At 40.8% G+C, this 576,716-nt stretch overlaps 3 protein-coding genes and 1 non-coding gene across 5 annotated transcripts; 1 reads left to right on the top strand and 3 right to left on the bottom strand.

The window, feature by feature from the left end:
* Nucleotides 1-52,914: 52,914 nt before the first annotated feature.
* Gpd1l (glycerol-3-phosphate dehydrogenase 1 like) lies at nucleotides 52,915-107,097 on the bottom strand. Its single transcript, XM_027932435.3, has 8 exons — nucleotides 106,878-107,097; nucleotides 87,981-88,158; nucleotides 76,995-77,135; nucleotides 75,259-75,397; nucleotides 68,355-68,467; nucleotides 58,395-58,628; nucleotides 58,040-58,146; nucleotides 52,915-56,043 (listed from the first exon to the last, which is right to left on the bottom strand). The coding sequence occupies exons 1-8, from the start codon at nucleotides 106,922-106,924 to the stop codon at nucleotides 55,947-55,949; spliced, it is 1,056 nt and encodes a 351-aa protein (XP_027788236.1). The 5' UTR covers nucleotides 106,925-107,097; the 3' UTR covers nucleotides 52,915-55,946.
* A 54,577-nt stretch (nucleotides 107,098-161,674) lies between these two features.
* On the bottom strand, nucleotides 161,675-161,750 carry Trnaa-agc (transfer RNA alanine (anticodon AGC)). The gene has a single exon. It is a non-coding gene; the product is annotated as a tRNA-Ala (tRNA).
* A 33,917-nt stretch (nucleotides 161,751-195,667) lies between these two features.
* On the top strand, nucleotides 195,668-462,485 carry Osbpl10 (oxysterol binding protein like 10). Of its 2 annotated transcripts, XM_027932422.3 has the most exons (12): nucleotides 195,668-195,967; nucleotides 287,849-288,024; nucleotides 290,870-290,949; nucleotides 328,301-328,492; nucleotides 387,906-388,116; nucleotides 398,658-398,812; nucleotides 426,841-426,990; nucleotides 439,030-439,510; nucleotides 451,263-451,449; nucleotides 453,312-453,494; nucleotides 459,285-459,438; nucleotides 461,267-462,485. In XM_027932422.3, exons 1-12 carry the CDS (start codon nucleotides 195,687-195,689, stop codon nucleotides 461,309-461,311), a joined length of 2,295 nt encoding a protein of 764 aa, XP_027788223.1. In that variant the 5' UTR covers nucleotides 195,668-195,686; the 3' UTR covers nucleotides 461,312-462,485. The 2 variants fall into 2 exon arrangements, with proteins under 2 accessions (XP_027788223.1, XP_027788224.1); XM_027932423.3 differs by lacking the exon at nucleotides 328,301-328,492.
* A 5,821-nt stretch (nucleotides 462,486-468,306) lies between these two features.
* On the bottom strand, nucleotides 468,307-565,959 carry Stt3b (STT3 oligosaccharyltransferase complex catalytic subunit B). Its single transcript, XM_027932179.3, has 16 exons — nucleotides 565,228-565,959; nucleotides 529,346-529,454; nucleotides 525,906-526,193; nucleotides 503,798-503,863; nucleotides 501,682-501,781; nucleotides 490,016-490,114; nucleotides 487,141-487,287; nucleotides 485,789-485,837; nucleotides 484,164-484,318; nucleotides 481,526-481,737; nucleotides 480,028-480,215; nucleotides 479,018-479,189; nucleotides 477,858-478,031; nucleotides 475,767-475,880; nucleotides 472,849-473,061; nucleotides 468,307-469,919 (listed from the first exon to the last, which is right to left on the bottom strand). The coding sequence occupies exons 1-16, from the start codon at nucleotides 565,539-565,541 to the stop codon at nucleotides 469,839-469,841; spliced, it is 2,481 nt and encodes an 826-aa protein (XP_027787980.1). The 5' UTR covers nucleotides 565,542-565,959; the 3' UTR covers nucleotides 468,307-469,838.
* Nucleotides 565,960-576,716: the final 10,757 nt, after the last annotated feature.

The following is a 576,716-nucleotide window of genomic DNA, read 5'->3' as shown; positions in this document are numbered from 1 at the left end:
ACAGCTGCTTACCTCATAGTGGCTGGGAAGCAAAGAGAGAAAGAGATTGGTATCCCACAATCCTCTTTGGCTTCAAACCTTCTACTAGACCCCACCTCCTAAATGTTTCCACCACTTTCCAATAAGTCCTAAGCCAACGACCAAGACTTTAATACATGGGCCTCTGGGGGACAGTTAATATCCAAATGATGGCAGAGGCCATGTGTAGACACTTTGATAGACTTTGCTAGCCAAGCCCAGTGATCACAAGAGCAAGATTTCTTTTGCTTTGTTTTGTTTTTGGTGGTGGTTGTGCTAATGGGGTCTGACCAAAATCTATTTGAATTTCCTTTAAATTATGTTTATGTTAAGCAGCTTCACTGGGAGAAATCTTCTGTCACTAGGCTGGACTTTGAATAGGCTCATTAGGGGTGAGGGGACAGTGAGGAGAGATAGCCATGAGGATAATTCCCTTCACACCCTGAAATCCACCATCTTCTAAATGGAAAAACACCTGACTCCCCCGCCCCCACACACACACACTTTTTCTAAGAGGTTTTTGGAGTAATTCAACTCAGTTCTTCCTTTTTCTGATGTTTCAACTGTATCTGGGTTCTCAAAAGAGTGGGCTGAGAAGTATTTGTCCCTCCTGCTGGCTAAGCGGTCAGTATTTGGGGTACTCAAGAACTATATACCATAAGCTCATGCCAGAGAAGTTTGGGCTGACTTCAGGCATGAACAAAAGTTGACCTCTTCTAAATCCCGCTCGCCACTGGATCTCTCTGAGACTTCTCGGGGAGGCAACAGTATGACCAGAGCATAGGTTTTAAAGCCAGCCTGCCTGCCTGGCTTTGAATCCGAGCTATGTGACCATCAGCAACTGACACTTAACTTCTCTGTGCCCTGACTTCCTCACTTGGAAACCAAGGACTTTAATAAGTACACCTGCCTGCTTGTGCTATTGTCAGAATTATATTAAGCCCTACCAGAAAGCTTTGTAAACAGACACCAGTTGTCACCAACTTGTTAGCACTTTTGATTTCACAGTGTCCTTGGGAGCACCAAGTGAGTTTATACCTGTAAAGTACTCAGCATGGTTCCTGGGACCTAGGAATGCTGGACTTTGTTTTCACTCTGCATTCATCTGTGAAGCAAGTATTTATTAAATGTGTGGTCAGAGGGGAACTCACTATGAAGCCATGTGCTGAAGCCAGAAGCTCCTCAATTAAAAGGCCCTTCCAAAGGCCTCATCAGGGACCTTTTCTATGTCCTCACTTTTCTTTTCTTTAAACCTATTTATAATCATGAATTCTCTTTCTTTTTTTTAATATTTTTTTTTAGCTGTAGATGGACACAATACCTTTATTTTACTTATTTATATGTGGTACTGAGGATCGAACCCAGTGCCTCACACATACTAGGCAAGTGCTCAACCACTGAGCTACAACCCCAGCCCGTGAATTCTCTTTCTTAAAGAGGGCCCTCAAAACTGCAAAAGTGCCTAACCTCACAAAACCTGGGTTGACTTTCTTAAATTAGTTAGTTGCCATTATAATTATTATTTGGGTGTACTAATCATTATTTGTTGGGAAGTGATGTTGTAGGTAACCTCTGAGGTCTTCTTACCTTGAGTCTTTATACTTTAAAGTGTCCCAGAGAAGACCAACCCTGAGGACTCACAGTCCAGGGCAAAGCCCTGTGTGTCCACATAGGGATTATAGCATTTCCTCTTTTGTCACCTCCCTCTGTACCCTTTGTCATGTGATGTCCTTGTGCTATCTCGTTAAGCCTGGAATCTCCTTTGAAAATTGCTTGTATCAGCTGATCTCAATGACGCATTATCTTGAGGTCATATATGACGCATTATCTTGAGGTCATACAGTGGGACAGGATTCTTAGAGACCATGGAATGAAAATCTTCAATTCACAGGGACAGGAATGACTGGGATGGGTGGGTATTCAAAGTTAGAACCTGAACCCAACAGTTCTTTCTGGCATTCTGGATCCTGCACCCAGACTGATGCCAGCTCATATTTGTCAAAATATCACATATTGTGTGGTCTTTGTGTTTTTTCACAATGCACCTACTGTTTGGGAATTTGCTACACATTGTCATTTCTAACCTGCCCCGATAGAGTAGCCTGTTTGGATAGCAAACAAGACTTTGCTCCCTCTGAATGACTCTGTACACAGAACGTGTGTGCCCACCTGATCCTGAGCAGCTGACTTGGGAAAACAAATTTGTTGACGGGCACAGCCATTAAAGATGCATGTGGAAAATTTAAGTTTATAGGCTTCTAAGTAAGCGCCTCCAGAAAAACTCTGGCTTTTTGTACTGGAAATATCTAAGCAAGTAAGTTTAAAGTCGTTTGACATTTAAACCACAGCAAGGCATGGTTTCATATATATCTTGTGCTATTTATTGCTATTATGGGGAAAAAATGTAGAATAGAATTGCTTGTCATATAGATCTTTGGGGAGAATTACATGCAAAATTAATTTACTCCTTAAGCCAGACAAGCATATATAATTATCTTCTGTGGCTAAGATTAAAGTATTTAGCAGTCCTGGGAATAGCAATGGGTAAAAAAAAAAAAAAAAGAGCTTTGGATGGGAGCCTTCAAATAAGTACTCCATTAGAACTGACTTATTAACTTTTGATATTAAATGAATATATCTGTGACATACTTGTTCCAGGAACAAAATTATCTTTAACCTTCTCCGTGTACCTAAGCACCCATGTGACTTTCAAAAAGTACAATGGACAACCATACTTTAAAAAGTGCCTTTTATACAAGGGTCACTTGAATAAAGGTTCTTTGCAAGTAAAATAACTTAATTGCACATGATTTTTTGGGGCTGGGTGGCCAGAGATTGAACTCATGAGCACTTGATCACTGAGACCCATCCCCAGCCCTATTTTGTATTCTATATAGAGACAGGGTCTCTCTGAGTTGTTTAGCACCTCACTTTTGCTGAGGTTGGCTTTGAATTTCCAATCCTCCTGCCTCAGCCTCCTGAGCCACTGGTTACCACCACACCCGGCTTGCACATAATTTTTTTTTAAAGTACAGGGATCTGAAATGATTGCTAATTTTCCTTTTAGTTGTTTTACTTTTCCCAGACAGCTTCTTCTTTTTTTGTTCCCATAGCACATCATCTAAACTTTCATTAGAGCCAGGCAATCTGAGTTGACATGTCTGGTTTAGGTATCATATTAATAATGTCCATTCTGACTCTCAAGACTCTTCTACCTTGGGAATAAATTACCTGTTGCCCTTATTATAGTGCAGGTGCTAGGTGTCTCCCTATGGGGATTATGGCTTCCTTGAGAGGTGGAGCCCTGGTAATTTTTTTTCTTTTTATCTTATCTTTCTATCTTTTTTCTTTTTGTCTTTTTCTTTTTATCTCAATGCTTAGACCAAAATATGAAACATAGTAGACACTCAGGAAAAGTTTCCTAAAGGATTACCAGCCAGGGGCTGGGGATGTGACTCAAGCGGTAGCACGCTTGCCTGGCATGCGTGCGGCCCGGGTTTGATCCTCAGTACCACATACAAACAAAGATGTTGTGTCCGCCGAAAACTAAAAATAAATAAATAAATATTTAAAAATTCTCTCTCTCTCTTAAAAAAAAAAAGGATTACCAGCCAGTCACAAGAGGACTGATATTTCCCATTGAGATATATTGATTAAGCCCTATCTTAATGATCTCATTCTAGTTACTGAATTGTTCTTCAGCCTATTAGCTCATCAGTAATTGACCACTATTAGTATGGGGAATAAGGAGTGCCTTAACTTGAAACCCTTCTTGCTGACACTCAACTCTGGTTGAGTGATGTATCTGGTTGAGTGATTTAGTTATAAGAAGATTCCAAGCAGAGAAAAATGGAGAAGGAGATGATTATGACCCAACATCAGAAATGATGCCAGAATCTTTTTACTGAATGGGATTCGCTACTGCATAACCAAAGTTTGGAAAATGCAATCTCTCTCAAAATGAAAAAACGTATTAAAATCTTTCAATATTTATAGTACTTTCATGTGCTAGTAAGATAAAATGATTTATAGTGTGTGACTTGCCTGTGGCTGTAGAATGATGTATTTGATCTTGGAAATGTAAAAGTGATTCTTCATGGAATTATAATCACTATCTAATCTTGTATGGAAAAAGTCTAGCACCCTTGGGGAAATGCGTGGTAAGACTCAGTGTCAATACCATGCAGTTCACTTATATTTAGCAGAGAAGTAGAAATAATAATTTTGATTTATGAATTTTCCCAAGCTAAAATGATTCCCAAAATATAAATCTTGAACCCACTGAAAATGGAATAAGATTTCCCTCTGATAACAACTGACATTCAGGAACATTTCACTAGGTAATATGAGTCTGTAACTTTTTAAGGAAATGTTACTGTGAAAATTTAAAATTTTTTACTCTCAAAATTTAACATTCTATCAAAAAAATTTTTTTTAAATGTAAGTGTTGGGAGCTGGGGTTGTGGCTCAGCAGTAGAGCACTCGCCTAGCACGTACGAGGCCCTGGGTTTGATCCTTAGCACCACATAAAAATCAGTAAATAAAATAAAGGTATTGTGTCCAAAAAAAAAAACAACAAAGTGTTGGGTGTGGGGTTGCACGCCTGTTATCCCAGAGACTTGGGAGGCTGAGACAGGAAGATCTCAACTTTGAGGCCAGCCTTAGCAATTTAGTAAGGCCCTAAGACACTTAACAAAACCCTGTCACCAAATAAACAATAAAAAGGGCTGGGAATGTGGCTCAGTAGTTAAGCAATCCTGGGTTCAATCCCCAGCACCCACTCCCCAAAAAGTAAGTAAAAATTTTTTCCCCTATTCTACTTTCTAGAAGTTACTATCATTTTCTTTTTATATTTAAGAGGATTTTAAAAAAGAAATCTGTAAACTTTTAAATCAATGCGTTTTGTGCACACTCATACATGCTCTCACAACACAAGGCAAGGTATTTTTTCCCCACAGGTCTACTTCCCCTTTGCTCATCCATGGTATATAAATCACTTTCTAGTCATAATCCTAAAATCCAATGATTCAAAAGATCATTTAAAAAAATTTATTGTTGGGTGTGATGGCACATGCATATAATCCCAGTAGCTCGGGAGGCTGAGGCAGGAGGATTGCTAGTTCAAAGCCAGCTTCAGCAATTTAGCAAGGACCTAAGCAACTCAGTAAGACCCTGTCTCTAAATAAAATGTATTTTTTTAAACGGCTACAGATGTGCTTCAGTGGTTAAGAGCCCGTGGGTTTAATCCCAAGTACCAAAAAAGAAAAAAATTGAAACGATTATAGTCCTCAAAGGAATTATCAAAATAGTACAGAAGGACCCCAGAGACCCCAAACCCAGCTTCCCCCAGTAGTTACATCTGACATAACTGCAGTAAACTGTCCAAACACTGATGAAATTGTTTCTTTTTGAAAGACCATGTCATTTGGTGAAAATCCTGCTGTGAATATGACCAGAATATGAATTCTTTTATATCCAAATAAAATTATCCTACAAACTATCTAAAAAGACCTAAGAACGGCTTTTATTGTTGTAAGTAACCTGACATCCAGTCACAGGCCTGAATAGATGTCAATGCATAACATTTAATATGCTTTTTATTTTAAGGGCTTGAGGCTGAGAGTTCAAAGTAGCAAGTCAAAAAATCTTTAAATTTTTTTAATATTTATTTTTTAGTTATAGGTGAACACAGTGTCTTTGTTTTACTTTATGTGGTGCTGAGGATCTAACCCAGTGCCTCATGCATGCCAGGCGAGCCTCCACCTCTGAGCTACAACCCCAGCCCCGGCATTTAATATGCTTTGAGGAACTACATGTCAGTTTACATTCTGTGTCATCTCAGTGTAAATATGCTGAATTTAGCAAATTGCATTGGTAGACAAAACGTGTTTATATTTAGTGGAAATGAGATTGAAAATAAACTTTTCTTTAAAGTACTATTTAAAAACTTCCAACAGCAATCAGCAGCATCTATAACAATCATAAAAACTTACGTTGCCAATATTTTAACTGTAACATATAAGCCTGCCTTTGAGGCCATATTTAACATGAGTTCCTCAAAAGCTCTGTGTTTTATTTAGTTTATGTAGGAAATGCCTTCATTTGGCACATCATTCTCTTCCCTCTTGAGGTTGAATTTAGCAAAACCAAGAAAATGAATAATATGGTAATGTAGGTTTTACCACAATGCAGTTTTATAATAATTAAGCATGTGGTTCAGGGACTGCAAACATACAATAGTATTTTTATAAGCCAGAATTACCAGGGGAAAGTAGCAAGTCAAAAAATCTTTAAGATACAAAATCATTTTATTTATTTAAGAAATATTTACTGAAGACCACCTGGTAGTATGGATTGTCGTGGGCGCTGGGTATACAATACAGGATTCTTTTCCCCTCACGTTTTGACATCAAGAAATAAAGAGATAGCTAATGGTGTCTCAAAACCACTATTGTCTAGATCACAGTTATTACCCTGTACACATTAGTGAATTTAATTATAATTCCTGTTGTAAAACTGGTTAACTGCTATCACTTAATGTTTGGGTCAATGACTTAGTCTACTTTGTGCTGCTATAACAGAGTATCTCAGACTGGGTCATTTATAATGAATAAAAATATATTGGCTGACAGTCTGGAGACTGGGAAGTCTAAGATTGAAGGGCTCACATCTGGTAAGGGCCTTCTGACTCCATCACCCCATCAAAGAAGGGCAAAGGGGGAGCATGCATGAGCAAGTGAGTACAGCAGATAGAACTCTCAGCCTCAAGCCTTTTTATAATTAGCATTAATCCTTCCTTGAGGGTTCAGTTCTCATAACCTAAATACCTCGAATTAGGCCCCACCTCCCATCCCTGGTACATTGGGGATTATGTTTCTAGTATATGCTTTTGGAAAGACATATTCAAACCATAGCTATCCACAGATCATTTAAGAAGCATTTGGAGAAGGAAGGTGAGTTTTTTGTTATTGTCTGAAAACCTTCCATTGACCATTATGGTCAGATCTAGAAATCACCAATGTTAAAATTCACAAAATGAATTTCAAAACATTAGAAAAAAATCTTGAGACAATAATGGAGCACTCTCTTTTGAGATCCTGAACATGAGATACCCTTGAGGTATTAGAGAACAATATGATATGTATAAAATATATACATTACATATGTATTAACCAATATATTTTATTTTGTATGCAAGAGGAATATATGATAAAGTACATCTAAATAAGTTTACAAAATAAGCCAAAGTGATTAAATATGTAAATGAAAACCTTTCAACAAATGGAACTAGAACAATAGGTACCCTTAAGGAAAAAAATAAATCTTCTGCCTTACCTCTCACCATATACAAAAATACTTTGAAAACAAGGTTGTGAATATGTGGGTGTAAAATTATTTCCTTTTGGGCTGGGGATGTGGCTCAAGTGGTAGCGCGCTCGCCTGGCATGCGTGCGGCCCGGGTTCGATCCTCAGCACCACATACAAACAAAGATGTTGTGTCTGCCGAAAACTAAATAAAATAAATATCAAAATTCTCTCTCTCAAAAAAAAAATTCTCTCTCCCTCTCTCTCTCTCTAAAAAAAAATTATTTCCTTTTGTGTGTGTGTGTGTGTGTGTGTGTGAAAACTTTCAAAATAAAATGGGAAAAAAATGAGTCTAAAAGAGCCTTTTCGATTAGAATAAAATAAAATTTCCAAGTGGTAAGGAATCATTGTCTCAGTTTAGTTGACAGGATATTTTTTCTTCTTAATTCTACACCAAATAATAATGTATGTTAAGGTCGATGAGATTTTAGATTTGGAGAAATACAATTGTTCCTATGGTGGAAGAATGAACAGTCCTTTTCTCACCTCCAGGAGCTACAGTGGAAGAGAAAAGAGCATGAACCTCGGAGTTGTGGCATCGGGTGCCACCATGGGGACGTGGGAGTGTGACTTTAAACTATCCGTTACATTCTAGAGCCCCTCAGTCTGCACTGGGCTTCCATGTTTGAATTCAGTGCATCTTCTTAACCATCCTGTAGGTAGGTCCCGTGAAGAGCTCGATATACATGGGTTGAACCAATGGATAAACCCATAAAGAAAATGGGCCAAGACGGGGGCAGCTGGGCTTGTGGCTCTGTGGTAGAGCCCTTGCCTAGCATGCTTGAGGCACTGGGTTCAATCCCCAGCACCACATTAAAAATAAAATAAAATAAATGTACCACTTCCTTGCATCTACAACTAAAAAAATATTGAAAAAGAAAGAAACTGGGTCTCAAACAGGTTAGGTATCTGCTTTCAGGTCATCCAGCCCCTGAGGGCTCAGTCTGAGACCTGGTTCTTCCAAACAACTCCTCATCCTAGACATCTTGTCTCAGTTGTGTTCCCCAAAAGCAGGGTCTGAGATGGGGATGACTGTGCAAAGCGATTTGTTGAGCAAGTGACTTGTTTCCTGAGTGCTGTGATCTCAGGGAACACCTGTTAGGGGGCTAAAGGACAGAGGTTAGGACCAGGGACTGAAGCTAGATGAAGATGGAAGTTCTGCCTAAATCCAGCCTCAGTCTGGTCTCCAGGAGGAGGGGGCACCCTGGAGAGGGACTTTCCCCCCTGGAGGTGAGGGGCTGGGCTGGTATACTCCTCTATCATTTAATTCGGCTCACACAGCCCAAAGGTATCTGTGCACAAAGTGGCTCAGGGGCAGTTCTCTGGAGCAGGTAGGAAGCTGTGACTTTTTAAATCAAGTCAACAGCAGCTAAGGAAGGGCCAGCTCTCTAAGTGACCTGGGAGGAGTAGAAACAGCACCTACTACCCCACTGCTGTTCATAGTGAGAACATTATCAGGGAGACAGGGCCTCACATTCATAAGGGGAGGGTCACTGTCCCTGGCTAATGGCTTCACTGTGACAGATTGTGTAATGCTATTTAGCCATTAGTCCTGTTCCAGAAGTTAGACGATGTTTACTGCAAAACAGAGCAAAAGTCAAACTCCATGTATTACTTGATCTCAGTTTACTGTCATGGTCATAAATTCACAGTCAACAGGCAGGATTTGGTTCACAGATGTGCTTCATTTTGTTGCGACAGTGTTTGAATGCTTTTTAAAAATGGATTGCTGGGCTGGAGTTACGCTCAGTGGTAGAGCGCTTGCCTATAATGCGAGAGGCACTGTGTTCAATTCCAAGCACCACAAAAATAAACAAAGTAAAGGTATTGTGTGCTTCTACAACTAAAAAATATATATTTTTAAAAAAATGGATTGCTCATATTTAACAATTTGGAGATTCCATATAAAGGTGTGGAGCTCTTCTTCCAAAGATTCACTTGAAAGGGCTGGCCAAGTGTGCCCGTGTTCCAACAGGTCGACAGTTTGAATCTCCATGTAGAGTCAGCTGACTTGAGGCCACCCCAGACAGGTGTTTGCCCACCTTGCTGGTTCTACCCCTCCCTTGCCTTCTGTCTGCCACTCAGCCCTGAGAGCATTTAAGCTGATAACTCCAGGTACCACTTCCTTGCAACACTTAGCAGTATTTTTTAGAAAATTGTACGAAAAGAACACATATACTGATCCTCCATCCATATCTTGTATAATTAACTTAAAAATAGAAGTACAATGTACGTACAGAAATGTGCACAATTCACAGTCTACACTGCGAAGAATGGTCACATCTGTGTGGCAGCACCCAAGTCAGGAACTAAAACTTTTTCACCTCCTGGAAGCACCTTCATGTCCCTTCTAGTCACCCCTGCCCCGGGTCATCACTATCACAATCTTGATCTACATAAGTTAGTTTTAACCGTTTTTGTAGTTTATAAAAATGGAATTGCCAACGTAGTATAATTTAAGAAGTATTTTCTCTCTTTCTTTTCTTTTCCTTTTTGGTACTGGGGATTGAACTCAGGGGCACTTGACCATTGAGCCACATCCCCAGCCCTATTTTGTATGTTATTTAGAGACAGGGTTTCACTGAGTTACTTAGCGCCTTGCTGTTGCTGAGGCTGGCTTTGAACTCATGATCCTCCTACCTCAGTCTCCCCAACCACTGGGATTACAGGTGTGCGCCACCACACCTGGCCAAGAAGTATTTTCAATAGCAAATGTTTGACCCTAGATTGTAATGCAATTATAAACTGTACTGTCTTACCAGAGCATTGTGACCCAATTGTAAAATAATTGAATTTTCAGGTGACCAGGGCACCTGAGTTTTTCAGAAAAGAACTTGGACAAACAGACATTGTGCATGAGAAGGAGCATCATGGTTCATGCAGACAGCCTTCATCCTAATAGTCTCCCCCTTCGTGATGGTACCTCAGGAGCACAGCTGCTCTCTACCTAGGAAGATTGCAAGGTTGACCTAGAACAATAGCCTTTGCTTTTAGTTGACAAAGAGTTAACAACCCCCAAGCAATACAGAGCCCTGGGAACCTAGGAAGGGATGTGAATTTTCCCCTCAAGATCCCATAGTCTGGCCAGGATAGAAACAAGTGACCACTGTTCTCAGTGCAAGGCGATAAGTGAGTCCATGACTCTGGCTTTGGACTGCCTGGGTTTAGAATCATGTAACCATTCATGAGCTGTGTGACCTTGACTCAGCTCCTCAATCTCTCTGTGCCTCAATCTCCCCACCAGAAATTGGATTATTAGTAGCACCCAAGTCATGGGGTTGTTGGCAGGGTTCAATGAAATCATCTAAATACACCATTTAGCACAGTGTCCAGGTCACAATGGCAGTTCTGTAACTGTTCCCATTGTTAAGGCAAAGGAACACAGAGGCATGTGAGGTGCAGAGGGAGAGGCTCCAACCCCAACCAGATGGGAGTCAGGGATCAGGTGGAGGGAGTAGGATAATCAGATTAGGTGAAGTCTCAGATCAGGTGATCATTGGGCTGAGTCTGACTCCCTTTAGGAATCAAGCAAATATTAATGAAGTTAAGTGAGGGGAGAAGGGGCTGGAATGGGGCAGAGAGAGGAGGGTGCTCAGGAAGAAGGAGCACAGCAGGAAGAGGTCCTGATGAGAGCCTCATGTACTAGATATGGCCCACCCATTTGTTTTCCTAGAGTCCGAGTGTCAGGAAATGAGCCTGCAAAGTATGTGAGAGTCAGATGATGCAGAAAGTTTTGGGGGGGGGATCATAGAGAAATTAGAAATTGGATCACCAAGAGGATGGCTTCATAGGCTACCCAAATCACAATGAAGCATCAGGTAACAGGCACAGCCAGGTTGATTCTCTAGGTGGCTGTGCCAATGTGAGAGTCCACTATTTCCTGTGAAGGACCCAGACTTCTTGAAATTCCATGTAAATTAGTAGACTCGTATCTAGCAACGGTGAAGATAATTTCTGCCTGGTGGAAAAGATAATTCCGAAGGCTACAGTTTCATTGCCAGGTAACCAGCTTTGTATCCCATTTGATAAACTTAATTTTGTTTCTCAAAAAAGTCCCATAGAAAGAAAGTAGAATGAATTGGAGATTACTTTCCTATATTCCTGTGTGAATACATGACCAGAGTAGCTCCACATCATGTTCACCACAAAAATGGGAGGTTATACTCTGTGTATGCATAATATGTCAAAATACACTCTACTGTCATGTGTAACTAAAAAGAACAAATAAAAAAAATTTTTTAAAGTACCATAGAAAGCCAGGTGCAGTGGTAGACATCTGCAAGCCCTCTGGATACTGAGGCTGGAGGATCACTTGAGCCCAACAATTCAAGACCAGCCTGGGCAACACAGTAAGAACCCATCTCAAAAAAGAAAAAAAAAAAAAAAAAAAGTACTATAGAAACCTCAGACCTCCGTTTCTAAAGCATTCCTTGAATCAGCTTTACTTTCTTATTGATTCCCTCACTAATTAATGAATTCAATAAGTTTTAACATTTTATTCTCTACTTCTATGAAAGTCTTATTTTTAGATTTTGAAAATCATACTTTGATGAGGACACTTACATACTATGCGAAGTATGGATTTTATCCTTAAAAGGGTAGGAAAATTTTGAAGCACATTTTGCATGAGAAAGACATGGTTACATTGGCTCTTTAGAAAGCTGATTGTTTAACAGTGCAGAAAGGAGCGAGATTGGCGCTCATGTGAAATTTAAGCCTGGAGACCAGCAGCCCTGTGGTGGTCAAAGTAGTCATAAGAATGTCTGAATATTCTAAGGGCAGGTGATAATTTCTGCATGGAAATGTGCAGAACCAAGGAGGATGGTGTTCACACTGCAGTCTGGAAAGATGTCCCGCTCATTAGTATGTATTAACAATCACATAATTATAAGTTTTTTAAGTAGACAAAAGAAATTGGGCCCAAGAGTTACTGTCAGAAGCATATTATCAGTGTGCCCTCCAATATGCAGTTAAAAAAATGAGTTGTGGCTTGCCCCCAGCTAGAAAGAAAGTTTCTCTGGGGCCAGGCGCAGTGGTGCACACCTGTAATCCTAGGGGCTTAGAAGCTGAGGCAGGAGGATTGGGAGTTCAAAGCCAGCCTCAGCAACTTAGCAAGGCCCTAAGCAACTCAGCAAGACCCTGTCTCTAAATAAAATATAAAAAGAGTTGGGGATGTGGCTCAGTAGATAAACGCCCCTGAGTTCAATCCCGGGTACAAAAAAAAAAAAAGTTTATCTAATGTGAAACTTTCTCTAAATCCCTTTCCTTCTCCCTATATTCTCCAAACTCAAAAGGTAAAACTGAACAAGAAAACATCTTAGGAGGCTCAAATTCCCTGTGTACACTGCCTCTGCTCAGGGCAACCAGGGACAGGAAGAAGAGATACTATTCATACTCCTTTGCATTTTGAACCCATTTGAAAGCACTGGTATTTTATATGCTGTGATACCAGTTGTGCACTGCACAAAGGAGTTACCATCAACCTCTTTTTAATGATATTGTTAGCATTTCAGATCTAGATAAATATAATCATTTGTTGGCAGTAAAGTGACTTGGATCAAGATTGCCTTTTTTTACACAAAGACATCAAACAGGGTAGGGGTGGCCTTATGAATAATTTAGGTTTTCAAATGCATTTATTTTTTGCAGTGCTAGAAATTGAACCCAGGACTTCATGCATGCTAGGCAAGCATTCTACCACTGAGCTACATCCCAGCCCTCAAAAATATTTAAGAATGCTAATATGTTGGATTCCTGGGATTGTCAGAACTGGCATTCTGAAATCTTTTCCCCACATTTCATATTACTGTACCAGTTTTTTTCTTCCTTAAGGTGGAATTAAACTGCTAGAAAGTTAAGTTGAAACCAGAAATTCTTCAAATTATTAGAAATTAAGCTGAAACCAGAAATTCTTCCTTTTAATGGGCATGATCCTTCTGTTTTGTGTTCTTCTCACACTTTTTTATTTTATTTTATTTTTCATACTGGGGATTAAATCCAGGGGTGCTTAACCACTGAGCCACATCCCTAGTCCTTTATTGTTTTTTTTTTTTTTTTTCAATTTGAGACAAGGTCTCGCTAAGTTGCTGAGGCTGGTTTTGAACTTGTAATCCTCCTGCCTCAGCCTCCTGTGTGCCACTGTGCCAGGCTTTTTTTTTTTTTTTTTTAGATGACACTTGCCATGAAGAAGAAGGAGGAGGAGGAGGAGGAGGAGGAGGAGGAGGAGGAGGAGGAGGAGGAGGAGAAGCTGCTCAGCATCTCTTCCCTCTTCAAAGCATTGCTGTGAATTTTCTTTGGGAAACCATCCATCATTCTCAGCTGTGGTTTAGATGGAACTGATCCCACATCCAGTTTCAGGGATGGACCCTGATGGGCTTCAGTTACCAGCTGGGCCACCTGATTGGTTCAGCAAAATGAACTTAACCCAATCAGAACTAGTAGGACAGGAAGCATATTTTACTGCCATACATGGAGAGAGCCTGCTGCTGCTGGTTGAAGGATAACTGGTGCAGTTGAGAATGTCTCAGCATAGAAAGAAAGTCTTCCATGGCGACATCATCTGGGCCCTGATATACACTCTCCCAAGGCCAGTGGTTTCCTTGCTATTTTAGTGATCTAATTCACTCATTTATTTATTTTTCACACATAGAAAGTTTAATAAAAATACACAGATCCTTAACTTAGGGTGGGGAGGTTACTGGGGATTGAACCCAGGGCTTTGTGCATGGTAAGCACATGCTTTACCACTGAACCACATTCCAGTGCTGATACATTCTGTTTCTAATGAGATCTGATTCAACCATTTTCAGACCCATGAATTAAAGTATGAACCAGGTTACAACAGATTGCTTGAAAAATAAAAATTTGCTATTAAACACTCTTAACACAAATTGCTGGCAGGAGAGCCTCATATTATTTAAAACTTATTACTGTTTATTATTATTAATTATTATTATTATTATTAATCAGAACTGAACACCCTAACTATTCTTTCTTGATCTTTCCATTTTTGTACCAGTGAACTGCAATATCAAGTTGCAGTTTAGGTCCAACTAGGAGAAAGAATCACCCGATAGGTTAAAAGAAGTATGAACCATGATACAAAAGTAACAGAAAGAAATAAGGAAACTCAATATGGTATCTGTTGTGTTTTTTTTTAATATTTATTTTTTAGTTGTATTTGGACACAATACCTTTATTTTTATTTATTTTTATGTGGTGCCGAGGATCGAACCCAGGGCCTTGCACATGCTAGGCGAGCACTCTCCGTTGAGCCACAACCCCATCCCCCTGTTGTGGTTTAGATGTGAAGTGTTCCCCAAAAGCTCACAGGTGAGACAATGCAAGAAGGTGCAGAAATGATTATGAGAATGATTTCGAGAGCCTTAACCCAGGCAGTGAATTAATCACCTGATAGGATTGTGTGGTAACTGAAGGCAGGTGGGGTGTGGCTGGAGAAGGTGGGGCATTGGGGGCATGGCTTTGGGGTATATACTTGTATTTGGCAATGGAATCAGTCTCTCTCTCTCTCTCTCTCTCTCTCTCTCTCTCTCTCTCTCTCTCTCTCTCTCTCTCCTTTCTGATCATCATGTGAGCTGCTTTTCTCTGCCAAACTCTTCCACCATGATATTCTGCCTCACCTGGAGCTCTGAGGAACAGAGCTGGCCTTTTATAGACTAAGACCTCTGAAACTTCTGCCCTCAAATAAACCTTTCTTCCTCTGCGATTGTGCCGGTCAGGTCTTTTAGTCACAGGGGTGAAATAACTGACTAATACTGTACCCTAGGGCTGAGGGAGAATACCCAAGGGGGGTCACACTTGGAAGTGCTTCCAATCTTGGGCTTGGTGTAGTTCAGCCCTCTAAGTAGCAGAGAAGTTGCGGGTCCTGCCAGACCAAAGCCTGCTGTCCTGCAGCTGTAGGAAAGTGTAATCTACCCTTGGAGCGCAGCCTGGGATCCGGCAAGTGGGATGCCGCAGGCTTTGGTTTCTGTGCTGTGAGGGCAAGGAAAGGTTAGTGCCAGTCTCAGCTGCAGTGTTGCAGAGGGCCTGTGCTCTGGGCCCGTGGCTGGGGTAGGCCCTGATGGAGGCCCTGAGTCCCAGGGAATTGACCCCCAGTTCACTCTGGAAACGACAGTCTCTTCTTTATGCAGTGTCTGTCCCTCCAGTGTCCTCTATAGGGAAAGCTTAACTAACATCATGCTCAACTTCAAAGAGAGGTGCTTTAAAGAAGCAATAAATTGATCATCAGTACAGTGTGTTTTTCAAAGAACACATCTCTTTCCAGTTCATTAGGTATTATTGGGGTCAGAAGGAGAAGGACAGAATTTGGTCTCTCTCTTGCCCAAACTCAGGTCAAGGGCTTCATGAAAGGGCTGACTTGGTCCAGGCAGATCTCTGCTAGTGAGTTCTGCATACTCGTGTGAAGCAGAAAAGAAACTGGGAATGTGCTAAGCATATGATTTATTTGCTATTGGATCCTGAAAAGCCTTTAACATGCTGATGTATGGTGAATTCCCCCCAAATTATTTGAACTTGAGACACTATTCCTGTAGAGTCTGGTTAGCTACAGGACACCTATAGCATATCTTTTTTTCTTTTTTTTTTTCCTCAAAATGCCCAAAATATCCCCCACATTATCCTCTTACAATGCGATTTTAAAACTCCTCCCATTGAGAGTTTGAATCCATTTTCCCTCCTCTTGAATTTAGGTGAACTTGTCTCCGTATGGAAACGACACTGCAAGACTTCCAAGGTCAGCTTACAAAAGACAATGTAATAAATGCTGGTGAGGATGGGGGGAGAAAGGAGCACTAAGACGATGTTGCAAATTGGTTCAACCATGCAGGAAAGCAATATGGAGACTTCTCAAAAGATTAGGAATGGAACCACCATATGACCCAGCTATCCTACCCCTTGGTATCTATCCAAAAGATCTAAATTCCTCATAATGTAGTGAACAGGAACATCATTGTTTGTAGAAGCACAATTCACAATAGCCAGGTTATGGAATCAGCCTAGGTGTCTGTCAACAGACAAATGGATAAAAATGTGGTTTATATACCACATAGAGAAGAATGCAATATGTCATTTGTTGGTAAATGGATGGAACTGAAGAACATCATACTATGTGAAATAAGTCACACTCAGAAAGTCAAGGGCTGGATGTTTTCTCTCATATGCAGAAACTAGGGGGAAATAGAGGAATTAAAGAAAGGAGTTTTATGAAAATAGAAGGGAGAACTACAGAGTAGAGGTAAAGGATTAAAGGGAGGGAGCAGGGGAAGAAACAGGAAGGTACACTGGGGAATGAAATTGACCAAACTGTGCTATGTGAGTGTCTGAATATATCACAATGAATTCCATTTTTATGTGTAGTTATATTGCACCAATTTAAAAATAAATAAATAGAAGAGAGACCAAGAGAGTAGAGGAAGGAGACAAGGGGGAGGGAAGAGGAGAAGAAAAGGGAAAATTATGTTATGTGAATGTATGAACAGTCACAGTGGATCCCACTGTGATGTACCATTATAATGTATGAATACAAATATTATAATAAAAGACAATACATTTCTGCCCGGGTCTCTTGGGACTCTCGTTCTTGGAACTTAGCCATCATGTTGTCAGGAGGCCCAAGTAGTCACATACAGGGAGGGTTTCTGGTCAAAAGCCCAGCTGTAGAGCCAGAATCAATTGCCAGAATCAATCACCATCCATGTGAGTAGGAGAGTTTTCAGTTGATTCCAGGTCCCAGCCATCAAGTTGAATTCCCTCACATTGTGGAGCAGAGGCGAACCATCCACATTATGTCCTTTCCAAATTCCAGATGCTACAATCCAAGAGCATAATAAAATTGTGGTCTGAAGTGACAAAGTTTGGCAGGGTTTGTTCTGTTAACAGTCCTGGTAAAACACCCCATGGGAAACCCCTCCTTGTGACTCCCAGCTGTTTCAAGGTCTCCTCCTATACTTCTTTTCACAAATATCAGATTGTCCACTGGCCTGGCTGTGGGAAACAGTGCTGTGGATTGAGGTGTCTGATAGCCTCATAGTTGTGGTACGCTTGTGCTGGGATTCCCCTGTGCAAAAAAAAAAGCACAGGGTTAACATTTCCCAGTTGCTATGGCGATTTGGGCAGCTTGGTTGCTCAGGGCAAACGCTCAGAGTTATCAGTTCTGACCTTGAAACGCAGACACTGACTCCTAGGGATAGAGGATTCTGAGCATAGCAAGATGACCATAGTGTCCTGTCAGCGCTGTGACCTTCAAGTCTGCCTGCTTTGCAGAAACTTTCTCACCAACAACCTTTTGATGATAAAATCTATATAATAAACACATGGAACCAGCTCTGGGTCACTGTTCTCAGAGTTCAGTTTCTCAACTGATTCTGCCTTTCTCTCTAAATGTTTGTGTTTTTCTTAAATCACCATCACCCCTCAGTGGGTTCTGAATTAACAGCCGTGGTACCTGGCCAGGCACGCGTGGCTCTGCTCAATTGATGCCAGTGTCCTGGGTCTCTGTATGACTTTCTTTCTGTGACACTTTCTTCTCTGTGTGATGCAGACCCACCAAAAGAAGTCAAGAGATGGGCATATTTGGAATCCTTTTTCCAGAGTGCAAGGAGGAAGTATTCTGTTCGACCCTGGAGAGAATGTTTGACTCAGCCCGGGTTGCTTACCCTCAGATTTATGTTTTGGTCACAAACTGTACAGAAGTAAGTCTGACGACTGGGGTTGTGGCTCAGTGGTGGAGCGCTTGCCTAACATGCATGAGGCACTGGGTTCGATCCCCAGCACCACATAAAAATAAATAAATAAAATAAAAGTAAAGTGTCCATCTACAACTAAAAATATTTATTTAAAAAGAAAAGAGGGCTGGGGATGTGGCTCAAGTGGTAGCGCGCTTGCCTGGCATGCATGCGGCCCGGGTTCGATCCTCAGCACCATATACAAAGAAAGATGTTGTGTCCGCCAAAAACTGAAAAATAAATATTAAAAATTCTCTCTCTCTCTTAAAAAAAATAAAAAGAAAAAGGAAAAGAAAAGAAGCGAAGTTTTCTTCCCTTTCAGAGTGACTGCCTACTGGAACATTAGCCCTCCATAGGAGGTCTCCTTCTTCCTACTCTCCTCCTTGATTTCTTGCCCTGCCTTCCCTTTAAATTACCCAGAGCCAGGCACAACATGAGCAGTGGTACTGTCATGGGCCCCCAGTTGGTGCTGTAGAATTCTATAGCCCCACGGGTTCCTTGATCTCTTCCCTGCACAGGCTCCCTAGCCAGCCTGCGTCACTTTGGTTTCTTTGTCCTTAGAATGGCTCTTGAGCTGCCAGGAGCCTAGTTGTAAACACCTGGCAGTGTCCATACCACCCTCCCCCAGTAGTCCTTAGTCAGCTCCCCTCCTGCCCCCACAGCTGCCCATGGAACAGAGTCGAAATGACCCTCTGTGAGGTGTGTTTGATTTGTACTTTAGCTTGGCCTTTTCCCTCTTCTTTGTCCCCTATCTAGTGCCCACTCCCCCACGACTTTCTCCTGTGAATATTTCCTGATGGGTCACTTTCACGTGAATCCCAGTCTCAGGGTCTGCCTCTGGGAAATTCAACTGAAGGTATTTCTAATAGTCCAAGAAACTGACAAGTAAATGGCACAAGCTCAGTAAAGAATGTGATGGACACGGAGTTTTAAACCCGGGTCCCTTCTGCTCTCTAGTCCCCAGAGCTCCCGTTATTTAATACTGCTTCCTGAGATGAGGCCCTCAATGAACATCGAGGTGTCTCCGTAGGAGGACAGTTCTGGGCTACTGGGAAGGGCCAGCCAGGCCAAGCCAACCTCCTCTGTATCCACTGTCCCAGGAGTCTTTAAACAATTCTTTGAGGGTAGACTGTGCTGTTTTCAACTTTGCACCCCTACTTCGTCTCTTAAAAAACTTCTCGATATCAAGGTATCAGGGGCCAACGCTCATCCATGATAAAGTTTTCACTATACCATAGTGAAAAGAGGAAAAGTCAATGACAAATTATGTATGACACAAAATCTACTCTTTTTTTTTTTGTGACACTGGGGATTGAACCTAGGGGTGCTCTACCACTGAGCCACATCCATCCCCAGCCCTTTTTATTTTTTCATTTTGAAACAGAGACTCACTAAGTTGCCAAGGTTGGCCTCAAACTTGGACTTGAGGTCCTCCTGTCTCAACCTCCCAAGTTGCTAGGATTATAGGCCTGCACCACTGCATCAGGAAAATGTATTCAGTTCAAAGTATTCTCTTTCACTTTGTTTCTTTCCTATATTTTGAATGTTTAAAAATTTTGTGTGTACGTGTACGTGGTGGGGGCCGGGTGGGGGGCACCCTTGGTGCTGGGGATGGGACCCAGGGCCTCATGCATGCTAGGCAAGTGCTCTACGGCTGAGCTACAGCCCCAGCCTCAAATATCATTTTTAAAAAATATGAGATGATAATAAAATTAGATGATAGCTGAATTTTTAGAATGACATTATATGACAAAATTAACACTGGTACTCTTATTACAGATTTTTTAAAAATATTTTTTTTTAGTTGTTGATGGACCTTTATTTTATTCATTTATTTACAATGGGGTGCTGAGAATTGAACCCAGAGCCTGTGAGGCAAAGGCTCTACTACTGAGACACAACCCCAACCCTTATTACAGATTTTTATGAAGGTGAGACCAGAGCAATTTTATTCATCTGGAAATTCAGTAGCTCTTAAGTTAGCATCCCAGGTACTGTACCAGGACCTGAAAGTGTCAAGCAACCTTGTTATCTTCCTTAATCAGGACCACCAGTGTTAACTGATGACAAGTGACACAGTCCCACTGGTATGAGGCCAAAGGGAATTTTCCAAGACTCTCATTATTGCAAGAAAGTGCTCCTGAACCTCAGTGACAAGGCAGCTTGGATTGGAAAGTCGTCAGGACTCTGCATCTTCCCAAGTGTACAGCTATATATTGCTGCATGATGAACACCCCAGAATGAAGTGGCTTAAATCACAACAGTCTCTGTGCTCTGCAACTTGGGGAGGGTTTGGCAGGGAAGGGAAGGCTCATCTCTGCTCCATGTAGTATTGAGTCTCAAGTTAGGGGTGGAGATCTGCTTCTAAGATGGTTCAATCAGGTTGGCAAACAGGTGCTGTCAACTAGAAGATCCCCTGGACGGTGAGCTGGAGGTGTCTGTATGGGTCTCTCCCTATAGTCACTAATAGCGTGAGAGGGGGACTCCAAGGACAAGCATCCTAGGGAGCCAGAAGGAAACCAACTGCCTCTTATGGGCGGTCATCAGAAGCCAGATAGTATCCCTTCCGCCCTTCCTGTTGGTGGAGACAGCTACAAAGGCTCACAGTTTCCAGTGGTGGGGACCGTCTTAAGACTCCACCTCTTCATGGGAAGTGGCTCAGTTCTAGAAAAGCATAGAGATGATGAAAAATATTTCTGTGGCCATTTTCTGGAAACACAATCTTCCCTATCGTGTACTGTCTTCATTTCCTTCCGGTGGGTTTCTGCCAGGCAGGTCAGACATGGCCATCAACAATCCCAGCCTCCCCTCTCAGCTCCATCATCCAACAGGGATGGCCTTTTTGCCATTGGCCCAATTTGGGTTGGATCTTGTTCATTTTGGGTCAGGGGCCTACCGTCACTAATGGCTGTGGCCGAGGGGGTGAGATCTGAAAGAAGGCAGCGCTGCACAGAAATGGGAGGCAGGATGGGAGCCAGAGGTACAGCCAGAAGGAGGCTGTCCCGAACTGACAGACCAAGAGCTGTCCACCACAGGCAAGAAGCCCTGACCTTGAGGCCTGCTGTCCTGGAGGAATCACGCCTAGCAACGGTGCTTCCCCTCCTCCGTGGGATGACAAGGAACATGCCCAGGGCCCTGATAAATTGAGCTCCCCGCTGCCATCCCAAGGGAGAACTTGTATTACTTTACAGACCCAATTCTGGCAATAGAGCTAGAGGTTTAGGTGGAAGTGGTGGAGATTTATGTTGCAAGAAGCAAAGCCAGCCGCTTTAACAATAAATGGGATCCATTTCTCTTTGGAGTTACTGCTGTGGGAAGGTGCGAAGTTGCAAGCTTTATGGTTGCTGATGGCAGTAAGCAACTCACTTGTGTTTCTCAGAACAACTCTTTGGTTGAACGCATCCCATTTTGAATGCCAGCCTTGGCTCGAAAAAGTAAGAAGCCACTTGAGACCACCTGAATAAAATCTAGCTAGGGGGTAGGGAGGGCAGATATTCAAGCCCTTCCATGAACTGAATCCAGCTGAAAATCACAGCCTTCAATTTCCCAATTCCAGCTTCAACAAAGCAGAATTTAAAATAAGTTTTCAGAACTGTTAACGCTTTTACATTTTTAATCTTGGGTGTTTTCCTAGGTGATGGATGGTGGACCATTTTTGTTTTGTTTTCTTCTTAATGTTTTCCTGTATTTAAGGAAACCCAAGACACACAATTTTAGGGAACATAAAATTCTTCACTAAGTAGAATTAGTGACCCATCAAGTGCTGCTGGAACCCTTCAGTGAAAGAGAATATACGGTTGTGCAAGACTGTTCATCTTGTTGGCTGGACAGATATCCCTGTGAGAAGGGGATTACATTAGACCTGAACCTGCCTGTCTCTCACTCATGAGTGCATTTCTGGGCTCCAGACCAAGATCTACAATTCTACTCCTTTGCCCCTACGGCCCTCTGGATATTTTAAGATTACTATCAAGTCCATCCCACCCATTCAGCCCAGGCTCCCTGTTGCATCTCCAAACTCAGATCCCATACCATGCTGAGGGTCCTCCTCAAGATGGATTTGCATTTTAAGTAGAGAGTGGAATGGTAGTTTCCCGAGTGGGAAGGGGCTGGAAAGTTTGGTCCATAGGTATAGCTAGGGTTCCCTGGAAGACATAATGTCTGGTGTTCTGGCTCACAGTAGGGTGTCTATAAAAAACAATAATGTCGGGCTGGGGTTCTAGCTCAGTGGTAGAGAGCTTGCCTAGCACATGGGAGGCCCTGGGTTCAATCCTCAGCATCACATAAAACTGAAATAAAGATATTATGTCCATTTACAACTAAAAAATAAATATTAAAAAAAATAATGTATGTACTTTTGTATAACTCTGAGGGTCTCCTTCCATTTCCATGCAATTTCCCTTCTCTCTCCCTTTCCCTCCCACCTCTCATCCCTGTTTAATGTTAATCTTCTTCTCATGCTCTTCGACCCTACTCTGTTCTTAGTTACTCTCCTTATATCAAAGAAGACATTTGGCATTTGTTTTTTAGGGATTGGCTAGCTTCACTTAGCATAATCTGCTCTAATGCCATCCATTTCCCTGTAAATTCTATGATTTTGTCATTTTTTAATGCAGAGTAATACTCCATTGTGTATAAATGCCACATTTTTTTTATCCATTCATCTATTGAAGGGCATCTAGGTTGGTTCCACAGTCTTGCTATTGTGAATTGTGCTGCTATGAACATCGATGTAGCAGTGTCCCTGTAGCATGCTCTTTTTAGGTCTTTAGGGAATAGACCGAGAAGGGGAATAGCTGGGTCAAATGGTGGCTCCATTCCGAGCTTTCCAAGAAATCTCCATACTGCTTTCCAAATTGGCTGCACCAATTTGCAGTCCCACCAGCAATGTACAAGTGTACCCTTTTCCCCACATCCTCGCCAGCACTTGTTGTTGTTTGACTTCATAATGGCTGCCAATCTAACTGGAGAGAGATGGTATCTTAGGGTGGTTTTGATTTGCATTTCTCTGACTGCTAGAGATGGTGAGCATTTTTTCATGTTTTGATTGATTGTATGTCCTCCTCTGAGAAGTGTCTGTTCAGGTCCTTGGCCCATTTGTTGATTGGGTTGTTTGTTCTCTTATTGTCTAATTTTTTGAGTTCTTTGTATACTCTGGATATTAGGGCTCTATCTGAAGTGTGAAGAGTAAAGATTTGTTCCCAGGATGTAGGCTCTCTATTTACCTCTCTTATTGTTTCTTTTGCTGAGAAAAAACTTTTTAGTTTGAGTAAGTCCCATTTGTTGATTCTAGTTATATGTAAATCAATGGATGTGTAACTGATGTGATTCTGCAATCTGTATATGGGGTAAAAATGGGAGCTCATAACCCACTTGAATCAAAGTGTGAAATATGATATATCAAGAACTATGTAATGTTTTGAACAGCCAACAATAAAAAATTTAAAAAAAAAGAAATAAAATTCAGAAAGGAATTCAAATAAAAAAAAAAAGAATTCATTCTATTGAATCGTATTTATATAATAAAGATCCAACTTCTGTGATCAAAAAAAAATGTACTGTATATTTCCAAAAAGCTGGGCTGGGGACATAGCTCAGTTGGTAGAGTGCTTGCCTCATAGGTACAAGGTCCTAGGTTCAATCCCCAGAACCACACACACACTGGAATAGCTGGGTATGGTGCTACATACCTGTAATTCCAGCGGCTCAGGAGACTGAGGCAGGAGGATCACATATTCAAGGCGAACCTCAGCTGGCCTTGAATGAGTGAGGCCCTAAGCAACTTAACAAAACCCTGTCACCAAAAAATAAAAATAAAAAAAAAAAGCTGGAAGTAAGGATTTTGAATATTTCACAAAAAAAGATAAATGTATGTTTGAAGAGATAAATATGATTAACATGATTTGAACATCATACAATGTATATATGTGTATAAAAACATTATGGGGGGCGGGCCGGGGTCACAGCACAGTGGTAGAGTGCTTGCCTAGCATGTGTGAGGCACTGGGTTCGATTCTCAGCACTGTATATAAATAAATAAAGGTCCATTGACAACTAAAACAATATTAAAAAATAAACAAAAACATTATGGGGTACCCCATAAACATGAATAATTTTTATGTATCAATATTTTAAAAAGATGGATCTTCATTTTCAATGTTCCCTCTGAAAGTGGAGTGCCTGTGTTGAATGTTGTATTTCTTCATCCCTTTAACAACTATGCACTGAGCACCTGCCTTGGACCAGGCACTCATCCAGAACTTAGGAGAGGGCGAGCTGGCCCCATTCCTGCTCACTGAACTTACAGTACCCAAAATGAGCTACACACGTGCAGAGTGGCAGGGTGGGGGTGGGGGTTGTTTTATTTCTCATGACCTGCACTCTCTTATCCCACTTGTGTAGCCTAAAGCTGTTATCTTCTTTGGTTTCCACAATAAGCCATCTTTCACACAAACTGGGACAAGGCCAGGCACCTGTCATTCTGTACCCATGCAGGTTTATTTATTTTGTACTCAAAAGCAGTGGTCATTTCCTTTTATTCTGTTGGTTACATCTTGACATTCTAATCTGTTGAAATCATTTAATATTGATTATAATTGAAGGCTGTGATTATAACAATTTTTTCTTAAATTTGTCATTTCTCCTACTTTAGGGTCATTGGGTACCCAGCTAATCCTTGCTTCACCCCTTTAGAAAGGGAAATTTGGCCATCTGAATGCAATGTCCAATTTACCTTCAGTTATGTCAAAAAGATGACCTTGAAAAAATTTTCCAAGGTCCACAAAGACAGCTGCTAAATACTTTGTTGGTAATTTTACAGCCTGGGCTAGTGGAGAATATTCTATTTTTATGTTCATTGTTGAGAGAATCAGGTAACAACAGGAAAGCAAATCCTAGTGAGTGAGATCAGATAATCGCAGACAATGGGCCACAGGCACAAAGCTTCTGGTTGAGCCTGAAGGGAGTTGGGAGTATCCTCCCAACAGTGGAGCTTCCGGTTCCAGGTAGTTCACAGAGCAGAACTCCCAGCCAGAACAAAGGGGCCTCTGATTTATGAGTGGGGGTAGCATTCCATGAAGTAAGACAGGGAAATAAAATGGTTCCTGCTTATGCTGATCCAGGCTGTGCCCTGGGGCTATGGTGTGTGCACCTCTGTGAGTGTGTGTGTGTGTGTGTGTGTGTGTGGCATGAGTGTGTATACTCCTCACGGTCCCACTGCCCGGTATTTTTGCAGTATTGGTCAGGTAAAATTCTTAAACCAAATATTGCTTGTCATCTTGTTTACAGGGTCTGACAGATTTATTTATTTTATTGTCTGATTTTAAAGCCCTTATGTCTCCTAACAAGTTAATGGACCCCTTTTCAACTTGGAAAGAAAATAGTCTGGAAATACTTTTAAAAAATTAGATGTCCAAGTATGTTCTTGATAGCTCAGCATTTACTACTCCTGGGTATGGACCCCAAGAATACGGAGAAGAACGTTCATTGCAGCATCCTGTGATAGAGGGCTTGGAAGCAACCTAGGTGTCCATCCCTCAGAGAGTAGAAAGCAAACTGTTAAAGAGAAGCAAACCATGGAATTCTTGGGCCTGCCAAAAGCAATGAACTGAGGGCACACATAACATATGGACAGATCTTGAAAACGTGATGTCAAAAGATGAAACTTTAAAAATAGAGGGAGGGGCTGGGGCTGCAGCTCAGTGAGAGCGCTTGCCCCGCACGTGTGAGGCACTGGGTTCAATCCTCAGCACCACAGAAAAATAAATAAATAAAGACATTGTTTAAAAAAAAAGATTTTTTAAAAAATGGAGGGAGATCTAAAATAGTGCTACTCAGTATGCTTCAGTGACCAGCAGCTTCCTCCAGTCCCCAGCATCCTAGGGGACCTGCTACAAATGTAGGAGCTCAGGCCCCATAAAGACTTGTTGGATCTCTCCCTTCCGGTGGGCTCCAGGAATCTGTTTTCTCCAGGTAACTCTGATGGAGCTAAATTGAATTACCATTTATATGCTGTGTGTGTGTGTGTGTGTGTGTGTGTGTGTGTGTGTTGCCAGGGATTGAACTCAGGGATTAAAACATGTTAGGTAAGCATTCTACCACGGTGCTACATCTCTAGCCTTTTTAATTTTTTTTTTTTTAATTTTGAATGGGGTTTGACTAAGTAGCTCAAGCTGGCTTCAAATCTGATCCTCCAGCCTCAGCCTCCTGAGTGGACATGTGCTGCCATGCTGGACCCCATTTATATGCATTTTAAATGTATCCATACATTGAACAAGTCTCCACAGTTTTCAAAGATAGGTTCATAGTGGAACCCAAAGCTCCGTCCCTGTCCCCAATGCCAATCGATGCCAATTTAATAACAAAGACAGGGTTTTAAGAAAAAGTAAAAAGGTTTATTGTTGTGCTAGCAAAGGAGAAACACAGGGGACTCCTGTCCCAAAGGCTTTGACTCTCCCAATCAGGAGGAACAGGTGCGGGTTAAAGGAATTTTTCAAGGGTTACATTCCAGAAAGGGGTTCCAGGGCAGCCAGATGGCTGTCAGGATTCACTTGTTAATTTGGGAGACATTCGCTTCCCAGATCCTTAGCAGACATCTCCTTCCTACAGTGGGTGTGTTCAAGGGCAGTTAACTAGGGGGAGAAAAGATAACACTGACTCCCTAATCTTGTTAGGGAAGGAAAAGGGAAGAAGAGAGAAAAAAACATTTAAAAAATGAAGAAATAAATGTTATGGTGCATGCCTGTAATCCCAGGGTACCAGGAGGCTGAGGCAAGAGGATTGCGAGTTCAAAGCCAGCCTCAGCAACAGCCAGGAGCTAAGCAACTCAGTGAAACCCTGTCTCTAAATAAAATAAAAAATAGGGCTGGGGATGTGGCTCAGTGGTCAAGTGCCCATGAGTTCAACCCCCGGTACCAAAATAAATAAATATTGGGTTCCGAAAAATCTCAGAAGAAAACTGAAGAGAGAATGAGGAATTTTAAGTCCACCCACTCTGAAATCGCCGGCAGAGTACATTTGGTGAGGCAAATTCTGCTCGTTTATGAGAAGAAAATCATTTCCTTCTGCTCCCTAAGCAAATATTTAAAGAATATCATTTTGAGAGAATACCAAATTATTTGCCTGCCAGAGATGTCCGCATACCTTGCTCTGGCCCTAGAGGATTAACTTATTTTTAGAGAGCCACAATGCAGGTGAGAAGCTGCAGGTAACGACAAATATAGGACATGGCCAGAGAATTGGCTCTGAGGAGGCCTCGGCCCCCACAACAGGGGAACTGAAATGACCACAAGAAGGACTGACCTCTTTCCTGTTTGGTTTTGTCTTCTGTTAGAGAATCTTGCTTCGGACTGTTGGGAAAAGCTGAGCCTCTCAAGCTTAAGGTAATGAAGGTGCCAAGAGAACAGAGGCAGCTCCTAGGTGTCACGGCAGACGGGGTGGCACTGTGCCCAAGAAGGCCTGTGCGTCCCAAGGCAAGCAGCCCCTCGTTTATCTGAACACTCTCTCCGTGGTGGAGTCACTGAGTGGCTGCCTGGGCTAGTTGATGGTGAAAGTCCACAGGCTGGGAGTGGAGAGAGCCGGGTTCTCTCTGGGTTCTAGAACAGGAGACCACATCATTATCATTCAGACTGTGGCACTTTTTATTTATTTTTTGGTCCTGGGGATTGAACCCAGGGGGACTTAACCACTGAGCCACATCCAGCCCTGTTTTTGTTTTATTTGGAGGCAGGGTCTTGCTAAGCTGCTTAAGGGCCTCACTAAATTCTGAGGCTGGCTTTGAATTCATGGTCTTCCCGCCTCAGCCTCCCGAGTTGCTGGGATTACAGGTGTGCGCCACCGTGCCTGGCTGTGGCATCTTTTAAAACCTCCAAATACTTCTTCAGAGAAATGCAAATCAAAACCACCCTAAGATACCATCTCACTCCAGTAAGATTGGCAGCCATTATGAAGTCAAACAACAACAAGGGCTGGAGAGGATGTGGGGAAAAGGGTACACTTGTACATTGCTGGTGGGACTGCAAACTGGTGCGGCCAATCTGGAAAGCAGTATGGAGATTCCTGGGAAAGCTGGGAATGGAACCACCATTTGACCCAGCTATTGCCCTTCTTGGACTATTCCCTGAAGTCCTTAAAAGAGCGTACTACAGGGATACTGCTACATTGATGTTCATAGCAGCACAATTCACAATTGCTAGACTGTGGAACCAACCCAGATGCCCTTCAATAGATGAATGGATAAAAAAAAAAAATGTGGCATTTATACACCATGGAGTATTACGCAGCACTAAAAAATGACAAAATCATAGAATTTGCAGGGAAATGGATGGCACTAGAGCAGATTATGCTTAGTGAAGGTAGCCAATCCCTAAAAAACAAATACCAAATGTCTTCTTTGATATAATGAGAGCAACTAAGAACAGAGCAGGGAGGAAGAGCAGGAAGAAAAGATTAACATTAAACAGATACATGAGGTGGGATGGAAAGGGAGAGAAAAGGGAAATTGCATGGTAATGGAGGGAGACCCTCATTGTTATACAAAATTACATATAAGAGGTTGTGAGGGGAATGGGAAAATAAACAAGGAGAGAAATGAATTACAGTGGATGGGGTAGAGAGAGAAGATGGGAGGGGAGGGAGGGGGTATAGTAGAGGATAGGAAAGGTAGCAGAATACAACAGTTACTAATAGGGCATTATGTAAAAATGTGGATGTGTAACCGATGTGATTCTGCAATCTGTATTTGGGGTAAAATTGGGAGTTCATAACCAACTTGAATCTAATGTATGAAATATGATATGTCAATAGCTTTATAATGTTTTGAACAACCAATAAAAAAAATTAAAAAAAAAGAAACAAATACTTCTTTATGTATTTCCTAAACCCCCAAACATTCCACATTGATAACCGTATAGTTTCTAAGCCAAAGACTTCATTCAGAGTTTACCACATGACCAGTTAATGTACTTTCTTTTCCATCCAAGATCAAATCCCTTACCATTCTGCGATGGTTTGAATGTGTCCCCCCAAATTCCTGTATTGGAAACTTTATCCCCAATTCATATGTAGATGGTATTTGGAAGTGGGGGTCTTTGGGAGGTAATGGGGGGGGGCACATAGTTCCTGATGGCTTTATAAGAAGAGGAAGAGAGATCCAAGCTGGCACACTTACTCTGTCTTGCTGTGTGATGTCCTTCACCCTGTTATAATGCATCAGGAAGGACCTCACCGGAAGCAAGAAACTTGGTGTGGGACTTCCCAGCCTCCAGAACTGTAAGACATAGTCTCTGCTCTTTATGTGGTCTGTAGTGTTATGTTATAGCAGCAGAAAACAAACTATGCACCTGTAGCATTTAATTGTTGTTTTTCTTTAATCTAGAATAGTTCCTTGGTCTTTTTGATCAGCTTCAGTTTATGTATTTTTTCACAAAAAAAGTGCTGCTCGGTACAATGTTGTCCATTTGTGTATTATTACTGATAATCCTAACCTTGGTCACTGGGTTTAAGAGTCTGTCCGATTCCTCCTCTATAACATGACTTTGTAATTATAACATTCTTCGGGGGAAATACTTTGAAACTATGCACATACCAAGCAGGTGTTTTGAGAGTAAAACAGGGTACCACTGACACTTAAGTAAACTTGGATCATTCTGGAAAACTAGGATATGGCCACCCTAATTCTAAAGGAACTTTGGGACTTCCTGGGCTAATGGCCAGGTTGCTCCCAGCTATAGGTTATTATGGATCAAGTCTACGGTGAGGCCTTTTCTGAGCTTCCTTCACCTCTGCCTCATTCCAATGAATGTGCACTATACACAATAATACCTCTCTGGCTTCCTGTCTCTTTCTGTCTCAAACTTAAAGCTCCTTGACAGCAAGAACATTGCCCTTCCTTCTTCCTTTCTTTGTTCCTTAAAAAAAACAAAACAACAACAACAACAAAAAACTGTGTTACTGCATATTGAACCCAGGGTCTTATGTATGCTAGGCAAGTGTTTTACCACTGAGCCATGACCCCACCCATTTTTATTACATTTTGAGATAGGGTCTGGCTAAGTTGCCAAGGCTGGCCTGAAACTTGTGATCCTCCTGCCTCAGCCTGTCTAGGAGCTGGGATTACAGGAATGCACCACTATGCCTGATGAACCTTGCCATTTCTGTATCTCCTAGTGCCTTGAGTAGAGAGGTATAGGAGAGGCCCTTCATACTGACCCTTTCTGACCTTGGGATAATGAACTTTGTTGATTTTAAAGATCAACCAGAATGAGATTTTATAAACGAAAGAATTTTGTAACCTGCCAAGTGCAAGAGAACTCCAAGGCATTGTTCTCTGGAACTAAGAAAGACCCAGACACTGGTGAGGGCTGCTGGATCGCCTCTTACATCTGAAAGCACTTGATCTACTCCTTGGTCCTCAGGGTAGTTCCTGTGGCCAGCTGGTTTGACTCAATGGCCTTGGGCCTATCTTAGAGCACAACCAGAGGTGCTCAATAGTTATGAGAGAATACTTCCATGAGTGAGGGAATCTAGCCTTTCTCCTTAGCTTCCTGTCTAATCCTCCCAAAAGAAATTGAGGAACTAGAACTCTACCTGATACAGTATTATGAAACCATGCAAAACAGATGCCATGAAGAGAAATGAAGAGACTGAATTAGGAGCCAAATAACTAGCCACAAAATCCCAGATCCAGATGGTTTTATTAGTAAATTCGACCAAACATTTGAAAAAGAATGAAGACCAATTCTCACAAACTTCCAAAAACTAGAAGAGGGAACATTTCTCTGCTCATTGTATGACAGCAGTATTACTTTTGGTAGATACCAAAGCCACAGAGATATCTCAAGAAAAACCTACAAATCAATTTCTTTCTTGAATATAGAGTCAAAACCCTTCAACCAAATACTAGTAAACATAATCCAACAACATATAAGAAGACCAAAGAGGATTTATCCCACAAATGCAAGGCTGGTGACACATGAAAATCAATCAATATAATACACCCCATGAGGGCTGGGGATGTGGCTCAAGCGGTAGCGAGCTCGCCTGGCATGCGCGGGGTGCTGGGTTCGATCCTCAGCACCACATAAAAATAAAATAAAGATGTTGTGTCCACCGAAAACTAAGAAGTAAATATTTAAAAAAAAATACACCCCATGAATAGAATAAAGGGGGAAAAGCCACAAGTCATCTCAATAGACAAAAAGGAAGAATTTCACAAAATCCAACACCCTTTCATGATTAAAATCAAAACCAAGGGGCTGGGTTGGGACTCAGTGGTAGAGTGCTTGCCTAGCATGTGTGAGGCACTGGGTTCGATTCTCAGCACCACATAAAAATAAATAAATAAAAATAAAGGCTCATCCCACTATATATATATATATATATATATATATATATATATATATATATACAAAAAAAAAAAACACTTAATTAATTAACACTAGAAGGGAACCTCCTAAACCTGATAAAGAGCATCTACAAAAATATCCCATGACTAGCATCGTATTTTACCATGAAAGACAGAATGTGTTTCCTAAACCAGAAGCAATGATAAGAATGTCAGCTCTCACTATTTCTATTCAATGTTTAACTAGCTGACAAGCTAATGAGGCAAGAAAACGAAAGAAAAGACATTCAAATTGGAACAAAAGAAGTACATTATGTGTCATCTATTTGCAGGTAATGTGAGTTTGTATGTAAAATCATAAAGTATCCACTAAACATTATTAAAACAATAAACAAGTTCAGCGAAGTTTCAGGATATAAAATCAATATACAAAAAATCAATTGTATTTTTACAGATTTGCAATGAAAAATCTGAAAATGAAATCAATTTTTAAAATTCCATTTATACAAGTATCAAAAAGAATAAAATAATAAGAAATACCTTTAATAAGTATAAGAATGGTATACTCAAATTATAAAACACGATTAAAAAATTGATGATGATCTAAGAAAATGGAAAGACATCCCATGTTCATGAATTGGAAGACTTAATGTTGTTAAGATGGAAATATTTCCCAAATTGGTCTACAGATTCAATGACGTCCTTATAAAAATCCTAGTATTATGTATTTGAAAAAGAATGAATACCAATTCTTCACAAACTTCAAAAAAATAGAAGAAGGAACATTTTTTTTTTTTTCATAGAAATGCATGAGCTGATCTTAAAAATCAAATGGACAGCCAGGCGTGGTGGCACACACCTGTAATCCCATCGGCTTGGGAGGCTGAAGCAGGAGGATAGAAAGTTCAAAGCCAGTCTCAGCGAAAGCAAGGCACTAAGCAACTTAGTGAGACCCTGTCTCTAAATAAAATACACAAATAGGGCTGGGGATGGGGCTCAGTGGTTGAGTGCCCCTGAGTTCAATCCCCAGTACCCCTCCCCCAAAATCAAATGGATAGGTTAATTAGCCTTATTCATTCCATATTTTGATTATAAATATATATTATTTAATTGGTCAATTAAAATTCATAATTATTAATATGTTAATTTTTAAAATTTAATTTAAGGAGCTGGGGTTGTGGCTCAGTGGTGGAGTGCTTGTCTAGCATAAGTAAGTCACTGGATTCGATCCTCAGCACCACATAAAAATAAATGAATAGAATAAAGGTATTGTGTTCATCTACAACTAAAAAATATATATTTAAAAAGATTAATTTAAAAATGTAAAATAAAGCCAACAGTAATAAGAAATAATAAAAGAAAGTCATATGAAAATCCAGGAGACCCAGAATAACCACACAATCTTGAAAAGGAAGAGCTAAGTTGGAGGACTTCCTTTTTTTTCAAAAATTATTATAAAGCTATAGTATTGAAAATACTATGGTAGCCAGGCATTACACATCTGTAATCCCAGCAGCTCAGGAGGCTGAGGCAGGAGGATCACAAGTTCAAAGCCAGCCTCAGCAATTTATCAAGGCCCTAGACAATTTAGGGAGACTCTATCTCAAAATGGAAAATAAAAAGGGTTAGGGATGTGGCTCAGTGGTTAAGCACCCCTGGGTTCAATCCCTGGTACGACAAAAAAAATAAAACAAAAAAACAAACAAAAACTCAGGGTAAAAAGATGGCTCAATTAAAAAAAAAAGAGCAAAGTAACCGAATATACAATTCCTCAAAAAATATTCAAAAGGCCAATAAGCACATGAAAAAATGCTCAATATAATCAGTCATCAGGGAAAATGAAAACTGAAACCACAAGGAGGTACTACCTCACACCCACCAGGATGGCTCAAAGAAGAAAGATGGATGGTTTGGGCAAGGATGTGGAGAATGGGAACCTTCACTGATACTGGCAGAAATGTAAAATGATGTGGCCGCTTTGGAAAAGCCTGGCTGTCCCTCAAATGTTAAACATAGAATCACCACAGGACCCGGCAATTCCTTATTCCTTATTGCCAAGAGAATTGAAAACACATGTTCACACAAAACCTACACAGATGTTCCTAGCAGCATTTTGCATAATTGCCAAAAAATGGAAACAACCCAAACGTCCATCCACTGATGAAATATGGGATAGCCAGACAATGAAATACCATTCAGGAAATAAAAGGAAATAAAGGACTTATACATGCTAGGACATGAAGAACCTTAAAACAGGATGCTAGAAAAAAAATTAAAAATAAAAGCCAAACAAACAAACAACAACAAAAAACAACATGATTCTATCTGAAATAAGCCAGATACAAAGGGACACATATTGCAGGATTCCATTTATATGTCCAGAATATGCAAATTCACAGAGACAGGAAGTAGATGAATACTGCCGGCAGATGGGGGCAGGAAGAATGGGGAATAAGTGTGGATGGGTATGGAGTTTCCAAACCTTCTGGGTTTACCTGGGACTGGGGGACGTCCCTGGGAAGCAGTTGGGTGGAGGGACATTCAACGTAATAGTTGGGACAGTTCCAGGCAAACCAAAACAAATTGGTCACCCTAGTCTACATCTATCAGTGAATAAGGTAAGTTCGATTGTCTTGGAGGACTCTTCTCGCTTACACATTCTTTGAGATTTGTGGAAAAGACAACCACAGTCACACACAAGCTCCAAAACAAGAAAAGCCTGTTTTTCTCTCCCTGTCTGGTGACTGATATTCCCTTGGCAAGCTTGCTGTCCATACCTTCTGGCCACTTCCAGGGCCTCATAGCGACAGCAAAGGACCCTGAACATGGGAGAAATATGGACACCACTCATCTAAAGCTACCCCCCTGCTCTGTCTCAAACCTCGAACCAAAGAGTCCAGGAGGTGGACCCAGGCCTTGAATACTTTCTAGAAAGCTGCCCAGGGGATCCAATTGTGTAGCCAGGTGTGAGAACCAGGCTACTCCTTCCGCTGATTGGACCAAAGGTTGCTGAGAAATCTGAGCTGAGCCAGTCAGTCTCAGGAGTTTGAACTCACACACTCTGGGGAAAGTTGCAGACAGGCGGGAGAGGCCCTAGTAGTCCAGGTGGTGGGAAGGAATGGAGGACAGGGGAAAGCTAGGAAGACCCAGGGAAACTGAGCCTGCAGGAAGGCGGACGTATGGGGAGGTCAGAGGCAGAGTCCCTGGTCCCACCCTGCTTCCCTTCCAGGGCTTTCCTAATTCTAGACTTTTGCTTTTTTTTTTTTTTTTTTGTCTTTTTGGATATCAGGGATTGAACTCAGGGGCACTGGACGACTGAGCCACATCCCCAGCCCTGTTTTGTATTTTACTTAGAGACAGGGTCTCACTGAGTTGCTTAGCGCCTTGCTTTTGCTGAGGCTGTCTATGAACTCACGACCCTCCTGCCTCAGCCTCTTGAGCCACTGGGATTACAGATATGGGCCATCCTGCCAGGCTAGTCTTTTGCACTTGAATAATAAATCCTCTCTTTCTCTCTCTGTCCCTCCCTCTTCGCAACGGTAGAATAGAAAGTGTTTTCCAAAGATGGCTACAGCAATATCCTATCCCACATACTCTCCACAATGAGACTTGAGGTGGCATACAATATTCCTCTCCTCTCCCATTGAATCTCAGCTGAACCGATGTTGTCGTCAACAACAGGCAGAGGAGGCAACACAATGTGACTTCCAAGCCTAGGTCAGAAAAGCCAGGTAGCTTCTATGTGGTACCCTTGGGATGCTCACTACCATGAAGGAAATCTGACCACCCAAGACCACTCTCCGACTAGGTCACGTGAGATTCTCCAGTCAACGGGTCCAGCCAAGTCCAACCATCCAAACATGTCAGCAGAGGTGAGTAAAAACATCTTGGACGTCCAGACTAGCCACACTCCACTGAGCCACCCAGGTCAACGTCACAAGAGACTGAGGAGCTGCCCAACCGGAGCCTATGAATTCCCAGCCCACAGAATCTGCCAGATGCAGTAAAATGGCTATTAGTGAAGTGACTAAGTTTTAGGGCAATTTGTTCCACAACTGTAAAAACCAGGACAGGTAGCCTAAGGCAACCTGTCCCCATTTCTAACTCACCCTTGGTTTGGTTGTCACCAGGCCCCCAACCACCAAACCTCCCGCCAAAAGTGAGTCAACTTCGATGTGACTAGAAATGGATGATGATGTTCAGTCTCTATAGTTCTGAAAGTCACATATTACAATTATAAAGTATTAGAAAATACAAGCGATATTTTTTTTAATGTGGGAAGATAAACATGATGTAAAGTTTACCATCTTAACCCACTTTGAGACGCACAGCTCAGTGGCATTGAGGTTCATTCACATAGTCATGCAAACAGCACCACCAACCACCTCCAGAGCTTTTCATCTTGCAAACCTGAAACTTCCCATTCTTCCCCTTCCTCTCAGCCTTGGCAGCCACCCTCCAGCTTTCTGTCTCAATGAATTTGGCTACTCTAGGTACCTTATTATAAGCTGAATCATACAGCATTTGTCCTTTTTCAGTCTGGCTCATTTTATTTAACATAATGTCTTTGAGTTTTATGTCTCTTCAAGTTTAATGTCTTCAAAGATTTCCTTCCTTTTGAAGGTTAAATAATATTCCATTGTCTGTACATACCACATTTTGTTTATTCATCTCTTGGTAAACCCTGGGGCTGCTTCTGTCTTTGGATATTATAAATAATGCCCAATGAATATAGATGTACAAATATCTGTTCAAGAGCTTGCTTTTTATTCCTTTGTGTATATGCCTAGAAGTGGAATTATTAGATCATATGGTAATTCCATTTTTAATTTTTTTAGGAACGTGGTACTGTGTTCTACAGGGGCTGCACCTTGCACATTCTCACCAGCAATGTCCAATAGTTCTAATTTCTTCCTATCCTCACCAACACTTGTTGTTATATGGGTTTTGAGAGAGAAAAAGGGAGAGAAACTTTTTACTCTATGGGTGTGATGTGGGATCTCATAGTAGATTTGATTTGCATTATTAATGGTTAGTAATATTAATTAAGCATATTCTCTTGTGTGTTAGCCCTTTGTATATCTTTGGAGAAATATCTATTCAAATCCACTGCCCATTTTAAAAATCAAGTTGTTTGGGGGTTGCTGCCACGGAGTTGTAGAGAGCGATCATCTAAGAATCAATGATCATATATTCCAGGTATTAATCCTTTATCAGTTATATGATTTGCAAATATTTTCTCCCATTCTGTGAGCTGCCTATAAAAAAACATTAAAAGGACTTCTAAGCATGATACTGAATCAGAAATCATGGGTAGAATATTCAGTAGATTTGACTATATAAAAGTAAAAGAGGTAGCTGTGATAAGAATACCATAAACCAAATCAAAAGGCAAAGGAGCCAGTCTAGGTGGTGCATGCCTGTAATCCCAGCTGCTCGGGAGGCTGAGTCAGGAGGATCGAGAGTTCAAAGGCAGCCTCAGCAAAAGCAAGGTGCTAAGCAACTCAGTGAGAGCCCATCTCTAAATAAAATACAAAATAGGGCTGGGGATACGGCTCAATGGTCTAGTGCCCCTGAGTTCAATCACCAGCCCCCCTCCAAAAAATAGGCAAATGAAACAGATGAAACAAGGAAATATTTTTTTGCAAAATAATTTTAACATAACAGGTAAAAATCCAATAAGCAAAAGATAAACCCCAATAAAATCAATCAGGTCTTATATGACATAGAGTCATATAAGAAGAAATATACCATTCTTTCTACTCATGGAATGTCATGTGCAAGCAAAACTGAGTCTTGCCTCCTTTAAGTCCTAGGGGTAGAGGAAAGCAGATGCTTTGAACGCAAATTCTACCCCTAAATTGATGAACTTCTGAGCATTTCCTGTAAGTTTCTGAGTGCTGAATGCTAGCAACTTTATCCCTGACTTTTGCAATGCTGCTCTCTGAAGACGAGCCACGACCTTTGTAGAAATGATAACCCTGTAAGAAAATTAATGGTTTTCTGTCATGAACACATCAACTTTAAATTCAGTACCTCAGTAATTTTGCGATATTTGACTTTAATGACCTGTTGTGTTATTTTCACGGTACTGGGAATAGAACTCACTCATGCTCTGCCATTGAGCTAGACCCTCAGGTTCTTTTTCAAATTTCATTTTGAGACAGGGTCTCACTAAATTGCCCAGGTAACCTTGAACTTGTGATCCTCCTTCATCAGCTTTCTGAGTAGCTGGGATTCCAGGTGTGCCCTATTGTGTTTTTTATTGGGTGAGCAATTCCTTCTGAGAGCCTCTTATGTCTTGCAAGTAAACATCTTCCTTTTCTAAACCCTCTTATCTCTGAACCCTCTATTAACTGATAATTAAACACAAATTAAAATACCAAGATAGCATTTTCACCTATTAAATGGGCAAAGTCTTATTTTTCCAAGACACTGTTAAGTGTCAGATAGATGAGCAGTAAACTGGGTGCTTTTATATGACTCATAGACAATTTTCTCATATTTGTTGAGAGCTTTTTAAATATGCCCTTTAGCCAGGCATGGCGGTACTCACCTGTGCACACCTGCTAGATGGTATACACCTAGTTACTCAGGAGACTGAGGTAGGAGGATACAAGTTCAAGGCCAGCCTTAGCAACTTAGGGAGTCCTTGCCTCAAAATTACACTCTTACACTCTCTCTCTCTCTCTCTCACACACACACACACACACACACACACACACACACACACGCCTGCTGTTGGAGAAGCTCTCTGAACCGACAAGAACACGCACTCTTCTGCAGATACATGTACTTAAGTTGAAAGAAACGCTGTTCACATCAAATCCCTGTCGACGGAGCATCTGCGGGAACACGGGGGCTGCCGTTTGCAGGGGACATCAGAGACTTCTTAGAAGTTGGGATCGGTTATTCTAGAGATTTGCAACACAAATCTTGTTGCAAACAGCCCAAAAGCCTTGGGTGGAGATCGCCAATCAACACCATCAGAGCGCTCCCTCCTGCAGGAGGGAGCGGCATCACCCAGGTCACTGAATTATTTATTGGAGTTCTAATTTAAAAGAAGGGAACCAGTTTAAAAAAAAAATTAAAAGGCAGGGTAAGGAAGCTGAAAGAACAGGCTGTTATTTACAAAGGACACCCAGACTGCACAGGTGCAGATCTGTAATGTGATCAGAGAGGCAGCCGACCAGCCAATTAAACCAAGGGCTTCAGCAAAGATCAAAAACAAAAGAAATTGCCTATGGCAGGCCCAAGATACGACATTGAGCAAGCCCTGCTGGCTTCTGTTGGTCCCAGACCTGCCACCCTAGAAATAGCTTTGAACTGCTGGGTCAAAGGAGGTCTCAACTCTCCCAACCTGAGTCTCCTATCTTGAATTTTCCAGGCTTGAGAACTCTATGGGGTTAAAACCCTCCAAGGAATCTGCTTTAAGTGAGAAGGAAATGTCCCAGATTTGGAATCAGGCAAGTGCTGCAAACATGGGAGAACTAGCAGGGTTCCCTGGCCCAGTCTGATAGAAATAGATCCATTCAGCAGTTCAGTAATTCAGCTGCACCTGGAGAGAACCCAAGAGGCTATTTGACACCTGTAAGCGCCCTGCCTGGTGTGGATTTCAGGAACCTGGGGGGCCTTTGATTCTTACGTGGCCACTCTCTTCCACAAGTCAGGGCGACATAAGCTCTGAGGTGGCTGAAAACGTGGGAGTCAGAAAATGCAGAAGGTCTCGCACCTTCTGGTGTCTGAGTCAGATAACACAGGACACGTGGAACACGCACGTCCTCTTTGCCTGTTTCCTTGAACTCCAAAAAGAGGCCTCAACCATGATGGTAGGGCATTGCCACTATGCCATCTAGGTTAGATGTAGGGCAGGACTATAAATGACAAGGGGACACAGACCCTCCTCGCACCCCCCCCCACACACACACACATGGGAAAATGGCAGAACCTCTTTTGGATATGAGAAGCAGATGTCAATCTCTCAGTCCCTTCCATGAGATGGTCTTGCAGTTATCACCATGATAACCTGACAGGGGACAGGATCATGCATTAGGAAGCCGATACAGGGAAGGAAATCCTGAGAGATGAGAACGGAGCAGAAATAGACTTGCTTGTTGCAGCCACAGCTTCCTTAGCAAAGATAAGATCAGGATTGGGTTTATTTAAAAAGAGACAGACGCTGGTGTCCACCCAAGATGTTTGTTCTTATTGTATTTAATCGGCTGTCGGGAGCAAGGAAGAAATTGTTTGGGTAAACACTGCTGAAGGTAGTAGCCATTCCTTGTAGAGCAAATTTGTAAACAGGAAACTAAAAATGAACCCCAAAAACAAAACCCTGGCACATCCGAGGCAAGCCACCCTTCACAGGGTTTCAGCTGTGTTTCCTTGGAACCACAGGATCTTTGACAACAGAGCTCTGAGCACCCACTCCGAGGGAGGTCAGGGAAAGAAGGTGAAACTGGCCACTGTCATACCCCAATTCCTAAGAAAAGGGACCTTTCCTAGAATGTCATTAAGTCAGTTTAGATAAACACATTGCAAATCTGGTAGCTCAACACATGTAGACTAAATGTTCCTAAAACTGGTTTACAAAAAAAAGTTGAGATGGGTCCAAAAAGATGTTTGCATTTGGGGTTCTCAGGTCTGGTTGTTCAATGGCGTTACCTGGGAGCCCCAAAAACACATTGGGCCCGAGAGCTGTTCCTATAGACCAGGGAAACCAGAATCTCTACAAACAGATCATTGGCATTGTTTACAAAGACTTCCAGGCCACCTCAATATGGGTGGGTCAGAGTGAGAAATGGCGGGACAGAGCAGGGCCTTCCAAACTGGAATGAGCACAAGAGTCATCTGTTCTCCTGGAAGGCCTGATCCAGACCAGTCTGGGCAGAGACTGCAGAACGTCTAACCACTTGCTGGTGATACTGATGCTCTTGTCTCATGGGCTCCATCAAGTATTGAGGGTCTCTGTCTCTTGAATTATGGGGACTAGAATGGAGAAGCCTCACCAGCAGCCTACAGTTCAAAGCCTTTCTTTCATATTTGGGTAGAAAAACTTTTCCTGATGATGTGTGGGAGAAGGACAGTCAGACAGATGAGCAGACATTAGATGCTATTAAAAACAATTTCCTTCCTCAGAAAACTTGAAGTGGAACCACATTTGACCCTGCCTTCCCACTTCTCAGTTTGTACCCAAAAGACTTAAATCAGCAGATTACAGTGACACAGCCACATCAATGTTTATAGCAGCTCAATCCACAATGGCTAAACTATGGAACCAACCTAAGTGCCCTTCAACAGATGAATGGATAAAGAAAATGTGAAATACATATAATGGAACATTACTCAGCTTTAAAGAAGAATGAAATCATGGCATTTTCTGGTAAATGAATGGAGCTGGAGAATATCATGCTAAATGAAATAAGCCAATCCCCCAAAACTAAAAGCCAAATGTTTTCTCTGATATGTGGATGCTAATTCACAATGGGGGTGTGGCTAGGGAAGAACAAAGTTACTTTAGATTAGGTAGAGGGGAGTGAAGGGAAGGGATGGGGTATGGAGGTAGGGAGGATAGGAGAATGAGTCAGAATCAGACATTATTACCCTGTGTGCATATATAACTAAACAGGGTGTAATTCTACACCATGTACAGCCAGAAGAATGAGAAGTTATACTCCATTATATATGATGTATCAAAGTGCATCTACTGTCATGTATAACTAATTAAAACAAATTTTAAAACATCCTAAATAAATAAACAAATATAACAATTTCCACTGGGTGCCATGGCATAGGCTGTAATCCCCACAGCTCAGGAAGCTGAGGTAGAAGGATTGTAAGTTTGATGCCAGCCTCAACAATTTAGGGAGGCCCTGAGCAACTTAGTGAGACTTTGTCTCAAAAAAAAAAAAGAAGAAGGGGGTGCTGGGGATGTGGCTCAGTGGTTAAGCGCCCCTGGGTTCAATCCCTAGTACCAAAAAATAATTCCAATTTCAATTACATTTTTCTTTGAACACTACTTTAGCTGATGAATGAGTAAGAAAAATGGAGTGTAGTGGAATATTATTCAGTCATAAAAGAATGAAGTCCTGATATGTACCAGAACATGATTTATAAACCTTGAAAATATGCTAAATGAAAGATACCAGTCACAAAAGACCAGATATTTTATAATTTCATTCATATGAAGTGTCAACAATAGGCCCATTTGCAGAGCAGAAGGTGAATCAGTGGCTGGCTGCTTAGGGCTAGGGGATAGGGAAGAAGAGTGATAGAGAGCTTGGGGATTCTTTATGAGGTTGTGAAAATGTTCCAAAATTGTATTTAAAAAAAAAAATCACTGAATTATATGATATGTGAACAATATCTTCATAAATCAGTTTAAATAATTACTGGAAGATCCTATATGCAAGCAAATATATAAAAATGCATAATATTTTCATGTATTATATATGTTATATTATATTTCCATATATGTATGTAATATATAATATAAAGATGATATGAAACCTTTTAGGAGCAAACTGACAAAAAAAATTAGTCAAACAATCCAGCAGAAAAATAGCAGATATGCACAGTTGATTCCCAAGAGGTGACCAAAAGAGCCCATAAAAAGGAGAGAGGCTGAGACTCCTTGGCAGTCAGGGAAATAAACATTGAAGTATCAACAAACATCGTTTCTAAACCACCAGATTGGCAAAAGGTTGCAAAAAAATGAGTATGCCAAAGCTAGGTGATGCCCAACGTGGAGAAATGAGAATGCTCATAGGCTTCTGGTGGAGAGCAGGTTGGTCCAATATCTTTGGAAAGCAGTTGAGCAGTATTTTCGTAAATTTGAAGATGTGTGCTTGCTCCCCAGGCTTGGCTATTACAGACCTTTGAGATAGTCTCACTCGTGCACAAGATTATTATTTTAGTCAGTCAAGATTATCTTTTAGTCACTGCTGTGACTAAAAGATCTGACCAGAACAATTTTAGGGGAGTAAAAGTTTATTTGGGGGCTCATGGTTTCACAGGTCTCAATCCATGGACAGCTGGCTCTATTTCTCAGGCCTCAAGTTGAGGCTGAATATCATGGAGGAATGTGTGGCAGAGGGAAGCAGCTCACATGGTGATCAGAAAGCACAGAGGGAGTCCGACTCCACTCGCAGGGTACAAATGTATACCCCATAGCCACGCCCCCAATGAGCCACTTCCTCCAGCCACACCCCACCTGCTTGAGTCACCACTCAGTTAATCCCATCAGGGATCAATTCGCTGGTTATGTTAAGGCTATACCCCAATCATTCTCCTCCAAACCTTCTTGCATTGTCTCATATGTGAGCTTTTGGGGGACACCACATCTAAACTGTAACAATTATTTTTCCTTTCCCCCCAGTATTAGTAAAGTCCTTAAGTCCCATCAACATGGATATGGATAACTGTGTTGGGATATGTTCATATAATGGAAAGTTAGGCTGCAGATCAAAATAAATGAATTTGAGCTATATGCAATTAACTTTTTTAAATGATTCATGCTTTGTTTTCTAGAATTGAGACTAAAGAGAGTAAGAGAACAGGAAGGAGTCCAGTTGGTAAATACACGGTTTGTATCGCTTGGACCTGGCATACCATCATGTCTGGCTGCATCCCACTCAGCTACAATATCAGAGCAAGGAGCAGGACCAGTCTAGTTTGTGGGGCTGGAAATACTCTGTAAAGTTGAATGGCCAAAGGCCTGGATTTAAAGAGAGGGGGAAAAACTTGGAGGTATGACCCAAATCTGCCACATCACCATGTCCCTGTGCCTCTTTCCAGTCAGTAACCAACTGGAATGGAGCACCCCTAGTTGTCATCTCTGGACTGGATCCTGGGGACACAATGAGGCATCAACAGGACTCTTGGCTCCTGGAGATCCATCCAGTCCAGTTGGAAGGTCAGGACAGTTGCAATTAAGATTAATAAGATTTGCAACTTGGGGGAATTGACCCCTATGCTGGAGGAGAGGTAGGACACAGCGGCCAGTGGAGAAAAGGACATTCTGGGAAGCAGAGGTGGCTTGAAGAAAGACTGGTGGTGGTCATGCCTCTCTGCCTTTATAAAATGGGACAACTGCCACCTGCCTTGGAGTAACATAAGATATGGGGGAAATGCCTGGCACAGAGGAACCTCTCCAGGAAAGTTAATAAATCTAGAAATCCAGCTCTAACCCTCACCTCTTTCCACCTCCCCCTCACTGACCAGAGGTAAATGCTCAAGTATTCACTTAGCATGTAATATCCGCTCCGTGAGCTCTGTTGAACCAATGGTGTTGACTGAATAAGCCTTGCACAGTGCTTCCCTCAAGAGGTCACTCTGGGTATTGCAACAACTAATAGACTCCCAGTGGCTTTCACATTTGTGGTGATGGGGTCAAATAAAAGCAGGACTCTCAATGAATAAAACCTGGGGAATGGGGTGCAAGATTTATAAATTCTCCCAAAGAAATGAACTCTGAATGTCTGAGTGGGCCTCACCTGGACACTTCATCCTGTATATCTGTCTCTGGGCCTGGACACCCACTTTCTCCCTGGGCTTTTTTCGATAGAGTCTTGCTATATTGCCCAGGCTGGCCTCCAACTTCTGGGCTTAAGGCCTGTCCTGCCTCAGCCTCCTGAGTAGCTGAGATTACAGCTGTGAGCTACTGAGATTGCCTCCCCTTTTGATCTATAGTCCAGAATGTTCCCTGGCTTCCTGGACATCTCCCTACAGAAGGCCCCAGGCCATTCAAACCAAATAAAGACTTGTCCTTTTTTTCCTCCAGTCCTTTTGAAGCCAGAATTAGACAGGCAGTCAGTATAGACAGGTAAATCGAGTCAGGTCAGTCGAGTCAGGCCAATTTTGAGTAAATTCCTGGAAAGAGGAGACTGTTCCTTGAGGGATTGAAATGTTAATTCCTTCAGAGCCCTTCCTCCACCCTTTTCAAGAATCTGTCCCTGCTCCAAACTGTTGCAAAGGTAACCTGTCCCAGGAATTGCCCCTCCTTACAGGGATCTATAAAGTTGTTAATTAAGGTGTCCTGGGCTACACCATCTTGCCCTTCCTCCTTCAGCCCACTGGTTTCCCACCTTTGGGCCATCCCACCCAGTGTTCCTGGGCCTAGTCCTGGTATGCAGGAAGGAGAAAGATAAGGGGGGAAAGGCAGGAGAACAAAAGAAGCCTAAGACATATAAAAAGGGCAGAACACCTGGCTTCTTGGAATACTAGGATACCAACTATGCCCCCCTTCTCCCTCCCAGGAGAAGTCTGTTACCCTTTTAAATAAACCCTGCTTTATATGCTTGTCTCAGCATGCTTCTCCAATGTTCAAACTTCAACATGTGAGGGGGCAGAACCCGTCGGTATCACTTTCCATCACGAAATTAGGGAATTGTGAAAAAAACCAAATTACATATTTTCTGACTTCTCAAGAAACCTGATGAGGTCAATGATACTATTTATAGAGAAGAAAACTGGGGCCTAGAGAGATTAAGTCACTTGCCCAAGGTCATGCAGGTCCAGAATTTGAATCTCCCACCTGATTCCAAAGTCCTGAAACTAGGGATGGCACTGGGGATTGAACCCAGGGGCACTTTACCACGGAGTTACATCCCCAGCCCTGTTTATTCTTTATTTTGAAACAGGGTCTCCCTAAATTGTTGAGGTTGGTCTTGAACTTGTGATCTTCCTGCCTCAGCTTCCTGAGCTGCTGGGATTACAGATGTAATCTTCGAGGTGCTTTCTCTCCATGCCTATCACTCTTCTTTCTGAAACTTCTTTAAAGCACGGAAGCTCTACCATCCTTTAGAAATATTTCCCCAAGAGCCAAAAGCAGGAAGCTTGTGTTTGGGCTTTCTTCAGAATATCAGCATCAGAATGACAGAAATGCAAAGATAAATTGAACAAACATGTTCATAAGTGGGTCTCCAACATTAAAGGAAAGAAAAGAGATCCAGAAATCACAAAGTTCAGCCTAACGTCTCAGAGGATTGAGGCCAGAAATGGAAGGAACACTGCTGAATATCGAAATCTTTGAATTAAAATGTCAAAGTGGAGGGCTGGGGTTGTGGTTCAGTGGTAGCGTGCTTACCTGGCATGTCTGAGACTTTGAGTTCGATCGTCAGAATGGCATATAAACAAACAAACAAATAAATAAAAGATCCATTGACAACTAAAATATATTTAAAAAAAAAAAAAAAAGTCAAAGTGGCCGGGCACAGTGGCACATGCCTGTAATTCTAGCAGCTTGGGAGGCTGAGGCAGGAGCATCACCGGTTCAAAGCCAGTCTCAGCAACAGTGAGTCACCAAGCACCTCAGTGAGACCCTGTCTCTAAATAAAATACAAAATAGTGCTGGGGATGTGGCTCAGTGTTCGAGTGCTCCTGAGTTCAATCCCTAGTGCCCCCCTCCCCCAAAAACAGGTCAAAATGAAGCCCTGACACTGGTTGACTTCCCAGCACAAACTCAGCTTTGGAAATGTGTGACCCTAAAAACTTGACCAAGAAACAAAGTTCTAAAAAATTTTTGCAGGAATAATGATTCTATTTTTTCACAAGCAGCCAAGCTATCAAGGGAAATGTCATTCACGGAGAGTGCCCTCTAGTGGGCATGAGGGTCATAGTTCATTGGAACATAGAACACCCCTGGAAAAGCATCTTACTCCAGTTAGTTGGTTTTCACAGGGGTCTCCTGGGGTTTTGCTGAAACACTGAATTTGTGGGTTCTTAAAAAAAATCTTCCTTGTTTCAACATTCTTTGCAAATATCTCCCTTATGCAATCCATTCCATGACTACACAAACTTTCTGCACTACCAACTATTAGGAAAAAAAAAACTGTTTTAACAAAATCTAGTTTTGTATAACAAAATTTTATTCTTTTACAATGATATTGGCAGTGTAGACTTATAATTCTTGATAAATACAAAATTGCACATCTCTGTATTGGTTCAATTTAGGTCTCTGATTATTATTAACAAGGAATCCTTAATAAGGTTGTAGAGGTAACTCAAAACAATGAGGTCAGAAGCATAAATTACAGCCAAATTTTTGAAGAGAAATTTGGGAAAGCCTAATAAAATATAAACCATACATACCTGTGAGCCAGCAATTTCACTTCTAGGATCTTATACTGTATGTTTACTCATGTAAGTGAGCAGAGATATGTGTGCAAAAATGTTTGCTGCAGCAATTCTTATAAGGAAACACCTAAATATCTGCAATAAATTAAGGAAAAGTCATAAAATGTGCATATACTTAAAATGTGAGAGATCCATAAATGTTGCTTAGAAAGTTCTTTAATATTAATGCGATGAAATAAAAAGTTTTAGAACAGTAGTGTCTTAATGTATGCATGAACTTTCATGAACATTCATGAAAATTTGCTAAAAGAATTGTTAAGAGTAACTGTATCTCCCACCCTTCCAATAGTAACCACCCACTATTCAAAAGGAGTCAATGTCACTTCAGAATTAAGACTATAGACTCGTTTTTTTTTGGGGGGGGCGGGTACCAGGAATTGAATTCAGGGGCACTCGACCACTAAGCCATATCCCTAGCCCTATTTTGTATTTTATTAAGAGACAGGGTCTCACAGAGTTGTTTAGCACCTCACTATTGCTGAAGCTGGCTTTGAACTCAAGATCCTCCTGCCTCAGCCTCCCATGCCGCTGGGATTACAGGCGTGCGCCACCGCACTTGGCAAGACTATAGACTTTTAAGCCAAACTGCCTGGGTTCAAATCCTGGCTTTATCAGTTACTATCTATCTCTGTCATTTGAACAAGTTATTTAACAACTTTGTGCCTTAGTTTCCCTATCTGCATATAGATGTTATATTTTAAGGATCAATAAGTTCACATATGCAAAGTATTTAGAATTGTGTGAAAAGTTTTTTGCCACTGTTATTTTGAATGTACACTTAAAAAAACCAGATGTTGATGTTTTAGGGAAAACCAGGTGAAGGGTACAGGGGACCTCTCTGTACTGCCTTTGAAACTATGAATTCAGAAATATTTCAAAATAAAAAGCTAAAATAAATACACAGTTGTTAAAAACAAGCAATTAATATGAAAGATTGTCAAGTGAGAAAAAGCAAGATGTGGAATAAGGCATGTGATAATCTCTATTTTGTATCAAGAAATGGGGAGGGGATAAAAAGTGGATTTGCTTGTATCTGTAAAACAGAATTCTAGAAGAGCAAGTTAGAAACGAATAATGGCTATTTGGAAAAGGGTCTTTATTTTTTAATTAAGTGACTGTTTCCTATTCAAAAGTTATTTAAAAATAAATATGCACAGTAACAGAAAAGAACTGCAAATAACATTCCTATCATAGCATAAAAGCATTTCCATTTGCAACAAGTCAAATAACACCAATTTGACAAATTATAGGGTACATTAAGTTCAATGACAAAGTACTTTTTCCAGTGCCTGTTTCACTCACAATGTGTAAAATTCAGAGAAGTTAAATTCCTTAATTTTTGAGGGCGAGCTGAAGAGCCACTCCTTTTTTATTCTTAGCCAGTCGTGATTTTCCGATATGGCAGCCAGTGGGTGATCTTATCTAAGATCTAGTGATGTTTCTAAGCATCATCATGTGTGGCAGGGCGGGTGGGGGTGCTTCTCTAGTGTTAAGTAAGCAAGTCTCATAAATCCTGGACCTGTGTACATGACAGAGGAAGGATACAACCACACAAAGTCTGGATTTAGCCAGTTGGATTTAGCTGGTCCTAGAGAGGAGAGACACACCCACAGGCTCACTCATTTTCCGACACAGTCCCATGTCCAAACAAGGGTTACAAAGCAGACACATTATGGTAACCAAGGGATAAAATTCTCCCAAATCTCTTGCTGTTTCTGCAAAGTCCATTTCTTTTCTTGATTCTTTAAACATCTTTTTTAGCAATACATTAGGGTAAGTTATATTAGCTGCTATAACAAACAACCCCTAAGTCTCAGCGATATAATAGAACGATTCCTTTTTTGTATCTATCACGGTCCATTGTGGACCAAAAATGAGGGGTTTTTCTCTACACTACCTTCTAGAAAACTTGGCTGAAAGAGATTATAGCATTTTCAACATATGGCTTCTAGATCATCCTGGAAGTTGATATCCATCCAACAAGTATCCAGGAAAAGAGAACATAAGGAATGAAGCAGAACATCACATCTGGAAGTGGGAGTTTTTTCCTTCCTATGCCTGTGGCTAGAACTCAATCACATGGTGCTACCATGGTATCACTGAGTGCTGCTGGGGAAGCTGGGAAATGCAGTTTAGTATGTCACTACAAGATGTAAAATAATTTAGTGAACACACCACCTTGCTCCTGCCACATGCTGCCATTACTTTGATGATGATTTTTCTCCTTAGATATTTTAAGATCTCCTGCTCTTCACCGACCTTCACAGTGATGCCACCAGCCAGAGTGCACAGAGACTCCCACTTAAAAGCAAAGTGAGCTCCAAAGAAGAGTTAGCTAACTAGGTTTAATAGCATGGGTATTGAAGGTTAACCAAGAGCTTGAGCACCGCACCTGCTGCCCTCTAACCCCACCACAGGTAACACATTCACCTCTGACTCTGTTCCATCATGGTCCAATCAATCACAACTTCAGATGAATAGGATGTTATGCTTATAGATTCCTCATAGGATTTATTTCCCCCAAATGAAAAGTTCGCCATCAATTTGGTTGATATGCAATCATAAAGCTATAAAGATTTGGTGATAAGATTAGCAGAAATATATCAGAGAAAATAATATAAAACTGAATGTATACAGTTACTTCTGGACAATTTTAGCCTGTTTTTTAAATTTATGTTGATACCAGAGATTGAACCCAAGGGGCACTTTAACCATTGGGCCACATCCTCAGCTCTTTTTATCTTTAACTTTGAGACAGAGTCTTGCTGAGTTACTGAGGGCCTCACTAAGTTGCTGAGGCTGGCTTTGAACTTGCGATTCTTCTGCCTCAGCCTCCAGAGCTGCTGGGATTACAGGTGTACACCACTGTATGCTGGGCCTGTTTAGTTGTTGTTCTTTTTATTTTTAAACTGCCTCTCCCTTTTCTCTTTTCTGTAGTCTTATTATCCAATCCTCTACTTACCTCTTAAATTCTCAAATATTTTCTTTGCTACTTTATTACTTCATATCCATTTGTTAGTTTGCTAATTCTTTCTCTACCTCCATCAGACCTGTTTTAAATTTATTTACTCAGCGGTTTTTTAAAATCCAACTGATTATTTAATTCCTACATGTTCTAGTTGGTTCTTTTCCAAATCTGCCTGGTTAGGTTTCCCCCTCCATGGTATTTTGCTGTATGTACATATGCATTTATATTAAAACTCTTTATTTTAAAATCTCATTTTAACCAATAAGTAAAAACTATACATATTAATGAGGTGTCATGTGATGTATACACTGTATAATGTATATAAGAGTAGAAATAGCTGTCTCCTCAAACATTGATCATTTATGGTGAAAACATTCAAAACCCTTTCTTCAAGCTTTCAAAAAACATACGGTACATTATCATCTTTAGTCACCCTGCTGTGTAATATGACACAGGAACTTCTTTCCCCTATAATACCTGCAAATCCACCTCTCTCCAACTGCCTTCACTGTCCCCAGCATCTACTAGTTACCATTGTAGTCTATATGTATAAGATCCACTTTTTTAGATTCTACATACAAATGAAGTCATATGGTATTTGTTTTTCTTTGCCTTATTTCACTTTAACATAATGACCTCCAGTTGTACCCATGTTATTAAAAATTACAGGATTTCATTCTGTTTTGCAGCCAAATAGTACTTCACTCTGTGTGTGTGTGTGTGTGTGTGTGTGTGTGTGTGTGTGGTACATTTTCTTTATCCATCTATCAGATGATGGACACTTAGGTTGTTTCCATTTCTTGACTATTGTGAATAGTGCTGCAATCAGCACGAGAGTACAGACCTGGGGATATAGCTCAGTGTGCTTGCCTGGCATGCACAGGGCCCTGGGTTAAATCCCCAGCACCACAAACAAACAAAAACCCACAAGAGTGCAGAAGATATCTCTTCCATATACTGGGTTTGGGAATGGTGTCATAGTTTGGATGTGAAGTGTCCCCAAAACACTCTTGTTAATGCACGAGTATGCAGAGGGAAAGGAATTGGATTGTGAGAAGCTGCAACCTAATCAGTGCATCCTAGTCTGAATGGACTGATGGGGTGGCAACTGTAGCCAGGTGAGGTGTGGCTGGAGGATTTCCAGTGCCCCCACTCCCACTTTAGCTTCCTAACTCCACCAAGAGCTAAGTGGCTTTCTGAAACTCAACCCTTCCTCACTGATGTCCTGCCTCACTTTGAGCCCAAAACAATGGAGTTGGCCATCTACAGGCTAAGACTTCTGAAACTATGATTCCCAAATAAACTTTTCCTCCTTTAAGTTGTGCTTGTTTTGATCACAAAAGTTAACTCAAAACACAAAAGTTAACTATATGATGATTGCTCTATAGTAGATTCATTTTACATTTTTTAGAAACCTCCATATTGTTTTCCGTAATAGCTGAACTAATTCACATTCCCAACACCATGGAAGGCTTCCATTTTCTCTACCTCCTCCCCAGCACTTGTTATCTTTTAGATAACAGCCATTCTTACTGGAGTGAGGTGATATCTCAGGGTTTGATTTGCATGTTTCCTGTGATTAGTGATGTTGAACCGTTTTTCATACCTGTTGGCCATCTGTATGTTTCCATTAAAGAAAGGTCTATTTAGATGTACTGCCCATTTTTCAATTGGGTTATGTTTCTTTGCTATCAAGTTTTCTGAGTTGCTTACATCTTCTGGATAGCAATCCTTTGTATAGTTTGAAAATACTTCTCTTTTCTATAGGTTGTCTCTTCATTCTGTCACTGAGATTACAGATGAGCACCATGGTATCTGGCTCTATATGAATCTTAGGACTGTGTTTCTAGTTTTGTCAATAATGTCATTGGTATTTTGATAGGGATTACATTGAATCTGCAGATCATTTTCAGTAGCAGGGACATTTTAACAATATTGATTTCTTCCTTAATATTTTTAAATCTTTATGTCTTTAGTTTAAAAAATACCTTCCAAAGCATCTATCATGTTATTGAATTATCTGAAACCCTAGGAGTCTAAAGTCTTTTGTTTTAGAAAATAGGTTGACTTTCACTCACAAAGAATTACTGTGTCATTATTTCATAATTTATTGGGGACTATATTTATGGGAAGCCCAGGCAGCCTGGATGGGGAGTGGATTTCTGCAGTGGTCTATGCTTGCTTTTGCCAGGTACCTACTGGGATTATAACTCAAGTTCTAATTTATTTTTTTTCCTTAATATTTATTTTATAGTTGTAGTTGGACACAACACCTTTATTTCACTCACTTATTTTTTATGTGGTCCCAAGGATTGAACCCAGGGTCCCGCGCGTGCGAGACGAGTGCTCTACCATTGAGCCACAACCCCAGCCCCTCAAGTTCTAATTTCTATGCAATTTTTTGCTTATGGTTTCCTAGTTTTAAAAATTGAAACCCCAATCATGATTGTTGTGCTGTATCCCTGATTAAAATTCTTCAGCAGAAATATTTTTCTCCTCCTGAAGCTCAGCTTCTTTGTGCCTAGACCTGGGTTTTCTTAGTCCGTTTCTCTGCTGGCAGCGTGGCCTTTGGAGGGCTCCATTGTCAGCAGAAGATCTATCTGCAACTCAAGCCTCAGGACTCTATTAGCCCTTGTTTGCTTCAGGCTCCTGAACTTCCCTCACATTTTTGTGAGATTTGCCCTGTGTATAAAAGGATTCTTGTGCCAGGTGCGGTGGGGCATGCTTGCAATCTCAGCTGCTCAGGAGGCTGAGGCAGGAGGATGGTGAGTTCAAAGCCAGCCTTAGCAACAGTGAGACACCAAACTACTCAGTGAGACCCTGTCTCTAAATAAAATACAAAATAGGGCTGGGGATGTGGCTCAGTGGTTGAGTGCCCCTGAGTTCAATCCCCAGTACCTCCCCTGCAAAAAAAAAAAAAAAAAAAAGATACTTGTTACATCTTCCTAGTTTTTCTAGGTATTTGGGGTGGAGAGGATAGAATTTCAAGTTCATCCATTCGCTGTGTAACCAGAACTAAAAGGTCTCTGCCCAGAACTGTAAATATGTAAAAACATCAGCAAGCCTGTAAACCCAGCTACCTGGGAGACTGAGGCAAGAGAAGAACTTGAGCCCACAAATTTGAGGCAAGTGTAGGCAACATACTGAGACACTGCTTCAAACAAACAAACAAACAAACAAGCAAAAATCAGCAAGCAATGAAAACTGAGATCAGAGATGAGGCCTTTCTACAAAGTACCCTGAATATTGATAATGCAGCAAAATTCTGATTTTAGCAAAAAGCTGACCTACATAAATCTATGAACTTTGATGACAAAAAAGAATAACAGAATCCATAACACAAGTTTGGAGGGGTTAAATGTTTATTAAACCAAGCTTTAAATCATACATCCACCTACCGTCTGTAAACAAATACAGTCCACGTGTAAGTAAATGGGCAGCAGATCAGAACCAGTGGAAAAACTCAAGTTCCCTTTGCACAATTGGCACCTCCCCAGAACACCCCCCGCAGGCCGACCCCACAGGGCTGTGCTGCAGGTAAGGGCGAGAGGAAAGAACCAGAGAGTAAGCTCCACTCCATCCCGAGGGTGGGGGTCAAGACAGGCATCTGTTCCACACCAGGTGGGGTGGACCACAGCAAGGCCACAGGGTAGTTTTTACATTCACAGATTGGCTGAAATAGTACAAATGAACTTTCCTAATCTCGGTGTCTCCCTCCCTATCACCATCATTGGTAAGAAGTGTGAGTTAAAATAAAGGACGGACCACAGGTGGTTACAAAAATAGATGACTCGTAGAGTAATAAATATCTATAAGTAGCAGAGCATAAACTTATATAAAATTTACCTTTTCCCATAATGTGCAGATTATCATAAGTATGTTCGAGAGGTATGGTCAGCAGAATTCAGAGCGGTAAGAAGGGATTTTTTTTTTTTTTTTTTGGTACCAGGGAGTATATCCAGAGGCACTTAACCACTGAGCCACATCCCCAGCCCTTTTTATACATTTTATTTAGAGATAGGGTCTTGCTAAGTTGCTTAGGGCCTTGCTAAGTGCTGAGGCTGGCTTTGAACTCATGATCCTCCTGCCTCAGCCTCCCAAGCCGCAGGGATGATAGGCATGTGCCATAATGCCCAGCTCCAGTAAGAGGGGATTTGGAAAGAAAAAACATTCAGGTTCAAAACCCAGAGGAGGCTGAATGCAGATGGGAAAACACAAAATCCCAAATCTTCCCAGCACATGATCCTACTTAGTAGACACCACAATTAGCTTACAGCCCTTTTTATATCTTAAAAAGTAACTCTTTGTTACCTATGTACAAACTTTAAAAAAGATTTATCAGGAGACCCCAAAATTGATTTAACAGCGGCATTAAAACTGCTGAAACCTGTAGCACTGTGTGCGCTTCCATGTACTTCTGTATATGAGGCTGAAAAAGGCCCCAGAAATGTTTTAGATAGCTTTTAGAATTCCCACGGAAATCAATTCTACAATCATTTCAGTTATAGAAGAACAAAAGAAAGACTAGGGTTGGGGTTGGGGTTGGGTGGGGTGGGGCAAAAAAAAAAAATCTCACAAAGTAACTAAAAATTCATGAATATATAAATGACATTCATAGGTTCTTTTAATACTTATGGAATGCTATAAGGTAACTGTGGAATGGTATTCTGAAACCAATCTCATTTTGAGGGGTACAGTCATTCTATTCTAATTCTAAAATTAAAAGCACTTATTCCACATAATGTGCGTTTCAGCGAGGCTGACAAGTAGACTTGGTTGTACTCGACAGTGTCACCTTAAAGCTCCATAAAAGATTCATGGCTGACCTGAACTGCAAAAGTTCAGAACTCACAATTCCACAGGTAGCTATTCATGCTCATTGCTTGCAGAGAGCAAAGGATCCACTCGAGCTGTCCTAAAGTCACCTCAGCCTACAACAGTGTTCCCTGGAAACTTTGGCTAGTTTCCTTTGCTAAAATATCTCCCTAAGCCCACCGTGTTTGGGACTCGCCGGGGTAAGCAAAGAGCTTCCCCTGACACTAACATACATTCTACACCTTCAAGAGGGATGGACGTGTGCAGCTTCCCCCAGGTCTCCTGTACTCCTGGAACAACCCCTGGAGTCCAGGATGCTTGCTTCCTGTGGAACACAATGTGTGACAGGCCAGGATGAAGTAGATTTTTGAAAGTAGTGGTTCTCAAATTAGAGTGAGCATCAGAAACACACGGAAGGTGTACTGAAGCAGAGACAGCACTCGGGGGTCCAGGGAAGGGCCTGGGAAACTGGATTCCAAAGAGTGAAGCAGATCCTACCCGACCGTGGACCACACCTGGTGTGGCAATCATCAAGACCCTGACCCCCACACATCTCAGTGTTAGGATGTCCTCCTGTGACCTCAGGAAAGGTTGCATGGGACATTTGCCACAACCAAGTAGCCGGAGGCCAGAAAAGCCTAGTAGTATCTTAAAAGGTCCCACATGTTGGCAGGTAGAGAGTGTGCACTCCATTCCTGGCTCTGTTCCCACACACCCAGATGACCAGGTACAGCAACTGCATCTTTCAAGAGGAATAATAGCAGCACCCTCTCAGAGGATCTGGGGGACTTAAGAAATGTTTGCAAAAAAGCACCACCTAGCACAGAGTAGGTAGTGTCTGTTAATCAGAAGAACGTCAGTCACTGCAGGAAAATCCCGGTGAATTTTCTGTCTTCTCCCACTGCTGAAATCTTTACAAAAGCACATTCTGGCAGCCAACAAAGAGAAAGAAGGCTAAAAATTCAGAAAACTGCAGCAAGAGTGGAAGTATATAAGTGGATTATCTAATTGAAAGTTATCTAATTGTAAAAAAAAAAACCACCAACCCACCATCAAAGTAAGTTAATTATGCTGATTTGAGATAGTGTTTAAATGTTAAATACGGTGATCTTTGAACACATTCCCTTCCTCATCCTACCAACCATTTTAATGTTGGTTAAATTTATCATCAAAAGAAGGAGAAAAAAAAATAATTCATCCACTCAAATACATATGAAGTACACCTAAAAAATTTAGCTGAGATAGTCCCAATCTTATAGAGTACCACAGTGGGGAAATTTCAAATGTGATCTTTAAAAAGGATGTATAATATTGATTAGTAGAAATACCCACACAATGAGAAATGAACACACATGCCCACATGTGTGTTTAGTTGTTGCCCTGTACAGTTGAGCCAACGAACTGCCTCTCGTAATTAAAAAACGAACCTGTAACAATTCATACATGTCCGTGTTGGGAGCACGATTGGGCAAATCTCTTGTTGCCAAGTGTTGGTTTCCACATGAACCCAAAAGACTGGTAGGAGAGGCAGGACTTTCCCCAGCCCGTTATGTGATTCCCGTTAGATGTGCTCTGGATGGCTCTGGAGACAGGACAGCATCTCTGAGACAGGTCGGCCTTCGTAGCAGATCTGATACACGGCAGTAAACAATGGAAACCTGAGCAAGAGGAAATGTGGAAAGGCAAGCTTAGGCCATCTGGTTTACCTCCTAGAACAAATTTGTTTTTCTGTCCTGCTTACTAGCCTGCAGATCGATATGCCATTCTGGAAAACACAGTCCTCACTTTTCACATTGCTTTATGCTTTGGTCTCAAGAATGCAGAGCCCTAGCACTGCAGCTACAAGATCTCAGGACCATGAGACTTTTCTCTGCCTAACAAGCTGGGTTGTACTGTTGATAAGCAACTCACGTGGTTATCCTCCTGGGGTAAATGGTGGTCATTTACAGAAAAGAGTTGTAGCTCAGGATCTTGGCCCACATCTGGAGTGAGTCCAAGTTCCTGTCACTGTTTTAAAAGATTGGAGAATAAACTTTAAATTTCAAGGAGATATTGTTCTCCCTTCTCCCCAAAGGATCATCTCAAGATGACAATGAGGCTGCCCACACATCACCATAAATAAATCAGGCCTGGAACACTCCTGCAAGAATCCAAGTGAGGACCCACAATTAGCAAAGCCCTGATCTCATGCTGGAAGCTTGATTTATTTTGCTGTTTCCTCCAAGATGTGAACACATATAAGTGAAAGTGTGAAATGGATGAGGGCATAAAGGAGCAACCTAATAATCCTGTGGAAAAACTGGTTCTATTTACTTAAGAAAAGGTAACATCATTTCAGGGTGTGCATGCGCATGCGCGCGCACACACACACACTCTCAGCCTCAAGTGAGCTTAACAGAATCAATAGAGTTTTAAAGGCCATTCTGAAAATTACCTGGCTAGAATCCTATAATGACAATATTTAATTTAAGAAGAGCAAACAGTACTGAGGTATCACATGTCCTTATGAGAGTCATTACTGTAGGTTTTGGAAGGTATGGAAGCCTATGCTATTTTTTGGAGTCAGGTAAACTTTGTCAAATCTGACTCTATAGCCTATGGACTCTGGGCAAGTTTCACAAACCCTGAATCAGTTTGCTCATCTGTAAAATGGAGCTGGAGACATAGGCCTATTGTAAGAATCAGGTGAGTTACGTGATGAATAAAGTGTTGTAGTTGGTATCATAATTACAGGGAAGCACAGTAACTCAGCGAGATGAAGGGCTGTATGGCCAGTGGGGCCAGGCAGTGGTCCTGGGGAGGCTGGACAGCTTATGTGCTACAGGACTTCCTCCCTCAGTCAGGTGGCCAATCAGCTGACCCTAGCCCAACCTTAACACAGATCTGGCTGGAAGGGAAGGGGAGGAGGGAAGCAGGCAACCAGTCACAAGACAAGGACACTGCAAGGCTGTGCATGCACTTTCACATGGGTCCTTTCTGGTGGCACAATGCTGGGACAACTTGTCCTTCCCTCTTTTCTGAATTCTTTGATATTTTATTCATATGACTATATCTATCTTTGTCTATCTATATCCCATGATTATATTGATCTGTATCTATATATATGTTTTTTTTTTTTTTTTTGTACTGGGGATTGAACCCAGTACAAATGGCTTAACCACTGAGCAATCTCCAGCCCTTTTTTACATTTTAGTTAGAGACAGGGTCTTACTGAGTTGCTTAGGGCCTCCCTAAGTTGCTGAGGCTGGCTTTGAACTCACAATCCTCCGGCCTCAGGAGGATTGTGAGTTCAATTCCTGAGCTGCTGGGATTACAGGCATGGCACCACTACAACCAACTATCTTTTTATTTTTTAAAACAAGTAATCATTGTTGAAAAATTTAAAACTTACGGCAGGCAGTTCTTTCTGATCACCCTGCAGGACAAACCAGAATCTAAACCTTCCTACTCTGTCCTGCGCCTTATAGAATTGAGGTCTCGTGGAAGTTGAGTTGGTTTTGTGCGAACACTTATTTTGGGGGCAGGTAGGTGTTTCCTGCCCCCCCACAAAGGACTAACTAATCCAGTACAGTCCTGGGTTCACTTGTCAAATGGACTCATCTGCCAGGGGCTGGCTGTCATGAGAGCTAGTGTCACAGACCATGGGAGACTTACTTATCCATGAGTCCCTTCTGTTTGAGGATGCGGTATACTTCAGCAGAAGTCTGAGGTCCTTGGAGCTTCTGCCCATTCAGCATCTCCTTCTCCAATTCTTCAATGGTCTTAAAAGCAAAGGATTAAAAAAAAAAAAAAAAAAAAAAAAACTATGGCAAAGACTAGAGAGCAATTGATTTCAAGAGGAGAGTGGGGAGGAGAGTTATCATCCCCTGCTGTAAGCCCAGAGAGACTCTCTTGGCCACAGGTGTCAAGTGACAGCGGCCAGGGCACACAGAATGCAGCAGGTGCTGTCACTGCTTTCTGTAGGGTGGTTCGGGGGACCAGTGGGAGTGGGAGGGCAGGGAGGGGCTACCTTCCCGGTTCTGGCGAATGCCTCTGCCACCCTGCGGTTCCGCCCTCCGTAGCAGGTGGTTATCAGGTCAGCCACCCCACAGCTCTCCAGGAAGGTGGCTGTGGACACCTGGCCCTTGCAGAAGATCCTGGCGAAAGCGATCATTTCCATGAGGCCGAGGCGGATGACGGCGGCTTTGGTGTTGTCTCCACAGCGGAGGCCATCGCAGAACCCAGCTCCCACGGCCACAATGTTCTGCAAAGGACACAACAAAGCCAGGCTGCTGTTAGAGCATCCCTGCAGATGAGGCTGCAGAGGGGGACAGTGGAGACCCTGGATCCACCTCAAAATGCTCAGCCCTGCTTCTCCTGCACAAAGGGTGAGGGGAGGGTGAAGGAGGAACAGCAGCTTTTATATCTCCCTTACAGGACAAGGAGCCCACAGGTGGGGACGTAGCAGCAGTGCAGTAGTATCCATCAGGCAGAAATCAGAATGGCTGAGAGCAGTCTGTGCTTAAAGTCTGTTTGACAAACTACTTGGCCTTTTGAGTTCCTTTTATTAAAACTGAATGCTTTGCCCAATTATCACACACAGAAAAGTGTACAAATCCTATGTGTATAATTTGATGAATTTTCACAAACGGAACACACCATGTAGCCAGACCCTGATCCAGAATCAGTGCAACTTGAGCCATAGAGAGAGCCCTCTGCCAGCTCTCCTCCAAAGGTGACCACTCTCACCTCTCACAGCATTGACTCCTGTTACCTGTCTTTAACTATTCTATGAGCTGGGTATAGTAGTGAACACCTGTAACCCCAGTGGCTGGGGAGGCTGAGGCAGGAGGAGCCCAAGTTCAGAGCCAGCCTTAGCAACTTAGCAAGGCCCTAAGCAACTTATCCAGACTCGGTCTCAAAATGTTTTAAAAAGTGCTGGGATGTGGCTCAGTGGCTCAGTGGTAAGCACCCCTGGTACCAATAAAAAAATAAATGAGTTTAAAACTATTCTATGAATGGAATCATATAGAATCCAGTCTTGTACATCTGGATTCATTGTCTCAATTCCATACCACAGTTGTGAAATTCATTCATATTTTTACACATAGCAAACTTATTTAAATTGTTGCATTGCATTCCATTGTTTGAGAGTACTGTAATTTATTCTTTCTTCTGTCAGTGGGCACTGGAGTAAGTTGCAGCTTGGGGCCATTACAAGTGTTGCCACTAGGGACACACACTGTGGTATGCATCCCTTGGTGGCTACACACAGGCAATTCTCTTGGTATGGCATGGAAATTGACCAGGTCCACACAAGTGCAACTGGAGTTTCGGTGTTTTGTTTCATTTAATAATCTCTAAACAAAGGCTCATGTAACATTCACTCTCTGCATGCCTGACAGACACAAGGCAAATCAGACACGAGCCCTCCTCTTCCAAAGTTGATAATCTGGTTTGGGGGTTGGCAACCTAAGAGCCAACTGCTAGTTTTTTTTTGTTGTTGTTTTGTTTTGTTTTTTTGTTTTAAGTTTTTCAATTTTTTTTTTTTTTTTTTAGTTGTAGATGGACATAATACCTTTATTTTATTTTTATGTGGTGCTGAGGATCCAACCCGGTGCCTCACATATGCAAGGCAAGCACTCTGCCATTGAGTGTTTGCAAACACTGATCCCCAGGGAACACAGTCACACCCCCTCATCCACACACTGCCTGTGGTTGTTTGTGTTGCCAGAGCACATGCGAAGTCACAACAGAGCCCCAGAGTCCAAGGTCCACAACGCTTAGACATCTTCTATCTGGCCCTTATGGAAAATGTTTGCCAACCCTTGACAACACAGGAAAAATACCGCAAGTATCGCTCCCTGGCTCCCGGCCCCGTCCACTTTCCTACTTCCTTTTTCCTTGCCAGGAACAGACAAGCATTTTTGACTCTATCTAACTGCACTCGTGTTTCTCAGTAATTCCTCATGATTATTTAGGTATTTGTGCCTTAGAAGATCTTAAAACATAAGGCAAGCTGGGCGTTCAGTGGTTCTGTCTGCAATCGTTGCTACTCAGGAGGCTAAAGCAAGAGAACTGTAAGTTTGAGGTCAGCCGCAGCAATTTATCGAGAGACCCTATCTCAAAATGAAGAGGGTTGGGGATATAGCTCAGTGGTAGGGCAGTTACCCAGCATGCAGGCACCCAGTACTGCAGACAAAACAAATCAACCGAAAACAAAAACTACGAAGTAAGTTGCTAACTAAAGGGAAATAAATAAAAATGTGTGCTTTTTTTTTTTCCTTCAAAGAACCTATATTTTATTAACAAAAGAATACTTTTTTTTTTTTTTTTTTTTAATTTGGGGATTGAACCCAGGAGGTGCTTTACCCGTGAACTACATCCCTGGCCCTTTTTATTTTGGGATAGGGTCTTGCTAAGTTCCTTGGGACCTTGATAAGTTGCTGAGGCTGGCCTCGAACTTGCAATGCTTTTGCCTCAGCCTCTGAAATTACTGGGATTACAGGTGTGTGCCACTGGACCTGGTAAAAATAACATTTTCTTAAAACACGTGACCCATTGATTCTGAGTGATGAGGTGAAAAATGGGGAGAACTGAAGCACTAGTAGCCTTACACCGGGGCTGCAGGCAGTGGGAGAACACTGGAGCAATGAGGTGACACCAGGACAGGCAGGGGCACTCACAGCAGAAGCTCCAAGGCCAGTGTGGATAGGCAGGCCCAATGGCTTTATTAAAGTTATCAAGGCAATGGGCTGAGGCTTAGGATAGGGGTAGTTAGCCTAGTGGTTAGACCACAGAAACTATTCTTAGATGCTTCCTGCACCACATCCCAATCACTGGAACCCATTCTGTCACGGATACCTGACAAACCCACCCTAGGAAACATTGATGGGCTGAATGGAAGGTAGGAGAGACTTCATCTAACCCAGGGCTCCTGCAGACAGGAGGGCAGGGGAATTATTTATGGAGTACCTACAGCGAGTTGCACCAGGCTCTTTGCCTGCAGTCTCATCTTAATTTCCCTGATGACTCTGAAGTGTGTACCTATCCTCCCATTTCCTGTCTGGCACAACCCAGGCTCAGAGAGGCTCCCTAGCTTGCCAAGAATACCTCCCTGGCGAGAGAAGGAGTCAGAGCACGCTCCAGGGACCTGGTTCACAGGCCCACTCTGTCCCTTGTGCCTCACTGCTTCCACAGCGTGGGACACTCCCTCCTCCCAGGGTCAAAGAGACCTTCCTCCCCCTCTGCACTTCCGTGTCTAGGGGGAGTTGCCCCCGCACCCTGCTCAGGACAGCTCAGGAGAAAAGACTTACCAGGAAAAACAGAAAGAATGGCAACTGCTAACCTTACTGACTTTTTAGAGCTTCCCATATTATTAACCCCTCTAAATCTAACAGTCCTGCAAGACAGGTCCTATTATCATGCTCAGTGAGAGCTGAAACAACTGAGGCCCAAGGCAAACAGCTATCAGGAGGAGACACAGGAGACACCCTGCCCAGGGGGCAGTGAGTAAAGGGAACAGAGAGGCCACCTAGGAGTTCAGGTAAGAACTTTCTAACAGGAAGAGCTGGCCCACTCAACCGAAAAGACTTGGCAGGAGTCTCCGTCACTGGGAGAGCTCTTTCCAAGCAGCACTGTATGGGCAGAGGGTGAGCCCAACCAGCCCAACTGCACTAGGAGAACAAGCAGATGAGGGGACCTGGGAGCCTGCAGCCCCTCTGTGACCCCTTCACCACAGGGCACATGGGTCTGGACCATCTAGAAGATTCCACTAGATAACTAACCTTCCCATCAAGGGAAGCAGGGGACCTGGGCTCCCACCCACTTTAATTGCTTTACGAGGCCTCTTGAAATCTTTGCCCTCTCCCTCCACCACTTATCACAAGAAAAATAAACACACTGAACCAGTGAGATCCTGTGTTTGAATAGCATGCGAGCAGATGTCCTCCAAGATCGCTCAGCTGTGAAAGTTATCATTACCCACTGTGCATTTAAATCTGCTTTAAACTATCTGCAGCTAAAAATACCAGGACTTTCAGAAGACAGACGTGCTTAAGCCCGTCTCCGTTTCCTGGGTTATGGTAGAACTCGGGCAATCATTCACCTTGAAGTACAGTTTTTGCAATTCTGAATTGGGGTAGGTTGGACAGGCCCTGGGCCTCTTCCATGGCCATCGTCCCACAAAAAGAATGGAAAACCAGAGAGCTGGTCAGATGCCTGCAGCTTTGCAGACACTCTCCCACCTAGGAAGAATCACCCCACAGAAAGCCGGATCAGTATCCACTATTTTCTCTAAGTCCAACAATCCATCTGATTCTTCCTAAGGCTAGCTCCTGAAGCACCTGACCTCAGAGGACCCCGCGGGCAGAGTGTGGGCTTACTAAACGCAAGCTGTTTGCAGGTTGGGCCCTGTATAAGTCAGCCAGGCCAAGGTGTCAAGGAAGGCCAAGGTCAGCCCCATGCTTAGCCAGGGCCAAGGCAAGCACCCTGAGATGAAGCTGCCTTAGCTAGAGCAGCAGTGTCCAAGAGAAGTTTCAGCAATGACATCACGTTTTATATCTGCTCTACCCAATACAGTCACCACTAGCCACATGGGGCCACTGAGCCTTTGCCATGTGGCTACTGTGACACAAACTGAATTTTTAAGTTTGAAAACTTTTAAGTGGAGGAATGAGGACGGTGAGCCGCTGTTGGAGTCCTGAGTGCAGTGCACCCCCACAAGAAGGAAGGCCAGAGATACAGTCGCAACTCACAGAGGACTTGTGCCCAGGCTAAGGTGGCTGGAGAAGTTCCAGGGCACCTCATCAGCTGCAGCTCCTGGGCTGAGTAGAGATCACCTCCCAGAGAAGGAACGCTGTGGGATTGGCTATCAACATCAGGCCTTCCATGCTCGGTGGGGCACGGACTGATGTGGATGAGACCTATGTTTGGGAGACATGGGCCATGGCATCGCCTCAGAACAGGTCCTGTGTTGCTCGTATGCACACTCTGCTGTGAACAGCTCTGTAATGCGGACAGGAAGTTCAAATCCCTGCCAAGCACCTGCACCTGGAGCTCCATCAAGCTGTCTTGCCACTGTACCCTGAGAATTCAGAGGAGTTGTAGCTGATGACAACCCAGGTCACGCAGAATGACTTCACCTGTAACGTGGTGCTGGACCACCCCACAGCGCCAAAGCAGAAGTTCTACCGCTGCCTGTTTTTGGCCTTCACCCTTTCTGCCCGAGGAGCTGAATGGAGATGGAGGCCAGAGGAGGATGGAGGTGAGGCCAGGAGTCCAGGGTCACTAATGAGAAGGTCCCGGACAGGACTGCCAGGCAGGGGGTGGTGAAAAGGAGTCCAGAGTAGGTGCTAGACAGGGAATTCTACGGCAAGGAAGGCACACCTGACAGCATGTCAGCCACCAGCAAAAGCCCTGCTGCAAGGCAGTACCCGGGCCAGAGGGACAGCTGACCACACAGCTGTGACCCCTGTCATCCAGCTCAGGAACTCGCCTCTGGGTAGTTTTCTATACTGAATGCTTACTTCCTCAGCTGACAAAATAATATTTTAGAAAAGTTCTAAAACTTTTTTTTTTTTTTTTTTTTTTTGCAGTGCTAGGGATCAAACCCAGGGCCTTGCTAGGTAAACACTCCACCACTATTTACCACTAGGCAAGTGCATCTTAATCATTTGTTAAAATTTTATTTTGCAACAGGGTCTTGCTAAGTTCCCCAGGTTGGTCTCCAGCCTCAGTTTCCTCAGTTAGCTGGGAATATAGGTATGTATCCATATGCCTTGCCAAAAGCACTTTCTTCACCAAAAAAAATAAAAAATAAATAAATAAATAAAGCTATGACAACATCTTCATTTGTTCTAAAAGCAACAAATAAATTGCTTTCTATGGAAAAATTATTACTTAATTTGAATATAAACCTAAATCTCCACATACGGCTAGCAGCCACCCCGCTGAACTGTGCAGACTTCGCTCATTCACACAAAGGCCTGGCTGGGTCTAGACGGGCCCTGACTGGAGACCAGGCACAAGGCCGAGCACGGTGCGTCACGGCCAGTGCCCTGGAGCAACCTCCATGCACCACAGTCAGAACCACAGAAGAGCCACACGGAGGAACCCACGAATCCGTGGCACAGTTGGCTGGCTTATCCCAATCTATTCTCTTCTTCCAGAGTAACAGAGTCACCCTTTTAGAACATGAGGACAAAGACCATATGCCAGGGAGGCTGAAAGAGCCTGGGTCCCTTAGGATTCTATGGAGAGAGCTGGTCATGTGAATTCTAGATGTTTATATTAAGAAAGAAAGAAAACCTTCTACCTTGCTCAGCCACTATTATTTTGCGTCTCTTTTATAAGTTTCATCTGCGTCCTGATAAAGCGGCTACACACTTATGAGTTTTGTACTTCTCTGTATTAGTACTTCTTAAAATTTACAGCCCACGAAAAGAAGACAGACATAGAAGAATAAATACTGTATGACTCCACTTATAAAAATTCTAGAAAATGTAAAACTATAGTGTATAAAAGCAGATTAATGGTGCCTGGCGGGAAGTGTGGCAGTGGGGACTACACATGGTATTGTCTGGGGTGAATGGAAATGCTCTGTTGTGTACAAATCTACCATAAAAATAGTCACGAGAGGCCAGGGTTTTGGACTGATCTCCTGCACTAGGTCCCCAAAGACCAGAGCAAACCAAAATAGAGTCACTCATGCTAAATGCCACTTCATCAAACTGAAACAAAAAAGTTTCCCCCCTGAAAACAGGAGATTTCTCGGCTTTAACTTTTTTTTGGGGGGGGGGAGGGGTAACCAGGGATTGAACCCAGAGGCATTTAACCATTGAACATGCACATCCCCAGCCCTTTTTAAATTTTTTTTTTTTTTATTTTGAGACAGGATCTCGCTAAGTTGCTTAGAGCCTCACTAAGTTGCTGAGGCTGGCTTTGAACCTGTGATCCTTCGGCCTCAGCCTCCCAAGCCATTGGGATTACAGGCATGTGCCATCATACCTGGCCTCTGCTTTGACTCTTAAAAACAAGAAACCTGAAGTGACCTGATGTTAACCAATCAGGTTTCTCCCTGTTGATCTGTTTATTTGTTTTGACCTATAAAACCCACTGGCCTGCGCCTGGAAGCTCATGGTATTTTGTAGAATGGAGGCTGCCCATATTCATGAATCACAAAAGAAAGCCAGTTAGACTTATAACTAAATTTGTTGTCATTTTGTCTTTTGATAATATTCACTGTCAAAACAGATGCCATTTATATAAAGTTAATTTTTTTTTTTTTTTTAAAGAATATGTTCAGGGGCTGGGGTTGTGGCTCAGCGGTAGAGCACTCGCCTCTCATGTGTGAGACCCTGGATTCTATCCTCAGCACCACATAAAATAAATAAACAAAATAAAGATATTGTGCCCCTTTGAACTTTCTTTTCATTTTATCCACATAGGGAGTGCTTTTAACGTTTCTATTTTTGTTTTTCAGTAAGTTAAATGACCTCATGGTTTTGTGTGCAAAAATGATTATGTACTGCCGGGTCCATTGGTACACATATGTAATTCCAGCTACTCAGAAGACTGAAGCAGGGGTATTTCAACTTTCTTCTCTCTACCTATCTGTTGTACGAGACAGAATGAATATGACTACTTTCATCATCAGAAAAACCCAAGAGAACTCCTATTTGCACAATAAGAGCAACACATGGTCATTTTGCTTTGGCACGTTCTGATGGAGGAGGGCTTCATTTTATTTACAGTCCTTAGATACGAATCAGAAAAGTCAAGTTGTACATAGTAACCAGAGAACACAGGACTATGGTTCTCAAAACCTATGTTGACTCCAACTGTGCCAATATTTGCCACTCTCCAGTCATTCACTCCTTTGGTCTTGATCTCCTTATCTGTATGATACAATGGTTAGACGCAATAACTGCCAGAGGATCTATTTTTCATTTAAAAAAAGAATACCAACTTTAATGCAGGACCATAGGAATGAGGGTAGCTAATCTCCTTTCAAAGAGTATCCGAGGGGGAACACCAGTAAGTGGCCCTCAAGCTCTGCCTGCCTCCACCCCATCAATTACCTTCTGTCATGGTAACAAGAACAAATCCACTTACAGGCTTCCTGCCAGGAAAAGTGAAAAGTCATTCTAAGTTCACACACAAGGCCAGCAAGGGCTCCCATTAGCAGAAGCTTTTCCAGAACCCTCAATCTAGAATCTTTTCATCCAGCACTCTCTGTACTGATTAGGATTTCACAGCTTCTCCATTGACCACCAAAAACATCCAGTCACTCAAAAACAGCTCTGGAACTCTGGCCAGTGCTGAGTAATTAGGCATTCATGATGCCCCCTGCTGCTGTCAAGTGGTCATTAGCTTAATGGGGGACTATTAAAAACACATAAAAATCCCAAGCAACAAAAATAAACAAAGCATCTGAAGCCAGCATCTTAAATGAGTAACAGGGCCTGCACATAATGGGAAGAATACCCACACATTCATTTAGAAATATGGACGCATTTAGAAATGTGTAAGTGTGCTGCCTGGGAGCCCAAGTCTGTAATTGGTTTTAATTTTTTAAATGCTCATTGTATATTGTGACGATGCAGACACACACAATATTCATTCTAGAAAGAAAGAGACGACTTGGAAGCAAGCTGGGCATGGTAGTGCACACCTCTAACCCCAGCAATCAGGGAGGCTGAAGCAGGAGAATGGCAAGTTTGAGGCCAGCCTCAGCCACCTGGGGAGACCCATGTGTCCAAAAAATAAAAAAGAAAGAAAAAAATCCTGGAAGGATTGGTGATGTAGCTCAGTGGTAGAGTGACCCCTGGGTTCAATTACCAGTACTGCAAGAAAAAGAAAAAGTGAACCAAATAGGGTATTCATACTGAGAACTCTTTTTTTTTTTACTTTTTCTTTTGGTATAACCTGAAGTGTTAGCTGCCTCCTGGCTGTTTCCTAAGGTCAGGACAGAGAGATATCATGACCTAGGTTTCAAAGGCAGTAGTGGGCTAGTCTGGAGCCCAGGTGTGGACCTTTTTTCCTTTACCTCTTGTTACTTTAAAAATTGTTTTGGACTGAACTCCTGCACTAGGCCCCACAGACCAGGCCAAACTAAAATGGAAATCCTGTTCCACATCAAAAATGGCTGGGGATGTGCTAAATGCCACTTCACCAAACTGAAAATTGAAGGAGAGAGATCCCAAAACAGACCCATTTTCCCCCCACTGAAAACAGGAGGAAGCCATCTCTGTTTTAAAACTTACAAAAAGAAACCTAAAGTAAGTAACCTGTTGTTGCTCAATCTAGCTTTTTTCCTACTGTTCTGTTTCCACCTTACAAAAGCCCACTGTTCCACTGCGGCTCTGTGGGAGCACTTGCTATTTTGTAGAATATTGTTGGCTGCCCCAATGCATGAATCAAACGTAACCCCATGGGTCTATCACTAAATTTGTTGTAATTTTTGTCTCTGACACTCCCTAGTCACTGGCCAATTGAGGTTGTTTCTTTAACCGGGATCTTTTCTCTCTCAAGGGCAATGATAAAACTATTCTCAGAAAAAAACTTCTCCTCAATAGCAGACTATTTCCCCCCCCCCCCCCCTGGAAAAGAACAACCAGCCAAACCACCAAACCAGTAGAGCCCAGAATTCAGGGGGGAGCAAGTTCCATTTCCTGCTTAAGGTAACAGGCAAAACAGAGGAATGAATGGAATCACCTGCTCCTGGGTGAGACCCCAGGAAAGCCAAAGGGGAATGTGACCAACCCCAGACAACAAAGCATCCCAATTCCCCATATACACAAGTAAAAGCAAACCCTGAATAAGTGAGGAACAGGAACAGCAAAACAGGAAGTTATAAACAAGGCTCAATTCACCATTCTTCACCGAAGAATGCAAAAAACACAGAGCCCATTTTTCAGGGTGAGATTCCATAATGCAAACCTGGGCAAATAACTCCTCTCCTTGGGGCAAATGACAAGGCCGACTTTACCTTAAGAGCACCACAAAGTTCAACCGTGTCTGCATCATCAACCACAGTTATTCGGAAATTGGGGGTTTGCAGAAGTTCTTTGAAGAGAAGGCCGTTCTCCATGACTTTGCTGCCTATTGAAAAGTTAGGGAAAAAAGAAATTAGGAACAATCTCTAATCTTCAGCTTCATACCTGATAGTGGTTAAAACCTTGACTGTTATTATAAAAGTAACATGTTGATCACAAAACAATTTAGAGAATGCATAGGAGCAGAAATAGAAAATAGACATTCCGTAATTCCCCAGCATCATTTACAATTTGACATACAACTTTAATTTATTGAATGTCAATAGAGTTTTTCTCAAAATTAGGTATGTAGCCAGGCACAGTGGCGCATGTCTGTAATCCCAGTGGATCAGGAAGCTGAGGCAGGAGGATTGTGAGTTCAAAGCCAGCCTCAGCGAAAAAGTGAGGTACTAAGCAACTCAGTAAAACCTGGTTTCTAAATAAAATACAAAATAGGGCTGGGAATGTGGCTCAGTGGTTGAGTGCCCCTGAGCTCAATCCCCAGTACTGCCCCCCAATCCTCCCCCCCAAAAAAAATTGGGTTTGTAACATTTATGGGTTTTAAAATCTGTTTTCTCTGCTGCGTACGGTGGCGCATGCCAGAGATTTGGGAGACTGAGGCAGGAGGATCGAAATTTGGAGGACAGTCTCAGCAACTTAGAGAAATCTTGTCTCACAACAAAAAGGGCTGGGGATGTAGCTCAGTGGTAAAGCACCCCTGGATTCAATTCTTAGTATCAAATGAGGGTGCGTGCATGTGCGCGCGCGCGCGCACACACACACACACACACACACACACACACACACACACTTCCCCTAAATTTTGGAAGATGGGAATGCAGTCAAAGAGTACTTGTTTTTGTTCCTGCTATACTCTCTTCCTTTGGGATAGTTCCTGGACTGTGCAGAAAGTTCAGTGGTTTTCATATACTTATCTTTATTTACTTGTTTTGGAGACCTATGAGTAAAAAGCAAAACAAAACTAAAATCTTACACCTAAAGCTTCACGTGAAACCTGCTCTGGCTGGTGGGGTGCAGGTGGGACTCACTAAATCCACCCTCCCCTGGTCCTCTGAAATTAGAATCAAAAGACTTGCCAATCAAGTTCCAGTTTCCAAGTCAAAGACTCCACACAGTTGGCAGAAAGCATGCTGAGGACTAGGGCACTTGGGTTCTGCCTGCCTCGAGGCAGAAGCCTAGCAGTTCCCAAGCTTGCTTGCACATTATAGTCACCTCAGGATCTTTAATAACTCCAGCGCCCAGGCCACATCTTAGACCAATTAAATCACAATCTCTTGAGTGGAGCAGGCATCCATAATTTTTGAGGCTCCCTAGATCATTCCAACAGGAAAACAAGTTTGCAACCCTTTGATCTAGCCTCTTCTAGCTACGGCACTCTCAGGATGGTGGAGAAGAATCACATATGAAAACTGCCGTGGTTGTAACAACACTCAAAGATCACATAAGATGATTATGGAGTCAGCTGACTTTGCATGGTTATGATCATTCTCTTCTACATTGACAGACAGGGAAACAAAGGCCCAAGGGGGTTTACCAACTTGCCATGGTCACCCAGCTAGTAGAAGACAGCCTAAATTCTAACCCATATGCTGCTCTGGCTCCGGGGCCCAAGCTCCAACTCTATGCTATGCCACATCTGAGGTGTGGGAAGAGAGAAGATGAGCGACAAACAAACATCACAATCAGACCTCTACACCTCCAAGGCAGGAAAAAAAACGCAGGTGTCAAACAATTAAAATTACAGTTAGAAGGGATACATTTTAAAAATCATCCAGGGGAGGTAGATAGAGAGAGGATGGGATGCAGATGAAATAAGACTGGCCAGGAATCAATCATTCTGAAGATGAGTGATGGGTACATTGGGTTCATGGTATTGTTCTTCCTATCTTTTTTTTTTTTAATGTTCCATAATAAAACATTTAAAACGCCGACATCTAATAGATGGAAATCCATTTTCTATTCTACAGGCATTACTGTTATCGATTATTCAGCCAATTTTGCCTTTTTCATATATTGTCACTGTGCCAGTTTGAGCAAGCTGTCCTCTTCCTCTTTTTCGACAGTCCACCAGGCCTTCTAGATGATTCTGTGCAACACTATTTCATTATGTGATTGGTAAACCAGCCCTGGCACCATAGCATATTACCTCCGTACCATGCCTCTCCACTACCTCACCATACACCTCTGCTCAATGGGAGGGATGCTCATGAGCACCACAGATGAGCCCTTCTCAAGTCACTTTCATCCAGCTGTCTGCAGCTGGAAGCCTGAGTTGCGGCTGAGAGCAACCTGAGGAATGGGCAGAAAGAAGTGAGCTCTCTGTTTGCCATGCATATGGGCAGGGGCTGTGGGCTCCTCTGTGGCTATGGGTAAAGGTATCTATCAGAGATGGGCTTGACTTACGGCACCCTCACATTTTCTCAAATGTACATTTTAAAATTTATTATTTTAATTATGAATAAGGAAGCACTAACTTTATTATTATTACCAGTCACATGTGGCAAGCAGGGACCCAGGCCACCTATACAGTACAGGCAGTACCCAAGAGCCATGTGAGGGGCTGCCCCAAAATTGAACATAAACCAAAAGACAGGAAAATCCTCGGTCACACCAAGTTGTAGAGATCATCCACTGATTTAATAAAACTCCCTCCAAACCCTCATTTCTGCCTACAATTTCAGGTTTGTTTGCTGGGAAGTTCCTGTTTCCTGGATATATTCCTGAGCCTGATACATAATAGGCTTTGAAAAACCTTTGTGGAATGAGAAGTCTCAAATTTTAAAGGTAAACCCCCAAGAGCAAAGGGAGCTCTTACCACAAGGGGGCACCATCACTCACCATGACAGAACATCTAAGACACTCAAAATTGTGCCATTTGTCTTCTTCCTGACAGAAGACACAGTGGGTCAAGATTTCTGAATCTACCATATTTAAAAATTAGCTGGTCCCAAAGGTCATCAAGAAAGGATATCTGGAGAATCACAGTACAATTATCAGATACGTGGAAGTCACTGTTGATATGATACTATCTAATCCATATTCAAGTCTTACCAACCACTCAGTGCTTTTTCTTTTGGTACCAGGAGTTGAACCTAGAGGCACTTAACCACTGAGCCACATACCCCTTTTTTTATATTTTATTTTGAGGCAGGGTCTCGCTGAGTAGCTTAGGGCCTCACTTAATTGCTGGGGCTGGCTTTGAATGGATGATCCTCCTGCCTTAATCTCCTGGGCTACTGGGATTATAGGTGTGTGCCACCGCACCCAGTGCTGTCTTTTTATTTTTTTAATTTAAATATTTATTTTTTAGTTGTAGTTGGACACAATACCTTTATTTTATTTATTTTTATGTGGTGCTGAGGATCAAACCCAGGGCCTCACACATACTAGGTGAACGCTCTACCACTGAGCCACAACCCCAGCCCCACCAGGGCTATTTTTTACAGCAACCATCCCTCCCAGCCTAGGGTCCCACTCAGGATCCTGCACTGCAGCTAGTGGTTGTCATGGCTCTCTAGTGTCTTAATCTGGGACACTCCATTAGCTCTTCATTGTCTTTGATGACATTGACATTTTTAAAATTAATTAATTAATTTTAATTAGGTATATATGACAGCAGAATGCATTTTAATTCATTGTACAAAATTGTACTAAACTTTTCATTTCTCTGTTTGTACATGATGTAGCATCACACCATATGTACAGTCATACATGGACCTCGAGTAATGATGTCCATCTAATTCCACCATCTTTCCTGCTACCATGTCCCACCATCCCTCCCCTTTGCCCAACCAAAATTCCTCCATTTTTCCCATCCCCTCCCCCCCATTATAGATTAGCATCCACTGATCAGAAAGAGCATTCAGCCTTTGGTTTTTGGGATTGGATTACTTTGCTTAGCACGATATTCTCCATCCATTTACCTGCAACATTGACATTATTTTTATACCTTTATTTATTTATTTTCTGTGGTGCTGAGGATCGAACCCAGTGCCTCACACGTGCTAGGCGAGTGCTCTGCCACTGAGCTACAGCCCCAGTCTCGACACTGACATTTTGAACAGTGTGGGCTGGCTGTTTTGTAACTCATCGCTTACTTTGGGCTTGTCTGATATTTCCCCATTTTAAAATCTAGGTTATATAAAGCAATTTTTAAAATATCACCTTCCTGTTCTACCTCACTTCCAACGTTTTGCTTAGTTGAGCTCAGACTGGTTGGTAACTGGGTCACTAGTGTCAGGCACAGTCTAACCCGTAGAGAAGACAGAAGCCTTAGGCAAATAAAAAACAAAGGCAAAGAGATGTGACTTCTGAGCATTTGTCTGTCTTGACAAACCAAAAGACCTCATGCACCCAGCCAGAAACTTTCCTCCAGCTGACAGGGGGAGCTGGGGAAGGTGAACATCCTGCCAAAATATGCAGGTGGATACAAGGTTTAAATCAGGGACTGTAAGTTAATTCCCAGGCTTATAGAAAAATCGAATAATCAGTCATTTCCAACCAACTGGGAAAGGTTTATTGGCAAATAGGATTGAGTTGGAACAGCCAATTTTCTTTTTTTGGGGGAAAAAAGTAATTACATTATTTCATAGGCTATATTAAATTTGCAGATGGATAATAGAATTAACTACGAAAGAATAAACCAAACATACTAGTTAAGTATATGGACAGTGAATTATACTAGTAGGTACTAGTGTACATGTATAAATAAATTATTTTCTGGAAGGATATTTAGAAACTGCTAAGTAATTCCCTTTGGGAAGAGGGTGTTTGATGGGTAATTAAAATCTTAGTTCTTATTTTCCACTTTCTCATACTGTTTGAATTTTTCTTTTTTTTTTTTTAACCTGTGTCTATATACCTACACAGGTGAATAGGCCATTCTTGGCTTCTTCTGTTGGGGTTTAGAAAATGGTACCCCCAAACTACGCCATTTTGGACTTAAAAGTTAAGGGACCTGGGGACCAATGACACAGGGAAGGGCTTCCCTATAATTCCCTCATCTATCCAAAGACAGGATCTGCCAAAGAGGAACACAGTTGCTTTCAAATCTCTTTACTGAAATGCCATTAACCACGGAAGATTAAGTTTATATCACAGAGGAGGAGACAGAAAATCAAACTCTACACCCACAGCCCAGGGGAACTTTATCCCAGACCTCTGTTGGTTCTCTGGGCTCAGTCTCTCCCCTAAAAATCACCTACTCCCTCTCTAAAATTGGCACACCACCCCCTCCCCCTTCAAAGAGGGTATTTAAGCCTCAACCATCTGGCCCTTCTTTTGAGTTTTATATTTTGTATGTGCTGTTCAATGCATCCACACCCTTTTTCTTATGTTAATTTATTGCCAGTATGTTTCAGCAGACTAGATTAGCAAACCTTCAGAGGGCAAGTTTCAATTTCCCTATACTTCTTCATCTGTTCAGCTACCTCTGCTCTTCAAAAAATGTTGCTCAAAAAACTTTTAAATATCCAAATATGAAATTGTTGATGAAATATGATGTAGCTATGAAGATGTATATTAACAGGCTTTAAAAACTGTATATTAAGTGAATAAAACAATTATAAAACAGTATATGACTTAACAATAAACATAATAAATAGTTTGCATGAATAGAAAAAATAGAAGTATAATTTTCATATACCAAATGAAAGTTAAATAAAATAAAGAATGGTTTTCTTTCGATTATCTCTATTTTTCCCAATGATACAGTGAAGTACCTATATTTTAAAAAATAAAGGTGCCCGGAGGCAGTGGTGCACGCCTATAATATCAGCAGCTCGGGAGGCTGAGGCAGGAGGATCAAGAGTTCAAAGCCAGCCTCAGCAAAATCAAGGTGCTAAGCAACTCAGTGAGACCCTATCTCTAAATAAAATACAAAATAGGGCTGGGGATGTGGCTCAGTGGTCGAGTGCCCCTGAGTTCAATCCCTAGTACTCCCACCATCCCCACCAAAAAATAAAAGGGAAAATGCCATGAAACTTTAATTGCCCTACCCATGAACACATGTGAGAATCTAAAGCTACACATTCCCAATGCCCCATCTCATTCAAAAGAGCCCAGCCTCTCTCTCACAGGCTTCCTTTTCTCATGAATCACATTACTAGTGCATCTGACAAGGGTAGAAGCAAGTTCTGTGGTGGCAGATAAAACTTGAACCTTTATAAGCTTCTAAAAATACAATAATATTACTGTTCCAACAATGCATCCTTTAATATGGCCCACAGGCACGTGAGAACCCCCAAAGCCCTCTCTAAAGGAAATGAGAACTTTCACACCACACCAGAGTGTGAATAATAATGTCTCCACTTCCTAATGTGTAAGAATAGAAAAAGCTCACTATTTCAGGACATAGGAGACCCAAATTTGTGCCTGGGTTCTATAGTAGCGTGTGACCTTGGGGAAGGTTAACTTATTCTCTGAGACTTGGCTTATTCACCTGGAAATGAGGACCATTCCCAATTTGTCATTGTTGTTATTCTTACTGGAATCAGCAAGGACCCAGATACTAGCATTTGTGGGCAAAGAAACAACTGGGTTTCAAAGGCCCAAGAGATCTCCACCATGATGGTAGCTACCTGTTTCTTGGTACCAACAATCTTGTATTTCTGCGTCTAAACTTTGGGGTCACATGGCCTGACATACATTCTGGAAGTTGTTGAAAGACTTCAGTTCTACAGAATGTCTTCCTTCCATAAAACCTCCTCCACTGAATGTCCAGCATAGGGATAAAGAGGGGCAGAGAAGAGTCCACTATAGAAAACACCAGAAACGGAAATGGACATGCTCAAGCACCAAATGCCTGGCTCCTGGGGCCCTTCCTTGGGCAGCCCTTACCAATGGTGGTCTCACAGAACTTCTCCGCAGCCACCTCGCTGGCAATGTTGGCGCCCATCAGCACACTGATGTCAATGCCCATCTTCTCCCGGATGATGTCAGAAATGAGTTTCAGTCCCTCGGGGCCCTCGTCTATGCCCTACGAGGATGTCCAGAAGTTAGTAGGGGAACCACCAAATCAAAGAGGCTTGAGTCATTGCTTTATAAGTCATCTAGATTCAGATTACCAATGGTATGCATGACTTGAAAAATCTCTCTTAATTACAAGAGAAAATGTACAGACTGCATATGTATTGCTTAAAGAATAGTAAGCTGAAGGGAGTAACACAAACCTGTCTCCACCACTCAGGTTAAGAAATAGAACATGATCGACTCCCAGCACCACAAAAAAAAAAAAAAAAAAAAAAAAGAAACAAAGAAAGAATAGAATAGAACATGACCAAAAATCGTGTCTCTGCCTTCACCCTCCCCTCCCCTAGACTGAACCACCACCCTGATGCTGTAGGCACTGCTCTTGCTTCTCCTCATCACTTTGTCACACATAACTGCCCTAAGCAATTTTATGCCCTTATGCCTCCTTTCGAAAGCCTATAAATGGAATTGCACCGTTCACCTGGGATATGCTGTTTTGTGCTACATTCTTATTTTAGAGATTTACCCAGGTGTCTACATGAAGGTTCTGGTTCACTTCTGTTCACTGCGACATAGTATTCCAATAGTTCCAATTGTGAATAGTTCACAATTCATTTATCCACTCTATTGCTGATTGACATGTGGGCTACTTCAGTTTACTTTCAGAAACATTCACCTATGGACATTCTGGTACAGTCACTTTAGGGAGTTCATGACTTTTTTTAATGTCCTGGACTCCACCTCTAGTGGTGTGGTGAAATTTACAAACTCATCTTTAAAATTTCCCATGCATAAAAACAAAATATATAAGATTACCTAGGGAGCCAATTATATTAAGATAGTTATCAAAATTTTTTTTGTGAAACTCCAAATTTGTGATCAAGTAATATATGCACTGTTTTATGACCATACTTAGAAAAAGATGTCAGGACAGATCTAATAATTATTATTATAATTTCCAAGAAGCAACAAGCATAAATAACATCTTGAGATTTGAAACTGTTGTAAAGTGATGTGAAAATCCCTTCAACAGACAACAGGGTCATAGGTCCTGCGAATATATTGTTATTGAAACACTGGCTGTGTTTCTAAATGTCCATTTCAGTTAGAGGTTAAAGTGAATAAAAATATAAGGTTTTCTTTCTACCATTAAATGCATGAAGCTCTGAGGGTGGTTTGAGAACTTCTGATTAAAAAAAAACAAAAAAACAAAACCTTCTTTAAGACATATACCCAGGAATGGTATTTCCCATTCAATTCAATTTCCCAGCTAATGCAAAGTGATGACTCCCAGATGTAGGCTGAGCTACAGAGTGGGCTACAGGTTGACAGTAGGGCTCATCAGGGCAGCCATCCTCATGTCACTCTGCTGCTCACCTGCTACCATAGAAAAGCAGCCTTGCACTTGAAGTTGGCCTAAACTAGGCTTCCTAGGTATGCTTTATTTTTTAAAATCACCTTTTAGGCATCTTTTAAAATGCAAACAAAAAAACTAAAAACTGCCACCACCCTCCCTCCATCTCAAGCACATCAAAGAGGGAAAGGGATCTCCCGGGAACCAATGTCTAGCCGCGAGTTTCCTGCCCGGTGTGCTCACCAGTTACCTTGATGAGGGTGATCCCCAGTGCTTTCTTGGGTACTCTGCCAGTGATCTCATCGCAGATTTTGTGAATGAACTGGTGGGGGATGACAAACACCAGCAGGTCTGCATCATGCACAGCCTCGCTGAGATTGGAGACGGCGACCTGCAGCCATCAGGAGGAACAGTTACTCCTCTGCCTACCCAGGAAGATTTCTTTCCCTATTTCTTTAGCAGATATCGAGGACTGAGACATTGCCTTTCTTTCTAGGAAAAGTGCCCCTAAATTTCCTTTTAAAAGCTGCTTGTCACATTTTATTTTATTTTATTTATTTATTTTTTTGGTATTGGGGATTGTATTCATGGATTGTATTCACCAAACTACACCCCCAGCCCTCTTTTTATTTTTTGAGACTAGGTCTTGCAAAGTTTCCCAGGCTGGCTTTGAACTTGTGATCCTCCTGCCTCAGCCTCCCGAATCACTGGGATTACAGGCACTTGCCTGGCTGCTGCTTATATTTTAATGTGAAAGTTTGGTAAATTTGGCCCCTCCCTCACTCCAGGGAGGGTCCTAATTCGTGGTCAAGCCAATCAAACAGAGGCAACAAGAAGCCAGCAGATGCTTGCTGGGGCAGGGGGGAAGAGCTGCTTCCTTCCTCTTCTGAGCTGGCTAAGGGTCTTTTGCTGGAACAGTGTTGGATGCTGGTGTGAAGACTGGAATGAATGCAATCATTTTAGAAATAGGAGAACCCAGGCCAAGAGGCTCCCGGGGGATGAAGGCAACTCTGTGGAAGGCAGAGGAGAAAACAGGGCCTCGCTGGTATTTTTTAAGCCAATGCACCTGAAACCAGCTCTACTTGGATTTTTTTAGTTGCAAGAACCCAAACATTCTGTCTTAGCTCAAACTGATTTGAACAGCAACATAAAGGATCATTGCCCACAGAGCTCATTACAGCCCAAGGCTTAGCACTTTAAGCTTTCCTGGCTTGCTCACAGGCAGGGAAGGCCTTTCTTCTTCAAAGGCGTTGTCCAGACTAGTAATTTAGGCTGGGCAGCCACAAGTGACCAGGATTGATTACCAATGCTGGGGTTCAGAAAATGATCCCCACCAGGTGAAGGTCTTAGAAGCAGCCTCAAAAGCAAAGTTTTTCCCTGATCTTTTCCTTTCCTCTTATATCTCACCCTTCATCTCACCACCCATCCCCAGGCAAGCCAAGAAAACTAGAATTTCTTTTCACCCAGATTATCTAGTGTGGACAGGTACTCCAGGAGACTGAGGCTAGAGGAGGATCTCTGGAGCCCAGGAGTTCAGAGTCAGCCTGGGCAATATGGTGAGACCCTGTCTCTTTAAAACAAAACAAAACAACAACAACAAACCTCTTCCCCAAAGCCAGTCAAAGAAACCAGAATCCCTTTTCCCCAAAGTCATTCATAAGACCTTAAAAAATACTACTCTAGCTCCCCGCTCCTTGCTGGACAGGAAGAAATTCTTTGACTTACCTTATGACAGTAGGTCATAAGACCCCATACCAGAAAGGAAGGAATGCTACACAGAGGCCAAGAAGAATTGGAATAGACAGATCTGGCTGGATCTCATGCTCTCCCATTATTAGACTGCACCCCCCCTTTTTTGGCCCAATCTTCCCCACCACCCAGGACTGGAGAACAAACCCAGGGGCACTCAACCACTTTTATTTTGAGGCAGGGTTTTGCTAAGTTGACCAGGCTGGCCTTAAATTTGTGATCCTCCTGCCTCAGCCTCCTAGTAGCTAGGATTACAGGTGTGCACCCTGGTACCCAGCTCCTATCATATGGACATGACTGTCCATGCTTTACTAAACTTAAGATTGAGAATGCATAGTTTACCCATGGCACTTCTGGTCTTCAATCTGAAAGGTCTGTGTCATATAAAATGATACAGAATAAATTTGTTACACTTTTCTCTTGTTAGCCTATCTAATGTTAAAGAGGTTTCAGCCATGACTCTCCATGGTGAGCAGGAAAAGTGTCACCTCTCTTCCTGTCCCTATGGCAGCAATCCATCTGCTTTTATCAGTTCCTTTGGACCTGGAGTTTCAACTCCTACCACAAAGTCCTCAGAGGCAAAGCTCATGCCCTTGCCTGTACCCCTCCACAGCCTCTGCCATGAGTCTGATTCCTCATCTCCCCTTGAGTTACTACTCTTGGTTAGGTGGAGGTTTATGCTCCCTACTCTTGCTTCTCATATGGAACCACCTGATGGTCTGAATTTTAATTAAACATTCCTACTTCTCTGGACCTACTGTTTCTTTAACTTCCCATCCTCCTCTAACACACACACAATCCTCCCTTTCCTCCTTTTAGGGGTATTTTCAACATGACAAATGGGAAAGCCCCCATCAAAGAGAAAGGAGGTAGGTTAGAAGTTCTGAGTCACATTCCTGCAATCGACCAGCTGTGTAACCTCTGGCAATAACTTAGCTCCACTGACCTTGCTTACTTCCTATGTAAAATAGGGATAGGAATTCCCTTTGCCACCTACTGCCAGCTATTTCAAAATAGGTTATATAAATAACAGTGTCTTAAAACTACAAAGACCTGAACTAACAAAGGGGATCCTTTAGGCTGGGCATGGTGGTGCACACCTGCAATCCCAGCAGCTTGGGAGGCTAAGGCAGTGGGATTGCAAGTTCAAGGCCAGCCTCAGCATCTTAGTGAGACCCTGTCTCAAAATAAAAAAATTTTAAAAAGAGCTGGAGAGGTGGCTCAGTAGTAGAGTGCCTCTGGGTTCAATCCCTAGTACTACAAAAAAGAAAGAAAGAGAGAAAGAGAGAGAGATATCATTGATCAGAAAAAATGTGCTTGCCTCCTATAAATCTGCAACTTTTAAGAACTCGGCCTGTTCCCATACCCCTTGTTCAAAATTTTTCTCAAGGAAGCTGCCGGCGATCAGGATTTCCTCCTCTTTTATTTCCCTCTTAAATAAATCAAATATGAACCTACAGGAGGAAGAACCTTCAGGACAATACAATTGGGGCTCAGCAGCATGTGAAAATGTCCTTCTGTTCCCCTTGGTGGGACACTTGGGGTTGAACCTACAGAAACCATAAGCAACGCAACACAAGCTGCGTTTGTGTGGCCTGCCCAGCACACTCACACAACACTATTGTTCTCCTCACAGCCTCACAACCAGCGCTCTTCAGCTAACAAAGTAGTTTGAATCTCATCTTTCAGAATAAAATCTTTTACTAAGCCTGCCTCCTGCTTCCTGCTCTGAACATCCTCAAGCTGCTGCTTTAGAAAAGTGACTGAGTTTATGAGCCTCCTGCCAAAAATTTTTCTAAGGAGGTCCATTGTTAAAGACCCTGAAATGTATTTGGAGAGACAACCCAGAACCACAGAGCTTGCCTGTCAGTGGCAAGCAGGACAAATACATCAGAACAAAGGCATCAGAGCTGGTTGTTTAACGCCCGGATTTTCAGGAGTCCGGTGCTCTCCATACAGGTTATTAAAAACACAACTATGGGGCTGAGGCTGGGGCTCAGTGGTAGAGCGCTTGCCTTGCATGTATGAGGCACTGGGTTTGATCCTCAGCATCACATAAAAATAAAGAAAGATATTGTGTGTCCATCTACAACTAGAAAGATATATTTAAAAAAAAAAAAAAACTATGAACAAAAATCACCGAAAACAAACTGGGCACAGTGGTACACACCTATAATCCCAACACTTGGGAGGCTGATGCAGGAGGATCATGAGTTCAAGGGCAGCCTCAACAACTAAGCCAAGTCCTAAGCAACTTTGTAAGACCCTGCCTCAAAATAAAAAGGGCTGGGGGAATGTAGCTCAGTGGTAAAGCAACCCTGAGTTCAATCCTGGGTATCAAAAAAGAAAAAAAAAAAAGGGTTGGGTGTAATAAAATGCCCTTTGGTTCAATCTCTGTTTTCCATTATTATTTTTTTTTTAAAAAACAAACTGATAAAGTCTGTGCAGACAAGTCTGACATTTCTTTTATATCCTTTGGAGGAGTTGCACTGTGCATTGTGTGCTCAATAAGCTCCTACGCATTGTCAACATGTTATGTGCAGCTACCAGAGCCATACCCGCTTCTTATCCTAGCAGATGAACTTTCTGACCCTCCCTTGATGCTATTTTATGGACTTTAAAGCTAACTGAGATTAAAAGCCTCTCCATTCATTTATAACTATAAACAGATACACTGGATCAAATTTGGGGGGGGGCGTGGAGGAGTATATGTAGGAAAATAAGAACTATTTGCAATCCCAGAAACTAGAAATAATAACCATCAATATTTTGGTACATTTATGACCAGGGCTTTCTGAACCTATGGAAATATCTGACAATGGTTGGGTGCCATGGCACACCCTGTAATCCCAGAGGCTCCAGAGGCTAAGACAGGAGGATCGCCAAGTTCAAAGCCAGCCTCTGTAATGGTGAGGTGTTAAGTAATTTATTGAGACTCTGTCTCTAAATAAAATACAAAAAAGGGCTGAGATGTGGCTCAGTGGTTAAGTGCCCCTGAGCGCAATCCCCAGTCGTCCCCTCCCCCAACCAAAGAAAGAAAGAAATATCTGAAAATGTAGAAGTGAAGTGATAGCCTTACATATTTTTAAATATAGTATTATAAGATTTCTGCTATCATTCAAATGAACATTTTTCCCCCAAATCCATGAACCTTCTCATATCAGTATGATCATAATGATAATAATGATAATCCAAAGAAGAGATACCAACACTGTCATCATTTTTATCTGATCTCTTAGAACCATTAAAATTATTTCGAGCTCAAGTATGTATGAATCTACCTGCAGACACAGTTTTGATAACTAACAAAAGTGATACAGTTAAGATAGTCTGACTGCTGTGGACTAGGTGGCCCGGATCTGTCACCAGTTTGCTGACTGGACACAAGAACAAACTCACCCACATCCTCTGGGAAACAGGTATTCAGATTAAACACAGTACTGTGAGTCAAACATAGCAGAGTAGTGCCTGGGGCATGGCGGAGGCTCAAAATACTGTCATTTCCTTCTGTTCTCCTAACCTCACTTTCAGCTAGACCTCAGGTAAAATTCATGTCCTCAGCTCTACATGCAGAAAATTGATTCTTGGGCACAGGCAACTCCATCTGATGATTTTTATAAAAATATGCCACTGTTGGTAAGTGAGGCTGGTTCTGGAAAAACAGCTATAAGCCACTTGGATTCCACAGTACTACACCAATAATGCCAACTTGTTATGTATATATCTCTGGTTCTCAACTTATGACCCCTAAACCATCTAGAACTCGGATTTGTAAATTCATGGGTCTGACACCCAGTGGACCAGAAACTCTAGGAATGGGCTCGGGAAACCCTGTTAAGCTATCCAGGTGATTCTGATGAACACTAAAATTTGAACAACACTTCTAAGGACTGCGACTCTAATGAAAATAAAATAAAAAAGTTAAACCCAGGGAGGAAAACAGTTAACACCATGCCTTTCCACTGAACTAATACTCCAATTCTCAGAAGCTTTCCAGTTAAAATTAACAGACATTATGCCAACCCCATGACCCATAAATAAATGGTCATTTAAAAAAAAGGGGGGGGGGTCTTGGGCTGGGTTTGTGGCTCAGTGGCAGAGCACTTGCCTCACATATGAGAGGCACTGGGTTCCAACCTCAGCACCACATACACACAAAATAAAGATATTATGTCCACATATGACTAAAAAAAATAAAAATAAAAATAAATAAAAAAGGTCTTAGAATAACAATTTCCCATGAGATACCACCTAAAACATCAAAACAAAACTCTTCATCCTGGTTTGTACTTCTTCAACATTTCCACTATGCCTGGCATTTAGTCAGATGACAAATAATGCCAGGACTATTCTAGGTGCTAAGGAAACATCAGTGAATATGAACCTTTGCAAGAAAGTGTGAACAGGACAGAAAAAAAGTGTCAGTTGGACTTCAAAATTAAAAACTTTCGTGCTTCAAAGGATACCATCAAGCAAGACAGCTCACAGAAGAGAAAAAGTACTGTGAATCATATCTAAAAAGGGACTTCGTACCTAGAATATATGAAGAAGACTTACAACTCAATAATAAGAAGCCAATGCATTTTAAGCCAGGCATGCTGGTATATGCCTGTAATCCTAGCAGTTTAGGAGGCTGAGGCAGGAGGATTGCAAGTTCAAAGCCAGCCTCAGCAACTTAGCAAGACCTTGTCACAAAATAAAAACTAAAAAGGGATGGAGATATAGCTCAGTGGTTAGGCACCCCTGGGTTCCATTCCTGGTTAAAAAAAAAAAGACAATCCAATTTTATAAAAGGGCAAAGGATCTGAATCTACACTGCTCTAAAGGTACACCAACAGTCAATAAGCACATGGAAAGATGCTCAATACTGTCAGCCATCAGGTAAGTGAAAACCAAAACTATTAATGAGAAACCATGTTACACCCACCAGGATAGCTAGGATTAAAAGGCCAGATAATAACACATGCTGGCGAGGATGTACAGAAACAAGAACTCTTGTATATCACTGTGGTCATATAAAATGGTGGTGCTACTTGGTAAAACCGTCTGGCAGTTTCTTAGAAAATTAAAGGCAGCCAGGCACAGTGGCACACACCTGTAATCCTGATTGCTCAGGAGACTGAGGCAGGAGGATTGCAAGTTCAAAGGCAGCCTTAGCAATGGCAAGGCACTTTTAGCAATTCAGCGAGACCCTGTCTCTAAATAAAATACAAAAATAGGGCTGGGGATGTGGCTCACTGGTTGAGAGGCCCTGAATTCCAATACCTGGGACTAAAAAAAAAAAAGCTAAACACAGAACAGCTATATGACCCAAAAACTCCTATGTATATGCTCAAAATAACTGAAAACACATGTTCCCACAAAATATTGTACATAAAGGTTCACAACAGCATATTCATATTATTCATAATAGCCAATAACTGGAAACTACCCGAAGGTCTGTCAACTAATGAATAGATAAACAAAATATGGTACTGTCATGGTTTGAGTGCTTGTCCCCCAGAATGCATGTGTTGGAAGCTGGACTCCCAATGCACTGGTGTTGGGAGTGAGGCCTAGTGAGAGGTACCGGGGCCACGGGGACAGAGCCCTCACAAACAGATTAATATTGTTACCATGGGAGTGGGTTAGTTCCTGCAAAAGAGGGTGGCTATACAGTGAGTCTGCCCTCGTGCTTTGTCTCTTGCACACACTCACTGGTCCTTTCACCTTCTGCCATGTTATGACACAGAGTGAAGACCCTCACCAGATGCTGCCCTTGGACTTCCCAGAACCAAGAGCTAAAAAACTTCTTTCCTTTATAAATTATCTTGTCTGTAGTATTCTGTTATAACAATCCAAAATGGAACTAAGACACATACCACAGGACAGTATTCACACCTAAAAAAAGAATCAATTACTGACTGACAACATGCTATAGCGCAGGTGAACCTTGAAAACAGGCTAAGTGAAAGAAGCCAGTCACAGAAGGCCACATATTGCATGATGTCATTGATAGGAAATGTGAAGACTAAGCAAATGAGGCTGATGTAGCTCAGTGGTAGAGCGCTGGCTTAGCATATGTGAGGCCTGGGTTCAATTCCCAGCATTGCCAAAAAAAAAATTTCTAGTGATAGAAAGTAGATTAGCAGTAACCCAGGGCTGGGGAGCCATAGGAGTCCACTGGAGGTGACTTTACTAAAAGGTACAGGTCTCTTTTCAGTGATGAAAATGTTTAAAAAAATTGACTATGTCGATAGTTGCTCAACAATGTGAATATACTAGAAACCACTGAATTGTATGGCCTGTGGATTGCATCTCAGCAGAGCAGTTAAAAAAAAAAAAGCTGGCAAAGCTTAGAAGACAAAGATGAGAGGCAATGACTACTATATTTCATAAAGGACACTGTAATCATAAATCCTGGTGTCACACTGAGGCAGCTGAAGCCGGAGCATGATGGCAGAAGAGCCCCATACTTGGATGAACTCTAAACACAGGCTGTGGATGGAGAGCTATAAAATAGATCAACAATTTGTGTCTTGCTGTCACTACAGGAAGTAAGTATGCTCTCCATTCAGGTCTAAGGGGAAATCACACACTCAGACCGGCCCAGCTTCCAGGGAGCAGGCGATGCCACGGTGAAATCACTGTTAGAGAAGATTCCTATGGGGGACAGGGTCACATTATGAGAGTGGACCTGGGGAAGGGTGAGGTGGGCAGCATCCTGGGGCTCCAAGCTAAAAAGACTCACGATCTCAAGCCAGCTCATTAACTGGCAGACATCATAAATAGCAACCCTGTGTTGATGGAAATGCACGTCTCATTCATCCTTCAACTTGCAAGAACAAAAAAAGGTTAAAAACAAGCCTTTTTGGGAGTAAAGGACTGCGCATTCCCTATGACCCTGGGATTCTGCAACTAGGCATGTTCAGGTAGTTCCCAGGAGCACAGTCCACTGTTCCCGAGGGCACTACAGTGAAAAATCCGAAACCATACCAGTGTCCACTCCAGAGTACACGTACACTCATTTCCATGAGCCTACAAGGCTCTGGACATTGGTAGGATCCTGGGAGTAGACTTTTCCTCCTTTCTCTCCTCCCTCTGTCCACACCTAGGGACCTGGGGCAGCTGGAGTCAGTGGTGTGGGACCAGCATGTCTGTAGTAATGGTGACCTTGCCTCCTCTGTTTAGTCTCCTCCCTCCATTCTTCCTATTCACGGCACAGGCTCTAGCTTCACAGAGTCACTTGGCAGATTCACCTTCCCCAACACCCCTTGAGCATCAAGTGAAGGAAAAGCACCAGGCCAGGCACTGTGGCTACCCAGAGAGTTAGACCCAGAAAGTCAGCGGGGGCAGGTGGAGGTAGACAGGCAGTGCAGGTGGACTGGCACAAAGCAGGGCGGGGGAACATAACATGAGGCACATGCACTGCAGAAGGACAGGAGCGATTGACAAACGTGAGAAAAGGAGGGGCCAAGAGAATTTCCCATTTCTCATTAATCCCAGGATGGATTAGTGAGAACCCTGATGCCTTCACTTGCTGCCGCTTTTATTCTTTCCATCAGAGGTTGAATTTGTCAATTCACAGTCCTAGGGATCCTTCCTCCCTGCACCTGCAAGGAAATGCTGGTTCACCCTAGTTCAGTGACACAGGAGAGAGTTGTCATTGCCTAGAAGATCAGCAGGCTCAGCAGTGAGTCCTCTGGGAAGCAGATCCAAAGCTGGCTGGCCCTGGCTCACAACCTTGGGCAAATTCATCTGCCCAAGTCTTGGTTTCCTCGCCTCCACAACGGTGATCATCAGCACAACAGGAATAAAGTAAACAGCACCCACCAAAGAGGGCCCTTAAGAAGATTAAACAAGACAGTCTATGCTCAGCACAGTGCTTGACACCAACCAACACTATATAGTTAAAAGCCAAATAAAAATCTTCAGTAAGCTAGGCCTGGGCACCTCCAACTCCCCGACATTTATTAGTTTATAAATCGGTCTCCCTGCTCAATTCCTTGAGGAGAGCAATGTCATCCTTTTCCCCTTTCTGGGCCCACACCCAACCCTGCTCTGCATGCATTGGACATGTTCATGAAGGACTATGAAGACACAGCAAAGGGGACTTCATTAACCTAGGAGATGGCCTCTCAGGTAAGTCATAGGAATCAGGCAGCCACAGCAGTCTGGTTTTCAGGAAGCTACTGAGAGGTGAATCTGACCACAGAAGTTCATAAACTCCCTCCAGCAGGCAGCAGGGTGGGCACCCTCCTTTCCACTCCCCATGTTCATTTTTTGCTTCCCCTGCAAACCAACGGAACGAGGACAGGAAATAACCTGTACTTTTCTCTTCTAGACCTAATAGGCTTGAATTTTAAACTACCAACCTTACACTTTCTCATTTGCTTCTATCTTCATCTGTAATTTGGGCCTCGACCCTGGTTTTAATTAGATGCCCCGGCAAGCTGAGCAAAATCACATGCACTTAGGAAGGGGACATCAAGAGCTATAGGAGACACCAACAGCCACAGGAAAGGCTGTGACTCCAGCTCTGATGTGACCATACTTTGAACACCAAGGAAAAAGTTTATTATGGACTGTACTATGGAACCCTGCAAACTCATATGTTGACATACCAACCCCCACCCGGTACCTGAGAATGTGCCTGGAAATAGTGTCTTTAAGGAGGTAATGGACTCCAAATGTTGTCCATATGGTAAGTCATAATCTAATAGGACTGCTGTCCTCATAGGAAGAGGCAGTCATGACATGGAGAGTCGGATAAGACAGCCATATACAAGAGACACCTAGGAAAAACCCAACCCTACCTACACTGTGATCTCAGATTTCAAGCTGCCAGTATTGTAAGAAAATAAATTTTAGCCAGGTGTGGTGGTGCCGGCCTGTAATCCCAGTGGCTCAGGAGGCTGAGGCAAGAGGATTACAAGTTTAAAGCCAGTCTCAGCAATTTAGTGAGGCCCTAAGCAATTTAGTGAGAACCTGTCTCTAAATAAAATATTTAAAAAGGGCCGGGGATGTGGCTCAGTGGTTAAGGGCCCCTGGGTTCAATCCCTAGTACCAAAATAAAAAAAAATAAATTAGGAGGTTGTGGTGGTGCACACCTGTAATCCCAGAGGCTCAGGAGGTTAAGACAGGAGGATCCCGAGTTCAAATCCAGCCTCAGCAACAGTGAATCACTAAGCAACTCAGTAAGACCCTGTCTCTAAATAAAATAGAAAATAGGGATGGGGATGTGGCTCAGTAGCTGAGTGCACCCCAAAATTTAAAATTAATTAGTTAATTAATTAGTTTCAGCCTGTGGCACTTGGTTATGGCAGCCAGAGAAAACTAATACAAAGCCCATTTTCAGAGTCAAGAAAACCAATACTAACCAAGTCATTGGTAGTAGAACACAACGGGAAAATGGGAAGCAGCTTTCCCATGTCTAGGTCAGGAGTGCTACTCAGTTGGACAGAACCTGCAGAATCAACCAAATGTACTTTTCACCCCAAGGTCTTACCACATTTTCTGGCAGCTTGTGTCCAGGGAGATATTTGACATTTTCATGGTCACTATTTATGATGTCTGTCAGTTTTCTCCCATTCACTGTTTCCTCAAAGACCCACATCTTGACTGTGGAGGCAAACTTCTGTAGTTTCTTGACATTATTACCAATTATTTTTGCAACAGCTGAACCCCTACAAAAGAAACCGTGGAGAAATAAAATAAATTCATTGGACAGAAGACATAAAGCACTCAATCAAAATTCAGAAGACCTGTGTTTTGATTCTGACTCAAGCTCTGAGCTTGTGCAAGATCGGATGTGTATTGGCCACAAGCCACTTGGAACTTAGCTGTTCTCACCTGGAAAGATCACATGGGGATCATCAGGAGAGCCCCAGAATTTGGTACAAGGTCAAACAGTACCACCCCTTGAAACCAGTAAGAACCAAACTATCTTGGATCAGTGTTCACAAGCAGAAGAGAAATACACCTAAAAGCATGAACTTGACACTAGAGGGTTTGTGGAGGAGCCTCCAAGGAAAATAAGGCTATATTTCAAACTCATCAAATAGATTAAAATGTAGCCACTGTGAAATAAACTGTGTTCTCATGAACTGCAACAGGCCCAAGGTAGAACCATAATGGCAAGACAAGAACCTGAGAGGATTCCGGAAAAGGAACAAAGCAAGAGTGCAGGGCCCAGATCCCCAAGCAGTATGCACCCCTCTACCTCCCCTCTCACCCCTACACCCCTCCAGGCATCCAGGCAACCTTCAGCCCACAAGCTCCTTTCTTTCTGCATCTCTGTTCAGCTCTAATGATGGATAGCCTCTGCACAGGACATAGGGAAGTGAAGGAACCTATCTAGTCAACACCAGTTCTTAAGACAGCTGTGGCTGCAGGCAGAGGGGGCCAGGCAGGCAGGCACCTATGCCCCGCAGCTGGTAGAATCCTATGACCGGGTGGATGGGCGCCTGATTCCAGCTGAGCCAATCAACTCCCACCTGCAGCTTAAGAAAGGGCTTGTTTCTTGGGCAGCCTTCCCAGTGTGAGGAGCAAATGGAAGAAGGTTGTAAAGAGCAATTGGCAAATTCAAGTGTTAGGGCATTTATATTTTTTCTAACAATTATTATGGAATAAGGAGTGATAATTATGGGGAGGGGTTGACAAGCTTAGCTGATGTGGAAGAATATACTGGAGACATTTATCCTTACTTCCCCCATAAGTCTATTATTCTAACTCAGCCCTAATTCATCTCAGCAGAGTGTGTGTGTGTGTGTGTGTGTGTGTGTGTGTGTGTGTTGGGCGTGGGGGGTCTGGGGATTGCTGGATCCAGGGGGCACTGTACAACTGAGCCACATCTTCAGCTCTTTGTATTTTTTGTTTGACACAGTCTACTGAGTTGCCCAGGCTGTCCTTGAACTTGAGACCCGCCTGCCTCAGCCTTCCAAGTCATGGAAATTCCAGGTATGTGCCACCACCCCCTGGCATCCCAGCATTTTGATCTCTGTGCTTTAAGAAACACAAAAATTCTAGTAATTCTAACAGATTATAATGATTTTCCCTTTCCTGAGACAGATTACATAAACTAAACCACAGGGCCTCAACTTTGGCTACACACTAGAATTACCCAGGAGACTTAAAAATCCTGGGTCCCAGGCCACACCCCAGAGCAGTGAAACTGGCACCTCCAGGATGTGGTTCTCAAACTCCCTGGTGCATCAACATGTATCTGGGGCTGAGAAGTGCTGTTCTGCACAACGATTTAGAACTCCGATGCCCTCTTCCTTCACAAAAGGATGGCTGTAAATGTCAAGGCTAGGCAGTGGTACCTTATTCTATGCCGGCAGGATGGCTCATTAGATAAATACCTGTTAATTCAATTCTTCTCCTGACACTTTGCAGAAAGGAGCCAGGAATCTCTCCACCAGCACTGTCGCCTCCATGCTAATCTTGGAAACTGCTGCTTACTATTCAGGGAGATAATAGCTCAGTGCACAGTGTTCCCTGGCGTCAAGGAACTTCCACAAGATCAAAGAGAACATGTGGGACTGTGAGAACCTGGTGCGCTGCGTGGGTGACCGATGGGAAGGAAAGGCTTCACTTTCCTTATGGGTCAAATAGAGCCATGGGAGTGTTTGGGAGGAAAGTGAGTCTACTTCTATGTAATATACACTCTTCTAAAAGTATTTTACTGGGGCTGGAGCTCAGTGGTACAGAACTTACCTAGTGTATGTAAGGCTCTGGGTTCAACGGCCAGGACCACACTTAAAAAAAAAAAAAAAAATTCAAAGCTCAGTCCACAAAGGTGGCTTGTGAGTGAATTGCTGTCGGGGCCGCCATGAACGCCCTTAGCCTTGACTGATGGAGGTGTGGAACTGGCTTCAATGGTGCAAAAGCAAGCTCAGCAAGGAATTACAGCTCTGGGAGTGGGTGTCACCCAATGGGACTGGACTACACCCCCCTGAAGCCCAATCCCTGGCCTCATTTGGATGGAACTTTTGCCACAGTCTGGCTGGGCACAATTCAGGAACCACTTGAACGAACTTTATTTTTAGAACACACGCACCACACAGCTCCTCAGGAAAACCCTCAGAGCCCCACTGCCACAACCGGCTTCCAACAAGCCTCTCCACCTCCCCTACTCCTCCTGCTCTTGAGGACGATTGGCTGGGTTGTGTGGGCGGAGCCAAAAGAAGTCCCCCAATGAGCAGCTCCCTGGTCTGAAAGGGCAGGGAAACAGCCCAATGAGCATCACGGCAGAGGAGCCAATCAGTTGGCAGCTAGAAGTTTGCTAGACCGCTGTGAGCCAATCATCAGCTGGCAGCTGGAAGTTTGCTGGGGCTCCTGTGAGCCAAACATCAGCTGGCAGCTGGAAGTTTGCTGGGGCCCCTTTGGCTGTGGCTCTCAACAAACTTTCTTGAGTATCTTCCCCCCAATAAATTTAGGGTTTCAGGCGTGTTCTCTCTCTCTCTCTCTCTCTCTTGGCAAATCACCATGACTGGGGTTCCGCAGTCAGGCATGATGGGTCCATCCGTGGGTCATGGGTGTGAGCAGCCAATTCTACACCTGGCCCAGCTCATTCAACGCCCCAAATGACAGGCAGAGCAGGGGACGGTCCCCTCCAGGTCTTTGATTGAATCCAGTGTTTTCCAAAGTGAGAAATGGGAATCATAGCCTACAGGCTGAATGCTACCCAGACACGTGACCCAAATGACACTCACTCACTTGCCTGTATCAAGGCTCCCGGTCCTCCTGGGAGTGCATAGCCTGTCTCAATCTGAGTGCTAGAGATATGCTACCACCTCTCTGGCATGAACCCACCTCTTCCCAACCTCCCCTCTTCACAAAGCCTGAAGAGGTCTGGGTCTGAGCCTTGGAAGGTGGTACTATCTGGCACGATACTAGTAACACATTTGTTTTCATGCTACCAGGGTTTTTTGCTTGCTGTTACCTTCTACTTGCAGTATTCACTACAGTGCCCTAAAGTATTCTTTTAAAGTAAACTTGCAAGAAAGTATATATTAAGCAAATAACATTATGGAAGTTTATTCCAACTGAACCCACTTACTCTGATCTTGCCTCATATCACGTAAGCAGGTGTTGCCCCCAGGTGGGCCTTACCTGGGGAAAGGGTGGAAAAGCCTTGTAGGAAGGCCTCTGGAGCAAAGATCAGTAGCCAGGAAGTAGCAGAACTACAAAAGACTCAAGTCTGGGGCTGGGGTTGTGGCTCAGTGGTAGAACACTTGCCTAGTATGTGTGAGGCACTGGGTTCAATTCTCAGCACCGCATATAGACAAAGGTCCATTAATAACTAATAAAAATATTTAAAAAAAAAGACTCAAGTCTGCTTATGGCCAGTCCTGGGTCTTTACACAGAGCCATGAAACCACATTACCTATGACATCATGAATTACCTCAAGCCCCAACGTATACCCTAACTCATAACTTCTATAATGCTATGCAAATGAAACTTAAAAGCATCTTACAAAAGTGTGTATTTGATATAAGATTTTATTTCAGCTAGGCATGATAGTGCATGCCTGTCATCCCAGCAATTCAGAAGTCTGAGGCAGAAGGATCACAAGATCAAGGCCAGCTTGGAAAAATTTAGTGAGACCCTATCTCAAAATTAAAAAAAAAAAAAAAATGGCTGTGGATATAGCTCAGTGGCAGAGGACCCCTGGGTCCAATCCCTAGTGTTGCAAATTAATTTAAAAAAAAATCATTTCTTCTTTATCACAATCCACAAAGGAAGTGAACATCTTGCCTATTTTACAGATGAAGAAACTGAGGCTCAGAAAGCAATAATAAATTACCCAAAGTCATGCTGTCTCCCTACAGACTCTGGACTCTGTTTCCAAAGTCCACACTTCCTAATTCATATTTGCCCTGATGTAAAGTAGAGTCATTTATTGATGCAGTCTGGATACCCTGAAGGCTCAGGAATACAAGGGAAGAAAAGCAGACAAGTCTCCGCCCTCAGGGAGCTTGGAGACTGATAAATGGAGATTGATGATGTTCCAGCACAGTGACCAATGTGGCCAAAAGTGGGTGACATGGTGACACTTGTCAGGCCATTCAGAGGAAGCTGGGAGAGATTGCAGCTAGGGCTGAACTCTGAAGGTGGGCCTCACCTGGGGAGGCCAGAGCAAAGGTTGCAGCAGGAGAAGGCTGGGGCTTATCTTCTGCTGTGACAAACAACAGCAGTTGCTTTCACCTAGAGCCAACTCCTCCAGGGTGGAGGGGAAGGGGGAGGGGCAGAAAGGAAGGAATAGAAGGAGGAGCCATCGGAAGGAGAAAGGGAAGGTTAAGGATCCTAGGAGGGAGGAGGAGTCAGAGCAGAGGGGGACAGGGAAGGACAGGCAGGAGGAAGGAAACAGAGAGGGAAAGAGCAGGTGGGATTGCAAGAGGAGGGAGAGGGAGGTGAAGGAAAGGGCAAGGAGCTGGTAAGAGGTGAGAAAGGGACAGGGTGGGCAGACACAGCATTGACCAGGCATCCACTAGGGATCACACACTATTCCAAACACTTCACCCAGCTGTTCTGTTAGCATAGTGGTGAGTACCCCACCACTTTACCCATCTATCCACATTATCTGTTTCACACCTCACCACCGCTGAGGCAGGTACTGTTATTACTCCCCCTGCCCTGAAGAAAAGGGAGCAAGGAGACCACACAGGTGATTCACGGAAGAAGAGATTCACACCCCAAAGTGGGTCTCCATTGCTTCCCTCTTCCACCCTGGGTCCCAACTACAAGGACACCAGGCCCTAATCTCCAGCTTGACAAAGCCCCAGCTGACCCCTTGGCCATTCACTCTGTCCTTATTCTTCCCTCCCACTCCTAAAAAGGTATATTTCAGGGGCTGGGGTTGTGGCTCAGTAGCAGAGTGCTTGCCTAGCATGCGTGAGGCACTGGGTTGCATCCCCAGCACCATATAAAAAATTACTAAATAAAGGTATTGTGTCCATCTACAACTAAAAAAAAATGTTAAAGAAAAGTGTGGGGGGGTATATTTCAATCAGGCTGAGGATCCACTCATTAGCCAAAGAATGGCCTCTTATCCAGTCAGACAAAACTCAATAGAATTTCAGTGGCCTAGCGGGGCATGGAGATCCCAGCAACTCTGGAGGCTGAGACAGGAAGACTGCAAGTTTGAGACCAACCTCAGCAACTTAGCAAAGCACTAGGCAGCTTAGGGAGACTCTCAACTGAAAAAAAATTTTAAAAGGGCTGTGGATGTAACTCAGTGATAGAGCACCCCTAATTCAATCCCCAGTACAAAACAAGAGAAAGAAATTTGGGTGGCCCATGCACTTTCAGGGGTGCAGAATCTTTTGAGGCAGAAAGGACTCTCCTTTCACTAAACAGGAAATAAAGGTCCGGGGAGGTGAGTCAGTAAGGGCTCACACATTCCATGCCTTTGTCTCTCCAGGAGCTGATCTGAGGGATGGTTCCCTAGGCAAGAGGGTGGTCAATTTTGGTTTAAGTAACATCTACTCTTTCACTCCTATGAGCAATGCATGAAAGAAGAAAAAAGAATTATGAATAACCTCACCACCAAGGCAGAACCACTGTTAACATTTTGTGTAATTCTTTATAGTTAAAGGGCTTTTAAAGTACAATCAAATGCCAGAGTCTACGATGCAAATGTAAAAAAAATGAAATATTAAAAATAGGTTCGGCTTGGGGAATGTTTATTTGATCTCCAGATAGGGAAGCTTTCTAAGCTTGGAATCAAAAGAAGAAACCACAGAGAAAAAAAGATCAATGAACAACTTCACTGACAGAAAAGCAGGGAGACAAAAAAAGAAGGCCTTCTATCTACCAAAATTCAAACTGCAGAGGAAAATGCTTCCCATAGAAAGATACATTTAGCAAAAAAAGCAAGACACGAAATTGTACAAGCCATGTGATTATTTGCAATTAATAAATACATCACCTCCGACTCATTCGACTGGCTACTATCAAAAATAGAAAAAACAAGTTTGGATGAGGATGTGGAAAAATCGGAATCCTCATGCACTTCACTGTTGATACAACTGTGCAGTGTTGCAGCTGCCATGGGCAACCGCATGATAAATCCTCAAAAGATTAAAAATAGGGCTGGACGCAGTGGCACATTCCTGTAATCCCAGCTGCTCAGGAGGCTGAGGCAGGAGGATACCAAGCTCGAAGTCAGCCTCAGCAACTTAGCAAGGCCCTAACCAACTCAGAGAGACCCTGTCTCTAAATAAAATACAAAAAAAAAAGGGGGGGGGGGTGTTAGGGATGTGGTTCAATTGTTAAGCACCCCTGGGTTCAATCCCCAGTACATTAAAAAAAAAAAAATTAAAAATAGAATCACCATATTACACAGTCCTCCTACTTCTGGGAATAGCCTCAAGAGAACTGAAAGCAGATACTCAGATATTTGATACCATGTTCATGGCAGAATTATTCACAACAGCCAAAAGGTAGAAGCAATCCAAGTAAGTGTCCATCAACTGATAAATGGACAGACAAAATGTGGCATATATGGTGTATACAATGGCACATTATTCAATCTTAAAAAGGAAATTGTGACACATGCTAAATATATATGAGCCATGAATACATTATGCTAAGTGAGATAAGCCAGACACAGAAGAGCAAGGAATTTAATTTAAGGATTCTACTTACAAGACCGTTTATTTGAGTACTCGAATGGTCAAATCACAAGGACAAAGTTTCAGGGCAGCTGCCCAGTGATGGAGGGAGAGTGGCAGGAGGAACTGTTGTTTAATGAATATCCAGTTTTAGTTCTGCAAGATGAGGAGAGTTCTACAGGTGGATTGTGTAACAGTGTGAACGTACTGAACTAGACACTCAAAGCACAGTTAAGATGGGAAATTTTATATTGTGTATACCACAATTTAAAAACCCACATTAAAGGGACTTCAAGAAAACACACAAGAACTAGCATAGAGGGGCTGGGGATGTGGCTCAAGTGGTAGTGCGCTCGCCTGGCATGTGTGCGGCCCGGGTTCGATCCTCAGCACCACATACAAACAAAGATGTTGTGTCCGCTGAAAACTAAAGAAAATAAATATTTAAAAAAAAAAAAAAGAAGAACTAGCATAGAATCTGGTCTGTAGTGAGGCTCTAACTCAAAGTGTAGTTCATGGACTAACAGCAAAAGCATCTCTAGGAGATTGTTAGAAATGTCACTCAAGATCTGCCCCTTTGGAGGACATGGTGTTACATGCCTTTAAACCCAGAGGCTGAGACAGGAGGATCTCAAGTTTGAGGCCAGACTTAGCCACTAAGCGAGAACCTGTCTCAAAAAAATAAATAAATAAAACCGGCTAGGGATGTGGCTCAGTGGTTAAGTACTTCTGGGTTCAATCTCCCTGGGTCCAATTTAAAATATCAGACAGAGTCCATCACCCCATATTATCCATAATTTATCCATAATACCTTCCTAATACTTGCTTATTACAAAGCAAAAAATTAAATAAGAAAAAAAAAAAGATCTGCCACTTCAGAATCTGTACCACAGCCCCATCTTCAAGAGACCCACATGCATATTAAAGTTGGAGAAGTGCGGAGGGAGCATATCACCTTCCTGTTCGTGATATCACCTTCCTGCTTGTACCTGATACAAGCCAAAGTTATCTTCTCACTTTTCTTTACTTTTCCAATATAGACAGGTATCACTGAAGTTTGCTAACATGGTAATTATAAGTCATTCTTGTCTTTTGGATGTTTTAACAGAACCCCCCACCCCCACCCTGTCCCAATCCAAAGCAGATGAGTTTCAGCAGGTCCCAAGGTCTGTTAGCCAATCCAAAAAAAAAAAAAAAATGCAAGCTAGAGGAGGCATTGAAATCCAGATACCTTCTAAGTCTCACTTTAGCAAATATTTATTTCCATGTTTCCTTCAGAGCACTTTTGGATGGGCCATACCTCGATCAGCTTGTTCTAAAACACCTACCATAGGGCTGGGGATGTGGCTCAAGCGGTAGCGCGCTCGCCTGGCATGCGTGCGGCCCGGGTTCGATCCTCAGCACCACATACAAACAAAGATGTTGTGTCCGCCGAAAACTAAAAAATAAATATTGAAATTCTCTTCTCTCTCTCTCTCTCTCTAAAAAAAATAAATAAATAAAAATAAAAAATAAAACACCTACCATGACCTGTTCAGCCATGCTATCAACTCCACATACCATGGAGAAAATGGTCATCCAAGACATTGCAATTGTCAGTGAATTCATATTAGAACCACAGGCACAGGTAGCCTGAGACTCCCCCCACCACCACCACCAAGAGCAACCCACAGCACCGTGGGAAAAATCTAAGTCATGGTCTCATGAACTGGCTCTAGGGTCCCACTCTTAAGCATGGATGGCAGAGAATCACCTTGCCTCCAGGGCTCTAGACAAGCAGATTCTACAGCTTTGCCCAAGGTTTGTGGATAAGCACAGTCTGCAGGCCCATCTATTGATCAAGGAAAAGAACCATACAGTGTAAATTCTAACAGCCACCTGGCACCTGCTCCCTGTTGACACAATAACCGGATGACAGACTGCATGCCCCTGCCCTCAGAGAATCACTAGAAACTGTTTCCAAGCACACACTGGAGTTTCAGTGATGCAAAAACCTCAGTTTTTAAACCTGAGCCCTATTCCAGATGTGCTGGGTAATCTAGAGCAAATCAACCTCTTTTCTGCATATATTTCTAATCCCTCTGCAGCTAGGATGCCTCCCTCTACCTTCCTAATACTTGCTTATTTCAAAGCAAAAAATTAAATAAGATACCACCACATTAAATGATTTTTCAGGTGTTTCTAATAGTTCTGGCTCTTACCGCTATCTTTACAGATATAAGAGTATAAGGTGATTCACTGCAGAACTGTTAAAAACAATACCCAAATGTCCAAATCAGGAGACTGGTTAAACAAAGGAGTTGCCATACCTGGGAATATAATACAACTATAAAAGAGAATGAGAGCCAGGCAAGTGGTGCACACCTGTAACTCCAGCTACTCAGGATGCTGAAGCAGGAGGATCTAAAGTTCAAGGTCAAACTGGGCAACTTGGCAAAACCCTCTCTCAAAATTAAAAATTTTTTAAAAGGGCTGTAGACGTAGGGTAGAACACTTTCCTAGCATACAGGAGGCTCTGGGTTCAATCTCCAGCACAGAAAAAAAAAAAAAAAAAAAAAGAATGAGATGTTCTCTGTGTACAGATATGGAAAGATCTTCAGGATAGTTAAATGTAAAATCAAGGAGAAAAGCAGTGTGTGGAGCTCTGTGGTCCAATGTATTAGCTACATGGATTATTGAAACTTTTAATTTGAATATTAATTTTCATAATTAACATTTAAGTTTAGTCCCAGCAGTCACATTTCAAGTAGGAAAAGAAGGGCAGAGAAGTTTCAACTACTCCACCACTTGGTAGCCGTAAGTCCTGGACATGACCTCTGCATGCATCAAAATCCTCATCTATACAAGGATGGAAACAATACCCACTACAGTGAGCATTAACTTAGATAATACACAAAGAGGTTGGAACTCCCGGCCAATGGAAAGGGCTCAACATCCTGATCACTGAGTCTGACACTTGCACCACTGTGGGCCAAAGCTAAGTTTGAACTAGCTGTGTTAGAGTCTCCAGATGGGTTCTACTTGGGTAAAAGTAATTTAACCCAAGTGTTATTAAATGTTAGTAGTAAAAATTTTGGTAGTAGTAAATTTGTCCAAGCCAATTTAGCATAGATGCAGCCCATCCCCACCCCAAGTCCACCTCTAAGCTTGCTCATCATGAGATTCCAGCTTGCCAAAGCTGCTCTCTGAGAATTCTTCTCCACACAGAAATCTATGTGGCCACCACTCACCAACTACAGCCAGCACTTGAGATGAAATACACAGAGATTGGAAGTCCTGAAATCTTAAGTGCCATCATTGCTGGTCTTGGCTCTGAAGAACACCATCAAGTTACCCCAACTCACAGGAGTTCATTATAAGCAGGTTACCTTAAGATTTATTATTTAAATTGGGTGTAAGAGCATGCCTGCAGTCCTAGCGACTGGGGAAGCTGACATAGGAGGATCCTAAGCTCTCCATCAGTCTCAGCAACTCAGTAAGACCCTCAACAACTTAACGAGAATTTGTCTAAAAAAAAAATAAGATCAGATGCCTTAAAAAAAATAAATAGTAAGCCGGGTATGGTGATGCACACCTGTAATCCCCGTCAATCAGGAGGCTGAGGCAGGAAGATAGCAAGTTCAAGGGCAGCCTGAGCAACTTAGTGTCTCAAAATAAAAAGTAAAAAGGGCTGAGATGTAGCTCAGTGGTAAAGCACCCCTGGGCTCAATCCCTGGTATCAAAAAAAAAAAAAAAAAAATTAGACCAGTACAAATGTGAACCATTGTTCCAGGTAGAATATAAAAGCATGGTTACTTGCCTATATGATAATGCAAACTTATCCATAATGATTTCTAAAATTTATATTAGTATTTGTCAACAACCTACAAGGGTAAGAACCAAGGAGACTAGTCTATGCAAGATATTTCCTACCAATGGGCAAATCCACTAAAGAAACCCAAGTACAAAGGTTCAGATAATCTTAGACAAAAGGCTCTAGATGCTTGAGGATACTTTCCCATCACGCTGGAGGTAGCTAAGTGAATGACTCATTTCATCTGGGGATATTTCTGTACAGATAGCCACTGATCAAGCCGTTAGGTCAGAGCTTTCCAGGGATGGAGAAACAAATTCTAGGGGCCTTTGGTTCTTTTTGCTTGTAACCCATGCAAACCACTTCCTCTTCTCAACCCTGGGAAAACCAGGCAGAAACAATCAAATGTGGAGAATGCCATTTTCTGGGGGACATACCCATGCAGCTGGGAAGGTACTCTGGCTGTGATGATGGGAAAGAAACTATTTTTCTACCTAAGACAGTATTTCTCAAACTGGGTTATGCAGGTTCTAAAAATGAAAGAAACACAGGAAAAAAATTGAAAATATCATAGTCCATCACCTCAGGAACCTCTGTTATTGTGAAACATGTTTCCTGTAATATGTGAAGTGTTCTGGGTCATGGTGTAAATTGTATGTCAGTTCGTGGTATCATGAATCTCCTAAATGAAGACCGGGAAAGCACCTGGCCTAATTGTGACAAAAGCTTAAAAAGTGTTCTTGCTCTTGGTGAAAGCCAGTCATCACCTGGAGAAGCCAGAATTAGCCTGCTGAAGGATGAGGTAGGTGGCCCGGTGGCTCCTGTCATTCTGGCTGAAACCTGTCCACTGCCAGACACATGATGGAGGTCATCTAGGACCAATGGTTCCAGCTAACCCATTTGTGACCCTGACCATTATGAGTGAGCCCAACCTAGACCAGATCCTTCCCTGGCTAGTGAGTCAGAATTGTTGACCACCTGAATTACGAGCTAATTAGTGGTTGCTGTGGGAAGCCACTGGCTTTTGGAATGGTAGACAGCAATCGAGAATTCATTCAGTTCCCTGCTCCAAGTTGTGAAAAAAATCAAGCCAAAGTTGAATGACAGCAAAATGCTACCAGTACAACTCTGTGGGAGCAAAGAGACCTACAAGCACGAAACTCAGTACTCTATGCTCCCAGCACTGGAGGAAAGGGAGAGAAGGGTGGCCTGGACAGCACTAACCACAGAAACCTCTGCCCCCTTGCAACTTCAAGAGACTTTGGGACAGCACTGGACCCCCCAAAGAGATGATTTTATTTATTGGACACATGACTTTTCTACCCAAAGGCATATGTCTTAGAAAAGAGGCTCACCCAGGTGCTGCTGAGATAAACAGGTAAAAGTCGGAGGTTAACTCAAAGGTTAAGATTGTTCTAAACCAGGAACCGTGGCACATTGCCTGTAATCCCAGCAGTTCCAGAGACTGGGGCAGGAGGATTGCAAGTTCAAGACTAGCCTCAGCAATTTAGTGATGCCTCGAAGCAACTTTAGTGATACCCTGTCTCAAAATAAAAAATAAAAAGGGCTGAGGATGTGGCTCAGTGGTAAAGCACCCCTGGGTTCGATCCCAGGTACCAAAAAAAAAAAAAGTTTTTTTTTTTCCAACAGTTATGCCCCTCTCTATTCATAAACTCGGGATAAATTGTCCTATTGGAAAAAATATCAAGTCCTCTGGAATAACTTGGACCAAGACTTTTTATTCTGTGTGTGTGGTTCATTCACCTTTCTAAATATCATTTTGATGTCTGTTTCACTCATGATTATCTTATTGTTAATAAACAATAGCACTCAATAAACCTCATTCAAAATTTAAACAAACAAACAAACAAAAAACCAGCCACATGTAGTGTTGCATGCCTGTAATCCCAGAATCTCAAGAGGCTAGAGCAGGAGTTCACAAACTCAAAGCCAGCATTAGCAACCTGGACCGCCTCAAAATAAAAAAATTAAAAAGGACTGGAGATGTGGTGCAGTGGTTAAGTGCTCTGTGGGGGTCAATCCCCAGTACAGAGAGGAAGGAAGAAAGAAGGAGGAAGAAAGAGAAGGAGGAAGGAAAAGAAGAAGGAGAAGGGGGTAGAGGAGGGGAAGAAGTAGGAGAAGGAGGAGGAGGAGGAGGAGGAGGAGGAGGAGGAGGTAGTCAACTGCCTTAAAAATAAATAGTAACCCAGGTGGTGGGGCACACCTATAATCCCAGTGACTCAGGAGGCTGGGGCAGGAGGATTGATTGTAAGTTCAAGGACAGTTTGGACAAATTAGTGAGACCCTGTCTCAAAATAAAAATAAATAGGGCTGGGATGTAGCTCAGTGGTAGAGTACCCCTGGGTTCAATGCCCAGTACCACCATCACTCACACACACACACACACACACACAAAATAAACTATGATCATCTTTTGTGATCTACAGAAGAATGGGTACCTGCTTTGGAGGGAAACTGACCCATTTTAAGGCTTCATTCAGTTTTACTTCTCATAAATGGAATATTCGTTAGATTAAACTTACATGAGAAAGGTAGATGCTCAACATTTTTATGACAAGGAGATCTGTCCTCAGGTTTAAGTATGTCTCTCACTGAAAATGTCGGGAATTTATAGAAACAGAGTTTCTGGAGCAAGAAGGACCTTGCATTTGAACTTTACCTTATTAAATGTTGACCTTGAGCAAGTTTTTTCTAACCTGTTTTTTTTTTTTTTTTAATTTTTAGTGTTTTTATTTTTCAGTTTTCGGCGGACACAACATCTTTGTTTGTATGTGGTGCTGAGGATCGAACCCGGGCCGCACGCATGCCAGGCAAGCGCGCTACCGCTTGAGCCACATCCCCAGCCCTCTAACCTGTTTTTAATCTACCAGGTTTAAAATGAAGTAATCTACATACCTGATAAACAGAAAATTATTATGATTCCTGTTAACGGAGAGGAGGAAATGGAAGAGAAGAATGAAGAAACATGAGGGGGTTAAGAAAACAGACCACTCCTACTTCTAGAGTAGTCCTTGTGATTTTTATGTTAGAATAGGTTGGGGAGGTGATAGAAACAGGTCATTAAGTGCCACTTCTTTTGTTTGTTTTTGTATTAGAGTTTGAACCCAGGGCTGCTTTACCTCTGAGCTATATCCCCTGTTTTTCATTTTGAGACAGGGTCTTGACAAGTTGTGAGTCTGGCCTCAAACTTGTGATCCTCCAGGTTTGGCCTCCTGAGTTGCTGGGATTACAGTTGTACAGTTGCCACCACAGCCTGGCTTCATCAATTCCTTTTTTAAATTATGCTGTATGTGTATGAATGTTCCTGCCCCAGACCAGGAGGGGACCCTGAATATCCTCACAGCTCTAACCTACCCTGTCATCAAACTCTCCCTCCAGCTACCAAAGCAGAAGAGTGTCAGTGTGGCCTGTTTACAGGGAAGGAAGCAATTACTTCTGACCACAGAGGAGCTAAATTAGTTGCTCAGACTGTTTCTTAGATCTCTGGGTAGCATGCATCATGGCAGAAATGGAATAGCACAGGCAAAGGGATGGCAGAGGTGAATGATGAGCTCAGGTGGTGCATTTTGTAGGTTCTAGCAGAGTTAAGTCCTGCTTCCAGCATCAGTGCAAAGAGGGCCAGCACTCGCCCTGACCTTTCAGCCTGAGGAAGATGTCAGGCTGTGGGCTGATGTGAAAACAAGGTCACTCCTGGGGAAACTCCTCCAGCTGTGTAGCAGTCACTCTTCTTGTCCCCTTTCCCAGCCTCTGCCTGTACTACTTGGCCAGATTCCAATCTGGTCCATTTTGTGACTTCATGTTGGGATGGCTCAAGAATGATGAAACTAATAATGGTAACAGCAGTGGACACTGACTGAGCGCTAGCCACCATTGACTCTCCCTGGATCATCTCATGTAATCCTGTAACAAGGTTTCACTTGACGCGTTGGCTCTATCTCTTGTGGCTTTGAAACATACATGTTTCTTTTTCTTTTTCCCAACCTTCTCCTCCCTGAGCTTCTTTTCCCTAACCTTCTTCTTCCTAATCTCCTCCCTGATCTTCTCTGCTTTTAGCAACAATTCTAAACAAAATCCTAGACAGCAGGTACCAATAGTATAAGCAATCATTCATAGGAGCCATTTGCCAAGGACTTGAAGCTGCCAAATAGGGGACTAGGGTGGAAATCTGGGCCCCTCATCCTACTGCGCGACCCTGCCTTACAAAAGAGGCTGGGGCTATGTCTTTGGACATATGCTCCCATTACAGAGGTTTGGCAGTAAATATAACTGAGGTTTAAGTTTTAGAACCGTGGTTTGCCCTGTGTCTGGGTGATCTTCACAGGGGCTGAGAAAGAAACTGTAACATCTTTGGAAGAATCTGCCAAGCTTTTGTTTTTTGCCAAGTTACAAGTGACAGGGCATGGAAAGTCAGGCATGTTAAGTGACCCTTCCCTGTCCCTCACAATGGGTGGGACCAAAGGGCTCAGCCAGATACACCAGCCTTCTGTCCCTGAATTATCTGGAGGAAAAGGTTGACCAAAGGACAGGACTAGGCCATCTTACACAACTCGCTTTACCTTCCCACCCAGGTCCTTCCTCGTTGAACGGCCTTGGCAAGCCAGCTGGATTCCCTGCCACAGATGACGGGTGACCTGGGGGAGGCTCCATGTGAGTTACAGCTGCCTTTCAACTATGAGCTTATAAGTAACAACACCTTTATTTATATAAGCAGCGGGATCTACTTCAAAGTCCCCAGGGTAAATATTGTTCAAGGAACATTTAGGTTCCTGAGATAGGGACCAGATCTGGATGGGTAAATCCAGCTTCTAGAGATATATTTTATTAATGAAAGGCTAAAGTCCCTTAGGGAAAAAAATCCTTCCTACCCTCAGGGAATATGATTCAGCAAATCTAATTTCAGTGGTAATCCAGGTACAAGTGGTCTTCAAAAAAATGTACTCTTTAAGAAATACTATTTAAAATGTAACGTTTAACCTTGTGACAAATCTCCATTCCACATTATATTTCTTTCGATCTTATCTTCCAAGCCCTGAAGGTAAGTTTCCTACTGGCAGGGACTCTGTCTAGTGTATTGCTGTAAAGAATACAGTAACTACTTGGGAAAAACACTCCAATATCTACTGAACCATAACTGAACACTTCATGTACCCTTTGGGGGCTCTATGGCTTGAACTCAGCTCCTAAGTCCCTGAATTTCTCTGGGGAGGCTGTGATCCTCTCTCTAGGACTAGAGTGGCTCTGTACCCAACCAAGGCAATGGCAGAGATGCCAACATCTGTTCCTGTCTGATCCTGTGATTAATGAAGCCAGGCACCCAGCCCTAACTATGGGCTTATTTCTCAATTGCTCTGCTTCAGAGTCACTGGCCAAGTTCTAGTCCATTTCCCCAGGCTGGAGTGGGCCAAGAAAACAGTCAAGTACATCAGAATGAAGAAGCCAGGGGCCTGCAGCCAAATCTCAGTGGAGGGTAAGGAGGTTCGCTTCACTACTCGGGCTCAAATCCAGCATGGCAAAGCTGTGCCACTTTTACCTGCACCTTCTAAATTAGGAAAGAGGGCTGTCATCCATGGAATTTTATAGGAGGGGAAACTAATTTTAAAAGAACATGTGCTAAATGGGTGCTTTTCCAGTGGCATGTCCAACAGGGCAGCTGACATCTTATTGAAGTGACCTTGAGACCCAAATTGGCAAAGTCAAGCTGAAACCTCTGAATTAAGCTCTGCACTGGATAGGTACTGACTCCATGAAACGTGCACAACTTTCCCTTGTTGGTTGAAAAAAAAAGTGCCCAGTACTCTTGATTTGTAGAATAAAGGGAGAAAAGAACACATATAAACATTCACTTGTGTCTGACAGAATTCCTCCAGAAAGGTCAGAAGAGATCAACACTGATTTTCCTTCAGAAGGTTCCTGGGGGGATAAAAGTGGATGGGAGATGTTTCATTGTACCTTTTAGTTTATTAAAAAAAAACAAAAAAACTGTAGTTCCTGTAAAGAGGCTGAGGCAGGAGGATCACAAGTTCAAGGCCAGCCTCAGCCACTTAACAATGCCCTGGCTCAAAAAAAAAAGGTCTGGGGTGGGGGCTGGGGTTGTGGCTCAGGGGTAGAGCACTCGACTCGCCTCGCACTTGGGAGACCCTGGGTTCAATCCTCAGCACCACATACAAAAATAAACAAGTGAAATAAAGGTGTTGTGTCCAACTACAACTAAAAAATAAATACAAAAAATAAAGATCTGGGGTATCAGAGTGCTTGCCTACTATGTGTGAAGCTGTGGGTTTGATCCCCAGCACTATACAAACACATACACAAAAAAAAGTAAATGAGCTCCTAATCAAATACAATACGAGGTTTAAAATTACTTTGGGGGATGGGGTATAACTCAAAGGTACAGTATGTGCTTAGCATGGCATAGGCCCTGGGTTTATCTCCAGCACCAAAAATAAAAATTAAAAAATAGTTTTCAGGGCTGGGGATATATAGTTCAGTTGGTAGAGTGCTTGCCTTGCATGCACAAGGCCCTGGGCTTGATCTCCAGCACCAAAAATAAATAAAATAAATAAATAAGTAGTTTTCAGACATTGATTTAGCATTTACTTAGCATTTTGGAGGGCACTAAGGTAGATGTTAGCCTTGAGCTGGGCAGTGAAGCTGGGTGGCACTGGCCTATAATCCTAGCTACTCAGGAGGCTGAGGTAGGAAGATCACACGTTCAAGTTTGAGGCCAGCCTCCCAACTTAGCAAGATTCTGCCTCTAAATAATTAAATAGGAACGGGGATGTAGCTCTGTGGGAGAACACCCCTGAGTTCAATCTCAAGTGGGGGAGGAAGGAGTAGAGACCAATAATTAAATCATTTCAGTGCATGGACAGAGATCAGCAATAGGGGTTCAGAGAAAGTTCATTCTTTGATGGGATGGAAAAGTGGAAAACCAGGTTCAGGTTTCTTCAGAGAAGTATTTTTCTCTGTATTAAAAAAGTAAGTCCGAGACCAAATACCATGTGCCCATGCCTGCAGCACTTCTAGAAGGCTGAACCGGGATGTGAGTCAGGCCACAGAAACACAGGTAAACAAACGCACTGAAAGGGAAAGGGCACAGTGACTCCAAATGATTCTGTACCACTCCCTCAGAAGTGGGAAGAGAAGTGAAGCAAAGATAAAGAGCTTGAAAATGCCAAGGCTATATTCTGCCTCCTTTCCTCCCCATGCTCCTCTGCATTCACCCAAACACACCAAAGAATCACACCATGTGAGTTCGATAAAGGGAGCTACTAAGGAGCTGACACTGTGAAGTGCAAGAGCGCCTTGCACATAGTGCTTTATAAAGGTTAAAGTCAAATCAAGCCCTGGAAATGCAAAGCTTTGCAAACATCTCCCCATAGAAGAACTCTCAAGGTCCCCGGGGAAACAAGGCCCGTTGGAACTTGGATCTTCTTCCTGATACCACGTTACCAAGATACTGGCCGTTATCAGAAGCGGAGATGAGAACCATACCTTAATGGGCAGAGCTTGCCCCGCCAGAGACCCGAATAGCAAGCCCTCTGTGCTTCGGTCTGCCCAACATCAAAACTACACTAATTCTTGGGCCTCCTTCAATTCCTCGACCCAGGCGATCGGTAGGGAGAATTGAGAACGACCTCAGAAGATTGCGCAAAACATCAGGGCGTGGTGAGCAGGTGGCTTCAGTGCGCTCGCCGCGCGGCTACCTAAGCGCGGACAGGTGCCCATGGGCGCGCGGTGCCCTCGGTCTGCGTTGCCCCCGCGGGCACGAGGGCCCAGAGATTCCCCGGCTAGGACCTCGGTGCGGCCTCCCCTGGCGCGCAGTGCCCAGCCTGGCCCCGAGGTCGTCCACCCCGCCTCCCCGCGCGCGGTGCCCGGTGCCCACGCTGCTGCGGGGAGCGCAGCTCTAGACCGCCAGGGAAAGGGGCTTCCTGGAGGCGGAGCCCGCGCCGCCAGCCCGCCTCCGCTCACCAGTTCCCCGAGCCCACGATGCACACTTTCAGAGGTGCCGCTGCCATGGCCAGACCGGTATGCAGCAGCCCAGACTGTGCCTCCCCGGCCGGCTGCCGGCCTCCACCCGCTCAGCCTCGCCCGCAGCGGCTCGCGACGACCCGCCCTGCCTGCCTCTCCGCCAATAGACACGGCCACCCCTGCCCGAGCGCCGGGGGCCACAGATGACAGCCGGGGAAGACCCGCCCCGCCACTCCCAACAACCACTGCGCACGCCTGGCCCTGGCCTCCTAGCCCCGCTCCTGTGCAAGCGCACCCCTGCCCGAGGCATGTCGGGACTTGTAGTCCACACCACCGACCACTGTGTGCCCCAGAACCGCTGCCCTCACCGCGCCACGTGCAGACCTGGGTCTTGGCGCAGAGACTTGCATGCCCAACTCTGGAGGCTGCTCTGCACCCCCTGCACGCTCCTTTCTGCCTACTCGGGAACAGCTGCCACTCTGCGATTTGGACTCCAGAGAGACTCTTAGGTTGACTCTAAGGTTAACCCACATGGACCAGAGCTCGACGTGCTCACCTTTGCCTCACTTGTATACACAATGCACACTTAGATGCCCCTGAACTTCTCAGCGAACTTGGATTATCGGGGGCCCTAGGTCCTTGGCTGGCTGGGTGGGGGTGGGGGAGTCCCCTCACCCACTTTAGAGGCAGGACTTGCCCCCTCATTGCTTTACCAGGACCTGACTGGTCCTTGTTTGTGGGTGAAACCAAACTTCTCTCCTCCCTGACAAATAGAATGTTATTCAATCTGACCAAAGATTACAATTACACCTATATGAGAATGCTAAACACTGTCAGAGGAGGACCAAGTAGTTTAAACCAGAGGTTCTTAACCTTTGCTGCAATAAATCCAAGAGCTTTAACAAATCCCCACACTAGGCACCACCCCAGACTGATGAGATGGGATGTGGGCTCTCAAAAAAAAAAAAAATGGGGCAGGGGGTACTCTGGATTAAACCCAGGGGTGCTTAACCACGAAACCACAAACACACACACACACACACACACACACACACACACCCTTTTATGTTTTAGTTTGAGACAGGGCCTAAGTTGCTGAGGCTGGCTGTGCACTTGGGATCATCCTCAGCCTCTGAGTTGCTGGGATTACAGATGCGGGCCACTGTGCCCAGCCCATACTACTGTTCAAAAAGAGATTGAAGACAGCCCAGCGAGGTGGCGCATGCCTGTAATCCCAGCGGCTAGGGAGGCAGAGGCAGGAGGATCGCGAGTTCAAAGCCATCCTCAGCAATTTAGGGAATTGCTAAGCAACTCAGTGAGACCCTGTCTCTAATAAAATACAAAATAGGGATAGGATGTGACTCAGTGGCTGAGTGCCCCTGAGTTCAATCCCTGGTACCCTAAAACAAAAAGAAAGAGAGAGAGAGAGAGGAGAAATTGAAAATAGCAACAGAGATAGAAAACTTAAGAATAAAAGTATCAGTAGACACTGGCTATAGAAACTAATATTGCAGCACCTAGGAAAATACTCGGCCTTGGGGCTGGGGTTGTGGCTCAGTGGTAGAGTGCTCGCCTAGCACATGCGAGACCCTGGGTTTGATCCTCAGAACCACATAAAAATAAATAAATAAAATAAAGGTATTGTGTCAAACTATAACTAAAAAAAAATATTAAAAAAATAAAAATACTATGTCTATTTGTTGCCCAGAGGATTCACTGTCATTTTGTTTTCATCTTTACTTTACTCTGTGACTCAGCCAGAAGACTGAGGCAGGAGGACTACAAGTTCAAGGCCAGCCTCAGCAACTTAATGAGACTTTGTCTCAAAAAATAAAAAGGGTTGGGAATATAGCTGTGTGGTAGACTGCCCCTAATTCAATCCCTAGTACCAAAAGGAAGAAAAAAGGAAGGAAAGAATTATGTGTGTTGTTTATGCTATTTGTTTAAGAAAATAAAGGGAGCAGGTGAGACAGAGCATTCTCTCCACTTCTTTCTGATAGTTTGTTTTCTATCATTTGCACTAATGCAAAGACATATAGAGATGATGGGAAAGATGGGACCTCCAATATGTTACCGCTGTTGACCGGTGACAAGTTCTTGCTTCCCCAATGTTGAAGAATAACACCAAAGAAGCACGCCGAGGCAAGGTCAGAGTAGAAATTAGAAGTTTATTAAAGGACAGCAGAAAAGACTTCTCCCAGAGGAAGAAGGGGACCCAAGAGGTGGAATCCGTGGAAGGGATGTTGTCTCCCCTTTTTATAGTTCTTTCAGTGATGGAATGTAGGTGGGAAGGACCGAGGGGTGGGACACAGGTGGGCCAAAGAAGTAATCTGGTCAGGAAGGACTTCTGAGTCAGCACCTTTTTGCTGGGGGCTGTTCATTAACCTTTCTTTGAGGTGGACTTTGGCCTAGGGCCTTTTCAGGACTTCATTAACATTCCATGAGTTGTCCTGTGTTTTCCCTGAGTCATTCTCCGCACGGCCTCCATTTTAGATTTCACTGATATTAGACCCATATTAGACCCGATTTACCTAACTACACTGACTACCTAACTTTAAATCTGGCTTCAATAGTACCATTTTTTCCAAGTTCATATGAAAGCATTAGTGTGGGCTAGCCTCAGCCCCGGTGGTTGCGTTGCTGATCCTGGAGAGAGGAGGTGAATAACAGTTTGGGGGCAGGTCATAATAAACTCAGTTTGTAGGTGAAGGGGTAGAGGAGCAGCAAAGGGGCTGTTCCAGCAGAGGCAAGGTAAGGTCCAGAGACTACAAGAGAACATGTTAAAGGAACTAAAAGGAGTTCAGTAGGTGGGGAGGGAAGAATGGAAGAGTGAAAGAGAATGAAGGAAAGGAGGAGATAGAAATGAAAGCAGAGAAGTAGAAAGAGATGCCTAATCATGATTCTCCTTATAAACCATAGTGAAGAATTAGAATTTAATTCTTCTTCTTCTCCTCCTCCTCCTCCTCCATCTTCTTTCTCCTCTTCCTCTTCCTCCTCTTCTCCTTCTTCTTCTTCTTCCTCTTCTTTTTCTTCTCTTTCTCTTCCTCCTTCTTCTTTTTGCACCGCTGGAGATGGAACCCAAGGCCTCGTGCATACAAGGGAAGTAGGGAAATTCTCTCAACCACTGAGCTGCATCCCCAGCCCTTAAATTCTGAGAGCCAAGGAACCATAGGGAGCTGGATGGACATCATCAGCCTTTTGTCATGGGAAGAGTCCCCTGGATGAATGCCCGGGCAGAAGGCCAGGAGGCAGTGAGAAGTAGGAGCCTGCTGCAGCCTTCTATAAGAGAGAGGATGATAACAGTGTAGACTGCAGTGGAGACCGGAGTGGTAGGGACAGTGATGGGAAGGAGTGAGTGAAGCTTGGACATAGGTAGGAAGCAGAGAGATAAGACTTCTTTCTTTGTGCAAATCATGCACAAACAGGTGCAGGCAACTATTTGTGCATGATTTGCTAGAACAGGAAAACCCAGGAAGAGGAATAGATCTGGAGAGGAGAATAATGAGCTCAGTTCTCAACAATTAAAGTTGGAGGTATCCAAGGTCAAGGTCAAGTTCAAGGAGGCAGTTGTATACATCACCCCGGGAGGGACACATTTGTAATTCATCGGGCGGGGTGTGTACTTAGAAATTGCAAGTGGTCAGTGCCTAAAGCAATGCCTGACAGAGAGGGCACAAGTAAATGTTGAATGAAAGTGATTGACATCATTCAGAGAGATGAATTAAGTAACAAAGGAGGACAAAGCAGACAGGACTCTGAAATGAAATAAATATTAAAGAAGAGCCTGAAGGAATGAGAAAGGAGCAAAGCTCTGGGAGAGGACACCCACCCAGCCTCAAGAATTTGTGGTGTGGTATCACAGTTGCCAAAGGAAGACAGGAATTCAGGAAGTAGGAGTGGTCACAATATATCCTTCAGGATAGCTGGAAGGAGGCACCTGATGGAGTCCCCACACATGGTTGTAGGCACCATGCACACTGAGGATATTGAAGATGGGTATGCTCCAGATGACTGTTTTCTGACAGATCCAACTGTCATTTTTCAAGTTTGTACAAAAGTGTTAGTATGGGCTAGCCTCAGTCCTGATTGTTGCTGTGAAAAGCCAGCCTCTATCTCAGAGCAAAGCTGTCCAAGGAAGGGACATGGCCTTTGTCCTTGGAAAAACCCACAAAGCACTCCTAGGCACATTCCCACCCTGCTAAGTTGTTTATCTACAGGAGAGATCTGCTGCGCCAGGTGTCCCTGACTCAGTCAGGCTAGGTGGGGATCCATAGCAGCCCCCTAGCAGCCACCAATCAGCATGAGACAGGGAAATACCTGGGATGCCAGATAACCCTCCCAGTAGTTTATGGTAGTTGATAACCTGTTGGGAAACCATGTAGTTCAGCATGTACACCCCTCTTGGCTTAAACCAATCAGTTCAAACGAATACCCCTTTTGTACTGACCAATCACCCCTACCTAACTTGTTCCCGCCAGTGAATGTGCTAATCATGTTTTAGAGTTGTTGTTTGATTTTCCCGTGGCGTGAGGTGATTTGTTATGCTGTATGTGAAGTCCCTGCCCTTTTCAAAGAATGTATATAAGCTCCGCTCAAGCTGTTCTCGGGGCTCTTTGCTCTTTACCTCTTCGAGGTAGGCTTGGAGCCCCAGCATGCTGGACCCCCAATAAACCCTTTGCTGTTGCATGAGACAGTCTCTTGGTGGTCTTTTCCTCCGACGTTCGCCTGACCTTTACAGCTGATCCTGGAGAGAGGAGGTAAATTTCAGTTTGGGGACAGGGCATATTAAACTCAGTTTTCCCTGGTTAGAAATATAAATGGAAGGCAAATAAATGGAGCTTGAGACAGTATGGTCATCATAGTCTGTGCTGCTATAACCAAATACCTGATGCTGGGTAATTTGAAAAGACAAGAAACTTATTTCACATAGTTCTGGAAGCTGCGAAGTATCAAGTGTCCAAGATCAAGGCCCCGACACTCTGTGTCTTATGAGGGCCTTCTTACTGCGACTGAAAAAGGGAAGGATTCCCACTAGCCAAATCCAAGTCGAAGCAAGTACCAAAATAAATAACGATAGTATCAGGTTTAAAACCCTTTGAATAAAACGAAAGTCTATGAATATATGCTGGTTTGAAGAAATAAGTGAACAAAAAAGGAAAGAAAGAAAGAAAAAGAAATAAATGAACAACAGAGGTGGAAGGGAAATCTCTTTCTTGCAGTAGAATACCAACTAATAAATAAGGAGGAATGCTGGCACCAGAAGGTCATCAACAGATGCTGGAAAAGGTGGTGGAAGCTGACTCTGGGAGAGGACACTCACCCAGCCTCAAAACCTCCACACAAATCATCCCCAAGGATAGAGAGTGACTTTACAATGAAGAAACTGGCTGACACCACTTGGACCTAGTGGTCAAAGTCAACATCTCCCTGTAATCCCAGCGGCTCAGGAGGCTGAGGCAGGAGGATGATGAGTTCAAAGCCAGCCTCAGCAAAAGTGAGGCACTAAGCAACTCAGTGAGACCCACATCTCTAAATAAAATACAAAAAAGGGCTGGGGGAGTGGCTCAGTGGGCGAGTGCCCCTGGGTTCAATCCCCGCTACTGCCCCTTGCCCCCAAAATGTCAACATCCCAGTGATGGGACAAATCAATGCTTTTGCTTTCTTTAACTGGAATGGCAATGCATTCATTTAAGACTGGCTTGTTGAAAAAAAAAATCATACTTTATTTATTTATTTATTTGCAGTGCTGGGGATGGAACCCAGGGCCTCTAGCATGCTACATAAAGTGCTCTATTACTGAGCTACACCCCCAGCCAAAACCAATTTTCAAAATAACTCTCAAAAAAATAAAAATAAAAATAACTCTCAGACTTGGGGATTTATAGGTTAAAAATAGGCTTAATTGTTCTTGTTTGTTTGTTTGTTTGTTTTGGTATCAGGGATTGAACCCAGGGATGCTTAGCCACTGAGCCCTATCCCCAGCCCTTTTTGTATTTTATCTAGAGACAGGGTCTCACTGAGTTGCCTGGGGCCTTGCTAAATTGCTGAGGCTGGCTTTGAACTCATGATTCTCCTGCCTCAGCCTCTCAAACTGCTGGGATTACAGGTGTGCACCACTGTGCCTTGTTCTGTTTAATTGTTTCGATGTCTGACAGAGTACTGCCAATTTTTTTCCAACTCAGAGCATAAACTACGGTGTTCTCATCCTCTATTGTCATTTCATCTGATGTTACTGTAATTGACCTTATTTTGATTAATTAATATATTTTCTGAATAATTAATTTGTCCACATGGTTCAAAACTCAAAAGAACTGAAAGAGTATATAGTGAAATTCTCTCTCCTCTCTATTCCAGTAGCTGCCCAGTTCCCTCCCCTGAGGAAACCATAATTATGACTTTCTTGTGTATCTTTCCAAGAATATTCTACACATCTACAAACATATTTTTTATTTCCTCCTCTTTTTAATTCATATATTATATACTTTTTTCCTGTGTTTTTCCACTTGACATCATTTCCTATTTAAAATGTCAATCAACATCAAGAAATAGATGCCTGTAATAAAAACTTAAAAGAATAAACCTGGAGGGCTGGGGATATAGCTCAGCTGGTAGAGTGCTTGCCTTGCATGCACAAGACTTTGGGTTCAATCCCCAGCACCACAAAAAAGTAAAAATAAAATAAACTTGAATAATTTGAACCTCCGCCCAAAGTCTTTATTTTTTTAATATATGTATATTAAAAATATATATATATATAACTTATATATACATATATAATATATTTGTTACAGTTGGACACAATACCTTTATTTTATTTATTTATTTTTATGTGGTGCTGAGGATTGAACCCAGGGCCTCACAAGTGCTAGGCAAGTGCTCTACCACTGAGCCACAACCCCAGGCCCTAAAAGTCTTTATTTTAATTTAATTAATTAATTAATTAATTAATTAATTAATTTTTTGGTACTGAAGATTGAACCCAGGGGCACTTACTTAACCACTGAGCCACATTACCAACCTTTTTTCTTTTTTTTTTTTGAGGCAGTCTAAGTTGCTTAGGGCCTTGCTAAGTTGCTGAGGCTGGCTTTGAACTTGCAATCCTGCCTCAGCCTCCCAAACCTACTGAGATTACATGTGCCATAATGACCAGTTTATTTTTATTTTTCTCTGTGGCACGGAAACCTTTTTTACAGGATGATATGGGTTAAATCCATTCTTCTAATTCCACATAAGATGCACACTGGGACCACCGTAGAGAAATGTTTTATCTGCTCCTTCCTCTACTACATCTGCCAATACTTTCTTCCTAATTACACACTATACAATCTCTGGGGGTGACATTTGTTCCTGGTACAGCTGGCTTCAAGTGAAATCACCCATCTTCAATATTGCTATTGACAGTCCAATGAGAAATTACAGATTTTTGGCTCAGGAAAACAATGCCTCAGTCTGGAAACTTATGAGGGCTTTTATCTCACTTCCTTGGGGAATAGAGACATAATGGGTAAAAGGCAGATTTGGCTTCTTGCAAGCACCAAATAGAGCCCCAGATACTTAGCAATAGCAGGTGTCAGTTGTAATTTGTTCATATCAAAGTTTATTAAGTTATCAAAAGAGTCTGTATGCCAGGTTTTATTCAGCAACTCCCTTATATTGGGATAGTTTGAGAATCTGTTGCTTTTATTTTATATTTCTTTGATTTTAGTTTGTTGTTGTCTTGTAGTGCTGGGAATCAAACACAGAGCCTCACACACGCCAAGCAAGTGTTCTACCACTGAGCTACACCCCAAGTTGTTTCTTTTTTTAGGGAAAAAAAAACATACTATTATAATTTACCTTTATTCAGAAGCCAGCTTTCAGCCAGACCCAAGGTATTATTCTAGATTATGTCTGGGCTGCCAGCCAGCTTGGGTCACTGGAAGAACTTGGGAGTATTCAAAATGAAATTACCAGATTTAGCACTGTACCTAAGCAAAGAAAGGCAGAGATAATTATTAAGTTTCTACTGGATTAAAAGTCATGTATATTGGGCTGGGGCTGGGGCTCAGCGGTAGAGCGCTCGCCTAGCACGTGCGAGGCTCTGGGTTCTATCCTCAGCACCACATAAAAATAAATAAACAAAATAAAGGTATTGTGTACAACTAAAAAAATAAATATTAAAAAAAAGTCATGTATCGGCCTAGACTTGGTTCTGAATTTGAATCTTGTTTATTTTATTTTAGTGGGTGTCAGGGATTGAACTCAGGGTGAGTCAACCATTGAGCCACATCCCCAGCCCTATTTTGTATTTTATTTAGAGACAGGATCTCACTGAGTTGCTTAGAGCCTCACTTTTGCTGAGGCTGGCTTTGAACTCATGATCCTCCTGCCTCAGCCTCCCGAGTCACTGGGATTACAGGCCTGTGCCTCCATGCCCAGCTCTGAATCTTATTTATCTGGCAAATAGTTACTGAATTCCCACAGTGGAACAAGAGCTGAAGACACCAGGCTGAAGACAACAGATAAAGTCGCCACCCCCATGGAACTTCCAGCCTAGCGGGGAGACCAGAGAAAGAAATGAGTATCTTGCATAGAGTCCTGCTTAGTGTTACTCTGATGAAAGTCAAGGGTCTCTGGGAACAGATCAGACAGGTCCCAACCTGTACCCAGGTATCAGTTAAGGCTTTCCAGAGCAAGCATGCCTAGACAGAGGATGGTTTGGAATGAAATGGGGAAAGAGAGTTTGAGGAAGAGGAAGCAACATGTTTGGAGGCAGAAGAACAATAGTCACTAATTCCTTTGAAAAACTGAAAACTGTGTTGGATTGAGCAAGAGGAGTAGACGGATGAGACCGGCAGGTCAGTGGGGGCCTGATGCTGCAGGGGTCTATTCTGTTCTGTCACAGAGAGTTTTATTTTGAAGGCAATGGGAAAATATTCAAGTGCCTCGTTCTGGTGAAGGATGTAGTTCTAATATGTCTTAAAAGTTCTAGGACTGGGGATATAGCTTAGTTGGCAGAGTGCTTGCCTTGCATGCACAAGGCCTTGAGTTCAATCCCTAGCACCATGAAAAAGAAAGAAAGAAAGAAAGAAAAAGATGCTAAAGCTTCCCTTCTTTAAAAAAAAAAAAAAAAAAGTTCTGATGGCAGCGAGGCATGGTGGGACACACCTGTAATCCCAGCAGCTCAGCAGGCTGAGACAGGAGGATGCAAGTTCAAGGCAGGCCAGGGCAACTTAGTGAGAACCTGTCCCAAAATAAAAAGGGCTAGTTCATAGGTAAAAGAACCCCTGGGTCCAGTCCCCAGTACTGTAGAAATAAATAAGTAAAAATATTTAAAAAAAAAATAAATAAGAGATAAAAGTTTGTTACTTGTCGGGATTAAAAAATTCCATTTTTATATCATTTTCCAATGCAAGAGACAAGGTATTTGTGGACAGATTCAGTGGTTGTTTTGTTTTGGTACTGGGGATTTAGTTTTACCACTGAAGTGCATTCCCAGCGCGCTCTCTCTCTCTCTCTCTCTCTCTCTCTCTCTCTCTTTCAGACAATATATCACAAGCTTGCTAAGGCTGGCCTCAAACAAGGGATCCTCCTGCCTCAGCCTCTAGTCACTGGAATTACAGGTGTGAGCCACTGTGAGTGGCTATCGTAATTGTTTTTTTTTTAATTAATTTTTTAAAATTTATATATGACAGCAGAATGCATTACCATTCTTATTCCACATATAGAGCACAATTTTTCATATCTCTGGTTGTTTACAAAGTATATTCACACCAATTCATGTCTTTATAAATGTACTTTGGATAATAATGTCCATCACATTCCACCATAATTTCTAACCCCATACCCTCACCCTTCCCCTCCCACCCTGCCCTATCTAGAGTTTGTCTATTCCTCCCACGTTCCCCCTCCCTACCCCACTATGAATCAGCCTCCTTATATCAGAGAAAACATTCAGCATTTGGTTTTTTGGGATTGGCTAACTTCACTTAGCATTATCTTTTCTAACTCCATCCATTTACCTGCAAATGCCATGATTTTATTCTCTTTTATTGCTGAGTAATATTCCATTGTGATTATATGCCACATTTTTTTTATCCATTCATCTATTGAAGCCTGCTTCCAGTTTAGCTATTGTGAATTGTGCTGCTATAAACATTGATGTGGCTGTGTCCCTGTAGTATGCTGTTTTTAAGTCCTTTGGATATAGACCAAGGAGAGGGATAACTGGGTCAAATGGTGGTTCCATTCCTAATTTTCCAAGGAATCTCCATACTGCTTTCCATATTGGCTGCACCAATTTGCAGCCCCTACCAGCAGTACATGAATGTACCTTTTTCCCCACATTCTTGCCAACACTTATTGTTGTTTGTATTCATAATAACTGCCATTCTGACTGGAGTGAGATGAAATCTTAGAGTGGCTTTGATTTGCATTTCTCTAATAGCTAGAGATGATGAACAGTTTTTCATAGATTTGTTGATTGATTGTATACCCTCTTCTGAGAAGGGTCTGTTCAGGTCCTTGGTCCATTTATTGATTGGGTTATTTGTTTTCTTGTTGCTTAGCTTTTTGAGTTCTTTTTTTTTTTTTTTAATCTAGAAACATTTTTTATTTGTAGTTGACACAATACCTTTATTTTATTTACTTATATGTGGTGCTGAGGATTGAACCCAGGACCTTGCATGTGCTAGGCAAACACTCTACCACTGAGCCACAACCACAGCCCCATTTTTGAGTTCTTTATATACCTTAGAGATTAGTGCTCTATCTGAAGTGTGAGGGGTAAAGATTTGCTCATAAGATGTAGGCTCTCTATTCACCACACAGATTGTTTCTTTTGAAGAGAAGAATTTTTTTTAGTTTGAGTCCAACCCATTTATTGATTCTTGATTTAGTTCTTACACCAAAGGACTCTTATTAAGGAAGTGGGGTCTAATCCCACATGATGGAGATTAGGGCTTACTATCTTAATTGTTTATTATTAACCAGTTTTGTGGTGCTGGAAATCAAACTCAGGACCTTGAATATGCCAGGTAAGCACTCTACCACTGAGCTACACCTTAAATCCCTCTCTAAATTTTTAAAAATTAAAGTAGTAGATGCATATAGTTTTAAAATTATCTAATGACAAATAATTCTGAAGGCAAAGTAGCAACCTTCTCCCCAGATTCCACTCTCTAGACTCCACCACTTTCCGTGATTTTTATTATTTCTTTTGGCATTTCTATAATATCCTTATGCTAATATTTACTTTTTTAAAAAAGTGCCAGGAGCCAGGCACAGTGGTGCACATCTGTAATCCCAGCGGATCAGGAGGCTCATGATCACAGGAAGATCACAAGTTCCAAGCCAGTCTTAGCAAAAGCGAGGTGCTAAGAAGCAACTCAGTGAGACTCTGCCTCTAAAGAAAATACAAAATAGGGCTGTGGAAGTGGCTCGGTGGTGGAGTGTCCCTGGGTTCAATCCCCAGTACCCCCCTCCAAAAAAAAGTGCTGGGTATGGTGACACATGCCTGTATTTCTAGAAGGATGAGACAGGAGCATCAAAAGTTAAAGGTCAGCCTGGGGAATTTAGCAAGACCCTGTCTCAAAAACAAACAAACATAAAAACCTGGGGGTACTTACCACTGAGGTACATCTCCAGCCCTATTTATATTTTATTTAGAGACAAGGTCTCACTAAGTTGCTTAGATCCTCACTAAATGACTGAGGGTGGCTTTGAACTTGTGATCCTCTTATCTCAGCCTCCTGAGCTGCTGGGATAACAGGCTCAAAAACTTTTTTAAACAGGGGAAGGGGCTGGGGATGTAGCACAGTGGTTCAATTCCCATTGTGCCACAAAAATAGATAGATAGATAGATAGATAGATAGATAGATAGATAGATAGATAGATAATTGAAAAAGTTATGTAATGGCATAGTTCTAAAACAAACAGAATGGGCTGGGGTATAACTCAGTGATAGAGTTCATGCTTACCATACACCAGGGCATAGATTCAATCCCAGCATCAAAATAAATAAAATAAACCTTAAAACATTGTATAGTAATGAATATCTCTTCTGTTCTTGTCTCTCTTCCAGTTCCTGCCCAATTCCATTATCCTCAGGAAATCATTGTTATTTGTTTTCACTGTATACCAATATACAAGAATATACCATTATGGATTTACGTTTTCTACCTTTCTCTTTTTTTGCACCACAAGTGGCCTAGCATCCTGTATCAGTCACAATAAAGTGAGATGTGCTGCACCAACAATTCAAACATCTCAGAGGCTTCTTTCTCAACACACCCTGTGTGTCCATTCTGGGTTGGCTGGTGACTTGGATTCACATTTTCCTCATCTGGGATTGCAAACCAACAGGATCTCAATCATTAAGAGGGTCATGCTTGCCATGACAAGGGCAGGGAATGTGACACATATATTTCTGCTCCCTTTGATTAAAGCCTGTGTCACATGGACCTGACAGATTGGGAAAGTGGATACTGATCACATGCCCAGGAGTCCAGCCATGCTGACAAACATATACACACTGTTCTTCACCTTTCTGTTTTCAGCTAAGAAAACAATTAATCATGCCATCTTGGAAAACAGAGCATCCACATGGACTGAATGTTTGTGTCCTCCAAAATTCTTCTTTTTATGTTTTATTTCGAGACAGAATTGCGCTCTTTTTTGGGGGGTGGGAGGGGTACCAGGGATTGAACTCAGAGGCACCCGACCACTAAGCCATATCCCCAGCCCTATTTTGTATTTTATTTGGAGACAGGGTCTCATGGAGCTGCTTAGGGCCTCGATAAATTGCTGAGGCTGGCTTTGAACCTGCAACCCTCCTGCTTCAGCCTCCCAAGCCACTGGGATTACAGGTATAAGCCACAGAGACTGGCCCCTCAAAATTTTTAAATTGAAATCCCAATCTCCAATATGATGGTATTTGGACATGGGCTTTGGAGAAGTGATTGTGTCATCAGTGTAGAGTCCTCATGATGGAATTAGTGCCCTCATAGGATGAGACAACAGAGACCTTGCTTCCTCTTTGCCTGTATTCACCAAGGAAAGGCCAGGCCAGCATATAACCAGGAGCAGGGCCTCACCAAGGGCCTGACCATGCTGAAGTGGGAGAGCCTGCTGGCATTCTGATCTCAGACCTCCAGCCTCTGAGCTGTAAGAAATAAACGTTTGCTGTTTAAGTCACTCTGTCTGCGGTTGTTTGTTATAACAGCCTGAACTGACTGAGACAGATGGGCGTTTGCTGATATCATTTGCATCATTTCCAATATTTCCTTTACAGAAAATATCTGCAGTGTATCTCTAGGATAAACTCCCATGGTAGAATTTCTAGGTCAAAGGTTGTACACACTTGCAATGCTGATGGTGGTATGGTTTGAATATGGTTTGTTCCCTCTGAAACTCATCCCCGCTGTGAAGTTTAATCCTCACTGTGAGATATTAAGAGGGTAGAGAGTTAATCCCACTGTGGTATTTAGTGTTGGGGGCTCTGTGAGGTGTTGAGTATTAGATAAAGTCATCAGATTAGTACCCCATGACTGAATCGTGGATGCATTATGAGAAGAGGGGAGAGAGATGAGGATCTACACACACCCAGTGTCTTGTGCCTGTGATTCTCTGCTGCCTCTGAACTCTGCCAGTAAGAAGGCCCTCCACCTTGAATCTCCAGAATGATCAATCAAAATAACCCTCTTTTCTTCTTAACTTACCCAAAGTCTGTGGTATTGTGTTATCAGCAACAAGTGTGAGACAGACAGGCGTGGACAAATTGTCTTCCACAGGGTGAGGCCAGTTTACATTCTCATCTGAAGTGTGAGAGCCTGCCTACTTCTCCACAGCCTTGCCAAAAGAGTGCTGTGCCAAACTTTTGGGTTTGCACCAATCTGACAGATAAAAATATTCTCATTAGCCAGGCGCAATGACACACGCCTGTAATCTCAGCGATTCGGGAGGCTGAGGTAGGAGGATCGCAAATTCTAGGCTAGTCTGGGCAACTTAGCAAGACCCTGTCTCAAAATAAAAATGAAAAGGACTGGGGATGTAGCTCAGTGGTAAAGCACCCCAAATTCAATCCCCAGTTCCAAAAAAAGAAAAAAGAAAAGAAAAATCTCATTTGTTTTGTTTTTATACTAGGAATTGAACTCAGGGGTGTTGGATCCCTGAGCTACCTCCCAGCCTTTTTTTTAATGTTATTTTATTTTATCTTTATTTTCAAACAGGTTCTCTTTAAATTGCCCAGGCTAGCTGCAACTTGCAAACCTCCTGCTTCAGCCTCCCAAGTGGCTGGAATTACAGACATGTGATACCAGGCCTGGCTCCCAACAGACCAATTTCTCAAGAGGGAAATTCTGTAGCTTGGCAGTTTGGGGTGGTGTGGGGATGTATGCTTTACCCTCAGAGGGAGAGACAGGGGAGGTGTCCCACATACACTCTAAACTAGCTTTCCAAAATAAATAGACTCACTGTAGTGAGCCAAGTCTTTTGAATATTTTCCCCTAGCAATCATAACATGTCTATATTTGTCTATTTTTTAAAAAAAATTTTAAACTCTATTCTGTTCTTTTTTTATATATTTTTTTTTTTTAGTTTTCAGCGGACACAACTCTTTGTATGTGGTGTTGAGGATCGAACCCTGGCCGCAGGCATGCCAGGCGAGCACGCTACCGTTTGAGCCACATCCCCAGCCCTCTATATTTGTTTATTCATTTAACAAATATTTATGTTGAGCCTGTGTGTGTGGGGTGGGGGGCAAAATTGAGGAAACCCACATTTCTGCAGTAGTAATGTTGTAATGGGATGGTGTGGAAAGCACCAGAAGCAGCGTAGGGTGAGAGCTCACCTGTCTATTTTGGGAATGGGGAAGGTTATGGGGGTGAGGAGAAGGGATTCTCTTCCCTTTCACTGAACAGAGACAGAGTTTCTTCCTACTTGCTATCCACCTCCCACACCGATCTACCCAGTGTGTATTAAGGGATTAATTTGCTTTGGTATAACCTTTGATTTCTTTTTCGGTACTGGGGGTTTAACACCACTTTAGCACTGAGCTACATCCCTAGCTCTTTTTATTTTTTATTTTGTGATAGTGTATTATGGTTTAGATGTGGTGTTCCCCAAAAAGCTCACATGTGAGACAATGCAAGGTTTGGAGGAGAAATGATTGGGTTATAGCCTTAGCCTATTCAGTGAGTTAATTCCTGATGGGATTAACTGAGTGGTAACTGGAGGCAGGTGGGGTGTGGCTGGAGAAAATTTCTCACTGGGGGGCGTGGCTATGGGGACTATGTTTTGTGTCTAGCAATGGAGTTTCTCTCTCTCTCTCTCTCTCTCTGCTTTCTGATCATCATGCTTCCCTCTGCCACACTCTCTCATCATGATGTTCGGCCTCACCTGGAGAACTGAGGAATGGAGCCGTCCTTCTATGGACTGAGACCTCTGAAGCCGTGAGCCCTCAAATAAACTGTTCTTCCTCTATTGTTGTTCTTTTGTTGGGTTCTTTAGTCACAGCAGCAAAAAAAAAAAAAAAAATTGACCAAAACACAAGGACTTGCTAAGTTGTTGAGGGTCTTGGTAAATTGCTGAGGCTGGCCTGGAACTTGTAATCCTCCTGCCTCAGCCTCCTGAGTTGCTAGGATTACAGACAAGCACCACTGCAGCCAGCTTCGTATAACATTTGAAATGCCTACACCCAAGAAAATGAACGCTCATCAGTCATTCATAGCTAGGTCTCACTTACCTTAACCAGATAGCCACTTAAGCTTTACTACATGGTAAGATGTTAACTGGTGAGAATCAAGATGTCTTGATTCAAAGTCAGTGTATGACAATGCTGGATGAGTTTGCTAGACTGTTAAAAAGAGCTGTGTCATCCAGGTCTAAGTTCAGGGGTCTCCTGGCAGCAACCACAGGCTAGGTTTAGATTCCCAAGAAGCAAGCTGTGTCTGAGCTCAAGTCTCTGGTTGGTGCACAAGCATGTGAGCAGGGCCGTGAATTCCTTCTGTGAAGGCCGCTTTCCTCCTAAGTGTCCAACTACTGACTCTGAAAAGCTTGGATGCAAGCAGTTCTGCGAGGGGTTTTGTAAGGTTCTGAGGGGCCTAGGACAGGACCCATGGGCAGCATTCTCTGAAGATGGTAGAAGAGTAGCATGTCATGAGTGAGCTATGTCACTAACCTTGACCATACAGGTTTATGACTTCCCACAATGTCAGAATTTATTAAGTAGCAATAAATTCACAGGCTACTGCACTTTCATGTTTCATGTTCATGGCATTTTCATGTTCATGGCAGTTCACTGAATACTTGTGGGTCACCTGGCAGTCATGAGTGAGACAATCACAAGTTCTGTTATTTCTATCTTAATTTCTAATATCTATAACACTCAAGTCACACATCTACTCCACACAATGATACATACATGGGTCACAGAAAGGATAAGAAAAGGTTAAGGCAGCCCCAGGGGTTCAGGGGGGTGAACTGAGAGCAATGGCAGAGAGCAGATATGAATGTGAAGAGTCACTGTAGGTGGTCAGATCAGACTGTGAACCCATTCAGGGTGCAGAACTGCCAAAGAACAGGAGCTTATTCTAGGCCAAGGTCTGGATAAATGCAGGTTCACAGTGTCAGCTGGAGTGTTAGCTTGAGATGTCAGCTTGGAGATGGCTGTGCAAGGTTGTCATGGGCAGGGGGAACTGCACTCTGCTAAAGCCCAGGGATGGAGGTTCATCACTGTGGTGATTTTCCCGAGCAAGGCTTATGACAAGTGACCAGGTGATGTGGTCAGAGTGCTGCTGTGCCCAGTCTCTGTATGCTCATTCTTTTAGGGCCTCCAATGAGAGGGTTGCCTCATTTGATGATCTGGCATGTTTGATAAGCTCATGGGCCTGATTTTTCTGATATGCATCCCTGTGGATAACTTCACAGGTGGTCAGTTTTATTGGCATGATTCATTTATTTATCAATGTGTGCTTTACAGTTTGCTAGGCAGATGGTGAGGTTTTTGTTTGTTTGTTTGTTATCCCAGAGGTGCTTTACCACTGAGCCACATACCCAGACCTTTTACTTTTTATTTTGAGACAGGATCTCATCAACTTGCTGAGGCTGAGACTAGCCTTGTACTTGGGATTCTCCTATCTCCCAAGAGTTGCTGGAATTACAGAGTGAGCTCCATTCTGCTGCAGTCCAGCTGCAGCAAAATAACCGGGGGGTGACGAATAACTTGTGTACGTTGATACAGCAGGAGTAGGAGCCGGTTATTGCAGGACAGGAGCAGTATTTATACATTCCACACAGCTTATCTAATTAACATAAACTAGATACATCAGTCAACCAATAAGGAATTTCCACACTTAATGGCTTGCTTTTGTTACTTCTCAAACCACTCCCTCTGGCATTTTGCCAGGCACCATTCAGACTTGTTTACGAACTCTAACATTCCCCTGGCAAAATGCCAGGTGTTATTTTTGACTTGTTTATAGACTCTAACACCATTCCACCTCAGCACTTATTCAAAACACAGTAGTTATTGCAAACTACTGCTTCACCTAACACAGGTTTAGGCACAACCCGGAAAAACTGTTGTTCTAAGTAACTCAGAGCTGGGCACAGTGGGCTCTCTCCATGGAGCAGGATTATTGTGTTCTTTTGTTTTGCATTTTAAAGCAAGGACCAGGCATTTCTATTCCAGACTGTGCAGTGGGAGGTGTTTTTCCAGCAGTCCTGGGGGGTTGGGGGTTGCATTCCTGAGTTGGACAGAGCACTTGGTGGAGGGGGTAGGAGGCCTCTGGCTGTGAGAAGGTTGTAGATGGGGGAATCTACCTGTTTGGAAGAGGAATGTAGACTTTGCTGTTTTTTCCAGGTGCATACACATACCTGCTTCTGAAAATCATTAGGAGTGGTCTTGGCTTCCTTCGTTGCAGTAATAGCTAAGTGGAAGAACTGATTGCCATAAGTAAGGAAAGTTCAGACGAATTAAAAGCAACTCCAGGGATGGGGTTGTGGCTCAGCAGTAGAGTGCTCCCTTCGCACCTTCGAGACCCTGGGTTCGATCCTCAGCACCACATAAAAATAAATAAGTGAAATAAAGGTATTGTGTCCAACTACAACTAAGAAATAAATATTAAAAAAAAAAGAAAAATGGGCATAAGGTCGCAAAGACAATTTGTACCAGTAGAAAAACAAATGACCAATACATACATAAAAATGTTTAGAATCAAAGGTAGTTTGAATACTGCAAGAGGAAACAACATTAAAGTTTGATTTCTTTCTAGAAGCTGGCACAGAAGTTAAAAGCATATGCTAATATCCGGCATTGATGAAGATAGTGGGGAGGGGCTCTGTCATACTTCATCCATGGAAACATAAAAGTGGCATAATTTGCAGGTGCAGTGGCTCATGCTGATAATCCCAGCAGCTCAGGAGGCTGAGGCAGGAGGATCACGAGTTTAAAGCCAACTTCAGCAATAGACCCTGTTTGTAACTAAAATATTTTGAAAAAAGAGGTGGGGATGTGGCTCAGTGGTAAAGCACCCCAAGGTTCAATCCTTTGTTCCTTAAAAAAAAAAAAAAAGGCATAATTTGCTGGGGATGTAGTTCAGTGATAAATCACTTGCCTAGCATGCATGAGGCCCTGGGTTCCATCCCCCAAAACAGAAAAAGTTAAAACAAACAAACAAAAAAAACCATAAGTTTCTAAAAAAATAAATTGCCTTTTCTTCTATTTCTACTGAAATATCCTAAATCTATACCAAGAATGATAATAGTATATTATACATATATTTCACACATACATAACTATGGGCATAAATACTAAATAAAGATGCCAGGGATGAAGCTTAGTGGTAAAGCAATTGCCCAGCATGCATGAGACCATCAGTTCCATTCCTAGCTCTGCTAAATAAATAAATTTAAAAGTTAGGAGCAACCTAAATGTTGAACGGTGGGTAGATTATAGCCATTTCCTGTAGCAGGGTCTGGGGAAGAAGCAGCAGGGACCATGACCAGCTGTGAAGGAGGCAAGAAGCCCCTGAAACAGCCAGAGAAGCTGGCCAAGGAGCTGCATGAGAAAGACAAGGCTTTCTAGCAGAAACAGGGAGGTATGTAAAGCAAGACTGTGGGGAAGGGCCCGCTGGCCACAGGTGGAACGAAGAAATCATGGGAGGAAGGAAGCCCTTCCTTGTGCCTCAGGCCTGGTGACTAGTGACTAGTGACTAGTCACTACTCCATTCTTATTTAGACTTTTTTTTTTTGAGGGGGAAGGGGTGCTGGGGAACCAACCCAGGCCTTGCACATGCTAGGCAAGCTCTCTACCACTGATCCACACCTCTGGCCCTTCCATTCTTACTTAAACATCTGGATTCCCTGCCATCACATCTTTTGTTACTTATAACTGCCATAAAGTATATTTCTTGAAGTATGTTATCCATTTAAGAATCAAATTCCCATTGGCTTGGAAGGCTGAACAGGAGGATCGTGAGTTCAAAGCCAGCCTTAGCAATGGCGAGGCGCTAAGCAACTTAGTGAGACCCTGTCTCTAAAATAGATCTAGAGATGTGGCTCAGTGGTGGAGGGCCCCTGAATTCAATCCCTGGTACCAAAAAGATGAAGACGAAGACGAAGATGAAGAAGAAGAAGAAGAAACAACTTATGGAGGGAGGGAGTATGGGGGTAGGAAAGACAGTGGAATGAGATGGACATCATTACCGTAAGTACATATATGAAAACATGAATGTTTTCATATATGTACTTAGTATACTTTGTATACAACCAGAGACATAAAAAATTGTGCTCTATTTGTGTAATATGAATTGAATTTCATTCTGCTGTCATATAAATTAGAATAAATAAAATAAAAAACAATTAAAAAAAAAAAGAATAAACTTACGGAGTCAGTGTGGTGACACATACCTGCAATCCCAGAAGGTTGAAGTAGGAAGATCCCAAGTGGGATCTTCTGAGCAATAGAGAGACTCTGTCTCAAAAATAAAAAGAATAAAAAGGGTTGGGAGTGTAGCTTAATGGTAGAGTACCTCTCAGCTCAATCCCTAGTACCAAAAAAAAAAAAAAAAAGAATAAACTTTTGGGGGCTTGGGTAATGTAGATTACTGGTAGAGCATGTTCTTAGCATCATCCTGTGTTGAGGGCCACAGCCAAGTCGGGATGACGCATGGCATTTTTGCCAGAAGTAGTGGTTGAGAGGTTATGCCAGCGAGCCATTAAGATGATGACTTTTGAGTTCTCCAGGAGTTCCTGTTGAGCTCTCCGGGGGATTCCTGAAGAGTTCGCTTTGGTTGGTGAAGTTCCGGTGGTGGGAGTTCCGGTTGGTGAGTGGTGTGTTCCTGGAGGAGCCGCGTGGGTGGTGTTTGGGAGAGTTCCTGGGGAGTGTGCTGGTGGAGTTTGGAAATAAAGTTTGTTCCTGCTTGAGTGGCTCATGATTTGTGCCCAGCCAGACTGCGACAATCCTGGGTTTGATCCCTAGTAACAACAACAAAAAGAATCAACTTTGGTAAAAAAAAAAAAAAAAAAACCAAAACAACAAAAAACACTTAAAGGCATATTATAGAGTTTCATACTTCACAGCTATTAAAATTTTTAAATTATATCATGGAGAATAATTAATGATATTAAAATAATCAAAATCTATTAAAAGAGTAAAGTTCACACACACACATACACACACACACCCTTGCGTGTTAATGGAAAAACAACTGAAAGATTGAATATGGAAATATCAAAAATGTGTGAAAATACAGATGACTATTTGTTTGGTTCACCGCCCCCCCCCCCCCCCCCGCCCCTGCCCCCCGCAATGCTGAGGATGGTTTTCCTTTTTTGACCTACTTCTCTTAAATTTTATCTAATGAATATGTATTGTTTCTATAACAAAAGAACAATAAAATATTTCAAACCAACTGGGATTCCAATCCTGCTTGGTTCACCTTATGTTGAAAACTGAGGCAGATTTGGAAAGTCATTATGGAATAATATATTCTCCATTCAAAAATTATTTGCAGGGCTAGGGGTGTAGTTTTATGGTAGAATGCTTGCCTAGTATGCAAAGGCCCTGGACTTGATTAACACACACACACACACACACACACATCATTTTCACCTGAATAGGGGTTGGAGCCTTTCCACAAGGGAAAGAACAAGGATATTCTCTCTCTCTCTCTCTTTTTTTCTTCTGGTTTCATAAAATGCAGTATCAAAATTCCTAAAGGACAGAAGATATAGAGAATCATTTCAGCACAAAGCAGCAACAAATGTATTATCTATTTTCTAGTTTCACAAAATACAGAATCTCTATTCCCAAAATGTGGTGGGAATGGTTAGAATTCCTGATTATTTGAGGGAAAAGGAGAGATAAAGAAGTTTTTGAACAAGTGCCCACCTCTGAGTGAGATAGATAGATAGATACACATTAAAGGATTGAACCCAAGGGTACTTTACCACTGAGCTACATCCCCAGCCCTTTTTATTTTTTATTTTGAGAGAGGGTCTCATTAACTTGCTGAGGATCTTGTTAAGTTACCAAGACTGCTTTGAACTTGTGATTTTCCTGTCTCAGCCTCCTGAGTCACTGAGAGGATGTTATTAGAATTGAATAAAAATAAGGATGCAACTATCCAGGATTGGTGAGGATTTTGATTTTTTTAAATATTTATTTATTTATGTATCTTTAGTTTTAGGTGGACACATTATTTATTTATTTTTTTTTTTAATGTGGTGCTGAGGATCGAACCCAGTGCCTCATGCTTGCCAGGCGAGCACTCTACCACTGAGCCACAACCCCAGCCCAGGATTTTGATTTTTTGTTGGCTTGTTTTTTGGGACTAGGGATTGAACCCAGGAGTGCTATACCACTGAACTACACTCCAAGCCCTTTTCATTTTTTCTTTTGAGACAGGGTGTCACTAATTTACTGAAGGACTTGCTAAGTTATTGAGACTGGCCTTGAAATTGAGATTCTCCTGCTTTTGGCTGAGTACCTGGAATTAGGGTGTGTGTCACCATGCCCAGTCTAGTGAGAATTCAAAGTATTTTAGGGTGCAAACTGTTGATGGTTTCTAGTGAAGAGTGGATGAGTCTTGGTCAGCGTGGACGCTTTGGACATTGCAAACTATTGGCTAGGCCAAAGTGCTCTTGTCACTGAGTCTGCAGAAGGAGGATAAGTGTTAAAATGAAATGTTCAGGTTTGTTCTGTTAAAGACTATTCCTGACATTTGTTAAAGATGGTAAAGGGGCTGGGGTTGTGGCTCAGTGGTAGAGCGTTCGCCTAACACGTGCGAAGCCCTGGATTCAATCCTCAATACCACATAAAAACAAAAATAAAAAATAAAGGTATTGTGTCTAACTACAACTAAAAAATAAATACTTTAAAAAATAAAATAAATATCTAAAAAAAAAATGATGGTAAAGCAAGGCTGGGATGTAGCTCAGTGGCAAAGCGTCTGCCTTACATTCACAAAGCCCTGGGTTCAACCCCCAGTTCCAAAAAAGACAAAAAAATAAGAATCCCACCAAGATAGTAAAGCATTTGAGCATGGTGGCATATGCATGTAATCCTAGCAGCTTGGGAGGCTGAGACAGGAGGATCATGAGTTCAAAGTCAGCCTCAGCAAAGGCAAAGCGCTAAGCAACTCAGTGAGACTCTGTAGGAGTCCAGCTCTGGCAGGGGGTCTCTGGAGATGGTGAGGAGTCAGTGAAACGGGGTGGAGAAACAACACAGACACAAAAGTGAAGGTGCTGAATCCCAATCTTTACTTGTGAAGTTAATCATATATACTTTTCATTTTGGCAGGCTCACAGTATTTTGTGGTTACAAAACAGGAATCACTATTCAAAGAAACAAAATATTATGTAGCTACAATTAGATAAGAAGAATGTATCTTGGCTTATGTATAAGCAAATATTTTTACTTTCAGTTCGCGTTTTGCTTTGAGCTGTTTCTGCTTAGTTAGCTTTTAATAATAGTTAGAAATGACCCAGACTATTGGCCGGAAAGTCATGTTTTTTCCTTCATACTTCATGGTCATATGAGAAGTCGCAACTATACTTATTAAAAGAACACAAAAACAAATCAGCCCATTCCCAGAAACATACTGCGCTCCTCCAGAGGATGGACGCCTTGCGCCATCCACCTCAGTAGGGCCTTGCCATTGCCTGAGTCAGGGGAGGGGCGCAGTACCTGTCTCTAAAGAAAATACAAAATAGGACTGGAGATGTGACTCAGTGGTTGAGTGCCCCTGAGTTAAATCTCTGGTGCCAAAAAAAAAAAAAAAGATGGTAAAGTAAACAATATCCAAGGAAACCAGGACCGTGGGTAAAGGGATCCCTGCAATGGGGTTTCACAATGATGGAGAGATTGACCTTGAGTCTGACTCCAACAAAGACAGGGGATTCATAACCCAAGAGTAGGGTAGGGCTAGTGAGTGGAAAATGACAACAAGGAAACAGAAAATGCAGGGTTTCTGGCTAATCTGACTTGATAAGTTTATTGTTGAAGGCAGGCCAGGTAATAAGGTGTGGTCAGATGACGAAGAAGGTCACATATCAAGGGTGGGGATTTTCTTAAACTGCTTTAGCAGGATGCTTGCTCAAATGGGATTCTACAAGGAGAAAGGACACCCAAGGCTCAGCCTCATCAAGCAGAAGACTCAGAAGAGCCTGGCTAAAGTTTTGGTCAAAGAAGAGAATCCTTCCCAGCCTAGCAACAGGAGCAGGAAAAACTGGCTCTAGAGTGATCCATACAGTTCATATACTTCTAGCTGTACCCAATTTCTTTCAGTTTGGCACTGAGGTTTAGACTTTCCATAACTGAAAAGGTGAAATAGTGAAGACAGTGTTTATGGAATTTCTCTGTCTCTCTCTCTCTGTCTCTCTCACTTTTTTTTATACTGGGGATTGAACTCAGGGGCACTCAACCACTGAGCCTCATCTCCAGCCCTATTTTTAAATTTTATTTAGAGACAGGGTCTCACTGAGTTGCTTAGCCCCTTGCTTTTGCTGAGGCTGGCTTTGAATTCGTGATCCTCCTACCTCAGCCTCCCTAGCTAGTGGGATTACAGGAGTGCACCATGATGCCCAGCTATTATGGAGTTTGAGTCTGATGACTTTGCTAATACAGTTGCTGAAACAATGAACTACCAGGCCTGAATTCAATCCCTGGCAACCCACACACCAAAAAATAAATAAATACATTTTAAAAAATAAACAATGAACTATCTTTTTGGTGAAAGACTCTTTGAGAGTCATTTTATGCCATCTGGAGAAGCACATGAAGAACTGCTTAGAGAATGAATATTCCATTTAAAAAGGGCTTGGAACTAGTGAAATGGTAACATCAGAAATGGAGGCCTTTGGGAAAGCTGTGGATGAAGAAATTAAAAAAAAAAATTGCTTAGGAAGAGATCAGCCAAAAAAGGAATTGATTATAATCATCCTTCACTGCTTTTATAGAAAAAGGGGGGAAAAAATTTCAAACACTGATTTTCAGAAACCTGTGAATAGCCAGGTTTTGCCTGAGAAGAAGAAAAAAAGAGGTTTCAGGTATTCCAGTCAGTATTGAAGAGATGATGAACAGCCAGGGCTCATACCACCTCGTGGGAGATGAAGCACATCATGTTTGGAGAAATGAAAATCTCGGAAGCGACATGAACGATGATGATAAAGATAATGAAATGCTTTTCAGGTAGCCCATATCTGTGTAAAAAAAAAAATACAAAAGACTCAAACACCTCCAAATTCATAGGAAAAAAAATAAAGAGAAAGCAATCAGTGATTCTGAATGTATTATGTGCAATGTTTCTTTTGAAAACTGTGATGATTTTGATATGGAGGCTTATTCTTTATATGTTACTGAATACAATAAAATGCAATCATTGACATTTCTGAGGAAAAAGATATTTCAGAGGAAAAAAACATTGACTTGCTTCAAGTCAATAAGGAAAGTAATCAGTAACACTGGCTTACCAGCCCTGACTCACGCAGGGGGCACACCAGCTTGCAGCTGGCAGGCTGATGGGCCTCTGGGTCCTGCTCCCCTTTCCTTACCTTTGCAGATTTCAGAGTTGCCCTGAGGGACTCCAGCTGCATAGAAGGTCACTATTTAACTGCAGGCTTAAATACTAAACCGCAGCCTTTGTTGTCACCAGCAGATAAAGACCACCAATCTTGCCTGACCTTCAATGTGGCTATCCTTGTTAGGTTAGGCACATTTAACCCATAAGGTTCTTCAGACTCCAACACCAGGTGGATGAAACTGGTAAAAACCCTCTGTAAAAACCCCCCTGTTCCTGCTGATGAGCAGAATCACAGCCTTCAGGACAGGAGTCCTCTGTGTTTCTCCTTTGCTAGCAAAGCAATATACCGTCTCCTTCCTTTTTCTCAAAACCGTGTCCTTGTTATTGGATTGGAGTCGGGGACAAGGACCGAGCTTTCAGCAACATTTATGTGTGAAAGTCTTATTTTTTTACCAATAATATTAATTTTAGTTTTTAGTGAGCTAATTTGGGTTGATAGCTATTATTTTATATCAGTATCATCAATGTGGAATCGTATGGTGAGGTTCAAACAGGATGAGAAAGAGAACTCTTTCCACAGTTATTTTGTAGGCCAGTGGGACTAGCGGGTCTTGAAATAAATAGTAAGTTTTTTCTTCTTAACCCAAGAAATTTGATGGGTCTTACAGAATGAGCTCCACTGCTCCCCATACTGGGGATTGAACCCAGAGGTTATATCACCAGTCTTTTTTATGTATTTTTATTTTGAGACAGGGTCTCATTGAATTGCCCACACTGACCTTGAACTTGGGATTCTCCTGCCTCAGCCTCCTGAGTTGCTGGGATTGTAGGCATGCACCATGGTGCCTGGTTTGTGCTGAGTATTTTACATTCAACATTCATTTACTTATTCAGCCAGGAGTATAATCCTGTAACAGGATTCACTTGATGCTTTGACTATATCCCTTGTGGCTTTGAAACTTACATTCCCCGCCCCCCAACCTCCTCTCTGATCTTTTTCCCCCCCTTAACCTTCTCCTTCCTGACCTTCTCCTCCCTGGTCTTCTTTTCTCTAACCTTCTTCCTGATCTCTTCTCCCTAATCTCATTTTCTCTAACTCATCTCTGTAAAAACCCTCCTGTTCCTGCTAATGAGCAGAATCACAGCCTTCAGGACAGGAGTCCTCTGTGTTTCTCCTTTGCTAGCAAAGCAATATACCTACTGTCTCCTTCCTTTTTCTCAAAACCGTGTCCTTGTAATTGGATTGGAGTCGGGGACAAGGACCGAGCTTTCAGCAACATTAGTTCTGAGTCCCCCTTTCTCTGACAGAAAAGACCAGTCCTTGTCTCTATTACCCTAGGCCCTGTCACTCTCCCTCTTGTTGAAGCCCAAGGTTCCTGAGCTGTGGAGCTGAGAGCCTGAACTCTGAACTTCCACCCAAGAGGCCTTCTTGTTCTTCAACATGTGGTTCTAAGCCTCTTCCTTGCTTCCTCATCTCATGCTTATCCCACCTCAGGACTAATGGGAAGTGGTCACTTGTTCCTGGGGCTAAAAATAGCTCGCAGCAGCTTCTTCTCTGAGAAGTAGATTAGGATCACCCCTACCATCCTGCAGAGGGAATACAACAGTTCTGTGATTCTGCTCTTGTATTTGAGTCAATTTCGCAGGGCTACAGCTCTATTTTTATGACATGCACTGCGATGTTTTTGAAAGATGGCTCTTGTGCTCGTCAAGGACCATGAAATACATAAATATTTTTAGTATGTAAGCTGCTATGAATTGGGTTATCCAAGACACATGACTAATATCAGGATTGGGTGCTCTGGCAATATATTCAAGGTAAAAAAAAATCTTGCATGCTTCTCAAACAGCTTGTAAGAATAGAATAGATGACCTTTGTCTTAAAATTTCAAGTATTTACATGTTTCAAATATTTACATTTAGCATGTTAAGGAATAAAAGCAGGAGATGAAGGGTTTGAGAATTGACAAATGCCGTTGCCTTATCTGTCTGGCCGTCCATAATACATCTGCATGTCCTGTTCTGAAGGCAAGGACTGTACGTGACAACATCAGGCTGTTAGTCACACTAGAACGAAATTCAGGTCAATAAAAGAAATCTGCATTCCCAGTCTCACTCTCTCCCCTTTGGGCTCTGTGCTCTCAGGCAGTTTTCTATAGCTGCACTGGGAATTTTTGTCTAGATCAGTTTGAGAGGATTTCTAATCCTTTCTGGTGTGTGTGTGTGTGTGTGTGCTTGCACATTGAGGATTAAACCCAGAGGTGCTCTACCACTTGAGCCACATCCCCATCCCTTTTTATTTTTTATTTTGAGACAGGATCTCACTAAGTTGTTTAGGGCCTCACTAAATTGCTGAAGCTGACTTTGAACTTGGCTATCCTCCTGCCTCAGCCTCCCCAGCCACTGGAAATATAGGCGTGTGCCACCAAGCCTGGCTCAGAGTCCCTAAATCCTAATGGCAATAGACATCATGCAAACACCAGCTGCTGAGATTGAAAAGATAACTGAAGTTCTATGGGAAAGTTAGTACCAGATAAAAACATATTTCAGATTAGAGATTTTTATAAGAAAGAAGCTGTTTATTGGTAGGTACTGTTAAATGCTTGGTGGAGATCGTTCACATTCAAGGGTCTGGTTCTTCTGAGCGGTTCTTTGATTTTTATCTTTTGAGCAAAGCATTGTCATTGAATATTTAGGAAAATTCTGAACTCATAGTCACCCTAGTCCACATTCAACCCTTCATTTCACAATTGGAAAACAGACTCAGTGAGACAAAGTGGTTTGACGAAGGCCACCCAGACAGTTAGTGTCAGGGTTACCAAGTTTCCTCGGGCCCAGAGCTAGGCTTGTGTGTCTCTGTCATGTGCTCCCCACTCCTGGGCCTCTCCCAGGTTTGTCCCTTCTTCTCAGGGGCTCCATGGTTCCTTTTACCCGATGCTGGGGCTAAGGGATCAGAGGTGGTGGCCACTCTAGAGTAAATACTTCCAGTCCCAAAGGTGGTGGAACAGGGGTTTAGGGACACAATGACAGTTTCTGGGAGAGAAGACAATATACAATGAGAATGTGTTCTGGATCTCCAAAGTCTCACAGAGACGAGAGGGCGATATCAGGGTTAAGAAGAGAAAGGACGTTATAGGAACTGGCCAGCACGGAGGGTGTGGGGGTTGGCAGAACAGATCAGGGTCAGATGGCTTGCATTCAAGTTCCTGTTCCACTGCGTAGAAGCTGCATATTGTTTTAATTTAACTCTGTGAACCTCAGTGTCTTCACTGGTAAATGGAAATAGTAGCTATCCCTTTCAAGTCTTATGAGAATCGCAGGAAATCATGGTGACAGTGGTGGATACTCTTCCTCTTGGTTGGTGTGTGGCATAGTCTCTGGATGGATGGGTGGATGTTGGTTTGTCCTTGGGGCCAGTCACCTACACTCTCAATTTAGAAGCCTCTTGCTTCCCTCCCACAGCTCCACCCCCCAATCCTCATCACCTTCTCACCTGCCTCATGAGACAGAAACATTTTTAAAACAGGAAAAAGAACAACTTGTTTTATAAAAGGAGTCTTTAAATTGCAGATGCCTGGGACAGTTACTATGTTAGTGCAAGTAGATTTTATTTAAAGTGCAGAGATCACAAGTTCAAAGCCAGTCTCAGCAACTTATTGAGACCCTATCTCAAAATTAAAAATTAAAAAATGGGCTGGGGATGTGGCTCAGTGGTTAAGTATCCATGGGTTCAATCATTGGTACAAAAAAAAGTGGGCAAAGTGGCACACACCTGTAATCCCAGCAGTTGAGGCAGGTGAGGCAGGAGGATTGCAAGTTCAAAGCCAGCCTCAGCAAAAGCAAGGTGCTACACAACTTAGCAAGACCCTGTCTCTAAATAAAATATAAAAAAGGGCTGAAGATGTGGCTCAGTGGTTGAGCACCCCTGGGTTCAATCCTCAGTACCAAAAAAAAAAAAAAAAGGCAGAGGATTTGGGATCTAAAGATGGAGAACTAGGGCTGGAGTTGTGGCTCAGCAGTAGAGCACTTGCCTAGAATTTGCGAGGCCCTGAGTTTGATCCTCAGCACCACATAAAAATGAATAAATAAATAAAGGTATTGTGTCCAACTGCAACTAAAAAATAAATATAAAAAAAAGATGGGAAAACTAAAGCCACTGGGGGTGAGGAATAAACAAAAGAACAAATTGGGAGCACTTTGATGCTGATGTCAATCGTTTTAAAGCAAGCAGTATTTTTATATAGGGAGGTGACTTTTTTTTTTTCTTTTTCAGTACTAGGGGTTGAACCCAGGGTCTTCCACATGGTAAGCAAGTGCTCTACCACTGAGCTACATCCCTATATGCCCTGTATGGAGGACATATGTTTTGCAGTGCCAAAATATTCTGCACTACAAGTTAGAAATAAGAACCCACAGAAGACTGGGTTCAGAACAAATATCAGAGCTGAGATTCTGGTTTTGTAAAATGTTGAGCAATCACACACTTATTCTTTGGCTTATCTGCTTACACCTAGTACACACCCAGACAAATTCCTTCCTACAATTTTTGTGTTGAGTTCGCCTCAGCAGGTGAGAAGGGGAAGAAGCTCAGCTTCACTTTTTTAGCGACCTCTTGTATATGGTTCAGTTCCAGGCAGCTTTTGTGGGAAAGCAGAGGGGCTGGCATTGTTTTCAAGTTTGGATGTCTCCTTTAAAAGCTCTTGTCAGTTCTGACTACAGGTGAAATGCTGTCAGTTTGGAACGTTCTGGGTGGAAAGCCAAGCTTCCGGTTATTCTATTATTGATCTCCTCTGTATTTCTTGGTGACTTTCACTGTGTACACAGATTTTCACCTTTTCCACACCAGGCTCTTTCCCAACAGTCTTTGCTATCTTTTTGCAAACCGATCTGTTAGCATAAACTCAATTATTAGTTTGCTCTTATACAAATAGCCGTAATAGCTGCTTTTGAAACTGACTTTCATAATTGACATGAGTGTAATCTGGCTCACAAAGGTTTTTCTTGCAGCTGTGAGGAGCCACTTAGAAGTCTTCCTGGCAGAAAGCCAGTATCACATGAGAAGGGATCCCCCCCACCCTCAGAGAACCAATCCCTGCTCCTCATTTCCACTCACCCGGGCCCTGCCCACTGTGACATCTGAACAGGCACATTCTCTCCTACTTAGAAAATGTCCAACCAATAAAATGTGGGTTAAGCAAAATTAAATACTGTAGGTTACCACACACTGCCAAGTAATTTTAAAAGGAAGACATGATTGAGTTCTTCTGGAACTTTTCAAAGCAGAGTGTTCATTTGGAGTTAGACCTCATTTGGCCTCTAAAATTCCCTTCCTTGTAAATTTATAAAGGTTTCAGTGAATTGCTATTTCAAATACAATTGAGATAAGATTCTTCCAGCAAATAACTTTTTCTTTTCTTTCTTCTTCAGTTCTGGGGATTGAACCCAGGACCTTATGTATATTAGGCACATTCTCTACCACCAAACTACACACTCCAGCCCCTAGCAAATAATTTATTTATTTACTTACTTATTCCTTCCTTCCTTCCTTCCTTCCTTTCTTTCCTTTGTACTGGAGATTAAACCCACTAAACCACATCCACAGCCCATTTTTACTTTTTATTTTGAGACAGGTTTAAATTGCTGAGGCTGGCTTTGAACTTGGGATCCTTCTGCCTCAGCCTCCCAAGCAGCTGGAATTACAGGTGTGTGTCACTCTGCCTGTCTTTAGCAAATAATTTTGAGCTCTTACTGTATGCAGTGTTTCTTGCTAGCTGCAAAGTACAGCAGGTGCTAGCCTTGGAGAGAGGAGAGAGAGTGCACAATTCAATAATATATTTCACAAGTCAGACAAGAGGATTTATTCTGACCCTGAAGCTGAGGGTAGGCTTCAGAGAGGGATGATGCTTTGCTGTTTAAGGATAAATAGGACTTTTTTTTTCCTTTTTCTTTTTTTAATGTGGAACTAGGAGTCTAGAGAACCCAGGGTTCTCTACCACCGAGCTACATCCCCAACCCTTTTTTATTTTTGAGATGAGGTCTCACTAAGATGCCTAGGCTGGTTTAGAACTTGTGATCCTCCTGCCTCAGCCTCCCCAGGAGTTGCCACTGTCCCCTCATGCCCATGAATAGGACTTTGTCCCCACCCCAAATGGAGAGGAACACTGTTCTAGTACTGTTGCTATAAAATAAACTGCCCCCAAACTCATAAAATTTGTGGCAGTAATTCAGAAGGGATGCACTGGGGACAGCTTGTATTAACTTTCCAATACCTGGATCCTCAACTGGACTGCAAAGCCGGGGTAACTCCCCAGCTGGAGCTGTAAGTGTCTAGAGGACCCTTCATTTCCAGTCCTGGTAGTTGACACTGGCTGTTGAATGGGACCTCAGTTGGAGCTTCTAGCAGAAATATTTACCTGTGGCCTCTCTGTGTGGTCTGGTCTTCCTTACTGCATGGTAGCCTCAGAGCAGTTAGATTTATTTATTTCTTCCTTCCTTCCTTCCTTTCTTCTTTCTTTCTTTCGAGACCAATACCAAATGAGCACTTTACCAATGAGCTATATCCTCTGCTTTTTAATTAATTAATTAATTAAATTTTAATTTTGAGACAGGGTCTCATGAAGTTGCTTAGGGCCCCACTAAATTGCTGAGGTTGGCCTCGAACTTGTGATCCTCCTGCCTCAGACCCAAATAACTGGGATTACAGCCGTGCACCACCATGCGCAGCACTTGTAGCCATGTAAAAGCCTGCCACAGATGGGCTGGGGTAGAAGGAAAGCAGGTACACATAGGGGTCTTTCTAGCTGGCGACTGTCGGGTGCTCTGGAATTGCGGGTGTGGGGTTGAAAGGGGCAAAGTGAGGGTAGAAATGCAGATCAGAGCCACAGTGTGAACACACTTTGCCGCCTTTATGGCAGGTACCACATCTGAACGATGAATCCCAGGAGAAATACAACTTTGCTTTTCTATGAGTCAATTGACTTTTTCTTTTGAGAAAACTCCATCAGGGCAAGGAGACCCAACCTCTCTCACTTCTGGGTGATCTCTGCCTGGGTTGCCTAAATTTAATCCAACCTCATCCTTGCTATGGACCATTGTCTTCAGAGCGGTTTGGGGCATAAATGGAAGGGAGGGGGTTTGACTCTGGGCTAATTTCTGTCCAAGCTAGTTCCTGCCTAGATATAGCTGGATCCATTTTGTCCCAGGTCATGGATTCAAGCAGGTTCCTGCTTTGCTGTCCCTGACTACAGGGCATCTTGAGGCCTGGTTCTATTTCAGCTAAAACCTCCTCCTTCTCATGGACCCAGGGAACATCTCCTATAGGCTACCTCTCAGGCCCCACTGGGGAACAACATGAGGTCCTCTCAGTTCTCTGTTCACCTACTGTGCCAGGCCAGCAGAATGATGTGAAAGAAACTGTCAGCCCTACAGAAAGAAAAGGAAAGAAAGAAAGATAGCCAGGGGCTGGGAATATAGCTCAGTTGGCAGAGTGTTTACTTTGCATGCACAAGGCCCTGGGTTCAATCCCCAGCGCACACACACAAACACACACACACACACAAAAAAAAAACAGCTAAGAGGTTATGAAGAAGAGTTTTTTTTGTGGTTGTTGTTGTTGTTTTAGTACCAGGGATTGAACTCAGGGCTACTCTACCACTGAGCCACCTCCCCAGCTTTATTTTGTGTTTAATTTAGAGACAGGGTCTCACTGAGTTGCTTTGCACCTCACCATTGCTGAGGCCAGCTTTGAATTTGAAATTTTCCTGTCTCAGCCTCTTAGCTACTGGGAACATAGGTGGGCCCCACCACACCTGGCTTGGATAAGGATTTTAAGCATGATTACCTGATAATAATGATCACAAAAGACTGACAGAAACATACACTTGCAGAGGCAAGTGTGTGCAACCTTACACAAAAGGCTCTTCTTTTCCCCGCCTTTTTTGGTAGTGCTTGAGATTAAACCCAGGGCCTATATATGCTAGTTAAATGCTCTACCTCTGAGCTACACCCCCAGCCCCCCAAAGTACAACCAGAACGTTTTCCCAGCAACTCTCTGTTCAACCCCAGATGAACACCACTGTTATTATTTATTAATCATTGTGACCAAAGGTTATTGTTTCAAAATATCTGAAGAGGGGCTGGGGTTGTGGCTTAGTGGTAGAGCACTTGCCTAGCATGTGTGAGGCCCTGGGTTTAATTCTCAGCACCACATATAAATAAATAAAATACAGGTCTATTGATAATTAAAAACTAATAATAAAAAAAAATGTGATGTAATCCTCCTACATCTTGGTCTTTAAAAACTTCCCATTGCCTCAGACTCCCTGAATATACCTATGGTCTACTAATATGTGTGTTTCCCCCACACTCTGCTATTCCTGTTGCAATGCTAGTTCCAGGTAAACCTCAGTGTTCTTTGCAAATTTCTTTGTTTTTCCTATTTAGGTTGACCATGCACAGAGATGTTAACAACCTAGGACCTCAGAGGTCTCCACACAGGAAGCGAGGGACAGGACCCTTTCACTCTAGGGTCCCCAAACATCTCTGCGTGTCTGTCATTACCACCCACTCTTTCTTACCTCCCTTTCCACACCCCCATCTTAGCCCATTTTTTATTGCTATCACTGAATATTCTAGGCTAAGTGCTTTATCCAAATAGAGGTCTGTTTAGCTCCTGGTTGTGAGGCTGAGAGGTCCGACAGCATGATGTTGGCATCTGGTGAGAGTCTCCTTGCTTCGTAGTGACATGTGCAGGGTATATCACATGGCCATAGAGAGCAAACCAGCCAGAGAGAGCTAGCATTCATAACCATAAACCTTGAATCTGCTAATCCACGAGTATCCCTTCTTGAAGTCCCGTCTCACAAATCACCACAATGGTGGTCAAATTTCAACAGTTTCAGAGGGTACAAACCACAGCAGGCCCCTGCTTAGGCTGTGATCTGGCAAGTAATCCTGAGAGCCGGGAGTGTGAATCTGACTGTATTCTTCAAAAGTCTTCTGTATTTGTGCCAAGAGAATTTTCCTTTTGAAGTTCAAAAAACAAGAATTGTACTCTCCTGAATAATTCCTTCCTGAGGCAGTGCCAGGAAGGACCCACCTACATCCACAGGGAAAGGTTTATGCGATAAGAGCAAATCAGAAGAAGGTTGTCACATCACCTCTCCTGTATTAAAGTGTTATTGTCTCCTGGTGGCACATGTCTGTAATCCCAATGACTCAGGAGGCTGAGACAGGAGGATCCCAAGTTTAAGGCTGGCCTTAGCTCCTTAGTGAGACCCTGACTCAAAAAAAGGGGATGGGCTGGGGGGGATGTAGCTTGGTGGTAAAGCATCCTTGAGTTCAATCCCTAAATACTACAGAAAAGTATCCTCAACATATATGGCCCATAGAGATACCCTTCAAGAGTAGGCTGGCTTCTGCTGAGTCCTCTGATAGCTTTCAGCCAATATAGTTTCTGGACCTGCCTCACTTATTTTGTTTTGTTTTCCCATTTTTAAATTGTGGTAAAATGCACACAATTGGTGTTGTTTAACCATCACCACTATCTCACTTCAGGACATTTAAAAAAAAATTTTTTTTAATTATAGATGGACACAATACCTTTATTTTATTTGTTTTTATGTGGTGCTGGGGATCGAACCCAGCATCTCACGTATGCTAGGCAAGCGCTCTACCACTGAGCCACAATCCCAGCCCATCACTTCAGGACATTTTGATTACCCCTAAAGGAAACTCCCTGCCCATTAAACTGTCACTTCCCTCTTCATCCTCTTCCCAATCCCTGGAAACCACTCATCTGCTTTCTGTCTTAGTGGATGTACTTTTACTGTGGATATTTCATAGAAATGAAATAATATGATATATAGTTTTTGTTTCTGACTTTTTCACTTAGCATGTTTTCAAAGTTCATCTACGTCGTGGTTTGTAGCTGTACTTCATTCCTGTTTAGGGTCCAATAATATTCCATTGTATGGATATACCACCTTTGCTAATTCATCAGTTGATAGACATTTAGGGTTGTTTTCACCTTTTGGCTATTGTGAATAGTGCCGCTATGAACATTTGTGTACACGTTTTTGTTTGGACAACTCTTTTCAATTCTTTAAGTACATTAAACTAGGAAGGGAATGTTAAGTCATATAGTAATTTTGCTTTTCTTATTGGAGAGCCACTAAACTTTGTTCCTGGCCCTTGAAACACATGGCTAGTCCATTTTCTACTTGATCAAATTCTCCATTCTTCTATTATTCATTGAGTTTGATCTACTAAGGTCCATTTAGGATGATCATATTGATACCTATGTGAGACAATCTTTGCCATGTTTTGGTAAAAGAATTGGTCTTCTTCATGAGTTGACTTGTTTTCTCTTGTTTTATACTTGTTTTCATCTCTCATGCTTCTTCATTATGTTATGGTTATGATTTGTTTCTCCAAAGTTAAAATGCATAATAATAATACAAGGGTATTTTGAATTATAACCTTTCAATTTAATTTTTTTATGGCATCAGGAATGGAATCCAGGGACACTTAACTATTGAGCCACATCCCCAGCCTTTTTTTAACATTTTATTTTTTGGAGACCGGGTCTCACTAAGTTGCTTAGAGCCTCACTAAGTTGCTGAGGCTGGCTTTGAACTTGGGATCCTCCTGCTTTGCCTCCCAAACCACTGGGATTATAGGTGTGTGCCACTGTGCCCAGCTGTCTTTTATTTTTATTCATTTTATTTTATTTTTTAAAACATTTTTTAGATGTTGATGGACCTTTATTTTGTTCATTTACTTATTTGCAGTGCTGAGAATCAAACCCAGTGCCTCACACATGCAAGCACTTTGCTACTGAGCCACAATCCCAGCTCCTGAATTTTCTTTTTAATTACAATATTCCACATACTTTTTATATCTCCTTTAGAAATTGCTTTCTTTTCTTTCTTGATTGCACATTCAGAAGGCTGTCTTTATAAACTGTTTAATAGCTCCTAAATTTTTAATATTCATGCTACTGTTTTCCAATTAATCTTTTATTTTGTCTTTGTACTTTACTTGGAGTTGTCTTTTAGTCTATATTCTTCTGGATGCGGAATTTTGTCCATTGATTTCATTTTTATTGACTTGCTTTTCTGAATGGCTTTATTGAGTTTTAATTTACCTACTTAAAATTTACCCATGTTGAGAATCACAGCCTCTGGGACAGGAGTCCCCGATATTTCTCCTTTGCTAGCAAAAGCAATAAACCTTTTTTCTTTTTTCTCAAAACTGTGTCCTTGTTTTTGGATTGGCATCAAGGACAAGGACCAAGCTTTCTGAAACAAATTTGGCACCCCAGATGAGACCCGAGAGCTGCCCCCACTCCAGCTTTCTTGGGCAGGCCTGGCTCTCCAAGGAACCCCACCCACTTCCATGCTGAGGATTCAAGGTGCTGGTGAACTTTTTGAGAGCTAACCGCAAAACAGTTAGGAGACTGTCAATGTTGCTCCATTGTGGTCCAATCTCTCCCCCTCCTTAATCTCGGGAGAAGCAAGATTACCTTTGTTCCCCGTTTTAGGCCGATTTATCTGTCCTTGAGTACCCACCCACCCTAGGAACAAAGTAATCAGAACTTTGGGGATGGTACCAGATGATCTCCGGAATGACTGCCTCCCAAATTAAAAGGAAACTGGATTCAGGAAAGTCTCAACAAATTTGGCCATTTGAATGATCCCTGCCTTATGTATGCCTTCTGACATCTGCCACTGTGGACCTCTGGACTGCTCTGATGCTGAATGCCCTTAACTATCCGCACCCCACCTGATAGAGAACAAGGACTTTGGGTTGCTTCCCCCAACTTGCCCCTTTTCAGCAACTGAAACTGTTTGGAGATGTCATTGCCCATTTTTCCGTAGTAATGGAATGTAGAAATTGACAGTAGGGAAATGTAACAGTGTCCACTTTACACTTTGAATATAGCCCTTGCTGCTCTGCCACTGAAACTTATTTTTTAAATGGACATGTATCTCTCTTCCTCTCTCCCAGTTCCCCCTAATCTCTCCCCCTCCTTAATCTCAGGAGAAGCAAGATTACCTTTATTCCCCCTTTTAGGCAGATCTATCTATCCTTGAGTACTCACCCAGGGATAAAGTAATCTGAACTTTGGGGGTGGTCCCAGCAGAGCTCAGAAATGACTGTCTCCCAAATTGACAAGTGAATTAATTACTGCTCCAACAGAGAACCCATGGAATGTAGCCTTTGAATCACCTGTTTAAAAGCCCCCTCTTCCCTTCCTGCTAATGGTCAGAATCACAGCCTTTGGGACAGGAGTCCCCTGTGTTTCTCCTTTGCTATCAAAGCAATAAACTTTCCTTTTTCTTTTTCTCAAAAAAAAAAAAAAAAAAAAAAAAACCTCCCCCATGTACACTTGCACTTCCCTGATTTTTTGGTAAATGCACTGAGTTGTGCCAACAGCACCACAATGGAGATTAGCACATTCCACCACTCCTGTTTGCACTGGATCCTCCTTTCCATCTCCGGTCCCAGGCACCATGGGTCTTATTTCCATATCTAAAAATAGATATTGCGTTTTAAAGTATTTTATACAAATGGAGTCCTCTAGCAGATGGTCTTTTCCATTTTTCCACTAGTTATAAGGTGCGTTTGAGGCTCATCCATGTTGCCATGCGTAGTGAATTCTGACTTTTTAGATCACACTCCTCTACTCCTTTCAGGCTTCCTCTTAGCCACCTGTCCGGCTTGTGGGGCTTGGTGGCCCAGGTCAGTAAGCCCAAAAAAAGATGGTAAGTTCAAAACCAGCCTTGGCAATTTACTGAGGCCCTCAGCAATTCAGTGAGACCCTGTCTCTAAATAAAATATTAAAAAGGGCTGGGGACGTGCTTAGTAGTTAAGTGTTCCTGGGTTCAATCTCTGGTACAAAAAAAGAGGGGGGTGGACATCATGTTTCTCACACTGAGAAAATAGAAGGGAGGTGGGTCTGCTCTCTGCCCAAATCAATTTCTGCTGCCTTTTGGGCTTCAGACAAAAACTAAACTAATCTCCCTGCTCTCATTCTGTTGTCAGAACCAGCCCAAGATCCTGCCCCAAGGAGGGAAACTTTCAGCAGAGGGCAGTGGAGTAACAGAAGGCTCTGTGCTTCCTGCCCTCTCAGCCAGTTCCCCCAGGAGCTCTGTCACATGGGTGCTGGACCCTTTTCCAGCACGTGCTATTGTGGGCAGGGGTCTGCCTGAAAGGTGCTCACCTCCCGGGGAACACTGGGATAGCCATTGGGTATACCACGTGAGGGTAGCTGTCACTTAATGGCTATAGAAAGTGCTGGCAAGGAGGGGCTGGGGGCAGTGAGGTCCACCTCTGGTGTAGGTGACGATCAGTCAAGCCAGCTGGCCTATGTTAGCAGTGACTAGCAGGAACCTAGTTGTTTGGTCAGAATAAGGTTAAGCAGCCTTTTTTTTTTTCTGGCTGCCATTGGCTCAGAGAGCCCAGTGAGCATGATTAGGAATGTGGTTTACAAATAGTGTCCAGACTTATTACCTTTAATGGAAATGCATCTCAGGCTTTGTATGTGGTTGGCTTTACTGTGCATTGATTTGGCCTGCCTCCCTTAGACACCCTCTACCGAGTGTGGATAAATCTAAGTTCAGCAATACTGAATTCACAATCAGACCCTGACCTTGTTACATGTTGGCAAATGCAATGTCTTGGCGGAGGTTGGTGGAATGGTAGCCTTCAGTTTCAGAGTATTGGGTGATGTTTGTTGACAAATGAGTGTCTCCCAGCTAGCAAGACACAGCGTGACAGTTCTATATAGAACATCAGTTTCTGCAGGGCGCCATGGCTCATGCCTGCAATCCCAGCTGCTTGGGAGGCTGAGGCAGGAGGATCATGAGTTCAAAGCCAGCCTCAGCCACTGCAAGGCACTAAGCAACTCAGTGAGACCCTGTCTCTAAATAAACTACAAAATAGGGCTGGGGATGTGGCTCAGTGGTCCAGTGCCCTTGAGTTCAATCCCTGGTACCAAAAAAAAAAAAGAACATCAGTTTCTTCAGTTGGAAATCCTGGTGTTGATTCTTCTTGATTTTGGAGCCCATGATTGATTGGACTCTTTGACTATTAATTACCTTTCTTCTAGGAAGTCTGAGCTTTTGGAGGGGAGACTGTGTTTGATAGAAATTCTTAATTTCTCATCTTTCCTGTCTTTAAACCAGAGAGTGGGAAAAGTCAGTAACTCCTACTGGCTGACTGTCTTGAGAGCAGCTAAACTCACTTTAGAGCAAAAGTCCCATGAACCTGTCATAGAATATATGAATGGTTTTGAGGGAATTTTGTCCTTATTTTGTAAGGGATTGGCGAACGACGGAGGAAGAGACCACCAAGAGACTGACTCATGCAACAGCAAAAGGGGGTCCTTCAAACAACAACTCTCGAACATGAATAGTACATTCATTGGCGGGAACAGGTCGGGCGGGGGTGATAGGTCAGTCGTAAGAAGGGGGGTACATTCAAACTGATTGGTTTGGGCCCTGAATGCCTACGTGCCAAACTGCACAGGGCCCAGGTTATTTAACAACTAAATGGTCAGGGGGAATATCTACTGGGCAGTCCCGTGAATTGTCCTAACAGCTACAGGAATTTCAGGTTTTGAGTGTAGCATAGGAGCTTAACAATACCTGGTCTTTTACATTTTAACTCAGGCTTTGCAGCTTAGAAGCTTTAAAATGCCTGGTCTTTAACTTCAGTTTCTTTTATCCTTTCATTCCCCACTCCTTTTTCTGACTACTTTTAATCTTAAAAGTAATGAATCATAATTATTGGGGAGTCTCATTTTCCAGCTCTGTCAGTGGAGCATATTGCTGTCTGATTACCATGAGTTGTCCTGCGTTTCCTGGAATCGTTTTCAGCATGGCCTCCATTTTAGATTTCACTCGGTATTAGACCCCGATTTACCTAACTACACTGACTACCTAACTTTAAATCTGGCTTCATTCCCCCCCTCTAATTTGGGAACTCCTTACTGCTGTAAGGAAGGGGGGCAAAGAAAATCTTTCTGGCTTCTTCAGGCTGATAAGGGACGGTGTGGGGCAAGCAGTTTGGAGTCCCCCTTTAAAAATCGGGTCTATCGAGTGGTCCTTGATAAAAGTCCGATTGAGAAGTAATAGGCTGGAGGGCCATTTGAGTGATGGGTGGTCTATAAGAGAAACAAGAATTCATTAGTACTGGAACCATATTGATGCAGCAATAAATGCCATAGCACAGGAATATGCCAATGAGTATGATGGCAAAGACAAAGACTAACAATGTTTTCCACCAGGAAATACCAAGAACCAGGAGCTAAGATATTGTTTCCATGACAAAGTTGCTGAGGACATGGCGTCTATCTGAGCATGTAAATCTTTAAGGATATTTGCCACATTCCCAGAAATGTCAGGGATGTGAACACAACAATTAACATTTAGGTTTACAGATGTCCTTTCCCTTAAGATATAGTCTAATAATTTAATGTCATCTGATCTTGCAAATTTTTTTACTAGTATAACCTCTGTGTCTAATAGAGAAATCTTTAATTCTGTTACTTAGGGCTGGATAACCATACTAGCAAACACCAAGCCTACCTGTGTAGGTTAGGAATATCTGTGGGCCGTAAACTAAAAACTACTCTGGCAGTTCCTTTTGATAGTTATCAGGCATTCCTGTCTGAGAATCTCTTTTGTAGCCTCCAGTTTACTTATTTTTGGAAGTTACATTTAACTGTTATTATTATTTAAAATGCCCAGGAATAGCTGTGCTTTGGCTTTGACTGTCTTTGCTAAGTGTTTAAGATGAAGCAAGTCAAACTGACTTTTGTTTCTATCTATTGCTAACAGTCAGCTGAATTTCCCTGGGAGTCCTCGGGGAACTTACAGCAGCTTCTCAGTTCTGCTAGTGCCATTTGCGCTAGGATGGGTCCAGGCCTTGCTTGACCATGTGGCTTCCCTTGGAAGCATCAGGGATGTCTCCCTTTTCTGATGACCCTCCTCTTCACAGCAAATGCACTGATTGGCTTTCTGTCCTCTACTGGTCTCATTAATCTCCCTGATCAGGAGGTTATGTGGCCTAGAGTTGCAAAGCTCTTTGGAGAAGTCCCCTATTCCCTGATTCAGACTGACTCAGAGGGCAAGAGCCAAATATTGGTTTTCTTGGCCCTTTTAATTTAACTTTAATTTTAACACTTAATCTTAAACATCTAGCAAATAAGTTAACAGCCTTATATTAAGAGTACTGGGCTTTAATGTCTATCTCTCTATCCTGTAGGTGATTACTCATTATAACTCATTATCTTAAATTAACCCAGGTTGTGTGTTCTTAAATCAGTACCTCTGCAAAACATTAACAGGCAATCCTTAGACCATCTATAAGCAAACTACAAAATAAAATTATCAAGAGTAAAAACATTTAGTTCATATAATAGCTACCTTGAATTTTGGTGGAGTATATCCCCTGTTTGAGGTCCTGGCAATCGTGACAAAAACCAACTTTTGGACACAACTTTAAATGTACTGAAATCTGGTCTACTTCTTTCATAGTCACTTTCACATGTAGTGAGATGGAACAGAGCCTTATCTCAAGTAAGGCAGGGCTCTTCAAAAATCTTAAATATTGTAGTTCTGAAACTGATCTTTGTTTTTTTTTTACATGAATATTAGCTAATACAATATAATATCACACCTAAAACCTGAATTAAAGAAAGGCTGAAAGCTTTTAACCTTTTGTAGAAAAGTAACAAAGTATTTTTGTGTTTTGCAATAAAACCTTCACACAGATTAGGCTCTCATTAACTTAAAAATACATTTAAATTGTGTCTTAGTGTAAAAAGTAACATAGAACTTTACATATCTTATTGATAACAAGTCCAGTTATAGAACACAAATGATATAAATAAATCTCCAACATGTTTTTTTCTTAAGCCCCAAATTACCATACAACTTTAGAACACCAGCTTGATATAATGCTCTTTTGAAGCTTCTACCTTACAGACTTGTATACCTGGAAGATATGAACACATTAAAATTACCATAATTGCATTGATGTTTTTATATTAACCTTGCAAAAAGTTGTGTGCTTATATAGAACTAAGGGGGAGATGGTTGGGCTTAGATAAGTGGCAGGCAACCCGTTAATTGGTAAGTTCTTTCAGATATCAGCTCCGGAGCCCAGGAATTAGTTCTCATTGGGGCTAAGGTTCCCCGCCAGTGAGATTCTCTGGGGTACTGGAAGCGTTGGCTGGACATGACGTCACCAGCACCTGAAGAAGATCAGAGCGAATAAAAACAGAATGAAGATAAAAATTAAAGCAAAGGTCAATTTTTGGCAGAAGTTCCATGTTGGGGGACTGACAGAGAAGAGGCCAAGGGCCATGAGGAGGCTTAAAAGGACATAAAGACTCATGAATCCAGGATGGTAGATTAAGAGGTTCTCTGAGCTCACTGTCTCCCGCTGTCTGATGTCCGTTGCATTCCATCATGCCTGGTAGTGAGCTTCAGCACTGAGTGAACTGTTCTCTTGAAGATGTTGGGGGTTCATCAGTCATCAGAGGCTGGTAGTGCCTAAGCAGAAGCTGGTTGAAAGTTTGATTAGAAATTTTCTGCAATTGGGTTTGAAGGAACTTCATTATGCAGGGCAAGAGAGCACAAAAAAAAGTATTGAAAAATAACACTTGTTGTTTAACCATAGTTGTATAATTTTTAATTTCTTAAGATTACTTGCTCAAAAACTTACACATATAACCAACTTACACAAACCTTTTTTATATCACTTACTTAAACCCTCTTAATTACTTAATCACATAGACTCTTATCCAGAAACACATTTTCCCTCTATTAAATCCATTCCTAGAACCTTCTAGTTTCTCTTTTTTTAATCTGTTAACCTCCTTCTGTTCACATTTTGAAACAATACTTGTAAATTTTTGAATTTAAGCAGATTTAACATTTTATTAGGGCCTTTTTTGAACACCTAGAAAAACTTATAAGTTTAATTTTAAAGACATCTTTACTTTTATCTGTTTACCCAATTTAAAGTGAACCATTTGAATCACATGAATCAAAGATATTTGGGTCCATTTTTTTTTTTAATTTTTCATGAGCGCTCTTCATCTGTCAATTGTCATATCACTGCATGATATATGGACATACACATACAGACATACAGACACACAACACATAACACAAGTGTGCACACATACACAGGGCCTTGTAGCTGTTTTTTTTTTTTTTTTTTTTTAGGTGAAATCTCCATTGCAATGTTTAAAAACTCCACAGTTGATCAAAAATAGAACCGATCAGAAAACACCAACCCATCTGCAGGATCAAAATCATGAGCTCAAAAAAATACAGAATCTAAGAAAAAGCAAGAGTCCTAAAAAAAGATGACTGGCCAGTAATTAGTAAATACCATATAATTGACTTTTTGGTTTGGTCTAGTTTGAGTTCAGGTAAAAAGATACTTTTACTCTTTTTTTTTTTTCCCTTGGGCCTCAGATCCGTCTCATACTGAGCTCCAGGCTTCTATTTGCATATCAACTTAAGTCCTGGCTGAGGTCTGGAAGGAACTGGGAAAACTGGAATTCTGAGCAGAAACCTCATGCCTAAGGCATTTTAACCATAAGTCACAATTTTTAGGTTTGGATGTTGAAAATTATGATACAAGTTTAAGATATAATTTATAAAATTTCATACCTTTACATTTTTCTACACTAGAAAAACTTGCTCACACAAAACTGAAAATAGGATCTCTACCATCAGAAGAAATTTCTTTAGGATCATTAAGTCACTTTCTTTGTTCTAAAGTTCCTAAAGTAGTACTAAGTTCTACCATGTATACCTAAAATTAAGCTTTGAAAATTCCCAAGACTGTTGCTAATTAATGTCATTTCAATAAGCCAGACCAACGTTTTAATTTAGCACCTTTTTTTCCCCTGAATCTTACACACTGAAGGGAACAGATATCATATCATAATTTATTATTTTTGCCCAACTTAATGTACTGGTACACCTAGTGAAATCTTTTCAGGCTACCCAGTTCAAAAATTGATGAAAAATAGAACTAAATGATTGGGAGTTACTTGCCAACTTGGAAGTAGAGTTCTTTAATTTTCTATCCTAAGTATTTAACTTTTCTAGCATGAACTATCTGAAATCTCAAACTAAACAATTACTTAAACCCAACTCTTAACTGCAAGATTGTGCAATGCTTTAGAAACCCATTCGGATACCAGATTGTTACAATAAAAAATCATCTTTTAGATACACATTTAACCAAGGTCATCCCCAAGAAACAATCCATAATATCAACACATTCCTGCATTCATTGTCCCCCCCACCTTTTTTTTTTAAGTAGACAGAGGTGGAGTAATCCTTAAAGTGCAGGTAAGGAAGAGGGAGTTCCCCAAAGCAAAATGGCTTTGGCAGCTGCTGGGAGTCTCTTAGCCCCACCTTTTACTTACAGGATTAGTTCCTCTGGTTTGGTTTGACCCCAGGCACCAGGCATTTTCCACATCTCCTAACTTTTCAGTAGTCAGCTCCCAAAAAGTTCATCCTCTGCTTGCAGTTGTTTCGAGTGCTAGGCTTCCCCAAGAAGGCAGAGTGGGGACTCCTCTAAAGTCCCCTCTGTGGTGCCAAAATTTATGACTGAAAGTTTGGTTCCCATCCCCAAAGCCAATTAATGCCAATTTAATAATGAGGACAGGGTTTTGAGAAAAGTTAAAGCGAGATATCAAAGTTCTTAGACCCCAGGCATTTCCCTCTGCAGTGGGTGTACTCAAGCCAACTACGGGAAGAAAAGAAAACACTGCTTCCCTAATCCCACTTAACAAAGGGGAGTAAAGTTTATCAAAGTTCTTTAAAACACAGCTAAAAGAGGTGTAAAAGGTGAGAACAGAAAAGCTGGTGGTTCTATTGACTTTTGGTCCCTCACAGGAGGAGCATATTAGGGACAATTTAGGCTAAAATTTAGCTAAAGTTATCTCCACACATCTAAGGCAGATTGGAATTTGGGACTCTGCATCGGTCCAAAGTAAAACAATGCCATCACACTTAACAGAGACACAGACAAAAAGACACACAAAGACATAGACTTCCTTTTCAGATTGTCAAAAAACTGAAAGTGTGTGCTGGTCCCCAAGCCAACTGGGGTCTTCCCTTCAGACAAATGGATTGGGGGATTAGTTACTGTCTGGGGAGTTTGGGTTCCACCATGCAGCTCCCGTTTCTTGTGACTCAGGGAGAATGGAGGGAAGAGGGGGAGGAGCAGAAGGTTTGAGTGATAGGATCGTGGGGGAAGGGGTTGGAGTGGGGGCAGGGACCAGGAAAGGCTTCAGGGACAGAGGCGTGGAATGGCTTTGTTCCATAATGGGAGTTACTCAAACAGGGACAGGGACAATATAAACGCGACACAGACAAGGACACACAGAAAATGTCTAACACGAGTCCAAGACAAAGATTAGAACTGAGTAACTGGCAAAACCTGATGAGCTGGACAATAAAGACAGACAGTAAACTCAACAGGAGACAATTGACAGAACTGAGTGGCCGGCAAAACCTGATGGGTTGGCAGCAGAGTCACTGAATCCGAGTCAGTGGCAAAAACACACCTGAATTGAGGGCTCCTCCGTCCCCCAATTCCCCGACTTGAGGGCCCTTCCATTCCCCAATATCCCGAGTCCTCCAAGGCGTCCCTTGGGGACGTGGCCTGTGGCTTCAGGACACGTCTGTCCACCACCGCCGGAGAGAGCTCACGCTCTTCACCATCAGCCACTCTGCCAACCCTTAAACCGAAACTGAACTGAAAGCCCTGAGCGATCGCAAGAAAAAGGAAGAAGGCGCCTTACTTACCCCTAGAGGAGTCCGTTGGGGTCTCCTTGTCCGGCGCTGCAGGATTCCCGGCCAACGCACCAAATGTAAGGGACCGGCGAACGACGGAGGAAGAGACCACCAAGAGACTGACTCATGCAACAGCAAAAGGGGGTTTATTGAAGATCCAGCATGCTGGGGCTCTGTGCTCACTCAAGGAGGGAGAGCAGCCCAGAGCCCCGAGAACAACTTGAGCAGGGTTTATATACATTTTTTAGGGAGGGCAGGGACTTTACATACATCACAGTCCCCTTCAACAAATCACCATACACCGCGGGAAAATCAAACAACAACTCTCGAACATGATTAGTACATTCATTGGCGGGAACAGGTCGGGCGGGGGTGATAGGTCAGTCGTAAGAAGGGGGGTACATTCAAACTGATTGGTTTGGGCCCTGAATGCCTACGTGCCAAACTGCACAGGGCCCAGGTTATTTAACAACTAAATGGTCAGAGGGAATATCTACTGGGCAGTCCCGTGAATTGTCCTAACAGCTACAGGAATTTCAGGTTTTGAGTGTAGCATAGGAGCTTAACAATACCTGGTCTTTTACATTTTAACTCAGGCTTTGCAGCTTAGAAGCTTTAAAATGCCTGGTCTTTAACTTCAGTTTCTTTTATCCTTTCAATTTTACACAATCTTTGGAAGTTGATGTCACTTGTGGCTGATGGCAAAATTCAAATCTGGATATTCTTTTTATAATCTTAAGTTTTTAATGTTTTTATTGGCATTAAACATACACCAAGTGGGCTTCATTGTTACATATTCATATGTTGGGCAGTTTCACTCCCTAGTACTTCCCCTTCAAATCTGAATATTCTAAACCAACTTGGTGGCATATGCCTGTAATCCCAGCAGCTCGGGAGGCTGAGGCAGGAAAATTGCAAGTTCAAGGCCAACTTCAGCATTTAGGGAGGGCCTAAGTAACCTGGTAAGACCCTGTCTCAAAAAAGAAAGAAAGAAAGAAGGAAGGAAGGAAGGAAGGAAGGAAGGAAGGAAGGAAAGAAAGAAAGAAAGAGGAGAAGTGGGTCAGTTGTTAAGGGCCTCCATGTTCAATCCGTGGTACCAAAAACAGACAAACAAACAAAAACCCTTATTATACTTGAGTAGTTTCTAGTACAACATTAATTGACAGCAATATAGCATTCTAGCTCCCTTTGATTATAGAGGAGGTATACCTCCACCCCATTTACTCCTACAGCAGGTATTTACTAAGTGCCTTCTAGGTGCCAGATATTTTGTAATTAAATTTCTAACCTTAGGACTGGTGTCCTATGCTTTGTTAGATTTTAAATTCTACAGGATCATGTGAGTTCAAGTTAATTAATTCTAAGGACTAAAATATAAGACTTCCTGTTAAGATGAAAATTAATCTTACACGATTTATACAGATATTTGAAAGCCTTGGAATTAAAATAGCGCTTAAGACTGCATATTTTGACAAGTTGGGCCAAAATAATTCTACAAAAAAGCCACTGAGCTTTCATATACATTAAGGCTGTTTTATGGTATTGGAAATACTACGGGAACTATGCAGTAAAACACAATTTATAAAAATCTAAGTATTTTTAAAGGAAATTCATCAAATTTCAATTTGGCAAGCAAGCCCTTAACTATGACCACTGACTACTGCATTAATAATTTGATTGATGTCTTTATCTTATTTATTTGTTTGTTTGTTTATTTAGGGTACCAAGGATTGAACCACTGAGCCACATATATCCCCAGCCTTATTTTGTATTTTATTTAGAGACAGGATCTCACTCAGTTGATTAACGCCTTACTGTTGCTGAGGCTGGCTTTGAACTAGAAATCCTCTTCTCAGCCTCCTGGCTGCTTGGATTACAGGCATGGCCACCATGCCTGGTTTATTATTTATTGTTAATATTGTGGTACTTTTGGATTGAAACCAGGGCTGTCTAACCACTGAGCCACATCCCCAGCCCTTTTTAGTGTTTTGCTTTGAGACAGGGTCTCCCTAAGTTTCAGAGGGTCTCGCTAACTTGTCCAGACTGGTACTAAATTTGTGATACTCCTACCTTAGCCTCTGGAATAGCTGGGATTATAGATGTGTGCCACCACACCCAGCTAGAATTTTGTAGATTCTTTCAGTATATGAAAACCTTTCAGATTAGGGTAGAAAATGTAGCTCAGTGATAGAGTACATGCCTAAGGCCCTGATCTCAATCCTTAGCAACACATACATACACACACACACACACACACACACAGCTTTTAGAGAAAATAATTGAAGACAATCTAAATTTTTTTTTAAGAAATAGTCTTCCAACTCAAGTTACATCTTCTAAAAAAATTATGAACAATATATAAAAATTAAAAATTTCCAAATACCAGCATCCCTGACTTCATTTTGCATTCAGATGTGACAAACCCACTCACTTGTCTCTGAAACTATAAAATTGTGAAATAGCTTACATTTTTTGTAGGTGAAGTTTAAACTCTTTTTGATTATTTTCAATCCTTCCATTGCTCTTCTTAAAATATTTCATATTATCTCATCTCTTCCTTGAGATAAAGAATCGCTATTAGACAAAAAGTGATTCCAAACCTGAGAATATTTTATGTAACTTATGGACTATGCTAAGTAAAATTTTATCACTTGCTTCCTTAAGAAAATTTAGATACTAAAACTTTAGCCTCTAACCTTCTTCAACCTAATCTCCATTCTTATTTTATGATATAGTCTCTTGTAGTTTATCTAATGGTTTAATAGAGCTGTGTTTGAAACCGGCTAGAAAGCAATTTCAAGAAATGGTTTACAGGCTACTTTTAATGGGTACTGTTAGAGTATTTATTGCTCTCAGATATAGCATCATCATTATTATTAAAAATTATTTGTGGATGGCCAGTGGTTGAGCCTGGAGCTATGAGAGACATAAAGAAGTCACAGTCGCTGCCCTATGTCCCATTATCTGGCAAATAAAAACAATGTGTCTCCTAATGGTTTCTCTGGCTCTATCTCAGATATTTTCCCCTTTAGGGGATGGACACCGGTCAGAGCCAGATGATGTATTTTCACCTTATTTTAATTGGTTCTCTTCCCCCAAGTATTAGACTCCCTGACAGTCAAGCTGAACTCCCTAAGAGCAAACACCAGAGGGTTGAGTTGTACTTGTGACCTCTACAGAAAAGCAATGTTGATTCAGGGGCCAAGACCTGCACTTGGTCTGCACTGCTCGGATCTGTGGGGATTGCAAGAAATGACCTTGAGCACAGAGGTGTTCGAAACGCGTGGGAAGAGAAATTTCCCCACAGGAATGGGATAAAGAGTTCCTTCCCCGCATCAGCAAGGACAGAACTTTGTGTGCCGAGTAGACACCCTTGGCCTTTCTTTTGCTGGCTCACAGCCCTGGACCCTTGGATTCTCTGCAGCCCGGTTTACTGGATCATGCCGGGAAAGGCTCCCTGCCCCTTCACTGAGGTTGTTTTTTGTTTTGTTTTGTTTCTTATCAGGATTGAACTCAGGGGCACTCAGTCACGGAGCCACATTCCCTGCCCTATATTTTGTATTTTATTTAGAGACAGGGTCTCACTGAGTTGCTTAGCACCTCACCTTTGCTGAGGCTGGCTTTGAACTTGTGATCCTCCTGCCTCAGCCTCCTGAGCTGCTGGGATTATACTCGTGGGCCACTGTGCCCGGCTGAGAGCTGAGTCTTCCTGTTCCAAGGAAGGAAGGAAGTGCCGCAGTCTGGCTGGGCACAAAATCACGAGCCACTCACAGCCTTGTAGATTCAAACAGCAATTCTTTATTCCCGAACTGTCACCAGCACTCTACACGTTCTGGGGAAAATTCTTTACCTTCACCGCGCTCTGCATCCCAAATAATCTCTGAATCCCGTGAGAGCTCAACAGGAGCTCAAGGAGCGGGCGGGCGCCTGAGGCAGCAGGATACTCCCTATTCCCAGCAGGATACACCCTAAACCTGAACCCACCCTAATCCAGCAGGATCCTCCCTAAACTCGGATCCACCCTGGTCCTTGAGCAGGGTCACCTTTCTCAAACATTCATGCAATGTCACTGCAAATGACCTGGGTCCAAGGCAAGCCTATTTCCACAATGGAGAGACCTCCCTCTAAGCAACATTGGGTAGGCTGACAAAGAAATTGCCATGCTCATTCCTACTTGGTTATGGCTCTCAGCAAGTAAGGAAGGGAGGAAGGAAGGAGGGAAAGAGGAAAGAAGGAAAGAGAGGGAGGGAGGAAGGAAGGGAGATGGAATGAGGCCGAAACTTTATCCTGGGGCCCAGCATTCAGTCCCAAGAGTTACATCCTTAACTATGGGAGCTCAGCACTGCCCTCCACATAGTTGAGGCATCCTCAAGAACATTCTCCTTATTATGGTGCTTAAGTTGGCCTAGATGTATAGTTCCTCTGGCTATTGCTTTAGGCGTCACTGTAATCACACCAATCTGGATTCTGAGTTGAAATCACCAGACCTCCAACTATGTAAAGGAGAAAAGGAATTCCTTAAGGAATGTGAAACCTCCCTATTTCACATGTTGGCCAGAGTTTATGGACATACTTAGCAAAGACCACAGCAGTCCTCAGCTGCCCATATGCCCCTGGTTGCTGATGTGTACATACAAGAGACACAGAGAACCCTGATGGCATTGCTGGACTGAGGATAAAAGGGACACAAAGTTGGGAATGAAAGAGGGGACATTACAGCTGACCCTACAGAAACAGAATGGGAATATTATGAACAACAATATGCCCAGAAATTAGGCAACAGATGAAATGGGCAAGTTCCTAGAAAAATATAAGTTACTGGCTTGAGAAGAAAATAGGAAATTCATGCCAGATGTGGTGGTGGACACCTGTAATCCCAGGAGGTTGAGGAAGGAGGGTTACAGGTTCAAAGCCAGCCTTAGCAACTTAGCCAGGCTGTAAGCAACCTAGTGAGACCCTGTCACAAAATTAAATAAAAAAAAGGGCAGGTGGCATGGGGTGTGGGTCAGTTGTTAAGCATGCTTGGGTTCAATCCCTGGTATCAAAAAAAAAAAAAAACCTAGGAAATTTAACATATCTGTAACAAATAAAAAAAAATTACTTAGTACACCTTGGGAGGCCGAGGCAGGAGAATCATGATTTCAAAGACAGCCTCAGCAAAATCAAGGCACTAAACAACTCAGTGAGACCCTGTCTCTAAATAAAATACAAAATAGGGCTGGGGATGTGACTCAGTAGTTGAGTGTCCCTGAGTTCAATCCCTGTTAAAAAAAAAATTTGAGTTAGTAATTAAAAGTTCTCCTACGAAGAAATACCCAACTCCATATGGTTTCCCTAGTGAATGCTATCAAATATTTAAATAACTAATATGAATACTTTCCAAGTTCTTTGAGAAAATAGAGAACATTTCCCAACTCATTCAATGCAGGCAGCATTACCCTGATACCAAAGCCAAAGTCACCACAAGAAAATAAAACTCCAGACCAATGTTTCTCATGAATATAAGTATAAAAATCCTTCATAAAATATTCTCAAACCAATCTTAACTACATAAAACAATGTGGTACACCAAGATCAAGTGCACCCCAAGGGTGTCCTGTATCCTGGGAATGCAAGGTGACATTTACACCCCCAAACGGATTAATGTGATATACTCTACAACAGGATAAAAGTTGACATTGCAGAGGGGGAAAAAAAAAAAAGACTATTTACAGATGACATTCTTTATGTAACCTCCAGTTCACCTCAGAAGGTGATTATAATCGGAGAGAGGGCTTTTGAGGAGTTAATTATGGTTCAGTGATGTCTTAAGGATGGGGCCCTAACTCAACAGGATAGTGTCATTTTAAAAAGAGGAAGTGATGCTAAAATTTTCACAAGGAAAGGCCAGATGAGGACACAGTTAGAGGTAGCCACGTGCAATTCATGGAGAGACCAACCCTGCTGACTCTTCGAACTTAGACTTCCAGCTTCCAGAACTATGAGAAAATCAATTGTTGTTGAAGCCGTGGAGTCTGTAGCATTTTGTTATGGCAGCCCAAGCCAACTATTGCAACCACCCTGCTCTTGCATATTTCCTCCTGTCCTTCCTCACAGTTCCAGTGAGAACTCACTGATGACTCTCTTTTTCTTCTGCCTCCAACACCCCAGCTCCTCTGCCTTTTCTTGGCACTGTTCCTCACTAGTGACAGTTCTGCTGGTTACAGTAGCCAGGATGAAATCATCTCCTTAATTGTCCAGTGCATTTTCTTTCCCATCGCAAAGACCTGTATGCGGTTCCTCATCAGCATTAATCAAAAACTGGAAATCGTCCAAAGGTCCTGCAATTAGTGAATTGATGAACAATGTAGTATATTCATATGATGGGACTCCTTGCAGCAATCAAAAGAACAACTGAGAGGACAATATCGATGAGCCTTGAAAACATGCTAGGTTAAAAAAAAAAAAAAGCCAGATTCAAAAATTTGCCTACAGTGATTCCATTTGTATGAAATGCTCTGAGGAGGAAAATTTAGACAGACAGAAAGCAGGTCAGTGGAACCCTCAGCTGGGGGCGGGATTACAGATTGTCTCCAAACAAAGGCTAAAGGAAATTTTGGTGGTGGATGCAACAGAGAGGGAGGGATTCTAGACAGGAATGTGGTGATGATCGCACAGCTCTTTATGTTTACTACAAGTCACGAATTGAGCACTTACAATGGGCCAATTTTATGGTACATACATTATGGCTCAACAAAGCTGTTTTAAAAAAAGAATAAAAAATAAAATTTGAATGCTGCAACAAACTCTGAAGATTCACTATTAAAGCCAATTATATCCAAAGGGTAGATTAAAGCGCCAGATTCCAGAGCTTAAGCATAATAGACTCATTGACTCATCTACTAGAGAGCATCAAGCATGGAATTCTCCGTAATCTCTGGGTCCATGTTGGATCCAAATATCTAGACCCACCCATGGGGTGAGGCCCTTTCCATTACTGCCAAAGACCAAAATTGTGGTTTATACGTTCCAGTGTAGTAGAAATGAAGAATTAGGAGGGAAAATGATTTGATGAAAAACCAAATTATACAGTTTAAGCTTTTAATCGTAGGACAATGATAACATGGTGAAAGATTACAATGTCACCCTGCTCATCAAGTGACCTTTGCTTGTAATTGTACACACTGCATTTTTTTTCTTTTAAAATTGGACTCTCTCTCTCTCTCCCTCTCTCTCTCTCTCTCTTTCTTTTGAACAACCTATTTCTTTTCTTCTTAATATTTTTTTTAGTTGTAGGTGGACACAATACCTTTATTTTATTTATGTGGTGCTGAGGATCAAACCCAGGGCCTCACACATGCAAGACGAGCACTCCACCACTGAGCCACAGCCCCAGTCCCATTGAACAACCTATTTCTATTATGTTGTTGCTCATGTATGGGACGAATCCCCATGAAGCAGTCTGTGGATGTTGAACATCCAACATAGAGTTAGGAGCTTACTCCATCTTTGGTTTGGATCTTTCCTTCCAAATGTACTTCTGTCTTTGGAGCCTTCCTCCCACCACGTATCTTTGTGTACCATGAATTCCCTCCCAGCTTTAAAGACTTAGACCAAATGAAAATCCATAGTTCATTTCTTTTTGAAGCATCATTATTTGAGTAAATATATTAGTAATTACATTTTTGTTTATTTTTTATGTTTTTTAGTTATACATGGACACAATATTTTGTTTATTTATTTTTATGTGGTACTGAGGATGGAACCCAGGGTCTCTCACGTGCGAGGAGAGAGCTCTACCACTGAGCCACAACTCCAGCCCCTAATAATTACATTTGAAAGTAAGAAACGGTGCCTTATTCATGGGGTAGTCTCCAGGCCCCCCTGCATTGGGTAATTGGTTGTAAATGCTGATTGAATTGAGTGGAATGTACCACCCCCTAGTGGCTGAACAGGAACATAACTCTAGACGGTGCTGAAGAATGCCCTCTTCCTCAAACTACTGTCCTGAGGATTTTGGAGGACTCAATTTGTGAAATTCAACTCAAGGGAATTTAGAGGGTAATGACTACAAATCCTGCCCCCCCAAACTAAGAGTAGTTCATACCCTCTCCGAGTGGAGATCACAAACTCAGCAATTACCTTTCCTTCTTCTTTTATCCATTTCTTGTTTTCTTTTTTTGGTACCAGGGATTGGACCACTGAGCCACATCCCCAGTCCTATTTTTTTGTATTTTATTTAGAGACAGGCTCTCACTGAGTTGCTTAGCGCCTTGCTGAGGCTGGCTTTGAACTCATGATCCTCCTGCCTCAGCCTCCCGAGGAGCTGGGATCACAGGTGTGTGCCACTGTGCCAGGCTCCATTTCTTCTTAGTCTCCTTTCCCTCTCTCCTCTCTTGTGAATCTTTTCCCTCTCATAGTCATCAATTTTCATTTTTTTTCTTCCTTCACTTCTTGTTCTCATCTCTTCAGTCCTTTGGTTTTGTGTCAATTTCTGAATATTTACATTCATTTATTTCTAATGTGATCATTAGAAAACATGACTTTGTGTGAGTATTTTAATGGGTACAATGACCAGATGCCAAATTCAGCAGTTGATATCTGGCTTCAGGGTTGAAAAAGATCTTTTCAAAGATAGTCTCTTGGATTTTTACAGCATTTTTATAGTAAACTTATTTCTTTTTTTTTTTCTCTTCAATACCTTTTTAAAAAATATTTTATTAGTTGTTGATTGACCCTTTTTATTAAAATATTTTTTTAGTTGTAGATGGATACATTTATTTATTTATCTTTATGTGGTGCTGAGGAGCGAACCCAGGGCCTCACACATGCTAAGTGAGTGCTCTACCACTGAGCCACAACCCCAGTCCCAGACCTTTATTTATTTATATGTGGTGCTGAAAATAGAACCCAGTACCTCACACATGCGTTCTGCCACAGAGCCACAACACCAGCCCAAATCTTTTTTTTTTTTTTTTTTTGGTGGTACTGGGGATTGAAGCCAGGGCCTTGTGCATGCTAGGCAAGCACTCTACCAACTGAGCTATATCCCCACCTCTCTCTTTTAATACCTTTATTTTGTTTATTTATGTTTATGTGGTGCTGAGGATTGAAGCCTTATACATGCAAGGCAAGTGCTCTACCACTGAGCTACAACCCCAGCTCTAGTAAACTTATTTCTAATGTGGTTTCACATTTAGTCTCTGATTTTGATATCTTCAAGGATTTTTTTTTTTTTTTGTACCAGGAATTGAACCCAGGGGCACTTAACCACTGAGTCACATTCACAGCCTTTTTTCTTTTTTCTTTTGAGACAAGGTCTGAATAAGTTGTTTAGGGACTCACTAAATTGCTGAGGCTGACTTTGAACTTGCGATCCTCCAGCCTTAGCCTCCTGAGTTGCTGGGATTACAGGCGTGCGCCACCGTGCCTGGTGCAAGGAGTCTTCTTAAGACAAGCATACAGGTATTAGAATTATCTCTATCCAACAAAAAATCAAACTGAAGAAGAAGGAGAATGAATGCTTGTCTCAGATCACAGATATTCAATCTGACCTTTGTTCCCACTTGTCATCTATCAGGGCACCAGACTTTCTACAAAGCTGATTTCTGAAGAATTGGAATCAAGCTTCTGTCCCATTCTAGATTATCTTAACAACTATACTTACTTGTCATTTAGGAGCCTATAATTATTTCATAATTTTGAAATCTTATTTTTTACACACTTTAAAAAAACTTTATTCATATAAAAAACCCATTTGTTTTTAAAAGCATTAACAAGAGAGAGAGACAGAGACAGAGAGAGAGAAATGGTATGGAGCAGAAGTCATGCCCCTTAGTAGTGTTTGGTGGTGGGATTTTTGGTCATCTGGAGTTGAATGTTTAGTGTTTTTATAAATGAAAGAGGAAAAATAAATAGTTAAAAGGTCTCAAAAGCCCATAGCTATTCTATTACCCACACCCCACCGAGAAAAAAGAGCACCAGGCAGAGCAGAAACAAGAGAAATCAAATCAGCTAGACAAGAGCCAAGTCTAGCTGGGGAAGTCCCCCGTGCAGTGCGCTCTGAGGGTCACACAGAGCCGAAGGCTCCTTTTTGTCAGAAAAGGTGGATGAGAGTGGGAAGAAGTGGGAGGAAGGGAGGTAAATAAGGAATATTAATGCATGGGAAAAGGACATGGAGGGTTGTGCACTTTTCTCCTACCCCATGGCCTTAATATATGAAGGAAGGGGAAGAGAGGGATTAGGAATTCCAATTACATTGAACAGAATTTTTAGATCAAGGAAAGTAGAAGGCTTGAAATCTTATTTCTTTATTTTTAGTGATGCAATGAATGTAATTGCTCAAAATTTACCTGGGATTATGGAACCTTAAAGCCAAAACAATTAGAAATCACCCAACCCAAATTTTTATTCAAGCAAAGGATTAAATTAAGACTCAGAGAAGTGAAATGTCATACAGGTCACTTGGAATACAGTCAGGAGTAAAACCCAGGTCTTTGGGACTCCCACTTAGTGCCCAGTCCAGTGCTCTGTGCAGTCTACTGGAGGACAGTATGTATAAAGTAGAGCTATAAGTACCAGAACCTGAGCTCAGACAGACCTGGGTATGAATCTCAGCTCTGCCACTTGCCAAATCATTTAGATAAGATAGCTAAGTCTTAGTTTACTCATATGTCAAACAGTGATAAAATCTTGCACTAACTTCATAGTATTGTTCAAAGAGTAAAAATACTACTAGACAGGTGCAGTAGTCCCAGCTACTCAGGAGACTAAGTCAGGAAGATTGCTTGAACCCACAAGTTGGAGGCCAGGTTTGGCAATATAGACCCCATTTCAAAACAAACAAATGACTTAGTATAGTAAAAATGTGTAGCTTGACAAAATGTATTTATATTTTTTATAAATACCAATATAGCATGATAGCTAAAAAGATAGTCTTTGTAGTTCACACAGCTGATATTTCTAGATTTTAGCCCTTTGCAAGCTATTCAACTTCTCTTTTTCCAAATATTTTTTATTGGTGCATTATAGTTGTACATAATACTGGGATTCACGGCTACATACTCATATATGCACACAGTACAACAAAATTATTTAGCCAATATTATTCCCTAGTAAAATTTTTAATTTTATAATTAAATTTCTTTGAGTATTGGTTTCCTCATCTGTGCAATGGGAATAATAATATATGCCACTTGGGTTTTCTAGAAATTCAAGTTGAATACAATAATTCATGAAAAATTTTGTATGTTCCTCTGGTCAAAGATCAATAAGTGGATGCTGTGATCAGCTTCTTTCCTGGGTTCCCCTGTAAGTTCAGACTTCTTAGTGAACAAAACATTGAACTGGAGAATTTCATCTAGAAAATATTTTATTATAAAAATACTATTTTCACTCCAAAGCAATGAAGTTTTCATGGAAATCAGGAGAAACAAGTTTTTGTTATCAAATGAAGGTAATAGCTACTGAGTGTGTGTCGTGTGGGTACCAGGTCTCTCTCTCTTTCTTTCTTTTTTTTTTTTTTTGTACTGGGGATTGAACTTGACCACTGAGCCACATCCCCAGCCCCTTTTAATATTTTATTTAGAGACAGGGTCTTACTGAGTTGCTTAGGGCCTCACTAAGTTGCTGAGGCTGGCTTTGAACTCTTGATCCTCCTGCCTCAGCCTCCCAAACCTCTGGGGTTACAGGCATGCGGGCCAGGTCTTTACATGCAGTCTCTCATTTAATTGAACTCTCAGTAAATTCAGGAGTTAGCGCTTGTAATCAAGAAAGGTCTGCTTTTGCTGCCACCTGATGAAGTCATTAACTCAAGAGACAGAGTGACAGGGAAAGAAGAGCTTTATTGGCAACAAATCAGCAAGTTGGAAGATGGAGACTGGTCTTAAAGAGTCATCTTGCTTAGGAGTTGAAGGCCCAAACTTTAAATAGAGTCTCAGACAGGTGGGTGGGTGGGCTGCCTGGATGGTCATAAATTTTTGTGGTCAGATGACAGTGGTGTGGGCTCACATGCTGTTATTAGAAGGTTATCAAATGTTCTGAGTTTTGTAACTCAGTAAAGTTACTGATTATAAAGTTCCTTTTTCCAGGAATAGCTAACCTTGAAGTTAATCATTAAGATACAGAATAAGGCCAGGCATGGTGGTGCATGCCTGTAATTCCAGAGGCTCTGGAGGCTGAGGAAGGAGGACTGCAGGTTCAAGGCCAGCCTCAGCAATTTAGTGAGGCCCTACACAACTTAGTGAGATCCTGTCTCTAAAAACAAAAAGGGCTGGGGATGGGTTGGGGCTGTAGCTCAGTGGCAGAGTGTTTGCCTAGCATGTGTGAGGCACTGGGTACTATCCTCAGCACCACATAAAAATAAACAAATAAAGGCATTCTGACCATTAAAAACTACAAAAAAAAAAAAAAAGCCTCAGTGATAGAGTGCCCCTGGGTTAAATACCAGTATCAAAAAAAAAAAAAAAAAAAAAAAAGAAAGAAAGAAAGAAAAATAAATAAAAGTTCTGGAAGCTGAAAGTCCAAGTTCAAACAAAGAAAGAAGAAAGACAGAATAGGGAGGGGAAATCAAAGGCAAATCTTGCTGGAGGACAGTTTGAACCCACTAGGCAGTGTTCTGGTTTAGGTGTGAAGTGTTCCTCAAAGGCTCATATGTTAAAAGATTGGTCCCCAATGCAACAATGCTCAGAAATGAAGATTTTAAGAAGATACTGGGTTAAGAGGGCTCTGACCTCATCAATGGATTAACCCATTGAGGGACTCATACCTGAATGGACTACTGGTGGGGGATGGAACTGCAGGAGGTGAACCTACTTGGAGGAGTGGGTCCTGAGATGCATGCCCTTGGGGACTATATCTTGTCCCCTTTCTCTCTCTCTTTCTGCTCCCTGGATGCCATGAGCTGAGTAGCTTTCTTTCCCCATGACCTTCTACCATGATGGACTCCTCTGACCTCAGACCAGAAGCCTACCACTCATGGAGCCAGCTAACCATGGACTAAAACCTCTGAAACCATGAGCCAAAATAAATCTTCCCTCCTTTAAGATTCCTCCTACCCGCAAGGCATTTTGTCACAGTAATGAAAAGTCGACTACACAGGAAGCTTTGGTCAGAGGTGTTGTGTAGAGCAGACCTTCTGGAAGATTAGGTTTATTTAGGGCTTCCCTCTGTTACAGTGTTACAATGCTCAGGTGCAGACACATTGAGTACCTAGTACAGGGTCAATTGCTAGTAAGTAGCTGGACTCTGGTTCAGATCATCCCATGGTCTGTTCTCTGCTACTGTGTCTTTTTTTGTTGTTGTTGTTTTCCATACTGGGGATTGAACCCAGGGCCCTGGCATGTTAGGTATGTACTCTTACCACTGAGCTACAGCCCCAGAACTTTAAAAGTGTTTATTTTATTTTGAGACAGGGTCTCACTAAACTGGCCAAGCTGCTGTCAAACTTGAGATCCTCCTGCCTCACACTTTCAAGTAGCTGGATTATAGGCGTGTGTCACCCCCCCTCCCCCGGGGGGGGGACCTTCAACTGTATCATTTTATTTCAGAATTATTTGTTTAATGAATGGAAAAGAACTACTTTATTTATTTATTTAGTGGTACTAGGAATTGAACCCAGGTATGCTTTACCACTCAGCCACATCCCCAACTTTTCATTAATTTTTTAAATTTTATTTTGTTGGCAGGGTCTCACTAAGTTGCCCAAGTTGGAGTTGAACCTGTGATCCTCCTGCCTCTGCCTCCTAAGTAACTGGGATTACATGCATGTGTCACCACCTGGGGTCCCTGTGTCCTTTTCATTCTGCCTTCCAAAGTGAACTTTTGAAAGAATAAAAGCTTGACACCACCAAAAATTGGACTAAAATTTAACAACGTATTCTGATTACCCAAATCAGCAAGAGAATGTCTATATAAGCTTGAATAATGCTAGGGAAAAAATCCTTTTAATGTTTATTCTATGAAATCTGAACATTCTCAAATGAAAAGTCCTAATACAATTGGCTTTTGAATTCTGTGTTATTAGTCTGCTAGGGCTGACATAACAAAATACCACAGACTGGGAGGGATAAACAAGAGAAATTAATTTGCTCACAGTCCTGGATGCCGAAGGCCAAGACGGAGGTGCTGGCAGTCTGGTTTCTCCCGAAGCCTCTCTCTGAGGCCTACAGATACAGATGGCTCCTTTCACTGTGCCTTCACATGGCCCCTCCTCGGTGTATGTGTATCCTTTGTGTCTCTTCCTCTCCTTACAAGGGCACCAGTCCTACTAGATTCGATTGGGGCTCCACTCTTATGAACTCTTTTAACCTTAAAATACCTCTTTAAGGGCGCTGTCTCCAAATACAGTCACACCGGGCTTTAGCATATGGATATATATATATATATATATATATATATATATATATATATATATATATTTTTTTTTTTTTTTTTTTTTTTTTTTTTTTTTTTTTTTCTTTTTGGTTGTTGTTGTTGGGAGCCTGGAGGAGCACACAATTCAGTTCATGATAAAAACTTTCAATCTTTTATCTTTAAGGTAACAGAGTGTTTTCTATAAATACTGGCCGAAACATGTTGATTGACAAGCACAGTCAAGAAACTTGTGTCCAATTGGAGAATTGGAGAATGTGTGAGCCAGAGGAGACCTCAGAGGTCATAGATCAGTGCCTTTATTTTTGTAGTCAGTGAAAGCTGGCTGGGCCCATGATGGGGAATAAACTTGTGCAAGAGTCACACAGCTGGGACTAAGTGTCCTCCATACTGGATCTTAGATTCCTCATGTGGTAAAGGGCTTATTGGACTGTAATGCAACTGCTATTTTTTTCTTTCTTTCTTTTTTTTTTTTTTTTGCTGGTGGTGGGGGTGGGGGGTGGGTCCTGGGAATTGAACTCAGGGGTGCTCTACCACTGAGCCACATCCCCAGCCCTATTTTGTATTTTATTTAGAGACAGGATCTCACTGAGTTGCTTAGCCCCTTGAGGTTGCTGAGGCTGGCTTTGAACTTGCAATCCTCCTGTCTCAGCCTCCCAAGCCACTGGGATTACAGGCGTGCAGCACCTCGCCTGGCTTGACGGGTTTTTTTTTTTTTTCTGTGTGTGTGTGTAGTGCCAGGGATTGAACCCAGGATCTTGTGCATGCTAGGCAAGCACTCTACCAACTTGGCTATATCCCCAGCCTGGGGCATCTGCTATTTTAAATCTGATTTTATACGTCACACCATTCCTGCGTTTCACCACCTTGATTTTCACCAATGTGTTCATTCACACGTAGGAAGACCACAACTAAGAACTTTACTGGAAATGCACTGTCTCATGTAGGTCCCACTGCATCTCTGTGAGGGAAACCATAACATTCTTTGTTTTATAAATAAGGACATCTGAAATGCTAAGTGACTTGTTCAGGCATCCCCAGCAACCAAGAGGTGACCTGGTATGACATGGATTTAAAAGTTCACATGTTGATTAACTGAATTGGTCACTATGGAAGCCAATTCATCAGCTTCTCTTCCCATCCTACAATGACATCTCTGTGGCTTCAACAGGTGGTAAAGGAGGACAGCCTTAGACCTTCACAGGACACTAGAAATGAACCCTTAATGTCTGCTCCCCATGCAGAAAAGATTGCTGGGGAAAGAAAAGGACCTCTGCTTAGCAGGACTGGGACACTTTAGGCAGCTGGGCCATAAAATATAAATAAAAAAGACTTTACAATTCAAGTACGGTGGTGCACGTCTGGAATCCCAGTCAATTAGGAGGATCACAAATTCAGGGCCAGTTTGGGCAACTTAGGGAGACCCTGTCTAAAAAAAAAAAAAGAAAGAAAAAGGTGGGGGGATATAGCTCACTGGTAGAGTCTAGCATGGGGAAGGCCCTGGGTTTGGTCCTTAGCATCACATACACACACACACACACACACACACACAGACTTTATAGCCATTGTAAAAATAAAACAACAAAAACCTGTTCGTGATTTTATAAAAATATAAATAATATAGAAATGTATAAGAGTAAATTTTTTCCTCTCAGCCCACTCCAAATGGTACTCTCTAGAGATAACTGTTGCAATTGTGGTATATTATATATATATATATATATATATATATATATATATATATATATATGTATTTCTTAGTTATAGATGGACACAATACCTTTATTTTATTTATCTTTCTGTGGTGCTGAGGATCGAACCCAGGGTCTCACACATGTGAGACAAATACTCTACCACTGAGCCACAACCCTACCCTCTATTGTTGTATATTTATTAATGCAAATATTTTAAAGTATATGTGAGCACATGCATATAAATTATGATTTGGGGTAACACTATTCCTATTGTTCAGCAATGTACATTGTTGATTTGTTTGTTTTTTTTCCCCTTTTTTGATGTTGCTGGGAATTGAAATCAGGGGTACTTTACCACTGAGCCACATCCTCAGCCCTTTTTGTTTTTTATTTTGAGACAGGGTCTTGCTAGATTGCTTAGGGCCTTGCTAAATTGCTTGGCCATAAACTTGTAGTCCTATGTTGGGAAAAAGGCACACTCATACATTGCTGGTGGGACTGCAAATTGATGCAACCACTCTGGAAAGCAGTATAGAGATTCTTCAGAAAATTTGAAATGGAACCACCATTTGATCCAGTTATCCCACTCCTCAGTATATACCCAAAGGATATATACCATCAGCATATTATAACATCAGCATACTATAGTGATACAGCTAATCCAATGTTTATAGCAGCTCAATTCACAATAGCTAAGCTATGGGATTAAAGCTATGGGTGTCCTTCAACAGATGAATGGATAAATAAAATATGGAATATACACACAGTGGAATATATTACTCAACCACAAAGAAGAATGAAATGATGGCATTTTCTGGTAAATGGATGGAGCAGGAGACTATCATACTAAGTAAAATAAGATAATCCCCCTAAAAACCAAAGGCTAAATGTTCTCTCTGATTGGCAGATGCTAAGACACAATGAGTTTGTGTGTGTGGAGGGAAGAACAGACATTGATTGGATTAGACAAAGGGGAATGAAGGGAAAGGAGAGGAGATGGGAATAGGAAAGACAGTAGAACGAACCGGACATAACTTTTCTATGTGCATATATGAATACACAACCAGTATAACTCCACATCATGTACAACCACAGGAGTGGGAAATACACTCTACTGTCATATATATCTAAAAAGAAAAAAAAACCCCCCCCCCAAAAAAAACCCCACAAAACTTGTGATCCTCCTGCCTCAGCCTCACCAGTTGCTGAAATTACAGGAGTGCACCCCCATGCCCAGCTTTCATTTCATTTCATTCTTTTTTTTTTTTTCAGTCTCTTTTAGGTTTATTGCATGAAGGAGTTTCACTGGTCCAAGTTAAAAGCAGACCCCAAACGGTTACATTATACAAGCTGTGAGGTTTTTAAACTTGTGACAGGGGCCAGAAGGGAAATTCTACTCAGTGCAAGGAAATCCTCATTTAAGCTTCATTGAACCACAATCCCTGAAAACCCATGAACCTTCAACTGATGATCCTTAGCCAATCAATCTCTACGAGGAACTGACCATGTCCCTGTGCTGGTCACCCCCTTTGGCTGAATTACTTCTCCATATTCTGCATGCTCCATTACAGCACCAATGCAGGCAAATTTCTTCTTAAATGCCTTCACTAGTTTCTTTTTATGGTGATCACCAGCCATCCCTTGGACAGTAGTAAGGGTCTTCCTGCAGTTTCTCTGTTGAATTCTTATATGGATATAATCTTAGTGCCAGCAGGAAGCAGGTCATCACCTTTACTTTTGCATCAGCAAAGAGGTGAGGGAGGCTTCTGAGTCCTTGGTGGCAGGGCAATGACTGGGCCTTATTTCACTCTTAATAAATGGTAAAATATTTAATCATAGAGTTATGCGATAATTTAGTCATTTCTACAGTAAGATGAGTAATGCGCCCCTAAATGTCCACATCCTGGTCCCTGGAATCCATAAATTTTTACCCTATTTGAAAAAAGGGTCTTTGCAGATGTTATTAAGTTAAGGATCTTGAGATGGGGAAGTCATATTGGATGCTGTGTGTGGGGTGGAGAGGCCCCTAAATAAAATCACAAGTGTCCTGACATGAGAGAGGCAGAGGAAGATTTCACAGAGGTGATTTGAAGACAGAGGCAGAGATTGGAATGTTGCTGCCATAAGCCAAAGAATTTTGGCAGTCGCCGGGAGCTAGAATGGGCAAAAGATGGAGTCTCCTCTAAAAACCTTCAGAGGAAAAAAAAGCCCTGCCAACACCTTGATTTAGGTCCAGGGGAAATGATTGCCGTTCTGGAAATGAATGCAGTTCTGGAAATCTGGCTTCCAGAACTGAGAGAGAATAAATTTGTATTGTTTTAAACCACCAACTTGGTGGTAATTCATTACAGAGCCTGCAGGAAACCAATATAGTTCTCTCACTGATGGACACATAGGGTGTTTACAATAAATAGCCTGTATGTGTCGTCTTGCACATTTGCACAGTTATATTTGTAGGACAAATCACAAGGAACAGAGTACGTGAGGCCAAGTATATGAACATACAAAACAAAGATTTCACTCCGCCTAAAGAGAATGTTTATCTCCCAAATAGACTCTAGATAATCAATATCAAAATGTTTGCCTTTAAACTTATAGCTTTAAATGGGTAAAAGCCTACCAATGACCTAACCATTTAACTCAAGAATTAGAACAAAGTAAACGTGAAAATATAAAACAAACGGAAACAATGAAGAGAAACATAAAAATCAATAGGATTCTGAATACTATTAGCAACAAACCCACACAAAAGAATATTTTAACATAGCCAATGTGAAAGTGTCTTCAATATAACTAGATAGACCTCTGAAAAGCTAAGCAAGAGAGAACATGCAAATAAACACATTATAAAATGAAAGTAGGAAATCAGATAGAATAGACATTTAAACACAAAGAGTACAAAAAGTATTTTGTATATTAAAAAAATGTAAGAAGCAAAACTTGAGAAGAAATAGGGAACTTGAATAGGCATTGATGTCAGCTGAAAAATTATCTCAAAGACCTTTCCTCATACACATTGAAAATTACAGTCTCAAATGGTTTTATAAATGTGTTCACTCATATAATCTTTATATTATCATTATTATTGTTATCATCATCATCATCATCATCATCATTTTGTGATACTGGGGATTGAACTTGGGGTCTCTTACATGCTAGGCAAGTGATCTACCACTGAGCTACACCCTCAGCCATTTTTACTTTATTTTCAGATAGGATCTCACTAAATTGCTAAGGTTGGCCTCAAACTTGTGATTCTCCTGACTCCATCCCTCTAGTTACTGGGACTACGGGTGTGCGCCTAGGCACCCAGCCTATCCCTATTTCATACAGGTTGTTCCAGACCATAGGAAAATAAGGAAACCATCTTAATTCATGAACTGAGTGTAAGGATGGCCTTAGGTCTTAGCCTAAGCAACTTCATTTTAAAACTCCAGTTTGAAACCCGCAGTTTCACCAGGCACACCTATGGAGCCCTCCAGTATGGCCCTCAGGCACAAACAAGTCATTTCTCCCCACACTGAGTGAGTGTGCGTCTGCTGGACTTAGAGCCTAAGGCTTGAGACTTTAGATCTGACACTTGAGCTTAGCATGCAGAGGGAATCTGTTATGAGCCTGTCATGATTAAGTGTGTTCAGTGCTTAGAATTAATCTGGAATTGTTTGCTGTGAATTGATTATGTCTATTGCAGTGCCTAACATTAAAGATTGTCATTTTCTTGATTAAGAACCTGTAGAGTGGGGGCTGGGGTTGTGGCTCAGCAGTAGAGTGCTCGCCTAGCATGTGCGAGGTCCTAGGTTCGATCCTCAGCACCACATAAAAATAAATAAATAAAATAAAAGTATTGTGTCCAACTACAACTAAAAAACAAATACTAAAAAAAAACACCTATAGAGTAAAATTGTATTGAGTGATTTGAATGAGTAAAGCATTGAAAAGGGCAGAAGCGCGTGAACATTCTATATTTCTCCTCCTCGACTGCATAAGTTGCACCTTTTGCCCATCACGACAGTGAGTCTAGTATAACCTTGATTCCAAATCTATATAAGGAAAGAAGAGATTTTGGAGTGGGTAGATTTAAGTTGGTAGTTTAAATGATATTCACCGATTATTTCCAGTTTCTCCAGCTCTCAGGACTCAAGGTAGGATTGTATTGATTAGCCCCCTTGAGGGTGGGTGGGGCCTTGTGACCAATGATTCTAGGCTGGCACATTCAATGGCTGGTTGAGGACCCTTGGTACCTTTTTGGCTCTAGCATAACAACTAGCCATGTGTGAGATGAAACTTGCTCTATGAGCCTGAGTCTCTCAGTGACTCCAATGAGCAGAATCTCACCCCTGTTGCCTGCCTGTATATGGTACATGTGAGAACTAAACATTTGCCAATTTTTCTTCTTTGTGGTATTTGGGGATTGAATCCAGGGGTGCTCTACCACGGAGCTATATCCCCAGTCCTTTTTATTTTTTTATTTCGAGACAGGGTCTTGCTAAGGCTGACCTTGAACTTTCGATCCTCCTTTCTCCACCTCCTGTGTTGCTGGGACCCCAGGTATGTGCCACCGGGCCCTGCAGCATGCCCAGTGTCTTCAGTTCCTGACCTGGACACCAGCAGAAACAACGACTCCTTTCAACCTGTAAGACTGTTCCAAGACTCAGTTGTTCCAAGTTGCCCTCTGGAGTTCAGGCTGTTGCTGTGATGAAGTTGTGATCAGCATGGAAACACAGTCCTTGTATTGGTTTCTCTGCTTCCCAGCCTTACTCCCTCGGCTTTTGCTTTTTCTGAGATTGTGTCTCTCTCCAATAGAAGGTCAGCATGTAAACTTTTGCCTGTGTTCTGTTTTCTTGGGAAAGTAAGCTGAGACACCATAGAAGAAGGGAAGGTTGGATCATAGTTAGTTAACAGCTAGGAGTCTTTTTATCCAAAGCCTGCAGAGCATCTTACTCAAAGGAAAAAGTTAAGACACATTCCCTAAGATTAGAAATAAGGCAAAGCTGGGGATGCAGTTCAGTGGTAGAACATAACACTAAGTATGCAAAAGGCCCTGGGTTCAATTCCTGACATCCAAATGAATTAATGAATAAATAAATGGAAGATGTCAGGTGTGGTGGCACACTCCTGTAATCTCAGTGGCTGGGGAAGCTGAGGCAGGAGTATCACAAGTTTAAAGGCAGCCTCAATAAAAGCAAGGCAGTAAGCAATTCAGTGAGACCCTGTCTCTAAATAAAATGCAAAATAGGTTTGGATATGTTGCTTAGTGATTGAGTGCCCCTGAGTTCAATCCCCAGTACCTCCCCTAAAAGGCGGGGAGATGTCTGATATCATACCCATTGTTCAACAGAATATTGATGGCCCAAGACAGTACAAAAAGATATAAAAGAGAAATAAAATATAAAAGGATAAGAAGAGAAGAGATAAAACTGTCATTATTTATCAATGATATACTCAATTGGTACATGTGAGAACTAAACATTTGCCAACAGAATCAATAAACAACCTATTAGAATCTATAAGAGTGTAGCAAGGTCATTGGAAGATAGATCATCTCACAAGACTCAATAGTGTTCATGCATTACACCAGCAATAAACAATTACAAGATATAGTAGAAACCATGGTGCCATTCACAAGTGTGAATATTATCAAGTATCTAAAAATTAAAGTATCGAAGAGTTCTTCAAAATTCTTTGGAGAAAACTTGAGAACATTAAAAAGGAAACAAGTTTATCTGGATAAACAGAGAGAACACAATATCGGATTGGATGTTTTACTGTTACAAAGATGCTCATTCCCCTTTCAGTTAGGCCATATATTCAATGTAATCCTAGGACATATTCCAGTTGGGTTTCCTTTATTTTCTTTTTTAAGGAACTCTACTGTCTTCCTCTAAAATGTTTAGGAAAGGATGAAAGCCATGACAAGCCAGATTTATTTTGAAAAAGAGATACCAAGAAGGAAGATTCACCTCCCACGTCACCACACAGACTATAAAGCCCTGACAACAAAGCTGTATGTATAGTAGCTGTGCATGAACAGGACCGGCCCCGAGGGATAGAGGGAGGCTCAGGAGAAAACCTTGTTTTTATTTCTTATTTATTTATTTATTTAAAGGCAGAATATGGACCTTGATGGAAGCTGGCCCATGGGGTGTGGTGGGGGGTCCCTATGACCCCACCTCACCATTCTTCCCCTGCCTCCTCACCAGCAGCCCTACCCATGACCCTGCCCCAAACTGTGGCCCCTCCTCCAGGCCCTGTCCCTACAGTCCTCCCTAGGGTCCCACCCCTGGGTCACCAGAAACTAACTTTTTCCTACAGGAGAATTTGATCCTATGTATGAGAAAGTTGATAGCACAAATCAGGAGAATGGTGATAGTGTCTCACAGTTGAAGAAAGATTAATTTGAGTCCTTTAGAGGTCTTTACCTTACTGTGTTTATGAAGGTGAATTTCAGATGGAGTGAGGTACCAAGGTGGGAGAAAAACTATAAAGAGAAAAGAAGAAAATGTAGAAAGAGTATCTTTTGCAGGATGGAGGGAGAGGTGGGTTTGAAAGATTTCTTAGACAAGAATCAGAAAACACAAACTATAAGGTAAAGTTTTTAATAGGTCAGGTTACATGAACATTACAAAGTCATTTATTTTTGTGGAACTAGGGTTAAAACTCTGGGCCTCTTACATGCTAAGCAAGTGCTCTACAACTGAATTACATCCCCACCCCTGCTCACTTGTCTTAAATGTGATATGACAAAGTTGACAACTGGCTTACAATGGGGAGATTTTTATATTATCAAAAAGTGACAGAGAGCCTCTCTCTCCTAGAGAGATGGCCTTTATTTGTCAGCTCTGACAAATAAACTCTCGTATGTTCGCAAAAAAAAAAAGTGACAGAGAAATAATATAAAGAAAATCCAACAGAAAAATGCACAAACAGCTAACATTAGGTATCAACTTCATTAGCTACCAGAGGATGCAAAATAAAGTACCACTTAGCTGCTAGCCTGAATATTAGAAGGTCAAATGTCACATCGTGAATCTGCAGGCAATATGCCAATAACTAGGCTCACTGCCTACACACAAGGACCGTCCCTCCTGCTCCTGGGTAAATGCTGCAAGAACTTGCTCACAACCATCTAAGGACAGGCCACTGATGTTTATCTCAGCATTCATGTGGTAGTGGGCCGGCTAGAGGCATCCACGTGTTTATCACCAGAGGGATGGGTAAATCCTGTGGAGCAGATGCATGGTACGGAATACTTTTCAGATGGTAGGTGCTATGAACTGGATGCATGTGTTTATCATGGATGCATCTGAAAATATCTGTTGAGCAAAAGAAGTTAGAGGTGGATTAAGATCTATAGCACATCCGGGAGAAGTGGCACATGCCTGTAATCCCTGAGACTGGGGAGGCTGAGGCAGGAGGATCTTGAGTTCAAAGCTAGTCTCAGCAACTTAGCAAGGCACAAAGCAACTTAGTGAGACCCTGTCTCAAAATAAAAAATAAAAAAGACCTAGGATGTAGCTCAGTGGTTAAGCAACCCAGAATTTATCTGTGTTACCAAAAAAAAAAAAAAAAAACATGATAGAGCATATATATATTTTTACAAGGATACCAACATATCCAAGAGCACTTACTTATCAAATCTATCAAAGTGGATGCAGTGAGATAAGAGTAGGAACTGAATGGAAAAGAATAAAAGAATATGACAGCAAATGCCCTGAACCAAGGAGTTAATTTTCTCGGTTTTCTGCATGTGTAAAAATTCGAACTTTTTATTTACTTATTTATTTATTATCTTTTAGTCTATAAACACTGGCCCTAGGCAATCTTTAGGATCTCAGCATACACTTCTCAGGTAATTGTGCATTTGTCTGTTGCTCGGAAAGGCTGTGGGACCCTCAAAACAGCACCTAACTTTTGGTCTCTGTTGTTCTCTTGGTATCTGGCCCATAGCAAGTTTGCCCAATAGTTTGGGCAAACCAAAAAACTCAGGAGATTTTTTTAGAAAGCAATTTCTGCATTCCTCAGCAGCTTAGAGAAACAGAAATACTAAAGAATGTGGTGCCTGGAAACAAGATTTTCTAGTTTTCGTGCTGCATATTTTCAAGGCTCAAAACTGAAAAGCAAGTCTTGTTTTTTTGGTCCTGTTTTTTCCCCTCCTCTTATGGGCTCCTTGCCTTCTCTGAATCTTCTATCTTGTCTCTAGCTGGACAAGAGAGTCAGGTGACAGAAGAGTTATTATGCAGTCCTTCCTGTCTTATCAGCAAGAGGGCAAGGGCTGCCTATTACAGCCATAATCCAGCAAAAGCAGGCCGGTTCCATAGCCACTCCCATCCTGTGGCTGTGCATGGTCCACAATGTCCCCAGGACAAAGTTCCCACCAGACGCTGGAGTCCTTTCAGACCTGCTCCAAGCTCGGCTCTTGCTACTTCAAAAGTGATAAAATCTGTTTCTTTAACAAGGGCTGCAGCCTGGTCATTCCTTTTGATATTTTTAATTCAATAAGAAACAATTTCAAATAATTTGAATTAAAATAAAATAATTTTGAATTAAAATTAGGTAAATAATTTTAAATGCTGTCTTGTATCTGCCTGCAAAAGTGAGTTTGTGGAAGACACCAGGTTCCTACTTGTTCCATAAGTGACCATCACTTGTATCTCACTTTCCCAAATTCAGCTGTTATTTTGCAGAAATCAATCTCTGTGCCAGAGTGAACAGGTTAGGAAGAGCTGTGAGCATTGCCCCTTGTGCTAGAACATTCCACCTGGTCCCTCCCGATCCAGTGTCCTCCCTTCTCTGCCTTATGGGTGTCCTGGAGGCTGGTCTCTACAAAGGGCATCTCCCTCAACTTCTAAGGGACTGAGCCAGCAAAGAGGCCAGCAGGAGGATAGTCCTGTTCAGTCAACGCTCTCCTTGTCCAGCACCCTGTTTCTTTGTGACAATTTTATTTCTGAGATCTCATTGTGCTTTCCTAAAACTCATCTTCAGTGGAAGGTCAACTTGGTTCCCCCAAAGTTCTCAGGAAATAGGATAGGATGGTTCAGGGTCACATCTAAGAATGGCTGTGCTTCCCCCACAGTATCAGCTTAGCAAGCCAGGTGCTGTAGGTGGTGGCCATCTGAGTGGATTTCCCCTTAGCATTCCCTTCTTGGACTAAAAGAAGAAAATCAGCTCCATGGTTAACAATAAATAGTACTTCTCCCTAGGGTGTGCTGTAGCTATAAAAGGTCACAAAAGCAAGAACTCCCTTCTTGGTAATGTTCTCTCATGTTGGACATGTAGAGTGTTTCTGAATTTTGGAGACTAGGAATAAGTTCTATTATTCTAATGTTTTCCTTAATAAACCTTTCCAAAATACTCTCTCTCTCTCTCTCTTCCTTTTCAGAGTGGGAACTGCTTTCTTACTCATTAAGAAACTTTATTCTCTAAAATTGTGGACCATCAGACACCTTGAATTGATGTTAGGAAGAATGAATCTTCCCACTCTTTCCTGGAGGACCCAAGTCTCAGACATAGAGAGGCAGTCTACATTTATACCTGAGTCTGGGAGCTCTTGATGAGGGTGTCCTGGATACAGGTCTCCACAGTTATCTAATCTTCTTTTTTTTTCCAAAATAATAGGTCCCTGGGATCCTTCATGGTTCAGGACCTGGGATGAATGATACCTGTATACACAGCCGTGCCTTGCCTTGAGTCCATCAAAATAGCGCCTTGTTTTACATTTATTTATTTTTATTTTAATGTTTGTGGTATTAGAGATAGAACTTAGGGGTGCTTTACCCCTGAACAACATCCCCTGTCTGTTTTTCATTTTTATTTTGAGACAGATTCCCACTAAGTTGCTGAGGCTGTCCTCAAACTTATGATCCTCCTGCCTCAACCTCCTGAGTCTCTGAGATGACAGGTGTGCACCACGGTGCCTGGGTTATTTTACATTTCACCTAGATCTCCCGAATCTGTGTGGCTCTATTTTCCTTTGGGGTGACAGCCAGGTTCTTCACGTGTGTGGTCTCTCTGCATCATGGCAATGGACACATGCTGTCAGACTAGGCTTTGTTCCTGGTGGTCTTGGGGTGCTTGAGTGAGGACACAGTTCATCTCAGATTTGCAGAGGGAACCCACACACAGAGCCAAAACAGCCATGAGCGTTCTTAGCCACCAGTTCTTGTAAGTCTCACCTGAAGAATTTCAATGAAGTCACACAGAGTAACAAGCAGGAGTTTATTAGAAAAGATGGAGGATACAGATGTTTGACAGACTAAATGGGTCAACTGAGAAACTGAGAGAGGTTGACATGGCACTGATAAAGTTTTTTTGTTTTTCTTTTTTTGATGCTGGGGATTGAACCCAGGGCCGGCCGATTAACCACTGAGCCATATCCCCAGCCCTATTTTGTACTTTATTTAGAGACAGGGTCTCACTGAGTTGCTTAGCGCCTTGCTGTTGCTGAGACTGGCTTTGAACTCATGATCCTCCTGTTTCAGCCTCCAGAGCTGCTGGAATTACAGGTGTGTGCCACCGCACCTGGCTCCCAGCCCTTTTTTATTTAGAGAAAGGACCTTGCTAAGTTGCTTAGGGCCTCCCTGAGTTTCCCAGGCTGCCTTTGAACCTGCAATCCTCCTGCCCCAGCCTCCCAAGTTGCTGGGATTACAGGTGTGTGCCACCACACATGGCTAAAGTCAGGGCTTTTAAGAGTTTTGAGTCCCCTTTTTCTTGCCTCAAATTCTCATACCCCCTTTATTGATTTATCACCCTTTACATAACCCTCAGCAAACTTTCCCTGTGAAGGTTTTGATGTCCTGGTCCCAACCTCAAGGGGTGCTTGGTGTGGTTTTGACAAAGTTTTGGTGATAAAGGAGGGTTGTGGAGCCTAGGTCACAAAAGACAGTGATGACCAACTATGTCATCGATGTCTTAATTCTCATGTAATTACTGCCTTAATTCCTTTAAGGGGATTATAATCAACTCTGGCTGGGGGAGATTCTGACATATTAGACCCCATTTTCCTGAAGCTTGTCTGCTTCAATGAAGTTCCCCATGACTTTAAGCAATCATTCCTGTAAAGAATTGTAATGATCTAGGCTTGGGAAAGCTTGAACATTCTAGCTCGCATCATCCAGATGCGTGCTTGTCCAACAAGACTCCCTGTGATTTTCGTGTTGTGATTCGTGATTTTTTTTTTAATGCACATGTCTGATGTTGTATGTTCCTATCCTTCCTTATCCTCCCCCTACCCACCTGTTTGTGGCTGACTAACCTAACTAACAAGAACAGCACCATGTTTTTGCACAGATGTCGGTTGTATAAGTGCCTGTAAAGTAAGTCAGATTTCTATGAAGGGCTGATCATCCTCTCTGTGTGAGTTCACGTGCTGGCCTCATTCTGATCTAATGTAGCCTTCACGGAAGCCCACTGGGGACGTCCAGTGACCATCGCTTGGTAGACAAGGCCCAGATAGAAGTCCAGAGAAATTCTTGCTCTGAATCAGTGGAACCAGCTGGAGACAGGCTGATCTTAAATACTGTCTGATATGGACCTTTGGCGTCTGTGCGCACATACTATGATGCAAGCTAGATGTGACTCTGATCTTAGTTTCTTTCTCTGTTTGAAGGGGTATATCATGTTATTCTGTCCTGTGTGATCATGCCATGGTGAAATTGTATGGCCAGTGCTGATCCTTCTAGAAGACCCAGGAAAATGCATGCTCATCTATTAGAACAGGAAGAAAGCCTGGGAGAGAGCCTGCTGCTGTGATTAAGGAAGGGAGATGAAGGCTGAGGCCTCTGACAGGACCATGGCCTTCCCACCAAGAAGCCATTACATCCTGTGAACCAGACCTTGAGAGACAGGGAGGCGGCATCAGTAGATACTTAAAGTGAAAGGGGTTAGCCTTGGAAGCAGCTCTTGTGAACAGCACTGACCTAAGGGAAGGGAACGGAATGGCTCCCAACACCCTGTCTTCAGGCCCCATTCGGTGACAGTAGGAAAACCACTGTGGATCAGAGTTTGGAGAGTTCCTTATAAAGCAACATGCCCTCAGTCTCTTCCCCAGGCAGTGGGCACGTGGGAAAGGCAATCCCTTTCCTGATGTATGGCCAGAGTTGGGGCCGCTAGAGTTTTTCTGAACTTCAAAGAAAGACTTAAACAGATGGCACAGGAGTTTCACAGAACAATTTTTGATGTCTTTTCCTGAAAAACCTTTCAGAGCATAATAGATAACTGCAGTTATTAAAAAAGAAAGGTAAAAAGTTAGTGGGGCCTATAATCCTAGCCATTCGGGAGGCTGATGTAGGGGATCACAAGTTAATGGCCAGCCTCAGCAACTTAGTGAGACCCTTGTCTCAAAAAAAAAAAAAAAAAAAAGAGCTGGGGATGTAGTCAAGTGGTAGAGAACTCCTGGGTGCAATCCTTAGTACAGAGGATGGGAGAGAATTAAAAAAAAAAACAACCATCTGAACCATCTGAACCACAGACAGAGGAATCAGGTTGGGGGTGAAGGGGGCTGGCAAGACAGGGAAGACTGATATCTTTCCCAGGTGCCACACCCCAAATGGCACTACTGCCCCAAGTCAACCTGTTTCTGGAGTTAAAATAATGCTTTTAGAGAATAGAAGAGAGACAGCTGCTCAGACCTGTAGGCCCCCAGAACAGTGCTGACCACAAAGAGGCCCAGGATAAGTTAAGAGTTATACCTTTTACAGCAGATTACCACACACATCCGACTGGTTGAAAGCTTCAAAATATGTCCCTCTTTTTTATCTGCCTTATGCATGTTCCTCAACTAGTCATGTTCTTGTGAACAAATCAGCTAAATAGTTTACAGGACTCATTTATATAAAATGTGAAATGACTCATCAAGGCCAATGAATGGATATATTTTATTTCTCTACAATAGTGGAAAAAAATAACTGAGATAGTTGGTGTAGATCTACCATAACTAAGGGGAAAAACCTCAATAAGGACTGAAAAGCCAATAGACATGGGTCAATAAAGAATAATAGGTCTAGGATCTTAGAGCCAGATAAGGAAAGAGCAGAGATCTCAATATAGCCTGAATTGAGCAGTGCTCTATTGAAAAAAAAAAACAAAAAACAGAAACAAAACAGCTGTCAAAGGGGAGATTCAAATTGCTTACTGACGGCATTTGGCATGTAGCAATCAAAACTCCAGTGGAAAAAATATGGATTTTTTTGGGGTAGGTTTTGCTAGTGACAGAATGAAGTATCTCAATCACTGTAATCCCAAAGTAATACAGTTGTGAAGTTCCATTGCTAAATTTCAAATAAGCCCAAGGCTGGGTGACAACCATATGCTCAGACTGTAACCATTCTCCCTTGTTAGCAAAAAATCAACTGACTCAGCGTTCATGCAGATATTTTGTGAGTAGTTTTCTTTTGACAGGGTGAGCCACCAGAGGTGAACCGAGCTGGTGGGGAGTATAAATTGATGCTGAGGACATTCTTCATTTTCCCCTTTCATCTGAGAACAACAACAACCAAAAAATGCTGAAAGGAAAACAAACTCCTAAAAACTCCCTTATTTTGTATACTTGACTGATTTCAAGTGCAATCCCAAATATTTTATTTAAGTCTTATGAGCTGGACATGGTGGCACATGCCTGTAATCCCCGTAGTTCCCGGAGGCTGAGGCAGGAGGACGGTGAGTTCAAAGCCAGCCTCAGCAATTTAGCAAGGTGCTAAGCAACTCAGTGAGACCCTGTCTCTAAATAAAATACAAAATAGGGCTGGGGATGTGGCTCAGTGGTTGAGTGCCCCTGAGTTCAATCCTCAGTAACAACAACAACAAAGCCTTATGATAGCACCCTGAGGTGGGTACTGCCATCCACATTATTCAGATGATAACACTGAGTCCCATGACAAGAACAGGAGAAACCAGAGCTGGGAGTGGTGGTGCACACCTGTAATCCCAGGAACTCTGGAGGCCTAGGCAGGACGATCACAAGTTGAAGGCCAGCCTCAGCAACTTAGTGAGACCCTCAGCAATTTAGGGACACCTTGTCTCAAAAATTAAAAAAAAAAAAGGGTTGGGGGACGAGGCTGGGTTGTGGCTCTGTGACAGAGTGCTCATCTAGCTTGTGTGAGGCCTTTGGGTTCTATCCTCAGCACCACATAAAAATAAATAAAATAAAGGTATTGTGCCCAACTACAACTAAAAATATATTAAAAAAAAAAAAGTCTGGGGATGTAGCTCAGTGTTAGTCTCTGGATCCAATCCCCAGTAAAAAGAAAAAAAAAAGAAGAGGAAAAGCCAATACTCAAGTCCTCTGAAAAATTGCTACACTACAGTTCTTCTTTCATCCCAAATATTTGTTTGATAAAATTGTTATAAAGAGACCATTTGATGGGCCAAGGACCTGAACAGACACTTCTCAGAGGAGGACATACAGTCAATCAACAAGTACATGAAAAAATGCTCACCATCTCTAGCAGTCAGAGAAATGCAAATCAAAACCACCCTAAGATACCATCTCACTCCAGTAAGATTGGCAGCCATTATGAAGTCAAACAACAACAAGTGCTGGCGAGGATGTGGGGAAAAGGGTACACTTGTACATTGCTGGTGGGACTGCAAATTGATGCGGCCAATTTGGAAAGCAGTATGGAGATTCCTGGGAAAGCTGGGAATGGAACCACCATTTGACCCAGCTATTCCCCTTCTCGAACTATTCCCTGAAGACCTTAAAAGAGCGTACTATAGGGATACTGCCACATCGATGTTCATAGCAGCACAATTCACAATAGCAAGACTGTGGAACCAACCTAGATGCCCTTCAATAGATGAATGGATAAAAAAATGTGGCATTTATACACAATGGAGTATTACTCTGCATTAAAAAATGACAAAATCATAGAATTTGCAGGGAAATGGATGGCATTAGAGCAGATTATGCTAAGTGAAGCTAGCCAATCCCTAAAAAACAAATGCCAAATGTCTTCTTTGATATAAGGAGAGTAACTAAGAACAGAGTAGGGACGAAGAGCATGAGAAGAAGATTAACATTAAACAGGGATGAGAGGTGGGAGGGAAAGGGAGAGAGAAGGGAAATTGCATGGAAATGGAAGGAGACCCTCAGGGTTATGCAAAAGTACATACAAGAGGAAGTGAGGGGAAAGGGAAAAATAATACAAGGGGGAGAAATGAATGACAGTAGAGGGGGTAGAGAGAGAAGAGGGGAGGCGAGGGGAGGGGAGGGGAGGGGGGATAGTAGAGGATAGGAAAGGCAGCAGAACACAACAGACACTAGTATGGCAATATGTAAATCAATGGATGTGTAACTGATGTAATTCTGCAATCTGTATACGGGGTAAAAATGGGAGTTCATAACCCACTTGAATCAAAGTGTGAAATATGATATATCAAGAAATTTGTAATGTTTTGAACAACCAACAATAAAAAATTTTAAAAAAAGAGACCATTTGATATAGATAATAAAAACAAAAATCCTCCTTCTGTCTGACACCTGCCAAGTCACTAACTCCCCTATTTAAAAATGAATGATGTGGGTGGGGGATGTAGCTTAGTGGTAGAGCACTTGCCTAGCATGCATGAGGCCCTGAGTTTGATGTGAAATAAGTAAATTAATAAAAATGAATGATGCACATAAATGCTCATAGGGAAACTATTAGGACTTAAACACCATCTATTGACATTGTAATAGTCATACTTACAGGGCTCCGCTATGCACATAAATTCAGCATGCATTTATAGCCAGAAATAATTTACTGCATAATGTCTGCCAGTAAATTCGAGAATGTGATGATCCTAAATGTGTCTTGTCAGAAAGCAAAGCATACAGCTGTAAGAAGGACACGGTGTCTATAAATAGAGGCTCCCACCTTTGCATCAGGATGAATCTCTATGATCATTTCCTTTCCTTGTGAGTGGGGAGGAGAGTAGAAGCCTTTCACTTGACTATTTTGTGGTGCTGGGGATTGAACCTGGGGCCTCACACATGTGAAGCAAGCATCCTACTACAGAGCTATGCCCCCAGTCCCTCTCCCTGGCTTTTGTTCCTAAGATTTGCAGTCTCACTGCTATTTGGAATGGAGTTCTCACAGAACAGAGCTTTCTACTGTTCAAGGATATTTGTCAAGCGTCTTTTTTTTTTTTCTCCTTGCTATTCTGGGAATTGAACCCATGAGTGCTTTACCACTGAGCCACATCCCAGTCCTTTTTATTTTGAGACAGGATTTTGCTAAGTTGCTGGGGCTGCCCTTAAACTTGCAATCCTCCTGTCTCAGACCCCCGAGTCGCTGGGATTGTAGGCGTGCGCCTCCTGGCTCTGCTAAATTCTGTACTCTGGAGTTGAGAGTGTGATCTCTTTGCTGCGTTTTGGTCTTTTGTTTCTGGCAATTTTGTTTTCTTCCTTTGGTCTGTCAACTTATGGAAATTGACTTGAATGCTAGGTTTAATTAAAAAGAAACATCAACCTGCGACAGGTGCTTCTTTTGAAATCCCTCTCTTTTCCTTACACTGGAGAGCACAAGGATGTATGAAAGATTTTCTGTGGCATGTTCTTTTCTCTTTTTAAAATTTGGGAAAGCCAGTTCTTAGATCTGTGGATAAAAGCCTCAAGGTCCACTAACCGTGCCTCTCAGCTCCCTGCTCCTGCAACTTATATTTTAAAAAAATTCTTCACATCTACACAAGTTGGCTCCTATTTAGAAGCTGAGAACCACTCTGAGCAAAATAATCCACAATCATGCCATTGTTCTCCTGCATGGGAGAGCTGAGGGAAATCAAGATGTTCCCTGTAGATTGCAGTCCAAAGAAAGTTACAATTCTTAGTTAAATTTAAAAGGTTTCTCTGGACAGATATTTTCATTATAGGAACATTGAATTGTTTTTCCTTTTTCACATCCCTGGAGTATTCTGCTGTTTTGGTCATCTGCTGCTTTGGCCTACTTGCTAGGAACTTGGAAGGATTATTTTGCACACCACTTAAAACTGCCATTGAAATGAAATCCAGTCAAGAACATTCTACGGAACACGGGCAGTTGTAGTTTTAATTTGCATTCCCCAACTCTTCCTCCAACTCACTGTGTGACCCTGGGGGAGTCTCCTCCTTATTTTTGAGTTTCATTTTCTTTATCAAGAAAATGCTGAGATTGGATTCATTCTGTTTCCAGCCTTCACTGAGCATTTTGTCAGGTGACAAGTTGGGGAGGGAAGGTGTGTTGGATGGTCATTCACAGTGGCTCTGTGCTGCTCAGATCACACTACACATGTATCACTTCATTTTTGGACAGGGCTTTTTTGTCTGTTTTGTTTTGTTGATGCTGAGGATTAAACTCAGGGCCTTATGGTGCATGGCAAGCACCCTATCAACTGAGCTATTTCCCCAGCTCAGGCCAGGCGCTATATATATATTCCCCTTAAACCTAGGGTACTTGTTTTTTTTTTTAATTTTTATTAGTTATTGATGGACCTTTACTTATTTACTTGCTTATATGTGGTGCTGAGAATCGAACCCAGGCCTCATGCATGCTAGGCAAACGCTCTACCACTGAGCCACAACCCCATATCTTTATGGTGAATTGATTAAATTTTTTTTAGCCATTTTAAAAATAAAGTTTATTACATATTTCTGGATTTCAAGAGTCTTTGTATATTCTGGAGACATGATTTGTTGTAACTATTTTCCCAGGGGTTAGCTTGTTACTTCATTCTTGTTTGTATTTTGTAGACTAAAAATTTTTAATTTTTTCTGGGGTGGGAGTACTGAGGACTGAACTCAGGGGCACTCAACCACTGAGCCACATCCCCAGCCCATTTTGTATTTTATTTAGAGACAAGGGCTCATTGAGTTGTTTAGTGCCTTGCCTTTGCTGAGGCTGGCTTTAAACTTATGATCCTCCTGTCTCAGCCTCCTCAGCTGCTGGGATTACAGGGGTGCACCACAGCACTCGGCTAAAAATTTCTAATTTTTGTTGTCTAATTTTCCAATTTAAAAAAATGGATTGTGGGCTGGGGTTGTAGCTCACTTGCGTAGCACATGTGAGACACTGGGTTCGATCCTCAGTACCATATGAAAATAAATAAAAAAAAGTTATTGTGTCCAACTACAATTAAAAAATAAAATATTAAAAATAATTAAATAAATAAATAAATGAAATAAAGGTATTGTGTCCATCTACAACTATAAATATCTTTTAAACATGTATCCTGCTGTTGATGTGTTATCTAAGAACTACTTATGGGCTGGGCATAGTGGCACATGCCTGTAATCCCAGCGGCTAGGGAGGCTGAGGCAGGAGGATCACAAGTTCAATGCCAGTGAGGCACTAAGCAACTCAGTAAAACCCTGTCTCTAAATAAAATACGAGATAGGGCTGGGGATGTGGCTCAGTGGTCAAGTGCCCCTGAGTTCGATCCTTGATACCAAAAAACAAAAAAAAAAAAAAACAAAAAAAACCAACAACAACAAAACAAAACCAAAACCCAAAAACAAATAAACAAACTTCTAAGAACTATTTATGTAAGGAGGCTTCGGTCAAGCCGAGAGACAGCACTGTCATCTTCTCAAGTCTCACCGGGGGATGTTCTGCTTCTAAGGCCACTCAGGTAGCTGTTAGCAGGTGCCAGAAAATCTGCTTCCTAGCTGACTTAGATAGTGGCTGACATGCCCTAATACCTCCTACATGGGCCTCTTCAAAAGCCACCCAAGTGTCCTTCTGACAGACAGGGCAGTTGGATTCATTAGAGAGAATAACGAGAGAAGAAAAGTCAGAGAGACAGATTCAGGGAAAACTTGCCTAAGACGAAAAACACTGTCTTATCATAAACGTGATCCTGGACATAATATGTCACCACTGCTGTCACAATGTATTCATTAGAGGTGGGTCACTAAGTCCATCCCACACTCCACCTATTGAGGGAAATAGGATCACAGAATTTATGAGCTTATCTTGTAAATTATTACAGTCTACCCTCTGGCCACAAGTTATTCCTATTCTTGCCACATGCCAAACACATTCATCCCACTTCTTGATGATCCCAAGGATCTCTATCATCACAGCACCAGACTGAAGCCACAGTCTTGTTATCCAGGTTGGATCTAGGTGAGGAGAGTCTTTTTAAGTTTACCTCCAGGAGTCCCTTCCATCAGCCTGTGAAGCTAAGACACTGTTACTTGTGCCCTTTGTACTCTGTTTCCCATGGGGCAACAGGTGTGGGGTAACTGCTATCAATATTCCTGTTCAAAAGTAGGGAACAGGGGCTGCAGTTGTAGATCAGTGGAAGAGTGCTTGCCTAGCATGTGTGAGGCACTGAGTTCGATTCTTAGCACCACATATAAATAAGTAAAATAAAGGTCCATCAACAACTAAAAAATATTTTTAAAAAAGTGGGGAACAGATGGCAAGGAGTCGATGGTCGATGGCAACTGAAATCACAGTGGGTGAATTACTTGATTAGTTCTCAAGCTTGGGAATAATTCTCCATGGTTCTTGGCCCCAGGACCTTGGTTTTGTCCTCTCAATCCTTCCATTTGCATAAAAGGCAACATGTGTTTGCTCTGTTTTCTAACCCAAGTTTATGAATATTTCTGCTATGTTTTCTTATGAAAGTCTAGGGTTTTTTTTATTTTTCATTTTTGTATTTTTTTTTTTTTTTTGTACATGGAATTGAACTCGGGGGCACTCGACCACTGAACCACATTCCCAGGCCTATTTTGTATTTTATTTAGAGACAGGGTCTCACTGAGTTGCTAAGCACCTTACTTTTGTGAAGCTGGTGTTTCAGCATCCTGAGCTGCTGAGATTACAGGCGTGTGCCACTGCGCTGGCTCATTTTAGTATATGATCCATTTGGAGGTAATATTTATATACAGTGTGAGCTATAGGTCTTTCTGTATTTTCGCACATGTACGTCCAATTGTTCCAGTACTGCTTGTAGAAATGTGGCAGAAGTGACTTCAGGCTCCCAGAGGTCTTTTGTGATTCCTTTCTCAGGATCCCTCCCATACCCTGAGCACAAGCCTCGGATCAGCTATGGAGGATGGGAGACCCAGCTATGGAGGAGAGAGAGCTTGACTATCCCAGCCGAGGCCTACCTAGGCCATCCAACCAAGGCTCAAACGTGTGACATGGAGCCAGGATCAGCACAGTAAAAACTGACTCACACTTTCCAGAGGTACTTCTGCAGCACACAGCCATATTTATATTTTGATTTTGACCCAGTGATGACAATTCCTGTATCTTATTCTAAGGAAATAGTTAAACTAAGGTAAAAGATAATAGAAAGGACATTTTTCATAATAGCAAAAATTTTATATCCTAGTGTTTATAAGTAGTGGAATGATTAAATCAGGGTAGATGTATCCAGCAGACCACTCTGAAACTGTTACAAAGGATTGCACAGCTTAAAGGAAATTGACCACACTGCATTCTTCAGTGAGTGAACAAAGCACATTAAAAATATTAGGTATTTTATTGTACACACCTGATTTTGAATAAAATGATACATATCTCTGCATAGAAAAGTGTCTGGAAAGATATATATATATATATATATATATATATATATATATATATATATGTGTGTGTGTGTGTGTGTGTGTGTGTGTGTGTATATATATAGACACACACACACACATACATATACACGCACACGGGCGCGCGTGCACGCACACACACACACATATATATACATATATAAATTTTTAGCAGTAGTTTCCTCTGAGGGAATATTATTTTTTTTTCATTTTCTGCCTTATAATTTGGTATGTGTGAATTTTTTTTAATTTTTTTTAAATTTTTTATTGTTGGTTGTTCAAAACATTACATAGTTCTTGATATATCATATTTCACACTTTGATTCAAGTGGGTTATGAACTCCCATTTTTACCCCGTATACAGATTGCAGAATCACATCAGTTACACATCCATTGATTTACATATTGCCCTACTAGTGTCTGTTGTATTCTGCTGCCTTTCCTATCCTCTACTATCCCCCCTCCCCTCCCCTCCCCTCCCCTCTTCTCTCTCTACCCCCTCTACTGTCATTCATTTCTCCCCCTTGTATTATTTTCCCCTTTCCCCTCACTTCCTCTTGTATGTAATTTTGTATAACCCTGAGGGTCTCCTTCCATTTCCATGCAATTTCCCTTCTCTCTCCCTTTCCCTCCCACCTCTCATCCCTGTTTAATGTTAATCTTCTTCTCCTGCTCTTCGTCCCTACTCTGTTCTTAGTTACTCTCCTTATATCAAAGAAGACATTTGGCATTTGTTTTTTAGGGATTGGCTAGCTTCACTTAGCATAATCTGCTCTAATGCCATCCATTTCCCTGCAAATTCTATGATTTTGTCATTTTTTAATGCAGAGTAATACTCCATTGTGTATAAATGCCACATTTTTTTTATCCATTTGTCTATTGAAGGGCATCTAGGTTGTTTCCACAGTCTTGCTATTGTGAATTGTGCTGCTATGAACATCGATGTAGCAGTGTCCTTGTAGCATGCTCTTTTTAGGTCTTTAGGGAATAGACCGAGAAGGGGAATGGAATAGCTGGGTCAAATGGTGGTTCCATTCCCAGCTTTCCAAGAAATCTCCATACTGCTTTCCAAATTGGCTGTACCAATTTGCAGTCCCACCAGCAATGTACAAGTGTACCCTTTTCCCCACATCCTCGCCAGCACTTGTTGTTGTTTGACTTCATAATGGCTGCCAATCTTACTGGAGTGAGATGGTATCTTAGGGTGGTTTTGATTTGCATTTCTCTGACTGCTAGAGATGGTGAGCATTTTTTCATGTACTTGTTGATTGATTGTATGTCCTCCTCTGAGAAGTGTCTGTTCAGGTCCTTGGCCCATTTGTTGATTGGGTTATTTGTTATCTTATTGTCTAATTTTTTGAGTTCTTTGTATACTCTGGATATTAGGGCTCTATCTGAAGTGTGAGGAGTAAAGATTTGTTCCCAGGATGTAGGCTCCCTATTTACCTCTCTTATTGTTCTTTTGCTGAGAAAAAACTTTTTAGTTTGAGTAAGTCCCATTTGTTGATTCTAGTTATTAACTTTTGTGCTATGGGTGTCCTATTGAGGAATTTGGAGCCCGACCCCACAGTATGTAGATATGTATAATTTGGTATGTGTGAATTTTTAAAAGTAAGCATCTTTCAAAATAAAATTAACAATAAAAACAGTGATATTATTTTCAAAGAATATTAATATAATGCATATTTAGCTGTACCACAGAGCTGCATATGACCTTCACAGCTATTTGGTTTCCCTGGATGTAACTCTCTCTTCATGGTGCTGCTCATTTACTCGATGGCAGATTGTACTGTAATTCTGGCATTTTCTTCTCCTCATTTTAGTCAGTTATTTTGCTGCTGTGACTAAAGGACCCAACCAGAACAATTATAGAGGAGGAAAAGTGTATTTGAGGGCTTACAGTTTCAAAGATCTTAATCCATAGAGGGCCGGCTCCCTTCTTTGGGGCTGAAGGTGAGGCTGAACATCATGGCAGAAGAGTGTGGCAGAGGGAAGCAGCTCACGTCATGATCAGGAAGCAGAGAGAGACTCTACTCACCAGATACAAATATATACCCAAAGCCACGTCCCAATGCTCCAGCCACACTCTACCACTTCAGTTACCACTCAGTTAAGCCCTATCAGGGGAACTAAATGACTGATTGGATTAAGACTCTTACAACCCAATCATTTCTCCTCTGAATCCTCTTGCATTGTCTTCTTGCACATCATAGCTCAAGTTCATGCAGTATAATATATTTGTAAGAACACGGTCAGATGACCTTGGTTCAGTATTGGCTCCTCCTCTCTGAGTTTCTGGGTTTTGAACACTAAACATTTATTGAGCATCATTGTGTACAGGCCCTTGGCTGGGTTCTAGGAGCCTAAGCACCTCCCCACTTCTGTTGGTGATGGGAGAATCAATTCCTAAGTGAGCAAAAATATAACAGGAAATGGAATTCCAGGCGCTGAGTGGTCCTTTCAGTGGTTTCATTAAGTACAGGAAATGAAACTGGATCCATTATGAAACGTCATCACAGGTCGAATAACATGGTTAAGAACCCAAGCTCAGTAATCAGATTGCCTGATTTCAAATCCTGACTCCAGGAGAATTAGGGAACATGTTGCTTAACTTCTCTTTGATTCAGTTTCCTCCACCTGAAAATAGGAGTAAAAACTATGGGGCCTCCTTATGTGGCTGCTGTGAGGATTTGTGGGTCACTGTCACTGTGTGTAAAACACTTGATACAGTGTCTAGCCACAGTAAGTGCTCAATATTAGCTGTTATTGTTCTATTATTTGGTGCAGAGAACAGATCAGATAAGGTGTTTCTAACATAGAAATGACCAAGTTGATATCAGAGGATGACCTGCTTGTGATAAATTTTTCTCTACTTGAGGCAGGCTTTAGTCACCTCATTTGGCCAACTAGGTCAATGTTAGGTCAATGTCCACTTACTCCTCCTAAGGCTTTATGTGTCATCAGCATGAATGACATTCAGCAAGAGGAGGGGGTTTCAGAAGCAATTACTAGTGCTGGGTGGAATGATGAACACCTGTAATCCCAGAGACTCGGAGGCTGAGGCAGGACGATTGCAAGTTTGAGGGCAGCCTTGACAATTTAGTGAGACCCTATCTCAAAATAAAAAATAAAAAAGGGCTGAGGATGTAACTCAGTGGTAGAACACCCTGGGTTCAATCCCCAGTACCAAAAGCAAACAAATAGACAATAAAACATATGTATAACAGAACTACTGTAAACTTCAGACCAGCTGTCCAATTCATGTGGAGGACAAAGTGAGGGGTTAGGGGTTGGCTCCCTCCTGGGGTTACTGATTTTGTCCATTATTTTGAGAGATTTGTCTTCTTGTTCTCATCATGCATGGCTTCCATTCTCAAAGTCTTCACCTGACCCGAGATGGCTGTTAGATTTCCAGCCATCCTAATTATATTTCAATTTTTATTAATGATCTATGCAATCCTGGTAAATTAAAGAAAAGACTCTGATATTGGACACATATATTTTGTAAATAATTTTAATCATATGTATCACAAGTATTTTTTGACAATTTATTATGTATTTGTTCTCAAATTGATTTTCTGACATGAAGACATTTTCTCTCTGAAGAGAATTCTGAAGGTATTTTTTCCTTACTTGCTATACTAGTGTAGGTACAGGAACACTTCCTAGAATAAGTGACTTTTAATTCAAAAGTTTGTGTTCCCTGCACAAACCAGGTGAAGTGAGCAGGGAAGAGTGTTGCAAGCGAGGGACCAGCATGTGCTTCATCAGTCTTGCATGGTATTGTCCCTACCCATGTCAGCACATCCCTTCCACTCCCCTCTTGTCACTGACTGACTTATTGGGCTATTTGGGAAAAAAAAAAAAAAGATTTTTTTTTTTTTTTAGTTGTAGATGGACACGATACCTTTATTTTATTTATTTATTTTTATGTGGTGCTGCAGATCAAACCCAATGCCCCACACATGCTAGACAAGCACTCTAGCAAGGAGCCGAAGCCCCAGCTCTCTTAGGCTATTTTTGATCCCACACAGCTGGCTTGCCCCTGGTCCATTCTGGTCTTGACAATTCTTTTCAACTTAGCTCTTTCCTCCTTTCAACTGGACTGTCTCAAGGTTTCAGTTTTTTAGCCCAAGGTGAGAGAATTTACTGTGGTAGCTCAACCAGTCATAGATTGGCTGGGTAGGATGGAAAAATGATGGTATAGGTTAGACAATATGAAATAAAATGATGTCACATCTCCCTTTTTAGTAGGAGCTTGGAGTAGTAGTCGCCAATAAAAAAAAAAAAGAGGGATGACTGACATTTATCATTCAGTGTGCTCCCACTTGCTCAGTCTTGATGTCAATGAAGGACTTTGGATGAACATTCACATATTGATCAGTGTATCAGGTGGCATAGGCAAAGTTATGCTGTTTTACAAAATGATGCTAAATCTTCAATCGCTTAAAACAAATATTTTGTGAACACGGCCTGGCCAGGGCTAACTGGCTTTGGCTCTGCTACAGTCCATATTTTGTACTTCCAGGATCCAAGCTTAAAGAGAGCCCTTATCTGAGACATGCTACTCACATGATATAAAGGAAAAGAGTAAAATGGTGGAACTGCATGACAGCTCTTGAAGCTTATGTTCGGATGTGGCATATCACTTCTGTTCATATTCCACTGTCCAGAGCAATTTCAAGGGCAAGTCTAAGGTCAAGGCTCCTCTTATTAGAAGAGGTAGTAAATATTTTGAACAAATATACATTCTTTCAGAGTTCATCACAGCCAGTATTAGTTCCATTTTGCAGGTGAGAAAACTAAAGCTTAAGAGGTAACTTGATCAAAGTCATAGGTTAACATAAGCTCTGTCTGGTTTCAGTGTCGGTCTATGCACTCTCTTTCCTGGAAAAAAAATTTTTTTTTTCTTCTACAGTGTAGAGACATCTGGGATTATAGTTTATTTGGCTGTAAAACCACTTCTCATCGGTCCCAGAAATTTCTCCATGAATATTTCTTGAGCGAGACAGGAAAGGGCTCAGGCTGGGGAATTGCCCCCATGAGAACTACTTCTATTCCATCTACTAACTTTTTAAACTGTTCAATTATTTAGCTGCTCTAGGGGTTTGCAGATGCTTTGGAAAGGGATCACTTATCATCTATCACCTTTGGTTTTGTGTTTTCTCTCTCTGTGTGTGTGTGTGTGTGTGTGTGTAGGAAGGAGTCCGAGCTCCTCAGAGCTTTTTTCCTAGGTAATTTTAGAAACTTCCAGATTGCAATGAATATTTATATTCAAAAAATTATGAGTGGAGAGGAGACAGTGAAACTCATCTACTTTTGCTAAAGAGCAACACATTTGGATCGAGCAACCGAGTTGAAATCAATCGAGTTGAAGTGCAGTGTATCTTGAGGGCTTTTTTATTCGTTAAGTGTCTGTTCATTTCACTTGCCTTCCGTGTAGTCTCATCGGTTTCAGTCTCTGGTTTCCAAAAGTGCTTGGTGCAGTCTGGTAACAATGGGAGGTTTTGATTTGTTAATTTATGTGTCCTTTAGGGAGGGGGGATTAATATGGGCAAAGTGAGCTCCCTAGGTCACTCGATTTAAGGAAGCAGTTGCACGAACCTGAGAGCTCTTTCATCTCACGAGAGTCCCTTAACCTGGTGTCCGTTATGCATTTGCCCTCTTTGCGTGATAACACCCCAGGGGAGCTCACCTGCGAGAATCACCTGTCCTCCCCTCCCCCTCCAGACCCGTAGGTAGAACTCGGAGGGCCTCGCTGTCCTGTTACTTTGCTCTGCCGGTGAGGCCAATTTCCAGGTTACTGTGTACGTGTCAATCCCCTGCTTGTGTGCGGAAGAAAGCGAGAGGGAATGTGCTCGAGTCAGGCCGGGCGGGTCCATATCCGGGTGGACCGGGTGGGTGGGGCCGTCCCTCCTCCAGGTCCCGAGGTGGGTTGGGGGTGGGGAGTGACGCGCGGAGATTCCCTGACGCCCCTTCGGATCCGAGAGGGGGCGGCAGAAGGAACGCTAGGGCGACAGGGCGTGGATTTAGGGCGTGCCCACCTTGTCGATCGGCCCTGGGGAGCACCCCTCTCCACCTTCCCGAGCCTTAGCGGCCGCGGAGAAGCAAAAGAAGAGGAGGAAGCCCAGGAGGGCTGGCTGAGCCGGCCACCAGCTCCGAACTTGCCCGGGAAACTAGTGCTGAGGGAGGGAGGGGCCGGGCCCTGGCCGCGGCGGGAGGAGGGGCGGCCGCAGCTGCATCCAGCCCCGTTGGCTTCCTTCCCAGCTCTCCTTCGCCTCCTCCTCCTCTTCCTCCTGTATGAGTCAGGCATTTCCCGGGGATTTGGAGCAGCCACGCGCGGCCCGGGCGCCCGGAGCTGTAGCAGCAGCGGCAGCCGCCACCGCGGCGGGCACCCGCGTCCCGGGCGCGCAGGGACCATGGAGAGGGCGGCCCAGGGCGCAGACGGCGGCGGGGGCAGCAACAGCAGCAGCCGCAGCAGCAGCCGCGCTACCTCGGCGGGCTCCTCGCCCTCCTGCTCCCTGGCTGGCCGAGGGGTCTCCAGCCGATCGGCGGCGGCCGGGCTGGGCGGCGGGGGCAGCCGCAGCAGCCCGGGCTCGGTGGCCGCTAGCCCGTCCGGGGGAGGCAGCCGCAGGCGGGAGCCGGCGCTCGAGGGCGTGCTCAGCAAATACACCAACCTCCTCCAGGGCTGGCAGAACAGGTAACGCGCCCGCCGCCTGCGCCACCGCCCGCGCCACCGCGCGCCCCTCCCCGCGCTGCTCAGTGTGTGTTTGTGTGCGCGCGAGATGGTGCCACCCGCGATCGCGGTGCTGCCTCCGCACCGTGCCCTTTCTGAGTCCCTACTCCCTTCCAGGTGGGGTGCCCAGGATAGGGTGCGCCGGGGCCCCACCCTGGGACCGCACCGCAGTGGCGGGGAGGGAGGCGAGAGCCCTGGTTTTCTTCTGTGCTGGTACCTGCAGGGTCTGGAGTGATAGGAGGAGCGTGCTGGTTGATTCCCTTGCCTAGTCTGCCAGCAGTTTCCCGCACCCTTAAGAATGGATGAGAAAGGCCGGCAGGGAAGGCGTGCTTTGTGTCCGGTTGAAACAGCACATCTGGTCCTCCGGTCCGAGCACAGCAATTCTCCCCATAACGTAGTTTTAAACTTTGGTGTTTAAAAACAGCAGTGCCACCAACAGATCTTGCCACTTGTCTTTCTCAGTGTCCTCCGGCGGGCGTGTATACCCCTTCCTTAGTTCGCAGCTTCCAACCTCCAATCTCTGCAATGCAAGTTTCTTAAAATAAAGGAAAAAAAAAAAAAAAAAGGAAAAAAATCCAAAAGACCCTCTCCCACTTTCAAAAATGGAAATTCTGTCGTTTAAATTATTATTTTTCCCTTTAGATGCCTTTTGAAGTTTCTTGCTCTCTCCCCTTTGGCCTCAAAATTGGGAAGCCGACTTATGGACAGACACATGGAAGGATGGGGATGTCAAGGAAAGGTGTTGCCTATGTACTCGAGGTGATCTTAAATGTGTGGACTATAATTGTGAGGAATAACTTAATAAGGATCAGATATGGCACTACTCCTAATTTTTTTTAACTTGGTTTTTGAAAAACAAGCTGGAACAAAAACACAAATGCCATGCAAGGGCACTAGGGAGATTCTTTGGTGAGATCCTTTGGCCTCCCTTCAATAGTCCATGGCTCTTAGCAGATTTGAATCACATCCTGCAAAGTCTTGCTTATCTCTGCTGGGTGGACCAGATTTTTTGGTTGTCTCTTCCTGGAAACTGGAAAGATTCAGATTGCTTCCAGCAGAAACAGCATGCTGTTTTACTTGAAACTCAGCTTGGAGGAAGAGGACTTTGGATGTATGGAAACTGAGTTGTTTCTCTGCTGATGTTCTAGATATAGAAGTTTCAGAGTCACCTGGGTTTCCTGGGAGATGTGTTACTATGTTAGTAGAAACGGCACTTAACTTTTGAATTTTTTTTTTAATTTCTCAAAATAGTCTCAGTGTCTGCTCTTACCCCTTCCTTTCTCCCTTCAATTCTTGAAAGATGAAAAAGAATAGGTAGAGTGCGTAGGATGGGAGAGAGTTGAGATGACTAAGTCTGCTTTTGGTTCTTGGAAATCGTGTCTTATTAATGACACCTCAAGCTACCCTGTCAGCAACAGCATTTTGTTGGTTTGTTGGGTAATCAATTTTAATGTTTTTTTCTTCAGGTAGTTTATGAGGTCAACAGAGCTTTAACCCTGGATTATAGTTGTTTTACTTGGTTGAATACAGTATTTTGCCTTCAATGTGCATTAAAGGATTTTTTATTTGAGTGGATTTAAGAGGAATTGGAGTAATGTTCTTTCTGAATAGCTTTTTTTCTTTTTGGTTCTGGGGATTGAAACCAGGGGCACTTTACCACAGAGCTATACCCCTAGCCCTTTATATTTGGAGACAGGGTCTGAATAAGTTGCTGAATCTGGCCTTGAATTTTCGATCCTCTTCTGCTTCACTAGTAGCTTGGATTACAGGTGTTTGCCACCATGCCTGGCACTTTTGCATAGTTTTAAACTTACTGTGGTGTTTAGATTGGAGGTAAGATTAAGAAGAAGCAAAATAGCCAGGTATAATGATCATGATGATAACATACCTATCTTGTTGAAAGCTACCTAAGTAAAGTGCGATATTGGTATACTACTGACCATGCCTACAGGAAGTCTCGTCTTTATTGAGTTTGAGTACTGTGATTTATAGCTGTCTGCCAATATTTGTTCTTGTCACAGTGGACTCACCCATTTTCCAAGTCTCCCATTGACTGCAAAGGCATTGTGTGTAATGGTTAATGTCTCTGTGCCAGGGTCTATATCTTCCCACATTGTGTTCTCTGAACTATGGCTGAGGGTCCCTTAGAGGTCTGGAGAAGATTTATGATTACCCAGTGATCATACACTTCTTTCTCCAGGGGAAAAGGGAAATCTGCCTCCTTGAGAAGAAAGAGAGAGCAGGATAAAGACAGAAACCTTGACAATATATTCATTTGTTCAGAGGCCATTTTGTTGAGCATCTACTGTGTGCCAGGTTATGTTTTTTGAGCTGGAGTTACTCCAGAGAACAAAACCTGTGGGTGTATTCTTACGGAGGAAACTTTGAATTGACCAGTAGAGTGAGTCTATCACTCCTCTCATCCAGGAAAATGTCTTTGTGCAAACAGTTGGGCTAATTCATGCCACCTTTCTTTTGGAACTCACAGATTCTTCCTTTGGCAGTTCTTTTCAAATTACTTGCAAGTTAATGACAAGCCACCAGCCACAGAATTCTTGGTGAGTTCTCTAAGTTTCTGTGCCATTGATAATGCTCCTTACCAGCTTCTGGGACTTAATATCAGTCACGCATGACATGTTTTTTTTTTTTTTTAAATTTTAAAACATGAACAAAAACACATTGATTGTGAAATGACAGTACCAGTCACAGCTTATGGATAGGAGCATAAAGAGCCTTCATCATCTTGATTATGTCAATGAAAAGAAAGTAAATGACTGTAGAACTTGGCAGCCAAGGAAAAAGTTAAGACAAAAAAACAAAATAAAATAAAATAAAACACAAGGATGGAACATAAGAAAGTCATGTTGGAGTTAACACACCAGTGTAGAAAACACAGGCCAAAGGTGTGCCCCAGTCCTTGAATGTCACCCATGGAGTTTTTACGCTGGTGTCCTCTTTCCTGCCCTTAAGTTGCTTTTGTAAAGCTTACATCTTAACATTCAGTGGTATATTAGGCCTTAATTTATTTGTAGTACCCCCAGCCTCATCAACATGGCCTTAGGAAGGCAGTTAGGGCCAAACACAAGATAAATGACACAAAGAGAATTCATGGGTGAGAAAACTCATATTTTGGAATATACTCAGGAGAGTGTGCACAGAATGCCTGGCTCACACGCACGGGGCGAGACTGACCACGGCAGGAGGGAAACATGGTGGGAGGGTTTTGTCTAACTCATTCTTATACATATTTAAAGAAAACATTTTAGGTTTGCAGGATGGCCTTAAGGAGTAAATGCATCTAAACAAAGGAACAAGAACATTTAGGAAGTGTGTCAGGAAGGTTAAAAAAGGGGATGAGGAGATAAAGGCCGATATTTGTGGGAACCATTTTATGTGTGGATCTGGGTCTCCTGCTATTCACATTTTCATGTGGAATGTGCTCTCTCTCTCTCTCTCTCTCTCTCTCTCTCTCTCTGTACTTGGGATTGAACCCAGGGGCACTGGACACTGAACCACATCCCCAGCCCCTTATTTTATTTTTTGTTTTGACACAGGGTCTTGCTAAGTTGCTTAGGCTTCGCTAAGTTGCTTAGGCTTCACTAAGTTGCTTAGGCTTCACTAAGTTGCTGAGGCTGGCCTTGAACCTGCAGTCCTCCTGCCTCCTGAGCCTTTTGGGATTACAGGTGTTCGCCACTGTGCCTGGCTCTTGTTGAATGCTATTTTATCACTCACATGGTTTTCATGTGGAGGGAATCAAGGAGAACAGACCTCCAGAACCTGGGGGGACAGGCTGTGCCAGGTTACACAGCACCTGGTGTGGGCCAGGCTAGGAATCTCAGACTGTGTTGTTGTTGCCGGAAGAATTTTAGACAGGGAGGTGACATGGTAATTGGTTCAAACTCTGGCTTCTGTGATGAGATTTTCAAGGGACCCTGTGATGAGGCAGGGAGACCAGTGGTCTAGAGATGCTGAGACTTGGTTTTGGGGAGGAAAGAGAAATGAAGAGAAGGAATATATCTGAAATGGAGAGCATAGAAATTGCTATTGGATTGGATGTGAAGGTTTGGAAAGAGAGTGGTCAAAGATGACCCTTGAACTGAGCTCGGTGGCACATGCCTGTAATCCCAGCAGCTCAGGAGGCTGAGGCAGGAGGATCATGAGTTCAAAGCCAGCCTCAGCAAAAGCAAGGTACTAAGCAACTCAATGAGACCCTATCTCTAAATAAAATACAAAATAGGTCTGGGGATGTGGCTCAGTGGTCAAGTGTCCCTAAGTTCAATCCCTGGTACTCCCCCCAGCCAAAAAAAAAAAAAAAAAGTATAACCCTTGAATTGCTGGCTTTAGACTGAGAGGTTGAGGTGTCCTTTGCAGAGGCAAAGATCACAAGAGAAAAATGTGTTTTGTGGATAGGATGAGGGACAACCAAGAGTTCTCTTTGGATTATGTGCCTTGAGATGCCTACACCCAGTAGGAAATTGAACTCTCATTTGCCTTAAGGTTAATTTTATTCACAAACCAAATGGAACTACATTATGAGCAGTGGGGTTGCTCATAATGTCTGGTGTTTTGAGGAAATAATCTCTAACTGAATCTAGACATTGTTATGTAAATATTTCACCTTCTTCTCTGCCATTCACTTTTTGTTATTTAGAGAAGAGGACACTATAAATATGGAGCTAGCCTCCAGTTCTTTTTTGGGTGATTTGGTGGTCTTTTTTGGGGGATGCAAGAACTCTGTAAAATACTGAAAGGCAAATCTTGACTAGGGTAAGAAAGAGGTGTTGGCAAAAGGAAAAATCATCAGGCCACCAGGGGACATTTACTGGGGAGGAAGGGTCCTGTAGATTTTGGTTTCGAATCTCAACGTCCACCCTTAGTGCATGTGTGACCTTGGGTCAGGTCCTTCATGCTCTCTTCTGGAGAAAACCATGCTGCTGTTCTCAATAGCTCAGGTGTGGGGAGAAAATGAGACTACTGGTGTTTAAGGGACTGAAAATAGTACATAGCAAGAAACCAGAAATGGTAGCAATTATTGGATCTTTAATTTTTCTCTTCTTAAATGGACCCTTTCCATAAAATTCGTGTTTTTTTTTTTTTTTTTTCCTGAGTGCTGTGGTTGCCCAGGGACCATATTAACATAATTATCACAGAGTTCTTTGGGGGAGGAAATGATAACTTTGTTTTGAAGTAATCATTTTATTTTTTATTTTTTAAAGAGAGAGTGAGAGAGGGAGAGAGAGAGAGAAAGAATTTTAATATTTATTTTTTAGTTATCGGCAGACACAACATCTTTGTATGTGGTCCTGAGGATCGAACCCGGGCCGCACTCATGCCAGGCAAGCGTGCTACCTCTTGAGCCACATCCCAGCCCTTGAAGTAATCATTTTAAAACTTGGAACCAAATTACAGCTTCCCTTCCCCAGCCTGATATCTGTATCTTCCTTTCTACGTGACAAGCTCCATATTTTACTTAATTTTTTTTTTCCTTACTAGATTGTAACCTCCCGGAGGACAGGGAATTTTTTTCTCTCTTGGTCACTGCTATCTCCCATGTTGATTCAGTGTCTTAGTCTGTTTTCTGCTGCTATAACAAAACACTTTTGTTTTTATAAAGGAAAGAAGTTTATTTGGCTCAGAGCTCTAGAGACTGGAAGTTCAAGATATGGTGGCTGCATTTGGTGAGGGTCTTGTGCTGAGTCATAATATGGTGGGAAGAAGGAAGGGCAGTCAGGCACCTACAGAAGAAACAGAAAATGAAGGGCAGCCTGGCTTTATAATAGCCTTCTCTTATGGCAACTAATTCAATCACAAAAGGGCAAGAACTTGCTTCTTCCAGAATTAATCTAGTCTCTGGAGAATGGCAATAGTCCCTTCATGAGAGTGGATCCCTCATGCCCCAAACACCTCTTTAAAGTCCCATTATCTCTCAGCAATGTTACTCCAAAAATGAATTTTGGAGGGAACAAACTACATCCAAACCATGGTAGTAATATCAACTTAATAAGAGAAGTAATTAAGCCAACATTTAGTTCTATTTTGGCCAATGCTAGTTATTATTAACATTATTGCTATTATAATTATGCATACTATAATTAATAATATATTAATAGTAATAGTAAAATAATATATAGTACATTATCATTAATATTGTAATATTAATATTGTAATTTTTGACTTTGTACCTGTTTTTGCCAGCTTGTCCTTGCGTTAATAAGTATATCATTTGTCCTGCACTCTGTCCATTAGCCTGTTTCTTCTGGGTCACAGATTCTGACTTTCCTTGTTACGTGTCTATGCTGGCGAAGGGCCCACCCACCCAGGTGGGCTGTTAGTGACCAAATATCCAGGGCTTGTTTTTGGCTCACCCTGGTTAACAACATGCTTTGAAAATGCAAGTTAGCCACCTGCATTTTGGGGCTACTTGTCCCATTTAAAAAAAAAGCCACTGGGGAGCAGCTGGGATGTGGGTGTGGCTCAGTGGTAAAGCACTTGCTTAGCATGCAATGCACAGAGCCTCTGCATTTGATCCCCAGTGTGCGCACGAATACACACACACACACACACACACACACACACACACATGAGAAAAAGAAAGTCACTGGGGCATATATTAACTTTTTGAACCACACTGAATTAAAATGAGTGTTTTTTGAGGTAATTGGCCATATCAAAGTTGAAGATCACTGCCCTGGGTTTTACTTTCTTGCCCGTGTGTGCTTAGGAAGTATTTGCATCTTGCTGCCTGGGCTACCAGACTGTTCTGAGGCTGCGTACCAAAATCCTTTAGGGACACTGGATTGCTTCATGGACAGTAATAATAAAGGGATGTTGCCTAGGTTACAAAACAGCATATAATAAGATTTATTCACTTATGGTTTAAAATATTTATTGAGCACCTGCTTTGTATTAGCTACTCCCTGCAGGATTTGTCCTCTCTGACTTTTAAATGGTGTAAAAAATGTGTATTAGAGGAAATTTATCCCAAAATGATTACTCTAGTTTTCTTGGGATGGTGGGATGATGAGTGATTTTTTTTTACTTTATTCTCTTTTTTTTGTTGTATGGTAAACTTGCATCTATTTTGCAGTTTGAGAAAGTTGTTGAGAAAAAACAAAGTCATGCTTTTTTTTTTTTAACATCGTCTCTTTGTAAGTGGTGGCATACATTTGAAGTCTAACATACATTTAGAAAAGGACACAAATCAGGAGCAAACACAGGCTAATGAATTTTTCACAAAGGAGCACACCCAGATCTAGGAATGGCAGCCAACACCTGCCACCCGTGCTGTCCCTTAACGGCCACTGTCCCAGACTATCCACCCTCTCCGCTGAAACAGCATGGACTGGTTTGGCCTCCCTTTGAATTAGTTTTGTAGCATACAGTATGTGACCCGTGTGATCGTTCATGTCTGGATTCTTTCTTTAAACATGTTTGTGAGGCTCGTCTGTGTTTCTGGGTATAATTGTGAGGTCTGGTCTTTGAGGATATGAGTACTTCTCAGTTTGGGGTCCTTCTGCATAGTGCTGCCGTGGATATTCTCATGCATGTATTTTGGAGACAAGAAGTGTGCATTTCTGTGGGTGTGCAACCTAGGAGTGGAAATACTGGGATCCAGTGTTTCCACTGTGCAGCTTCGTGGATACTGCCTGAGAGCTTTCCACAGTGGTCCGATTCGTTTATACCCCCACCAGGAGTGTGAGAGAGTTCTGGGAGCTCTCCATTCTTATCCACCCTTGACAGATTTCTTTGTTTTCATTTTAGCCATTTGATGGGAGAGTGGTGGTATCTCCTTGAGATATAAAACCTGCCTTTTCCTTGATGACTGATGACGTTGAGCAACTTTCCACGTGTCGATTGGCCATTGGGACGTCATGTCTCGTGAGGTGCTCTTTGAGCCCTTTGCCTACCTGTCAACTGGTTGTCTGCTTTTTTCTTAGTGAATCTTAAGTATTCTTTTATTTATCTGGTATTAGGGATTGAACCCAGGGGTACTCTACCACTGAGCCACATCCCTAGCCACATCCCATATAAGGCAATGTTTATAGGTTCCAGGATTCTAATTTTTTTATTTTGAGATACGTTCTTGCTAGGTTGCTGAGGGTCTCACCAAGTTGCTGAGGCTGGCCTTGAACCTGTGATCCTTCTGCCTCAGCCTCCTGAGTTGCTGGGATTACAGGTGTGCACCACCACATCTGGTGTTTTTTTAGGCATTCTTTATATATTCTGGAACCAATTCTTTTTGGTATGTGCACATGTGGGCATGGGCACCTCATATACACACAAAGCAGGTAGTTTCCTCTCTCAGTGGTTTGCAATTTCATCTCTTACTGGTGTGTTTGCTTCTCTTCTTCATCGTCATCATCTTCTTCTTTTTTTGGGGAGGTGGTTTTTGCTGGGTATGAAACTTAGGGTGCTCCACCATGGAGCTACCTTCCTGGTCCTTTTTAAAATTTTTTTTATTTTGAGACAGAGTCTTGCTAAGTTGCTGAAGCTGGCCTCAAACTTGCCATTCTCTTATCTCAGCCTCCCGAGTCACTGAGATTACCAGCGTGCTTCAGTGAGCCCAGCTTCTTCCTAGGTCTCTTGATAAACACAAATCGTGAATTTTCATATAGCCACATTTTTCAGTTTTAATTTCCTAAACTCCCGTTTAGGAAATCTTTGCTTACTATCCCTGTGAATGAAGATATTTTTCTGATATTTTCTTTCAAGAAATAAAATGGATTTTGTTATTTTGAATATTTATTAGAGGTTTGAGTTGACAGAGGGTAAACATGGACCACTGGCCAAAGCTATCCGAGTAGTTAGGGCTTCTAGTCCCTATCAGTTCTGTATGGCTGCTACGACAAATGACCACAAACTTGGTGGCTTAAAGCAACACACATTTATTCTCTCGGTTCTGCAGGCCAGAAGTGTCAAACAGTTTTACTGGGCCATGGTCAAGGTGTTGGCAGAACAAAATATTGGCACTTCTCCTGGAGACTTTAAGGGAAAAGCTTTCTCCAGTTCCTGGTGGCTGCCGCCGGTCCTTGGCTTGTAATGGCATCACCTCTGTCTTTGCCTCGGCACATCCCTTAGGTGCCTTCTGTGTGTGCCAGGCCTCCTTCCGCCTCCCTCTTAGGAGAGCTCCTGTGATTGCATTTAGGGCCCACCCAGATAATCCAGGATGATCTTCCCATCTCAAGATCCTTAATCACATCTGCCACATGCCAGAGTCTTTGCCGTATAAGGCAATGTTTATAGGTTCCAGGGATTAGGATCTGGGCATCTTGGGGGTGGAGGGCATTATTCAGATTCCCACATGGTAGCTGTAAGCTGGTTCTTAAGATCTCTGCCTTCTTTCCTCGTCCCCGTTTCCCACCCTTCAGTGGTTGCCATGGTGACAAGCATCTCTTCCTTGGGAGGGCCCACAGAACTGTCATGACTGTTAGTGGGCTTGCTAAGAAGGGTTGGTGGACTCATTCATCTCTGTCTACTAGACAGACCCCTTGGGCAAATGCAAGGTACGTAATATTGTCAGGCAAATTGTTTCTAATGCCAGCCAATAAGCCTAATTTCCTTTTAATGGGCAAATCAGAGTTTCTTTGGGGTTTCTTTAAATACTGTTGAGCAACCACACTTAGACATGTACGTGAAATAATTCACGTTTTCCATTTTATCATCAGAATGACTCACTAATTAACCTGACGACTTTCCTTACAGGTAACGATCAACATGAAATAAGTGCTCAGGTCTTAAGTGTTTGGACAGTGGTTTAGTAAGTGCTCAGATCTTTAGTGTTTGGACAGTGGTTTATGTCAGGTAACCACTGCCCCAAAAGGCACAGAATATTTCTACTTTCCTCCCTGCCTGGAACTTTATTTGGGTTTCACTCCATCCAGCGGTCTTCCCTCTGCAATCCCTTCTGATTTCTGTTACTGTGAATTGGTTTTGTCTGTTCTTGCATTTCATGTAAATGGAACCGCACAGAATATCTGTTTTGGAGTGTGGTTTATTTAGCTCAGCATAACCTTCTGAGATGCATCGTGTTGCTCTGCCCATCAGTAGTATATAATTTTTTTTTTGTTATTGAGTGATAGTGTATCCTGTGGATATACATAATATTTTTATCCATTCACCTGTGGATGGACATTTGGGTTGTTTCCAGTTTGGGGCTATTATAAATAAAACTGCTCTCTGTGTGCAGGTCTTTGTGTGGACATATGCTTTTATTTCTCTTGGGTAAATATCTGGATTGGAATTGCTGGGTCATAGGATAGGTGCATTCTATGTAAAAAGGGGCTGGCTCTTTTCCAGAGTGGCTGAACCCAGTGGCAGGGTACAGGTGGATGGATTGTGCCCCACTCTGGCCAATTTTGGAAAGCAGGCGACTGCCTGTTCCTCAGGCCAGTTGCAGTGTTTCTCAGAGGGGCCATGGGCAGGCGCTCAGGCTGGTGCAGTTGGGTGGACCTCCTTCACGTTCCAGCTTTGCCTCTTTTTGCTAAGTGACCCTGAGCAAGTTGTTAACTCCCTAGGTCTTGGTCTCCTCATCCATAAAAGATAACAACTTTGTAGCCTTGCGAGGCTCCCTCAGGCTCCAGCCTAGCCTGGTGCTTGGCATGTAGTAGGTTATTAGTCAGCTTTTCATTGCTATGACCAAAATACCTGACAAGAACAACTTAGAAGAGGGGAAGAGTTATTCTGCCTCACTGTTTCAGAAGTTTCAGTCCATGGTCAGTGGACTCCATTGCTTTGGGCCTGAAATGAGGCAGAACAGCATGGCGGAAGGGCATCGTGGAGGGAAACTGCTCTTCATATGGAAGCTGGAAAGCAGAGAGAGGAAGGGGTCAGAGAGAAGATAAACCCTTCCGGGTCACAGCCTCCAGTGACCTACTTCCTCCCACAAGGTCCCCCCCCCTCCAGTAGTCCATCCTCCTCTCAATGGACGAATCCACTGAGGAGGTCAGAGCCCTCAGGATCCAATCACTTCCCAAAGTCCCACTGTTTTAGTCAGCTTTTTTGCTGCTGCGACTCCCAGAACAACTGCAGAGAAGAAAAAGTTATTTGAGGGCTCACATTTTCAGAAGTCATCGTCTGTAGAAGGCCAGCTCCATTCCTTGGGGTTCGAGGTGAGACAGAACCGCATGGAGGAAGAGTGTGGCAGAGGGAAGCAGCTCACATGGTGATCAGAAAGCAGAGAGACAGGTTTCCAATTGCCAGATACAAATATACACCCCGAAGCCATGCCCCCAATTCTCACCTCCTCCAGCCACACCCACTCGGTTAATCCCCATCAGGGAATTAATCCACTCATTGGGTTAAGACTCTCATAACCCAATCATTTCTCCTCTGAACCTTCTTGCGTTGTCTCACATGTGAGCTTTTGGGGGGCACCTCACATCCATACCACAACTACCCACCTCTGAACACATGGTACTTTGGGGAACATTCCAGATCCAAACTGTAGCATTGGTTCTCAGTAGACATTTGTGGATCGAGAGTCTTGTGTTAGACAAGCCAGTGAGTATATGTCTTTGTGGGACTCGAGTATGTATGAATGGGCAGGTCGGTTTAGATTTAGCAAATCTGCAGGTGTGTCTTAGCTGTTCCTCCCATGAGTGAGGACCCAGGTGACCGAAGTGCTTTGGTTTGCACAGTAGAAGGCCATCTCTGCTGCCTAGCCTGAGATTCCTCACAGTCAGCTTGGGGACGGTCGTCTGAGGACTCTGGGAAGAAAGAAGCAATTTGGGCCTTTGTGTCCTGAAAGAAGGTTGAAATGATTGTGTCGGAAACGCGGGAGGCTTTTTGCATTTCTTCTGGCTCCCGCTGATGTGATTTGGGGCCAGGCCAAGTCTGAATTAAAAAGAAAACAGTCCAAAATTTGATTTTTGATAACCCATACTGGATTGAATGTGGTTACAGCCCAGAAGGAAAGTGCTTTATTCGTGTCCCTTGCCATGATATCAGTAACAACGATAAAATTAGGGAACGTTCTACAGGACTTTGTGTGGCAGTTCTGTTCGTTGAAGGTCAGAGAAAGCCTTTGAGCCATGAATAACTTTTTCTTCTTGTGTTGTAGTTTTAAGGGGGACTATTTATGTTTTTGTGTGGTTTTGTCCCTTTCTATAAATGTATCAATGGAAATATAAAAAAAGTGAAAGGCAATCAGCATCAGTTTTTTTTTTTTTTGAGGTACCAGTTTTTAGTGACTCTTTTCTGGGATTTTATGTATCTATCTGTGAGACTGTCACTTGGCCCACATGAGGCTACAAGGTACCCTGGGCTCTGAGCATGGTGGAATTGGAGGCTCTGCCTGGGCCTGTGTTCAGGGGAGTTAGTAGATGAGGTGAACAATACCGATGACCCCCAACTTTTCTCTATGGTGGTCAGTCCTTTGGGGTGTTGGTGGGCTGCTAATAATGTAATGAAATGCACCCCAACAGTTCCCTGGGCCTTCGGGCTGTGAAGTCCACTCTGAACACAATGGAGGAAGTGCAAGGTCCTGAGAGAGCTGCAGCATCCTCTGTCGCACACACTCCTCTTTGCATGTAAAGAGGCCTGATGCAGTGCTAATACCCCATGTATGTCCTGTGTGCCTTTTGTGTGTGAGCCAAATGCCATGTGAGAATCTGGGAACAACAGAGGACAAAGGCCTAGAGGATATCCTGCCTTGAGGCGCTCACTGAGCCCAGTCCATAACAGGGGAGGGCAGACTTTTGTAGGATAGGAAAGCGTTGACACTTGATGGGCAATATGGTTTCTGTGGTGCTATGCAATCCTCCCCTTGAAAACAAGTGGGAGCAGAGGTGTTCCAATAAAACTTTATTTGTAAAAACAGGCAGTGGGCTGTGTACAGCGTGTGGGTTAGAATTTGACCATCCCTGAACTAAAAGGACACTTAGATCATTAAAAGACTAGGCATGGAGCCGGCCTTCTACATACTGACTGACCCAGCTTTATCACACCTGGGCATTTATCCTGAAGAATTCAAGTCATCAATACCACAGGGATCTATGCATACCGTGTTTATAGCAGCACAATTCACAACAGCCAAACTGTGGAACCAGCCTAGGTGTCCATCCGCGGATGAATGAATAAAGAAAATGTGATGTGTGTACACAATGGAATTTTATTCAGCCATAAAGAAGAATGAAATTGTGTCATTTGCAAGAAAATGGGTGGATCTTGAGAGCATTATGTTAAGCAAAGTAAGCCAAACTCAGAAGGTCAAGAGTTGTATGTTTTTGCTCACTGATGAAAGCTAGAGGAAAAAAAAGAAAAACAATGGGGAGGGGTGGGAGGATCTCATGAAAATAGAAGGGACGAGTTAGAGGGAAAGGAAAGGAGAAGTACTGGGAATGAAATTAACCAAATTATGTTATGTGCATGTATGAATATGTGAAAATGAATCCTGCTATTGTCTATTATAATAATGCACCACCACCAGAAAAAAAAAAAGAATAATCCTAGTACCCCTAATGCAGGTAATTAAGGCGGCCTGTTGTGCTGGCTAAGAGATTAGACTCAGGTCCAATAAATTCCCTGTGTTTGAGTCTCGGCTCTGCTCTGTACCACCTGTGTGAGTTCAAATGAGCTATTTAACCTCCCCGTATGTCAGTTTCCGAACATGTAAAATGGGAGCAACATAGTGTCTGTGTCCTAGTGTTGTTCGGATGAACTGAACACTGGCACCGGGAGAGCAGCCGTGAGGTGAAGAACCTTCTAGAACATTCTGGAATGTTGACGAGAGGCGCTGATTCCTGCAGACGGCTTGAGGAGGGCTTCCTAGCAGAAGGTTTTGTGAGTAGTGCAATGGTTTGGAGGCATGAAAGGAGGAGATGGGTTTGGTGTGGCCGGGTTGTAGGTTGTGTGTGGGGTGGCCAGAGAAGAGACAATGATGGGTGGACCAGGTTGGAAAAGGCTCCTGGGAACACTGGTCATAACATGTCCACATTACCATAGGGAATGTTGGCCCTCCCACTATTTGTGAACCTAGGAAGCATTAGGCACTTTGTATTATTTTTCAACTTAATCCTTAAAACGAGAGTGGGGATGTCATAGAACTATTCAGTTTCCTTTTCTTATACAGTCACAGAACCCCAGTTCTTAGCTGATATGTGACTGTCTAAAATAAAACTATATTCACACCCTGTCTCCTCCTTACAGGTAGAGATGGCCATGAGATTATATTTTGGATGTAAGCGGAGTTGTTTTATGGTATTTTCCTGGAACTTTCTTCTGTCGCTTCCAATTTTTTACCTATCCTCTTAGAATACAGACATGATGACAGAAACTAGAATATAGACATGACGGCAGGAATTTGAGCAGCCACCTTGAACCTCGAGGTGACTGGAATGAAGGCCATCAAGGCAGAAGAAACCTGGTCTCTGAGACTTTGTGGATCAGAGCCATTGCACAGATCGTGGGCCTAACAACTGGAATTTTCCATGGGGAGTGGGGAATAAGTTTCTTTTATAAGCATCTATTCACAGATCTAATCTCACTGGATACAGGAATTCTGTTTTACAATAAAGAAACAGGTCTTGAGGGGCTGGGGTTGTGGCTCAGTGGTAGAGTGCTCGCCTAGCATGCACGAGGCACTGGGTTCAATCCTCAGCACCACATAAATGTAAAATAAAGATATTGTGTCCACCTAAAACTTAAGAATAAATATTTTTTAAAAATGGAGGTCTTGAGTGACATAGAGTGCATAGTTAATAAGTTGTAAGAAATAAATAAAAAAAAAGTTGTGGAGCCAGGATTTGTCTGACTGTAATGTTTTTTCTTTTCACTACTCTGTAAGAACTTGGACACCTACCCCCTCATTTTACAAATGAGATGAGATTAGTCTCAGGATAGACCAGTACCAGCTCATTCCACAGCAAGATGATTAATATTCTGTTTTCCTCTCTCCCTCTTTCTGTTTCTCTAGCCAGGGCCTTCCAAAAGAAGTAGGTGATTTAATGAGCAGAATGGCTTTACTGTGGGCAGGTGATGGTTGGTGAGTTTTCTCCGGTCTGTGTGTTCAGGGCTTTCTCCTTGGACCCCCTTGCTGGCTCTTGCCTTCTCTGGGCTGCCGCTCTGTACCTTCTCTTGCCTGCCTTGGCTTTCTTTGCACTTGGGCTCCTGGGGGCTGGATGAGGAGGCTCTTAGGCCCTGTGACAATTTGTAGGCACTGATGGATGAATGTTGGCTTTATGCAGAGCCCCTTTCCCAGATCATGGAGCGTTGTGGACTTTGCTGAGACCGGGAGATGTGTTTGCGAATGCACTTGGCTTTGGGATTCTTGTGAATCTGAGTTCTGCCCTATTATTAATACCTTAAAAATGGGCCTCCTGACCCCGCTCTGCTCACCATGCCACTCAGGACTTTTCTTTCACACTCATTGCAGTGGATTCATTTAGTATATTGGTCCAGAAGAAGTTGAAGAGGGCAAAAGTCTAGTTGGGGGGACTGGGGTTGTGGCTCAGGGGTAGAGAGCTTGCCTAGCATGTGCAAGGCCCTGGATTTGACCCTCAGCACCACATATAAATAAGTAAAAAAAAAATAAAAATAAATAAATAAATAAAGGTATTATGTCCAACTACAACTAAAAAATAAATATTAAAAAAAAAAAAAGCCTAGTTGGTGCTAGTAATGGCTGTTGAGAGCGCCCTGCTGGATGTTTATTATATACATTTCATGTTGATGCCACTCTTTACTCTAGCAAATCACTTTTGTGGTAATTTTTATTAGCTTGGCTAATGTGTGCCTTATTCCTTTTTACGAGAAGTCTGCAGCTGATACCTTGGCCTAAAGTGCATCGTAACACTATTATGGTCGCTTGGTTAATTCGGGAGTTTCCTGTAACTGAAATTGTTCTGTCCAATGTCAGTTTTCACGATTCCTTTGGAGTCAGCCAAAATGCAGAAAATAGTATTAGGAAACCCAAACTGCACAATTCATTCTTATTTTAAATAACAGGATAGGCCATTTTTATGGATTGGACATAAAGATATGTTCAGGAAAAAAAAAAAAAACACCAAAAAACCTTTGTAACAAAGACAGAGGACTCGAGGCTGGGGATATACCTCTAGCTCAGTTGGTAGAGCGCTTGCTTCACATGCACAAGGCCCTGGGGTCAATCCCCAACACCAAAAAAAAAAAAAAAAAAAGGACTCAACTCATGTTTGTGAAATCAAGTTTAAGTCTGGATGAAGTTTTTTTTTTTAAAAAACAGAGCATGACCTAACTTGGATGAAAACTAAATTGCAGTTCTTCGTGTCGTGGAATTGTCTGAATTTCTGTTTATCTAAAGGCTTGCTTTCTTTTCCTTTCTTGCATCGTAGTGTTATTGTTATTTTTAGTGCTTTTGGGGCTTTGTTTATTTCCGTCTTTATTTTTGCTTTGTTTCATTAGTTTAAAACTTTACAATTCCTTTGTGGAGCAACTAAATATAACTCGTTATCTGAAGTTTTCTTTCCCTGTAAATGACATTATTTTGAAGATGGGCAACGTGCGTATAAGTTCTGTAGATTAGATAACAGGACAGCATTCATGTTCATTACTTGATTGCAATATTTGTACCCTGAACTATTCAGAGGTTTAAAGGCACCATATGTCGACAACTTACTCTTAAGTGGTTCCAGGAAAAATAAATACATACAGAGAACATGATAAAGCAACTGTGGCCAAATGTTATGAGTTTTTTTTAGTAGTAAATAGTTCTGTATATTATTGTCACTTCTCTGTGAACTGGAAATTATATTAAAAACTTAACAACAAAAAGCCTGTGGAGCTTGCAGTATCTTCCTGCCTGAATGTAGCCTATCTGTAATAAATTGATCTGATTGGCCTCAACTCTAGTCTTCTAAAGTGGCCACCGAGGCCCCTGTTCTGTAGGCCCCTTCAGACAGGTTTGGAAGATGCCCAGGTGTGGTAGAAATGATTCTTAGACAATTCCAGACGTTAACTACAGTGGAATTGACTGAATTTGTTAGTGCCTACGAGCAATTGTCCATTAAACTAGGTAAAGCCAGCATATTTGCAGCTTATGAAGGGACCATTAAACCCGAGGCTTGGGAGATTTGTGCATTTATCCCTTCTCTGTTTAGTTGTTTTCTCTTACATAACCCTCCACTGGGTTTTCGTCTGTAAATGGGATGAAGGGGGAAGCATATTGCTTGTTTTTGCCTTGCTGCAACATGGGAAAATCTGACTGAACTATCTTTTATACTCGATTTTAAACCCATAACTTCATTCTGTGGCTGTAATTATCTAGAATGTGGTGTTGGTTTTAACATTGCTTGTAAAACGTTTCTGGACACAGAGGGCCAGTGGAACGTGACTTTGGAATTTTCCAGGGGTGGTGGGCCAGTTTCTTCACCTTTTTTGTGGGGGGAGGGACTGAAGATTGAACTCAAGGGCGCTCGACCACTGAGCCACATCCCCAGCCCTATTTTGTATTTTATTTAGAGACAGGGTCTCACTGAGTTGCTTGGTGCCTCGCTTTTACTGAGGCTGGCTTTGAACTCATGATCCTCCTGTCTCAGCCTCCGGAGCTGCTGGGATTACAGGCGTGTGCCAGGGTGCCTGGCTTGATGGGCCAGTTTCTTTCTTTTTTTTTTTTTTTTAGAGAGAGAGAGAGAGAGAGAATTTTAATATTTATTTTTTAGTTTTCGGCAGACACAACATCTTTGTTTGTATGTGGTGCTGAGGATCAAACCCGGACCGCATGCATGCCAGGCGAATGCGCTACCGCTTGAGCCACATCCCCTTTCTAAGAGCAGCTCCCATGCACCTGGGTGGCCTTATCCCTGTCGGGCTGCAGGATGAAGACTGTGGGGCTTGAGGCCACAGCAAGTGCTGGCTTGCCCATCAAGCTGGCAGGTATTCCCAGGGAACTGTAGTTCAGTTGTCCCCTGGCCTCCCAGGCTCGTGGTGTTGCATGCGTCTTTGCCATCAGCGATGTCACCTTTTAGCGGGGATCTTGCTCTTTTTTTCTTTTCTTTTTGTTTTGAGATGCAGTATCACTATGTTGCCCAGGCTGTCCTTGAACTCTGGGGCTCAAGTGATCCTCCTGCCTCAGCCTCCTGAGTAGCTGGGACTACACTCCCATGTGCTCTTTTCTTGAGGCTGAGGCAGGAGAATCATGAGTTCAAAGCCAGCCTCAGCACGTAGTGAGGGCTAAGTAACTCAGTGAGACCCTGTCTCTAAATCAAATATAAAAAAGGGCTGGGGATGTGGCTCAGTGGTTAAGCACCCCTGGGTTCAATCTCCAGTACCAAAACCAAACCAAACCAAACCAAACAAAAAAATTAAAACACCAGAGTCCTGTTTGTCTCTTTGGGCTCTGATATCCCATTTGTGTGTACTTGATGGATCTTGGCATTGTAAGCTTTTGTTTCTTTTCTTTTTTCTTTTGAGGCAGTACCAGGGATTGAACTCAGGGGCACTTGACCACTGAGCCACATCCCCAGCCCTATTTTCTATTTTATTTAGTGACAGGGTCTCACTGAGTTGCTTAGCACCTTGCCATTGCTGAGGCTGACTTTGAACTTGAGATTCTTCTATCTCAGCCTCCTGAGCCGTTGGGATTACAGGCTCATTGTGAGCTTTTGTATTCACCAGGCAGGTAGAGGTCAGTGCACAGGGCTTCTTTCCTATGAATGGCTGCTCAGAAAGGACCAGATTTTTTTTTTTTTTTTTTTTTGGCACTGGGGATTAAACCCAGGGGTGCTCAACCACTGAGTCCCATTGCCAGCCCCCCCCCCCCTTTTTAAATTTTATTTAGAGACTGTGTCTCATGAAGTTGCTTAGGGCTTTGCTAAGTTGCTGAGGCTGCTTTGAACTTGTGATCTTCCTGCCTCAGCCTCCCAAGCTGCTAGGATTACAGATGTGTACCATCACACCTGGCCAGATGGCCCTTTCCTGTTTAATAACCTGTTATATTTTGGATCTGAAATGTCCCCAAAGGCTATGTAGTAAAGTCTTGCTTGCCAGCCTATAGTGCTATTGGAACATGGTGCCACATTTTGGAGATGGGGCCTAGTGGTAGATATTTAGATTAGGAAAATATTTCTTTTCTAATAAAAACGTTTAGTGTTATGAATTTCACTCTCAGCGCTACTTTGGTTGCCCTTACCAATTTTGATAGATTGTGTTTTCATTTTAGTTTAGGTCAAAAAAATTTTCATATTTCCTTTGAGAATTTCTCTGTGACCCATGAATTATTTAGAAGTGTATTAAAGTCCAAGTGTTTGCCAATTTTCTTACTATGGCTAGAGAATATATTTTTGTACCATTTTAGTTCCTTTTGATTTGTTGAGTATTGCTTTATGAACTTTGCTGTGTTCTGTCTTGGTGAACATTCCGTGTATACTTGGGAAGAATATGCATTTGGTTGCCATTGCACGAACTGTTCTGTAAATGTCACTTAGGTCCAGGTGGTTGAAGGTGTCATTCAGTTCCATATCCTCATTTTTTCAAATTGTATTTTAGAATTTTGGAGCTGGGCTCTGGGAAGAAAGTACAACTCCAGCTCATATCAAGTCAGCGGAATTCAGATTTTCCCCTGACTTATTTTTAATTTTCCTTAATATCACTGCAGGCTGTCAATCAAATGATAGGTCTTGGGCCGGTCGCATGATGCACACCTGTATTCCCAGTGGTCGAGTGATGTACACCTGTAATACCAGCGGCTCTGGAGGCTGAGGCAGGAGGATCGAGAGTTCAAAGCCAGCCTCAGCAATGGCAAGGCGTTAAGCAACTCAGTGAGACCCTGTCTCTAAATAAAATACAAAATAGGGCTGGGAATGTGGCTCAGTGGCTGAGTGCCCCTGAGTTCAATCTCCCGTATCCATCCCCAAAAAATGATGGGTCATGGGGACTTGGTCCTCATTCATTTTTTTTTTTTTTTTTTTTTTTGGTAAGCATGTAAATAGCTCAGGACAGGTGCTGTTAGTTTTTTTATTTTTTTGATTTTTTAAGGTATTTTACCAGGCATCTGCTGCTATTTTAGGCAAATACCTGAAAAATCTGCTCCAGGCTCACCTGGAAATGCTGTGCTGGTTACCTTACCAAACTCCAATTCAGATTTCATATAAACATATTGTTGGCCTCATCAAGTAAAGATTGATATGAAGAACTATGAATTGGTTCTAACGATGGGTGGTTGGTGACCAAAGGGGTTCTAACACCTTTGCTCACCCCTTAAGAGTGCTGGGTAGACTGTCATTGGAAAGATCTGCCAAGCACACCGTAGGAACTGTGGGACCACCAAGTCTCACCCACCTCCTTTTGAAGAGGGAGATTTAATTATATACCCTGAGACTTCTACTCTTGGGGTAGATATGCAAAATCTTCCATATTTTGAGCCTCTCTTGGGGGCAGCATGGAACCCACCCAAGCCACATCTGTGGCTCATCTGTAATCCCAGCAACTTGAGAGATTAAGGCAGGAGGATCGCAATTTTGAGGCCAGCCTTAACAACTTAGTGAGACCCTGTCTCAAAATAAAATAAAAAAAAGAAGGGGGCTGGTGATGTAGTTCAGTGGTAGAGGGCCTCAGTTAAATCCCCAATGTCCTCCTGCCCACACACAAAGATCTGGAAAGTCTCCTTAGGGGACAGATAAGGGCGAAAACTGAGGATGCTCAAAGAGGTACTAATCAGGAGGGTTATCGATTCAGAGTAGCTTCTAATGGGGAGGGTGTGGAACGTGATGCTACTGAATTTTATTACAAGACATATTTTTAACTAAGATCTTCAGTGACTATAGAACAAAAATAAATAGGACCAAAATGAGTCATGAAAAAGTCAGGTTAAATGTGAGGTAGTTATTGGTGTCAGCTTCCTTAAAGAACTTCAAGGTCATGAGATGCTCCTTCTCTCTGGGATCCTTCAGGAAAGGCCCCGTGGGGGGTGTCTCTGCAGGTGGTATCTCCTGCTGTTGTCTCCAGTTCACTTGGTGGTTGAGGGGTGAGCTTTTGAGTCACCGTGCACCCCCTGCCTCCCGTTGTTTGGACCCTTGGCAGTGGTTGAGTGTGGACTGTACATTAATAATACTACTCAATCAGTGTTAAACTGCCGGAAATTGATAATGATACTGTCGTTATATAAGAAAATGTACTTGGAAAGTACCTGATGAAATATTTAGGGATTAAAGGAGATGACTCCAATTCATTCTTAAATGGCTCAAGAAAAAAACTTTTTATAAGGAGAGAGGGAATGGGAAGGGGAGGGGAGAAGAGAGGGGCGGGAGATAGGGGAAGGGAAGGGGAGGAGGTGGATGGAGGAAAGAAGGGGAGAGATGGTCAGAGCCCATATAAAGCAAACGTGTCAAAACATCAATAATGATTGAGTCTGGATGAAGGTATATAGAGGAGTTCTTTGTAATGTTTTTGTCGTTCTTAAGTTTGATTTCTTTCAAAGAACAATAACAAAGAGCTGGGCACAGTGGTGTACACACCTGTAATCCCCAGTGACTCAGGAAGCTGAGGCAGGAGGATCACAAGTTCAAGGCCAGCCTCAGCAACTTAGTGAGACATGTTCTCAAAAAATAAAAAGGACTGGGGATGTAGCTCAGCGGTTAGAGCATCCCCAAGTTCAATCCCTAATACCTTCCTGCCACACACACGAAAGAAAGAAAACACATAGCTCCTTTGAGAAACAGAAGTCATACCATGTCTTGTCATGTTATTTGAAATTGCTAAGGAAATGAAGTATTTTGATTGAAAGCAGGTCATTATATTGTGAGATTCAGGAGAGTAGGCATTAGACCTAAGTCTTGGACCTAAGTCCTGGTCCCCTGCCTGGCACAAAGTAAGTGCTCAGCAAATTTTTGTTTAATGAATTAAATCAAAGAGGCAGTGATTTGGAGCTAGTTTCCCCCATGTGCATGGATGGGCCTTGCATCTAGGAAATGTGGATTTGTTTTCCAGATCCACCTCTCCGTGTTGTGGACTTCATGAAAAATCACCAAATAGAAAATTTTTGTCACAGGGGACTCATGCTACAGTTAGAATGATGAAGTGATTGAAACCCTCACTTTAAACTTCTTATAAGAAAAGGCACCTGGAGAATCAAGCAGAGCGCTGAAGACTTCTCTCCCATTGGAAAGGGATGGAATCTCCAAAAAAAAAAAATCACTTTGTTATGGTAAAACATATATCACATAAATTTTACCCTTCTCATCATTGTAAGTGTCTAGTTGGGGGGCAGTATGTACATCCATGGTGTTGGGAGACCTTCACCACCCCTTTTTCATCTCCCCAAGCTGAAAGTCTATATCCACGAAAAAGTAAGATTATCATTTGCTTCGAAAATCATTTATTTAATAGAATTACAAACGTCATTGTTAGGAAAACTCGGCCACAAGATCCCAGCTGTGAAATGGGTGGGGCCCACATTAGAGAATTGACTTGAATTTAACTGGTGTGCATGTCTTCTCCTTCCATAGAAAGACCTTTTATACTATGTACTAATAGTGAAATGCATGAGTTCTAAAACTTTTCCTCCAACTACTTAAAATTAACTTTAGGCCTGGGGATATAGCTCAGTTGGTAGAGTGCTTGCCTCGCATGCGTAACTAACAGACCAAGTGTACCTGTTTTCAGTATATAGTTCAATGACTTTTTTTTTTTTTTTTTTGGTAATGCTGGGGATTGAACCCAGGGCCTTGTACGTGGGAGGCAAGCATGCTACACTACTGATCTAACCCCACCCCTGGATTTTTTTTTGGGGGTGGGGAGTACTGGGAATTGAACTCAGGGGCACTCAACCTCAGAGCCACATCCCCAGCCCTATTTTGTATGCTATTTAGAGACAGGGTCTCACTGAGTTGCTTAATGCCTCCCTTTTGCTGTGACTGACTTTGAACTTGCAATCCTCCTACCTCAGCCTCCCGAGCCATTGGGATTACAGGTATGCGCCACCATGCTGGGCAAATTTTTTTTTAATACAAATATCATTGCCTCCTTTTTTGGGGGGAGGGGGTGATGGTTATTCTGTTTTTTTTTTTTTAAATATTTTTAGTTTTGTAGATGGACACAATACCTTTATTTTGTTTATTTAGTTTTTATATGTGGTGCTGGGGATTTAACCCGGTGTCTCACACATGCTAAGCAAGCACTCTACCACTGACCCACAATCCCAGCCCCGGTTATTCTGTTTTAATGACTTATTTTTTCTGGTTATGAAAATATTGTTGTATACTCTTTATGGAAAAAATTTAAAATTCAGCAAAGATCAAAGAAAAAACAAGACATCAATAATTACCCTGTCTTCTCCCCCCAAAACATTAGTGTGCACTCTTTCTTTCTCATACACTTTACATTTTAGAGCAGTTTTAGGCTCGCAGTAAAGTTGAGCCAAAAGTACAGAGAGTTCCCATGTGTCCCCTGCTCTGACACAGTGCGCACACCCTCTTTTACTATAAATTTTAAAAATAGTATCTGCTTCCTAAAATAAAGTTCAGTGGTGCTGGCTTTCCACAGTAGGCGGATGCTTCTGTTCTAGAGCCTTCTCTGGCTTCTTGGCCTTGCAAATCCCTCACACTTAGGTGTTCCCTCCTGTTGAGTGGCTTGTGATAGTCATGTGACCAGGGCAGCCATGGGCTGGTGTTTGCTTGTAAGTGCTCAGTGTTTGATTATTGAGCCAATGAGTGGATTTGCACAGTTTCAGAACTTGGTTTGTTACAGACTGGCTTAGAATCATACTTTATGGTGTGGAAGGATGTTTTATGTAGAGTAGCTCTGGCAAACAAAATAATAAAGGCATGCTTCTTGATTAAACATTTCATGGCAAGACATTTGTGAGTTGCTAGGTGGTTTACACCATTTTGGGGGAGCAAGGTTGGTTTACAAGTATGTTGTGTTTTAAACTTTCTTGGTGAGTTTTTTTGGATCTTGGAATCTATTTTCCCTTTCTGGGAAGGATTAAGGAGGATGGTTTTTGGGTAAGAAAGAAAGCAGGTGTGTTTGTCAGCTTTTCATCACTATTAAAAAACAACTGAGCTAATTAACTTAAAGAGAGAAAAGGTTTGGCTCTGACCGTGATCTCTTAGCCCTGTTGCTTTGGGCCTGTGATGAGCAGCATATTGTTTAATGAGCATACGGTGGAGCAACCAGGGGTGGTGAGAGGGAGCTAGATGGCTAATGCCCTTGAGGGAGAAATAGGCCTCACAGCCTCTGGTGACAGTGTTCAGGGATTTGGGAAGGTTCATAGGTACTCATTTGGTTCCTGTGGTGGTGAAAGGGAAAGATGGAGCCTCCTATTCTTACTTGGAAATGGGTGGAGGTGAGGTGGGGAAGGGCCCTGTTACACGTAATCCCACCCATAACCTTAAAGTGTCCATTCTGGCCTTGCTTTCTCATTTAGGTCAATTGGAGCTGAAGAAGGAATTTGGCCTGATGACAAAATATTTAAACTGATTCCCCTATTGCCTCTCATTTCCATGTCTGTTTATAATCCTAATTGATGTAAATGCTGTTGTTATCATGAATGTGAGCTGAAGGCAGAGTTCTGGTTTGTTTAATTTTACATGGTATTATTGAATGTGGGGAGGGTGGCAGAGGATCTGAAGGACAAGCCCCGTGGGGGCTGGTGTGTGTGTCTCATTTCAAGTGATTCCTCTGGCAATCCAGAGCTCCAGGAATGTGGCACCGTTAACCGGGAAGCTGACTGAAGCGCAGGAAGGCATCTCTGAGGGTCCCTATTTGCAGGATGCCTGGGTCTTGAGCTGCTTGTTGCTCAGGGAAGCTTTTCAATGTGTCATTCCTTAAGCATTCAGCCAAGTGCCAAAATGGTCCTTCCCATCTCCAGGAGTTTGGAAAAAGACTTTTTCCAGCGGCCTACGTCAGGCCTCAGGAGGGAGCGTGGTATTTTTCCTGATGGGCAGCTTTCATTCTCTGTGTTTGAGAGAAGCTGATTTTAAGTAGCAGAGCGGCCACATGTCACAGCCCAGGAATAATCCTGGCATTTTTTTTCCCTATATCTTTTTTCTGGAAGCATTTTCCAAAATAAATCAAAATACCCGTCAAGGGGAGGGGAGGCTAACATTTTCCTTCATAGGGCCTTGTGCTGGGCCTCAGAGGAACTTGACCAGGCTCCATTTTACAAGTGAGGAAATGGTCCCAAGGAGATGACGTTTAGTTCAAAGTTATGCCCAGAGTTTGTGGCTGACTTAGAAGCAGAAATCGAACCTCTGCTCCTCACATTGGAAAAGTTCCAGGAAGGTGATGCTAAAAATGGTCTTCTTGCTCTGTGGTTTTGTTAAATAGCAGAGGATGCTCACATTAACTGGCTGATGCCCTGAGACTCATCTGATGTTCTGGTTTATTTATTAGCTGTTTTTTTGAGGGATGGAGAAAACGTCCAAATGTGCAGAGAGCTTTTCTGGAACCCTGTGTTCCTGGGGTATTAAAAGATCGTGTCTGGGATATCTTATCTCTGACTCTGACGCTGATTTCCTCAAATACATAGCAAAGCGTACTGGTGTTTAATAGCAGCTTTCGTTGGCCAGAGTTGCTTTTATTTAATTTTCTAGATGATGAACAAAGAACGGGCCTTTAGGACTATGTTGGATCTGTCACTAGATAGTGCATTGTTTATGGTGTTGCAAAAAATGGAAGGTAGGTACCTGGCTTGCTAGGATGAGCCAGCATTCAAAATTTAGGACTTTTCTCCTTGAGCTACTTACTTCCTAGCCGTTCCTTAGGACAGTGCTTTCAGTGATTGTTTGGGGTGAGTTCTTGCCTGGACTATGGCTTAGTTGGTAAATGTAGCTGCTTGAGTCTATGGTGTGTTCCTTCCTTCATTTTTTGTGGGGGGGGGGGGCACAGTGTTTTTTATTGGCCCATTTTAGTTGTACATAATGGTGAGATTTTATGTGTATATGCACATAATATAACAATATAATTTGGCCAATGGCATTCCCCCATATTTCCCCTTCTTTCCTTTTCCCTTCCTCTGGTCTCTTCCCTCTGTTCTACTGACCTCCCTTTGATTTTCATGAGATTCTCCCCACCACACACATATTTCTTTTTCTTTTTCCTTTCTGACTTTCACATATGAGAGAGAACATATAGCCTTGACCTTCTGGGTTTGGCTTATTTTGCCTAACAAAGTGTTCTCAAGTTCCATCCATTTTCCTGCAAATGGCATAATCTCATTTTTCTTTATGGCTGAATAAAACTTCATTGTGTATATATAGCACTTTTTTTTTTTTATCCATTTATCTGTTGATGGGTACCTAGGCTGGTTCCATAGTTCAACTATTGTGAATTGTGCTTCTATAAACAAGGGTTTGCCTGATTGCTGTAGCATACTGACTTTAATTCTTTAGGATACTGAGGACACGCCTTCATTCCTGAGGAACAGAGCCACTGTTACTAAAAGTGTCTTTAGGACCCTGGCTCTTCAGAGATGGTATGTGACCTTTGGGAATGCTTCTGATGATGCGTTAGTGAACCTACCATGTGCTGTAGTGTTTATTTACTTTTCATGTAAAGGGATAAATAGTAAATAATTTCCACTCTGCCATTATAGTCTAAAAGCAGCCATAGACATGTAAACAATTATGTGCCCTTGAGGGTGGCTGTGTTCCAGTAAAGCCTTATCTACAAAAACAAGTGTTGGGCTGGCCTGGTTCATGGGCCAGTGCTTGCTGACCCCTAGTTTAATGGCTTTTTGGAGAATAAGGCTGATGGTTCTACAGGTGATGAAGGAAGAATCCAGTATTCAAATATAAACATCTCAGGTGAGATTTAACATCCATTGTGGGAAAGATGCCTTTGTCTATCAAAAAGTTGATGCAACAAAAATAAAAACTTCTTTGGGGAAATAAAAAGGACCCCAATCCCACCACTCTCGTTACAACTGTATCTTTATTTTTCTTCATTTTTTTTGAGTCCCATCTTTCATATGTACTTTTGTGACATCCTGATGTATGTATGTTACCAGTTGGCGTTATTAAAAAGCATAATGCCCCCCAGATCTGACAGTTGTAAGTGTATCAGGATCAAGTGGGGTCTAAAGACACAAACTTGACTCAACAGAGAAGATGTTTCTAAGCACCAGTTGGTAGGGTACACTGTCATTTTGTGTGGTTTTCACCTTGTCAATAAGAGTTATAATTCACTTGTTATATTAGCCCTGCAAAAGAACAACACCCAGAGGACTAACTGTTGATAGAAATCAGGCCAGGGCTAAAGGAAAGCAGGCCACTGGCTATTCAGGGACCAACACATGGTCAGTGTCAAAGTCCCACTCTGGCTCTAAGTTGGCTGTGATCACAGGTAAGCCATTAAACTACAGGGTAAGGTGGCGGCTTGAGTCTGTGCCCTTCCTTGCACATGGCCACAAAGTCTAAAGCATAGCAGATGCTTAATTTTTTCTTCCTTCTTAACAGATGTACACACAATAAACCAAGAAGAAAAGGACAATAATTCAGTCTCACTGTGCATAACATCTCTCTAAAGGACATTTTCCTTTTCTTTCTTTCTTTTTTTTTTGGTACTGGAGATTAAAGCCAGGGACACTTTATTGCTGAGCCACATACCCAGTCTTTTTTTTTTTTTTTCGGTGCTGAGGATTGAACCCAGGGTTTTTGTGCATGAGAAGCAAGCTATATCCCCAGCCCAAGTCCTTTTTATGTTATTTTGAGACAGGGTCTTGCTAAGCTGCCCAGGCTAGGCTTGGATTTGGTGATCTCCCTGCCTCGGCCTCCTGAGTTGCTAGGATTACAGGTATGCACCCCTGCACCTAGGTAAAGCTGTATTTTTCAAATAGGAATTTCCAAATATGTCTATACAAGAATGGTAATGTTCTTTTTTGCAATAGTATTGTCATTGCTCAAAATACTTCAAAGATACTTTTTTGTAATTACCTTCAGAAAACTGTATTTCATACCATAATCAGTGCAGATTTTATATGCCATTTTTTTTTGTTTTTTGCAAAACAGTGAGGTGTGATCATTATGTGAAGCTTTTTTTTTTTTTTTAAGAAAGAATGTGCTGGTATTATTTAGAAATCAATTATGACTAAACTTTCTTTGGTGCAACATTAGTATGCATGCTACTCATGAATATACATTAAAATTAAATAGTCCAAATTGATGTACATCATGTCTGTGAAAGTTTAATGAACATTTTTCTGGCCTGAAAAATAAAGTTGATAAATGAGTTGTTATTGATTTGTGCACTATAGTCAAAATATTACACTTGAGAAAATTTGCTACAGTGTTGCAAAATATGGACCTAAGAATTTTCTGGGTCTGGAGATTCTGTATAGTTGGTTGTGTTATCTGGCATGCTGTCCTCAGCCCTCTGGTAAGATGTGTTTACCATTAGTGCCGCAGCACTTTAAATAAACCATGGATGTTGACTGACAGAGTGTGGGCTGAGGATTCATAGTGTGCAAGAAGACAAATGCACGTCCACATGCTACCAGTGGATGCATTGCAGCTTTGTTTACCTTTTAAGCAGTGTGACAAATGGAATTATACCATGTGACAAAATTATGAGATAAAAGGTAATAAACCAATTTTTGGTCTGAAAAAAGAACCAGGGTACAGTGATTATGCAATGAAATGTGATAAGTTACTAGCTGCTGCAGAAGTCTGCCTGCTTTGTAGTCTTTCCTCATTTTGACTAAAAATGGTTCTAGTCAGCACCACTTGCTCTCCTTGGCTGCCACCTGTGACTATGTGCTGCTTCCAGCCGTTCCTGGATCTCCTAACCATGCTCAGAGCGGATGGCGTTATCTCACCTGAGCTAAAGGTTGTGGGTAATGACACAAAGCCAGGAACCTCTAAGGTATTTTCTAGAGGGTACAGATATATTTATTTTATGTGTAAGTTGTAATAGTTGAAAAGTCAGTTGCATCTTTACACATCATTAGGCTGTTCCTGGACCACCATGCCAACAGGGCTTTTGAATGAGATCATTACTTCACAGACTGGTGTCTAGGATTAACCTCTTTTATTCCAAATCCCACTCTAGGGATCAAGGCCAGGGCCTGGGAAAGTCTGACATCATTATTTGCTCTGTTGTCTCTGTTCCCTGGGAAATTTGAAAAGCTGTTCTAGGTTTGTTTTTCTGGGACACCCTGTGTACCTTGATAAAATCTGATGAACCGTAGTATGTTCTCTCTACTCCTCGTGTCCTCCCCTGTGGAAGATGGGAAGCTTATGTCGTGTACTGGGAGGTTGACTGTTTTAGCTTACAGTCATTTGTGTAGGATCAAAATTTGGGAGGTAGGGGCAGAGCCCTTGGGAAGATACTCTGGTTAGGATCATAACTGCAGACAACCGATTCCTTCTAAGCAGGCTAAACAGGAGGGGATTTATTAGAGCATTTACAGTATTTGTGGGAGAACCAAGCTGGATGCTGTATTTTTAGGCATAACACAGCCTGTCTCCAACCAGCTCTCTTAAATCCACCTCTGCCTTGATACCTGAGAGGCAGGACATTGAAACATCTGCCCCAGCTGCTCTGAGGAGTCCAACACACCTTTCGCTGTCTTGCTGTTCTGATCTCCCAGTGTATGGCTGCTGCTTCCTGTTGTTACCCTGTGTTTTTCCAGTCTTGCAGGGGTGTGTGTCTGCTTGGAAGAACCTAGCTGCAAAGGAGTCAGTGAAGTGTAACTTTTAGCTTTCTGGCTTCTATAGATGGGGCCGATGCCTAGAAAGCTGTTGATGGTGGTGAAATGAGCCCCTTTGCACTTCCTGTTACTAAGGGTATGTGCCCAGAGATGCTGGCTAACCCCCTCGTGGGTAGCATCCCCTTGTAGTGAAAAGAGAAGATGAAAGAGGACTGAGTATGGGAGACTTTGCAAAGACTATTGAGGGACTTAAATGACAAGGAGGGGTCCATGCATATAACTAGGAAGGCACTGCTGGGTAGGAGTGACTGCTGTGCCACGTCTGTGCCCATGGCATGGTCCTGACCTTAGCAAAAGGGAAAAGTGCTGAACTCATGGTTCTTTTTCTATGCAGCTAGGAGTTTGCTGCAGAACCCATTTCAAATCCTAGACTGTGTGGCCTCAGATAAGTTGCTATGCCATCCTGAGTTTCAGTCGGCTTATCTGTAAAAGGATGATATGCCTACCTTGCAGGGTGGGACGTTTTGAAACTAAAATCAGACAGCATGTGGCTGTCAAACACACACCTCTAATATAGGGCAGTTGTCCAATAACTTATTGCTTTGATGCTCAGCTTTACCATCTTCCTTTCCTTTTTTCTTTTGGCTGAGCAGCTTACAGCTGATTTAAAGCCTGGTGGTGCCAGTCCTATGCCGCATGAACAGTTTCAGTATGATTTTTTTTCCTGCCAATAGCTTCAGTATGATTTTTCTTAGCAATTAGCTTACCTTTTCTACCCTGCTCTATGACTTACTTTCCCCCATAAACATTTTATCATGAAAAATATCAAACTACAGAAACGTTGAAAGAATTGTGCAGTGAGCACATATATCTACCACCTGGACTCTATAACTAACACTTTATTATACTTGGCTTTTATACCACACGTGTGTCCATCCATCAGCACAGTGCCTTTGTACATTTCAAAGTAAATTGCTAACATCAGTGAACTTACTCATTCCTGTTTCAGCATGCATATTATCAGTGAATATTATTAACATGATTTGTTTGTAGGTTTTTTCTGGATGCCCAATTTCCCAATGAAATGCATAAATCTTAAGTATGCATTTGCTGAATTTTGACAATTTGCATGCATCTTTTACCCATCAAGGTACAGAATAGAACCATCTTCCTGGAAAGTTCTCTTGTGACCCCTGCCCCTTACCACCTAGGCAACCCATCCTGATTCCCTTTCTTTCCCTCTCCACCGCCAGCTGTAGATTAATTTTTCCTTTTCTAGCATTTCATATAAATGGAATGGCGCAGCATGTGCTCACTCGTGTCTGGTTTTCTCTTGTCAGCATAATGTTTTTAGATACATCTGTGTAGTCATGTCTTATCAGTCATGGATTCCTTTTCATTGCTGGGATGGCTAGCTTTAAAATTATGCCTGATGACTGCAAGAAGGGAGACAGATACACTCTCCATGAAACTTGGAGGTTATTTCTTCTTTCTGCTTTTCAGCCTAGTGTTAGTAATGCACAAAGGCTCTTTGTAGATGATTAGAGTTGCCGGGGTTTAGGGGTCATTTAATTCAGTCCCTGCTCCTCCTACTTTGTGGCATCTTGGCTGTGGTAGCCATCTTTCTGACCCCGTTTTCCTCCCTTTTGGGACTAGCATTAGTGGGAATCATGTGCAGGAGGAACGAGGGGGTCTACACATGGGCACCTCAGATGTTTAATTGTTTTAGGGTTAGACAAAGGAATCCAACCTTCTCTCTCTCTCTCTCTCTTTTTTTCGTACTAGGGATTGAACCCAGGGCCACTTAACCACTGAGTCACATCCCCAGCCCTATTTTGTATTTTATTTAGAGACAGGATGTCAGTTGCTTAGTGCCTCACCATTGCTGAGGCTGGCTTTGAACTCGTGATCCTCCTGCTTCAGCTTCCCCAGCCACTGGGATTATAGGTGTGCACCACCGCACCTGGCTCCCAACTATCCTCCTCCTCCTCCTCCTCCTCCTCCTCCTCTTCCTCCTCCTCCTCCCCCCCTTTATTTTATTTACTTAGTTTTATGTGGTGCTGGGAATGAAACCCAGTACCTCACACATGCTAGGCAAGTTCTCTTCCATTGAGCTACATACAACCCCAGCCTCCCAACCTTCTCTCAATGATTTTTGTTGTTGAGGATTTTCTTATGCTTGGTCCATGCTAGATATTATAGGGACAGTCAGCTGCAACAGCTGGAGCTGTAAACAATCTTGTGTTTAGCTTTTGTATAAAGGAATTAACCAGAACATTGAGGCTGCTGAACTCTCTAATGGAAAATTATCTCTTATCTCCAGTTCTTTCCCTTTTCCTCCATTTCTCTCTCAACTTCTCTCTCTCTTTCTCTCACACACATAACTGAGTTTAAAGATATTTATGGATAATGACTTATCCAACGGTTTAGATAGTTTTGTTTTGCAGTGCTGGGGATTGAACCCAGGGCCTCAAGCATGCTCGGCAAGTGTTCTACCACTGAGCTACATCCCCAGCCATAGGTAGTTGAGGTGGATCTTCTTTTGAAGGCAGTTAACATGTTGAGGGTAAGAAGGAAGAGGATTGGTAAAGAATGGCCACTTCTTGATAATGAGGAGGCAGTGCCCATGCTAGCAGGGGGAGTTGTTAAATAATATGATGTGTGGCAGCTGAGAGCTGGACACAGCAAAGCTTATATCCTTCTTTGTTTCTGTGCTGTGCAGATGTTCTGGAACCTGCCTGCACATTAGGATGTATCAGGGAAGATACTCAGAAATACTACCACTAGATTCTGTCCTGACCAGCTGAATCAGAATGTGGGCCCATTCAGCCAGCAGTTCTAGTGTGTAGCTATAGTTTAAAATCAGTACCTCAGGGACCCATTTTTTTTTTATGGACATTATCATTGCTAACGGAAATAACTGTTTCTGTGGGTTGAATGTGCCCCTGCAAAGCATGTGCTGGGAATTTAATCTTCAGTGCAACACTGCTGGGGGGTGGGGCCTAATGGGAGGTGTTTAGGTCAGGAGGACTCTGCCCCATGAATGGATTAATAATGTTATGAACGGGCTTGATGCTGGGCTCTGTCTCACTGTGTGACACCTTCTGTCATGATGTGATGCAGCAGGAAGGTCCTTATGAGATGCCAGCCTCTTGATCTTGAACTTTCCAGCCTCTAGAATTTTAAGAAATCAATCTCTATCCTTAATAAATTATTCAGTCTTTGATATTCTGCAACAGTAGCATCAAGGCAGGGAGGTTTCAGTGCTATTTTAGCTGAGCCAACTGATGTTGAAGTGGACATTCTGATTCCAGGTGCCACATTCTTCCAGTTATCCTATGTTCCCTCTCCTGCCTTTATGGGGATGGATTTCACATGGTCGCATGACCATTCCTTCATTCAGTGGTTCACTCAGGCACTGCTTAACCTCTGCTGTACTGTACTTGGAAGCACAGTGAGGAGGAGTGTAGCTGCAGCCCCATCCCAGGGAGCTGATGGGCTAGGATGAGCCTCAGGGGACAGGTGTTGGATGCAGCATCCTGAGTGCTTTCGGAGAGTGTGATGAAGCACCCAGTCTGCGCTTCAGTGCAGGGCTCTATCTGGAGGAAAATCCATTTCGTTGAGAACTAGAGGTGTGAGAGAGGAAGCATGGACTCTGGGAAGTGGAGGTGGGGGAGTGGAAAAGGCTCAGAAGCTGGAAGCAAGAAAGCACAGAACCAGGAAACAGATCTACTCCAAGCACGTGACTGGATGTGCCTTGTTGAGGACCACTCACTCCTCAGCACAGTGTGAGCTGAGGCATTTAAAAAAAACAAAAAAAAACTTTACAACAGGATTCTTAATTTGCATTCATAAAATAAAACAAAATGCTTTGCTATAGGGTTTCTCTTCTCTTCTCTTCTCTTCTCTTCTCTTCTCTTCTCTTCTCTTCTCCCAGTGGGGAGTGCGTACCAGGGGTTGAACTCAGGAGCACTCTGCTACTGAACCACATCCCCATCCCTATTTTGTATTTTATTTAGAGACAGGGTCTCACTGAGTTGCTTAACTCCTCGCTTTTAGCCAAGGCTGGCTTTGAACTCACGATCCTCCTGCCTCAGCCTCCCGAGCAGCTGGGATTACAGGTGTGCACCACCGCCCCTGGCTGCCATGGGGTTTCTATAAGTTGCAAATTTCATTGAATTTTAAAGTATTTTGTTGTTTTTTTTTTTGTTTAACATAATCATATGTTAAGATGTAAATAAATGCAACTTTAAAGCCAAGAAATCCTCAATCAGTGATGCTCATTTCTTTCCTGGATGACGCAGATGACAAGAAGGGTACAGATGACAAGAAGGGTTCTATAAGAAGACCCCTTGCATGCCAAATGGGTCTTAGGCAAGGATTCCTGAATCTTGTGAATTATTTCTAGATTTTTTTTTCTCTTTCCCTGGTGGAAACCTTAGCAGTTTAACCTAGTGTTAAAAACATGGATTTCTAAGTTAATTAAAAGCTCAGCTTTGTCATGTTTACTTAACTGGATGTGTAAAATTATCTCCTTTCTAAAACTCAAGTTTCCTTATCATTAAAATGTGAGTACTAAGAAATACTCTATGTAGTTTAAATATAAGTTGAGTTCATAATCATATAATTGAAACCATCATTTGTTTATTGTTTCTGTTTTTGTAATTTTAGAGTGTCATAGAACGAACAGGTAAGATCCGATTACCTTTTTTTTCTTTAAAAAATATAATATTTGGTTTATACAAGAGAATATATGCAATTATGTATGTTGCAAAGCATATTAAGAAACATTATGAGCATGACTAGGAGCTCACCATTCCTTCCAGGAGGGATGATGATCAGGAGTAGCTCCTCTGCCCACTTGTTCTTTTCCAAAGTAATCCCTTCCTCCACCCTTGCAGGTCACCACTACCACTAATGTTTTCATTTTGAGTATATCATTCCTTTGTCTTTTCATAAATAAACTTCTTTTAACATAGACATATAAAATATGTATTATCCCTATATGTCATGTAGTTTTGTTTTCCAGTTTTCTATGTTTTTCAAAAAGGTAGGTCGTGCCAGGTGCTGTGGTGCATGCCTGTAACCTTAGTGGCTCAGGAGGCTGAGGCAGGAGATCGCAAGTTCCAGGCCAGCCTCAGCAACTTAGTATAGGCCCTGTCTCAAAATAAAAAAATAAAGGGCTGGGGATATAGCTCATTTGGTATAGTGCTTGCCTCGCATGCACAAGGCCCTGGGTTGAATCCCCAGCACCATAAATAAATAAATAAATAAATAAATAAATAAAAGTTAAAAAAAGGGCTGGGGTGTGGCTCATGATTAAGCATCTCTGGGTTCAATCCCTGGTACCAGAAAAAGCAACACAAAACAAAAACCAAAAAGGCAGGTTATATATAGTGTTTCTGAAACTGCTTTTTTTTTTTTTTTCTATTTTTCTCATTGTGGTTTCAAATTTTCTCCCTGTGACTGTGCTTCGCTGTGGTGTATTGGGCCTTGATGCTGAACAGCCCTCTTTTGTGTGACCCTGCCACCACTTTTCCTCCTGGTGATGGTGTTTAGGTGTTCAGTCTTGCCCTGTGGGCACTACTGCTGCCGTGCTTGTGTTAGTTTGTGCGTCCCCTACAGAGGTACCAGGATTTCTCTGTTATATTTATGTGCAAATAGGATTGTTCAGCTTAATTGTATCTAGATGCCCAAGTTCACAGGATTATGCTATTGTTTTCTAAAGTGGGGGTACCAGTTTAATGCCTACCCGCACAGTATAAGCATTCCCATTGTTTGAGATCTTTTTCTGTTTTTGATACTGTAAGACTCCTTAATTTTACACAAAGCAGTGGTTATAAATGGTATCCCCTTGGCGTTTTTATCCCTGATTATCGGAAAGAAAGTGGATCTTCATATGCTCAAGGTTCATTCTTTCTTCCTCTTTTGAGAAATCCCAGCTTGAATCCTTTGCTCAGTTATCTGTTAGGTTTTTTGTCTTTTTTTTTTTTTCACATTGGTTTTAGGAATTCTTTACATATTGTGCATGCTTATTCTTTTTTGGATATATGTGTTGTCAATATCTTTTCTTACTTCATAGTTTGTGTTTTTACTTTAGTTTTGATGCTTTTGAAAAACAGAAATTCTTATCTCTTTTTCATGATGTTTAACTGTGCTGTGTGTGGCTCCATTCATGGTCAGAAATAGCTATTCCTTCTGATAGGACCTTTTCAGATACTAGCAAACTAACATGAGCATACATAAGTAGGACTTGCACAGAGACCTCTTAAATTTTTTTGCAGACTCTCAAATTGCTACTTCACCCCACAGCAGAACTGATGATTCAAATTTTTCACTGAGAGGATCTCCCAGTTGTGATCCAACCAAGACAGTTCACAGATAGCACCTCAGGGCAACAAATTCTTAATTTTAATGTGGCAGTATTTTCTTTTATAGTTAGCTATAGAGATGTTTTCGAAACTTCTGCTGAAATTTTCAAAAGTTTACTTTTCTCAAATAAGTCTTTAGTCTGTCTCGATCTTTGAGTATGGTGTGAGGTAGGAACCCAATATCTTTTTATAGTTCCTGTATTGTACAGTGTTTTCATGAGAACAGAGAATAATGTATGCATTCCGTTCCTTGCACTGTACCAGGCACATGGAGGGTGAACTATAAAGGTTAGCTGTTTCTATTTTAACTTTTGATTCGCTAATTTTTAGTTGATTGGTACTGCTTTCATGAAATAATTACTGTGGTTAGGAAAGACAATTGAGGCCAATTTGCATTGGTTAAGAAATCAACCTGGAACTTCCTTACCCCCAAGTACCCCTTTAGCATTTTGACAGAAGCTTGGTCTATAAGTTAAATCATAGTGTGCATCATAATTAATGAGTTAATTGGTTTGAGTATTTATTTCCTTTTGGACTTGGTTGAGGATTCAGGAATTTCTCTGGCACCTTAGCCAATTACCTGCTCCCTTCACCCTGAATAACCAGGTAGTCTTTTATGTAGCAGTCTGCCTGGGCACAATTCACCAGCCACTTGTCAAGCAAAAACAAACCTTATTTTTAGAACACACACCCCACCACGGGAGCTCTTCAATAATTCCCTCAGAGCCCAACTGCCACCACCAGCTTCCAGCCAGCCTCTCAACCCCCACTCCTCCCGCTCTTGAGGCCATTGGCTGGGTCGCGTGGGCGGAGCCAAAAGAGTCCCCCAATGAGCAGCTCTGTGGTCTGAAAGGGCGGGGGGGGGGGGGGGGGGGAACAGCCCAGTGAGCATCACCATAGAGGAGCCAATCAGCTGGCAGGTGGAAGTTTGCTGGGGCCTCCATGAGCCAATCAGCTGGAAGTTTGCTGGGGCCGTTGAGACAATCAGCTGGAAATTTGCTGGGGCAGGTTCTGCTGTGGCTCTCAACACTTTTATTACAAGGTTAATTTTGTTACTTTAAAATTTGTCTGGATTCCATAGATATGCCCTCTAAATACATTAAGATAGGTGTTGTGGGTGGGGGTGCTCCACTTGAAGTTCTCAAGTCCATCCCTTCTTGAATGGCTTGGATCACATTGTACACCCATGCAGAAAATCTCTTCAGGGGCCCTTTTCCAATTTCTTAGCCATGCTTTGGTGGAAAGAAGAGGCAGAGAGAAACTTCCTGGGAAATTAACACTGCTTAGCCACCCCTCCTGGGGCGCGGTGAGTGCACACAATGAAATCTGGGAAGTAAAACATGAAACTTTATAAAGTGAACATAAAAGGTGCCATAAACGTGGGAGGAAGGTTGTCAGTTATATGACCGAGGATGACGGCCCGTTTATGGCTTGAGTGTGGTCATAGAAATTGACTCTGAGGCTACAAGCGCTCCTGGGTGGAAGGCAGGTGGGACTGCAGGCTGCAGCTTTAATAGGGAATAATGAACCCAGCAGCCAGAAGCCTGCCTGCAGCCCGGGTTGTAAAACCGCATTCTGTGCTCAGGGCATTTCAAAGGTGGTCAGCCCCCTTGTGGAGATGAATTTTTTAAGATCCTGGCCAGCGTCCAGGGGCGGGAAAAGATGGAAAGACTCATCATGGTACACAGTCCTTCCCTCTTGCCCTACCCACGGGTTGTTCTTGTGGACACCTGCATTGGACCATGTAGCCAATGTTGTGGGTGCCCTGCCCGGGTCCTTTGACTCTTGCAAGGGTTCATTTCTAACGTCTCAACCCTGCACCCTTCCACCTTGCTGGTGGAGCCCTTGAGCCAGGAGGTGTGGCCTTATTCCTAGTGGCTGACGTCACTAGGCAACTCCTGGCAGTGGCTTGGCACTCTCTGCTCAGCCTCTTACCTGCCGGCAGTCAAAGCCTGGCTGTATTTCCTCCAGAGCACTCTGAGGGACTAGCCTGAGGATGGGCTTATGTCAGTCCCCATCTTCCTTTTTTCTGTGCAGCTTCTTTCACCTTTTCTGCTTCTCCTGAGAGCACTCCTGGAGCACTTGCTTGCACAGAAGTCCCCCCAGCACACTCTGCTTCTGGAGAACTGGACCTCAGCCACACCCTTCCCGCCACTCTTCCCTGGCCGTTACCCTCTGCTCAGCATGTGGAGTATTTCCACTGGGGCCTTCCCTGGCCTGCTAGGTTCATTTAGGCGCTGATTTAATGTGTTGTTCATTTGTAGATCTCACCAAACCTCCCAACATCATGCCCTGTTCCTAGTACCTGCTCAGCAGGTGGGAAGGTGACACCCGTTGACTGGGGAAGGAGGGAATTTTGGGTAACTTCCTTCCTCCCTCAGTGACTCTGGAGCTTCTCTTTTGGGTGTGGTTCCTTCTTTTCACATGATCAGTGTACTGGCTTGGGGACATCCCAAAGGTCTATACCTTTTTTTTTTTTGCATTTAGAAATTGCCATTTTTTAAAAAATGTGTTTGTTAGTAGAGGGTAGAACTGCCCAAACCCAAGGCCTGGGACTTTCCCTAACTTAAGTATCAGAGTTGCCCATTCATTTCTGTAGCCTGGATGAACGCAAGAGTGGAAAATTGGGAGCTGAGAGGCGGTTTTCTAGAAATCTTTCTCTTTACGTGTCTGTGTGTAAGTGGGTAAAGCTTTAGCAGGCCTGACTATTTAAGAAATGGATTGTCATTTGAGAACTTGACATTTGCCTAGACATCTAAAGCCTTGGGTCATCCGGCCTGGTCACAACATTTAACAGAAAAGGACACTGTTATTACATGATTTGTCAGTTTGGAAGCAGTTCTTTTATATTGCATCGTTTTAGAATTATGTAATTAATTAATTTTTACATTTTAAAATCTGTTTGACATTACTACGAGGAAGGCAGATGGGTAAGACTTTTATGGAAGATAAATGCATAATCTTTATCAACAGCCTTAAAAGAATGTTCATCTTGTTTGGCCCAGTGACTCTACTTGTAGTAAGATATCTTAAAATAGTAATCAGAGAAGTGCCCAAGAAATAATTTATGAAGCCAGGAGCTATGGCATATACCTGTAATCCCAGTGACTTGGTAGGCTGAGGCAGGAGGATGGCAAATTCAAGACCAACCTTAGCAACTTGGTGAGACCTTGTCTCAAAATAAGGGCTGGGGTGCTGGGGTGGTGGCTCAGTGAACACCAGAAAGTGGCTCTAGATGTCGGGGGACTGACTAGAAATGAGTGTGGGGGAACTATCTGGGGTAAAGGCAGTGTCTTCTGTCTGGTTTGGGGTAGTGACAACATGAATGACAACAACTTTCAAAACTCATTTCCCTTCTTAGATTTTTTTTTTCTTCCTGAGAGCCCCATGATGTCAGGCCAAAGGCTTTTAGAATGTCATTCCTATTTACCTCTCCAAAGTCTAATCTTAACCCTGTCATTCACCTTCCCTCATGGGCTACACTTTTCTGTCACTAAAATTATGTTTTCCCAACAGATGAGGTCCTCCTTCACCTCTGGCCTCCCTCTGCTTAGACAACCACACACCCCTTCAAATGGCCAAGCCCTACTTACTGTCTTTCAAGACGTGGTGCAGATGTCACCCTTCATAAGTTTCCCCAAAGGTGCGTTAAGGTCTCCCCTTTGGGCTTCTGCGGTTCCCTGTACTGATCAACACCACAGCCCCTTTAACTCTGAAATTCAGTTGTCCATCTGCCTCTGCAGAATGGAAACTCCCAGGGCCCAGAGTCTGTGTATTATTTGCTGCTGGTTACACCAGGGGTTAAGGATGGTGCTGTATTCCATGAACATTTATTCAGTAAATGAGTGAAACATTAAAAAAGAATGTGTTCTCCCCAGGCTAAACACAGAGGGATGGACACTTGCAATATCAATATTTAAGGAAACAACTTCAAAGGAAAATGAAGTCAATATTTTATATGTAATACTTCAAGTAATCACATATATACAGGAGACTATGTTGTATCGAGATTGACTGCAATCAAAAAGGAAGACGAAGACAGACTCTGCTCATTCTTACTCCAAAAGCTGAGATCAAAGGAAAATGGAAATCATCTTGGGTAAATAAATAAATCTCAGGGAAGGCATACTCAGCCAAGAGAAGGGTCTTTGATGGATATAAAACTGGTCACTTTTTCAGTTGATTTAAGGAGAGTGAAGGGTTAGTTCAACAAACCTTCCTGAATTGTGTAAATTCCAACAGAAGCAGCGAGGAGCCAAACAATAATCTGGAAACGAACCAAAAGTTCAAATGCACCAAGTCTAGACACCTCAAACTCCCCCAAGAGGGATCTGGCTGCTTGCCCATTTCCAAGAGCCCTGCTGGCCCCAATTTCTTGCTTTCCATAATCATTTTTAGATGGATTGCTAAGAAGCACCTTTAAGAGAACAGTCTCAGCTAACTGCCATCCTTGATGTCTCAGAGGGACACAGACTTCATAAGGGAAAGAAAATAGACCAGTGTTAAATTGCAAGTGAAATGAATCTTAAATATCAGGAAGCAGAGAATATAAGTAAAGATCTTCTTTTAGCACTTCTTGCTGCCAAATAAATCTCCAAAGCAAAAAAGTGCTGGCTGTATTTCTTCCAAGTGCTATCTGATTTGCCAGGACATTCTTAAACATTCCAGAATGATCATCAGTGCTGGTTAACACCACGCTTCTCTTTCTTCCTGCTCCCAGTCAAGAATTCAGTGAATGGCTCCATATTTAAAAGAGGTGACAGATTTCCCCTCATGAATGTTTTTTAAACCCTCCTAGATGCCTCATTAACCACCTGCTCCGTTGTCAGTGTCTGACCCTGGCACCTGAAACCTTCAAAACAACCCATTTCACTGCAGGTGTATTTACAGGGGTAAAAATGAAAAGTGAAAAGCGAAATAAATGGACCCAAAAGTGACAACCTCTGTCATTCAGAGCAAACACACAGTACAACTGGCTAGCATGATTTTGTTCTGTTTTGAATTTTTCTATTATGCTAACATATATAAAACATCTGCATGTAGTCTTTTTAATTTTTTTTTTTACTTTTTATTTATTTATTTATGTTTTGGTATTGGGGATTGAACCCAGGAGTACTTTACCACTGAGCTACATCTTCAGCCCTTTCTTTAAAAATTTTTATTTTGAAACAAGGTTTTGATAAGTTGCTGAAGCTGGCCCTGAACTTGTGATCCTCCTGCCTCAGCCTCCTGAGTCACTGGGATTTCAGGCATGCGCCACTATGGCCAGCCATTCATGTAGCCATTTTTAAGTGTATCATTCAGTGGCACTAGTTATATGCACAATTGTTGTGCAACCATCACTCCTATGTATTCCCAAAACTTTTTCATGACCCATAAAAACTCTTACCTATAGAAGTCGTACCCATCTGCCTTCCTAGCAGTAATGTCAAACAGAGTTTAAAATGTAAAAATTAATTAATTATATAATTCTAAAACAAGGTAACTTTGAGATATAATTCCCCTTGCCTCTCTCCAGCCCCTGGTATCCTTTAGTTTACTTTCTGTCTCTGTGAATTTGCCTGTTCTAGATATTTCATGTAAGTGGAATCATAATCTCTTCTTTTGTGACTGCTTTTTATTCTGTTTTTTTTTTTTTGCTTTTTTAATGATACATAACAGTGATATTCATTGTTACATGTATTCATGCACACAATATAAAAATATAATTTAGTCATAATTCATGCATTCTTTCTTTCTCTCTCTCTCTCTCTCTCTTTTTTTTTTAAACTGGGGATTTAACCCAGGGGTGCTTTACCACTGAGCCACATATTCCGCCCTTATTTTTTTTTTTAACTTGTAAATGGAGACAATACCTTTATTTATTTATTTATTTTATGTGGTGCTGAGGATCGAACCCAGTGCCTCACACGTGCCCTTTGTCATATTTATCAGCAGTAGTTCCTTTTTCTTGCTGAGTAGTATTGCACGGTATGGGTCACCACAGTTTGTCCATTCGTCTGTTGAGGACCATTTGTGTTGTCTCTTTTTACTTTGATGAATAAAGTTGCTGTGGACATTCTTGTTTAAGTCTTTTTTTTTTTTTTTTTGAGGACATATGCACAATCCCAGCGAGAAATGAGGGTGTTCAGCATAGAATAACTGAGTATGGGCAGGAGTGAAAGGAAAATATCCCTTTACACAACAAGTTGACTAAGGGAATGGACATGAGAGAGGAAAAAGGATCTGGGGTCCTGAGAATGGAAGGCCATGTTTTGCCCTGAGGCACATGGTTGAGGAGGACTGGAATGAGGGGTTAATTTGGGATGAGTTGAGTTTGAGGTGCTGCAGGCAGGGGGGTGACCAAGAGGCAGTTGGCTCTTTGATCTGGAGGCCACAAGAGAGATCTGGCCTGGAGGAAATGGGGTACGTGGTGGTCACCTTGGAGAAGGTAACAGAGGCTGGAGGTGACCAAGTGGGGAAGAAGGACCCACAGACTAGGAGGAGACACTGGACACATCAAAACTGACACAGTATTTGGTTTTGGACTATGTTGAGGCACTGCTAAAAATCAGCATTGAGATGTGGCTCAGTGGTAGAGCACTTGCCTGGTATGTATGAGGCCCTGGATTCAATCCCCAGCACTGAAAAAAGAAAAATAAGTAAGACAAAGCCAGCATAAGGCACATGCTTATAACTCCAGTGCTTGGGAGGCTGAATCAGGAGGATCACTTAGGTTCAGGAGTTTGAGACCAGCCAGGGCAACATAGGGAGATCCCGGCTCAAAAAAACAAAATCAGTAAGACAAGGGTAAGCAGTCTAGTAGAAAAAGGACAAATGATAAAATGAGGCTTCTCTCAGATGGAGAAACAAGATCGCCAATAAACTCATCAAGCTAAATCAACCTTACTACTTCTTAGAGAATGCTATTAAGGCCACAATGACAGAGCATCCCAGATCATCAACAAAAATAAGAGAGTCTTATCAACAAGTGTTGGCAGGGCTGTGAAGCAGCAGCAACTCTGATGCCCTGCTGGAGAGAGGAACAGAGATGATGATGGGTAGAAAGATCCAGGTTGGGATTTGGTTGGCTGGGTATACGTATGGGAGTGTGGAGCTGAGCTGTTGGCCAGTCAGCTGTTGATGTTAGGATGGAGGAAAAAGTTGGTGAAGACAAAAGAATATGTCAGAGGAGGAGAAAACAGAGGGGACCAACGTGGAGAATCCGCTGAGAAGGAAGAGCTGGTGTAGAGGAGAAGCTCTGAGAGAGTTTTGAAGGGGCCAGAGTTGATACAGGATGAAGGATGTGGAGCAGGATGTAGGGGTGCTGTGTGGGGTGGGGAAGAAGCTCTGTATGGCAACGGGGAAAGTCAGGATGAAGTTATAGAGTGAGGGCAAGGAACCATTTAGGCATCCTGCTTGGTGGATCCTAAGGTATTCAGACTTGACCGCTGGACTTGGTACCAAGGGAGGGCTGAGCCATGGACAAGGTCTTCAGTGAATGAGAGGGAGTGGGGATTTTCACACAAGAATGGAGGAGTCTTATTTTGGAACCTGCTTTGGGGAATGAGAAGAAGCTGCTGTGTGACCATCAGAAGTTCCATATTTCAGCCAAAGAGTAAGAAAGCTTGGGGTGAGAGGTGGTTCTAGGGGTATAGGAGAAAGGTGTAAGAAGATGGGAGCAGAGGGCTGTTCTAGAGTATGGGAGTGTTTTGTGGGCAAGATGTTGGGGGTCAGGAGGGCTTAAGCTTTGGATGGGCTGGAAGGCACCAGGGATTGAGTAGCTGTAGGGTTCTCAGTTTCCTTGGGGTTTGGGAGGACCCGTGGTCTCTCTGGAAGCATTTTGGGAAGTATTGTGGATGGAGGTGATTCTGTCCCGATTTCTGTCCTGGAGCAAGATGGTGGCACCTCCTCTGTTGTGAGTGATTACAACTGAGTGTGGAGAATCTATGGAGCCAAGAACTGGCACTAAAAGACCCTTGAATGATTCCTGTTGTTTTGACTTTGTAGAAGCCCATCTAGCAGAGGAGAGAAGAGTCTCAGCTGCTTTTCCCCTGGCTTCTAGGTAGCAGAAGGGTAAGAAGACTCTTTGGGGTTTGGTTCTCTTCATTCTCTTCATTAAATGGTGTGATGGGCCACTCTGGTTCTTTCAAAGTCTGCGGAGAATAAACCTTTCACAGTATAGAGCATGGAATTCCACTGGGGAGTTTAAACACATTTCATTTTAATGGCTTAAATGAAGTATTGCTTTTTTCATGAGAGTTTTATATATTTGACCTATTTAATTTCTTTTCCTTTGAGGGAGAAACAGAAAACCATTTTTTGGGGGGGCAAGGAGAGATAGATGTGTTCCATGGAAATAGATGGTGTTTGGAAATGTGAAAAATGCAGTTTCTCCCTTTTTTTAAATTATTGAAGTTAATTAAAAGAAACAAATATTTCAATGCAACTGGCTTTGATGAATGGCTTTCCTTTGTAAGCTTTAGAATTGGAGTGAAAAATTATGTTTTGCTTTTTTCCCTATTTCCGCCCCCCCCTAAAACTATGAACATTTCCTCTTAGAAGTAATATAGATTCTGTCACAGCAGTCAATTAACAGCTGACAGGAGGTATCAAATGGTTGTTTTATACAGATTGGATGTAATATATACAGAAAAGACTGATGCAGAAAATAAATGCTAAGCCCCACGTGGTTTGGATGGAATCATAAGAAATCGGGAGAAGAAAGAAAAGTAATTTGTGCAGGAGTGTCTGAACAAAGGATGGGTGAGACAGAGACTATTGAATGGACATTTTGGCCAGGCTGAAACAGGAGTTCTGAAGAAGTGATAGGTTGGGGATTGAGAAAGGAGGAAGAGGAGGAGATGAGGGGTAGCCCAACCTCTAAAAAGCATAAAGGGGAAATAGAAGAGATTTTCTCACCAGAACTGTGATAGAATAGAAAAAGTGAAAATTCCCCAGAGCCAGCTTGTTGAACTTATGATAGCTTTAGTAATTTTATTTCCAGAACCCTTTGCTTAAATGCAAGACCTTTACCTTTATAAATAGAAAACAAATTATACTTTCCTCCGAGATTTTTTTTTTCTTCCTTGAGTTCCCAAAGCAGCATTCCTAAGCTATGTTGCACGGAATGCTGTTTTAACAGGCTGTTCAAAGGAAGTAGTTTTGCATTCCACTAAGTTTGGGAAGTTCTGTGTTAAGGAAAATCTAAACAGGCTTATTTACTGCACAGCTTGGCAGAGCCCTCAAGATCAAATATGCATTTTGAATGTCTAAGATAAATGAGATAGTCCTTTTAGTTTGCTAACCAAACATCCAGTCTCTCTTCTTTTAATGAAATTCTGGTTTTGCTCTGAATGATAAGTGTACCTCCTTAAAAATTCTCATCTCCCAATTAGAGAATGAAGTTGACTGAATTATGTTGTGTGCATGTGTGAATATGTAATGATGAATTCCAGTAATATTATAATTGCAATGCATCAAAAAAAGTGAAAATAAATTTCTCACCTCCCACTCTCTTGCTGCTGGAGGTGACACAGAACTAGCCAATGAGATACAAGTAGAAGTCCCTGCAGGGTGGAGGCTTTTGGGAAAACTATTTTATTTATTTTTTTGGTACTGGGTATTGAACCCAGGGGCACTTAACCACGAGTCATATGCCCAGCCTTTTCTTGTATTTTATTTAGAGATAGGGTCTCACTGAGTTGCTTAGAGCCTTGCTAAGTTGCTGAGACTGGCTTTGAACTTGGCCTCAGCCTCTGGAGCTGCTGGGATTACAGCTCGTGCCACTACACCTGGCTCTGGGAAAACTATTGGCTTCTTGATTAAAGTTGATAGAATGATGTTGGTTCACTTGCTTTGTTCCTGCTATCTTCCTCCTGCCTAAAGGAGCCGAAGACATCTCACACCAGGAAAAGCAAAGCCATTTGCTAAGAGTTGCAAGATTGAAGGGACTCTTCATAGTTTCACAAAGCTACCAACATTGGACTTTCCAATTTTCTACTGATTATTTTATTAGAGAAAACAAAAGGCCTGATGGGTTAATTCATTGTAGTTGAGTTTTTGTTACTATTACTAGGCAGATACAGTCCTGGCTCACACCAGAGTGGTGCAGTAAGCAGTAACTGCATTTATTTTAACCATGGATGCCCCCTCCTTTCTTTATACTTACAAAAAAGCCTCGGAAATGCAGCCTTAAAAAGTATGAATAGAGCTGGGTGTGGTGGTGCACACCTGTAATCTCAGCAACTCAGGAGTCTGGGGCAGGAAGATCGCAAGTTCAAGGTCAGCCTCAGCAATTTAGTGAGACCCTGTCTCAAAATTAAAATGGCTGGGGGTGTAGTTCAGTGGCAGAGCACCCCTGGGTTCAATCTCCAGTACTGCAAAGGGTAGGAATTGAAAGATAATAGCGTTTTTCCTTTGCATTTTCTGATTTGTGTGTGTGTGTGTGTATGTGTGTGTGTGAAATTAGGTTTTGAATTTTGACTTTTTCTTCTTTTCTTATCACTTTCATGAGAAATTTTTGCTTTATGATTTTTTTTAAAAAATGAATCTTACCAAAGCACTTTTTTATGCCAGATTAAAACAAAACAAAACAAAACAAAAAAAAACCCAAGATGGTTTTATTAGCCTATTCACACACTTTACACAGTGGAATTGTTAAAAAATTTATAGGTAAATCTACTCCGATGTACATTTATTTCCATCGTAATATCAGAGGTGTTTAGTTTCTTTTGAATGGTTTTATTCTTGACTATAGCATTTAACACTTTTTCTCTCTTCTTTCCTTTTAAAATTAATGTTCTGTAAGCCAGTACCTGAATGTCCTAGGGACTCTCCTAATGTGAATGCTTTGTGTAAAGTCGGAAGTCTTTTGTAATTTGATTGAACACCCCGTGATTGCTTTCGTTCTGTAAATTGGTTTTCCTGGGATTTTCTTATAGTGTTTAACCATTTTCTGATAAAATAATTTCAGTGTTTTTTTTTTTCTTTTTCCTTAGAAGACATTTAAAGTACATTTAATGTCTTTAGAGTATAAAATCAGAATGTTCTTGAACCTTAGCAAATGGGTGCAGCCTCATCTCACAGCTGCAGGGACTGAGAATTTACCAAAGGCTTCTGCCAAGGACTGGACCTCAGCCCCTGTCTGTATAGTTTGATGAGTTTTGATAAATGTATATGGTTTGCTAAACCATCACCACAAATAAAAATATTTCTACCACCCTTAAAGGTGAGTTTATTTTCCTTTGATTAATATGAAATAATACTCTGATTATCTCTAATAAGGACATTTTTTCAGAAAAAAATATTAACATGACTTTGAAAATCCACATAGTTCCTTGTTCTCAAGTAAACTGTTTTAACTTCTGATTTCTACTTTTTGCTGACACCAAAAAGTAGGAGATGGAGGAGAGGCAGCATCTTTAATATTAAATTGCCTCTTCATGATATTGAGAGTATGTCATCTCCTTTAGTATTCAGGTAGAAAAACAAAGGTAGTTAAGAAAAGAGTAGAGTGACATATTTATTCTGTGTAGACTCACTTATTTTTATTCGGTGTAATCTAAAACTCTACAAGATTTCCTGTGGATTTGGGGAGATAGGTTGTTTATTACATTCACGTAATGGGGAAACAGAAACTTACGTCAATAAAGTGAATTGTATGACTTCTAACATTGTTATTTTTTTCTTACACTGTTATTGTTAAGGCCATTATCAGAAAAAGCAGTGGCAAGGTACTTAAGCCGTTTGTATTCCATTTGAGATGAAGGAAGTCAAATTACTTAGGCTACTGAATTTGAGGCAGTTCCATCTGGGAAATGAGGAAAAAGACCTAAGTGTGTTAGTCAGCTTTTCTTTACTGTGGCAAATACCGGAGACAGTCAATTTATAAGAGAAAAGGCTTATTTTGGCTCACAGTTTGAGAGATTTTGGTCCATGGTTAAGTAGTTCCATTGTTTTGGGTCTGTGTTGTGCCCCTATGGTGGGAGACCAGGGTCCTACAATCCCCCTCAAAATTATGTCCTCCAGAAATCTGAGGATGTCTCACTTAGCTCCACCTCTTAAAGATTCTACCCAGGGCTGGGGACCAAGCCTCTAGCATATAGGCCTTTGGGGGAAATACCACATCCAAATGACAGCACTAAGTCATGGGGAGACTGGGAGGTGGGGATGGGGGTGGCAATAAGCATATGATTGGAGATGGAAATTCTAGGCAAGTGGATTATTTTAGCATCAACTGTTGTTAATGTTAAATAATGATATTCGGTTTTCCTTATTTTCTTCCTTTATTTGTTCTACTTAGTTAACATGACAGTAGAATGCATTTGACACACCATACATAAATGGTATATAACTTTTTCTTTTTTTAAAATCTTTATTTTATTTTGGCCTGGGGATTGAACTCAAGGGCACTGGACCACTGAGCCACATTCCCAGCCCTGTTTTGTATTTTATTTAGAGACAGGGTCTCACTGAGTTGCTTAGTGCATCGCTGTTGCTGGGGCAGGTTTTGAACTTGTGATCCTCCTGCCTCAGCCTCCCAAGCCACTGGGAGGCATGCATACCCGTGCTCGGCTGGAATATAACTTCTCATTCTTCTGGATGTACATAGTGTAGAATCACACTGATCATGTGAGCATATATGCACATAGGGTAATAATGTCTGATTCTTTCTACTATCCTTCCTACTCCCATATGCCTTCCCCTCCCTGTGCTCCCTTCTGTCTAATACAAAGTACCTCTTTTCTTCCCTAACTGTCTCCCTTATTGTGAATTAGCATCTGTATGATATTTGGTTTTCTTAAACATCTTTTTCTTCAAGTTACTTGAATGAAAGACTATGCTTTTCATTTTTATTTTTTCATATAATATAGATATTTAAATCCTATAAATTATAATTACTATTCATTCCTGTATTCATTATTTGAAGAACACTTCTTGAACATCTATGTGCAAGGCACCATTCTAGGATTTTGTGAGTGTGCTGGGGATTGATCCCAAAGCCTTGTCTATGCTAGTCAAGTGGTGTACCACTGAGCTGCATCCCTACCCCGCCACCCACCTTTTTAAATTTTATTTTGAGACACGGTCTCATTTTATTGTCTTCTCTGGTCTAGAATTTGCTATCCACCTGCCTCAGTCTCATGAGTTGCTGCAATTACAGATGTGCACCACCTCATATCTGGCTGTTGTAGAAATTTTTAAAATAAAAAGATAGCGTGGATAATGACTAATCTTTAGGAAAGAGTATAATTGGAAAGTTCTAGGTATAACTGGAAAGTTAAAAAATAAGGACTGACCACTCCAGTAAACTTCCTTTCCCACCAAAGCTGAATGCCAGGCTGAGGGGCGGGGCCCTCTGCAGGTAGCGCATCCTCTGATGCCTGGAGGCTGCGCTTCATCAGATCTGGGCAAAGCGAATCTCCTGACCTATCTGAATCTGGCAGCCAGAGCGGGTGCGTTCTTAATGCGGAAGCCAGGAGGGAGTGCAGAGATCCGTTAGGAGATTCCTGGAAATTGCCCAAGGAGTTGAAGTTGGATTATAGCCACAGAGTTGGGAAGGAGATGCGTAAACAAGAGATGTTTAGGAGAGGGATTGGCAGAGCATAGTAACTGGTGGTGCATGGGAGTGCTACTAAGGGCTTAAAATAATTTAATTTGAATTCATATTTTAGTTGGTATTCTGCTCATATAAGTTACTACCAAAGGAGTACGACATGAGTAATTTCCCTATTAGTCTCACAGGAGGCCTCCCCAAAGAAGGTCAGCATTACCAGATTCTTGACTATTTTGCTAGAGATCTTTAATCTGGTATGAACAGATATGGTAGTTACTGTAAGAATCTTCTTCCATCTTTTTATTCTATTTGGTAGCCATTTGTTTTTCACCTAACAGAATTTTAAAATATCATTCCATACCAGTAGGTAAAAGGCTTCTTTTCTTTTGTTATGGCCACATGTTAGTACCTTGTATGGATTTACTTGTTTATTCATCTTTTCCCAGTTGATGCCCATTTAGGTTGGTTCCAGTTTTTACTATTATAAATAACGTTAATTGCAGTACCTGTAGATACATCATTTCTCACATGTATACTTATTCCTTATTCTCACATGTATCCTTATTCCTGTGGTATAAATGTTGAGTGTACATTTTTTATTCTGATATATTGTCACCTAATTACCCTTCATAAAGGTTGTATAGCTCTACTTAAAAATAGGAAAGGTGTATCATCCAGGTGTATTGTTAAGATTTTGAATTCTTGACAATCTGAGAGGTAAAAATGATTGCCTAGTTCAGTTTTAGTGTGCATTTATCTTATTGTAAATGAAGTTGAACCTTTTTCTTAATACATCAAAACTCTATATATTTCCTCATCTGTGAACTTTTTATATCACTTGACCATTTTTATATTTGGTTATTGGTCTTTTTTTTTTTTAAGCAGGAGTTGTGTAAGTTAGGAATATTCGTGCATATACTTTTTACCTTTTGTAGGTTTGTTTTTGTGGTGCTGGGGATTGAACCCAGGACCCCACACATGGTAGGCAAGTGCTCTACCACTGAGCTATACCTCCGGCCAATGGTTTGCTTTCTCAAATTTGCTTTTGGTAGATATTTTTAAAAAATCATGCAGAACTTTCAATTTCTGTGTAATTGTGTTAATCAAATTCTTTATGCCACAGTTGGAAAGAACCCATACCACTTCAGGTTCTATGTGAGATCTCATTGATACTCCCCCCCTCCCCCCCACACACATTTAAAGTTTTGATGTACTTAGAATTTGTCCTGAGGTTATCCGGATGTTTAACCTCATGTTTATCAGATAAGAGGTATGGATCCAGCTTTATTTTTTTCTTCCAGATGACCCTGTTTGGCACCACATCACTTATTGAAGCAGCCATGAATCCTCTACTGATTTGAGATGCCACTTCTCTGATATTCTGAGTTCTTATATGCATTTGGATCTATTGCTGGACTTAATGTAATGCATTGATCTGACTCATTCTTCCAAGTCCTAACCACACACTTTTTGCTGGGGAGGGGGGCAGATACCGGGGATTAAACTGAGGGGCACTCGACCACTGAACCATGTCCTCAACCCTTTTTTGTATTTTATTTAGAGACAGGGTCTCACTGAATTACTTAGCACCTTGCTTTTGCTGAGGCTGGCTTTGAACTCTCAATCCCTCTTCCTCAGCTGCTGAGCTGTTGGGATTATAGGCATGAGCCACCGTGCCCGGCTTTAATCACATACTTTAAATTCTTATAGCTTTATTTTATATTTGAATATTTTTATTGCTACTTTCTCTTTAATATCTGTCTTTTCAAAATTTTCTTGGCTACTCTTCCCTGTTATTTTTCCCCATATACATTTTAGAATATGTTCATTCAGTGCCAGTTCCCCACCAAAAGATTCCATAGCACTTTTATTGAAATCATATTGGATTTATCATTTAGGGAGAATTAACATCTTGATAATGTCAAATTGATCCCACAACATCATACATTTTTATTTACTTGCAGTCTTTTTTTTTTTAGTGATGCCTTGGAGTATTTTAAAGTTTTCTTCATAGAATACTTGAGAATACTTGTACATTTCTTGTTGAGTTTATTGCCAGGTGTTTTCCTCTACTTATTTATTTATTTTTTGTATTGGAATTAAACCCAGGGTCACTTTAGCACTGTGCTACATTCCCAGTCTACTTTATATTTTATTTTAAGACAGGGTCTCTCTAAGTTGCTCATGGTCTTGCCAAGTTATGGAGGCTGACCTTGAACTTGTGATCATCTCTCCTTAGCCTCTAAGTTGCTGGTATTACAGCCATGTGCCTGGCTATTTTCCTTTTTATTTTGTAATCATCATGTGTGATCTTTTCATTGATTGTATTTTATTTTGCCTGTAATCAAGCTGCCTATTTTCATATTTCCTATGTAAATTTTGTGTTAGTAATTTTTTTCTTGTCTAATTACATTGACTAGACTCTTCAGATGCATGTTAAAAAAATACTTGGGATATCAATATGATTTTGTTCCTCAGTAGATTGTTGTTAGAATTTCTCTGATGCTGGCTTTCATGTAGAGATATTTTATGATGTTAGAAAAGTATCTATCTCTTTCTTTTTTTTTTTTTTTCCAAGAATGGATGTTGAGTATGCTCAGGTGACTTTTCAGTGCCTATGGCAATGATATATGACCCACCATCTAAAGGATTTCTTTTTAATCCTAGCTGGATGTGAAGGAGGGGCAGGCTTGGAAGAGAGGGGGAGAGAGAGCCGGGTCCAGGGCTGGATGCATTTGTGATTCTGTTGTGCAACCCAGCTCTTTTATCACAGTGCTACCAATATTTCATAAACACAGACCTGGCGTATTAGCTTTCCAATACCATAACAACACACCTGAGATAATTAACTCATTTAGGGGAAAGGTTTATTTGGGCTCACAGTTTTGGAGATTCCAGTTCATGAGGATTGGCTCTGTAGCTTTGGGCCCATGGTGGTGCATCATGGCCCAGCTTGTGGAGGAGCAAAACCATCCACCTCATGGCCAGGATGTGAAAGGGGGAGAGAGAGGGAGAGACCGGGGTCCCATGGTCCCCTTCAAGGACATGTCCGCTGTGACCTCAAGTTGTCCTAATAAGCTCTCATAAATGTTCTACTACCTCCAGTAGTGCCATGTTGAGATCAGGCGTTTACCACGTGGACTTTTGGGGGACACATAAGATCCCAACTGTAGCACCCGATAATAGACCTTGGGGAGCGATTTTTATATTTCTGCCTTCCTCTTTCCACACCTTTTGGTAGCTTCAAGTCTGACTTCTGGTTTGGATGCTGTGAGGTGGGTGCAGATGTACTTTCTGGACATTCCTAGTTGTGCAAATCTGAGGTCGATGCCTAGGGGTTGTGGCCTCTGAATCAAGAGTGGGATGTTGGGGGTGGGAAGGGACATCATGAACAATAGTTACTGTCTGAGAGCATGCAGATAAACTTTTAAAAGTCACCTTGATGTTTGGGCCGTTCTTGAAATTCTCAATTAGTGGTTTTTCCTCCTAAGATAGATGCCATTAAATGGACAGGATGTTTTGGTTGTATGTTGGTTGTTTTAAAAAAAATCAATACATCTGAATTAAAGTTTTGTAAGTTCCTAAGTGCTCATTTTCTGTAGAGTCTTAAATATCATCTGCAAATGTCAGTTATTTTTAACAAAGGTATTTTTGCTTTAGGAGTAGAAGGTGATTGTTATAATGTAACTAACCTAAACTCCACCTTTGGGAGTTTGATGACCTAATTTTACTGATTGTGGCTCATGTTTAATTTTCTCTTCTTTCTTTTGCCTCATGCTTTCTGTGTAAATTATCTTTTTGTGTCTTTTAAAGCTTCTTACTCCTTAGGTATATGGCAGCCTCCCTGTTATTGACTTCAAGGGGTTAGAGGGTGGGGGTAAGACTCCAAGTCATTAACATACCCAGGTATGAGAACTCACAGGCTGCAAAGCTCCTTGCCGAGTAGAAGAACTCCATGAAACTCAGAGTCTTTACCTATTGTATTAGTTAGCTTTCTGTTGCTATGACAAGAAAATCCGAGAGAACCAACTTAGTAAAGGTGGCTTCCAGTTTCAGAGGTTTCTATTCATGGTGGGTTGGCCCCCTTGCTTTTGGGCCTGTGGCGATTCAGTGCATCATGGTGGGGACTGTGTGGTGGAGCAAAGCTATTCACCTCACAATGGGGAAGTGAAAGAGAGGGAGAGGCTGGGATCCATTATCCCTTTTAAGGGAATACTCACCTTGTGATCAGAAGACCTCCCACGAGGCCCAACCTCTTAAAGTTTCACCACCTCTCCTTAGTGCCAAATTGGGGACTAAACCTTTAACCAAGTGTGAGCGACATTCTGGATCCACACTATAGCACCCATGATTTAGATGTTTCTGGCTAATTACTCTATACTAGATTTCTAGATAAGCCTAACTGAAGATGAAGGTCAGAGATCAGTCATACACCAACTGCAGCAAGAAATGAGTTGCAGCTTAATGGGTGACTCTGAAAATTCTAACAGTAGAAGACAGACTCTCCAAAACTGGCCTGTGGGGACCATTCAGTGAAGGGTGAGTCTGTGTTCCTTTGCAGAGGGCTGTGAAGGTTGTATCAGTGTGATATAATATTAAATTCAGTAAGGTGGCTCTGGGCATGCAGGAAAGGTAAATCTGATGTAGGTTGTTCTGTTCATGAAGGGAGGAAGTTGTGTGCTATATTTTAGACTGTTATCAGGAAAATTTACCAAGCCCATGTTAAAGAGTACAGATTTCTGTTACCAAAGAAGGGTAAAAGATGCATTCTAATGGAAGCAGTTAAGTAGGTGATGTCCAAGTTTTTCTTTAGAAATGGATTTTATAAGATTGTGTGGTTGAAAGTATCCCCTAGATATTCTGGAATTTCTTTTACATACGATAGTGCATTTTGATGCTCTTGGTAGTTGAAAAAGTTTCAAATTCAACTTTTTGCAATGAATACGGTTTTCATCTACTTTGGTTTCCAAATGTCAGCACATTGAGAAGGATCCAGAGTAAAGCTTTTACTTTACCCTTGATTTTGTGCATGGTTGAGGATGTTCCATGGGTAATATTTTTATTTTTGGCTGCAAGTGTGGCTGGATTCATATGTCCAGCTAATAACCTGTCATGAGAGTAGCATTCAAAGCACTCTGTGTATCGTGTGTGTCCCTGCAGTTTTCAGACCAGTTCATGAATCTCACAACAAGCCTGTGCCAATTTTACTTGTCTTACAGTACTCTAAATCTTCAAATGTCTTGGCTTTCTGAATATGTTTATGGCATATGTGCTAGAAATTTTCATGACTTTTTATCTCCATATTCCAGAATTTATGATAATTTTATGAAGAAGTGAGCTGAGGTTTAAAGTTTTCTCCAGGGTTTCAGCACTATTTGCATTTTGAAGCTAGATTATTGTGGGAGTGGGGTGTTGGGACTCTGCTGTGTACTGTAGGGTGTTCAGCTCCATCTACCTACCAGACACGAATGTCATCTCCCCTGGTTGTGAGAACCCAAAATGTCATCAGACTGAAGATATCCTCAGGGGGAAGGAGCAAAATTACCCATGGTTGATAACAAACAGTCTATGCTATTCAAAGGGTGGTTTTGAGGAAAATAAATACTTCATGTTATCATAAGAAAGTGAATAGCTGAAGGATTGCAAGTTCAAAGCCAGCCTTAGCAGCTTAGTGAGGCCCTAAGCAACGTAGTAAGATCTTGTCTCAGAAAATAAAAAGGGTTGGAGATGTGGCTCAGGGGTTAAGCACCCTTGGAGTTCAATCTCAGGTATCAGAAATAAATAAATAAATAGAAAGTGAATAAACCTTTGCCAAGCACAAAGCATGAGCCAGTTCCAGCATAAAGCTGAGAGTACAAGGGAAGCATCCCTAGTCTCAAAGGAAACATATACATGAACAATTAAATAAAATACTAAGTGATAAAAGCTACAATTGAAATGAAGATGCAGGAGGGGTTACTTTTGCCAGAAAGATGTCAGTAAAAGCCCAGGAAAGGGGTCCTTGATCCAGGCCTTGATAGATGAGTAGGAGCTGGCTAGGGTCGTTTTGCACCAGCTTTCACAATGGAAAAGTCATCCTGAGAAAGGCTAATGACTCTGCATTATTGTTTGCGTTGCACCATAATTTTTGTTCCAGCATAATTATTAATAGCACCCTTTTTGAGCTCAAAATGCCCTACTTTGAATAATAAATCAGATGCTCACTCTGTTAGAAGCCTGGAGACTTTAAAGTTCGTGGGCAAATGATGTGTTTGAGGTTCAGGGAGTTCACGTCCTCAGATTGGGGTTTAGGGAGCCGGAAGGGGTGTGGCAGGTGGCTGGAGACAAGGTTGGGACTGTTCCAGAGGATCTTGGAGAGTGGGCTATGTCACATTATAAAGGTTGAGTTTGTTCTGGGCAACTTAGGAGTAAACAAAACGTTCCCAGGCAAGGGAGTGGGTTAGGAGGAGAGGGACAGAAAAAATAAACTTCTGAAGCCCATTAAGCCTGGTCTCTTCCATATGGTGTATACTTCTTCCAAGTGCTTCCTCTTAGAAAAAAAATAAGTCCCCAACAGGTTCTCCTTGGCTGGGTTTTGTTTGGTTACCTCTAGGTACTGTTCACAATTGTGCTGCTTTCAACTGAGTTCTTTTTCTTTTTTTTGGTACTGAGGATTGAACTCAGGGGCACTTGACCACTGAGCCACATCCCTATTTTGTATTTTATGTAGAGACAGGGTCTCAATAAGTTGCTTAACGCCTTGTTGTTGCTGAAGCTGGCTTTGAACTCAAAATCCTCCTGCCTCAGCCTCCCCAGCCACTGGGATTACAGACTGTGTCCAGCTTCAACTGAGTTTCTTCAAGGAATGTGTAAAGGAGACTTCTATTCATTTTGATTTTTTTCCTGACTTATAACTGAATGAGGTTTTGCTCTGTTAATGAAATCTGAATGTTCTATTTTATTTTTTTTAAAAAAATGGAATGATCTAATTTAGGGTATGGAAAAGTGCATCCTGTGGATGAAAACTTGTCTGCTGTTGTTTCTTGTAAATCAAGTTTTATTGGAACACAGACACATTCCTTTATGGACTCTCTACAGCTGCCACAAGGGCGGAATTAAGTAGTTGCCCAAATAACTGGAAGGTCTACAATGTTAGGCCTACCGGTGCCTTACGATGACTGTTGGGGCCTTAAAGCAAAAGCTTGCTAATCTCAGATCCAACTGAATTTCAGTATCTTTTCTCACCAAATCCTGTAAGTATTTTTCACTTTGGTTAAGGTGGTTTCAAGTATTGACTAAATCATTCTGTTTTTTGGTACATGTATCTATTTCCAATTTGGGCTTGTATTTTCAGTTTCATAATAGTCATGTTATCAAGGATTTTACCTGAGGGAGGGATCAAGTTCTGGAACTCGGCATTTCTGTCTGCCAGGAAGTCTTGAGTCTCTCACTGAATTCTCAGGGAGTGCTGCCCAGGCCGGGCCAGGCTGCCTGGTGGGGCTCTCTGCCTACCTGTGACAGCCGCCCGTCAGCCTTGAGACATGTCTGGCAGCGTTTGTTATTTTTAGCTTCACAGTGAAGGCCATAAAGGACAAACAGATTGCACAGTTTCACATTTTAAAAAAAGTAATTTTTTTATATACAACTTTGTGTTTAATATTTTTAACTCTTAAAAATACAAGAAGATAGCTGGGTGTATTGGTGCACACCTGTAATCCCAGCAGTTCGGGAGGCTGAGGCAGGAGGACCGCCAGTTCAAAGCTAGCCTCAGCAATGGCGAGGTGCTGAGCAACTCAGTGAGACCCTGTCTCTAAATAAAATATAAAATAGGGCTGGGGATGTGGCTCAGTGGTTGAGTTTAATCCCTGGTACCAAGGGGGCTAGGGGGAGCGGACTGAAAAATAGGAAGATAAAGACAAGGAGTGTTTGAGGTTGACCTGATACCTTCATTTCCTCCTCATAATTCACCGATCTCTTCTTATGCCTGTTTCTTGCTTTTCCGAGCGGCACGTAGGTGTTTGAGTAGGAATCAGACTTTTAGAAAGGGAGCCAGGGACCACAGCAAGATGGTAACCAGGGACAGTGTTAATTAGCGAGAATTAGTGGCTCTGCCTCAAGCCCCGCTTTCCTTTCCTCCAGCAGCTAGGCAGCTCGGCTCTCCCCAGGTTTGGCTCCTTGCCTTCAGGGACTTCAATAAAAAGAGATGGGTTGCCCTAGGAAACAGACTCAGAGAAGCGGAGAATGCATTTTACTCCTTTCTGCTCCTGGACCTTTTTTCATGGAGCGTTTGGATGAGGGTGCGCTTTGATCTTTCATTTGCTCCTTTAAAGCCCCTAAGTGATTTTGATACCTTGCGAAACCCTCACACCAACTGCTTGGAGGGTTTCTGGAAGTTCCTGGTGCCACTTAAGAAGAGCTTCTGTTTTGTGCTCTGGAAGGTTCTGGTGGCTGAGTGCCAGCGGTTACATCTCAGAGCTAAGGGAGTCTTGTAGCGCTGAGATGAAAAATTCCAGAAGACAGCCCCGTGAGAAGCCAGGTGGGTGCAGGATCACTGCAGCCCTCCCCGAAAACCAGCAGTCCTGGGTCCTGGTCCTGCCTCTTTTCTTTCACTTAAAAAATTGATAGATTTTGTTATGAATTTTTAAAGAACAGTTTCATATTTATAGAAGAATTCAGCAGAGAGTCAAGTTCCCATATACCTCCTCCAGTCCTCACAGTTTCCCTATTATTAACACCTTACATTAATGCGGTACCTTTGTCACAAAATTAATGAAGCAGTATTGACATCTCATTATTAACTAAAGCATAGAGTTTACTCAGATTTCTTTAGTTTTTACTCAATGTCCCTTTCCTTTCCAGGATCCCATTTGGGATACCAGATGGCATTCAGTTGCCAAGTTATCTTAGAGTTAGGCTCCTTTCTCTGACATTCCTTGTTTTTGATGATCTTATCTAGGTTTTGAGGAGCACTGGCCAGGTATATTGTAGGACGTTACTGGAATTGTCTGATTTTTTTTTTTTCCTCTCACGGTTAGACTAGGATTAGGGGATTGGAGAGGAGGATCACAGAGGGAGAGTGTCATTTTCACTACATCATGGGAAAAGCACTTTATCTACATGATTTGTGACTGCTGCTGTTGACAGCACATTTTAGGTCTTTCCACTAGAAGTTCAGCCTTCCCCTTAGCCTGTTCCCTTCATACTGAATCCTTTTAAGGGTAGTTCCTGTGCTCCATCCACTCTTAAGGAGTGCTCAATTATGCCCCTCCTTCTTTAGGACAGAGTATTTACAAGATTTATTTGGAATTCTGCATGGGAGATTTGTCTCTCAATATTGTTTATCATTTATTCATATCAGTATGGAATCTTGGATCTAATTGTCCCCCCTTATTTGAAGGAGACTGTACAGTAGTCTTCCCTTATCTGCAGCAGGGGAATATGTTCCGAGTCCCCTAGTAGATACCTGAAATTGGGGATAATATTGAATCCTATGTGTAAGCACTGTGATACTGCAACAGTTGATGTGCTGAGACGGAAATTAAGTGACTAATGCGGGGATAGCATATATGCCTGGATACGCTGGACAAAGGATGATACATGCCCTGGGTGGGACTGAACAGATTATTTTACTTTGGGTTAGAGTCCAATGTTATTTTATTCTTTTCATTTTTTTTTTCTATTTTTGTTGGCCATTGCAAGCTGTTTCACATTGTTCTTGTAATCACCTTGACATACCCTCATCATTGTGGAGGTTTTTTTTTTTTTTTTTTTTTTTAGTACTTTCTTACTTTTTGGCATTATAAGATGCTGTGGGCTAATATGGCCCATTTCCTGCCTTTATCTTAGAATCAGCCATTTCTCCAAGGAGCCCAGTTCTTTTTATTGGAAAATGGAGTTAGAAACCAAGATCTGGGTATTATGTGCACTTGTTGCCATGGGGGGTGTCGTTTTTTCGGGAGTGGGAAGAGAAATGTATACCTTTATACATATATATGTATAAATATACATATACATAATTGGAGTGGGGATTGCATCCAGGGATGCTTTTCCACTGGAAAAAATGTGTGTGTGTGTGTGTGTGTGTGTGTGTGTATGAGAGTATCAGAGTTGTTGAACTTTGCCCCATGGGAAACAACTTTATCAACTGGAGTACAATTCCTTATGCAGTTCCTTTTGCCTTTAGTCTGAAAGACTTTAATCATTTCCAAAGTTAACTTAGGTTGGCACCTTTCTTTCATTCCCATCAGTGAGGTTGTTTCCTATAGTTGTAATATCATTAGATTCTCTTGGCACAGTCTGGATTCTTTCCTGGAATCCTCCAATCCCCTAAGTGATTTTCTTTTTAAATTTGCATACGTCAAGGTTTCTTCTTTGTGTTGTACAGGTCTACAAGTTTCGACAAATGCATCTTATATATCCACCATTACAGTACTCTGCAAAATCGTTTTCGCACCCTTAAAAATCCCCTGTTCTTCACATAATCATTCCTTCCCTCTGACTTGTAAACCGTCGGCAACCACTAACCTTTTTATTGCCTTCATACTTTGATCTTTTTCATCTTTTTACTTTTTAAACTCTTTACATTCGAATCCCTTGAGTATCCGCTGAAAACGGCTGGCAATTCAGAACTCATAGTCATTATTTTGCTCATAGGACACCTTCAACCCAAAAAAAGGCACAGAAAAGTTGGCTCCCAATGTGAAATAAAGCAGAGGATAGTTATGATAGCCAGAGCATATTACATTGACACCTTCATGGGTTGTGATCTGCAGTACTGATACCATTACCTTCCAATAAAGAATGCATTTGTTCCAGGCTTCCTGGGCAATCTGGTTTGATGGCTAGACCTGCCCTGCCTGTGTTCTACTTCCTCCTTTTCCTTAGCCTGGGATAGTGATTACCCTTTTACACAGCAGAAAGTTTTGGAGACACATGGTAGAGGCCATTTCTCCTTTGGGAACTGCCTCTCTTAAGCCTTTGGTAAGGATGTTTATCCCTTAGTGATATTGGACAGGCCAGGCCAGTTGGATCCTCCCAGAAATTTGAATTGGATAGACAGCCAATCGAGGTGGGCACGTTCCTGGGAACTAGAAGACCCCACCTTGGGAACTGGAACAGCCATGTTCATTTCTGTAAAAATAGACTAGAAGCAGAGATTGGATTTCTAGCTTGCACTCAAGTCCTTCCTGGTTGGCCACCTCCCTTGGCTTCTGCGAGATATCTTCTCAGTAAGTCATGTCTATTTTTGCTCAAGTCAGTTCGAATTGGCTCCTGTCATTTGCAGTGAAGGAGTCCTGCTGAGGTCATCTGTGTGGCAGTGTGCTCCTTTGCTCTGCCAAGTTGGTTCTAAGTGCAGTTGATGTGGCCAACTTATTTACAGTGATACTGAAACATTATAAAGGTTGCGATGGAAATCTGTGTGAGAGGCAAAGGAAGGAAGGTTGAAACTACCTGAGGGCGGGAGGACATAGCCCATGAAAGAGGGGATTTTGCCAGGTGCACTGGGCCGGGCTTTTTGGGTTGAAGGTATTGTATAAGCAAAAGCCCATGTTTGGGGATGGCACCATCTGCAGGAGTTGCAGGCTGTTTGACTTAGGGTGTGATTGGGGTGGGGTTAGCAGGAGGGTTGGATCAGGCCATGAGGGTCTTATGCTGTAGAGTTTGATTTTATCCTATAGATTGGAAGCCACAAATGGGCTTTGGATGGGCCATTTGTGACCCCCACATGTGTTTTCTTTGGCTTGTGCAAATGTTTTCAATCATTACTTGTCCTGATTTAAAAAATCAAGTGCTTTCACTCAGAAATCTGGCTGTGTATAATTATCACACTTCAGAATGTTCTGGATGGTCTAGCAGCCGTGGGCCTGCCTTCCACATGGTGTTAGGAAATGGGGCGTGCGGGCCTTGTTGCTAGGTCTCACCTGGTCTGGTCCACATACTGGCTCTGACTCCCTTTCGTTCCAGGCTTGGTCACCCAGATGGAGGCAGTGGGACCTGCTGACTTCCAGTGGGTTCTTGTTTCATCAACAAAGTGCCAGTTTAGATCACCTGCTATCTCATTAACCCTTTTGGTGGTGATTTTCCATTCCAAAAACTTTCAGGTTAAAGATAGCTCCCATATGTGTCTTCTCCAAGGGCTCATTACACTTTCCCGGGGACTCATCTTACTGTCTTTTAACTTTGTCATTATTACTAATTTTCTTAAAGCCAAAAAGGAAAAGCTAAAATAATAGCATAAAGGTTAAGAGAATTGTCAGTGTGTTTTTAATAACTGAAGATGACTTTTCTGCTTACAAAGAAACATTTATAGTTAGCTGTTCTTTTTCAGTTATTATTCAGTTTATTAAAATTGTACATTTTATAACATGGGAAAAAATTTTTTTAAAAGACCCTAGTATTTCTTAAACTTTAAGTTCAACTTGTCGACATTTTACTTGTAAACATTTCACTTATTCATTGATGAGTATCACTTAGCTTCTAAATTTAACAAATTAAAGTTCGTAAGGCTGTTAGCACCATTTACAAATTTAATCAGACTTCTTCAGAATTTTAAACTATAATCACAAATTGAAAGTATATGTTTCTCTGAAGCACCTTAGCTAAGGTGGATCACAACCAAAGAGCAATGTCAGGCTCAGTATTTCAACAGCCCTTGAGAGTTCATAAATCAGACACATCCACTTAGTGGAACAGATTTTCTTGAATGTTTCAAACATCCCCAAGTGCTCAAAAAGCAACTCAGAGATTCCATACCTGCTCAAGACTAGCTCAGGTATTTAGGGTATGAGCATTAAATTTATTCCGGTATAACTTTCAGACTTCTTTTTAATATTTTATAGAGAATGTGGTAATCCTACTGAAACCCAGAGAAAAAGAGTGTGTTGCTGGTCAAGGTTACATGTTTTGACATTTTGATTGATTTTTATCAGCATACTGGGTCTGTTTGTACCTTCCAAGGTACTTCTAGTCTCAACAGCTGGTTAGTTACAAACATAGCTTACTAGTGGGTGGGAGATTCAGGTTTGTGTCCTTCGGTTGGGCATTTTCTCTTTATATATGTTTCACCTGTGTGCAGAAAGTTATTCTAAACCACTCATCATTGAAAATTAACAGGGGCTCTTGAATTTGCTTTTTTCTTTATAATCAGTAAGCAAGGATTTATTCTTTTCAATTTTTACAGAACAGCAAACCCCATCTCATTATTAGCTATTCTCTGTAAAGAAATTACTTTCTCATCTGTTTTGAACTCTAGGTCAAGTCAGGCACTTGAGTTCCTTTGCCAAGGCCCTTGGCGCCCCGCCTGCCATGGATGCATTAACTGGTGGTTAGCTTCCTGTGCGGAGCTGAGTGGGTACTAGTGGGATACTGACCCCTGAGGCAGTGATACTGACTCTCCTCTCTGATTCTCCAGTGTCCTATTGACCTCCTTCCTGGAGTCACATTATTGACACGCACAGGGAAGTAGATGGAAGAGACACAGCTCACATTACTTAGAAGAAAGGCTTTCGAAGAGGCTTGAAATAGATTTTTTGAAATTAAATATCAGAGCAAAATATTTTGGCAATGTTGGAGACCAAACCCGGGGCTTAGAGCATGCCAGAAAAGCACTCTACCACTGAGCTACACCCCCAGCCCCCTAAAGATGTATTTAACAACATATATTTCGTTTTCATATTTCTTAATAGGAGTTGAGTCTTACAAGAAAAACCTTTATCAAACATAACAGTTAAAGATGCAAAAGTAGAGATAAGCAGCCATGTTCAGGAAAGAGCCAGTGAATGAATCAACACAATCGGTCTTTTTTGGCAAGAACATGAAAACCCGCTGATTTTGGTTTTGTTAATTGGAAAGAGCAAGGGAGATTAGCAGGTGCCTGTGAAGTAATTAATCACAGATTTATAGAACTTTTATGTAGGGGGAAAGGTGATTGTGAAAGTGTCCACTTCAATCTTTAAGAGTATTGAATGGAACACGCATTTACATTTTTATTGCACTGATTAACATACTCAGAGATGAGCTGTGGACTGTGGAAAATGATCATTTTGGGGGTGGTGGTGAAAGACTAAATTCAGGGGGAGGTTTGGTGCCTCAAAAAAGGTGTAAGCTATTTCTCTTCTGCTCTGCACACAAAGAACACAGGGTTCATCATGCTGGGAACAGGCCTGTTGGTACACTTGACCTCTGTGGTGATAGAGGCAGAGGGCGGGCCACTCTCAACTCCTGCCAGATCACTCAGCCAGGAAGACCAAGCAAAAGGGGACACTTTATGCTACTTTAGAACTGGGGAAATATGTATGTAGGAAGCACTATAAAAACAAATGCATATTGGTTTTGCATGCTAGTTTATTTTGAAATGTTCTAGAAGGCAGGCCCTCTGGGTTGAATGCAACTATCTCAGTGGATCTATGTCCATGTGCTTTAGCTTTTTGGATAGAATTTGATGTATGTCAAGAATAAATAAATACTTATTGACTTCCTGGAGACAGAGCTGGAGTTATGCTTCAGGGGTTTTGCATGATTGGTCACCAGGGCATTTGAGGACAGAAGCTGGGTTGGGAGGAATTAGAACCACTCCAGGAAATAGCAAATAAGGGCAGTCTCATTAATGGCGTAGGGTGTTTTCTCCCCCCCTCTCCTATTACCATTCAATAGATATTTATTCAAAAAAAGTTATTCAAAGCATTATGCTTTGACTGCCTCATCCTAGGAAAGTTAGAAATATTTGGTACTAAAATTCAGAGCCCCAGGCCTGGGGCTATGGCTGTGGCTCAGTGGCAGAACACTTGCCTAGCATGTGGGAAGCACTGGGTTCAAATGCACAATGTGCATTTGTTTTTATAGTGTTTCCTACATACATATTTCCCCGGTTCTTAAGCAAATAAAATAAAGGCATGCTGTCCATCTACAACTACTAATATATATATATTTTAAATTCAGAGTCCCAAGCTCAAATAATTTCTATGTTGGAAAGTCACAGTCACATCTTGGACACTTTTTTTTTTTTTTGCTGTGACATTTCCCAAAGTGGCTTCCATGGAATACTAATTCTATGAGATACACTGCCAGAAAGGATGCTCTGGTTAGTAAGTTTGGGAAACACTGCCTTCTGTCATATTGTTTTGGAGCTGCACAGTGAATACAAGAATATTTATGGACTGTGATAAATCACATAATAGAGAAACCATGGTAATGAAATTGCTTGGCTCAGTTTCATTTTGCCTGATTTTCTCACACTGAACTGGTAGCAGCACTCTTATTCCCTGACACATAAGGCCAATGCTTTTTTTTTTTTTTTTTTGAGACACCTAGGGGAAATGCTATTCTAGGGGCACAACTGAGTGTCTGTTTAGTACTTGATTTTCCAAGAATAATGAGAATTTCTTCATGCATCTAGGTTTTGATGGGTTAGAGATGGGGCAAAACCAGTGGGGCATAGAACTATTGCACATTTCACTACTGAATAAATGGTTCTTGTCAGGAGCAACTGAAATCTTTATTTCACAGAGTTTCATGTCACATTTATTGTGTTGTATTCACCTTCTCCAATCAGTTTTCTATTTTTCTAAGCTAGCCTGTGGTCTAAGATCCTGAATCAGTACATGCACAGAGGGGTTGAACTGTATGATTTCACTTTTCTTTTATTATTTATTTCAGTTTACATAACTAGTCCTTGTGTGGCCATTTCCACCTTGTGACCTACATGGTCGGGGCCTACCTGGACTCCAGGGATGTTGTTAAGATCTCCCCCCCAACTGGTGTAAATTTAAAGCACTGAGTCTAATATATATAACCCCACACGGCATTTTGGAAGCTCTGGTTAGATTTCATTTCTCATTCGTGTTGCTATGTATGTGGGTACGTGGGTGTGTGTGTGTGTGTGTGTATATACACACACATACAACTATGGTATTTTAAGTTTGCTAATGACTTGCTTAAAAAGAACACTAGTCTGGATTCAAGGTTATTCATGTCATCATGCCATTCTCGTTTGCCTTCTGAAAAACTTTCTTGACAGCGGGGAAGGAAATGGAGTGAGCAAACTGGGAGTGGATCTTGTGTCATCCATCATGCTTGGGGACACCATCTGTCATCCTGATATGGCAGGAAAAAACTTGAACTTGAGAGCTGCTGGGTAGTGTATCTTCCAAGGTTCCTTTCAGTGCTAAAACTCTCATTCTATGACAGCTTTATCAAGAGTCATCTTTGTAGTAAAAAACTGTATTGTGGGCTAATTTAGACTCTGGCATCAAAGGAGAGACACGTGCAAAAGACTTAGGGGCTCCGATAAAGAAATGCATGCGGTGAACTTGATTTGGGCCTTGGAAGAGGGCCAGAGCTTTTTGGGTTCCTTAACTTTTCATTCATTCTAACAGTTTAGAAAACATTGCTTGCTTCTGCCATTTGGAACTCATCAATAACCAATTCTTAAAATTTGCCTTTTTTTCCCCCACCCTCTGATTATCAATATTTTGCCTTAAATTTTAAAAGAGAACATTTTATTGTGGTAAAATATGCTTAGCAAAAATCTGTCATGTTAACTGCTTTTATTTTTGTTTTATTTATTTATTTTCAAACATTTTCTGTTTTTGACAACTTTATTCATTTATTTATTTATTTTATGTGGTGCTGAGGATGGAACCCAGGGCCTCACAAGTGCTAGGCAAGCACTCTACCATTGAGCCACAACCCTGGCTCCATTAACTGTTTTTTAGCATACAGTCTCGGGGCATTAAATACATTCATTTTTTTAATATTTATTTTTTAGTTGTAGTTGGACACAATACCTTTATTTTTTTATGTGGTGCAGAGGATCAAACCCAGGGCCCCGCATGTGCTAGGCGAGTGCTGTACCACTGAGCCACAACCCCAGCCCATATTCATGTTGTTTTATAACCCCAAACTTTATCCCCTTTGTTTTTTTCATAGTGAGACAGAATCTCACCAAGTTGCCAGACTGGCCTTGAACTCGGGATCCTCCTGCCTCAGCCTCTTGAGTAGCTGGGACTGTAGGCATTTGTCATGGTGCCCGGCTTAACCTTACCACAAGGATGGGGGAAATTCCTCATGTGGTTTGTTTGTTCACCATCTGCTCTGTGTTGATAAATTGATCTGTGCATAAGGAAGACGTGCCAACCCAGGCCAACTATTTTCATGATTTTGCTAGATTTGCAAAGGAGAATGACTCATGATTGCATATTCCCTGCGGAGGCCACTTTCCTTCCCAAAGGAGGCAAGAGAATGTGGTAGTGAGAATGGGGCCAGCCTTACCCCTGTTTAGTGGTGCTCACCATTGCCTCCCCTGAGGGTGCTGGAGATTTTACCCTAAGGCCTGTAAGTCTCTGTCCTGGGACTTATAGGTTGTAAAGAGCTGAGAACAGCCCTCTGTAATAACAGTAGCTTCAAAATGATATGGTTCACTGCCTTTTTTTTTTTTTAATAAATAAAATTTTATTGGAACATAGCTATACTCATTTCTTTACCATTGTCCATGGCTACTTCTGTGCTACATCCCCAGAGTTGGTAGATTCAACAGACACCATAGGACCACTGAGCCTAAAATATTTACTTTCTGACCTTTTCCAGAAAAGTCTGGGAACTCCTGTTCTAGGGTCTTGGCCATAGGACCCGCATGTCCTGGACTCGGTTCCACCTCAGAGGCCGAAGATGGCTGTATCTGAGTACGTTGTGGCGCTACATCTAAAAGAGAACCCTGCCTTGGTGGCCTGAAAGCCTGGGCCATTGTGATGAAAAGAATCAGAGAAACAGCCCAAGCGTGGCAGAACTGGAACCACCGTTCTCTGATCAGGGAGAACATCTTGTTCCAGGCTAGGCTTGATAACACAGCCACCTAATGTTTGGAATAAAGGAAGTAGGGGCCCTTTAATTCATGTAGTGGTTGATTAAGGGTAAATTAAGCATGCTATAAATATTTGTGAGGCTTGGGAGACTTATGGATTTGGTTGAAGGACTTTTGGCTGTTCATTACATTTTGCAGCAGGAGCTCCTGCCATATTTCAATACTGCCTTTCTCATCATAACGTCCACTCGCCGGGAAGCACGGCAGGGGAGAATCTCTGGGTCCCTCAGTTATTGATTTCTGCAAATGTGTTGTCCCTGGCTGAAGCCCGTGTCCTTCCTGCTTTGAGGCCAGAGGTTAAGGATGAGAAGTGGCCTTTTTCTCTATCTCTGGGGTATTGACCTTGAACTTGGGCATTTCAGCATTTTCATTTTTTTTTTAAAAGATGTTAGGTGGTTGGTTTAAAGCTGCTTCTCAGAGTGAGGGCAGTTCAAGTATATGGATATGACAAGTTCCTACAGGCAGAATAGCATTTGTTTTAGCTGGGATGTGGAGAGTGGCCCTGAAAAGAAAGGCTGATGTGTGGGTTTCTGTAAGTCACAGTGTACTCTGAGAGGGATCCAAGACAGAGGGAGGTGAACTTGTTGGGGAGACAGAGTGGCTATTTGAATCAATGAGTCACTGTAGAAAAGTTCATTTGCTTTTTTTTTTTGTGTGTGTGTGTATGTGTGCTAATGAAATAATTTGCTGAGAGGAGGCAATTTATTGAGAAGTCCCCTCTCCTGCCTCTTTTTTTTTTTTTTTTTTAACCTTGAACTGCACCAGAGATAGCTTTCATTAGCCACAAGAGCCATAGTTAATGGAATCTTTTATTTTTTTCATTATGCTGGTTCGCTTTCCCAGGACTAATCTCCAGGTGCCTTAAAAAACAGCCTCACAAAACAAAATGTAGAAGCCCAGAAACAATCAAGTTGGTATCCTGGCTGAATGCTAATATATATATTTGGTGACAAGCCCTACTTAGAAAGGATAGGTCTTGCTGATGCAAAGACTGAGCACCTTAACAGTTTTATACTATGGAGAATGTTCTAGAAACATAGCTTTGGGAGACTGCCAGAGGGCCAGAGTAGGCGATCTAAAAAGCTGAGGTAGGCTCTCAGGTTATTTACTTTGTTCATTAACGTCTAGGTAGGTTTGTGGTAGCAAAGTCTATAGAAAGGAAAAGGAATTAACATAGTCATTAGAATTCTGGTGCATGTTAGCCATGTTTTAATATTTGATTCCCAGCCTCCTCTTTCAAAGTGAAATGATAACTTTTCTCCAAGGACCTGGAGTCTAGGCTCTGCTACTGTGCACCACTGCTAGGGAGGTGATCTCAAGATTTCCTGATAGTTACTAATCACCAGTTAAGTGAGAACCAAATAAAACAATGCTATTTGCAGCACCCCGGGGAGCCGCTCACCTCCGTTTTACATCTCAGTGCCCTACAGTGCTGCCATCCACTATAGGAGATCAATAGCCTCCAGGTACTTAAAAATGTCCTGACCAATGGAAATGCAGTGCTACATCAGGGGATCGATTGCAGAATGTCCAAAGGCGAGCAGACATGCTGAGGTAATAGGAAACCCAGTCAGTGATGTTTATTCCTCTCTAGTCCTTTCCTAGGGCTCATCCTCACTTGTGAACTATAGCCGACACAATTAGACCATTTATGTGGCAAAAATACCCACACCCTGGTCCCAGGCTGGTTACCTTGCCTCTAAATCACCTGGTAGAGCCACAGGTTATCAGACTGCAGGTAGAAGAGAAAGTGGCTCATTCAATTGTGCTGGAAAAAGTTAAAAAGGTAAAGCTTTCAGGGTGACGTGTCTGTGAATGCTATGTATTATATGTTGACACAAATCTCTGCTGGAGCTATTGCTGCAAGCTCTGAGTGCACCCCCCACCCCTGGCTAGGACGTTATTCTGGAGTGATCCTCTAGTGTCAGGCCTTTGCTCTGAGCTCAGGGACCTCCTCTCACTTCTGGAATCAAACCCCTAGGCCTTCCCATGTCTGCCAGGCTCTGTGCGACCTGTCCCTGGCATGGGGAGCCCGTCTGCCCCCCACCCTGCTCCCCATCTCTACTGCGCACTGGCTTTTTCTGCTTGTCCCCAGCATGCCTTGCCTGCTCCCACCTCTGACTTGGTGTCTGTTGCCCAGAACTCAGTGACTTCCTTCATTTGGCACAGTCTTACACCTCTTCCATTTCTTGTTCAGATTCACCTTACAGGTAGGTCTTTGCTGACCAGGTGAAGGTCAAGCTCTTCCACAACTTTAACACTGGACTCTGCTCTTTAATTTCTGTTTTCTTAAGCACTTGTTGACCGTGAACATATTAACTTACATGTTTGTAATTTCTCTCCCTGCACTCCAACATCAGCTCCATCAGGGAGGAAATGCTTCTTTCTTTGGTTTGTTGCTCTAGCTCCAGTATCTAGAAGAGTCCTTGGCAGTGAACATAGAAAGTATAGGGAATCTCATAACTTAGTGAAGTTAGCTATAGACCCTAAGTTCAAATCTGAGGTCAGGTACCTCTGCAAACTAGCTTGAGATAATGGAAGATCATTTAAATGTGCTAGCCTTACTTTATATATTGGTAAAACCATAGTAAAGAATATGCCTGTTGTATATTGGAGTTGATGAAGTGGGACAACGGAATGAGTGTTGGGAGTCCTTTTCCATGTGATATCATAGGGCCCTTGTATACAGAGGATGCTCAAGAACAATGGGCTCCATGCTTTGACTCCCTCGTCACAGAGACTGTGATAGGTACGTGGCATTGCGTATGGGGTGTGACCTGTGACCTCATGGAGATCTTTCAATAAATTGTGACATCAATAATTCAGAGACAGACTGTGTAATTTCACTGCTTCTCTAGAGGGCTGGAAAAATGATCTGCTTCCTAGAGCCATAAAATTCTCTGCATATAAAATCTTCTACAGAAGTGGGTTTGGCAGGCAAGCTGTCTTCAGTGACCTGTGATGGTTTTTCAAAATCAAGCTTTACTTCAGTGAGTTCTTCATTAGCCATGGATGATCTAAAAACATCATTGTCACCAGCAGGTGCAGCCTCTTCTATCCTTGAAACTTGAATCAAATCTGCTGTGATCTACTATGCTTGCCAGCTTTGGCTCTCAACATTTCTTCCTGCTCGGAGAAGACAAGTAGCTAGCAGATGAGGAGGATTCGAGGGCCGGAGTAGCCCCCAGATTGATAAATTAGATCCAGATTGATTGGGAATTGGTTATGTTGCTAGCTGAATATAAATACGTGCAGAGTCCTCAAAATATCCCTGGATATACAGAGTCATTTTGGCGGGACACATTTTTGATTACCCGTCTTTTCCCCTGCACCCCTCAAGGAACATGTATTAATTTCCTTTATATGCATGATACTGTGCCCAGCCCAGGGGATGCTCAATTCAATGACAGGACCCCACAGGACTTCGCAGCTTACTTGGCAGAGATAGTCCTAATATTATTCACTGATAAGAATGGGGGGACAAATGACTTCCCACCAGCACACTGGAGCTGAAAAAGTGGGAAGTCATTTGAGTGGAAGCAAGAGATTAATTCTGGCTGGGGGTGGGTCAGATATATTTCATGAAATATAGTTTAAGAGGTGGTCACAGGAGGGTCTGAGAAATAGGAAGGATTAAGAGAAAAGGGTTCCCTTTTTGTGAAGTAGGTTTTTATTTCCTTTTTTATTTTGTTCTTGCTTGGCAAATTGAAGAGGGAAATCATGTGCAGAGCAAACGAGAGAGTGCCCACCTGTTTCAGGATGCTGACTTTGGTGCTGTTGGTGGGAGCCAAAGCAGCAGAGGGAGGGGTCACTGCCCAAAGTCATGGTTGCTTCCACAAGAGAGATCCAGAAAGTCAAAGGTGGTGACTGGTGTGAGACCCCAACCTGTGTTTGTTCATCTGCAACGAACAAATATTCTTTATTCTCCCTTTCTATTGCTTTCCCCCCCTTCTTTGGAGGTGACGAGGCTAGTCAGAACAGTTAAACAAGTCATAGCATTTTGGCAGGAAATGGTTTACCATCCTGCTAGTCTTAGATATTTTTGCTAGAGATGGTATGATTTCAAAGGAGACTTAGAAAATATCAGAGTCCTTGTTTGAAATTCAGCAACGTTGATTCATCCCTGACCTCTCCTCTCGCTGGGCCTTAATCTGACCTCTCCAGATGAGTTAGTGCTAGGTTCCTGGAAGTAGTGCTCTCATGCAACAGGCTCTCTGTACATGATGCTTTCGTGTGACCCGAGGATCAGGAGCTCAAAACACAGGTGCAGAATAAGATCACAGACACAAGTCCTGAAAATATAAGCGAGATAGGCAAGAGTGGGATTATTTTAACAATAATCTTGTAGTATTTCCTTAATTTGTGTTATTTGACAGATGCGACAAAGAATTGTGTGCTGTGTGTCAGGTATCATCCTGAGCATCTTACAAATTTACAAATGCTCATTTCTTTAATTCCCATAGAAGTTTTCAGGGATGTAGGTTTTTTTTTTTTTTTTGTATCAGGAATTGAACCCAGAGGTGCTTAACCACTGAGCAACACCCCCCCCCCCCCTCTTTTGTTAAGTTGCTTAGGGACTTGTTAAGTTGCTGAGGCTGGCTTTGAACTTGCCATCCTCCTGCCTCAGCCTCCCAAGCTGCTGGGATTACAGGCATGTGCCACCATACTCAATTCCTTTGCTTGCTTGTACTTTTGTTTTGGGTCCAGATAGCAACCTATAGATGTTTGCAGCTGCCTCTGGTTTAAGAAACATTCTTTGGCACAAACCTCAACACTGAGAATTCTGCCCATTTACACCTCCTCTACATCCAGAACGCTAGGTAAATTCCACCTTTATTTGAGCTCAGTGACCAAACACTAGCTATTTTCTTTTTCCACATATTTTTTTTATTGGTACATTATAGTTGTAGATAATGGTGGGATTTGTTGTTGTGTCTTTGTCTTTACAAGGCACACAAGATAACAATATAATTTGGCCAACATCATTCCCCAGTATTTTGCTTAAACACCAGCTGTTTTCATAGCACAGATTTTGGCCAGTTCAGACCCAGATTGGAAATAATTTTGATTCAGGTTGCCTTTGAGACTGTGAAGAGTCGGAGCATGCGGAAGTCCCAACCCACTGTGTCGTCTGTTTGGGATTATGTGTTCTTTGGAAAGTATGTCATGTGTCACAAAGTCACCCTGGGAGGACCAAGTGATTGATGTGACTCAATGTGGTCACAGCAGATCGGGTTGCATGGAGGCTTGGAGCCTATGTTGGAAGGACAGTTGAGATTTTAATCTTGTTTTTGATGGCTTTTTGGGTACGCTGGGCCCTTTCCGGTTAGTTTAATTAAATGCCAGGTGAAGTTAGCCAGTCAGTGGTTTTCATTTCAAAAATGCATATATTTTTTCCAGACCCCTGCTTGGCAGCCCGATCTAATTGCCCATACATCACGCTGGCTTCTTTGTGCATTAGTGTCTGGGACTAATTGCCCTGCCTGTCCCTGTCTTCCCTCCCCAGCTTGGAGTTTGCTGACTGGGTGGCCATTAGACTCCTGCTGAGTGCTTTGGTTTCCTGCCAGTCTGGGAGGCGTGGGCTGCTGTGCTGGGGAAAGGTAATCAAGCAATAAAGCTAATGCTGGATGTGAGAAGGCAGATCCAAGTGGGTGTGGGAGAGGCAGGGAGAAAGGAGGTGGTGGGATAGTTACCATCTTGGGGTGACCCCATCGGTCCTGTGAGAACTCGTCCCACAGTAGAAGTTTGGATTTCACCTGTTCAACACGGGAGATTATTCATGGGCATGCTTGAGTCACTGGGTTTACCAGTCATCCAGCTTTCACTTCCTGTCCATTTTGATATTTCCTGATGAGTGTTTCCTCTCTCTCTCACCTCCCCTGCTTAAAGAAAAAAAAAATATTTCCTCGAAGTCAAGGCCTTTTGTTCTGAGATGGTAGACTGAGCACGCTCTTATCTTTCTGAGAGTAGCAGTGTGGACAGATATCAGCTGCTGATTCACTGTGTGACCCTAGTAAGTGAGAGACCCCCTCTGTGCTTTGGTTTCCTCATCTTTCCAAAGGAGTAGTAATAATATCTACATCATGGGGTGTAGCCATATGTTAGTCATCATTATTATATTTTTCCTGATGTTTTCCTGTTGTTTGCCCCTCCCCCATGGATATATTCCTGGTTCCTAGAATACTTGGTGAATGCTAAGTGTATCTGCTGAGTGCATACATGTGGGGAGTCCTCAGGGATGTGAAGACACCAGTGGGTCAGGAGCAGAGAGATGAGAAGTTGGCAGAAGAGACCCAGGAAGCCAGCTGAGTACATCATGAAGACCCTTAGGCTCATCTAAGGATTTTGGATTTCATCTTGAATGCAGTGGGAAGCCATTTAAGGAGTTTAATCAGGAGTACAGGGGGATCTCATTTACAATAAAGAAATTTCGTTGTGTTGATAGAGAGAAATAGATTAGAAGTGAGGAGAATGGATGTGGAAGATCAGTAGGAAAAGTTCCGGCGTTGACTACTGGATTTGAAAGTGTATCCACACTATGGAAAACAGTATGGAGGTTCCTCAAAAAACTGATGATCCAGCTATCACTCCAAAGGAAATGAAGTCAGCATACAAACGAGACACCTGCATACCCACATTTATTATACCACAATGCATAATTGCCAAGATATGGAATCGGCCTGGGTGCCCTTTGACAGATGATTGGACAAAGAAAATATGGCCTATACACATAATGGAGTGTTAAAGAAGAGTGAAATCCTGTCATTTGCTGAAAAATGAATGAATGGTGGACATTATGTTAAGCAGAATGAGCCAGACACAGAAAGACAAGTATCACATATTTTCACTCATGTGAAAACCAAAGGGGGAAAAATGACCAGAATGTAGAAGAACTAATAGGGGAGGGAAGGAGGCCTGGGGATCATGGAGAGAAGGGAGGACAGGAGAGGGTAGAAGGGAGGCTAGATATGATATGTATCCTTATAAATGAGAAATGTGTATTTCCAAGCCAGACAGAAAGAAACATACTGCGTGTTCTTTCTCATGTGTGGAAACTAAAAAGAAGTTGACCTGAGGATAGTATAGTGATTACTAAAGAATGAAAAGGGTGTATGGGGGGGGCAGGTGGATAAAAGGAGGTTGGATTTATCAGTGCACACGCTAAGCATGTGTGGTGATATTACAAGGAACTGCACTAATATATATATATATTTAATGCATGTTAGGTAAAAGTAATCTAAATTATATAGAAAGAAATGAATGGTTCCTTACCATAATGAAGAATAGCTCTCTGAAACAAATAGCTGACATTGATGAAAACAATTCTTTGGAAATGTTTTTATTTAAAACAAGAATAACACAGTTGCCTGCTCACTTGCGTGTATATCAGAACATTCTGTACTATGCACTAAGGCAAGAAAAAAATCAGAAGCAATTAGAAAAAGTGATCCTCCTCAGTACCCGTAACATCCATAAAGTTAATTAAATAAAAATCTCTTAATATTAATGCAATCAGTGAAATGTCAGAAGTATAACATTTAAAAATCTATATTGGAACAATAAAGCAAAAATAATTGCTACTTAGAGTAGCTGACTGCGGTGACTTTGGATTCTAAGTAATACCAGCCTGAGAAGTGAGAAAATGTGAGAGAGATCTTAGGGAACAGTGGGTCTGATAAGAGGAGAGACCATGGGATAGGAAAGATGACTAGTGACAATTCTTCATGGTAGGCCTTGTAAAAGGCCAAGAGTTGGAGCTTTTACCAGAGGCAGGACTGCAGAACAAGAGAGGACAATGCTACAGTAAATGATTTTTTAAAAAAATCTCACTTTCTAAATTGTGCTCTATTTGTGTAATATGAATTGAATTGCATTCTGCTGTCATATATAACAAATTAGAATAAATGAAAAAAATTCACTTTTTCACCTTGTCGGTGATCAGAAAAGCTGTTTTAAAATTGTACTAAATTATATTACTGCCTCCACCCCTTTTCCACACTGGAGATTGAACCCAGAGGTGCTTTAAATCTTTCCTTTTCTCTTTTTATGTTTTTCTTTTCTTTCTATCTCTGGAACTATTGTGAGATGTGGACACTTCTGTTTCATCAGATTTTTTTCCATTTTTAAAATCCAGCCCCAAAGCCTTCTGAGAGTGCCTTGGTTAATTTGCCCGCTCACCGATTCGTCTTCCCACCACATTCTGCTCTTCTACCAATCCGTTCAGTGCCTTGATCAAAACTCTTCCTTTTCAAACCCATTATTTTCAGACAGTAGTTCTAATTGCATTCCTTCCACATTCTCAATAACCTGCATAAATTCACTGGGGCCATTTAAGATTTGCTTTAGGTTATTGTCCTCTGTTATTCATTAGTCTCTTTGTGGTATAAATGGCACCACCCTGCTTTCCTCACCTGTGTAGCATCCTTGTCCTCGGACATCTGGATCTTTCTACCTTTGGCATGCACCTTTTACTACCTTTCTATGTTTAGCTGCCTTGCCCTGAGTTTTGTACCTGGGAGTGGAGTGACAGATGCACAAGCCCTCCCCTGTCGTCCTTAGGTGAGGACACCTGGTGGAGGAAGGTACCCTCAGGCCTGGAGTGCAGTCAAGCTCCTTCACCCTCTGTCCTTCCTCCCTTCCCCCAAGGTCTGGCCTCAGTCTTTCTTAACTCCACCTGCCTGAGGCCTGTGATGAGGGGCTGAATGGGGAGGGGGCTTGCAGGAGCTGCTGGCCCTTCCACCTTCCTGCTGGTGACCCCCCAATGGTGCTTCTGCTTATCATCCTGTGTCAGTGACTTGGGTGACCCAGTTAGAGGACCCTCCTTGAACAGGCCCCTCCTCCTTGTCCCCTAATGCCCTCCTTGAACAGGCCCCTCTCCTTGTCTCTGACCTAGATTGTCTCTGTAGCTGGGAGCCCAACTTCTTTTCCTCCCCAGGCCCTCTCTGCTCCCTTAGCTCCCTGTCCTGGGTGGCATCTCCCTGAGGTGTGCCTATTCTGTGCCTTGTCCAGGACCAGAAGCAGTGATGCAGATTCATAGATTTGCAAAGAAACAGTGCCACCCTTTGTAGAAAATGCCAGTGGTTTCCATTTGGGTGCAGCCTTTGGCCTTGGATCTTTATGCTTAGAACCTGGAACATTTGATCCACTAAAGGATAAATCTTAATCTGTCTTTCGGGGAGTAATTATTGTTTTTCTTTGTAATCTGAAAAAATGGGGCTGTAACGCTGTATCCTCGGCAGGTATTTACTGTCATCTCGTGAGTTTCTAAAGGGCCTCCGTGTTTGACAGATTTATGGACCCTGATGAATGCTTCATTCATGCTGCTGTCGTACCATAATTAGAGTGTGAGTTTCTTAAAATTAATGTAACATTGTTCCTGATGATCATAAATAAGAAATGTGGAACATTCTAATCATCATTTCTGGTGCTGTGTGTGTTTAGGATACAGCAGCTATGCTGAGTTCTTCTCAGCAATTAATTCCTGAGTGCTTTGTAAGGGGCTGTTAACTTTCCTCTAGTGTGGTGATAGGATTTTTGCCTCATCATGCTGCTTCTCCTGGGTACTGCATTATGGTTAAAGTAGTAGTTGTATAGTTTTGGCCGTTTTTTTTTTTTTTTTTTTTTTGGTATTGGGGATTGAATTCAGGGGCACTTAACCACTGAGCAACATCCCCAGCTTTTTTGTAAATTTTATTTAGAGGTAGGGTCTCACTGAGTTGCTTAAGTCCTTGCTAAGTTGCTGCAGCTGGCTTTGAACTCATGATCCTCCTGCCTCAGCCTCCTGAGCCTCTGGGATTACAGACGTGTTCCCCCACACCTGGCTAGTTTGGGGTCTATGTTGATTGAACACATTCATGTAATTTTAGACAATATACCTGTAAGTTGCTTGAGGGTAGAAATTAAGACACGTACCAATATATGATCAATATCTAACATACAGTAGGCTACTAAATATTTGTGGAAGTCATAAACATTAAAAAATTTCCTATCTGCACAAGAATGGGATCCTAATTAGAATAAGTTATACTCAATGCATGTAAGTCAAAATACACTCCAATTTCATGTATATCTAAAAAGAACAAATAATAAAATAAAAAGAAATGGCTGGGGTTGTGACTCAGTGGTAGATTACTTGCCTAGCATGTATGAGGCACTGGGTTCAATTCTCAGCACCACATATAAATAAATAAGATAAAGATCCATCAACAACAACAAAAAAATGAAAAAAAGAAATAAATGAAATATTGTTATAAAAAAGTGGATGAACTCCCCCAAAACAAATAAATTTGAGCAAAATAAGGGTGTAAAATTCCCTAGTTTAAAGATGTTCACACCTGCATATGGTTTTCTATGACAGGAATTGTGTTTAGCTGTGAGTATTAGAACTGATTGAAGATAGTCAACCACTGGTTCTCACAGTTGGTTGACTGTAGTTGCAGACACCTGGGGATCATTAAAAAGCTACTAGTGCCTGGTTTTCCCCCCTCAGGATTCTGGCTTATTGGTCCCAGTGCATGCTGGGATTGAAGTTTGTAAAAAGGGTCCAGATGATTCTAATGTGCAGCCTTTGGTTTTCTGTCACATGAAAGAAGTTTGGAGATAAGCTTTTCAGGACTGCCTTGGGGATTTCACAGATATCAGAGACCCAATCTCCTTTGAACTTTCTGCCTCACTATCTGTAGAACGTGACATGTCCTTCTGGTACAAGAGGACTCATGGGATTCCAGCCATCATATCCATCTTCCACAAAGCAGATGGAGGAGAGAGGGCGTGTAATACATCACAGCTCCTCATTAGCAGGAACTTAGTTGACCCCATCTAGGGGAAAAAGAGGTTAGGATATGTATTCTGGCATAGTGGGTTATGCTCAACTAAAAACGAGCATTCTCTTAATATGAAAGAGAAGAGAAAACAGATCTTCTAGGGTAGCAGCTTGTCTCTGCCACACCTGGTTTCAGACCACAAGTTGCAGAGCTGAGTTTTGGATCCTGGTTTCAACTAGGTTTCTGCTACCTCTCATAAAAATGGAACATGGCTATTTGGAAACAGCTGGTGGACTTGGGCAGTAAATGTTGGGAAATTAAAATATGTTCAGCCTTGTGCCTGAGTTCACTGCATCAGAACTGGTTTGCTAGACAGTAAAGTGGGGTTCATGAGGATCCATCATCTAGAAATAAACACATCAGTGTATGTCACAAACAGGCACCTTTCGGTTCTCACTGGTGTTGTTGTTGGTCTTGTTGGTGTTTGACGTGGCCAATCACTTCTTCCTTTATTAGATGTTTTCTTTCTGGGCTTCTGGCTTTCTGCCTGCTTCTCTGCCTTGTTTCCTCTTCTCTTTGGCTGTTTATTGTTAGAGTTCCTCAGGTTTGGGGCCCAGGCCCTCCTCTCCTTCCTGCCTTCCTTCCTCTGTCATCTCCCCCTGCCTGTGACCTCAGTGTCAGTCACCTTACACCTCACCTTCAGATTTACACCTCCAGCTCAGACCTCTGGGTACCAGATCTGCTCACTCAATAACATCTCTGGAAGTTTTAGGGATACCTCAAAGGTGGTCTTCCCAAACTGAATTCCTGGCCCATCATGTATTTATTTATTTAGTGGCGCTAGGGAACTGAACCCAGGGCCTCATGCATGTGAGACAGCACTGTACCACTGAGCTACCTCCCCAGCCCGTTCTCTCAAGTCCTACCATTGTAACTGCGAAGCTCTGTTATCCTCACCCTGGTCTAGACTACTGCCAGGGATGCTGGAAGGTTTTTTTTTTTTAACCACTTTTTATTAAGGTATAATTTCCACACTATAAACTTCACTTAAGTATACAATCCAGTTATTTTTAGTGTGTTTATAGAGTTGTACGAAGACCACCATGGTTCAGTCTGACAACATTTCTAACACACACGCAAATCCCTCTAAGCAGTTGGCAGTTAATCCTACTCCACCCTCAGCCCCAGACAACCACTGATTCTTTTGTCTCTGTGTATCCCTTTTCTGGACATTTCATATAAATGGAATCAAATAATGTGTAGTCTTATGCATCTGGCTTCTTTCACTCAGCATAATATTTTTGAAGTTCATCCCTGTTGTAACATGTGCTAGTATTTTGTTCTTTTTATTGCTGAATGGTATTCCATGGTATGGAATCACAGATCACATATCTGGTCGCCAGTGGATGGACGTTTGAATTATTTCCAGTTTCTGGCTACAATCAATAATACTGCTTTGTGTACTATAGTGATGCAGCCACATCAATGTTTAGAGCAGCTCAATTCACAATAGCTGAATTGTGGAACCAACCTAGATGCCCATCAATAGATGAAGGGATAAAGAAACTGTGGTATATATACACAATGGAATATTACTCAACATTAAAAGAGAATAAAATTATGGCATTTGCAAGTAAATAGATGGAGTTGGAGAATATCATGCTAAGCAAAGCAAGCCAATCTCAGAAAACTAAAGGCCTAGTGTTTTCTCTGATTAGTGATAGTTTTCTCTGATTCTGTAATCAGAGAAAACTGATCCACAATGAAGTGGGGCATGGGAAGAATGGGGGAACAATTGGATTGGACAAAGGGGAGAGAGGGAAGGGGAGGGGACATGTGGGTAGGAAAGATGGTGGAATGAGACGGACATCATTACCCTAGGTACGTGTATGATTGCACAAATGATGCGACTCTACATCATGTACACCTAGAGAAATGAAAAGTTGTGCTCCATGTGTATACAATGAGTTGAAATGCATTCACTATCTTGTATAACCAAAACAAAAAAAAAATTAACTAGATCTAAAATTTCCCATAATAGTAGAAAAAAATCTATAAGATAAATCTTGTAGGGCACACTGACATGTCAAACAAACAATAAAATATCAAGCTTTTGGTCTTTCCGCTACAAAGATAAAAAAAGAATACTGCTTTGAACATTTGCATGTAAGCCTTTGGTGTGGACAGGTTGTGTTTTTGTTTGATAGATTCTCAGGAGCCGAATTGCTGTGTTTCAAGTTGGGTTTATCATTACCTGTTCCTACGAGCAATGCAGGAGGGTCCTAGTTTCCCCACTTCACAAGTTGCTGCTGCTTAGTCTTTTTTATTATGGCAATTCTGTGGCTGGGAAATAGTATCTTATTGTGCTTTTAATTTGCCTTTTCCTAAAGACTAATATGTTACTATTTTCATGTGTTTATTAGGCACTCATGTATCTTCTTTGGTGAAAGGAAATCTTTTGCCTATGTTTTGGTGGGATTGCTTGTCTTACTATGAGAGTTCTCTGAATGTTCAGATATGTGTGCCTGGCATTCAGTCAAAGATTGGTGGAGATTGTGCTCCAGTATCTTTGGCCAGCAAGGCTTCCTGGCTCTGCTGGTATGTCTGGAACCTCAGGCTGCTTTCATGCCTGGCTTGGCCTTGTCTTTCTGGCAATCTCCTCTGTGTGTAGGCTGTCTTGGCCAAGGATATGTGGGTGGCTTGGGCCTGCACAGGTTTTGCTGCATTTCTTCTCAGCCAGTGCAGAACTTGGGTATGTGAAGTTTCCTCCCCTTTGGGAGCTCCCAGTTAGATCCCTGGCTAGTGTGAGTGGATTGCTCCAAACCAGGCTGCAGTCTCAGGTCAGTGAGGCTCTCCAGTGGCAACATTGCCAACCACAGGAGCTCTTTCCCTGGGTGGCCTCAAAGTGCCTGTTCTTCCCACCTGCCTGCCCTGGTAGAACTACTAGTTAACATAGCCAGGTAGGGGATGGGAACAGCCCAGCCCTGGTGACTGCAGACCCTGCCCATTCTTACCAAAGTTCAAGAGTTTGTATGAATAAACTATTCTCATTTTATGGCTTTGGTCTGTTTCCGCTGTGTTGAACTGGTTGCTTTGGGCAGTTTTGTCTAGTTGTGTAGCTGATTTCCAGAGGAAAGGCTTGGTTAGCCTCCTTAGTCCATGATGTTGAACTGCAGTGAACCACTGCTCTCCTGTGTCCACCTGGCTTCTCTCCTAGCCTCAGCCTGCACTGGAGCTCAGGGGTTCTCCTTTTCCAAACTGGGCCTAGCTCTCCCTCTTCTGCTTGACACCCTTCAGTGGAGTGCTCTTGACGGACTCCCTCCGTGCCTCGCTGGTCTGCCTGCTTTTACCTTCCTGGTGTCTCTAGCAGCGTCTGAAAGCATGCTCCTTCCTCTGTGCTACAGTCACACTATCCCCTTACCCAGCCTCAGGACCTCTCTGCACAGTTTCCTTCACCTGGAAGTCTCTGCTCCTCTCTCTTTCTGTTCCATCACCTCATTCCTCCAATCTCAGTTCGTCTCCTTGGAACTCCCTCCAAGTCCCATTCTACTAATTGACTTGACTCTACATGACACATTATCACAGCTAGAATTTGGCTTTTATTTTAGTGAATATTGTCTGTCTCCCTTACCCCCACCCCATATATCCTTAGCAGTTAATGTGATACCTGGCACATAGTAGGTACTCAGGAAATAATTTTTTTTAAAGAATTAGTGAATTTTTACAAATAAAACTTAATTATAGGATTAGAGATACCTACTTCAAAGCAATTATTGGACTTATGTGGATTCTCTCCTCTTTGGCCATAACATGGATAAACTTTCCAGAGTGCTTTACTATATTGCAGAACCTATGTCCAGCTGACCACACTTGCCAAATAATTTACGCCCCCCCCCCCAAAAAAAAAAAAGAGTAAAGACAGCCTCTCATATGAAGTCCTGTCTTGTTGGTCTTGTAGTAAATTAACTAAACTGCTAATCTCATGCAACCTGAGCATCATCATCAGATCCAATTTACTGTCTGCATTTAGGAACATAATGGGTACATTTGGAAGTTCTTGTTTTCTAAGCAGGCACACCTGTGGGCAACTGAGATGGGGGGAATGAACGGTCTTCAAAAGAGAATTAGCTAGCTTTTTGCTTTTACAGACATGGAATTCAAGGCCCTGTGTGGCTAAATAACTTGCCCAAGGTCACAAAAATGAGAATTAGTGTGTCAACCTAAAAAAAATAAAGAAGCAATCAGAGATTCTCCAAAGAATACTGGTATCTGGAGAATACCCATGCCATAGTAAACTGTGGGGGTATTCAAGGAGGTTGAGACAAGGGGAAGGTTTCAAAGGCCAAAGTGAGGATTACGTCAGATGTTCTGAAACAGTAATCCTTGGCTGCAATAATTAATAATAAAAGTGGTGTTAGTCCAAGGCTGAGCAGTTGCTGGGCAGATGTCCTTGTAGAGGTGCTTTTTTGTAAGAGGCTACAGTGGCCTCTGTGCCCGCTTGTGGTTCTGGCAGTCTTTTGTGGTAGCTACCATCAGGCAGTCACAGGCAGAACCCCTTCCTTTGTAATCTCTAGGCGTTATTCACTTTTATTTTTTGTTAGGGTTGACGTAAGGGACTCCATTTTGATTTTGACAATTTGTACGTTTCTTGCACAAGTGGTTTCCATAGAGCATGACCATGAATAGCATCAGAATCACCTGGGACCATGCTCCACCCAGACCTCCTGAATCAGAAATGCTCGTGGAGAGGCCCAGGAGCACTTAACAACCTCCAAGTGATGCTAATGCGTCTAAGTTTAAAAACCTCTGCTTCAGGCCACAGCCTGCCTGCTGACAGCCGAATGGCATCTCTTTCCTTGCTGCTGAGACACCACTCGGAGAAAATAACAAGACACTTTGACTCCAGGGACCCAGAGCCTGACTCTGCTGGATGTGTGGGGGAAAAGCTGAGCCATGGGGCCTGTTTGTGATACGCTGGCTCTCCTGGCCTCCCCAAGACGGCTTCCCATCTTGCTTGACTTTAGGGGTGATAGCTGGGGGCACCCGCCCACCTTTATCCCAAGGCTTTAGCCAGTAGCAGGATCTGTTTCAATGATGTGATTTTTTTTTTTTTTTTTTGAGCTTAAAGTAAAAGAAAGGCTTGACTCGGCCCATCTCGGAGATCCTCAAGTAAGTTCCTGTCCTTGTTGGTGGCAAGAACAATGATGTGATTTGTGAGCATGAAGACACAGCTTGATACTTTAGGATGTACCCTGGGTACCATGCTCTGCTCATCTATGGGCACCAGGAACCCAAGAGTTAATAGTTCAGAAGGTGACAAGGCACTATTAATCCTCGTAAGGGCCCAGTTCTTAGTTTCAGTATTAAATCTCCTAGTCTTTAAAAACCTAGTCTTTGAAACTCATCATGGGTTAAATCCAAGTGCAGTGCATCAAAGCTCCTGTTGAAAGTTCTTTTGGACCTCTGTGGGGGCCTTATCAGGGGTTTCCAAGCAGCAACTGCTGGGGATGGCAGCTCTCAATCTATGGGTGCCTGGGGACCCTGTGGTCAGGTGGGAGACTGACTACATAATGCCAGGTGATGATTCTATGGGGAGGGAACTCCGTGCTGGATTTTGTCACTTTAAATCTTTCTCAAAAAACAAACTAAAAAAAAACTTCCAAACTGACTGAAGCAAGAAACCTGTCTGTGCTGTGGTGACTTAGGAAAGCTGAGCTTTGGCTCTTTCATATGCAGACAGAATGAGGTCGGCTAACAGGCTAACATATTAATCTGTATTGTATGGGTTCAGGGGTGCTCAGGTGTTTGTTGAATGAGTAATTGAGAGAGTTGACAGATCAGAAGCAACATGAGTGGTGAATAACAAGTTTTTATCTTGCCTCTGATTTTTGTATTTTGGAGGGATTCTGAGCTTCTGAATCACTTGCAAAAGTTTGTGAAATTCCTATCCCCTCTTTCCCCCATCTCGACCACAAAGCTTCTCTAGGCCTGGGTGGGGGAGTCAGGAATTTATGGACCTTGTTTGCTTTATAATTTTAATTTTGAAACATCTTTAATATTTTGTTCTGTCATACCCTGCCCACGATTGGCTAAAAAATAGTCCTTAGTACTTTTCCCAATGTTAATATTAAAAACTTTAATAACACAATTATATATTATAGAACATAAACTACAATAATTCAACTACAATATGATGTGCTATGTTATTAAAACTATGTTAATTTATATTAAATATCAAGTCTTTTTCACATACCACATACTTTGCAATGAATGATTATTTTATTTTCTATTTATATTTCTATCAATCTTTGCTTTATTTTTGACCCTGAGTTGAGACTTTAGTCTCAACTGAATAGAGTCCTGGACTATAAAGTCAGACTGCTGGGTTGCAACATAGGCCCAATTATAGCTCTTTCAGAGTTATCAACCTTTCTGTTCTTGAAGCCCTCTGTTAGGAAGGGGTTATAATCACATTTACTTTGTAGGACTGCTGTGCAGCACATGTGAATTCTTTTTGTGGGCATCACAGTGCATGGCACATAGAAAGCACTCAGTAAATAGTACCAAATGTTTTTTTAATGGTTGTTGCATGTCTTTAAGATGTCTGAAGATGAGCATTAATGGTCATGTACCAGACAGGACATACTGTATCAAGGTTTATGATCTGTTTGAGATTGAACTTGTGAACTTGTCACACCACCTGCCTGAATGTTTAGGAATGGATTGTGTTCTTGTATAATTCTTAGTGTATTTTTGACATACATGGTCTCATATACTTTTTTATATACTGGGGATTGAACTTGGGGGTACTAGACCACTAAGTCACATCCCCAGCCCCGTTTTCTGAGACAGGGTCTCACTGAGTTGCTTAGCGTCTTGCCGTTGCTGAGGTTGGCTTTGAACTTGCAATCCCCCTGCCTCAGCCTCCCTAGCTGCTGGGATTACAGGCATGCATCACCATGCCTGGCTTGTATAATTTTTAAGTAACAGAGTAAATTCATTCCCTGCTTGGTGATGAGTTGTGGGTCCCTCTGGAGTGTTAGATCCTCTATCTCCTGGTATCTTGGGCATGCTGTTGACAGCAGAGAGACGTGAGAAGGCCATCATGTTTCTCCAGCCACTGCCAGAAATTGTGAGAGTCGGAGGATTCCAGACTTGACAGCTTGGCTGGGATGTTTGCCTGCAGGTGCTGTACCTTGGAACTGTTGGAAGCTTTTGGCTGTAGGATCCAGCATCCTCTCCAGGAAGTTGGTTATCATGAGGGAAATTCTGGAAGATTTATCCTTTTCTCTCAAGCTGGAAACTCAGAGGGTTTTGAATGTCAACTCATCTTGAGTTGACAAGACCTGGGTGGAGGTGTGTGTGCGCGCAAATCTCTTCTCCCTGGGTATAGGCACATTTTTGGGGTGGTGCAGTCTGCTTTTGTATGTTATGATAATTGAGGCAGGATCAAGATCCCACTGAGGATGTGTAGACACTTCTTATTGAAGCTGGCTTCTCTAAGGAGATCATTTTTTGGAGAATTTTAATTTTCATATGGATATCAGTTTCATCAACCATCCACAGATGGTATTAATTTTGGAGGCTTAAGATACACATGGGAAAACAAATCCACAATTTGGGTCCCCTCTCTTCACTTAGTGTACTTCTCTTTGTTGATTTCTTCCCCCGTTTTATTTTCTGTAAACAGTGGATTAGAAGCTTTAGAAACTTGGTGCTTCTTGATCTGAGAAGTGGTGCTGTATCTCTGTGCAGAGGGAATTGGCAAGCTACCGGTGTGTGCCCTGCTGGAAAGAGCAACTCCCCCTAGCTCTGTGCCGGCGGGGGGTGGGGGAATGCTGAAGGGGATGTGGACTGGGATCTGGAAGAGTTAGGCAGTAAATAGCCTCACATAGATAGGGGTCATAAGCTGAAGAACAAGGTCACAGTTGCCATTGGTCAGAGCAAGGTGGGGTGTAGACATCTGAGCACAGGCCTTGTTCATGCATTCCAGATGTTTGGGGCAATTGCTTCTTAGATGGGGTCCCTGGGAAAGGCAAGGCAGGTGCAGCAGGGGTCACCACATGCCACCAGGCTGTTGCCAATCAGGAACTTGATAGACATCTTCTTTCTTGTAGGGGTCCTGGGCCTGGCCCATCCAGGGCTCAGTAGATTGGCCCTGGCATCTGTGAGGTGAGGGCCTGGTCCTCATGAGGACTAGGAGTCTGGGGAACCCTCTTGGGAAGAACAGCAATGTGGCCGAGAGGCAGTCTGATCAGACACCAAGGACAAGCCCACGACTTTACTTCTTCATCTCTTTACTCTTGTTTTAATTTTCACTTTTAAATTTAGATGAAATGATTTCACTTTGTGTGAAGACCAGCCTGTCAAACAGAATTCCTCTTCAAAGGAAGGTTTTTTTTTTTTTCTCCCCCTGCTTGTTTTACTCTGTAATTTTCCTGTATTTTGGCTGTAACTTCTGCCTGTCAGCATTAATGAGCAGCTGGCCCGCCGCCACGCACATCCTTCTCCTTGACGTTTCTCTGGAGTGCGTTGGACCCTCTGTCTCTTGGTGTTTGGGGGATGGTGGTGGCAGTGCTAGAAATATCTGCTCGTAGATGAGTGCCGGGGAACCTGGGGTTTGGTGGGTGGCTGTTGGCCCTGGCCACCCCCCCACTGCAAAGTAAAAGGGCCCAGTGTTCACTTCTGTAATGAAACTTGTCATGCAAATGCTGGTGGAGTGGGGAATAGCAAGGCCACTGGTGTAGACAGATGACCCTTGAGAGATGCCAGACCAGAAAGCAACCAGGAGTAGGTGCTATGCTCTGTGGGAGTCGGTGAGCCAACGCATGTGCAAGTGAGTGTGAGTGGATGCATGCATGTGGTAGCATGAGCATATATAGGTACGTGTTTGTGGGCTCCAGTGAGAGGGCACATGTTGTAAATGTGAGTTTATGTGAGTACCTGTGTGTACTTCCTTTTCTTTGCAAAGGAACAGAATTGGTTAAAGTATATTAGTTACTCAATAGCTTTTCCTGAGCCCTTCCCAGAAAGTGTCCTTCCCCCTGTCACAGCTCCCAGCTTGGGATTAGGTAGGGGTGCCATCAAGAAACTGGCTTGATAAGGATTAAAGTGGCTTTCTGTATTAGTTTTGGGTTACTGTAACAAATACCTGAGGAAAAACAACTCAAAGGAGAAAAGATTTTATTTTGGGTCATGGTTTCAGAAGTTTGTCTGTGGCCAGTTGATTCCATTGCTCTCAGGCTATGGCAAGCTGGGATATCATGGTTGAAGATTGCCAGGAAGCAGAGAAGGAGAGCTAGGGGCTGGGGACAAAATATATCTTTAAAGACATGTCCCAGTGACCCACCTCTTCCAGCTAGACCCCACCTCCTAACATTCCCTTTACCTTCCCATAGCATCACCAGTTGGGGACCAGGCCCTCAACATCTGAGCCTTTGGGGGACTTTCTAGAGCTAAACTGACACTTTATTCATGGGTTTGACTCCTCCCCTCTTTCTTACCCAGCACGTTATTTGACTTTTCATTTCACATAACAAAAAACTCTGTACACAATTAAGGTCACCTACATAGGAGTCAAGTTGCACACTACAGTGCAAAGAGGCTAATTTAAAAAGATAACAGAACCTGGAAGTTAGGTTTGCCTTGTTCTTCCCCCTAGAAGGGAAAGACTTTAAGATTGTTTCAGGATTTTATCTAGCAGTTTTACTCGGCTTAATGAAGCCTAATCTAGAAATATGGTTAACTTTCCTATTTAGAATGAAAGCTGTGATTTTTAGATATAGCTGCAGGCTCCAACCGGCAGGAAGCAGACAGAGCTGTGACCCGGTGGGAAGCCAAACTTAATTTGTTTCCTCCCAGGGGATGCAGACCAACAGGAATTGCTCTTTTGAATGCCGTCTAGGTAGTTCTTACCTGTCTGCCTGGAGCTGACTGAACTTTCAAAGGCTGTGCTGAGAGAGCACTTTGTGTAGTGTGTTGTGGTTCTTAATCAGACAGGACCCCATGCTCTTCTCCAAATATGATGAAATTTTAAGTGTCCTTAACAGTACATTATTGATGACCTTCCTTATGATGCACGATTCAGATTTGTGCATTTGCATTTAAACTATTTTTAGGAAGTAGTGGAAATGGTCCCTCCCCACATCTGAGCAGGAGGTTGGAATTAAGATGCCAGTTTGAAATGGGTAATATGAAAAATCATTAATATGTCCCCATATCCTGCACAATGACATCAATTGGTTATTCTGCCATCCTTTCTGAAAAAATAAAACATTCAATTAATTTCTTCAAAGCAGCTTTTGAATGATATCCTTTGCAAATATAGTTGCTTGTTTGTGCAGGATGTGCTTGGTTAGCTGCCAGGCTTCCATGGAGGGGTTGGTAGGAGGAGGAAGCAGAAAGAGATTGTCTTCTCTCCATTGCAATTAGTGGCACAATGCACAGAGAAATCGAGGCAGTCGAGAGCAAATCGGATCTGCCTGTTCCTTGAACACACATCCCCTTCTGTTCTACTTCCCCCAGCGTGAGAGCAGCACTCATTCATGGGAATGCTTTGTGTCTCCCCCCCACCCCCGTGTGGGGGGAGACTATGTGCCAAAGTTCCTGCGCCTTTAAGGACTGTCGGTAATGATGTGACTTGTCTACATAGCCACACTCCTGGTGACATTAACTATAGGTCAACTTGAAAGCATTTCCTCCTAGAGAGGCATGTTAGCACTTACCCTGACCATTGGCAGCTCAGAAATTAACCTGGCTCATCTATCTTTGGAGTTTGGTCTTCACCTTCATGTTGAAGAGCAAAAGCAAATTTCAAGTAGAAAGACATGAAACTGGAACTGAGAGATTTTTATGAGCCAGCCCTGCATTGCTTCTGCTTGCATTCTGTTGGCTAAAGCTCAAACCCTGTTCTGGAACATTTCATCTATGTCTACCGCAAGAAGAAAAAGGGATTTGGTGATGGTCGTTTTTAGCCAGTGCTTCTCAAACTTTACCTGCATCAGAATGGCCTGGAAGCTTTGGAAAGCACAGCTTCCTCGGCTCCTCCCCCAGCGTTTGTGATTGAGCGGGTTTTGGGTGTGGCCTCCACTTCCATTTCTGACAAGCTCCAGGTTGATGAGGCTACTGTTGGGCTAGGGATCACATTTTAATAGTCCCAGTTTATGATACATTTTTATGTCTTGATTTATACGTGTTGATCATGAGAACCAGAAGTGTCTTTATTATAGTGACATGAGAGATGGGAGGGAAGGAGAAAAGTGAAATAGATAGTCTTGGCCAGGTCATCCAGAATATTAAAAATAATTACAACTGGAAGACTTCTTAAAGACGAGAAGTTGTGGAGGATCGAGGACTGGGTGTTCATGTGCTCAGGAGGTGGCTGCTCCTTGCTCCATGGGAGCAGGAGGGTGAGGAAGAGCCCCTATCCCTGGCAGCAGAGGCATTCAGTGTTACTGTGTTGTAGCAGGAAGGTTAGGGGAATACAATACACAAGTAGAGGCTGGAGAGCTACGGGGGAGATCAAGGGAGCATCTACAATTGCCGCAGTGGGCTAAGTCCTGAATTTGGATGCAGATGAGCTGGGCTTGGATTTCGAGTTTCTTGCATCTTTGGGCATCTGTAAACTGGAGACTGCCTTCTAGGTCATGATCAAAATAAACAAGGCAGGAAGTTTGTAAGCTTTCTTAGTGATGCTTCTAGGTTAAAAAGAAATCTCACCATTTCATTTATGAAGTAGTTAAGGCATACATTTGGATGGGGTTGTTTTGTACTAACTTGGTAGCCCTTTGAAAAACATTGGAGGAAAACTATTTTCCTTTCTTAGCTACAATTACTTATCAATGGAATGTGTGCACTTGTGGACACTGCATGGCTGCTCAAACCTTGGAATTATATTGGACATAACTCCTGTCTTCTACATTAATTTTCTTTTCATGTTGAGTATTGAGTCCCAGGCTTCATGCATGTGAGGTGCAAGTTCTACCACTGAGTTACACCCCCAGCCCACAATGTTTCTCTATTGTAGCATCTGCTGAAACATCTTGCAAAGATAGGATGTGGTCAAAAGGAATATAGTGCAATCTGATATTGAAACTGAGAACTACCCAAGTTAGTAGTGTGGAAAGGATCTGACCTGTGTCATCAGGTGTTCTTCAAATGTGAAATATTTTGCGGTGTCTGAGGTCACTGCATGGCTCAGGTATACAGTACATGTGGAATTAAGGAAGTTGTTCATTTCTTTAACCAATAGTAATGGAGTGAAGTCAGGTACTGTGCTGGGCACTGGGGTGGGGACACAGATGCTAGACATTGAATCATATCGACACAAAGGTAGACTTTCACAACCAGAATTTCAGGGTGCTATGAAGAGGGATGTCTGATCTGCTCAAAGTTAGCATGGCAAGAAAAAGAAGGGAACATATTGTAGGAAGGGGAAGTACTTTCTGGGCAGGTGTTTCTCAGCCTTCTGGTGGTGAACGACCTCCTCCCATAGGTATTGTGAATGCCTGTGACTAGTGACTAATAAGTAGCAGCATGTGTTTGACATCTCGACTAGTCAGAGACCAGTTCAACTGATCATACCGAATGGGGGTGGGGGAGCCACATGCAGGGAAAGTTTCAAAAAGCCGTTGTGCACTAGTGTCCATTTGTGTGGACCAGCAAAATTTGTCGACTACACTTTGAGTAACTGCTTCCGACAGGCAGAACTGCATATGCAAAGGTCTTGGGGGAAGGAAGGAAGGGAAGCCCAGTGTGGTTGGAGCAGAAGGGGAGAGGAAGAAAAACCAGGGGGGCACTGTGCTTGGTCTCTAGGCTGCAGGAAGAATTTGAGTCCCAGTTGAAGGCATTTCCATCTTGGTGGAGAAGGGGAAGTTGTCTTACTATTTAGCAGGTGACAGCTTGAGAGAATAATCCTTCTTAAAAAAAAAAGTTGGTACCAGAGATTGAACTTAAGGGCACTTAACCACTGAGCCATATCACCAGCCATTTTTTATTAGAGAGGAGGTCTTTCTGAGTTGCTTGGGGCCTTGCTAAGTTGCTGAGGCTGGCTTTGAACTCGTGATCATCTTGCCTCAGGCTCCTGAGCCGCTGGGATCAGTGTGTGTACCACCACACCTGGCTTGAGAGAATAATCATCAAGTCAGATGTTTGGCTTCAAAGATTTGCTGTATGACTTGGGCAATTTTCAGTTCCCCGTCTCTTGCTATGGATGTTTTCCCCTTCTTTGTTAAAAGGCATATATGGGAGGGACTGAAGTATGTCCAGGTGTTTGCAGAAGTCCCTCCAGTTCCCTGACAGATGATGCCAGGTACTCTGGTTCCTCCTGATACACTCACTGCTGGTTGGAAGTGGAGGCCCCGCTTGCTGCTGCTTCCTGGGTATGAAACCACTGCTCTTGGGGGCTTCTGGATCCCAGCTGTTCCTCTGAAGTCACGTGGAGCATGTTGTGAGGCTGTGCTGCAATGCTGCTGCTAGTCTTTGCCATTCTGAGGTTTAATGTGGTATCCGTGGCACCAGCTGAAGCCGTGGGAATTGTACCATGTTTTGAATGGACCTGATCCACTGGGCCCTTTTACAGGGTCCATTCTGACATGAGAATCCAGGGTTCTCTGCCATTTGACTTCTGTGGGGCCCTTTGAGGGACTTTTTGGTCTGCAACTTCATGGGTTTGGAGCATTGATATCAACTTCAGGATTGTACTCCCCTTACCCCACCACCCCACTGTGTGCTGTGTAGAATAGACTGGAAGAGAAAAATGATGCACCGTGGTTTCTTTGCAGGTACTTTGTGCTGGATTTTGAGGCTGGCATCCTGCAGTATTTTGTAAATGAACAAAGCAAACACCAGAAGCCTCGAGGAGCCCTGTCTCTATCCGGAGCCATCGTGTCCCTGAGCGATGAGGCTCCCCACATGCTGGTCGTGTACTCTGCTAATGGGGAGATGTATAAACTGAGAGGTACGTGCTTCTAGTGATTTTTCAGGCTTTGTGGGTTACTTTATAGTTGTCATGGTGATGGCTGTATTTAATCGCCTTTAATGATTTACTGGGTTTGGAGGACTCTGACAGTTACTGCCCTTCTTATCCCTGGGCTAGGGAGGTGGAGCTGACCTTAGGAATTGCTTGTTTTAATTAACTGAGGAATTGAGGACAAAGGAGAGGTGGTGTTTACAGAGGTGGCAGAGGCTTAGGATTGCTGAAGACTTAGTATTTGCTCAATTTCTATTTTTTTTTTTTTGCCCCCATAGTACACATCTTCACTCTAGTGCCCTCTGTGGCTTGTGTTATGAGTACAAAACTTTTCTTTTTTTTGTTGTTGATTGGACCTTTATTTTTTCACTTATATGCAGTGCTGAGGATTAACCCAGTGCCCCACGCATGCTAGGCAAGCACTCTATCCCTGAGCCACAACCCCAGCCCCAAACCCAGCCTTTCAAGGGCTAGAGTATCATCCTCCCAAAGTTTCTCCCGAACTTTCTCTTGGTAAAGAGCCCTTTATTCAAGTTTTATTCAATCCATGGTAGCAGTAGAGCCTGCTGGTGTTAATTTAATTTCCCTCTGTGTGCTTTTTCACCTGCTCTTCGCCTCCTGAAGACTGATGTTTGCTGGGCAACCTCAGGAACGAGCATGACTGTCCAGGGAGTCCAGCTCTGCCTAGAGGCACATTCATTGCTGAAATGCCAGACTTGATTGCAGTAGTGTAATTTGATTGCCCGGCCTTTCTACCAGGATTCTGTTAGGGTTACATTGCCATGATTCTCCTGTCTGGATTTCTGCTTTGTCTTTTTTATTAAAAGAAAACTAACACATGGGTGTGTGCACATGCACGTACTCGTGTGGGATTTATTAAGGCCCAAGGAAGGGTCGGATGTATCAGATATTGGGCAGCTGATAAGTCTGCCTTTTAAAGTAATATTTTTTCTTCATGAAAATATGAGCCAAGTACCAAGAAACAGCCTCTTATCTGTCCTTGACCATGACAGGTTGTCACCTCTGCAAAGCTAGCCTGGACTCACTACCTCTTGGTCTAGTTTTCACTTTTCCACTTCTAGGCTTTACTACCCAAGAGATGAAATAAGCTAATGTTTCTTTATTATCTCTATATAAATCCTATTTCAGGATCTATAAAACAATCCAAAAGCCTATGAAATAAAAATGCCTGTAGTTGAAGAAAACTCTTTTTTTTTTGGGGGGGGGGGCGTGCTAAGATTCATGCTCTTTGGAGATTCATGCAGTGTGCATTCCAGCTGGCTAGATTTATGTGGTCCTTGGCTTCGCTTTGCCGTTTACTGCTTAATAAATTGTCAGAGCAGAAACAATATCAGGTGAAAAACTTAATGGCACTTCCCCCACCCTGCCTGTGGTTTATAGAATGACACAAATCCATACAAAAGAGAAATCCAAGTAACTCGACAATTGAGCCATCTCGTTTTGCCTTCGAGTTGCTAATATTCTGTGGATTATTAAATTCTACTTTTTTTTAAAGGGCGATTTTAATAGCAAACGTAAAAGTTTTATTATCTGCACGGAATAGTCACAGAGCACTAAATTTATCTAAAACTTAACTACAAAAGGGCAGGATAAAACTTCTGCGTATTTATGGCTTATCCTGGGCCCATCCCATAAGGAGCTAGGTGTCCATTTTTTCACATCTCTTCCATCTGTAGCAAAATGGGAGCACTATGTTGTAAGCTTTTGGGAATATTTTCAATGCTAAGCTTCTGTCAGTACCTCCTTTGTCTTCCGGAGTTAGTTTCACCTGGTCTCATTCTGTTCATCATATGTGCCATAGGCCTCCAGACTAAAGGCATCACCATGACTTATGTGGCCAAATAATTTCCCATTTTTGTAATTCTGGATTACTTCACCTGAAAGTTGAACCTGAAGTCTGGTTTGGTTGACCAAATGATGCTCAGACCCACTTTTGTAAATGAGTGTAATTTTCAAGAGAATCATTTTTTTTTGGCATGGTCAATAACTATGAAGTTAATAATCTGATCATAAATAACATTTATGCAGTTAATATTTGTAGTGAAATTGACTTAAATTTTATTAGAACTCTCACCCATGACAATTAAGAATAATTATATATATTATTTGAGATGGGGTATAGCTGGAAGGATATGCAGTTGAATTGCCCATTAATGTCTATGAGAGAAATTCGAGGATCTCATCTGGTGTCTTGTTCTGTCCAATAATATGAATCCTTGAACACATGTTATAACAGTAATTTAACCTAGTGCCCATTTTGCAAATGACTCCATAGTGCAACTTGGGATCACAAAAGGCCCTGAAGAATTATACTTTAATGCTCATATGAGCCTCACATAGTCACTTACAAATAATCACACATCTCCTTTCCTGCTGTCTTTTTAAAAGTAGAAAGGACTTAAGAGGAGGTTGAAAAATTGGCAAACCTATTCTTATAACAGATATTTCAGATTACATTTTTAGTGTAGTCCAAATGCAAATTTTCTGTGGCGATTTGGTGTGGCTTGGTTCTTGGTGTAAGTTCACCTTATTTGGCATCCAAGCAAGATATGTTTTCTCAGGATCTTGTGAAAGTATGTGTCAGATATGTGGGTATTTTCAAGGATTATGGCAGAGGACATCTAATCATGAAAATACAGGAAATGATTGCAAAAACACTGGAGAACACTGATTCGAAGTTGCTTTCCTCTGCTTTCTCCTCCTTCCCCCTCACTCACCAGGCCCCCAGAGGGCTGGGGGACGCTCTTAGGTAGGTGTAGAAACAAGTTGGGTGATCTCTGCACACATTGCTTTATCTGTTTCTCCATTTTAGCTGCTGATGCAAAAGAAAAGCAGTTCTGGGTGACTCAGCTTCGAGCTTGTGCCAAATATCACATGGAAACAAATTCAAAGGTAAGTAACCATGGGTTGGGAGGGGGGCTTCTGAGCCACTTGGGTGGCTACTTTCAGTCCTGTTCGTTTTCTTCAGGGGAGATATTTTTCATGTTACCTTTAAAAGTTATCCACAATAATGGAATTCATATTTGTCCTGCCACATCTAAATTCGAAAGCCAGGGTCAAAAGAAATAGAATTTTCTTGTAGGTAGACTACTGAAGCATGCAGATGCTATGGGCACTGATTCTGGAAAGATACTTTTATCGCTCCTGTTGTCAATTTAGGCAGCTGTTAATTGGCCCATTGAGAAGCTTGAGTGGATGATTTCATTGTGGAGACAGTAGTCAGATTTACAGTTCATGAAGACTAGTTGTTGTTACTGAGCCTTAAATAAAACTGAGACCTCAAATGGATTATGTTCTGTGCAAGGAGCTTCTGCATTCTGAGTGTATAAAATTGCTCTTGGGTAATTTGGCATCCAAGCAAGATATATTTTCTCAGGATCTTGTAAAAGTATGTGTCAGATATGTGGGTATTTTCGTGGATTATTGCAGAGGATGTCTAATAACGAAAATACAGGGAATCATTGCAAAACACTTATCCAGAGTAATAAATACTTGTTAAAATTAATACTTAGGACTACCCTTTTTATATAATTAGTCCAAATTTAGTGATTGTATCCAGTTACTGTCTTTTTCTGAATTTTATACATGCCCCAAGCAGTTTTCTTTTATATATCTTTCATAAGATGAGACAAAATAAAAAGGTCTTACCCAACCTATTGCCAAATATTATTAGAAGTAATTACTCTTGTCACTGTGGTCATTCTAGTAAATTTAGCCATTTGTTAGTATGGATTGGTATGTGTATCTAATGCCTGCGTCTGCATCAAACTGAATGGAATAATACAATGCATACTGGTCTTGTTTTAGTTCTTTTTATTCCTATATTGGAACTCTTTCCATGTTGGACCTATGGATCAGCTTCCTTAGGATAGCTGGAGGGTTCTCTTGAGGAATGGATATTAGTGCTGTAGTATTATGGACACTTGGGCTTGTTTCCTTTTGATTATACTTAATGCTGTAACATCTTCATTACACGTATATTTTTGCTCTTCTAGGTTGTATATCTGCAGGATGAATTTGTATCAGCATAATTGTAGGATCACATTTGAATTTTCATAGATATTGCTAAATTGTCTCCTAAAAAGGTATACTCTCACCAATTCTGAAGTTTGTTTCCCCCTCATTAATCTTGAGGTATTAACTTTTTTGATATTCTCACAGATCAAAAGTGGATACCCCATTTTCACTTTTATTTCTAAAATTGTGCCTGGGGCTGAGTAGGTCTTCAAAGTTCATCCGGCATTCATCATTTTGGTGCTTGAGATTGAACCTGGGGCCTCATGCATGCTAGGTACGGGCCTTACAGCAGAGCTACACTCCCAGCCATGTATTTTTATGAACTGCCAGTTTATATTCTTGTTTTTTATATTGTTCATTTTCTTCATTTGCAGAAGCTCTGTTAAGGAGGGACATTTGTTTTTGCTTGTCTCCTGTTTTTTCTACTAGGTTGCTGGTATTTTCAGTAAGCTTTTTTTTTTTTTTTTTTGGCAAGTTAGAGAATTTTAAAAAAACTTTTGGTAACAGAGATTGAACCCAGTGGTGCTTAATCCGTGAGCCACAACCCTAGGCCCCCCCCCCCCCCTTTTTTTTTTAAATTTTGAGACAGGGTCTAAATTGCTTAGGGCCTCGTGCTAAGTTCCTGAGCTGGCCTTGAACTTGCAATCCTTCTGCCTCCATCGCCCAAGCCATTGGGATTATAGGCGTATGCTTCCACACCTGGCTGGAACACTTAATTTTTATGGTCAAGTTTATGAATTTTTGTTTGGGGCTTTTGGTTTTGCATTATGACTAGTAAGGGCTTTTCCCAAAATTAGAAAATGTTCTTGAGAGTTTTCTTGGAGAATTTATAGTTTAATCATGTTTAAATCATTGATGATTCTGAAATTTGCTTTGGGAGTAAGAAGTGAGGTGTAGGGGAACTAGCTGTAAGTATGTTGCTATTTTAATGAATCACTGAAGAGAAGGAAAAGTGACAGTATCCTAATGGTAGTGACAATGAAGAAAAGAATTTAAAGATTCTCTGGAGGAGAATGTGATTTCCTAATATATTCTGGTCAGTCTCAGGAGTTCTAATTGATTTAATAATAGAAACAAATAACAATTTGGATGTTTAGGCTTTTAGGATTCCTAACTTGAGAACTGGAGATAGTCAAAGCTGCTTCTGCAGAAATTAGTAGTGAAAAATGAATTTGGTCTTAGTTTGACACCCAGCTAACTGTAGGATCACTGCTTAATTATCCTGGTAATTAGGAATATATACTAAGTCATCTTTTGTTTCTTCATTTTCTCTAGGCTGATCAGATTCTTCCCCAGTACAGTATAAACAATATTGTCCTAGGAAATTCTTCTAAAGACTTTTCATTTAAAATGGGGTGTTCTCTGGAACAAACACTAGGCATGCCGTTCCAACTCATTTTGGTGAGCATTGTAGGATAGCCAGAACTCAGGATCTAAGAAAGACTGGTCCAGTGGTCTGAAATACACTCGTTACTCCCTGGTGAGGGTTTCCTCGATCCAGAAGTGAAATGAGAAAAAGGAGGCTTTGTTCCCAAAGCCACCCGTATTTCATATAAGATTACTTTTTCAGGAATTGAAAAACTAGAGGATTAAAAATATATTTCCAGTGCAAAAGATATAGAATATTGATCAGTAATTTTAAAATTTCAGATAGATACAATACTTGCACAATAAAATATACTCTCAAGTGTAAATTGAGCATGTTTTAACACATGCATACAGTTATGTAACCACTGTAATCCCAATTCCACCATTCCCCAAATTTCCTTCATTAACTGGTTATGGTCACTCCTCATTGCTCTAAACACTCAGCAATTACCACCACTGACTGACTTCTTGGCTGTAGTTCTGCTTTTTCCAGAATGTTCTAGAGGTAGAATTGCATGGCTTTTCTGACTACTTTCATGTACAAAAAAAATGCTCTGAATTTCATTCATGCAATTGCATTTATCAGTAGTTGACTTTTTTTTTTAAACAGGTGCTACTATTTCTTTCTTGAAAAAATTAAAAGTAGATAACACTAAATCAGTTCCCGGCCTTAAAAAATAAATGTTGGTACTTAGAATTTCAAGGTCTGTTTCTCTAGTTCAGCTCCCTATGACGTGCACATGAAGGAGTCTGTGCAGCTGAGCCTGGAACTTGGAACTTCTGGTTTCCTGATCTTGCTCTGCCCTCACAGATGCTGTGCTTCTCTCCCTGGGTGGTGGGGGGTCCCATTAGGAGAACTTCTGCTTCTAAATAGAAACTGCCAGTCTTTTTTTTTTTTTTTTTTTTTCAATGTCAATGGATTATCCTGTGGCTTCTAGTGTTTGAGCTGCAGTTGCCAGATTTTGAGATCAGTCTGCTAGGAGGAATAAAAAACTGATTTTCTCTGAAGACATTATGAACAAAACAAAACGTCCTGGATTTTACAATTTTATTTTTTGGTGGAGCCTAGGGGTCGAATCCAAGGCCTTGTGCATGCTAGGCAGGTGCTCTGCCTTTGAGCCCACTCTAAGCCCATTCCCAAAATATCTTTTTTTTTTTTTTTTTTTTTTTTACTGCAGTATAAAAATTAAAACAGCATGGAGTCCTGCATTGGCTAGGGGAGTTTTGAGAGCCATGAGGGCATCCTCAGAGTTTAATGTGTGGGTGACTCTGGAAGTATCCAGTGCAGGAGTTGGTGTCCTGTCACTTTCATCTAGCATTCTAATGGTAGTGACATTGAAGTGGGTGGGGTTAGGAAACTTCCAGGACAGAGTGTCTGGGTAACTTGAGCACTGAAGGTGGGACAGGAGCTGGCCTGTTGGTAGAAGTAAGGGGAGTGATTACATTGTGTTTGGGAGGTGTATCTATGATGATATTGCTCACCACAGTGGTCCTGCAAGGTAGGTAGTATTGCCTCCTTTTGCTGAGTTTGAAGATGAGGCCAGCTGAGCTTAAATGATGGGCTTGAAGTCAGAGTGGATAACACTAAGCAGAGGCCAGAGTGCAAGATACTTGATGCTACCTCTCCCCCATCTCCCATCCTAGCTTGGCAGCTGGTTAGAAAGGACCATATCTTCTCCCACCCATGACCCCATATGTTCTTATATCCTGGAGGCGAAAGCTCTGTGATAGGATGGCTCAGATGAATACCTAATCAGAGGGACCCTTTGCCAGTCTTAAGTTGATTCTGATTTCAAATTTTTCTTCAATGATAATACTCGAAAGTAACATTGGCTTTTTTATGCTGTTTTTGGGTGTCTGTGCTGATGTGTAAGCTCTTCATACAAAGTGTTTTCGGCAGGTTCTAATGAATCTTAAGAAGGGTCCTCTGATTATGCCTGTGTTCTGACTTATGCTGTTGATTTAGAAGAAATATCATGGGATTTGGAGTGAGAAGACCTCTTAATCCTTGCTCTGTCAGTTGTGTTGTGTATTCTGACATTGTCTCCTTGTCTTTGAAAATGGTTGACAACAGCTCTCTTCTGTCTCATAGGTTGTAGGCTCACACAAGGGAGTGCAGGCAAAAGCTGTTTCTGATGTGGAGTGCTTTGAGGTGCTGGGGACTTGGGGACACAGATTTTTTTCAGCAAGGCTACTTCTTGGAAGTTCAGGTTCTCGGCTGCCCTTGTTCAATGACGGACTCTTCCAGGAATGCAAGTGTGCTCGCTAATCCATTTGTGGTTATGTGCCTGTTTTCAGAGAGGCCCCATCACTCTCAAGTGGTCTCATCCAAGAACTTGGGGTCATTCAAAATGAACAAAAGTCGATATTTGGGGGGTGGGGAGGAAAGCTAGATAAATGTATGAATACAGATCTATTTTCAACTTGCTTTCTGACCTGTGAAAGTGTGGCAAAGGGAACAAAAGTCACACAACTATAGAACTTCAGAAGAACATTCAGATTTTGAGGATTTTCATTTCATTTAATCCAGATCAACCAATGGGATTTTTAAATTTACTGTCTTCAATATTTTTTGAAATTTCAGTATTTCTTTGATTTTTCGTTTTTCCTTCCAGATATGGAAGTGTGTGAATTGTCTGAAGTATCCCTTTTCAGTCTGCTCTGATGGGCTTGAGTGCCTCCTCCTTGGCCCTTCAGTCCTTGAAGGATCACTGTGTGACACCTCCTCTTAGACTGGAGATTTTCAGCCAGGTTGGCCATGGTGAGATGGGGTGGGATGCTTCCTAGTCTTGATGGGCTCAGGGCTTGCTAACTTTTTTTGGCTCAGTGGGCTGCTTTCTGATTGGCACTCCTGGTGGCTGTCCCTACTGGAAGCATTCTGTCACTTACCACTTATGGCTTGTGAAGGTCTTCTTTTTCCCATAATGAAAGCTGCATTATTTTTTAAAATTACTGAGATGCACAGTATAAAACATTTAGAAGGTAGATGCCTACTTTAACATTTGGATGTACATCCTTCCAGATGCTTCTCCATGGGTAAATATGAAAAAGACATGTGACCCACTTGAGGTCCATCCTTCTAGACTTTTCTCTGCATGTATATTCACAGAAGCCAATTGATTTCATGAGCATCCTACATCTCCATGATGGACTGAAAGATTAGGCTTAGGCTGCAGGCCTGTGCTGTTTGATTGTGGGTTTTTTTTTTTTTTTTTGTATTTGAATAGAGACCTGTTTCTTAGATTTCTGGGATCTCCATTGTGGATTTTATTTTCTTTTGTGCTGGGGTTCTAAGGCAAGGCCTTGACATGCTAGGTAAGTGCTCTGTCACTGAGCTACCTCCATTGAGTTTTATCTTCCAGTTAGCTACTTTTTTTTTTTTTTTTAAGAGAATCTTTTTTGTAGATGGAAACAACACAATGCCTTTATTTTTATGCGGTGCTGAGAATCGAACCCGGGTCCTGCCCGTGCTAGGCGAGCGCTCTACCGCTGAGCCACAATCCCAGCCCAGCTACTTGTTCTTTTTGGTCACTTTTCAGCCATTATTCCTTGACATTATCTTGGTTGGATTCAGATGGGAAGCTGTGGACATCAAAGGGGGAAGTATTTATTGCTATTTTACCCATCTTACAACATGAAAAGTATAGCACTTTGTCCTCAATTTGTGGATACATTTTAGTTTCCGATACTCATGGTATTTGAAATTCTTTCTGGGTTCCCAGGGCCCTGGGTCTGGATCCGTTCTGGCTTTTACTACATTGAGCTCTAATGAGCTTCCTGTCTGTCTCCCACATTCGACCTTATGCTCAATGAGGGCAAGCGTGATGGCTACACCTAGGATGACAGCAGGTCCCTGGGAATTTGCATCTATATAGAGTTTGAAGGCACTGTGGTTAGATCAGATGGGCCTATGGTTAGGGCTGATCATCCTTGGTAGGCAATTCTAAATTTAAATGCAAATTTTTGAATAAAGTTTTATGCTAATTTGATTGGAGGAATATGATTGTCTAATACAGGATTTTAAATTCATTATAAGTCTTAGGAGGTCTTGAACGAGCTGTGAAAGCTGCTGAGTTTCGGGGAATGTATGTATAAATATTCATGCCGGAAGCTGCTCAAATCACAAGCCTTTTCCTTTTTTCTAACCCCTAGAATGACAGTTGCATATTAATTCATGTGTGAGGCTTTGCAGTCTTTTGAGTCCTGTGTTATCCGGTGACCGGGGTTTTTTACAGCCCCAGGAGTTGGTGGAGCAGCTCTTCTCTTCCCTGTTCATACAGCCTCCCAGTGACAGCTGACACCATTGATAAAGTCCCTAAGAAACCTCCCTGCTTTTACCAGGGTGTCTGACCTGTACCCTTGTGACACAAGGGTTTCATCAGGGCACAGTGAGACATGGGACAGCAAGAGCAGAGGCTGGAGAGGGATGGGCTGGTCTGGTGACTGGCTGGCTCAGGAGAGCATGCTCTCTGGATGCCTTTTGTCCCAAGGGCTGTATGTTCTGTCACCCAGCCTTTGTCACCACTTGCTTGTTTAAGTGCACAGGAGTGAATGAATTGAGAGGCCCAACTGAAGACACAGCCGAGATGCCAGGGGCAGGCATTCCTGTTTGGGGACACTGAGAGGCTACCTGGGAGGTCTAGGCATGTGTGCACTGTCTCTGGGGAATTGAAAGGGTTGCCTCTTGAGGTGAGGGGGTAAAGGTAGGGGTGGGGAATTTTGTCTGACCTTCGGATCTGTGGTAGAATGTGAAGCATGAAGAAATTGGAGCTACTGCTTTGCTGTTCTTTCCAGCGACCTCAGTTTCTGACAGTGAGAGACTGGAGCCTTCCTGAGTCTCTGCTGCCCTGGGGTGTGAGCCAGATGGCTTTGGTTAGGATGCAGTGCAACAGAAGATGTGTGCTTGCACCAGTGACATCTGTGGGCTCTGAAGACCAACGGTCACCTGGGACTTCAGATGTCATCCACTCCCATGTACCGGCCCCTGCCTCATGGTGTTTACTTGAACAAAAATGTAGTCAAATGTTTGCTAATGAAGATGTTCAGGTTGATTCTACTTGGCTTGATTTTTATTCATCTAGAGGGAACACTGCTGGTAACTCCTTGATTGAATTTTCAGAATGTTACAGGTAATCCGACAAATGACATTGAATTTCTCTCACAATTAAGCAAATTTGAGGCCTCTCAGAACAATTTGGAAAATTCAAGAAATAATGGAAGGAATGTCTTAGTGCACTTAGCCTTCTGTAACAAACACACCATAGAAACAACAGATGGATTTCTCCCAGCTCTGGAGCCTGGGAGAGCCTAGGTCAAGGCACCAGCAGATCTGGCTCCCGTTGGGAGCCTGTTTCCTCCTGGATGGTGCCATCTTGCTCCATCTTCCTGTGGTAGAGCGGGCAGGGGAACTTTCTGAGCAGCTTCTATGTCGGCTCTAATCTCATGAATGAGTATTCTACCCTCATGACCTAATCTCCTCTCAAAGACCCTAGCTCCTAATGCTGTCACTCTAGGGGTGGGGATCCAACATAGGAATTTGGGAGAAGGGACTTGCACCTTCTTCACAGTGTGATAAATGGAACAAAGGGAGTTTGGAAAACCTATCTACTTAAAAAAAAATTAGACTCTAAATCTGTGCTGTCTGTGTCATGACAAGTGAGGCAACTTAATCAAACATAAGAATTCAGTTTTTCAGTAGCATTTAGCCACATTCGGCTGAGGGCTTTGTATTGAGCAGCAAGGTATAAACTGTCTCCATCATCAGAAGTTCTGCTGCACAGAGCCAATTAAAGCTTCCATAGCTACTTAATGATTTCTAAAAACGGAATTTCCCAGTGTCTAGTTCATCCTCTTCCTGAGGGGTGCTCCCTTACTCCCATGTCCCTTCTTCCCTATCTGCATAGTGGGAGTTCAGTCTTCCCTAGGGCCATGGCCTTAAAATATCTTTTCTCTTAAATATTTATTTTTTAGTGGTAGTAGGACAAACTGTCTTATTCATCTTTATGTGGTGCTGAGGATTGAACCCAGGGCCTCGCATGTGCGAGGCAAGCGCTCTACTGCTGAGCCCCAGCCCCAGCCCAAAAATCTTGATTGCTTTCACTTCTCCAGTTGCTTTGTGCATGCAGGACATGTCTTGCTTGTCTGAAGTTGAAGCTTGATGGTCTTTTGTGGTTGGGGTCTGCTAAATGGTCACCCTTAGAGCTGTCCATGGCGAAAACATCTCCCATGCTGCTTTGTGAAGGATAGAAGAGGAGGAAAGATTGCCAGTCAGGTTTGCTTCCTGGCCCTGATGACCACTTGACATCTAAGTTGAAGACCAGAACTTGATCTTGGCATTGGATGCCTGTTGGTTTAGGATCCGTTTCTTTCCCTCCATGACTTGAGCATTCTAGACGAGTAACCCTGACCACACGTGTGCTGTCACACATCCTTGTCTTTGTCCATCCTGTGTCCTCTACTTTGTGTAGTTATTGAAGCACATTGTTGGGATGCCTTCCTGGTCAGAGTGGACCTTGCTCTTTTCCCGTGTCCGGTATTCACCAGTAGTATCATGGTGCTGCTTCCATAGGTGCCTTGCTTGCCCTCTGGGGTGACTGTCTTTGGAGACCTGGAATGGCAGGGAAATCTTACCCAGCATTGACACATGGGTGGCTATAAACCATTTAATCTGTTATTAACTCAGTGAATGCCCACCCTGCCCCCTAATCCCTGTTGTTTGATACCAACAATGTCACTATCACCGTAATGTTTGTAGTGGTGTTGGATTTGGGTTCCCCCCCAAAACTAGATCAAGTTGTCAATTTCATAAATATTAGCTTTTTGTGTAATTATCATGTATGACAATTCCATGTATGTACAAAGAGCTGTTAGCTTCCAATAACTGAAAATTGGCCAGAAATGTTAAAGCAAAGTATCTTTAAAATATTAATCTTAAGGAATGCATTTTGAGGAAAAGTAAATAATAAATGGTATCTATCACATTGTGTGGCAGGTACTATGGAAAGTTCTGGATCACCATAGGTTTCTTACAACAACCTTGAGGCAGGTTTGCATTACGGAAAGTAGCAAGTGGGTCTCCTTTTTTTTTCTCCTTCCCAAACTGAGATCTGATTTACATACCATATGACTTACCATTTTGAAGTGTGTAACTTAGTGTTAAAAGTACATTTTCCAAGGTTATGCAACCACTGCTACTCTCACATCAGAACATTATCACCCCCAAATGGGACCACTTGTTTCCATTAGTGGTGACTCCCCATTTCCCACCCATTCCTTCTTCCCAGTCCCTGGCAACCATAACCATTGTCTCTATGGATTTGTCTATTCTGGATATTTTATATAAATGGGATCATATAATGGGGCTCTTTGTGTCTGGTTTCTTTCACTTCACATTGAGAAAAGGTTCGCCGATTCATATTGGGACATGAGTCAGTATTTCACTTTTTATAACTGAATAATATTCCATTGTGGGTCTGTGGTACGTTTGAATCCATCAGTTGATGGATATTTACTTTCACATTTTGACTGATGTAAATAATGTAGCTAAGAACCTCTATGCACGAGGTTTTGTATATGTTTTTAATTCTTGTGGGTGTATACCTAAGATTGGAATTGCTGGACCATATGGTAATTCTATATCTAGCATTTTAAGAACAACCAGACTGTTTTCCAAAGTAGACATAAGAATGTAAAATTATATCAGCAATGTATGAAGGTTCCAATTTTTTCCATATCCTTGCCAACACTTGTTATAGCAGCGTACTAGTGGGTGTGATCTCCTTATGACTTTGATTTGTGTTTCCCTAATGAATAAGAATAGTAATGTTGAGCATCTTTTTATATTATCATCCATTCATATCATCTTTGGAGAAATATTTATAAAAATCCTTGTTAATTTATTTTCATTGAGTCACACATACACACACATGTACACATATACACACAAATATATACACATAGGTTATTTTTTTCAGCACTGGGTATTGGACCCAGAGTCACTCTACCACTAGGCTACATTCTTAGCCGTTGGCCATTTTTAAAAACTCTTATTTTGAGATTGGCCTTTGCTAAGTTGCCTAGGCTGGGCTACAACTTGGGATCCTTCTGTCTTAGCCTCCTAAGTAGCTGGGATTGTAGGCGCAATGGTGCCTAGCTGCTTGAGTTCTTATTCTAGATACTAGACCTTTGTATCAGATATATAATTTGCAAGTATTTCCTCCAATTCTTGTAGGTTGTCTTGATTTTTTTTTTCTTTTTGATGTAGCAAAAATCTCTAGGGCTGGGGATATAGCTCAGTTGGTAGAGTGCTTGCCTCCCATTCACAAGGCCCTGGGTTCAATCCCAGGCACCACCAAAATTTTTTTTTTTCTAGAGGTTTTCCAGTGTGGTGGGCAGGATAGGGAAATGAGTCAAAGGACCTGGTTTCTGGACGTGTCTGGGCCACTAACGAGCTGCCAACTAGCCTTGTAATCCCAGTAAGAGAATAATCTCTTAGCCGGTTTCTGCTTCTATAAATTGAGCAAAACAATGGCATCAACCTTACTGAAAAACCGGGATTTAATGCCAATAAGCATGTCACAAATACCAGTTTTTTGTACCACAGACTCGCCTGGCTCTGGCTGAACATCTCAACATGTAACTCAGTTGTTGAGCTAGTTCCCTTCTGGAGGTGGATGGCTGAGAAGTAGTAGCTAAAAATTGTCCCTAAAACCTGATTATAAAACCTTTTGTGGAGTCTCATTATAGACTGCTTGATTTTTATTCATGTGTTAGAAAGTTCTAGAATAATCAACTTAACCAGTTAGATATTGCTCGGGTCATCGTGTGTCTGAGTGGCTCTAGGAGGGCAAGGGCTGTGGGATGGCACTCGGGGCAAGTTACTCTCTCTAAAAGGGGACAGTAATTGTAGGTGGGAAGGTTGAGCTGTGAAGAGTGCACAAGAATCATGTCCCTTGTGCTCAGTACAGAGCCAGGCACCGAGTTAGTGTCCACAATGGGTGCTGGGCTTTATGGGGATGTGGGCAGGGGAGAACCTTGCTAGGTTGGGCTTCTTGTGGCATTTGTGTTGTGGACTAGCCAGTACTGGGCTATATGTGTGAAGGACTAGGTTATAGCTCAGTGGTGAAGTATTTGCCTCACATATTCAAGGCACTGGGTTTGATCCTAAGCACCACATTAAAAAAAAAAAAAAAAAGCATTGTGTTCATCTACAACCAAAAATATACATAGGAGCTGGGGATACAGCTCAGTTGGTAGTACTTGCCTCCCATGTACAAGACCCTGGGTTCAATCCCCAGCAAAACACATACACACACATACAAAGTATATATGGAGATGTAATTATGCAAATGGTTAAAATTTAAATTTGTAAAACTTGTGGTTTGCTAAGTGCTGTGCTCTTGGCCCACTGTCAGTTGGCCTTTTATCTGCAGGGAGACACTCTGGGGGTAGCAGCTGATTAACCTGATTCTCATGATGTCCTTCACTTGAAAGTCTTAAAACCAAATGTCCTTGAAGATGTAATTCCAAATTCTTCGCCAATTCCGATTAGGCTTCTATTCTTGTCACTCTGAATTGATTTTACTTGATATAGTTTGAAGTGTTTAAAGTTTAATGCTCTTTGAGGGAAGTGCTGCTTTTCTCCCCTTTATTTGAACCAAATAGTGATTAATGATGAATGTCAAGTGGCCTTTTCCCTGATGGAACTCTTTGGTGGCGGGCCCCTCCTGGTCCGGTAAGCAGAGCTTTCCATCTCCAGACTGCAGGGATTGGGAATGCCCCTGGAGGATGAAGGGGGTTGGTTAATGGTACTTGGGTGGAATCCCATGTGTATCATAAAGTCACTTGGTACATCTCACTGAATTATGTACTCTCCTGACTTAATAGTTGAGACTTTTTTTTTTCTCCCTGGTTGTTAGATAAAAAGCAAGATGGGGTGCTTTGGTTGTGGCTCAGTGGTAGAGTGCTTGCCTCGCATGTGTGAGGCACTCGGTTCAATTTGCAGCCCCGTGTATAAATAAATGAATAAAATAAAGGACTATCAACAACTTAAAAAATTAAAAAAACTAGATGCGCCTTGTCCCCCATTGAGATGCTGAGATATAAAATATCCCAAGCTGAGATGCTGAAGAGTCATGGAGCGATATCTGTTTTCCTAAGTAGCAAGTCTTTGGGGACTAGATGAGTTTACCCTTGATTAAACTCCCAGTCAGGGTGGATGAGCTCATCTGGGGATTTACTCTTCCCTTGGCTCTATCTGCTTGTTTCTGCGACTGAGAGATTTTACTTTCGTGTTAGGATCGGTGCCATTTTTTTTCTAGAATTTTTCATAGATAATTACCTCTTGAGTACTTAAAACTAAGTATAAAATATTGCCCTCCTAAACATACCATCAAATTAAGTAAATAAAACACAATATAAGAGTAGCTTTTATTAAAACAATAAAGTTTGGGGACTTTTTTATTATCTTAATAAAGTGTAACAATTTTGCGTACCTTCTTGAGCATAATTTTAAAATTTGGCTGCCTGCCTTGCCTTAAAGGATTAGTACTTCTGAGGAAGATTATCTTGGTCAAGGAAACCTTTAAAATTTTTCTTTATTAAAAAAAAAAATTGTGCCGTTTGACAATTGAAGTAGTTTATTTCACCATCTAAAGTAAGGCTTTGTTCTGAGATAAGCAGTTGAATTGCTATTTTCTATGTAGAACACTGATGGATGGTTTTATATAGATCCCTGAAGTGCCTATTGAAGTGGGGTAGATAGTCCTTAGTCTGAGGACCTCTTCTACGCTGGACCTCACTGAGTATAGAGTGGGATTGTCTGGTTCCTGTTTTGCTGATTCTGGAAGAGAGGCTTAGAAGGTTGACTAGGCACGTGTGTACTGTGATGTTCTAGAACTTGGGAATATGGTGATGGACCATGGAGACTGGCCCTGTGGAACTTACACAGTTGTCGGGAAGGCGGACAAATATGTGCTGTATTGGGGGAGGGGTGGCAGGTTCCCATAAAGTGGGGTCAGAGACCAGAGGGCAATAGCAGATATTTTAAGATATTCTTGCTTAAAAATACATCCCGTGACAATTATGTTCTTCAAAATTGTCTGGTATCTGGGTTTGTGGGTGTAACATGCACAAGACTGAGTTTAATCCATAGGTCTTGGGGGGGGGAGTCAATATTAAAAACTTTGCAAATTAAATGAGGGCAAAGAGGCAATGCAATAACCTGTCCCTTTAATTTTGCATTAACAAAAATTGGAATATGGACAGTAGATTAAAGAGGGTTAATAACTATCCTGTCATTAAAGAATATCCTTGTTTTTAGAAAGGTATAGTGAAGAGTGAGGTATTTAGGATAAAAGGCCATGATGTATGTAACCCTCAAATGGTTAAGGAAAATGTTTCATTTATATAGTTGTATGCATATGTCTAGAGGAGGAGAGAGGGAACAAATGGGGTAAAGTGTTAATGAAATTGAGCAAGGGAGTGTTTTTTTTTTTTTTAAATTTAAGTTTAAAGTTTTTTCCCTGTAAAAACTTCTAAAAACCATGTGTAATCCAACACTTATTTAAAAAACAAAAAAAAAAACCTATTAAAAGTGCTTATTCCTTGGGTGAATTTCCTATTAGTCATTTACTTATTGATGTGAACTTTGAGAAGTAATTATTGATTTTTGCTATTTAGCTGAGACCATCAAGGACCTGAGTGGTCTCCCCGCCCTCCACTCCTTCCTGAGAGTTAAAGACAACTTGGGAGGAGGCATGCGAAGGTCTTGGCAAGTCGGGCTACAAAATGGAGATGGAGGTAGAAGGTTGGGTCTTGGAGAGGGAATGCATGATGTGTCATGGAAGATGAGAGATTAGAAGGGAAGGTTGTCCTGTATAGGTGAGCGTTCTGTAGCCCATTCTGATGCCATCTTAGCATGTATTACTTATTTTTTAAACATTGAGACATAATTTACATGTGAAGGAAGGTTGTGGATGACCTAACCATGAATAGCTATCCAATGCTAGTCACTGTTCAGCACTTTAATAGAGATTATTTAGCTAAATCCTTATAATATTTTTTTAAGTTGTAGATGGACACGATACCTTAATTTTATTATGTGGTGCTGAGGATTGGACCCAAAGCCTAACATATGCTAGGCAAGTGCTCTATCATTGAGCTACAACCCCAGCCCAAATCCTTAAAAACATTCTGATCAGGTAGCTATTACTTTCTTAGTAGACAATGAGGAGAGTCATGAGAGGTTATAACTATCTTAGGCCGCATACCTAACGAGGGGCTGCACTTTGAATTTAGATCTGATACATCAAAGCCTGTAGACCAAGCTGATGCATGAACAGCATGCAGGCTGAGCAGAGATTCTGATCGTCTCTGGTTTTGTAACAGAATGTGGGACACTTCCTGAAATGTAGAAGTTGACACTTCTCAGCCCAAAAAAGGGAAGAAAAACTTTGTAAATAATCTCTAGTGTAAGGTACATAGGAAAACTGAGGTATCTGGGAAGTTAATCTTGGGGCTTATAGAATCAGTTCTGCTCTGACAAACCGTCCATCTCCCCTAGTTGAGTTCCAAGGTAGACAACTCAGATCTGCTGGGGTGTGTGTGTGGTGGTCTACTAGGCACTGACATTCCTCTCCTTCCTGTGCTACAGATTTGATGATGTTTCTGTGCCACAAACTTTACTTCCATTATCTTCTTGCAGCCTTTACCCTCTCCATAGGCCTCTTGACACTTACCCTCAGTCACCCAGACAGGTTATCAAGAACCCCATTGGGTTCAGGATACAGAGATATTTTAAATGGAACTCTGAGTTCCATTAGTAGGTTGGCACCCACCTTCAGGAACTTTCTTCTCTCTGAACTCTCCTTAGGCCAGCTCAGCAGCTGGCAATGGCTGCGGAAGCCTGACACCAGGATTCAGGATATTTATTTCCCATTCATCTACCTGGCAGCTTATCTTAATGGCCTCTTCCATCCCCCAAAGCCCTGTTACTTGGCAGATCTGAATATTTTTTTACTAAAAAGCTTTCTCTGGTGCACTGTACTGTGGGCATTTAGCAACTACCTACCGTGTGCAGTACACAGCTCTTGATGCTCTTTCATTTGCAGCTAGGAAGCTTTAAAATTCCCTGATTCTCATCATGTATTGATTGGTTTTTGTTTTTGTGTGACCAACTTTGGTCCCATGGAAATAACTTGTTCCAAGACCACAAAACACATCCTCCTGCAATAAATGATGCACTATAACTCATAAGTTCCTGGGACGTGTATTGCCTCATACCAGGGTTTCTCTTTGGCACTATTGACACATTTATCTGGACAGTCTTTGTTGTTGAGGGGTCTGTCGAGGGCAGCGTGAGATGCTCAGCACCATCGCTGCTTGTGCAGGTAGTAGCGCCTGCACTCAAACACCAGTTGTCCCAACTAAATAGGGTTTCCAGTTTTTACTGAATGCTTCTAAGGCTGGGGAATAATTACCCTTACAATATTCTATTAGGTATTGAAGTTTTTTTTTTTTTTGTACCAGGGGTTGAACTCGGGGGCACTTAACCACTGAACCTCATCCCTGCCCTTTTTTGTATTGTATTTACAGACGGGTCTTGCTGAGTTGCTTAGTGCCTCACCATTGCTAGGTCTGGCTTTGAACTTGGGATCCTCCTGCCTCAGCCTCCCAAGCCACTGGAATTACAGGCGTGAGCCACCATGCCCAGTTTAAAGCTGGTTTTGCAGATAAGGGAATCGAGGCAGAGAGTTTAAATCAGTATTCTTTTTTTTTCTTGAATTTTAATATTTTATTTCTTAGTTTTCGGCAGACACAACATCTTTGTTTGTATGTGGTGCTGAGGATCGAACCCGGGCCGCACGCATGCCAGACGGGCGCTCTACCGCTTGAGCCACATCCCCAGCCCCAGAGACAGTTTAAATGGCCACATGGCCAGGGCATGACAGAAGTGAGGTTTGAAGTCATCCCTATGTGTTTGGGCTCTTCCTTTGAGGTTCTTTTGGTATTTTGGTGCACATGAGGGCAGTGAATCTGGTGGGGTTGCTCTTCAGTTGAGCTTATGCTCTTGGGAAAAGCCCTGTTCTCTTTGCCAGATGCAAGATAGTCTATCCATCATGTCTTTGAGACTCCCAGGCATCTCTCCCAAGGAGAGACAGATAAAAACTGAGATGTTTTAACAGCAAAGCTAGAATGCTCAGTCCTGCTCCATCGTGGCTGATAAGGGTGTGTTGCTCCAGGGATTGCTACAGTCTTCAAGGGGACTCCATACTTGCAGCCTGGGACCTTCATTGCCAGAATTCTGCATATTTCTGGAGAAAGTTGCATGGACTTTTGGCACATGCCTCTACTGAAGAGGCATATCGCCTATTTCTGAAATTTTACTTTCTCCCATGCTCTGTTGCACTGACGGAAGAGAGTGGGGAGAATGGTAGCCTGAGGGTGAAGCTTAGCAGTCCTGGTGAGCAGTGCTGGGGCCAGGACCAGCAGGGCTTTGGCTGTCCTCATGGGCTGTACGCGCTCTGCCGTGGTACGAACAGACAGTGGTACGTCCTCTTGCCTCATCCCACTGAGAGCGGATGCAGAGAGAGGTGCTTGTCGGTTTCCTGGCCCTTGGTCATCTAAGGTACATGATGGGGAGGGGTGGGCTGGGGAGTAGGCAAGGGGGCATGTTACTCTTCAGCTTGCCTTCATGCCTCTGGCTGAGGAAGAAGCACTTTTCTTGGGGCATCTAGACATGGACTCTCTGGGCATTGGGGATTTCTATGCATTGCAAAGTTATAAATATCCCCCCCCCACACACAGTGGGATGCACAGTGCAGGCTGGTTAAACTTGAAGTACCTCTTTAATATCTAAAAACAAAAGAATATTACTAGGGAGTTGGTTGACTTTGGGAAATAAGAGGAAAAATATCCCTGCATGTTTTTTTTTTTTTTAAATTTTTTTCTGTGACTATACATACTGATCTTGGATAACTGCTTTGATTTGCTGGTTTTTAAGCCAATGCCATGTGGTCTTATTACCTCATATTGCCAAGGAACATGCAGACATACCAGCAAGCATCCAGGACTGGAAGAAATGCAGGTCTTAATGGTTCTACTATTAGCCTTGACCTTGAACTCTTCTTTCAATTTCTTATTCTATAAAGTAAGAGCATTTCCCCTGTCAAATTTCAGAGACGCTGCAAAGTGAATGAATACTTTTGGAGAACTTGAAGGACAGGTTCAGTAACTACTAACACAATCAAATACAGTCATAATAATACTGAATCATAATTGCCAGCTGTATTGGCAAGAAGGTGCCAGGAGAATTACCTGGGAATGTGCTGCTGCTGACCTCTGCATTCCTGTAGGAAGGGCATGAGGAACATTCTCATACTTTAATCTGGTGTAGTGCACAAGGAAGAAAAATTTTAGTTGCCTTTTTCCACGTGGGAAGCTCTCTGCTGCCCCCTTGCTCTTAGCCCATCCATCTCATTCCCCAGAGTAACCCTTCTGGGCTTGTGTATATATTGCTCTCAACGAAAGGGGAGAGTAGACAACATTTTATATTGTCTTAGGATTAATTTATTTTGTTTACATTTTTCTCTCAAGGTCTTGAATCTTTCTATGCAAGTATATCAAATATGGATCTGTCATTAAATCATGCATTTTTTTTTTTTTGTACCTGGGATTGAACTCATAGGCACTGGACCACTGAGCCACATCCCCAGCCCTTTTTTGTATTTTACTTAGAGACAGGGTCCCGCTGAGTTGCTTAGCACCTTGATTTTGCTGAGGCTGGCTTTGAACTCGCGATCCTCTTCCTCAGTCTCCGGAACTGCTGGGATTACAAGCATGCACCACTGCACCCAGCCAGTACGTGGTACTTAATGGAATGCATCTGTTATTATTATCAAGCTCTCTTGATGGATACTTCTTGGATATGTAATATACACTTGAACCTGAAAAAGACCACATTATGGTATGAAGTATTATGGCCGTTGAGACCCTGAATGAAGGAAAATTCCAGCCTTGTCTCTGTATGCTGTAGAGATAATTGATCAGTTTTTTGGGCTTCAGTTTTTTAAATATAACAAGGGATCAGGACTAGTAAACATTCTGAGGTCTTATTTACCTTTAAATGTTATAAATTCATCCTTAGATCTTGTATATTAGTTTCCCATTACTATGTAATATCCTAAAACCTAATGTCTTAAAATTTCCATCTATGTAGTCTGTTTTTGCTGGATGTTTCTGAGCAGGGCTCTCTTGGTCTTGCTTGGATTTACTTGTGTGTAGTCACATGTAGGCTGACAGGTGGGTGAGGGGCCTGATGTTCCTAGATGGCTTCAGCCACATGTACAGTAGGTGACTGGCTGTTGACTGGCAGTAGGGTCTGCGATGTCCACAGATTGTATGTTTTCCATCCTCTAGTGGATTAGTCTAGGTCTGGTCACATGTGACTGAGCAGGATTTCTAAACGGCATGAGAAGATGTCTTGGAGTAGAAATGACATGGGGTCACTTCTATCACATTCTTATTGGGTCAAAGCAAATCATAAGGCCAGCCAGATGCAGCAGGCAGTGATAGACTCCCCTTCTCCATGGGAAGAACTGCAAAGATTGTGACCATTTGTATGGTCTAAGAACTGCAAAGATTGTGACCATTTGTATGGTCTAGTATAGCCTATAAACTGAGCCCCTGAGTAGTGACTAAAGGCTGTTACAAAAAGGAAAGAATAGCCAGAGATGAACTTTGAGATTTCAAGAACTTTGAGTTGGTGTAAGTGCCTTAATGCAACAGAACAAAACAAACCCTTTGACCACTCCTACAGGTGTGCTGGATACTATTCAGCACTAGGGTTAATAAAAAATTCCCCATGACTGCTGTTCTGAGACAATTTCATATGAGGTTTGATAATTAAACCAATATACCATAATCCAGAACAAGTGAGCCGAGTTGAAATATAAACCCAGTCCTGTGAAAGCCCAAAGAAAGGGCCCACCAATTCCATTTGTGGTTGAACCAATTTTAGAAGGATAAATGACAGCTTGTGTTAAGCACAGCAGGGCTGGGCAGGCAGGGGAAGAGGCTTGATGCCAAAGCAAACTCATGAATGAAGGTCTGCCCTGAAAAACTCCAATGGTCTCATGATCAGGAGAGTGAGCAGCAAGGCCCAAGGTCAGGAAACAGACATGGAGGGCACACTAGACGTCACTGGGAATTGCAACTGGGCCATGCCAAGTGTTTGTCACCACTGAAAAAGATGGAGCCAGACAGGCCCAAGAGTTCTTTCAACTTCATCTGAGTCAAAGAAAACGAACCCAAAATTTGACACCATTGCTGAATCTGTCCTTATATTTTCTGGAAAACAAGGAGGTTGTTTTTCCAGTCCTTCATTTCTGAGGCAATTGTTGTGTCTGGTATGTATGTACCATAACCCATAATAATGGGATAATGTTTCTTATTTGGCTCTGGTTGCTTCCAAGATGAGTAGGAGGTAGCAGAATAACCCCAGGAAGAGAGCAATCTACCTACCTATGCTGTACTCACAATGTGACCTTTTCCCCTAGAAGCTTGTGAACATGGTTGAGTAGGTGACTGCCTGTGACAATAAGCAATTCTTTTTCTTGACAGTAGAACCCCAATTTGCTCCATGAGTCAATGGTCCTAGTCCCAGGGATGAATGGTGCTGTGGTCTGAGCCCCTAGTGGCCTATTTGTTCCCCCTCCTCCAGGTACCTTCTCGCCAGCCCTCCCTGCAGCTAGGGATGGTCATGAGACCCAGTTGAGACTAGTGGTGCAGAAGGGGAAGGTTTTTCTGGTTAAGAGTCCTACAGAAGGAGAAAGTTCCTTGGTCTCCTTTTCCTTCCTTCCTACTTAGGATACATGTGTGAGATTGGCTGACATAACTCCAAGTGACACTTTTCATCTCAAGGCATTGTGCCCTTGGGCCAGTTAATATACACACGGTGGCTAAGGAGGAGGATGAAAAGAGCCACAAACCAACACTAGGACTGTTTAATTCTGAACTTATGTTAATGATAGAGTTCTGAAGCTTAGGCCCTGTCAATTCTGTTACTTGCAATCAAGTGTGTTCCTAACTGACTTGTGGTTTGTATTAGGATCTGGGATATGATAAAAGAAACAAGGTGTCTTTCCTCCTGCTCCATCTTTACATATGAAATATACTATTGACACTTGGGCAAGCTTTCAGATTACCTTGCGTTCTTGGCTTTTGGCCAGAAATGCTTTTATTTTTAGGTATTCCCATGTTAAACCTGAACCAAGAGGTCACAGCAAGGAACAGGTATATGGAAGATGGGCATTGCTCCCGTCAATTCTAGGGCAAAGGCACAAGTGGTTAAAGCCATGGGCTCTGTCTGGCACAGGAACACAGTGTTCTTTAATGTGAGCTTCTGTGTCTAACAAAGTAGACTGGAGAATAGTAAGGCATAAGTTTTAAAATGAACTGGAGAAAAAAAGCCACTGAATGGAACTGGAACCAGATATTGGAATTCATGTTCTAAAGGAAAAATGTTTTTAACCGTGACCTTGCACCTGCGATGTGTCTACATTTGCACAAACTGTTAGATGCGTGTGAAGGGGGAGGGGGGGTGGAAGATATGAAAGTCTTCCAGGAAGAGCAAATAGAAGAGAAAAACGTGTTTATGGTAAGGGTGGGAGCTGCAGCAAGAGCTGAGCCTGAAGGTGACAGCTGGAGAAAAACACAGGGGACATACCACAGCATACAGAATCCCACTGCACCATGCTCAGGAACAAACCTCTGTGGCAACAATCCCGTGACATAAACATTGATGCTTGCAGCCTGTGGAGTGGCCTTTCCCAGGATCTCTTGCTCTGCGCTTGGGGGTGGGGTAGTGGTGTCAGCCAATGGGAGAAGCTGAGCCTTGGCAGCCGGGCAGTATCTCCGCCCTCCCCACCAACCTCCCACATGTCTCCTGCTCCCCAGGTTGGGCTGCAGCTTCTGGGCTGTTTCCACACACTTTTCCCACCATCCCTCCAGCCCTGGATGTCGTGGTAGCTTCCAGTGCTGCTCATCTCTTGGTACCTCACCTCTCTGCGACTTTCTGCTCTTCCATTCTCTGAAAAGCCTCTTCCATATTGCATCTCCCCTTTGAGACACATTTTCTGACTGGACAGGATCTCAAGATGTGCTCTCTCACTGAGTGCCCAAGGGGTTTTTGTTTTGATTGCTCAGTTGGATGACGGTCAACAGGAATATGGATGGGGTGGTGCTAGTGAGTGAATAGGCAGTGGACAATTCCAAGGAGGGAAAAAGTACATGTGGAATGTTACCTGTGTGTAAGAAGGAAGAAAACTGAAGACGACTTGTTAATGGAGGCTGCAGTAGGAATCAGCCGGTGGTGGATATATGATGTAATGAGAAAGGACATCAGGTATTGGGGCAGTGGTGAAAAGCCTTCTATAGGTTAGTAGAAATAGGAAGTTATTTTGAGGTCTGATGGGACATTTATGACCCTTAGAAAAGGTGAAAGTTGAAGACTGGTGAGAGAGCCTCTTTGAGAAGGGTACATGTACCCTTTGGATGAAGGGGTCTTTGGACAAGCACATTAGGCTGGACTTCAGGTTGACCCAGGATTAGAGGATGAAGGAAGTTGTTGAGCTAAAGGAGCACACAAGTGCAGGAGAGTTCAGACAGTTCCTAATCCCAGCAGCTTGGAAATGTTGGTAGTGATCAGTGGCATAAAAAGGTACAGAGAAATAAAAGGGGATTGGGAAATTTGCTCAAAGGAAGGTCAAGAGGGTTTATATGTATGTTTATATTTGGCCCCTGGCACTAGGTTAATTGTTCCAAATAAGATTTTTAAAAGTTACCACTTCATTGTTCAAATTTTTCCTCTGCAAAGCACATGCCTTCTCTTTAGTTTGACCATAGTTGTGTGGGATCCCTCTTGAATCCATCTAAGCAGTGCATCGGGAAACCATGAAAATGGTTCATGGTAGTAATACACGGACTGAAAAGAGCTGTGACAGACCTTTGGGGGACCTCTGACAAGAATCGGTTTATTTATCCCTCCCTCTTTGTAAATCATGCAAAGTAGTAGACAATTTCAGGTCTGGACTTGGTGGAGCAATTGCTTCTGCAGTTTCTTCTCCTTTTAATGTGTGCTGTCTGAGGTTTGTGTTTTGTAGCTCCTCTGGATGAAGTCGTTAAGAACTGCTTTCTACTGAATTCTGTATGAATAAACAGTCAATCCTATAAAGCAATTCCAAAATAATTCATTAGTTTAACTTGTTATAAAAGTAGTGGCATATAAGACAACATGGAACGTGGAGGGAAGATGATCATGGTCTTGCATTCCTAAGATCACTGTTTACATGTTAACAATTTGGGATACTTTGTGCAGAGATTTTGTTTTCACACTTGTGTCGGCAGATCTCCTATTTTAGTGAGAAGTTCTGGGTGGTTGTGTAGAATGCCTCTTTCATCCAGCTATCCTGGATCTATAGTTCTGCCCATATTAAGGGGAAATAAGACCAGTCTTACAAGAAAACATGGTGTGTTTCACATACCTTGTGAAACAAAAGGAAGCCCTTTCAGAATAAAAAGGGGGCAGATAAACCATGTAAAAAATTGTCCATGAAAGATGGACAATTAAAGCATTGTTTATAATTACATTGAGATTCATGTAACTTAAAATTAACCATTTAAAATGGTTATTCTAGACGCTTAAGACATTACAATATTGTAGAACTATGATTTGCATCTAATTCCAAAACTTTCACACCTCAAAGCCTTGTACCCCTTTAGCAGTTACTTGGCATTTCCCCCTTCCCTGAGCCTCTGGCAATCACCAATCTGCTTTGTATCTGTGGATTTCTAAATAGGGCTATTTCAGAGAAAGAGTCTTATGATCTATAACTTTTTGTATCTATTTCTCATAATCAGCATAATGTTTTTGAAGTTCAGCTATGTAGTATATATCAATTCCTTTTATATTCTGTATCATTCCTTTTTATGGCCAAATATTCCACTTGTATGGATGTAGCACATTTTGTTGATCCATTCATTCATTAATGGACATTTGAGTATTGAGTAGTGCTACTGTGAACACATTTTGAGTTCATTTTTAATTCTTTTGAGTAAGATACTAATGTTATTCATTACTCTCTGGGTTGTGATGTACCCATGTGGAGGCAGATCATGGTAACTCAAGGTTGGAAACCCACACATCTTGTTTCTTGCTGAGCACTTCCTTGCATTACGTTAATTTTTGGTTGCAATCCCATAAATAATACATGGGGCATCTTTGTCCCAGTCGATGGTGATTGGTACTTTGCTGGGAGAATCCTGGTTTCAGCACTTCTTATAGTATGGGATGTAAGATAGAATCTCTATCTTATAACTGCTCACAGGGGAAAAATTCTTGTACTGCTGTGTCTCAGAAGAAATTTGTTTTCACAGTCCCATATCCCAGTGTCCCTGTCCTTTGCCTTATCAGTTCTTTCTGCTCAGAGAATCTGCACTCACCGGCTGCTGCTTTGGTTCAGAACTAAAGGTCCCGGGTCGCCAGTGACTGGAACTGTTACCATGTGACTCTCCTGGGAACCGAATGTGTCTTGGAGATGCCTCTGTCATGAACTCTTCACTCTTTACAGTGTCCTGTCGGTTCCTCAAGCTGGTCCTTGATAGACTTGAAGTAGAAATGAAATTTGATGTTAGGTGAACTGGAACTTTAGAGAGTAAATCTGGGTGAGAAAGGTGAGTGAGCAATTATCAGATGACAGATTAAAGCAAGCACACCAGTTTAGCAGTGTTTGCACCTGTGAAATGATGAGGACCTATTGTTTTAGGTGGGTTTCCCAGAAAGCTAAAGCCTGAGATATGAAGGCTTGGATGCAGAATGTGATCCCAGGTAAGCAGAGATCAGTAAGAATAAAATATGAAAAGACGAAGGCAATCTAGAGGATGTGCTACTGTGCTGGTTGTTGCTCTGGGCAATAGAAGCCAAGTCTCATTGCTGACCACGTAGCATGTGCTTCACCACCTCGAGTAAAGATAAGGGTGGTTTTCCATTGGCTTCCATCTTCCATCAATCAGTGGTGGCTTGGTGGGGTGCTGTCTCTTGCACTTAAACCTGGCGGAACAGTTACCATGAACTGTCCAGACTGGATTCTCTAAAATAGTCCTCGATGAGAAAGCAGGAGGTAGACCACACAGGAGCTTTTGTGTACAGTAGCTACTTCAGCAGTCTCTACGGCTCACATGTGGATAGTGAGGGTTAGGCGACAGGACACAGATATTTCCAGCTCACGATATTACCCTGTTCCTTCGTGAGTATGTTGGTGGTCACTTGAGGCCTCCTTATCTCCCTGAGTTTCAAGGAATAGTTTTCCAGCTGGCTCTGTGAAAGGCATGCATTTATCCCCTAAAATTTCCCCTCTCCTATCCCTTATTACTTTTGAGGGAATTAGGCCAGCTGATCCATTAGACTTACAGCCACTAAGTCTGTTAAAGCAGTAGGAATCCAATTAGATTTTAACACAAGACCAAACTCTTCTTAAAAATGAATAATTTGAACTGTGCAACAGGTGGTAAAATCTCTGGGGACAGAAAGAAATGAAGGAAAATCTTTCATGTACCATCATGCAGGGAGTGATAAGAGTTTAATTTTCTCCTTCAGGTGCTCCAGAGTCTGTTATGACAGTGACATAGTAGCTCAAAAGCACTTTGTGAGGTAGTATGAACAATTGTTCATGTGAGGCCCAGCAAATTTTCATCTGAATTTCATTTGAAAAGCCAGCTGTCTTCCTCCCTGTATTACTAGTTGAGCACCTCTAATACGGAACCCCAAATGTTCCAAAATCCAAACTTTGAGTGCCGACATGCTGCAGGTAAGATTCCACACCTGACTCATGTGATGGGCCATAGTCACAATGTAGGTGCACTAAAAATAGAGTAAAATTATTTTCAGGTTGTGTAGAAGGTTTATATGAAACAAATGAATTTGTCTAGGCTTGGATCCCATCCCCACGATATCTCATTGTGTATGTACAAATATTTCAAAACTGGACCCCCCCCCCAAAAAAAAAAACCTGAAACACTTTGTACCAAGCATTTTGGATGAGGATTACTCTACCTGTGACAGAGATGACCTGCCTAGGTATTAACACCTGTGAGCCAATGCCACTTGTGTTATGAGCTTGGGATCTCTTTGCTGAAACAGTCTCTGCCCTGGTAGAATTATGGAAACAGCTTTCTTATAGCCCAGGCATTGGAGAACACGCATAGAATTCCATGGTTCAAGGATTCTAGGACTAAGCCCCTCTAGAAGTCCTCTGAGCTGTTGCAATTTGGAGACATGGTCCCAGAGTCAAAAACATTCAGCTAAATCATAAACCGTGATGTGTGCAAACCGTCAGCATATGTGACATTTTAACTAATAATCTTTTCCTCGGCAATCTTCAGAGGAATCCCAAGGCCCTTTCATTAAGCACAAGCTTAGTGCTAGAGTTTCTGCATCATCTCTCTGGTCTCAAGTGTATCTGTAATGAATCATCTGTAATTTCCTGTTTTAGTCTCTTTAAATTAGAGGACAAACTGATTATGAAATATCTAGGAAGATTCTATAAAGTGTTTACTTTTTATAATGGTCATGCCCACACCCAATTCAACAGAAGTTTTTAGCAACTGGCTTCTACTGATGCTTTTCCTAAATCAGCTTAGTTTTATTGAGTTATTTTTCAAACTTGTATTTTTCTAATGAAAGTTTGTAGTTAAAATAAGTACACAGCATGAACAGAGTAGGGGATTAAACACAGTTGGCTCTTTTTGGTTACCCAGGTCAACTGGTGGGGGCAGAGGTCTGCAGGCATAACTAGAGAGGCCAAAGCCATATAGGCAGGTGGCCCCTGTGTGGGATGATCTGGAGGTCGAATGGAAATGATGGCAAGTAGGGGAAGTCCAATTGGTTGGTTAAACTAAGGCATTGAGAGCATCTCCTACAGATTTTCTAATTCTGCTGCCTGGCCCTGACATTGGGCAACGAAAACACCTTCACATAGAAGATGGTCAGACATCTTCTCGCCCATCCACACACTTTTTGCATGGAAATTATCAATACCCATGTTGAGTCCCACAGGCTATCTATCCTTGCTGGATATTCATATGACGTGCTAGGACTGCAAATGTCATCAATGGGAATGACAAGGGCTTAGTCCTTATACCATACCTAGTTCGAAAAATTTCCTGTCTTGAATTCCTTGGGGAAAAAGGAAGACATCTGAGAGTAGATTGGGTTCTTTGTGAATAAGAAATTGGAAGAAAGCAAAATAAGTATGAAAATGAATCTTATTAGCTCTGTAGACTCATCTAGTCCTGTATCTGGATAATAGGATTCTTAAAGGACTTTAGATTGTCTTGGATTTGTGTTTTAAATTAAGCCTAACTCGGTGTTAGCATAAGCCTGTCAACTTAGTTTATTCCTGCATTGGTAAGAAGTTCCTTAGGTGAATTAGGGTTTGATTGTAGCTGTTTGGTACACTGTGTGTGTCAGACATATAAAAAGCGAAGCAGTAAAGTAGATGCAAATAGCAAGAGCTTCCAAGATTCTGGTCAATACAGTGTTCTGAGGAAAATGACCTCATTAAGGCATAGATTTGTAAGGTTTCTGTCACCTCCTATGGCTCCCCCCACCACCAGGTACATCTATCGAGACTGCCTGAGTCATTAGCAAATCTCTCATCTCCCTCTTACCTGCATCAGCAACACAAAGCTTGGAATAGTAATTAGTAGGATTTATTCATAGATTCTGTAGGGCTCTACAGCTTGGGCATGTTGATGGTCACGTGTTATTTATTTATTTTTTTTTAAAAGCATGAGAAATTTTGAAACAAGTTGGAGTGCCCTTTTGAGCTCCCATACTTTGGTGCCTGAGCATTTGGGAAGGAGGTAATGATCCCTAAGTAGATAAGAACACTTCTGTCAGATTAGTTATTGATTTTTAAGAAACTCAAATTTGCTTCTTAAAATGATCCATCTTAGGATCATACTGGACTTTCATCCCTGTGGTTGGCTTAACTTTTTGGGAGACAAATTTAACCAAAAAACTAGGCACTTCTTTCCTCATGTTGTAGGGTGAGCATCTGTGGAACTCCTTGGCATGTGTACGCATTTTCCGTTTTGTGATTCGTTTCTGGTATAAAGTATCTTCTTCGATTCTATGAAGATATGAAAAGAAAGAGAATGGAATAAATCATGAGATGCCCATCTTCAGGGCAATAGTAATATAATTTTATAATGAAAACTATCCGGTAGAGATGACACGTGCCATGTATAGATGTATATAAATTGGACACACATCACAGTTTAATATCTGAATGTGACCCTGAGGAGAAAGCTTCCTGGAACCCATTGTTCAGGATTGCTTGTCATTCTGAGCATAAAAACCCTCAGGGGTGTTCTGGCTTATGTGGTATTTGTAACTTCTAATTCAGGAACTGGGGGCTGGGGTTGTAAGTCACTGGTAGAGCACGTGCTTAGCTGGCAAGAGGCCCTTGTCTTGCTCCCCACCACCTTTTTCATCTTTTATTTAGAGACGGGGTCTCCCTGGGTTGTTTAGGGCCTCACCAAGTTGCTGAGGCTGGCTTTGAACTCGGGATCATCCTGTCTCGTCCTCATAAGCCACTGGCATTAAAGGGCGTGGGCCACCGAGAAGGCTCCCATTCATTGTCGTTGACCTTGATGCCTCCTCTATGCCTGGAGTACTTCCAACTTTATCTTACCGTCCATCTGGCTCAAACACACATGGCGGACTCGTCCTCCAAAGCCTTTGTAGGTGTTGAGCTCCTCCCTGGATAGCTATGGCTTACTCTTTTGCCTCACCATTTTTAGTGAGAAAGTCCCCTTTTTCCTCACTAGAAAGTCATTTCCATGAGGCGGGGATATTCGCGGGTTTTGCTTATTGTATTTCTATTATCTCAGGCAGTACCCGACACATGGTAGGTGTCCATTAAATATTCTTTGACCTCTGAATGTGTGTTGGTTGATGTTGTACCACGTTGTTTTGAGGGCATTTCATATTTTTCATGTATAATTAGTGAGGGTGTTGTGCCTTTTTCCAGACTCTTCTGCCTTCTTGAAAAAGGAGACACCAATGACTCAGTGTTGACATTTTAAAATGGAAGTCTCCAGGGAAGGGATAGTGGTTAAGATTGATGTGGGGGCAGGTGGGGGCATTCATTTCTAAGTATTGATTATGTTTGTGGAATTTGCAAGGTGAGGCCCAGTAACAGGTTCCAAGGAGTATGCATGGCTGGGTATAGACGGTCCCTGGCCTGGGGGAGGTTATCCTCTGGGGGAGGCCATAACACATGGAGACGGGACTGGGGATGGAATGCATCGAGTGCTGTCATCTTTGACATCTGTAGATATGCTGTGCATCAAGCATCACTCCTGTGATTATGAGCAAATGATGAAAAACCATTAAAAACTTAAGTGTTAACACTATGTCTTAGTCCTAATGAGCTTATTGTCTAAGTATTGAGAAATTAGTATGCTCCATGGGACCTTGATGTTAAAAGTAACTTTTCCCAAAAGGTTAATTAAGTAATCAGTTACCCTGTACTGTGAGGATCAGTGGTAACCTTTTTTGGGCCTCAGATGTGGAGCTGAGTGATTCGCCTATAGTGAGATGGTGCACTCTCATGACCAATGGCCTCCACTCTGGGGTTAGGATTTAAATGTATGAATTGAGGGCTGGGGATGAAGCTTGGAGGTAGAATGCTTGCTAGAATGTGTGAGGCCCTAAGTTTGATCACCTGCACTGCACTACACAAGAAAAAAAGTAAATAGATTGTAAGTGCATGTATACACATATAAAACACATGTATTATAGGGATAGTTAATTAGATCAGAGCATGCACGTGAGTATGTGTATTTTTGCTGTGGCTTTAATAACTGTCTGGTGGGGTGAGACCTTCCCTTTCCCTCTTCTTAAAAAATTAACTTGGCCTGTTGTGAACCTCTTATTCCTTCATTTATATTTTATAAATAGCTTGAATTGCAAGAAAAAAAATCCCACTAGAATTTTTATTAGAATAAGTATAAATATTTTGGGCACAAACTGACATTTATATAACATTGTTATTGTTCATGTATCATGTATTTTTACTCCTTTGTTTTGGTGCCAAGGATTGAATCCAGGAACACTTAACCACTGAGCCACATCCCCAACGCATTTTTATATTTTAGAGATGGGGTCTTTCTGAATTACTTAGGGCCTCTCTCAGTTCCTGAGGCTGGCTTTGAACTTAGTCCTCCTGCCTCAGCCTCCAGAGCTGTTGGGAGCACCACGGCACCTGGCTGTTTTCCTAATTATTGATTTCTTTTCATAGATTAAACGTTTTCCCTCCATAAGGCTTTGTGTATACCTTATTGGATTAATGCCAGCACATCATAGTTTTTAATGCTATTGCAAAGGATATTTTTGTTATAATTTGGTTATTGATGATACAAAGAAATGCTATTAGCTTTTCTAAACTCATCATATATCTGGCAACCTTGCTGGGCTCATTAGTTTTCTTCTAGTAAAACAATTACATCTATAGTCAACGGCACTTTGTTGCTTTGCTTCCCATCCTCCTTCTTCATCATTGTCCATTTCACTGGCTAGTGCCAATAAAAATACATGATAGTGTGAATCTCCTCTTTTTCCTAAGACTAAAAGGAATAAAATTAAAACTTCGGTAAGAAGTGTTCTAGGTTTTTGTGTCTAACCTAGTTAAGTCCCTTAAACATCTGTTTTCACAACTTTTCCTCATTATAATATCAAGCCAGCAGTAAAAAGGTCTCAGTATCATATTGTTCATAAACAACATCCACAAAGTAGAATTACTTCCTTTGGGGATCAGCAATTCCAAGAGTATTTCAATGCAAGTACACATTTGCTTTGCTTTCAAAGGAGTGTTATGTGTATGTTCTCAGGATAGGTGACTGGATTGAATTTTTAGGTATGAAGCAAGGTGAATGTGTCTAACGCATATCAGCTTTCCCTCTTAATCAGTTACTTCACATGCTAGATGGGTAGCCCTTTATTTGTTTGGAAAGGGGCAACTGGAGGGGCTGAATCACCAGTGAGGCTGTTTTGAGTTTTGAATGAAACCTGTAATTTGGACTCTATCTTTGTATGATGTGTTTACATTTGGGAGCTTAATAATATCCTTAGATTAAAGGAAAGGACTATTGTAGAATCTGAAGGTAAGATCTGAGTTTCCTTTTGGCTCTTAAATGGAAGTTTTTTTTTTTTGGGGGGGGGTGCTAGAGATTGAACCCAGGGGCACTTAACCACTGAGCCACATCCCCAGCCCTTTTTATGGTTTATTTAGAGACAGTCTCATGGAGTTGCTTAGGGCCTTGCGAAACTGCTGAGGCTGTCTTTGAACTCATTATCCTTCTGCCTCAGCCTCCTGAGCTGCTGGGATTTGCAGGTGTGTGCCATTGCTCCTGGCTAGCTCTTAAGATTTTTATAGTTCTACAGCAGGCGAAATGGAATCGAGTTTGTCAGTATGAGGAGGAAGACTTTGCTTTCAGAATAAAGCATCTAAAAGGAGTCTTGGTACTGGGGATTGCAAGGTCCTTGCCAATGGTTTTGAGGGGCATTGCAAAGCTCAGAGTGGAAGGTGGTGAAATCGCACTTCACTGCTTCTGGTGGACCTCGGAAATGGGGAGAAGACATGGTGTGGGATAAGGAGGCCAGGTGCACAAGGCCAGTGCTTTCAGTGCAGATGAGACCATGGAGCTGGCCTGAAAAAGGCTAGAGATTCTTGAATGTTGGATTAGCTTTAGAAAAGAGTCTCAAAATTTACGGGGGATGGTAGGTGGAGCAGAGCCTGAAAATGATAGCAGGAAGTAAGCTGAAAATGCTTCCATTTCCTCTATTTGTAGGAAATAGAACTACATGCTTTTGCTTGCATGGATTTTTTTTCAAAGATTTGGCATTTACATGTGTAGTCATGGATTTATTTAGAAGCAGGCCAGAGATTGGGAATACTATTTTTCATTTGCACACACTTGCATGCATGTGTCCCTTAAGAGGGTACTGGTCCAAAGCTAGTGAAAAATATTTAAGGTATGCAAGTGACAATGGAAGAAATCTAGGCTAGGTAACTTAAAGTCGAAACTACTTCTAGAAGAAGATAGAAATTTGAAAAGGAGGGCTAAAAAATGACTGTGCAAAGTTAATCATGAAAATGAACTTGGAAAATGTCCCAATTCAAAACAATTTTATTTCTACTTTAAGTCTGTTTTAAGCTTGAAATAACAGAAAATTAGAAAGCACAAAAAGCATTGCAGCAAGAAGGTCGATGTGACACTGTTAAGTAGAGTATTGGAATGGATTCATTTAAAAACCAGTCTACATTTTATTTAGATGTTGACTACCAGGAAAATGAAATTCTTAATTTTTAAGGCTCCCATTATTCTATTTTTAAAAGCTGCTATACTTTTCCATATTGTTTCTGAGGCATGTTCACCTTTGGAAGAAAAGAAATAAGTCACAATTTGTGTTTAGCCTTCAAATATTTAGAAATGGCACACTAATTTTCTTTTTTTAAAGAGGAGAAGGAAATGAATGTAACGAAATGGTAAAAATTGTTCTTCAAAATACATAGACTGGTTTGGTTTGTGTAAGGCCCCTCCCCCCTTTGGGATATGTTATTCTGAAATACCACATCTTTTTTTTTTTTCTTGCTGAGAAAGAATTCAAGGAAATGAGGAAAATGCACTCCAAATTAAATGTCATTTGAATATGGTTACAATTAGTTGTCAGAAAAGTTTTCTGCAGCAGTATGGTTACCACAGATGTATATTTAAGATATTAAAGCTCCCTTATTCCCTTTTAGCTTTTTAATTCTAACTAGGCAATTACAACTCCTGATATGTTTTAAGAGGTTCTTGGGATCAGCTGATAATCTTTTCTATTTGGGACTTTGTTACTCCAAATACTAGGAAACTTACTTTCTTAAATTGATCTTTTGTAGCAGTCTGTAGGCATTTTGCTTTCTAGAACATGCTTCTTAAAATTAGATCGTATTTTAAATGCACTTCTTTTTTTCTCTGAAGCAAGTGTTGAGTACTGAGGATTCTTTTTTAACTTGAGTCTATGGCAGTGTTGGCTCTTAGGGCCATGAATTCGACTTGCACGATACTTAACCATTCGCCTATACTTCTCCATGCTTTGTGTATTTGCTCTCTTATTCTCTAGCAACTCAATGAGATAGGGAATGTTGAACTTAGCAATGAAAACACCCATGTTCCTTTACTAGGTAGCTCAGTTTGCAGGCGCTAAAACCTGGATTTGAACGTAGGCAGCTGACCTGAGAAAGCATGCTCTCAGAGCTAGATGGCTCCTCTGTGGAAGCATTTAGATAGTCAGTGCGTCTTGCTCTGAGCCTTCTTAGATGACACTTCTGTCTCCCAGGCTTGTTGGCCTGATGACTGTGATTAGACATAATCTTCCTAGTGATTGCTCTGCCTTTCCTTCATGCCAGTTTTGGTCAGTAGGTAGAGTATGAGTTTTGTTGCTTCTTTGCAACTTGGAAAGTGGAGGGGTCCATTGAAGAGTGCAAGGAAAGTCCCTGAGGCCCCTGACAATAGGATGCCTGGACAGGCCCAGTGCCATCTTGTCCTCTCTGCTCCCACCTTTGTCACTGTCCCCTCTTGGTCAGGCATTTACCCAGGGGAGGACATATGGCCAGATGAGTCTGATAGCAGCATGAAGGGACTGTCTTCCTGGGTAGGGGATGAAGAAACTGTTAATCTTTATTCAGAATCTTCTGCAGATGGCACACATAGCATTTCAAGTCGCCCCCACCAAAGTAAATATTTGGAACTAAACGCTTCCATGTTGTTCCTCAGACTCTTGTTAATATTTTATTTTAAATTAGTAGCAAGAATAGGATTTTGACATCCAAGCACAATTCTAAAAACAAAGCCTGGAGGTCTTAGACAGCCTGCTCATTTGTAGAAGTTGCAATTGGCTGCCTAGTGTCACTTTTTCTCCTGATTAACTGTGGGATTTACCAAGAGCAAGACTTTTTTGCTCACATTTATCCTGAGAGAATGCACGGGCGTGAATTAAACCGTGAGACTCCTACGGTTAATGGAAAATTAAAGGTTTTTTTGACTCAAATGTACTGCTTGTGAATTCAAATGACAGCCATTAAGTAATGATCATGGGGTTAGACAGTCTCAGTGGAATAATTTAGGTGAATTTCTTGATTTATTGCCATTCATGGTAATATGCTGCAGGCAAAGGTGTCTATGACCATAGCTGTCTTCCTCTGATTTTTTGATGGGTCTTCATTTCTACTCAGAATTTAGAGTGGGGGATTGGGAAAGGAGCTGGAGAGAGGGGGAGGGGTGTGAGATTTTTCCTGCAGTCTTGATATGTAATCTCTGACCATGTAAATATTAAATTATATTTTGGGATTTATCACCACTTTGATCCTATAGAAAATAAGGTTAGTGGCTGCTATGATTTTTTTTTTCTGTGCTAAGCAACTTCTTAACATTTTAAAAATCAATAAGACCTTTATTGATCAAGTTTTAAGTGATATAAACAAACTTAACTTTGGCTGGGCAGCCCCTGTGTGTCAGATTCTGTGCTAAGCATTCTATGGGCATGATCTAATTTAATCTTCATGATGGCTTTTAAGGGTCAATATTATACATCTTTTAAAGATTAGGAAATTGATGCTTAATGAGAAAGCTTAAAGAACTCACCCAAGGTCACGTGGCTAGAACCCAGTAGAGATGGGGAAATGAAACTTGTCTGTTTAGCTTCCAAGCCCGGTGAAAAATCTCTGCCTTTTGTTGGATAGCAATAAGCCTTTCAAACACTCAAAATGTATTTCAGTGGACTCTTAATACTTGGGCAAATTTACTGTTATTAAAGGATTAGGGAAATAGCCTCTTTACTTTTTTGCACTCCGAAAGGATTGAGGCTGAGAGTAGATGGCTGTTGAAGCTCATTGTGATCGAGATGGATGTAATTCTGGTACCACACATTTCTCCAATTAGCTACCCATGCGCTTATTTAAAAAGCTGCACCCAGGTTCCCATCTGTATCTCTATTCCTGTTAGTTATGTGGTAAACCAAATCCAGAGAACCTTCACAAATGGTTGTGGCTTTTCAGAATATCCCAGAATTCTGACTTCTACTTGGGTTTCCCACTGTACTCCCCTATCTTAGTGATTTTTTTAATAAAACAATGAACTGTTAATGTTTAATAGTTTTTAAAACTGCCGTTGCCAGAGGCCTGAGGCCAAGACTACTTTGAATAACCACAGTCTGGCTTGTGTTCTTCTGTCTTGTTTCTTATCCCAAATCCTAGGCAGGCTTTGGTCTTCTCCTGGAATGTGTTTCTGAGCCGAGATCACTGGCTTTCTTCCTCACTTTTTTGACATTTGTTGCCAAATTAACGTCGTATTACTATCTTGCATATTCAGTGTGTGTATGTGACTGTGTGTCTTATGTTGTCAAGTTATAAACAGCTATAGGGAAAACCATCCCATACATCTTTTTTTTTTTTTCTTTAACATTTCACAGTAGGATTCTGCTAGGCACATAAGAGGTATTCTGTAAATGTAACACCCAGCATGATTTTTACATACAATTCAACTGCCTTTTCTCAAGCTAAATGAAGCATAGGAACAATTAGAATGTGAATTTTATGCAGTATTAAATTGTCTGAATTTTAATGAAATTTTTAATTTTAATGAAAATCTAAAAAGCTGTACAGTAGAGATGTTCTCCCCCCATAACCTCTTATCCCCTGCTTCTCCACAAATAAGCAGCAACTTTATTAGTTTTATGTGTATCCTTCCAGAGTATCTGTTTCAAACAAATGATTTTAAAAGCGAAAGGAGTTACATTCCACATTTGACACAGAACTTTGCATAGTACCGTGATTCTGCACCTCACTTCTTGCATTTGAACTGTATAGCTTAGAGGTTGATTGAGAACTTTTGAGTATTCTCTTACAGCTTGGTGGTATTCCAAAATGCAGGTATACCATCATTTATTTAACCTGTTCCACAGTGGTGGACATTCAGGTTACCATTCTTTGTCATTAAACATACTATTGTAGTGACTATTTGGTACACGTGGCACTGCATCCAGGTATAGCATGTCTGTAGGACATATCTCCAGGTGAGTACATCTGCAGCTGGGTTGGGTCTGCCAGATTCCCCCCACCCCGCCAGGTCTGCCAGCTTTCACAAACTCATTTCTCTGTAGCCCTGTTGATGGATTGTGCACTGAGATGCTTGAAATTTTGCCAATCTTTTGGGTAAAAGATTTTGTCTAGGTGGGTTCAGTGGTTCATGCCTGTGATCCCAGCCACTCAGGAGGCGGAGACGGGAAGATCACAAGTTCAAGGCCAGCCTCAGCAATTTAGTGAGACCTGTCTCTAAAAATAAAAAGGGATGGGGATGTAGCTCAGTAGTAGAGTGTTTCTGGGTTCAATCCTCAGAACCACAAAGAAAAAGATGGTGTCTAAATGTATTTACATTTACCCTATGAATATAGTTAAATGTATTTCTTGTATGGTGTAAGCCCTCTTTGTTTTCTGAACTGTCCACTTAATAAAGATTTGTAGATCCACAGTTTTTACTAGTTTATCACTCGACTCTATTGGTGGTGGTAGTGGTCCTTTTCCTTGCAGAAGTTTCAAGTTTTAGATAATCAAATTTACCTTTGTTCTGGCCTTTGGGTTTCAAAGTGTTAAGCCTTCCTTATTCCATGGCTATACATTTTCTTCTAGTGCTTTTGTTCCTCTTAATCTTTGACCCATTTGGGTTCTGTGCTTGGCAGTGCAGTTGTTGAAAAATTCATAAGAATTCATAAGTTGAGATGCCATCAAATTGGAATTTGACCAAATTGGAATTTGGTTGACATGATACTATAGATTGAAATGTAAGCCCTGGTGTGTTAGTCAGCTTTTTCATTGCCATGACTAAAAGACCCAATGGAGAGCAATTTTAGAGGAGGAAAAGTTTATTGTGGGGGGGGGGTGTCATGGTTTCAGAGGTCTCGGTGTATAGATGGCCAACTTTATTCCTCCGGGCTTGAGGTGAGGCAGAACATCATGGTGGAAGAGGGTGGTGGAGGGAAGTGGCTCACATCAGAAAGCAGAGAGCAGACTCCACTTGTCAGATACAAAATAAATACCCCAAAGGCATGGGTTGAGCCTTAACCCAATCATTTCATTTCTAAGCCACCTTGCATTGTCTCACACATGAGATTTTGGGGGACACTTTACACAAACTATAACACCTAGACTGACAAAAAAAAAGTGGGTGGATAGCTTGGTGTACTCCTTCATGTAGCAAACATTTAAGTACTTAAACAATTATTGTCTGCTAGGCCTTGGGAGATATCAAGATGAGAGTGAACAAATCTGATAGTCTCTGGACAATAAGGATGATCTTGTTGCAGTCCAGTAACAGCAGGGAGAGGCCGTCCAGAGCAGGGAATACGGAGCTGAGTCTTGAAGGTTCAATGGAAGTTTGCCAGCCAGGAGGGGAAGGGCATTCCAAGAAGAGGAAATAAAGAAAGCACTAGCCCTTAGAACCTGGGGGCATTTTCAATAGCTCTTCATGGCCATAGCATAGGACAGGAGAAAGAGCAAGGGATGGGAGCAGATCAGTTGATGGAAATTATGTGAGCATCTGTCCTGTTTGGGCATGTGGCGCTGTTACACCCGCCCAGTGCCTCATCCTTCTAATCGGGTAAAGGGGAAGATTAAGAGGCCCCAGACAAATAGAAGGCAACCCTTGGTCATGTTTTGCAGATCAGTTGTTGAGTTTTGACCCCTGTTGCTTATTCTAGAGTACTCCAAGCTCCCGAAGCCGAAGTCTCACTTTGCTTCCCCATGGAACACCCAATTCTGCGTCTCCCTGTAGCCAGAGACACCTCAGTGCTGGGGCCCCCGGTGTTGTCACAGTCATGCATCACAAGTCGCCTGCAGCTGCCCGAAGAGCCAAGAGTCAGTATTCCGGCCAACTTCACGAAGTCAGAGAGGTAGGCTTTGCTCTCCTATGAAGTTAAGTGGCCCCTGGGAGTTGGGAACTCATCCACCTTAGCTCTGCCAACTGCTCTTCCTTTGGATCAACTTGATTTACCCCCCACCCTCAAAAAGGACCAGCGGTCAACCTCCCAGCCACAAGGCCATGACTATCCTCCTGGTTTTTATTTAAAAAAACAAAAGTTTGCTGCTTAGGTTAAGCAAGTTGTTAAGAGATGTCTGGTGTAGCTCAGCAGAGAAAGCAAGCCCACAGAAATGTGGGTGCACCCCAGTACTGTCGGTTACAAAGTCGCCACTCCTAGCAAAGATGAGATGGTGCAAAATCTTGGAGACCCAGGAAGTAGTTCCAGGTGTTTGGAAACTTGGGAGTGTTCAACATGGAGCTAATCTCCCCTCTGTTCTGCCCTGCCCGCAGACACTCAGGTGTGTTGGATGGTGAAGAGAACACTGTCCTTAAAGTCAGAAGACTGTCATTTAAGAGCAAGTCTTTTAATAGATCTGAACCTCAGTTTCTGCTTCTGTAAAACAAAGCTGGCTTTACCAGCCTCTGGGTGGGAGGGGAATGGGAGGATATCTTGTGATTTACCCACGAAGCTCTTTAACTGCTTTATAAAAGCAACATGAGATTGTCTTTTCTTTTTACTTGTGAAATTCTGGAAGTCATCAGTTTGGGGATACCAGATCCATAATATTCATACATTCCTTTGCAACCATTGTGGAGAACAGACCATCTAAAATGATGTTGGTCCCAACTCTAGAGTATGGAGGCTTTTTGCCCCTTTTGTGCCCTGGCAGCTTGTTGTCACCTTATAGAAGGTAGTGGAGCCTCCCTCTATATCTCACAGGAGAATGGGATCTCAGACCAGGGTCTGGCTGTTGCCTGAGTCAGCAGCGTATCTCTAAAACTGTTTAATTATTAATCCATATTAATTGTCCAAAAGGGGGTCATGTGTGACATTTTCATATGTGCATAAAATGTACTTTGTATCTTTCCTCCTCACTGTTCTGTTTTTTTAAAATGACATGAGCCAGGCAATGCTCTGACGGCTGGCTGTCTTGGCCCGATTCTGGCCCAGGGTAGGAAATAAAAAAAATCTTCTGAATCAAGTCTGGAGACACACATTAAAGGTATTTTTTTCTTGATATGAATGATTGTACCCATGAGTTTTTTTTTTTTCACAGCACCTTTTCAAAAACAGTTAAGGAAAATTAGTGGAAAAATTTCAAATCGCCCAACTTCAGTTTCAACTTTGTTTTTATTTTTTCATATTTTTTGGCCAGAGAATTTTAAAGAAAGACTAAATGTATCATTTTATCATTGCCGGTGAATGCATCAGTATTTATCTTTTTACACAATTGAACTTTTTTATGCATACCTCATTGAAGTTTCTTTTACAAGTCTTTTGATCATAATCTTAACATGAACTTTCAAATATATTTATTAGATATGAGGGATTCTTTACATTCTCTAGAGTCTGTGATTATGCTGATCTGTAAGCTGAGGCCTAAAAAAAATTGGGGGCACTTTATTGTTTAATATACAGCCCAATCTTCTCTATCTCCATTTAAAAAGTCAAGCTTTTAAAAGAAGGTATTTGCGCATGTGTATAAATATGTTTAATTATCTTATAATGGTTATGCCTTTGCTTTGTGAGGTATATAGTATAAGTCTATATTATAAAAAGAGATGTAAAGGACAAAAGTAAAAGTTGCCTATAAGCTTACCTCCCTATAGGAAACTACTGTCACCTTTACGTGAATTTACCTCTGAATTTTTTTTTTGCTACATTTATAGGTATGTAAAAAATTATCTCTATGCTGTGATCTAAATTTCATAAATGATTATGTATATACTGCTTTTTTTCTTTTGCATTGTTTTTGCTCTTTCTGCCTATGGGGGTCATATTGAAGCTTCTCATGGAATTATTTAAAAAATAAGTGACTTCGTAGCAATTGGTTTTTGCACCTTTGGGTGACAGTATGTGTCTTCAGATTGCTTTTATGTATTGATGACCTTTCTTGCTGAAAATTTTAGGGGAGACTTTTTGAGATGTAAGTATTGGCAGTCAAGAGAACTTTAGGGTGCTGAGCTCCCATACAAGGAGTTGAAGGTTCTGGTTCTTGGTTATCATGTCCATTGTGATCCCACATTGGAGAAGGGTAGCTATCATTTTATGAGATGGCCAGATCCACCTTGGGAATAACCTGAGCAAATCTCACCCCGATCAGAAAGTCCTGCACTTATTAAAAGGTCTTCATACTCTGAAATTAAGTTCCACTGTGTTTATCTACAATATAACTAGAAGAAAATGGAATAGCATTTTTAACCCAGCTGTATAGGGAAGATAAACTTATGACCACTGAAGCAATGGAGAAAGTCATCATATACAAGACAAATGTGCCTGAAGATCAGGAGAATAAAAGAAAAATAGCCCAACCAAAGGCAATAGAATAAATATTAAATGGAATGCCACAGCATGGCTGAAAATAATGGGACAGCTTAAAAGATAAAGTGGTTACTGTCTAAAATATGAAGAATTGAGATACCAAAGGTCAGAACCCAAAGTCCTCATAGGAGGCAGTTGAGAGGAGTTCAAGGGATTCAATTTCGTGAGGAGTCTGTACGTCCTCATAGTATTTGAGAAACAAAAGCTAAGAACATTGTTGATGAAGTTGAGAGTTAATTATAGCCTATTATTGGTTGGGGTGTTCAGAAATGTTGGCAGTATCATACATCACGACAATTTAGTGATGTATAATAAAAGCCAAACAGAAAACTGCATTGCCATTCGCCCATATAGTCCCTATTGGAACAGTCTCTTGTGGAAACTATGGAATTAAATATAAGAATTTTGATAACCCTCTTACAAGGTCATAGGTCCAATTCAATATATTATAGGAATGACTATGTAAACAACAACGTAAGATAATAACCATAGCAATTTAAGACGTCATGTCAGTGGTGCTACTACATGGACAAGAACACATGAAACAATGAATATGCAGAGTAATCTACACATGAGAGATCCTATGTCCATTTAAAAAATCTCCAGGTAAAACAGCAGTTCCTCAAAGTTTGGATCTTACCTTGTAAACTAGATATGGGAAACCACAAAGTGTTACAAAGTTATGCAGCAAGAATATTTTTAAAAGCGGTGATATGACTATCACTGTTTCATAAATGCCCCTCCTCGAAGGCATATAATCTCAGAATAAAGGGTCACACGTTGTTATTTTTCATAAAATTTAAATTATTCAAACTGCATTTCTATTTTATATATATCATCCTGCACTAGAAGACAGTTCATTGGAGACTGGTCCTGATGTACAGATCTGTTCTCAAAGCACTGGTTACTCCTGATTCTGACTTCAGAAATATCTCTCAGTCTAACATCTTCATGGCCATTGCCAGTCTCCCTTCTATTTCATTCTTTACTGTTTCCAGGAAACCAACTTCCTAAGTGTGTGAAAGCATCTTCTATCAACATCTTTTTGATTCCCTGTTGTCACCAGGATAAAGGTCAAGCCCCTTATTCTGCAAAGGGGGCCTTTTGTAGTTTGTACACTCTGAGGCTTCCCTGGTCTCCATGCTCCTCCTTAATTCTGTGTGTCCTTTACTACCCAGTGGGATACACCCCAAGTGGAACCTTGTCATGATGGAAATGTTCCATTTCTTTATTTTCCACAAAGAGTAACCACCAGTTACATGGGGCCAATGAGTTCTTGAAATGTGAACAGTCCGAATGAAGCTATGCTCTAAATATAAAAAGCACACTAAATTTTAAAAAGTTAGTATAAAACAGGGTAAAATGTTAACATTTTTAACAACCTTAGTATTTCCACTGATAATGTGGAAGTGATTTGTTCAGTTAATGAAAACTAAAAATCATGGCATCTCTTTCTACCTTTTTTAAATTGTGCAACTAGAAAACTAAGTTGTGTACATGTCTCACGTTTGGCTTGCTTTATTTCTCTTGGATAGCACTGCCCTAGAGTGTGAACTTGCTCACTCATGCACCCCTGCATCCATTCTTCAGGTATTAATTGAGCACCTTCTTTGTGCCAGCCACTGGAGTTTTTTGTTAAAGGCCACATCTATCCTTTCTTCTTCCAGCCCCAGCATGATTGCTAGACATGCTGGTTGAACAGATTAATCTAAGGGTCCATTCTGTAGCTGTTGGAGCATTTTAAAAATGGAATATGGAGGCACTTTAGAACTGCTCACGTAACTGAATGAACTGTAAGAGAAGCAACCTGGCGATGCTTTTGAGGGTTGTCGGGTTCATTGGGTCTTATCTGGTAGCATTGGTGACTGACTGTACAGCCAGATGACTGTGTGACCAGGGACAAAAGTGATATTGGCATGAACCTCTGTGTGCACCATGGAATTGTTGTATAAAAAGAATCTATTTTTTAAAAAATGAATTTGACTCCAACTATTTAAGCATGTGATGATGGAAATGTATGACATTCGCTGTATCATTTTTTTTGGCATTTTGACTTTTAAATTTCTAATCCTCATGACAGGTTTTTCGTGCAGCTCACATTTAAATAGATACAAGTTCAATTGATACAAGGACAGTGTAATTTTCATGAAATTGTTTGCTTTCTGAAAAATTATAACCCAAACATGTGCATGTGCATGTATGTGAGTGTGTACACTAAGGACTTTTTTTAGTTGTGACATTTGAGACTTTAAAAAAAATCACACTTAATTCAGTAGGGAGACTTTGGATTTTTGTAGCTTGATGGGAGAAAAGGTCGTGCTGTTGAATGGAAATGAGTGTGTGCAGCGCATAAATCTGGATTTAATTAAGCTTCTGGTGATTTATTGGCAAATTAGAGTTGTTTTAAACTTCTTAGAATTCTTATATATTTTGCTTCCAGGCACACATACTATGGAAGAAAGAGCTGTCGGTTCTACTGGTTTATACTGGGTAGGGAAACTGTGTTAGGGTAATATAATTTTAATGTGGTTTTAAACAAACCTTTTATGGAGACTAATTTATGGAGGAGATGTGTTTATGTGGCTCCAGCTATGTGAATTTATATGTTTCTTCATGTAATTGCAATGTCATATTTACTTGATACACATACACAGGGAAGATCCTTTAATTAAGTTGCCATCTTTATAAATGGATATTGACTCAGGATGGTCTGATTGGATCATGGTTCACACACAGCCATAGTAAATGTCTGATCAGAAACTTTGATTCATGGACGGCCTCTGCTATGGAAGCAGTAACTGTAAACTACCTCCCTAATGAATTTTATTAGGTGATCAATTTTAAGGTAGTGATCTGCACTGGTGGCATTGAATACAGACCACCCCATCACCAGGGAAACCACATTTAGTATAGCAAGTGCATTTATCCTTTGTGCAAACAGTGATGATTTCTTAAAAATGCCCAGAATTAATCCTCCCATTCACTTTTTTGAATAATTGATAACAAGTAACGATAGCATGTATTCCTGGTAGCAATTTGCCATCTCTTGGTGTATGTTGGCTCCAGACTTCAGTTTTCAAAAATTGTGATGTGGAGATAGTTAAAGATGATCTTCTCCAAATGTTTTTAAAGGAGTGTTATTTTCAAATAAAAATATCACAGATCCTTACAATGTCAAAACGGGTAAAAGTGGCATTTTATTACTTTAGAAAACAAAATGGGCATTTATTGATCATGAAACAAGTTGGCTGGAATAGTGAGGATTTATGACCCCCCATTGCAATCCTTTGCATCTGTAAAATGTGAAACAAATAGCTATACAATCTGCAGAACAGCTTGGGATCCTGAGAGCACAATTTGAGGGCCATTGACTTTGGCGTTAACCAACAGTATATCAGGTGAACAAAAGAGAACACTGAGATAATGGCTTCCTTTGTCCCTCTTCTCTTGAGTTGCTGTCCTGGGAGGAGGCCCTCATCCTGCTTGTGGGGAAGGCTGGGTGGGATGTGGGAGGTGGAGGTGGCCAAGTGCATGCTCAATCACAAAAGTAACTGCCTCTTCCAGAACACCAAAAATGTCCATAAGTTTCTACTCACTGAGTGTTCTTTTCTTTATCTAAGCTGGCTGTAATGCAAATTCTTTTCCCACTTTTATCCCTTATTTCTCAAAAGTTCTTTTCTAATCCTGTTTATTCTGACTAGGCTTTTTTCTTCTATTTTGTAATGTTTAGAAATTATGTATTTACTTGTTTAGGTGGAGGAAGAAGAGTTAGATGTTGAAAGTTTTTCTTTTGTTTTTAACCTATTTATTTTCCTGCCCTTAGTATAGCACTATATCATATAGTTAGGTGCTCAATTAAAAACTTGAGTGATTTCCCAAAGAGAATCGTAACCATTGGGAAACACTTCTCTGAAGACTTGGTTGAAAGTCTTTGTAAGGAAGGAGTTTCTAACCTTGATGCATATACTTGTGAGTTATGGCCCCAAAACAGCACTGTTTTGATACACAGCTGTATGATACACAAATGGTGGCTACCTTCCACTTCAGCCCCAGCATGCCTAGGTGTGTTCTCTCAGTGCTGGGTATGCTTCAAGTCTACCTGTTTTAGCAAATACCTCTGGTATGTGTGGGGTTTTTTTTTTTTCTTTTGGTGGTGGTGCTGAGGATTGAACCCAGGGCTGTGTGCATGTGAGGTAGGCACTCTACCAACTGAGCTATATTCCCATTTCCCCACTAATCTATCAGCTCCTTTCTCAAAGTCATAGCTCCTTTAGTGTTAGGGTGACACCTACATATCTAAATCTTAATAGTACAGGAATGAGACAATGCAAGAAAGTTTAAAGGTGAAATGATTGTGCTAATTAAGGCTCTCATAACCCAGTCTACTGATGGAAATTAACTGTGTGGTAACTATGCGGGTAGGGTGTGGCTAGAGGAGGTGGAACACTGGGGGCATGCCTTTGGGATATATATTTTCACCTTTACATTTTATTCCAATGAAAATCATAAACTTAAGCAACTAACAAAACATACACCTGGTGTACATGCTGGAAACTACAAGATTCTGATGAAATACATCAAAGACTTAAATAAATCAACCTAGTGTTTTTCATGAATTGAAAAACTCGGCATCATAGGAAAGTCAATTCTCTATCTTATACAGTTTTAACTCAATGTTCCAAACTCCAAGAAATCTTCTTGTACATATAGACAAGATTATGAAATATATATGGAAAGATAAAAGAACTAGAATAGCTAGCTTGGGGGTGGATGGGTGGGGCAAAATAAGAGGAATTAGTCTACCCAATTTCAAGATGCATTTTATAATTACAGTAATTGTAATCATGTGGTACTAGTGGAAGATAAATGGAGCAGAATGGGGAACCCAGAAGTATATCCATAAAAATTTCTAATTGATTTTTGGGGAAATGTGCAAATTCATTTCCCTGGAGGAAAGATAGTGTTGTCAGAAAACGATGCTGGAGCAGTTGGACATGCATTGGGATGTGTGTGTGTGTGTATATATATATATGTCCCTGGTGAACCAAGCTTAGTCTCTCTGCTTCCTGATTGTCATGCCCTGACCTGCTTTCCTCTGCCACATCCCTTTGCCATGATATTTTGCCTCACTTCGGGGCCATAGCAGTGGAGTTGGCTGTCCTTGGACGAGACATCAGAAACCGTGAGCCCCAAATACTTTTCCTTCTTTGGTATTTTGGTCTCAGTGGTGAAAGAGCTGGCTAAATAATCAGTGTTCATAGCCTCTATAACGTGAGCAAAGCTGTTTCTTATTGTTGGGATCGTACTGTGTGTCAGGATCTTGGCCCAGTGGTTTTACCTGCATTATCATCAAGTCAGCCTTGATGGGTCCTCTCATTGTTCCCATCTTATAGATGGAAAACTGAGGAATAAAGAGGCTGAGGCAAAGAGAAGTATATCAGCAGGGTTCAGCCTAACTCCCTGCCCACAACTTGACTTTTTTGCAGTTCCCATGTTGAGTTTGACTATAATCTGAAAACATTAAATGGAAAATTCCAGAAATATGAATGTTGTAAAATGTGCACCAGGGATGTGAATCATCCCTTTGTCTGGTGTATCCATACTGTGAATGATAGCTGCCTAGTAGGCTATCCCCGTTAGCAGATCGACTGTTGAGGTACTGCAGCTCTTATGTTCAAGCAACTCTCATTTTAATAATGACCCCAAATGCAAGAGTAATGACACAACGTAGGCACCAGGTCATAAAACTTGGGAACTCAGGTTGACCATGGCACTAGTACTGTATGCTACAGAGACTACAGGAAAAAACATGGAATTTGGTTCTTTCCAGTTTCAGGCATCCACTGGGGGTTTTGGGATGTATCCTTGTGGCTAAGGAAAGGCTGCACAACAAGAATCTTGCTGCAGGGAATTGGTTTACCCAGTTGTGGGACTGTCCAAGATGGTTCTAGAACCTATTGGGCAGCCATAGTGGTATTATCTACAGACACAATCTCCAGGAAGCCTCGGCTCTGTACTTACAGCCGTCAGTGAACTAGGCCCACACAGACTGTCAAGGTAATCTCCCTTATTTAAAGTCAATTGATTTCTAATTTGAATTGTATCTCCAAAATCTCTGGCAGAAGCATCTAGGGTCATGTTCAAGTACATGGGGATTATAGCTTTGCTAAGTTAAGGCCAAGAGACATCAAAATGAGAGTCAAACACATGAGGTGGTTGATCCTGGCCAAATGGTTGCGGGACTTGGACCCCTCAGTTCATGTAGATGACTAGATACTACTGTCACATCAGAGGTGGGGACTAGAGTGGTGGCAGCTTTCAGGACCAGGGCTGCCTTGTTCTCCTGAAAGTGTTGTCTGATGCACTTGATCTCTGTACCCTTCCTCCTGCCGCCTGGTACATGTCATACCCCAGTGAAGTCTTAATGAATTTATTTACTTGAGCAAGTCACCAGAACATGGCAGCTTTTATAGCATTCAGACCAGTAATCTCAGTTCCTGTCCTTGGCCAAGTCATGTCACATGTATGGTAAGTGGAAATATCCAGCTGGCTTTTCATGTTGACGGATGATGGGAGTAAAAGTGGCTGTCAGAGGGTGGCAAAAGTAGGTGCAGGTCATTACAGATTCCCAAACGTGCCAGGTTGCTGCCTAAAAGAATGGAAAGGCCCCAAAGCTGCTGCAATCTACCTTCTGACTTCTCCTGCTGGACAGGCAGAGAAGGGGATGTGGTACCCAGGGGCAGCCTCCAGCAATCCTCTTTCTCTCCAGCCTCCACCTCTTTGTGGAGCCTTCCCAGCCTCTAACACTAGTTGAATGGAGGAGCCAATCTCCCAGTTGCAGACTCTGTCCTTCCCTGAACACAAGGGCTGTCCAATCCCAAGTGCTGTGTACTCTGCAAAACATGGGAGTTTCGGTTAATTGGCCCGTATGTACAGGGTCATGATTTATACCTGAGAGGGCCTGCTAGCAACCTCTGGCAGTCTGAGCACTTCCTGCCCTGGTCACTAGTGACTAAAAGAGGAGAGGGAGGCTCAAGTAGCTAATTATGACCAGTTTATTGAGTTTTGTTCTTGTGACTCCACCAACCTGACCACAGCTGATCAAACCAGATGTCTCTACATAGTGTTCCAGGCCAGCTGCTGGATTTGAGGTGATCTTAGAACTCTGAGGAGGGCCATGTGGTTGAAGTGAGATTGACTGCCCCTTTGGGGAGTATGAATGGGAACTAGGCAGAGGCCAAGAGGTGAAATTGATGCCAACAGAGTGTAAGCAACCAAGTCACAAACTGGTGTCTTCTAGTCATCGTATGAAGTTGTGAGGGTTGCTATGGAGTTGCATTAGTTAGGATTCTCCAGAGAAATGGAACCAATAAGGATACGTGTACATACAGAGTGACTGGTTGGTTTAAGGAATTGGTTCGCCTAATTATGGAAGTTGGCAAGTAGAAAATCTACCAGCTGATCTGGCAGTCCATGCTGTAGTTCAAGTGTGAAGGTACCTGCTGGAAAAAATTTTCTTACTTGAAGGTCAGTCTTGTTCTGCTTAGGCCTTAACTGATTGACAAGACCTATTCAAATTATGGAGGGCCATCTGCTTTACTCAGGGTCCACCAATTTAAATATTAATATCGTCTAAGAAACACCCTCCCAATAACATCTGGAATGTGTGACCAAATATCTGAGCATCATGGCTCAGCCATGTTGACACTAGTGAACTAACCTTCCCAAGCACCCTGAACTTTTCTTCTCCTTGTAGTCTTACTGCCCATGTCTATTCCTTGAGGTCCCCTCGGCTCATTTCTGGAAAGCTCAGGGAGTTTATCACCAGTCCTACCATACATGGCTACTGTCTGCTCATGGGTGGGTCCAGAGCTGGTCTAATATGGAGAATGGAATGATGCATATAACCTGGCTTTTGTCCATGGACCTGATAATCTAGGTGACGAACATGACAGTTGTGTGGTTCACTGGTGATAGGAATGGCAATAGGAATTCACTAGAGGGTGAGCCCACCGTGTAGACTGACCTTCTATGTGGACCTGTATGCTCTGGGCTCTACAAGTCACCAGGATCCTGAAGAGTCCCCCCATTAGGACTCAGCATCCAGAGCACACTGAATCTGTGCCTTCCAAACCCTTCTTCCTCAGGGTTGCTTACAGAAAACTCGTGGTTCAGTTGCCTTTGAAGCTTGTACTCAGGAGCTAAGTGGAAAGTTATTTTGTATTGCAATAACACGGAAGATTATTCTGCCTGTTTTTACCTCATGTGGTGATTGAATACAAGGAGCTTTTATTCACAAGTTCTGAGGCCTCAATGTAATAACTGTTGGATGTCGAGGGAGTGGACTAGGAGAGAAGTTGGTGAACCTCATCCTGTGGCACACAAGCCACCCTTGGTCCTTTTGTTCTGTAATCTTAATCTGGGTGATGTCTGCAGAGGGTGTTATGTTTTTTCCCAGTGTTATGTTTTTTCATGATATGACAGATTTTTTATTTTGAAACCCAGTTGTCATGTTCTGTTTTCAGCAGAATAGGGTACTCTGGTGATTCCCCATCCCCGACCTCCAGCAAATGCTGAAGTATAAGACTGCATGTTAAATACCACAGTTTTCATAACTAGCCACCTCTCCAAGTTGCCCTGTCAGGGCTGTAATCATTTCTTATTGCTTTGATCTGAATTTTTTTCTAGTCTTTTTAAGGTGTAACAGCTTCTGCTTCTACTTTAGTATTAGAAGTTGAGCATCAAAAACTGCCCTGATTATCATGCATAACATAACACCCCCAAACATGTCAGCTTAAAACTGCAACATTTTTTATTTTGTTTAGGAATCAGCAATTGGGGTAGGGGTGCAGGAGCCCCTGTCTCTGCCCCATGGGTTCTGGGGGATTCCTGAAGGCAGGCACAGCCAGAGTTGAGGGTGTCTCCCTGTCTGCCTATAGTCTCAGGGCCTCCACACAGACTACTCTAGTGCGGTAGCTCTCAGATTTCTTATGTGGTAGCTCAGGACCCCAGGAACAAGTGTTCTGGAATAGAACACATAGTTGCTAGTATCTTAAAACCTGGGTCAGGAAACTAGCATATTGTCAACTTCGGCTGTATTTTATGGTTCATACAGAATCTGCCAAGATTCCGGGGGGCGGGGGAGGGACAGAGGCCCTATCCCTCAATGGGAACAGTATCAAAGGAGTTTTGAAAATACCTCTAATAAGCCATTTTTGAGTTTTTATGTGTACCAGTATAGCTTGAATGGTCCTGTGTCCCTTCCTTGATCTTTTTCTTCCAGGTTTTGAGACTATGAGAGTCTGCTGGCATTGCCACAACAATGAACTGAGTGCCTTAAACAATGGAAATCTATTTGCATAGTTCTGTAGTCTAGTAAAATCAAAGGGGTGGCAAGGTTGGTTCCTTCTACAAGCTCAGAGCATGATGTATTCCAAGTCTCTCCCCTAGCTGCTAGTGATTTCTGGCAATCTTTGGTGCCTCACCCCAATTTCTGGCTTCTCCTTGGGTGTCTGTCCCTGTTCTAGTAAGGCCCCCAGTTATTGGATTTAGGGCCATGCTGACCTCAAATAACTTCATCTTAACTAACATATCTGCAAAGATGCTATTTACAAATAGGGTTACATTGAGTGGGCTGGGGGTATCTGCCTTCTAACCTTTGCTCTAAACCAAGAGAGGCTTTGAGGATAGGTTGGTGGATGGGACCAGACACTTGAACAGAGACTCAGGCTTAAGCTTATTATTTAAGCTGCGGGTGGTGACAAAGACCCAGTGTGTGTGTGTGTGTGTGTGCGCTTGCTGTGTCTGGATTCTTGGTTTGCATGGTAGATTTGGTATATAGATGTGCAACTGAAGAAAAGCTCAGGTGTACTAAATGCTAACGTGTCTGTATATACTGTGAGGTAGGTTTCTTTCCCATTGAACACACAAGGACCTTGAAGCTTAGTGGGGCCAAGCCACATGTCCAGGTTCATGCCAGCAGAAGTAGCTGTGCTAGAGCTGGAGCCTCGGGAGGTCCACCCTGGAGCCCTGACTCTGAACCAAGTGCACAAAAGCCATATGTACCTGCACTCTGTCTCCTCCCTTGCCCTATTTTGCCTCAATTGCTAGATAGTATTAGGGCAGGAACAGTGATCATAGCATGTGCCACAGATTTCTTTATGTGTAATTTCAAGGCTCTGGTTGGTGTTAAAGGCAACAACAGAAATTTCTAAGGTTTTCACGTAACATTCAATACTTTGTTGCATGTGCAGTTTTATAGAAGAAAAAAATTTCTCTAGTGCATGAGATAATAAATGAACTAGTATGGGTTGTGCTGGATGCAGTGGTGCATGCCTCTAATCCCAGAGGCTTGGGAGGCTGAGGCAGGATGAACGCAAGTTCATAGCTAACCTCAGCAACTTAGCATGACCCTCTCTAAAAATATAAAAAGGGCTGGGGATGTGGCTCAGTGGTTAAGCACCCCTAGGTTTAATCTCCACTACAAAAAAGAAAAACGTAGCATGGCTTACAAGGCTGGTTGAGACCCATGTGAGGAATCGGGTCTGTGTCCTGGGCCTACGAACTACTGTGTGAACCTTGGGCAAATCCTTCGACCTTTATTCCCATCTGTGAAATAAAGGCATCAGGCTGGGTCACTAGCTCAAAGATGCTTTGGTCTTGACTTCAAGTTAGAACTTGATTTCACAGTGAAAAGGACATTATAGGGTTTTTTTTTAGTTGTAAATGGACACAATACCTTTATTTTATTTATTTATGTGGTGCTAAGGATCAAACCCAGTGCCCCATGCATGTGAGGCAAGCGCTCTACCACTGAGCCACAACCCCAGCCCCACATTATAGGGTTTTTTTTAAGACAACTACTCTTTCTAGCTACTTGCATGTTTTGATTATTCTCCCCAATGCAAGAGAAATCTTCAAAAAAAAAAAAAACCACCCTATATTTTTGGAGCAATTCCTCATATTTCTTCCTTATATTGGAGAGATTCCAATGTTAAATTCATAGAAGGTGATTTATACTGGTGGTTTAGTAGGGATGAAATAAGAATCTTAAAAGTGAACAAACTTCTGTGCTATATTTTGAAAGGAAAATAGTTTGTATCATTTTCATGCACATTTTTATATCTAACATAAAAATAATTGTCCTCCTGACAGGCTATGGGGGAAATCATTTGTCACCTATTGTATAACAGATTCTAAAAACTTATAGACCAGTTTTGAAATAGGATAGTTGCATTAAACCACTTGGCAAATATTGATTCAAGAGTCAGAATTGGTGGTAGGGAAAGGTGCTCAGTCCTGGCTGGGGGAAGTTAACCAGGCACTAAGCTGGTTTTGTGTACAGAGTTCCTCGCCAGGCAGGGCCTCCTTATCAAAGGGCCCTCATTCTTCCTAGGCATCTCTACTAAGCCCTCCCTGTGAAGAGGGGCTTGAAGGCCCTCACTTTGTCCTGAGTACTGTTTCCTGCTCCCTCATTGAGGGACTCCCCTGCATTTCCATCTATACTGACACATCTGATCTTTGCTGGGGGAGCTGGTACCTTTTCTCTGCTTTGTCCCTGATTTATACCATTGTGGTAAGTAATGTAAGTCTTGCTCATTACTTTCTAGTTGGCTTCTCATCCTAATTGACCTGGCAATTCTTGACACTCTTGATAAACCATATAGGGCATTTCTAGATTTTGGCTCTTATGATGCTATAGGGAACACTCGTGTTCTTGTGTTAATGAAAGCAAGGGGGGAATCCTTGGGATCACAGACAATTGCTTGTTGGGACCAGTGTTAACCACCCCCGTGAAGTTGGAGTGACAGTCCTTGTGGACTTGCCAATTGGCTACTGTTATGGTTTGGATGTGATTTGTCCCCCAAAAGCTCATGTATGAAACAATGCAAGAGTTTCAGAGGGAAAAGATTGGGTTGTGAGAGTCTTTAACCCAATCAGTGAATTAATCTCCTGATGGGGATTAACTGTTAACTTGAGGTGGTAGGGTGTGGCTGGAGGAGGTGGGAATTGGAGCATGGCTTTGGGTATATATCTATCTGCTGAGTGGAGTTTCTCTCTGCTTTCTGATTGCCATGTGAGCTGCTTCCCTCTGCTACCTTCTGCTATGTTGTTCCTGTCTCACCTGGAGTCCTGAGGAATGGAGCCAGCTGTCTATGGATTGAGACCCCTGAAAGTGAGCCCTCAAACTCTTCCTTTATAGTTGTTCTGGTTGGGTCACTTAGTCATAGCTGTGAAAAAGCTGACTAAAACTGCTAGGGAGAAACTGATATCTCATAATTCTTGTCCAATTATTTTAGGTAAGGTGTCACTTCGTATTTAAAAGGGCAGTTTTATTTTGATATTGAATTTTTTGTGTGGGGATTTATTTGCTGTAAATGCAGGCATCTTGTTTTCCAAAAACATTGAATAATTTCTTTTCCTGCCAATGTGTTAATACCACTGTTGGTCAGCTTTCTGTTACTGTAACTATTACCCGAGATACTCAACTTATAAAGAGAGAAGGTTTGTTCTTGGCTCAGTTTGGGCGGTTTCAGTCTGATGGCACACACACCTATTGTTTTCACACCTCTGGTTTTTGGGGCAGCACATCATGGCCAGAACTTGGGAGGAAGCAAAACTGTCCACATCATGGCCCAGATGTGGAAGAGGACCACAATCACCTTTAAGGACATGCCCCCCAATTACCCCCCAGTAGGCCTCGCCTCTTATTTCTCCCACCTCCCCTGTATGCAACTCTGGGGAATAGCCTGCCTTTGGGGCACACTCCAGATCCAACTTTCAGCGACCTCTTAAACCCAGGTACTCTGTGTAGTATGTAGTTTATCTCTGGTTTTGATCTTTCTTGTGATTCTTTGTCCTATTTATGGCTAGAAGTATAATTTTATTGTCACTTTAGATGCTCTCCATGTCTGATGGAGCAGCACACCCTCACTGACCTGCATCACACGGTGCTCTCTTCACTCCTGGATGGTTGTTTTTCTGTCAGAACTGTACAGTCAGCTCACTTGGTTCTTACAAACACCCTGGCTGCCATTCCCTTGTTGGCATTTTTGTCAGGACTGCATTAAATTTAAATGTTCCTTTTAAAAATTGGTATCTGACTGATAGCCTTCCCAAGAATGAGAGGCATGGCTTTGTATCCTTCAATTGGAGTGTTCGGTTTGTGTCCCTCGGGAACATTTTAAAGCTTTGGATCTACATGTTCCTTTAAATAAATATTTATCCCTTTTGTTGCTTTTGAAAAAGACTTTATCCATTCTATATTCTTGATTGGGTGGCTTAGTTTATTCCTTCAAATACATTCTATTGTCATTTCTCTCTTTTGGGGGGTTTCAGATATGCAATCTTGATTTATTACAAATAGTGATCATTTTGCCTCTTTTTTAAAAATCAGATTTCTTCTCATAATGGTGTGATTGGCATGTCCAAAGTACGTTTAAATAAGTGGTGGTTGCAATCATTCCTAGCCCTCTTTTTCCTGGAAATGCTTCTCATATCTCCATCTGACATGGCCACGTATATGTGTGTGTGTGTGTGTGTGTGTGTGTGTGTGTGGATGCATTACATACATTTCATGATTAATAGTTCTTAGGAAGCCGGAAGAGAATAATTTATTCACTTGATAAATATTATTTCAGGCCTACAGTGTTCTGGGCGGGATTCCAGTTCTGGGGGTACAGTGGGAAATGGAGCAGGCAAAGCCTTTGGAGGCAAAAAAGCTTAAAGTCTAGTGGAACAGACAGGAACATAAATTAATAAATGTTGGGCTCCAGAAGTAAAGTGGGGAGAATGATAGTGTAATGTGGCGAATTTAGTGGTAGTATGTGGCGTGGTAGTATAATTTAGTTAAAATGGTCAGAAAGGGATGTGGAATTTTTAAGTGTCTCTGTTGCTTTTTTTTTTTTTTCTTCCCCTTCATCTATAATCTGAAGTTTTGAATACTTCAACTCTTCCACATGCTTCCTCTGTTCCCAGGTTCCGGTCTCCAGTGTCATCCGCAGCTATAGGTTTTGGAACAAACCTAGTGATTGATTTTTGCCCTCTCAGTCCACTGGTTGGCATTTGCTTGTTCTCGAATTACTTCCAGTACACTGATTATTTAAGAAATGAACTGAATTTGTTAGACAGCAGGGTAATTTATCACCTTGGATAGAGATACTGTTGCTAAGGCAACTGGCTGTATTTTGGTACCACAGTCTCCAAACATGGTACCTGACAAGATCTCTGCCATCCAGCTCTCCTGGCGCTGTCCCAGGGCAGGGCAGGGCAGCTTCCCCGTGGAGTGTTTACCCCGCTTTTCTCACCCCCTCCAGGCTCCTGTCAGACCTGCAGGGACAAGAGAGAAATGGGACTTTAGCCTTGGTGAATACAAGGAATCGTACTTTCTCGCAAGCATGACACCTGGTTTCAGGTGACGGGTTTGGGGTGAGACTCAGGGGTCACCATAGCTAGTTGCTCAGCTGATAAAATCAGGATGGAAATGTGGACTGTGACATCTTCACTCTGTCAGCAGTACCCCCATCCTCTGTGGTGGTCTGTATGAACAAAAGTTATTAATGCTTTATTATACATGGCCCAGCATCTGTATTTCAATTTTTCAAGTATTTTTTCCAACTCTGAAATAATTTCCTATGTCCTATTTTCCTGGAGGAGTTTGGCTCTAAATGTGGCCAAACTATGTCTTACCATCTCTACCGCCGTTGCTCTGTTCCATACCATTGCTGTCTTTCCTTTTAACTTTCCCTGCTTCTGCCATTGGCTGAACCCTGTATTTGCCAAGTTAACGGCCAACGTGAATCTTCGAATGGTGGCATCAGATCACACAGCAGTTAGAAAGCGTCAGTGGCTATCCATGGTACCTACACTAGATTCCAACTCTCTTGCGTGGCCTGTAGGCACTCTATGACCAGGTCCTAGCTTTGTCTCTAACCTCCTTTCTCAGCCCTCCCCTCTAGACCTCTGTTTCCTGGGTTCCCACACCTAGACTTCCCACTCTTCCTGGCACTTGCCAAGCGACTCCCTCCAGGGTTTTTGTATTCATTATTACTCCACATGGCTCATTTCCTCCTCTTCCAGGCCTCTGCCTGATGCTTCCTTCTCAACTCTTTCCCTGAGTACTTAATGACGCCTGCCCCATCATCTGCCCCGTCTGTCTCCAGCCTCATTTCATTTTTAAGATGGCACTGACAACTTCATTATTGCCTGGCCTGGTAGGTTGTGTTTATCTGCTCCTTGCCTGTGTCCCACACTAGAATGTGAAACTCCACGCAGTGGGGACTTACTCTGCTGGCTCCTAGCAGATGCTTGATAAATGTATTGAAGGAATGAGCAGCCCTTGCAACTTCAGACTCCAAGCTGAAAGAATAAAGAATGGCCATCCAGAATTTCCTTCCTTTATGCATTTGAGTTCTTTTTCAGTCCTTTAGGAAGAGAGTTTGTTGGGGGGTGGGTGAGGAAGGTCTTTCTGTAAACATTCATTGGTTAAATAGAAAAATGGCAAATCCTGGAGGTGTTGGTGTGGGATATCTGCTTGGAAGACCCTAGGAGGGTCAAGGGTCTAAGGGTCTAAGGGTTGGGGTCTTTTCCACATCCACGACAGAGATAGATCATTACTGGATAGAGGTGAATGATAGAATGGTGGTATGGGTTTAGGCTAAGCATTCAGAACACCGGAGTCCAATTTCTGATTGCCATTTTTAGCTATGTGACATTGGGAAGGTTAGCTCATCAGTTACAAGTGAGAAGATCTTCAGAAATGCAGATAATGATGATGTCATTTCTTAGACTTATTTGAAATTGAAGGAGAAATGCATGTGTGGCGCAGAAGATCTCCTCCCTCTGACTACCTCTTAGGGTGTTCTCGGGAACATTTCAATGCTGCTGGAGTCTCATGATTGCAAACTCGTAAATCCTCTTGGGGTGGGGGAGCCGTTCTTTCCTTTGGTTGGTCTGCAGAGAGGCTGCTGGACCCCGTGGAACTCAAAGAGAATCTTGTTAAAGGAAGACAACTCCTGAGGTGGCGTGTAGTAGCCGAGCATTCAGGGTCTTGGACTGCAGGAGTTAGTGCCTGTTTGCCGTTTGGACATACTTTGGTATTTAATCTGGATTGTTGCTCTTTATGTCTTGCCTATAAGATCAAAAGGGCTCAATTTGTTAGTTGGGTGTGCATGGAAGAGAAAACACATTCATTAGTCATTTCAAATTATATAACAACACGCATGACTGCACACTTGGGTGAAGGTTGAATGCAAAATACGAAGCAATTTACAGTTACATTGACTAGTGTTCTTTCAACTCAAAATAAAAGTCATCTTCTGCATGAACCACTGAGCAATTCCAGTAATAAACACAAGGACCTTGTGTGAGGAGAGACTGTTGCAGATCCCCAGAAAGGGTTGACATTTGTACCGTCTTAGCAGATTATGGATTTTGTTCTAAAGGTTCATCCTAAAGGAAGAATCTGAAATACCATGCATGAAATAACATGCATAGTTCATTTTCTAAAAAAAAAAAAAAAAACCCTGCAATCCCAGGCCAACTCACTTGAAGTGTGACCAAGAGATATGTCTTAAAGCTGAGAATTACACATCATGATCCTGGACATCTATTACATTAAAATAATAATTATGAATTTCATCAACGGATGTTGAACACCAGAAAAGTCAAACATGATCCTGAGAACATAACAGTAGGTTGCTCCCTTGGAGGGAGTGTAGCTTGTTTGAATTGAAATCCAATCATTTCCACTGAGCATGCGCACAAAGTGAGACCTCTGATTGTTTACGGAGGCCAAATAAATTGCAGACAAAGGCAGATCTAGGAGTTGGAAAAGTGAAGACTTATTGAAGTTGAATGACCTCTCTGAAGTAGTTTACTGATCTCAATGAAGCTTAAACAATTAATGTTATTCATTGTGGTTGGCAGTCAGCACTTTGCAGGTTGGTAGAATCGCCCTTAGTTCTACGGAAGTGCTGGTGTAATGCATGTCTGCCATGGGGGAGGGAACTCCACCTTTAATGGTTCTTCTGTGGGAAGTTGGTAATTAATTCTTGTTATATCAAGGAGCGTTAGGTATTTGGTTCTCTTCTACTATATACCTGCTTAGTTGGTGGATCACCTTTTTTTTTTTTCCTAATTGATTACACTGTTTCTTAAAGGCTGCATCATTTGCTAATTAAGAACTTGCAGGTCAGTTGGACTGGCTTTGCATCTCTGCTACTGACCAACTGAGTGATGTTAGGTAGGGTTTCTAAGCCTTTCTGCCTTTTCTAATTTGAAAAATGGAGATAATGCTAGAATGTTATCAGGATTAAGTATCTGTTATGTTGATAGAATCGGGGTTGTAATACTTAACATGAGTTGTATACAGGTATTTAATTCTGACATAATCAAGTAAACAAGCATACGGAAGGGGTGGGAGAAGCTGGACTAGTTCTTCCTTCTTGAAGAAGCTCCAGTTGGTAAATGCATGAGGAATGGGGGGAACAGAAAACCACTGGGCAAACATCATAGTAATGGTGGTGGTATTCAGAGACACGGATATATGCTAAAACCAGTGGGTTTCAGACTGAGAAAGTATTTGCATAGTCTTAAGGTATCTTGAAACAGGACACAAAGTTGTTACAGAAAGAAATTAGTACTTTCCAGTGGAGAAACCCAGCAGATACCACCATTGCCAAGGGACCAAGGTTGGTGTCACCAGAATGAGACATACCAAATGTGACGCATTGAGAAGCAAAACATCACCCCTGTGAGTCTTGCCAAAAGCACATATAACTTCAGTCTTGGAAATACTGGGGATGTTTTGAAAACAACCTTTTGAAAATAAAACGAGATCAGAGGAGATAAAGAAGACATGAGAGTTAAATGCAACATGGGATCCTGTTTTGGATCCTGGACCAGAAGTACCAGAAAAAAAATTCAGTGAGTAAACAGGTGAAATTCAAACAGGGCCTGATTCAGGTCATAGTATTCTATGCATGCAAGTTTACTGGTTCTTGATAATTGTTCATTTAGGCATAGATGTGAACCTTAGGAGAAGCTACATAAAGAATGTACAGAAAACCTCTGTACAACTTTGGCAGAGTTTCAGTAAATCTAAAATTATTTCAAAGTAGCATGTTTTAAAATACCTGGTAGGTTGAACATCCTGAATCGGAAAAATCTGAAATCCAAAGCCTGGAGATTTTTGAGTGCCGTCTGGATGCCATGGTGGGAAATTCCACACCTGGCTCCACGTGTTGGGTCACAGTCAAAATGCAGTATGCTAAAAATATTGTATAAAATCACCTTTGGGCAAGGTGTTTATGAAATACAAATGAATTTTATATTTAGACTTGGGGTTCTATTCCCAAAACAACTCATGTATATGCAAATATTCCAAAATCTGGGGAGAAAATCAGAATTTGAAATACTTCTGGCTCTCGGCCTTTCAGATAAGGGAGATGCATCCTGTGTACATGTGAAGTACTTGACAGGTACCTGGAAAGTGGCAGGTGCACAGTAAACATTACTGATGAGCACTATTAATTCTGCTTCCTTTGGTTTTGGAAGAAGGTCATTATAGATTGCCCTGGTTGTGCCATGGGCTTAGCATGCTCTGTAGCATCAAGAGGGTGCTCTTATGTGGCAGTCATGTCCCTTGGCAGCTGGATATCAGAGCCTCTCCACAGAAGAGCTTACGCTCCTGGCTGACCTCAAGCTGGTGCCCCTCTGGGAGACAAGAGGCTGACCCTGGTTGTTGGCCCAGTGGAGTTTGGCTTACTTTCTTGTCACCTTCTTATGAAAATGTCCTATCTAGGAAACAGCTGATGTTTATAGAACACTCTTTGATTCAGCAAAAAATTGAGATATTCTGGCTGAATATTTAGAAAGTCCATTTTGTGGAAAAGTGTTAGTGTAGCTCAGACGTGGATGTTGTAACAGATCCAAAATACCATAGTCTAAATGAGGCATAAGAAATCGGTGGAGGGTCCATAAGTGATCAACTAGGGCTGGTTGGGCAGCTCTTCCATTGTGAGCACTGGCTTCTATTCTGAGCCAAATGTGCCTGTCCAACTATGATCTTTTCTAAACTAGGAAGAAGAGGGGAAGACAGTAGGTTTCTAATTGTTCTTTAAGGAAGTGGAGAATTTGAATGTTTTACTTATGCTCGGGAACCATACGTAGGAAAATGGCCACAAGCTGGGCACATGACACACACCTCAGGAGGCTGAGGAAGGAGGGGATAACAAGTTTGAGGCCAGCCTCAGTAACTTGGCAAGGTCTTTAACAGTTTAGCAAAACCTTGTGTCAAAATAAGGGCTTGGTGATGTAGCTCTAGTAAAGTGCCCTTGGGTTTAATCCCCGAGCGCCTCCCACCTAGCCCCGCCAAAAACAAATGTTTGAGTAATGTGGTCTCTGGCTGCTTAATTAAAAGCCCTACTAAAACCTGGGAAGGGGGTGTTAAAAGGAGAAAAGGAATGGGTGCTAGTGAGAAAGGGCACCCTCTTCCAAAAAGTACCTTCTGTCATCTTTGTCTAGTCCAGAGAGGCCTTGATGGAGCTGCTTGAGAAGCATTTCACATTTCTTCAGCCCTTGTTGCCTGCCAAGAAATAAGGTCAAGTTCTCAGAGGTGGTAGTCCAATCATAATCCCTGTGGCATGAGAGGAGGATATGGGTACCCTAGAGTAGCATTCCATTGAAGGCATTCCTGTCTCTATCCTTTCCCTGCAGTGGAATATAGTGGTCACCCTGGAGGAGGATTTTGCAGCACATAGGCCTGCATCTGTGAGTGAGACCCTAGTGAAGGGTTGGGTCCCTTCAGGTTTATACCACAGGGGTCTGTGCCTGCTGTGGCAGACCTCTGCTCAGAAATTGACCTCCGAACCACCTTAAAACACTCAAAAGTGAACGGAGGTGGCTTTGTACCTGGGAAGCAGGCAGGTGAGGAGCCAGAATGGCTAGAGCAGATGGGCCAGGGTGGCTGGAGTTGTCATATGCTCTCAGGTCGGGCCAAGGTGAGCTCTTCACATCTGTTCAATCCTTCCTCTGCACATGGTGTTGGCAGTAGCTATTTGTCTCTGTAGGAAACTTTGAAGACTTGGAGACCATAACAATCTCATCACCGTCTCGCAGAATCGTCTTTGCGGTATTCTTTGGATCAGTTTAGTTTTGCCTGAGGAGAGTTCCCAGCCATTCTGTAAGTTGCTAACTCTCCTACCTGACCTTCAGCACCCAGGGAACTGTAAGAATAGCCCAGATGGCTGTGTCCTAGGCCTCCCCAGATCCCCTGCTGGAGACAGCCTAGCTATGGTGATCTCAATAGGTCTTGTCTTTATCTGTAGAGAGAAGTCCATTTAAAAAGTTATTTATTTATTTTGGTTGAGGGGAACCATAAAAGATTATTTTGTAGCTGAACTAAAATCTGAGAAAATGAATAAAGCCTGAAACGTGGTTCTTATTTTAGGATTACTTCAGAAAAATCTCTGAGAAAGCCAAAGGGCATGAGAACTGAATTATTCTGTTAACATTTTTCTTATTATAGGCTCATATAATTTCTATGTCTCCTGAACTGTTATCAGTAGGGTTTTCTTTTCAAAGTAAAATTTAAATGTGTACCATAAGTTTTTATAGCATATTGAATTTCATGGTACGGTTATGAATTTTAGCTTAACCCCCAAATATGGTTCATTAAAAGTCTTCCCTTGCTGTAGCCCTGGGTGGTTTTATGATGATTGTTTATTCTTGTAAGCAGTGGGGTTTAGCCTACTCATTCTCTTTCAGTGAGAGAAGGTGGTTGGAAAGATGGAAAGAAAGCATTTCTTAAGTGAAAGATTTGGCCTTAGCTGGCAATTTATGGGCTTAAATTCTTTATTAGCATGCCCAGTGAGGGATTGCAACTCCTGCCATGTTGGAGAGCCAGATTCCCAATGGCAGGCTGGTGTCTGCAACTGGGCCCAACAGCTTGCTCAGACAGTTAGTCCTTTTCTCTTTTCTCCCAGAGATAGATTTTAGTTGTGCTTGGGTATGACCAGAGGACAGTATGATATAATCGGGCTGCTGTATTTGAAGGCTCCACATCCTTGGATTCAACCAACTGAAGAATAGAAATATTTTTTTGGGCGGGGGGAATCGGCATCTGTAAAAGTCTGAACAGGTTCAGACTTTCCTCCCTTTTCAGTGTTTCCTAAACAAGACCATATAATGACTATTTACACTGTACATACATACATTGTGTTATAGGCAATCTAGAGATGATTCAAATATCTGGGAGATGTATGTGGATCATAGGGAAATACTACGCCATTTACGTAAGGGACTTGAGCATCCAGAGTGGTATTCTTGGGTGGTTCCTGGAACCAATCTCTATGGATACAGAGGGACAACTGTCAGAAATGAGAGGCAGCTGCTTCCTTGTGGCCCATCTTCATCCCATGTGCTGACTTGGTGGGGAGCCATCTACTCTTGGAAAAGGAGAGCAGAGAATGGGTAGATGATTCACTTTAGGAATACCTGCTTTATACACAATAGTGTGCATAACACCTAGAACAATGTCATCCATGTGATTCAAGTTCATTTGTAAAAGTTGGATAATCCCTAAGATCTTTTGCTGCTCATTGCTTTTTGCCTTTTTTATCATTTGATCAAATAGAGCCCAGGCAGTTTACCGTGGGCGGGGGGAATGGACCTTTTGGGCCTGGGGTTACAGTTCAATGGCCGAGAACCTGCATAGCATATATGTGGCTTTGGACTTGATCTCCAGTGTATGGGCATGCGTGCATGCATGCGCGTGCACACACCTCAAAAGCATCACCTCTTGCTTGTATATTTCCAGTGCTGTCACTTAGGCTACTTGTTTCAAGTCGCACAAATCCTATTTCTTGAGTTTTTTTTTGTTGAAGGAGGTTGATAAATGCATGTGGCATTTCTTGCATGCTGATCATATCTGGGCACCATGATTTACACTTCACCCACCTCCATGAGCTGTGTCCCATTATGATCATCACTTTACAGTGAGGTCCTAGAGATCATGAGAGGGTAAGTAACTTGCCCAAGGTCAGACAGACGGTAAGTGTGGAGCTGAAATTCACGCCAGCTGATTGACTTGTAAGCCCAGGCACTTACTCAGGTTACCTGTTAGGCTCTTGTACTTTGTTGGCATATCTGAAAATGAAACCCAGAGAGTGAAAATGCCTGGCAGATTTGCAGACTCACAGGAGATCAAATTCTGGAAGGGTCTTGAGAGTCAAAGCCCTAGTGACTTGTGCCTTAGGATGAGTTTTTTGCAATTCGGATACAAATTCTTTTTTAAAAAAGAATGTTTTTTTTTTTTTTTAAAAAAAACTTTATTTATGTTAATGTGGTGCTGAGGATCGAACCCAGGACCTTGCAGGTGTGAGGCAATTCCTGTACTGCTGAGCCACAATCCCAGCCCCCGGATACATACTCTTTGTATGGAGGACTTAAAATCTGCTTTCCACCATTAAATAAAATGGGAACTTGATGGGATCTTTTTAAAGTTTTTTAATTAGTTGGAATGGAGTATGACATTAGGCAAGGGATTAAAAAGAAAGGTGGGTTATATCAGCATGGTCTGATAGAAATGTAATGTAAGCTACATATATTAAAAATTTCCAGTGGTCACATTGGAAGTAATAAAAATAGGTAAAATTAATGTTAATAGTTTAACTCAATATATGTAAATAGTGTAATTTTGACATGATCATTATACATTACATGACATTTACATTTTTCATATTTAATCTTCTTGAAAATTTGTTATTTCTTTTGTTGAGATGGGGCTCTCACTATGTTGTCCTGACTGGCCTCTAATTCATGATCCTCCTGCCTGGCCTCCCTAGTAGCTGGTATTATTGGCGCACATCTCTGTGCCCAGCTGCAAGTCTTTAAGGTCAATTTGCATTTTTCATGTACCATATGCATCCCAGTTAAGAATAGCTGTTCATGCTCAGTAGCTACATGTGCTGGAGGCTACCCTATTGCACAGCCTTTATTGGTAGATAATTATATTAAGATAGGCTTGCGGGCAGCTTTTTGGGCCTGGACCCAAAGTTTGGAATGATTTTTATAAAAGAGACTCTGATAGTTTCACTTAGTGGAGCAGACTTCAGATGTGTGGAAGGTTCCAGATTGAGAGTCCTGGGCAGAACCCAGCTGTTCTCACATTACCACCCCTCTCCCACTTTACTGATGAAGGCGTGGATGCTCAGGAAGCTATCTGAGGTCTTATTGGCACTGCTCAAACCCAGTTGAACTTTCTAGTACATGGTATTGGAATGGTAAAACGTGACACTGACTTACATCGGTGTTCTTGTAGAAAGACTATGTGTGTATCTTTTTCTTTATCTCCTTTTATTGGGAAAGTAGTTGTGACCTTTTTCAGGGTTCACAGAAATCGTGAATTGGAGAAATGGAAATATCTTCTCGGATCAAATGGTTCAACTTCATTTTCTCTCCTGGGCCCCGAGGATCAAGGAGGTTAAAAGGTTTGCATGAGGTCACTGCATCTGGTCTCTTGACTTGTAGTCAATGTTTTGCTGTCCCACAAGGCAGGTGATCCTGAGAGTCAGTGACTTTAAAACACCACGGAACAAAGGGGAAAATTCCATTGAAGTGCTAAGGTTTAGTTGAGTATCTTCATTTTCTTTTTGTCCTTAGGATTTCTTGCTTTTTGGCTGTGCTGAGGCTCTAACCCAGGGCCTTGTGCATGGGAGATGAGCGCTCTACCACTGAGCGAGATCTCCGGCCCTTAATTTTCTTTTTGAAGCCTGAAAGAGTCTTTCTGGACATAAAGTTGTTTGTAAGGTTTCTCAGTCTCTGGAGACGGAATCTGTATGAGAATGGGAGGAAATAACTCAAAAAGGAGGAGAGGAGTTGGGGATATTTCTCAGTGGTGGAGTGATTCCCTCCCATGCATGAGGCCCTGGGAGCAATCCTAGCCTGATTTAAAGGAAAAAAAAAAAAAAGGTTGGCACTGACCATATTATGACATCTAAGGTAAGGCCTAGTTAGGTAAGACCAATATGCCTGTGAGAAGTCGCTTAAGACCTGGTGACAAACACAGGACACTTGACAATAATGGGAGGCATCTGCTGGTTGACATCTTAGTAGGAGGAGATCAGAGATGCTAATCTGCAACAGGAAGGACAGTGCCCCACCATAGCAGGTGAGCTGGCCCCAAATGTCCATGGAGTTGAGGTTGAGAAACTCTCACTTGCAAGGAAAGGACAAAGTGTGGGTCTGAACTGTGTGTTTGAAAAAGCTGTTTTTCTTGGGTACACTGTTCTTCACACTACTGTATCTCAGAAGTGTGGCTCTGATTACAGTTGCTTATCCACTTTCAGAGTCCTCAGAACTTCCTGCTGTTTTATAAACCAGAGATGTTCTTTAAGGCTGTGGCTCAGTGGTAGCGCACTTACCTGGCTTGTGTGATGCACTGGGTTCGATTCTCAGCACTGCATATGAAGAAAAACATTCATTAAAAAAAAAAAGCCATAAGTCATACGTGTGCACCCCTCTTGTTTCAAGAAGGTGGATGTGTATCTGGTGCTTAGTTTTTGGTTGACAGCATAATTCCCACACGTAGCCCCTTTTCCTTAAACCTATGCAGTGTTGAAGCTTACAGCCATCAAGCAGGTTTCATCAGACACTATTGCTGATTAAATTATACCTGATTTTGGGGGATTTTTCAAAATCCGCCATATATTTTAACTTCCTGCATAAATTATGCCACAGGGGTCGCACAAACAGGCCCTGGACTGTGGTATTGAAGACTTCAGTAAAGTCGAGGGAAGCTGCGTGACTGCTTCTGCTTTCAGAGCTATTTTAGGCAGAGAGAAAATGACACACGTGTTCCCATTCTGGCTGGGAGTTCACAGGAGGTGTAGATGCCATAAGGAGAAGGAAGCAGGATGTGAAGGAGACGGAAAGAATACAGAAGGTATTTCTGCCCCTTTTAGTTGCATTGTGAATCGAGAGGGTTATGGGAAATTGGCTAAATTGCAAGGCATTGCCTCCAAGGCTACAACTAAAAGGGATGAAAACTTGTTTCCTACTTGGCTTCCGGGAAATCTAAATTGTGTGAGTTTGGGGGACAAAGCCAATCTTACTTTCTAGAGCATCCATTGTGTCTGAAGAGCTGAGAATTTAAAACACACATCCCGAACAAAAACTGCTGCATTTGCCTCTCACTTTCAGGTAATTGTGAGCCTTTCAAGGTATTGTCTGTTGGGTATAGAGGAGGGGTAGCAATGTGCTGTCTCATGGGAGCCAGTGAGAACTCAAAGTGGCACTGGGCTGTGGTTAATGCATAGTAGTGTCTGGTGTGGTGGTGCATGCTTGTAATGCGGCTACCTAGAAAATTGAGGCAAGAAGATCACAAGTTCCAGGCAACCTCGGGCTCTTATTAAGTTGTTATCTCAGATAATAGTAAAGGTCTGAGATGACACATGCCTGTAACCCCAGCAACTTGGGAGACTGAGGCAGGAGAATCATAAATTTGTGACCAGCCTTGACATCTTGGTGAGAAACCTCAAAAACTTTGCAAGACCTCCCTCAAAATAAAATAGTTCTAGGGATGTAGCTCAGTAGTAAAGCATCCTGGGTTCAATCCCTAGTACCCTACCCCCCCCAAAAAAAAAATAAATACACATTAGAATATTCGTGAACTGTCTCTATGATGTAAAACTGAATTTATCTCACCTGAATGCTCATAAAAAATGATGCTGTGCTCTCAAAAAATGTCAGAACCTCAGAGTAAGTGCATCAGTATTTTCATTTTGTGTTACTCCTTCCTTTATAACTCTGTCCCCAGACTCCCCACTGGCTTTAGATGTGTACTAAATAGTGTGGCTGATTGGCTTTTACTAAATGGGAATTTTTAGTCTGGGTATGTGCCCTCCACATTAATTCTCTAGAAACCACTGGGCACACTCTCCCAGTCTCTGAGGTTTGAAAAGATGTATGATGGTTTTTAAATGTTGAGATTTTTCACCTAGCATTAAGAGCCAAATTTTTAAAGAGTTGGCTGTTCTGGCATTAAAAATGACACTTCTATTTTAAATCAAGAATGTTCTGTTGTACAAAAGGGCTACCTAGGTACTTTTTCCCCCTCATATTTATTTTCATGATGCAGGTGGTTCAGAGTTGAGCCCTTTCCATCCTTCTTGTGTTCAGTGAGTTATTTGAGTCCCAAATGTCCAGTTTCTCATACCCACCAGGCAAGGGATCCTCTACCATATGGCTTAGTTTGGGGACTAACTTGAAAATGAGTTCCAGACAGCACATATGTCTTCTGCCATCTGGCCTTCCAAAAACACATGGAGTGGATCTTCCATGTCCATCCTGGGTGATGTGATTTGATTGACATGTGCCTCTTCCCCAGGAAAGGTTGCAGTAAAGGTTGTGTCCAGTGGGTGAGCAGAGTGTGATGTTCATTACCAGGGTCACCAGGTGGTGGTGGGTGGTTGGAATTTCCAAATTGTCTATTCAGGCTTTAGGGGTGAGATTCCAGGAATTGGTGCCAGTTCCAAGCAGATTTTCAGCTGCAAGCATCTCGGCGTCTTCTCCACCTGAAGTTGGCGGACAGGCTGCTGCAAGATCCATCAGGTGGCCTCTTAATCTTTTGCCCTTTATCCCCCATCAGTACTGAGTAATTAGCAGATGGTGGTTCCTAACATCTGTGATACAGAAGCATACAGATTTTTCACATATGATGCGCAGATCAGCTCTTTAAGTATGCAGAGGGTAATTCAGGACACATTTCTTTTGGAGCACATACTTAGGGGTTCACAAGTACTGCTACACACAAATGGTCTTTTAAAAGCTTTGGGAACATATTGCCAAATGGCCGGGAGAAAAGTCATCCTAATTTATACCCTTGGCCAACAGTTTATTTGCTTACTTCCTGAGTGGTTGCCAACACCAAGTATTATTATCCTTCAACATTTGCCAACAAATGGAAGACAAAGAAGCATCTAACTGTTCTTCTGATTTGCATTTCTGTAATGAGTTGTGAGATTGAAAAATGTCACATGCTTATTGATCGCTTATAATTTTTATTATAGTAATTGTTCTACTTGGTTTTATTTCAACAATTTCCATTTAGCTAAAGGAGCATCTGTATGGTGGGATGCCAGATAGCCATGCAGATGATGTTGTAGTGAAGTATTCATAATATTTTAAGTTAGAAAGGGATCAGTAACATGTTGATTGCAGATTAACAAGATGTTAATGAAGTGTACACATACAGCCATGGACACTTAACAGTCACAAATTTATTCATCCCACAACTCAAGTGACAAGGAAAAATTGTCCTTGGGGTGAGAGGTTCAATCCCAATGCATTCCCCACTCCAGTGGGAAGGAGAAAGCTTTCCAGAGTGTCAGCCTCTTCTAGTCTTGGTTCGGTCTGGGCCTGATGGTCTCTATCGCGGCCTCATCTCTTATTTCCTGTGGTGCTGTATACTCCCTGACCTTCAGCTGTCCTGACATGTCCCCGCAACCCAGTGCTTTGACTTAGTATACTTCCCCGGGGAGTGTCCCTTTCCTGTGATGCCTCTGACTTTCAACTTGGCCCTGCCTCTTCTCCCACACTCCCATGCGAAGGTTGGGACTTCATGGCCTCAGTGCGCTCTCTTCCTGTGGGCTGTAGGAAGATTCTACAGTTTAGACTTCAACTTTTGTTCTGGGGCAAATACAGGTATTCCAGGAGATTCCAAATCTGATTTCTCTCCCAACAAAGCCTGGTGAGATGGCTGCTCCCTCATGGCCTCGAGACCTGAAGAATAGTCTCCTTTCTCTTTGTGCCACAGGATGCCTTCCATTCAGGGTGGGGAGTTTTAAGGCCATACAATTTATAGGACATGCAAGTCTGTCTCAATATTTTATTAAATATTTGTAAGGTAAAAGAGAATACCTGGAAGGAACTACACCAAAACATTTTTTTTCCCCTCTGGGTTATTGGGATTATAGCTGAATTTTATTTTCATACTCTTCTGTATTTTAAATTTCCTATAATATTTATACAATGCTTCAATTCTCTAAAGCTATTTTAAAATGGGAATTGGGTTTTTTGCTTTTTATTTCCTTATACATTAGGGAAGACGGAGCTGGGCATGTGGTTATACACCTATAGTACCAGCAATTTGGGAGGCTGAGGCAGGAGGCAAATTTAAGGCCAGGCTGGACAACCAAGCAAGACCCTGTCTCAAAAAAAAAAAAAAAAAAAAAATGGGATATATAGCTCAGTGGCAGAGTACCCCTAGGTTCCATCCTTAGTAATAAAGGAAGTGTTTCTTAAAAAAACTTAAGTACATATGACAGCAAAATGCATTTTGATTCATTGTACACAACTGCACAGCTTTTCATTTCTCTGGTTGTATACAATGTAGCATCACACCCTGTATGCAGGCTTACATATACCTAGGGTAATGATGTCCATCTCATTCCACCATCTTTCCAGGAGACATTTTTTTTATAAAGGGGAAAAGGGCAAAATCGGTGATTAAATGTAGCGTGCTTTTTTATTAGTGCACTGTAGTTGCACATATTGGGGTTCCTTCTGATATAACAAGCATGCAATATAACTTGCTTCCCTTCAGTCCTCAGTATTTCCTCCCCTTGATTCCTGGTCTGGTTTTTTTTTTTTTTTTAATTAGTGCTTTATAGATATCCGCAAGGTGAAATTCACTGTAGTATATTCATATTTACATAACAGTTTTGTCAGTTTCTTTCCACCGTAGCTCCCTTTCCCTTTCCCTCCTCCTCAATCCCCTTCCTCTCCTACGCTGATCTCCCTCCTATTTTCATGGCATTCCACCCATCCCCCCATTTTGCTCTAATTTCTGCACATAAGAGAAAACATTTAACTCTTGACTTTCTGACTCTGGCTTATCTCATTTAGCATTACATTCTCCAGTTCCATCCATCTACCACATAATGCCATGATTTCATTCACTGTACATACCACATTTTCTTTATCCATTCATCTGTTGATGAGCACCTGGGCTGGTACCCTAACTTGTGCTGCTACAAACATTGATGTGGCTATATTGCTATAGTATGCTGATTTTTGTTGTTCTGGATATATACCAAGAAGTGGGATAACTGGTTTCTATGGTGGTTCCATTTCTAGTTTAAGGACTCTCCATGTCTTCTGGTAATTTTCAGTTTCCAGGTCTTTCTTCCAACTTATTGCGTCCACCCTCAAAATTACAAAACAAAATCAAGAATTATATATTTGTCGCCAGCAGATGGAACCAGAAAAAGGACTAAGTTGAATTAATAGTCTGATAGCTTCTTTGATACTTGTCTTGACACGTGTTGTACACATTGATAAAGATTGTGTTTCATGCTGGCTGCAGTGGTGCATGCCTATAATCCCAGCAGCTCGGGAGGCTGAGGCAAGAGGATCACAAGTTTGAAGCCTCTTAGGGTCTTGCTAACTTACTTAGGACCTTGCTATCTCTCAATGCTTAAGTGCCCCTGGGTTAAATCCTTGGTACAAAAAAAATTCTTAAAATAGCATTGTGACAAATGATCTTTTCTAGGATAAAACTTGGTACAGTAACTTCCTTCAGTATCCAGAAAAATAATTTCTGTAACTCTGCTGGGGTTAGTTTGATAACATCTCTGAATTCTATAGTCTGATCGCTAGATAACTTTTATTACAGAGTTGTCTTTTTTAAGAAAAAAACATGTAATGTAAAAGGAAAGTACAACTCTACCTGTTCAATATATTTTCTCACTTCTATACTTGTGGGCACAAGACTGAGTCCTTCTCACGTCATGTGTTTCCATTTATATTTTTGTATTTGAAGGTAAAGCATTCTATTTACATATTAGAAATGCCAGATTCCCTACAATATATTATATCATCCTATTGAGTATTTAGTTCTTTGCCATTCAAAATCTTCCTTATTTTTGGAAATTATTCTAAGGCTCTACGTAGAGTATGTAGATACCAAGTTTCTTAGACTACAAACTTCACGTGGTATTTTGCTGTGAATGAGTTTGGGAAGGAGTAGCCTGTTTTTTGTCCTGTCCTCTGATGACCAACATCCTTCTCTAGGGATGTACGACAGTAATATACTACCATATCCTTGAATCCATTAGCTGTGACTAAAGAGACCAAATTTAAGATGGTCACAGCAACTCAAACTGTCCTAAAGTCAAATTTAAGCTTCATTCATAATTTTTTTTGTGGGATTTTAAAAATAGTGGAAAATTGATTTTCCCTGTGACATTTGTATCCTTGGAGAAGCAGGAAGTTACTCAAATGTGGAAAGACCAAGGGAAATGGAGAAGGTGCTGACGACTGTCTTGCCACTCCTTCCTGAGGACATGTGCAGGACTTTTTACATAGCTGTCTCACTTAATCCCAGAGCTCTAAGGTGATAACAGGTGATGTTATCCCTCCTTCATGGAAGGGGAAATTGGAGAGGCTTGTCACTTGTCACTTATCAGGAGGTGAACTGGTTAGAGATGTGTCCAGTCAGTTGGTTGCAGAAGCAGCTGTGGTTGGTCTGGTCCCTGTCACCATGTTTTACCTGCGAAGTGTGCTATGGTACATTTCAAGGAGATCGAAGATGTAGTGTAGGAAAATGGAACTTTTAAAAGTTCTCAATAAAGTCGTACAAGGATTTCCACACACCACCACCCCCATGCTGTGGTTTGAATGTACAGGAAAAAAAAAAATCATGCCAAAACTCAAGTCCCCAGTGTAACATAAGAGCTGAGGCTGCCTTGGGGAAGGGCTGGAGGGAACCAGTCAGTTCCTTTGTCCTCCCATCCCATCTCCTACATGTGAGGACAGTGTTCACCCCTTCTTCCTCCACCACATGAGGACATGGCCAAAGGTGCCCTGTGATGCACACCCTCACTGGACAGCAAATTGGCCTTGGTCTTCTCAGCTTTTGAAACTGATTAAAATAAACTTCTGTACAAATAACCTGGTTTCTTAGCGAAACAAAACAAAAACAAAACCCCTATAAATAGAATCAACTTGGGGAGAAAATAGCAACTAAAACATAGATGAAAGGCAATTCCACTCTACTCGGGCCTCCCAGAAATTGGTTATAAGGCCCCAAAAGCCGGTGGAAGAGAGAAGAAAGATCGTTCACTGGGAAGGAAAGTGGCTCCTCTGGGTCCTCGTCTCACCTGGTTCTGACCAGGTTCTGCAAATGGCACATTGGGAGTGATTCCAGAGCCCCCCCTGGGCCCTGCAGCCTCTGGATTGTTCATCACTGGAGGGGGAAGCAACTGTGTAGGGGGAGGCTCCCTGAATCACAGTCCTGATTTGTGACAGCTATATCACAGTCACCCAGTGCCATGCCAATTTCAGAGTGAAGTTCTCAAACTCAAAAATTTTAACTTATTAAGGGAAGGCTAGGGATTAGTTTGGGATTATTTTCTCTCAGCAACCAGAAAGTATCCAGAAACTTTCAGGGCTTGAGGGCAAGGCTTACGAAAAGAATACCAGAATGGAAAATTTTTAGGACTGAGTGACATCCTGAGCTAATTCTTTTTTTTTTTTTTTTCTTTTAATGGTACTGTGGATTAAATCTAGGTACTCTTACTACTTAGCTATATCCCAGGCACCCTCCCTGCTTTTAAAATTTGAAATGGGGCCTTGCTAAGTTGCCCATATTATCCTTGAACTTGCAATTCTCTTGTCTCAGCTTCCCAAGTTGTTGGGATTATAGATACGCACCACTGCGCCTGGCCTGTCTCTTCATTTTATAGATGTAAAAAAAAAAAAAAAATACATCTCAGAGAGGGTAAGTGGTTTTTTGAAAACTGCATATCATGTTCATGGTAGAGTTGAATATCTCGACTAACAGTCCTCCTGCCACAGCACTGTGCTCATAAATGGAAGTTGGGGTCTCCTGAAACTATTTTAAAGCAGATTGATTCAAGTCTGGGAATTCTTCATAGAAACTACTTCTTTAAAAATTACTAGGTCAGAAGCTGGTTGCAGTGTCTCATGCAGGTAATCCCAGTGATTAGGGAGGCTGAGGCAAGAGGATTGCAAGTTTAGGCCAGCTTTAGCAACTGAGCAAGACCCCTTCTTAAAATAAAAAGGGCTGGGGATGTGGCTCAGTGATAAAGCACTTCAGGTTCAATCCCCAGTACCAGAGGTTCGGGGGGTAGGTTGACCAAACAGTTTTATGTTGATTTCTTTTAATCCCCATTTCTCCCTCCAACAATTACCAGTCAAAGGCCTACCATGGGCTGAACACTGTTATGAGGGGAAGGACCTAGCACTTCATGTGTGGTCTACCGATTCCTATAAGATCCTCTAGTAACTAACAGGGTAGTGGACCAACTGCAGGTCACTCTTCTATCTCAGAAAAGTAGATCGTTTCTCAGAAGATGGAAAAACAAGAATTAGCTCAGGATGTCACTCAGCCCTAAAAATTCTCCGTTCTGTTATTCCTTTCATTGCTGGGCTTTTAAAAGCACATCATAAAAAATATTGACAAGTATATTATCAAAACTATTTTAATAACCACTTGGAAAGTAAGTGCCAATCTTGTCACTGCTGTTCATTGTTCCTGGGAGCCAGAGGTCACAAGAAGCAGCGGCGGGGCTGTTTCTCCCTACCATGCTGTCAGCGCTGAGATCCCACTTTGCAACTTGGTTTTTAGGTTGAACTTTTCAAAAGGCTTTGTGTGTTGAGAAAACCTAGTTCTAAAGAGTAGAGGTGACTTGCTCCTAAGTCTTGATGTTGTTTATTCAGATTAATTTTTTTACACTAATTACATTTATATTTTTTAGTACAGGATTAAGGATTATCTGATCTTGATGAGTAAGTAATTTTTTTCTTATAAAAATAAGGGAATTTCACTTTAAATTTTTTAACATGATTAGCCATTTTAAGGTGAAGAATTCAGTGGTATATATTTATTTTGGTTGATTCACTGTTGTGCAACTACTCTCTATCTAGTTCCAAAATGTTTTCATCACTGCAGGAGGAAAGCCCATCCCTTTTAAGCAATTGGTCCTCCAGACCTTCTGTTACAGGACTGGGGCCTTCCAAGAAAATGAGGCAGCTTGAAGACTCCCCCTTTCAAGCCCTTATTCTTGTGATCAAGTCAAAGATTTCAGGCGTGGCGCTCAGAGTAACAGGCTTGAGTTTATTAGAAGGGATTGGAAAGGGCAAAAAGGGACACATTCAAGGGGGAGAGTGGGTCCTCCCAGGGACCATGTGCCTCCCCTGCTCCAGTTTCATTGTGGATCCCAGAGAAGTTTCCAGAGAGTCCCACCCAGATCAACCTCTTGACTTTTGACTGACAGCATGATGAACATCAAACTTTTAAGTCCCCTCTGCTATGGCAACTCTAGGTCCCTTTGGCCCATGCTGACCAGTTCTAATTGGATTCTTAACCATACATTCTTAGACTTTTTTTATGGTTAGAGGGAAACTATCCTTATCTCCCTGAGTTCTGGGATCTGATCTGTGAGAAGGGTCACAAAAGTCCCCCCTTCAGGGTAACTTGGGTTCCTCTGATTGACATTATTTGGGGCTTGCATTTCTCCTGCAGATAAGAGGTAGTTTGCTGAGGAATGTGACATATCCTGTACACTTAAACCAAGCAGGGCTGCAGGTAAATTGCTTCTGGGAAAGTAAAGTATGTGTGTGGGGGTCAGCACAGTGGGCCCATCTTATGGAATTATTTCCTTATCCTTATGTTCCACCACTTGTATCTGTCCATCCCTTATCACCTCCTCCCCCAGCCCCGGACGGCCGCTAGTCTTGGTTCTGTGGATTTCCCTGTTCTGGATATTTTGTATAAATGGACTTTTTATGTCTGGTGTCTCTCACCTAACATGTTTTTGAGGTGCATTTATCTTGCAGCAAGTATCGGAACAGGTTGAATACCCTTTATTGAAAGTGGTTGGGGTGAGAAGTACCTTGGATTTTGGATTTTTTCAGGTTTTAGAATATTTGCCTATACTTACTGAGATCTTGGGGATGGGACCAAGTCTCATTATGAAATTCATTTGTTACACATAGAGCCTGAAGATATATTTACCCAATATTTTTGGTGACCCACCTTCTTGACTACACCTGTCACATGAGGGTCAAGTATAGAATTTTCTACTCATGATATGTGGATGCTCAAACAGTTTTGGTTTTTGGAGAATTGTGGATTTCATACCTTCACATTAGGAATACTCAACCTATCTTTGTTCCTTGTTGTGTCTGAGTAATCACCGTATGGATATTCCATACTTGTGTATCCATCCATCTTTTGATGGGCATTTGGGCTGCTTCTGCCTTTTGGGTATTGTGAATAATGCTGCTGTGGACATATTAGGTACCATTTTTCACCATAAGTTGGTGCTTTCTGTCCTAACTCCTTCCCTGAGTGCCATGCTCCTGTTGAGTGCCAGCTGTGGGCTGGCTGCCCTGGTGAAGCTCAACAGGGACACTTAGTATCTCAAAGTAGCTATACCCACATTTCCAAAATGGGATTTTTTTTTTTTTTTTTGTACTGGGGATTGAACTTGGGGACACTCAACCACTGAGCCACATCCCTAGCCCTATTTTGTATTCAAAGACAGGGTCTCACTGAGTTGCTTAGTGCCTTACCATTGCTGAGGGGCGCTTTGAACTTGCAGTCCTCCTGCCTCAGCCTCCTGAGCCACTGGGATTACAGGTGTGGCCACCATGCCCAGCCAAAACGGAACTTTGGTAATAAGGTAGGAACTTAATCCTCCTTGCTCAGATTTTACATCATAAGGTCATTCTTTGTCATTTATTCCCTTTTTTTTCCTTTTAGAAGAATTTTGAGAAGGTCCCATCACTTCTTTCAATTTATATTCAGCGTCTGACCTCTGACCATTGCCAGCATGGCTCACTCTTGCCTGAACGCTCGCAAGAACCCTGCTAGCAGGTCAACTTCTAGCCTGATTGGTATATTGTCCTCAGTTCAGGGGTACGTGTGCGTGTACGTGTGTACACGGGCCTTTTAAAAAGTCAGATTTTTTTTTTTCATTCAAAATTTGCCAGTGCTGATATGACTGATTCCAGGTTTGCCAAAAAAAAAAAAAAAAAAAAAAAAAAAAAGTCTGGAACATTGTACCAAGAAGCAAGGAAGTGCTCAGAGTGATGGTGTGTGTCAAAAAACATGGTAATACTTGAGAAAGAAAATGGTGGTCCAAGCATCTATGATGATAGTAAAGAGCGGCAAGTTGGAGAAGGGGAGAATGTCTGTTAATAAATTAGAAGGAATGATAGAATTTGGAAATTACCACATTGCAATCCCCAGTGAAGTGATCGATTTAGGTAGAGACTGTTGAGAAAGGACAAAGCCATTAGGTGAGAGGTCCCCAGGAGCAGGCTGTTGTTAGGTATATTTGTGTTCATCCTGTACCAGTGATGACTGGCTGACGGCCAGAGTGAGCATGTGACCTGGTGTTTTGCACCTTGTTCTATTTATAGTTGGCATGATGTGCTGGCTGATAGGACCATGACATTCTCAATCACATGAGTTTTCCCCAGCTTGAGTCTACTCAGACCTTCAGACTTACCTGCTGGTTCACAGAAAATATAGGAGATAGAGAAGCTGACTGAACACCACTGTAAGGGAACAATCGGACAAATATTCTATGTGGGGCCCTCTGTGACCATAGGCCTCTTCTCTTCAGATGTCAGTGTTCTGGGAAATGGAGGGAGGCTCCGGCAACATGGCAACAACCACGTTCTATATGTGGACCTTCATATTTTTGGACAACCCGCGCATCTGATCATTCAATGGAAGTACTGTTCATTTTATGAAGTTGAGATAGTGGAATTGTGATATAGGATTAGGGTGTCCTGAATCTTAGGAGATGTGTGCTGAAATGCTTAGGAGTGAGAAGTTCCAAGATAGCTATAGCTTAATGTCATATGTTTCAGGGGTCAAAATGAGTGGGATGTGCATCCACATTGATAAAGCAGGTGTGGTTGATATTAACAGTTAAAGACAACCTAATTCAAAATTGAGTACACCCTTTCTCATAGAGAAATCAAAACCTTACAAACAGGAAGGTTCTAGATCATGCAACTTTAAAAAGTCTTTACAAAATGGTGCCCCTGTGAACTGTAAAGAAAACAATAGTGTTTAAAGGAAGCCAAAGTGGAATCCATAGGTGGACATCCTTTAGCAGCTGCGAGGACGGTCTGCTCTGGGACCCAGTGAGGCCTGTTGGGTGGAGGCTGCCCAGAGGATGACTTACTCACAGGAGGAGGGGGGTGATATTGAGGAGCTTTATGCTACATTGGAATCGATACCTTTTAAGCTCCGGGGCCATGTCTTTGAGTATATTTTCTGAACTCGATCGAGTAAGTGCAGTGGTGAAGATGGTACTGATTTATTATTCATCACAGAACTTTAAAATAATTGCGTCAAGTTGAGCTGCCTGTTCTGAAGTGGAGATAGTGGTGAATAAGTGTTGTCTTTCAGTAATCAGGGGAACCTATAATCATGTGAGAAATGAAGATAAATAAATGGTTTCCCATAACCCTGCACGTGTCCACGAGCACACGTGCACACACATTCCAAGATTTATTTGCATCATTTTGATAGCTCTAGACTTTCAAAATATTCTCATAATTTTTAAAAACACACAGCCGATCCCCGTTTGCAGATTCTGTATTGGCAAATTTGTCTGCTCGCTGTAATTCATTTGCAGTCCCCGGCCAGGATCAATACTGTGGGTGCACTTGTGGTTGGTCATGGACATACAGCTGTGAACATCTGAATTACTGGAAGTGCCATTCCCAGCAGAGACAGGACAAGGCCATGCTCTGCCGCCTTATTCCAGTCTTGTACTTCAAGTGTTCTTTTGACAGTCTGTTTAGTGCACATTTTTTTTGTGCATATTTATGTATTTTATTTTGCAGTATTAAGTAGCTACCAAGTGTAAGGCTGAAGTGCTGTCTAGTGTTCCTGAGAGCAAGAAGGCTGTGATGTGTCTTACAGGGAAAATGCCCGTGTTAGATACACTTTGTTCAGGCCTGAGCTACAGTGTTGTTGGCTATGAGAGCAACACTAATGCATCAAAGGAGGGAGGGTATGTTTAAAAAAAAAACAAAAAACACAAAACTCAGTTTGAGATAATGGCTGATTTACAAAAATAGAGTATGTGGGTATGCTGGCACATACCTGTAATCCCAGAGACTTGGGAGGCTGAGGCAGGAGGATCTCAAGTTCAAGGCCAGACTTTAGTGAGACCCTGTCTCAAAACGAAAAATGGGTTGGGGGATGTAGCTCAGTGATACAGCACTCCTGGGTTTAATCCCCAGTACAGCAAAAGCAAACAATGATGGGAATGGGAAAGACATTAGAATGAATCAGATACAACATTCCTAGGTTCATTCCCATGTGAACAGCGTAACTCCACATCATGTACAACCATAAGAATGTATGTATGTCAATATATTCTAGTGTCATGCATAAATAAAAAGCAAATGAAATGTTTTTAAAGGGAAGACAGGTGGCAATCAAATACAAACATGTAGTACTATGGTGCATATGGACAATAAATGAAGTAAGCAAGCTTAGTGAAGGGCATTGTGTGGAGGCAGAAAGCCAAAAGTTTGACATCACTCGGAGTCAGAAGTGTTACATCCTTCTTGGCTAGCACTGACTGGCTTGTATGTTTCAAAAATAGGTGCAGCATGAAAAATGTTCGATTTGTAGGGGAGAAAGTTTCTGAAGATTAGGAAAGTGAAGACAAAATTTTTAAATATGGTTTATCCTCATTCACATATTTTGCATTTGCAAATTTGCCTACTTGCTGAAATTATTTGGAACTTCAAAATTAGTACTCACAGTGTGCTTGTGGTCATTGCAAAGATGGGCTAATTATTGCCAGATGCACACGTTTCCAGCTGAGACTGTACATGGCTCTGCTCTGCCTCCCTGTTTGAGCCTCAGAATTGCCTGAAGGATGCAGACGGCAGGGGTGGTGTGCCACAAGATGTGCCAGCTAAGATGCACTCGCTCTGGGGCTAGCTGTGTGGGATTTGAACCCTCTTTGCCATCTGTTAGTGAGATGTCCTCTGGCAAGTTGCTCACCACTTTTACTCCCAAATTTCCTTTTGTAAAATGGGACAAACCAATTCTAAATAAAACAAATGTGGAATGTTTTCTGATATAAGGATGTTGATCCATAATGGGGACCGGGTGGAGGGGGCATGGGAGGAAACTTTAGATAGGGCAAAGGGGAGGGGGAGGGGAAGGAAGGGGGCACGGGTCGGGGGAAGGAAATATGGTGGAATGAGATGGACATCATTAGCCTAAGTACATGTATGAACACAAGAATGGTGTGATTCTATGTACAACCAGACATGAAAAATTGTGCTGCATATATGGACTATGAATTGAAATGCATTCTGCTGTCCTACATAACAAATTAGAATAAATAAATGGAACATACTTGGATGTTACAAGCATTTAGGGTTTTAATTTACATGAGATACACACCCATTTCTCCTAGAACAATGGTTCAGTATTTGCTAATTTGCTGTTCGTGACTTTCTAAAAACATTACCACCATATTGATTGTATAATAGTCCCTCCTTTTGTACAGTGGAGAGATGTCTGAAGACCCCTAGTAGACACCTGAATATGAGGGTAGTACCTATCCTATATATACTACTTTTCCTATGAAGTTTTAATACGGCATTAAGAAATTAAAGTAAATTCCATAGGATTTAGCAACCTCAGCATACAATTAGTTTTCTTTAAGAAACTTCACTTCCTGACTTAATGGAAGTACTTCATGGTTCCTTTATGGAAACATCTAATTGTCAGCATCACACTACTCATGCTTTTGGGGTCATTATTAGTGAAAATAAGGGTTACTGGAGCCCAAGCGTGGAATAATGCAGCAGTCCAAGACAGTTGTTAAGAGACAGGTAGCACGAATAGTTGGGATATGCTACATGGGCAGAGGCTTGATTCACATCCCAGGCGGGATGGAGCAGTGCCCACTGAGATTTCATCATGCTATGCAGAACGGTGTGCAAGTCCAAAGTTTCTGAATTATTCTAGAGTTTTCCAGTAAATATTTTGGAACCTGGTTGACCGCTGGGATAACTAAAACAGTGCACAAGTGAAACTGTAGATGGTGCTGGTGGGAGTGTGTGTGCGCTGCTGCTGCACCTGCCAAGTGTTACACAGGAAAAGAGTGACGTTGGGAAGGGTTGGTTGTCAGCGCTAATGAAACTGCCGTGTTCTAGGAGGCTTTGGCAGAGGACATGACATTTTGATTGAAAATGTGACCAGAGGCTTAAAAACCTAACTATTTACCCTAGTAGTGATAGTTCAGTATTCTAATTTATACAACATAACTACGATGAAAAATGAGAATTGGCTAATTTGATTTGGTAAAATTATTTATTTAAAAAAAAACTTTAGGCAAATGATTGATAGAGAAGTATGTTTTGCTTGGAATATATTGCTTCCTAAATAAGCAGGTTTTCATGATGTCTGGCTAAAATGACCCCAGGATGGAAATGCCCCATCTGTGTTTAGTTTTCCACTGGTGTTCACCATGACTACCATTGGGGTACATTTTTTTTCCTCTTACGCTCTGTATGTGTCATCACAGTCATCAGAACAATAGTAGCAGCTGTGGGAACAGCAGCCAGACATTGCATAACAATCCCGTGTATTAGGAGTGTTTCCAATTCATTCTTCACATCAAGTCTGAGTGATAGGCACTATCATGCACCCCATTGTACAGGAGAGTAAACCGAGTCCAAGAAAGATGAAACAACATGCAGAAATTGGTCCTGAGCCTGCAGCCTCTCTGCAGCTTCTTGGGACGGGGATGGGGCTGCCTCCACCAATAAACATGGTCACTGGGTGGGAACTCAGATGTACAGTCTCTGCTTTTTGTTTGTATATTATTAATTTTCCAGGAAACTGAGTTTAAAATTAGTGCCTGCAAGCATTTCAGGTGGTTGATTTGTACCTATTATTACATAGCAAAGTCAGACAGCAAACTCCTGTTTCTCAAACCAGTTCTGACCATGCCACGGAGAACCAGCCACACAGAGTTAATGGTTAAGAATTGGGGCCTGTAGTTGCCCCACCTTAAAATCTTTAAATTTGTTGATGGGAGTGGTGGGGGTGTTAAAGTGGCATAACCCTCTCCCCTTTGTCTCAAAGGAAATGAAGAGTCTTGTTCCCTAGTTTACACTTGAGTGTTAGCATCTCAGAACAGAGTGGCCTCTCCCTTAATCTGTACCAGGAGATCCTTGCTTATCATCCCTGGACCTTTAATTTGTATGTATTAATTGGTCGATCACTGGAACATGATTAGATTTGATCATTTAGACTAATGATCCATTAGATTTGATTATTAAATTGCCAATTGACCATTGGCAAAAAGATCAATTAGATTCTCAAAGTCCCTTTGACAGTCTAATGAAAGCTGAGGACCCTCAAGAGGAAAATGCTTGTAGTACAGAGCCTTGTCATTAAATCTGATATTCCCAGACTTCCTGAAAAATCTCATGAGATAGCATCTTAAGGTTCAGAGATTCCAGAATCTTACGAGTTATTTTTATCATTTGAAAATCCCTAAATTCGGTCATCTATGTTCCTTTACTCCTGGCTAAATATAAGTGGTCATGTGCTGGTACTCTGGTTTTCTTATGAAGATGAATTGCTAAAAGCAAGAAGTTCATGCTGAGTGCAGTGGGGTTCCTTGGTGGTGAAAAGATGGGGAACCACTAGCCTATACGGTACCTCCGTCTTTATACGCTTCACCCTTCCCAGAACTCTACTGGTCTGGACTGTCCTGAGCAGATAAATACTACAAAATTATACTGCTTTATTATTTCATATGTGTATGTTTTGTCTTCTCTTTTCCTCCTTAAGACCTTTAAGAGACTGTCTTAAAGGCCCCTTTGTTGCTCCTCATGGGGCTTGGCACCCAGCCACCATGTTCTCAGGAGATGCTATGTCTGGTCCAACCTTTGGTCAGCAGGGGGCAGCAACAGAGTGGGCAAAGATAGCCATTGTTCTTCAGATTAACCAGGCTTTTCAGAGGTAGAAGAGCCCTTAAGGAATGCCTACTCAATGTGAATGCAGAGGAAATTGTCCTTAGAATTTAATAAAGCTGCTTTTATTTTAACAGATATTTAAACTTGAAGCAATATTTTAAAAAATAGTTTTATTAAGAGGAACTGCCAGTTTTTCAGATGCATAGGTTTTTGGGTTTTGATGCGTTGGAGTGGGGTGGAAGGTGAGATATACAACCCACAGCCTACGCAGGGAGCCAGTGAGCGTTTCCTCATGCGGGTTGCTATCTTTTATTGCTAATGTATGTGAAAATAAGGCCAATTTATCCCTGGAGTGAAATATGTATTTACATTGTAAGTGCAGAAAAGAATTATAGCATGTTTTTATTTTGCAGTTGGGACATATGAGAAAATATCAGGAAGAGGAGCTCATAATATAAACTTCTTAAAAGTTTAGTTAAGATGGTGAATTTGCACTGCACAGATGAGTCTAAAGGGAGATGATAAATTTCCAAGAATTTTCTGAAGAGGAAATGCATTTTCCTTCTGTAAATGCCTGGATTAGCCAAAATTAGGCCACCTCAACTACAGGCACAAATTTAAAAATTAAAGTAGAGCATTTTTGCCCAGAGAGAACAAATCTGGAGATGGAATCATGGACCTGAATCCTGAAGGATGTGCTCAGCGGTTCATTAAGGACCTGAATGGCACCGACCTACACTGGCCAGGCGCTAAAGAAGCGTGGTATGGGCCTGTTCCCCAGACCTCAAGGCGAGAGCTTCGGGGAACTGGGGACATGGCGACCTCTGACCTGAGAAGTCAGGAAGATTTCATGAACTGAGAAAGGGCTCTGGAAGCCTGGTAGCAAGGACTTTGACCCTGAGGGACAAGGAAGAAAGGATTTGTAGGTAGTTGTAACCGAGAAAATGGAGAGGTGCTGTTTTCCAAGCAGTGGTATATTCATGGGGAGGCAGGGACAAGATGTGCAAGGCACCTTTTGTGAGTCCTGTTCTATGCTATATTTTCCAAGTAGTTATTGATGAGCCAGCCATTTTTCTTTCTCTGATGATGGTCAAAAGAAAATTTTTTTTCCTATGAAAAAGAACTGCCTTAATCACCACTACAGGAGGAAAACACAAGAGGGCTTTTAAAAGACGATTGCTTCACGCTGCAAAATCCAGAGCTCCTTGTGGTAATTGTAATTTCCACAAAGTTAATTGAAGTGTTAGGTCTGTGGATCTGATATGGAAAAAAAAAATAGCACAGCTAGGTGAGTGGTTTTCTAGGTCTTAGAAATCATCATAGAATATGAGAGAGAGAGCTGAGAGAGGGCTGTGGATTGAGCTCTTGTCTCTTTGACACCTCTGTAACCTGGAAGATTCCATTGACTTCATTATAAAATTGTGCTGCAAGTTAAAAAGGGGTGTTTTGGAGTTGGTTGTAGTGATGGTTATCATAAACATTTATCAGAAGTTACACAGGAAGCCGTGGGACCCTGGTGTTCATGTCACACAAGCATTATTTAGGGAAATGTCTCAGGGTTCAGCTGGTTGGTTTTGATAAGTGTTGACTGATGTTTCAGTTGACTGAAATCTTCTCGTGAAATGAGTTTTCAGGGTTTTTGCAGCCAGGCGTGATGGCACATTGCTTTTCTTTTTAGTCTCAGCTACTCGGGGGGCCTGAGGTTGGAGAATCGCTTGAGCACAGGAATTTGAGACCTCAAAAAGAAAGGATCCACAGTATTGGCACTTTTCCTTTTATCTCATGAGTATCAGAGTCTATACTGGGTTAAACAGCACAAAGAAAAGTGGGTAGAGGGGAGACCCTAAGCTGAAGTGATAGGTAAGTGTATATAGACTATCGTGTCCCAAGACCTCTATTCTCCACATCAGTGTCAACTGACTGGACCAGGGTGTGCATCTGACCCAAGGCTGTCAAATCACATCCACTTTCCCTCAAATCTGAGGGAGAACAGAGACTGGTGGACTTGGCTCCAATGGCTCTGCTGAAATTTGAATAAGTAAAGGAAACTTAGTTGAATAAGAGGGAAAAGGGTGTGTGTGAAACTGAGGGAAGAGGGCAGAGATGATAGAGAAGGAAAGGAAAGGGAGGAAGGAGGAGTTCTTTCTAGAAGATTCTTGATGTCTTGTTCCTGTATCCATATAATAAACCTTCTCCTGGAACTAGCTTGGGTGGTTTCTACTCTGCTACTAAACTGTGGCCACGATGAACCAGCTCTTGGGAGATACACAGAAAAAATTGAAATCTTGTCCCTTGGCTGAGTTCCCAGTCTTAAGATCCAGGAAGAAAAAAAAAAAAAAAAACAACCCATTCTTTCTTTTTCCCCAGTATTGATATTGTATACCATCTTCATGGTCAACTTTAAAGTTACATTGATGCTCATTTAGATTGATACTTTTTTTTTTTTTTAATAGACCCATCTCTTGGTTCCACAGACCCTACTGTCTTCCCGAATCCTTGGAATGGAGAATAGTCAGGTCCCAGGCCTCAAGATGCAAAGTGCTCTCCTTCATATGTTCACTTATTCTTTTAACTCCCTAGTAGTTTTTGTCTGCAGTGTGCTGTGCCTTGTCCTAGGTGTTGTCCTTGTCTTTATGGAGCTCAGAGCCCAATAAGGAAGAGAAAGATTAATTAATAATGTATTTAGCCACAGCCATGGTGCACTCTGAGTGATGAGGAATCGTGGCCTTTTGTGGGTGGGGATGGTGGAAGGCTAGCTGTGAATGCAACCCATTGGGCTCTGAAGGAAGAGTAAAATAACTAGGAGCTGGGCTTGGTGGTACACTCCTGTAACCCCAGCCACTCAGGAGGCAGGAGGATAGCAGGTTTGAGGCCACCTTTGGCAGCTGAATGAGACCCTGTCTCAAAATAGGGCTGGAGATGTAGCTCAGTGGTAGAGCATTTGCCTCACATGTGATAGGCCCTGGGTTCAATTCCCAGCACTGGGGGGAGAAATTAGGAGAAAGCATTACATGGAAGACACTGGATCATTCAGGCAGAGCCTTGTTTATCCCAAGATCATAAGATTTAGTTAAGCTTTAAGAATCTTGAGGGGAATATGCCTAGAGCTGTCCAATGATCAATTAACATGTTTCATGCATTCTGCGAGACTAGTATAGGGGGGCACTAAAGGGCAAGGCTGAAGTTCAGGGTGCCAGGCTAAAGGGGAGAATTTCCTCCATGAGTGGAAGTAGTAACAATGTTAATCAATGGAAAGGAGCGCTTGGGTTTGCCAGCTTGCAGAAACTTCCAGAAACCCTGGGCTCTCTCCCTCCTTCCCCTTTTCTCTCCCTCCATCCTTGTGTCCTCCTCCCTCTCTTCATTCCCCTTCCTTTCACTCGTCCTCCCTTCTCCCCCTTGTCTCTCTTCCCTCTCCTCTATCCACTCAACAAGCATGTCCAGCCCTCTCCCATGAGCAGTGTCCTTTGATGAATGGTATCCCATGGGCCCTACCCACAGAGTTCACAGCATGGCAGTGGATGGATGGATTGAATCGGCAGACTGGGCTGATGTGTGGGACAGACATGGATGGAGCTGATCCTTTTGTGTGTGTGTGTGTGTGTGTGTGCGCGCGCGCGTTTACACAAGCAGTGGTCATGAACCGTACCCCTTTCTTTAAAAGTGTGTGCACGTGGAGAAGTGGGGGAAAGGAACGAGGATGTCACCAGAAAACAGCTCCACATATAGCCATCTGTGAGGGGTGTTTGGCCTCTTCACAGAGCATGTGTGTTGAAAGACATTATTTTGTCTCATATTTGAGCATTGTGAGGTTTATGTTGTAAGCAGTTCGTGTGCCAGAATTGTGTTCTGTCTTCTGTAAAATGGTAACTACATTGTCATTTGCCCAGTGGGGATACAATAAATATTAATTACTGGTGGCTTATCCCTTAACATAACTTCCCCTTTCAGCTTAATGAAGCAGATTCCTGATAAATGCATTTGTGTCTCCAGAGTTTCATTTGCTAAGGCTCAAAGGCTGCACAGGATTTGCCTCGAGGGGTGAAATTCTTGTCCATTTTTTTTCTTTCCTCTTTCAAGCACCCTTTGGAGATGTGTTTCTTCTTGAAAGCAATTGACAGTAGTAAAACTCATTTTAACAGGAAGAGAGAACAATGTGGTCTGTAACTTTGGACGTCTGATAAAATGAGTATTTAAAGTTTTAAGGATTTATGAGCTAGAGTTCAGGCTGGTTATATAAGTGGCCAAGCTGGACTGACAATACAGATGTCTGTTGGCATTTGTTTTTCTTGAGGAATTTTCAGACAACCTATTCTCCTTGCAAACCAAAAGAATTTCCCTGCAGTAGGTTAAATATCTAGAAACTTGGTGCTCCTTTGAGATAGGCTAAGCGTGTGTGTGTGTGTGGGGGGGGTGACATGAGTGAATGGAGGTGAGGCATCCTCCAGGAGATGCCCCAGTTTCGTATGGGGTGGTGTTTGGTTTGTACCATCTGTACCTATAAGAGAAAATAGCTTGATAGAGTACCAGCATTGCATGAAGAGGGGTGGTAGGTTAATCGGAAAACACCGAAAGCTGGTTAGGAAAGCAGCCTTTTGGTTTCTATTTTGGCTTTTACATGGTGCATGCTTAATGGTTTCTGAGTTAGAGAACTGAGAGAAGCTTTTAAACGCTTGAGTGACAGTCCTGCCTCATTTACAGAACAGTCCCTTACCCAGTGTGATCCCCTTCTTGCTTGCTTTTGCTTTCTGTGACTCTTACCATGGAGAGCTTGTCTCAGGGTATCCTCATCCTTAGGATGAACTCTCTGGTGATGCAACCACCAGCTGAGCATCTGCATCCTCCACTTAGAAGATCCCTCAAGGTGAGCCATGTACAGTGTGCATGTGAACATCTATACCTAGATCCATGGGAGCAGCTTGGAGCAGCTTGTCTTGTGTGTCTTCAGGGAATGAGGTTAGGGGCCAGAGAGGTTTGCATCCTTGGCACTGTCCCCTCTTCCACAGATTATGGTTTAGACAAATGGTTGACCCTTCTAGCCCTAGGATTGTATAAAATGGGAATGACAAGTAACTAGCCCTGCCTTGTGGCGAGGGCAGAGTTGGGAGAATGAGAGATTGTGGATGTGAAAGTGCTTTTGTAAACCAGAAAGTTCCTCGCTTTCCCTGGCTGTGAAATGCCCTTGCGGTTCATGGACGTGGATGGTACTGGTATGACTTTATAGTGGAGGTGAGAAGGAGAGGGGAGGAGGAGTAGGGCTGCTGTCCGCGTTTGCCCTTAGGCTAAATGTTGGGTTCACATCAGATCCAGAGCTTTAGGTGGGGAATGTTCCTCCTTGACCCATTGAGTTCTAGGGACATCATAACTAGCAAGATTCAGGTGGTGTTGGGTTTCCTTATGTTTATAGGGACGGCAGGAAGTATTTCCCCTTCTTGTTCCTGGAAACTTTTAGGAGAGTGCTTTTGTTCTTTGAGTGCTCCTGGATCTCTGTTCTCCCTGTCATCACCCACCCACCTTTCCTCGGGTTTTCCCTTCCATCCATGGGTGCCATCTTACCCTCCACAATAGGGCCCACCCCAGTTTCTACACTTGATCCTCCATCCTCATGAAGGAAAGCACTTAGTCTTACTTGCTTAAATTTTATTTACTAGATATGGAAGCTTCCTGGCTTTTTTTTTTTTAAACCCCATTTAAAGGAGGCATGTGAACAGTGAAAAACTGGTTTTGAGGTTTTTCTCCCTGTGAAATTTTTTTTTTTAGGAAAAATGTGATGTTGGAGAATAAGGACAGTTCACACATTAATGAGGAAGTACAAATTACTGCAACTTTTTTTTTTTTTCCCCTAGTGATGAGCTGGCGGTATTAAAAAGCCTTAAAACATGTTAAATACCTTTAAACCCAGCAAATCCTCTTTTTTAAGAAAATCATTGAAAACTTATGCTAAGATTTAGCTACAGAGAAATTGGTTGAATGGTTATTTGTCGAGGAGAGTTAAGACATCATTGTAATGTCCAGTGGTACAGAATTGACCAAAAATTTATGGCATACTTATGTGATGGAATGATCTGCATTATTTCAAATAGTACTATAGAAATTTACTGACATGTAGAATTAAATGTTATATGCACCATTATGGTGGGTAACAATTTTCATTAAAAGTACAAGTTATATAACTACATATGAATATAGATTCATAACAAGTTCATATACCAAGATGTTAATATTTCTTATTTTGGGTATGTTATGTGTATTTTATTTTCTTTAGTATTACTTTTGTAGTTTTAAATTTTTTTAAATTATTTTTTTAATTAAAATAAGCAGGGAGTAGCCTGTTTCAGAGAACAGTGTTTACGGAAGCCCTGGTTCAGGGTATTTTGTGAGGGAGGCCAACCTTGTGTCCAGAAAGTGTTCTTGATCCACATTCAGGATCATGTTTGGATTTATATCTGGGGGAGGCAGAGAGTGTAGAAAAATGAGTAGTGAATGCAGAGTCATGTGATCATCCCTCCTACTCAGAAAACTCCTGTGAGGCTGTGGCTTTTCCTTTGACAGCAGCATAAGAGATTATTTCGTTTGTATCTGGCACCCTTTGTTACCAACATGTTAGCATTCATTATTTATGCATGGAATCAACTTCTAAACTTTTGTGTAGATGTTGTAGAGGAGTTTGTGGTTCTTAGTTGGGACCCCTGTAACAAAAGACAGATTAAAGCAAAAATTCAAGGCCATGCGTGTATGCTTTGTATTGTAGGCGGTAGATACTTAGAGAAATGAGTAGTTCTTGGGGTGGCTTAGACCTCAGGCTTCAATGCCACCCTCTTCGGAAACAGGGACAGGTATGGGAGGTTGGCAGGTGCACAAAGAGCTCGGCAAATGAGAGTAAGGCTTGTCCTGCAGACTTGACTTGGTCCTGTCCTTAGTCCACAGTGACTTTGCTGACCTCTTCCAGGTACAGAGAGGGAGACATCTTGACAAAAGGAGAGTTCCTTCATAGCTCTAACTTTGCCTTACCAAAAGGCAACTTCAACTTGGAGAGCTGCTTCTAGTCTATAGTTTCTAAAATAATCAGCTCACCATAATCCTTATACCCAACAGGTCTATTTTCTCAGTGGCATAGTCTAATCTCCTACAGTGGCATTTGGGATGGCATGTGTAGTCTCCTACACCATCTTCCATTACACAATTCTGAAAACACTACATGCTCTGCCTCAGTTTTTCTTCTAGCAAGAAGTACATGAGAATAAGTAATAGAAGTTGCATTGAAGGAACTTTTGTTCTAAAACCAGGGTTTGAGCTTAGGGGTGTAGCTCAGCGGCAGAATGCTTGCCTAGAATGTGCAAGGCCCTAGGTTTCATCTTCCTACTGGAAGAAAAATTATTTTTCCTTAATCTCTTATCTCATTTTAATGGCTACGTTGTATATCTAGGGGGCTGGGGTTGTGGCTTAGGCCTACCATGGGTGAGGCACTGGGTTCAATCCTCAGCACCACATAAAATAAAAGTATTATGTCCACTTTTTAAAAAATCTACAACTAAAAAAGAAATCTTAAAAAAAAAATCTGTAATGGTGCTGTGGAAAGGCATCCAGTACTTGTGTGTGGTTTGCTAGTGCTGCATTAGGAAAGGACCACAGAACCTTACTGTCTCCCGGATTTGGAGGAGTGAAGTGTACGATTGAGTCATTGGCAAGATTGGTCACCCTTCACGATCATGAGTGACGAGCTGCTCCAGGCCTTTCCTTGGCTCATAGATGGCCCTCTTCTCCCTGCATCTTCCCCTCCTCTTTCTTCTATGCTGCCTGGTCCAAATTTCCTTCTTATAAAGATACCTCACATTGGAATGGGACCTGCTTTAATTAGCTTGATTACCTCCATTGTGACCCCCCCCCCCCCAAATAAGTTTATATTCGGGAGATATCATCGAGAGGCCTTCAACTTGTGAATCTGGGGAAGGAATGGGAGGAGGCTACAATTCAGTCAATAACTCTCTCTCTGTGTGTGTGTGTGTTTTTCCACTTTAAAAAAAAAAATGCAGCAGCTTGTGCCTATAATCCCAACTGCTAGGGAGGCTGAAGCAGGAGGATTGCAAGCTCAGAGCCAACCTGGGCAACATCATAGCAAGATCTCTCTTAAAGAATATTTATTAAAGTACTGGGGATTTAATCCAAGGGCACTTTACCACTGAGCTATGTCCTCAACCCTCCTACACCCCCATTTTTTTTTTTTTTTTTTTTTTTTGAGACAGGAGCTCACTAAGTTGCAGAGGCTGTCAAACTTGTGATCCTCCTGCCTCAGCCTCCTGAGGGTTTATAGGCATGGGCTACCATGCCCTTGCAAAATTTAATTTAAAAATTAAAAATATTATTATAGAGAATCTCAAACATAAAAACATTCGAAAATATTGAATCTCCATGTTCCCATCAACAGCTACAGCTCCCCCTAAGGCGGATCACTCATCCTTCCTCCCTCCCTGCCCTCAGTAGACTATCTTAAAGTAAAAACTAGTCATCATTTAAAGCAATACAAGTTACTTATAAGGGATAATCTTTCAAAAACAGTATTACATACCTGTGCATTATTAGAGCCAGAATAACACCAAATGTCAGTGCTTGTCTCTGGGAGGTGGGATTACAGGTAATTTTTACTTCTGTCTTTGTAACTTTGTTGATGGAATGAGCCAGTTTTGTTATCAGAAAACAAACAGCTGATTTCCAGATGGTGAGAGAAGGTGACTTGAGGGAATGAGGGACAGTGGAAAGGACAAAATTTTGCCGTAATTGTTTTTTGAGGCAGGAAGTAATGTTGTGCTTCTAGAATATATGAAAAAAGAGGAAGAACATAGGATCATGAGTCATAGTATTTAAGGCACAGCATGGCACAGAAGGACTGAGGACCAACCCTACCTTGCCACAAAAAAGAAGCTCTGTGACCTTGGCAAGGTCACCTGGTCTCCCTAAACTGTGGTTTGGTATCTGCAAAAGGAAAGAACTGGACTTGACAGACCTGTAGGGTTAGTTTGGTTGTGAATGTTCAAAAACTTGAACATTTCATTTGTGACTTAATAAAATGCAAAATTTATCTTAATAAATTCTTATCTGCAGTGTGGCATTGTTGGATAGTGAGGATGTAGTTTAAAAAAAACTGAAGGTGAGAAATGATAGGTACATTTTTAAGAAACGGACAGATCACTTTTCAGAAAGTACTTTTATGTGTGTACATATACAATTCAGAACACCCTCAACAGCGTGGGTTCATTTATAAACAGCACTGAAACTTCTCGGTAATGTTCAGCATACTCATTATAAACTATAGAGACCAGAACAAACTTCAGAAGTCTTGTGTCTCTGGACTAGGATTTCCACCACTATTTAATTTCTGTCCCCCTCATCTCATGATAAAGGCCAGCTGTCAAAATATTGAACTTTAAAAATGCCAGTAGCCTGCCCTGCCTCCCAGGCATGGGGTGGACAGAGAAATCTGGGGTCGTGGCTCAAGTCATTTAGTAATGGTCAGCCTCAGGAATGACCCCGTGAAGTCCACAGCCAATGGGGTGTGAATCTAGAAGATAGTGCAACACCTGGAAATGATGAATGCTGCTCTCCTGACAAGTTTCTGAAAGGAAGAATAGATTCTGTTAGCAAATAGATGAATGCAGCTTGCCAGTTTGATAGCTTATGAAGCAGCCTTCAACTTGGAAGTGAAATGAGGATGTGTGCACATAGACACCTTTGAAAGGAAAGTCCTGAGGCTTAAAAAATGACTTCAGACTGGAGACAGCCCTCCCTACTCAGAGGGGGGACAGGATGCAGCTGGAACCACCTGCCAGGTGATCCTGCCAAAGCCAGCACCTGTCCCTGAAGGCTAGAGACCCTTTCCCCACTGAGACTGCAGGCATCAAATTAGGGAAGTGTCCTCTGTCCCTTAGGCAATGTCAGCTGGGACCAGTGGAGGCTGCCGAGGTAGGAAATAACCAAGCAGACCACAACAGCTCTGAAATTCATTTGTCATTGAAACCACAACCTATAAACACAGGCCAGGACCTGTGCTAACCCTAAATATGTGAGTGCCAGCTTAGGGAAATTCAGATAGGACCCCAAGTCTCCTAATCTGATAACCAAAATGCCTGGGACACAATTGAAAATCACCAGTCACCTCAAGAATCGGGAAAATCGGTTTGAATGAGGGGAAATAATTATCTGACATTAAAACTGGAACAAAGCACGTGTTAGTTGAATTGGAGCACAGCTATGCCTGTATGCACTATCTGGCTGCTTTCAGGCTACTCTTACCAAGCTGAGAAGTCATCACAGAGACCACAGGGCTTGCAAAGACTGAAATATTTATTCTTGGGCCCTTTACAGAAGTTTGCTGAACCCTGAAGAAAGCTCATTGAAGACCTAAAACCCTTTTCCCCCCTTATTTACCCTTTTTGTTTCCTTTAATTCATAGCATAGAGTGGTGTATTCCTTATATCAGTTGTCTCCTCTTTCTTATCTTTGATAATTCTTTGGGCATAGCCTCATCTGTTTAGCTAGAATCCTTCCTGCTTTGGAGTTGGACCCCTTTTCTCCTGATCATCTTGTCCCTTATTGCAACTGTCATGCTCTTAACCCTGCTCAGAAAGGTGGGTTTTGAAGATCTGTGCCCTAGATGGGGTTTTTCTTTCTCCACTCACTTCAGCAGGCTTGAGAAATACTGGGGAGTTACAAGATGTTTGGGGCTGATCTATACAGGGTTGTGTTTGGGGATATGGGAAGTAGTTTTTCCAGGGTATGCAGGACTCTGTCCATAAGCTGCTCTTGGTAGCTAGTCATTCCAGATACATGTTGTTCCAGGAGATAGAACAAGAGGCACAGTCTGGGAAGTGTTGGGCTTGAATGTCAGGTGTAGAAGCCCGGCACAGAGGTTTGGAGAATTCTGGCCCTTGCAGGGTGGAATGCTGACAGTACAGTTAGTTGATAAGACAGAGTTGATTTTATCTTTCAAAGAGCACTATCTCTGCAGGGTGTTGCAATGTCTCTGAGGGAGGAAGGCAAGGTCAGAATATGGAGAATTGGAAGTTTCGTTTCCAATTGGGGACTTCATTAGGATTAAGTAGTGACCTAGATATAGCAATTCGGAACTGGTGGAAACTAGGCAAGGATTTTGAGGCAAATCAAAGAGTTTTAATGTACAAACTGTTGTTCCCTAAAAAGAGTTGAGGAATGCTCAAGAAGTTAATGTAATCATCAAAACATTTCTGGGGCAGTCTCCTGGAAGAGTAAAATAATGCTTATGATGTTAGTGAAATAGGAAAGTCTTTACTAAAAACAGTAAGCTACATTGGGGTGAGTGCATGTGGTTTTAGTTCTTAAAACATGGCTTTAAAAAAAAAAAAAAAAGCTTTTAAGCTAAGTACTTTGGTCAGGTAGATTATCCACAGACCTTCCCCCATGGCCCGGAGGGGAGACTTGGCTGGGATTCAGAAATTCCACCAGACTAAGGAGAAGTGCCCAACCAAAGCCACCTCGGACTTTCATGCATTGTTCTACTTCCAAACAACATGGATGGCAAAGAGTTACTGCAGGAACCAGAAAGCTCACAGAGGCTCCTAAATACAGGATTAGGAATCTAATCTAAGGTTCCTTATTCCTGATCTTCTAGACATATGGATGAGCAACCCAGCCTGTATTTGGTGACATCCAGCCTGTCATAACTGGACTTCTCAGATCCCTCTAAAACCTGCACCAAGATTTGCCCCTTGGGCAAGTCAGAACAAAGGAGGCCCTTTCCCCTTTGCTATCTCCTTTGGTTCTATGAGAAGGTTTAAACTCGTTGAGCCAGCTGTCTTGGAGTGCTGGCCTTTGCATCTTGATTTCGGCGTCTTTAATCTCCACTTGTTCACTCCTGTGGTCTTATTTTGTAATGCACGTGCTGTTGTCTGTGCTGTGGGAAACGGGCCAGAACGTCTTCTCCCCGCTCCCTGTGAGGTTTGCTCATTTTGAAAGTTTCCTTATCTATGAAGTTCAACTTGACCTACATTTAGTTTCTCACACCTTCTGAGTATCAACACTGAGGTTGTATCTTTGACATTGAATTGGGGGCCTCATTTGTGTGCCTGGGTTACGTTACAAGATGTTGGCACCCTTGACTGTGGAAGCCAAATGCCAGAAAGAAAATGAAGTCTCTGCTTGCTCTGTTCAACACTGTGGCTGAAAAATGCTGATGTGCCTTGGAGGAAGTATGTGAGGCTCTGATTTGGAACTTACCTGAGTGAAGCAGGAAATTCAACATTTTTGTTGAGGGCTGTAGTTCACTGTGCTTAGCAGTGAAGGGCTGTGCTTAGCTCTTTGTTGCTAAGCCTGTAGGTACCTTGAAAGTGGGAAAGGAGCCTCTTGGAATTTGCTCTGGGTATTTTGGGTGCATACAGCCTTTGAGTACCACATTCAGCTTAATTAAAATTAGATCTAGAAATAATTAAAACTTGTTCTTCCAAAGTCTAATGAATCCTCTTCATCAGTACCTCCCAGTCTGAGCAAATGTGAGCAAGAATAAATGTGGCATACATGTAGACCAGGAAGCCTACATTTCTTTAAGGGTTCATTAAATTTCTTTTGGAGTCTGATAAGGTTAATATATATAATAATATATAAAGTGAAGATGGGCATTGATTGTCATTAAAAACTAGAGTTGTGGCTGGGTGTGGTGGCACACACTGATAATCCCAGCTACTTGGGAGGCTGAAGCAGGAGGATCATAAGTTTGAGGTCACCCTATCTTAGAAAGGACTGGGATAGCTGGGTACGATGTATGCCTGTAATCTTAGCAGCTTAGGAGGCTGAGGCAGGAGGATTCCAAGTTTAAGGCCAGCCTCAGCAATTTAATGATGCCATTTCCAAAAATAAAGGGCTGGACATGTGGCTCAGTGGTTGAGTGCCTCTGGGTTCAAATCTCAGTGCCCTCTCCAAAAAAAACTGGGATATAACTCAGCGGAAGGGTACCCAGCACTCTCTACCTTGCCTCCCCCCCCCCAAAGAAAAAACAGAGTTCTGTTTCACATCTCACAGGAGAAGCAGAGAAAAATCATTTTGAGGAGATGTGTACCACAGCATGCCAATCAATATGCTCAGCTCAGTTTACCAAGAAAGATGTTGTAAACCATAAGGTGCTTGGTTATTGGTCTCTCGCAGAGAGTTACTCAAGTGGGCACTGCTGGCATTTCAGGCACCAAAATTCTTCCTCCCACCCCATATTGGGCATTAAACTGTGTGGCACTCTGCCACTGAGCTACATCCCTACTCCTTATTTTTAATTTTTCAGACAGGCTCTCAGAAAGTTGCCCAGGCTGACCTTGAACTTGTGATCCTCCTGCCTCAGCCTCCCAAGTGGCTGAGATTACAGAGGTGTGTGCAGCCATCCTATGCTGGCAGCAAGCACTGTTGTATATCTGAGCCGACTTGTGAGCACTCCTGGCCCCCACCCACTTGGGGCCAGCATTTCCCCGCCACCCCGACCCCTGTCATTGTAACTGCTAAAACTACCCCATTGCTATATTCACATGCCTTTTCTAAAAGGCCATTCTGCTGTGGCACAGGCCATAGGCTCTCAGTAAATACTGTTGAATGAATTTTGGGCGAGCTGGTCCAGATCCATCTCTGGACGTGTGCCTCTGTTGCAATAGAAGAGAACACTCCATGAGCCAATTCTGTGTTTTTATTACCTCAAATTTACATAATAGCTTTTGCTTGTGAAATAACAAGAATTTATTCATACTATATAATTGGAATATAGTTAGTTTTTTGATTAAAAATGAATATATTCCACAGTTAATGGCTTGATTTTACTCACCTATTCTCTTAAGCATTATGGCATCGTTCATAATAGTCAAAACCATAATCTATTATGCGTTTCATCATTATGTTCTTTTTCTCAACCCATCATCTTTCTAAGACAAGGTTTTATGGTAAGTATTTACAGAAGATGCTGACTCCTACAAATAGCTTGAAATCCACTTTTTCTTAACTGTTAGCAGTTATACATACACTTGACTATCTGTGAATACACAGACATTTTATCTTCTTGAAATCAAACTTAACCAGGCAATATTTCTTGGCAAGCTTAAACTGATAACAAAGGTCTTGTTTTTACTAAATCTTTAATACTCTTATGCTTTTTGAGTATAATGGTTTCTGTGGACTTGGTGCCGTGAATGGATTCTCTTATACTTAAGAGAATAGTAAGATCTTGGCTTATTCATTCAATAGATATTTATTGAACTTGGGCTTCAGTGCACAGCACAGATAATGATTCCTTTTTTCACACTAGCGGAAGTGAACATAATAAGTCTAAGTTGGAAAGTGATAAATGCTATGGAGAAAACTAAAACCAGTAAGGAGGTTTGGAGCCCAAGCTCCTGGTACAGTTTGAAATGAGGTGGTTTGGGAAGGTTTCTTGAGAAGGTGATTTTTTTTTTTCCCCCCAAAAAATCTGAAGGACAAATGAATACTGTTGTGCCCCTCCTATGCTCTAGATGTTATTGTAGGAGCCAGAATGGCTAGATATACCCTGTGTAATCTGCAATAAATAAATAAATGAATTTCACAGGACCAGATAGTGGGTGTGCACAGTAAGATGAGAACACTTCAAGCCATGTCTGTGCAGCATACTTATTAACACTGACCTTTAAGAAATCATTTTGATGCAATGACACCTGTGTTGATAAACAGGCTTGCAAGGGAAGAACTTCTATTTTTTTTTAAAGTCAGTGACTACACCAAATGATAAAAAATAGCAGGGCTCCCTCCTCCACCCAAGAGGCTAAGCATGGAAGGAGTTTTGGGTCCAAGTTCAGTGATCCTTATAGAATTATTGCTGCTTCTAGCTGGTGACATCATGTTGGTGACAAGGATCCTGGAGTTGACAATGACAAAATTGGAGATGTTGCTCCAAATTAAGGATGGCTTTTGTAGAAAAACTTGAATGAAGCCCTGAAAACAGGAGGCCAACCAGCTCTGTGACCTTGGGCAGCTCCTTCACTTCTCAGGACAACTAATTACGTGCCAGATACGGTGCTGAGTACTTTATGCACATCATCTTGTTTAATGAGATAAGTTGTAAAACATGAGGGGCATGAACTTCACACCATAACCATTAAAGTCCCTTTCTAGCTCTCCTTGGATTTCTTTGTCCTTGATTTTTTTTTTTTTCCAATTCAAAGACTCAATTAGACTGAGCCTTACGATAAGCTTAGGACTTGAAGCCAAGTCACATAGTAAGCTGTGATGTAGGGCCGGGTCTAACATTCCTGGTTTTCCTTTCTGTCATCTCCCATGGTGATGCAGAAAGCCACATGGTGTGTGGCAGTTTTGGAGAGTGGAATGATTTTGCTAAGATTGTGCTCATACAAATACCAGCTCCAGATTTCACTTGCATTCTTTTTATTTTGGTAGATGGACAGCATATTTTTATGTGCTGCTGCTGATCAAACCCAGTGCCTCACACATGCTGGGCAAGTGCTCTGCCACTGACCTATACAGCCCCAGCCCCTCGCTTTCATTTCTTTACCCTGAAATAGGACTGTCAAGGAGTGAAGAATTGGAGCTGGAGGGAAAGCCACAGTGTGCCCAATGCTCCTGTAACCCTCTGTTAAAGAATGCCGAAAATGAGCACAGGACTTGGGCTCTTATTTTATTTCTTATGGATTTCCTACTGAAGATCTGTAACATGACCAGCTCAGTTGGCCCTGTGCTCCCTTTCATCTCTGATGTCCTAAGTTTCTCTTTCAGCCAGAGTGCCGTTGATTAGATTTACCTGGACTGACTTCTCCCAGGCTTGCATATCTTGGCAAAGGACTAATGTATGTGCAGCGCTCTGAGTCGGTCTGGCCTTGGTCTCCCCAGTTCACTGGGCGCTGGCTCTCCAGCGTGCAGAAAGGAGAACTTCCGCACCTCACTCTGTGCTGTCCTCTCCATTTTGTAGATGATGAACCAGGTGGAAGGGCAGCAGAAGAACCTGGTGCATGCCATTGAGTCCCTGCCGGGCTCTGGCCCCCTCACTGCCTTGGACCAGGACTTGCTGCTCCTGAAAGCTACCTCTGCGGCCACCCTCAGCTGCCTCGGGGAGTGCCTCAACTTGCTACAGCAGAGCGTGCACCAGGTGGGCCCATCCAGCCATAAGCCAGGGCCCTCAGGTAAGACCCCGGGGCGTTACCTTGTTTGGGATGAGGCTGCCCAGCCTGTGTGTGTGCATGCATATGCCCCCCTTTCTCCACTGTCCACCCAGCTCTCCTTTTATCCCATATGTCTCCATTCTTCCCTCTCACTCCCTCCCAGTTTGGAATTTTTTTCCTTAAACAAACTAGAACATAACATCCTATGAATAATTTAACATGTTGCATGAGCACTGTGGGCCACCCCACAGACTCTCTGGCCTCATACTGTATGTCTTGTTCCACTTGTGAGCTTGGCACTTGGCATCTGTCTTTAAGATCCATCCCTGTGCACCCTCTGGTCCCTATTTCCATGATGTCTGACCACCAGGTTCACCACCCAATGTTGCTGACCGACACACGCAGCCTCCAGCTCTATGCTCTGCTCACCCCCCTGTAGCAACATCCTTGTCCATGTCCCCTTAGGGATCTCTCTGGAGTATGGACCAGAAGCATTTCTAGTTCTTTATCCAGAGACCATGGTGTTTCCTTGAGATGCCTCAGTCCTTTTGGAGGGGGACCTTATTAATCAATAAGCAGACATAAAGATGTGTGTGATAAGTAAATTTAAAAATGTCAAAATAGCTTGAGCCTTCTTCATGACACACATAATCAAGTCTTATTAACAGAACAAGAGATACCTTATTGAGGTTTTGCATAAGGGTCTGTCCATTAATGAGGAGATAAGCTAGCATAGGTGATGAATAGTAAAGTTGCTGTGAGTGCTGGTCTTCCTATCTCAAGCTTTCCTCAAGTGCCCTTTGTCCTCCATTCCATGGAAGATTAAAAGGCACAGTTGGTTTTTCAGAGACTGAGAAATTTGAATTTCTTTATGTGACCGACACCCACTGCCATTAAATGAGTTGTGGTCCTACCTGTGTTGGGCCTTCGCTTCCTGGTTTCTGAAAGCTTTACAAAGAAGTTTTTGCGTCCGTCTTTTGGATGAGATGCTGAGGATCAGGGCAGTTAAGTGACTTCCCAGGGCCCCCCAGTTGCGTGGCAGAGCCAAGACAAGTCACAGGCTCCTCACTCTGTGGCAGACCCCACCCCACCCCGTCCTGGGCCCTCCAAACTGGGGCTGGAAACAGTGTCTTGCATCACAGTTCTCTCGGGGCTGATATGTTTATTTTTAAAAAATAATTCTAGAATTCAAAAAAGTTGCAAGAATAGTATGGAAAAATTCTCATACATCCCTCTACAAATTCTTCAAATGATGCATTTTATGACATTTGCTTCTTTATCATCTCTCTCTGAATATGAAGCATATGGATTTTTTAAAACCAGGTTGCAAAAGTGATAACCCTTCTCAAATACTACCGTGTATTTCCTTTAAAAAAGGATACTGCCCTATATAGACAGCCTAAGATCAAAATTGTTGAAACAACATGAATATACTTCTATTCCCTAATCAACAGATCCTACTAAATTTGCCATGTTTTTCCCTGGCGTTCTTTAGGAACAGGAGGAAAAAGCTCTGGTGTAGGATTCAGTCTTGGGGTAGATCAGTGTGAGTTTGGGAGCAGAGTGAAGGAATTCAAACCTGGTTTCCTCCCTTTCCTCTCCCTTATCAGTTTGAAAGAGTTGAATGAGGAGGCCTCAGCCAGACTCCTTGATACTTTCTGATCTGAATGGAGGTTTGGTGATTCTCACTGGGGCTTGGGCACAGGTTCAGGGTTAGCCTGGATGTGTCGATGGTCTCTTTGACCCTGTCTTGTAACTTCTAGGCTCTGCAACCCGATGGGCTCATTCTGAGAATCTTTGATTAATAAATGTGAATGTGTACCATTTTCTTATTCCTGAAATAAATCCCTTAAAATATTTCTTTAGGACCAGTTTCTAGCAAACTTTTTTTTTCCTTCTGATTTTCCATGGGTCTCTGGTGTTAAGGACTTAAAGGGACAAGGCACAGATGATACAATTTCAGACAGGTTGAGAGTGTAGCAATGTGGGAGAAGGGGAGGGTGAGCAGTATCCATGAGATTATGCCATATAAAGTGTCATCCTTCATGTCTTCCACCCCCCCACACACACCATTTGCCCATTTTCCCTTCTTTTGGTCCATTTTCATCCAGAAATGTGGCAAAAAGTTGGAGTATAGGGACTCTGAAGCATAACAATGACTAATTTGTCTCTAGTCCTCCCCTCATCCCCCTTTTTTTTGGGGGGGGGTGGGGTACTAGAGATTGACATAAAGCACTGAGCCATATCCCCAGCCCTTCTTAATTTTTGAGACAGGGTCTCCCTAAGTTGCTTAGGTCTGTGCTAAGTTGCTGAAGCTGGCCTTGAACTTGAAATCCTCCTGCCTCAGCCTCCCAAGTTGCTAGGATCACAGGCATGCACCACCATGCTTGGCTTGACTCTTAAGAGTTCTGGTGCCTTATAACACAATATAGTTCTTTAGTTTAAAACAATCTATGTGTGTTTACTTAAATTTATTCCACAAATTGTGGAGGGAAAATTATTTCTTGTATCCAAGTCATCCTAGTTGCCCCAAATTAAAACGTAATTCCAGACTCTGAAGCCCAGCAAATTGAGAGAATTTGGTAACCTCCTGAGTGTTATCACAAAGTGTGTTTATTTACTGTCTTGGGGTTCTCCAAGTTGATGGTAGCTGCGGCTGCCTGATACACATTGACAAAAGCATACTTATGTCTTAGAAGTGCCAGCCTGGTTGATGGGCATCAAAATCTCATTATAGTGAAACTGGGGGGCGGTATTGGGGGGTTCAGTTCAGTGGGCAGCGAGGCCCAGAGTTCTTGCAGCTCATCAGATATCCAAACGGGTTGTTCTTGCTTGAACTGATTCCTGACTCCTGCCCTATTTTTTTATCTTCTGCCTCTTTTCTGGATTAAAAGTGAATTTGCAGCTGGGCATAGTGGTGTACACCTGTAATCCCAGTGGCTCGTGAGGTTGAGGCAGGAGGATCTTGAGTTCAAAGCCAGCTTCAGCAACTTAGCAAGGCCCTAAGCAACTCGGACCCTGTCTCTAATAAAATTTAAAAAGGGAGTGTGTTTGTGCTAGGGAGGCAGTTCACTGGTTAAACACCCCTGGGTTCAATTGCTGGTACCAAAAAAAAGCCATCTTGTATTTCATCTTCTGTAGCATTTCATTGTCGCCTGGGAAATACGTTGTCTTGGGAACCTTTGTCTAGAGTGTGGCTCCCTGATGCTCAAGCAGTTTCCGGCACCCTGAGCAACTGGATCGAAACCTGAAAATACTTTCGTATGCATCTGCCTCCCTCCTGCATTTGGCTCCCGGACCGGACCTGTCTCTGATGTTATCTTTAGAATCTGCTGAGTCTGAAAAGCTTCTGTTTACTGAGAAGTTTGTAATGAAAATTAATGAAGTAATTTGGCTTTTTGATCCAGGTTTAAGCAGTGCTCTAGCCCTTCCTGCTAACTCTGCCTCAGCAGCTTGATGATGGGGAAAGGCCTAGGTGACCAGGGATAGGGAGTCTGTTTTCCCAGCCCGGATGTGTGCCTCCACACATGCAGAGCCAGGAGGGCTGGCATGAGAGAGAGCTGCACCTTTGAAGTCACAGGGAGTGCAGAGGACCATGTCTTCTGCAGGGTTATTGGCATGTAGGTTTTAGCCCAGGGAACAGAAGTCAAATTCAGAGTAGATACCTGTAACCAGGAACGTGCAGTGTCAGGGGGAGCTGGGCATTAACAAGCATGATGGGGTGCACACTTGGGAGACAACACTGGAGTTCAACAGTGGAGTGTGGGCAGAGGACAGTGGAGGGCACACTTGCCCCTGGGCATAGATGAAGGAACATTTAATTGAAGAGAGACCCAGAGCAGAAATTAATAAGCTTTTCTTAACTTATCCTCCAAACTTTTATTCCCTTGTAAGTTTTGTGGGGAATTGTCAGTTAATAAGTCGGTTGCATTGAACCTCGGGTGGTGAGATTTGGCAGAGGGTCGCAACTATTATACACACGCTCCTTGGTTTTTCTGGTTATTTGCTCCTTCTCTGTTTGCTCTATTTTTTTTTTTTTTCATTTTTAATCTCTTTTCTAACACCCAGAGCCTTCCTTTGCGTTTTAGGTTTCCTCTTGTCACTTTTTTTTTTTTTCCGGTGGCAGGGTTAGGGGTACCGGCGATTAAACTTGGGGTCACTGAGCCACATCCCCAGCCCTATTTTGTATTTTAGAGACAGGGTCTCACTGAGTTGCTCAGCACCTCGCTTTTGCTGAGGCTGGCTTTGAACTTTCAATTCTCCTGCCTCGGCCTCCTGAGCTGCTGGGATTACAGGTGTGCCCCATTGCACCCGGCCCCTCTGACCACTTCTTTCCCAACACCTTTAACTGGTTGTGAAAATTAATAACTCCGTGCAGTCTACTACCTTTCTTTATGATTATAAGCCAAGAGAGAAATGTGATAATTCCTGCAGTAAACAAGACAATGGGAGAAGAGGAAAAACTAGTATTGTAGAATATCTCAGATGGGTGGATTTAAAACAAAATTCAAAAACTTGAGAGTGTTTTTTGTTATCAACTTCTCCGTAAGAAAGCAATTGGGTACTAATGCCCTGGTTTTCCATCACAGCTGTGCCTTGTGGTTTCACACTTATAGATGTCAGTTTCCTTCTATTTTAGAAATTCCTTTTGTGTTTACTGAACCCGAGGAGGTTAGCAGTCCCTGTGCTGCAGGAAGAGGGAGGGCCTTCCAGGAGACAGCACCTGTCACAGGCTTCTGGGTGAAGGCTTTGTAGCTCTAAAGAATTCTGCAGTCAAACCTTTGCCCTTAATGACTGGTTGGTGTTTTTCCTTTGCTTTTTTTTTTTTTTAATCTTCTTTCCCCTTATTTTGCTATATGGCTTGTATTTCTTTTACTTTACTTTAGCATTTTGGGGAAAATATTATATCTGTGCATGTACACACACACACACACACATAGTAGTTGCATTAAGATTCACAAACCTTTACCTGGTATTTTTATAGTCATTAAAGTCAAGGATGACATGCTACGTTTTGACTCCTTCATGATGAAGACGGGGTATACTTTAACTTCCTCTACTTTCCCAATCCACTTCCTAAATCTTTGGTGCTAGAATATATAGGCTATTGTTGTTACTATTTTTTTGTTTTGGCAGTGCTAAGGATTGAACCCAGGGCCTCATGCTTGCCAGGCAACTGCTTTACTGTGAATATTTTAATATTAGTATGCTGTTTACATAATGTGTGATGATTAATTCTTTTAAAATTTTGACTGTGATACTGAGTTATATAGCCTTGGTCAGAAAATTATTCACAGGTCCAAGGCTGGGACATGGATGAGCAAGACGTTCTCCTTGAGGGCAGAATTTAAGGGGTTCCAAAAATCTCCATAAGTAAATAATGCTTTAGTGCAAGACATTTTAAAGCTAAAATTAATGCTAAAACAACCCAAGATGAACAGAATATTAAAATCTTACAATGAAGACTGTGTCCTGAGCAGTTTGGACCACTATAACAAAAACGATAGCCTGGGAGGCTTGAACAACAGAAATTCATCTCACAGTTCTGGATGTAAGGGATCCAAGTTGCATCCAGTTTGGTTTCTGGTAGAGGCTCTCTTCCTGGTTTGCTACCTTCACACGGCCTTTCTGGGTCTGTGTGGGTGGAGAGCGAGCTTGGTTTTCTCCATCTAAGGATATGAATCTTAATGGATTGGGTTCTTCCCTCACAACCTCCCATAAAACCTTGATTGCTTCTGTAAAGGCCCATCTCCAATCCAGTCATGCTGGAATTTAGGACTCCAGCTTGTGAATTTAGGGGGACATAAAATTCAGTTCATAGCAGACAGAATCCTGCAACAGAGTGGGGGTTAGGGATAGGCAAGTGAGGCCATATCTGACTGAAGCCTCCCGTTATTTTTCCATTTAAAAAAAAATGTGTTAAAATTACCATTTGCTTTCATTACTGCATTACTTGGTGCTCTTTATACTTTGATACTGGGCGTCTCTTATTTGCCTGACTCTAGTCTTGGCCCGTCCCATGCTGTGCCCTTACTGGGTTCCTTGCTGACCACTGGTACTTTTGTATCTCTCTCCCTGTTGAGCCACATTCTGCTTTTCTTTGTCTGTTGGTAAGTGTCTTCAGTAGTTCTTCCTCCAAGAAGGCAGAATCACTTGTGGGTCTTCACAGTGACATCGAGAAGCATAAGGAGTGCAGGAGGATGGGGCCAGATTACCTGTGTGGAATTTTGACTCACAACACTTTCCAGCTCTTATGCCTGTTTCTTCATCTGCCAAGAGGGTGTAGTAGTACTTACCTCATGGGGTCGCCATTAGCAGTAGCTGATTTTATACAATTGAGTACAGTTATCCTCAGTGGTTAGCAAGAGCTCAAAAGTTGGCCATTTTTACCACGGTAATGATAACTGGGCAGGAAATGACCACAAACCCCCAACCTCTACCCCATTACAAGTCTGTTTATTTTTATTTGTGTTGTCCTGTTTATCTCCTGGCATTTAGCATTTTAGTGGAATTCAAGACTCGCCTAATGTTTTCCACTTTAAGGCAGCTCTAATTTTTCTGCCTATATGATGGAAAATTTCTCTAGATTTAAAAAAAATTGTAGTTGTAAATGGACAGAATGCCTTTATTGGTTAATTTTTATGTGGTGCTAAGGATTGAACCCAGTGCCTCATACATGCTAGGCAAGTGCTTTGCCACTGAGCTACAGCCTATCTCTTGATTTTTGATTTAGTGCAAAAATGTTGCCAAACTTCCCAAGTTGGAGATTCATTATACCATTCTGTCCACTTTTGTATGTCTTTCAAGTTTTAGTAATGAAAAGCTTACAAAGCATCGCCAAACTATATCTAGGTATGAATTTCTTCCCATTAATTTTTGCCAGAATGTGGTAGATCCTTTCCACAGCCCTACAGTGCTCTGTGCACCTCAGGACGCATTTCTTTGCTTGTTTAATTTATTTATTTTTTTTTTTTACCCTGTTTCATTGGTCTGGTCTCTTTGTTCTTTATCTTCTCTATTGTTTCCTGTGCATGACTGTTGTCTGTGTCCTTTGGACTTGTGCCTGAGTAGACTTTCCTTATCTAAATGCCCTGCTTATTTGACATTCTATTATAGATTTTGATTCTAATTTTTCCTGATGCTAGTGTTAATCTTCACTGTGAATGCTGATTTCATCTCCTTTTCGTAACTCCTTGATGCATCCATCCTTTTACCTCAGCCTGTTTTCTTCTGACTCCCTCTGTTCTTGTTTCACAGAGGCTGCTTTATTCTGTATTGTGCTGAGGATACACCTTTCCTGGTGTTTTCTGACACTTTACATTATTAGAAATTTCAGAAGTAGTCTTTCTCTAAGGCTTCTTGAGGATATTTCTTTTCCCTAGCTCTGTACAGTCCTTTTCATTCACTTCATTTTGTAACTTTTCTACTTCATTCCCCAAACAAGTCAAAGAGCAGTTAGACTGGTTTGAGATGGGCTTTTTTTTCCTGTTCTCATTCACTTGTTCTTAAGCCTTTAGAATCCATAGAATACACATAGAAAATACATTCCCAGCATGCACTGCTGCTTTTACCCATGATGCCCTGGTTTCATCTATCCCAGGCTGCAGTGCACCACCACCCCTTTGTGTCCTGATTGCCATCTCTGGATGATGGTTATGAAGGAGAGGGAAGGACAGAATTGGGGTATTAGAGTAATGAAGAACAGTTTCCTGAGTATTTAAGCAGATCTAATCCCCACCCCTCATGCTTCTTAAGATTTCCTAACTTGTTCAAAAGATTGTTTTCTACTTGTGTGACAAAATAAATTCTAAGATAGTACTCCTAAATTTGTGGAATAGCTGTCTGGTATTTAAGGTCTGAACCCAATTCTGGGTCTCTGAGGCTGGAGTCGGCCAGAAGGACAGGTAAGAAGTGTCCCTCCTTTTATGGTAAGTTCTGGTGGTTCAAATCCTGGCTTGTTTTTCTTAGTCTGACTCCATTATTTCTAGAGATTCCTCTTATGTTCTGATCTTCTACCTGTAGCCTTGTGGCTTAGTATTTGGAGTTTTTACCTGTTTTTAAATGACTTCATGGGCTGCTGTATGGATTACGTCCCCCTCCTTTTTTTTTTTTTTTTTTTTTGTCCTTTAAAAAATAGTAGTTGGGTTGGGGATATAGCTCAGTTGGTAAGAGTGCTTGCCTTACATGAGCAAGACCCTGGGTTCCATCCCCAGTACCACATGAGGGAAGAAAGGTTAGTAAAATGTGCCATCTTAACCATTTTTGTGTGAGCATATTGGTAGCGTTAATACATTCACACTGTTATGCAACTGATCTCCAGTGCTCTTTCGTTTTGCAAAACAGAAGCTCTGTATCCATCAAACAGTGACTCCCTCCTCTTCCCACCCACTCTCTAGCCCCAGCACCAAATTCTACTTTCTGCTGTTTAAAATTTTTCTATTTTTAGGTGGTTATGGAATTTACTCTTGGTGAAATTTGCTTTCTGAATGTCTGAACAGTCACTCAGTCATTCATCAAATATATAGCAGGCACGTACTCTGCTAGATCATGTTTAGGTACTGGAATCACAGCCATGAGCCCAGGGCACTGTTGTCTCTGCTCTCAAGGAGCTGGCATTCCAGAAAGGAGAGAAAATAACAGAAGTAGATGAGCGAGTCCTGTGAAGAGAGTCAGCAGCCATAGGACAGCTCTCCTATGGCTGGAAGGGTCCTAGCAGGCCTCTCTGAGCAAGCGATGCTGAGTTGACCCACAAGACCACCTCCTGCCTGCAGCAGGGCTGAATGAAGGAACAGCATGTATGATGGCTTTAAGACTGTAATGAACTTGGCTCATTCGAAGAATGAAAAAGTACCAGTGTGGCTGGAGCTTAGTGGCACAGGGAGAGGGGAATGAGTGAGGCTGGTAGGCTTTCTGGCTAGAGAGGAAAGCCAGACAGTTTGGATTTTATTTCAGTTGTAGTGGGAAATCACTTGAGTCTTAAGCAGCAGAGTTATGTGATCCAATACTTGACATTAAAAAGACCTTTTTTTGGGCATAAAAATATTCTTGGGATGGATAGTACTGCACAGGTCAACACACGTGTGTATGCACACCACAGCCCTTCACCTGCCCCATTATTTTGCTTCCGCCAACCAGATTCCCTGGGGGTGTTAAAAGTTTGGGATACTTGTAAATTTTTCTATGAGTAACTCCAGCCCAAGGGCTTTACAGAATATGATTGCTTTAGGAATGGAACACCTGAGACCCTGAAAGGTTGAGGGTTTTTTTTTTTTTTTGTAATAGTATATATTTAATTTACCAGAAGAAATTACAGGAGGAGTCAGTGATAACATACACGTAAATAAATAACACCAGTCATCATTTTCCCCACAGCAAAATCTTTGCTGTCCCCTTTGTTATATTTAAGGGCTTTTCCCCATTCTAAACAGTATCTAAATTATCCTATTACAATAGAAGTTAGATCATATCATTCCTCTGCCTAAAAATTTCCCAGGGTCCTGAAAGGTTAAGGTCTAACTCGACATGGGTGAGTCTCTATTTCAGCCTCTCTTCTCATTTACCCATGATCCTCCACAGAGGACAACCTCCAGAGTGCAAACCAGCTGAGGGGGAGGCCTCTTCATTCTCATGGTGGAGTTGCTTAGGGGTAAAGAAGCCTGTCTCTATCTGTATATGGGGTAAAAATGGGAGCTCATAACCCACTTGAATCAAAGTGTGAAATATGATATATCAAGAACTATGTAATGTTTTGAACAGCCAACAATAAAAAATTAAAAAAAAAAGAAGCCTGTCTCTGGCTACTCCTGTCCCCTTAATGAGCATAGAAAAATAGTCTGTACTAACACATGGCCCTTAAAAAATACTATTGAAGAAAGTCTTTCCTTGCTCCTCTAAGAGGTTGAAGGAGGTTGTAAAAATGCTCTTGGTTTACCAGAAAGGTGTTTGTAAAAATTCTTGTTAGAAAAGATGTTGATCCTGAGTGATGGGGCTTTCTGCCACGTGCGGTACATGGGCCATGTCTGATGACCGGGACAGTGTTTTGAAACCAACCACAGGCATGTTTTCTAAGCCATGATGATTATGGCCAATGGCATTTAAACCACAGAGTGGCCTCTTTGATGAAATCTGACCTCTGGCTTTTATCATAAATATTTAAAAATATAGGGACTGGGGATATAGCTCAGAATGCTTTCCTTACATGCACAAGGCCCTGGGTTCAATCTCTAGCCCACACACAAAATGTGTGTGTGTATGTGTATGTGTATATATATATATTTGAAAAAATGCATAAGAAAAACGTCTTTATCTGGTGTTGGTAAAACAAATGTTTCTGCTCAGAGTTTGGAAGAAAAACAAATTGATTCTGATCCTGGTATTAAACAGAAATGAGCTGGTAATTACACGATCACAATCTCTCCGTCGTGGTGCCTCATTCCAAACAAACCTCACCCTGTGCCACCCTGGGTCCATTTTAAGCAGGTGAGGTAGCGCTATTTCACAAGTTATAAACGTTTCATTTGGATACTTTCAATACTTGGCATCATTCTAGGTCTTTATTTCAGAGAACGTCCTGGGATGGCACGGGCCCAAGTCACATTCCACAGAGCAGCTGAAAAATGGGACACTTGGTTCTTTGCCATCAGCCAGTGCCAACATAACCTGGGCCGTTTTACCAAACTCCACTGAAGATGAACAAACTTTCCCGCCAGAGCCAGAGGTAAGCGAGCTGTCCTCTTAGTGCATTCATGGCTTGTGGTATCTATTGCTTGTTCAGAAATCTAGTGATTATATTTGTAACTTGCTCATCTTTGTTAAGAGGAGACAAATTACCAAACGGAAGAATTGCCCAGAGACAAAATCAGCTCTGTGCAGAGCCTGGCACTCTCCTGTGGTGTCTGGCAGTTGCCGTGGGTGAATTGTGATCCTATCCGTGAGGAATCTCCTATTTTCATTGAAATGGGAGTCCTTCTAACTTCAAGTGGGAGAAATCCTAACAGACCCATGATAAACAATGCCTATTGACTTGATGGGAGCAGTTACAATATATTGTGTCGCTCCCCCAAATAATGGCTTCTTTGTGTGGTTTGTGCTGATCCAAGCTCCTGCCTCACATGCTCGATTCCTGCATGCTACTGAACCAAGCCTGGGTCGTGGGTGGTGGTGGAAGCTCGGGGGAGGTGTTGAGCCATGGCCTGGGTGCAGACTGCAGAGGATGAGTGCCTGCCTGGTCATAGAGGAGCAGCCCCTGCAGATCCTGACCACCAGCGAGGCTCCCCCAGGCTCCACACCGTCGCCATCTGTCATCACGGCTGGCTCTCCTAACTCTTGACTCTCGGGGCAGGTGGAAGGAAGCCAAATGCAGTGATTCCTTTTGCCAGTTTCACTCTGTGTCCTGAGTGGATTTGGGTTTCGTTTTTCCTGCGATGCACATTTGATTTTGAGATAGCCCGGTTCTAGAGACTGAGACCCACTTTAAACCATTTGTTAGAGGTGGGTTACTTAAATCAAAATCATTTTTAGCCTGAAAATGATGAGACACTTCACAATATCTGTTATAAGGTGGAAAGTCCTGCTGGAGTTTCTTCCATCAAATAGTCCTGGTTATCCATTGAACTCCCCCCCCCCCCCCCAGGCTTCATGTGATTATATTCTCTGGCTGTGACCTAGTAGCATGGCTGTCACAAAGGCAGTATCAGTCTGTCTACAAATGTTTCATTAGCTTCTTCAAGGGACCTTAGCCGGAGTGCGGAGCAAGTAGCGAGTGTGGATTTTGAAAGGTATTTGGCTTGTAACTGTGCAAGGAGTTTCAGGCTGAAAAACCCATATAGCTGATGTTTAAGTGAATTGCAAGGTAGGTGGGTGAGTGTGAATGGCAGGAGGCTTGCTGTCTCATTTTGGAGACTGGGTGGGTTGGCATTTGAGGATGGGGTGACTGAATGTTAAAGCATTTGGAAAAAAAAAACAATATCTTTCATTCTCCTCCCCCAAAAAAGAACTTGGGTGGGGGGGGTGTTTCATACCATAATTAACATATTTAAAGGCTCACTTTAGTGAGAAATTGGAGGAGTAGAGTAGGAAGATATTAGATCTTTAGTGATCGATCATCTTTTAGTTCCTCATCCCCAGTACCATCCTTGGGCGAAACCTAATGGGCTACGACCTGATAAACATACTTGTTGGGGCTGGTGATATTCCCTGCTCTGCATTTCCTCAATGTTTCTCCTGCTTTCTTCTGATGGTTCTTCGACCCTTGGGTGTTGAGAGGCCAGGTCTGTTGTTTTTACCTAAAATTATTGCCTACTTTGCTGTGCCCGTCAGTAGCATTGGCAGAGGATAGCATGTAATTATTCATCAGAAATAACTAGCTCCCAAGTTCAACTTTTAATAAATATCCTAAAGGAGAAAAGCGTTTTCCATTAAGTTAGGAATAGTAATTAATTTGTGGTGGTGGTTGTTGCTGCCCTTTATTCCTTTGTCAAGCAATGTAAGATAGCATTCAACGATTCCTTCTAGCAGTGAGAGACTCACGGGTATGATGGTGTTTTGATGGTTTCCTGAGAAGGGATAATTAGAGTTCTTTTGCAAAGAGTTCCCTCATTTTTGCTAATGACAATTCTGATAGTCGGATTTCTAAACCCAAACAGCTACTGTTGTTTGGATGCTATTTTTCTTTTTAGGTGCTTGGTCTTGCCGCGCCCCCCACCTTTTTTTTTTTTTTTTTTTGGTCTTCATATTTGAAGAAGCTTAGCAAAATTTATCCAGTAGTTTTTCTTGTCAGAAAAAAGGAAAATGTGCTGGGCACAGTGGTACATGCCTGTAATCCCAGCAACTCAAGGGACTGAGGCAGGAGGATTGCAAGTTCAAAGCCAGCCTCAGTAACTTAGCATAGGCCCTAAGCACCTTAGCAAGACCCTGTCTCAAAAATGGGCTGGGGATGTGACTGAATGGTAAAAGCCCTCTGGGTTCAATCCCCAGTACGCTTCCCCTTGCACACACAAAGGACTGTCTCCATAGTCTCCCTTCCTTACACTCTGCAGAAATAAGGAATGAAGTGAAATTCCTAAAGGCTGAAAATTCCTTAGATTACTGAACCCTTTTTGTATAGAGAATATTGTTACTTATGTGAGCCATCCATAGGGAACTAATTTTAAGAATAGAACTGTAGTTATTATATTTTAGCTAAATTATTTTCTTCTGGTTCATCATTTTGATCCATGTTTTAGTTCTTTGGAGGGGTAACAATTAAGATGCAAAAGATACCTCCCCTCTGCTGGTTCTGGCTCACCATTAAATAACCTACATTGGGAAAACAGTGTTTTTAAACTTGGTTTGCTTGATTCTTAACAGAACAAAAGCTTGATGAACAGTGTGTATTAAATATGTAAATTAGAAAGGAGCTGTGGTCAACTCTGTTATTGAATGCAGTAATCTTAACGTTTTATTCTGGGGCTAGAACTAAATATGAACGTGAAATATGTTTCCATAACGGAATGACATAGGACTTTGGTTTCTTCCATTAGTAGAACAGTTGTCCAACTCTGTAACGCCATTGGAAAAGTTTTTTAGGTACTGGGGATTGAACTCAAGGGCACTTGACCACTGAGCCACATCTCCAGCCTTATTTTGAATTTTATTTAGAGACAGGGTCTCACTGAGTGCTTAGCACCTTGCTTTTGCTGACGCTGGCTTTGAACTCGTGATCCTCCTATTTGGGCCTCCCAAACTGTTGGAATTATAGGCATGCACCACCACCCAGAGCTTCATCCTCTTATTTAAAAAAAAAAATTTGTTTAGTTGTACATGACAGTATGCATTTTGACATCATGTATACATGGAGTATAACTTCCCATTTTTGTGGTTAGACATGATACACTGGTCATGTATCCATATATGAACATAGGAAAGTTACGTTCAATTCATTATACTGTCATTCCTATCCCCCCACCCTTTTTTCCCCTTTATCTAATCCAGTGAACTTCTATACTTCCCTCCCCCTCTATTGTGTTAGCATCTGCTTATCAGAACATTCAACCTTTGGTTTTTTGGGATTGGTTTATTTTACTTAGCATGATATTCTCCAGTTCCATTCATTTACTGGCAAATGCCATAATTTCTTTATGGCTGAGTAATATTTCAATGTGTGTATGCACTACATTTTTTTTTTATCCATTCATCTGTTGAAGGGCACCTAGGTTGGCTCCATAGCTTAGCTATTATGAATTGAGTGGCTATAAACACTGATATGGCTGCATCACTATAGCATGCCGATCTTTCCACCCTCTTGATTGGAGGGATTGGAAACCTGACTTTCTTACAGTGAGTGGGTTTCTAACTTTAAGACCAAGTTCCTTCTGCTGGTGCTGCTGGCAGACAAGGTCCTGGAGGCCTGAGTATTCAGAGATGATGTGAGACGCATTGCTCTGGGGGCGGAGTCTCACCTGCCTGGGTGTGAGAAGCTGCTATGTTGGCTGTGGTTGGAGCTTCCTAATGGCTGTCCACAATGGTGTGTCCTTGAATTTAAAACTCTAGGGGACCCCTGGCTTCTCCATCCCTTTCAGTGATTCTGTAAGCACCGAGTTCCCTTATCACGTTCCTTTCTGTTGGAATCCCTAAGTGGGTTCTGTTTCTAGCACTCTATCAGAGCTGGTTGGGCTCTTGGTGAAAGCGCAGTGCTACCCAGAGCCCCATCCTGAGTGGCACCTCACATGTGACATTCGTACTCACCTTCCTGGAGGACATATCTGAAGGACAGATCCTAACTTTAAAAAAAAATTTATATTTATTGAGATAATTCATAATAATGTAACTCACTGTTAAAAATGCAGTTTATCAGTTTTAACAAACTATGGAGTGGTTCTTTTACCTCAGAATTCCCTCATGTCCCTTGTCACTCATTTCTTTTCCTTTAGCCCTTGGAAACCACTGATCTTTTTCTGTCCCTATAGTTTTGTATTTCCTGGAAGTCATGGGAATGGAATCCTGTGGCTTGCAGCCCTTGGAGTGGGCCTCCTTGATTAGCATGGTGCATCTGCAGTTCACCCATTGTATTAGTCATGGCTCTCTACAGGAACAGAATCAATAGAAAGTGTATATATATTTTTTTTTACATATTAATTTTTTTGGTTGTTGGTAGATCATTATTTTTATTTATGTGGTGTTGAGAATCAAACCCAGTGCCTGCACACGCCAGGCAAGTGCGCTACTGCTCAGCCCCAGCCCCAGGAAGTACAATTAAATTTTAATAAAAGGGGGGCTTATTAAGTTGGCTTACACGACCAGAAGCTGGAGAGTCCACAGTGGCCTCCTGCAGGTTGGAGGAAGTGTGACTAGCTGTGCAGTCCAAGAGGCTGAAGCCCCAGAACAAGGGGGATCAACTTGGGATGGAACCCAGGTCTCAGGCATGCTAGGCAAGTCCTCTACCACTGAGCTCCATCACCAGCCCATCTGGATAACTTTAAAAAAATCTTTCATCAAATCCTTCGTGGAGAAGGTGGTAAAAGAACAGTGACGAAAAGGTGTCAATTATTTGAAACAAATATTTGGTGTCCAGACATCTTCCCTGGCCTTAGGAGAACCAGTACTCTTAATATCCACTGCAGCTTGTGCTCTGGATCAGTGTCCACTCTGACCAACCCCTGCATTGATTGTTCCAGAGAGGAACTTTGCCCAGTTGAGCATTTGGATTACAGTGCCAGCAACGCTATCAAGAGACCACAGCCCCATGCCTGCAGATCTAGCAGGTTTAGAGGGACCTCTCATAATGTCCATCTGTACAGAGCACTGGATCAGCATGTACACTAGCCAGTTAGACTTTGGTTAGAAAATTGCATAATTGAGTTTTCAAATGAGGTAGAATCTCCTCTTCTGCAAGGGAGGAAAATTGTTTTAAGAATAAAGGAAGGGGAATTGATAAAAAATACTTTGCTGAATGCTACCCCAAGAAGGATTTTCCTTTTGGTTGAACTGTCATTTTAGTACTGGACTTTTTAATTGACATAAAACTGTCAATTTGAGCCAGCTACGGTGGCGCACGCCTGTAATCCCAGAGGCTTGGGAGCCTGAGGCAGGAGGATTGAGAGTTCAAAGCCAGCTTCAGCAATGGTGAGCCATTAAGCAATGCAGACCCTGTCTTTAAATAAAATACAAAATAGGGCTGGGGATGTGGCTCAGTGGTCGTGTGACCCTAAGTTCAATCCCTAGTCCCACCCAAAAAACCCCCCCAAAACAAACACACCCCAAACCCTCAACTTGAAGTCCTGTAGCTTCAAGTTCAAACCGGCTAGTACGATCCTCTCAAACCTATTATCACCTCCTTATTCTTCACTTCCATGACATATGACTGTATAATTAGGTGTCAAGGATGTATGAGGCTTGGGATGTTGATATATTTAAAAACATGAGATATATATATTTTAATCCCTTTGAAAATGTGTTAAAAAATTATCTCTCTTATAGGTTTGTTCAAAACACTTAATGTACTTATTGGTTGTCAACAGTTTGACCATGGAGTGAGGGAACTGTCACTATCTTACAATGATTGAAAATCCTTTTGTTGATTTTCCTCACAGAATTTAACAATATTAGGAAACACTTGCATTATACTTAAAATTTGTTATAAGTAGGTTACCCTTCCCCTACTACCCCTCATTCCATCAACAGTTTAGTGACATCTTTTCCCCAGGTTCTCTGAGTCATGGTCTTTGAATCACTAAATCTTATAACAAGATTTAGGGGGTCAAGTGGCTAACTCGCCACACACACAAGTCAGTGATAGAGATGAAATTGATATTGGAATTTCTTCCAAGTTGGTGCCCTTTATACTAAACCACCTCCTATATTGGACAGATTCTTTTAGCTGCAAAAAAATGTAAAACCCAGCAATTAGTAGCTCAAGCAGCGATGAATTTAACTTTCTCAAGAATTGTGATAGCAGGTGGTTTTGGGTTTGGTGCCACCAATTGTGATGGCTTTGAAGACAGCTTTTTCCATCATCCCTTTTGGCTTTTATCCTATGCTGGTTGCTTCGTGGTTGCATACTTGTGAATATAATTCCAAGTGTTGCATTTCCATGTTGATGTACCCTTCGGAAGAGGAAGAGATGGGGGCTCCTTCTAAGACACTTTACTGGGGAGGGAAGCTCCCAATACCCTTCCCCTGTTATTTCACAGCCCAAACTGGCTCACATGCTACCTAGAACCTGTGGCTGCTAGTGAGTGACAGGATTCCCATGAGTCCCCCTCCCTTGTTGTGGAGGAGTGCACTTTGCCTGGGATAAAAACTGACGTGGATCCCAGAGAGCTCAGGATTGAGTTTGTGTTAGCAAGGCAGAAGCAGTGATGGCTTTGGGGTGGTGACAGTGTCCACTGTACCATCAAATCTTCCCTCACTGCCCCCAAGATTTTTCTAACGTGGTCATTTCATCTCATAGATCATTCTTTGAGGACAGATCACATGTCTCATTCCTTTTTGGAGACTGAAATATTTAAGTATTTGAATGTGAATGATATCTACTGGTAGTGTCCATGACTAAGTGCATGCTTTGGTCTCATTCTCATCTTTATTCTGTGTTCATTAGTGTTCCATTAACCCTGACAGAAGTTAACATATTGGGTGGATTATGGCTGACACATGCTGTTGTGATGAGAGTCACTAATGGCCAGTGGTCTGGAGCTCTCCAGGAAAAGGATGCTCTTCTCAGTTGGTCCATTTGTAGCCATTGGCCTTGAGCACTAACGGGTACTAGATGGTGGTGGTTCTTAATGGAACTCATCATAACCTTTTAGAAGATCCACTAGGGCATTCCACTTAAATGCTGTTACTAGCGCTCTAGAAGAGGACCTCCCAAGGGAGTCTCAGATCTAGACTCTCGATGACCCAAAGAAAAATGACACATGAGAAGTTGCAGGCAAGGCACAAGTTCATTGAAACTGAAAGCTCTCTTTGGAGGAGAGCAAAGGAAGTTGAGCTGCCAACTAGCTCGAGGCCCTGTCTACACAGTAGAGATTGCTTTTATTCAGCTATGCTAGTTCTCATCTTTTTCCCTTAGGTGGATCTGGGGTTGATTGGCACCTTGATTGACAACTGAATTTGACATTTCTTTATTACCCAGCATAAGCACCTTACCCCATGCACAGAGGGCAACAAACCACAATGCTAATGATATATTAACTAGCAAGTTTACTGTCATTCAGTCCCATGAGATATTGTGCATGCCCAAGATGGAGACTTTTACTCTATGGGCTTGAATTCCCCTTGTGGTCATCTAGCTTTCCTCTTTAATCATGAAATGGCCCAGTTTCCCCTCACAATAAGGGCCATCAGGTGGAGGGAGGGGTGAGGGCTGAGGGCCTTAGCTGGAGTTACAAGCCCTTAAAGGGTGGCCTTCCCCATTCCCTATCTCCCGCCTAACACTGGTGCTACAGGAATGAGGGGATGATTTGATCATTTGGATTTCTTCCAGCTGTTGGTCTTCAGGGAAAGTGGTCCATCCTTCCAGGAAATGTGGAGGATACATCTAGCTGTCAGACCTCAGGACTCAAAAGTCACAAGGACCCAACTTATGATGTATGCTTGAAAATACAGGACTCGCTCTTTGCTCTGTGACCAGTATGCACGTCAGTCATCATCTATTTGCTTATTCGTTTATTCATTCAGTGGATGCAGTTGAGCTCCTGTATGCACTGGGCATTGAATGGAGCCTTGCTTAGTTTAGTAGATTTTCACAATCCAGTTTTGAGATTTCACAATAGTCATGTTTGTATCATGAAAATTAGAAACTGGAGAAATGGCTCTTAGCCAAGGAACGTTCCTGAGGTTCAAGACTCTGTAGGCTCTGGTAGTATGTGGTTGTTGGTCTACTTGTGGCTTCATAAGTAGAGGTAACCATCTGTGAGATGACCTGGAATTCAAACATGTTTTTTCTGGTACTCAGATAGGCTGTAATTGTGCTTCCCATGGTTAAGAGCTCCTTGCAATCTTTTAAGATAGCATTTTTCTGCCCTCTATTTTTTGATTCTGGGGATGGAGCCAGAGCCTGATGCATACCAGGCAAATGCTTTCCCACCAAGCTGTACACCAGCCCCTTCCTTCTCTAACAGCTCAACAACATAACCTCACACAACTAAGCCCAGTGAGCATTTTTTTCAAAAACCCCCTTGGACTGGGCTTTTGACAGCTTTCTTGAACTCCTTGACTACAAGGCATGACAGGGTATTTTCCTGTGCTGCTTTGGCGGGGGACATTGATTTCAGTGTATGCTACTTTTTCACGGTTTTCCTTCCTCTTCCATCCTTTTTGAGAGTGGTGATGAGGTTTTGTCTCCTTGGCCAAGTGTTGGCCTTTATAAGAGGAGTGGCATTAGTGGAGGGTCCCAAATCATGCCCTTGCCAGTGGGATGTGTGTGCTTAGGGCTCTTAATGGGTTTTGACACTGGGCTTAAGCGAGAGAGTGGGGGTAGCCTCAGAAGTGTTCACCTCTCCTTCTCTTCTTCTCTCCCCTCCCCCGGGGCTAGTGTGGCTTTGTGACATAAACACCAGCTAGAGTGTTGGGAAGGCAGCCACCTTGGATTTGCCATTTGTGAGCTGGATCCCTATGAAAAAAATCAGCACCGAGGGGTCTGATCTCTCCCATCCTGCAGCAGTACCCAAAGGACTAAGCACTTTGAAACTGGTGAATGCAAAGGGCTTAAAGCACTGCTGCGTTTGGTGTGGGTTTCCCTCCTCTCTCCCCCTTTCTGTCTCTCCCCATCATTCCTGTTGCCACGAAGGGAGAAAGTCAGATCTGAACCAGAGGCGAAGCATTGAAGAGATTGTAGCGATGTGGTATGAACATTTTTAGTATTCTGTGGTTTTGGGTACTTTGCCCCTGTAATTGTGGCCCCAAATTTCACAACTCTCTCTTCTTCCGCCTTGCTTGCCTAGACCCGGGAAATCAGACCTCAAATATCAATGAGTTTTGCACCATCTGCCTGGCTTACATTTTTATTTGCTCGCGATGAATAACTATTCTCCGGGTGATTTATATGCTGCCTCTGAAGATGGAAAGTTGATGCTCAGCGATTTATGATCTTGGGGAGAGAATGTTAGGAAGGAAAGAGTAAAATATTTTTCATATACTTTGGGCTTTGCCTGGTTAGTTAATGAGCTCTTGTGTCCCTTTTGCAATCGGAGCTGGCTTTTATAGCATTGCAGGGGCTTGCTGTTTGCTAATTCATAATTGTAAACTTTTAATTTTTCTAATAATGATACATGTGAGCAACGAGGTAGGCCGTGAGGGACATGTACCTGAGAGAGTGATCTGTAGGACCTGAACAGCCACTTCTGAAACACTTGGCCCTGCAGTGCAGTGGCTACTTAGCTGTCCATCTTGTCCTCGCCCTCCCTACATCCAAAGCCCTCCTTGTCCTTGCAGATATGAGCAGAGCCAGGGCCAATGGGCAGACTCTGTGCAGGGAGAGCAGCCACATGTCATATGATGCTCTGTCATCACAGTCTTTTCCTTCCCTCCCTCTGGTGACAGTGCTCTGCCGTCCTTTCCCAGGGCTCCAGCCCCTTTTCTCTGTCATTCACTGTGCCCGGCCAGCTAAGCATGCTGTCCTGTGACCCAGGCCATCCTCTTGGGCTACAAAAGTCCCAATCAATCACCTCATGACTAATATGCATAAGAAGAGTGGCAGAATCCAGCCACGTGAAAGGGAAAGAGGCCATAAACTCGAGGGAAAATGAAATTAGTCATAATTGAGAACAACCATTAAGTGCTCTTCAGATGGACTCAAATCTCCATTCATGTTTCCCTCCTTCATCTGATTAGAATTGGTTCCCTTTAAAAAGAATAAGAAACTTATACAGCTTCATTTTTTAGTTATTTAAAATTAATATAAAAGTATCAAATCTCAACTTGTTATAGCAAATATGTAGTGTTTGTTATAGCAAATAACATAACACTATATTGCTATAACACTACATATTTGCTGTGAATGACATTCTTTTTTGGAAAGAATTTGGAAAAGTTTCAGAGTCCAGATAAATTCCTTTCAATTGCCTATGTACCAAAGGCCAGAGCCAGCTTGTAGTTTTGGCTTAAAAGAAATACACTATGTAACTCAAGGTGAAAATCACTGCATTAGGGATTGATTGTTAGATTGATTCCAGTTTCACATACAGCATTGAGAGAAGAAATGGGAGGAAGGGAAGGGACTTGCTTTTATGTTTACCTGCCTTTTAAAAAAATTCCAGTACAATGAATTTTAGAGCTTCAAACTTTGTTTAGATTGGAATCCTATATAGAAATCTCCTACCAGGGAGTTACTTGCTGATTTTAGACTTTGCTCTTCGGGTTAGTGATTCTTACCCAGGTGAATGGGGATGCCTTGTGTTCTGCAAAAGTGAAGGACAGGTGCACATGGTGGCTACTGAGCAGGTCTTAGTGGAATTCTTTATAAACCTGAGTCCTCACTTCGCGGAAGCTCTTGTTTGTATGCTTGGAGACATGTGTTTCTTGAAGACGCCATCAATTCATAGGTAAGATCCAAAACAACAGTAGAGGGGAGAGAGATGATTTGGATATTGAGTTAAAAAGTTCTTCAAAGTCTTAGAGGTTGTTCAGGGAGGTCCACTGACTGGATTGCCTTTCTGGGGTTGAAATCTAAAATCACCTGGACTGAAAAGCTACTCTTCAACATTTTGGCCTTTCATCACTTTGGGCTGTTGGAGGAGGGCCAGGCTGGGTATGATGTGTCTCTGGAGTCCCGACTGTGGGGTCTGGCAGACCACTTTGAACCAAAGCTCTTCCCATTCCTGCCTATAGGAAGATGAGCATGCACATCACCAGTGGTTACAATAGTGATTTCCTGATGGAAATGGGGTGATGGGTGTATGGGATCATGTACTTCCAGGGTACAGCTCAGTGTGTGGCATGGGACAGTAAATCAGACCTTATTAAGATTGTTCTTTGGCTTGTCCTTATTCAAAAGTGGGAAGTCTGGAGGCTGAGGTTGTGGCTCAGTGGTAGAGCACTTGCCTAGCATGTGTGAGGCCCTAGTTTGATCCTTGGTACCATATAACGATAAATAAAAGTATTGTGTCCATCTACAACTAATATATATATATATATACACACACATATATATATTAATATACACACACATATATTAATATACACATATATTAATATACACATATATTAATATACACATATATTAATATACACATATATTAATATACACATATATTAATATACACATATATTAATATACACATATATTAATATACACATATATTAATATACACATATATTAATATACACATATATTAATATACACATATATTAATATACACATATATTAATATACACATATATTAATATACACATATATTAATATACACATATATTAATATACACATACATTAATATACACATACACACACACACACACAAGTTGGAAGTCTGTTGGGGGAACTCTTAACAGCATTTGTTGTGATGCTGTTCTTAGGTTCTTAAGTGAGGCCCAGTTTGTCTTTGGAGGAGTATCCTAGGTGTAAACAACGGCATCTGACATTTATATGGTGGGGCATAACTTATAAAGGGTTTCCAGGCTGGAGATGGGGCTCAGTGGCAGAGAGCTTACCATGTATGTGTGGGACTCTGGGTTTGAACCCTAGTTTCTCACACAAAACAAAATGAAATAAAACATTGGTAACCTATTTAAATGTCTTTTCCAGATAAAGCTAATTTAATAATCATTTTAGTAATCTTGTGGCTGATGTCTTGCCTGCATTTTCTCTCTGAAATCTAAAATCAGCTGGATAGTTGGCAGTGCTTGCTCACATCAGTGAGCATCCACAGGTGGAAAGCCCAGGCTAATTTCTCACAATACACCACAGATTTGTCCAGCTAAGGAAGTCTGGAGTGTAGCCAAAGAAATGTAAGTAGGCTGTACTAGTTTCCTGTTGCTGCTGTAACAACTTCCCACAAATTTGTCATCTTAAAGTTCCATAGGTTAGAAGTCGACAGATCTTAGTGGGCTAACATCAAAGGTATGGGCAGGGCTGTTCTTTTCTGAGGAGAATCTGTTTTCTTGGCTTTTCTAGCTTCTAAAGGCTCCTATATTCCTTGGCTTGTGGTCCCTTCCTCCGTCTTAAGAAATGGAAACCTTGCATCTCTTTGACTTTCCATAGTCCTGTTTCTGACTTACCTCTCTGACTCCCTCTTTCCCATTAAGGACCCTTGTGGTTGCATCAAGCCCACCTAGATAATATAGATTAATTTTCCAGTTTTAAGATCGGCTAGTTAGCAGCCTTAATTGCGTCTGCAACATTAATTCCCCCCTGCCATGTAATTTGACATCTGCAGTCCAGGGGATTAGGACTAGGTCATCTTTGGGCCATTATTCCATCTCCTACAGCAGGGGATTTGGCTGGCATTTCCAAATATATTGGGTGTTCTGTGGAGATAGGATTGGGCTTGACCTTTGGCTTAAAATTGGGCAAGTTGTTATATTGCTCCTGTTGAGGAAGGCATGGCTCAGCCAGATTCCATATTGGAAGAAAAGTATCTGGCTCTGCTTTTTGTGTTTAGTACACCTCTTCAAACTTGCTTTTCCAGTCTGCCAGTGCTCATCACCCCCGCCTTCTCCCACTGCCTCTCAAGAGCCTCAGAATTAAATCAGAAATGAAACCATTTGTGTCATACAACTCATAACTGGCAATAGGAGGAAGATTTTTTTTTAAAAAAATTTTAGTTGTAGATGGTTACAATACCTTTATTTTATTATGTGGTGCTGAGGATCGAACCCAGTGCTTCACATGTGCTATAAGCAAGTGCTCTACCACTGAACTACAGCCCCAGCCCAGGAGGAGGATTTTAAGTTATCATAAAACAAAATTATCATATTTTAAAAATACACTATAGAATATGTGGAGGAAGTAATAAGTTTTAAAAAAAATCTCCTGTTTTGACCCTGTGTTTTATTTCTGCCTGAAAAGGAGGGGCTGCTGTGTCTCTTTGGGAAATTTACACAGCAACATATACATATTCTTTCTGAAACCTTTTCATACCGATGGAATCACACTATAGGTAATGTTCTATGGCTTTTAATTTTTGTCTTGGGTATCTTTCCATGTTATCATGTACAGATTGTGTGCATTCTTGGGAACATCTGCAAAGCCATTGCATCTGATGAATGCCCTAGTTAGTAGAGTTATTTATCATATTTTATTTAACCCATAATTAACCAAATCCTAGGAGAAACATTTAGGGTTGTCCATTTTCTACTGCAAATCATGCTCCACCATATTTTATATACTTATGCCAATATCTTTTATAGGGAGACTTTCTAGCAGTGAAATTCAGGCAAGTGTGAGAATTTAAAATTTTGATAATTATTCCTAAATTGCCCTCTAAGATTAAGCCAAATTTATGCTCCCTCAGTAATGTCTGAGAGCTGCTATGATCCTGTATTTTTGCCATTAGAGTATCAAGCACTTATTCATTTTTCTTTGTTGTTGTTGTCAATACCAAGGATTGAACTCGGGGGCACTCAACCACTGAGCCACATCCCCAGCCCTATTTTGTATTTTATTTAGAGACAGGGTCTCACTGAGTTGCTTAGTGCCTTGGAGTTGCTGAGGCTGGCTTTGAACTCACCATCCTCCTGTCTCAGCCTCCCAAGCTGCTGGGATTACAGTTGTGCATCACCACACCCAGCACTTACTCATTTTTTTTTAATTGAGAAATGATATCTTGTTTTTAATTTCTCTTTTTAAACTCGTGAATGAAATTAAGCACATTCTCATGTTAGGGATTTATAATTTTGACTTTAAAGCCTTATTGACAGCCTTTTCCCATTTTCCAACCTTATGATTGAGCTCGAATTTTTTCTAAGAATTTTTATCAGGCCACTATATCATGTTCTTCATAATGGGAAGCAACATTTTCCCACACTTGGGGTGCATCTGTAGAGGTAAAAAACAGCGACAATAAGCATTATGGTAGTGGCCACTGTAAAATGCTTCCACACAAAGATCCCTTGTCTTGAGTCACTTTGAGGGTCAGATTCCTTTGCATCCTTTCATAACTTTGTATTCATTTAAAATGAAGCCCCAGAATTTTATGTTGTGGACTAGGAACATGAACTTTCATGAGCTACTGAGGTAGGTTTGTGTGCCGGCTGTTCTGTGGAGAGGTGGAACTATGGAATATAAACCAGTGGATCCAAATCTGTCTTTCCTGGAATGTCATCTAGTCAGACCTGCACAGTCTCCTCCCTGAGAACATGGAGACATCTTTGCCCACTGCTCACCTTCTTGCTGGCTCTACTTCTCAGAAAGAAATTTCAAAATGCAGAGACATTCTATAGAGGTTCTGGTTAGGGACCATCTGTCCTCATCCAGAGTCTGAAGTTTAATGCAGTTTCATGCAGTGTATTAAGTCATAGGGGGAATAAAAACTAATAGATTTGTTTCTTAAAAATAAACTCTTAATGACAGAAGTTAAACTTTTTTTTCCCTAGTTCAAGGACATAGGATGACATGATAAAGTACTAGTTCAATAACCTCAAAGAATTCATACTGTGGGTCTTTTTGAAACTCAAGTGTGTGTTTCACAATCACATTTGTGGAATAGAATGATGACGTATTATTCAGGAAGAGGGCGTTCTGACAAAACATCTATCCAAGTGACCAAAAGCCTAGCTTGGATAGTCGTCATTGGGCTATTTTATGCTGCAGAGATAGAATTTCTATGTGTCATAGTGATTTACACGAAAGCTAGAATCTAGTATTAAAAGGAGTATTGATAGGTCCTACCTGATTGCATTGAGGCCTTAAAATTCACGTTCTTCTTGAGCTAACTATAATCGCACAGTCCTGATCATTAATAGTGCTGCCACATACTGTTCCCATTACCCTAGGCTGATTATAGCCAGCTCACAAATTTCCCCTTGAAAGTTTTCATTGAACGAAGCATTTAGGAGTGGGGCAAAGTAAAGCATGCTAATGTGACCATTTTTAAAATGAAGGATGTAGTGAGCCTCATTTGGATTTTATGGCAATGGCATAACATGAAAAAAAATTATGAATTGCTGTGATTACCCTCTTAGATCCTTTATTCAACTCACATGTGAATGAAAGTACAGGGAGACCTTCTTTTAATATCCTCTGTCATGGGGGCTAGAAAATTGGACACATAATGCAAATTAAAAAGCAGAGAAAAATGTCCTGTATTTGAGCCAAAGGGTATCCAGTGGGATTTAGGGACTGTAACTTTCACAGAGTGTTGTCAGTGCTTCCTCACTGTGGAACTAGGAGCAGTGTTGGTTTTGCCTTTGGGCTCTCTATTTCTACAAAAACATGGGAGCCCGTTTTATCACAGGTACTTTTTCCTGAGCTTGTTAATATTTACAGCAATCTGGATATCATCGGCATATACCAGAGCTATCCTTAAGAAAAGTGCAGAGTCTAAAATTGCCTAAGCTTTGGATGGTTTCTGAAACCCCTAGCTCTTGGTCTGCTTGTGGTATTGCATCCTTGGTTATTTGGGAGCCAGTGGATATAATGATCCAGAAACTCCACCTTGTGAAACAATATGGGGCAAATGCGCTAGATTTGGTTCTCAAAGGCTGACCTGCTGTGTGTACGTGGTACGTGCCTGGCACATTAGAAGTGCTCAGGGAACAGGCCTTCTGTGTGGCCTGGGGAGAACATTATCTGCACAAGAGTTCTTAACGCACGATGCCTTTTCTATTATTCATGATGCAATCCCTTTTGGCCTGCAAAGAACAGTAAATGCCTCTCGCTTTTAATGACTTGTAAATCAAAACTGTTCTGCGGTTTGCAATGCCACTGGTTATTTCGTTTGTGTTATCGTACCCTTCTGAAATTTCCACCAGAGAGAATCAGTTGGGAATTTCCAGGTGAGAGATGTAAATGATTAAAATGGGCACATAAAATTCAAAGAATTGAATGACCAGCTGGCATGGTATGGATGAGAACACTGTCCCGCTGGTCCAATCAAGGTTGATAGCTTTCTGAATCTCCTCTGGAGTCGGGTGAAATGGCTAGACCCTGGTTAAATGTTGAGAAAACAATTTCCTTTTTCAACTTGGGCCTATTCAAATTGATGGGGAAAGTTTTCTATTTGTTCATGTTTGGATTCCCTCTAGCAGCCGGCCCAGAGCCCTCTCCACACTGGGTGCTAAGGGCTGGGTTTTGACAGCCACTTCCTGTCCTGTTTGGCTGTTCCCTGGAGCTAGCCTCTAGCATGTCTGTTGCTTTGCTGCTCCTCTAGCGCCTGGGGTCCTTAGTGCAGTGCTCAGATAACCAGGTACATCCAAGTCCCCTGGAGGAAGGACTGGCTCAGTCTGTTCTTCAGGGACTGAGGGCAGAGGGGGAAAGGGGGTTGCTTGGCTGATAGTTTGTTTTGCAACTTGGAAAAAGTTCTAGAGAGCTATTTCACTATAGCATCAACATGGTTAATACCACTGAACTGTACACTTAAAAAATGGTTTAGGAGAGACTTACACATAAAGAGATGCACTAAGATCTATATATTGTTTGAGGTATAAATTACAGTTCTTCAGGACTGAATAAAAGGCAAAAAACCAAATGCAGGTCTGTGCCCCTGCTCCCAAGGTTTCTGTCGTCTGGCGCAGGTCCTGGACCTTGCTTTTCTGTGCCGTGATGCTGATGCTGCAGTCTGGGGACCACACACTTGAGTTGGCCTGATTTAGAGTTTTTCAGTGCTGCCACTGGGCATACCCTCAGTGTTTTGCTTCCCCCCACCCTCCGTCCCCACCAGGCCCATAACTGCATAATTTGTGGGGAAAGCAAGGCAGTTTAGCAATTAGTGGCATTGAGTGTGGAGTCTGAAAGAATCAGTTATGTGGTACCATCGACTCTAGTGTCCTTGTGCTCACTTTCTGAGTAAAGGCATTTACCATGCGTGGAATGAGAAGAAATCCATCCCCCAGCACAAAGCACAAGTCAATAGTAAGTTAAGCTGTGGATACAGAAAGGCAGAATTCCCGGAGTGCAACACTGGTTATGATAGAAGCAAATCATAGGCAGTAGAATTCCTCTAAGTTTTAAGGCATGGGATTATTTGATTTATTACTGGTTACAACGACCACCTTATTCTGTTTTATTTTGGAGCTGGAAGTGTTTGTAAAATTGTTTGGTTTTCATTAGGATATTAGATTTAAAAAATCCCCCATCTCCCCTAACTTTGTATCACCAAGAGGTTAAGCATAGATAGATATGGCAGCAGCCTTTTGGCCCTAGGGTAAGCTCACTTGTGGGGTTTTAGGGGAGAGATGGAGTGCTCCTGCCTGGAGCACGATACGGGAACTGGTTATTCAGAGAAATGGCAAGTGGTGGAATGAAGAGAAATAAATTGAGAGAACATTAAAACTTAGGGCAGCATTCTCTAAAGCACTTGCTGCCACGGTGGAAATGTTTACTTTCTGTGGTGTCTAATATGGTAGCCAATAGCCACCTGTGACTACCAATGCTTAAAATGTGGCTAGTGCCATTAAGGAACTGCTGATGGCCCCTTCCTTCACAAATGCAGTAATTAGGATTTTATTTAATTTTACAAGTGACTGTTGCATGTGACTGGTTACCACTATTGGACGGTGGAAGTCAAGAGCATAGCATGAAAAACGCTTATAGTCCTTTCTCAGTATTGGTGTGTGGGTGTGTGTGTTAGGGGGTTGGTCCCAGGACTCCATCCATGAATGCTCAAGACCCTTGCATAAAATGGTGCAGTATTTGCACATAACCTTTGCAAATCCTCCTATGTACCTTAAATCATTTCTAGGTTACTTATACAGTGCAATGTATGTAAATCGTGCTTATTGTTTAGGAATAAAGACAAAAATCTGACATTTAGTTTAGGTATGTTCCCCCCACCCTGAATTTCCATCCCAGTTGGTTGAACCCTTGTATATGAATCCAAGAATAGAAGGCCTATTGCATCCTGTTGTCAATCTAGGCAAGAGGAAATTTAGGTGAGGAGCTGGGGATGCGGGGGGTTTGTGACCCAGGTCAGATTGAGAATCCTTCAGTGTTGGGCTGAGTGGACTTCTTTTTTGGGGGGTGGACATGGTGCTGGGGATGGAACCTAGGGTCTTGGTCATGCTAAGCATTTTTTATCACTGAGCTACATCTCCAGCCCCCACTAAAGACTTTTGATCAGAGATGAGGACGTTTGGGGAAAAATGTTCTGGTGGTGCAGACCACATGAAGTCTGAGGAGGAGGGGTCTGGGATGAACCATGACCTGGGAAGACTTGAGGTCATATACTATGTGCCTGAGGCCTTAGGTGTGATAGCAGAAGAGACCAGGATGTGGGTGGGCCTATGCAAGTCCACTTGTGTGGCAACGTGAGTAGAGATTTAAGGAAGCAGATCATGCACAGACCCAGAGGAGGAAGAACAATTACTGGCAGATGCAAAGACCCTGAGGAGAGCATATCATCTATGTACCCAGGAATAGAAGGTGACTGGCAGGGTGAGGAGGATAAACCAGGAGAGAAGCTAGAAGTCCATAGGGAAGCATCATATCCCATAGGGCCCATAGGCCACAGTCAGGACATTGAAGTTTCTTCTGAACAAAGGAGAGTTTTTTTAAAAAAAAAAATATTTTTTTTAGTTGTAGTTTGACACAAAACCCTTATTTTATTTATTTATATGCTGAGGACCAAACCCAGGGCCTCGCATGTGCTAGGCGAGCGCTGTACCGCAGAGCCTCATCCCAGCCTCAAAGGAGGGTTTTGAGCATAGGAGTGGCCTTGGGATGGAGTTGATCACCTTCTGCTTGGCCTTCATTGTGTGATCTTGTATCGTGTGTCCTTTCACTTTATTTAAATAAAGACCTCATGGAGATGATGCATACACTGTAGAACTTACTCTCGGTGCATCATTCAACGGACTTTGGTATTTTCACAGGTGTCACCACCACAGCCAACTCTAGAGCATTCTCATGACCTCAGAAAGAAACCCTATACTCTTTAAGCTCTCTCCCCATGACCTCCATCCTCCCAGCCCTTGGTGACCATGAATCTACTTTGACTCTACAGATTTGCCCATGTTTCACATAAATGGACTTATAATGTGTGGCTCTTTGTGGCTGACCTTTTAAAGTGGGATATTTATTTATTTTTTGGTGTGTGCACTTAAATTTCCCTTATTTTTACTTAGTTTTATTCACTCATTGCTTGAAAAGTTTTATTGAATATATTATAAACCATCCTTTCTGTTGGGATCCTAGAAATGAGGGTCTGAGTCAGACAGGCTTCCTGTCATCGGGGTCATTTGGATCCGGGTAGGCCAACAACCATGGGCCACCCCTCCTCCCAACTCCTGCCTCATACTAACTGGTCACTCAGCAGTCTTTCCCCCCAGTCCTGGGTGGCCTCTCAACCCGTGGCCTTGCCTAGGCAGCACTGAATAATTGATGACTCTCCATTGAAAGGGATTTGACAGACCTGGTCCAGTTAGAGCACACTGCATAAATTATAGCTGAGGGGTGCCAGAAGGGGTGTGTCCCAAGTTCCTTGGTTCGATGGAGGCTCCACCTCTGCCCCTGTGAAATGTGGTTGAACTAAGTCTTGAAGGATGAGTTGGAACTTGCCAGCGTGACCCAGGACTGGGAGGAAGGAAGAAAGGTCTGTGCGCTCCTCCAGAAGGTCGGCTGGTTGAATGCAGAGACCCCATCCAAGGCATCCTTATATCCTTATTGCAATTCCTCGCTCACAGGCATCCAGGGTGGCAGAGAGGAGAGTAATTCGGTGCCTGCTCACCCTCTAGCACCCCACCCTTAGGTCTCTGTCTTCAGTCATTGCTTTTCTTTTCCTCACAGCTCTCCAGGAAGGCTAGATCAGGGTCTTTAAGGAGTTTCTTGCTAGCTTTCCTGAACATTCTAGGGAACTGTGGGTGGCTACTCATGTCCATAGTGCCTGTCACCTTTAGACCATAGCCAGTCCACTTGGGACCGTCGATGTGTGTTGCTGCTTGTGTTTGTCCTTTCCTGGTGTAGCCAGGTCTGGGGAGTGATGCTGCCTTATAATCAGGGCCTGAACTGTGTGGGGAGAGTGGCTTATTGCAGCCCCAGAGCCCTCAGTCTGGGGGAACTACTGGGGTGGCTTCATGCACCTTCCCAAAGGGTACTGCTGGAGGAGGCTGCAGCTCCACAGGGGGAGGCAGGTGTGTGGGCAGTGTCACCACAGCATGCCACGGTGTACCCAGCATGAAAGTCACAGGCCTCAAGGGGACATTATTGCCTGTCTATGAACCAGCCCCTGGCTTGCACCTTACATGCATTGTCTTGTTGTGACTTCTCAGACGTGGCCTGTGCCATCTCCACTTCATAGAGGAGACCGAACCAGCCTTATAGGTGGAAGGTGGTGGCTTCAAACACAGCTCAGAGCTTTCCGTCTTGCTCACTGTCCCCTGAAGCCTGGTGTTCATCTTTTTTTTTTTTTGTCATGACTTTTATCCCAATGCTAACAAGCTTTTGTAATCTAGACTGCTCATGCAACACCCGGATTAGGGCCATGGGGACCTTGATCCTTGACTCCACACAGCTTGGCTCTCAGGAAGCCTTTGGCCATGTCACCAATTCAGTGCTGGCTTTGTTCTTCATGTGCCAGCCTTTTGCCCCTTGAGATAATGTTGTGAAGTACCTGACACCGCCTGTGGCACCCAGTCGGCCCTTTGCATCTCTTGGGACGATTCCCTTTCCCCAGCTGCAGGCTGATGCTAACAGAAGGTGCCTGTTGGCTTTGCCAGATCCTGCATCCTGCATGCTGGATGTCATTACCGTCCCTGGCATGCTGCAGAGCCACAAGTGCAAGTTGGTGGCCTTCCCTCCCCTCCATTTCCTTTTTGGCCTTTTGGTTTTCTTTATGCCTTCTTGATCATTTTCCCCCTTTTGTTTAAAAAAAAAAAAAAAAAAAAAAAGACTGGAGTCTACTTTCTAAGTAGATACATGGAAGTGAGACAGACACGCTGCTGTTTCCCATGAATGCTTCCCTCAAATGCTTTTAAAGGAACACCTGTCCATCCCCTTGGGATAATTGTTCCTGATGTTCTTGGCTGATGATAAATGCCCCCCTCTCTCCCCTCCCTAGAAGTGACTTCCTTCTACCTTCCAGGGTGTGTTTTATTTAAAATTAACCTTTCTGCAGGTCGGCCCCTTTGCTCAGGAAGAGCATCTGTCCTTCCAGTCTATGAGAGCCAAGTGTGGTAAATGTGTGTGTATGTGTGGTTAGCGCAAGAAGGCCAGCTCATCCACTGGGAGGCAGCAGAAGGATTGTGATGTCAATGGCAACCTACTGAGCATCTCCAAAAATGGCAGTGGGGACCAGCCTGCTGTGTGGGCTTGCTCACACTCGGACCTGTCAAGGATTAAGAGCCAGCCTGTCCATCGGGTTCCATTGAACCTAACTCCAAATGGCAACATAAGATCCCCTAAATAATAGTGGTGGCCTTCAGGGCACAGTGAGTCACCTGGATCGGAAGAGACTCCACACGGAGGGTGGTACATGCACATGAGTCTTCAACAGCTGCCCTGCATCAGGGCCCAGGGGCAACTGCTGTGCAAGACCCCTTCCAAGACGCATTCACGGCATCTGTCCCCGGCATGACTTCTGACCTAAGGGGAGAATTCTTCCTCACAACTGAAAAACCCTCCACCTCGCAAGGATGGCCCATTTTGGGGGACTTAGAGGCAGGCACAACAGAAACCCTTCCAGAGGAGAAATCCCACCTGTGCTAAGAATGAGCATGACAGTAGGTGGATGGGGACTGCCATTTTTCATTCATAGGACAAATTGTATGTTTTGTGTCCTTGAGATTACCTTCTCAAGCATGTAATAGTGAATGCCTTGCACTTGGGTACTCATGGGGTAGAGGTTTCTCAGGGCACCAGGGTGCGTGGGAAAGCCAAGTGGAACTTGCTGAGCTTTGGCAGTTTGGCACGCCGGGCCTTGCCGATGTTACTGGAATGTACACGAGGGGAACTGGGTCCTCAGACATGACTGTGCCAGTTGGTGGGGCTTCTTGGAATGTAAAATACTGCTGATGTGAAGATACACTGTAGAATTATGTAATGATTGTGAAAATTTGGTTCAACATGCAACGAATAGAAAATGACTAGAGAGGAAAGGGACCAAGTCCCTGGCCTGATGAGTTCTGTAAATGTTGTCAACAGTAGTAACTGAATATCAGTTCGCTGGTTGGTCCCTGGGCACTTGTATAACTCTTAGACACTCAAGTACCCCTCACTTCTCTTCCAGTATTCTCTGTGTGGGTTTTATCACCTTTGTCCCCCATTTACCTGATCCTGCAGCGGCCCTTGGCCTCCATCCATGTCTGTTTCACACTAACTTTTCCTTGAACCCCCTCATCTGTGGGCACACCAGCGTCTCTCAACTTAGTCCCTAGTGAATAAAAAGTGTCCTTGCCCTGGTGGCCGTACCCCCTGTGATGGTGTGTAGCTGTGGAACTGGGAGGCTGTCTGTGAGGGTGTGGTGTTCCCTGTGGGGGTCCTCTGCCTTGCTGTTACTGCTGTGTGACAATCTTTCATTGGAGGATATCTGAGAAAGGTGCTGTGTCATCTCTTCTACCCTCCACCTGTCTTTCCGTGACCCAGAATACCTTAAAATTCTTTTTAAAGGGCTGGGGGTGATTGCCATGATTATTATAATATCATGAATAGCTAATAAAAATAAATAAACAAAAAATAAATAAAGGACTGGGGGTGGAGCTGAGTGGTTGAGTGTGTTTAGAATGCACAAGGCTTTGGGTTTAATTCCTAGCACTACCGAAAAATTTTAACCTGCTAGGTTTCTCCGTTTTCCTCTAGGGATAATACCCAGAAATGTTGGGTCTTGTCCAGTGCCAGGGTTCTTTAGTGTAGCTCAAGTCACGCCAGCTCCTCCTTCCCAAGGTAACTGTGTCATGGTGGTGGGGGAAGTTGCCAGGCTTTACAGTGGATCAAACTGCAGTGTGTTCACTGCTGGAAGAGAATTTGTTGTCCATTCTTACTGTATTATCTGTCCTTAGCACGAGGTATTCAGGACAGTTGCAGATCACTTGAAATCAAAGGATTGTTTTTCTGAAAATATTGTCTATTTAAGAATATCTCTTCAGGCTGAGTGCAGTGGCACATGCTTTTGTTATCCCAGTGGCTTGGGAGTCTGAGGCAGGAGGGTTGAGAGTTCAAAGTTAGCCTCAACAGCGAGGTGCTAAGCAACTTTGTGTAAACCGTGTCTTAAATAAAATGCAAAATAGGGCTGGGGATGTGGCTCAGTGGTTGAGGGCCCCTGAGTTCAATCCCTAGTAACACCCCCCACACACCAAATGAATACTTATTCAGGATGCTTATTTCCTTGGGTAAAAATGACTTTAGGAGCTCATCTTAGTCCTTTACCCCTGCATGTCTGTGATTTAAGGGCTCCGGCATGCATGAGCTCCCCATTATAAGGCATAAGGTACCTTTGTAAGGGTAATGCCATCACATAGGCCTCTACCATGATGTGTCTCAAGTCTAATCTAGGAGGATTCAGCCCTTTAAGATGTTAGGTCGTTGGGATGTACAGATACAGCAGGGAGTCAATTCATCAAACCGCCGTTGGCCCTAGCTCTCTATGGACCAGGACTGGGGAGAAGGCAAGGTCACTGAGGGAGGAAGAGCAGGTGGAGTAGAAAGGGGTGACATGATGAGGCTCTAGGAAGTGAGGAGTACATGTGAGGGTGTGGGGCGGAGTGAGGCCTGCCACTGGGAAGTAAGTACATTCTGCATGTGAGCATCTGCTTGGTGGCTTTTCCTGGAACCGACCTAAATTGTAATTAAGTTACATACATGTATCCAATAAAAAGATTGGATTCCTTCTTGCTTGAAATTTGCATTTGTATTGAAGAATTGAGATTTTTGTTAAAAATAAACATTGAAAGCAATGTTAAATGTTTCTCCTTCACCCATGTCCTGAGTGAGAAGACTGTTGGGCCCGTACAACCTAATACAAGTCAGTTTTCCCTTCTGGCTCTGTTCTGGGTCGTAGTTTCATGCCCTGTCTCCTCCCCTCCTACTGGATGAGACGAGCAGGTCAGTGGTAAAGGGCGGGTGTAGGCTTGCCTCTGTTCTCACCCTGTATCTTACATGGTCTCACCATTGATCCTTAAGAGTCCTGAGGTCAGCTGAGGAGCAGAGACCTTTCTGCAAGTCTAAGGAGAGCTCTGGGCACACTCTTCAGAAAAATGCCCAGATGCATAAGTTTTCGTAAGATGTAAGATGGTGGTAGGTATCTTAAGGACTGTCCATGGGGCCTTTGCTTGGAGCCTTGCTGGGCCACCAGGGAATGCCCTAAATTAGCCCCTAACCTCCCCATGAAACCTTTTCCTCTCCATCAGTTTTCACTTGCTTTGCCCCCTATTTGCTAACAGGCATGAGTCACTTGATATTTGTAGCACTACATACCCCGAGGTGCTCGTGTGGTAAGAAATACTGAGTCATAATTTTTGTTTTTATTAAAAATCTCATTTTTCCAAAGCCTGCTTCTCATTAAAACAAATTTTAATTTCATTTCATCTTTAAGTCTATGTACATTTTTGCGTCTGGACCGGCTCATCTGTAAAGATCTCTGGGGGAGTAGGAATCTGAGCTTGCCTCTTGCTAAGTCGTAGAAATTGGATTAGCATTATGAAACCATTTCGGATGCCCATTTTTCTTCCGGGATGGAGAGACACCATTCTGCCACCTTCAGTCACTTCCAGTCTGATGTTATTGCTTTGTAGGTGAAGAGCCATAGATTTGGAGAACGTGGGCATGCAAGTGTACCCAGGAGAGACGTGGGATGTCATGAGGGAGGGAGGGCCTGGATGTGGGTGAGCACGTGGACCTGACACAAAAGTAACACTTGGAGTGACAGATATTCATATCTTTGGATTCCACATCAGAATAGAAGAATCAACAGATCCTTGACCGAAAAAAAGTACCTTTGAAAACCTCTATCAGAGCCTGAGTCTTCGGATCCCCTGTACTGCCTCCTCGTGGTGAGCAGTTTGTGGGCTCTAACAGGTGTCTGTCTTCATGGCCAGTCAGCCTGCTGGGTTCTCCCCACTTTCCTTTCAACACCGACATGGACCCACATGGAGGCTGCTCTGCCCTTCCTGCAGATGGACTGAGCTTTGGTGTGGCTGGAACAATGTGTCCTCCCATGGGCTTTCCTCCCTTGGCAGGACATCAGGGCCTCCAGGAGCTGTGGACACCAGTTACTCTGGATGAGTCAGCTCTGGGCCCTGTGCACCAGCCTTAATCTCTGCTGAAGCCAGTCTTTGAGAAGAACATTCCAAAAGAGGGTGGGGGCGGGGGAGAGAGACATGTGAAGTTGATTTCAAGTAGGAACCTGAGAAGTGTGTTCTCATGAGTGAGTGCACTTTGGTTTCATGTGGCAAGATCTTAAATGGGGCTAAGCTGGGTTTAATTTTTGAGACCGGTATATGGCAGAGCATGGTCCTCTGTGAACATGTCACACCAAGTGTGGCTGTGAATGGGAAGGATGAAGATCTCCCTGTGCACTGGCTTGTGGGCAAATGGAAATCCAGTCTTCAGAAGAAAGAATGGTTGGTTTGCTTCACAAACCTCACTTGAGCTATTGATTTATTTAGTTTGCAGTCTTTTTTGTGAGAGCAACTAATTTCAAGCAGGAATAATTGCACTAGAAACATACTTACCTATCTTGTTGAGATGGTAAGGATTTCACAACCCAACTTTGCCCCTGATGGTTTGGTTTGATTTTTTTTGTTATTCTTTTGTCCCCCAAAGCAGAATGCTAGGCACTGCCCTGTCCTTCCCCTACTGGCCCTGGGATGAGGGGATTGACGACTCAGGTCACCACCATCCCTCTTTGGAGTATTGGTAAGAGACAGCAGCATGTGTGTGTGTTAGGCTGGACAATTGCAAACATCTCAGTCATTGAAAGCTTCATTAGATGTAAGATATTCCATCAAGGGAGGTTAATGTCACCTTTGCCACTGCGAAACATGTTTGATTTGAAACACGTTTGATTGAAACGTCTGATTCCAGTGGTGTCGGTTTGGAAATGCAAGCTCATGGTGAACTGAATCCAGAGCAGGGAGAGTCGGGTGGGCAGACAAATCCTGGCCTTGGCCATTCAGGCACACAGCCACATTGGCCTTGGTGTAGTGATAACCACTGAACCACAGAAGAAGGGAGTAGCAATGAGAAGCTGGCAGGGAGGCAGGGAGGCAGGGCAGCCTCTGGGCCCCCAACTGTGATGCTGGGTTCCTGATTGCTCTTCTCCCAACTTCCCTATGTAGAGTTAGGGCAGCCCCTGTTTCCAACTTCCCCTCAGGCATTCTTTTCTAGGACAGGTTCCTCAGGTGTTTCAGCATATTCTAGCAAAGCAGACTGCCAGCAATGTCCTGTAGCACCCATTCTGAGCAGGCTGGAGAACCAGACGCATAATGGAGGTGAACTCCCACTTGAACCCTGCGGGTTTCATTGAGGCCTTCCCAACCATCTTCCCAGAACTGAGGTTATTTTCGAGGTGATTAAGGATAATTTGAAGTTTGTCTGTTACATTGAAATTTTAAAAATGCCTACCCCAGGCTGGAAGGAGCACCATGATTCCCTCCTTTTGGAGTGTTGGTCAGGGACAGCCAGCATGTGTGTGTTAGGCTGGGCAGTTTCAAGCTCCTTGATCATCAAGGTAGTCTGTGTCTATTAGACATCTCTTTAGATATGGGATGTTCTAAGGAGGTTAATAAGTCATTGGTTTTTGCATGAACTTTAGACAAGTCTGTAACATTTTATATTTAATACCTTTGACCTCCTGCATTTATGTTTGACCTATCATTCATAACTGGAAACAAATCTATAATGTTCTGTGGAGTACTTTTGCTTACAGATAAGCAAGTACCATAACATAGGAAAATATGGAGCAGTGGAATGGGGTCACTTCTAGCAGAGTTCCAGGACAGCTTTACCCTCATGGCCAGAGTTCTTGATACTTGGGTATTGGATGATTTTTATATTCAGTAAATCCCTCTTGCACATTTTGTTGATTAACTTGCCAATTTTCTATGTCACTTGGAATTTGAGTCCAGCAATTGGATGCATAAATTTGCATTGAGGAAAATGGAATATACATCCAATATGAATCCCCATAGTTTCAAGGTTTTTTTCTGAAATTTTCTTTCTCTTCTCAAATTAATGCCAATTCTGAGATTTGCATTTGCCCTAGTTATCCTGATTTGAGTCAAAATAACCTGAGCAAATTTTTCCATAGATATGGTAATTTTAGTCCCAGGAGAATCCAGTACTTATTTGTAAACAGAAAAATTTGCCTCTTATATAAAGTGTCATGGGTCATACAAGTTAATAGTTTTTGGTACTAGGCAAGATTAGGGGGCTCATGCCCATATTCTATGGTTAGTTTCTTGAAGAGCAGGAAGCAGGGGGCTTTTTTTTTTTTAATTGGGAACCATCGTTAGTTCATGAGGGTCATTCACAGGGATGACAAAGGGGAGATGAGAGGCAATGTGCGATGGCCAAGGCATGGGGCCTGAAGTGAAGGTCTCTTTTTATGCCCATGGCCAGTGGGCCTGGTGTATAGAGAACTTCTTCCTGAGCCTGGGCTCATTTTGTGATTAAGCATGAGTTCATATGCTGTATTTCTAACTTCTAACAGACCAGCTGGTGATTTTTAATGATGCTTTCATTTTAGCCAAACTCAGGCCCTGAATTGGTTTTGTCCGAAGATGAAAAAACTGACAATGAAGATAAGGAAGAGACAGAGTTGGGCGTCATGGAGGATCATCGCAGTATAATTCTTCACCTCATTTCACAGCTTAAACTTGGAATGGATTTGACCAAGGTAGGTTGGCTGACCACGCTGGATTTGGAAACCATTGTCTGGGTTCTGCCCTGGTCCTTCTGGTCATTTACCCATTCTTTTCACTGTGGTGAGTTGGGGAAAAGACCAGCACTGATTTCCAAGTGATAAATGATTCAAATTAATTGGAAAATATATATGTATGTATATAATATTACATATCATGTGTTATATACGTGTACTATATATATTACCTGTATTGAATATATTACATAACACAAGTATTATATAACACATAACACATGGGGTCTCACTGTGCTGCTGAGGCTGGGCTCAAAGCCCTGGGCTCAGGCGTTCCTCCTGCTTCAGCCTCTAGAGTCCTGGGGCTATAGGTGTGTGCCACTGTACCTGGCCAGAAAGGTTGTTCTTGCATGAACATCCATCTTTAGAGTGGAGAGCATTGCATTTGGCTTCCTGGAGGATCTGCTGCTTGCACAAGGCAGGGAGTATTAGAAAAAGCATATGAGAGGATAAGGAACACCAAGGTGACGTTTCCCCACTGTATTCTAGAGATTAAGTGACCTGAAGAGCTGGCTATGGCCAGGGACATGGAAATCAAGGCCTCTATGCACGCCCCCACCTCACGGCCTGCTGCTGTCATTAGCCATCGTAGTCCCCAAGGACAGCCTTTTGGGTGACCCAGATCTCATTGTCCACACATGAAGAAATGAGCCTGCCAGTGAGTAGGTTCCTGGTGCCGAGTGCATGCAGGATTCTTCTTCATCTGGAGAACCTAGCATCCTAAATGTTGGTGACAGGTTGAGGGTCCCATAAGCTTCCTCCTTCACCTCGGGGCCATAGCCATTCTGAAGGTATTATGGTTTGAATATGAGGTGTCCCCCCAGAAAGCTCATGTTAGATAATGAAGGAAGGTTCAGAGGTGAGATGATTAGATTATGAGAACTGTAACCTCCTCAGTGGATTAATCCATTTGATGGATTAGCAATTTGAAGGGATAACTAGGTGGTAACTGTAGGCAGGTAAGGCACTGGGGAAGGTCATTGGGATTGTGCCCTTGGGGATTATATTTCGTCCCTGGCTTTTCTGTCTCTGCTTTATGGTGGCTGCCATAAGCTGAAACACTTTTCTCTGCCACATCCTTCTGCCATGATATTCTGATTCACATCAGGCCCAGAGCAATGGAGTCCCCCCATCGTGGGATGAAACTGTGAGCCCTAAATAAAGTTTTCCTCCTCTAAGTTGTTCTCGTCAGGTATTGATCATGATGGCAAAAAGCTAACACAGGTAGCAAGCAGGAAAGGCAACCTTGCACGTGGCTGGCTGGTCCTGTGTCATCTGGGGTACTGAGAGGTGGTGGGGAGAGCCTGGGTCTTGCAGTTTGGCCTGTCATGATGACTGCCTACAAGAGAGGTGTGAGAACTGGAGGTGGTATGCAGGGGACCCGGCATGGAGCTGGTCTCCTGGAGAGCGTGTCCTCATTCTTATCATTACAAAACATTACAGCAAGGCCACATGTGGTGTAGAGAGCAGCACCCAGGAAACAGGCAGACGTGACCTGCTGAGGAGGGTAGGCTGGGGATGGAAGCTCTGGGTTCTGAAGGCCAGCCAGAAAAATGAAGGTGTACCCGATGTGGTCAGCGCCACTGAAGGGCCTTGGCTTGTCTGGCTGTGGTGAAGGGCCTGAATTTCACAAGTTCACTTCAGAATGGGCTGGAAGCCAGAGATTAGAGGGGGAAGCCCCAGGGGTATAATTCTTTGAAGAGGAAGATGACAGAACATGGTGACTGACCACTTAAAAATAGGAGAGAGGCAGAGGAGACAGGAGCCTCAAAGATGACAGAGAAACCTTTCTTTGAAATGTTTTTGTAGGTGTAGATGTGAGTGTGCCTGACATCCTGGGAGACTGCGCCACTTTAAATAAAACAGTGGGCCCACGCTGAGGATGCCAGACAGGAAGTTCCCTCTTTGCCCTTCTCCTCCCTCTGCGTGGCTGTTCCCCGTCTTTGTACCAAGCCAGGAAGACCTACTTTCTGTCCTGCCTCCTGTAATTTCAGTCTTCCAGCTGTACAATGGTCACCACTTTCCTACTAGAAAATTCTTGGCTGTCTTTTTTAAAAAAAAAAAAGCTGCCTGGTTTTTAGTTTTTATTGTGGATGGTGTAGACAGATGGAACTTGAGTTAAGGTCTGATGGCAGCAATAACAGACACAAAATGCAAGCTAAAAGCTAAAATCGGTGTGTCCACACCATGGGTCATGACCATTAGTTGCTTGTAAAAACCAATTGAGTGGGGCAGATGATGATTTTTCTAAAACATGACATGCATTAGAAAATGAGTGCACTGCTCCTGAGACTTTTAGTTCTACTGATACACATGTGCTGGGTCACAACGAAAAACATGGTCTCATTGTGGATAGTATTAAAACTTTGCAAAACTTGGCCAGAATCTTGGAGGACAGAGGAGAGGGGCTAAGAGCAAAATAATTTAGGTCAGATATGGATGGATGATAAAATGCTAAGGGGACTGTAATGGCGGGCTGAGCAGCTTTACATTATGGGTCTCCTGTTTTAAAATGAAGAAATGATTCAAACTGTGCATTTTATATTTATTTCATTAGGCTATGATTGCTTTGCGTTTGTGGAGCAGTGGCCCTACTCCTAAAAGAGCAAGCGTTGCATTTCTTCAAAACTTGGTTGAGTGCCTGAAAGAAAAACTTGCCAGTCTGTGGGTTTTTTTAGCCTAGCTGGCTTTGCTGGGAAGAAGCTGTTCTCCAAAAACCAGGGGGAAATGTGACAAGCTGAAATACCTAGGAGAGCAAGAGGCGGCCTTGCTGTGGTCCCATGGGATTTCTTGCTTGTGTTGCTTTGCATCATAAAGAGGTTGAGAACATTATCCCCACCATCTCTTTTCTTGGCTCTTACCATGTCATTAAGCTAAGCTTGTGCTAAATTAGCAATGGAAGGACTTAGCCGGAATGGAGTGCCTCATGATGGGCACCCACCCTGGAGATGGAACAGTCTTTGGTTCCAGACAAAGCTCTAGTCTCTCTCCATAAAGCAAGAATACTTGTTGACACATTAACAAAATCAAAATCAGCCTGGGCACACATGGCTGCATCTGCCTTAGTTAACCACGGTCACTGAACAGAACAGTTTTATGGGCAAGTGACCTGTGGGTGACTCACAGAACCCCATGCTCAGAAGAGCACCATGCTTGATTTAAGCTCTGCTGTCACTCCTTGAAATTCTTTGATTTTTGCATAAGGGGGCTCCCATGTTAAGTTTTCACTGGGCCCCACAAAGTTCTGAGTGGGTCCTAAGCAGGTGGATGTGGGAGGAAAGGTGTTCATTTAGGTGTGCATTTAGGTTGCGTCTGAGGGATGACCCATATGAACAGGAGGAAGGGTGTTCCCGGAGGAGGGAACCACATGGGAAAGGCAAAGCCAGGCTCTGCTGCTGAGTGGTATGGTTGATGTGGAGTGATGAGCAGGTTCGGAGCCTGCCGAGCCATGTGGAAAGGAAGCGCATGTGATCCTAAGGCAATGGGAAGCCGTGAGAGGGTTTGAGCAGGTGAGAAACATGTTCACTCTCGGGTAACAGTGTTGAGCTTGGGGCATGGGATTGTTTTCATTTTCAGGAAGAGATACGAAAAGCAGCACTTAACAATAAGAATATCTACTCATCTGACATGTGTTTATTGAGCACTGTCAATGCTAGGTATGTTCTGGATACTGGATGTGCTACAAAGCACTCAGAACTCCTGCCTTGATGGAGCTTGTGCAGTGATGGAGGGAGATGGACAAGAAACAAGAGGGAGAGTGAAGGGCAAGCAAAGGGAGATAGGAAGTGGGTAGACAGACCAGTGACAGGTGAGGAGACTGGGATGGGGCATGCGCTCTCAGATACACTGGTCAGAGCAGGATTCTCTCACGAAACGTTGAGTTCAGACCAGACTAAAATGAGGGAGTCAACCATATGAGTGGAGGGAACGGTGGGCAAAAGAGACCCAAGATAGTCCTCCCTGCATTTGAGGATGAGCAGGGAGGCCAGAGTCAGAGAGAACTGGGTAGGGTGGTCTGGAGGCCTGGTTGATGAGACAAGGGGGACTGCTTGGATCATAGGGACTTGGGGATATTTTAAGAATCGGTGGTGTTCTGAGTGATGCGGTTGGCCACTGGAGGGTTTTGAGCAAAGGAATATGTGGCCTTCTTTGTATTTTTAAAGGATCCTTTAGATTCTGATGTGGAAATTGGACTGAGATCGGGGACTTGGGTGGGTCCAGCAGGAGCAAGGGAGATGGTGGCAGAAGCAGATCCTGGATAGTCTTGGAAGATAGTGCCAGCTGGATTTGCATATGAGCCTGAGGAGCAGCACAAGAGAAAGAGGACCAAAAGGTGACTCTAAGGTTTTAGCCTGAGCAAGTAAGAAAATAATAGTTACTGTTTGTTTCAATTTTCTATCACTAGTAACTAACCACCCCAAGACTTAGAGGCCTAAAACAATAACCATTTTATTGGTTCATGGTTGTGCAACCTAGGAAGAGCTCAGCAAGGTGGTTCTTCTGGTGGATTTGCTGTTGGTTACTCATGTGCCTGTCATCAGTTGGTGGGTTGATTGTGAGCTGGACTTAGCTGGCAGAGCCTGGCTCCTCTCTCCATGAAGTCTTCTTTCTTTCTTTTTTGGTGGTGCTGGGAATTGAACCTAGAGCCCCACCATGCTGAATATGTGCCCCACCACTTAGCCACATCCCTAGCCCCTACCATGAAGTCTTGAGACCTCTCTTTCTCCCTGGATTCTTTACACACAGTTTCTCCAGTTGGTAGCCAGACGTCTTGCATGGTGGATCCAGGCTCGCAAGAGAGTAAAAGTGGACACTGATGAGCCTTCTTAAGACATAGGCCACAAATTGGCATAAGATCACTTCTGCTCTGTCGAGTAAAGTAAGTCACGTATTCTGATTGAAGATTACTGTGTAGGAGTTTGGATTCCAGGAGGTGGGGTTCATGGAAGGCCATCAGTGTAACAAGTTGCCTCTCCATGTTACCGAGCAGAAGACTATGGGAAGAGCAGGTTGGGGTTGTTGGGGGCTATCACACATGCGATCTTGGATCCATTAGCTTTGACATACCCATTCACTGGAAATTCAAGTCAAGAGGATATGTGAACAGCTGGGTATACAAGTCACAGTTCATGACAAAGTGCCTGTATAGGATGGCGTTCAAATCCCTGTGTCTGGTGAATTCTTTTAGAGGAGGGAGACCTAGAGGGAAGTTCCAGTCCAGAGCCCTGGGATCCTTCAACATGTATGGGGGGTGGGGGGGGGAAGGAGGAGGAGGCAGCAGCAAAGGCTATTAAGAGGGTTCAGTTGGTGAAGTAGGGCATGAACCACAGGAGCATGATGTCCTGGAAGCTGCATGACATGTTTCTTGGGCATAAGAGTGATTAACTGTGGCGAATTGCTGCTTGTGAGTTTTAAAGAATGGGACCTGTGAATGACCCTTGTACTTAGTTTTGACTAGAGTGGGCTTGAGGGAGAATGGGGGAAAAGGAATACAGGGACCAAGCAGAGGCAGTTTACATTCCAGCTTCCTATTCAGCTATTGTAAGTTATAAAACCCTCAGTTTCCTCATCTGTAAAATGGCCTAGTTGTACCTACATAGGTTTCTGGGAAGCTTATACAAGATAATGTACAATGTGAGTACTGTGCCGTGGTGTGAAATCTGTTTCAGTCTAAAACATTTCACAGTTTTTAAAATTTGTTGTATACAATGATTTCTTCTCCTCTGAGCAGTTACCTTAATTGATTATCTATGGAAGCATCAGAACTAGGCCTGGACTGGTTCTGGTCACTGGGTGGCCATGTTTTCAACGTTGTCACTGAGATATTATGTGACAAGTTTGTGTCTAATCTCGGTTCACTTTATCTCCCTGGTTTCCTAATGATGTTTCTGATCCATGATTATAATAACAGCACAGAGTGAGAATTTCCTATGTGCTAGGAAGGTGCTGGATACTCAGGAAAAATCTCGGAGGATGGTATCCCGATCTCTCCTGTTCCTTAGCTGGGATTGCATCTTGGAGAGACGAACTTGCCAAGGACACCCACTGATAGCTGCCAAGGAATGAAGCTTTTCCTCTTGTGGGCTGGAGAGCAAGATTCGGAAGAAATAAATGGATAATTTTTAACAGAGCTCTCTCTCTATGGCAGATATCTTCTTGGGGAAGTAAAATTTTATTTCAAACCCTTCACATTCAAAAAATTTAACAAATGCCTTTTATGATATTCCAGATGGGTGTAAAGGGCACATTAAGGAAACCCTGGGGACAGGTTGGCTAAATAAAAAAGCAACAAACCCAAACCACAACTTCTGGCAGGCTGAATTATCTACCTTCTATTTTGTAAGGTTGGATTTTTGTGCACTTTCCTGGTTTTCTGAAAGTGTTACCTAAATGAACCTCAGTGGGTGGTCTTGGTCTCTTTGCTTGCTAGTTTGCACTGGGTGTTTGCCAGCCTGTAGAAGACTCCCAAGGTGGTTAAGTGATGGTTCTTTGAAGAAAATTACACCTGCTCTCTGTGGTCCTTCTCAGGGGCCTGATATGCTCTTTCTTGAAGGGAGGGAACTTGTACTCTTTTGCCTTCCCAGCGGCAGGTTGGGTGGGGTGGGTGAGTAAGCATTTATTTCAGATTGCTAAGAGTCTGAGAGCCCAGACTGAAGTGTAGTAGTTACTTCTAGATTGATGCAACTTTAAATGTAATTATTGCTGGATTCCCTAGTGCAGGTTGCCTTCTCTCCCCCCCTCTCCAAAGTAGTTCATTGTCTTCATTATGTTAATGGGAGAGAAGGCAGTCCTTATTGATGGCTCGATAAATCTGCAGCAGCGATTTAGGCCATTTGGATGCCATGAGTCTGAACAGCTGGGCCATCACTCACCCTCTGTCGGAGGCAGACAGCCCAATTAGTACTCGGCGCTGCTCTGCTCTGTATCCCCAGTGTCCACCACCCAAAAAGATGAGGGAAAGAAACAACCAGATGATTAAATGACTTGTTTGCAGTTGCATCCAAGAAAAAGATGAGGGGTGGGGTCCCAAGAGATTTTATGAGGGAAAGAAATCAGGCCAGACTGGGAAACTCATTTTAATGAGAAGGATGACATCTTGTCCTAAGTGTTTGTGTGCCGCTTCTTGAAGTCAATCTGGTATTCCTGCCCAAACACTAGTGACACATGCCGCCAAGAGAAGAGAAAGGGTAGTCATCCCACCCCGACCCCATTCTGCCACAGCTCTCCAGGTAGGCTGCTCTTTCTTCAGCTCTGGCAAAGCCAGACCTACTGGGTCTGCTCCATTGAGCCCACTCTGAAACCTGCAGTCCCGGGAGGGTTGTTTCATTTTCTGATCTACAGTAAAGGTGTAAGAATCGAACAGTGGATTCCTGCTTAGTCTAAGTCTACACATTCATCATTTTGCACTCTGTGCGTCTTCTGCCTTCTGCTCCTCCAACCTCCCCTCCCCCACCTCTTTCCATTTCTCTCTAGTGTTCCATCTCTCTCCCCCTCCCTATCCCTCACATGCCATGCGTGTAGGTGTATGCTTATTCTGTAGTGAACCCTTTTAGAGGACGCTGCAGATATTGTGATGGTTCCTCCCTAACCTTTCAAGTGAGTGTCTGCTGAGAGCAAAGACATTACTCATATGAAATATATCCATTCATCATGTGTGGGATGCTCAGCCTTGACACAGTACTATTGCACATACAGCCTGTGGTAAAAATTCTCCTGAACTGCCCCAGTAATTGCCTCTTTGGAGCTATGTTTTTAAAAATCCAGGATCCAATCCAAATTATGACAGTTGGGTATCATGTCTCTTTGGTTTTCTTTAATCTAGAAAACTGCTCCGCCTTTTTTCTTCTTTCATAGCAGGGACATTTCTGATGAGTCCAGCTCACTGTTTTGCAGAATGTTTCTCACTGTGGATTTGCATAGTCACACAGTTGGGCAGTCTATGCTATGCAGATGCTGTGTAGCAAGGACTTTTTTGACTGTCTCATGAAGATATGACAGGGTGTTGTAGACTAGGCTACAGGATTCCTTCTGGAAACTTTTGAAGGTCATTACCTGAAGCTGTCACTTCTTTGGTCTCCAAGTTGTCTCACAGGATCTGATTTGGTGTGGGGCAAACCAGGTTTGAGCCCACTCAATTCACAAGTCACTCAGCACATTTTATTTATTTTTTTGGTGTGTGAGTGGTGCTAGGGACTGAACTTGGGGCTTTTTGCATGCTAGGCATTATAATAGGTAAGTGCTTTACCACTGAGCTACACCCCCAACCCTGAGCAAACATTTGTAATGCCTTAGTTCTGTAGTTCATTGCCCCAGAAAACATCTTCCTGAACTACACTGTCTTAGCTGCCTTCAGCATGCTCCCCGTCCAGAATTCCCAAGGAGGAGTGGGATTATTCTGATGTTCCTTGAGAGAAGCAGCAACTAGAAACAGCCTGGCATAGTGTAAAGTATTAAACTCACTATGCAAAAGCACCTGCGTTTGGAAGTAGGAGGGAATGACGTTATGTATCAAAGGAAGTAAAAGTATCTTAAGGTGACTTACAGGTTTGTCTTGTTTTATGCTAGGTACTAGGGACTCCGGTGTCTGCCTCCAGGAGCTTGCAGCCTGGAAACATGTACATTTTAGTAAAAGCAAAGAGTATCATCAGAAATAAGCGTGGGATGCACTGAGGGGTATAAAGAGGGATAATTTGGCCTTGGGAGCAAGGATTGTCAGGAAAAGCCTCATAGAGGAAGCAGCCCTGAAGTAGAACAGCTATTTATCTAGACAAGGCTGCAGAGATGTCATAAGAGGAAATGCAGCGAGTGTTGGGGAGAGGAGGCTATGAAGGGCAGATTGAGGGCAAAAATCAAGGACATAGCATGAGACTTTGGGGAGGTGGAGCCAGATTGAACTTCATATCTTAGATTTTGGAAAGATGATTCTGTTGAGGGTGTGGAGAAGAGCTAACGGGGTGGTGCGGGGGTGGGGGGGCTGATAGGAGGCTGGAGGGCCAGTTGGGTAGCAACAGGGAGGAGGTGCACTGTTGTGTCCTTTCTTCACCACCAGTGGTCTCCCCGTCATCTGTAATGTTTGATAGGATTCAGGATGGTGGGTTTCTTGCTGTGCTGGGGAGGGTAGAATGTTCTAGAAATGGGGGCTTTTGTCCCTCTGTCTCTGTGCTACCTCCTTCCCCTGCTTTATAATCAGTGACAGCGGATGCGTGGCCAGGCTTTTAAGTCCAGTGAAACTCCATCTCCTTTGAAGGAAAGAGCACGTGGACACGAGGCAGAAGCACAGTCATGGTGTGTCCATGGGTGGCCTGTGGCCTAGGCCCAGTGTCTTCTGCCCCTTCTTCCCAGCCTCTGTCCCTCATCTGTGACACCAGGGCATGGAACTACATAAGCTCCAAGGTCCCTTTTGATTGTGACGTTCAATAATTTGTGATTTTTAGTGGAATTCTTTCGTGTTTTTAATTCTTAAGCTTCCGAGTTCAGATGCACTGCCTAAATTAAGAGAAATGCCTTAAGTCATGCCCTTTTCAGAAAGCACATAATTAGAGAGTAAATATTGTAGCAGGCCTGGTTCTTTTATTATCGTTTCAATCTTGGATGCTAACATGAGAATACTTGCCCCGGAGATGGAATGTTGCTGGAGAAGACTGGTTTCCTGCCTTAGGGGGGCAGGGTGGGCAATGTCAGCCAGGTCCCCAGAGCTGCTTTTCCGATGTGAGATCCCAGAGCTGGTTGGTGCCTGTGTGGTTCTGCCTGTCCCTCCCCAGCTGTCTCGAGGGCCTTGCAAGTGAGAAAGAAGGGAATAGGGCCAGCTGGGGATGGTAGGCAGGACAGTGGTTTCCCTTTTTCTTTATGATCAATTTGCCCTCACTGGGGCTTTCCAGTTACTTAAATCCACAATCTGTGCTACATCCAGGTGGAGTTAGAGGGGAGTCCTTGAGAGTGAGGTGGGGGAGGGAGAGGGAAGGGTGGTGAGGTTGGGGGCTGTTTTGCCGCCTGTTAAGTCTGCCACTGGACACCTGTGAGGGGGGGGAGAGCACCACAGATGGACCCAGGGAAACCTCTTTGGAAGTGCAGCCCCTCAGTGCACAGTGACGGCCCTGAATGATGACTTGTCCCCACAAAAACAATAGCCAGTAGCAGAGGTGGCATCTGCTCCACACTTTTCGTGGCCCACTGAAATCCTCAGGCAGCTGGAGTTTTGATTATTGTCAAGTTGTGGCTAAAAGAAAATTAGAAAATCTCCATTGATTTGCACAGTTACATTTTAATTAACGTTTCTTCTTCCTGTATATTAAAGCAAAGCAGAAAGACACTAAAGAGATATTTAAAGCACTTAATCATCTAGAGACACGTTAACATTTGGAATCTTTATGGATTTACATGGATTGTGTTACATGTTCAATTTTATATCTTGCTGCCTTTCACTTGGCACATGCGCAAAGACAGAGTCTTTAAATGAACGATAAATAGCATTTTAGGGTGTCTACCAAGCCTTGCTTCTCTCGTGGGCTGAGCTTTTGCTAGTCCCTATGAAATCGCTGTGCTTTGCAGGTCTCATGTCTACCTGTCTGTGTCTCTGAACAGTTTCTCTCTAGACATTTCTTCCTTCCCTTGTTTCCACATCATTTGTAAGGAAGGTCTTCAGAAAGCTGACAGGAGTCAGGGTTACAGATCTGTAAGCCTGTGTGCTATTTACAATCAGTTGTTGTACATCCAAGTGTTCATGGGGCGTAAGGACTACGTAAAGGAAGGACACAGTTGATCAGGTTAGGAAGGAGTGTGAACTGGCTGTGTGACATTGGTCAACTCTCTTGAACCTGGTGGGGCCCCTCTGCCTTTAACATGGAGAGGGGAAATGTGCAGGGGAGAGCCAGCTGGTCTGAGCTGGTGCCAGCTTCACTATCCTGTGCGTTCTTGTTAGAAGAGCAAGATGAGATGGTTCAGGTTAAAGAAGTTAGATGTGTGAGTTTCTTTTTTCTTTTTATTTTTCTTTTTTTTAGTATTGGAGATGTAACCCAGGGCTTGCACATGCTAGGCAAGCACTCTATCACTGAGCTGCATCCCCAGCCCAAGTTAGATGTGTTTTACAGTTAAGTGGGTGGAATACTAACACCCAACAACCAGGTTACATTACAACTCTGGAGCACGAGAAATAGACTGTTTCCTTTCCCTGATAGTAATGAGTTACCAGTTTCCCAGGTTCAGAATGCCTTTTGTTTATTTTATGGATGTATATATTTATTGTAGTGTACTGGGTTTTGAACCTAGGGGTGCTGCACCCCCAACCCTATTTTATTTTGAGATAGGATCTCACTAAATTGCCCAGGCTGGCCTCGAACTTGGGATCCTCCTACCTCTGGCCCCCAAGCAGCTGGGATTATAGGCGTGCACCACTGCACCCAACTCCTTCATTTGTTTTAAATGGATTTTAGGCTTTTGGGGTTGTGGAGCTCTATAGCATTTGTCTGCTGATTGGCTCACCTCCCAGATCCCTGCTTCCATCACGTTGGGTTATATATGCCAATCTTTTGATGGATCCTCAAATAGACACTTTTGGTGGTGGTGGGTCCTGGTCTGCCCGACCCCCTTTGGTGCAGCAGCAACAAGCCACGTCATTCGTATTCAGATACCCCCAGGATTGTGCCTGATGGCGGGAGGAATATGGAAAAGCCCTTCTGGGTGGTTTCTTCATGTCTTCCAATAATGGAGTGAGAAGAGGCGTGTGTGAGGAGAGCCGCGGCAGCGGAGAGACAGACACAGGCTGTTGTCTTGGCCCAAAGAGGAAAATCACTCAGAACAGTCTGGTCCACGAAGCTGGGTTCATGTGGATGCTGCTGCTGCCATTTCTAATTTCTTCGGTGTCATTTCCTTTGGTTTGTCACGGGTGTGCCAATCAAAAGGAACTTTTCCCCAGTTTGGGCCATTTTGAATTTGTGTGGCGGTGGCTGCAGCCCCTTTTTCAGTGAAATCACAGGGACTCTTGTCTGCCCCTCTGTCCTTCAGGTGGTGCTTCCCACATTCATTCTGGAGAAGAGATCCTTGCTGGAGATGTATGCAGACTTTATGGCGCACCCTGACCTCCTGCTGGCCATCACTGCCGGGGCCACGCCAGAGGAGAGAGTTATTTGTTTCGTGGAGTATTATCTCACAGCCTTCCACGAGGGCCGCAAGGGGGCCTTGGCCAAGAAGCCCTACAACCCCATCATCGGGGAGACGTTTCACTGCTCCTGGGAAGTCCCCAAGGACAAGGTCAAGACCAAAAGGACTGCTCCCCCGTCTCCTCCCAGTGATCACGAACAACTAGTGGCTGATGACCCTTCCAAAAGCTACAAATTAAGGTTTGTGGCTGAGCAAGTATCCCATCACCCACCCATCTCCTGCTTCTACTGTGAGTGCAAGGAGAAGAGACTGTGCGTCAACACTCACGTATGGACCAAAAGCAAGTTCATGGGCATGTCCGTGGGGGTCTCTATGATAGGGGAAGGTAAGCTATGTCGTGTGTTGGAATTCGGTTCTTACCCAGTGATATTTGTGTACTGAGAGATGATTGATGATTTGTGGGGGTTTGTGCTCATCTTTTGGAATTGAGTGAGTGAGTGGGAAAGGCGGCTGGATTTTGAACAGGTCTATTAGTTCCCCAGTGGGGCCAAGGTGGTGGACAAGGTGGGAGGCAGCTGTTCACCCCACCAGCTGCCCACCTGGGTCTGCACACATTGTGCATGCCTACGGACCACTCGATGTGTACTTTTTTCTTTCGGCTTTGCGTGAATATTAGAGCTAGCTCCAAATCTGGGAAAACACATTTTTATTCATTCTTACTGGTGTGCTGGCTCATAGACAATGAGGATAATAGGGCTGCCTATTCAGAAGCTGCTCATAAAAATTCCCAAGGCAAATCTTTTGACTCTGTGCTAGAAATTCTGAAGCGAGAACACGGTATAATCACACCACTGGTGGATTGCAAGTCCCTATTTTAGCAAATAGCTGTGAATGAAGTTTATTCATTGTTTGAAGAAACCTATAATAATCCTTGTTAAATTGAAGTGTCTGTGTTAGTGAGGCTCTTGAACTTTTTGGAGTTGCATATCCCTTTGAGACTCTAAGACTATAACTCTCTTCCCAGAAGAAAAATTAACACAGAATTTGGCTTTTAATTTTAGGGAATATATGGCTCTTTGGAAGTCTCCCCAAATCCCATGGTATAGGAACACCTTTCATTTATTGAGCACATTTTTACTGAGCACCTACTCGATGCTAGCCATTGTCTTAGGAGCTGTGGTGGAGACTTGAGTAAACAAAAGTCAAATGATGTGGTGAATTTTTGGGTTTTATTTGTTTGTTTGTTTTTTATAATACTGGAGATTTAACAGGTCTATTAGTTTCCCAGTGGGGCCAAGGTGATGGACAAGGTGGGAGGCAGCTGTTCGCCCCACCAACTGCCCACCTGGGCCTGCACATGCTAGGCAAGCACTCTATCACTGAGCTACATCCCCATCCAACCCACCTATATCCTTGTGAAGCTTCTGTTCCAGTTTTTATTTTTTAGTTTTAGGTGGACAAAATATCTTTATTTTTGTGTGATGCTGAGGATCGAACCCAGTGTCCCAGTCATGCTAGGTGAGCACTCTACCACTGAGCCACAACCCCAGCCCTGCTTCTGTTCTATCTTTTGGGGAAATAAATACATGCATCAGTTATGTGCTATGTTGAAAGATGGTAAGTGATACAGAGAAAAATAAAGCAGGGGCAGGGACTAAGGGAGCTTTTAGGTGGAGTGGTTGGCCTGGAAGTTTTCACTGAGAAGGTGACATTTGATCAAAGACCCCAAGGGGGGAAAGAAGGGCCTCTTGGACTGTCATGGGAGGAGTGTGTAGGCAAGAAAGAGCAAAGCAAGGGCCCAGAGGCAGGATGGTCCTTGCATGGCTGGTAGAAGACAGGAAGCCTATGAGGCTTGGAGCAGGGTGTCCAGGAATGCAGAGGCAAGGTCAGAGCCATGACTATGGCTGGATTGTGGAGTGCTCTGTTGACTCCTACACTGGGTGAGCTGCAAAGCTAGTGCAATGTGCTGTGTGATCTGACTTGTGGTTCAGCAAAATCTCTTTTGCTTTCTGACAGTAAATCATGGGGGCCAAAGGTGGGAGCCAGGAAGCCAGTTAACAGGTTTTGAGACTAGGCAAGAGATGATGGTGCTTGGACCAGGTGGAGTAAGTAACATGTGGAAGGGTCCCTGTGTTGGTCAGTTTTCCATAACTGTGATAAGATAACTGAAAAAAAAAATCAAAGGAGGATTTTGGCTCATGGTTTGAGGAGTTTCAGTCCATGGACAGTTGGCTCCATGGCTTTTGAGCCTGTGATGAGGCAGACCATTGTGGCAAAGAGCTTGTGGTGGAACAAAGCTCACCTCATGGTGGCCAGGAAACAGGAAGGGGCCGGGATTCCAGTATCCCCTCAGTTACGCCCCCAATGACCTCACTTCCTTCCACTAGGTCCCACCTCCAAGGGTTCCACCGTCTCTTAGCTGTACCACAGGCTGTTGACCTAGTCTTGAGCATATGAGTCTTTGAAACTGTTTAAGACCTGGATGTGTAAGTGGAGCCAAGAGGCTTTGCCTCTGGGTCACACATGGGCTATGAGAGCAGGGATTGCTAAGGTTTTAGTTTTGATACTATGGATTGAACCTAGGGGTACCCCTACTGAGCACCCCCAGCTTTATTTATTTTTTTGAGATGGGGGTTTTACTAAGTTGCCAAGGCTGGTTCTTGGATCTCCTGAGCAGCTGGGATTATGGGTGTGCATCGCCATGCCCACCTTGCTCAGATGTTTGACCCAAACAGCTATGAAGGATGGAATAGCTATTGATTGAGGGCTGGGGCAGGGGAAGTGAGTGTGGAGGTGGAGTGTAGGACCTCAGTCTGGTTGTATTACGGTAGAAGTTCAGGTGGGATGAGTGAGCAATTGTGCATTCAGGCAGCAGTTCCGGGGATATCCTGGCTGAGGTAAAAATCTTGTCATTTAAGGCCTTGAGACTAATGAGGTTGTTATGTGTCTGTATGTGAAGAGGTTCAAAAGACGGGAACAACCAGCCAACAAGATGGAAGCATTTGGACTGAGATGTTGGAGAATAGACCAGTGGAGGTCATTGGCAAGCTTGATGGCAGTTGCCAGTAGAGGAGTCCTAGTGAAAATCTAATGGAATAAATTCAAGAAAGAATGGGAGGAGGGGATTGGGTCAGTGAGTAAATACAGATGACTCTTATTTATTGTTTTTATACTACTTAGGAAAAACAAAAAACCAGAAATGTATTCTTGGGTTCCACGTGTGTGTGTGTGTGTGTGTGTATGACTGAGATGTAGATAGAATGCTGCTCTCATTTGTAGATAAGATGGCAACCCCCAGAATACCCATAGACCCACAGGTGCTCAGTGTCAGGTTGGGCCTTCACCGGGCTCCATGCACCCTGGGTTGTCATTGCCCATAGTCCAGTATTCAGTCAGTTTGTGCTGCACTGATTGTTCCTTCCTCTCAAGGATCAGTTGGAATCAAGAAATTCCGCAAAGAAAGACTCATCTATTTGTGAAGGAGCCAGGGACTCGTCTGTCACCAGCATGACCTCAGGCCACCTAGTTTTATGCCTTCACCATTTTCCAATGGGAAAATTCCAATGACTGGACTGTCAGGTTTTCCTACTGTGGAAAGGGGCAGGGGCATCAGAACTGTTTTTTCCACCCCCCTCAAGGAGTTGTTTTTACCGAAGATGATGGAACCTTGTAGCTGAAAGAGAATTTGTTTCAAGCCCCAGGGATTTCAGCTGTGCTGTAGAAAAGGTGAATCTCCTTAGAGGGGCTCAGACCATGAGGAGCAAAGGGTGTGGGGGGCAAGGCTTCTCTCCCAACAACCCCCCACCCACCCATCTTGATCATCTGTATCCAACCTTACCTGATTACCTGGTGGGTTTCTCTGTAAGAGTTCAATTCAAAAGGATTTAGTTGCTTCAAGATGCATAGAAAACCCCTGATAAGCCGGCTGTACCTTGTTTTTACCTATGAGGAACTTGATGGAGGCAACTCACCCAGGTGTATTGTATTGTGGGTGTCATAGGTACAACACCCAACAACCTGTCTTCTGCCCCATGATGAGGCAGTGAAGAGAGATGCAGGGCAGGTGCTGCTCTAGGGAAGTTTTAAACTTACTCTTTCCCTCAGAAGGTTTGATAATGAAATGAACTGACAATAGGCAGATTAACTGGGGAAAAAAAAGAAATTTTATCAATATGCATAAGCTCAGGACTCATACTTGAAATAAGACACAAAGGGAGGGCTAGGAAGATGGAGCTTGGTTGTCTCTGGAGATGAAGTCTCTTGTGTAACAGCCACCCGTGGCCATTGCTGTCTGGGCTAGCGGTCAGACCTCAATCTTGTCTTCTTGATGAAGAGGTCCTTCCTAAGCCATAGGGTATATCCGATTGAACAGCTAGAGGTAAGTTTCTTTTTACAAAAGGACTACTTTCAGAGCCATTCTGTGTCTGCAGTTCTGAATAGCCAACTTAAAATCTGCTTACGAAGTATATTTAGGGTGGTTTACTTTGAACTTCCTCTCTGGGGTGTCTTCGAGTTCATACCTCTCTGATCTGTGCATGAAAAATCAGAATCTTTCTTATAGTTCAGGAAGAGACCTGAGGTCCCAAACCCTGGAATGTGTGGAGGCGTGACCAGGTGCAGGGAAAGGCAGGGTGGTGGCTGGTCAGTGAATTCTAGGGGTCCTATGATAACATAGACAGGGCAGCTGAGGCCTGTTCACGTGAAGCTGTGAAAACAAACTTGAATGGGCTATGTGGGGTAGACTTGGAGGACTGGGCATGTCCCCATGAGCCTCTCTTCTGACCCAGTGCCTGCTTATTCTCCTAAACTCGGCCTTCTCCCCAGAACAAGGGAGAGGGAGCTGTCCCTGTGTAGCACTGTTTGGGTTAAAGCCACATAGCAGGTCCTACAGGTGTGCCTCAGCCCAGGCTGTGGACATGAGCCGAGAGCTCAGGGAGAAGATTGCTAAGAACTCCCTGTGGGAGCTTTATGCTCACATTGATTCATATCTGTGGGTTTGTAATGAGAAATGGGACCAGCATTAATCTTGATTTTGACTTATCTGGGGCTCTGTCTTCATAGGTCGCTCAGGGTCTGCCTCATACTCTGAGGATTATACTGGTAAAATTGTTTCCATTATTTAAATACAAAAATTAGTATTCAGGATGACTTTTGTTCTGTTTGATTTTATACTTTAAATTTCCCACATAATCAGTTCTTTAAAGCTGACATGTTTGTTTGCTAGAGAAGGTAGAGAAGGCATTCATACCTACAGTTATAATTGTCTTATGTGTGCAGATGATTCCTTGACTTATACACTGTTGTAAGTCTGCCTCCTTATCTACAGTGCTGGCAGCTCAGATAAATGTCTTGGTTTTTCCATTCATTCATCTGCAAAATGACTGGCACTGTACCTAAGGGTCCCAGCAGAAGTCATAGCACACAGATATCCCCCACCTTCAGCTCACACCCCAGTGGGATCAGACAGAAGACAAGATGCCTGCATGTAGTCTGCATGCCTCTGGCTAACAAAGCAGAGGCAGACGGTGAAGAGTGGGTGGGGGCAGGATGCGGCTGTTTTCAGTAGGGTGGACCTTAAGATCAAGAGTATTTGAGTGTCGGCCTGAACAGGTGAGGGAATCAGTTGGATGGCTTAAGGGATGCTTCAGACAAAAACAGGACAATAGCTGTGAGACTGGAGCATGTCGTTGGGGTTCTGAGGACTTGGGGGGGCCACTGTGGCTGTAGCAAAGGGGCAGAGGAGATGAGATAGGGAGGTAGATCTTGAGGTCTTTTCTAGGGGGAGGGGAGAATGACAGGATTTTGGCTCTTAGTGAGAATGGGAGTCTCTGGAAGGCGGACGTGATTCTAGTCGCATCAGTGGGACTGCTAAAGTGCTGAAGGTGGGAGTGGGGATTGCACAGGTAACAGCAGAGAGAGAAGTTGTTTATTTTTCCTCCTTCCTACACACATGTGTGGGCAGAGTTTATATCTGGGATTAGTCAGAATATGTGCTTGGCAAATATGATCTCTTGATAAAACCAAATAGGTTTCCTGGTATGTAAGAGAATATTCACCTTCCTTTCTGGAGTTTTCTCTGTACTCAGCAGAAATGTTTGTTGCTATTAATCAAGATGTGAGAAAACCAGATTCTCAGATTGGAGTGTAGGGTAGATATCTCCCAGTTTGTGGGACCCTAAGCACGGCTTTTTTTTTGCAATTGGATAAATATCTGGAAATTTTGTATAAAGGTAACGATTTGCACCAAAAAATTCACCAGAGAAACCCAGCCTTTCCGTGATGTCCAAGGAGCTTGCTTCCTTTCTGATAATGGCCCCTGCCTGCCTCCTCCACTCACAGCTGTGGCTCTGGCAGGGAGGCGGGTGTGCAGTGGGTTCCCCTGTGTGCCTGTTTTAATACTGGTTCTTCCTTTCTGTCACAGTTGCCCCCACCCCTGTCTCTGTGTGTTGTTGGTTGCCACTCCTCTTCTGTCCCCAGCCCTTCCACTTAATACCAAGTCTTCTCCCAGAACACATGGTCTCCTTTCACGGCCTCTGGACCCGTCCTTGCGTGAGTGATGAGGTCCTTCCAGCTCTGCTCTGTCTCCTGAAGTCGACAGGAGACCTGTGATGTCTTAGGATCCCTACTGTCCGGTCCCAGCAGGCCACGCGCAAGGGCTTTAATTCCCTGCACAGCCCTGGCACACACCTAATGTCCTGGGTGATAAGCTGTTTGATGCCCTCTCCTTGGGCCCTCAGGTGTCACCATTGCTGAAACAGAATTGAATCTGCTGCTCCTGCCTTTTTTTTTTTCTTCTTCCAAAAATTCTGCTCAGAACTTCTCAGTGGAGTGCTGAGTTCAAAAAGAAGATTCTAGAAACTTTGGAAGGCCTCTCCCTGGTCACTGGCTCTCCTCTCCCTATATTCCTGCTGTGGATGGACCTGGACAGGGACACCATTGATTCGTTTGGGTGAAACCTAAAGTTCCCCCTGGTCCTTTCAGTAGCCATACCCCATTTTTTCCTTCCTTGTTATCAGGTGTGCCCTTTGTCACACAGGGTCTTATTTTTCATACACACACCAAAAAAACCCCACCACCACCACCAACAACAACAACAAAAAGAATCCCAAGCACTGTATATTCCTGTAGTCCCAGAGGCTTGCCAGGCTGAGGTATGAGGATTGAGAGTTCAAAGCCAGCCTTAGCAACAGTAAGTTGCTAAGCAACTTGGTGATACCCTGTCTGTAGGTAAAATACAAATAGGGATGAGGATGTGGTCAGTGGTCAAGTGCCTGAGTTCAATCCCAAGTACAAAAATAAAAAAAAAAAATCCTCAAATATCAAAGCAGAAGGTTCTGGTTCTTGCACCCAGGGGATCTCTCCACCAATTCCCTGCATATTCCACGAATTTATTGATTGGGTTTGAGATAACATTCTTCCCAATCCCTCACTTTAAAAATTATATCTTAGTTGGGGCCAACTTGAAATATTGAGGGTAAGTGTGTGGACTTATCTCTCAAATTCTCACATTGGCTGTGGCTCATAAGACTATTATAATGCTTCCCTGTGCCATGGGCTCATTGAGGTTGCAGTTCAGAGAGCACTCCCACACTGCTGACTTGAGCTGAGATGCTGTTCAGGGAATTGGGGGCATATGTCCTTAGCAAGGACAGCTTCGCTAACCCTTTGAAGCCTCACTGCAGGGAGCTGAGCTGCCCTCCACTGTTCTTCCAACTGTTCTCCCCTAAAATGCCAGGATCAACACCCAGAAACTTTCTGAAGCTCTTCAGAGTCTGGGAAGGAGTTGGAGCTGCTGGAGGTCGGGTGGGCTGGGGAGTGAGGAGCTCCCAGCCATGGGTCTGCAGATACTCCCAGAGTACTGTCTGTAGTGTCCAGGGTAGATATCCTATTGGAATATTTGATTTGAGATTGGGTATAGAACTATTTTAAGTGGATCAGCTTGAAAATATTTCATGCTTTGCCTTATGTTTATTGGTAAGTCAGTTTGTAGAATTTCAAATGAAAATTTCCCAGCCCGAGGACTAGACCACAGCACCGTTGATTATTTGGCATATTTCAACTTCTCTCAGCTCCTGAGCCAAATGAAGTAACTTTCATTTGCAATCCCATTTGTAAGTCTAATTTTAATATTGTGTTTATTCATATTAAGGACAGAATTTCTTTTTTTAAATAACTCTACCAAAAAAAACAAAACCCACAGTAAGTACTACATTGGCATCATCACAAGTGATTTAATGAATGAAAATACATTTGGGGATATTCAAAAAAGAGCCCAAGGAATGTGATTTTTGTCAATGTCTTCATATCAGTTTAGCTCTGGGGCTCACTGACTTCTGAGGATGTGAGGGAAATTTCTCTGTGGTTTGGAAGACATTTTTTCTGTAGACCAGTGAAGTTGTTGGGGGTTGTGTGATGTTATCTCTTATGTAAACATCATATTTCAAAACATCTTTTCCATTGCAGAGCACTAGTCCACATGTGAAGACCAAAGTAATACCCCATGTTGAGTTATTTTGACAAATGATTTCTTAAAAAAATTTAAGGTAAAATAGTAATTCTGTCAACTGGAAGAACACAGGATATATCCATTTTTCAGGATAGATAGTTTTTACCCTGGGACAAATAGGTTAAAATTATACTGTATGAAATTTGCATTTAGATTCTAAAGAAAAGAATCAGTCCTGGCAGTGGCACACATCTATGATCCTGGCGGCTTGGTAGGCTGAGGCAGGAGGATTGCAAGTTCAAAGCCAGCCTCAGCAACTTTTAGTGAGGCCCTGTCTCTAAATAAAATATATAATTTTTTTAAAAAGTCTGAGGATGTGACTCAGTGGTTAGGTGCCCCTGGGTTCAACCCTCAGAAACAAAAATGAACAAACAAAAAACCAGAAACACAAACTACAGAGAAATCTATGCAGTATATAATTTGTCCAGCTTAGCTTTCATTTGAAGAAAGGAGTTCTGAAGTATCTTTGAAGTTTCATCAGTTGAAAGTCCTCCAAAAAGAGAACTATTGAGAAACTTGGTGTTGTGGTGGTGGAAAAGAAAAGCTTCCTCAGTTTTTTTGAGGGAATAACTTTAAAAATAGTTAAATGGTGTTAAAATTAAGAGTTACACTTGTCAGCCGAGGGCCAAGTAATCCCAGTGACTTTGGAGGCTGAGGCAGGAGGATCCCAAGTTCAAAGCCAGCTTCAGCAACTTAGGCCCTAAGCAACTCAGACTTTGTTTCAAAAATTTTAAAAAAATGATCTGGGAATGTGGCTCAGTAGTTAAATGCCCCTGGGTACCAAACGGGGGGAAAAGGGGGGGGGGGTTAATTTATCATCAATATTTAACATTGTTGTTACATCTGAAATAAGCTTATGTTCTGGTTTAAAAAAAAAAATCACCACCACCCTTCACATAACCCACCAACACTCAAAGTTTCCACTTGATTGCCAAGTGTCAATGTCGTGGCGTTATTGCACATGCCTATAATCCCAGCACCTTGGCAGACTGAGGCAGGATGATTTCAAGTTCAAAGCCAGCCTCAGCAATTTAGTGAAGCCCTAAGCAACTCGGCAAGACCCTGTCTCTAAATAAAATATTTTTGAAAAGGGTTGGGGATGTGGCTCAGTAGTTACATGCCCCTAGGTTCAATGCCAGGTACAAAAATAAACAACAAAAAAACCCATTAAAAAAAAAATCTTGCCATAGAGAGTTATTGGGAAGGGAGGAGCAATGAGGATGTTAAACCTCAGGATGCAGTTAGTGGAGTTTGAGAATCACCTTCTCTGTCTTCACTTCAGCCTTAGAGTATACACACCATTATTCCTGTGTCAGATGAAGAAACTAAGTTGCAGAGAAGTTAAGATCTGCAGTGAGGGAGTGAGGGTGTAGCTAGTGGCAGAGCACTTGGCTAGCACGTGTGAAGCCCTGGATTCCATCCCTAGCACTGCCAAAAACAAGAAAAAGAAAAATGCTGCTGCTCTGTCTGCTCTCCAGTCTTGCCCATATGAGTGGGAGCAACCCTCAAATCCTTTCTTCCTGGGTGGTCTCAGTTCCTGGACAGGCCCTGTGTGAACATCCCTCCACATGGTGGTGGTGGAGGGTGGATCTAGAACAGCATGTCACCTTGGGTTTACAGAACCAGTCGTCTGTTTTATGGGCTGGGAACTGACTGTAATGGACTTAATGGAGAGCCAAGCGTGTTGTGTCTACTGTAGCTTGTGGGTAGTTAAAGGAATTTTCAAGGGTGAGTGGATTTATAGTCAAATGCATCTTGGTGTTGACTTTGGAAACCAAGAGCAATGATAGTGCCTCTGTATAAATTTGCCCCATCTCTGCTCTTGCTCCCCGGCAAGCTCAAAGTTCGTTACTCTCCCATTGCTCCTATCCTCCCTCTTTTTCCTCTCCCCTTTCCCTCCCTGTCCCTATCTCTGACTCTAGCTCTAGTTGACTTAGATGTCTACTAGCTAAGAGAAGAGTAGCGATCAGCCAAATTGCTTACCTGGATTTGATTTCTTCCTATTTATATTAATACAATAATTATAGCTGTATAAGATAGTTTTGAGGCTTACGGGACATAGTGATTAGGAGTCCATGGGAAAGTGGCATCCAGGAAGTGCTCACACATGGGAGCCTTGGGCACAGTCTTTGCTTGTTACAGTGGAGGAACCACAAGCCCAGGGAGGAATTTTACAAACTACCTCTGGTCACGTATACTAGCCTCCCTGGGAGCTCACAGTGCCCTTGATCATGACTTGGCCTGGCCTGAGCCAGGTTAGCATGGGAGAGTTTGCTTAGGGAGCTGAGCCTGCAGTGCTGGAACGGGGTGCTGTAGAAGAGCCACCTTAGAATGGCCCTGGTACTGATCTCGGGGTCTCTCTGGGACCTCTGTACACAAACCACACAGCAGCCCTGGGAGCATGTGTGTTTTAGAATGGGCATCTTGGCCATGGTGAGAAGTGTGGCCTCTCCCCTGAGAAGATGGATGAACCCACCTAATTCTGAGTTGAGAGGATTAACACCCCTCCAAGCCCAGTTCTTGGGTCCTCAGTTGGAGAACCACTGATCTGGAGGTACATGGGTGGATGTCCCCCACCCCAGTTGCCAGCAGCAGGTGTAGTCTCTGATTTTTCTAACTTTGGGAACCATTGTGGTGTCTTGATGTTACAAGGCAAAACTCCTTAAGGTGTCTTAGAAGCTTTCTAAAGTTAAGACCTGGCTGCTGCTGATCTGGACAGCCTCTGCACACCACCTGAGGCTCTTTTATCAGCCTCTCCAGGTCACCAGAAGCTTCCCATCACAGGGCCTTTACATACACTCTTTCAGCTCTTATTGGCTCAAGTGATGTAGGAGAGATGAGGCTGGACACCCGAGAAATTAGCAGGAAGCAGGTTTATTGGCTGCAGTAGTCCAGAGTGAGGCGCCTGCCTAAAAAAATGTCTCTGGGCCTCGAGTCTGGAAATTCTTTGAACTTCATACCCAGTGTGTGTGTGGCTGGGGGCGGGGGGGTGGCGTTGAAGATTTACATGACGAGCTTTTCCATTTTTTTTTTTTTTTTGGATTAGTCGGAGGTTTTGCAAGTTTTACCACAAAAGCAGAAGTACCATCATCAAGCCCAACTTTGCTTTTGCAAGACAGATCCATTCAGTTGTCACCAAAAAAAGGAAGTCCTAACCCACATTGAGTTTTTTGCAGAATTTTTTGCTGATATTCTGTTAATAAGAACAATTAAGGTGAGGGTCTCTGGAGAAGCTTAATGAAGATTCTTTGGAGGAGGAGGGGGCACTACTACACAAGTGTCCCTTAGGTAGCCCTTCCTTTCCAAGTCAGCTCTTCCTGTTTGGAGGCCTTGTTGGCACTGGGCACCTCTCCCTTCTGCCTTTATCACAATTACAATTTTGTGTGTGATGATTAATTAACAGCCAGCATCTCTTTGGCTCCCTGAGGGTAGAACGTGCATCCCTCTGTCTAGTTCGTGGTGTCTTCTCGGTGCCCCTCGCAGTACCTGGCACACAGCAAAGCACATGGCAGGTGGGAGGCCGACCTCCAGGCGGTGGGAGTCATGGCGTCTGGCAGGAGCGTCTTCGATTACCCATCGATGGCCCCTTTCCCACCTTCGTTTGCCTGACTGCCCCCCTCTCTCCCTGGAGGTGTGCTGAGGCTCCTGGAACACGGAGAGGAATACGTCTTCACACTGCCCAGCGCTTACGCGCGGTCCATCCTCACCATCCCGTGGGTGGAGCTCGGAGGAAAGGTCAGCATCAACTGCGCCAAGACCGGGTACTCCGCGACCGTGACGTTCCACACGAAGCCCTTCTACGGCGGGAAAGTACACAGGTGGGATGCGCTTTGTCTTATCACAACGCCCGAGTTTCCTTTCCCATTAGAGGGCCAGATTTCAGTCGTGCGTGGCATGAGCTGGAAATGAAGATAAAGTTAATAGTTCTTTTGCAAGAGGCTTCTCTTTCCCTGCTTCACGGGGGCTGCTTTTGGAGCCCACCTCACTCTAGATGGATGCAGAAAGCTTTGGCCAGGCATTTGTAGAGCACATTTTCCAGAGAATAAAAAGCGCTTTTTTTTTTTTTTTTGTCTTTTGGAACTGGGGTTCGAACCCAGGGCTTTGAGAATGCAAGGCAGATGCTTTGCCACTGCGCTACATCCCAGCCTAAAAGGCACTTCTGTTTGTTATGATAGGCTCTTCCTTTTGAAGATAGGCTCTTCTTTTTGAGGCCACAGTTTTTGTTTCTCTGCTCTGAAATGATTTGATCTGTGAGTCCAGACATGGCCTGGGAGTTCCTGGGTTCTTGTTCAGTTGGACCTATTAATACTCCTGAATCCTGGGTCATGTACCTATGAGTTAGAGACTCTCCCCCTCCCCTTTTATAAGCTGGGGAAACCCGAGTCTTAAACAGAAGGAAGAGAGGTCGCCTGTTTGAAGAAGCACAAAGTGGTTTTTATGGTGCCAGCAATCAAAAAAAAAACAAAATCTTTTAGAGCAGACCTACTCTATGCACAAGCATCCATCTTTGCCCTTTTCCTTAGAAAAACACAAGGACATTTACAGTGGCATGCTAAAGCTGGCATACACTGGTTCACAAGAGCTGACCGTTTCTTCCGGGCTGGACATCCATGACACCGTGCTGGTAGTGGAAATACCACAGGAATGACAAAGGCATGCGGGGCTGGTGTTTCCCTTCACAGAGGGCCAGTTGTTAAACGCTGACCAGCACACTACTCATATCTCCCACTGTGGACTTAATACTTGGGGCTGACCCTCTGCCTTGCCACCTAGGAGCTGGGACAGTTTTCAGGCTTGGGGAGAATGCTCCCAAGCCTGTATTAGAACTTGAAATTCTGCTTGAGCTGGACTGTCAGATATAGAGAAGCTTAGCCCTCATCCTTAGCCGCTTTAGAGTAGCCTCCTGCTTTTGCTTTGTTGCTCTGACTATGCAGAAAACTACAAAGTGTGGAGGAGGGTGGGTGTCTGCTCTCACCCAGAATCAGAGTTCCCTAGGATGAGATGACAAGGAGAGAGGTCACAAATCTCCACAAAGCCCTTTTAAAGAGAGGTTGAAGTTGTCCCTCTAGCTGCTGCTGACTGGGAAGGCACTGACATGAGGCCGGGAGTCTAGGCTCTGCTTAGCCTTCTTTAGAAGGTGCGTGGATGTTGGGCTGGACGCTGCCCTCCTTTCCCAGCGTGAGCTCTGTTGGGATTGTCAGCAGCCTTGTTTGACCCACATTCAGAATTGACCTTGTTTAAGGACTTTTTGCCGTTGAAATTTAGCACTATTGGATGCTATTTGGGGGAGGAAAGAGTTTGTTTTCACACACTGCTTGATTTCCATCTTTTTTTTTTTTAAAACACATGGAGCACAACTTTTCATCTCTCTGGTTGTACATGATGTAGAATCACACTGTTGATTTCCATCTTATATAACCATGATATAAGTGTATGTTTATCAGAACTAAGAAGTAAACATTTCTACTATTAACAAACTACTATTAGTTAATATTAACTAATCTGTGGATGATATTCAGATTTCACCTCCCCCATCAAGGTTATTTTAAGAGCTAGTCTTTAAGCAAAGCTGGAAAAAAAAAAAAAAAAAAAGAAATTCCCTCCTCTACAACCCGCCTAGAAATCTCCAAAGTACAAGTACACCTTTTGAAATCTGTTTTCATTTGGCTCATGAATTCAGGGTCACAGCAGAAGTGAAGCACAACCCAACCAACACCATTGTTTGTAAAGCCCATGGGGAGTGGAATGGTACCTTGGAATTCACCTACAGCAACGGGGAGACCAAAGTCATCGACACAACTTCACTGCCAGTGTACCCCAAGAAGATCAGGCCCCTGGAGAAGCAGGGGCCCATGGAGTCCAGGTGGGAACCAACTTGTGTGTCTTCCAGCCTTGTTACCCTTAGCACTGACTCAGGGATGGAGAGGGAGGGAGCTTTGGAAACTCAGCTTGTGGGCACTGGCCAGGAGTCTCTGCTGGCTTCTCCAGCTACTTGAATTTCCCATCTCTCCCTTAGGAGTAGACTCATGTAGCTTCCAATCTAATTATCTTGCACTTATAGGGTGGACTGTGGAAATAGTCTGACAGACGACTTAAACGATTTTTTTTGTTTTTTCCCATAGTTTTTATTGGTAAAACATAATGGTGAGATTCCTTTTTACACATTCATACATGAACGTGATGGAACAATATAATTTGGCTAATTTCATCTCCTAGTACCTCCCCTTTCCCTCCTTCTCCTCCCTCCTCCTTCCTCCCTGGTCCCTTTCCTCTACCATTTTTTTCTTTCAGTTTTCATAAGAGTCCCCTGTACCCCCTCCCACAATATTTCTTTTCCTTTTTCCTCTCTAGCTTCCACATGTGAGAAAACATACAACCCTTAACATCGAGTTTGGCTTATTTCATTTAAAATAATGTGTTCTCAAGTTCCATCCATTTTTCTGCAAAAGATATAATTTCATTTTTTTATAGTTCAATAAAACTCCATTCTGTATATATACATTTTCTTTATCCATTCATCCATTGATGGACACCTCAGTTGGTTCCATGGTTTGTCTGTCATGAATTATGCTGCTATAAATATAGCTATGCATGAATCACTGTAGTATGATAACTTTAATTCTTCAAGGTAAATACCGAAGAGTAGGGTGTCTGAGTCATATGGTGGTCCTGTGCCTATTCTTTTGAGGAACCTCCACCTCCACACTGATTTCTATAGTGGTTGTACTAATTTAAAAGAATTCCTTTTCCTCCACATCCTCTCTGGCATTTATTATTGTTTATATTCTTGATGACTGCCATTCTGATTGGTGTGAAATGAAATCTCAGTGTAGTTTTGATTTGTATTTCTCTAAATGCTAAAGATGTTAAATATTTTTTCATATATTCTTTGGCCATTTTTCTTTCATGAGCTTTTGAGGTTCTTTTGAGAAAGTTGTTTCCTATACCTATATACTGGAATGTTGACCCTACATTTATTTTGAGGAATGGTATAGTTTCTGGTCTAATTTCTAGATCTTTGATCTGTTTTTGAGTTGATTTTTGTGAAGGATAAGAGATAAGGGTCTACTTTCATTCTTCCTCATATGGATAACCAGTTTTCCCAGTACCACTTTTTCAAAAGGCTGTCTTTTCTCCAGTGTATGTTCTTGGCACCTTTGTCAAGGATTGTATGGCTGTAGGTGTGTGGGTTTGACTCTGTCTTCTATGCTGTTCCCTTAGTCTGTTTTTATGCCAATACCAAGCAATTTTTGTTAATTATAGCTCTGTAGAATAACTTGAAGTCTGGTACTATGATGCCTGTAGCATTGCATTTTTTTTTTGGTTTAGAATTCTAAGCTTTGACTATTCTGGGCTTTCATTCTTCCAAATCAATTTTAGAACTTTTTTTTTTTCTAGTTCTGTGAAGACTGGCGTTGGTATTTTTGTTATTGAACTTGTCATTGGTATTCTATTGTACTGAATCTGTAAATTGTTTTGGGTAGTATGGCTGTCTTAACAATATTTCTGCCTATCTATGAGCATGGGAGGTCTTTCTATCTTCTTGTGTCATCTTCAATTTCTTTTTTCAATATTCTGTAGTTTTCTTTGTAGAGGTCTTTTACCTCCTTGGTTTTATTTATTCCTAGGTGGGTCTTATTTTTTGAGGCTATTGTGAATGGAATTGTTTTCCTGATTTCTTTCTCAGCAGATTCATTATTAGTATATAGGAGAGCTATTGATCTTGTAACCTGCTGCCTTGCCAAATTTGCTTATTAGCACTGGAAATCTTCTGGTGGCACCTTTTAGGTCTAATAAGATCTCATCTGCAAATGGTAATAATTTGACTTCTTCCTTTCCTATTTTTATCCCCATTTACTTTCTTCTCTTGCCTAATAGCTCTGGCTAAACTTTCTAGCACTATATTACATAGGAGTGGTGAAAGCGGATGTCTGACTTTTAATGCCTGTCCTGAAAATGTTCATCTACTCAGCTTCATCAACTACAGAGAGTTGCTAGTAATTGAAGAACTATGCAATGAAGCAGTGAAATACTATTTCTTACCAGCTTAGTAGTATTATTTTTAAAAATTCAGTGCTGGCAAGGGTGCAATAAAATTGACTGTTTCCTCCTAGTAGGAGTAGTACCTGTGTGGATCAGTAGCTTTAAACTCGAGAATTCACTTTAATCTTGTATTCTACTTCTGAGTACCTGTTCTCAGGGAAGATTCCTAAATTCAGATTTAGGAAGCTGATTTTTGAAAAAGGGCAGAGGAGGGAACTAAACAATAGAAACCACCCAACTGTCTGACATTTGGAAAAAAATCAGATGTCCACTCTATGGAATGAATATAATGCAGCCCCTTAAAGTGACATTTATGCACATACACAAGCATAAATTTTTTTGTGGCAGGTGTGCTAGGGATTGAATTCAAGGACACTTGACTGCTGAGCCACATCCCCAGTCCTGTGTTGTATTTTATTTAGAGACAGGGTCTCACTGAGTTGCTTAGCACCTTGCTGTTGCTGAGGCTGGCTTTGAACTCCTATTCCTCTTGCCTCAGCCTCTCGAGCTGCTGGGATTATAGATGAGCCACCACACCTGACTCAGAAGCAGCATCTTATTGGAAGATGCCATTTTGATTTTTCAGTCTAGGATATCAGCAAACCATGTATGGCCCATGGGTCAAATCTAGCCTGTGGCTGATTTTATGAACAAAGTTTCATTGGAACACAGCCATGATGGTTCACAGCTGTATATGGTTTGGTATGGTTTATGGCTGCTTTCCTGAACAACAGCAGAGTTAAGTAGTTACAACCATAGACCATATGGTTTGCAGAGCCTCACATGTTTACTATCTATCTGGCCCTTTACAGAAAATGCTTGCCAACCCTCACTCTAATCTAGAAGTATGTTGCTCTTATAGCATGTAAGGGTAAAATGAAATTTCAAATGATCTTGCAGAAGGGTTTGCTATTACTAGAAGAGTCTGCAACCAAATAAGTGCTTGTTAAGTGGAAACAAAGCAGGATACAAGGTGTATGAATAATATATTATAGCTGAGTTTAATAAAAACAGAGGTTCAGCATCCTTGGAATCTTTGCTTTGTTGTAGGATTAGTATTAGAACAACTCATCCTTGTTATTTGGGGATAATGAGTGTAACTTCTCTGTGTCCAGGTGGATGTCATGAACTCTGTCCTAGCATCCTTTTTTCAACCCAACCTATTGGACAGTGGTAGTAGGAAAAGGAAGCTGCTGTAAGGAATAAGATCCAGCCCCTGGTCACACTGGCTCTAATGGAACATTCCCAGGACAAGTAATCCTGTGGGTCTTGGCATGACTGTTGTTTCCAGTCTGACCATTGAGAACAAAGCTCTGATGATCCTGCTACTGTGCTTCTAAGGATATCGGCAGTTGAGCTTCTCTTCATTAAGACTCTTTGCTGCCTTGTCAGCCTGCAGCAGGGAAGGAGTCTGGTGTGAGAGTGTATGTACGCAGACTGTACTGAAATACGGAGCTGAACTGTAGGGAAATGGAGCCAACCCACCTTTGTTCTTTGCTTAGGAAACAGCATTGAAAAGTAGAGTGGCTGGTCCAAGGGCAAACCTGCACCCACTGTCCATACCAGGTCCCCAAAACAAAGGAAGGGACCATTAGCATGGTTAATTAAACTGACCAGTGGTTAGACTGGTTGTCTCAGCCTTACAGTGGTGCTGTCCCTGATGAGTCCTTCAGTCCCCAGCAAGTCCTGTCAGAGGGACCCAATGCCCTCATCAGGAGGACAAAGATACTCTCTGGTCTGCCTACACCTGTCGATGGTGCCCAGAGTGTGGTCTGAGTACGGGTCCTGCCTTGGCCAGAGCTCTCAGGAGAAGGGAAAGCTAATGTGCAGCGATGCCAGGCACACCTTGCTTTCGCCACTTGTCCACCTTTGCCACGTTGACTCCCTCCTCAGCAAGGGCTACTGTTGGCTTCCTTTTGCTTTTCTGTCTGACCTATGCCCATCCCTCCCCACCCTGAAGGTGCCTTCCCTTGCTGTCTTTTCTTTTGGCTTGGTGTTTAGCGCTTTCTTCAGCTGAGTCCTCGTGCACTCCAGTCCTCCTCCCCACCATCTAGTGGCTCTCTGGGTTGGATCTTTGTGCTTGTCTGGGAAGGGCTCTTTGTGAGCCCGTTCTTACCCCATTTCCTCCTCAGTCCTGGGAGGGGGTATCTCTGCCCTATTAACTTGTGCCACTGTCCTAGAGAGGATCTCACATCCTGGATGTCCTTGTGTCCAGTTCTTCCTTTAGAATGAGGGGTAATGACGAGGTCTGTATTTGACCCAACACCTAATTTATTTCTTTCCTTATTTCACTCTGCTGTTCTGGCCAGTCATGTGTGTATTGCTGGGGACTGAACCCAGGCCTTGAACATGCTAGGCAAGAACTCTACCTTTGAGCTACGTTTCTCAGCCCAATTACTTTTAAATTGACATGATGGTAATTTGATACATATATTGTCTAATGTACAAATCAGGGTAATTGGCAATTCCATCTCTGTGAACATTTACCATTTCTTTGTGCTAGGAATCTTCTAACTCCTCTTTTCTAGTTCTTCCAAAGACCTGGCTTCATATTGCAGCTCCAGAAACTTGTTTTGCAGTAGAACAAGCCATCATGTCATGCTCCCTGGGTCTGTATGGTAGACCCAGGGTGGGATTGGTAGGAAGGAGAATATGAACCTTGGCATCCAGCTTCCTCAGAAGGTGCTGCTTGCTGTCCCTGACTTGCTAGTAGTGGCTCCACCATCCCTCCTCTGCCTAGAGGCCAACATTCCAGGTTTCTTACTGCACTAACGCCTGGCTGCAGAAAGGGTCATGGTTACCAACTGTGGAAAGGGATCTAATGAGAACCTCCACTTGCCCCCTGGGTGCAGAGGCGTCATTTCCTGAGAGCAGGGAGGGAATCTGCACCATTGAAATCTCTGCTGCTTTTGTGTGGAAACTGAGGCTTCTCCTGATGCATTTCAGTGTGGATGTGTGTGGATGATGGTGTCCTGCTTCACCATGGTTCTTCTGTACTTTAGAATGGGGTATTTCTCTGAATCCAGGCTGGTCCCTGGCAAGTCCTGAGAAGGAGAGCCACATGTCAGAAGCCAGTCTAGGCCACCTCTATGGTGAAGGAAATGAGGCAGAGACATAGCCTTCTGTGTAGATCTGTGGGGGAGTGATGGATACTACACCATAAACATACCATTTCTTCCTACTCCTCCCCTAAACATTTCTGCACTTTAGTTTTCTTTGTAAAATAGGAATAATGTAACATATCATGGAGTTAGGAGGATTAAGTGGGCTTATAAATGTAATATGCTTAGAAATCTTTATGGTAAATGCCATGTCAGTGTCTGCGATTACTGTTGGTAGTAATGTTAGTTACACTGCCTACTGCTGTTATTGGTAGATCTGAGCTCCAGAAACTTAGCCCAGAGAAAGACATGCTGCTTGGGACAAGTAAAGGCAGCACAGATAGAGCCAGGTAGCGCTGGGTTCAAACCCTGATTCAGGCAGCTTCAAGATACCTGGATAAGCTACCTCTGGGGTAGGGCTTGCCTGCGTTCCCTTCCTACTCTGGGCACTGTTATCCTCCAGCTGGCTGACCTCATTGCATTGTCTCCTTTCCTCTGTGCCTCTACAGGAACCTCTGGCAGGAGGTTACCCGATATCTGCGACTAGGGGACATTGATGCAGCCACAGAGCAGAAGCGGTGCCTGGAAGAGAAACAGCGGGTGGAGGAACGGAAGCGGGAAAACCTCCGCACACCATGGCAGCCCAAATATTTTATCCAAGAGGTAACTCTGCTGCTTCTTATTGGGCTCTTGCCCATGAGAGCTTACCTTGGACAAGGGAGCTCTGGTGGGTTTTTCTTGCTAACCAGTTTGGATGCATGGGGACAGGCAGGACAAAGGGAAGTCCTGGGATCAATTAGGGGCATCTTGGCTCTGGCTTCAATTTTGGAACAGGATTCAGGCATAATACCTTGAAGCCTAAAACCATCTTGAGGGCAGAATTGAGCTGTTGACACTTCTTCTCCATCAGAAAATCCCATTAGCCTGCTAGGAGGGAAAGGAATGAGATTGAACATCTGGATTCTGTTCTACTTAAGGAAATTATAACACTGTTACTTTATCATTAGTATCATACCAGTTGTGAAGTGCCTCACAGTCTACCCTCACACCTGGGGAGCTGGAGTCCTCATGACTGAGCCCTGCCTTTCAGGGCTCTGCCTCCTGTGAGCTACACAGGACAGACATGTTAGGGAAGACCAGTGTGATAACGCTGCCATAGCTGTCACCCCAGAGTGATGTTGGAAACAGAATATCCACGTGGCTGCCACCCTACTAGGCAAGTGAGCAAGACACCATGTGTCCCATAGAGGCCGGGGTATTCTGTTAAGTAATTGGGAAGCATTCTAAGAACAGAATAGTAAGTTTTAAAAAGATAGGAGCCACAATTTGTAGAACAGGCCCTCGGGAACAGAAGCAGGCCAGTGAGAATGGGGCAAGTTTAAGTCTCTATTCAAAGCATGAGATGCCACTCACCTCTAATTCTTTGAGGAGCCAGAAATCCGGATTTATGGGAAATCTGATATTTGCATGATGGTTATTTAAATTTCTTGACAAGAGCTAATCAAAATGTATCTATGGATCTTTCTTTACCCCTGGTGCCACTGATACTCTAACTTCTACAAAGATGGCTCATTCTTTCTAGATGTAAGGCTACGGGGTGACTCAGAGCAACATAGCAATTTGGTGGGGGATTTATGATCAGGAGCAACAGTAAGCCACCAGTTCTCCCCAAGTCAAGAACTGAGAGCTATGGACTGAAAGGATACTTAAGTTTAGACTCTGGCTCAGACAGGCTGTTTGGTGGTGGGGAAACGATTTAAGAGTTAGTAAGGACCTATGCCCAGATGAGGTAAATCCTTCCGTGGAAAGTTGTACACTAAACAACAAGAAATTCTTTCACTTAGGTTTAATAAAAGTCAGTACATTGATAACAGAAGTCCTGGGGACATGAAAACAGTAAAAACCATCCCAACTCCAGAATGGTTACCATTCAGAATGTACGTTCCCTTCTGGCTTAGCTCCAGACTCTGTATGCCACTTTGTTCTTGCCTTTCTGCACTTCATTGGTTGTTGTTGGTTCTTTTGTTTACTCATCTTTCTGTGGTTACTGCCTGTTGAAATATTTCTCTGGCTTCTCACCGCCCCCCACCCCCCAGCATGGTGGGCTGAGAAGTTACTGGTTTGGGTTCCATATATGAAACCTACACCTTTTCTTTTTCAGTTGTTTCATCCATCCAGCTGCCTTCTTTCTCTGCGGTGTTGAAAGGTTTAGTGATGTAAAGCAACAACGTCCCCATTTATTTTGGTCATTCCATGGGGTTTCTTCCTGACATGCTAAGATAGATCATCTTGGGCTCTAAAGGCAGCCAGGCTGAGAGGGGCAGTGAAGTCATTGTTTGGCTTGGGTGAGATACTGAGAACAAAGCGTATATGTGCAGACTGGCAGAGGTCCCTGTAGTATCCTGATATATCAGACTGGGGCACCTACCCTTGCTTCCTCCTTTTGTCTACTGAGAGGTCTCCATGTAATGCCTCCTTCCTTCTTTTTCAGGGCAACGGCTGGGTATACTTCAATCCCCTCTGGAAGGCACACTGATGGGCTGGAGGTGCAGACCTTTCCTAAATAGCCCTGTTTTTGTAGGAATTAAAGTGGTACAGTACCAAGGTTTTGTTGGCATTCACCGGGACCCCTTGCTAGCAAACAAGAAATGGTAAAAAAAAAAAAAAAAAAAAAATTCTATACTGTGAACCATGCTCCCCCAAACTCTTGCTAGAGGATTGAATTTATCCAAGAGCCATTTGGGGCATGTGTGTACACATTTAAGGTGTTCACACACGCACTATGTACATATGAGTATTACTACACATGTAAATAATGCACTCACCAAGATTTAAGTGGGTAATCATGAGCTCCTTTTTATCAATGAGGTTTGAAGTTTTCTATTTTTCACTTTGCCAAAAATGTTTTGCACTTACGAAGATGTTTTCACTTAGCCAACTTCTGTCAAAATGAAGATTGAATTGGCATGGCCCAATCAATGTGTCCTTACAGTAGACAGTGGCTCATTCCTGGGAGAAATGCAGGTGGCAATCATTTCCCAAGTGATTTTCACATCCTTCCCCATCTCCATCTTTTGTTTGTCCACATCCAAGAAATATAAACTACTTTGCTGAGAATGGATGTATGCAGGAAGCTATTGGAGATTAATGCCAGAGCCTTCTAAGGTGGAATCTAGAGCCAAACCAGGCCCTAACATTGAGTTTTCCTCCCATCTTTCTGATGCTCAAAGCACGAGTCATACATCCCTCAGAAGCTTCTTCCTTTACAGCAGAAAATAAGTCTTCATTACCTTCATGATGGAAAAAAAGGGCTTCAGAAGCTGAATTATGTGCATGCATATTCAAATATGCACAAGTACCACCTCAATCTTGTGTTTAGTTTGGATAGAGAAAATAATTTACTGTGGATTTTTAAAAAGTGTACCTCTCTGGTATGACTCAAACTCTGGAAGAAAGCCACTGTGATTAAAACAAAGCCTTTGTAAGTGTTCCATGGTTTCAGTTGAATTTGTCCTCAGCCTTTACAAATTGAGGTGTCAGATGTGACCAAAAAAAGGAAAAATGATTTTTGCTCAATGCTTAATTTATTTTTTACTGTGCCACTCCAATGATATTTATAAAAATCAGTAGCATGAATGCTTCTCTGTAGTAATACTAATTTTGTGCCTTTCGTCCGCTTTCTTAAGACCAATTGTTCACACTTTGTAGATATTAGACAAATATATTTCAATTAAATGTTATTCCTCTTTGTGTGTGTCTTTTTTTTTTTTCCAGGGATTCAGAAGTTCTGATCGACTGGCTCTGAATTAGCTCAGATTTTCTCAATTAGGTATTAGTATTGATCTACCAAAACAGTGTTCTAAAATCTATCAAACATGAATACTTTGACAAGTTCTTAAGACTAAGTACATATTTCCTATTATGGGCCCGTTCACGACATTTTTAAAAAACATCCAGTTGAACAGTGCTTGGGATCATTTTATTTCTAAGTGGGTAAGTGGGAAAGATGCTATATTGAAGGGGAAATTCTCAGAAATCTTGATCTTCCAGTCTTCCTACGAAGCATAAGCCATCTGGAAGTCAGAAGGCTCACTTCTCAGGAGGGTAGGGTATACTTTGCTTTTTTGAAACTGTTAAGTAACACTAGATTTATAAACCATATGGAGAATACCTGAGTCTTAAAGCCCACACTTGTATCTCCCTCTATACCCTCCCTGCAGTAACCATTGCTGTTTTATAAAACAATACTATTTCCAGATCAATCTGACTTAGTGGTGCTGGTCATTTTTGTGTAAAACGGCATCGTATACATAAGATTATTTATATGCCTTATTGCTCTGGATCGAACTTTTGTGTTGGAGGTAGCAAAAGCAGGTATCCTGGTCTTACTTTTAATCTCGGGAAAAGCTTTCAGTATTTAACCATTATGTCTGCTGTGGGTTTTTAATATGTGGACTTGAGGTAGTCTCCTTCTCTTCCTAGTTTTGTTGTATTTTGATCGTTGAAAGGGTCTTGATCATGTCACAATGCCTTTTCTGCAAAATTAAGATGACCATAGTTTCTCCCCTTTCTTTGGTTAATGCGTGGTGTTACATTTTCATATAGTGAACCACCTTTTAATTCCAAGATTGTGCTTTGTCATAGTGTAATCCTCTTAAAATACTAGCAAAGTCAACAGTATAGTAAGAATTTTGGTTCAAATAATTTAGAAAGGATGTTGGTCTATTTTCTTACTGTCTTTTCTGGCTTTGGTATCAGTGCCTCATCATAGGATGAATTCAGAAATTTCTGATGTTTGGCAGAATTCGCTAACCATTTGGTCCTGAGGGGTCTTTTGATTATTGATCCAGTCTCCTTAGATTTTTCTGTTTCTTTGTGATTCAGTCTTTGCAGGTTGCATCCTTCTAGGGATCTGTGCAACAGGATTATTCAATTTATTGGCATACAGTTGTTCGTAGTACTTATTTTGGAGATGAAATCTGGGCTGTCTCTGAACATATTACTCTCATAATCTTGTTTACCTTTGTAGAACTCTAGAGTAATGTCCTTATTTTCATCTGATTTATTTGACCTTTTATCTTTGAAGCAGTTAATCTGTTTGCTCATTTTCTTTTTGAAAAATGATCAATATTTCACCTCAAAGGAACATTTTGTCTTCAGTTTTATGAATACACTATTTGTATATTTGATAAATTCCTAGGATAGAATATGTATATCAATTTCACTCAATGCCAAAATGAGTTCATTTTTTTGAATTCTTGAATACTTTTGTACATTTTAGCTAACCTGGTGGGTAGTATTCCTTTTCAGTTGCCATTTTGGATTTCTTCTGTCAAGGGCTAATAAAAATTTCCTGTGTCTTCCTAAGAGTTATTTAATTCTGAATATTCTTTATCAGTTATAGGCAAGATGATAGTACATATGTATTGTCCAAATCTCAAAATTTTTCTGATCTTTTTGGGAAGCACACATGGCAGTGAGATAGCATTAAATCATCCCAACTAAAGTCTGCACATAAGGCTTCACAGGAACAAACTATCACTAGGTCACAATCTAGAAGATGGAAATTCCAAGGCCATTTTCCCATAGGAAACTGGATGGCAGGTTGGTAACATCTATCACTTAAATTGGGTTCAGGTGATTTTTTTGGCTTTTTTCCTTGGGTGTAACTAGAGGAAACAAAATCCTCTGAAAAGTTAGGTCTGAATTTGCCCATAGGACTCAAATATATCTTGAACACCATGCACTAGAAACGAGACCCTTCAGAGTTCTAGGTACTAGCTTTACTAGGCCCAGCTTTAAACAGACTTGAGGAAATTATGCTTAATAGTCTCAGAGAGGCAGAAGGAATATTTAGTAAGATAACAGACTTTAGAAACCGATGAAAACAAGTCAGTTAAAAGGTCAACAAATCCAAAGTATATAAGGATGAAAAAGGTGTATTATTGCAAACTCCATAAGATAGCAAAAAACAAGTACCAATTTACCAGCAATATTTATTTTGTAGATGGATACAATACCTTTATGTGGTGCTGAAGGTCAAACCCAGTGCCTCTCATGTGCTAGGCAAGCACTATCACTGAGCTACAACCCTAGCCCCTACACTACCAAAAGAACGTTGCTTTAAATAAATTCATATTAGGGAAAGAGATCAATACAACAAAGCAAAACAAACACTGCCTCCTCCATAGAAATACTACTAACTTTCTAAAAAAAGACTAGAGAAATTAGTTCGTCTTCAAAAGCGGGGAGGAAGCTTTAAAAAAAAAAAAAAAAAAAAAAACCTGCCATGGAAAATAAGGGAGTCATGGTAGAAGTTGGGGAAAAATATGAATACAAGAAAATTAATCTTAGTAATTAAAAGGGGACATCACTATAAACAATTTTACATTAACTGAAATAGATAATTTTCTTGGAAAGCACAACTTACAAGAACCCTGATAATCATGCACCTGTAAAATATTGTGTAGTAATAAAACCTTTGTACAAAGAAATTTCCAGGCCCAAATGGTTTCACAAGTAATTTCTAACAGATTCTAGAAATACAAGTTTATCTTAGCAGTATGAACAAAAGTCTTAAGAGAAAGCCATTCATGATTAAAAACAAAGTGGGGGGACTGGGGTTATGGCTCAGTGGAAGAGTGCCTACCTAGCATGCATGAGGGGCTGGGTTTGATCCTCAGCACCATATAAAAGGTATTGCGTCCACCTACAATTAAAATACATGTGGGAAATGGCAATGTCCTTAATTTGATCAAAGGTACCTACTGAAAATCTACAACATAGTGCAAAGTGAACTACCAGTGGTACAGTGCTTGCCTAGCATGCACAAATGGCCTGGGTTTGATCCCTAGTACCTTTCCCCTTAAAAAGGTATTCTTTGTGAAGCAGAGGACAAGGATAGTACCTTTTCTATGCAAGGAAATGTAACCATTATAAAGGGAGAAAAAAAAAGCCTCATTATTCCCAGATTATGAGGAGTTATATATCACAATAAATCTTTGAAATACAGTGGTAGGATGAGTTTTACCAAGGTTTTTGAATACAATTTCAATATACAGAAGTCAACTTTATATTGACCATAAGAAACTTACACATTAAAAAACATGTTGAAAACTCTTAGCATCCATATAAATTGAGGGATATGCTATATTCATGGTCAGAAGTATCAATGTTTTAAAGGTGTTAATCTTCCCCAATTGATCTATAAACTGAATAGTCAATCAAAAACTCAAGGTTTTTCTCTTTTGGTGGAACTTAATTATAAAATTTACATGTTAAAGCAAAGGCCCAGAAAAATCCAAGTTTAAAGAGCTAGGTGAGGAGTACTCCTGTGTCTTATATCTTAAAGCTACACTAAGTCATACAAAGAACTCTATGGAATATAAAAAGTTGATGGAATTCAATTTACTACACAAGGAATATTTCAGAGCCATAGGAAAAGGACATGTTTTTTTTTTTCTTCCTCCAATAAATGATGCTGGGAAAATTATGTATCCATATTCCCAAAACTCAAAAACAATTCACAGGATACTAGACAAATGAATTCCACAAAACTGAAAAGTAAAACAGTAATTTCCTGGGAAACACCACAGGCAGCTATGGTTTTTTTAAACAAGGCTGTACACATACAAAAGATTGAGGAAAAACATTAAAATTATTCTTAGAAAATCTGCAACACAAATGAAGGCCTCATATACATGATATATACTCATATAACTAAAAAAACTAAATATGCATAATAATCAGTACCTTAGAAAACAGGGATTTCCAAATGGCCAACTTCATTAGCAACCTGGAAGAAGGCACACTAAACAGAAATCACTTTGTGCCTCTCAGGAGGAGATAACTAAACGAAAATAACATGGACTGATAAGGATGTGGAAGCAACAAAAACTTTCATATACAACCCAGCAATTCCATTTTGGGGGCAAATAATCACAGAAATACATGCACATAAGCACCAAGAGAGATGTCATTATATAGCATTATTTATAATATATTCAAGCTGAAAACTACAGTGGTCCATCAACAATAGAACAGATAAGAGTAAGCTTGAGAGAAAGAGAACACTGTGTATCAATAAAAATGAATAAACTTATAGTTCCGTGTAAGAACCTGGATGCTTTTCACAAATACTAAGCAAAAGCAGTTAAATACTAAACACATATATTCTACTTATTCCATTTATGTAGTTCAAAGAATAGAAGCACCTAAACACACTTAGATAAAGACTTAAGTGGTAAAAGCAGAAATAAAACTACCATAAAAGCAAAGAGTGATTAACTTCTGGACCAGGAAGGTGGGACAGGACAGTTTCTGGGAGGTTTTTCCATGAGGATGCTTCTGGAATATTAGTACTGTTCTGTTTTCCTGACTTGGGGATCATGGTTACAAGATTGCCTACTTTGTGGTAACTTCACTAAGTCTTGTCCATTTTTGCTTCTGTTATATTTCATAATAAAAATCGATTGTTATTTGGTTACTGTTTGGTGTTTTCTCAATTTCTCACCATTGCAGTTAGACTGCCATTGAGACCTATTTACACTTATCTATTTTCTCCACCTACTTCAAATGAAGATTATGAGCAGAGCTCCCAAGAAAGATGAAAAGAGTTATGGAGATTAGATGCACAATGATGTAAATGTACTTAACACTACTTAAAAAAATAGTTTGTTGGAAATTGTTACATTTTAAACAATTCTTTTTAGTACTGCTGAGGATGGAGCCCAGGATATCTACACTCCCAGCCTTAGAAAAGAAATTTAAAAGGAGCAGCAGCTCCACAAAGTCATCATCTTACTGCCTCTTGGATATGGAAACAGTACTGCTCTGGGGGATTTTACACTATCTACTCCTTTGGCCTCTCGGGTTGTGGTTTAGGGAACTCATATGAATTTTAAAGTTCAAGAAACTCAGTTTAACAAAAGTATAAAATCTAAATTTTGTCTTCAGACTTGCTGCCTTAATGTCTCATTCATAGTACCAAAACAAACAAAAATACCCTTATAGTCCAAATACCATTTTGCATTCTAAAACTTCAAAGGTAGAGTGATCTTTAATTACCTTGAGATGAACAGTGATTACATGTGAATTTAAAAAAAATATTCTAAGCCAATTATTCTTATTCCAATGTAGCCAAACTACAGTTTTACTTTTCTGCTACAATAAAACAAGTCTTAAAAAGTTAAAATGGCAATTGACTGACAAGTTACATTGAACCAAAACATTGTTTCCTAATATTGAAAGCTGAAGGTTCTTTCCTGTGCAAAATGAAAAAAATTCTAAAGATTTGATTAAATACCAAGAACTTCACCATTTATGGCTTTGTCAGGACTCCTTTCCTTAATAGAGATCAATCTATTTGACTAGGTTTCTTCTCCCTTCCATCTCCCCCATGCCACCCCCACTCCACCATCAAAATAAGATTTTCACTGGGCAAAAAGAAGGCAAAATAGGAGGTTTAAGTTAAACTAATTTTCCATAAAACCTTTGTAAATGTGAACAGAAACAATTTGTAAAAGACAACACTTAACACAAAATTTGAATTAACTTTATTCCCCTACAGTCAACAACTTCTCTGCATTGAATTTTAAAGCAACAAAGTAAAAGAAAATCCCCCGAATGACAAGGTATCAGAAATCCAGATTTAGTTACACTTTATTTGTGAAAATGTTCAGCCATTTTATTGTTCTGTAAAAGAACCATCATCTGGGTCAAAAATGAATTCTATAAATCAAAGAATATTCTACACCTTGAAAAAGAAAATCAGCAATAACATTCTCACTGAACATTGTAAATTACATTGTTCTTCATAAAAGGTACATACTATTCTGCAGTTTTCCACCAAAAGCAGTGGTGTGTTATGCTTGTCATATAAAAAAAAAATTATATCCTGTAGCAGGAAAAAACCTTTCTCTTTCACTTTTACTAAACAACTGGAGAAAATTTTCAAGTCTGTATAAAGTTGCCTATAAGCTGGAAAGTGAACATGTTCAATCTCCATTTATATTTTAGTGCATTTTTTGACAATTGTCACATTTTTAATAAAAGTAAGAAAATGCATATAGCACTAAAGAGTGTTTCATCAAATGCTTAAGGTATTAAAAAATATGGAGCAGAGAACAAAAATCATTATGATGAATGAAACTGTTATAAAATGAGAAAAATCCAAAGTTTACAAATCCTGTCATTTTGAAGAGTCACAGAAAATGAACTTTGGATACTTTTTTTTCCTCCTTAAATCTTTTGCATGTAAACATAGTGCTAACCTCAGTACTAAGGTGCCAAACCCTATCCTGGTAAGCAACATTCTGTGTAGTTGCTATGATTTCCAAAGGATATAAATTTAGCCCTTGAATGAACAATGTATGAAACCTGCTCTCTAAGTACCTGGTGAAAACAACTGCTAATAGCAGTAATAATGTGTCAACATAAAAATCTATTTGAATCCATCAGCTACTCTTGAGGTCCATCTTTGAAACAGCAGCTTCTTATAGCAAACAGTAACCAAGAGAAAATGTACATTTGATGAAACATTCTTTGCATTGGAGAAACATGAAAATAAATATAGTTCAAGGAAGTATAATTACTTTTCTAATACCTTTCTCAGACCTGTACTGGTTTACTGGTTCAAGAAGCTCTCATCACATTTTGTCTTTTATATTTTACATATTGCTATGTGGGTAATTCAGATAAAATGCAAGTCTTGTAAAATAAAAACATTGACAAGAATGCATGTGCCAGGGACCAAATTAGAGGGTTCTTTGGTGCAATTAGTCCAAATTCTCAGATTTGAAGGATAATATGTACCAATAAAAAAAATCTGCTGCTAGACATTTTACAGCAGTGCTCTGTCTTGCTTCACATTACAAATCAGAAACAGCTGTTCTCAATAATCCAATTTTATTTTTTCAATCAGGCATTGCCAGAAAATTTTGTACATTAACCTGGACCAGTGATGGTTCTGTACCCTCTGTTGCTGTGAAACATGACATGAGCTAAAGGCAAAGACCGGTTCTCACAAGGACAACTGCTTCAAGTCAGGAACCAAAACAGTGTGTTTAAACAGTCTTCTTAGATATTTTCTTGCCTTTCTTAAAAACTAGCTTATTTTTAATGTAGCCACGCTTCCTTTTGGTAGTCTAAAACAAAACAAAACCAGAACACATAGTATTAGCACAGATTTCTTACAGGTTAAGAAAAATTATCTACATACATGATTTATTGTATTATGAAGAAGACTGTCTTAATAAGCTCTTGGCTCTTATGACTGGACTCCCTGAACAGTTAGTGAATACTAACTATTGAATGCATGATGAATATGACTAGGTCCCTAACTTTAAGATGCAAGGACTATGACAGCATTTCTCGAATGCATTCCTCACCACCAAGGGAAAGAATCCCCACACCTCCTTTTCAAATAAATGCTTAGCTGTAATAATTTCTCAAATTTCCCAGTCATAATACAATATAACATCAGACTAAGGAATCATAAAATGGAAATGCTACTGCTGGTTTAGCCTTTAAGGAATCAGCTATGTGTCAGAAATATAAATTAGTAACTTTTGGAGCCTCAGTTTTCTTATCTGTAAAATGAGGATGACTACCAATCTATAAAAGTGAAAGACAAAATCACTTAGCACATTCTCCAACATTTCAGGAAGGAAATTAAGTACTTAAAAATGAAAAAACATAACAAAAACACATTCCCTGAGTTTCATACAGCTTTTTAAAAAGAAAATGTTTTTTCTTAGTTCAGCATCCCACTAAAATATTTAACAGATGTTTTCTGTTGTAAGAAACAAATTACTGCAAAGGTGGTGGTAGAAACCATTGCAAAAACATTTGCTGTGTTAGAATTCTATAGGATATATTGTATAAGCATGTATGTTTTTGTTGATTTGACACACATGCCTTGTCATTGAAGAAAGCAACAATTTTCTGAAAGTAAGTAGCTGGATGCATTATCAAATTCTGGCTTAACAGAGGCAAGATTCAAGAGACCTGACCATTCAATTCAAAGTTTACAATTCTTAGATATTTCAGAAACTTAGGGTAAATACAGCATCATTTTCCTTCTATTCATCACGTTCACTTCAAAACAATTTAGATTTTTTCTAACAATGATAAGAACATAAGGCAAAATACAATCCCTTGTTGAGGTTGCAAAACTTAGCTACTGTTAATTTGTTAACCACAGTGCATGTTATCTTTATTTTATTATGGGAAACATAAAAATGTCAGATGGTGCAATTTTTAAAAACACAAACCAGGCCAAGGAGTTAGTTCCTTTTTTCTTATTATCTGTATGTTTCTAACATGAAAATTTTTCTATGAGATCTATGCAAATGACTATGCAAGTATACAACTGGGTCCTCAGAGTGTTTTTTCTTGTACTGGCAAAAAGTCGCCATACCACAAAGTTTTTCTGCAGCCCTGGATTACAATTTCTAGCACTTCAGTCGTGCCAACTAGCAGTGGCAGAAAAACTCCTAAAATTTCTGTTGTATGCACACCTTCATCCTCAAATTGAAAACCAGAATAGGGAGAAGAAAGTAAGTAAGAAACATTTCTTTATAGTGCTAGTACAAAAAGAATATAAAGCCACGAAAAACAAATTTAAAAATTCATGTTATTGTCTACTAGAATGTTTCAGCTCAGAAGACTGATTTTTATTTATCCATTCACATTTATTTATTTTGGGGAAATGATGGCTGGATAGACAAAAGAGATTAAGAAAATGTACTGCCTTTGAGATCTCTGCCATCAGTCAGATTGCAAATTCAACAGCCTTCTTCCCTGCCACCAGCCCCCAACCCAAATAAAACAAATATATAGTTCTTAACTAGGCTTGGATGTCTTAGGAGTAACTGCTTTCAGACTAGCAGGATTTGCTTTGACTTCTGCACTGTATAACTCACCGGCTTCTCTACCCTCATGCCTGTGAGAAACCAGATAATTTGGTATCTTTGCCATCTGACATGAAGACTGGTAATTGAATTTGACAAGACAGAATGAAGTCAGTTCTATGTGACACCCTTTAAATACATTAGTCTAGATATGGTAATCTTTTCTGGGAGAGAAAGTATCCATATAAAGCTTTTATTTAAATATCACAGTTAATATTTAGTACATTTCTAGTAAAATGTGAAATAATCTGGAGGATATTTGGTGTATATTTGAAGAAATAAAGGGACAAGACAATTACTTTAATGATGTAAAATAACTGATCTGAACTGTGGAAACCCTAAGCATCTTTTCAAAAACTAAGACTGAAATCTATCTAAGAATAGAACCTTATAATACAACCTTAACATTTTACCTGACACCTTATTATTTCTCATCTTCCATAGCTGGGCAACCTACATAAATATTCATTTTTAGTAATCTTTTATAGAAAAGATTAGAGATCTATTTGGCTAAAATGAGCAATAATGACCTCCAATAAAATATTTCATCTTATTAAATATTTATTACAAAAGGACTGCAATAGTCTCATCATAATTCCTACCTACAAGCTTTGTCATAATAATTACATTAAAAATAATTATCTGAAGATAAATGATTTTTTTCTTCAGAAGGACTCACCAATCAAAAGCCTATTCTTTATTCTTGAATATTATAGTAACATCATACTACGAATGGAGTATGAAGATGCAATATACATTTGCTTTGACCAAAAGATAAAGAACTAATCACAAATTCTATTGAGCACTTAGTATTTTTACTTTCACAAAGGTATGAAAAGTGATAGCCACAGACACATCTTACTTTACAAATAAATCTTACTAATGGCAATGGCACAAATTAAAGCCAAAAAATCTCAGCCTAGATCACTGATAACCACACCATGCTGTCTAGAAACAGTTGCTGGTAGGGACAGCTTAAGTACACAGTTTGAAAAGAATTCCCCTAGCAGGCTAATCTGATATATACTTTGTATATATAAGCCATAGCCTATAAATCTGGCAAATGGAAATTTAGTAGTAATTTTCAGTAATGTTTTTTGTGTAGGCCAACTAACCAACCCTGAATCATCCTTTCATAGGAATGATTTAACTTGGCACCCACCTTCTTTGACAAATACTTCTGTTTTGGGAAAATGTTGGTGACTCGAGGTTTATGATCTAGTGTCTCCCTGTTATCAGGTGCTTTCACTTTATATATCCTGACAAGCCAGTGTTCTGATGTAAAGGCTTCCTCCAAATGCTTGAATTTAATGTCCTTATTTCCAATTTCAGCATTACGTGTTCGGTCAAAACCTGGGGGTGTACGAAAATCCAGCTGCAAAAGTAACATTAGTATTGGATGTTAAACATACTGGAAAACTTATTCCGTGTTAGAAATTAGTAAATGTTGTTATTAGAGTAATACCCTCTCCCTTAAATTAAGAAAACAGAATCAAGAAATGTACCTTTATAGTTCTCATCATATGCTAATAACTAGACAGGAGGTAATCAGGAAGGGGGATTGAATCAGAATAAGGATTTTACAGTCCTTGAGTGGACTAGATGAGCAGCTTACAGACATTAAAAAAAAAAAAAGATGAATTCCAACAAAACCCTTTTTTAAAAATTTGCCCCCTCCTCCTTTTTATAAGTATATATAGAAAACACACAGAAGGCATTTCTTTTCTTCCTCAGAGCCTTACAACTATCTGTTTTCTCTGTCGTGGCCTTCAATTCAATTCTTTTGTATTGCTGGCTCCTTCTTATAGCCTCTGACCTCAACCTAAATAGCATCTCTACAGAGAAATACTTTTTTGAGACTAGTAGTTGGTAAGTTTCTTCTACTGTTTCCTACAGAACTTTGTTCTTTTACTCTATAGGATATACTGTTAACCTTTTATTTATTTTTAAAGTTTCCTATATCTTCCACTAGAATGACGACTTTATCTTATTCACAGTGTATTTGTATTTTGAGGGCTACTTGTTAAATAAGTGCACAAGTAAACAGTGGTATTATACCCTGGAAATGTACTACAAAGGAACCTCAACAAGCTGATCCATGGGAGGATTTATGAGGAATAGAAAAAGAAAAAACAGGGGAAGAGTGACTACAAAATATTCAGACTAAGTTTATGTAGCATACAAACTTAACATAGGTAAAGTCAACTTAGAAACAAAAATAAAACCTCTATTCCAAAGAGTAGACAGCTTATTTTGGCTTGTTTACACAACACTAAAAACATATATAAACATTATTTAAACTATATCTCATCTATAAGCAGGGCAGGCATCAAAATAAATGCATGCTAGAATCATGGTTTAAAAATAGTCCTTCAACACAATCATTAGCAGAGAAACTAGTCATTTTCCCCAGAAAACCTAATTTCTGGAGTGACTAGTTATTACTACTTTCATAGCCTAAGTTGAGACACCAGCAAGTAGCCTTCAAAGAAACAAAAACTTACAATTAATTATTGTCTGTCTGGCATATTCTTTGTTTTTAAAGCCACCTCCGGAGTTAATTACAGTTCAATAAATAATGAAGCAAATGCCTGGCTGTACAAATCTACCTTGAAGTAACACAATGAGCAGGAGTACAGTGATATGCATGCTCTTCTAAAAAAAAAAAAAAGTGTACCAAGCCCATATTTGCCATAACAATTGTATTTTTCAAAAGGTTAAAATTTTGTTTCACAAACTGAAACCTAAACAAACCCCTTCTGTTTATAGAATTATCTTGATCCCTAGTGATAGTATAAAATTAAGCAGTTTTCCCCCTGCTTTCTAGGGTTATCAACTTACCAGAAAGCACTATGAAATTAGTTTTCACTGAGATTTTAATATGGAGGCAATAACTTGGTATTATAGTCAAGTAATAAAATAGCTATTAAAAAAAACTTAGCAATGGTTGGGGAGGGATGTAATTTTTTCCTCAACCCTCATGAGTACTTAGTTGAGATGGGCCCCTGTCAACAAAGGATAGATTAAAAAAGAGAAAAACAAGTATAATAATTTATGTAGCACACATCACATAGGAGAAGTTGCAATGAAAAACTCAAAAAAATGGCTTAGAATTCTGGATTATACATAACGTTTAACAAAGAACACTTAAGTTTGTGGGGGAAATGACAAGACAAAGGAAAGGGTATTAAGACTCCAGAATAAGAAAGTATGGGAAGGTAAATATAAAGGAGAAATGAATGGCATATTGGGGTGACATGTTCCGGTTTCCCTCAAAAATCAAGTTATAAGTTCAGTCCAGCCCACATTATTTGAAGACAAGGAAAACAAAAATAAAAACAAGTAGAGTCCAAAAGAATGTGAGGGTTACATGACTTGACAGAGCCTAACCTAAAACACAGGTATTATAACATCAAGTCCATTGTTCTTCTTTTTTCCCCCTCCTAGAGACAGATTTATTTAGGAAAGCAAAAACACATTCAAGGGAGAATATGAGTTATCTCAAGAGAGAAACATATTTTGGGATAATGAAAGGAATACTTAAGTCAAGGGAAAATGTTGGCCACCTCCAGAGAAAGAAACAGACCCTCTCTTCCTTCTTTCTGCTATAACGCCTCTCTGCACATTCACTCATTTTGCAGATCATTAGCTTTTGTTACACATCATTCTGAATTATTAGGAAACTCTATTCCAGACAGTTCTAGCTATCTGGGATAATGGAGAACAGGTATAGAGTGAATGTCTGAAGTGACCATATAATTTAACTCTTTAAGGATTTTCTCCACCAAGCAGCGAAGTGGTATACTACCTAAGAGTATTATGTTTCCTAGCTGGGAAACCTTGCCCCTGGAGAACAATGCCTTCCAAAAGCAAAAAGTCAAAAGGTAAGATGGCAAGCGAAGGTTGGATTTGAGCTAATGTTGAAAAAAAAATATTTTGGAAATAAGTCCTTGATCTTAATTATTTTCCTAATTTCTCACATTATACAGTACAATAAAATAGCATTATTCTAAGTTTCTAGAGGCATTAGGATTATTTTTTCTTCTGAATAAAGACTGTAGAAAAACTGATTTAACTAACCTGCATTTCTCCAAATCTGTAGTATGACATTTTATACATAAGGCAATTCAACAAAGTAGGGGATCCTGCTTTGTCTACACGAAATTCTCCCTGTGGAGTGAAATAGTCACTTTCCTATAAGAAAGAAACCAGAAGTTTCTATGTCAGTTCAGTTTAACACATCCAAAGCTACAGGGTTTCCCTTCTGCATTTCCCCCCAAAGGAACCAGCTTTTGAGGTATATTCATAAAGTCATGTTCACTTATATCCCTCACCCCCAACTTAATCCCATCAGATTTAAAACCATCTAATAAAGCCTTAAAAATAATTTATGAAGAATGGTACCAACAAACCATGGTTATAATAACAGGTAGGGCTGACTCTTTCCAACTCTCCTCTTCCTCATTCATTTTCACAATTTTCCTATATGAACTCTAAAATCAGCTCCTTTAGCTGGAGAAGGGAATGTTTAGAAAACTAACAATAGTATGTAGAACTATTTTCAGTAATAATTTATAAATTAACCTTTACAAGGAACTATTTGGTACTCCAGTTAAAAAATGTAATTTTTGACCCAGAAATTTCTGGTCCACCAGAGTACTTGTATATGGGTAAACTAATAAATGTAGAAAGCTACTTGTTGCATCACTGTTTGAGATTAAAAAAAAAAACTGGAAAACACATAAAAATCCATCAATAAGGATAGGTTAAATAAATTAAGAATATAAACATATACAAACACATAACATAATATACTACATTCTGCAAATGTAAAAAAAAGGAATAAAGAAGCCTTCCATAATCTAATATGGAAAGATTCTCAAGATATACAAAGTAAACAGTGTCTATACCTTATTACTATTTATCTGCTTAAATGAGAATCACATAAACAACAAAAAAAGTGAGTACAAGGTATATATTATGGTATACAACATGATCTGAAATACATGTAAACTGTAGAATATCTAAATGGAGTTAATTAAATATGCATATTTTTTCCATATACTTATTTCCATATGGTGAGAACACCTAAAAATCTTGTCAATTTACAAGTATACAATACATGTTATTCACTACAGGTCTATCCTTTTTTTCCAAGAAAGGAACCACTGGGAAGTTCTTTGGGACAGCGCAGAATGGCCAAGAGACCAGCAATGGAAAACTAAAGCATAAAAGGTCTTGCATTCCAGGATAAGGAGAGTTTGGATTTTCTATCAATGTATCACCAAGACAGTATCTATTTCATACTAGCCACTTGGTGAGGCTTCATCTATATTACCACAAACTTTCATAATACCACCACAAATGAGTTACTGTTGACATTTTCAATAGTGATGACTTAGTCTTGTCTTGGTCATCAAGATCCATATCCTGGAATGAGACTTGGTGTTCATTTATGCTGAGTGATCCAAAATAATTTGCCCATAACCCAAACTTATAGTTTTAGTTTGTATTCATTTCTGTTTCACCGCCTTGCCCCATCATCTATTGAAGGCTTTTAAGCCAGACAATGACGTGATCAATGTCATATTACGTTGGGAGAGCAAAGAAGACTAAGGCAAAGATAGCAATTTCAAGGTTGCTGTCCTCTTCCAGGTTTACAATTATTAGAGTCAGTACCAGGTTAGAAACAATGAAAATGAAAATATAAAGAAAGGGCTGATGTGAGAAGGTGTGAAAAAGTAAAAGCAAGAAAATTTGGGCAAGGAACTGCTTCATAGAGTTGAATGTAAGTGCAATCTTGAGGATACAGTCTGAGATATGCATCACTAGGCAATATTGTTATCATGCATGTGAATATCATACAGTATACTTATACAAATCCAGATGGTATAGCTTACTACATACCTAGGCTATGTGGTATATATAATACTGTCAATTTGTAGTCTGCAGTTGACCTAAATGTCCTTACTTATCATGTGACTATGAAATATGAGTTTCAAACGTTCTAAATCTAGGAAGTGCTTCTAGTATCTTTAATAAATAGTAAAATCAGGATAAGGGACTACTTAGGGGGATAGAACAATGAAAACAAATATAATGCAATTAAAGAGATAAGATTTGGACATTATGGACTGTCTTTCACATACCTGGGATTATCTAGTTTCTTACCCGAATGTCTTTTGGATGTTCTCCTTCAGCTATTCTAACCATCCAAAGAAACTTATTGATATCATCACCAGAATAGCCAATAACCCCTCCAAAAATAACCAAAACATAATCTACATCTAGAGTCCTCATGATTTTATAGGCTGCTGTTTCATTAGAAGACATAGCTTTTCCCACCTGCAGAATAAAATAAAACTGAATGTACACTTTTACTGCAAGAGCCTGACTTACCTGGATTTTTTTTTTTTTTTTGCAAAAATGATTTTCTAAGATATCAAAGAATTTATTGAGATTTATAAACATTAACAACTCACTATAATCAATTTATAGCAGAAATGTCAAAATATGAATACATGTTCTAATATTTTGCTAACAATTAAGCTCTATGAAATTAACATTTAAAAATGAAAGTAGACAAACTTTTCTTTGGTGTGTGTAGTATTATATTGAACCCAGGGCCTTGTGCACACTAGGCAAGAGCACTATTACTGAGCTACATCCATAGTCCTTTTTAAATTTTGAGGCAGGGTCTTTCCCCTTGGTTGCCTGGAATTAAGGCATATGCCACCAGCAAAAGGAGGCAAACTTTAAGAGACAATTTCTCACAACTTAAGGCAGGGCTTGCAGGTGATCTTGCTAGCACATATTCTTTACCCCAGCATAGCAGACATTTGATTACTAGCTACAACACTAACAAATAGAATTCATTTAGTTGACCCATTTATCTATTCAAAATTTTTAAAGCCCAGAAGTGATCACCTTAATTTATGTAGATTAGTCATTTAAAAGTGAACACACTTTGCATATCCATAATGCATTTGCTTTACATATTTGCAAAGATTTTTTTAAGTTTATAAAATGGAAAATATAAACATTTAAAGTTTCAGATTTTGCCTAATTCTCCAGTAAGCTTAAATATAAAATATACCAGAAGCAAGTCTGATTCTGAATTATACCTATAAATAAGTAAATACCATTCTTACAAACAAAATAAGTATATCTTTAAGTAACATTATTAAATATGTTAAAGAAATATTTTGAGACCTCAGCAATTAAAGAGTACTTTCATCCTCATCTTTTCTATTTAATCACAAGTGAAACTTGACTGAAAAGTAATAGGATTTTTTAAAAAAAATCTTTTTCTTAAAAAGTCAAATGCTTACCAGTGCTATGTGACTGTTATTCCAGGTATTATTATCCACCAAAGTAGTTCTATTAGCCATTCCAGCTATTTGATAGCCATAATCCCACCAAGACATCACTCGGGCATGTTCATCTGTATTTTGCCTTAGCCAAAAGTAAGCTTCTCTAAAATCATCTAAGATATTCCTGGTGCTGAAAAGAATCATAATATTTTAAATAAGATTTAAATATGAAGAAGATAACTTAAAATTTTGAGGTGCTAAAACTACTGAATAATTTCACATTTTAAGGATCACAGTTAAAAGCTTCTAGGAAAAAAAAGAACAAGAAAATGAGGAGCAAAGCCAGTGCTTCTCAAACTAATATGAATACAAACCAAAAAGCAGATTCTGATCAAATAGTTCTGGGGTGGGCCTGATATTCTTCAAGTCAACTAAACTCCAATGTGAAGCAGAAGTGGTAAGAGGCAAGGCAATGTATAAATCAACTGTTAAATTTTAGCTGCATCAGAATCATCTGGGTCTGTTAAACTAGACTGCTGGGCTCTACTTCAGCAATGAATAGATAAATGGGTCAACTAAATGATTCATTAGGCTTAGGGCAGAGTCAGTGAATTAGCATTTTCTAACAAGTTTCACTGTAATGATGATGCTGTGTTCAAAGGGATACATATGAAAAAAAAAAAAAAAAGTACACCAAAATTTTGAAAAAGAGCAGCATGAAATACTACTTACCCCTTCAAAGGTGGAGAGAGAAGTCACACCCAAATGGGGAAAAAACAAAAGCAGACTGATGGGCTGTGGGTGTAGCTCAGCGCAAAGTCTAGTATGTGTGAGGCCCTGAGTTTGATAGGATAGAAAAGAAAAGGAAAAGAAAAAGGGAAAATGGAAAAAGGAAAAGGGAAAGGAAGAAGATTCAAATTCAGGGCCTCAAACACAATTCTATCTTTTGAGTCAAAAAGTATATGTTTTGAGTGTGTGTGGAGGGGACAGTGTTCTAAAATCTTTTTGTAGTCAAGTCATTTTCTTACCCATCATGATTATAAGAGGCTAGGACCACACTTGGACTGGAGTAGGCATTGCTTGTGACCCAGGTACAGTGTACTGCAAACATCATCAGCAGCATCAGCATCAACATAGTGACAATACTTTTTATATTAGGACCTAATCCCTCTTCAGTTTTTTCCTGTTCAGTTACATGTTTCCTCACTTTACCTGCCTGAAGATACAGAAAACTGGTTAGACAAATTCATCATTTGACTTGCTTCACAGGACATTCAAGGGAAAAAAGTTGGGAGAATGATAATCAATTTAATTCTGTGATTCACAAAATGTGTAACTAGCAGATATTCTTCTATAGGTTTAGAAGAGTTTTCTAAAACTTTATCAAAGTAGATTCTAAAGTCAATTGTGAATCAAAGTTTCCTGGGACCAGGAGCTGATCTCAGAGTGAAATAATCTCTAGTAAGAAGCTACTCCAATCAATTATCCTTATTTCTTAATTAAATATATAGAAGATAAGTAAATGGCCCATTCTGACAGTATGAAATCTAATATATAAATTCTTAGAAAATCTTAAATTTTACATCCTAAAAATGACAATGTCTACTTATAATCCAGACTATGCAGGACTTCGGTATGGGGAAAAAAACTGCATTTACTGAATTAGCCTTCTAATTTCGAAACCCTAAAACCAATGGACTTGGTAAAAAACACCAAAATTACTTTGAACACACACATTTATCATCACCACCACTAAAAATCAGAAGAGAAAACCAGTAGTAATCACAAACTCAAAATTACAAGATTGATTAAGATACCACAAAACAACAAAACCAAAATATAACAAAAATCCCAAAAGCATGTGTCAAATCTTTATGAGTTTTACTGATCTTATGGTAAAGACAAAGAATTTCAGTTAACTTCTATAGTGGGAAGTTTCATTACTTACTCACTGGTATTCAAAACACTAGTCAATATTAAAATAGCAAGGTAAGTTTAATATGGCATCCAAGATTTGCTTTAACAAGTCTTTTCCACACATACAAACTTGATTTGTTAACTGAGAGACTACAGGTTAAAAATGAATTACATTGTATTAGCTACAGATGGTTAAAAAACGGGAGGTTTAAAAAGTAAATCAGTTAAATATCAAATTATCATTTAAAAAGTTGATAATGTATATGGATCTTAAAGATAAGCACTTATCCACATGGCTTAAAATCTCATGTAATTTAGCAAAGCACCAAGTGTTTGCTGTAAAGAAGTCTATTAACAAATTTAAGTATTCAGGTTAACAAATGCCCCCAAAGAAAGAATTCCTTGTCTGATTACATTCTATTTTCTTACTTTGAGCTAAAAGATCGACTGGGATTCAAATTTTGAAGCAAACATTGTAACCAAACAGAAGCGTCACAGCTTATCTAAATCCTCATTTAATCACATTTCTTAATATGTATGGTTCATATTGTGGTAGAAAAATTAAGAAAGCACATTAAATTTTTAAAGGCCTTAGTTTAGATTCCCCACCTTATCATACAAATTTCCTGGGTTTCTTTTGTCATCCTCATCACTGCTGTCTTCCACAGGTGGATTTTCCCTTTTCATGTCATCCCCCAAATAGTGCTCAAAAACATTTGAGAAGGCAATTGCAGACAGCATACAGACGACTGGAGTCAAAGTCAACATCAGTCGCACCATCACTCCAGCAAAGTAGACAGCACTGATTGCATACAAAGCAACTGCAAAGACAAATTCTCTTACAACACTTCAGGGGAAAACATTCACCGGAAATTAAATATTTAATACCACAGTTTAAAACAAATCTAAAAGTAGAGAAATGTCTCATTAATTACCTAATTGCTTTTATATTAATACTGATAGTCATATTTAAAAATCAGAATTAATGTTGACTAAATAAAAACTAATAGAGCAATAGTTTGGAGATAGGTATCATGATTCATATTTGATTAATTTTAGGTATGGGGAATTAGACTAAATCATTATTTGTCAACAGCATCTTATATTATAAAATCCTTAGCTGACAGAAGAAAATATATTTCTATATTATATTATTAGGCACAAATTAACAGAATAAAATATGGTCCATGAAAAGCCACTGCCAATTTTTAGCATAAAGCCTGTTTTAAAGAAAAAGTGGGATGAGAAGAACATTATATTATTAAACAAAAGAATAATCTACAAGTCACTGTCAGGCAACTTTTTAAAAAATTTCAGACAAATTTCCAATAGCCTTCTAGATATGTGCTAATAACCACAGGAAAAAGTTCTACAACTTCTGGTTGAAGGTTATTAACTTTACAAAGTCAATGATCATTGAGATCATAAAATATTTTTCCTAAAGTAATACATTTATTATACCATATTCTTAAGCTTACAGCTCAATGACTTTGTATATAGGTATGCCCCCCTATGTAATTACTACCCATGATGACTGAGGTACATAATATTTTTCTAGCTTCTCATGTCTCAGATAATAACTGCCCTCTCCCCTATAAAAAAAAAAAGTAACCACTATTCAGCATTAACTTAGGTTTCCTTATTCATCAACTTTAGAGAAATAGAATCATTTAGAAGTATCCTCTTTTGTACTGACTTAATTTGGCCACACTATTCTTTTGTTAACTGCTGTAATGTACACCACTGCACAAATCTATAAAAATATTCCTATCCATTCTATTGCGTATAATTAGGGGCTATCCTGGATAAAGTTGTCCCGTGAATTCTTAAATATGTCCTTTGGGGAATATATGTGCTTACTTCCCCTGAGATAGGGGATATGGGATTATTGGGTCATCAGGTGGGCTTATGTTTAAGTCTTTTTGAATGATGCACTAAAACATGGCCTTAATTCAGAGTTTACTAATCTAGATAAACTAGAAAAGAATTAGTATCATTTATACATTCGGGTTTATACATTTGGGTGTTCTGCAGAAGTAACCCAAGGTGATACTTATGGTCTAGGCCCTATACTAGTACAAACTCAAGTCCTGGTATTATAAATTATTGGCTTGCATGACTCTGTACATATTATAAATCATTTCTCAACATTTGTTTCTATCTATGTCTAACCACCACAGCACACTTCTTGTAATTATTAAATTATGTAAGAGCATTTGGTTTGCAAGCCCCTCCCCTCCCCATGTATTGGGGACTGAACCCAAAGGCACATTTTTTTTTTTTTTTTTGTACTGGGGATTGAACTCAGGGGCAGTGGACCACTGTACCATAACCCCAGCCCTATTTCATATTTCTTTATTTGTCAATGAACCTTTAATTTTATTTATAATGTGGTACTGAGAATGGAACCCAGTGCCTCACACATGCTAGGCAAGTGCTCTACCACTGAACCACTACTCCAGCCTGCCTATTTTGTATTTTCATTTAGAGACAGGGTCTCGATGACTTGCTTAGCACCTTGCTTTTGCTGAGGCTGGCTTTGAATGTATGGTATACATTACCCCTGCCTCAGCTTCCTGAGCTGCTGGGACTACAGTGTGGCTGCTTATTTTAAATATTTTATGTCAGGTCTTGTCAGTTGGAAACATACACAAATAAGTCAATGAAAGAGTTGTAATCCTTATTCCAATATAGAATGTACTTTCTGAAACTGGAATAATGGATGACCCAGAAAACTTGTTCCTACTTAATCAAATCTAACTTAGAAATTTAAGTCAAAATTATACTGCCAATAAATTTTTAATTCTCAACCATAGACTACAATAACACTAACTGCTAAGAAACCACAAAAGTGAACATAAAATTCATACAGTAGCTGGGGTTGTAGCTCAGTGGTAGGGTGCTTGCCTAGCACGTGCAAGGCCCTGAGTTCGATCCTCAGCACCACATAAAAATAAAGGTATTGTGTCCAACTACATTTAAGAAATAAATATTTTTTTAAAAATTCACATACTAGCTCTAAATTAAAAGTTAATAGTTAAATATACATAATGAAAATTCTATTCTCCTTGGCTAAGCACACTGTGCATAACAGGGAAGAAAATGTATTCTGAATATATATCAACCAAAAAACAACAAAACCTTGAAGTGGGTAATCTAGAAGAAAAAAACAGACAGACAAACAAAAATTGTTCCCAAATCAAAGTATTCATTAAAAAAAAAAAAAAAAAAAAAAAACAACTCTTACCAAATACTCTTTCATCGTTGATATTTTTGATGCAGAACCATAGGCCTGCTGGGAAGGTACATACAAGAATATGTAGATCAAAGAAGAAAGACACCCAAGTCGTAGGTTGATGCTCAGACACTGATGCAATAATTGGAATGTGTATTTTTGCATACCTGATATTAAAAAAGTTATTATTATTTACAATTAAATGGTAAAACATTTCTGTTTTTCTTTTTGAGACAGGGTCTCACTACATTGACTAAGCTGCTCTTAAACTTATGGTTCAAGGTGATCTTCTTGCTTCAGTCTCCCAAGTAGTTGAGACTACAACAGGTATAGTAGTTTACCACCACACCCAGCTATAAGTTCCTTTGAAATGAAATTTTCTTGGACTGTAGATATGGTTCTTAGTCCCCCCACCTCTTCTAGTTTAAACATGCATTCTAATGTAACCAGCTATACTGGAAATAAATTTGTTTGATCCACATCAGTAAAACTAAAAACCAATGTGCCCTCATAAAACAGAAAATTATCAATGGCTGATCATATGACCCTGGCTCTGATTTCTAACACAAAAATCTTGCTCCAATAGGAATTTGTTCTCCAGTATCTCCATCTCTTATTTTATACAAGTGAATTTCACTACCTTTTGGACTTTATTAAAAATAGCATAAATACCTTATCCAATAAGATATGATGCCACAATGCCTTGCTTATGGTGTGGAGGCAGGTGAGGGAAATGAAAATTCCTGAAACACCCTGAGATTCCATATCAGTTCAATCAAAGTTTAGAAAGTTAAGAGTAGGGATAACTAACAAAAGTTAACCTGGTAGTTTACCCTAATCAGAATAACCTCACTATGACTAATTCCCTCAAATCCTCTGGTGATCCCACAGGCTGAACTATCAATGTATGCTTACATATAAGTTATGTAGGAATGTATATGTCCTTTTAATTAGACATGGACACGAGCCCTTTTGGTATCACATCAGAAAGCATGCTCATTCAATAAACTATGTAAGGTTTTTATTGGGTCACCTAGGAAGTTAACAAAGACAGAAGAGCACGAAAGCAGAGGGGGGATAAATAGTCATTAACATATATTTTCTTATTTCTACAAAAATAAGTTAGAGGAAAGAAGTTTACTTGAACTAGTTGTCCAATTTGAAACCAAGATTTTTTCATTAATTCATAATATATTGGAGCAGATATTCTCTAGTGTATTTCATAGATTTTTTTTAAGAAATAGAAGCTTAGATCATGTGATATTAGAAAAAAATTTGAACTTTCATCATATGGCATGGATTTATAACATAGCATCTATTCTTAATATTAAAGATGAAAGCTTTATATGTTACTAAAAAGTTCCAACCACTAAATTGCACAAATGTTACCTAAATTTTGACAAACAAAAATAAGGGAGTGGCTATGTTGAACAGAAATACATGACTTATATTGCATATTAAAGGTATACTTAAAAAGCTACTATTAACAAAGATAATATTCAAGAGAATCAACATTTAATAGAATTTTTGGCATATCCTAGGTACCTGACTCAAATAGAGACAGAAATACTAACAATATTAAAAACAGAAAGAAATGGGTGTTTTAATTTGAAGCTAAATAACATATCTGTACTTACCCAGTGTCCCATAATGAATAAAACCTGCCACTCCATGGTGCAATGTAACCTTTGAAGGAAAAACGTAGAGGAAATTATCTGCCTTTTTATTATTGTGTTAAAAAAAAAAAAAACTTTTTGGTGTGCATGTAGAGGAGGGGTTTCTGAGGATTTAAGCAAGGGGTGCTCTACCACTGAGCTACATGACTAGCCCTTTTAAAATTTATTTTGGGACAGGGTCTCACTAAACTGCTAAAGATATGCACCTCTGCCCCTGGTTTATTTATCGTGCTTATTTTTAATGGTTTTATGGTTGTTAATTATGGATTGATTTAAAATAATGTAAAAATTTTCAGTTTTTCTTCTATAGGTACCAACATAGTTCACATGTCTGGCAATCACATAAAATAAGGTAGTAACTGAATCAAAAACAATAATCCACAGAGAACCTGTTTCCAGAGAAAAATAAGTTAAATAACAATTAAGAAACTTAGCACTCTAAATAACACTTAGATAAAATTATAGGAAATTTTCCAATTCACTCTGAAGCTTCTAGTTGATTAATAAAGAAGGCTCAGATAATAAACCAGTGAACACTGGATAAATTTTTAAATGGGTGTGGTGTATAGTTTGCCAAATCTCATCATATTATAAAGATGATTTTAAAGACTTATGCCTTTTTTACTCCTGTCTATACTTAATGATTTTATAAGGTAGGCTGGTAAATTAATTTTACAGAATAACTTTAGAAAGAATTTGACTTGTTCCTAAGGATGGGTAAAGTCACGGTTAGAAATTTAGAATACAGAAGCAGAATGAAACTGATGTTTGACTGTGAAAGAGTAGGGGAGAGAGGCAGGCACAGTGGTGAGTGCTTGTAATCTCAGCAATTTAGAAGACTAAGGCAGGAGGATGCAAGTTAGGCCAGCCTCAAAGCATACTTAGAACCTGTCTCAAAAACTATAAAGGGTGGGAGGAAGCTCAAAGATAAAAGGCCCCTGAATTCAATCCCCAGTTGTGGTGGGGAGAGTGGTTAGGCAGAAGAGAAAGTGCACACAGACAATGTAGTAGGTTATCACTAGAAGCTCTGACTTGTTTGTTTTGGGCCTATTTATCCAGAAAGAAAAGAATGTTTGTGAATTTATCAGGGACTGAAGCAACAAAATTAAGATAAACTTAAAAATCACAATTTGAAATAATGTTATTCAGATTTTAGAACCTTTGATTATTATTTTAATATTGTTTGTACAGAATACAACCACAGTATTTTACCTACTAGGATAAATGGAATATATGAAAAAAAATCTGTGTAAAAATTACCCTTTTGAATAATCTAGAGACAAGATTCACATTTTACAGGTGATGGCACCTACCTGTGTAAGTCAAATAGATGACACTAAGAAACACAGCACCTGCAGCTAGTGATACACCCAAAAAGAAAAGGGTCTGGAACTCCTGTTTTGTTAATCGGTCTCTCAGATACTGCAAGAAAGCATAAGCTTGCAGCAATGCAAAGACACCTAATTAAAGAAAACAGGGTCATATAAATAATTGACAATGCAATTTTCATAGGCCATTTAAAAATTTTCACTTGAAAGGGCTTCTTACAATACCCTAAAACATTCACACCAAAAACTAGTTACTTCATCTAGCTAACATTTTCACTGTCAAATGATAACTGACCAACCAATTAATACATCCAAAAAATCCTATTATAGATTTCCCCCCAAATGATCACACACCCCCACCCCGCCACGTACCAGACAAAATAAATCCCATTTGAATGACTGAAGTCTATTTAACTTCTTTCCTACCTCTATATTTTAAATGACATATTTTCTGGGTGGGAGTGGAGGAATAATAAAAACATCATTAAAAATAACCCTAATGACTTGGATCAGGAGAATCCTGATATAGTCACTGTTTATAACTGAATGATAAAAGTGTGACCTTAATTACACACTTAAAGAAGACTCTATCCTGGTGTTGGGGTTGAGAACAAGTTACCTCAAAACTCAGCATCTTGGCATTTGAGAAAACAAAGAAATAGGAAGGTCTGTCTGATCACCCTCTATTCTACCCTGATGCAGGACATAAAAGAATTTTCTGACCTTCCTCTAAACAAATATCCTCATCCCAAAGGGATCCTCCCTGTACCCTGAGGAAATTAATGAGATGCCAAGAACATGAACAAATAGAACTTTTTAAATTCTCAGTTTATTATCATTACATCATAACTCCCCTTTGTCCAATCATATGATTGTCCTCTCTTCATCAAACCTAAGCATAAAAACAATTTTCTCTGGATTTTTATTTCTGAAGACTCCAGTCATACAAAAACTTCTATTAAAATTTCAGAGTCCTAAGACCCTTAGCCCACTGGGAATATTAATTTTAAAATAAATTTAATCTTTTTAAATATATGCCAGCAGAAAGCATTACAATTCTTATTACACATATAGAGCACAATTTTTCATATCTCTGGTTGTATACAAAGTATATTCACACCAATTCGTGTCTTCATATATGTACTTTGGATAATAATAATCCTTACATTCCACCATCATTTATAACCCCATGCCCCTCCCTTCTCCTTCAACCCCTCTGTCCTATCTAGAGTTCATCTATTTCTCTCATACTCCCTCTCCCTATCCCACTATAAATCAGCTTCCTTATATCAAAGAAAACATTCAGCATTTGGTTTTTTGGGGATTGGCTAACTTCACTTAACATTATCTTCTCTAATTCCATCCATTTACCTGCAAATGCCATGATTTTTTTCCTCTTTTATTGCTGAGTAATATTCCATTGTGTATATATGCCACATTTTTTTTATCCATTCATCTACTGAAGGGTATCTAGGTTGCTTCCAAAGTTTAGCTATTGTGAATTGTGCTGCTATAAACATTGATGTGGCTGTGTCCCTACAGTATGCTGTTTTTAAGTCCTTTGGGTATAGACCAAGGAGAGGGATAGCTAGGTCAAACGGTGGTTCCATTCCCACTTTTCCAAGAAATATTTATACTGCTTTCCATATTGGCTGCACTAATTTGCAGTCCCACTATCAGTGTATGAGTGTACCTTTTTCCCCACATCCTCACCAACACTTATTGTTGTTTGTCTTCATATTAGCTGCCATTCTGACTGGAGTGAGATGAAATCTTAGAGTGGTTTTGATTTGCATTTCTTTAATTGCTAATGATGATGAACATTTTTTCATATATTTGTTGATTGATTGTATACCCTCTTCTGAGAAGTGTCTGTCCAGGTCCTTGGACCATTTGTTGATTGGGTTATTTGTTTTTTTTTTGTTGCTTAGCATTTTGAGTTCTTTATATACCCTAGAGTTTAGTCCTCTATCTGATGTGTAGGGGTAAAGATTTGCTTCCAAGATGTTGGCTCTTTATTCACCTCACAGATTGTTTCTTTTGCTGAGAAGAAACTGTTTAGTTTGAGTCCATCCCATCCCACTTATTGATTCTTGTAAAATAAGTTTTTTTTCCAAGTACATTACAGAATAATTACATAAGAGTATTATCAAAGATTAGATTTAGGAAATGTAATAACATACATAAAAATAGGTGGTTGTGTATACTGACATTGCTTTATATTATACTATATAGTTCTGTGTCTGAAATTAGTAATTAGCAAACTGATAAAGTCAGAGTATGTTCTAAATTTTGAAGTGCTACGTAACAGTAAGATAGTGGTTCTTACCTTGAGGAGGGTGGATGATAGAAGGTTTTAAGACCCACTGAGAATCTGATGGTAAGTACTTTGGAATGTCTCACAGAAAGTTATATACTGTATACCAATTGGGCATCAATAATCTGAAAATCCAAAATCTAAAACTTTTTAAGCACAAATATGATGCTCAAAAAGTTATGGTTCTAGAACACATTAAATTTTTGGATTCGTGATGCTCAACTGGTATGCAAATATTCTAAATCTGAAAAACTCTGTAATCTAAAACATGTCTGGTGCCAAGCAAAGGGATAATCAACTTGAGCTGATATTCATAAAATATTATAAATAAATTAACTACACATGGACTTATTGTGAGTCATGGATGCTGCACTGAGAATCACTGATAGTTTTATTTATAGATTTCCCATAAGTGGAACTCAGTTTATTTTGGTTATTATTGAAAACTTAAAAAAAATTTTTTTAAAATATTATTCCTTTGGAAGATTGACGACCAATCACACATTTACATATCCTTTAGAAGGAAAATAGTCTTTCTCATACCTGCAGCTGCCATGTGTTCACTTGTTCTGATAGGCTGGAATCCCACAAAAGGTATCTGCATGGATAATATTAAACCCACAATGTAGAAAGTGCTATATGCTATAAAGACAAAATAGGAAACAAGGATAATTTACTACTATCAGTAAGTACTCTAAATATAAATACATAAAATTTTACTTTTTGTAGCAAAGTTTCAACTGGACCTAAGAACAGAATCCTAAAGTGTCTGTTTTTACTTTCTTTTCCCACACACAGAATCAAGTTCATTTTACTCTAAATTAGTAACCACTAATATGACCCACAAAGCTATGTAACACACACATGAAATAAGTTAATTCCATTCCAATTGGCATTAATCCCTAATATTCACAATCTACTATCACCTCCCTCAGCATATATGAATACCTGCTATTGTCTCAAAAGTGCTAAAAATTTCACACCTTTTCTACAGTCTTGTAATATTCTTCATATTGTACTTTAAGAGTAAAAAACTTAACTGTATGTTCACCAAGTTTTCTGTGATTAAAGAACATGGAAGTCAAGCCCTAAAGCAGACCAGTTACTGAATTTAGAATCTAATAAAAGAAAACTATTTGCACTCTGCCCAGAATATGCTGCAGTATTCTCAGCTTATGCTAATGCCAGTGCACAGGAAAGCTGGGGAGAGAATTACAATCTGTGTAAAGGACTTGCTTTGTACTCACATGTTTACATACTTTGTACACACAATAGTTAGAAATTAAGATAAAGCCCACCAGAAGTCAATATAAAAACCATTTATAAAATTTATTCACATTTTATAAATATAGTCAATGTTCAGTTTTTGGCAAATAAACCATTATCAAAAAGAGTGGGAAGCACACTTTAGAATAGCACAGTGCTGTAGCATGCATTTCTGCAGGCTATATATTATGTATAGCATATACTTCTCACCTTAGATAAGAAAAATTGCTTTTTAAAGAAAATCTATTTACAGAAGGTAAATTATGGGATATTAGTTCAAATATTATGTTGTCTCCCAAGCCGAATCATAAGAAACAACTACAGCGTTACGAAGAGGATAAGAAACTCATAAATTTAATAGGAAGAACCAAAGTATGAAAATAACATTCCTGATGACTTTGAAGCTAATGGAGGACTAGCTATCAGAAGACAGCAGAAGTAACCCATACAACAGAACGCTTTCCAGACACATTAATGTTGAAATGGAATTACCTTTTATCAGATGTTCTAACTGAAAATGCAAAATATCATACTGCATGGAGAAAGATTGAGAGCATTTTCTCTAACACCAGGAACAAGACAAGGATGTTCACTTCTAACCATTGCTATTCAACATAGTTCTTCAGCTTTTATCCAGATCACTTAGGCAAGAGATGGAATAAATAGAAGTTGAATTGTTGCTGTTTGCAAGTAATATGATCCTATACTTAGAAGACCCCAAAATTCCACCAGAAAACTTCTAGAGCTGATAAACTGAATTCAGGCCAGGCAAGGGGGTGAGGGGGCACATGCCTATAATCTCAGCTATTCAGGAAACCTGGGCAGGAAGATCCAAGTTCAAGGCTAGCCTTAGAAAGCTGGCAAGACCTTACCCAAAATAAAAAATAAAAAGGGCTGGGAGTATAGCTAAGTGGTAGAGAACCTCTAGGTTCAATCCCTAGTACTACACACCCCATACACAAAAAAAACAAACAATTCAGCAAAGGAGTAGGACAGAAGATCAACATACAAAAATCAATACCTTTTCTATATACCAATAATAAACACCATGAAAATGAAAACAATTCCATTCATAAAAGCCTCAACAAAACAAAACAAACATGGGAATAAATCTAAGCAAGGAGATGAAAGACCCATACAATGAAAATCATAGAACAATGAAGAGAGAAACTGAAGACGACTTTAGAAGACGAAAAAATCTCCTATGTACTTAGGCATCATCAATATTGTTCAAATGTCCACATTGCCAAAAGCAATCTACAGATTCAGTGTTAATTCTTAACAAATTCCAAGGACATTCTTCTTAGAACTAGAAAAAAAGTCATCATATTCATTTGGATGAATAAAAGACTCACAATAGCCAAAACAATGCTGAACAGTAAGAATAAGCCTAGAAACATCACAATATCTTACCTCAGATTGATACTATAGAGCTAGTAACAAAAACAGCACGGTACTGGTAAAAAACTGATGTGAAAATCAAGGTCACAATTAACCCCACTATTATGTGTAATTATAAGGCACTAATAAAAATATAAAAAAAATTCTGTGTCACATGATTTGAATTGTCAACAAATGTGGTTGATGGGTCTCCTAATACCAAAATCTCTTCTACCAATCAGTCACATACTGTATCCCCGACATGGGAGAATCACAGACGCACAATCAGAAAAAATGGGAATAAGGACATCACTGTGATTATGAAAAACTATATAAATAACAAATACTTAAGTTTTCTTAATAGACCAACAAGATAAGATCCCTTCCAACAAAATCTAAGATTCTATGATCAACAGACCTTTTAGAAACCGGAGCTGAGAAATCAAATCCTTGCAAATACTGAACACACAAAGGCATAACTAGAAAGACAAGACCTAAGAAAAACTCATCATTTATGTGCTTTTATTAGAGGTGGGTCCACTAATAACCAAACATTACCATCACCTCTTAGACTGGATTTCTCTCTTGTTTACATGAACATGGAATGCTATTAACACTGATACAGAATTTGGACTGAGTAAATGGAGCAAACTGAATCAAAAAGTAACCCCCTCTCTTCTTACATTTTACAGCCAACAAGTCAAGGAAATTTAGTACACTTACAATGTTGTATAATCTTTTTAGCCTCAAAACATTTTCCATCACTCCAAAAGCAAACCCCACAGTCACCAAGCAGTTGCTCCCCATTTCCCTTTCTTCCCAGCCTATGGTAATCACAAGTCTGATTTGTCTCTATAGATTACTGATGTGTGTGTATAAATTAAGTAAAAAGTGAAAGACTACTTCATTTATCTCCTTCTAAATTATATTCTCCAGAAGATGTGCTGTGAACATTTGTAGTCACATCCATACGCTTCTCTTCAAATGAGAATATTCTTTGCCTGATAAAGTAAAAATTTCAGCAACTATTTGGCAAAAATAGATGAAATTTCCTCTTGGGTATTTATTCAAGTTCATTTCCAGGCATAAAAAAAGAGAAGACTAAGCCTGATAATACTCTCAAATCAACACTTTCATACAACTTTACAGACATTTATTCTCATTAGCAAAAAAGAAAATACTTTATATAGTTTAATAAGAATGATAAAGATGAGTTCAAGGGAAAAAAAAGAATCTTAGGAAACAAAATAAGTCAAGAGGTACTTAAACATAGGTTAATGTCAAATAAAACTGAATAGAAATAGATAATTTCTTATCAATATTTTACCTTTGAAACTTTTTTCCAATTATCATCATCCATACCTACCTATACGTACCAATGAAATAAATCTGATAGGGTACCCATAATATAACCCAAATATAAGCATTCTCTTTGAGGAGAACTGGAACCAAAAAGTCATTCCAATTTTTTATTATTTTTGAATTGTTAATTTTGAGATGTTTACACATGGGAATGTATATCCTATTTCACAGTACTCTTCAATACACTGGTAAGCATTTCCATTAAATAAAGTTCAAGATTGCTTGCCAAGAATATATAATATCAAACATCACACATTTATCTTCCTTAATACTGATTTTCTTCTCAAATGTGTAAAATTATAGACACATAAAACATCTTTTTTAATCACACTTACAAATCTACATTTTAAAATCTAAAAAATGAGAAATCAAATTTGCTAGAGTAGAAAGAAGTGGTAATTTTTCTTAAAAATAAACAACTTCCACTGCAAAATATAAAAGCATATGCTTCCTCCAGACTTGGCAAAACCTGAGTGAGATGCATACAAACAACCATAACACAATGAAGCAAGTTACTTCTGACAGTAATGATAGTGGGGCTTTATTAAAAATTTCAACAGGGGAGAGATTTCTTCTTGACATGAGCATGGAAGAGGAGTAGACAATTTCTGTATTGATTCTCCAATGTTCTCAGAAGACCTCAGTAAGGAATAGCCATAGCAATCATTCTCTACCAATTCTCCTTCCTATGAAGGATCTAGGAACTAAACTACTATCCACAACTATTACAACTTTCTACTCATCAATGTTAACTATTTTTCTTACCCTTTAAAGCAGAATATTAAAGCATTCCATCAAAGTGGTGAGGTCTAAGAAAATGCACAATATCAGTAATGTTGTAAATCATTTATTACACATCATGAAAATGTTGCCATACTGCCATCCTGTGGAAGCACAATTACTGGCATTTACTATTACAGATCTTAATTCAAATATAGAAAAGTTCCAGAAAAAAATAACCAAGATATGTACATACAGGTAACATGTACACATACACAAAAATATTGTTTATTTTTAACCTAAGAAAATCTTGTTGATCTGGAACAAACAGTATTCTTTTAAACAGAGCCTACACATGTTTTCATTCTTAAAAGTACTTTAAATCCAAAGGTATGGTATAGGAAGATAAGATACAGAGAGGAAAAACACCATTGGCCTTGACTTAACTTGTGTTGATAGAACTCTATATTTTTAAAGTTATTGTTATACTTTCTTTATGTAAAGTCAGAAAAGTTTTGTGAATATTATATTCTCATTAACTTTAACCCACCATCATTATACTATATTATTATTTCTGATTTGCTTTTATCTTCTGGCTAATCTTTAGTGGAGATGGGTAACAAAATATTCCTTTGCTATACTACTTAGGTATTAACCAAAATAGAATAAACCCAAAGAAAAAGTTGGGAAATACCTTAAATTCCGATCAATTATGCTTTATTACTAACAAATACGATTAAAGATTGGTAAGAATATTGAAATTTCTGATTAATAAAGACACTGTGACCCCCCCCCCCTGATAAATATGCAAGGTGAAAAATGGTAAGAAATTTACCATTCATTTACATGAATGCAAGATTAAAACAAACCACAAAAAACTGATTCTTGACCAGCAGAGAGAAGATACATGATTAACTTAACAGGTATACACAATGAAAAGAACTATTTTTCTTTTCCAAGGACACTGTTCATGGTAAACTGTGGAGAAAATAAGTCACTGAAACTTGAATTTTATAAGCTCTGATTTGTAAAAGTAGCAAGAAATAGCTTAATCAAAATACTTAAGCAGAGACACTTAATTATAACAACAGTAAGTAAATCTTGTACAAATACATTATCCTTGATTTCAGTTCAGGTAACAGGAAAAAAAAAGATAATTTAGAATAAATATATCTGGATTTAAAATTATACGGAAGCAATTCATTTAATTCTGGAATGGCTAATGAGATAATAATCAAAGTACACTGAAATCTATAAATATAAATGAGTAAAGACTAAGGGGAACTCATAACTTAAAAGTAGTGGATAAAGGCTCCTGAGTAACCTCGAGAGCTATGTTGAGATTATAACTACTATATAAAGATCCTGTTATAATCAGTAAATCTAATTCATAAACAAAAAAAAAATACAGACTAAAAAGATTTGAACTACATGAAATCACAAATCAAGTTATCACTAAAAAACATTTAGGGCCTTCTTAACACTACCTTTTCTTAATCTCAACTACTACTGCAAGTAGGCACCTAAAGACATTTATTAATTATAAGTCTATTAACTTCTACACATAAATTAATTCTTCTGGTCTATTAAATAGACACAATTCTCAAAAAGAACAGGCTGATTTATTATATCTGTTTAGCTTACAGAACATTGAAGAGCCATTGTTGAAAAAGCATTTTTGATCAAGCCAGTGACTATTACTAAATTTTAGGTAAGACCCTTCCCTTGCTCTAAATATCCTGAGTCTTAATTTAAGAAGATATTGGAAGACTAATCCTTTGTAAATTAACAATGAGTTATATTTAACGGTATAGATTACTGAAGCAACAGCATGTTCTCTTTGTGCACTCAAGGTGAATTTTTTCCAAAAACTAACCTTTAAAATACCCGCTAATAAAACACTATCTATTATAAGCCAGGATAAAGAAAACCCTCTACCCATTCCCCCAATAGCATCAATGAATGCCTATTATAATACTCATCTGGGAAACTCACTTTATAAAAATATAACCAATACTGCAAAAACTTCTAAATTTAAATGAAGATCTAGGACAAAAATCTTGAATAGTCCCTTTCTTTTTCTATTCCTGGTTGACATACTTTAAAGGTACAATTTAGAAAGGCAAAACAAAACTCAAGAAAGTACATCATTGATAAATTGAGCATTCTAGGGAAAATCATTTTAAGATTATACAGAAATATTCCATATACTGGCAAATAACATCTGTAGGATACAGGAATGATCTTTTGTCTTGGTAAAACTTCACCTACCATAAATATAAAAATCATACAGCTGGGCTGGGGTTGTAGCTCAGTGGTAGAGTGCTTGCCTAGCACGTGTAAAGCACTGGGTTCTATCCTCAGCACCACATAAAAATAAATAGATAAAATAAAATGAAGGTATTGTATCCATCTACAACTAATAAAAATTTTTCTTAACTCATACAGTCTTTTATTGCTTTCAATATCTTAGCTCAAAATCATTAAAACTGTTTAATTACATATTGACTTCCATTATAAATACTGGAATTATTATTTCATGAATTTTGTGGCAGTAAAATTTAGCTATATTAAATAAGGTAAAATAATTGAAAATGAGTTTCAAAACAATTTTTACAAACTCAAGACCACAAAGATAAGACAAAATCCAAATTATAAGAATCACTGAACACTTATAGCACGATGTGCCATCTGTCAAATTATTTTGACAAATGGATATTTTATAATTACCTTTCTTGATTCTACAGACTGTTTACTATATCCTATGTTATTCTTAAATACACAAAAAAGATAATTAATAGCTTTACTTAATTAAGAGTCCAAAGAACATTAGATAATATTTAATGAAGTGACTCAGTCCAAAAGATGTTCTATTAACTTCAATTATACACAAAAGGCAAAGACATTACTTTGATAGTTAACATTTCCATCCTATAAAATGTTAACAGCAATTTAAAAAACGTATCTCTGTAATAAGGAAACATGACTTCTTTTTTGTTGTTTTGTGAATTCTTTGCTGATTTACAACTCTCATTTGGGAATAAACCACTACTATTTTCCATGTTTAACTGATTTTTTGATCCTCATTTATTGATTGTACAAGGCAGGTAGCTCTAATCTCTTAGGTTAAATTACTCTGGTAAGCAGTACAGGTTACATGCGAGACTAGAGATGCTACTTCTCTTCTATTTCATAAATTAAACTACATTCCTATCTCAGTATGCTGGTGCTAGTCTTTGTTATTTCACAATACTCCTACCCCTCCTCTCAAAATAGAGACTTCTCAAGACCCTGAAACAGGCCATGTCAATAAAGTTCTATGTATTTTTAAAAAGAAGATTCTGTAATATTTTTACCTTTTAAAACAGATCAGATTTATTTTTCCTAAAAACTGCAAACATCATATCTTTAAAGGCTATAATATAAATACATTCAGAGCAGAGAGGTAGGAAAGAGTATTACAGGTATGTGTGAAAGAGATAGAGATAGATAGAAATAACTAATGGAGTAGCTAAATCTTAAAAGTCAAGGGTAACATGAGATAGGTGACAGCTTAAAAAAAACAAATCAAGAAATAAGAGTCCAAAGAACGTTAGGTACTATTTAAGGAAGTGAGCCAGTCCCCCCAAAAAGTAAGGAAGGGAGCTGCTGATTTTGCTATAAGCCTTGTAGTAATATTTGACTTTTTCAATTACCTTATATTTAAAATTATAAACAAAGATAAGACTACTATTCTATTACCAGCTGTTTTAGTTGCTAAGCTCAGGAAGAGCTATTGCTTAACAGGCTGAGTGAGATACAGGGTTCAATCCCCAGCACATACATATATAAACAGTTAACAGTGAACTTATTTTCACTTAAAAAAGATGCTCTACCACTGAGCCACCTCCTCAGTCCTATCTATTTATTAACTTGCAATCCTCTTGTCTCAGTCTCCTAAATTGCTGGGTGACGGGTGTGTGCAACTGTGCCTGGAAAGAATGACAATTTTTAGACTCATATTAGGGTTTTATCTCCTAAGATTTCAAATTTACCTCTCCCTTTGTAACTCTTTTGGCTATTCATTCAAAATTTTAATGTTAACAGACATAAACAAACAGCACCTTTTAAATAATAGTGCTATTATAAGCACCTCATTTATCCTTAATGTTCTGTGAGGCAGGAACTATTCTTATCTCTATCTGACCCATGAGAATATTATATATAAAGACTTAAGTAATCTGTCTAAAGTTAGCAGTAGGTGACCAGAAATTAAATCTTGATAACTTGACCTTGAAGTATGTATACTTATTCTGTATGATATTGATCTCATATTTTATGGTCATATCATCAAAAATCCTTTGTAAATATGTTCCTTTATTATTTTCTCTTCTCAAGATTAAGATTTATCTACAAAACTTTTAGAAGGACATGATTAGCTGGAAAGTCTAACAAAATTTCCCTCAAAATTCAAACTGATTTTAAAAACTTCTCCCAATTTCCATTTTGATCACAGGCTATAAAGCTGATTACATTATAATAAGCTCCTTAGAGTATGATCATTGTTTATTCATTTTTTATCATAATGGCTAGTAAAATTTCAGTATTAAACAACAAATGCCTAATGGACTCACTTTAATTTCTTAAATAAATAGTATAGTAAAATTACACAATATATAGAGCCTTTACCTCTTATATCCTAGGATTTTTATATGTAATCTTTTAAATAGTTTTTTTCCCTAAATTGACCTAGCATTAGGTGTTGTTTACAGCTGCTAAATAAAAATGTGAATCTTAGCAATTTTGCTTACTCTTAATTTATTCAATAGGATAAACTTTTCTTCATTCCCAAAATATATAATCCCACAATTTGCACAGAACTAAGTTTGTGGAATGTCTATAAACTTTCCTCTTTTAAAAACAGTTTCCAGCAAACATCACCATAAAAATGCATTTTAAATGTCAAAAACATAATTCTGCTAATCTCTTACTCAAGTAAACTTGCTACCAAAAATTTAGACAATACCTTAAATTAGATGATGCCAAAAATATTTCAAAATCATTAACTGTTTAAATTAATTAATGTAGTCCCTTCTGTACCATGAGGTAAAATTCTTATTTCTACAAACTAAGAATTAAGTATCATATATTATGAATTTAATACATATTCATTATAGAAAATTTAGAAAACAGAAGCAAAGTGTCACTAGTAATACTTGATGACTGCTTTTTACTACCATTTTCCTATATCATCAAAAATACTAAGCTTAATGCAGAATAATATAGAAAAAGGGAAAATTTTTAATAACAATTTTATATAACTAATTTAAAACTCATTTAATTTGGTATTTAGAATACAAGGAGAATACCATCACTTTCTATTCATTCAAAAGAAAACCCTATGAAAGCAGAGTAGAAATCACCAAGAATACTGCTAGATAATTATATGGGTAGAGTAAGAGATAAAAGAAACAAGCAGGGTCCATAAGACATTCACAAAACTAATTTTATATACATGTACATCCCAAAACCATGTAATTTTTCTTTCTTCTAAAGAAAGAGAAGAAATATTCTCAGAGCCAACTGAAGTGCTAGTAGTAACTGCATGGTATTCTCAAGTGACTAGAGAATTTCCAGTAACCACATACAAAGTCCCTTTTCCTCAATTTTAATCCTCATACAGAACTGTCGTCCAGTTCTTGATCTTGCTGCTAATATTCAAAGGGAGTTTAACCATTTTAAACTCTAATGTGGAAAATATTTCCATTTGACCTCTGTATTTATCTGACTACTTCTAACATTTCCTTAAGCTTCCTGACATTTGGGCACTTCAGGAAAACTTCTCTCTCGATTGCCTCCCTATTTTATTCCTGTGACAATTAAATTTTCTGGGCCCCAGGTTTTTAAAACTGTCTTAATACCTCCTCTATAACCATTTAACTTTAATTTTTTTTGTTCTTTATATTTCGCCCTCTCAAAAATCTGAGGAATATAGTTCAATCCATTATTTTTCTTTCTGGACTAAAAGTACTGTTTACAGTGTTTTCAGAGTAAAGAAATATAGGTTGTTTCTTTTTATAAGAGGCACACAGTTATAGTGAATAGTAGCATCTCTGAATATAATAGTTATAGTGGATAGTAATATCTTTGAAGCCAAAATGTCTGTTTGGGCCTTAGCTCCAAGATCTAGAGCAAATTATTATGTCTCCTTTTATACTTCATCTGTACAATGAAGATGGTAATAGTACCTATCCTCAAAGAGACATTATGAAGATTAAATAAATTAAATATATATATATAAAAATTTAGAACACTTTGTGGTATATAAGAATTTAATATCTATTTTGGCAATGATTTTTATTCTGCAATCAGATGTAAATGTCACTAGCATACTATAAATTTTTTGTTTTTAATTTTATTGAGATATAATTCATTTACTGTAAAATTCACCTTCTAAACATCTACCATTTATGAGTTTTCAGTATATTCACAGGGCTGCACAATCATCGCCACTATATAATTCCAGAATATTTCTCTCTCAAAAAAGAAAGGCCATTGTCCCTCACCCCAAGTACCTGGCAACCAAAAATCTACTTTCTCTATTGATCTGCGTATTTTGGACATTTCATACAAACACAATCCTATACTATGTGGCCTCTTGTGTCTGGCATTTTTACTCAGCATGATGACTACTACAAAGTTACATACATTATAGCATGTGTCAGTATTTATTCATTCCTTATGGTTGCATACTAATCCACTGTATACATACACCACCTTTTATTTATCTATTCATTAGTTACTAGACATTTGAGTTATCTTTACTTTTAGTTTATTAAGAATAATCAATGTTGCTATAAACATTAAGTTAATTTTTTGAGGAACTGCCAAGCTGCTATGTTTTAAAAAGTGAACCTACTTAACCAAGTTTTATATGTCTATTTTTCAGCATTGTTATAACACTAAGACGGTTTCAGATTTATTCAGCCCTTAAAAGCTCCATCTTTATTACAGAAAATAATCTCTAAGGTTGAGATTTCACTTTTTACTAAACATCTTTGTCAAAAAACTTATTTTAAAACCTGTGGTGAAAATATAGATTATCCAGAGACAGAGAGACTCAGTCTTTTTGTATATTATACAAGAAAGGCTTTTAAAAGTTTATAAAACTATTTTGAGGATGTCAATTTCTTAGAGTAAGATGAATTTGAATATGTTGTTAAAAAAGTGTGGATAATTTTCACAATAAAAATGACCTTCTCCAAAATTAAGAGAGGGTTGGGGGGAAAGGCTAGTAAATATGATTAATTTCCACAAAATGAAATAAGCCAACCCTCATCAAATTAAAGCTGATGATAAAATCGTTTATGCAAAATGCTTTGCCCTCATATCAACATAAAAAGCAAACAATTTTCACCTTTTCATCAATAATACTGACCCAAACCAGAAATATCTACTCAGTGAAAATAACACTGATACATTTCAAAGTTAAAATCACTTACCTATGTAGACTCTTTTGCTGTATCTCTGCATCAGTAACAGCACAAATACATGCAGTGGAATAAGGTTGATGATAAACACATAACCACCCCAAGCAGAGACCTATGAGAAAAGAAATGATATGATAATTTTTTACTTTTAAAAGTAGGCACATTTCATTCATCAAGACAATCTAAACATAATGAGCAAACATAAAACATTAGGACTTTCAGCAATTTGAAAGATGCTTAAATGTGGTATTACTTTTAAATAACCCATATACCCTTATTTTTATTGAAAATTAAAGTAACATGATTCCATAAATCCAATGTTTATCTCAATTCACTGAAGACAAATGTTCAAATTAAATGAGATTTAATAGGAAAGTTGAGAATATTTTAATTTGTGAATTGGCAATAAACAGACTGTCATGAAGACAAGGAGTTCTAAAATACAGACCATACATTTTTAGAATAAAAAGCAGCTGTTACTTCAACTATTTTTGATGATAAATTTACTGCAAAAAAGCTCACTGAGAGTAGAACAATAAATGTAAGCATTCACATCTTAACTGAAAGAGATATGCAGATGATCTGAACATGCTCTAATATTCTTAAAAGTGCTAATTGGGTATAATTTTCCCCCCCCTATAAATGAATTCTAAAGCAGGATAACTAAGGATATTCTAGTCTAAATTAATGAATATTCTAAAAATAAAATGTTTACTCTCCACAATATATTAATTTTTCAGTAATTCAATAATAGGCAATAAGCTCTTGCTAAGATCAACATTCTTGGATGTGCTCTAAGAATAATTGATACCAAAAGGGGATATATATTAACATATACAATAAAATAATTCTTCCCTTGTCTCAAATATTCAGAAACCCTTGTTAAGGAACTGCCATCAGTTTGCCTGATACATATAAATAACTGCTTTAGTCACATACTATATTTCACCAAAATACAAAATTACCCTAAATAAACACCAGTTGCAACTGAAAGACTTTTGGTTAATTCCAAAGTTTAAGTATAAATTTCAAAGCATATGGGTTTGTTATTACTGAGGACAAATGCACAAGATGTTCCTCAGGCTTCAAATACTTTCACGGGGCCACAAATAACTTAAGAGTTCATTCTTATTCTATACAGTGATTTTTTAAAATTAGCTAACATTATTAACTTTCAGCACAAGACTACTATATAGGCTGCAGGTTGAAAAAGAGAAGCCAAAGAATGAATTGGTAGTACTGAACCCCAATTTTAAAGAAACTTAAAAACTGTGTAGGTAGTTTATAGGCTAACTTAGGATATGTGACCGTTGTTTAGTAATGACTCTAGAAAATTTCTAGAATTTTGAAAATGATGCATATCAATATACTACCTTATCTACTTTGACTCATTACAAATGAAGAACCAAAAACAATTTTGAGTAAATTTGATATTTGAAAAATACTTGATATTATGCTTATTAGTAATAATTTATTCTCAGTCTCTTAGAAATTCATCTTAAAAAAGATTTTTTTCCATTTACTTTAAGGAATGAAAAGAGAACAGAATAGGCCAAAAGAACATCCTTTTTATAACCTTTCCTTTCATTCCTTCCATCTTTTTAGTTAATCTTTACTAGGGGTAGCATTTTTTTTCTTATTTTTCTGCTCTAGGTCAACTTATTCAGTTGAGTACATAACGACTGTTAAAATTTAGATTATTTTACCATTAAGCAGTTACTCACTGAATTCAAATACTGGAAAAATAATTTTAGTATGGCATTTAAAACTATTTGAGTGTTAAACAAAAGTTATTTCTTTTAAACATAGGTCTAAACTTAATATTTAACAGGAAAATTTCCCTGTTCTTTTTTAGTTTGTAATCTAACCCGAAAAACAAAAGCTAGAAACAATTTAAAAATTTTTAAACTTTAAGTCTAAATGTCATTGATCATTAAGTCTATAAAGGTCCTGGGGACAAGGGAAGAGGATTGGTAGCAATGTTAGGTAACACATTAGACAAAATCAAAATCCTTAAAGACTTCAGGAGAAAGGATGTAAAAAATTAGACCAGGGTTAGAAAAGAATGAGGAGGAATTATTCTAAATTCTAAATTAGAGCTCATATAGTTTCAAATATGAAATCTTACCATATAGAAATACGATAAACAGCAGCACATCGTCCAAAAAACTGACCCAGTTTTTACAGATTTTACCTAAAAATAAATAAATAAATACATGCACTTTAACCACTGGGCAGCAGACATTTTAAAATAACAGACTATTTTCCTTTTGTCATATGGTTTTCAGTAAAAATAACTATCTTAAAAGTAACAAATTACATTTTTCCACCTTAAACCTTAAAATGATTGTCAATAAATCGGGGCCTTAAGGAATAAGTTTGTTAAGTATATCTATAATTTTTATATGGTTGATTTACTTAGACCTAACAGTTTAACCTATGTGTCTTTATTTAAATATGCAATCACGTACATCTTACATATAATTCTTAGCATTTTTTAAAACTTTTCATTACTTCACTTAGAAATTTTCTGATACCATAGTCAATAATATAAAAAAATTATAACACTAAAGTGCTGATATGTAAGTAAAATTTTCAAATACAAAGGCAATTTGTGATAAAAAGTCCAAAAGTTGATTAATCTGTGTCTTATAATGAAAGAAGAAATTTTCAAACATGAGTTTAACTGTCCATCTGAAAAAGCTAAGCATTAGCACCTTCAGAAAACTGAATTTAAGTTTTAGAAACACAAGATCTATCACTCCAGTGATAGATCTTAAAGAAGACTCTCAAAGAGTCTTCTTTAAAATGAGTATCCAAAAACATAAAAAAATAAAAATAAAAATCAATTGAATGAGTTCTACAATGAGTAATTCTTAAGTTTATCTTTTTGTCCTGAGAGGCAAATTCATATTTAAGTCTTCCTAACACAATAATTTCCAGAAATTCTTTACTTTTAAAATGAGTCTCTACATTAAAATAGAGATGACATCCAAACTTTGGAGAAAAGTAGTACAAAAAAGAATATAATGGAAGGGAGGGAGGGCAAGAAGAAGGAAGGAAGAGCAGTTCTAATTTATATCACTTAATGTAATTTATAGCACTTAATGTAATTAGGGAAGAAAGTATAATAAAATGCAGAAGGGAAAAGTGGTAATGCCAAAAATTGTACAGACAGAATAGACCAAAATACAATTTTTAGGCAGTATGGCAGGTGCTAGTGAAATGCAGACAGGTCTAATCCTAAGTGGAAATACCAGTACTCTGAGAAGATGAGGTAGGCAAAAAAGCAAAAAGGAATCCCAAGGAAAGGGCACAAAAAGTAACATGAAAATGGTGTCAACAGAGCCAACAAACCAACCAACCAAAGTTCAACCTAGAAATTGAGAGTAGAAAAGATAGGCTTATCCTAGCAAATTGGAGGTAGAGAAGAAAACTGCTATCAGGGAAAGTTGCAAGCGTCCATTTTTTCCTTTATATTTGTGTATCAGTTATTGCCTCTCAGCTCTTGATTGCATTCTGTCAAGATAAAGAATGAGATTCCCTTAAGTAAATACTCCTTTAAGGTGACTATGATGTTAAACTTTCTCAGCAGAGTGTTAAAGAAACACTGTATGTACGAGAAGGGGTACTCCTATCACTTCAGATGCATGCTAGGGGTTGGCAGTGTAGGTATGAACTCATCTAATGGAGCTGATGCCAGCATCAACTCAGAACAGTCTTTCTGTGACTGGGCAACCATGATCTGGTGATTCTTTCTATAGCATTCACGACCTGATGATAACCAGAGCTCCCATGCATATTCCAATTCCCCATTCCTTACCTGCCTGACTTAGAGGGTTGTCTATTGCCTGTTCAATAGCTCCACATTAGTTCCAGCCTGTCCAAACCACTGAACTATTCTGCTATTAATGGGCGGAACCATACCCTGTCCAAAGGGTTATTTATACCTTTCATGTTTGTCCTTCCTTGGGTACTTCCCCTCAGCCAGAGGTTACCATAGTTTCTCTGTCTTACTCTTTATCAGTTATACTTTTTTATATATAAATTTCCCTTTTAAAAAACCATACTGTGCCTGTTTCTCTCTCCTGACTGGATTTAGGTTACTATAATTTATCACAAGAAAATCAAGATGTATTTTACAACCACTAAAAAGTTCCTATTCCTGAATTTGCTCAGTCTCTCTAAAGCCAATTGGACTCAGGGAGAATGAGGAAAGTAAATCAAACACATTCTTCAGGACTCACTAATATATACATACACACACACACCAAAAAAAAAAAAAAAAACTTTGGTAGATTATGTTGGACAAATAAATTATTAAGTCCTGCTCCAACTGTGGAGATAATACATGAAGGTGAGCTCCTCATTCAAAGGCACCATAGAGACTATGCAGTGAATAAGGGCACATAGTGGTCCTTACAGTTTCTGAATGTAAAAGGCATGAAAGCAGTTCTGGCTGGAACTACAAAATCTACGAAAAGCTTTATTGAGACAGTGATATTTGTAAGCAATGAGGCAGGAAAGATGAAAGAATTCAAATTACCCACAGTGGATCCAGTAGCGGGTACAGAAACGGAAGAAGTAGGGTGTGGAGTAAGTAGAAAAGTAATTGGTATACCATATTTCAGAAAGCATATGTTTTGGAATTGATGAAAGACAGTATACACCAAATGCTAACAGAGGTGGGTAGCATAAACTAAGTTCTATAAAAACAGGAATGAGAGTAACAAAATCTACCTGAGCAAATAGTCAAGATTTCAAAGAGGCAAGTCCCGAAGGAATATACATGGGGAGACAGGAATAACAAAAGAGGAAATAGCCCCAAATGTGAAAGCAGATCAGCAAAACTATTCAAAAGGAACTGGAAAGACTTTAGGGTATAGATTTTGAATCTAGTTACTTAGTCTTTCTGAACCCCTATGGCTTAACCAGTAAAGTATCTTTTTATAAAATTGTCTTTCTCTCTTTTTTTTTTTTTTTTCTGGTAGTGCTGGGGATTAGAACCCAGAGTCTGGTGCATATAAGGCAAGCACTCTACCAACTGAGCTATATCTCTAGCCATCTTTATAAAATTTTGAGAATAAAAACCAAAAACCATCAAAAGCATAAATGCCCTGTGTACAGCACTCAAAAGACATTCCAAACATTAGAACTTATCCTCATCATTTTGGAAGAAATATTGAACAAAATGATGAGAAATCAGAATTGAGTAACAGTGAAAGAAAAAAAAAGAGAGAAGAAAAAAAAAGGATGTTACAAGTAGATTGAGAAGTTAATTGGTTTCTGCCAGTATCTTCCTAAATCAATGAATAAGTTTATTATCTGAGTTCTCAGCTATTAAATGTAATTTATTAAATTAATAAAGAAAATCTTTTCTTCTAAAGCTAGTGAAAAAGGAGACTTTATCAAAGAAAAATTGACATAAGAGACATTTGTAGTTATGCGGATGGAGATTCCCCACTGAAGGAAGAATGGGAGAGAGGAGAGAACAATCATTTCAGGTACTTGAAATCAAACAAATGTGAGAAATAGAGAACTGTGATCTTTTCACCTGAGCCTGCTCCAAAAGCATGCCTGGTAAAAATGGTAGTTTAATTAGATTGAGATTGCAGAAAAAAATAAAATGCTTTCTTGTCCAGGGAGGAAGACTTGATGCAGTATTGGGGGAGGTAAAAATGAAAAAACAGGATCAAATGGGGGGAAATCTGAAACTTAGCTTGTCTAAAGTTGTGAGAATAGTTAAGAACAGACTAGTCAGAAATCAATAAAACGATCCTGAAAATGAGAAAGCCAAATAAAAACAAAAACAAAACCCTGAGCTAAGCTTTCTACCTATCTTCGCTGACCAAGAAGCTACACATAAAGGGAAAACTTGAGAAAAGAAGCTAAAAGTAAAAGCCAAGGAAGGATTGAGAATTGGCTGGGACTTTGAACCATTTTTTTTTTCCCCAAATATTTACTTTTTAGTTGTAGTTGAACACAATATCTTATTTTTATGTGGTGCTGAGGATCGAACCCAGGGCCTCGCAGGTGACAGGTGAGTGCTCTACCACTAAGCCACAATCCCAGCCCCTGAACTGTGTTTTATCACCCCATAATCTGACTAATCAACACAGAGTAGAAGCCTTATAAACCCAAATGTCTAAACACAAAACCTGCCCAAATTTTTGTCTGACATGCAATCTCTGATCATGGGGTGATCTTTAGAAAGCCAAGTTAAAATTCAAAAATAAGAAATAAAAATAACTGAGCAAACAAATCAATAAAACATGACTGGGAGAGAGATTCTGCAGTTGGAGTCCAGGTAAATTACTAAAACAAACCAACATGTCTCAGAAAAATGAAAAGAATTCAGAGTTACTACATACCTAAAATGTCCAGCTTCAAAAAAAAAATTACAAGACATGCAAAGAAATAGGAAAATATGATGCATATATCAAGGGGTGAAAGTAAGGGAGGTGGGAAGGACAAAAAAAAAAAAAAAAAAAAAAAACCCTCAGTGGATTTAGAGGACAAAAACTTCAATAAGCTATTATAAATATTTTAAAAGAACTAAAGGAGACCATATTCAGAAAATTAAGGAAAATATCTATTATGGTAGGGAATTTTGATGATGAAATTAAAATATATAAATCCTTATATGTGAGAAATAAGAACCAACTAGAAATTTTAGAGTTGAAAATTACAATGAAGAAATTAAAAATTCCTTAACTAGGCTTAATAGCAATTTTGAGATAGCAGAACAATCAGTAAAAATGAAAACTAGTCAATAGAAACAAGAGGTGATAAAGAGACAGAAGAAAATAATTTTAAAGAAACAATTATAACTTTCCTATTTTATAGTAAACACTAAACTACAGATCCATGAAATCTAACAAACGAACAAGTACAATAAACACATGAGAAAACACATCTAGACACACTGTAATTGAAGTGCTGACAGGTAAGGAGAAAAATCTTAAAAGGAGAAAAAAATGCATGGGGAAGTAACAACATGATTATTAGCTGAATTCGTATCAGAAAAAAAAAAAAAAGATGATAGAGGCAGAATGACACACTCAGAATGTCAAAAGAAAAAAAAAGTATCAACCCTAAATATATTCCTATAAAACTATCCTTCAAAATGGAAGGCAGGCAAGAATTCTGGGAAAATGGTAGAATAAGAAATTCCAGAAATCTTCTCCCTACTTAGATAACCAATTGCACTGGCAGAATCTATTTCAGAACTTTGGAGTTGATAGAGGGAGTATACCTTCTAGGCAGGGAAGACTTGAACAGTAAATAAAGGTTAACTTTGGCCGCTCTCGGTTCTTAGCAGAGTAGCAGCTACCACCTATTCCTGAAGCAGCCTGAAGTTTGCAGAATTCAAAAACAATCCTGTTTTCTGAACACTGGGGATCACTTAGTTTCGGCTTCAAATCATGGAGGTGCAGACAAAGAGGCATACCAGCCAATGTTGTATCTTTTCCCACTGTTGCAAATCTCCCCAGGGCTAAGGTGACTTCCAGGGAATTTAAGTGGCTGGTACTTTTTTCTCCTTCATTTTCTATTTTGTTCCATTTTTGGAAGTCTGACATTGAAGATTATAACATTCAAAGCAGCCAAATATACATTAGAAATTGAAAAGTTATTATGCATGCCCAGAGGAATGTCTGGACGTCAGAAATGGTTAATGAGTACATGAAAAGAGGTGCTCAACATCATTGTGGAAATAAAACCAAAGTTAAAAGTGTTGACAAGGATGCAGAGAAATTGAAACCCTTGCATACTTTTTGGTGGGAATGTAAAATGGTATAGCTATTGTGGAAAACAGTATGGCGTTTCTCAATAATTTTAAAACAATTAACATATAATCCAACAATTCCATGTCAAGGTATACACTCAAAAGAACTGAAAGCATGGTCTCAAAGAGATATTTGTAAACCCATGGTCAATGCAGCTAAAACATGGAAGCAATCCAAGTATCCATCTACAAGTGAATCAGCATTAAAGATGTGGTATATACGAATAATGGAATATTATCACAACTTTAGAAAAGAAATTCTGACATGTTACAATATGGAAGAACCTTGAAGACATTATACTAAGGGAAATAAGCCAGCTAAATAAGACAAAATATTGTATAATTCCACTTCAGGAAGTACTTAGAATAGCCAAAGTCAGAGAGGCAGAAAGTAGAATGGTGATTGCTGGGAGCTGGCAGTGGGAGGGAATAATTGTTAAATGGCTACAGAGTTTCAGTTTTTCAAGATAAAGAGTATTCTGTAGATAGATGATTGTGATCAGTGCCCAATATGAATGTACATACTGCCACTAAAATGTATACTTAAAAACAGTCAAAACAAAAAATTTGTGTCTCACAATAGTTTTTAAAAAGTGAAAAAAATGAAGACAAAATTGACAGATTCTATTATTAGCAGATTTGTCCTGCAAGAAATACAAAGGGAAGTCCTTTAGGCTGATACTAAAGTAAACCCAGACCAGACCCAAAAGAAAAAAATGAGGGCAATGGAAATGGTAAACATGAAGAACAGGTAAGACTCTACATTTTTTCTCTTCTTAATTTACTGGTAAAAATTATATAAATATTTTATTATAATCTGTACTGTTAGAGAAATAGCATTCATATAATACCACAGAAGAAGGAAAAAATAAAGTTGTGTTATAGCAGAGCTGCTATTATTTTATCACAATTATGTTTGTATTAATCTGAAGCAGACTGTTCTCAGTTCTCTACATCAACCAGTATAAATAACAAAGCTTAAAAAAGAGTAATTAAAATGACAGTTAAAAATACATTTTAACACAAAAGAAAACCATAAATGGCTCATGCAAAGCAAATCATTTAACAAAAACTACATTAAATGTGAATGAACTAAAACATGCTCCGATCAAAAGGCAGTGATGGTCTAGATGAATTTTAAAAAAGCATGATCTAACTATACATAGTCTACGAAACCTTTAAATTCAGAGACACAAATAGTTTGAATTTAAAGAATGAGATGAGAGAAGCTGTGAAATAAATCAGAGTAGCAAGTTGGTAGCAGTCAAACCAGGTTTAAGACAAGGAATACTTCTAGAGACAAAACTATTTCACTGTAAGAAAGGATTCATTACAATAGATGGGTCAATATACCAGGAAAATGTAAAAATTTCAAGTGTATAAGGACCTAATATAGATACTTAAATTCATAAAACAGAAACAAAAACTGACAATATTTTTGTGGTTGAATATTTCAATAACTACCTCTCAGCAGGTTGACAGAACTTTAAAAAAGATTTCATGCTAATCGAGGGTTCAGCAATTTTCTTGAACACACAAAGCAGTAAACATATAAGTTTAGGGGCCATATCTCTGACAACTCAAATCTGTCACTGCAATAGGAAAAAAAGCATAAACAATGTATAATGTGATGACCAGGGCTATGTTCCAGTAAGACTTTTATTTATAAAAGTGGGTGGCCTGCCTGTATTTGCCATAATTTGCTAAACCATAAGACAAGCCTCAATATATTTAAAAGGATTGGAAAATATGTTCTTTAACAATAGAAATAGAAATCAACAAGAAAAAAATATTCTGGGAACTCTCCAAATATTTGGAAATTAACATACTTCTGAAGAACACATAAGTCAAAGGAAGAAAATAAATTTGAAATATCTTGAATTATGTGACAATGAAAACACAACATATAAGATACAGAGGACAGCTGTTGAGAGCCACAGCCGAAGGGGCCCCAGCAAACTTCCAGCTGCCGGCTGATGATTGGCTCACAGCGGCCCCAGCAACATCTAGCTGATTGGCTCCTCTGCGGTGATGCTCATTGGGCTGTTTCCCTGCCCTTTCAGACCACGGAGCTGCTCATTGGGGGACTTTTTTGGCTCTGCCCACGTGACCCAGCCAATCGGCCTCAAGAGCAAGAGGATTGTGGGAGGTGGAGAGAAGCTTGTGTGGGAGAGAGAGGCTTGTGGAAAGCCGGTGGTGGCAGTTGGGCTCTGAGGGTTTTTCCTGAGGAGCTGTGTGGTTTGGCGTGTGTGGTTCTAAAAATAAAGTTAGTTTCTTTTGACAAGTGGCTCCTGATTGTGCCCAGCCAGACTGCGGCATTCATTAGCCCAATGTCTCCCTCTACGGCATCGTGGGCAAATACCTGGTATTCTACTCCTTTGATACCTAGTTTTGTTAAACCCTCCTCCAATGGGGCAATTCCTTTTAAAATGTCCTATTTGTTCACAATTGTAGCATGTTCTTGGCCTGGCATCTAAAGCCTATTTTACTGCAGCTGCCACAATTTGCCCTTGTTCATTAATGTCTCTGGCATCTAAAGCCTGTTTTACTGCACCTGCCACGACTTGCTCTTGTTCATTAATGTCTCTACATAATTTAATATATGTGTTTAAATCTTCATGTTTCCATGGTCTAATGATATCTCTGCACCAACGATTCGCTTGCTCATAAGCCAGGTGTTTTAGTAATGGCATTGCTTGTTCTGTATTCCCAAAAACTCTGGTAGCTGTTTGAATAAGCCTATCTACAAATTCAGCATAAGGTTCATTAGCTCCTTGTATTACCTTAGATAATTGACCTTGTAAACCTCCATGTCCTTATAAAGTCTTCCATGCCTTAATTGCATCTACAGCAATTTGTGCATATACACCAGGATCATATGCAATTTGTTGCTGCTGATCCTCATAAGGTCCCTTTCCTAACAACATATCTAGATTTCTCTGAGGATAACCAGCTGCTGCATTTCGCCTAGCCGTCTCCTTGCAAAATTCCTCATTGGCAACCTTCCATAACAGGTATTGTCCTCCATTTAGCACAGCTTTACACATATTAGCCCAATCTGCTGGCGTCATGTTCAAGTTGTTAATGGATTCGACCATGCTTACAGTGAAGGGTGCTTGAGGACCATAGGTTGTTACAGCCTCAGGATACCTAGTAAGAATAGTGTTAGGAGAATAAGATAAATGTATCCATAATAATGGACCTTCTTGCCAAAATACTCCTGTAGGAATATTTTTTGTTAGTAGTACAATAAATAATAAAGGCAAACTTATATCAATTCTATCCAAATGCGTATTTTCCATATATGTTTCAATGATTTTTAATGCCTTTCTTGCTTCAGGCGTTAACATTCGGGGTGAATTTGGATCTCATGGACCTTTTAGGATATCAAATAAAGGTCCCAACTCTCCTGTTGGTATACCTAAATAAGGCCTTATCCAATTTATGTCTCCTAATAACTTTTGAAAGTCATTAAGTGATTTGAGTTGATCTACTCGTATTTGAATTTTTGGTGGACGGACCATGGTTGAGGATAATAGAACTCCTAAATAATTAATTGGAAAATTTAATTGTACTTTATCTATTGCTATCTCTAGATTATAATTTTTAAATAAGTTTGTAAGTGTGGCAAAACATTCTAGCAATGTGTTTTTATCTTTGTGTGCTAATAATACATCATCCATATAGTGAAATATGTGTAGTTCAGGATTTTGATTTCTAAGTGGCTGGATTACTTTGTTAACATAAATTTGACACATAGTTGGGCTGTTAGCCATCCCTTGAGGGAGTACTTTCCATTCATATCTCTGATCAGGACCTTCATGATTCAGTGCAGGGATAGTAAATGCAAAACGTGGACTATCCTCAAGATGAATTGGAATTGAAAAAAAACAATCTTTAATATCTATAACTAAAACATACCAGGTTTTTGCAAAGCAGACAACTGAGGAATCCCTGATTGAGCAGGTCCCATAATAACCATCTCATTATTAATGGCTCTTAAATCTTGCAATAATCTCCATTTACCAGATTTCTTTTTGATGACAAAAATGGGAGTATTATGGGGAGATACAGAAGGTTGTATATGTCCTTCTGCTAATTGTTGTTTGACCAGGTCATGGGCTGCTTGTATCTTTTCTTTAGTCAGGGGCCACTGAGGAACCCATACTGGTCTTTCTGATTTCCAAGTAATTTTTATTGTCTCAGTGGCCCTTTCTGAAAATCCAACCCATGTCTGTCTGTTCCTTGATCTATTTGTATTGGTGCTGCTATACCTTGTTCTTGTTTTTCTAATCTTTTTCCTTTCCTTTCCTAAAACCTTGTCTAGTCATAATAGTGGGTGCATTTTGGTTGATGTTATTTGTTAATGTCAAACCTAATTGATCTAGAACATCTAGAACATCTCGTCCCCATAAATTTATGGGAAGATGATCCAATACATATGGCTGTATAGTTCCTTCACATCCTTCAGGATCCTTCCAATCTAATACCATTGCACTTCTATGGGGATTAGTTGCCACTCCTAGGCCTCGAAGCGTTTGAGTGGCTTGTTGTAATGGCCATTCTTGACGAGAGATGATGCTAAGGTCTGCACCTGTATCCAGTAGCCCATTAAATTCATGTCCTTGAATATTTAGTTTTAGCATGGGGCGAGAATCTAAATTTAAAGAAAGCATAGCCCAATCTACACCTGTGGAGCCTAATCCCTTGGAACCTCTTTCTACAGTACGACTGGAAAATTTATCATGTAGGCTGGGTATTATTAGTAACTGTGCTATTCTATCTCCTGGTGAAATTACTGATATACCCTTTGGAGAACTGGCTATAATTTTTATTTCACCTTCATAATCAGGATCAATTACCCCAGGACTTATCATAAGTCCTTTTAGAGTAGAAGAGCTGCGTCTCAATAATAAGCCTACTGTTCCTTTGGGAAGAGGTCCTTTCACCCCTGTGGGAATGATTTGAACTCCCATCTCTGGAGTTAGTACTGCTCTGGCGGAGGCGCAGATGTCCAACCCTGCGCTCCCTCTGGTTTGTCTGATGAGGGATCTGATGGACAATGTGTCCTGGGCACTACCCTGATGGGGTTGCTGGGTTCCTCCAGTGCTCCGTATATTTGTGGTTTTGGGCCCCGGAGCATTGGGCCCCCCTGTCCATTTTTTGGCAATGGAGCCCAATGCCTTTCTCCACGATGTCGTGGATAAACACCTGGTCCTTGTTCGTTTTTTGATAATGGAGTACCCTCTATGGTGGTTTGAGAATGGTGGTTTGTTTAAAGATTCTGTATTTAATTTATTTTCTGATAGTCAGTATGTAGTTAATGCTATAGTATCTCTTGAAGATGCTGGTAGGATTTCCCCTTCTTCTACTGTTTTCTCTTTGCTTTCCACTATACAAAGTCTAATCTGGGACAGAAAAGATCCATTCTTTATAGGACATATCAGGGCACATACAGGATTGCCTGGAGCCCTTAGTTTGGGCAATGATTTAGCAGATAAAACTACACATGACATACATATTTTCTCTACACTAGAAGAAGCTATAAATTTTCATAAAAAGTTCCATGTCAATGCTAATACTTTACAAAAGCGTTTTAAAATAACTAAGGAACAAGCTAGACAAATAATAAAACAATGTCAAAATTGTGTGACCTTTTTACCACAAGTTAATCTTGGAGTCAATCCTAGAGGATTGATACCTAACCATATTTGGCAGATGGACGTCACACACTTGCCAGAATTTGGAAAATTAAAATATTTGCATGTTACAGTTGATACTTCTTCTGGATTTTTGATGGGCTCCCTTCATGCCGGAGAAAAAACTAAAGATGTTATAGCTCATTGCTTACAAAATTTTGCCACTGTGGGTGTTCCAAAACAGTTAAAAACAGATAATGCCCCTGGTTATACTTCTACCTCTTTTAAACAATTTTGCTCAACATTTGGCATTACTCATATAACAGGAATCCCATACAATCCACAGGGACAAGGCATAGTTGAAAGAGCTCATCAAACTATTAAAATGTACTTATTAAAGCAAAAAGAAGGAATTGGGAAGGGGTATATATTCCCCAAAGATAAACTTAAAATAACCCTTTTTACTCTAAACTTTTTAAATTTGGATTCATCAGGACTTAGTGCTGCGGAAAGGCATATGTGTCCAAAAAATGTACATAAGCCCAAGGTACTTTGGAAGGATATTCTAACAGGACAATGGAAAGGTCCTGACCCAGTAATTGTCTGGAGTCGAGGGTCTGTTTATGTGTTTCCACAGGGAGAACAGCAGCCGATTTGGATTCCAGAGAGATTAACCAAGGTCCTGACCCAGTGATTGTCTGGAGTCGGGGGTCTGTTTATGTGTTTCCACAGGGAGAACAGCAGCCGATTTGGATTCCAGAAAGATTAACTAAAGCGATTTCTACAGACCAAAAAGAAGATGATTTGGCTCAAATCCATAACAACTGATATCCAAAACTCCAGTTTGGCTATTCTTACATCTGCAACAGAACCAAGATGCTTTTTTCAATATCTATTTTATTATTGCCCTTTGCCATATCATGAAGTTCTATTTTGTTTTTTGAGCTCATACAGACCTAGCTTAATGTTTTGCTGATCAGTTCTATTTTTTGACTATAGAGTTTTTAAACATTGCAATGGAGATTTCACCTGTAAAAAGTTATAAGGCCTTTACTATAATGTTATGTGTTGTATGTATTATATTATGTGTGCACACTTGTGTTTTGTGTTATATGTTTGAATGTATGTATGTCCATATATCATATATGATGAGCGCTCATGATAAAATGGATCCAAATATTTTTTTCACGTGATTTATATGGTTTAATTTAAATTGGATAAACAACTGTTGAGGATTGTTTTAATATGTAAACAAAAAAGAAGGTTAACAGATCTGTTTGTTTACTTTCACCTTTCCTTTTCATTATATTTAATAATTCTCTTAAAGATAATGTAAATTGTTAAGAAAATTGTTTTCTTTTAGTGCCTTCTGTAATGTTACATAATTTTTTCTTTAGCCATTATTGCCAGAATTCCTATCTTCATCCCAGTGCCGGTGAAGACAATGTAAATTGTTAAGAAAATTGTTTTCTTTTAGTGCCTTCTGTAATGTTACATAATTTTTTCTTTAGCCATTATTGCCAGAATTCCTATCTTCATCCCAGTGCTGGTGAAGTCAAAGATAAAACCAATCTACAGCTTCTACAATAGCCATCACTGAACTGCTTGCAGAACTTGCCTGGACACATTGTGAGCTCACCTGTATGCATTGTGAACTATCTGTTGGTGCAGCGACTTGTGGTAGTGTTGGGGTATTTTTGCTGATGATGTCATTGGTGGAACAATTTTTCCAAAAGGAGCCGTCAATTGGCTTGGTGTATCTTCCTCCCTTCTGCTTGTCATGATCGTCCAGCTAAAATTTGGGGGCCAACAGAGGTGAGGCAAAGAACCTCACCCCCCGCTGGTACAAAGACCTCTCCACAGGTGTGGCTGTATACTGGACCAGTAGTCAGTGACGGGTAAGATCCAATTGCAATGGTACCAACCTAAGGACCATATGTACTATTGGACAACCTAAGGCAGGCACGGTCCCTAAGCCACATGCTTGTTGTTTAAACAGAGAGGGGGAGATGTTGAGAGCCACAGCCGAAGGGGCCCCAGCAAACTTCCAGCTGCCAGCAAACTTCCAGCTGCCGGCTGATGATTGGCTCACAGCGGCCCCAGCAACATCTAGCTGATTGGCTCCTCTGCGGTGATGCTCATTGGGCTGTTTCCCTGCCCTTTCAGACCACGGAGCTGCTCATTGGGGGACTTTTTTGGCTCCGCCCACGTGACCCAGCCAATCGGCCTCAAGAGCAGGAGGATTGTGGGAGGTGGAGAGAAGCTTGTGTGGGAGAGAGAGGCTTGTGGAAAGCCGGTGGTGGCAGTTGGGCTCTGAGGGTTTTTCCTGAGGAGCTGTGTGGTTTGGCATGTGTGGTTCTAAAAATAAAGTTAGTTTCTTTTGACAAGTGGCTCCTGATTGTGCCCAGCCAGACTGCGGCAGACAGCAAAAGCAGTAATTATAGTATATATATATTTTAATGGTTATATTAGGAAAATAGAAATAGATTTTAAAAAAACCAAACCAAATGAAAAGTAGAAGTAAATCATAAACACCAAGAAATCAATATAACAGAAAACAAAAATCAATGAAACCAAAAGTTACATGAAGCCAGCCAGACTAACCAAGGGAAGATAGAAATTACCAATACCAGAAAGAAAAGAGACATCAAAACAGACTGTGCAAAAATTAAAATAAGACTGTTATGAATAATTTCTGCCAATAAATTAGACCACTCAGATGAAACAAAAGCTTCAAAGCAGATACACATTGTCAAATTATTCATGAAGACAAAAATCAGACCAGAACTGTGTCATTTCAAAATAGAATTAGTAACTAAAGTCTTCATAAGTCCAATGGTGAATTCAATGTTAAAGAACAAATACCAATCCTATAAAAACTCAGAAAATAGGAGAAAACATTACCCTAACTTATTTTAGGAGTCTTTTATAATTCTAATACTAAAGCCAAAGACATTACAAGAAAAGAAAACTGCAGGCCAATATCCCTCATCAATATATAAGCATTACTTAACAAAATATAGGCAATATAAATCCAGATCATACATCTTGAATAAATGGAGTTTAGTTCAGAAGTACAAAACTGTTTTGACATCTGAAAATAATCAAGGCAGTGACTGCCTACTGGGGGTAAATTTTCAATCCTAGGGAACATCAGGCAACCTCTGGAGACATTCTGGCTGTTACAACTAGAGGAGAGGATGGGTGTGCAGCTGGCTGGTATTTATTGTATAGAGGCAATGCTCCTAAACATCCTACTTTTCCTAAATATCCTACTATACACAAGCATAAGAAATAATAAAATATTACCTGGCTCAAAATATTAATAATGTTGAGGCTGATAAACCATAAATTAATATAAAATAGGACAAAACTATGTGATCACCTCAAAAGACATTTGATAAAATCTAACACCCATTCATTATAAAAACTCTCAAACCTAAAATGAAGAACACTTTGTTAAGTTATGACAATGGACAGCTTTCAAAAACCCACAGCTATATAATATTTCATGATAAAAGCCTGAATGTTTTCTGCTTAAAATCAGAAGGAAAGAATATCCATTTTATTTCTAATCAACATGGTATTAAGAGGTCCTACTCAGTACAATTAGGCAAGGAAAAAAAAATTACTGTAAAGGTATGCATGTTGGAAAAGCAGCAATAAACTCCTCCCACCTTTCTGCAGATAACATGATCTTATTATGTATTAAAATCTAGAAGATAAAACAAATTTAACACCTAAGTTTATCAAAGTCACAGGATACATTATAAATACATAAAAATCTATAGTACATCCCAATTTTAAAATGTACTATCAAACTATAATAATTAAGACAGTGTACAATGAGGTTAAGTACATTCATCTAGATCAATAAAAGTCTAGATATAAATTCATAATTATGTTTTCCCTCTGAGATGGGGACAAAACAAGGTTGTCTTGTCTCATCACTTCCAATATAGTACTGAAGTCTTAGTAAATGCATTTAGATAAGAAAAGGAAATAAAAGGGATACAGACTGGAATCAAGTTGACACTTCTTCACAGATAATCCCAAAGAATCAAAAAACTATTGTTAACTACTAAGTGATTACACTTAGGATACAAGGTTAGTTCACAAACATCAATATACCAGCAATGAACAACCAGAATAGAAAATTAAAAACAAATACCATTTTGAGCACAGTACGTATAAGCACACATAAAAAATGAATACTTAGGAATGACTATCAGAATATATATAAAATATAAAGGAAACCAGCAAACTCTGATTAAAGAAATTAAAGATCTAAATAGATGGATAGTCCATGTTTATAATAGAAAGATTTAATATTGTAAAATATGTTTTGGTTAAAAATACAAATACCAAAAATTTAAAAGTTTACATGGAAAGGCAAAGGACCCAGAAAAGCCAACACAATATTGAATAACAAGAACATCACACCTCCCATGCACAAGGCCCTGCGTTTGATCCCTAGCACCACAAAAAAGAAAGAAAAAAAGAAACAATATCACAGTACTGATAATACTTGACTTTGTGACTTATAAAACTATAGTAATCAAAACAGCATTATATTGCAGGAAAAACAAACAGATCAATGGAACAGTATGTAGCCTAGAAATAGACCCACAAAAAAAAAAAAAAAAAATCAATCGGTCTTTAACCAAAACCAATGGCAATTCTATAAAGGATGATTTTTTTTTTTTTTAAATGGTGCTGAAATAACTGGACATCCATACATAAAAGTAATAAATATAGACACAGATTTTTACCTTTCACAAAACCCACCTCAAAATGGATTACATATATAAATATAATAAATTATATTATATATATAAATTATAAAATTTATAGAAAACAAAAAAATCTGGATAAACTTGGGCTTGGTGATGAGGTTTATTTTTCTCAAAATACATAACATTAAATGTACAACCTATAATTAAATTTTAAAGTTTGAGAAGAATTTAAATTGGAAAAAAGGGCAAAACTAGCTATAGCCTAGGTGTAGCATAAAAACTACATTCCACTGCCATTTACAAATAATTTGTCTTTTACGTAATGGACAAATCCAGAGGAAAATTTAAGTGAATCCAAATGATTGGCTTACACAGAACTTTTTTGAAAGCATTTTTTAATTGGGTTTAGGGTATTGTTGAGCAATAACTTGACATAATAATTATCACAAGTTCTGAGATCCTTTGGTTTCAGAACAAGTTAACATTTCTTAATTGCTTTAAAAGAAATAAATATTTAGGACATTTTAAAGATAAAATTAAATTATTTTACCTAGGCAATACTCAAACACCTAAGATCCACACCAAAAAAATGCCACATGCATATGACCATTAAATAACTTCTTAAATGGAGTAAACAGAGAACATTTTCATATCACAGAAAGTTCTAGTGGAAAGTATTGTTCTAGATCTATAAACACAGGCCATCTCGTGTTTTGGCTCACAATACTAAAGATCTGGTGAATTCTTCTTGTGCTTAGAACACATGAAGCTGCAACACAGAATGTTATTTTCACTCCAACAATGAGGAAAAAATCATGGCTAATGTACAAAATATGTAAGTTTCCTTAAACTTATAAAACTAAAGTAACAAGGCAAATAAATAAGCAAATGTTAGGATGTCCCAACTGTGGATTCAGATACAGGTGTTTCCATTCATAAGCTCCTTCCTGTGGAACCACAATGGGTTGTCATGAGAGATTTAGAGAAGGGTAGAAAACTCAAGTCCCCTTAGTGACACTATCAGTTACTGGGGAAATTAGAAAACATTTCAATTTAGGAACAGGGTTGTAATTCAGTGATAGAGCTTATACTCATATTTAGGACATATAATCCCCAACCCCTTTTCTATCCCTAAACCCCCGGAAAGAGATAGAAAAAAGATTGAAAAAGAAATACTAATGAAAAAGAAACTACAATGAAAACACTGCATAGCAAAATTTATAAAATTTCTACACAGAAACTTGTACACAAATATCTGCATTTGTCCAAAATGTGTTCATAAAAGTTCATAGAGCATTGTTTGTTATAGCCAATAGGAAAAAATAATCCGAATTTTTCTCAAATGAAAAATACACACATTGCAATAATTCACACAATGAAATATTGTAACCCATAAATAGAAATGAAGTATTGATGTATGATACAAAATAAATCAAACTTGAAAATCCCATTAGGTGAAAGAAGCCAGATATAAAATGCTACATATTATGATTCCATGTACATAGAATTCCAGGATAGGCAAATTCATACAGGCAAAACGTAGATTATTTGTTCTTAGTGGGTGAGGGGATGCAGCAATGAGAAGTGAACAATAGTAGACTGGTGCTCCTTTTGCTGTGATAAAAATGTTCTATAATATTGGTAACAGTGATGCAAATATATGCAAGGTAAATACACTAAAAGCCACTGAACTGTACGTTTAGTTTAAAGAGTAAACTTTATGATACACAAATTATTTTGCTATTTAAAAAACCTGTGAGGTACAGAGGGAAATTCACAGCTCTAGGTGTTATTAGAAGAGATCTCAGTTACTAATCTAATGAGCTAGAAAAATTAAAACAAAAACTAAAATAAATCAAATAAGAGCTAATAGAATAAAATATCCCATTCATGGATGGATTAGAATACCAACAAAACAATTCTCCCCAAACTGATCTACAGAATCAATGCCCTCCAAAATCATATCCCAGAAAGCTTTTATTAGAAGTTAATAATGTGATTCTAAAATTTACATGAAGCAATTAGGACCAAAAATCATTCTGAAAAAGAACAAAGTTGCATTATTTATGCAATCCAATTCCAGAAGCTTCTATAAACCAATCAATACAACATGGTATACTGTAGTAAGGATAGATACATACAGATCAACAGAACAGAAAAGTTTCTAAATAGATCCAGAGGTATAGCCAATTGATAGTCTCACGAAGCTATCAAGGTGGGTAATTCAGTGAAGAAAGGTTAGCATTTTTCATCACATGATGTTTTAGTGACCGGATTTCCAAATCCAATGAACCTCAAACTCTTAATCTACATATACAAGAAAATGATGTCAAATTCATTCCACTGTGTTTCCTATCCCTCCTCCCTTCCTTTCATTCCCCTTTCTCTAAGCTACTGAACTTCTATTCTCCCCTAACCCCTCTTATTGTGGATTAGCTTTCACATATCAGCAAAAATATTCAAACTATGGTTTTGGGGGATTGCCTTATTTCACTTAGCAGATAGTCTCCAAATCCATCCATTTACTGGCAAATATCATAAAGTCATTCTTTGTAATGGCTCTGTAATACTCCATTGTGTATATATACCACATTTTCTTTACCCATTTATCTGCTGAAGGGTACCTAGGTTGGTTCCATAGCTTAGCTATTGTGAATTGTGCTGCTATAAACAATGATGTGGTTGCATCACTATAGTATGATGATTTTAAGCCCTTTGGGTTTATATGCCAATGAGTGGGATAACTAGGTCAAATGATTCCATTCCAGGTTTTCCAAAGGAATCTCCCTACTGCTTTCCAGAGTGGTTGCACCAATTTGGAGTCCCAACAGCAATGTATGGGTGTAACTTTTCCCCCATCCTTATCAATGTTTATTGTGACTTGTATTCTTGATAACTGCCATTCTGACTGGAGTTATGTAATATAGGTGTAGTTTTAATTTGCATTTCTCTAATTGCTAGAGATGTTGAACATTTTTTCATATATTTTTAACCATTTGTATTTCTTCTTTTGAGAAGTGTCTGTTTTATTCCTTTCCTTTGCCCATTTACTGACTGGTTTTACTTGTTTTTTTAATTTTGAGTTCTTTGTTTATTCTGGGTATTAATGTACTATCTGAGGAGTAAGTGGCAAAGATTTTCTCCCATTCTGTTGGCTCTCTCTTCACACTCGATTGTTTTCTTTGCTGTGAAGCAGCTTTTTAGTTTGATGCCTTCCCATTTATTGATTTTTTAAATTTTTACTTCTTGCATTTTAGGAATCTTGTTAAGAAAGTCAGTTTTTGAGCCAATATGTTGAAGTGTTGGGCCTACCTTTTCTTCTAGTATGTGCAGGATTTTTGGTCTAATTTCTATGTCTTTGATCAACTTTTGAGTTTTGTGCAGAGTGAGAGATGGGAGTTAAGTTTCTTTCATGTTAAAGAGGGTATCTTTTCTCCAATGTGTGTTTTTTGATACCTTTGTCTAGTATGAGGTAACTGTATGTGGGTTTGCCTGTGTGTCTTCTACTTTATTCCATTGGTCTTCTTGCCTGTTTTGGTGTCAATAACATGCTGTTTTTGTTACTACAACTCTTGTAGTATAACTTAAGATATGGTATTGTGATGCCTCCTGCTTTGCATTTCTCGCTATAAAACTACTTTGGCTATTCTGGACTTTTTATTTTTCCAAATGAATTTCATGATTACTTTTTCTATTTCTATGAAGAACATAATTGGAATTTTGATAGGAATTGCATTAAATCTGTATAGCACTTTGGGTAGTATGGCCATTCTGACAATATTAATTCTACCTATCCAAGAACATGGGAGATCTTTTCATCTTCTAAAGTTCTTCCTCAATTTTTTTCTTTAGTGTTTTCTAGTTTCCCTTGTAGAGATCCTTCACCTCTTTTATTAGATTGATTCCCAGTCTATTGTGAATGGAATGGTTTTTCTAATTTCTCTTTTAACTGATTAGTCACTGGAGTACAGGAACACAGTTGATTTCTCAATGTTAATTTTGTATCTTGCTACTTTGCTGAATTCATTTATGAGTTCTAGAAATTTTCTGGTAGAGATTTTTGCATTTTCTAAGTATAGAATCATGTTATCAGCAAACAAGTTTGAGCTCTTCTTTTCTTATTCATATCCTTTCAATTTCTTTCTTTTACCTACTTGCTCTGGCTAGTTTCAAGAATATGTTTTTATTCCGAGGAAAAAGGTTTTATTTTGAGACAGGATATTACTAAGTTGCTCAGAGCCTTGTTAAATTGCTGAGGCTGGTTTTGGATTTATATCCTTCTACCTCAGTCACAGCTCAGTCACAGTGCTCAGCATATTATATGAATTTCATCTCAATTTTGAAAATTTTTAAAAATATGGAAAATAGTTTGACATAATTTTAATGGTTCAGACACATACATTAAAAGAAAATAAGCATACATGCCATTTTTGTATTTCTAAAGAGTATAACTTTTAAAAAAATGTGCCCAAATGTAAATGATAGTTACCTTGGGTTTTTTTTTTTTCTTTCTGTTGTTTAAAATTTTGCACAAACAGGACATTTTTTCCCCCTAATTCATTAGAGAATATATCAGCCTAGCTATCCAGACTTTCAAATTAAAATACTGTGTTTGCTTCAGATTATCTGTTTAAAAAAAAAAAAAGTTCTAACTACAATAAGTTGAAGCTCCTTTAATTCTGCTTTCTCGATCACCCAAGCAGATTCAGGAAAAAAACACTATAATTAAAGTAGGGTATATGAAGAACATATACCATATTTTGTACTTTCATTATAAACAGGTATAAACAAAGATAGGATAGTTTGTATTCTTTAAAATTTACATAAAAGATTTATCATGCCTATTCTACTGCAACTTACATCTTGATAATACCAGGTAGAAAATGTATTATTATTTTTGGTACCAGGGATTGAACTCAGGGACACTTGACCACTGAGCCACATCCCTAGCCCTATTTTGTAGTTTACTTACAGACATGGTGTCTCACTGACTTGCTGCTTAGTGCCTCGCAGTTGCTGAGGCTTGCTTTGAACTTGAGGTTCTCCTGACTCAGCTTCCCAAGACGCATGTGCCATCGCGTCCAGCTTATATGTATTATTTTTATAATTAAAAATTATGTTTATTAAATGGTATTAAACAGATTTCAAATTTAAAATTTTTTTCTCAGCTGCTCATAATAAATGAGAAGAGTTTTTAAAAACATTTTTTGATGAATACAGCAGCACTGGCAACATCCTACTGCTTGCTATTATATTTATCTCCAGGGGTGCTTTTCTTTTTTCTCTTTTAAAACATAAGATCAAGACACCGTCTCTATTAATCATACTACAACATTCTCTTCTGGAATTTCAGGCCAGAGCACAAATATCTACTAGCCAACTGATTTTAAGTAACATTAAATAATTTTTAAAGAGGGAATAAACAAAACATGCTGCCATCCCCTCATTTCGTTAAAACATCCTTAATTTAAAAAGTACTGATACACAAAGCTTTTGGGCAATGTCTATCACTGAAAAAGTAGAACGCATAAGTTAAAGCTAAAATAATACATAAATTCAAGCTCTGAGTTGAACACAATAAGAAGCAGCATCATATTATATGCAGAAAAAATTAACCAAATTTAAATAATTTGTCAATAGCAAAATAAACACTGCGAGTTTCTAAAACAGAATTTAAAAATTTCAAGCCAAACTATTTTCTTTCTTTTTTCTATTTCTGACCTCTCTCCCTCCAAACACACACAAACATCACATGTTGTTTTGTGATAGCCCCTGTTTTGGAGGTATGACTTATAAAGAAAGAATAACTGTTATTATCACCTCTAAATTAATATCAGGATTATTGTGAAATATTCAAAAATGTATATACACACACACACACACATTTATCTAATAATGTAGAAAAAATAGTGCCTGACATATTTTAAGTTGTTACCTATTATTAAATTTACTAAGAATAATAATAAAGATTTTGTATGGAACTACAAGTAGTAAAACACAAAAGTGTACAATCTCAGGCGTTTCAGCGGAAAGCTCATAGGCATTAATGGTAGCAAATCATTAAGTGTTACTTACCCATAAGTAGTATGTGAACTGAAGTGCAAAAATAGCAATGCCTTCATTATCAAAGGATCCAGCTACAGACCGAGATATGTAACCTGGTACAATAGCAATAAAACAAGCAGCTAAAAGTCCTGCTCCTTGGTTCCAAAGTTCTCTGGTAAGCAGGAAAGTAGATATAGATGTAAGGCCGCTAAAAGTTGGTGCAAGGAATACACATACATCTCTTATGTGAACTGTTATGTTCAATGTATTTAAAATCCAATGGATAAGGCCAGCTGTTATCATCAACCCTGGATAAACCTAGGAAGAAAAAAGAATGGAAAATGTAATTACATATAAAATGAGGTGTATAAAAATGTTAACATTCATTCTCTTCTTTATAATATTACAAATTGTTTACAGTAAATTTGAGAATAAGTGTCAAAAAAGATTGCCATTTTTACGTAGTACAAAATAAAATTTTTTCTGATTAGATAAAAAAGAATATGAAATAGGACTGGGGTTGTGGCTCAGCACAAGAGCGCTCACCTAGCATGTGCGAGGCCCAGGGTTCAATCCTCAGCACCACATATAAATAAATAAATAAATAAAATAAAGGTATTGTGTCAATTACAACTAAAAAAATATTTTTTTAAAAAAATATGAAACAATAATTAAAATTAAAATTTTTTAACAAAGCTAAACTACAGGTAAACTTTTTTTTAATGATTCCACTTATTCTTTCTCTCACTCCTAAAATAGTGTTTCAATTTAACCTATCCTAAAGATTGGGATTTTTAACACACTTCAATTTTGTTCATACTGTATGCATATAAGAAAAGGAGAAAAGGGAGACAAAACAAAGTTGTATGTAAAATATGTTTAGATATGTTTAGTTAGCATTTATAAATAACTCTGCCTTCCTTTTAAGCTCAAGATTTGGAAAGCAAACAATTCTAGCTAAGAAAAGAAGGACCAGTTGGTGAATTCAAAGATAACTTTATGAGATTTCTGAAAGGTTGAAGATTTTATGTCAAAGTATTTAGGAATGGAAGGGAAATAATATATAAGAAATGGCCAGTTAACAGTTAAAATCATGTTTATCCAAAAGAGAAACATTAAGAAGATTCAAACAATGGTAAATTTTATTTTTAGCTTTTCCTTGGTGATTAAAATGTGCATTTACATCTACATCCCTAGCTAACTCCCAAGACTCCTTTTTTTTCCATATCTAAAATTACAAAGATAAAATTATAAATTCCATATTTTGACTATACTATTTGAAATTGCAAATCCCCCTGCCCTATAGTCTTCAACTCACTCCCTTGCTTTTTCTCTGTAACACTTGTCATCATTTGACATACTATTTATCAACTATTAAGTGCCCACTCTCACAATAACATAAGTTCCAGAATGGCAAGAATTTTCCCCACAGTTGTAAGAATAATAACTGGGACAAAGTGGATCCTCAATACCTAACTAATGCATGGAAGAAGAAAGGGACTCAAGGAAGGAAGAAAAAATATAGTAATTTATCATCATTCTTACAAAACAGAAATTTTCTTTCATTTCACATTCAACACTAGGTCCCACTATATGATTTTGTCAGCAATCATGTAAGAAAATGGAAATGAATGTGAAAACACTTCTTAAGATAATTCAATATGTCCATATAATACGGCCAACTGAGCAACAGCTAACAGACTAAAATACATAAAAGTACTACATGGAAGGACCCAAAACAAAAAAAATAAAATCCCAGAAACAAACAAACAAAAAAAAGCCACATTCAATTAAAAAACAAGGCAATTTTCCAGAGATCAAAAATATAGATGAAATTCAAAGTAGGTACTAATGTTATGGTAGCCCATAAAAGGAAGGAAAAGAAGCGGTGGGGGGGACCAACAACCCAGACTTGATAGAGACCTCAGGAACTAGGGTCAGAGGGTTTTCACCCAACAGAAGGATCAGAAAGACCTTATTCTCAGCACAAAGTCAGGTCCTGTTCATGAAACTAAACTAGACAAATTCTACTCATCCAACAAGTGAAGCAGTAAGGAACTTTGCCTTTCTTCCACAGCTTTGAACAGAAACTAAGTCCTAAAGGAGAAATAAAAAACTCACTGAAACGTGTGAATGCAGGTTCCAAATTTATTATAACATTAGGTTTAAGAAATCTTAAGTTGAGAAATAACCTCTAAAAATGTTCTAAAACCAGTGATGAAACCCCTAATGATCTGAAGACAAAGATTATTACAGGGTTGGCCCTAAATCCCAGGACTCCTTAAGTACAAGTACAACAGGCCTCCAGTGAAGATGAATTCAAGATAAAAAGTTGTAAAATTGAAGGAAACAAATTATAGCCATCAATCAGGCCTGTAAGATTAGCACCATAAGAACTACAGGTAACAGACATTGACCATCACCACTACCATTTAATACCTCTCTAATTCACAATGGAGACTATCACAATTACTTTAGTGTGTCTTCATCTCTATTTACATCAGGATAAGATGCTCCAAATTAGAACACCTTACTATAATGGAAAACATGTTGTTTCTAAATAGAGAGGACATATGCAAAGTGTGAATATATCCTAGGCCACAAAACAATTTCTCAATTTAAAGGGTTCAAATTGTACACAATTTGTTGTATAACAGCAAAACATTTGAAATATAAAGAAAGATAACTGTGAAATCTTCTTATGTTTAGAAGTTAAATACAATTTGAAATAACCCATGAGTTAAAAAAAAAAATAACAATGATAATGAAAATACTAAACAACAAAACTTATGGAAGAACATGATACAGTATAGTAATTAGTGTGAAAGTATAGCTTTTCACACAAAGAAAATTTGAAAATTACTTAGCAGATCATCTCAAAAAACCAGGAAAAGAACATTAAAATAAACTTAAAGAAATGGAAGAAAAATTGAAGTTAACAGAAAATAAACATATAACAGATAATCAACAGTGCCAAAGTTTCTCTGGATTAAGAAGAAAACTTAATGAAACTGATAAACCTTTGGTGAAATTGATCAAGGGGAAGAAAAAAAAAATCAAACAAAGATTTCCTCAATAGCTGCTTTGTCTTTCACCTTCTCTTTAAAATTCTTATACTCAAAATTCTTAAATTATATTAACCAAGTTACTACGGAATAGAATAAAACAATCTAAACTTGAGATACAGAATAGAATAAAACAATCTGAACTTGAGATACACTGTGACAGTAGATCCCTATCCAGCCTCTACCATTTAGAAATAGTGGCCACTGTGAACTAACCCCAAAACAAAACAGGTTGGGAGAAAATTTATCAAGAAAAGAATCTATGAAAATACTGGGTAATTAGCCACAGAAAATGTTGTAAATTATACAAAGTTTTCAAGAAACTCTTTCCCTTTAGCAATTAACAATTTACATAAGTAACCATAAAATTTTACAATTAATAAAAACAACTACTAATATACTTACAGTACCACCTACTATTCTTCCTAGTGGATACCATGCTCTTTCATCAAACCAATTTAAAAATTCATAGAACCCATGAGATGCAAGATGATGTGTTGATCTATAGTTAAACCTGAGAGAAAAGAGAAAAACAATGTTATAAAACCAATTAACAGAAAAAAATAGCTCTTTATGTTAAATTTTGTGGCTATACATATATATTTTTATAGTATTTTTCTCCAACTCAAATAGATAAATTACCTAAAAAGTAAAGAAATACACTTATATCTCTAATATTACTAAAAGCACCCCCCACCGCCCCAAGAAACTATGCCTACAGAACTAGTAAGGCTCAAGTTAATATGTGGTCACTCCTTGACCTAGGACAGAGGGTTACAATTTGAGTGAAAAAAGTGGTAACTCAATAGAATTCATTATAGGAACAAGTCAGTCCACAACTCTCAAAAAATTAAAACTATAGACAAAAGATAGCATCAAAATAAAATAAACAGGGCTTAGAGAGCTGCCTAGCATGTATGAGGCACTGGGTTCAATTCTCAGCACCACATATAAATAAAATTAAATTAAAAACATAAAAATAAAAAAATATATTTAAAAAATGAAATAAGCAGCATATAACATAATTGCCAAATATCTTTGCCACTAAAAACTACAAAAAGAAAAACTATAATAGTACTAAACAAATAAGAATAAATAGCACTATAAAACATGAATACGTATGGCCTTAAAAAGAAATTACTTTTAGTCAAATAAGGTAAGAGGTAGGACAATGCTAGACACACAAGATACACAGAAAATCCTCATGCCCCCAATCAGTTTGACACATTTTTCCCAACAGCAAAACATAACTCCACAACAATCACTACATGCCAATTTTGTAGCACTTTTAGACAGACTTATGAAATACTAATAAGAGCACACCCTAAAAATCAAACATTTGAGAAAATAAGCACCATGAGAGGTAAGGAACAAAATTAGCAAAAAGAATATCATCTTAGGAAACAGAAAGAAGAAAACCTTTACAGTAGACTGAGATACAAGTATAACCTGGATGTCAGAAGTCCAGGTTCTAGAGTCACACTGCCTAATTTTGAACCTTAGCTTATCTTGCTGTGACTCTACTGAACCAACCAGTTACTTATGCTCTCTGTGCCTTACCTTCTTCATCTGTAAAACAGAGATAACAATATCACCCACATCATAAGGTAGCTAAAATGAGTGAACAACAAATAACATAGTGAACAATTTGAAGTACTTGGAAGGTACTGTTATTAGAATTAATGAAACAGATTTATGATTTGTGAATGGCAAAGTTGTTGAGATAAACAAAATCAAAGCTAGGTTAAACAGTCTATTGGACAAAAGTAAAGAATGAATTATAGGGCTGGGGTTGTGGCTCAGCAGTAGAGCACTCGCCTAGCATGTGTGAGACCCTGGTTTTGATCAATCAAATAAAAATATTGTGTCCAACTAAAAAATAAATATTTTTACAAAGAATGAATTATAACAGAGATCACAAAACCCAATAATTTCAAAATGCTAAGGATAAAGTACTTTAAAATCATTTCTTCAGAGAAAAGGTGATTTTCTATAAAGGAATAACAACATCAGATTAATACTATATTTTTCTCAGCAGAACTACTAGATGCTATAAGACAGTGCCGTAATATATTCAAAATTTCGGAGAGAATTTTTAAAATCAGAATTTTAAATAAAACAATAATTTTTTTTGTCAGTAACATGAATGACTAAGACAATACTAGGATTGTTACCCTCCCACCTAAAAAAGTATTTACCTAAGCTAAACTTAGAATGGGAAATCCAAACTACTTTGTTTCTGAATAAAGAATTTATTCTGCTTATAAAGACAGGGCCACGGAAAGTCTATACAGTAAAAGAAGATGGAAAATGATTTATCCACCACCACAGAAGTGACATATTTTTCTGAAGGAAAAAGAGACCCACAAAAAAGCAGACCTAACCTTTGTAATATGCATAAGAGTACAGTCTAAATTTATAAGGAATCCTTAAGCCACAAAACTATCATCAAAAACAGACTTCAACACCTAAATAACAGTACAAACAAAACCCCTAAACATCCCTGAAGAGCCCGGATGAGCTCATAAACAATAAAAAAACTACAGAAGGAAGAGAATCACCACAGGAAAATAAGTACACACAGAGTAAGTAATACCTCCAAAACTTGTGAAAATATTTTAATTATAGGATAATGGCAAGAATTGAGGTTTTAAATTTTCAACCTAATTATTCATTTTAATAAACTTACCCCAAAATGTGATTAACAACATGTTTTTAAAAACAGGAACTATGTGATCCCAACTTCATCAAAATTTTCTAGGAGTATTTTTCATTTTCGACTTTACATAATTCTCCCTCTTTACCAAATTACTCTCTTCCTTTGACTTTTATGACTATAGTAGTCTCCTGATTTTTTTTGCCCACCACCTCTCAAGTGCCCATTTCTGCTTTCTGTACATTCTAAAATCTCTGCCCAAGGGACATCAGTCACACCCAGGCCTTTAGCTCCTGACTTAACATTTCCCCACCTAGACCTTTCTTCTCATGTTCAAACTAGCATTATCTAACTGCGTATGTGCTTTTTTTCCCCTTGAACGTCACTAAGGCATCTCAAACTCAACATCCAACTAATGTCACCATCAGACGCTTCTCATACACCTTCAATACAAATACACACACTATGTCTACATTATGTTCTCTATTGCCTAACTTAAAAAATAAATAAATTTAGGAGTCATCCTTCAGAGTTCCTTCTCTTTTACATCCTATACACAAATCCTAACAAGGCTGTCACTTTACTTTCTAGATACTTTGTAAATCTGTCCACTATTTTTCTACTCTGTTACTAGTACTCCAATCCAAGCTAATGTCTTTTAATGAAACTACTGAAATAGTTTCTACCTGGTCACCTTTCATCTATTCTGTCAATCTTCTAATTCCCCAATCTGTGTACCATGCCACAGAAGGAAGGTCCTTTCAAAATGCAAAAGTGAGCATAATCTGACTCTCAACTTGAACTATATATACAAAGTCTACCTAGCTCTCAACATTAAAGAGAAAAAAACCTCCACTTCTTAACATAATGGTTGAAACTATACTTTCTCTAGCTCATACATAGATAAGATACAGTCTTATCTCATACCATTCTACTATCCTACTTTCCATACACCCATCTTTCAGTCCTCTAGAATCACCTCCTCCCCTCCTTTCACAGAATCTTTAGACTGAATCCCCTGTGCCTACATCACTATTGCCACCCTTTCAGTCTGGTTAACGCACCCTTTACACTTCAGCACATTTCTAAAAGAACCTGTACCTATCAGAAAAGGTTCAGTGTATTTTTCTTTTCTTCCTACTGCTTGCCACGAATACCAATTTCACACTTGTTTTCAATACCTCTATGGAGGAGGTATCATGGAGTCTCCCAACACCAGCATAGTACATAGTTCAACCCTCTTAATAAATGATGAATGAATAACTGATTCCATAATGCTTTTAAATGGAGATGAGATCCAATCACTTCCTCAGATGCTAACATTAAATAGGTCCCAAAGTTAAAGAACCAATTTAACTATACATTTCCTGTGATCCAAGCCTACAATTAAAAAGTTAACTAACCCATTATGATTCTATTGAAAACCTAGCTAGGACACCAAAAAGCAAATTAGAAATGAAAGTAGTTTGTGTTTAGTCCTAGTTTATCCTTATGATCAAGTCATTCCTGGTACCCATTTTTTTTTCAGGCTCCCACAACTCCCTTACAGATCCCTACATAACCATGCTATTTAATTTTCAGATAACTTCTTCCTACTTGAATTGTCACTATTCCTTCTTTATTATTTTCTGGCCCAGTTTTCTACCCACTTCTATAAATGTTCTTTTCAGCAGCCTATGACTTTCCCATCTTATATCCTGAAAATGAAATGACAAGACTATAAAGGGCAATACACTCTTATTTCACTTAGCTTTTTCAACTAGTAGTGATCCCCCCACCTTTTTAAAGTTATACATGGACACAATGTCTTTATTTTGTTTACTTATTTTTATGTGGTGCTGAGGATCTAACCCAGGGTCTCCACATGGGAGGTGGGAGGCGAGCGCTCTACTACTGAGCCACAACCCCAGTCCCCTATTTTCTTTTTGAAACTACAACTCAGTACCCTAAACTCATGCCCCACCCTATACACAACACTCAACTAATCAGTTGCCCTGGTCAACAGTTAACTACCTGCCTGTGGTGATACATAAATAAATACTCACCCAAGATTCTTGTTTAGTAATCTCTCATCAACATTTAGGATTATCAAGTTTCTTAATTTTGCCAATAGTGACTATGTTGATATTTCATTGTAGTTTTGATTTGCATTTCCATAATGCATCCTGGGGTGGGGAGGAGTGTGATCAGCATTTTGCAGGATAGGGCTGTAGCTCAGTGGCAGAGCCCCTGCTAGCATGTGTGAGGCACTGGGTTTGATCCTCAGCACCACATAAAAAATAAATAAAACAAAGGCATTCTATCCACCTACAATTACAAAAAAAAATTTTTTTTAAGTACTTTGCACTTTTTTTTTGGTTGATTTGAATACTTTTCATATATTGTGAGTACTATTCTTTTGTCAGGTTTATTTGTTTGTGGTACTGGGGATTGAACCCAGGGAAGCTCTACCACTGCACTACAACCTAGTCCTCTCTATTTTGAGACAGGGTCTAAGTTGCAGACTGGCCTCAAACTTGCAGTCATCCTGCCTCAGCCTCCATAATAGCTGGTATTACAGACATCATCACCAGGGCTGTTTTGTCAAGTTTTATGAGTTGTAAACTTCCCTCATTCTAGGACTTTTTTTTTTTTTTTTTTTTTCATTTTTAATGGTACTTAAGGAACAGAAATTCTTGACATAAGCCTAAATTTATCACTTTTTACGACAGAGCTAGTATTTTTCTTGGGGGAAAAATCCTTTGTAACCCCAAGATCATCAGGATATCCAATTTCTTTCTCCATTGGAGAATTTATAGTTTAAGCTTTTCTTCTTCAGTTTTTAATATACTTGAAATTGATTATTATATGTAGTGCAAATAGGGATTCAGTTTTAATTGTTTTCCTCCTTATATTTGCTACATCATTTATTGAAATAACTATTTTCTCCATCTTTCTATAGTCCCACCTCTATTTAGGGTTTACTAATGTCTGAATCAGCTTCTGGATTCTATATTCCATCCAAATGTTATTTACCTCTGTCCTTGCAACAATATTATGCTATCTTTATTACTACAATTTTAAATTAAATCTTGACATATGGTAGAACATTTTTATTTGGTGCTTTTTGTTTTGTCTCTTTGAATATCCACAGAAAGTTTAAAATAAATTCTACCCAAAAAATTTGGCAGGATTTTTAACTGATATTTCACTTACTCTACAAATCAATTAAGGAGAGTTAACACCTTTATAATGTAGATACATCCAATCCATGAATCTGTAAGATTATCTCCTTTACTGATTTAGGTCAGATTCTCTCTCTTTTTAGGTCTTCTTTATGTCTCTCCAGAAAGTATATAATTTCATGTTAGAGGTCTTGAACATGTTTGCTTAGAATTAATCACACCTTAATGCTAGCATGATTTATTTTTTTTTAATTTGACATGTTGACAGGCATCTGTTGATACTTTTACATTGACTGTGTAACCAGACAACTTGCATGTTTACTAATTCTAGTAATTTATCATCAGATTCTTTTAAATTTAAAATTTGAAAAAAATATCCATGTGTCTTAAAAACAGAGATATCTAGACTATTTCACAAACTTCAAGTTTTTAATGTTCTACTTACAAGAAGTAGTATTTCACCCCCCATCATTCTATCCTTTTGACATCCCTTATAACTGCCAATTTTTTCAATCACAAATATATGTATGTATATATATATATATGTGTGTGTGTGTATATTTATGTGTATATACGCATTTAAACAAGAATATAAATACAAATAAATATCAATTTTGTTCAAAGTAAAACTTAGTTAACAAAGCGCATTTAAACAAGAATACAAATACAAATAAATATCAATTTTGTTCAAAGTAAAACTTAAGTTAACAAAGATAAACAACATAAATTCCAAAATGGAGTAAGTTCCTGGATACTTTTTAAAGTAGTATCTTTTTTCAAATAAAATGTTCATGAACTCAAAAGACAACAGAAATTAAGTTCAGACTTAAGTTTGTACAAAACTTGACTGATATGCATAAAAGAATTTTTTTTTTAAGTTTTCCTTGGGGTTAAATAATATTCTTCAACTAAATGATATGAAAGTTTGCTTTGGATCTCATAAAAAATTCTGGTTTAAGATCAAGTGACTACATAATAATTCTTCATCATGTTTATAAATATTAAACTGGAAGTGCCCAAAACTAGATTTATAACATAACACAAATCTGTGATAGATTCAGTTCTCACTACAAAAAGAATAGTTTTTATTTTTTTATGCAAATTTCCAGGATGCCTCAGTTGTAGCACTAAAATTCCAATTTAAAAAAAAAATATATGAGAGACTAGGGTTGTGGCTCAGTGGTAGAACGCTTACCTAGCATGTGGAGGGCACTGGATTCAATCCTCAGCACCACATAAAATAAATAAATAAACAAAATAAAGATATTGTGTCCATCTACAACTAAATAAGAAATATAGCTCAGTTGGTAAAGTGCTTGCCTAACATGAACAAGGCCCTGGGTTCAATTCTCAGCACCACCAAAAAGAAAAAAGAAAAGAAAAAAAAGTCACGCAAAACAAATAAGACACATACAACTACTCTTTTCTACTACAGAAAATAACGAAAAATGGAATGTATGTTTTAATCATACCCTCTTTTGAGCAATTTTAGCATAGTCTTTTTTCTCAGATCTTTGTTTTGCCTATCTAGAAACCTGCCAAAACCATGTATTTTATTCTCCCCATTTCATGCAATCATCTCATACCTGAAGCTTATAATTATTCATAAAGATGCTTTCTCTAATATTTTATTCTACCCAGCTTCTGCAAGTCCACGTTAATTTGTGCTTTCAAAACATCATGTGGGAACCTCTATTCTAGGTTTACCTCACAGTGAAATATCTTCTTAGTGATTTTTGTACTCTGGAGGTATCTCATAGTTCCCAGCACTTCCCTCATAAGATTCAATTAATGTTTATTTAATTTTGTTTATTTTTCAGTACTGGGGATTGAACACACAATGCCTCACACTTGAGTGCTCTACCAATGAGCTACCCCAGCCCTTTCTATTTTGAGACAGAGTCTTGCTAAGTTGCTGAGGATGGCCTAGAATTTGCCATCCTTCTACCTCAGGCTCCCAAATCGCTGGGATTACAAGCATGTATCACCACACCCAAGTAATGTTTACTGTATGATTCATTCTTGGCACATTTACTTATTAACAAACCTTAAATTTTTGTATTCTATTCCCTTCTTCAAAAACTAAAGCAACTGTGCACGAAAGTAGTTTTTCATTTTGGCATGTCCAAATCACATATTTTTTTTAATATTAATTTTTTAGGTGTAAATGGACACAACACAATGCCTTCATTTTTATGTGGTGATGAGGATCGAACCCGAGTCCCGCCCATGCTAGGCAAGCACTCTACCACTTGAGCCACAATCCCAACCCCCAAGTCACATATTTTTAAAAATTATTTAAATAGTTGGGGGAAGGTGTTATACATAAGACCATATATTTATAATCATTGGAGCTGGGTGATATATACATAAAGGGTCGCTGTAACATTAGCTCTACTTTCCTGTACAATTGAACTTTTCCAAGAAAACCGGATATGTGCATGTATATATCTAGTAGACATGTATGTATATATAAAACTTATAGAATTTAATAAGTATATACATGGCTAGGGATATAGCTCAATGGTAGAGCATTTTCCTAGCAAGCACAAGGCCCTAGAGTTTGATCCTTGGCACACAAAAAGCAAAACACAATAAAAACTACATATATATGTGTAAAGTTTTTATTATGGGAAATTTCATATACACACAGACTCCCCCCACCCACAAATTATAAGTTTTCCCCAAGTAAAACTAGGTGAGTTGGCTCAAAAATGACATTAAAAGTTAGCAGCCAAAGTAAATACTAAAATTAAAAAAAGAGAAACATAGTAGTAAAAAGAGTCCAATAACATTATCATAACCTTCCTTTTGCTAATGTGATCAGAGCAACTTTAAGTATTTTAACTATAATAAAAGAATTTATTATCAAGTATATGACAAAAGTTGATAATTATTATATATGCAAAGCCAACCTGCAATTCCAATAATGTATGAAAGAAAGACTTACTCAAAGAGAAAAAATAAGTTTCACATAAACTGTTTTTCCATTTCTGAAAGTGGCATATAAATAATTAAACTACTTCTCAAAAAGAAGTAAACATGTAAGAACCTGGGATGAAAGAATTAAAAAGTGATTAATTTGAGAAGAGAAATAGACATATTGCAAAGAATTATTATAAGACTCACTTTTATAAAGAAGCTAAATATATATAAACTGTACTGTCTTCTAAAATGTATTGTTTTATTGGATATTAAAATACACTGTATTATAATTGCTTTTACTTATAGGAAACAAAAGAATAAGGAATTTGCTAAAAGCTACTTTTTCCTCCCTAAATCCTTGTAAAGCCTCTAGTTTATTTATTTTTCATCCCAACAAACTTTACAAAAGCCAAGAAAATTCCAAGTGCCTGTCTCCTAATATAGCAAGAAAAGATTAGTAAATACTAGAATTGCATTTATACAAAAAACGGTTATACTTCTTGAGTTCTGATGAAGAATGACTGGTACAATACTGTATTCAAAAACATCATGGTTTAAACAGTTCTGAGTTGGTTTAAGGCTTATCCAACAAATGCTATATTATTTCTCTAGGTAAACAAATACTAGGTACTAACTTGCTTATCAAGAAGGGCTATTTTATAAACAAGGAAGGAAAGGCACAAAGAGCTACCTCTGTATTTTTCTTCTACTGGATCTTGATATCTAACCATTTAAAACATCTGGATTAAGATCTATTTAGTTCATCTTATATCACACTGAAATACTGAATGTACACTCAAAAAACCACCTAAGAAATATCACAATAATGATAATGTACTGAAGCAAAATATCTATTTATAATATGCCCTTTAATATGTCTCAGCCCGAAAATTAACCTAAAGCATATACCCCAGGTTCTTAATCCCAGGGCCTCATGCCTAAGCACTCTACTACTGAGGTAATCTTCAACATAATATGGCATATAGTAGAACCTGAACTAGAAAATCTGAGAAATAAAAGTTTCTCTTAATTTATAGCTAAATGAAACTTTTAGCTCAAATAAATGTGCTGAAGAAAGTGCTAAAAGTAAAAATTAAGTATCATCAGGGTCAGTTCAGTCTTTTTTCTCAAATATTATTTCTCTAAAATGATCTACCAAATGCATACACATAAACGAATCAATTCTGCTTTGCTCTTTGAGGGGATGCGTGAGAGGTGTTGCTTTTTCATAACACCAGCATTAAAATGACTTATCAACTTTAATAGTTGATACTCTTCACTTCTATATTACATTCTTATATAATCTAAGATAAGTATACTTTGAACACAAAAGTAACCTCAGAAGTATAGAAGTTAGGCTTTACAAAACAGATTGAGTAGGAAATAATAAAAAAAAAGAAACAAAAGGAAACCTTCTGTCAATGAAAGAGCAGGCTAAATATAGGGGTGATTAAAGGCAAACACATCCCATATCCATACATGTTCAGTTCACAAGATCACAAGTCACAAATCCAAGAAAGACAAAGAAAAAAATCAATCAGAACCAGAAAGGAAAATAAAATTAAGAAAAGGGAGGAAAGCAACTTTGCTCAATGATGCTAGTGATAAAGAACAGAAAGAAAGGTAGAAGAGAAAAGGGAGGGCAAAAGGGAAGATGGGGGAGGGGTGGAATACCACACCAAGTACCACTATGTGTCAACACAGTCCCCTTATGGCTAGGCAAAACCTTGAATCACCCCAGGGTTCTAATTGCTTTGAGTCAAGAAACCAGGTTAGCTAAAGTTTTTTTTGTGTTTGATCTTTTCCCCCCCCCTCCTGAATTAAAAATAAAGATACATGGACTCCAAGTGAGGGTGCAGACTGTCTCCTGTAGATAGAAACAGTGTCAATTTGACAGTCTACCTTTCAAAGACTCCCAGAAAGTCTTGTTTGACAACATTAGAATGGCATGTGCCTCTACAGGTTCTTGAGTTCTGACAAAGAATGACTGGTACAATACTGTATTCAAAAACATAATGGTTTAAACAGTATTTTGAGTTGTTTTAAGGCTTATCCAACAAATGCTATATTATTTCTCTAGGTAAACAAACACTAGGTACTAACTTGCTTATCAAGGAGGGCTATTGTATAAACAAGGAAGGAAAGGCACAAAGAGCTACCTCTGTATTTTTCTTCTACTGGATCTTGATACCTAACCATTTAAAACATCTGGCTTAAGCTGATATCTAGCATTGTTTTGTTTTCATTTTTACAAAGTAAAAATCATTTATTTCTTTAAAAAAATTCCTTGAGCAAGTAATACATACCATGTTCTGTTAGGCATCTAGTTTACATCAACTATGAGACATATGTAAGGATGGAGGCAGCCAAAGAGGGCAAAGAGCTGTGCTAGGCAAACATGCAAGTGCAGAAATCATGAAGTAGGAGAATTGGTGTGATGAAGCAAAAGAAAAGTTGAAAAGAGGGACAGTGGTAATGAGATGTGTTTTGAACACTACTTACTTTCAGTCATTATCAATACTCGTAAATATTTGTTAGGCACTGGAATAAAAACATTTTTCATTCCGTCATCATACACACAAACCTGAGGTAGGATACTATTTAGATGATTAGCCTAAGGCACAAATACGTTATCATACTTGTCTAAAGTCATACAGTAATGAAGTGACCAAGATGGGATCTAAACTGGGAAACTTTGATTCCATCATCCACATTCTTATAAAAAACAATGCAGCAATCAAGGTATGTAATCATTTCTACTACCTTCTAGGTACTATGAACTTTAAAAGTGGATCTCAGACTGTTCATAGTACCTTAGGGATTCCAAAGACCTCCTCTAGAACTACTTTTCTGACAAGAGTGGAATACCAGAATAGATAAACACTTTTGAATGGAAGCAACAAATACCATCTTACTTAATCCACATTTGTTTATCTACTGAGCTCTTTATATAAAACTCTCATTTGAAAAGAGTTCAAAAGTTAAATATTTGAAAAACACTGGCATTTTAAAAAAATATTTATTGTTTAGTTTTCGGTGAACACAACATCTTTATTTTATTTTTATGTGGTACTGAAGATCAAACCCAGCGCTCCATGTATGCCAGCGAGCGTGCTACCGCTTGAGCCACATCCCCAGCCCCTGGCATATGTTTAAAATACATATAAACAACAACCAAAAAAAAAAAAAAAAACGTTAAAAATGTGTTGAGATATAACTTATAAGCCTTGAAGTTAATGCCCTTTCTTCAGTTACTTCAGAAACAAAAAATCCAACACATGTCTTATTTTAGCATTTCAGATTTCAACTCTTTGATAATAGATAACATATTATAAACATGGCCGGAAATCTTTTATTAAGTACTGCTTGACCAGTAAAAACCATCTTCAACACCTTATGACTTCTATTCATTCTTTGAATCTCTTCCACTTCCAGCATTACTCTAGGTCCTCCATAAAAGAGTTTTTGTTTCTTCATACATAGTAGCAAAAACCATACAATGAAAATTCAAGAAGAAAAAGCCCCGTCTTTTAAGAAGATACTGGCTTCATGAAAAAGCTCTATTTTTCTAATTTCAGAGTTTTACATTCCTTCCTAAAGAAATCCTATTTCAACATGATCAGCTTTATTAGAAAAATCTCTGATTAATCTAGTGCAGAAAAATGTTATACTTCTAACATTTTAACATATATTAGAGATCTATGATAAACTAAATAAAAACTTGGCTCTATCCTAAGGGACACCACCTGAACACCAAAATTCCAAATGAGGCACACTTCACCCAAGGCAAGCATCTCAATGTTTGTGTACTGTGTTTTCTATGCCTGAAACTAACTTCTGCCCTTTTTACTAATATTGACTTCTCTGTTCTACTGAATGCTTTAGAAATAGCATAGTCCTAATATAATGTTATTGTACTTCACAAATATTTCAGGATTATACTCATATGTTGACATCAAGACTTGGTCTTCTTCATTTTCTTTTCACTATAACCTCTCCTCTCTTCCGGTGCCCATTCCCTGAACTTTAACTAATACATGTAACTCCCAAGTACACAATTCCCTTTCCAGATTCTAAATCCATATATTTGAACAGCCCACAGGCACCTCATGCTCAACAGTAATTTATAACTGCACTCATTTTAAATTTTGCCCTCCACTATGAACCCTGCTCTCTATTCTAGTTAAAATGTTACCATTATCACAGCTCTTTGGGAGACATCTTAGATTCAGTTGTCCCATGAAATCATCTTTTAAACTCCCTCCACCCTATTTAAGGCCTTTTATTTTATCTATCTAGCTCACTTGTCTTTTTACAGGCTTCCTGGCTTCCAGTATTCTATTCTTACTTCCAATACATCCTACACAAAACAGAATTTTCTCTCTAAAATGAACTATTAGTTAGCTATTCTAATCCTTCAGTTGTCTCCCCAAATCTATAAGGTAAAGTGCTTATGTTTTTAAAACTCCCTTTTCTGGCTCTATCCTGAAGTGGCCCCTTCCTACTTTTTTCTCACCATATATTCCCAACTTCTGAGTTTTCCCTAAACATGTACTATTAATGCTTCTCCATACTTGTATACCATTGGATAAGCCATTTTGTTACTACTGAAAAGCAAGTATTCCTTCTATATCCTCCCACACCTACCTTTCAAAACCTAACTCAAAAGACACCTACTCCTAAATCTTAACTATCTTTTCAGATAGAAGTCAGCACTCCCACCTTTATAGCCCTAATTGGATTTTGCACTTTGCACTAACCATTTAAAAATATAATATTATATATACATATATATATATATACACATACTAAATAGCATTAATTTACTGGTTCCTCTCAATTTGCCTCTGCCATGTATTAGAAAGTCCTTGAGACTTGGAATCTCCTTTACCTTAAGCAAATGATACAAACAAAAACCAACATTTAATATCCAATGAGTGCTTATTATACATTATGCACTATTTAACTACCTTTATTTGTATTAGCTCATTTAATCATCATGACAACTTACTGAGATGGGCATTATCCTTCCTTCTCAAGAATTATGTGAAACAAAAGCACAGAGAGATTTAGTCATTTGTTTGAGGTCATGCAAAGAGCAAAGTAAGGAACCAAGCTCACATGATTAGGCTCTAGGCAAATATGAATAAACCAATCTTCCAGTCCCCAGCAACAAGCACAGTGCCTGGTATAGAGTAAGTTTCATAAGTATTTGCTAAAGCTCTGCTAGAATATTTTGTATATTATCCAACCTAACAAAAATTTTCCTCAACTCTACTGATTTAGTGCTAGTGTGCAGTTACGAGTTGTGTAAAATATGTAACATTCCCAGTCTAGTACAGTAAACATTTTTCCAAAGAAATATATTACTCAGGTAAAGGATAATAAACAGTGTGTACCTGGAAGCTGGTGGTATAGCCCAATGGTAAAGCACTTGCCTAGCAGGAGAAGAACCTGGTTTCAATTGAGAATTGAACAAAAAAATTAAAATTAAACAAAAAAGTGCAATTGGCTTAATTAAATTTTCATTCAGAGAATACTCCACATCCTTTTTTCGGTCCTATGTGGGTCCCTGTATGGTCTGGTCTCTAAAGTCTTTCATCAGTTCTCTATATAACTCACAAAACCACTTAGTATTGTATACAGAAATGAAAAACATCTCCTGTAGACATATGAATTTTTGTTGCATTATTTAGAAGGAAAAAAAAAAATCTCTGCAGCCAGGCATGGTACCATGTGTCTGTAAACCAGCTACTCCTAGTTACTTGGGAGGCTGATAAGAGAATTGCTTGAGTCCAGAAGTGGAGACAAACCTGAGCAACATAATAAGATCCCATCTCAAAACCAAAGGAACAAAACATACACAATAAATAAATAAAAATAAAAAGCTAAAAAAGAAAAAAGCATCTCAATAAGGGGTTAATTTTCACAATTACCAATCTTAGTAACTGACTTAACCCTATCCTAACACAACCACTTCAAACTATATCCTGGCTACAGGCACATTATTTTTGTTCCTTCAACATACTAAGCTTATTTCTACTTGGAGGAATGCACTTAACCCAAATCTTCACATGCCTAACTTGAAAATTCTGGTTTTAGCTCAAATATCACCTCAAAAGGCTTTCTTTTACTTTCAAATCTATAGTGGTAGCCTCATAACTATACTCGTTAAGTACACCCAGATATTAGCTAGCATATTACTCTATTTTTTCATGGCCTTATTACTAACATTATCTTGATCCTTTTGTTCTGTTGTTTCCCTTTTTGCAAAATAAGCTCCATTACAACAAAGACGGTTTATATCCCACACTCTGTACCTGGCACACAGTTACCATACAATGGATATTTTTTAAATGACTTGAATGTTAAAATTATTATTAATACAAAAAACATTTGTTTTACCGAAGTTTATATATATACATATATATATATATATACATATATATATATATACATACATATATATATATACATATATATATATATATACATATATATATATATATATATATACATATATATATATATACATACATACACACACACACATATATATATATCTGAAGCCCATAAGCCAATGTTATTTCAAATTCTAAGAGCCATTACACAGAGTCATATCCCTAGCCCTTTTTATTTTTTTGAAACATTTTTCTGGCTAAATTGCTTAGGGGCTCACTATGTTGCTAAGGCTACCTTTGAACTTGATCTTCCTGCCTCAGTCTTTTCAGTCGCTTGGATTACAGGCATGTGCCACTGCACCTGGCTAAAGGTATATGTTCTTAAACTAAAACTGACTATAGGTATCAAAATGTAGTGAGTCTACATTGTGAATTTTCTTAAAATATGAAGTTTATCGTAACTAACTTTTTGCAAAAATCATATTATTGTTTCCCTTTCATGGGTTTTTAAAATTGGGTATCTACCACCCCAAGAATAATGACAGTATTAGAAATAGGAGAGTTAAGGCAGATTAGGTTAGCAGGTAGGTGACAAGATATGCATGTAGCCACAGGGTTTCAGATTCTGGCATTCCTTAACATCTTGCCAAGAAGTTCATATTCCCCATAAAATTGATATTATAATTGAGAACAAGTATATTATGACTAAAGATTCCATTAAAAAATCAGATATGCTAAAGGGAGTATTTCTTCTTCATTTTTACAGCTGTTAACTAGAATGGTTTGGAACACAGAAGCAAAATGTTATAGTTCTGCAGCCAAAAAGATCAGAAAGAGTAAAAAACAATGAAGAAAAGAAGGGGACACAACAAACCTATCAAATATACTTTGACAGTGTTTTTAGTACAGGCAAATGTTCAATATGGAATAATGTCTTGTCAACTTTAGGTTTTGTTGTTTCTAAAAAGTTGGCACAACCAACAGCTGGCAATGTAAAAAAAAAAAAAAAAAAAATCTCACAGAAAACAGAGGTTAAAGGCCTCTGTTTAACCCTTCTGGAAGAGGATCTCTGAGAATCTGATAGATATGGATTTTCTTACCAGAAAAGCGTGCATAAAAGTGTTGCAGAATTTCAAAATTGTTTTTTAAAAGACTTCCCAACATAAGTCATAAACAGTGGCATCTATTTAAAGAAAAAAAATCAGACTCACCAGCACTGAGAAACCTGCCAAGTTACCTTCATCAATAGTTATACAATTTTTAGTTTCTAGAAAATCCTGACTATACTTATTTTTCAAGTTTTTGATCTAGCCGCTATATCATAAAAAAATTAATACTATCTCCATCAGGGGGGGAACCCACCAAGGGATCTTACTAATTAGGCAAATTAGATGGTTATATAGCCATCTAGTTCTTTTTCAAACTGCTCTGGTATTTAAGGACTTTTCTATCAAAAAGTAAAATAATCTGGTCCATTTCTTACATATCTCAAGAAATTAGGAATAGGTGGCAGGAAGTGAGTTTAAAAGAACTAGGATTAATATTTAGTTTTAAGAAATAAATCACATTTAAGAAAATTTTGGTTTTTAAATTTTGGTTTATAAATGTAACTTTATTCTATCTCTAATCATGGTTGGAACAGGACTACTCTACCAATACTTAACTACATGTCTTTTGTGAATTCTCAGAAAAAAATCAAGAAGCTCCATAAAGAAAAACATCAAATATGAGATTCTGTAATAAAGAAAATATTTTTCTTGAAAATGCAATCATAAAATATAGATATCAAGCTATGAATAAATTATATTCTCAAATACTTTTCAACCTCAGAACTAATAAGCCTGGGCATTCTGCATATAAGTACACATTTCTAACTAAGAAACAAAGGCAAACTTGGTACCCAACTTCACAGAGCTGACAATATCTGATAATCCTGTAGCAGGAACAAACAAGCAAATACAATCAAGCAAAGAACAGAACACATGAGGTACTAAGGACACATGACTCACTCATACTTTCTCATTTAAAAGAATCTGAAGTATAATTTACATGCATTAAAATAAACAGACCTTACATATTGATTTAATGAGTTGACAACTGTATACATAACATCATTCTCATCACCTGAAAACATCAACCCAGAAAGTCTCCACATACACCTTACCTTTCCAGTCACTTCCCTTTTTCAAACACTGACTTTTTTCACATATTAATATTTGTTCATATATTTATTTTGTTCATTTGCAGTTTTTTTTCCATGTAAATGAAGTCCAAATCCTACTTTTTATATGTGTGAATCTGGCTTCTTTTACTTAACATGTTTTTGAGGTTTATTCCTTTTACTATTACTATAATCCATAGTTTTACTGAAGGGTTTTTGAGTTGTTTCCAGTTAAGACAATAATAGGAGGCTATACATTCTTACAAAATATGAATGAATACTCTTGTAAAGGTCTTTTTAAGGACATGTGTTTTCATTAGGGGTGTGTGGGGGGGGTGTGAATACTTTGTGGCCAATTCCATTCCTAGGTTATGGAGTAGGCATGTATTTACAAAAGTATTAAATCATTTTCCAAAATAAATACTATTTACACTCCCTTCAAAAATGTATAGGAACTCCAATTCCATCATATCAGATTTTATTTATCCTTATATATTTTGTTTATCCTTATATATTACACTGGGTGTTGAAGATACTAGTAAGCAGGGTAGACCAGGCCATAGAAAGCTTACCATATGGAGGGCTTCTACAACTGAAATTTAACTTAAACCTGGATAAATTATTGAGCAAAAAAGGCAGGGAAAGAGCAGATACAAGGGCTAAAGAATGTACATGTATCATTATTTTCATAATGTTACTACTATAAAGCTTTAGCAAGTTTTTGTGATTGCAGGAATATGCTTTAAAAGGGGAAAAAGTGGTTAGCTCTTTGTTACTATAACAAAACACCTAAGATAATCAGCTTATAAAGAGGAGGCTGATGGTTTCAGTCTGTGATTGGTGAGACCTATTTTTTTAGGCCTCTGCTGAGGGGTAAGGAGGAGCACATCATGGTGGTAACATGTGGCATAGCAAACCTACTTACCTCATGGCACCAAAGCAAGAAAGAGAAAGGGGCAAAATCCCACCATTTCTCTCAAGGGCATGTGCCCAACAACTGGAAGACCTTCCACTAGGCCCCATCTCTCTTAAATTTCCATTATGTCTTAATAGCACCAAGACAGGGACTGAGTGTTTAACACATGGGCCTTTAGGGAACACTAAAATCCAAATTACAACATTCTGCCAGTGTGGGGGTGGGAGATAACTCACAATGCAAAATGCACTCAGCCCTTTCCCAAGGGTCCCTAAAGTCTTAACTGTTATAGCACTGCTTGAAGGTCCAAGTACAAAGTCTCAAGACCCAAGTCAATCTCAACTATTAGTATAGCGTCCCTTGGCAGATGGTCCATATTTCCGGCACCTCTACCTTCTTGGGGTCTCTCTCCACTGCAGCTTCAGCTTACCTTTCACAACTCCACACATCCTCCTGTCATGGACTACTTGCAAGGTACTCTGAATCTGCAACACACGGCCTTTCCTGGGAGATTAGTGGAATTCCTGTAAATTGCATTCTACATCCTGAAAAACCAGCATCACATGGATGCAGATGATATCAAGGTCTGGGCCTAATCTGGCCACAGCTGCCCTGAATATTTTACCTTGTTGGCTTAGGCAGTGTAGGGTGGGGGAAGGGCTTTTGGGGGCGACTTTCTTTAAAAAGGTGAATCAAAAGTTCCAGACCAACCTGGGTAACTTAGTGAGACTGGCTCAAAATAAAAAGGGCTAGGGATGAAACTCAGTGGTACAGCACTCCACTAAGTTCAAGACCCAGAAACATACACAGACTCAACCCTTCAGCCAGTGATAGCTATGGACTTGCAGGTTTCTGATTCCCTCCAGGCATCCTTCCTACAGTCGCTATGCAAATGTGGTTTCTGAACAGCTCTAATTTCTTTAGCAAGGGCACCCTCCTTGGCTGCATCTTTACACATTCTTCTTTTTGACCAAACTGCAAATTTTCCAAATCATTCTACTCTTCTCATCTGTACTCCTGATTCTTGCTGTAAATCTGGCAAAAAAAAAAAGCAGACAGAAATATCCATGCCACTGCCTGAATACTGGGTTGCCTTTGAAATTATATTCACCAGATAAACTAGTCAATCACCTTTAAACTCAGCCTCCCACAAAGTATCATGGAATGGACAAAATGTATCCAAATTCTGTGCCCTTGGTTTAACAAGGATAGCTTTTGTACAGTTTCCAACACAGTCCTCCTTTCCATCTGAAACATCTTCAGTCTGGCCTTTACTGTCTGCATTTTTATCAGTCTCTTGTGCCCACATCAGAACCACTCTTAAGCTCTGCTTATTGCTTTCTGTATCCCACACCTAAACTTTTCCAAACTATTCCCATGAGCCAATTCCAAAGGCTTCTGAACCACAGTCAGTCACAACAATAACCCCACTTCTCAGTATCAATTTTCTGGATATCCTTCAATCCAGTCAAATTGACAATCAAAATTAACCATCACAGAAAGCAATGTGGAAAGCATAAGTTTTTAAAAGTTGAATAAGTTCTGAAAATCCTATTATATGCCCTCTTTGTATCTCATGACTTTCACAGCATTTGTCATTCTTGTTACAAGTCTGTTTTCCCTTCTGGATTAGAATTCATATCTATTTGGGTTCACACCATTGTAGCCACAGTACCTGCCACCTAAGAGGTACTTGATAAATATTTCTTGATAACATGAGATGGAGAGAAGTCAGGAAGTAACACTCAAAGACAGGAAGAAAGGTTTGTTAATTTACATAACAAATTACCACAAACTTAGTGGTTTAAAACAACATATCATAGTTTCATTGGTCCAGGCACAGTTTACCTAGATTGTCTGCTTAGGGTCTCATAAGGCTGTAATCAAGGTGTCAACAGTGTTGGGTTCTCATCTGGAGGCTAAGACTTCCAAGTCTACTTAGGTTACTGGCAGAATTGATTTCCTTAAGGGTATAGGACTGAGGGTCCAACAATCTCCTGATGACTTTGGCTGGAACATCACAGAAACTGTCTATAACTCCCTGCCAATATAACTGCTTATTTTACAAAGTCTTATGAAAATAATGTCACATAATCATAGAAGCTGTATCCCAACACTCTGTCCACCTCTCTGTTTTTTTGTTTTTTGAGGGGGGCGGGTACCGAGTACTGGGGATTGACCTCATGGACATTTAACAACTGAGTCACAATCCTACCCCTTTTCTGTATTTTTATTTACAGACAGGGTCTCACCGAGTTGCTTGGTGTCTCACTTTTACTAAGGCTGGCTTTGTCTCAACCTCCTGGGCCACTGGGATTACAGGCGTGCTCTATTGCCCCCAGACTCCTTTCTATTCTTTAAAGGCTAATCATCAAACAGGCTCTTGTGGAAAATAATACGTCTTATAAAAAGAATTACATAGACACTCTTAAGAGTTTGTTTGTAAAGTGTAGCTAAGTTTTTACCCATGTAACTACTAAAATTGTCCAGGTTAAAATGTATTCAAACTAGTAAGCGGGCAAACAACTAGAGGTACCAAAAGAAATGACCAATTATGGATGTCAATATAGCAAAACAATCAGAAAATTAAAGAAGTATATCCAACAAAGGATATAATTCAATAAAAGAGTGAAAATCAAAGTGATAGAATATCAATGATTACCTCAAGGATTAAAGGTTTTCTCTTCCTTCTCCTTTACCCTGATATTAGACCTTCACGAGCTATACAAAGGTACCAGATCTTTTCACACAGCAAGTCCTACAAATTGAAAGACTTCATGCATACCCAAACTCAGCATTAACCAACGTAAAGTACAAAGTTGCTAAGGCCAACAGCTAGAGTTGGCGTTTCAATCCACCTTTTATTATTCCTGCCATCTAGTGGCAGGATCAAAAATATAAGCAAGCCAAGCTAGCCAGCTATATTATTAAGTACACAGAGGGGGGAAATAACCTTCTTTACTAGGACTACTAAAACAATAGAAATCTAATCTCACCAAGGGATACACGTGAACACTGTCTAGGTAATAACATTAAACACAAAGCTAATTTTAAAACTTAAAATATGGAAATTCACATGAGGATATGTTCAAGCCTAGTATCATTACAGAGATTCATGTAAATATTTAAATAACAGAAAAATAATACAAATTTCAAGGAATTACTGATATGTGAAAAAGAACTTTTCTAAATCACTTTTACTAGGTCAACTCTAGGACGGAAAAGACCTACAAATATACAGACGGCCACTACCACACCATCTATAAATGTACTCATTTATGTATAAGCAATTGTCTTAAGACTACTCTTACTAACCTATACTCTTGTAACCAACAGGACTCTTTACAAGCAGAGAGCATGCTGTACTTACCAGATAAACAAAGTAGTTGTTTCTCTACTTTTGAGCAAAATAGGAAAGGTTGAAAATGTCTTATAGACTATTTAAAGCTACTCTGTATTTTCCCACTTAAAGTTAAACATATGTCAAATCAAAAAGACATTAGAACACACAGAATAAAACTTCTTCCCAGCAAATTTTATCCAAAAACAGAATTCTTTTAACTTCTACTTTAACTGGCATTGACAACTACCAATTTTCATCAGTATCCATTTGAAAAAAGGTTTGTTCCGCTTTATAAAAGATACTTAATAAACTAATCGGAAAATGGAACAAACAAGAAGTTGGCAACAAAAGAACTACACCAAAAAAGAGGATGATATACCATTTTGATGCAACTAAAAATATCTGAAAAAATTCCAACTTAGATATAAAATAGCATACTTGATCAACTAAAACTATCCAATGATTATTCAGCTAAGTCCAGTACTAGCTAAAAGTTTAAAAATCTAGACAAAAGAGCCAGACACGTGTTTTTTTCTTTCTATATTACATAATATACAAAAAACCAATAATATTAAATGTATGTTATATATCTGTCAGGCACACATTCAAATAGGAAAAAAAATCAACAAACATTACATATAATTATGTTGTATTTACATTTATTTGTTGCTACATTATCTTTTAACATAATTATGCAGTATAATATACCATGTAAATAGGATTTCCCACTAATAATCAGATCACATTATGTTATAGTTTGCATTATATTCTTATTATAATATGTATATTATGTTATATATTTGTATATACACATTATATGTAAATCAGGACACACATACTGTAAGATTTATAATTAATATGCATAATCTATAGTAATAATATCTTTTAAAATTTTTATTTAGTTGTTGATGGACTTTTTTATTTATTTATTTATTTATATGTGACTCTGAGAATCAAACCTAGTGCCTCACACATTGGACTTATCTATTTGTTTGTTTGTTTATATGTGGTGCTGAGAATCAAACCTAGTGCCTCACACATGCTAGGCAAGCACTCTTCCACTGAGGAACAGTCCTAGTCCTAGTAAAAATATCTTGACATACAATTTACTATGATAAAATAATCAAAGTGGTTTGGCCAACTAATAAAATCAAAAGCAAAATGAGCAATACTGTAGGGATTACTCTGGGTGGAAAGAACAAAAGATAACCCAAAATAAAGTGATCACTTGAAAAAAAAGTGAGGCATACACAGGCCTTCTCTGGACATTTTTGGTTTTCAAGATGTAAGGGAAGAAATACTTATAAGCTGAAAAACTACTGAATATTGAAGTGTCATAATAATCACCAAGACAAGTCAAGAGGGATGTTATAAATGAACAGATACTCTTTTGAAAAAAATGCTGATTACAATATGCATAACCTTCACATTCATAATGCAATAATTCAAACAAAAGAATAAAAAGATTTAAAATTTGCAAGGCTGTAAGTCCTAATTGTAGCTCTATGACTTTGGAAAAGTCACCTAACATCATAAGGCTTCAAATAAAGTAGCTAGATTGGTCTTTCTCAAGCTGAATTGCATGGATTACTGTTGTTTTAAATGTGTCCCGGAAATCCATGGGTTAAAAACTGAATCCTCAATGCAACAGTGTTAACAGGTGTGTTTAGTCCTGAAGGGTCTGCTCCCATGAATGGATTAATGTCATCATTAGGGAAGTAGATTGGTTATAAAACCAAGACCAATCGTGTGCATATGTGGGTAGATGTGCAAGATGTACATTTTGTCACATGTGTGCTCTCTTGCCCTTCTACCTTCCACCATAACAATGCAGCAAGAAGGCTTTCACCAGATACAGGTTGCTTGACCACGGACTTCCCCGTCTCCAGAGATGTAGGAAATAAATATCCTTTTCTTTATAAATTACCCATTCTCACTATTCTGTAATAGCAAAAAAACAGATTAAGACAAATACCAATTTAAGTAAATAAAGCTAGTATGAAGATTCCTAAATTAAATACTAAATATTATACTGAAATTAACAGTTTATTGATGAGTATCTTAGCTCGTAATATGTAAATGCCCATTGAAAATCAATATAAAAGGATGTGGCAAGAAATTTTTTCCAAATTTAAATTTTGAACTGCAAGTTCTAGGATATGTGGTCTGCAGAGTTCATTTTGGCAAACACTAAAAATAATTTTTTCTTATTTCTTACATACATGACAATAGTGGAATTTTAAGTTTTCTTCTCACATGAAGTTTATTCCTTATTCCACAGAAACCAAAAGCTATCCAACTTAGCTAGTTTAAATCCCTTAGACATTGCTCCTTTTTCAAACAGAAAATATCAGCAAGAAAAAGAGTGAAAAAAGAAAATAACAAAAAGGAGTAAATCAATTTTGTCCTTTTTTAAAGGTGTTAGGGAGAGGTAATTAGAAATATTGAACTATATGAAAGCTTCAATATCCGTAACATTTTAAAAGAAACTACCAATTTCTATAAAATAATAACATTCATTATTCCACAGGGGTTAGCATGTTTATCTTAAAACCTGTTTGAGAATTACAGATATATTCATTAATGAGGGAAGAGGAGCTAAGAATTGAACCCAGGGCCTCACATGTGCTAATGAGACGGCACTGTACTGCTAAACTACACACACCTCTACCCCCAGTTTATTGAATTTTAAACAGATTTATTTTTTCCCTCTGTTTTGCAAAGACTGCTCAAAGTGGTGGAATGTCACTTTACATTTTTAGCCAAATTACTTGACATTGGTACTTTATCGGAGTAACATTATATGATATAATAATCAAAGTGGTTATTATAGCAAACACATTATACTTGGTTATTTTTTGAAGAGGGTAACTTAATTCTTTATGACCTAAAAATGAAAGAATCTGGGGCAGGAAAAATAAAAATGAATGAAAGCCTTGGTCATGCAATGGCTAGAACCGCTGACAGAAAATATCCTTGCTCTGTATTCCACATGTCAAGAATCTTTCCAATGAATAGAAATACTATTATCACTTCCACTTCTGCCTATGAATCTTAGATCCAAGAAATTTGAAGTGATATAAAAATAAGTCATGCTGCCTGAAGCACTGCTTTACACTAGGCAAGCTATACTGAGGTGTCTTCATATATAGAATTGCAATAATTGAAAACTACAAACCAAATCTTCCTAATTTGAGGATTGGGAAAAGTGTCTACAAATTTATTTATATCTTCTTGTGTTTGTTCAGACATGAGAGAAAATTGTTTCATTTTATTCAAAGCTCTGCATTTTGGAGATCAGAATTGTTCTGTGACATTTTCAGCTTTAAAGCAACTCAACAGTACTCAATGCATGCCTACAATTTATTTTTAAGTACAAAAGGCAAACATTTAAATATTAAACCATGAATTTCTAGATTCTAAATAATACTGAAAAAAATATTTGGGTCACAATACTTAAGAATCTTAATTCCCATGATAAAGTTTGGAAGTAGGGGCAGGCAAGAAAATCTCAAATCTGGTAAAACCATTCTACTCTTGACAATTTCAACATACTCTCAGATATAGCATTGATAGTAACCAGTCTATTTAAAACAAAAGGGAGTGAAGTTAGACAATCCCTAAAAAACAAATGCAGAATGTCTTCTCTGATATAAAGGGGGGTGACTCAAAATGGGGTAGAGAAGAAGAGCATGAGAAGATTACCACTAAATAGGGAAGAGAGGTGGGAGGGAATGGGAGGGAGAAGGGGAATTGCATGGAAGATGGAAGGAGACCCTCATCTTTATACAAAATACATGTATGATGATGTGAGGGGGGGGGGGAAGAAACGTGTCACATTAGATTGGGTAGAGGTAAGTGATGGGAGGTGAAGGGAGGGGAAGGGGGGATAGGAAGGGCAGCAGAATAAAATAGACACTAGTATTGCTGTTATGTATATATGTGTCTGTATAACCAATGTGATTCTGCAACCTGTACACTTGGAAAAATGAGAAAGTATACCCCATTTGATTCAAATGTATGATATGTCATGTGCAACTAATAAAAAAATAGAACAAAAAATAAAACAAAACGGTAGGGAATGTTTTGGCAGATACTGACTAGCTAATCCAAATGAATAATTTAGAAGCAAAAAACTGAGGAAGAAGGATGTCAGAGAAGACTAAAAAAACTTGGGGCTAAATATAAGGGTTCCAGCTCCATCATTCTAGGCACATCATCTAGAATCAGCTATCCTTAATCTTCACAATTTAATGTAGTTAAGTGTACACATTTGACTTCATATGCAAACTTTACTTTAAAATACTTTAATTTATAAAAAGATACGTTATTACTTATATCCAACATTACTTAAATTATACAAATTCTTTCTAAACATAATGATTTTTATTTTATTTCAAAAGGAAAACTTTTTGTATAAAGGCTATTTATACAGGATGCTATTTAAATATAATTATTTTAATAATTAAACTATCTTAAATGGGAGATCTGCCTTTTAATAAAGTGACTGGCTCATTTAATAACCTTTAAAAAATATCTTTATTTTAAAAAATTTTAGTTGTTCCTCACGCTCATTTTTTCTACAAGACTGGCCTTTACACAGTTTTAAGATCTATTTCATCTATCTCACATAGTTTCATTATCTTGTTCCATCTTTAAATGCCAGATAGCTGTGTAGCATAATAAAATAAAAATAAAAGCCTTCTTTCACTCTGATTTAGAGTAAAAATGATTTGGGGATTGAAACTAAATGTCCACAGAGCAAAGTTATTAAATATTGAAAACTAAGAACATATAACATGTTTCAAGTATCAATGCATTCAACAAATACTACTCAATATAATAGATTTTTTTAAAGAAAGCACACTGATAAAGATTTTTTTTTCCCCAAATCAGATATTATTGCTAAGTAAAAACATCTTGTGAGATCAGTATAGTCCATCAGTTTTAGGACTCACAGGATAATACTGCTATTATTATATGAAATTATACTATAATTAAAGAGCTGACCTGTTATTTTTCTAGAGTTCAATTCATAGTAAAAGAGATAAAGACCCTTGGTTTATTAACATAAAAGATCTACTATATTCAATGATGTTTCCAGTAATTAGACATAGACAAAGCTATTTTCATTGCAAAGACACTTTAATGGAGACAAGCAACTTATTTCATTTCTAAAGAGTGTTTTTATTTAGCATTGTTTAACCTCATGTTAAAGTTTAAATGAGACCAGTCAGAGCTATGATGGCTTCCTAAAGTATCGCTGTATTTGCATATTAATTGCCTATAACTACTATCAATGTATACAACAATAAATTCAATTCTTGTTATTCCTAAAATGTCAGTTTACAAATTTAATTTTTATTGGTATCTCCTTCCATTTACCATCTCAAAATTAACAATGAAACTATCATAATTCATATGGTTTTTTTGATATTAACTCATCCTTACTGTCTAATTCAGTGTTCTCTAACTAGTTAGTTAAAACATGAGATAGAACTCATGTTATTTGAATTTTGAGGAAATACTCATGAAACTAAAATCTTCCACAAAGATTTTCCTAACCCATCCATCTAGCTGTTCACCTCCCAACAGCTAATGGCAATCAATGACACATAAATCGTTTCTTCTGTAAACACTATTATCTCCTTTCTTCCTCAACTTTCTTCTTCTATAAGATTAAAACAATTTTATTGAAAGTGGGATTACAAAAAAAAGAGCAAGACTATAATGGTTACTGTACATGATTTACTGCCATAGCAGTCAAATTCAAGATTGAGCTAATTATTACACAAAAGATTCACTGTACCTAGTACCATGATGACCAAAACAAATCATATATGATTATTAAAGAGAAAGGGTCTGTTCTTGGTATTTAATGAGCACTCATTAAGTTCCTGATACTGTGTAAGATACTGCAGGAAGATTACCTTTCTTGCTTTAAAGAATCATTTGTCTATAATAGGAATTACAATAAGTTATAGCAACAGTAACAATAAACTATTATTATTCACTACAAGGGAAAATGAGCATCAAAATTCAAATCACCATAACAGTATCTTAACCAATTCAGGCAAACAAATAACCAAGTCATTTATGACTTGGTCTCCTTGAGTGCTTTTACTTAACAGGTGTTAAAAGTCTTCCAAAGAACTCCAGTCTATTCAATTAAATTAATAAGTAAAATTTAACCAAAGTAATTTTGTTTTATAATTTTGTTTTAATAACCCCTGTACCTAATTACCTCCTCACATAAGGCCAATAAGGTATTATCAAATTGATATTCCTCAAAGAACAATGCTTACCATGTTTCTTAAGAGTTAATTTATTTCAGAAAAGTATATCCGCTTGAGGAATTCATATAAGAGAAATACTAGGGGTGTTAAAAATAGCTTACATCATTAAGTCGGACCATTATCCAAATACAGCCTACCTAATATAAGGCATTTATATTATATCACAGCAAGTACTACAGGGGATTTTGTGGTGAAGGGACATATATCTTTTTTTTTGCGGTGCTTAGGAGTAAACCCAGGGCTTCATACATTCTAGGCAAATACTCCACCACTAAAATTACATCCCCAGTCTGTTGTACATCTCCCTTATGATACTTGGTTTAAATTTTAAGTTTGAATTCTATAGAAACCCTGGCTGACTACATTGAGAGTTTGAAGAAAGGCAGTCCTAGATTAAAACTTTTCTTCAGTTAACAATGAATTAACTATGATAAAAGCTCATTATTTGTTCAAAAAATAAACTATCCACAAGTAGCAAGGGTTACATTTATGCACAATAGAAAAATACCATCAAATTTGATCTAAATGATTGACCAGTAAATAGAAATGCATTAGAAAGCTTTCATATTTGTTTCATTGAAGAACTGCTAATTAAAAGAAAACCTTGTAGGAATCAGGTTTCCAATGTCCTAAAACATTTGCTAACACACAAAAAAAATTCTCATATCCCAGCAGATTTCAAGTTCCTACATAGAGACCAATGATAACCTTTTATTGTTCTTTGAATTAAATTTTTTATCCTTTGAGGATAGTTTTTGAAGGAATCTTCATAATATCATACCTTTTACTAAATCAATAAAGGAAATGAAATGGAGAAGAATAAAATTGGTAGCCATGAAATAGCATAAGGAAGCAACATGGAAAGCAATAAGAGAAACACAATATTTGAGATTCCATATCAACATAAACAAATATCACACACACAAAACAGGATCAACAATCCTCTACAAAAATACCAGCACATCAAGTAGCTTGTGTTCTTTCGGTTCTCCTAAATTCCTTCAGTTCAGATTCTTTTCCAGTATTCAGTTTCCTTATTTCAAAAATTACCGATCAACTACTCTCAATTTTAATACACACATATACTTCAATATAAGCAACAGCTGATAAAAGCCATAGTTTTTGTTTTTGAGATGAGCTCTCCCAATGCTGTCCAGGCTGGTCTTGAACTCATAGGTTCAAGTGAATGTGTTACTGCAGCCTCCTGAGTAGCTAGGACTACAAGTATGAGCTGCCATGTCCATTAAAAATCACAGCTTTAAAACTAGTAATTGTGCATTCATATTATCATGTCTCTTGAAAGCACAGTCTCCACCTTCAATTCCCTCATCCTTGCATTCTTAGTATCTATTGAAAGACTGACTCTCTCTGGTCAGGTAATACCTTAAAAATAGTTGTCAAGGTTATCTAGGGACAAAGTTGTCTCCATCTTAAGAGTTAAGCTTTGATAAATTTTTTAATCTTAAGTGAAGAGGTATAGTCTTCCCCTTTCCTTTCTTATAAGCACTTCCTGCTATAAAAGAGCAGACAATCTCCTGAGGTGGATAAAATGCTTAGTCAAATTCTTAGCCACATATTCTTGACTACTCTTTGACCAAAAACAATGCTGGGCAAAAAGAATGAAACACCAAAGCCACATTTATCTAAAGTCTAAAAATAGGCAAAACTAAACTATGTTATTTAGCAATACACAAAGTTTCATCACTTATGAGAAAAAAAAAGGATTTATTAATCACTATAAAAGTTGGCAGGTGGGGGATTGGGAAGGCATACATCAGGGCCACTGAGTAGCAATGATCTTGATCTGGGTAAAGGTCAAGTGGGGTTCATTTCTACTATATATTAGATTTATACTTTTTCAACATGTGTAATAGTTCCACATTTTAAAAAAATGTTTTAAAGACTGAAATCACCTTTTCATCTATAATAAAAGGTTTTGCAGAACACATTTCTTTGTTCATTTATATAAACATTTAAGACTTATTTTCAAAGACTACTTCAAAGACTATAAGAATGCTGTCATACTCTTATTATTTTTACTGTTGATTGCTCAAGTAAGATGGTGTAATAATTTAACAAGTCAGTTTCTAGTCATGATCCTTTCCTCCAACTTCATTTGGTTAATTGGTTTGATGTTCTTAAGGCAAATCTGGCCAGCAACAAACAATCAGGTACATGGTTTTTCCTATCACCAATTCCAAATTAGTAAATTTCACACAAAAGTTCCATTTGCTCCCATATCTAAACTTGAATTGTCAACATTTCCAACTGTCAATGCAAAGTGAATGGTAACAGAAAGTAACCTCCCTTCACCTGCTCAAGTAACAATTTTCAAATAACCTCTCAAAAACACTCTAATGCAGAAGGCCAAAGAAAATGAAAAACAATCTAGCCAAGCTATAACAGTATTAAATCTTCAGTATTTCATCCCTCTGTTCTTCAGCTTCTTTTCCAGAAAGCAAAAAGAGAGGTGGCTAACAAATACTCCAAAAACCCATTAAGATATTGAATTCTGAGTCTTCTCTGAAAGTTCAATTATTTGCTTCATAATCCCTTTAGCTAGCTAGACTGGCTTAATACCTCCAATCTCATTACTATGAACTTTCACAGACAAAATAAATCTAAACAAAAACAACATTCAACTGGATTCAATCATCTATTCCTATAATCCAGCTACTCCCTTAAAACTCCTGTTTCTGAAAATTTCCTGGTCATTCCAGTTAAATAACTTGAAATATCATTAACTCTCCTTTCTCCCCTATATTAAAACAATCAAAATAATTAACCATCATTCGACTAGTGAGCTTTAGTTAGCTAGAGGAAAGACTGGGCATTTTGATAGGCCAGTATGTTAAGAATTAAATTAGAGAAACTGATTGAAAAACATAAATTAAATGGAGGACATTTTCATTTAAGCCTGCCCTGGAGGCAAAGAGTACAGTAAAAAAGAACACACACTTTGGAGTCAGGCAGACCTGTTCTTTTCATTCCTTGTGGAGAATACTGAACTAAAATATACTTCGTCTATGGAAATAAAAGCTGTCCCCCCTCATCTCCTCAATTCTAAGATACAAATTGTAAAACACTATAAACTTTGATCTACCATTCAGAACATATAGTTAAGTTATCCTACAACACCCAGTTCCACAGAAAGAAAAAAATGGTTATAGGTGATATGGTCAATTTAATTAGTGTAACAATCATAATCCTTCAGATTTATTTATCTACAAACAGCAAACTTGGACAACATAAAAAGCATTCATACAATTTATGCACAAGTTGTATTCCAAAATATGTTTACCTCTTTCATTTGACAATATGAAAACATTTTTCCTAAGGCATAAAATTCTAATAGTGGCTAGGCATTTCTAGTACCAAGCCTATAAATGCCAATTAACCTACATTTATCTAAAATATGGGAATCTCTAGAGCAACTGTTCCTACCTGTCCCAACACTTACCTCCACCTAAGACCACCTCCCCAGCTCCTCCTACATAGCCATTTCCATCAATATTTGAATCCTTGGAAATTATTCATAGTCAGAGAAGTATAGTAAGGTGAGGACAATTCTCAGAAAAGTGATTTTAAAACCAAAAATCACCCATCAGATTCAAGTAAAGCAGAGGGGTGAAGACAAAATAGTAAGTTAATCATTTATATTCTTTCTCCTTTCAGTAATACAAATTTGTTTCACACAGTACATTTGCAGGTCCTGGACTATATATATTGAACTTCAAGTTACTAACCAAAACCTGGATGGATGATAGTAGGGATAGAAACAATATTTATACACGTGTATGTTTAAGTGTTACAGAAAACAAATGCTATCCAGAAATAAGAGATTTTCATAATGGAGTTGAGGAACAAGGATAACATTCCTCATATCAAAGTAAACAATACATGACTAGTCTTTAAGCAGTATTTAAAAGTAGCAATGAACAGAAATAATAAAACAAAGTAAAATATTAACTGAAGAATCTAGGTGGTGTGTATCTTTCCATTTTCCTGTATGTCTGAAAATTTTCATAATACAATCATTTGGCAATAAATAAGTCTGTTGAATTGTGGTGGTTTTGTAATTCAAGTTAACAGCAGTCTTATGGAGCCCTAAAATCACTGTTTTCAAAGTAAACAAACTGAAAAAAATGTGATTTGGTCATTCAGAAATATTAACCTTTCCAATCTTTCTTTGAGAGTATATGTGTACTAATGAATACTAAGATATTACAATAGAGAAATTTTAACATTTTCCTATACACATAATGCTTTTTGAGAAAACAAAAACTGGAGATCAGGCTGCTAAGTTATCCCCATATTCATAAAAACTAGGTCAGAGCCAGTAACAGAAATTCTTACTTTTGAGTTTCTAATGCTTATGTCTTTATGTATACTACTCATGGCAATAAGGAGCTTGCAGTCCTACCCAAGTTAGCCCTCAAGATATAAAAACCCTAAAAAAAGGTTTGAAGGTCTTTGATGATAGATCCTAACTACCCCAGGACCTATTATATGCCTCATGAAATCCATGATTACTACTTATGGGAGTAACATTATTGAAAGCAGAAGGTCCAATCTCATCATCTATTTCAACAACTCAAGGCACCTCCCCTTCTCCCCACTATGCATACTTGCAACTTTGTTCTCAGAAGCTCAAGGCCTGAAAATATTTTAAATTACAATGAAATCAGTGACAATATACCTGTTTTGAAGTGCAGCTGGACTGCTGTTGCTAATGATCCCACAGTCAAAATTACTTTTTAAGATTTGGGGGCGTTTTTCTAAAACTTGTTTTGTTACCCATTTTGTCTTCTTCAGAAATAAGGTCAATAGCATCTTATTGTCATCTGCAAAGTGAAGAAAAACATGGAGACCTCAAAGTACAGGAAGTAGTCCCCAATTTACAAACAACTTATGTTCCAAGGCTTATCACTTCTTTGAAAACATGTTTGTACCAATTAACCTATTTCTACATAGTTTCTATGGAAACTTTACATTCCAACTTTTGACTCTTAACTAAAACTTTGAGCCTTGTAAAAGGTATCTGCTGCCTTTTTAATTATTACAGACAAAAAGCTAAGGTTCAGAGAATTCTCTTTCTCTCTGGAGAACCCACTATATAACCTGTAAAGATAAAGAACAGGGTAGCTTTCCTGACACAGGGAGTTTTTACATTGCTTCTGTGGAAAAAGCTACCACAGTTTAACAAGATAACGACTGTGGGAAAGGATCTAGGTATTTAATGTACAAGCATGAATAGTTACAATAAAAATATGCAGAAACTAAACCTGAATTGTCAATAATAAAAAACAATTTGCTCCAGATAAAAAGAAGATAGTTAGGTGCTATTTAAATTAGTTCATCAACCAAATTTATGGTACCTGAAGACAACATAATCTCAAACTGATTCCTCATGACCAACTGAGAAGGAAGCAAAATTATTGAAGAGGGGAGGAAATTGTAACCAAAAATGTTGCCAAGTTCTAGAAAAATGCAATGTACTTTAATTCAATAAGTATGCATTATTTAAGATTTATAAAATAACTTGGGTGACAAAGTTAAAAAACAAGTATAACTGTGTCAACAAATCACTTTTGGTAGCTAACTCTTGAGTTTCACAAAATTTAAGTACTACTGTAAAATTTATAGAAACAACTTGCAGAGAATAAGTTCACTAAAGACTTCAGAAATGAAACCAGACTTGGAAAAAGGGGTTGAGGAAGATGTGGGCAGGCCAAAATAAATTGGTTTACATATACATTCTCAAAGGAACATTTAAATATTATGAAAGGTTCATGCCATTGCTATATGACAAGCAACTCCAAGCTAGTAATATAACACTAGAGTGGTCACTAGAGTGGTTAGACTGAAGACCTGTTAAAATGTTGGGGTTATTAGTAGCTTTAGAGAAAAGCTGCTTTAAAATCCAAACAGGTAATCTATACAATCCCCTCTTTGCATTTTTTCCCCAACAAGAATGATGACAAAAATGAGACAAAATAAAGAATAACATGCCTATTTGAGATCTTCAAAAGATATGAAAAGAAAAATCAAAGTGGGCAGACAAGGGTTTTAGGGTTTTTTTTTTTTTTTTTATTGGAAACCTGGTTCTCTCATTAAGACACCTGAATTAGCCATTATAGGTGAGTCATACTGACAAACAAATTTTCATTCACAAAAAGTATAGAGACAATTCAATTACTACATATATTGGTTTACCACTAATAAGAATGATCTAACATTATAAGCATAAACATTTCATCAAGAATATAATAAACATGAATATTAAAATTCTCTTAGTAAGCAGAATACCTAAATTAAGCAGGTCTTTAAGACTGAAAAGATGTATGTACTTTTTGATTAGTGGATATGAACTAACTACTTACTAAAAGATGAATAAGAAAATACATAGAAAAAATACAAGCAATACAGGTTTTTATGTTAATGAAAAAGGATTATGCCTTGAAAACATTCTTGAAACAAGAGAAAGACAGCAACTTTTAATCCTTATTCCTTTTTTTTCTAAAGTAGTATTTAAGCACTTTGTAAAGTAATCTAATAAGGCTATCCATGATTACATAATTCAATTTTAGTAGTAAATTTTGGCTGATGGTATAGATTTCTAATCTTCCTGCAAAATAAGGAAAAAAATGATAAAAATCATCTCATCATTCAGTTGTGAAATCTGTCTGCAAAACAATTTCAGCTTCAGAGTTCCTCTTAAATAGTTCTCAGGCTTCCTTGTAAAAATGTTACTCTGAAAATATTTAAAAATTACTCTCTGGAAATACTAGTTACAACTTTTGTTAGCCAACATGTTTGATCAACCATGCACTTCTGCTTTAATCTGAAAAGACATAACTTTCTCTTTTCAAATTGTTCAGTAAATACCAGAAGTTTTCATTTTCTGGTTCTAATTTCATTTTATCTAATTTGCTTAAGTGTTTCAAAGCTAAGACTACCGAAGTATGCTGTGTCTAGTTAGTGAGGTTTTGCGGACATTCTTAGGCTCATAAATAATCCATACCAATATATTCCTTCTGTGATTTCAAATAACAAAAAGGTTGTAAAAAAAGAAAACTAGAGTTAAAAAAAATAAAACCTCTAAAATGGGATTAAAAATGTCTCACAGAATGACAAAGTAATTAACTGTTTATCTACATTGAATTCTCCATGAGTGGGCCCCTCTAATAGTCAATATATGTTGTAGTATGAATTGCTCTCTTCATAAAAGCAGAACCCATATCCAATCTTAATATAAGTTAGCCCCCAGAAGACTTAATCTATATTTAGTGATTCAACAAGATTATCTACGTATTTCAAATGATGAAACATTCTTAAGTTTAATAAGATCTAATTAAAAAGATTAAATCAAGGCTGATAGGGCAACAAGATGAATTAAATTAGCTTAAAAGACAAGTCTCAGGTGGAAAAACTTAACTCAGGTTGGCAAATTGGGAAAAAGTTAAAGCAATCTTCCTGCCTAGATAACATTATCTAATTTAGTACACTGGTCTGTGAGTTAAGAGTCGAGTAATTTCCTAAAACACTGGGGTAGTCCCTTACACTACGAGCAACTTCGGCACTACAATCTAGGGCTCCTATTCTGTGGTACTATTTGTTCTCTTATCCACAAACCTTCCTGCAGACACCGATAAAGGAACTAATGCAATGCTTTCGGAAACTGTGCATAACACACTGAAGGTGACAGTTTGGCTAACAGAATAATGATCTTGCTCTAAAAAGCAACCCGAGACGATTGTGGAACAGTGAGGTGCTGAGCGCACTTAATAGGGCCTTGAAAAAAGGCCACTCCTGAAAATACTTAATGCTGAATAAATGAGAGTCGCTGGCTTTCAGATCACTTTCAGGGATATTATTTCCCTTCCTACAACACTCCATTCTCCTTTTCCCTTCTCTTATGAGAGCAAAAAAAAAAAGAAGAAGAAGAAAAGCATAAAACTGCAAGGCTGAGCAGACGGGGTTCTGGCACATCTAGACTCACCTCCAGCGTTAACAGGGCAACCCCGGGCCGATCCCATCCCAACCAGCAAAAAACGCGCCCTCAAAAAAATGAAAGAGCACGCGAGCTTCGGGCGGGGAGCGCGGGGAGCGCTAGGAGACAGCCGCGAGTCCGCGGAGGAGACCCACTGACTCCCGGCGCAGCGGGTCGGAACTCTGCGCCCAGAGCGGCTGCGCCCACCCTCGCGGCTTTGGTCGCACTGGCCCAGCCGAGGGTCAGGCTTCCGCTTCGGGACCCCGACGCCCCGCCTCAGGCTGCTCGGGATAAACTTCGCCCGCAGCTCCGGGACCGACGCCCGCCGCGGCCGGGACGCGAGCGGGGCCAAGACCCAGAGAGTCGCGGCAGGCAGAGGCGCCGTCCCGCGTCCCCCGGCCGCGGGCGGGGGAGGGGCAGCGGGGTACTTACCACGGGTCGAACTCGTGGATGATGCTCTCAAAGCGGATGACCGCGAAGAGCCGCGAGCTGAAGCCGGCAAGCCAGGCCAGGAAGAGGATGGTGAAGGAGAGCAACGACTGCCAGCCGGCCGGCTGCGACAGCCCCCCGGACAGCCCCGCGGGGGCCGATTTCGGCGGCGCCGCGCCGCCCGCCGCCTTGGACGCGCTCTGGGCCCCTGGCCCGTGGTGGCCCTGCCGGCTGTTCCCCAGGGCCATGAGACCGCTCCAAGGGGACGAGTTGAGCGACGACTTGTGCTTGCTCTCCGGGGCCGAGGGCTCCGCCATGTTGTGCCCCGGCGGCGGGTCTTGCTCTCCTCCGCGGCCGCGGCCGCCGCCGCCTGGTGCGAGGGGTGCTGGGCGGGGACCCGGAGGAGGAGGAGGAGGGAGAAGAGGAGGAGGAGGAGGAAGAAAAGGGAGGAGGAGGGAAGAGCTCAGTGAGCTCCCGCCCTCAGCGCCGCGAGGCCGGGGGACGGGGGGGTGGAGGCGGCGGCGGGGAGTCTCCGCCTCAGCAGCGGCCGCGACCGCCGCTCTCTCAACCCAGATGGCCCCTGCGCCCCACTAGCCATCCGTATCCCCAGTGCAGATGCGGCGGCGGCAAAAGCAGACGGGACGAGGGTGCCAGAGAAGAAGGAGCAGACGGAGGCGGCACCACAGCTCGGAGAAGCAATGACATTCTCTCTCACACCCGCCTCCCGCCCAGCGGAGAAGAGCAGGAGGAGGAGCCCCCCGAGTCCAGGCGGAGCTCAGGCAACCTCTGGCTCCGCCCCCGACCCAACAGGAACTGGCCCCTCCGCCTGTCACAAAGCGACAGGTCCGTTAGGGGGCGGGCCCAGAACCGTGGCACCCACCAATAGGGGTGAGTGCTGAGGCGGGGTTTGGCCCAACGGTCCTCCTCCTCCCCCTCCCCTCCCCCTCGCGGCCTCGCGCCCATTCGCCCCAAGCAGCAGAGCTGCGCGGCTACGGCTTCATTGTCAGTTGAAAGACGCGGTTTCGTGCGCGTGTGCGGTCTACGAGGAAAGGCGCTAGGCGGCTCTGCTCGCTTCACAGAGCTAAGCCTGGCCTACGTATCGGGAGGTGGTCAAGCACAGCCGAGCAGCCCCCGCCAAGCCCGGTTAAAGGGAAACAAGAGCGCTGACCGATAGGGCGCCCACAGGCTCTCCGCGGTCGTGACTTTTAACCCGCTCTGTGCGGAGCGCCCACCGCGTGACAGCGCGCAGGCGCGCTGCACCAGCCCTGGGCGCGTGGTTCTGGCCGCCGCGCTCAACTGCCCAGTTGCCCCGCACCGGGCGCAGGTGGTGATCCCGCGGCTGCAATGACACTGCCGCGCCATTGCGCCACATGTTTAGCACCCCGTGAGCGTCACATGGGAGCTAGGATCCCAGAGAGGACCGGTTTACCGGCGCGGACAACTTGGAGCCGGCAAACGCTCACCTAGCTCCAGAAAGACCTAGCGGGGCAGGCTAAACACTACCTTCTTTCTCCCTTTTCCATTTCTTATATTTGCTAATAGCAAAAGTAAAGTCTGTTCACAGAAAACATGGGCAAATGCAGGAATTCATTGCTAACTGTACACATTCCATCAAAAGACTGAAACTTTCCCTAGACTATCAACTGTTACCAAGTCTTACTTTAGTAAATAACGGAATGAAAATCCCTGTACACGAATATTTGAACATCTAGGTTGTATTTTTACACCTCCCTTTACTTTCCTCACACCTCCTCCCTCACCCCCCCTAAATAAACTATTAATGAGTAGTAAACTCAGGATAAAATGAATTTAAGTGGACCAGCTGAGAAACTAGAATTGCTCAGATTTATAAGCCCCACGAAAGGCGCAGAGCTTGATGTATAATCATTGCTCAGTAAATACTTGATTAACTTTTCACGTACATTCGCAGTTAATTGTCCATTTTATTAGGTATGTAACACCTGGATTTAAAAGGGTGTATTTTACCAGTAACTTTAAAGCACTTAATTATTTTCTTAAATTATGTGAATTTTTAAAATACAAATTGTGTTTAGTTGGTCTTGTCAAAATGTTAGATAAATTTTTTTAAAATGTGTCTAGTTTGAGGTGGCTCTTTGAAACTAATGGATGTAGCTACCCTTTTAACCTGCTAAGTGATTTAAGTATTCTCATTTGCATACAAAATAGTCATATTTAGAGCGAAAAGTTTCCTAGAAATAGGCTTTCTAATCACCAATTTACTAGCCAACATTTATTTATTGACATCTACATTTTGATGAGAATTATGATAGAATATTAACCAATCCCTTTGTACAGAGAAAAGTAACATGTTCTTCCTCAGAGCCCACACAGTACATGCTAAAATTACAGCATTTAGAGTATGTTTTTTATCCATGTTCCATGAACTAAAGCTCCATTGGCCTAAAATGAAATTTATTTTGTTTTTATTTTAACTTGTTTGAATATTTCTGTTTTATTGTTTTATGTGTAGACATTCCCTGGTGAGTTCTACATGATCTTCTTTTGCTTCTTTTGTTGGTTTTTTAATGGCCAGAAGCTTGTTCTAAAAAGTGACAAGTCTTGGTTCAAGTTCTAAATTATTGCTTATTAGCATGTTTTGCTGAACAAGGAGCCTGCATAGATTGCCTTTCCTACACTTAAAGTCAGTTGTTGAAATTGAGATAGCTTATCTGAAGACACTGTAGAAAATTATTAACAGGCATACATGCAAATGCTGAGTAGTGGTAAAGATAAAAGCAATATGAAAACCCTTTTATTCTTAATATTCATTCACTCATTCATTGAGCAAATAATTATTGAGCTCCTCCTTTATGCTAATCACTGTGCAGGCACTGGGATGCAACAGGAACGTAAGAGACATGATTCCAGCCCTTACAGAGCTCACCAGCTGGCCCTAGGAAATGGATACCAACTGAATTATCAGTATTAAGTACCAGAATGCAATGTGACAAACACTCTAGAGGACCCTTACATGGGTGGTTTGATCTACACAAGGGTGGGAAACTACCCAGAGGAAACAACACTTAGGGTGAAGAGAATGGACCAGGGGAAGAAGAATGGAGAGATTCAGACAGAGAAGCACATACAAAGGCCCTTTATGGGGCAAGGAAGACAAGTCCAAGGAACCCAGAGAAAGGATAATATCGTTGCAAAACAGACAGTGGGACCAGATAGGGCAGGTCATGTTAAGAAGTGGAGTTTTGTTTTATTTTATTTGCTTAATTTAAACCTGAAAATATTAGGAAGGCATAAAGGGCTTTCAGCTGGGTGTGATGTGTTTGAGATGAAGTGAAAGAGTTGATTAGCTGTGTGTTTTTAAAGACTACTGAGGCTACAGTGTGAAAAGCACTTTGGAGAGACCCAAAAGAAATCTCACTCTACCTAAGACTTCAGAGATTATTTTTGTGAGGAATATATAACTGTAAGATCATGAAGGAACCCTTAGAAATAAGTTGCAACATTGTGAATTCTTAATTCCCAGCCTATCTACACAGAAAAATGGTTTCCAGTTTGTGCAGGAAGCTTCAGTGTGTTTGCTTCTATGTACTTGAGCTTCTGATCTTACTAGATGCCTAGGTCCTCCCAGAGTACATATCTCTAGAGAGTCAGTCAAACGCTAAGATTGAAGCATGTTGAGTAGGGTGATGTGACATCAAGAGGCCCAGTTCTATTTGGGTACTTCTGGGAAGAGGCAGTATTTAAGCTAAAACTTGAGGGACAAGCAGAAGTTTACAAGATATATCAGGAAGAAGAATGCTAGACTTCTAAACAGGAACAAGTTTTAAAATTAATATGCAAAATTCAGTATTAACAAGGGTGCATTGGGAGATGAAACTGTAAGGGAGATAAGAACCAGATTATCAAGGACTTGTCTGCCTGGTTAGATATTAATCTGTAAGCAGCTGGGAACCATTGAAACATTTTGAACAATAACATGATCAGTCATGGTTGATGAAAGAAAAAATTCTAACAGCAGTATACAGGATATATTGGAAAGGGTGAGAATAGATGCAAGGAGATCAGTTAGAAGACATTTTTAGAAGGTTAGGCAGGAAAATTAGATGCCAAAGCTGGGATGGTAGGGCCAGAGAGGAGAGGACTACTAATAGGAGAGGCATCAAGAAGGAAGAATTCAGATGTTAATGGTATGGACAAGATAAAGGAAGTTGGGGTTAGAATGAATCTGGAGTTCCTGGGTTGGTCAATAGAGTGGAAAGTGGTATCTCAGAAATGGAGAGTTCAAGACAAGGAGCAGATGTGAAGAAAGGATTATCAGGTCATTTTTTTTGGTGGGGGGGGGGATAAAGATTTAGAACTTAATGGCCATGGATGAAATTTTACTGGCATCAGAGAAATTAGAGAAGGATTGAGGATAGAGCCCTACAGAATTCCCAAATTAATAAACTAGATATGACTACAGAAAGCTCAAGATGAAGTAACCAGAGGGAAAAAAAAGAAAGAATCTCTCTCTCTCTCTCTCTCTCTCTCTCTCTCTCTCTCACACACACACACACACACACACACACAGCAGATATGAAATGAGATCAACAGCAATAGAGGGTTCTGAGAGGTGCAGTGTCACACAGCTGAAAAGGGTGCCTTTCTTTTGACAACCAGGAGTTCACCAGTTTCTTTAATGAGATCAATTTTAGTGGAGTTGAGTGACTCCATTCTTCTGAGTTACATGGCCTTTAGCAAGCCACTTCATTTCTCTGTGCCTGGGTATCTTCATTTCTACATTATGGATAAGGAGTATATCTTCCTCTTAAGATTGTATTAAGGAATAAATGAATCAATACATGAAAAGAACTTAGAGCACCTGATACAAAGGAAGCATTCTCTTATGTGCTGGTTATTAACAGTATTATTGGGATTACTACCATATCCAGAACAATGGCAGATGGGCTATGAAGACTGACCTCCCTGGATATCCTTAAAATAATCCTCCATGCCTGAACCCATCTGAATACTTCTTTGTTTTTTCTTAAGGTGGAAAGTGCTTGCCTCAAATAAAATAGTACTTCAAAATGACTGAAATACCTGCTGCATAGATCAGTGGACATATAAGGTGGGAAGGAAACCTTGAAATATGAGTGTGATAGGTAATTTTTAAATGGCTCTCCATGGTCCTTACCACCTGGAATTCATCCCCTATGCAATAACTTCATCTTATGTCTGGGCTGGACTTCCTGGTTAAAAAAATTGTGGCAAAAGTGAAGGGAATGCACATTGGAAATTAGGTTAGATTATATAAAACTTGCCTCTCCTCTCCTTTTTCTTTTCTCCTTCTCCTTCTCTGTCTCTATTTCTGCCCTCCTCTGTCTGCCTCTCTGCACCTACCCACTACCCTCTAGAAAAAAAAACATATTGTGAATACCCCTATAAAGAGGTCTCATGTGGCAAGAAACTCCGTCTCTGTCCAGCAACACACAAGAAGCTGAGCCCTGACAACAGCCACAAGAGTGAGTTTGGAAGATCTCCTATAGTCCAATTGTGAGATGACTGCAGCTCCAGATGGCACCTTGACTATAAGAAGAGACACCCTGAGTCAGAGGACTTTGATAAGATACACCAAGATTCCTGACCCCAAGAAACTTTGAAATAATAAGTATTTATTGTTCTAAGCCTTTACTTTGGGGTATTTGTTACACAGCTATAGATAACTAATAGAGTGGGAGTAAAGAATATCAAGGTTATCAGCAACTGTTCTCTTATAATTTTCCTGAGAATATACTTAATAACCTGCAAGGATGACAAGAAGCATGCCAACTATCACCTACTTACTCAATGCCCTAAGGAACACTCATTCCACAAGATACCAGAGGAGGGAATTTCTTACCAGTCAAATTACATGCTTTATTTCACCCTTAGAAATTCATGATCAAATAACTTGATTTAAAAATGGGCAAGGAATTTAAATAGAAATTTCTCCAAAAAAAGGCATATAAATGTTCAACAGGTATATGAGAAAAAAAAGTGTTCAACATCATTAATCATCAGGATAATTCAAGTCAAAACCATCGGAGAGATCACTTCACCCCAGTGAGAATGGCTATCTATCTGGTCAAGAAGACTAAAACTTACACATGCTGGCAAGAATGTGGAGAAAATGGAAAGCTTCCACACTGTTGTGGGAATGTAAATTAGTAGAGCCATTATGGAAAATAGTATGGAGGTTCCTCAAAAAATTAAAAATAGAACTACCATATGATCCAGCAATTCTACTACTTCATATCCAAAGGAATGAAATCAGTATGTCAGGAATACATCTTCACTCCCATGTTCATTCCAGCACTATTCACAATAGCCAAAATATGGAAACAACCTAAGTCTCCAACTGCTGAATGGATAAAGAAAATGTGGTCCATATACACCTTTGAATACTATTCCACCATAAAAAAAAGAATGAAATTCTGTCATTTGCAAAACATGGATGAAATTGAAGATCATCACACTAAGGGAATTGAGTCAGGCACAGAAAGACAAGTACTATAAGATCTCCCTCATGTGGAATATCAAAATGTTGATCTCATAGAAGGTGAGAGAAGGATGGGTTACTAGAGGCCAGAGAGAGTAGCAGGGTTGGGGAGAAAGAGATGGGGAAAGTCATTAGGTAATAAGTTATAGTTACATAGGAGTAAGAAGTTCTGATATGCTATGGCACAATAGGGTGACTATAGATGACAATTGTATAGTGCGTATTTTTAAAAGCCAGAAGGAGGGATTTTAAATATTTTCACCATAAAGAAATGACAAATGTTTGAGGAGATATGTTTAACCTGATTTAAACATTATACAATGTATGCACTAATGATAATGAGAAGTATACATGTTTTTGAAACATCACATGGTACCCCATTAATGTATGCATTAATACTCCATTAATAATATATAGAACAGTATATATAGTTTTTAAGGTTTTAAGTATTAATGAAGAAAAATGGAAAATAATTTTATGGTAAACATATCAATACTGAATGCTTCTGAAAAATCCTACAATAGTTTGATTTTTCCCAGCATAGCCCAAATATGTTTGACTCTCTGATCCCTTTTCCTCATAATGCTAGTTAACAGAAGGTGAAACATCTAGTGCTCAGAACACATTTTGGAAAACACTGCATGAGAATAAACTTGGCACTTTAAACTCAGTTCTCAGAACTGGAAGCCCTTTCCTATGGCCAGGTAGTTGAGAGTTGTGTACTAGAGGAGGTCTTGCTACTAAGTCAAGCGACTTTGGGCAGTCACTGAAGCTTCCTGACTACTTCTGTAAAATAAATAGAGCTGCTTGACCTTAAGCTCCACATAGTTCTGCAAGTCTATGAGGTCATTGTTGGTATCCACTATGATAGCATATTTGTATTTTATTTGGAACATACAAAATTAATAAGGTGACTAGTAAAGTTAATCTTTTTGTCAAATTGATGCATTCCCAACTTCCCATGGGGAGAATTGCTAAAAATGTAATGGAGAATTCTGGGTGGGAAAGAGATGAAGGCAACATCTATTCCTGTAGGGAATATGAAAGCAAACAATACCCTCTAATTTATAATACAATAAAATTTGCATTTGCAACTTTTTCTGTGAAGGGCCATACAGCACAGTAAATATTGTCAGCTTTGTGGGTCCTACTGTGTTAGTCTTCTACTCAACTCCACCATTTTAGTATGAAAGTAGCCATAGATAATATGCAAGGGAATGGGCGTGGCTATTCTCCAACAAATACAGCCACTCCTGCAGGCCAGTTGTTGACCCTTGTGGTAGAGAAATACAGTGATTATTATGATCTGATCTAGATTAAAATCCAATGTGAAGCAAAGGATGTTCTGTACCATGATCACAGACAGAAGGATTAAGAGCTGTGTCTGGGCACTTAGCAAGGATGTTTTCATACAGTGATTGGCTTATCACTAAAGAATAGGTAGAATTTTGACAAGTGAAATCTGGGGGGTGGGAACAGTATATTAGAAGCAACGTAAAGGAGACTTGGGCATGAGCCAGTTATCTACAGTTGAAATACATTGCCACATGAGATCTTTATTTTTTTAACCATCAAAACAATGACACAATTCAGTTTTAGATTTCATGTTATAAAAGCAAACTGATTTTTCATTTTTTTGTACTCAGAAAGTTCACATTTCTATGCCCAGTATCTTACAGTTTCCAAAGAAGGAAGGTGTATCAATTAGTCACACATTTGGCTAAAATTAATAGAAGACTCAAAGGATAGTGGCTTAAATAAATAGGGGTATATTTTCTCCCACAATATGAAAACCCCAAAAAGATGGTTGGTGGTATTGGTTTAGTTGCTCAGCAATGTCTTGAAGCTTTTCTATCTTTACACTAGATTATTCTAGATAGTCTATCAACAACTCATCTTTAGCCCTTTCTAGAGTCTCCTGTGTGTTGGAGGGAAAAACTGGGAACTACCTTTCCCAGATCCTCTTCTCTGCATTGTTCTACATTGCAATTTATCAATAAGAGGAACCCAGATAATATTTGGAAAACAGAAAAGATGTAAGAGGAAGAAAGAGCAAATATAAGCTGCATAGAATCTTTTTGGCTGATGTGAGAACCAACTACATAGTTGTAGACTAAGATAGTTTGTACAAGCTTTTGGAAATGATTGAGAATTGTGGCAGTTTTCAAGAGAGCTTTCGAGATCTCCTTCAGTCCTTGAGGCTGAAGTTTTCAAAGTCTCTTTTCCTGACTCTGAATTTTAGACGGCAACTTCTCTAATCTTTTTTCCCCATGGTCTTCATTCGTATAAGTAATCATTTTTATATTAAATCCTTTATTCCTGAAGTACCTAGAGTAACTGTTTTCCCGAATGAACCCAGTGAACCTCACTACGATATTGATTTTCATTCTTTGGACTGTTGCCTCCCTATTGTAAGATAGCTGCTGCAGCTCCAAATATCACATCAGCATTTCAGGCACCACCATTTCCCATGACATTATAAGACATATAAACTATAGCTTTACTTCTCCAGGCGTGCCTAGCCTTCCTGAAATATTAACCAAAGAAAAATCCTGAGATTGGGTTCCAGTGGTTTCCAATGGCTCTGCTTGGCATGACTTAGATCACAGGCCAATTTCTGACCAGGTGCCTTTGCCAACAAGATGAGAAACACACATATTGGTTTAAGCCACACTGGAACACAAGTTAAAGTCAAACTTGATCCAGAAAGGAAGAAAAGACTTGATGATAGGGAGGGAAAGAGAATTCTTCACTTACCTTCTGGTCAAAAAGAGGGTCAGCTGAATGTAGTTATTTATACTATAGTGAGTTTATGAGATAGAATTGGCACTAAGAATCAAAAATTTGAAGAATGTGTAAAATAAATATTTTAAGAGGTGTGGGGGTGGGGGTGGAGGTGGGTGTGAACAGCTTTCCTTGTTCACTGGTGACTTTATTCAGACCTGACGTCAACCTAGAGCAGAGGTTGGCCAAGTGTTTCTGTAAAGGGCCCAACAGTAAATATTTAGGCTTTGTCGGCTCTATGGTTCAACCACTCAGCTTTGCCGCTGTGCAAAAGCAGCCATAGACAATACCTACACTAATGGTTTGGTTGTGTTCCAGTAAAACTACTGAAACAGGCAGTAAGCCAGGTTTAGCCTAAAGCCTGTAGTTGCCAACCCTGAACTGGAATATTTCTCATCCCTGAAGTGATGCAAACTTGAGAGGTAAGTTTTTGCAGTCTTTAGTTAATAAATGATTTTATTATTTTATTTAATTTTATTTATTTTACTTAATTCTATGTGAGGTAATACATTCGTGGTGAAGACTGACTCCCATCCTGTCTCCTGACTGCCAAATCCTTCTTTGTTTTCATCTTTACTGGTAATCATTTTTATTTCCCCCCTTTCTATCCTTAAAACATAATGAACCTATTTTCTTATTTTTCAATTCTTCTTCCATGCTCTATAAACTTCTCTCCATCTTGATTTTTTTGTTTCCCTAAACATTTGTCTTTAAGATCTTTCCACATCAACTCATGGAGAACTTTTTCATTCCTTTTTATAACTTCATAGTATTGCAGAGGATAGACCACAATTAATTCAACCACCCACTGGTAAACGCTAGGCTGTTTTCAACTTTATGCTATTACAAATAAGGCTATGATGAATACACGGAAACAGAGTGATTTTGCCCAACTACAAGTGTGCTGGTTGGAGAAATTACCATAAGTGATATTTGGTATAAGGCTATCGGTTTGTAATTTCAACAGGGAAATTCTCTGCCATGAGATTATAACACCTGCATCTCTACAGGATGTGAGGAGACTGTTTCCCAGGGTTCACCAAGGGAGTGTGTTAAACTGTTGACTTTTTCCAACAAGGGAGGTGCACAATGGCAGTTTTGATTTGCATTTCCTTTATGAGTGAGGCTGAGGGTACTTATTTAACATTGAAGGCAGTTTTTCACTCCTCAGTGAAGCAGAATTATCATCACCAATTGTACCTTCTTAAGCATAATTACTGGAATAGTATGCTTCCATGTTGTGGAAACCATTAATATTTGTAGTTTTGTTTGCTGGTTGCTCAGAAAATGAGGTCATCTATATTAAATTCATGAAAATCTGTTCTTAAAAAAAAACCCAAAAAACCACACAACTCTCTCCTGTTCAATTTAGCATATCCCTTAGATTATCTACTCTAGATCATGTACTTCATGAAAGTACCTTTGAAGTAATGAAGGGATTCTTTTTTATGGTGCATTAAGAAATTCAAATAAAAATTTCTTGAAAATAAAGTAATTGTTAGAGAATACCTCCCTTGACAGACACATGATTGTTTCATTTTGCTGTAATGTTATGAAGTTTTGTGCCTTCCTGATGTGGAGCTAAACTGTCTTATCCTGAGTGTTTTATGGGGAGCAGATGAATAAATAGGTTACTTTTGTAAATAATGTTTTCTTTCCATGCATTTCAACTATAATTATAATGCTCCAGATGCAGCACCATCACCTATCCTTGTACATATTTTTGTTCTTCATGTTGATCCAAGCAATCCTAGAATCAGTAACTGCATTATATTTGTAAGAAAATTGATGAAATTATATTCTAATGTGGGCGAATCATAAAATGAGTCACAGTGAAGTTCAGAGCGAAAGTTTGTAGAATATGATTTTCCCCCACAGGTGTCAAGAAAACAGGAAAACTGAATTAAGGACTCTCTGGCTTAACAAGAAAATTTAATAGATATTGTGCTTTGGGATTATATGCTTAAAAACATCTCCCTACTTCCTTTTTATTATAAATTGTTGATATCTCAAATGTTTAATTTTAAATTGAGGTACAATAAATATTATACTGAAGAAATGTATTCCACTTAATAATTATACAGAACAAATTAATTTACTAAAGAATTAGAAGGGATTTTGTTTGTTATTAAATTAGTGACACAATGAAAAATGGAGGCTACATTAACTAGAAGTTATAAAATAGAAAACTACATTATAATTTGGATAA

The sequence above is a fragment of the Marmota flaviventris genome, chromosome 1 (genome assembly GCF_047511675.1).
Source record: "Marmota flaviventris isolate mMarFla1 chromosome 1, mMarFla1.hap1, whole genome shotgun sequence".
NCBI lineage: Eukaryota > Metazoa > Chordata > Mammalia > Rodentia > Sciuridae > Marmota > Marmota flaviventris.
Note: the sequence above shows the minus strand (reverse complement) of the source record. Positions and strands in the feature narration are given on the sequence as shown.

Coding starts and splice junctions, on each gene's coding strand:
- Osbpl10 (XM_027932422.3), top strand. CDS start 195,687: ATGGAGAGGGCGGCCCAGGGCGCAGACGGCGGCGGGGGCAGCAACAGC. Junction 328,493..387,905: donor AACTTCACGAAGTCAGAGAG/GTAGGCTTTGCT, acceptor TCCATTTTGTAG/ATGATGAACCAGGTGGAAGG. Junction 388,117..398,657: donor CCATAAGCCAGGGCCCTCAG/GTAAGACCCCGG, acceptor TCTTTATTTCAG/AGAACGTCCTGGGATGGCAC.
- Stt3b (XM_027932179.3), bottom strand. CDS start 565,541: ATGGCGGAGCCCTCGGCCCCGGAGAGCAAGCACAAGTCGTCGCTCAAC. Junction 501,782..503,797: donor GTTTATCGTATTTCTATATG/GTAAGATTTCAT, acceptor CTTTTCTCATAG/GTCTCTGCTTGGGGTGGTTA. Junction 479,190..480,027: donor GCCTCTTATAATCATGATGG/GTAAGAAAATGA, acceptor GATTCTTTTCAG/CACCAGGAATATCTTAGATG.
- Gpd1l (XM_027932435.3), bottom strand. CDS start 106,924: ATGGCAGCGGCACCTCTGAAAGTGTGCATCGTGGGCTCGGGGAACTG. Junction 58,629..68,354: donor AACTTTGTGGTGCTCTTAAG/GTAAAGTCGGCC, acceptor TGTCCTTTGCAG/AACATTGTGGCCGTGGGAGC. Junction 56,044..58,039: donor CAGAAGGGACTCATGGATAA/GTAAGTCTCCCA, acceptor CCTCTTGCTCAG/GTTTCCATTGTTTACTGCCG.